General features: G+C 41.2%; 7 protein-coding genes and 2 long non-coding RNA genes across 30 annotated transcripts in view; 4 read left to right on the forward strand and 5 right to left on the reverse strand.

Annotated features, from left to right (window-relative positions):
• LOC120758752 (uncharacterized) overlaps positions 1-1751 on the forward strand; it is a 5220-nt gene extending 3469 nt beyond the window's left edge. The window contains exons 2-3 of the long non-coding RNA XR_005703001.1: positions 749-898; positions 1617-1751. This is a non-coding gene — a long non-coding RNA (uncharacterized LOC120758752). The remainder of the gene's footprint in view (positions 1-748; positions 899-1616) is intronic.
• A 47993-nt stretch (positions 1752-49744) lies between these two features.
• LOC120758749 (uncharacterized) lies at positions 49745-88294 on the reverse strand. The gene is made up of 3 exons (XR_005702995.2): positions 88122-88294; positions 50301-50519; positions 49745-49813 (listed from the first exon to the last, which is right to left on the reverse strand). It is a non-coding gene; the product is annotated as an uncharacterized LOC120758749 (long non-coding RNA).
• Positions 73652-379533, forward strand: PHACTR1 (phosphatase and actin regulator 1). 10 transcript variants are annotated; one of them, XM_058421581.1, is made up of 16 exons: positions 73652-73705; positions 75782-75899; positions 86359-86505; positions 88100-88246; positions 257041-257205; positions 302314-302394; positions 310692-310871; positions 311919-312125; positions 322212-322542; positions 330068-330276; positions 331756-331912; positions 357778-357833; positions 362655-362716; positions 369115-369255; positions 372501-372577; positions 374677-379533. In XM_058421581.1, exons 2-16 carry the CDS (start codon positions 75839-75841, stop codon positions 374690-374692), a joined length of 2037 nt encoding a protein of 678 aa, XP_058277564.1. In that variant the 5' UTR covers positions 73652-73705; positions 75782-75838; the 3' UTR covers positions 374693-379533. The 10 variants fall into 10 exon arrangements, with proteins under 10 accessions (XP_058277564.1, XP_039933287.1, XP_058277567.1 ...); XM_040077353.1 differs by lacking the exon at positions 73652-73705 and adding an exon at positions 74454-74563; XM_058421579.1 differs by lacking the exon at positions 73652-73705 and adding an exon at positions 74705-74822.
• A 4995-nt stretch (positions 379534-384528) lies between these two features.
• Positions 384529-403634, reverse strand: TBC1D7 (TBC1 domain family member 7). 3 transcript variants are annotated; one of them, XM_040084013.2, is made up of 9 exons: positions 403509-403634; positions 401958-402156; positions 401386-401506; positions 400648-400728; positions 397700-397887; positions 396075-396212; positions 394374-394519; positions 385594-385723; positions 384529-384791 (listed from the first exon to the last, which is right to left on the reverse strand). In XM_040084013.2, the coding sequence occupies exons 3-9, from the start codon at positions 401495-401497 to the stop codon at positions 384705-384707; spliced, it is 882 nt and encodes a 293-aa protein (XP_039939947.1). In that variant the 5' UTR covers positions 401498-401506; positions 401958-402156; positions 403509-403634; the 3' UTR covers positions 384529-384704. The 3 variants fall into 3 exon arrangements, with proteins under 3 accessions (XP_039939947.1, XP_039939939.1, XP_039939955.1); XM_040084005.2 differs by having other exon boundaries at positions 401386-401509; XM_040084021.2 differs by lacking the exon at positions 384529-384791 and adding an exon at positions 393716-393849 and having other exon boundaries at positions 401386-401509.
• An 11040-nt stretch (positions 403635-414674) lies between these two features.
• GFOD1 (Gfo/Idh/MocA-like oxidoreductase domain containing 1) lies at positions 414675-486540 on the reverse strand. The gene is made up of 2 exons (XM_040073736.2): positions 486214-486540; positions 414675-422110 (listed from the first exon to the last, which is right to left on the reverse strand). The coding sequence occupies exons 1-2, from the start codon at positions 486464-486466 to the stop codon at positions 421191-421193; spliced, it is 1173 nt and encodes a 390-aa protein (XP_039929670.1). The 5' UTR covers positions 486467-486540; the 3' UTR covers positions 414675-421190.
• A 31277-nt stretch (positions 486541-517817) lies between these two features.
• On the reverse strand, positions 517818-523421 carry LOC120763757 (transmembrane protein 14C-like). The gene is made up of 5 exons (XM_040087310.2): positions 523352-523421; positions 523060-523143; positions 520476-520577; positions 518570-518657; positions 517818-518386 (listed from the first exon to the last, which is right to left on the reverse strand). The coding sequence occupies exons 2-5, from the start codon at positions 523133-523135 to the stop codon at positions 518329-518331; spliced, it is 324 nt and encodes a 107-aa protein (XP_039943244.1). The 5' UTR covers positions 523136-523143; positions 523352-523421; the 3' UTR covers positions 517818-518328.
• A 3042-nt stretch (positions 523422-526463) lies between these two features.
• PAK1IP1 (PAK1 interacting protein 1) lies at positions 526464-535026 on the reverse strand. 2 transcript variants are annotated; one of them, XM_040058784.2, is made up of 10 exons: positions 534689-535026; positions 533197-533359; positions 531189-531309; positions 531024-531098; positions 530364-530416; positions 529785-529930; positions 529597-529694; positions 528823-528922; positions 527519-527645; positions 526464-526918 (listed from the first exon to the last, which is right to left on the reverse strand). In XM_040058784.2, exons 1-10 carry the CDS (start codon positions 534749-534751, stop codon positions 526758-526760), a joined length of 1107 nt encoding a protein of 368 aa, XP_039914718.1. In that variant the 5' UTR covers positions 534752-535026; the 3' UTR covers positions 526464-526757. The 2 variants fall into 2 exon arrangements, with proteins under 2 accessions (XP_039914718.1, XP_039914727.1); XM_040058793.2 differs by lacking the exon at positions 534689-535026 and adding an exon at positions 534050-534189.
• LOC120750300 (tRNA selenocysteine 1-associated protein 1-like) lies at positions 534361-547715 on the forward strand. Of its 8 annotated transcripts, XM_058419891.1 has the most exons (11): positions 535459-535614; positions 535894-536060; positions 537458-537538; positions 538631-538707; positions 538804-538937; positions 539518-539649; positions 540544-540663; positions 542755-542950; positions 543504-543549; positions 544119-544287; positions 547412-547715. In XM_058419891.1, the coding sequence occupies exons 4-10, from the start codon at positions 538678-538680 to the stop codon at positions 544253-544255; spliced, it is 795 nt and encodes a 264-aa protein (XP_058275874.1). In that variant the 5' UTR covers positions 535459-535614; positions 535894-536060; positions 537458-537538; positions 538631-538677; the 3' UTR covers positions 544256-544287; positions 547412-547715. The 8 variants fall into 8 exon arrangements, with proteins under 8 accessions (XP_039914758.1, XP_039914787.1, XP_039914740.1 ...); XM_040058824.2 differs by lacking the exons at positions 535459-535614; positions 547412-547715 and adding an exon at positions 534361-534463 and having other exon boundaries at positions 544119-544511; XM_040058806.2 differs by lacking the exons at positions 535459-535614; positions 547412-547715 and adding an exon at positions 534918-535026 and having other exon boundaries at positions 544119-544511.
• Positions 547716-550183: 2468 nt separating this feature from the next.
• NUP153 (nucleoporin 153) overlaps positions 550184-576716 on the forward strand; it is a 45402-nt gene continuing 18869 nt past the window's right edge. For 2 of the 3 annotated variants that reach the window (XM_040087950.2, XM_040087958.2), the window contains exons 1-9: positions 550184-550307; positions 566945-567161; positions 569370-569618; positions 570927-571066; positions 571149-571277; positions 572953-573069; positions 573197-573241; positions 573339-573392; positions 576099-576245. In XM_040087950.2, the coding sequence (XP_039943884.1) occupies positions 550203-550307; positions 566945-567161; positions 569370-569618; positions 570927-571066; positions 571149-571277; positions 572953-573069; positions 573197-573241; positions 573339-573392; positions 576099-576245 (1203 nt within the window). In that variant the 5' untranslated portion in view covers positions 550184-550202. Of the gene's footprint in view, positions 550308-556284; positions 556432-566944; positions 567162-569369; positions 569619-570926; positions 571067-571148; positions 571278-572952; positions 573070-573196; positions 573242-573338; positions 573393-576098; positions 576246-576716 lie in introns of those variants that run through there. The other variant, XM_040087966.2, reaches the window with a different exon arrangement.

A 576716-nucleotide genomic window follows, 5' to 3' on the forward strand; every position in this document is an offset into this window, starting at 1 on the left:
CTTGTCACAGCAGCTAGAAGAACTAAAATGTGCCTATGGAGGAATTATTTAGTTTTGCTGAAGTCATAGGGACCATAGAGGTGACAGTGTCCAATCCTTAGTCTCAAGGGTCAAGGCATTAATTGTCTATAAAAAAAATCACCAAAAGCAGTTTTACCATAGTAATTAATGTCCCCAAGCCTGCCATTTATCTAATAATTATAGCGTTTTGCAAACAGTCTTTAATTACATTCTCAGCAGCCTGATGCCTTTAATTTTGCTGTTCTGACTTAGTCCCACAATAGCCACTCTTTTTAATAAGGTAATTAGTAGCCACACTTTAGCATTGTATAAACTGATAGAGAGCTTGCATTCAGAGGCTGTCTGCTTAAACACTGCAAAAATGGTAGAGAGAGAAATTAGATCTGCATTTGACTCCTTCAATCCTGTTTTGACAACTACGGTAATCTCGCTTTTTGATTCTGTAAGTTCACCTAGGGTTGTCCCCGGTGCTTCCATATGGTACCTGCTTGCTGCGCTTGTGTTCGTGCTCAATCCTTTCCACCAGAACTAGTGGCCATGAAGTCAGTCCTTAATTACCGAAAGACGTGCTGTTTTCAGTCAGCTCCGAAGTGTTAAGTGAGCTGGAATGACCTAGCCAGGGGATGAAGCCCCCTTGGTTTGAGGGGGTGGCACACCCCCAGATTACAGTCAGAACAATCTGAAGTATCTCTCTCAATTCAGAAACTCAGAAAATTTGCATTTTCAGGTGCACAGTGATACCTTCACCTATGTCACTAGAAGATCCTGTTCCTTAATATAAAAGGATTTTTTTCCTCATTTGTCATACTGGATGTTGAAAGCTGTGGAGACATCTACAACCTGCCCTTCAGGTTCCAGTAGCTGATTACAAAGAGAGGTGAGAGGGTAGGCTGTCAAAAATAAAATCACAATTACATACATTGCCTCCCTGTGATATTCAATAAAATCATGGTCTAACTAGCATTTGTGATTTTTAAAACTTTTATTGTGAGGCCTCAGTGGGGGCAGCAAGCTCAGTGTTTCAATAACTACAACATGCAGTGCCTTAAAATCAAGGCTCAAATTCCAGTCACTGGCAGGCAATATTCAAATGACAGGGGGAAAGAAAGGAAATTATTATTTGCAAAGGTGTGAATTATATATTTGAAGATTAGAAAAAGGAAACACTATGGAAATAATTTTTTAAAGAGGCCTTTAGGCATGAATCACATACAATTTTCCCCTTTAAAAAAAATATAGTGCATTATCTCTAAAGACTAAGATACAAATGTGTGAAGCTGACTGGCAAGGAGCTAGTTTAAGTCAGCTAGTAAGTAAGCTAGTTTTAGTTTAAGTTGTAAACCAGCTAGTGAGAAGCAGAGCTAAGCTACAATAGAATGGAAAGCTGGAAAAGTGATGATCCCTCTTACAACTGGGAATTTTTAACTGTCCCCATGAAAACAGTACTTTTGGCTACATGTGAAATAATCTAAACCCTTCTGACTGTCTTTTACTACTTGAAAAATCTTCTGTATGATGATGGGTTTATTTAAAATTGGACCTTGTGCCTTATTCTGCTTCTGTGTCCAGAATCTGATATTTCTCTCATTACTCAGTCTGACAGGGTCTTCAACCCTGTGGTGATGACAGCCTGTAGATGAGACCTTACACAAAGCAAGGCCGGGGGCCCTTCAAGCTCATAGATTTGTGCAAGTATCAGGTGTAATCTTGACCTGTACATTTTGTGATCACATGATGGAGATGACAAACAAGATGCTGAGGGCAAAGAAACACTTTAAAGGCCTAAAATGCTAACATGTGTAAATATGATGCTAACAGTGTATAAATTTACTAGCCTTCAGTATTGACATGCTGGATAGGAGCAGAAAACTCTGCCTCCAAAATGCTGCACGACAGCCGAAAACTATCGTAATGGCAGAAAAGTAGATTAGAAAACCTTGGAAGAGCACATGAGTGTGCTGGAAGAGAGAGTGCATCAGCCAAAAACTCTTGGAAAAAGTTAGGCTAGGGAGTGATGACATGATGATAACAAAATAAACAAGTGAAAGGAAATTGCATGAAAGAAAGGAAGAGGGTTATCTGGATTATCTAGAAAGTGGCTGCACAGATTTTTAGCCTAAAATTAAAAATGGAAAAAGAATGAGGCTAGACAGAAAGAAAAAAAATCACAACCTTGAGCATGCCTAGAATAGATTATCAGACCAGCAGAGGCAATGACATGGGTGGGTGAGACCAGATAGGATAAGACAATAGGAATAATAAAGTGAGGAAACAACCCTTTTGGTGTGAGCAGCTGGAGTGGATGTCCCAATTTGTGCTTTTCCAGGTCTGTCTGGCTATATATATTTGAAGGGAGGCAGTAAACAAAGCTCTTGCACTGGTCAGTGGTGGTTGGCTACAATGGCACACAAGCTTCCCGTGCCACTGCCTGGTTTCATGGAGACATGGCTGTGAGGGAGCATTGCCAGCCCAACACTTGCCAGAGGTCAGGCTGCACAAAGCTCCATGAAATGGAAAAGATGTGAGCTATCAGCCAAAGCCATGGCTCTCAAATCTTCCAGGCTTTTGGAAGTTTTGAACTACAAAGAGTTGTCTTGGATGCCTAGGCTGCCTTGAGTTGCCCAAGTCTGTTATTCACAGGTTCATCATCCTTGGACCAAATTCATTGTTTGCCTCTCAAATCTTTTCACCTCTCTCTATCTCCGGGGTGATAACATGGATTGTGCACCTCAGCATGTGATACTAACACAGCAGCTTCAGGCTCACTGGTATAATTTTCACTCAAAAAAATCACATCTGCACCACCTTCTGTTTTGTTTTATACTCCCTACAGTGGAATGAGAAAGAATAATATGAGAAAATTAAGGTTATGAGAAGCATGATTTTGCCATGCTTCTTTTTCTGGTTTGCTCATGATGTCAGGGTTTGGGAATTGTTTTTCTATTTTTTTTACCCTGAAATATGCATCAATGCAATCTCAATCTGCTTCAGCAGACGGACATCAAAGGAAAATGTCCATTAGAAGACCTATTGGCCCTTTCTGTTTGTTTTGCATGGGAATATTTTGTTTAATTTTGTAGCGATAGGCTCATACTTGGCCGAAACAAACCTTTAAAGGAAGTGTCCCTAAATGTGCCTTCAGGTCTGTTCTCTCAGCCTAGACAGGAAGACAGATCCTGAAATTCTCCTTCTTGCAAAGAAAGGGGTCTGCATTTCTAAGCCAGCTAGTCACTTTTCCCTTACTTGGCATTCAGGGAGTACTTGGGAGAGCTGCAGTTACATGCCAGAGACATCCTAAAAGGGAGGAAGGAAGATTTTGAAGTCTTGCCAAACACTGCACATTGTTACGCACCGAGACGCTCCCTGCACACGCCTTGGGTGATGGGTATTGGCGTGCAAATGTTCAGGTGGTGACCACTTTATATTTGCATGCATGGGAAATATCAACCCTGTCCCCCTAATAAAGGCATTGAGAGTTTTTGGTTTATTCACATATAGACACTGTAGATTTGGAGAAATTTTTCAGGACAACAAACAAACAAAAAAAACCTCACAAACCAAAATAACTGAGGGCTCTCTGCAAACCCTGAGGAGAGAAGAAGTTCAAAAGGTGGCAAATGCTTCCTTAAAATCAGAAATTAAAAGGACTGAATGCCATGACGCCAGGCCGAAAGTTGCTGGGTTTGGGTAACAAGGGAGGAAATGCTGCAGTCTTTGGTTGAGAGACAAGAGCAGGGAAATAAACTTTGCAAATTCCTGGGAAACAAGAATTCTGCAAGAATTTCAGAACTGAAACAGGATATCCAGGAAAATTTTAAACCACCTTTGAACAGTTACACCTAAACTCCAAGATATCCAGTAGAGGCAGGGTTCCTAGGGCCTCTGGTCTTCTGGTAGTGGCCAGCCCAGTAATGACCTGCCCTGGGGCAGGGATCCCTGCAGCCTTCAGTTCCCCTGTGTTATGTTTTGCACCCAGCAGGAAACACCTCTGGGACCCAGTCCTGCCTGTGCTTTATCAGAAGTTTGTCAAACAGACCCATTTCCTGAAGACGTTTTCGCTTTGAATAGCCCTTTTCCAATTTGTTTCTCTGGAAAATTCCTAACGTGCCCTAGCTGCTATCCAAGGATACTGGAAGAAACTAAAAGGTGGCAAGTTCAAAGCTGAAAAAGGGACTATTTTTGCCTGCATGATATAATTCAACTATGGATCTCATTCCTGCAGGCTGTCACAGAGGTCGGGAGATTATCAAGATTCAGAAAGGGCTGGGAATGCATACCGCTGCTGAGCATGCTTGTAATTCTATCATGTAATCCTACAAAAGTAGGTGTGGGGAGGGCTGCTTTGGATGAGACCTTTATTGATATCTCATCTCACAATAGGAAGAAGTGTAATTGTGTAACATTCAGGTATAAACGGCAGAGGCAATTTCTCGAGGGTCCCCCACGTACACATCCAACAAGTTTTGGTGCTGATCATTACAAGTGCAACTGTACCATTTTATTGGAATCTCATCCTGATTTGATGGGAGAGGTTTAAATCAAGCCTCCCTATTAAATGTTAAGCCTCATCTTTTAATCACTGAAGGTGTTAAATATTAGAGTCTACTCTTTTGGTGTTCCAAGTTGTCTTGGCTCCTATTGGCAATGTATAGGAAGCAAGGATCCTTCTCTTTGTAGTGGTTTGGACCCATTTTGTTGGCACAAAGGAGATGGGGAATGGTCAGCAAAAGTTTTTGGGGTGTCAAATCTGCATGGGGCAATTGTGGGTACAATAGGTCCCAGGAAGGGAGGGGAGTCTGTAGGAGGAGCTGGATGTTTGAGAGATGACTCTTCAAATTCCTGAACTGCAAAGACATGGTCTGGGTTTATGCTGCCTTGCTAATTTTGCTGGGTGGGTAGTGTCTGTGCTTCTAGCATTAAAAAAGAAAAAAAAGAAAAAGAAGAAGAAAAAAAAAAAAAAAAAAAAAAGAAAATCACCTTTGGGCATGATTCAGCTCATCTAATTTTAGCTGTTTAAGTCTAGGTCTAGTCATTCAGAATCCCTATATTCTCAGCAGAGAGAGCGAAGTCTGTCTATAGGGTGATTCATCCCTCTTGTCTCTGATATCAGTCATAGAATGGGTTGAATCATCCCCAGAAGAGCTCATCCTTTTCCACTGACTGCAGTGGGAGCCCAGATACACCAGACCATGCCAGCTGCCTAATGCTGAGATAGCTCCTGTAAAGTGAGATAAATCTACCTCCCTGGGTAGCTGTACTCTTCCTAAAAACAACAAAAGCCCAAATAAACCTGGGTTTAATCAACAAAATAAAAGGCATGTGTACCAGAGGGATGAGGTTGCCTTCAAAGCTGAAATCAGCAAGGTCCTACAGCTGTATTCCTCTCCATTTCAACTCTCCTACTTCCATCTGTACCTGTGAAGACCTTGTCTGCTTCTCTCTTTAGAAAAGCAAGTAGCATCAGACAGTGTGCCCCAAAGTTTTCTTGCTTTTTTTTTTCCTGCTGTATCTGTTAGCCAAATAAAAGAGATTGTGTCTGCATATAAATTTCCCCTTCTTATCCTCCCACCACTGAGGCATCTACGAAGACACTGTTACCTTGCTCCCAGATGATCCTGGGTGAAGAATTCGTGCTAGGTCTGTAATGAGATAAACTTGTGTTTTTAACACAGACGCTTTTCTACTGGTCCCTTGAGCCAGTAGCACTGCTCATATCTTGTAAAATTAGAATATGCTTAAGCATCTCATAGCAGCCCTCCATTCATTCCCAAAAATGAAAACTTCTGTGGCTTTTTCATTTAAAAACAGAAGCGGTTACACGCATGAGGAAGAGGAATTTTGTATGCAAATCCTTTTGCAGAACTCTGGAAGCTTGTCTGATTAAAAAAATCATAGGAAGCACAAATGAATGACAACAAAAAAAGCATGGGACGATATTACTCATACAATGACTTTGTTACTTAAAGCAGAGGAAAAAAATCCCAGCAAAACCTCAGAGGAGAAGCACGAAGGGAATTTCTGTATTTCGCAAATCCCTTGTTTTGGGTGCGAATGTAACAGTGTTTGTCATCTGGGAGGCTTCTTATGCCTAGGTAGATGCTCATTGTCCTTCTATGGAAACGTACAGTACGTTGTGCAAGTATAGACTGTGAGGAGACATCCGTCTCCCACCAGCAGGGAATGTGGGTGTGGAACGTGTCAGACTCCAGCCCAGCCCCTCTGGGGCACTGCCCTTGCATGGCCCGAGAACAATAACCACTGGAACATGCCGAGAGACCTCCTTTGAAAAGGAAAGAAAGAAAGAAAAAAGAAGAGGGGGAAAAAATTTAAATAAATCTTAGCACAGACTGCAACCTGCCCATGCGTTGTTCGGTGCTGTTTCTGGAGAACAAAGGCACGTGGCGATAGGGACTTGCATGACGTTTGCTCACTTGCTCTGGACACTGGCTGCAACAGGCAGAGAGATCGTAAATCACAGAAATCATGGTGACTCAGGTGCCTCCCAAGTGTGAATAGTACTCCCTTTGACCGGCCTTGGTGGAGTCACCCCTCTGAGCTGTGAGAAAGTGGAGGGCTGGAAACACTGCTTTTTTAAGGGAGCATGTGGTGGAGAGACTGAGAAATCAGCAGTGGCTGAAGCTCAATAACATCTCAAAATATCCATGTGCTTGCCACTCTGTCTCTCTGTTTTGCTGGCCCTCTTGCTCAGACTTCAGGTGTACCAAAGAAATTTAGTGCTGTGGCGTGCTTCCTGGCTGTGTGTGGTGTGTGTGCACCCCACTCACAGAGGGTGCGCGTGGATTCCCCACGCTGTGTTCTGGAACAAACAGCTCCCGCGATAGCTTCTTGCGTAAAGCAAGACTGGATGTTTTCTTAACACATGGGCCTTCCTCCTCGTAAAAAAAATAATTCAGGGTCAGGCAGCACTTGAAGAGGGACCACTGCACTAACCCTCCCCTTGGCATCTGTGCTGATTGAACCAGTGCTGTGTTTCATGTGGCACAGCTGCTGGATACGGACGGTGCACTCTGACAGCCAGGACTGCCAGTTGCAGTGATGGGGAAACACCACGTGGTTTGATCCATGGGATCTTATCATAGGCAATACAAAGGAGGGAAACATAGGTCACCAGAAAGGATCTGTTGGTGTAGGAGTTGGGCAGTGATGCAAATAGTAATTTTAAGCATGGTTTGCTTGAATCTTGGGCCTCACGTCACTGCTTGGTAATGGACACGAGTAGTGGGTTTGATATTTTCAGGCATTGGACACTGCCTGACTGCAGGGACTGCCAATGCTGCAACCTTGGAAAAATCAGTGCAGTCATTGAGCTGTTGTTATCTGAGAGATAACACATGCCCGTGAGCACCCACATCTGAAAAATATTTGGCTTCTGACAGATGTCACTCAGCCACAACAAACAGACATTGTTTTATGTTTTTTCTCCAGTCTCCCCAGGAGAAAATTCAGTGGAAGCAACTAAACTAGTTTCCTGTAGCTCTGGGTCTGTGTGTCAGAGCTAAGCAAATGCAGCGTCAGTAAAGCCATTTTCCACTGTACATCTTAACTACCACTTCTTAGTGCGACTCCAAGGAAGTTGTATCACAGGTATGACTTTGGTGTACATCTGATTTCAACGAAAGCTAGTAATGCCGAGGCTTGTAAATGACAAGTCTGAGAAATTATGTTTAAAGGAATTAAAAATAGACTGGAATATAGAAAAGCAATGACTTGTTACTAGATTTACTTATAACTGTCGTACTACTGTAAATATATGGTAAGGAGTGATGTTTTTTGGAACCAGGGATCAGCACCTCCTCCTGCATGCTGAACCTCTGGCTGGTTGGCTGGATTTGGGCGGGGAGCAAAGAGTTATTACCTGTGCCCAAGATTGGTGTGTTTCACTCACCATATCTAGTAAGTGTTACTTAATGTAAAAATGAGCCAAAAACACTGCTCCTGCTGTATCAGGTCAGGTCACAAAGCCTAGGAGTAGCACGTAGGAGGGATTTCTGGGGCACACCTTAGGTGCCAGCAGCTGCTTTTCATATCAGGGACTACCTGAGTCTCCTTGGCAGAAGCAGAGTGCAACTGTGGCTGAGTTTGTTTCTGGTGGTTTTGGGGTTGTTCCTGTTGTTTCCCAACTGGAGGCTGAATTGCATACCAGGAAAAAGATGAGTTGGGCTAGACAGAAAGCATGAGGAAACAGCATTCAAAATTTCGTCCTTTTAGAAGCAAAGTGATAAGTATCTGCTAGCTCCAGGCAGAAATCTGCTTTTTCATTTCTGGCTCCAGCTCACCTGTGGCAGTGAAGGGAGCAGAGGCTTAGTGTCTCTTCTCAGTAACTGGTGAGGAGGGGATCTGCTTTGGCACCAGCACAGCTGCATTGACAAGGGTAGTCAGGCTCCGTGGTTCTCTCCAGGGATTGCATCCTGCCTGCCTTCATTCCCCAGGTTCTTTAGAGTTTCGTCTTACTCTGCTGGTTTTACTTGATGTCTCTTGTTGATCCTTCTTTTTCCAAACTCCCCAAACCAGCAACTTGACAAACCACAGTGAGAGTTTTGGGAGAAAGAGTCAGACAACAAAACACTGACCCCAGACCTGCACGTTTATTTAACACTTGCTTTTGAGGCATGCGACCTGCTGACACTCTTCAAAATGAGTGACTGCCTTTCTCCTGTGCTGGCAGGCAGCCTGGAATGAAGAAGCCACCTTGCCTGGGGGGACCCCCATGCCTCTGACTGACAGGCCTCCACACAGCAGTTTATCTGCCAGCCTGCTTTGGCCACTACGCTGGAATTTGGGACAAACACAAGGGGCACCTGCTCTTAGCAGGGATGGGGCAGTGTGGGCCTCGTGTGACTTACGGAAGCAGCACGAAGTCATGGGGAGCTGGCCATGGGAAGCCAGCAGCAGGCTGCCCATCTTGAAAAACTTTCAAAGCCCACCAGATCCTCACTGTTGGCTGGAGTTTAGCATATGCATGGAAAGGTAGCCTCCAGCCAAATGAAAGTGAAGCCCAGATGTGAAACAGCTATCATTGCCTGACTTCACCAATTAAATTGGGGCCGCTCTCCTATTCATTTGCTTGTTTGTTTATTTTGAGAGGGCAACTTCTTTGTTGTATTATGTAGCTGTAATTTGATTTGTCCTAGCTTTTCGTGTGCTGTTGAGACAAGCTGAGTGGAAATTCCAGATACATGCTTTCATTTGTTCCCCTTTGGCATGCCGGCTTCGGGAACAGGGCTACGGGAACATTGGCCTATGTGTCATTAATCTTCTGGGAACAATGAAAAGAGAGCATTTGAATGTGTCTTGGCTCTTCCGGCAGGCTCTCTCTGAAGGACTTCTCCTTTATGTGGTAAGAATAACAAAACAAGGGGAAAAAAGGGAGAAGAACAATAAAAGAAATCCTTCAGAGGAGAGTGCATGTGTCCCTGGGTGTCCATCAGCCTCCCTGGATGGGGCTGCATCCCAACACCAGGAATGAAAGCCTATCATCACAGCAAGAGGCAAAGATGAGGTCTCCCATCCAGGCATTCAGAATCCAAAAAGTTGACTAGATGCAGCTTTTGTTGAAGGGTTGAGTATGTAGATATCTGTGCCCTTCCCCTGAAAATGTCCTGGAGGCAAGGCAGAAAGGCTGTGTCTGCAAACAGGTGAGTTGCAGCTCATTACAGCTTTTGCTGGGGAACAACCATTAACCTTAACAGATGAGTGAAGAGCTGTGGAATTTGTCTACCTGTAATTTATTCTCTGACAGTTTCCCACAACAGTCTCCTGGAGACTCTGGATGTTCATGGCTTAGATGGATGTACTGTTTGCTGGGTAAAAAACTGTCTGGATGGCTGGGCCCAGAGGGTGGTGGTGAATGGAATTACATCCAGCTGGTGGCTGGTCACAAGTGATGTCCCCCAAGACTCAGTGTGGGGGCCAGCCCTGTTTAATACACTTAACAATGGTCTGGATGAGGGGATCAAGACACCAAGTCAGGCAGGAGTGTTGATCTGCTGGAGGGCAGGAAGGCTCTATGGAATGATCTGGGCAGGCTGGATTGATGGACTAAGGCCAAAATGGTATGAGGTTCAGTAAGGTGACAACAACCCCCTGCGCTTGAATCTTGGGCAGAGTGTCTGGAAAGCTGCCAGGAGGAAAAGGACTTGGAAGTGCAGGTTGACAGTGGCTGAACAGGAGCCAGCAGTGCCCAGGTGGCCAGGGAGGTCAGTGGCATCCTGGCCTGTGTCAGCAACAGTGTGGCCAGCAGGACCAGGACAATGATCATCCTCCTCACTAGTACTCAGCTCTGGCAAGGCCACACCTCAGATGCTGTGTTCAGTTTTGGGCCCCTCGCTACAAGAAATACACTGAGGTGCTGGAGCATGTCCAGAGAAGGGCAAAAACGCTGGGGAAGGGTCTGGAGCACAAGTCCTATGAGGACTGACTGATGGAGCTGGAGGTGTTTAGCCTGAAGAAAAGGAGGCTCAGGGTGGACCTTACCACTCTCTACAACTGCCTGAAAGGACGCTGTAGCCAGATGGGGTTGGTCTCTTCTCCCAGGTAACAAGTGAAAGGACCAAAAATGGCTTCAAGTTGCACCTGGGGAAGTTAAGGTTCAATATTAGGAAAAATTTCTTCATGGAAGGGATAGTCCAACATTGGAACAGATTGCCTGAGGAAGTGAGGGATGTATGTAAAAGGCACGTAGATCTGGCACTTGGGGACATGGTTTAGTGATTGACTTGGCAGTGCTGTGGTTGCACTCAATGATCTTGGAGGTCTTCCCCAACCGAAATGATTCTATGAGTGTATAACTGCAGGATTTCCCTGCCCTCGCTGCCCCTCACTTACCACACTCGCTCAGTTATGTCTCCCATATGGTCTGTGGTGCAGGGTTGCTGTTTGCCTAAGCAGTTACTAGACTGAATTCACAGGGAGTCAACCAGGACAGAAACCTCTATGACCATGGATTCACTCACAGCTTCACTGACTGAAGAGTTGCTTCCCCGCCAAACTGGGGTTTGAGGCACTATGTGCCAACTTTCCTATGCAAGCCCATATATCTTAGCTCATCACTTAGCCTAAGGATTTCCACACTTTCTGGTGAGATGGGTGTCTGAGGAAACCTTGGGGTGTTGATGATAGGGCTGGGTGGGCAGCAAGAATTCCATTTTGGGAAATATTTCAAGGTGTCGACACTTGTGTCAAAGTGCAATAGAAACCAAGACTCGCTCAACTGTTTATGCCAAAAATAAAATAAAAATAATAATATGGGGAATGAAAGGGGGGAAAAAAAAAAGTACACACTGCACAGTAGCCAACAGCTCAGATTCACTTGAGAAGTGGTCATTAATCTGGAAGAGGAAGAGCACTCCTTCCACCAGCCCACTCACCATCCTAGGGTGTGCCTCCCTAGGCTAGAGGTTCTTGACTGCACCCAAGGAAAAAAAATGCTTTCTGTGTTCTTCATCAAAAGCAAGCAAAAAACAATAGGTCCCTAAGGAAAGCCTTGGTTTTAATCTACTGCCTTTTCCAAGAAAACACCCCCTCCTTTTCTTAATCTCCCTTGCCATCTCCAGTTATAACATTCTTTTTGCCTGTTCTCCACCACGCAAAGAATTACAGCAGATCTGGTGCTCTTGAAATTGCTTAAATTTTTTTGCCAGTAGGGGAAAAATTAATCAGAATTTCAAAAGTATACTATTCTGGTGTTCAGCTTTTCCGTGAGTGGTGTTGTGACTGTGATTGTTAAATTTCTCCTAATCCTGCAGTGGGTTAGTAATGAGCTTCAAGCCAATGACCTTTTCTGGAAAACTCATGGACAAGCAGTGTTCATCAGAGAGGTAATTTTAAGGTTTTCCCGAGGTTTTGGTGGGCCTTTTGAGAGTCAGAGTTATCAAGCTGTCTACAAGACAACCTTCAATGGGCTCATGTACTGCAGTCTGGGTGCTCTGGGAGTGTATTTGCTCTAGAATAAATAGTAAATATTACTGATAAGGAAATAATAACTAATATGTGCCAGAGATTTAATCGCATATTATTGGAATTTTCATCCGTGAAACAATTAAAGGATTAGACCTTACGAACTGAAAGTGCCTGACTGAATGGTGCATGAGAAATTTTGTTCAGAGGGGAGCTGCTGGGAAAATATCAATTTATGTGTCAGCAGGAAAGCTGGAAAACTTAAGTATCGCAAAATAAAAAATGAATGACTTGACAGAAATGTGTATTTTTAGGAAAACGGTCATTCATGCTCTGCAGAGTTAAAATTAATGGTGGGATTTTCATTTTATCAGAATTAAAACACTACAGCTTCACAAAGAGAAATCTCATTAGTGAAGCTGCATATCTGAAAGTTCTCAGTGAAAGGGCAACTGCTAAAAAAACCCTTGTATTTCATCATATCAGCAAGAAGCCAGGAAAAAAAAAATCTTTTAAATTCAGTTTAAAGTTTCTTAGAAATTGAACTCAAACACAATATTTCAGTGGTGCTGTTAAAATGTTCTCAAGCAAATTGTTCGTTTTTGGTTCTATCAAGGGAATGAAGAGTCTCCCACTCGTGGCCATCAAGTTTTTCACAGGAGCCAGCTTGCTGTTGGAAAGGGCTCTTTACGATTAATCTTTCCCTTCTCTTCTCCCAAATTCCCAGTGAAAGGGGGAGAACCAAGGAGAGGGACCTAGCGAGGGGCTGTTGGCATTCATCATCATCTCTGGTGGCCAAAGTAACTCAGGGAAGGAGACTCTGACAGATCTGGGTCTGGAAGAGACCTAGCAGTAGTGAGCATGACTTAATTGAAAATCTCCCCCCAGTCTATCAATTCCACCATGATTGTTGGGGGTTTCTGGAGTGTCCAAGCCCTGCCAGATCCAGTAGAATCTCATGGTCTGTCGTAGCACCAGATTTAAATCCCTTCATTGCCAGGTTTGCAGTGAAAGGTTGAAACAAGGCTGCTTGCCTGCAATATAAACACCCAATTGTTTGACTTTCTGGGTATGGAAATTTCCCCTGACAATTCCCTTTCCCATCAAAATCTTTAGGCAAGGATGGCCATTTCTCCTGCCTTTCCACAAGCAGCCCCCCAAGAGCTAAAATTTGACTCCATAAGCAGCAGCAGTTCTCAGATAACAGTACAACCAGGCTTACAGTTTCCTTTTGTTCCTCCCTGCCTTCCTTTCATCCAGCTCTGGTATTTCATCTAGCACTCAGCTTGGAAAGCTTTAGGCAGAGCTCCTTCCTTTGTTGTGGAAGTCTCGCACAAACTGGGAAGACCGGAATCATGACTGATACTATGATACTCCTCAACAACAATTCATTGCACACACGCACACAAACACACACAACCACACAAACCCCCACCAACAGAAAAATGAGGATTTGTTGGCATTTGAATTGCACTTGGCATCCCCGACCTCCCAATGCAGTCGCCGGCTGTGTGCTGATTGGGTTTGGCCCGATAGGCCTGAGAAGAGGCTACCTAGATTTGGGAAAGTCAATTAAATCTCAGTATGTCTCAGCTCCCCAAAGATCTTTTAACTGTGCTTTATGAACTGTTTTCCTCTTTGTGGCAGTGGAGGCACCGTGTGCCAGCTGCCTCAGAGTCAAGGCACAGTAAGGTTAAACATAGATACATGCTAGGAACTAAATGTAATGGTCCTGGTGCTGTAAGATGAGATTTTCCAGCCATTCAAGGCTCAGGGGAATCTGTTAGTGTGTGTGATATCTGTATGTATTATATATGGTTTTGAGTGAATTTTAAATACATTGATGTACATATTTTGCATCCCTAATGCTTTATTTATATAATTCATCTCATTGTTTCAGTGACTTCATATTTCTCTTGTAACTACAGCACATGAGGAAATAATTTTGCCCAGTAAATAAGGTTGCAAACAGAGAATCTTTTATTTTCTTAGTATTATCAGAGGAGGGCAGGATGGTTTGAAAGGAATGCAGCAGCTTGGAAGCAGAAGAATACTGCTTTTATTTTTTTGCAGGTGTCAGTGTGCATAGGGGAATAGTTGTTAGCAAGAATTTTTGGAATAAATTAACACCTTCCAGAAATACCTTGGGCCTCAGACCAGCAAAGCAATTAAACACGTGCTCAGGTTGGAACACTGCCTATTTTGCAAGCCACTTATGTGCATAATGTTAAACAGAGGCTTAATTACTCTGCAAGATCATACAAAAGCAGAGCTGGAAAGGACCTCAAGAGATGATCTACACCAGCCCTGACAGCTGTTTCGATAACTGTCCTCCAATGACCGGGTTTGTACAGCCTCCTCTGGTACCTTGTTCCAACTATCCCTCAAATGAGAAAGTTTTCAGTTTTATTTTTGGGGTTTGGGTTTTTGTACTTTTTTTTTTTTTTCTTTTCCCCGCAGGCACCTAGCTCAAAATATCTTTGTGTAAAATAAACAAAACTCTCCTCAACACAGAGAACAACTAAGTCCTTTTCTTCCTGTAATACCCTTCTTGCATGCAACAGGACTGACAGCATCTCTCTTGTTCCCTGCCCCCCCCGCCCCATTCCTGTTTCTGTACTGAACACAGATCGTTTCTCCAACATTTGCTTGGATAATGTGTTTTTCAGATCACATATCATCACCATTGCTCCCTTCTGAACTCACTGGGGAATTGAACTCATTTCAAACAGGGACCCAAGTTGATGTCCTACCAGTGTCTTTAATTTTTCTCTTACTTTTCTTTTTTTTTTTTTTCTTTTTTTTTTTTTTTTTTTTAATACACACAGAGCAAGCCAATTTCTTTGTATTTCACATCCAGCCCCCTTACTGATACACCTTGAAAAAAAAGATTCATGTTCTTTTCTACGTGCACATTGAGCTTCTGGTTATCTGTATCCCCAAGATCACTTCTTGGTGTGCTGCCACTTCTTTACTTATTTGGTCTACTTTATTTGGCATTCAAAAATACCTTACCTTTGCTGAATGTCAAGCTGCAGATTTGAACTCCCTCCTCAGTTTGGATCATCCTCTAGCTTTACAGCTAGTGTTGTAAGAGCTGAGCTCACTGTCAGTCCCAGCCTCTGATGGATAACATGAGGAGAGAAGAAACAAGGATAAATGCAGGAAGGACTTCCTTAAATGTCATCCTGCCCTGACAGTGAATGATTGACACATGGTCTCCAAGTGCAGCTTTTGAAACAGTAGCATGTTCAAGTGAATGTGATTTCACCAAGGTCATACCTTCCTCTTTTACTTCTCAGAATACTGTGTTGGAAAATGGCATCCTGCCTCTTTTTAAATTACTGGGCTAATTACCAAGTAAATTGGTCTGACATGCCATGTTATTAAAAATAAAAAATACTCAAAAACTCTGCACTGACTGATATTTGTCAACATATTGTTCTCTTGGGGTTATAACTTGGTTATTTAATTATTCATTCCATTATCTTTCCACTTATCAAAGTTAGGCAGATTAGTTTTGAATTCCCTGGCTCCTCCTTTTTCCTTTCTATAAAGACCAGTCCTCTCTCTGTCATCTTCCATCCCTCTGGGACATCCCCTTTAAACCTGGAATTCTTGCAGATAATCACTAATAGCTCAGCCTGCTCTGATGAGTTCCTTAATTACACTAGTGTGAGTTTCATCAGACCTCTTAGACTGGAAAACCTTATCTTTCTAAAACTTGTTTAGGAATTTTTTTTTCCTTTTTTTTTTTTTTTTTTGGGGGGGGGGGGGTGTTTGGTTTGTTTTGTTGTTTCTTTTTTCTTTTTTCTTTTTTCTTTTTTTTTTCTCTTTTTTTCTTTATTATCTGCTAAAACAATTTCACAGTTAATTTTTTAACAAAGATTTAAACAGCCTTCTTTCTTTCAGCCATTATTTCTCCTCTTTATCCAATAAGTGATGGGTTTTGCTGTGTTTTCTGGTTGCTTCTGTGTATCTGGGAGGCTTTCATACCACTTGCTAGTTGCTGTTCATTTTGTATTTTCATGTTTGTGCTATTCTTCTATGTCCATTCATCAGCACAAGTGTGTGCTTCCACTTCTACATTAACTTCCTTGATAACCTTTGTTCCTTGTGGTAATCTTCCACAAGGAGCTGGTGCTGTCCTATTCTCTTCAACTGTAGCTGCTCTTTTCCTCTGCAACTCAGAATGTTTTGTGGCTGTCCAAATGTAGGCTTGAATACTGTCCCCCCAGATTTCTTCTGGTGAGACCTGACTTACTATTTCTACAGGTGTCCTTTTCATGGTTTTCACTCTTTTCAAGTATGTAAGAATTTTGTGACCAGCATCATCCCCCTTGCCTTACATTTTAATGCTTGCATTCAATTCCTGCCTGCTCAGTAGCACCAGGACTAAAGTATGCACTGCTGCCCCAGACAAGCACCCTCCTTACTTGGAAACAGGGTTTTTTCTATAGTATTTAAAGAACACAATGAACTATGTCCAGCTGTCTTTGATTAATTACTCATCTAAAATTTCCCCATCATCAAGCCTTTACTTGCCTTGAGATTTGCAGTAACCTCTGCCTGGTTCTGTCTCTGTGGGTGCTGCCTTTTACACCGAGGTCAGGCTCGACGCTATTGGTTTCATTATGGGATGCAGGAGTCTGTAAATCAAACCTTTCCTGGGGTAATTACACCTCCAACATCTTGTAGATCAAGTACCTTCAAGTATGGAGCAGGGTATTGCTGCTTTAGTTCCCAAATGTGGCAAATACTGCAAAGCACTGAGGAGTCTGATGATGGCCAGATGCCTGCTGAGCAGCCCATTAGCTTTTTGTTTGTCAAATGTGTAATTGTGTGCACTTACTTACATGGACTTCCCTGTAAAAATGTGATGTTTGAAATGTTTGGCAGTCCTAAATACGCCAGGCAGGTACTGTCTTGGTGTTGTCTGGGAACATGAAACCCCTCCACAGATATTAAATAAATCAGAGAGTCATTAGTAATCTCATCCAGAGCATAAACTGATTATACTGCCAAGGGTCTGCCTTCAGTTACATCTTCTGCAGTAGTACTTCTGTCCAATGGTGTGTTGTTGTTTTTTTTTTCCTATATGCAGGGAAATGGAGAGGTGACTAAGGTGGAGAGAGGTGTGATCCTCCCTGACCTCTGCCCCTCCCACATATCTGCTCTTTCCTTGTGCATATGTTGTATCTCTATGTTCTTGCAGGCATGTGGACCCCCAGGCAGGAGCAAAGGCTTTCTCCAGAGACAGCCAGTGCTCCCACTGAGGGGGAAGGGGACCACTGTGCTCCCACCATCCTGGCTGACCTGAACCTGGGTCTGACTGCAGTTTTATCCAGTAGCTATTCTCAAAGCACTTGTCTTTTGCATATTTTGCTTGTTTGATCTTCTGAAGTGAATGCGGGCAACTCTGCCTTGTCCAGCCAATGTTGCTGGCCCCATGCAAATTCTTGGAGTCCTGGATGGCTTTATCACAAGTCTCCCTGCTCCTGTTTAACGAGTGCCATGGTTACGAGCACCATTAGACTGATGATATTCACATGCAGGAAACAATGCAGGGAAAACAGGATTTGCACGGCTCCGGCTGCACTGCCCCAAGAATTGCAGGAAGTGATTGTACTTTATGAAACCGTCTGTGCTCCGCTAGATTGTCTATAGCTTTTAAGGTCAAGCCGTAGCACACCGCGTTTGAAATGCCCTTTGTAATAATGAGGACTGTTTATGAGCCGTGGTACAGGCTGTATTGTTTACCCTGGGCTGTGGTTAAAAGGTGCTATAATTCAGCCTGTTTTGCAGGATGGCACGGGGAATCTATCACGGGCCTTTCTGGCATGGGCTTGGGCTGGGTTCAAAGGAGGAATGTCCATCATGTCATCTGAAGTATCCCCCGGCATGTGGAAAGTCACGCAGCACGCGCAGCCGCCTGCCGCCATGCAAAACCAACAAAAGAGCCAGGGGGAAATCAGGAGGGCCTGCCTGGACCTGGGACATTGCTCTGGGCACTTCCCACAGCAGCCCAGCCACCCCCTTGAAGTGGGGAGTGCCACAAGCCACACAATGGATGTGCTCAACCCACAGAGAAGAACAGAGAAGTGACATAGGGCAATCACCGTCCCCGCCAGCTAAGTAGGAAAGTTCTGGGAAGCAGCCATTAATTCAGGGTCCGTTCTCTCCTAATTCCCTGATCCTTTAAATGGCATGGGTGCTGGCCTGTGCCGAGGCAGGTCCATGCAACAGGGCTGCGAACAGTGTGATTCTGCAAAGTGTGCCTTAAATTCAGGTTTGACTTTACCAGTATGGAGAGGTCTTGAAGGACTTTGCAGTCAACATGTGATATGTTCATGAGAGAGAGCGAGGGAGGAAGCATCCAGCAGGTGTTGGAACAGGAAGATGGGAGACACAGCTGAAATCCCTCAAGGGGATGGTGTTTTGCTGTCAAGAGTCTGGGCTGTGGGTTTATAGACCCCCAGAATAGTGTGTAGGGCATGAAACCAGCCCCCACAGGAGCTGATTAAAAGCCCTAGCATGTTCTTGGTCTGCTTCACCCCCTCCTTCCCCATGATCGTGGTCATGAGAAAGAATTTACCCCCTTCCCAAGATATGGCTGGAGTAGGTAAATTGCTTTAAATATTTAGTGTCCTAAATTAAGCAATCTGCTCTTGGTCCAGTTCCATTTGCTGTTTCTGCCTCACAGGAGAATATCTCCTGGCCTGAGAGCAAGGGAAATACTTTGTTTGAGTAGGCAAAATCTACTCTCCCTCCAAGTAGTGAGGAGCCAGACAGACATCCTGAAGTACAGTGTTGTTTTCAAACAAATAAACTCAAGAAGTCAAGGGAACCTACAGTCAACATTTGAAGAAGATGCTGAGGGATGAAATGCTTGCCTTTGATAGACATCTTTCACATCCCCTCCTACTGCTCTTATGAGCACTTTCATCCATTTTCTCTCCCTGTTGAATCTCGACATGAATTAAGACCATCCAGAGCAGAAACTTGGTTTGGACAGAGCGCTTGCCACAGGAGTGTGTTTGCAGAGATCTAGCTAGGTCTCGCTGTCATCATGGCAAGATCACTAATAGCTCCTGCCGCTGAGAAAGAGGTAGGCAGAGGAAGGCAGCAGCAGACAGCAGGCACTTCGAACACCAATCTGGCAAAATCCTTTGGTGCAGGCAGCATTCCCTCAGGAGTGAAAGATCTTGGCATCTACTGCACTCTTTGCATACGTCCTTGCATCCACCCTCTCCAAGACCTTCTGTATGGCTCTTCATGTTCAGAAAAATTTATCTGATTCTTTCACTTTTGTCTTTATCCCAGTTCTAGTATTTTGTGGCACTGACACTTTTAAGGAGCCTCACGAGCAGTTTGTATATATTGAGGAGAAGGTGTTACAGATCTGGACACCATTGGACTATGATGACCCCCAAGCGCTGGGAGATACGTACTTCCAAGAGATCTAAGGAATGAATACCCCAAAGTTTGGGAAGGGGATTAGAGAGGGGTGGCACACATTAAAAAAAAAACAAAAACAAAAAAAAAAAAAAAAAAAAAAAAAAAAAAAAAAAACCTGGAAACCAAAAGTTCTTCAAAGTATTACTCAGTTTAAAAAATCTTGGCCTGGATACATCTAGTGTGAGCAAACATAGGCATCTGAGCTTATTTTTATTTTTTAACAGCTTGTTGTGGTTAAAGAGTTAGATGCAGTTTGGACACAGCACACCATGCCCTCCAGGCTATGTAAAGCAGAAAATGAAGAGGTGGACAAAGCAAATCCTTAAAAAGAAAAAACAAATTGACTTTTCTGGGTTCACTCACATGCTTAAGTTTAGCCGTGAGCGAGCTGTGCTGTATGAAGGACAAATGCTCAGCTCCTTGCTGGTAGAGCCTCATTTCTACTTAGCCACTGGCCATCTTTGGGCAGGCACTGAAGAGTTTTGACACCCCAGCATTGTTCATTGCAGCAGCTTTCAGGTTTATCAGATATGATCGCTTGCTCCATTTCCTATTGGTTTTCTTCCTGGAAAACTGGAAGCATGTACCCAGGAAGATGATGACTGCATTCCTAGAGTGATTATACGAAACTTCTGAGGTTGAGAAATGTTTCTGAGCATGCTGTACATGTGAGTAATGAGGAGAGTGGCTTCCAGAAAGCAGCAGAACAACTGTCTTTATTCAAAACTTGGGTCTCAGATGTTCTCTCTATTTTTCACTTGATTGCTTTTGTGTGTATTTTAGGTCACACAGGCACATAGACACACACACCCTAAAACATGGCACACTCCCACCCTAAGAGCAGTCTGCAGCCAGTATTTAATGCCTTGATCCTGTGCAGGAGTTTGCAAACTCTGACCTACAGTAGGTGCACCCGTGTCCTTATGATAAATCTAAAGTCCCAAATTCAGGGGCATAGTAGTGGATGCAGTCTAGGAGCAAACAATCATGATGAGCATCATGATTGCCTGTGTGGTTGTCTGTTCATACAAAGTCCAGTCTTTTGCTCTCCTCATCCCCTTTGTCCAGTCCATAGGGTGGGAAAATTTCAGGACACCCTTTTCACCACACTTCCCTATCACCCTCCCAGGCATTCAGCACAAGGACATCTGAAGCTGTAGCTGATGAGTAGATCTCGCTGACTGATCTGTAGTTCCTACCAACCACCAGAGCATGGTTCTCTGGAGAGCATAAAGTTAAAAAAAAAACAAAAACAAAAACAAAAAAACACACACAAAAAAACCCACAAACAAACAAAAACAAAAACAAACAAAAAAAAAAACACACACACCAAAAAACAACCTCAGAACAACCTGACATAAATTGCACAGGAAACTTTTGACAAGTTTGGCTCCCTGCTTATAACAACAGCTTTCAAGAACTCTGCTTTACTGGCAATCAAGACTAATACCAAGGTCAGCAGATCATAACCCCTTATCAAATGATAAATATTTGCCTACATAACCTGAGCACAGCTTGTGTGACTGGGAAAGGAAGTTAATTTCCACCAAAAGTTGGTTTATTTGCTTGTTTGTTTGACTGTTTGTTTGTAACAAGTGGCTAACACTTGTACCAGAGCCTGTGCCGACGCCTCTAACTACAAGGCTCAGTTTTCCAGTGCAATGCACTTCATTAATGCCACAGACATACCTGGCTGCCCATGAAAATCGGCCTGTGCTAACGAGATACTTACCTAACTCAAGAGCTTCATTCTTTCTTTTCTTTTCTTACAGTATTTAGAGTAATTCAGGCAATTTTAATTTAAAAATGCAAAATTCAGAGTAGTATGTTTACAGTTTTGATCTCTTGCCAAATATTTCTTTACTACTGTTTTTAATTTTTATTATCGTTTCTTATTGTTAATTGTTTGATTTCAATCAACACTTAAACCTCTAGGGTGTTATGCAATCTCATTCCTGCCAACCCTGGCATTTCACAAATCTTCAATGGTGTTATTTTAAATATTACAAAGAAATTTAAGATACTTTTTAACTTATGTTCTAACTTCGCAGGCACTTGAGTGCATTCATGGGGCACTTCCAGACTTTTCCCTATATCTGTGCAGGCATCCTTTCTCTAAAGGGAAACTAAATAGCGCACAGTCCCAAGAGCCCAGAAACTGGGCTTTTAATTAGGCCATGAACTATTTCTCAACTCACGGTTAAAGCTGGCAACATTATAGACAATCCAGAAGAGATCAGACCAAGGTACAATTGAAAGAACATCATGTAGAGCTGAGATGTATTTGCACTTAAACTGCTCTGCAATGTGCTCAGGTCCTCAGCCCAGTGCTTAAAATAAATAAATAGCCAGAAGGATGGTATTTTTAAGATCCAGCAGGAGTGAAAGTGCTTTGTCTCTGTCTTTTATGTGAAAAGTTTGCACAGCAGACAAAAAAAGAAAAACCCACCAAAAAACCCAAAACCTAAACCAAATCAAACCAAACAAGCAAACTATATATATATATATACATATACACACACACACACACACACACACACACACACACACACACATATATATATATATATATATAATCAAGGAAACAAATGGCTGCTAAAACAGACATTTCCCTAAGATTCCTCCAACATGAAAGTTTGTGTGTGTTTTTAATCAAAGTATGTGGACAACTTTAAATAACCGTGAAAGGTTGAAATCCTCTACTGCCATTATATATCCCTCTGGCTTAACGAGAAAATCCCTAAAATATGTTTGTTGACAGACTAGTAACAATTGCAGAGTTTGTACTGTTATTTGCCACCACCACCCTTTTCCCTTTTCTTTTCTTCCTTATTTTTCTGTTGATGGTCTTAAAAGCCTTTACCATATTTCTTTTATTTGCCCATTGATTCACCTCAACTCTTGTTTAATCTCAAACAGGGGTAAATGCATGGTTTCTTTTTCATTATGATGATATGAGGTGGGTTTTGGGTTCTTTTGTTGTTTTGGTGGCTGGGGGGGGTGGCTTGTTTTGTTTCATTTTGTTGGGTTTTTTGGGTTTTTTTGCAGGTATTTTTTGTTTGGAGATTGGGGGCCTGGGGAAAAGGGGCATCTAAAGCACATCTCCTAGGACTCCTTATTAAAGGATAGCAGCTTCTTATCACTTCTCATCACACAGCTGTGGCCTCTTAATTCCTGTTGTTTCTCAATATGCATTCTTTAAGCATTTCCATTTTGACAGTGATATAATTTGTGGCATGCCCTCCCCCCTTTCCCTTTCTGTTTTAATCTTATCTGATTTGTTGTTGCAACCTTTTTTTTTTTTTTTTTTCTTGAGCTTTTTCTCTGAACTTGCGGTGAGCTATTTTTAAGTTTTTCAAAGTTTTAAAGCGGAAAAGAAATAAAAAATGAGGTCTGGGTGGAAGAATAAGGAGCAGATTTGGGGAATGCTGGCAGGCAAGAACAGTACGGACTCTGGCTGCTTTTCAAGAAGGACAGGCCTTGTCTTAAATGGCCACTTCTAAGACCAAAATGCAGTGCAAACAGTAGAGCAGTTTCAACAGTTCTGAAAACTGGAGGTGGTAAGGTTAACTGACACATGAAGGGTATAAAGAAGAGGCTCAGAGGACGGACAGCACTTAGCAACTCCAGCACGGCAGGGTTCGGGCTTCCTTGGAGGGCAAAGCCTCACAAAAAAGGGTTGGCAAACCACCACAGAGAACAGGAGGCACAGCAGGAGGGCTAATGAGCTCCCACCTGACACAAAACACGTCTCCTCCATATGTGACTAAACTAGAACTAGGTGCTGGAGCAGCATGCTCATTTAACTGGAAAGGAAGACTGAGGAGGTGGTAGTCATGGCTAACATGCATTGGTACTCCTGGATTAGGGTGTCCATAGGATCCTCCTTGGTCTCCTTCACCTGAGTGAAAAATTGCTGTTACGATTTGCGCACAAGGCTGAGAGATGGGCATTGAAGGTCACAGATTCATGCTCAAACACAGACTGAAATGTCCAGTGTCAAGTGTCTGGGATAGTCATGGCAGGTGTTCAGCTAGGGAAAGGAAGCCACAGGAAGGACAGTAATGCTACAGAACCTTTCAGAGCAAGGGAAGAGGGCAATTTTCCTCCCTCTAGGACTGGAAATTTTCCTTCCTCCAGTACTCTGGGAGCTGTTCACCCCTGGAGCTGGGTTCACATGCAGTTTCTAACCAGCACCACATGGACCTTTTGGAGAGTTCTGCGACATTCCTGGAAGGTTATTTTCCTTTTTTCAGTATCTGGCCACAGATTTAGGAACTACAAAACTCTCACCTCACCTATTTCTCTGCATGTGTTCTCCCTCCACAATTATATAGTGCTCACCATGGCTCAGTATGACCAGTGGGACTAAGAAAATAAGAGCATGGGGGATCACTAGGAGCATAATAACTGACAAATTAGATACTATTATTAAATTAGTGAGTCTAAAATAAAAAAATAACAAAAATAATCTTCCCCTCCCAAAACTACCTGATGTTCCTGCAAGCCAGCATAAAAACAATCTGCAGTAGAGCCAATAAAGCTGCTAAAGAAAGCACCCACAGAACATTTCAGACAAAATAAGGAAGAGTTTTCAATGGCCAAGACATTACAGCACCATCCGAAATTCCCTAATGTGCCTGTCCTTAGAAGGTCAGCGTGAAGAATTAACTACACAACAGAAACAAACAAGCGCACAGAGAAAGGGAGTGACTCTGTGCTTTTGCATTGTGTACCCACAGCGTGCCCGTTTTCCTTGGCTTTGCTGATGTTTTCCTCCCTTCTAGGCATTGCTACTCTTGCATGGGTCAGGAGTAGAGCTTTGTCCTCTTCCTGGTCTGGGTTTGCTTGTCTTGCTGGAGTATAGAGCCTTGATTTTAGGTGGGATGTCTTCCCTCTTTCCTGAAGTTTACTGAATGAATTCTTTCTTTTTAACATCCTAGCGTGACTCAGCCATCACTGTGATGAGACCAATACAAACAGAGAGGACCTTGACAACTTGTGGGCCAGCTTGTGCATGTTGACACCCAGGCTAGTTTTGCTGACACCTTTAAAGGGTTACAAGGCAAGCTGAAGACCAGGCTGATGATTATCCTTACCCTTGGCCTTTGGTCTTGCTTTGGCATATTTGCCCATGTCACTCATTGAAGTGTCCTGCTGCTAGAGCCTGGGTTTGTACTGTGCAAACAGAGCAGGGGCTGTAGCCGGGTGACACAGGGATGGTATGGGATGGTGCCCTAGGGTGACAAAGAGGAAATTGCATCCCATACATAGAGAATCCTAAGAGTGGCAACTTAAATGTATTTACTGGTACCCAGGCTAAAATGAGTAACATGCCTTTGTTTTGTTGCAGGGGGTTTTGTGAGATTTTTCCATCTGAAAACTGCAATACCTCAGAGTCAAGGGATTAGGCCCTTGCTTCCAATTTCCTTGACTGTAAAAACCAGATAAAACTATTAGACTGTTTTCTTTGCTGCCCTTGTTACTCTAGACTGATCTCTAAACCTGATATGTCATAGAATTGTATAATGTTACCATGGAAAAGGGCCTTGGGTGATCTTCTACAGCATCTCTCTGAAATGGGTATTTTTCTACGCAGAGTTTCTGGGTCTGTTTTCAGTACTCTTCTGTGGTTTTTAGTCAGTAAACAGTGCTGAGGTTGCTCCTCACAAACTATTTTTCCCAGTCTTTTGTTGTTCTTGCTCAGCTCTGCTCCAGACCACCTCACCTCTATCCTCCCTGGAGCAGAGCTTCCAGGACCAGACCTGAGGCTGAGGCCTCAGCAGCATTTGGTGGGGGTTAGGTTTGAGGAGATTAATATGAGTGCTGTGGGAAGCTGGGTCTGAGGAATCCCCTCGGATGTTGTAACTGTCCCTTCCCCCCTTGATACTGATGCTTTGGAGAAAAATCCTCCAGGCTCATTAAACATGCAGAGACGTAGGCATCAGGATGCTTGTTTAGAAAATTATGGCCAATCACTAGTACTCATAAAATGCCAGCTAACCTCATAAGAATCTAGCTGGTTTGGGGGTTTTATGCTTGAGTTTCCATTGGAGAAGTCTGGGGTTTGTTCACATACAACTGGGCCTGATAACACAGGTCTCCTCCAAGCAGATCTTGCACCTCAGCCGTGCCAAGACTTGCAAAACAAGCACTGCCTTGTCTCATTTTACAAGCTGAAAGGCTGTTTTCAGGTGTCCTCTGAGTTGTGTCTTTTTTTCCTACTTTTTTTTGTCTTTTTTTCTCCTATTTATCAACCCATTTATTGTCAAGACACATGAGCATAGAGAGATTCCCCTCTCCAAAATGTACCTCATCAACAAAAAAGGACACAACAGTGTAAAGTGTACAGAAATACATTGCCCCAGACACAGGCTTAACCTCTGTCTCTACAAGATGCTGGTTTCCTCATGTACCATCCAATGTTCAGTCAAGTGATACAAGGATAACTTTCCTATGATTGTTTTAGAAAGCTGAAATCCAGGAGAAAGACTGTTGCTGCCAAGTGCGCTTAAAAAGAGATGTTTATAACCTTGAGGGACAAAGCTGGGGCCACATAGTTTTGGATGATTAAATGGCCTTGTTATCTTGTTGGCTTCAGGAAAGCCTGTTCCCAGGCACTCAGTTTTAAGCGGTGTTTCAGGGTAGTGTGGACTTTTTAGGACTTAAAATCAAGGTCAGTGCCAGGAGGCTGGACCATCAGGGAGTCCTGGATTGACCAGACCAGGCTGGCTTGGGGCTTGGCAGAGATCACAGCAGCATGCCAGGAAGGAGGCATCCTGGTGGCAGCCACAACCCATGTCCCCACAGGGCCACATACCAAACCAGGAGGCACCAGGGTACCTGCGTCACCCGCCAGTCACACCGGGGTGTGCAACTCCACACCCAACGGGATGGGGCTGTGGAGTGAACTTGCCTGACATTGATGAAAATTGTGAAAGTGTTTTTCCTAGACATTAAGGGAAACAAGTCTCATAAATGTGAGAAACAAGCACCTGCAATATTCTTCTAGGTTCTGGCTGGAGGATCTGAGCTGCTTCACTTCTAAAGTGCTCTGAACAACAGCAGTGTTTTGTTTAACTGGTTTCTCAGTAGTGAGTTCACTTTTTCTGTTGCATCAAGATGTACATACCGAATTATAATTAGATAATTCATGTCTTTTACAGAATTTATTTGGTTTGTTTATTTTATGTGCTTCAATTTATTTTTCCAGCAGAGTGCATTTGCAGTTGAAACTAGGAAGGTGTTCAGTTTTTCTTGTTGTGCACAAACTTGGAAACCTAATTTTTGCCCTGAACTTTTTTCTTGTAACCAGAGGAACTTTGCTTACTGTTATTATTCACAGCTTTGTATTTTCTTATATGCTAGTTCACAGCTGAACAGGGGGATTTTTTCCCCCCAGGAATTCTTGCTTTGCTGGGCACAGTCTGGCACTAAGCTGAGGTGCTGGTGCCCTCTACTGAGCGATGCTGAATGTCAAGAAAAAATGCGTGTTCCAGCAGTTCACTGCTGCTGTGACCATCATCCTCTTGAGCTTGCACTCTCTTTTTACACTTTAAACAAGTTTGAAGAATTAAGAAGCAGGCGCCTGCACCTCTGACTCCCCCAGGACCACTATCAGTGAAGCAGAGCTAACAATTCACAATGCATTGTTTAGGACCATAGCTGGGTATATATTCTAACTCTCTAAGGGCAAGTTGCTTGCTTTGCTTTTTTTGGTAGTTAGTAGTGTCAGTGTAGTTTTGGTTGCATTAATAGTGTCACCACATGCCACAGGCTCACCTACTGCCTGGCAGATATTCTTTCCCTGCCTTGTCCTCTGTCCCTGCCTTGTGTGTGCCAATTTCAGCATGTCTGCTCTTCCTCTTTCAGCAGCATTGCCCCAGCCAGGCCCCTTTTCTTAAGAGATCTCACCAAAATTTTAAAGTACATTGAGGTCTGGACACGTACAGCCAGCCAGGCTTTGAGCCTTCAGGCTATCCATCACGGTGTAGAGAGTAGCAGGAAGGAGAACTGTGACACTTGGTACTTTACAACTGCATCAGCTGGTTAATGGTTAATGGTCAACCAAGTCATGGCGTCAACAAGTCAACACTTACTTGTTAGAAAAATGTCACCTTTGTGACCAGTACATCACAATTATAAGCTTCTATGGGAAATCTACCTGCCAAGAGATAGATATCTGCTGTATTTTCCTGAAGGACTGTGTTGTTTTCTGAGAGTCCTTCCTGGAGAGCTTAAGGCACTTATATTTGCAATCATTTGAATTAATGGCATGCACAGTGAGCATTTAGGTAGGAAAAAGTTGACCAGTTTGTTTCTAGTTGGGGTTGATGTGGCTGGAGTCTGTCAGGACTCAGGAATTTGGTCCTCATGCTGCATCGTGCAGGGTAAAGTATAAAACACGTCTGGGGGCTCCACTGCCCTGCCAAACAGTGGCAAGAAAACACCGACATTAGCAGGTTAGAGAGGCAGTTTGCTGCAGTTTTTGGATGAAGAGTGGTGCTGTGGATACTGTGCATGGCACAGTGAGGTTCTGCAGAGAACTGCTGGTCTATGTGAGTGGGACATGACACAAGGGACAGGAGATATTTAACCTCAAATTGGCCAAGATGCTACCAGATAAGGCTGAGATTAGATATCTTGTGTATCATCTGGACAAGTCATGTTTACAGGTCACTCTGAGACTGGTGAAGCTGGTCTCACAGCTTCCAAGCCCTAGGATGTGAGGTTTGTGAGAAAAATCAACAGAGAAATGAGAAGGATCATGTAATCCTTGGCACAGCCGCCTCCTAGCGAGAGTCTCCATTGCACATATAAAGTGGCATTAACAACGCAGTAAGATTTGCTCCTGTGTTTCTTGCTTGTTTTTAATTAGCACTTTCCAGTGCCTAAACAGTTTAGTCTCAATTTTGTGACAAAATATAACTTTAACTCTTAGACACGCTGAAAAAATTCCTGGGATGACAAAAGTAACAAACATAATACCAATCTGCCTTCTGAATAATTTCAGGACCTATTTGTCTGAGAAGATGAGAATAATACACAATTCCAGCTATTCCATATTATTGTATTCTCTCTGTACTGTAATTACTGCAATGTCATGATTTTTTTTCTACGCTGAGCCTGGCTGGTGGTCACATTTACTTACTCACAGACACTGTTTGGTTTTGACAGGGATTTCAACCTAGAGCAAACCTAAATCAACAGGAGACTTTTTATGCAATGACTGTTCAAGTGACATCATGAAAAACAGCTGACAAAGTAAATGTGCATAATGCATTTAAACTAGCATGTTTTCTACGATGCGCTCAGGTTAACTGCGTGGTTGGGTTAAAAACTGCCTCCTCTGAATATGGATCTCCTCAGCTAATCCAGTCATGATCCTCCCTGTCAAAACATAAGAAAGTGGAGTCTGCAAGTGGAGGAGGAGAATTTTGGCAGAGCTTGGGAAAATTTCAAACCCAACACTAAACTGGCAAAATCTTCTAGTTCAAGACTTACAAAAGCACCTTCATACAGGAGTTGCAATATTTTTCAAAAGACAAGGTAGGTATCTACCTACCTACCTACCTAGCTTCTTTCTTGAAAAGGTAGGATTTTCAAGTCTTGTTAATTTAAGGAAAACTGCAGTACTCAGATGACTCGGTTACATTCAGCTATAGGCATGCCTGTTTGTACAAAGCAATGAAAGCATTTTAGATATTTGAGAAAAGCAAGCCTATAAATAGCAACACAATTTTGCTACAGATGGGCAGAAACTCCAGCCCTTCATCTCCACATTTCATGCTTTGGAGCACTTGTCATCCAAGTCTGACGTTTGCATCATTAAAATGTTTAGAGTCCACCTACACAAAATTGTAAAACATGCAGTTTTCAGCAGACATTGCTTAAGTCACATCTTCTCTCTCCCTGTTCCCCTGCCTCTCTCCCCCCCCCCCCCTTCTCCCTGCTTCTGCTGTTAAATCCTATAGATTTTCACAGAAACTTCTTTTTATAGACTCTCTTTATTAGAGCACTATCCCTGCTAAGCGCTTCTATGAAATTCTCTATTAGACTGTAACCACCTACAGTCCCCGTGGTATCCTGTTAGATTTTTAAAGTTGATTTTATACAAGTTTCTCACTGGGTACATTTTAAATGTCAAATTATAACTTTAAGCCTGTGATAGTATAAATAGTAATTTCATCCCCTTCCTTCCAGCTTCTGGAGGAAACTTTTCCTTCCTTCTGCACACACAACCTCCACAAAGCTGTCTGATGTTTCCTGTCATAGTTCACAGAGAAATTTGCCTTTTGAGAGATGCAAACCATTTTTAAAAATCAGCAATAAAAGGAGATTTTAGAAAGTTACTATTACATAAGGGAAGCTGAACTATTACGTAAGAGAAAGAGTGTTGTGGAAAAGAAGAAGTGCAAAGTGTTCTGCAAACTTAACTCCTCAACCGCCTGACAGATGATTATGTCCTTGAGCTTGTTTGTTTTTTCTAAGAGTACCAAGTTGATTAAAAGCATCATCTCTGCCGGCATTTGTTTTCCCAGATCTTAGTGAGGCACAGTGATACTGCCACTGCAGCTATGACTTGTATTATGGCTGAAAGGTGTTACAGCTCTGTGGTGCTGTGGTGGTGAGGTAATTCCAGCAGCCAAGGTTAGGCACCCCTATATTTTTAAACAACAAGCCGGATCGATACTGACCTCTATTCCTCTCTGTTCATACAGTCCTTTCAAGCTTGTGTTAGTGTGGTAACTTAGAGAAACACTTTTTCAATCTGAAACTAGTACCAAGAGCTCCTTCACCATGAGTATTCCAGCTGCTCTACCCACCCCTGCAGCTGGATGTCCCTCTTGGTCAAAACCAGCTGCAACAGGACTCCTGGAGAGTAATTCTCTTCCTGACACAGCCTTCCTATCTCCATGGGAGTAAGTAAAAGCACTGTGCTGAAATTGCCTACCATATTCTGTGCTGAAGTCTGACCCTGATTTTACATGTTTGGCGTTTATTATGTGCATACTTCATATGCAGTGTTATATGCTGGATTTACAGATCACACATACAGAGAATGCAGAGTGAAAGAAGACTCCCAGTTCTGTCTTTCTGAAGACTCAGGCTAGAAAATCCTCCGTAGTGTGAACCACAGGAGAACAGAACTATCTTGTTCTGTTCTTGAATGAATTCTTCCCCAGTGTATTAAGAGAAACATTAATTTAAGGTTCAATGCTGTCGATGTGACCGCAGAAGTATTCCTGTCACTGCATGCAAACACTGGGTTTATACTGCCCTCTTCTGTAGTACACTGAAAGTGAAAACAGAATTAAGGCCAGGAATGGCTCTACGAAACTAAGTCTTATTTAGTAAGAAGGGTCCTTCTGCGGCATTTTTTCCCTCCAGGTCAGCTTTTCCTTTTGATTTCTATTTGTGAAAATATTGTCCTTAGACAGAACATAACATTCTATGTTCCTTTTTCCCTTTTAAGTTGGTCTTTGTTAATAGCTCTTCTGCAGAGTAGGTGTTACTTCTTAAAATACCACAGTTACGTAAAACCTGATTGATATGAGCTAAGGTGGGCAGAAAAAAAGTTATCAAAACCTGACTGTTTGAAAGAGAATAATGTATTTTTGTTTAAACCAGTGGGAGGGCATAATTACCTGAACTGAGGATAGGAAAGATTTGAGCTCACGTTGCTGACATGAAGGTCTATAAAGAGCAGACTTCCCTCTTTGTGTGCTCTCCTGCACCCAGAGGCATCCATCCCAAAGCAAGAGGGCTTTCTGAAATCCCACTGCAGCCATAATATGACACCACACTCTTTATCCAGAGACCGTGAGCAGTCAGGATCAATACACCACACATATGAAGGTCTCCGGGTGCATTGGCTTTGAATGAGGGTACCACACATAACCAAGAGGGGCACAGCAATCACTGTGGGGCTGCTCTGTGCCTGTTGTGCTTCCTCCACATAGCCCCAGACTGGCCTGGAAGAGGTTTTGCCTCTCTGACCCTTGTACAGAGAGGCAAATGGGTAAGGACCTCATGGATGTCCCACAGCCCTGAAGCTGCTGGAGGGTAGGGTAAAACAAACAAACAAAAAAATCTACAGTGAAGCCTCAACACCATGTTCAAGGCATGCTTCCTGTCAAGGGACAAGAGAGAAGCTGGAAAGCTGGTTTTAAATAAAGACAGGTGCAAATTTTCAGCTTTTCTCTTTTAGAGGATTTTGTTTGGATTTACCACTAAGTTTAAAGGGTAGCTCTGAAAGCCTTTCCTTTAAATCCCTAAGCCAGCTATTTGCAGCTTTTCATTTTTCTGAAACCCTGGGAATCCTCTTTTTGCGGTGTCTCTACCAAGCTGTCATGCCTTCAGCATCTGTACAGAGGTGGTTTTGGCCACAGAGAGCTCTGTTTTAGTCCTGTGATTAGGTCTTTCCATGCAAGTTCATTAGGTTCAATCCATCAAGAAGCTGTTTTGCTCACTCAGTAAATTCTAAGAGCCAGAAGGACTTGCACATTGCAGCATATTGCAGCTTTGAGAAATATTGGAGATGGTCTTCAGAGAAAGAAATCCAATAAAAGGGCCTCTTTGCTGAACAAGTTATTTTAAGACATGTTTTCACATCTTAATGACTCTCCAATTACCAGCTTCCTGACCAATAATGAAAACTTCAGAAGCAATCCAATTTGCAGCTGCACTGCTTTTTTTTGTAATTTTGTTTTATAACAAATATTCTCATAAAGAAAAAACAAAGCAGTAATACTACAGCACAGCTGTTATTGCTGTTGATCTATACATGTGTATACATGTGTCAGTGTTTTAAAATCTTTCGTAAACCATTTAGTTGGAGTAATGGTACCTTCAAGCATTACTTTAGTCTCTGATATTCCAGTGGCTTTACTGTTGCTAACATTTGTTCTGCTGTTTTATTCCTGAGTTGAAACTACATGTAGTAATTTGTCAATTTGTCAGCGAAGTTTTCTGCTGGAGTGTTCGCAGGTCTTTTGCTTCTCTCTTTTCTCCTGCACTGAAGACCTTTCCAAAGTATTATGGAAAATTGGAAAATTCTGTTAAGGATCTGAAATGCATATTCTTTGGACCCATTTAGCTCTGTTTTTATTTAATTCCATTTTTAAAAAGTCAGTTTTAGCAACAAGTTTTTCACAGGGATTTCTTTTCAAATTTCTCATACACTGTCATCATATTTTTCAAGTTAAATTCAGGTTTCTGTAATGCCATTCTCATCACATTTCCTATAGAATGTAAATTCTCTTTTGTTCTACTTGGAAGCCAACAAAAATTCATTTGAAAACTAAAAGTGAGTTCAAGAAGCAAAGTTTAGCTATCAGTACAAACTTTGTCAAAGTCCAGATGTGGTGCAGTTGGAGGCTCATTCCAGTAGCTTTGGTGGCAGAGATGACCAGATGTCACTTGGGAACTACAAGGCAGCTGCAACTAGCCAGTCAGGATCTCACCTGTGTTGAGGTGACAGGGAAGAGTGTCTGGTTCTCGTGGTCTATGGCCACCTTTACTCAAACAGCCTATCTGCTCTGAGAGCTCAAGCCCTGCAGGCAACAAGACTGAAGGAGTGGTAAGGATCTGCTGGTTAAGTTCAGAGGAAGAATGAGGTCTCTCTTACAGCAAGGAACCAAGCTGCAGGGTCAAGCCCCCGACCACCACAGTGCTCCAGCAAATTCAAGGTATAAACAAGTTTTCACTGTCATTGACCAACACACAGTATTTTTCTCTACTGGGAGCCAAGGCCCACTGAGAGCTCCCACTCTGTTTGCAGTGAAAGAGGGGCTTTCACAATAGAAAGACTCAATAGAAGCAGTTGCTACGTGGGAGGACATTGAAAACAGTGATTGGCATCCCACTTTCTTTTTTCTGTCTCATCTATTGTTTGAACCCCAAGAATTTTAGGGATATGGCTGCTCTTGTGAAGAAGTCTATTACCCTCTTCTCTTTCTCTGATTTCCCCCTCTTCAGTCATAAAGGTTTGAAGAATAACTTGAAGTAATGGCACTGATGGCAGAGGGGTTGTATTTCCCAGCCCTTCGCACTATCACAAGCATACACCCACATCTTGTGGGCATAAAACCTGCAGCTGCATCTAGCACATCCCACACCAAGGGTCGTGTGGTGGCTCTGCCTCAGCACAGGACAGGGAAAGGTGAGCTGTTCCTGTTCTGGGGCTGCATGACTCACTGCATGTGCCCTGTGTCACCCTGGGCATTAGACAGAGACCTTGCAACACCCACTGCAATTCCAGCACCAGTAACCCTGGGCTGATTCCAGCTGATCATACACATGTACTCCAACCCTGTCCATGAAAGAGTTAATGGGGTTGTGCTGGCACAGAGGGGAAGCAATCTGTGCCTGTTATTTGACTGGCACAGGCTGAGTGCCCAATTTATTTTCTAGAGGTGACAGGGTCATAACCCCCCTGTCATGCCACAGTCAAATATTGTCTGACCCAAAACCACAGAAAACCTTGCCTGGGGTTTAGGATAAAGCCATGGGTATTGCTCTTAGAGGCTTTCCAGGCTAAGTCATGTTCCTGTTTGATTTCATCATTGTGAGAACAGAATTAAGGCCAATAAATTTTGCTGGCGCTTGCTGAAAGATTTGTCTAAAACTTGGCAGTAGTTAAATCCAGATACAGTGATAGCAAGAGAAATTATGGCTGCAAAGCCCATTTGTCTTCTCTTTGACAAAGGTATACCTGGGAATTTGTGATCAACATCATGTAGAGAATCACATTTTCTCGTGCCCTTGCAAGAGAAACAATTGCTAATGGAACTTGTGCTTCAGCAGCATCTCTCTCCCTGCTATGTTTCCCAAGTGTGTAGGTAGAGCAGCAAGCATGTGGACAACTTTTGAAAATCGAAAGAGAACAACTCAGAGAGATGAGAGCCTGAAAGTTATGAGAAAAGCACTATTAACCTCTGACTTCTGAAACCTTGAAGAAAAAAATTGTACAATAAAAGCCATGGCAATCAAGGAGGCTGAAGGCATGAATTTCCTAAGCAAGGGAACTGCACTGGTTAGGAATAAACCTCTCCATGTATTTCTGCATGTGTTTGCTGAAGTGAGAAGGACTTTGAAATATGTTCTGGGATTATGTGTTGTTCTTTATTATAATTACTGGTGCTACAGCAGTGCCTAGCAACTCTAACAAAGTATCAAGGTCTTAATGCAGAAGTCATTGTGTGAAAGAAGGATTAAAAAAAAGAAAGTGACTGTCTTAGGCATTTCAGGCAGGAAACAGTATGAAATGAGCACGAAGGTTGGCAGTGTGTCAGCAAGTTCTAAAATATGAGTCCTGTGAGAAATAAGATATGTGAAAACCAAAGGTTGCCTTTCATATATTTAACTAATAAGAGGAGTCATGAGGAGATCCTAAGCAAGGAAAAAGAAATGAGGAAAGATTAGACCAGCAGCAAGGGAAATGTCTGAGGCTATTTTAAAAATCCTTGAAGACACCTTTCAGAAGAAATAAGGCAAATTTCAGTGGGGGGAGAAAAGCCTAGTATCAAGCACTGAAAATATTATTTCCACCTCCATTCCTCATGTTCATGTATTTCTAGCTATCTGGACATCGTGTATCCATGCCATTTTCCTTTTACTTAATAGGCATTATATTATTGATCTCCTGCCCAGCTGTGAGTGGCTTCTAAGCACAGCATACAAATCATCTAGGAGATTTAACAATCTCTGTTTAGTAGTTTGGCTTCAGGATATTTCCTAAATGTTTGTTTGTTGGTTTGTTTGTTGGTTTGTTTGTTTGTTTTCCCCCTAGTGCTCTCAGTGGTTCATCACCACTCTCCCCTCTGACTTATTTTTCCCATCTTATCAAAGAGAAACCTCTGTGGTGAGCTGAAGCTACATCATTTTTTCCATGGCTCTGCTGTTCCCCAGCTAGGACAAATATTTCTGGAGATAAATAATTTTTGTTTTCTGTAGTCATATTTTCAGTCTTGTTGCTTTTAGTTCCTTCCCTGCTCAGTGCTTTGTTGAAGCCTTTGTCACAAAACTAATGCCTTGATTAATCAATAAGGAATAAGACTGAGCTGATTCCAGAGATAAGGGGGAAATCCCAAGGGTAATATTCTGCATGCTTCTTTTGAAAAGTCTCTAAGGCCCCCAGCCTCATAAAAGTGCACAGGGCTAATTAAAGGACTTTCCAAAGAGCAAGTGTCAGAAGAATGCATTTTTGCTCTTCATCTTGATCATGAGTAACAGAGGTTACATAGTTCACAGCCTGACATGAAAATCCATCCCTTGTAGACAAGTCTATGAGGTAGAGGAGGTTGGGTCCTGTGGCCAAAAAACTGCACAAGTGAAGCACAATCTTTGCAGAAATCAAGAAAATCAATAATCAGAAAAAGATTATGAAGATTCAGTTGACTGATGTTATGTTCCTTTGGACAAGATATGGTACACAGGAAACCTAGTTGAGACCAGGAAAACAGAATTATTCATGGTTGTTATTTTTCATACAAGAGGAGACTCAAAAGATATTCAACCCCTGTATGACTACCTCCCAAGGTTCACGATTTTTTTAGCCCTACAGTTCTATCTACAAAAGTCACATTCCTCCCAGGCTGCAGAGGCCCTCTCCATCCCTAGGCTAGTACTAGCCCATTTCTCTCATGCCTTTGGCAGTCTTACTGTATGATAATGTAGAGGTGCCACTGTTTAATACAGACACTTCTGTCTTGCTTTCAGCCTGGTCAGTCTCTGCTGAGCTCCTGGAAGGAGAGACAGTCCAAGGCCATAGGTAGTGCTCTCAGTTCATGTGGTTCACTGGCTTGTCTGGCTTTTAGTCCTTGACAGGGAAGAACCCACAAGTATGAAAAGACTTGCAGTCATGAAGGAATCCAACACCTCATAGCTGTTAAAATGTTCAGTCCTTGCTGAAACTAAGAGATGGGCAAAAGTTTTGTTGAGTGTCTTGTGAAAGTGCCTCTCCTCACCCACCCCCAGATCTGAGATGGAACTCAGACTGAGCTAGGAACACTGGTGCTCTCCAGCACTACAGAGAGATACCTTGAGCTGTTTCACTGTGTCCCAAAATAGGAAAATACACATGCACAGCTGACATCTAAACGCTTACTGCCTCTGTATGCAGTGCATTCACCATAGCTCAATTCTGTACTAAACCACTTTAAAGTGTTCATTATGTGGGAGAGGATAAAGCAGGAGAGCACAACCTTATTCAAGAGCATAAATGGGTTTCTCTGGCAACCATCACAAGCTGCATTACATAGTAACTAAGTGTAGAAGCATCTATATTTAGGTTCTGGGTCGCTATTGACCTATCTTTTTTGCTGTAGAAAATTAACACATATCTCTGCATCTAGTTTGGAGAGAATTCACCCATCCACTGCCAGGAAGATAGAGATGATGGCTTTGAAATTTGAAACTGCCTGACTAAACTTATTTTCCTTCCCTTTTTATGTTGGGCTTTTAGTGCATTTCCAGTTCTTTGTATGTTCTTAGCCAGACTTAATTAAAACAATTTAATTTTTTTTTTTTCAGCTGTGTCTTCACTGGGTAACAGATGTCCTCTGCCTTAAGATGCAGGTGGGCAAGCAGATATCATAGAATGGTTTGGATTGGAAGGAACCTTAAAAATAATCTTGTTCCACCTGCTTGCCATGAGCAGGAACACTTTCCACCAGATCAGGTTGCTTAAAGTCTCATCCAGCCCAGCTTTGAAGATGCAGTGTGCCACACGGCTCTTTGCAAGCTGAGCAGGTTGGAGACTTCCACCATGCGGCCCTTCCAGGGCACAATAAGCCTTATAGGACCTGGAACTGCTTATTCTATTCATAGCCCATGAGACCAAGCACACAAAGGACAGCTTCTGATTCCCATTCAACGATCTCTGAAGTTCAGAGCCTGGGTCCTTTCAGTGACTGGAAACACTTCAGCCGAAGAGTGAAAGCCAGATGTGTGTTTACTGAACACACCCAGCACCACTGTAGGTGCTTAAGGTGTGGGGAAAGGGTAACAGCTCCATTTATGATCTCGGTAGCTTGGCCTCCACGAACCACAAGGGACCACTGTTTTCAAATTGTCCATGGAACCTGGGAGTGCAAAAAAGTTGCTAGAGAATGATAAGGATCACCCTTTCATATCCAGCTTCCAGCAAAATTATTCCATTTCAGCACCTGAAATAATGCTGTCTAAAACCACAGGTCCCTTTTCTGAAAGTGTTGATTCTATATATAACACAGAGGCATAAAAAAGAGTAACACCCAAGGAAGCTAAAAATAATTCTTAAATATTCTGTAAGAAGTTAGTTATCAGGAACTGTTCTTTATGGGTTTGTAATTTTTAATTTTTATTTCTTTCCTTAATATCACTTGATTTCTGTGGTCATCCTTTCCCCCACTTTCCCATGGAGAGATAATTACAGCAGGTATTCTTAGAAAAGGAACAATGAAACTAATTATTACAAATCACATCGAAAGAAGAAGATCTCATCTTTTCAAAAATTAAGAAGTAATGCACATACACTGCAGGGAATTATCCACAAACAGTAACTAAAGACAATAACAACCCTGTTTATACATATTTGGCAGCTGTGTCTCAAATAATAGTGATAGCTTGACATCCAGAGATTAGCTCATGGATTCATTATCCTTTGAATGAGTCTAATGTTTTTAAAATTACTAGGTCGAGCCTCAGTCTGACATAGGAGTTATGCAAGTCTTCTTTCAACAGCCAGCCTATATGAAATGCTTTCTATTTCCCCATCTATTTCGGGGCGGGGGGGGTTATTTGGCAGATCTCTGGGTGAAATGGCAGCAATTTTACAATCCACAAAACAAGTTTTTGTCATAAGTTTCTACCACAATTTATATGTTTACTTACTGTTTAAGCCAATAGAAATGTTTTGTTATGAACCCAAATGGTTATTTTAAGTCCTAACTCAGTCCACACCTTCTTCTAGATATCAAACCTATAAGGAAATTGGTGGGACGTCAACTGAACGAGGGGACAAGAAGCTGCGTGGAAAACCTGAAGTGCAAATGGCAGCCACTTCCTTGTAGGGAACCTCAGAGGTCCCTACCAGTGCCACTATTGTGCAGTATCTGTACAGGGGACTGGATAAGGGGAGTGAATGTTCTCTCTGCAGGTCTGCAGACAATGTCAAAACAGGAGAGCAGTCAATATGCTGGAGATCAGGCTGGAGAAATGGGCCAAGGTGAACCTCATGAAGTTTAACCAAGGGAAGCACCAAGCCCTGCCCTGGTGATAAATAACCCCATGCACAGGACAGGCTGGGCTCTGACAAGAAAGCAGTTTTGCAGGTAAGACCTGGAGGTCCCAGTGAACATCAAGTTGAACACGAACCAGCAATGCATCTTTGCAGCAAGGAAGGCCAACTGCACGCCAAGCTGCATTAGCTATCCTCTGCAATTGTGAGACCACAGCTGAGTTGTCTTATCCACCTTTGGCTTCTGCAGTACAAGAAAAACGTTGACAATCTGGAGCCAGTCTAGCAGAGAGCCACCATGAGGCTGAGGCACGTGGTGTAGGAGGAGAAGCTGAGACCTGAGCACATTCATCCAAAAGGGGAGAGGGCAAGGGGGAAACCTGCTGTCTGCAAATACAGAACAAGGCTCTTCTTGGGACTGCATGCTGTTAGGACAGGAGGCAACAGACACAAGCTGAAACATGGGAAACTTTAACTTATTTAAGTAAAACATTTTGTGACTGTGCAACTCTTCCTCTTTCCCCAGCCACCCTGCTGGGAAACCAGTCTCTTCTCCTAGGCACCAGCCATCTGTAATAACATGAATTATAAATTTACTTACCTGATATCTGGATTCAGGAAAAAAACAGCACTGACCAGACAGTCATGACAAGGGCAAAACTCCTTCCCTGAATCCCAAACAACCACCAGAAAGGCATCAGGATTAATCTCTCTCTAATTACAAAGAGGAAGGGCAAGAGCTCTTCATCTGACTGCAGAATGGTACCCAAAGACAAGTTAAAATGCCCAGATGCTTTCAGAGGAAGACAGGGGAACCTTCACTGTCTGTGTTCCTTTCCTCCTGATGGGCTGATCCGAAAGGCTTATGGCACAGCCATGTGTCTGACCCACTGCAGCCACCAAAGGCCAAGTTGTCAAAGGAGACAGGAGAACGGCTTGACAAGACACAAATTATTATTATTTTCTACCCTTTGCTGAGACAAAATACAGATCTTTCAGAGCCTGAAAGACAAAGTCAAGAGTAAAAAGTACATTTTTTGTTCCTTCAAGATGGCATTGGCTAAACTGGAACTTTCTCTCCCCTGCCAAAAAACCACATGCAGAAAACCAAGGTACTTGTTGGCCAGAAGTTCAAAATCAAAGAGAAAAAATCAGCCAGCTATTTGTTTTCCAGCCTAGGACTAGGCTGCACTACAAGTGTTTAGGCAACTGATGTTAAGTGGGTTAGGGACTGCTGTTACTACTGCTTATAGCAGTGGGGTTTTGTAGCTTGTGAGAGACCAACAACATAAAAAGCAGATGAAATGTGTGGACTGTTGCCTCTACAGCACCAACATCTTTATAAAAGAACCAACTTTTTTAGGCTTTACATCAATTCTGTCACAGACTCCCAAGAATAAATCGTCCCTCCCCTGCCTTGCTAACATGTCAGCCCAAGCATCAATCTGTAGGCTTAAGTCACTTAAAAATGCTGATTCCAAAAGTCTTATGAGTTTACAAAAAAAAAAAAAATTAACAAAGAGATTAAATTAAACTATAGGTCTGCATTCTTTTTGAGAACATATTAATCTAATTCTTGCCACCATTTGGAAAGGGAAAAAAAAAAGTAAATCAAGAACACGTCCCTTGAATTCCCTCCAAAAGCAATCAGATAAGGGCTAGCTAACATATATTCTTAGTTGAATTAAACCATCTATCACACCTTTAAAAATGATGTGCACAATAAATTAAACTGTAAAGAAGAGATTTATACATGCTATTCTTCATATTATCCCACAAATATCTTGTGAGAGGCTTATATAATAAGAGGTAATTCTGTACAACTTTAGAGCTTCTTTTTTGCTTTTTTCCTCTGCCTGAGAGAAATGGATGAACCTGACAGTGGTGCAAAGAAATTAACTGTGTGTTTTAAATTATCACTGTCTCTTAATCAAATTATGGCATTTTATTAGGTTTTTAATTAAGATCTAGTCAAGAAAAGTAAGGACACAGAAATGCTAATACAAGACCTAGATATCTATTTCAGAAGATAAATCACCAGAACCATTTTGCTGTTGTGTCTTGCAGGCCACTGGAGCAAGATCATTCAGCAATTAACACCACAGACATTGTCATAAGGGGCTTAAGATGTTAAGCCCTTTAATGCTGATTTTACAGCGTAAGGTTTTTGAGAAAAGAGGGATTAAAAAAAGAAAGGTTCTCCTTTTGGAGAACTCATGGTTTGATAGCTGGATAGATAGGTATACACTCAGAGCTTTGAAGAGAAAGCAGAACAAAGATGCAGGGCACTTCTCCAGACCAAGCTGAACACCCACAACTGGTACATAACACATTTCTCAGGGGGATTTCAGGAAGATTTGAAGCTGTCTTGTAAAGACAGGTGTATAGAAGTGCCTGGGGGTTTTTTTCAAAGCCTGAACAACTTCTCTTATATATTTAACTGCTGCTTTTGACAAGTTTCAAATCCTTGAAAATGAAGCAAGAGTGATAAAACACAGCCAGCATATGGTCATGACCCCAGTCACAGCCCCTGCTCCAGGGAGGCTGCACATAGAGCCTCCCCGCCTGCTGCTTCACCCACAGCACAGAGGAGACAGAGATGAGTCAGCTTCACAGCTTCGGAAGCCCTTAGAAAACCAGCCTGGTTAAAATCACTGCATTCCCATAGTATCCACTTTATTTTCCAGGATAGAAAATGCAGGATTCTGTGATTTTAATGAAACCATTGACAGTAAGGAATTAATCACGTTTGAATCTACCCTGTAGCCTGCTTGACACCCTGTAGCCTCACTACTGTTCCCAGTAATTTTCTGCTGTTATTCACTCCTTTCTCGCTCCTCAGGGGGAAGCACTAAGCGGGGACAATGACCCGGCCATTCCTGTAGGCATGGAGGGGTGGTTGTGCTTGCTGTGCTCAACAATTCTTATCAGAGACTGGCTGGGCTGTGATTATATTCACCCTGAACAGTTTGACTCTGAAGGGCTCACCAGGTACCTGAGAAGCTGTTTTTCTTCAATTCGTGTCACATCTTTAAAGAAATGTCATGTAGGATGAAGAGTGGTCCATGGTCTATGCATAACATACTTGCAGATAGATTTTTTTGCAAACTTTTTAAAGCGGCTTAAATGCTGCAGTCTTTGTGCCTAGCTGCAGCTCCTTTTCCCAGAGCTTCTCCAGGCTACTGGCTAAAGTGGGAGTAACTACCAGGGGACAGGGGTGGGCGCTGGGGGACTGGGATAGAGAGAGGGCTGTGGGCTTGGAGAAGGTGCAATGGCCTGGGACTCCAAGCTGGGCTCCTCCTCCATGGCACACCATCATGGTAGGGGTTGCTCTGGTTGCAGCTGCCTCTAGAGGGCTCATTGCCTTGTCGGAGAAACAGCATCCTTTGTTCTCGCCTCTGAAAAATACTCCATGCATCGCATTGTTTTTCAACAGTGTTTATGCAGTGTTTATTTCCACTCAGATCTTGAGTGGCTTGACCTCAAAAGCAGAGACGTGTTGTGTGAAGGGTCTGCATGCCCGCACTGCCATCACCAGCATACAGCATGCATTCTCCATCGGGGAGGGAATAGGGATGCCCTGTCCACCTCCTGCCTCTCCTTTTCATCCTTCAACTCACTGAAAGTTTAAGGCCTTAAATGCTGCACTCCACTGCGCTTGAAGCCTGCCGAACATCTGCTCATACCAACTCTTCTGCAGAGCTAAGGCTTGTGTGTGCTGTGAGTCTTTGCTCTGCTCCTCAAGATGGGCTGACACAAAAGCACAGGGTTCCAAGACCAATGCCACAACCAGGTATTACACCCGAACAAAATTTCTGATCAGAAAAAGGAGAAGCCCTGACAGAATTTATACTTAATGAATCCCGTGCTTTCCAATGGCTTCCTCAATTGAAGGACCTCTGTTTCCAAACATGTGGAAGATATTAAGGACTGGCTTTCTTCTCAAGGATCAGTTGCTAAGTATATACCACATATTTTTAAAGTTGGTTTTTAGTGGGATTTTTTTTTTTTTCCTGTGGGCAGGAGCTACACCTGCAAGGAAAATTGTGAATATGCTGCTTTAACACTGTTAGCACTGTTTAGTCATTCTTGTGACTTTTTTTGTGAACTACACGGCATTTGTCAGTTTTAGAATTCATCTGCAGTTGTGCTGTACATTTTTTTAGCTTTATCTTACTGCAGGATAACTTTGCAAAGCAAGCAACTTAAAATCTGAAGCTCTTTGTTTTGCCTAAATTTTATAAGCTTCAAATGCCTCTGGAGTTCATCTGCATTTGATTTAGGCTAGTCAAAGGAGATGAGATCTTCTCACTGTCCAGCAACACCTTACAAGGAGCTTTTGCCATCTGCCACCAAAGGCAACAGAAAGGGTCTTGTTGGCAAGGTCAAAATGGGAACAGGCCATCAGTCCCCCAAAAGGCCACGTGGTTTAGCAGTGGTGCAAAAATCCCCAGCAATTCAAGGCCATGAGTGTCAAAACTAAGTCTGGTAGCACAAGTTTGCCAGCACATCTTTACAGCAAACTGATCTTCCACTCCTGTGAGGAGGGATCTCTATCCTGACCATTCATCTCAGGGTGTATACCCTGTTTCCTCAGGGATATAATTGGTTGGGCTTATTTGTCTCCTCTTTCCAAGGAATGGGAAGAGCTTCTGAGAGGCAACAATCCCTGCAGTGAGGAATGAAGATGACACTGGCTACTGAAGTTCAATCCTCTGGCATAAATCTGTGAACACTGTACACAATGACAGTATAAAGTCTTTATCAAAGCAAGAGTATGAACCAAAGCAACAGACAAAAAACAAACACCAGTCATCAGAAAGGGAACAAACATTTGACTCGGCAGCACTGTGTGCCAAATGCCCCAGCATTCAATATGAGACTGTCATGTTGCTGATGGTATTTTGTCATAATTATGTGCAATTTGCTTACAATGTTGTTCAGCACAGATTAAATAATTATCAGTCTTTACTTGGCTTCTTGCTGCAGAGGGACTGTTTCAGTCCTGAAACAATTCTTTTAATCTGCACTCCTTAGTGCCTCCATGGTGAGAGGAATATTTGTATGGACATGAGCAACTGGACTGTGTATTTCAGAGGCTGCCAGATTGATTTCATGCATTCTTGAAGGAATAATTCTCCAGGGACTGCTCACAATTATTTTGGTGCCCTTGATTGATAAACTTTGTCTTGTGGCTCCATGCTTTGGAAAGCCAATTTGCATGTATACTGCCAATGATTATTCACTCATTATCTTCATTAGGGAACCACACACAGGCCTCTTCTGAAAAGCTGTCCTAGAGGTGCTATATGAATATAAAGTTTTATTATAGTTCTGCCACAAAGGTTTTTATTCAAAACAAAGGTATCAAAGAGGTGAACAAGAACACTTTCAGGATTTGCAGCTGCTGCAAAGCTAAAAGAAGGATCCTTTCTGTAAGTGGTGCTTTTTATTTGCACATGTCTCATAAGCAGACACATCTCTTGAGGGAGTAGAGAGCAACACAGTCAAGTCCTCATAAGAGAGAATACCCTTCTCCTTTGGGACTATTTGGGATCAATGTATTTATCAGGTAATCTATGCTACTCTTCATCATTTCATCTCATCATCTGGAGATGCCATCAAGCTGTCAGGAATGTGATACTCACTGTGATTTCAGAACCTTGTGTTGACTTTCAATACTTGAAAAGAAAGCTCTACTCCATCATGGTAAGTTTTCTTGTAGAGACTCTACTGATTTTAAAAAAAAAAAAAAAAAAAAAAATCTTTGGATAAAAAGGGTCAGTTTTGGCTTCCATAGACTCATCACTATGTTCTAGAACAACTGATTGTAACTGCCTGGAACAAAGAAGGTACAAGGACAGTTGAAGTCCTCCTGCTAGAAATCCTTTGCATGCTTTGCTCTCCATCACATTCTTCCTGCAGGTTACAAGCAGAGATCCAGGCAGAGCATGGCTTTGTGTCTGTGATTTGGGGTCAGCTGTGACCCTGACCCTGCAGAGTTTTTGCAGCTTTCCAATGGTGCATGGAGGATCAGAGGTGAACTGCACACTTCCAAATTCAACAGCAAAGAGAAGAGAGAGCCCTAACCTGAGAAAGTGTGCACATCCCAGGCTGCCAAGCCAGCAGCCCATCAGGATTCACTGAGCCCAAAGTTTCTGGAGCTAGGTGCTGCAGAATTCATTCCCGTATATGAAACCCCCTACCAATTTGGCTTAGGGTTACCCAAATACCCCAATGCTTATTCACAGTCACTTCCATTTTGAATTGCTCTAGGATTCGAATGCTGTGATCACATCCCACAGTTTTTAGTGGATTTGACTGGTCTCAGTCTTCCCACCTGGCTCAGGATGAAATTTTTAATGAAGTCTTAGAAGGATTGGCCCATCCTGGAGAACCAGTTTATTGCAAAACTGGCTATTTCATGTTCAAATTAATTATGCAGCCATGCGGATCATTCATATATGCATATTAAATAGTCAGATGTTTTCTCTGTATATTTTTAATTTTACAATTAGTTGAGAATGCATCATTCTTTCCCTTTTAAATGACATCAAGTAAATACAGTATAGCTGAAAAGAATTCCAGGTGGTAATGAGACCTATACTATGTTATATTCCCAGCTAGTGGTGGGCTTTGAGATTATAACCACTCGCTGAGCTTTCACTGCTCTGTTTCAAGATGAAAGACCTACAGGTAGCAATCTTTTTTGTTGTATACCCTTTAACATAAGAAGAATGCCTGAACCTTTATATGGACCAGTTTCCTATGTGTGAGTACTGTCTTAGCCCTTACATTTCAGTTTCCTGGTCCCAAAGCTTCCAGGTGTCTATGGAATGTCCCTTCTTTTTCATTAACCTATCAAAACAAGATGCAGAAGAGGGCCTTTCACAAAAAACAGGTTCGTTTACAAGCCTTCAGTGTAATGTGAGCTGCTTTAAAAAAATACTACAGCAGTGATTTTGTTCCTTCAGCCTTCATAATTCTTTGGATCAGCTTTTAAGACTGTATTAAAGTCACCACGAAAACAGTGTTCTAGCTACTAAAATAGCTAAAAAACCTTGCTCAAAACCCATCCTCGCTTGTGCCTGATTAATAAATTCTGTTTTATAGCCTAACTAGATAAACCTGATTACTGTGAATATAAACTCAGAAACCAATTTAGTCACCAAGTAGAATGTAAGCCACATTATTGGTACAGTTCATAAAATAAATAGCTTCCAGAAATACCCTAGAAAGCCTTCTCCCCCTTCCTGGAGACTGAAATGTTAAAACAGAAAAAATGAGCATTGAAAATGCTCCCTTCTGGCCCCACATTCATTCAGGGTGATGGAGTTAAGCTTTCTGTAGCAAGCCTAGTTCCTTTCCCTGATGGAAACCCTGTATTTGGTATTTCATCTCAGTATTTCAATGAGCCTAAGTTGGGACAAACTTAGTCCCAATGAAATAAATTTACTGATTTTTCCTAGAAATGTCTCAGTGTTAAATGATTCTATTGGTACCTAGGGTGACTGTGGGTAAAATTTGCTACGCACAGTTTTAGTGTGTTTATATGTATATATTATATATATAAAAGTAAAACATATATGCACAAATTTATTTCTTAGATGCTCTTCTATGAGATGCTCAGCTTCCATTTTTGTAGGATAAAAATGCTAGTTAGTACTATATAATAAGGAAACCATATTCACTTGGAGTTCCAAACATCATCCTAAAGCTTATGGATATGATACATGCAGAATGCTAGGTAGTGTTCTCCTTACATTTCAGAGAACAAAGCTTTAATTTTTAATGCTACAGAAATATCACTGCTCAGAATTTAATGCTGCTCTTTATCACTGTCTTCCATATCTTCAAGGATATCAGCATTTCCTAAGTGTTGCTAAAACAGTTGTCCAAGGTGCAGCTGAACATCTGGATAACTCTCTTTTTCCATTAGGCTAAGTATCTAGCATGGCAAGATTAAATGTGCTCATCCCCAAAAATAAATGTTCTGTTTGATGCTCAAATGTATGTTAAAGTTTCCTAAACACTTCAAACTTTTGCTTTGAATTTGTATAACAGGGCAGAATTTCCAGTTGCTTCAGCCAGGGAAGCTGATGCCCTCTCCCAAAAACTGCTTGGTGAACTGTCTCCAGAGGTCACCACTTTTCTCCCTGCCAAAACAAAGTGTGAGCTCCTAGGATACAATTATTTCTTATATTTATACAAATATTTACTTCAAGGAAGAAGTGTTTTATGCAAATTCTCTGCTTAGAATGAGATTTAGTCACTGGTAAACCCTACAATGAGTCAATGGTCCAATAATGGATGGGTCAGAGGGTCCAGATGAATTAAAAAAAAAAAAAAAAAAAGTAATAAATCACTTAGATAAGAAAAAAAACAGGAAAAAAAAAAAGGGCAGTGAATGGACTGAGCTCTGAGTATTAACACAAGTGTACTTAGAATAACACCATTTTATTCAAAATAGTATGATCAAAGGTGTTTCACAGCTTCATTCGAATTTTGGCCAAAGCTCTGGATTTGAGAAGGTGCTGGCACCTGGCATTTCTTCTGCAAAAATAGCTTGCCAAGAATATCTTCCCACTTTGCTGAGTTTCCCCATCCCTGCAAAAACAACTGTGTGTCCCTTGCATACATATGTTATAAAAGCGTATAAGCCAGTTACAAACCACTCTCTACAAAGTGTCAGACCTAAGACATCTCTATTTTTGTATACAAAAGCTATTACAAACCATCTGCAAAGTGATTTTTTTTTAGTTTCTGTAAGATTTTTAAGTATTATGCAGAACAGACTTGCTAGACTGTCTCTTTTCCACTAACCCTTGTTGCAAAGAGAATCCAGCCAAGTCAGAGGCAAAGCATTCTGCATACTGAGAAGCCACATGTACGTGTTCTGCATGGCTTGGCCTCCTGGTGCCAGGTGGAGTGCTCACCCATGGGAAGAGGACAAAAGTGTAGCAATGAAATCCATCAGGGCAAGGCAGCAGCCACATCTTGAAGATTTTTGTCTTCATATTTGGTCTCCAGGCTTTTCAGTACATTGCCTAACAGGAATAACTCTGTGTGTAGAATACACTTGGGACAGGAAAGAACAGGCTTTCTTGCCCAGGGAACGTTTTCATAGCACTTTAAAACTTCCATCAGAAATTATTTGACTCAACACATCAAAATTATTAACTCAGTAAATTATTTGACCCACAAATTCCAACCAATGAAAAATGCCTGTTTTTCTCTGAATACTCTCACCCTGACAGATATCAACCGGTAATAAACTACTTTACTCCTGTTTTCACTTCAACAAATGTTCCTTAGAGCATCATTTTAGCCCTTTCAAAAGAACCACTTAGATTAGATATCTGAAAGTAACTTTACGACTATGAAAGCTTCATTAACTCAGGCTTGTTTCACATCAACATTGCAAAAGGGAGTCCCATTTCACTTTCAAATGTTCTTACAGTATATCAACTTTTACATCACTCTCAAAGGCTAACTCTAGGTCAACAGCTTAATTTCCCTAGTGAAGTAGCAGGACATTCACTTATGCTACTGTATGGGGCAGTTTGCACTGGAAAGCCCTATATTTAAAAAAGCGTAGACAACAATTTGACAATAAAATATCCCTGAATACTAAGCACAAACACACACACACACACATATGGAGGCAGAGAAAGAAAGCATTTTGCAAATAATAGGACCAAAAGCAATAAACATTCACAGCATTCATGCCCATTTAAAAGGACAGATGGAGCTGTTTGTGCCTATCAGGTCAATAATCCACAAACTAAGAAGGATTTATGTGATAGACCATAATGGCTTAAATCCACTTTAAGAGGGAAGGTTACAATAACTTGGAACAATGCACAGTATATTCAGGGGCCTGATGTGGTAAATAAGAATTAACACAGTTATTTAAAAATCAAATGAACAGGTGAAATAATGGGTTTTTAAATACTCCTTTCCAGTCATCTTCAAACTACCTAAGCTTTAATATCAGCTGTCACAACAGTGAGTCAGAGGCAGGCTGGCAGAGCAGCCTTTCCCCGGAGAGCAGTGCAGGGCCCAACCTCCCTTCTCTTCCTGACTTGAGAAAACCAAATATTCAGCTTTGGGATATAATGGGAAGATGCTTATTGCACATGTTGTTTTTGCTTTCTCCCTTAGTTGATGGCAATCCCTGACCTTTCACAGCCTCTCACCTGCCATGAAGCAGCACAAGCCCAGCTTGAAGAAGGCTGCCCAGGTGCTGATTTCCAAAGGAAAGGGCCAATGGTTTCCACGTGGTCAGAGTGGATTGTCCTTCTCTAGGTTGTTACAGGTGGGCAAGGTTTTTGAAGATTTTGTTGCTTCTGTTTGCTCATGAGTTTGGCAGCTTGATCTTAAGTTAGGCAAATGTGTGACAGGGATTTCATGTGCTCCTTTCTAACCAAGCAGGAGTAGAATTTCTTGTGCGCACTATGAATCTGATTTAATATGGTAGGCATTTATTTTATTGCTATATCTGGATATGAGTCTACAAACTGTAGCAAATATGAGTTAAAGCTCTCTTCTACTTTGATGGGTAGTTTTCTGTTTCTGTATTCTCTTCTAAAGAGCCTTTCCTGTTTACACATTCTTGGCTGTGGCCTCCTTAGATTTTCCTACCCCATTTCTTAAATTTCACTTTTTCTTCAAACTGTTTTTTTTCCTTCTAACTACATAATATATTTGAAAACGTCTATACTGCAGTCAGGTCAGCAGTAGTTTCCTTTCTTTCTCTGGTCATGCTATAGTTGTTATGACTACATCTGTCAATGTTACAAGGCATTAGCTGTAGAAGGCATGCCCTTCAAGCTGGCAAAAGAGGTATATTTAATGGTGTTTAAAAGCTAGGGTAGGTATGAGGAATACAACCAGCACCTGCAATAAAGAGGCATTTCCCCTCATGCAGGGCAGTGGGCACATTCTCTAGCATTCTGGTTGAAGCAGCTCATTTAAACTTTCAACCCAGTAAGCAAAGTTAAAATACTCCTCTTTCTCTTGTTGCTGAGTAAAGTTAACTGAGTGATGTCTGAGGCACATGGATACTCAGGATCCCATTGTGTGTCCTATTGAAATTGATGAACAGTAGCAGAAAAAAACAGAAAAGCCCCAGGGAATGCTGTGAGGTGCTCACCACACATTCATATTGCTCCTTCTCACATTCCGCCTGCAGCCCTGGAAAGCACATGGTTAAACACATGAGCTACAGCTTTCTCTTTCTTTCAAGAAGTTCAAAAGACTTACACCCACCAGCAGCAGAAATTTGTGGGAGCAAATTCGTTTGTGAACAAATGAAGGATGCTAGGAGTTAATTGCTTGGGGTTGGTTGTGTGTGCTTGTTTCCCCAATGTGTGAAAAGTATGTGTATGTATAAGATATAAGCAGCTTGAAACATGGAGGGGTTTTTAAATGAAATGTGTTCTTTCTTTAATATACATGTGTACAAATGGAGTCTAGTCTGTTCTGAACTAGAAAAGAGAAAATGAATTTGTATATTTGTATACAGTAAGGCTGGAGGGGAAAGGGGAAATAATGGTAATTTAATTGATCAGATGCTTTCTGTAAGGACAATACCCCATTTTTAAATGTTTGTTCTATTTTTTTTTTTTTTTTTTTCCTTAATGCAGTCCTTGTCTCTGTGTCTTTAGATCACAAATAATACCTGTTAAGGAAGATGGGAGAGGAAGAACCTTTCGGGTGTCCAAGAGAACTTATGTTGCTTCCAAATGCAGAAGTTTTGTAGATGTTGCTTTATTTTCTCTCTCTGCTGAACAAAAGGCCAGGAGCAGCATCTTTGAATGTGTAAAGCTTCTTCTCAATTTCTAGCACGTTGTCATTCTCTTTCCCATTGGGCAGTGAAGAAAAGTCCTACATAGAAAAGCTGAAGGGAAGAGAGGGTTGGAGAGGTTTAGCAGTTCAGCATACCTGGCATTCATAGTTATTCAGTGGAGAATCTGAGCAGGTATTTAACTTGGCCTCAGAATTAAAGACACATTTAAATAATCTTTTAAATTAGGTCCAGAATTACAGCTGAATGTGAAGAAGACTTTCTGACAGACACAGCAAGAGGAAGAAGTAATTTTGATTTGAGATGATGAATCTTTAAACAGAAAATCATAGAATTAAGGACTAAAAAGAATCACTTGTGGTTAAGAGTTGTCTTGATTGGTCTGAAACAACAGGATATTTTCAATTTGCGTTTTCAGAATAATTTTTTAAACACATTTTGATAGTAATTTTAAATGGATAAGTTGTTTTGTGCTTGAAAAGCAAAATAGCCTCACTATCAAAAATATCAAAGTACAATGTTTTAACCTTTTTTGCATGTATATCATATACCCAGAGCCAGATGACATCTATTTTTAGGAATAAACATTTTGGTAAAATTGACCCAAATTCAAATTTAAATATATATATATATATATATATATCTGTAACTCCATATAGAATCTTTCTCATTTCAAAGAAAAGATTTTGTCCAGCTTGGATCTGGATGTTGCCGGAAACATTACTAGCACTTTACCTCTATAACCTACTGCCCTGTACAATCCTTCAAATGTCAGGGTATATGCTGGCTTAGAAAGGTTATCCCAGCAAATGGATGACTGTGAGTGAGCAGAGTAGCAAGAGAGGCGGCTTGTCAGTGTCAGCAGTAAGGCATCAGTGTGTGATGGTGGAGCAAGGGAATGTTTGAATGGAGCTATTTGTCAGGTACTAATGCGGTGATGAACACAGAAGTCTGGATAAGGCTGAAGGTCAAATTTCTGATATGTACAAGGGGTACATGTTCACTGACTGGGGGAGATTGAACATCACTATGCAGGCAAAATGGTTTTGTGATGAGGTAAGTTAGAAGAAACAATGGCAGAAATATCAAAAGTTCTCAGGGGAACTACTGACCCCATTGAACTGGCCAGGAACTTTGCCATACTATGTATTCAACTCCTTTCTCTGTGTTATGGGATCCAGGGTACCTCGGGGTTTGCATGTCAAAGTGTGCTTCAGAGTTGCAAACTGAATAGGAACTTACCTGGGCATGCATTCCGTTTTCTTGTTTGCCTGTGTTCACTATCCTGCCCAAGCACAGGCTCTTTCACTCAAAAGTTCAGTTATGATGGATGTCAAACCTCATCATATCGTAAGAGGTCCCTGTCTGGGTCACAAAGAGATAAAATGTTCTGACATACTACAGGTGAATGTCATCTCCCTAGTGGTTAGGAACCTAGAGGTGGAACCGTGAGTCTCTCCTTCCTGCCCCAGTGCAGGATTCCCCAGGTGGTCTTGCCCCATAGGCAAATCTTCTACAATACTAGATCAGTGAGAAACTGAACTCCTCTTGATTATCTCATGTTTATGAACGCATTCAAAGTTTCCATATGTGAGGGGCAGATTATTTTAATCATGAATTTTTAAGCTGCTATTTATAACAACTAGAGCTAGCTACATCTGGCGCCTCTGAGCTCAGTCCCTCCATGCAAGGGTTTGTGTCTTTACTCGCTGCAGAATGTTAGTATTTCCATACCCTCTGAGCCAAAGGCTGTGATACCTCGTGAGTCCTTCAGACTGCAGACACCTACAGATTTATCCGGAGCATGTAGCTGTCCTAAAACAATATCAGTGGCAGAGAGAAAAACAAGTAGGGAAAATTGACTTTAGGTGTTCCAGCTTGCCAGACTTCTTTTCTTTTCTCTTCTCTTTTCTTTTCTTTTCTTTTCTTTTCTTTTCTTTTCTTTTCTTTCTTTTTCTTTTCTTCTTTTTCTTTTTTTTTTTCTTTCCCCTGTTTTTTTCTTGTTATTTTTTTTTTTTTCTCTTTTTTTTCTTTTTTTTTTTTCTTTCTTTTCTTTCCTTTCCTTTCCTTTTTCCTTTTCTTTTCCTTTCTTTTTCCTTTCCTTTTTCCTTTCCTTTCCTATTTCCTTTCCTTCCTTTCCTTTGTCTTTTTTCCTTTCGCTTTTCGCTTTTCCCTTTTCCTATTCCTTTCCTTTCCTTTCCTTTCCTTTCCTTTCCTTTCCTTTCCTTTCCTTTCCTTTCCTTTCCTTTCCTTTCCTTTCCTTTCCTTTTTCTCCAAGGTGTCAAGGGGACAGGGGGATATAAATTCCCTTCAACAGCTGACCTTCTGTTGACAACCCACTTGACTTTACAGCATATTACTTGTGGATCCTTTGCATAGTCACTGGAGTTGTTTTGATCTCAGCATTCAAACTGACCAAGGATGCTCCAGCAGCTTGTCTGGAGCCCAGAAATAGGCTCTCCACAGCTGAGAATTCAGGTTATATTGCAAACTGACCTGAGAGTGTTTATCAGTGGGTAGCTTGTGTTTATTAAGTATTTCAGGCTTTGTCTGTGCCTTCTAATTAAATCAGGCCAACATAATCATGCAATCAACATCACAAAAATCGGGTCAACGTACACTATTCATAAATTATCGCAAAGCATCTGTCACATGCTTAATCTGCTTTTTAAAGTGGGGTGCTGCCTTTGCTTAAGTCTGTGTCTCAAGCTACTGCTTTAGCCCCGTGGTTTGACAGTGTGTGATGGGAAGGCAAAATTACTTATGTTTGTATGTACAATATGCAGTGTAGAAGCAGCTGACTCATTATCAAGCAGGATCTCTAAACAAGTTGTTTTAATGTTGGAACTGAAAAACTAGGATTCACAGTAGCAGCACTTCACATTTTTAAAGATTAAGCAGAGGTGGGGATTAAGGAATTGCTCACTCTTTGGTCTGCAGTTGTCTTGTAGCCTTTTAGGACATAGAATTTTCCATGTTGCTGTACTTAGTACATGTGCCCCCTTCTCTCAAAGTAAACAGTACAATTTCCCTCTTTACTTTGTCTTCTGCAGCCATGATAAAGATGAAGTGCTGGGGGAAACTGCTCTATGTTGCATGCACTGTTAAGATGGAGGAAGATGTAAAAACAACGTGTTTGACAACCTTTTGCCTATGTATCTGTATGAGCTACCAAAACCTTGGGGGCAGACAACTATAGAATATAGAACACCAGTTCTTTCTCCTCCCATGTCAAGTGATGATATAGGATAGCAAATAAAGCCTTCACTCCAGCCTCAAACTCATGTGCTAATGTGTGGCTCTTGGAACAACTGCAGGAAGGGGGTAATAACTGAGAAGATCATTGTTGCAACCAACACTTTTGGCAATGCCTCTTGTTCTAGGCAGTCTAGCTCAGGCTGATCAGATATTGGAGAGTACTGCATTTCATCAACTATCCTGGTCAGGCCTTCATCACAAACATCTGATCCAGCACCCTTAATAATTAGCCAAGAAAGCATCAGATCACACCAATTTATCTTTTGCATACCTCCATGAGTATAAATTGAGAGTTGATTTTATTTAAGGGTGTGGTTTTAGGATTCTTCTTGTGCCAGTGTTTGGCATCCCAAACCTGTCTAACAATAGTGGTCCTGTCCTTTCTGGTGAATGGCACTATCACTTTAACTTCGTATCACCTTCGTTGTCCAAGCCCGATTCCCCTGAGGACATACATCACTGCTCTATAATGAAACAGGATCAAGCAAAATGTTACCAGAACTGGGAATTGCTGTGCTCACAGCAATGTTTCTTGTACTCAAATAATATTCTGCCTTAACAGTGGAAAAAACAGGCAGCCAGCTTCTGTAAGGGCTGTGACAATGGACCTGTCAGTCACCTCAACATTTTTATCCTGATAAAATGGGTTTGTTCAAATCTTCTAGGGACTTCTTTCACTGCAGTTGCATATATTTCCATAGTGATTCTCAGATAAGTGCATGCCAATAGCCACTTCTGTGAACAGATGTTGACAGAAGTATCAACAGAAGTATCAGAGGTACGTGAACAACGATGTCTTTTTGCATACACAGAGAGAAATGCATAATCTAGTAGTATGCTGGAAATTTGTTAGTTCTGCCTTCCAACATGTCTATCAAGCCACTGCATGCTAATCAGCCTTTGCAGAAGTATTGATGCTTCTCAGTAATATCAAGTAAGAATCTAGAATAAGAAAGAGAGAACCAGGAGGGGTGTGCTACAGTAATATTGTTAATAGAGACAATGTATGCATATTTGATGGCATCTTATTAAAGAAAAGCAGCATTCAATTTAAAATGCTGTATTTGTCAAACAGTGCAGTGATTGAACGTGTTCTTAGCTGTTACTATAACAATAATGTAGCGAATATTGAAATAACTACCTAAAACTCCAGTTAGTATAGGCTGTTATAATAATAAATGTAAATGAATCCACTTGGCTCTCTCAATCTCCCTTGCATGTTATCAAGATGGTGTTATCAAGATGAAGCCTATGAAACAGAGACGTTTAGTAGAAAGGATAATAGAATGGAGAAGAGAACAGGATTTAAATAAGGTCTCAGCATACTTCCTGCAGTAAAAATACTTGTTATCTAAAAATTAGTGATAACCTACTTTGCAGATGATAGAAGCAAAGAAGGGATTTATATGTTTCCAGATGTTAATACATATTTTCAGGCCAAAATGAAATTATGCAGCATGTAGCCCAAACTCAGAATCAGGGAAGTGAAATGCATTTAATTCTCTCTGTTTCTGTTCCTCCTCTGTTATTCTGAAGCAAGTAAAGAGTGCTATTCAGTTTCTATAACTAAATCTGAGGTGCCCTTAGACTATGAGTTTTTTTGAGGTTTCTATTGTGACTAATATGAAATCTAGCCACTTTTATTTTTATTTCTCATTACTGTTTGTTGTTGTTGTTGTTTTAAGGTTGGCCATATCTAGCATTCTCTGAACTTCTTTGTTTCATCAGAGTATGCAATACTGGAAATTTTGTTTCTCCTCTTTTAATACTTGCTTTTGTTTTTGATTTGTCAACAAAAAATCAAATTTTTCATTCCTAGAAACAGTTTAGTAGCACTTTCTTCTTATTTTTAACATGGCAAATTATTTGAAGCAGACCCTTGCTCATCTGGAACTCTTTTATTTCTGACAGGAAGCAGAAGACTTGATAAGAGCATGCTAAAAAAGAAGCAGAAGGGCAAAAAGAAGAGGCAGGGAAAATTAGAAATTCAGTTGTCAGGTCCAGAAGTCCTGTCCTGAAGATTAATTTAGTTAATCCAACCATATATTGAGAGTTGGCCAGCAGAGGAAACCTTTTGCTAGTGGCTGTAAGGTATATTCTTTTAATGTTAAAATGGCTTTCCATATGACACTCTGCATACCTGTCCGAATTTTTGTTACAATTTGCCATTTTGGTATTTTGATCCCAAACTGGAATTTTGGGGGTGAGAAGGAAGGAGGCATACCCAGTCACACAGAATTCTCAGGCATAAAATCCCATTCTTCTTTTTTTCCCCCTTTTACTAAAAATGATAGGACCCATTTACAAATACGCTTGGTGTATATGAACAACAAATTTTCCTAGATGTCACAGCTAAAGAAGAAAAGTAGAGTAAATTGTTGCCTCACTAGAGTGTATCTGCCCCTACTTCACTGTGGGTCTGGCTAATAATTAGATATTTGTGAGAGCCTATACTTGAAATAGTCTGTGGTTTCCCTTGCAGTTCTCTACATGGAAATCTCTTGCATTTCCTACTTGCAGACAGAGAGTGTTAAAGTGGTTCTTTATTATGGGCATTTTTTATGATACAGATACATATTGTTGTCCACAAATCTTACTAGAAGCCACAATTCACATAAAGTTTATCAACCTAATTGTTTCACATCATGCCTTCCTATTTCAGAAAATTTCACCAAGAGTAATTTCTATCACTCTTTGTGCAAGAATTTCTCACTGGCTGAAATTTTTATCTTAGTGACTTTGACCTCTTTCAGAGATGCAAGATTCCCTTGACACTACTGTAGAAATGTCACTACTAACATTAAATTCCAGTTCATGTTCCTCTTTCTAACTACTTGGGGTTTCAAGCCTCTTCCTGTAAATGAAAACAGTAAGATTGAAATTGGCCATGGAGATTTTGAAAAATTTTCCTTTAACATGATTGTTCGTATTGGTTGTTACCATTTATTATAATACCTGAACAAACCTTGAATACCTTGATTTTCTTTAGTTCTTGCTGTGGATTGCCCCTTCAGTACAATGATGACAAGCTTTGACAGCATTTATGAGCTTTTAGTTGGCACAGTTACCAAAAAAAAAAAAAAAAAAAAAGAAATATTTGAGCTCTTGTAATTATATAGGTGCTAACTCAATAATTGTTGAGAATATTATACTGTGAACTGGCTTGTTTGTGAAATACCTAGCAATAACTATGGCATAGGCTTAAAGCAGAGTCCCAAAAATTAACTTAGTGACCATCTCTGTTGCTGCCATTAGGTTACTTAACCATAGTGATTCTGTTCTATAATACAATGCTTGTTTTACCAGGTTTTACAGGACTGACTATCATACTCAACACCCAGTACAGTGATGGATAGGTGTGCTAGGTTGTTTAGCAAAACCATAGCAAAACATTCAGACTAATGATGTAAGGTTTTAGATCTTGAAGTTTATAGAGTTGCAACACCTTCCTCTGCCAGGGCTCTTGTAAATATTCTGTATTTTAATATATTCAAAGTGCAGCAGTCTGCATCCTCACAGGCACTCAGTTAACTTTACTTTCTGAGTTTCATTTACATGTTTTGAGTATCAATTCAGATTATTTAGTAGCTTTTCTTTTTAGAAGAAATTTTCTATATTTTCTTTATAATCCAGTCTTTATAGAAGAGATTTGGTAAATAGAGTTGTATCTAGAGGGCTATTTATCTGATCCAACCACATATTAGATGAAGCAAGTTGCATTAAGAGATGGCAAAATAAGCACCCGAGTCTCCATAATAAAAGAAATAGCTAGAGGGAAAACATGATAAACTACAGAGGAAAAGCTGCATGAAGGAGACCTTGAGCCTTTGGCCATAAACATAGTCTGACTTTATCAAGGATTCAGGAGAATCACAAGGACAGTGACTTACCTGTAAATTTCTCATCCCTGTTGTTTCTGGTTAGCTTCTTCAGTAATTATGTTCTGCTAAGCAGAGGACTTAACAGTCAAGAATAGAGCTAAAGTCATCTTAAGGCTTGTTGAAGATGCTAAAACAGGAAATGGTTACTTTGTAGTACAGTGAATCTGAGCTGGCTGATGTCAGGGAGTGATATTTAGTAGATTCTACTAAAAGTATGTGTGTAGCTATTCATTAAAAAGCAGGGGTTCAGAAATCTGGTCTCTGGAACTATTTCTCCAGTGAACCTTTTTTTTTTTTTTTTTTTTTTTTTTTCTTTTAATAAAAATAAAGTCACTTTTTGGCAGGGTTCTCTATAACCAATTGACAAGTCTATTTAAGTCTGCTTCCCAAAGGTTTTTTTTTTTTTTGTATCCTCTTTGTCACCAGCTAATCAACAGTGAAAAGTATCAGTTGCTGAAGCACGTGGTTTGACCAGCACTGGACTCACTGGGCACTGATTACTAAAAGAGAATTTAGTTGGTAAAGCTTCAAGAATCAGCTGAAACATGGTTTTGAGTGTTGTTAGAACCACTTCCACATGCTAGCCTATGAATCAAAGGAGACACAATTACTATGTCTTTAACTGTGTTTTTAAAAAATATACCCTTAGGTTTTTACCACGTGTTGTGCTTAGTAACAGTGAGAAAATAACAACCTGATTAAAACGATAGTCTTTTATGCTCTATTTATTGGTGGGGTTTAACCAAGCATCTAAAAGCTCCATGTATGATTTTAGGTCTCCATGCACACAGGAAAGAAGTGATCCTGACACAGAGCTGACAATTGAATGTAAGAGGCAAAAGGTAAAAATGAGAAAGGAGGAAGCACTGACAGCATCGCATAGAGGGGTTTTTTTTGTTTGTTACGATTAGTGCTAAAGTAGACATCTGTTTGTTTGTTTAAGAAAGCAAAAGAAAGTTTTGTAATGATGGATGAAAAACAGAACAATGAGGTAACTGAAGGGGCAGATTGGTGAAAGTGGAAAACTTTATCTTGCAGTGCAATAGTGGAAGAAGTGGTATGTTTGAAGGAAATAAACTAGTCAAGCATCCATTTTTCTAAGTACCATCCTAGGCTCATCCTGGTTCTGCAGAAGAGTGGAAGTAGGTATGACTGAAGTGAGTGTTGCAATGAATAAGAGTTCTGCAGAAGTTTGTAAAGGTCTCATCAAATTGCCACTCCACCCTATGCATCTTCCTGCTCAAGCCTGGGACTATTAAAGAATTCCCTGTAACAAAAATAAATAGCCTATTACAATGCAAGTGGTGCTTTAGACTAGGTAAATACTTCCTGGTTCTTAACATGATATTTAAGACTGTAATTCCCATCTCACATTTTATAATTTAGGTATTAATCTTTGACTCATCCCTGACATTCTCCTTTACACCTACAAGTACTTTGGTGTACAGTATGTTTTGGAATTTAACAAAATTAGATATACTGCACTTTGCCAGAGAATGACTAGAGATAAAGTACTTTTTTCCAAAGCTAGCCAAGTTAAAAAAACCCCTTCTGCAGCCTTAGCAAGACCATGTGTGTCAGGGCAGCTATTGCACCCTAACACAGAGGGTTTACATCCATTGGAGAGGAATAAACAGTTCAGACAGGAGAAACATTTTTAACTTATCACTAAATTTTCTTTTAATAGCTTTCTTGTGTGTGCACCTCTGTGTATGTATGTATCTTCTCCCTGTAGAAGTTTTATGCTACAAGTATTTCAGATAGGAACAGTTCTGCTTTATCTATTTCGTGGGTGAGCTCTCTGTACTTCAGGATCTCTCCCAGTATTTCCTAGCCTTACTTAGTTACCTGTAAGACATAGATCAGACAAAGAAATGTCTCACTACTGTTTTTCTTTCCCAAATTAATTCTGTATTTGCTAGTGGAAATCCAAGAAATTTAGATGCTGTACAGGACATCAACAGCATCTCGTTTGGGAGCCAGATGCTGACATTGGCTTCCTCCAATGTGCTGCTGCTAACCCATGCTGTAAAAGCAGAGGTGGATGTGTGGCAGAGATCAAGACTTCGAACACATTGTCCTACCTGTAATTTGGGTTCCATTCTGTGTGCTGGAGCCAGACAGCTGTGTCCTGGAGGAAATAGTTCTGTGCAGTTTATGCTGCTGGCCTTTAGATTGATGGGGTTTTTTTTGCTTGTTTTTTTCCCTTATAATCATCACAAGTTAGTGTCCTGAATCTCAAGTTGTTGGGTCTTTGTGCATGAAGGAACAACAGAAACTGAAAAATTGCAGAAAGGCTGAAATGTAAAAATATTAATCTCAGAAGAGCACTGACAATGAAGTCTTGAGAAGGGGGTGAAAGATGGTGTGGATTTACCTTACCAAAGTGTACGGAGCACTTAGGTATTGTGCTAGTGAGTCGAAACAATGGCTAGACACAGAAAGACTGCCCTGTGGTCCCATTAATGGTAATGGTCTGACTTTTTGTCATGCTCTCTGTTATTATCCTGTTTGTTTCCATAAGTAAGCTCTTTCTCTATCAGCTTTTGCTACTGATTTCAATGAGAAAATATTTAGATGGTAAATTCTTTCAGGCAGGGATTATTTCTTCATCGCCTGCAACAGCGGGACTCTTGAGTCATGACTGCAGACATTAGGGACTCAGGCAAATTATGAGGAAGAATGGTAATGGAATAGCACAAATTGTAAATTATTTATTTCCTGAAGATTGTTTAAAGCAGATGTACACAACGCTTAGTTGAATCTCTCAGCAAAATCCAGATCTGCAATGAATAGAGGAATGAAATGCAGCTGGGATAGAGCTGTCCCTTCTAACCACAGCAGAAGGAATGCATTCAGTTCATTACATCCTGGGTATATGATCTTCTCAGTCCCAGGTCATGACTGGGCTCCTTCTCCCATCCAGCTCTAGGTTTAGACAGGGCAGAGTTTCACAGCATAGCAGACTGCTGGGCAGGGAGGGAGCCTGTAAAACAGCAGTGGCTACAGAACTCTTTGCCAGACCTGTTTCTGTTGTTTGCTTTGCCAAGCAGCTGCTGCCAGGGAGTTTCAATTCCTTCCAGAAGCAGCAGTTGCTGCCCCTCTAATTCCTCCAGAAGCAGTGGAGACACAAGTTCAGCTTCTGTGGTGGAAGAAAACCCAGTGCCCATAGGGCTTTTGGCTGCCACTTTTGGGAGCAGCAGCATTTGCTGTTGCCTCACAAGGGGGCAACACAAGCCACTCTCTTTCACTAGCCAAGTTTTAGCTTTTAACAGGCTCAGAGTATTTATTAGTCACTCCAATCTGAACAAACATTTCTCTGGTTACTCTTGAATAAATAATCTTTTTCTAAAGGGGAAGGGTGGACCTTTCCACTGTGATTGCCTGTCCTCTTTCAGTCCTATCTTGTCCCTTTGGAGTCCAATGCTGAATCTTGGACTCACCACTTCTTCTACCATTCATCTCCATTTGGTGAATGTGATTTAAAAGGACAAATCTATGTGGTAGTGACAGACATCCTCAGAGAGAGAAGATGACAAAAGGTCTATGACTAAATGGGAATTTATTTATTACAGAAACACATATGAACTGTAAGAGTAAAAAAGTCATGGATATGAAAATGGAAGGACACCTAATTGGAATAGTAATTGCAAAAGTCCTTTCATGCACCTAGGGAGGAATAACCCCATGCATCAGTACAGGTTAAGGATTGTTCTACTGGAAAGCAGCTCTGCAGAGAAGGATCTGGAGGTCCTGGTGGACAACAAGCTGTCCATGAGACAGCAGTGTGTCCTTGTGGCCAAGAAAACCATTGGTATCCTGGGATACATTAGGAAGAGCATTGCCAGCAGTCAGGTGATCCTCCCACCCTACTCAGCCCTCGTGAGGCCACATCTGGAGTGCTGTGTCCAGTTCTGGGCTCCTCAGGAGAAGAAAGTCATGAAACCCCTGGAGTGAATCCAGTGGAGAGCTATGAAGATGTTTAGGGGACTGGAGCACCTCTTCTATGAAGAAATGCTGAGAGAACTGGGTCCTGTTTATCTGGGAGAAGAGATTACTCTAGATAGAAACATGAGAAGTTTCACTTCAATATGAGAAAAAAAACCTCTTTACTTTGAAGGTGACAGAGCACTGGAACAGAATTCTCAGAGCAGATGTTGAATCTCCTTCTCTGGAGATATTCAATACCCACCTGGACATGATCCTGTGCAATCTGCTCTAGGCAAATCTGCTCCAGCCAGGAGTTTGGACCAGATTTTGTGACACAAGTAGGTTTTTCTTTTTGTACCAATAATGACAATATATGGCTTTGTCACAATTCTCTAGAGGACTGTGAAATCCAGTGGATTATTACTTAGTGAAAAATCTTTGCAGAAGACAGACAGGGCTTGGATAGCAGAGTGCTTGAGGGGCTAGACAAATAGTTATTTTAGGCATCTCAAATGTATTTCTTCATTATGAAGACAGCGATCAACCATGCTCTTCAAATGTTCTCACATTTCAGAGTCTCATGGTGGCTTCCTAGTCACCTACAGAGGACTGTAATTCTCCCTTTGGCGAAGAAACTGAATACATTATTTCTACGTGACACATTCTAGTTAGACCATCTTCCTCAATTATTCATGATATGCATCAAAGGAAAAAAGGGGAGAAATATTACAATTTGCAGCAGAACAATTGGGAGATTTTAAGAAAATAAATTCTAATCATAAGGGTCTTGTAACACTAGAAAGACCTGCCAGGGAGGTTGTGCTGTCTTTCAAGGGAAGATTTAAACTGTAGGTTAGAGAAATACCAGTGAAGAATGAGCTTGGTGAAGTTATTTCTGCTGTGGTGCACAAGAATTAGAGAATTTCTCCTTCTGCCTTGCATTTCTGTGAACCTGGGGTTTTGTTGTTGTTTGCTGTGTTTGCTGCGAGTTTATTGATCTATCCCACTATATTCTTTCCCATTTAAACTGCAATTCTGCATTAAGTATTGCCTTCAAAGACCTTTTCCTTTTTCAGTAATCTTTTTCCTGAAGAGCACACTACATCTCTCTTATTAAACACACACTATCTGTATGTTCCAGTCCTCACTTCCTCAGGCTTTTAAAGTTGTTTCCAGTAAATTGTGTTTTCTCATAGGCTCCAGGCATTGAGAGAAAAATTACAGCCTAGAAGCAAAAGTTTGCATAACTAAAAAAATGTTAATGTCTCCCAAAATGCGGTATTCACATGGGGCTTGCAGAAGATGGGCATAAAACCCAGACTGATTTCAGTAGTGCCAGCATTTGCCTAGAGGAGCCCATCATACAAATTAGAGATCCAGCATTTGCCTAGAGGAGCCCATCATACACATTAGAGACGTTATATGCTATAGATGCTGTTCAACTAGTCCCTTTTATTAGGGATGCTTTGATTCAGTTATATATCATATCCTATTTTCATGTGAAACCATGTAAAGAGCATTTTTACAAGGGTATGTAGTTCTAGGACAAGGGGGGATGGCTTTAAATCAAAAGAGGGTGGGTGTAGACATGATAGTAGGAAGAAATACCATGCTTTTAGAGTGGTGAAGGTCGCCCAGAGAAGCTGTGTATGCTCCATCCCTGGAAGTGTTCAAGGACACACTGGATGGGACTTTGAACACCCTGGTCTACAAGAAGGTGTCCCTCCCATGGCAGGGGTGTTGGAAATAGGTATCTTTAAGGTCCCTTCCAGCCCAAACCGTACGAGGATTGATTCTCCCTTATCTCTACAGCCAGAAAACTCATTTTCACTTGTTACAAGACTCGCTGAAGCCTCCCTGTGAGTTGCAGATGTTGAACCACCATGAAGAAGATTCTCGCTATGACTTCATTTCTGTGGACTCTTAATAAAAGAAGTGAGGAATGGAAGACAGGATTACTCTGAAGTAACCTCTGGAGTAATTATTGTTTGTTGGCCATTGACTATGTACAGAGGTCAGGGAGAGTAGCTTCCCAGCGAAGTATCTCCTCAGGTGTGAGAAACTGGAGCAGGAGAAGGAATGATTGATGGTGGCTCAATTCAAACTGCACTTGTCTCCCTGGTCAAGTCCTGATAAGAAATTTATTGTCGGAAAGTTGTTCATAGAACTCTGTGACAAAGTGTGTTTCTTACATAGTTCACAGGCAGAAGCCCTTTTTATCCTAATACTAGAACATCCTGAATACCAAATCCTTGCCACAGCTGGTGAATTTCAGTTTAGAATCTGTTTCAAAATAGAGATTAGTTTTATCTGTGCATTACACAGCTTGGACTGGACTTCTTATATTCCTGTACCTACACAGGTGAAAAATACAAGCCAAATAAGAAATACATGGGAAAACCCATATCACAGGGTTACAGGCAGGGTTTTATAGCACGCTGTAATATTCACTCCATATAGCAATTGTTTTCTCCTTTCTCTAGATTCCATCCCATTCCTTTTTGGCACATTGCTACTTCTACCTACCCACCACTTTTTGTTACAGATAGAAAACTAAAGTTAAAAGGAATTGACCATGCCTTTGCAAGGTCCAATCCCTGAAATATTGTCTAAGCGGCTCCTTTACTGGAAAAGTTTCTAGTCAGACCATCTAATTGAACCATGTTAGGAGGGTACAGGTATTTGTCAATGGTACACCTGCCAAAGGACTAGCACAAGGAATGTGAAAGAGGAAGTACTGTCTGGCTTTAGTCACCAATGTAATACTGCTGTGCCCACTTACCTCCTCTGCAGAAGTTGTTGCCTTTGCACATTCTTTTTGACGGAGCTGGAGTTGTTTATACTGGAGAAATGGAGGCTTGAGGACACCTTATTTCTCTCTACAACTGCCTGAAAAGAGGTTGTAGCAAGGTGTGTGTCAGCCTCTTCTCCCAGGAATATAGCAACAGGAGAAGAAATGGCCTTAAGCTCAACCAGGGGAGGTTCAGGTTGGACATCAGGAAAAATTTCTTCACTAAAATGGTGGTAAAGCATTGGAAGAGATTGTCCAGGGAGGTGGTAGAGTCACTATCCCTGGAGGCGTTCAAGAAACGTCTGGACAGTGCTATGGTTTAGTTGGAGTGGTGGTGTCCAGTCAAAGGTCGGACTTAATGATCTTGGAGGTCTTTTCCAACCTCAATGATTCTGTAATTCCAAAAGAAATACTGTAAAAAGCATTATCCTAAGTAAATTGGTACTTTTCACTTTCTTCTTCAGGCTGGGCATCTCTAAGAGGCATAGAATTCTGCATAACTTTTAATGTTTTCCCTAAATCTACTACTTTCTATAAAGCTATGCAGCCCAGACTGGAGGTGATACCTTCCTTGACAAATGCTGATTGTTGCAAGACCTCTTGCTTGCAGAACACTATGATAAAGGATATAAGAACTCAGGCAAGAGCGGAGCTACCCTACCTCTTGAGTTTAACAAAGTGAATCCCTTTCCACACTTGAAATCACTACTTGAGATACCTGGGAGACATTCTGATAACCTGGGAGTTTCTGTTATTGTTGTAACAATGGCAGACACAGTGTATTAGCACACAATAACTCTCTTCTTGCCTGACTCATTTATCCAAGTATTTATAAATTTATGTGGATCTATATGTTTACACATTTCAAAAAATAGCTTTATATATTTCTTTAAAGCTGGCCCACTTGAAACTGAGAGATGGGTGTTTGTGCATCTGACTCTTTCAAAGGAGGTAACAGAATGAAGTTATTACCTAAATCCTTGCATTTAATAATGGTTTTACTGTGTGGTGCTCAGCACTGAAACAGGTATAGATAAAAGCAGTTAGGAATAGGGAAGTCAGATGATCTGGACAACCAAATAACTGTAAGCATGTTCTCTGTTACAGAACGGAGAACTGTTCATAACGCAGAGCTGTAAGCAATGAATATATCCCTCCCTTCTGAAAAGGAGATTAAAGAAATCCATATTATTTCTATATTTTCACTTTTTATTTTAATATTTTAAGCCCTGAGTTCAAGCTGACTTTAAGTAACTTCTAAAGTTATAAAGGGCTAGGCAGAGGGAGGATTTCCAGAGACCGCCTCATAACTTTAAAAGCTATTTCTATGACAGGGATTGGAGCCTGCAAAAATATTAAACACTGTCACTTTTTCTGGTTTGATAATCAGTGCTTGATTTCTCCTCTCCCTCCTTCTTTTCCAAAGACATTTTAAGTTTCAATACTGGGCATTCTAAGACTACAAATATGACTGTTCAGACAAGATATTTTTGGCCTTTGCTAATTTCCACAATTGTTTTTTTCAAAATCAATATTTTTTTAATTGGTCACTTGAGGTTTTTTCAGTGACGTCGAACCTCTGATGCATGTCACTTCAAAAGCATTTTCCAAACATTGTAGGCGTCATGGAGCAATTTTAGCATAAAAAGAAGAGTATAACTAGAGATGGCGGGGGAGCAAATTACATTTTGTATATATAGTATTAAATGCTTCCATTAGTTGCCATAGGGATGGGCAGAAGTTGGTCTGAAATGACAGCTTTTCTGATGCTTGATGTGTTTAAAAGGAAAACACTGGGAGGAGGGGGTTTTATTGTTATTATTGCCCTGGGATACTTTTATAGGGGAGGGGGAAATATTAAAGTCATATTTCTCAAAAAAGATGCTTGGTGTCTACATTAACAGACCAGGCATCACCTTCACCTCTGCAGAGACACCGACCTCTACAAAACATGCATCTTTGTAGCTGCAGGGCTGTAATTCCACAGCTGCTCAGAGATTCTCATTTCCTTTTGTTGTGCAACACAGCAGCTATAACCCCTCCTCCTGAGCAGTATCTGTAAAACTGCTGCAATAGAACCCATCCCGAAATTACTGCTGTGCACAGTCCAGTTACAACAGGACAGATGTGATACCTGCTTGTCACACCAGGCCTTCTGATTTTCTCACTCTAACATCCACTTGGCTCAGCTACTGGAAATCAACTGAAAGCAAGCTCTGGATTTAAAGTTATGATTTGAACTTCCACGTGATTTTGTCAAAAAGCTCAGAGGTGTGAGTCACATATCACAGCGTGTGTTTTAAGACTGCAGCCATCCGATGTTAGAGCTGTCGTTCATGCCAAGCATGACCAGAAGTAGGATGCCAGTTGTGCAGTTAGCTGGCATTCAGGTCTCTGGAAATTTTGTGTGGATGGTATGTGTACCATTCAAGGGGCACTTGCTAGCTTTGCTAACTGAAAAATGTAAACACTTTAGAAATTACTACTATACAATATGCAGATAAGAGTCAAACAAGAACTTAAATAATACAACTTTGTGTTTCAGAAGGTAGTCCATAAGAGAATCTGCTTCATAAGGATTGAAACTGAGGCAGCATACTTACTGACTATAATCTAAGTTCACTTTCCATAGATTTTTAGTCAGTTTTTAAAGAAGCACCATGAAATTATTTTTTTTAATCTGACTTCTACATTGTGCCACAAGTACCTTTTTTCTTCATTCTCCCGAGGGCAATGTTTTATTAATATAACTCATCACCCCGTGGAGCACTGAGCAACCACTGAATGTTATTTGAGAAGACCACTCAGATGGTGAAATGTCATTAGTCAGGGCTGTTGTTTGTACTCTGCCTGACACACACTTGTGTTACTTCATGGGGATACACCTCAGTGATGTGGTTCTAGTGTCTGTAATAATTAGTAGAACTGTTTAGTTATTAGTAATTAGAAGAAATGTTTAGTTATTCTTTGCAACTGGGTTGACTGAAAACAAGTGCAACCAACATGAAAAGAGGAATTATTTTAACAGAACACCAGATTGGAGATCATTTCTAAAACACTACAGGCAAGGACAGTCTAGTGTTCTGTTAAAAGAGCCGCTCTTTTGTCAAGCTGAAGAAGCCAGAGAAGAAGATCTGCATTAGCCCTTCCATAATGCAATGCAAGTTTGGTATTAGTCCTTCAAATTCCTGCTGAAGGTGGAAAGAAGGATTGCTCAAAGGCAAGAAGAAATTCTTTAAAATCACGAACAACACGAAGTTTTAAGTACTCTCCTGAGCCTGCCGTGTATGGTGAAGGAGGAGGAGGATGTGGGCAGAAAGGCATGTCTGAAGAGACAGGAGAACTTGTGTAGCCCCCATCATGCTAATGGAACATGTAGCTGCAATACATATTCTTCTTTTGTGCCATACTTTTGATGTCAGACAGAAGTAACTTGACAGCACTACAGTTTCACTATAATTAGAAAGAAAGAATTAAGTTACTCTGGCTTGTTATCTCACTTGTCATTTTTGACCTTGCCTAGACCTGCATTATGCCATATCAAGTTCTTCAAAAAAGCATGAAGAACACAGCAATATGTAGTTGCATATACTTACATGTATAAAATACTCAACTTGTGCACATTAAAAAATTGCATCCAAACTAAGTTTGGTACTGGTAAGCTTTGGAATAAGTTTAATTGTGAGGTACAGAAATATTTGTCCAGGAGTTCTCAAGATACCTGGACATTTTTTTTTCAGTTACATTCACCTGCTTCATTACAATTCCTGTAAATATTCCCATTGTGAAAGATACAGCTCCTCAGTAGCTCCAGAGTAACATAAGGTAGGAAACACAAGACACGTGGCTATTTTTCCTGATGCTTTCATTGTTGATCTGTCTTACCAGGGAGTTTAATCTTAAAAACTATAGACCAAACCATAAGAGAAAATGATGCAATTTTTGGAGGATAACAGAGTATAAAAATGGGAAAGGAGGTTGGGAGCACCCCACATAAGAGGGACACAGACCTGCTGGAGCAAGTTCAGAGCAAGCTACAAAGATGCTGAGAGGGCTGGAGCACCTATCCTATGAAGACAGGCTGGGACAGTTGGGGTTGTTCAGCCTGGACAAAAGAAGGTTCCATGGAGACCTCTGAACATTCCAGTACCTAAAGGGGGCCTGCAGTAGAGACGGAGAGGGACTTTTTTACAGGGGCATGTAGTGAGAGGGGGAATTGGCTTTCAACTTAAAGAGGAGAGGTTTACATTAGATATTGGGAAGAAAATCTTTACTGTGAGAGTGATGAGGCACTGGATGTGGATGACCTGTCTCTGGAAATGTTCAAAGCCAGGTTGGATGCAGCTCTGAGCAATCTGATTTATTGGAAGGTGCCCTGCCCATGGCAGGGGGCTTGGAACTAAATGATCTTTAAGGCCCCTTCCAACAAAACCATTCTATGATTTTACAGTAAATTATTCAGAGACTGGCATTGATATGTATTATTTATCTATGTATGCACAGTGCCCTTTGAATATTAAATCAAATCGTGTTACTTGAGAACTACACCTTGTAGATTCATTAATACTTCATTGTTATGACTTTGCCTTACATAAAGGCAGTTGGAAAAAAATTATTGGATTTTGTTCTTTCCAAAATACAAGTCTCAAATTTTTATTGAATGTAATCATGTTACTGTATTTTTGTCCAGGTGATCAGTTACTTTGGAATTGTTTATGACTTTTAAACCACTAACAAACTAAAACCAGGCTTATGAACGATCTGCTTCAGTGCAATTCAGTGCAATTTCTCAAATGCTATTAGGAGACTGTAAGCATGCAGTTGTTTCTAGTTTCCCAGTGTTAGCTTTCCCTTTCTTCCAAGGAAGGTTAAGACTAAGACAGTACGTGTATTAGTGCAAAATAAAGGCATGTCCTCTTACATAATTGGCCAGTCACACTATCTTGTGCAGGGGGATAGCTCAAGCTTTGGTGACTGCTCAGTCCCAGAAGGACGGATGATTTTATCGTCTTTGTTTCCAGTAGCCAATTTAGATCCTTTTAAAGTTCCTTTGCCAGAACTCCTTGGAAGTGAGCAGGAAATCAAAAGCAATGCCTCCACCTTCTTAACTGTGGCATGCTGGTGGGGCAGTAAAGGCAGGCTTACACGCATCATCTATTTTACTAGTTTCCTCCACTTTCCTTGCCACAGATAGCTCTGTGTTTCATTACTTCCACAAAGTCACCCGTGGGAGAGAACTAGAGAAAGTTCTTTTTCTTCCATTCCAGTGTAGTTTGCTATAGGAAAAAAATAATCCGGTCATGTAATTGAGGAAAATTATGAAAGTCTATTAAAGCAGAAGAATTTCTGCCTGTATAAGGACTAGAGGATGAGGCTTTAACATACGCGCTCTCCTAAATTCTCTCTTCTCTGTTTATCATATAATTATGACTTCAGCTTCTCCTCCCTCAAATGAAGGCGTATCAACCTGCCATACATCATCTTAGAATAGACTTTTACTATGCAGGATAGCTAACCTTTGTTCTCAATGACAGCACTTTAAAGATTTTCTCAGCTTTCAACTTCTTGAACTTCGTGTTCATGAAGCATGATGGTGGAGCTGCCTCCTTTCAAGCTCATCTCTTCTGCATTGGAATCCATGCAGTTCTTGCTCTGGACGTAAATAACAAGAATGTGACCCTGGTGCTAAGAAAGCACTACCCAAACCTTCTACTGATCTCAAGGGCCAGAGCTACTTTTATATTCTCTTTAATGTTTCTGGATATTGATAACTTTTATGGCAGAAGCATTAAAAGTAAATACTGTGTTACTGGAAGTACCTTCTGGATATCTCTCTTCAAATTCCTATGTGATTTCAGCCTAAGGATCCTAAAATGGAGTTGTACAAAATTCGTAGAAACTTCTGAAAGCATCAATGTTAGTCTCTATCCCTATAAAGAATCTGTAAACCTCATTTGAATATTTTTGTCTTTTGCTGTTTGTTATGTGCGTAATAGCTGTCTTGCATTACAAATAAGAAATAGAGAACATATTTGTGTCCTAATTTTGGTAGCAATCCTCTCTTTTTAACATACCCAAGTAAAAGACTAATAATTATACTTTTTTAAAAAGCCCATTCTTTATAGCTTAGGGGCTTAAACTTTTATATTCTTCTTTTATTCTGAATGTATCCCTCAGGAAACAACTCTCTGTAATAATCACCTTGCCTACACTTCTTCAGTCACACATTACATTCTCTCTCCCACTTTCTTTCAGGTTAATATTAGTGTTTGTCAGCAGCAGACTCTTTTTTCAAGGCTCTGAGTCATTACAGTAACAGTTATGTTCTCAACAGAGTTCAGAGTAGGAAAAAAACCTCAGCCCAATGCCTACATGTAGCTGAATGTTAGAGAACCAGAAGGCTACTCACTCCTTTCTCACTCCTTTTAAATGCCAAGCGTTCAATTATGTTCCTCTGGAGATTTGGGAGAGTTTTTTGTTGGCTTTCTTTTTTTATTTTGGGAAAAAGTTAAATGTGATGTAGTAGGTTACTAAAGCTCATGATGGGGAATTTTGGCTTCAGATTTTTCCTAAGTGTGACAGTCTTTTTCCAAGTATTTCTTTAGCAGAGTTCGATTGGTTGGTACTATGGTCAGGCTCACAAAGTATTCCGTCTCTGTCTAGTCCTATATAGGACTAACCTGTGTATGTTACAAAATCACTTCACCCATTATCCTAAACAGGGATCTGTGCTGATAAGAGGTCCAGTCAATAGCAGAGGTTTTGCAAGTTTGGCTTCAGGCCTCAACAGAGCACAGGAAAAAGAAAGAGCTAGAGAGTACAGTTTCTGGTTCTGGCTACTGCTGTCCTTCCCTGTCCCATCCCCTGAGATGCTTTGCTGTTCTTTGGAAACCGAGTCAGAGCACACATCTCAATGGACTGTGCTTTAGCACAAGAGCTGTGCAGAACTTTCCTACTGAGCCTCAGGGATATGTGAAGCCTGATCTGGGGATCATGCTTAAAACAGATCTGTTTCACCCACACATTTCTCTAGACATGTAGGCTTTCCAACTGAACTGGATGTACTGAATTTCTTTTTCTGAGGGTTGAGCTCTTCCTGGACTGTGGGTCAAATCTGAGCCCACACTACCATCCTAGAGATTTTCTAATCAGGCAGACAAGGATTTCCCTCATGGTGATGAATGCTACAGAAGCATATAAATATATAGGCACTGTTACCTTTCTTGTTGCTAAGTGCTCCCTAGTCAGAAAGATCTCCTAGCAGTTGTCAGAAATGCTGCACTATAATTTAAAATAAACTGTAAATCCCTGAGATGGATGAAAGTATCAAGATGGATGACCTTGCAATGGTCAGTAGAGAGCTGTTGGTGATTTCAATGACTTCGTGTGCCAGTCATGGTTGAAGATGACAATGCATATTGAAAGGGACATAGCAAAGAGGATCAGGAGGATACAGCAAAGGCTAAAGGATGGGTGCTATTAAACATTCTCCAGCCTGCAAGCCTGTAGTTTTTTCAGTTGCCTTCTGACTGAGAGATTGTGTCCTGAGAAAAAAAGTAAAAGTATTCCATATTGCTTGCAAACAGGCAGATATAATCCTTGGAGTGAGTGATGTTTCTGTCTTCCATTTTCCTTCTGAATCTCTGTGCTGCCAGCCTTTCTTCTTTTTCCTGGTTTTATGTTAAAGAAAGCCAGCTGGGTTGAACAGGCCACTGGCCCCTGTTCCATAAGATAATGGATCCAATTATTATCAGAGGCCAGCTTGGAGGGGCAGCTCCATAGCTATAAAGCTATTGTTCAGTAACCACCATGGCAAATACAAACCCTCTAAAATTCAAATATGGAGGCACTAGCAACTCTCCAAAATGCAAAGAAATCAGCTTGCAGTGTTCTTGCTGACTGCTTTTGCTTTAATTTGTGCTTAGGAATGAAAATGCTTGTCACATCTCTGAAAACAGGAACACAGTTTAGTAAATCAGATCTACCACTAAGGTGGCACAGTGAGACACCTACTCAAACCAGCTATATTTAGTGGAGTGCCAGTGTAGGAACAGCCATACCAGACCTGGAGTCCATGTAGCTTCTCCTTATCTTTTATGCTGTCTGGGTACCCTGGAAAAGAATATAAGAAGTCTCAGGAATGGGAATTCATGTAGTAATATCTTCATGGGGATTTTTACTTTCTATCCTGCTCTATAAAAGTCCCTGTCTGAGGGTTTATTAATCTTCTTGGGTTTCTTCTTAAAAACAAACAAACAAAAAAATCCTATGCTACATGATATAGAGTTTTTTGATACTGAAAAGGAAATCCAAATCTGTGAGAACCCCCAGTTTCAAGCACCAGTAATGTTTGGTGGCAATGGATTTCAGAAGGTACTTATTTCTGACCTTTTGAGCAAAACATCTGCAAAAATGGGAAGATTAAGTCTGGCTGCTTATTGACACTTCTGTTGACCAGCACTTCTGATTTTAAATTTATCAAAGGATCATTTTATCACCGCCTTCTTCAATTTCTTACTCACTTCCAAAAAGGCTTTGGGGAACTTCTCAAAGACCTGCTGGAAAAACCAGAGCCCTGATCCTCTTAAGAGAGATGCCCATGCAACTTAATAGCATGGCCCTTCTTAGCCTCTAGTGCCTGGCTTGATCAGGATTTCAAACTATGTGCAGCTTCAGTAATGCTAAACTAGATCAACTGGAAGCCACAAAGAAATAACTGCTACATTTCAGTTTATTCAAGCTCACTTTTAAACTTTTAAAAGGCAAATTATAATTGAAAAGATCTCGGTAGAAACATATTCTGCTTTCACGGTCTGTGGATATGCATGTTTAAGCTATCATGCCAGGACACTGTGCTCTTTGATTTATATTTTTACTGATGCTTTGACTGAGTAGTTTGTTACCATGTGCTGCTAAATGAAGGAAAAATCAAAAACTGCATCAGACAACCACTCTGTATTTCATTCTAGAAAATAGCTGGCAATTATAATTACTCACCATGTTTCTGGCTCAGAATAAAAGTGGCATTGCACAAAAAAGCCACACTGAACATTCATCGTGATTAGAAAATGCTCCATACCTTGGAATACAGTGGAGACATAAGAATAATTTTAAATGCAAATTAAATTGTGGGGGTAGCAAAGAGAACAGATAAAAGACAGTAAAACAAAGCCTTTCACTTTCCTCAAATTAGCAGGCTAATGTAGTATAAAAAAAAAAGCAGTTCTACTCAGATCTGTGCTAAGAGCTTTCATTTCATCATAATATAAAACAGCAGATCCGTCACCTTTCTCTATTCAGTACTCTTGATTTCGAGGTTGAAGTGAAAATTAGAAGCTGTTCTTTCTGGCTCACAGACTGGGTTGCATTTGCTTAGTCTTACTCCATGACAGTAGGATGGAAAGAGGTCAGTAACACTGGTAAGTACTTCTGCATCTGATTTCATTTATTTATTTTTTAAATCTTTCAGTGCTTTGGCTTTTTGTCAATGTGCATTTCCTAAAAAAGCTACGTTGTATATTTTGTAAAAGACTGTATCTTAAGCAGAAATGCAACGATTCCTTGAGAATGCTTATATCAGATGCTAGAGCTCCTTCAAGAATTAATTAATTACTTGAAGTAGGAATTCTGTAATAGGAAAGGTTTCTCAATATTATATGTATTTCATATCATCACTAGAACATTTTGTGTGTTGCTTTTTCTGTCTGCCTTGTCCAACAAGCAATACCAGATAAGAAATTAATCTCTACTCAAGATGTTACTTGCATTATATTCATAGCAAAAAAATCTCATTACCCTTATAGTAAAGGAAGAAGTAAGCAGGTATTTTACTTAGCAAAAGCAAATTATTAGATAAAACACAGTTATGATTAAATTTAACCATTATGAAACATTAAAAATATCTCAGAATATGAGATGCAACAAGGAAGATCCCAGTGTAAAGTAAATTCTTAAGGAAACTTGATACAGATTTTTTTTTTTTTTCCTTGGGAAAGTTTTTATCAAATCAAAACCAGGGGCTTAATTTTTTAGTACGAAGGGCGAGGGGGAGTGGGGGAGATGAACGTAGTGTCACCTCCTGTTGCTAAGTAACAACATCTCCTGGCCATTTTTATCTGATAAAGGAAGTCCAGTTGACGTTATTCATTATTCATCAGAGTTCCAATCAAACAATCAAAATTGTTTGCTTACACTGGGGACATTTAGTAAGATCAAAGAAACCCTCCTTGCAACTACCGGAGCTTACACCACTGCCAGACAGCCCTTGATACTCGGCAGTAAGTATCATTTCTGGTTTGGGAGTGCTACAGTAAAGTGAATTGCTGTGGGACATAAAAGTTTTCTCATCAAGACAGACTTCTGAATTTTAAAAGGACTGCATGCTGATTGAGGAGAACTGAATCAAAGGAAAAAGACAAAGCTTTGGAAACCTGGTTTCCTGATTTTTCACAGCAAAATTAAAGGAATTACTTGAAGCAGAAGTTGGACTCCCTACTCCAAACCTTTTTGTTAGGTTTGCATGGAAAAGGACTAGAGGTATTTTATTCAGTCTGTCTTAAAATACTCATTGTTCAGAGTTGTTTGCATGCTTATGATTATATGCTGTGGTGAACTGTGCTGTGGGTGAGAGAAAGGGATTGTGTGTTTTCTGCAAATCTTGTTTCTTCTATGTGAGCTTTCAAGAGTATAATAAAATACAGAAGGTAGTAATGAAGCTAGAGAAGGGTCACAGTATCATTCCAGGAACCCTACATGAGCATGGGCAAACATAAATCAGTGTACATCTTGGAAAGTTGTAATCTAGGATCTCAGCAGATCTGAGACTCAAAAGAATGCCAAAAATATGAACCTTAGCTACAAAACAGTGCTAGGAGTATCCTAGCATTCATTTCTTAATGATTGCTCTTACCACATATTTTAAAACTGACGGTGGAATGTTCCGTTGCTACTTCTGGCCAGCAAGAGGAGAGAGGGAAGGCAGGGTTGGCTTCTGGTCCATTTAGGTGGAGTGAAATATCCAGAATATTATCTTCCTTTCTAGTGCAGTGTTTTGGCATAAGTGGCAAGAATACATTCTTTAATGTAGTGTGTTGTAGTAGTGCCTACTCGGAGACTCTGGCTGTGAATCTGGCTAAAGGATGTCCCTGTCCTAAGCCTTTCTGATTTTATTTTTAAGAGCAAATGTAACAGGCAGATGAATCCATGTATGTGTCTTAAGCAATGGAGACTGTGACTAGAATACAGATGATTGTACTAGGAAGATACTATGAATCTTGCTAATACTGCAGTAGCACTTTTCTTTTTTGTCTTTAGACAAAGGTTTGAATCAAACATTCTAAAATAGAAAAGGATGCTTATGAAGTTCTATGAATACTGACTTGAAAATTCTTTGACCCTAATATGCCAGATGAAGTACTTTAGTGACTTCCTACACAGTTCTTTCCACAAAGAAACCCACCAGCTTTTTTCTCTGACACCTCTGTAATCTTTCCTAGGAATCTGACTGATCGTTCATACAGGAGTGTTGTACACAAACACAAAGCACCTTCAAAATGGACTACTTTTTGGATGTTGAGTCTGCTCACAGACTGTTTTACAGTCAAGGAGCCCAAGGTAAGAAACTCTGGCACTGACTCATAAAATGACAAGTTTAACTGTACAGTTAAAATGTATAGGGCCAGATAGGGGCCAGTGACCAACATCAGTGTTGAAAGGGTACAGGGTAAGGCCTTCAAAATGCATGGGCTTTAAAAGGTACTACAGGAAGAGTAATGGTGGGGTTGGTCTACCCTCTCAGAGGATAAGGAAGAACTGTGAGAACTGTTGGGTGCTCTGCAGGAGCAAAAAGAGCTGTCATGATCCAGGTTCTGGTGTGGCAGAACCCAAATGGACAGGACAGAGGAGACAGCAATGGCCCCCAGCTTGCTGAGTAAGCCTGTGGTGTCCTTTCCCTTCCTCCTTTTGCTCCTCAGTGCTATCAGGATCATAAGGTGATGTTATTCGGGAAAATCTGGTTTGGGAAAGCCCTGAGGCAGTTGCCCACACAGTTTGCAAACAGCAGCTCCCACTGGCCTGCATCATCCCCTGTGAAATGCTGGCCCCCACAGAGCAGCAGCAAGGGTGACAGGGGAAGGGTAACCAAGATCCCCTGCTTTAATGCAGTTGAGACTTGTTCATGATATAGATGATACTTTTGGTAAAATCAGTTCACATTTCTCTCACCACCTCTGTATTTGGAGAAAACTTGCAATTTCAGAGAGAAGGGTGGTTATTTTGTTTCCTTAAACTTTAAGCACCATATTAAATTCAAGAAAATTTTAAGAGCCAAGTTGCTCTATCAGACATTTTGGTTTCTAATACTGCCTGTTTTTTGAAAATGCGGTCCATTTTTCTTCCACTATTAATTTCATTGGTTCCTAATCAAATGCAAAGTCTGGACAACAGAGTTTGGCTTTCCCTCTGGTGGCCATTCTCCCAGGGCAAGATGTAATCCACCCATGGAATGCCACCATCCCAGGATACATGGGGAGCAGTACCACCTCTGACCTTTGCCTCAGCTGAGGTGCTGCTGCCTAACACATGATGTGTTGCTTAGCTGCTGCCTCAGTTTCTCTGATACATTTTCATCTGTACCAGTTGCAGAAAGCCTTTCCTGTCACAACATAGCTTCCTGCATTGAACAAGAGAAGCAAATACTAAGCACCACAAAATCCGGGTAAAAAACAGCTGAGGGCAATGACTGATTTTGATGTTTTTTTTCCTCGGTCTCTAAAATGCAACAAACACCTGGGCATTGCTACAGAAGTAATACTGAAATATGTTCTTCAATCCTCTGAGCAGAGAGGTTGGACTAGATGACCTCCTGTGATTCCTTCTAACTATAACCATTCTGTGATATATCTATGGGAACAAACCATTTCTATTCCACAGAAACTAAAATTTAAGAATATACATCTCACTGCTTTAGAAACTATAGCAAATTATCAACAGTATCCCAATGCCCCGTGCATTGCAACACACAGAGGCAACTGCGGAAGAAAGGATATGTGTTCATGCAATGAAAGTCTATTACAGTCATGTGCACAAGGTGACTAGCAAGGGTTGTGCAGGTCACCTTCACTGTAACTATTTCCAAGTAGGCAAGATTGAAAAAACATTATCTTACCCATACTTGGAGAAATTATATTGTTAGCACATATAGAAATGCTTGTACTGATCAGTTATTGAATCCAAAACAAGGAGAAAATTCCATTATGCAGAACTGTATTCCTTGATACAAATGTCATCAGCAGGGGACTGACCTCTAGATCTGTCATGTGGACTTTTATCCCTTGGCCAAAACAAATAGGAACTAGCACTTAGATTTGGAGATTTTTTTTGTTCCCCTGCTTGTGAATGTTTTATGAAAGTCACCAATTACGTGCTTCCCCTGTGCACCAGAATGTCCCAGACCCTAACTATCTCCACAACTAGAATATTGATGGAAAAGCCATGCTGCGCTTAGGCTCTGTCCCCTTCCACTTTTCACCTTTCTCATTGCTCTTTTTACTGCATTTTCCACAGCTCCTGCCCTTTGCATCTCTTACCTCTACATGCTTGAGGTGAGGCCTCTTCCCCAAACTCTAGTAACCTCCCCCCTCTTCATATTTATGTGCTTGAGGTCAGCTGCGCTCCAGCAAGCTGAGTGCCAGCAGGGAAATTGCTCTGAGCACAGAAGAGACAATGCTTCTGCTTTACATTCTCAAATGCTGCAACACAGCAGCCCCCTGGCAACAGGAGAGGTGCTTGAAGGGAAGAAAGGATGAACAACTGCAGTGGCAATAGGATGTGAGATGAAATGTGGCCTGTGGAGATAGAAGTTTCAGGAGGCTTTCACTGAGCCTCTTTGAGGTGCCACAGATGGCTTCAGCAGGCTGAACAATTAGCCTCTGGAAGAATTATAATCATCAAGCTTTTCTGCAGCAAATGCCTTTATCACTATCTTTAGCTCCAGATTCCTAAATATCCCCTTCCTCTCAGCTGCTTTACCCCTAGCACAGAACAAGGAATTCAAACATATTGAGCGTGCATTCATGCTGCCCATACAGCTCTGCTAACTCCTATTGCCCTTGTACCTTATACCAAATTTTAAGGCTGCCTTCCAAAAAAACAAGCACTTCTGTATGAGATAGTGGCATGATATCTCCAAATCTTTCCAGTGTTTTCACATTAATGACATGATAATGTTACAAATGGCAGCTGTAAAGCACTCATTCTCATTTGTAGCCAGTCCTTGTGGCTGGAAGAGAAGGAAAGGAATAGGACTGCAAAATGTTGGGAAAGAGCTATGATGTCATTGACAACCGATTACATTAAATTCAACCTGGCTTGGGGTCTTGTGTAGTTGCATGTGTGATACCCTGACCTCAACAAATAGACTGAGACAGGGTTTGATCCTCCATCAACTAACCCAACAGTTCTCTACCCCTTGCTGCCTGCACCAACACCCACACCTTGTCCCTACTCCTGCAGAAAGATGCAAATTGCCTTTGCTGTTTTAGGGTAGGAGAAGAGAGGTGTTACTTTTTGAGCTGCCACCTCTCCCATCCTCTCCTCCGCAGGAGCAGCCATCACCTCACTTCCATGGGCTGAGCACAGATCAGAGAAATGCTTGCCCATTCTCTCTATCTGCTGTTCAAACAGCTGTTCCCTGTTTCCTTCAAGGAAAGTGAAGTAGGAGGAATGGAAAAGTCACAAAAGCTGGATCTGGCAGTAGGATTAGCTAGATTTAGAAAACTTGGTAAATGAAGCCAGCTGGCTGTAGTCTTCAAACACGAGCCAGAAATATCCTAAGCTCTGCAGCCCTCCTGACTGTCTCTTCTGTACTACATGTTGGAATCTAGGAGCTAGTGGGATGTCTTAGCCAAGTGTGTAATGCCTGGTGACGCATCTGCAAATCAGAAACAGGAAAGAAAGGACTGCGATCACTTGGATCCAACCTCTTGCCCTTGGAAAGCCTGAATCTGAAATTTAAGCATGAAGCTGGACTTTCATTTTCAAAAAAGCCTTCTCCCTCTGAAGTGTCTGGAAAATACTAGTTATTCTTGGCTGCAAATGTATTCTAAATACAAATCTATTATGGCTTTCAGCTGCAAGGGCTGAAAGTATATAATGTGGCTTGCAATAGGATTTAGCTCATTTAGCTCTTAGGCGACCTCAGTGAAGATGTTTCCTAAGAGTTCTAACTAGCTTGGCATATGTCAGAAAAAAAGTAATTTTAAAAGCAGGGTTCAACTAATCTTAGACATCTTCCTTGGGTTAATCTAAGTCTTGCCTCTATACTGATCATGAAAGCCTAGACAGTGAACTTGAAGTTCTATATGAAAGTTATGCTTTGGAGCATGCAAAGAAAGACCTCACATTTGACAGAGCTGAGCAGGCAGGCATTGAGGAGCAGCAGAAGTGAGCAGCTCCATAAGCGAAAGTAAACCCAGAGTCACTAAAACAGGCAGAGGCAGCAGCCTCACCTATGAGAGGTAAAGCACAGCAGCACATGAGCCAAGCAGATCTGGTAACAGTCACCAGGCTTAGTCAGGAGTCCAGACCATCAGACAAGTCCACAGATGACGAGGCAGGTATGAGACTAAGCAGGACATGAAGTCAGCAGTCTGGATGTGGATCAGTGAGGAATGTAGCCAGCCACAGGTACAGCTGCAGCCTTGCTCAGCAAATGGGCAGTGGTCACAGTAGAAGTGTAACTCCAAAATCAGGGAGAAAGCAGCTGTTGAGGCTTCTTGCTTTTTTCTCAAAGAGCTCCAAAGCTGGTCAGGGCCTCTTAAACCATTCTCTCCAACAACTGTACCATGTCAAAGAGCCTGCCTTGAGCACAGCCAACTAAACTCTGCACAGGGAGCGCACACAGAGCTCTTGCTATCTGGCTTTCGCCTAGGCTTCATCAGGATTAAGAGCTGAGGAACCCATCCCTCCCACAGTATACAAGGGAGTTGAGCACCTGGATGAAGTCTGAGAGGAAAATAATTCCTCCCCAGTACATTGCAAGTGAAGGCTTTAGGTACCACTGTAAAAGGGGATTTGCCCATCACAGACAGCACTTTTCTGCAGCCATGATCTGATGGAACGTGGCGCGAGACTCACCCTCTCTTGGTGCCTCTAGCAACACCACACCACAATCTGATAGCATGGGCTACACAGTGCATTGTCAGGATGACACTCTGGTCTGCATGCATACACCTTTGCACCACAGTGGGACTCTCAGGTCCCTTCTGGGAATTCGGGTCCAGCTCTCACACAACTTCTGACTCAGTCAAATAGTTTCTAATTTCCTGGAGAGCTGTGCATCCACTTCTCAAGTCTTATATCCTTTCACACCAGCAGGGCACACCAACTTAAAATTAACTGTGTTAATTATTTTGAAAATTCTGCTATATTCCCTGAAGTTGCTTGCTAGGCCATTCGGTAAGATACACTGAGCCTATTTAAATAACTGAACAAAACCCTCTTGAAGGTTTATCTTAAGCTATCTATTGTACCTATAAATACGTTACAGATACACTTAGATTAGGTATGCTTTTGTTGGTTCCAACATTCCTGTAATTTACTTGATCATTCTTCAGGAGCATAAGTGAATAAAAAATGGAAAGTTAAAAAAAATATGGAATTAAAATATAGTACATACGGCAATGTAAAGGGTAAGAATTTTGTATAGATATATAGGCCATGACTGCTCAAAAGATTTCAGGAAGTCATTCTTCTTGATAAGATTAATAAAGTACTCTCAGGTATAGTTTTAATTCCACTTTTTTCGGTTAGTCTATGTTTCCACAATATTTCTTTCACTGTACTTAATTTTTGTTCTTTTTTTTAAATTCAGTCAGTGCTGATTCATTCTAGAGTTTGATTTAATCACTGCTGACTCTTCATTGCTACTTCCCTTCTACTTTTGCATATTAAATTCAGTCCAGTATTATATAGAACCATATTTCTTCAGAATCCCCATATCCTAATCCAGAATTATTCCACTCTAGATGTCCCTCTATCCACTAAAATTTTATGATTAATGCATCTGATATGTTAACATATTTTCAAAGTTATGATAGCTTTCAGGTCTTTTTTATTCATGTGATATCACTAGTTCTGACATCAATAGCAGAAGAATTAGCAACATCAAATGTGCATTCTTAATAAAATGTCCCTACCTTTAAATACCATTAAGAAACTGAACAACATCAACCTTTTTCTCACCCTTTTGAAACTTTTTAGAATCATTTTCCCATCTCCTATTCTGGCATACCCCCATTATTGAGAATTTCAGAACAGCTTATGCCTTTGAACAGAGAGAATGCAAGTTTCACCTAAAACATACAAAAAATGCTAGTTAGGCATATTATGCGTACTTTTACCCAAATACCACAAACCAGAAGAACTAATGTGTGTGTAAATGTGGATATCCTTTCGCAAGGGCAATGCTGTTTGCAACCCTTGGGCCTGTGGTTGAAGATGATGTATCTACGTACTTTGTTTCAGGTTACTGGTGTCCATCAAGACATTTCTACAGTTTTGCTTTAGACTCACGGAGCAATCCATATGTATGTGCTTCTGTGTTTATGTTGGAGACACAAGCCTATAAATCTTCCTTCATAAATGACAAATTATGTCCTCTCTACATGTTCCACTCTGCATCTCCTGCCACTCACACTCCATTTCCCAAATCTAATCTTTCAAATGTTGTCCTTTCATCTTCTTTTTAATGCAACTGATAAAGTGAAGTGGCATTAAACCAGACCAAAAGATTTTTTTTTTTTTTCCTGGTAAACATTCAATTGAACCCACTGCCTGGTTTGTCTTTAAGGAAGAATATTCACAGCCTAATAATGTTTCTTTAGCACAAAAGGAGTATCATGTGCTAGATGAATCAAAATGTACCCAAAGTCATATTTTTAAAGCTTCCACTTAGCCAAAAATACATTTCTTCATGCATTAACTACATGCAGATATGTTAAGCCATGGTGAGCCCCCTCCACAGAAGCATGAAGGAAAAGTGAGTAAGATCTCATATGTTTCTCTAGGAAAAAAAAAAAAAAAAAAAAAAAAAAAAAAAAAAAAAAAAAGCAGCAAGGAAGAAGAATCCTACCCAATCAGCAAGAGTACAACTGCAATTAAAATATTTTCATAGGTATTTTACAAAGTTATTCAAAATTTGCCCTGAGAAACAAGGTTTTCCTCAGAAAAGCCTTTAAGATTTCTGATGTAGACCAGCATCCCCTTGTGGCTCTTACAGTGTTATTTGAAGCTGCCTGTGATTCTATGCATCAGAAACACACCCTTTCTACATCTAGATGTCCACAAGAAATGCTTTAGCACTTCACTTCTACTAAGATAAAAATCATCATACTTCAAAGATTTGCCATTTTGAGGCAAAAATCTCTGCAAATTAGGGTTTCTAGGTGAAGACCCTATTGAGTCAAAAATTACCAGGGCACTTGTGTCACCAATGAGCTATTTTAACAAAGGCTGATTGGTAAAAGCGGAGGGAAAAATCTAAATTAATATTTCATGTTTTCTCCAATTAATTTTTAGGAAGATGCCATTTGACTGCTGAAATTTTTCCAATTAATTTTTTCCCAAATAACACAACTCTTAAAGAATCAATACTATAACTCTTCAAAACATAAAGGTAGTTCTTGGAAAAAAAAAAATTACTATTAACATTTTTACTAAAATACGTGGAAAAGCATTTTAATGGAAAAAATGGAAGGAATCAAAATTCTTTGCAAACTACCCTTCATGTTTCCAGTAATTTTCAGCAGTATTCAAAAATTGGGACCAGCTGTAGATCTAACTATATTGAAATTATATGTTAAAAATGCCTCTGAACTTGTAATATAAAAATTTACATATTTTACTTCCCCTTCTCCCAAAGACATACTTACGTTGCACTTCAGTAACATACAATATTTTGAGACAAACAAATGGGAGATTATATATAATCAGTTCTAACATGTCACATGATGTACATTACAGCATTTATAGTTTTAAGGTATTTTTCCCTTCATGAGCAACTTTTTTCCCTTTCTAAAAAATACCAGACAAGACATTGCCACAATGTGCCAATTGGGGTGTAAGCCTATAAGGAACAATGAAAGTAGAATGAAAGAATTTAACAAAATGACTGATTTCCCTTCTGCATGCTGTTACAGTGGCTTCTTAAATTGAGCTTTTTGACACTGGTCTCAAATCCATTTGAAGAGTAAGCGGGTCCCTTAATGTGTTTTGTAATGTCATTCCATTACTCAAGACCTTCAAGAGGATACTTACGAATTTTCCTGAAAAACTATCTCTTAAAAGTGTGTCCCAGAGACTGAGCTGGTTCTAGCTGAAGCTAGAGATACTGGTGGGTTATCTGTGATGGACCCAAGAGTCACATTGGGCATATATTGACAGCTTTACTAAAAAATGTGTGGTGAGTCATTCTTGAAATAAAGACTGCTGTGGATTAGGAAAAAGAGTGCAAAGAGTTATATTCATCGCAGGCATAAACGTTCGGTGTCACTCTGTAGATACCAAAATGTGATCAGCTATAATTTCTAGTTCTGTGGCCACGTAAGAATTGATCTTAGGTTTTTATTGCAAAATGTTTTAATACTCATTAGCCTACTCTGAAATGTTTTCAATGTTTACTTAAAATTTCCAGTCATTCCTGAAAACTCCTTTTGGTAATATACACAAAGGCTAGATAATGACGGTTGTCAAAGTAATACATAATGATTACTCCAAGAAACATTTTCTAGCATCCACCTACCTGCAGTCAAAATGAATGCAAGCCAGATCCCAATATTTTGACCCAAAAGATAAAAATGATTTATAAACAACTATATGGAAAAGCTTACTCCTATTCTCTGTTTACTATAAATGCATATGTAGTTTGGTGTTGGGAATTTTTTGCAGCTATATTTCTGTGCTGTGATCCAGCTAGCCCTGAAATGCATGGGTGCCCTTTCACTGACTTTAACTACAGCTAGATCATGCCAGTTTTAAAAGACAACTCTTTTACATGGTTGTTTCATAAGATGATTTTTTACAACACTGATTTCCTACATAGATATATCTTCCTTAAGTGTAAATTTGAAGATGCAGTGCACAAAATTTTCCATAGCAGAAATTTTCCATTCTCTTTTATCTTCATTACTGTACTTCCCTATTACAAGAGAGCAATGGTTTACAGCCTAGTTGCAGTGTTTACTTTAGCTTAATCTAAATAGTTGACCCCATTAAATCAATTTCAACTCCTGCCCTTTGCTTTTACTTCAAATTCAAATGCTAGGTTAGAAATGAGCCAAAACATGAAAGAAATCTATTTAAAAACAGAAAATAAGTAAGTTAGACCTCCAGCAGCACAGATTTACTTGTTTAGTAAACTACATAATACTGCAAATTGAAAAATAGAGCATGACAGCTTTTGTTAACTCATACTAATTATATGCTATCATAACCTAACACCTTAGTCAGATTTTAGACATCTGAAAGCTACTGATTGACAGGTCTCATTCAAACTCTAAAAAACTTTTAAAATAAAGAATCACAGTTAGTAGGTTGCAGAATATGCTCTTAGTCACTATCAGTCATGCTCTGTGGTCCCAACGGGAAAATATAGTTCATTGTTAGTTATTTGAAGTGTGTTGCTTTACAAAAGTCCTGAGATAAAAACGCTTATGCTAGACAATGTCCCAACAGCAAGAAACATTTAGGGTTTAAGCTCATAGGCTCTCACAGGGTCCCACATGGTAATTAATGTTAATAGGCCCACATTACAGGTAAGGATGGGCTTTTGAGCAGATATTCTCTTTCCAATTATATATGAGGTGGAGGAGAAAGTACTTGTGTGTGGTCCTCATGCTTTCAGTGATCAGCCACATCCCAACTAGCACATGTGATAATCTTCATTGACTCAGAGAGAGAGTTTAGATGGATATATTTATAGAGGCTCTTCTCTTTGTGATTTGTAATTTATAGGCTCAGTGCCCAAAGCATTCAACAGCCACTCATAATTACATTTCACATATAAAACACCTACATTTTAGGGACATTAACAAGGCTATAAGGTCCAGAGCTAAATACCTAGGCAATGCCCAAATGAAGGTTGCCTCTTCAACATTAATTCAGTCTCTTTATACATATGGATTATAGTAGGGCTTCTAATTGCATGATGACAGCAATTTTTTACTATCCTACCATTTGCTTCATCAGTGCATGGAGTGGGCACTGCTCACTTAATGAGCCAGTATTAAATATTTTGCTTTTTCCTCCTTGAATGCATGGCCCCAAGTCATTTAAATCCTGTTCAGAAGATAGAAATCTTAATTTCCTCATGGATTTTTCATTGGTGCTTCACTAAAGTGTATGAATACTTTACAATATTAATGGATTTATTTGTTCACAAAATTCCTACTGAATGAAAATTATGTTTCTCCCTGGTTCACAACTAAGAAATTAAGAAATAAAGTGATCAAGAGCAAAAAGTAGCTGCTAATTTAAAATGCCCAGGATGAGACAACAAGAAACGAGAAACTGAGATTTGGAATAGTTGCATCTTCTCAAGAATAATAATCACATCATGTGTTCCAAGTACAGCTTCCACTGATACCTACAAATAATTGACCACTTAAATATTTCCACTACTCAGGTATCATAACCTCAAAAACAGCATTCAAGAAAAGAGAGACTGCAGCTATTGAGAAGCCGAAAAAAGAACTTTTTTAGTGGCAAAACTAGAAACTTAAAACACACAATCTGTGGCAGCAGCAGAGCTGTAACCTATGTCTTTGGGGCACACAAGACAGCAATCTTTTCTTCGTGCAGCCCTTAAATTTTGTAGCATGCAGAATAGAAGGCAAGGACCTTATAGCAAACAGCCTGTTCTACTACCTGCTACAGATCATCTCTTCCATTGAGTGATTTTCTTTCCCTTTTCTAATCTTTGGGGGTTTTTTTTATTATTATTTTTCCACCTCTTTCACCCCCTTTCTATTTCTCTGTTCTCCTCGTATTCTCATCTTTGTTTATTTCTTCTTATCAGCTCGTCGGGCAACTCTTCTCACTGTGCCCACTCTGGTGACAGCAACTTCTGAGGATGACATAGACCGGAGACCCATCAGAAGACTCCGGTCTAAGAGTGACACCCCTTACTTGGAAGAAGCTCGGATCTGCTTCAACCTTGATAATGGTAAGAGCACACCTTCCCTAAACAGCACACGATGTTAATTACAGACTTCTTTTTGAGATGCAGGTGGACCAGATGGTACCTCCTTGTTCACAAGCGATGTGGTGGTTCACCAGACATCCAAAGATGCCAAGGCTGTCTAACTACAAGCACCTGCATATGTATGAACAGGGACCGTTTTCAAAATTCTCTTGCAAGTGCTAACAAAAACTTTTCCCCCGTTTTAGCCAGGGTGAGCTAGTGAGATCACACCAAAATAGAACTGATTTGCAAACAAAATATATCTTATCAATTCCAGGCATCCAGAAACACGAAAGTTCTTGGGAATGTTTATGAAGGGATTACAGTTAACAGCAGACTTGAGCTATAACCAGTGTTACAGCCATCGAAGAACACGCAGCACAACCCAGAAGCTCTATAGGACTAATTGGCTAACATGTAACAGAAAACGCTTGACTCTGTAGGAACGAGTAAGAGAGCCGTCCTTCAAAATTCAGATGAACTAGTGTTAGTATCACTGCCTTCAGAGTTAGCGAGCCCCAGCATTCCTTCCCTGGCCATTTTTTCTCATTGAAGTTGACCAAAACAAGAGATTTTGGAAGTACTGAAAACTTAGTGACTTTAAGCAGAGTGGGGTCTTTTTTTTTTTTTTTTTTTTTTTTAAGGGCTTGAATTAAATGGCATGAGGTAGTACACTCTTAGGCACATATTTTAACTAACTCCTACTCTACGTAGTACTTTGCGCTACTCACTCTTTTCAATAGCATTTAAAATTATTTATATTACACTGACCAACCGAAATTGGAGCCCGAATGTGGCAGACAGCCTATGAACCACAGGCTAAGAACGTCTACATAGAGAGCTGATTACTAAACAGAGAAACAGAAACAAATCACCGAGCCCAATGTGCAGCCGGAGAACGGAGTCTCTGGTTTTTGCAGGTCTTTTCCCAAAGACCTGCCGAAGCGACTCAGGAAGGCTTGGAGCGGGTCAGTTTCAAACGTTGAGTGCAGGCTCCTCAGTCCCTTCGGCATTTTAAACTGCCAAGGCGCGGCACACCATCCCGCTTTACGTAATGGGTTTGCCCAGGGAAAGAGGGCAAGGAGGTGAAAGGATGCACCATTAGACACCCCACCAAGTCCCGAAGCAGCTGTGCTGTGAGTTCTGCACACCCTGGGCTAAAAGGGAGCACTTCGGGGCGCCGAGCTGGCTGCGGGCTGGCACCTCTGCCGGCCAGGCCCACCGGCGGCGTTTGGCACCTCAGCCGGGACCTCCCCCGGGGGCGGGAAAGGCGCTCGGCCGGACCCTGCCCGGGGCGGGGGCCGGCAGCGCCGGGGCCAGGGGCACCGCTCCGTCCCCCGCAGCGGAGGCGGGCGGGACCCGCCAGGGGCAGCGGGCAGGGCCGCCGAGGCCGCTCCCGTCCGCAGATCCTTGACGGGTTTTCCCTGTCTCTCCCCCTCCCTCCCTGCGCTCCTTTCTCCCTTTCCCTCTCTCCTTCCCCGTCCTCCCCTCCCCCTCCCGCGCCTCTTTCCCTCCTCCCTTCCCCTCTCTCCCCCTCCTCGCCCGGCCGCCCCGCGCCTCCGCTCGCCCTCGCCAGCTCGCCGGGCCACGCTGCTCACCGTGCCCACATTAATGGCGGCATCTTCCGAGGAGGACATCGACCGCAGACCCATCCGCCGCGTCCGCTCCAAGAGCGACACCCCCTACCTCGCCGAGGCCCGCATCTCCTTCAACCTCGACACAGGTGAGAGGCGGCCCGGCCCGGCGCGATCGGCGGCGGGGAAGGCAGGGAGGGAAGGGGCCGCCCCCGCCCTCCGCCCCCGCCAGCGCCTGAGGGCTCCCCGGGCGCCGCTGCCCGGCCCTGCCCAGGTGCCCGCGCCTTCGCACCTCGCCGGCCTCCGCCGGCCCTGGCCCGCGGACCGGCTCCCCCTGCCCCGCGCCTCTCACCTGGGTGCGCCGGCTGCCCTTCTCCGTTCAGCCCCTCGAAGCTTCCCCTCTCACAGAGCGCCGCCCTCTCGCCCTGCACAGCGTCGTGGCGCATCTCCACAAGGCTTCTGCACTGTCCCTCCTCGTCAGGTGCTGGCGACCCTCCTGGAGACGCTGCCCTTGGTGTTGTGCAAGTCTCCCTGGCTCGGTCTTTGCCTTCTTCCCCTGATGGGTTTGTGCCTCCGAAGTGCAAGGAAACTTGCGCCTGCATTGTCCACTTAGTTTCATGAGGTCCCCGGTTGTCTCAGCATTGCCTTTTGGTACTCTAGATGAGTGTACAGCCTGATGGTTTCTACCAACACACCTCCAGCTCCCTGTATTCACCTCCTCCTGCCTGGTATTGGGATGAACCTCCTGAATTCTCTTCCTGACCTTTTCTTCCCCTTTCTCCACTATTCTGTCTTCCTTTTTAGCACATCTTCCTCATGACTCCCTTGAGATTTAAGCTGTCCCCTTCAATTCATCCTGCACATGATGAAACTGTCCTGTTTCTTTCCTACTAGGCCTGTGGTTTACCATCCTTTCTTGACCTTTCCTTATGTGCTCTGTCAACAGTGAACTAACTACACCAGAGGTTACTTGCTCTCAAAAACAAAGAAATGTTCTTCCTCCTTGTTCTCTGCACCAAACCAGACTTCCTGTTTGGGAAGGGGGACCGTGAGAGGGAGGATCTGTAGCCAGCCATGCTGCAGCTTCCCTCATGTCCCAGCAGTAGCACACAAAATGACCCAACTGTGTAACATTCTTTGATGCTTGGCTCACTGCCAGCTGTAAAGGGAAAAGAGCTGCCTTGAAGTTGCTGCTTGCCCTGCTGCAGTCTCTCCCATCCCTCCTCCCCCTTTTCAACTGGCAGAAAGCTGGAGATGGCCGAGATCCTTTTTCTTCTCCATTTGGGGATGGAACAGATTCCCCTCCCCCTCCCGTTATCCCTGCTGCAATTACACCCTTGGTAATGGCTGATACGCAGTTTGGTTTTACCACTGACGCAATGGTTGGTTACATTGTATGGCGTGTCATTATTCCTCTCTGATGATGACTTCTAAAAAATTACCAAACCATGGGTAAGTTGGGTGGCATTCCAGGGCACAGGCTGGAAGACCTTGCCAAGTATCAGCTCTATAAGGAACTGGAAGTGAAAACAGAAAGAGCATCGCTGTGTGTAAGGTATAAATAAAAAAAGGCTGTGTATGGTTATTTGACTGCTGAAATAACACTGTGCTGACTTGTGTTCTCTCAGGTAGTGTTATGACATGTATAGTTATAAATAGATAAACCAGTTAAAAGCAAGGCACCTTCAGGTCACCTGGTGCCTCGCATCTCTATGCTGAGCTAGACATGTTGTCTTTGCTACAAGTCCCAGAGGTTGTGCAAGTCTCAAGGTACCCCGTTCCAGCAATCCACCAAAGAATTTGGTAATTACACTTAGCTTCTTTCTGTTCCTTCCCTCCCCCTGACTCTCTATAATTTGGGACTGTCCTTGCAAACCTGGGAATGGAATTCCTTAAGAAAGAAATAATTAAAAGAAGCAGTACTGGTGTATCAAGAAATATAAATTAAAAATGTTGTAAGTAGCACAAGTGTGTGTTTTCATTAATCCATCTGGCAGCGAGTAGTAAAAAAAACAAAATTGCTTAGCAACCAGTATTGAGTGAGTGAGCCAAAAAGCAAGTGAAACGTGCTGCTGATACCCATTTCATTTCTGAGCTGCTGGGTATACTCTTCTGTTTGCTCAGAAAGCACAAACCAAGCTGCCTGGGTATGACAACTCTCTAGTCTGAGGAAAAAGGCACTAGAAGATGTGTTTGGCCACTTTTGCTCGTACTTAATAATGCCACACAGCTCAGGCTTTCCTTTTGAAACTTATGTTTCAAAAACAGGTGCAGTGTTCTTTTCTTTAATTTTTTGCCTGTGTGTGGGGAGCTGGGTGGAAACACCCTGTTTCTAAGCCGACCAGGTTTCCATTTTCTGGTGCCTCTGCCGCTGTGCCACAGATGGTACCGGGTCGCCCTTGTTGTCCCGGTGCCCTGCAGGCAGACGGGCCCGACCTCCTGCCCGGGAGCCCGGGGCGCTGTCCGCCGTCCCGGGTGCTGAAGCCGCTCCGCCGGGCGTGGAGAACGCGTTTCCCGGCTTGCCTTGTTCTCCCTGTCTGTCCGTGGGCTGGCAGCGCACGTGTGTGAACAGGGGGGTGTGTATCTCTTTGCCTGTTCAGGGAAAAGGTGGTAGGAAGGAAGTAAAGCTGTTTCTTCAACCCATGGATGCAGTCGAAGCTAAAGTGATGCTTGGGGCGCAGGAAAGAGCCTCTTCCTTGTGTGCTTATTGCTTGCTTCCCATTTAGTGCATTCCATATCTGCACTTGCTGCTCAACCACTGCTTACAGAGCTATTTTTCCTACAGCTGTTATGAGTCAAGCTGCATTCCCCAGTCATTGTCTTCTGTCAGGACTTGGTCAAAGTTTGGCTGCAGCATGCAGCTGCTGCTTTGCTGTATTGGAACTTCAAATCCACTTTTATTAATGAACCATAGCCAGATACAGTGAATACTGCTCATCTCCACCCTTAATTGCAACCACTAGTTAAGAACTATCAGGTTTTTATCTACTTCAGCTCTAAGTTATAATTATACCATTACTGCTGTTATCTGTATTGTTGAACAACTGAGATTGCATACACAGAGTCAATTATACAGTTTGGTTATAGCATGTATTTGGTCCGGGTCTTTAAAAAACACAATTTGCAAGTGATTAACAGTGCAGCTTGTACCTCCCCTGTCTTTCGATTACATTAACAGCTCTGCTTTGTTTGATTTTCCAAAACATACCAGTTTATTATGTTTGTTTCTAAATATTGATCAATTAACTCACAATTATTGCCTAGCATGAGTTGACAAATGCTGTTCGATTAGTTGTGCCTGTTTTGGGTTTTTTTGGGTTTTTTTTTTTGTTTTTTTGTTTGTTTGTTTGTTTGTTTGTTTTTGGTTTTTTTGGTTTGGTTTGGTTTGGTTTGGTTTGGTTTGGTTTTTTTTTGGTCTGGTGTTCCCAAACTGATTAAAATACCATGTTGTTTTCCAAACCCAGGGTTATTCTCTTGATTATTATACATATGCAAATCCTATTAATCTGAGTTATGTGCTCATATCAAGAGGATAATACTTCCCAAAGGATTAAAATTACCTCTTCTGCCAAAATTAATGTAGCTACATAACACTGTAAAGCTATAGGCAGCTATGAATTCTTTTTGTATATTTGCTACTAAATCAGTTCCATAAAGAAATTAATTTTTTATTTTCTCAACTATTTCCTCCAATGCAATACTAGAAGAATGTGGAATGTGCTGTCACTTTTGGGTGGTGGTCTTTTGTTTTATTTATTATGATTAGTAATCTGGCATTCCTCCATCTCTTAGCATCCATCTTTGGCTTTTCGTACACATATTCTTAAAAGCAGTTTTCAAATTGTCTTTCTAACTTTCTGATTCAAGCATCTAAAAGCTAATCCCAAATTACTTCTGAAAACTTGTCTATCTGTCACAGTTGCCCAATAGCATAATCACTTTCCTGGTCCTGGCCAGCTGGTAAGTTCAAGTGTTTTGTATCAGTTTTGACCTATTACAGGTTTTGGCTGAATTCTATTCTTCCTGTTGCAAAATACTGTCGTTTTTAAATGGCAATGCATGGTATGTAGCTTTCAGGCTTGATAAATTGGCAGAGGTGATGACTGATAAATAAATAGACTGCTTAAAAGTCACTAAATGGTCCAAGATGTATGAGCTTTTCTCCTGCCTCCCCCTTCATGCAGCTGCTTGGCAAATCCCTGTCAGAATTTTATTGATGTTTGCTAGGGAAGCTGAGGGACTAGTGCACTGAGTTGATCTGGTCCGGTTTTTTTAGCCTTTCAAGTGTTAGTCATTATTGAAGCTATTTCTATGTACTGAGAGATACTCTTACTCCTCCCTAGCTGAAAAAGAGGAAACTTTGCACTGCAATCATCTGCAAAGCTGATTCTAGCAGACGGACTTCTTAAGTGGTGCAAGAAGCTGTCTATATCTCAACTCCTCAATCATTCAGGGCAGTCACCAAATGTCGGCCTTTGTTTGAGCAAGGCTGATTGTCTGCTTACTTAACCTGGGAATGGAGACTCAGGGAGAAAGCCAGCCAATACCTGGAGAAGGTGTAAGGCCAGAATGACTGCAGTAGCTGTAGTAGGGGTCAGCAAAGAGGGGATGTTCCTCCAGAAAGAATTAGCTTCCATGCTGTGCACTGGGGAGAGGGGAGATTTTGAATGTGAATATATTCCACCCACCCTGACTTCAAAGTGTACTAGTGGCGCAACCCAACAGAAGCCAGAGGAGTGGCAGGAGGAGTGCAGGAGCTGCAGAGAAGAGAAGAGAAGAGAAGAGAAGAGAAGAGAAGAGAAGAGAAGAGAAGAGAAGAGAAGAGAGAGAAAGAGAAGAGAGAAGAGGAAGGAAGAAGAGAAGAGAAGAGAAGAGAAGAGAACGAGAAGAGAGAGAGAGAAGAGAAGAGAAGAGAAGAGAAGAGAAGAGAAGAGAAGAGAAGAGAAGAGAAGAGAAGAGAAGAGAAGAGAAGAGAAGAGAAGAGAAGAGAAGAGAAGAGAAGAAGAGGTAGTGTCAGATAGAACTCGATGGAGATGGTGCAGCCTGTGCAAGCCATGGAGTCCAGCTGGCTATCTCGGCCCCTGGAGCATAGCAGAAATTTTTAGTGCACTGAAGTCACTCAGTAATCTCACTGATGTAGCTGGATCCTCAAGTGATTTAAGTCATTTGTTGACTTCAGCCAGGGATCTGAGCCAGACTGTAGAAATATATATCTCTGCTCCCCTTCAATGATGAAAGATCTGTTTTATCTCTTTGTGGTGTGGAACCACGTGTTGTCTTGGAATATGTTCTGGGAAAGCAAAGCTGAGAGGGGAATGACTGAGTGGTTGTGCATAATTTTGCCATGGGTACAGAAGAAAGGTCCTTGTGTCTACAAAGGCAAGTGAACTTGGTACCATTTAGAGTTCTTAAGCAGTGACGAATAAATCACACTGGGAAGAGGAAAAAAATCTACGTCAGCCTGTGTTAGTGCTGCTGCAAGCAGAATTAATTTACAGGGTGTAAAAAGGGAGGAGGATCCTGACAGGAGCTGCTGAATGGCTGAGACAAATGTTCACAAGCTGGGAATGTTCATGGTCGGCTGTTTCTGTCATGCAGAGCTGGTGGGGGAAAGCCAGGATACGAAGGGTGACTGTTAGTTTTAGATGTGGGAATTGACCCAGTCTGAACCAGCCACAAAGTTGAATTCAAAACTGTCTTACATTTTCAGTGTCCTGGCACTTTCCGTGCTCTGCTTGGGCCCTAGGGTTTCTTACAGCCTTCATGGTAGGCTGCCTCACTGTTACTGCCTGTAGTGCTGTATTCACTGCATTATATAGCTCTAGAGCTATGCAGAATACTTTTCAGGGATCGAAATGATGTGTGATTTTGCTTTCTAATGGCACAATAATATTATTTGTGTATTAGCCTCATATATGTTGATTTAGCTGGAAGGATTTGATACATTTTGCTGCAGTGAATAAGGAGGAGCTTGTGAACTTTATTTTAATAGTCACTTTGTAAAATAAGAAGGAATATTTATATAGCTCACTGAGGTGGGAAAATTGCAAATAGGTGAAAATAAAGTGAATTTACTTGACTGGATTTTCTGCAGGTAATCTCCATCCCGTTAATTTTTAATTTTCTCTAAATCCCATAATTTTATTTAAAAGTCTGTTTTGAAGTTGCTGAGTTTGCCCATGGTCATCCTTACAAATGATTTAACACAGTTAATCGCCTTTGCAGTCATTTGAAATGCTATCACATTTGGTGTTGCGTTATTTCTTCCCTGTTTATCCAGTGTATGTTTGAATATATCCATAATAAAATACTCTGCATGGTTTCATGATATGTGAGTAAATGCTCCCTAAAACTATATATAAATTGCAACTACTTCGGATATATGGACCTCACAGATTAGAAATAATGTGGAAAGCTTAATCTGAAGGACCTAATAGTGTTTTTAAAAATACTTTTAAATTATGGTTGCTTTAGGATCTCAGGTAGAAAAGAGAGGTCTTAGGATAACAGAGGAGAGAAAAATAGGCAGTAGTAGGCTTTCTAATATGTGTGGGAGGTTTTATTTCTTTTTGGAGAAAGATTAGTAAAAATGCATGCTTGGAAAATTTCCATTTCTTGCTCTGCTCTAATCACTCCCCCAGATTATTGTCATGGAGATGCTGTCATATTTAGGAGCCCAGTTCACAAGTTTTGGCAAAGCATTTCTTAATACGTTTATAAAGGGACCTGAAGAACTAACTGGCCTCCCTTGCCATCAGGTGTTGCCTTACAAAACCTTGTGCCCTCACTTTAACTGACTGATGACTGATAGTCGTAATGCTGCCTACTTTGGAGTGTAGCTAGAGATCAGATGTGTGCCTATCATTCATTTCCTGGCTGTTTTCCAGCCCTGGGAGCATGAGTACACATACCAGGAAAAATGAGCATCCAAGCTGCAAGTCACCCTTCATGTGGCAAGGACAGGCCATTTGAGATAACCTGCCCTTCCCAGGACTAAGTGCAGTGGCTGAAAACACCTCTGTATCAACAGGCAGTTTAGAGGGGAAGAGGACTTATCAGCAACTGAGGTTTTGACTCTTGTACTCGACTTTGGATACTTAAGACTGTGACCTTCACTGACTGCCAGATAGGAATAAGTTTACATGTTCTCCAAGTCCTGTTAAATGGGAGAGATGCCCTTGCTTCACCAGCTGTCATCTAATGAGTTTTTGATGTAGACTTGAGTGAAAAATATGACTGAGGACAGTTTGAAGGGAAGGGTGAAGTTAAAATGATGGAACTGGCAAGAGTAAAATGATATAAGATCAATTTCTCTGAATGCTGGAGATGTTGTCATGTTATGATGTTCTTGTGGCACTGCACATAAGCATCACATTTCTTTGTTGGGGGTAGCTGATACACATGCAGTCAATGGCATGACAGGAGATAGAAGGAGGGAAGGTATGTGCTTGCTTTGGGATCAGAACGATGCCTCGTAAAACTCTCTGCAGTATGTGTGACTTTAGGGCTGCTGTAGTTCATTGTTATTAACTTGGTCCTTCAAGAAAAATTGATGTTGCGGAATTTGCCTGGATAAGAAGTTATGTCAGTGTTTTCCTTGATGATCTTTTTTGCGTTAACACAACCAAGTACATTCCTGCAAGCCGGCATGACGCAAAATCCTTTTTTGTTTGTTTGTTTTTGTTTTTGTTTCATTAGGAACCATAATTTTCTTCTTGGAACTAGGTCTTTAAGGAAACTACATTTTTTCAAAACTTCAAAATTGGCAACCCTGTTCAGAATTATTAGCTGTAAAATCTAGTAAAAAGAAAAGGCCTAATCCTCAGTAACAGGTATAATTAGCTTTAATGCTTAATTACTCTGAGTCAACTAATTGGTTTCATTGGGACTACTCAGAGTAATTCTCAGAGCTAGGCATGTTAAGTGTCTTCAGAATCAGTTGTTTGTAAGTTTTTGCAAAATTCATTAGTCCAGAAAGAATGTCCTGGCCTGTCTGTTTTCAAATAAAAAATATCAATGTTAATGAAATATTGTGTTATTAGAAGTTATTTCTTGTGCTTCTGCTTTAGACCATAGAATCAGTGTGAAATGTTATACTTCTTAGTGAAAAAAACTTGGCTGCCTTCATGCCTTCTTGTAGATGAATCTTTGTGACAGTGTATCTCTTGTAGATAAGGTGCCAAAAATGTCACTTTTAACATTTTCATCATAATAATGTGATGCATTTTACATGGTAATACAACTACTTGATATAGTCCACTAAAATGTTTTCTTCATTCAGAGTACTATTAGGGTAAAATTATTTATAATCATGCAATAACCATTTGTGATCATGCAATTCTGTTGCCTTCATTTATAGTGCATTGGTGGTCTTATTTTATATTGATAAGCTGAAGCCATATCTAGACCTTCAGTATATAGTGACTGTCCCTAAGTTTCATTGTCGAGACAATGTTCCTGAATGTTTGAAAGGAGATAATTAGTGCCTTTACTGCAAACTCTTAAACAATTTTCGTATCTTGAAATTTCAGTTCCGTGTATAAGAATGTGAAGATGACGTCCAAACAAGAATTTAATGAGTAGCAAATTCAGCAAGAAAATAGGGAGGCAGAGTTGAAAACTTAAATTCTTATGTTTCTTCTGCATTCCAGATTCACTTGTGGTTTCATTCTGTTTATGAAGTACGTAAGACTGGGGAATCATCTGACGAGTTTGCATATACTTGTGTTTTTATATACTGTATGAACACATGCCATTTTAAATGTGATGGATAACAACTGCAGTGCATATTTTTTGGTTAATCAGAATATTCTTGCTATGCATAATTTATGTTGCAATAGAATTTTTACAGTTAGTGGATAAAATACTTGGACAGACAGACATCTGGTTAATGGTTTATAAGCAAATTAAATACTTGATGTATTATTAAAATGAAAGAGAAAATTAATCAAGACTAAATCTAATTCTATGCTAGAATGTTGGAAAGTTGTTTAAAGTCTGACTCAAGCTTGGTGCTCCAAATTTGGGAGGACCTGTTATGACTGTGGCACTTGTCTACCAGCATGTGCTTATTTCTGTTCTGTGGGTAAAAGGCTAAGGAGTCTACTGACAGATTTGAGAACTGGCTGAGGTGCGTGTCCTTGGGAAGTATGTTCCCATGTTCCCTCAGTCAGTCAAGTGTTACAATGGTGTTAAGCCATCAGAAACAGCATTAAAATACTCCCTTTAAGCTAGTCCCATTTTGCTATAGCTTTGCACTAAGCCTCAGAACCTCTCTCAGAACAGAAAATATCCCCCCAGTTAAGAAGAAATGGGAAATTAGTAGTTGTATTGCAATATTCCATGAGAAAGAGATTTACTCCCATCTGACATCTGTAATGGTCCTTTGTTTTCCTTGCTGAGATCGCTGATAGTGCAGTTTTCATACATAATATTTTTCTTCTGTTTTCTCTGATTTCTTGCACTAGAGAAGTGGTAGAAACAAATGTGGAGACCTTAACAAGGCTGTGCTTGATGTATGAGGCATCTGTAACGTTTGGAGGAGAATGGCTCTTCCACATGCCCAGCCTCAGTTGCAGGAGCGTGTGGGTGTGAAGGTCATGCTGTGCTCTGTGCTGCTGGAGAGGTCTGTAGCTGGCTATCTCATGTGAGGTCTCAGCTCCTGGCTTCTGTGGGGTTGTGTCGTTGTTGCCATCTCTCTTTTCCTGTTGCCTTTTCATTTCTCCAGTGTTTATCAGGGCTTTGTATGTGGGCAGCAGCAATATGTTGGCCTGAAGCTTCTTGAGGGCTGTTCCTGCTGTCTCAGCAGAGATGCCATTCCAGCATTTAAAACTCTAAGTTGGGAACTATAACTTGAAATGGTCACCGTGCATCCTTAGGAGCTCTGATAAAGAGCTGTTAATCTACATGGTGCTTCCATGAGCCCAGTTAAGGCAATTGTTCCCCAGAGCAATGGTCTCTCCTGCTCTCTGCATAGAGACAGCTCTTCTGGTTGTGGGTAGAGGTGGTTTGTTGGAAATACAGAGGTGGAGAGTTAGGAATAAACTGTATTAGGCTGCTAATGAGTAGTCATTTTGTATGTTTAAAGCAGTTAAGCCTGTTCATCCATTCATGAACAATTTAACTTTGTCTTAACACTTTTTTTGCTCATCATCCTTTATGACTTACACTACACATTAAGGCACTTTTTAGATGTGCTGAATGTTTTTCCAAAAATCGTTAAAAGTTTTTTTTTTCAAAAATTACTTTTTAAATTTTTTTTTTCACAATTATTTACTAGGTTGAAATAGCAAAGAAAAAAATGAAAAGTAAACGATCATTTTAATTTTCTCTGTGTAGAAGAACAACAAAATCTTTCAAAGCTAATAATAAAAAATTAACTGGGGCTAACTAATTACATGTAAAATGATAGCCTATAATTATAAGGCAAGAAGAAATCAATAAAGCTCGATTTGTAATTTAGTCTTATCTCAAGGCTCAGAAGAACAAACCATTCTGTGAGATAAATTTTATAAGATTGCTTCAAATAATATTTTTTGAGCTAAGTAGTTGATAAATTTTATTTATTTTTTAGAGAATACAAGATAGGCATCACTGAATAACCTTGGAGTTTAACCTTGCAAGTTTTCCCCTCTGGAAGCCGTTGGTCTAACAGCTTTGTCAATACTAAAGGAGACCCAAGGGCAGAGTGGTAAAAATATTTGGTTGAGAACTATCATTACACAGATGGAATACAGCTTTTTGTTAACATGCTTTATGACATAATAGTAAGAAACCAGGGGAAAGAATCACCAGAATAAAGGCCAACACAGGACATACGTTGTCATTAAAACATGTCAGGGCTTACTAAACTTAACTGCTCACAGTTAGTGCTGCCCTAGGCAGCAGAAACATGATGTTAGCAGGTACCCACCAAAGTGGCTGTATATCTACCTAGACGTGTGTGTCAGCAGCCCGAGGAGCGTGCAGGGACCATCTGTTAAGCAGCATGAGTCTAAAAGGCTTAAAGTGGGCAGCAGAGGGATCGCTTTAGAAGTTGTGCAACTTACTCTCTCAATTATGCAAGTCAGTGGCAGGTGGACAGGTTCGAAGCAGTGCTAGGTGTCCCTTCCTGCATTGTAGCTGTTTCAGGATATGTTGCTTCCATGGCTTTTGGCAAGGCTTACTAACATTTGTAGCCAATTCTGATTGGCTAAAAATGCACCTGGTGTTGAGAGGGAGAAAAATGCAGAGACTGCTTCCTTATCATTTTGGAGATACATTATGCTTTTAAATTTCATTCTTCCCTCTGTTGCTAAAATAAAATCTTGTATCAACTATATTATCTGTGTGTTTAATAAGGCAGCGCTTAGCTTCCATTACCACTCACAACAGGAGGAAAAAGATTGTTATCAGCAAGAGATAGAAGGCTATACTGAAGAAGTGAATGTGGTGACAGTATTAGCCATACATAAAATCCAGAGCTGTTTTAGCAGAACATGATTCAAAACATGCATGATTCCCATGCAACTTTCTGTTGCTGTGTTAGAAAACATTTGGTTTTGTTGGTTCACTTACGTGGGACTATGTGTATGTGTGCAAGCAAGCTCTAGTGTACTGCAGCCACTTACATTTAGCCAATTTTCCTTGTTGAATGTTGGATGGTTGGCCTGTAGGAATTGGCTGTTTTACCCCTTTTAGGATTTTAATTGAATTTAAGACAGAATTTGAAAGTGGATTAAGCAAGGAAATGTAGATTGGATCTTGAAGAAGGTATTCTCAGTAGTTTAGACCAATTTTTATGTTTTGGTTTAGCTGGTTTGCTATCTTAGAAAAAGATCCAGGACGTATATAAAGATGGCCCTCATCTATTTGTTTTATTAGGTGGGAGGGATAATATTCCTGCTATTCACAGCATGACCCCTTAACATGACTCCATCATTCAGGGACTACAAAAACGTATCTGTTGTCTTTCCCCTTCAAATGTGCCCTAAAGTGTAGCCTTGCCCACGAGACTAGACGCCACCGAAGATAATGGAAGAGTCTGACTCTCTTGGCTTGGTAGGATAGGTCTGCTTTTATTCTTATGTCCTGCTCAGCCTTGAGACCCTATCCGATGGAAAGCCTAAGCCCGAGAGTGCTGGCCCCTCCCCGCCGTGGCTTTTTCCCCCAGGGGGCGGGGCCCTAGACAATACCCAGAGGCATTGCCCAATCAGTGGTAAAACAGCATTAGGTTATATCTCAGTGAGGGGGGTGTAAAAGAACATTACAAATACAAACCAAATTAATGCACCACAACACTGAAGACTCCAGGATAAGTAATTTCTCACCTCCATGTACATCCTGTCCCTGAGGAGGAAGCTCAGCAGACCTTGAAAGGATACAGAAGGAAAGGATCAGGATGGTGAAGAGGACTTGTGTTGTGTCTTTCTTCAACCTCAGAGGCTTTAATATATAAGCTTAATAATTGTATTTGCTAATGATTTTTCCTTTCTAAATTTTGATTGAGACATTTTCTGGGGAGAGCAGGTATTTATAGTGTAAGAGGGAGAATGGCAAAAGTGGTTTCAACCATTCAGATACACTTTTTTCCCCTGCAGAGGATTTTTGGACTGAAGAAAGTTGTTCCTCTGTGCTAGAATCAAATGTGCTGTTTTTTTGGTTTATCTGCCTAGAGGACAGTATTTTTTAAATGTAATATATCACATTGCTTCCCAAAGGACATTCCCAAACCAGTTTCTGTAAATCTCTATGCACAGAGTGTTTTATGTGAGACAAAGATATTTTTTCTTGATATATTTTTTGCACTTTGCTGTCCAGCTGCGCTGGTATTTAAGTATGTACTTAGAAGTTTTTATTCTTATCCAGAAATTAAAACCTTGAGTGCTAATCTCTTTCCTCTGACAAAGAAGATCTTCTCATGCTTTCCCCTCAGGAATCCCCTTCCTTAATTCTGTGCCATTCTGTGTGGTAAGGGGGATGCTGTTTTGAAGGACTTATCCTCCCTTTGGAAGTCTGCGTCACAGTCATCTTTCTTTTGAGACTGGAGAACTAGCATGTTTGTAACAGAGTTTCTCTATATTGGTATTCATACTGGATGAAGAAGTGACTACAAAATCCAGTAAAGCTTCCTTTTCGACCCCTTGTGTACTGGCTCAACAGTACCCTGAAACTACATTGGCCTCAGAGCAAAGGATGAAGCATCATTTTGTGCACAGAAGTTTCTTATGTCATTGCCGTATCTTGTTGCTGCACTTACATGATCTATCCTGTGAGGATTTGTGTTGTGATTGCTATTACATGCACCTCACCTTAGAAACCTCTTCTGGTATCTTCAAAATTAAGTAATAACTATGTATTTGGAAATTTTTTCAGGCTTCTTTCTCCTCTCTCTCCCCTTAGGAAAATAATACAAAATGTGAGCAGGTAAGTTTCCTTTAAAAGGCATTTTCAAGTAGTGGCTTGAAAACAAATGAAAAGTGATCAGGAAAGTATGTCTGACTGTTTTTCTGCTCTTCTAAATAACATGTCTCTCCTATGGCTCTCTTATATAATGAGATTTTCAGTCCCAGAAGGGTAGGGAATAGTTATCTGCAGCTCTGCTTACTTTTTGCACTCTATCAAAATGAGTCTCCCAAAACAACCCTAAAATGGTTGCAGGGTAATTAAGGTTCAATGGTACAGCAGTAACTAGATTCTATATTTAATTAGTGTCTCTGTAAAGTAGAGTTGCTGCATCATATTTGAAATACTCTTTGATGATATTAATGAAATGTCTTACAGAAACTTTAGCTTGATGATCAATGCAGTTAGTATTTAAATTTTCTGCAAATTGAGCTTCTATTGCACAGATAATATAGCTTCTGATAGATAACATTACAGCATCCTTGTTCAAATAGATGCATACTCTATTACAGTTCTGTAGTCATGGGAAAGAACTGCTGCCTCACAAATGGCTCACTGTGACTCTGGAAGGACCTAGTTCAGGAAAACACTGATGCATCATGATTCATCATTAATAAACATTAGAAGTCTGCTCTGAATTCTTCTCTAATTTGCAGAGGAAAATCTGCTCTCTGGAGATCATCACAGAATCACAGAATTGTTTGGGTTGGAAGGGACCTTTAAATATCAATTAGTCTAACCTCCCTGCAATGAACGGGGAAATCTTAAACTAGATCAGGTTGCTCAGAGCCCCCTCTAGTCTTATCTTGAATGTTTTGAGCAACAGGGCATCCATCTATCACCTTTCTGGTCAACCTGTTCCGATGTTTCACCACCCTTACTGTAAAGAATTTCTTCCTTTTATCTAGTCCTAATTCAACCCCCTTTTATTATAAAGCCATTGCTCCTTGTTCTACCACAACAAGCCCTGCTAAAAAGTCCTGTCCCCACCTTGTAAGCCTTCTTTAGGTACTGAAGGGCTGCCATTAGGTCTCTCCATAGCCTTCTCCAGGCTGAACAATCCCATCTGTCTCTGCCTTTCCTCATAGGAAAGCCATTCCATCCCTCTGACCAATTTTGTGGGCCATCTCTGGACACACTCTGAAAGTTCCATGTCTTTCTTGCACTGAGGATCCCAGAGATGGATGCACTATTCCAGACGGGGTCGCATGAGAATGGAGTAGAGAGGGAGAATCACCTTCCTTGACCCGCTGGCCACACTGCTTTGATGCACCTCAGGATGCAGTTAGCTTTCTCAGCTGCAAGCGCGCATTGCTGGGTCATGCATAGTTTTTCACCCACCTGTACCCCCAAGTCCTTCTCCCTTCATCCCCCAGCCTGTATTGATATTTGGAGTTGCCTTAATCCAGGTGCAGCACTTTGCACTGGGCCTTGTTGGACCTCGAGAGGTTCCCATCAACCCACTTTACAATCTTGTCCAGGTCCCTAATAATTTCAGCACCTTCTTGCTTTGTCTGTATGTTTCAGAAAACAGTAAACCAGCACCAGTTCAGTAAAAGTGTTGGCAGGATGCAAAGTAGATGATGTTCTTCTTATACTCTGCTGTTAGCACTTCTTCCTTGCCTTGGGAGACAGAGACCTGAGGCACTGGCACACCTCTTCAGAACTGTTTGTGATTCTACAAAGTATTGTGTTTAGAGCCATGCTGTGTCCATGCACAGAAGCCTGTAGGGATCAGACATTGGACAGAAAGGGGAAGACTTTATCACATCAACTCAAATAGTGGTTCCTACTGCTCTTACTCATAAATATTCTTCAGAGCCTCATGCTTTACCTGCTTGCACAATTAGTTACACTTGAGTCAAATTGGATTTACTAAACCAGCTTCTGGGAGACTAGGGTCACAGATGTGTGTGTTGGATGTGCACCCTAATATTTGGCTGGTCTGTACCAGTTTTAGGAGTGCAGGAGTGTTCCCCAGTTCCCTCATTGTGGTATGCCAGTGATTTTGCCTAGTGTCATCCAGCTGCCTTGGGCTGCTGGCCCACACAGCCTCGTAACAGCTCTCAAGTTAGAGAGACTTGTGGTTGCCAGATGTGCTGGGCTGCTTGTGATTTTTACCTATACACAGTTTCTCTATGGGCAAGAAAGCCAAATCTGCCAAACATTTGCCAGATCTTTCCAGATCTGGAGGAACCCAGTCAGAGCAGTAGTATATGCCTGACTCTGGATATCTGTAAGTCTGCGTACTTTTATTTGCATTCAGAGAGCATCTCCACAGAGCATGCATGGCTCATCTGGCACATGCGAGAAATATGTGTATTTCTATCTAGGAAAAACTATATCCTGAGGAAAGCAACCTACCCCAGCCTTACTACTGCACTTGGGATGCCCTCTGGGAAGTAATTTGCAGCTGACCCCATGGTACATGTGCTAGAAGGGAATTTCCTGGCCTGATAAGGGTGCTGGTGTGCTATACACATCATTGTGTTATCACACTAGTGCACCAGCAAGGTGAAAAAATCACTTTCTAGTGTTTCTCATCTTAGAAGTGCTAGCTAATAAGTGACTATATTGAAATATTAGTAGACGCTGGAGCATTAGATGGATCCTCTGTTAATGCTGATAAATGGTGCACTGAATGAGTACTGACGTATTGCTCCGAAGCCTTGAGCTCTTGTTCTTCTGTAGTGTCAGTGTCTTAGGGACAGATAATTCAGGGTGTTGTTACTGTTGCAGTTCTTAATTGTTGCAGAAAAGATTGGTCATACTCATTGGAAGGTCAGCAAAATAATAGAACAGCATGACCTCTGTGGGTCATTGAAACAGTTCTTTGTGGTCTTTTGGAGTGCAGGATGATTACTTCGTTGCTGATCGACATCTTTAAAACATTGGGTCTTTTGAATTTGTGAAGGGGAGCAAAAGAAATTGATGTAACAGCTAGCGAGTGATTCTGTTTCACTGGGCAAATCAAGAGCCTGGAAGCTTAAACTTTTATAGCAGTAAAAATTGGGTCTGGATTCTCCTAGATAAGGCTTACCAGTGAGTAGTGGTAGTGATGGATTCAGTTTTCACTGCTTTTGGAGTAATGTGGCCCACATGATGTCCAAAAATCCAAAAGCTCCTAGCAAGAAGCTTATTTGAAATACATGCAAAGGTGAGTTGTTCTCCTGATAGATGGTTGGTTGCTTCAATTTGGGCTTGGTACCAATACTTAGAAACTCCATTGTAGCCTCAGTGTGGAAAAGAGCTTACTTTGGTACGTGGTGGCTTTTCAAAATCTTATGAAAGAGCCGATTCTGCTCCCTAATTCAACACTGCTCTTCACAGGGTGACCTGCATGTAGTTTTATTAGTTGCTTGCTTTCATGGAAGCATACTAATGTCTTGGGGGTTTTGGCATGGCCACTGTTGGTTTCTTTGGCAGAATTTGATAGAAAATCAGCAGAAAGTATGACAGTCTTGTGCTTATTCACGTTTGCTTCTTTCTGTTTGGTGCCATGGATCTGAACTGGGATGGCTACTGTGAAGTGGTCTTTGTGGGTACAAGGACTTGGAGGGATGAGAGAGGAATCTAGTGCAAATGATTTGTCACTGAAGTATTGAATGAAAAAGCCAGTCTATGAAATATAAAATATTTAAGCCCCTTCACTTTTTAAGACACATTCTCAAAGCTTTTAAGCTCCAAATATTAATGCACATTCAAAACTATATTTAATATTAAGAAAATAATAGTGGAGGTCGGAATTCCAGCAGGGTTCCTTTAAAATAGTAATGACTGTCAGATGATGCATTATCTGGCAATTAATAGAGTAACAGGGGGCCTAGTACTAGAATCTTAAATGCCAAGAAATGAAAAAGCCAAATGTTGTCATAAATACTGTGCAAGCTGGTAAAAGATGAAGGTGAAACTGGAGATCCAAGCTTTGCCTTTGTACTCAGGATGTCCTTTGTCATGGAGAGACTAGAGTTAGAGGTGGAATGTGAAGGGTAAGGTAATATTCTATCTAAAGAAGAAAGACAGATACTAAACTTAAGTAATTATGAGTAATAAAGAAATGACAAGATTTATTTTAATTCTTTGTTTATTTTTGTCTACCTTTTAAATTTTTAGTGTGCTCCTGCTCCGGTGTTCATAAAACAACTTAGGATCTAAAGACCCAAAACAGTAATGAGAAGAAGAAAAAAATAACCACTTCTAATCATCAGATTTGTATTTACAGTTATCTTCATTTAATCCAATGTAAACATTAAAAAACTCCAAAACCATTTGTGGAGAGAAAGAGAGGGAAGAAAGCTCTCACCTAAAGCTGAGAACGTATGCTGAGGACTTTTGTCTTTTTGCTTTAATACTCTTTAAAAAGAAAAAAAAAAAAAAAAAATCTAAAGCAGAATTTTTATCGCTACTGCACAGATTGATTATTAAATGATTCATCACAAAACTGGTAATCCTCGAAATCTAAGGCCTTTTGCTGAGTCCAAAGGTAACCCACTCCAAGTAGCAGGTAGTGGCTGGAGCTGCCCCGTTTATGGCATGGAGACTGCATAAATGAGGAGGGGCTGCAGAATCAAACTCTGCCTCGAAACTCAGCTCTGTTGTGCTGCTGGTCTGTCTTGGGGAAGGTGGGAGGGAAAGGCACTCAGCAGCATGCCACCTAGAGCAGAAGATCACTGTTTCACCTTTCTGCTTCACAGGATGAGAAGACCTGTTTTGCCCATGTGGTCAGTCTGGACCTTGCTGAGCAGTTGTTCTCCTGCTGGGATGTGTGTCTGGCTGGGATAGATGTTTAGTCCGAGGAGCATTGAGGTCACTTATATGTCTCAGCGCCAGCCATGCTCTACTCATGTCAGAGAAGGAATCTACCCTTCAGGGCTTCCCTGCTGTGATGCCATTCTGTGCTGATGCCAGTGTGGAGCTATCCCTTGAAGTCAGGGGAATATATGTCCCTCAATATTTGTCTGAAAAGCACCGATACTTCCTTCCCTGTTTAGATCTGTGTCAATGAAAAGGAATGCCTGTGAGCTGAGCTATTGTACACCCAGTGTGAAGGAGATGTAAATAATGCAAGCCCTCATGTTAAAATTATCTGGTTTTTTTCACTCTCTGCCTTGCTGGTCTATAGGTAAGGTTTGTTAGTGGGTGAGGTGATTGATAGATCTGGTTGGTCTTTTTCTGAGTAATCCAGAATGGGGGATAGCAATGCATCCATTCTACTCAAAGCTGAAAGAGAATGAAGTTCATGCATTTTTCAGCCTGGTGTAAATACTGTCTAGTAAATATCAGTGGTCCTGAACCCCACAGACTTTGGCATCAGCAGGAGCCTGCTCTAGCTTTCTTCTGAGTGCAGTTTCTAAGCTGTCTCCAAGCTGGCAAGTCAAGTGACTGAAAATCCAGTAAATGGTCTTTATGAACATCATTTAAATTCTCTGTACTGTATTTGAATACTGATCCCTGGCCAGGCCTGTGCTGTTCTTTTTGTTTCCTAGTTCTCAGCTAGGAAACAGAATTCATAGTTTCGTGTTGCTCTGCCACCTTTCAACTCCTTTGGCTGGAGGCTGAAAGCTGAAGCAATGAAGACCCCAATCACAGCTATTCAGCTGCTGCTTTGCAGGGAGAGGTCAGTGTAACAACAGAGTCAGAACAGCATGTTCATTCTCCTTACTGCAGAAATAAGTGACCTCTTAGGAGATCCCTAGTGCACACACATAGAATTAAGTTTTGATGATTTAGTCAAGAATAATCTGAAGTGAGGAGAGAAGCTGGAATTTCAGGCCAGTTGTAGTTCACCATCTCTCAGGCCAGTAGGGTTGCCATTTAAGAGAAGTACCTTTATTTATATGTCCACATTCTTGTGAATGAAATGTGAGTATTTACCCTAAGGATAAATTTAAAAAATCCTCGAAGGATTAGGCTTATGATTAATTAATTTGTAGGTAAAGCAGTGTTGGCTTTTAGGGTTACTTTTTGTCTTGGTGGTGTATGGTTCAGCTATAACAGAAACATTGTGCTGTTTCCTGTGGGTCTTTACTACTTGGTAAAATATCATCTTATTATCCTTGTACTTTATGAATTTCATGCTTTTCTTTTAATGCTGCTTCATAAGATAGTTAATGTTGGATTCCACTCCATTGCCATGGAAAAGTAATATTCAACCAGACAAGAGAAACACAGAAAGAATCTCTTAGACCTGGGATTTAATCTGCTGTTTTGCTGTACAAGTGTATCTTGAATATGTAAAAAAACATACTCTCATTCATACATTCACACACATCCTCAAATCCTTCTCAATCTATGACACTGTTCTTGAAATGCCATTTCTAGCCTTAATTGTAGTTTTTAAGAGAGATAGAAACTTTGCTCCAGCTGGGCAAGGTTTCTGTTGAAAGGCCCTTGCTAAGTAAGGGTTCATTTCAGCTTGCTGCAGTGTTTCAGCCTTGCACTGCATCTGAAGCTCAAGTACCTGTGTGCAGTGGGGAGGAGTTTCCTCCCTTTTTGTTATTCTGGGGTTTGGTTCATCAGAGTGCCATAAGAACATGAACTTCCAGGAAATTCTTCTTCTTTCTGAGGGAGAGATTTTGGAAATTAGTACTCAGCCAGATACCCTCTATTTCATTATTTCAATTGTGTAGATTTAACCAGATTTAGTCACTGGATGTGACACAGTGGAAAAGAGTGTAATTTTTGGAGAACCATTATAGAGATGGAAAGGGGAAACATACTTCTCTTCACAAAACCTCTTTTAGAAAAGGAATACTTCCCTGTTACGAAATGCAAACAGGTACCACCATCTGCTGTCAGTGTAGCAGATCCCATATTAAGGAGTGCCTGTGTGGCCATTCCATCAAATAAGAAATTAGTCATGTATTTAGTGTAACTGAACATTTGTGGTAATGTGTATTGCTTATAATTCACACTGACAGTAAGCTCTGAAAATATCAACCTGAATATTTTCTGACAAAACTTGCCATGTGGCAAAGCATACATTTGCCTGTAGTCATTTTAAAATTGATGCGGTGTCCTTGAGTGTTTTCCTGAAGCATAGTGCTGATTTATGAGCCAGTCATCTAAAGAAAAAATAGATGCATCTCTTGTGAAATGAGTGTTGAATACCTTCCATATACTTACATTTCTTTGTATATATATTTTTTAGTGCTTAACCTCCAAGGGTGTCTTTGAAGCCTTTCATTAACCTTTTTTCCTTAATCTAAAAGAATATAGAATATAGCAGGTTTCCATGCATCCCTCACTTTTCTCCTTTCAAGAGGCTTTTCAGGTTTAGTTTTCAAGGTAATTCTGTATATAGGTAATCTTGAGGTAGACTACAGAATCGCAGAGTGGTTGGGGTTGGAAGGGACCTCTGGAGATCATCCAGTTCAACCCATTTGTCAAGGCAGGATGACCTAGAGCAGGTGACACAGGCACACATCCAGGTGGTTTTGGAATGTCTCCAGAGAGGAAGACTCCACAACCTCCCTGGGCAGCCTGTTCCAGTGCTCTGCCACCCTCAGTGTAAAGTTCTTCCTCATATTGAGGTGGAACTTCTTGTGTTTCAGTTTATGGCTGTTGCTCCTCATCCTGTTGCCGGGCACCATTGAAAAAAGTCTGGCATCATCCTCCTGGCACCTTTGAGATATTTACATGCATTAATGAGATCCCCTCTCAGTATTCTCTTCTCCTGACTAAACAGGCCCAGCTCCCTCAGCCTCCCCTCATAAGAGAGATGCTCCAGACTTCTCATTATCTTTGTGACCTTCCATTGGATCTTCTCTAGGAACTTTATCTCTCTTGTACTGAGGAGCCCAGAAGTGAACGCAGCGCTCCAAGATGTAGCCTCACCAGGGATGAGTAGAGATTCATAGAGGTTGATAGAGGGGAAAGGAGGTTATAACAACCAGTTCATAAAACAAAAAAGCCCACCATCACCATCAAAAGAAAACTCCAAGAAATAGTGACCACCCTGTCCATTCATGTGGACTCTCAAATAAAAAGTATTCAAATACTGACTAGAGCTTGCATTTTGCCTGATATCTCAGTTGCTACAAATCGGTTGTACTTTATTTATACTTGTGTTTCATCCTATCAGATGGGTTCACTCTTGCCTGAGAGAACACACTTAAATCTAAACTTAAATCTGTTCCTTTCTTTCTGAAACAATAAATTTTGAAATTATATTATAGAGTGCGCTGAAACTTATTAACCAGTTTGCCTTTCTTTTTTTTAAACAAAATTTTATTTTCTGAACAAATCAGGGAGGTTTATTTGCATTTGCTAGCAGCTGTAATTTCTGTACATTTCCAAACAAGCCAGAGAAACGACCTTTAAACAAGAGTTAGTAGAATTGTCAGGCAGAACATTTGAACTGATTCACAAACAGCCTTTTTTTCCTTTTTTTTTTTTTCTTTTTTTTTTCTTTGCACAAATCTGGATTTATCACTGTATGCATTTATGTCTTATCTGTCAGACAGTACATTTCTAGATGCAAAAGTGAAATCAATTTTTTTGTAAATGGACAAATAGGAATAAAGTAGTGTTGCTGATATTCAGCAATGGATGCTAAAAAACAATACTGAGTCTGCTTCCATGGTCAGTGGAAGCACTGTGGTCACTTTTTCCCAAAGAGTCCATTGGACTTCTTCCTGCAGAACCCCAGCCTCTGTGCAGACAAACTCCTTAATCTTCTGATAAAGTGGCTGGAATTTTGTGCATTGGAAATGTACTTGATCAAAGAAGATTGCTTAGACAGTTAAAGCTGTTAAATATCTTCAGTCAACTAGTGTGTTGCAGGCCTTGGGCAGCTCTGGATTCATCAAAACAATATGCTTTGCAGTTATCAGTTTCTGGACATTATCTTTTCTCCCTCTACCCAGAGTCTGAATTCCAGATATTTTGAAAGCTTCTTGGTGATGAAAGTGCCTATTCTTGCGTTATCTTTTTTCATTATGGTGTTATACAAGTACTTTGCTGTGCTCCATCACTGGTCATAAGATAACTGTTATTTTAATTGACATGGAAAGCTCAAAGTTGGCTAGCTTTAAAAATTATTTTTCTTTACTTGCAGGAAATTATCTTCTTTGAAGTTGGTTTGCCATACTGCTTCTAAATCTGGGAAAATACTATTTTGCTCTTTTGCAGCTTGATTAAAATTTATGAAAATTTTAGAAATGCAAGACCTTCCAGAACATGGGGGGAAAAGCGGAATAGCCAAAATAGGAGCAGGCTGTAAGGAAAAGCTTTTGACTTAGCGTGCTGATGAACTGAAAATACATGCTGTTTGTACTTTGACCAAAAACTTGTATCTAATAAAGGCTGTTATTTGAGAGATGGTGATGGTGGTGGAAGAGAGCCTTCCAGATTGTGGAAAAAAGGTTTCAGGAATATGATTGCCTTCTATGGTCAGACATAATTTATTTCATGCATCAAGTCCACCTATTTCCTCACTCTAGCTGGAATTAGGGCTTGCACAGAAAACCAGTAAAATAATAGGTCCCAACTGTTTTTTCTGCATCAATTGTCTGGACTACCTAGGAAGGGTACACAAGTTTACAGCTAGGAGACAAAAATCCTGTGTCATCTTGTATTTAAATTGGATTACCTTACTGTGGAACCACACCTAAAGCCACAGCAAGGACAATCTGCTCTGACATCTAATTTCAAAGAGTTGTCAGCATCAACAAGGTTCATACTTGTGTTCATCAACAAAGGATCATTATTCAGGATTAGGAAGGGACTTTGAAAGATCATTGTGTCCAACTCTCTGCTCATGTAGCCTGTCTGATGTTTGACCTACTCATTCTCTGCTTTGTTTAAAAGCATTGAGCTCTTCTATACTTCAGAAGTGCTACGGGTAGCATTACATTGCATAAAGGTATATGAGTGTTTTTGTTTGTATGCATTTGTTTTCCCAAACATATGTGAAAGCATGAATCATACAGTGGGACACTGGTATTGATGTATAAACATTGTTTCCCAAAACTGAAACAAGCTGTACTTGCAGCTTTTACACTTTTTTTTTTTTCTTTTTTTGTACATCCATATCCTCACTCACGAGAATTTTGTTGCTTTTATCCATTGACTCTGTCCCAGTTAAAGCAACGAAAGTCATAAATGTAAGCTTAAAAGCTTGTCTATACTTAAGTATTTCATCGAACTGATACCCAAGGAATGCTCTTGGAGCAGTCCCCGCTTCAATTAATTGTGGCTGTTCTTGCCTGTAAAAGCAGCTTGGTTTAAGATTTCAGCAGCTGGATTTTGACCATAGCAATTTCTCTTGCACAAGTACAAGTTAGAACAGTAACCATGCAATGGAAATCCTGAAAATCAGCTCTTCAGGCATTCAGCATTTAATTTGCTTGCTAAACTGTCACTTCCCCCTTTTTTACAGTATCCATTCAACCATAGTTTTTTCTTCTGGGTATTCTTTATTGTAGCCATTTGCTATTGAATGTAAGCTGTTACTTTTTTTGTTATTACTTAAGGGATGGGTTTTCAAATTTGTGGTTTTCAATGGTAGGCATGAACCCAACAAATGAAACTTCTATTCACTTAAATAGCATCAGCTAGGTCTATGATTAGTGCTTTAGAAAATCCTCAAAAGAAGCTGTAATGGGAACTATTTTTCAGTATGTCAGAATCGTAAGGTTAGAGGATTTAAAAAGAATTTCCAATTAAGTTTTTTATAAAAGTAGTCTTTTTATTCATGTTTATTTGGACTTGTATAATTGGCAAAGTTGACTTGGTGTTGTTTAGAAAATATGCTGCAGACATGCTGTTCAGAATAGAAGTAATTGATCAGCCTGGCCCCTTTTCATGTGCTCCCAGTGCTTCTGAAAACTGTTTCTGTGAGCATTGTTCTTTTGCTCCACCCGGACAAGGTGCCTCCTGAAGACAGGTCACTTGCCTGAGCGAACTTTTAAGGTTGTTCTGGTCTCTATATATTCTCTGACTGGCAAAGTTATTTAACTTGAAAATCTGTAGAGAAAAATATCATGGTATAAACTTTTCTAACAATTTTTAATAAATCATTAACAAGACAGACTTTACTCAGGTTTTGACTTAGGGAATCTGAAGACAAAGAGGTTTTGATACTTTGACTTCCCATCTGGCTCAGCATGGAGAATTTAACTGGTAGTGAAGCTTCAGTACTTAAAAGATGATGTGATGCTTTTTGTGGCTATTGTGGTGTGGAGACTGAGCAGAAAACCAAAGATTGTACTTGTGTGTACAGAGGGGCCTCCTACAATGCTCTGTATAAGGAAGGGATACAGGTGACTCTCCCTCTCTTCTCCACCCTCATCACACCCCATCTAGACTACTATATTCAACTCTGGGATCCCCAACATAATAAGCACATGGACCTGTTGGATTGAATCCAACCAAAAGGGATCCTTCAGGAGAGCTAGAGAGGGACTTTTTTACGAGGGTATGTAGTGATAAGACATGGGGGAATAGCTTAAAACTGTCAGAGAGTGGGTTTTGATGAGATACAAGGAAGAAATTCTTCACTGTGAGGCTGATGAGACACTGGCACAGAGAAAATCTGGACGCCTCATCCCTGCAAATGTTCAAGGCAAGGTTGGATGAGACTTCTAGCAACTTGGTCCAGCGCAAATTGTCCCTGCAATGAAAGGGGGGTTGGAACAGAATGATCTTTAGGGTCTATTACAACACAAATCAGTCTTAAAAAGAAGAGACAAGAATAAGAGATATCTACTCCCTTCATTCTTGGCAGAGTTCACTAAAGTCAGTTTGCCCAGTTATTGCCAGTGATGAGAGTAAGGGCTTCTGACTATCCACGCAATATAGCAATATTCTGCAATTTTAGAGCCACTGAAGTAGTCCTGTGAAGTAATTAGTGCTCTGTTAATGATATGGGAACAGTTATTTTTATAATTGTGGCTATAAACTATCCTTCTCTCCTCCTTCCACACCTCTCTTTTTTGTGCTCTGGACCCATCTCTTCATTCTTACACATGCTCACAGGTATGTCCTGACCCTTGCCAGTATTTGAGAGGGATAATATCCTGCCAAGTTTCTTTTTGGTTATAAAGCCAAACACTGTTTGCATGTTTTTCATTGCTTGCCCATGCAAGTGCCTTGCATAATGACCCAGGCTGCACTTAAATTTTTGTTTTAACACCATACTGAGAGCAACCATGAGAGGAGTATTGAAAAATTTTGAGAAGTTCTCACTGTTTAATAAGGTTAATAACTTAAAAATAAGTATCATTAGCTCTCCAGTCCTTAAATATGACCATCACTATTTAGATTTGAGCAGCAAGACAAAGGAAAGACTTAGGATAACCGTGTTCTTATGACAGTCTTTAGCTAGATTAAATTTATCTAGTTTATCCCTGGAAAGGATAAACTGTCCATTGAAATCAGTGCTTGTTCAGTTTTGTCTAGGGGGAAGACCACAGGACAAAAGGCAGACGCATCCTCAATCTACTGAAAGTCTCATCTTTCTACCCTGTTTTGAAATATATCACAAAATATGCTAAATAGGATTGAAATACAGTTTGCAGTGCCAGCTGCCAAACCAAACCAAGTGGTTCCTCAGTGTTTTGTTTAAGTATTTGTGTGGTTTTTTTGAAATTCAAGAAATCCTGAGTCAAACCATGAGACTGTAGAAGCTGAAAATTTTGATTAAGCAGGTAATGTCTAACTGGGGAGTGACACTGGTGATTTTTTAGGAACTGGAAGACTCCTGCTGAATTGCTGACAGCAGTTACTGATACCTTTGATAATTAAGTACTGCACCTGAAGATTATGTAATGCGTTTACATGTTGTATTCTTGAGGCATTGTATGCAGGGGGTAATGGTCTACTTGTGTGCTCTATCTAAGTTATTCTCAGAGAAAAGTTGAGGTGGAAAGAGCCCTCCGGAGATCATCTCATCTTGTTCAAAGGATAGCCAACTACAGCAGGTTGTTCAGGGCTGTGTCGAGCTGGTGTTTGAATCTCTCTGTGGATGGAGACCCCACAGCCTCTTGTGGATCTATTATCAAGTGACCACAAAGATGCATGGCAGCAGGTTTCAGGGTGCTAAAAGCAAATGCGCCTCCTGAATATTTATAGCTGACCCTCCACCTATTTCAGGCACTGTTTTTTTCCAGGTGGCCATCTCAAGCCTGGCAGCTGACTCCCCAAACCAGCCCACGTGGGCTGACCTAAGCCCCTACTGCTGCCATTGCACCAGGCGCGTGTACTCATGCTTTCCTCAAAAAGAGGTAGATATGGAAGCAGGTGGATGTCTGGCTCCACCTCCCAGCTACTTTGATTCAACTTTCAGCTTCTACAAGTTAAAGAACCTCTCTACCATCAGAGAAGAATTAATATGCTTATCTTGGTCTGAGATTGTGTCACAAAAGACAAACCTTTGGTATGTGCTTAAATTCAGGAGGAGACTGCTATCTCCCTGATGTGAAAGCAAAGGAGCTTAGATGTCATTTCTGTATATTTACTTCTTTCCCTCTTTTGCCCTGAAGATAATGAAACAAGGAGGCAGTAGGCCTTGTCCTAAGTGAGGAGCTTACAGTGCTCCTCTACAATGTTTTGAAGTGCCCCTCTAGGGCTTAGGTTATTGTCAGTCTCTGAAAACTCTTTGCAAGCATCAGCTTTAGATCTCTTATGGTGGAGTGAGAACTTCTCATGACCATTTCTGTAGTGCTTTGAAACAATCAGGTGGTAAGGTGCTTTTTTTTTTTTTTTTTTTTTTTTTTTTTTTTTTTTTTTTTTTTTTTCCCTGTATGCATGTAAAAGATCTGTAATTTTTTGTTATGTTAATAGAAATTACTTTTTTAAATTACTTTTTTTGTATAGTGAAGACATGTGAGCACTAAGAAGTGCTAAGAAGAGAAATGTAATGATGCAGAAGCCAGAAAATCATAGGGCTGCTGCTGGCTGTCACTCAGATGGTTTTGTGTGATTTAAAATTAAAGTGATGTGTATCGAGTGGCAGGAGTGAGTCACTGGAATGGCGATGACTCAAGTTGTTGCTATGAATTCTGTGAGGAATGTTAAATGATGGGCTCCCACTGTGGCAGTGCTCTAAGTCTCTAGGTGACAAGCACAGAGTTTAAATATTAGCAGTAAGACAAAATTAAATTTAAAATTACATTGTGATGCACCGAAAACGATAAGACCTTTGCCATTTTTCTGGTTTCATTGCCATGGAACATCATCCAGGAATGTTACTACATCTTCTCATGTAATGCTGTCAGTAAAGATAAGAGTAAGGAGAGTGATGTTTAATACAATACTTTTGTTTGTAGTTAGTTGCTTATATAAATGATTTAACTCTCTTTAAACCTCAGCCTTTCTACAATGAAGACTTTTATGAATATACTGGAAAACTAGCCTGGAACACAGGTTACTGATGGCATGAAATGAGAGCTGCTCAGTGGAGCATTATAGTTCCTGCACCTAAAAATCCTTTTATGTTTTGGGAGGTGAAGATCTGAGCATTATCCATGGTACCATCATGGTTTCAAGTAACTACAGTTCAGAGCAGAAATACAGCTGGAAAGTATACAAGCCTGTTGAGTTCTTGCAGTATTTTATTTATCATGGACAGGGGAATCAGTTGTTTAAATAAAGGAAAGGTAAGGGCATGAAAAGGGTAAAACCAGCCCTTCTGACATACCATTTTCAATGGAATACCAGAAGGCAATTTGGACTAGTGTATGAAAGCAGAGCTGTAGAAAGCTGTAGACTAACGACCCAGAATGAAAAGAAAGTGAAATCCCCACCTACTCCAGCTTTTGTTATTGGCACTCTAAAATAATAATCCTCACAAAATCACCTTTCTTATGTTCTATTGACATTTCTGAACAGGTGAACAGGTTCTGTTCAGCAGTCAGCTGTATGGCATGCAGGCTCAGGGTCCCTTCATGTGGTGTTGAGGGTGTCTTCATTCCTAAATTTCGTGAAACAGGATTATGTAGAAAATATATTTGCTTGTCTTCAGGGTGATGGTGATGTGTGACAGTCCTAGGATGCTGCAGCTTCACAGAGATCTTCAAGATGTAGCCATAATGTTATAATATATTTAGCTCCAAGTGCAAATTTTTGCTACAGAAAAGGATATAAGACAAGGATATCTATTCCAGATGGAAAATCAGTGGTGTTGAGAACAAGGGTAACAGTCTAGAAATAAAACTATTTTACTGCCTTTTTAAAGCTAATGGCTATGAAGTGATTACTCTCAGTGATCTAAGAGCTGTTCAAGACCGCAGTGTTCATACAGCTACATTAACTGCCCTTGTGAGCTTATTATTGTGGTACTTGCATAAACAAATACCCTTTTCTTCCAAAGAACACAATTCCCTAGCATTCTTACCTATTCCATTGCTGGGGTCCTTATGTCAAGTCCACTTTGTTTGTTTGTTTTCCCTCCAAACCTTCTGTCAATGTCGAATCCCAGCTCCCTTTTATCTATCCAAAAACAAGTCTTATGCACAGGTCAGATAACAGTGTGCCTTCTCAAAAAGAGAGTTAGGCACTGGTCTTTAGGTAGTGTCAGAGTCCTGGTGCCCATGGTGTTAGTGTTGGCTTGTCTTTAAGAAGGCTAAGAGTTTGAAGCTCTGCTGTAGTTCTTTCTGACCTATTTAGTTCTTAGGGCCAGTTCTAGATTTGTGCACTCCAGGGTTTCATCAAAAATTTTATTAGTGACTTTCTTATGCAAGGATTTGACTATTAAATGCGGTTTCTGGAATAATATGTATATTCTTCTGGCGAACAGAGGTTCAGGTTGAGCTGTGTCAGAATAGGTTTTGACTCATCTAACCAAGCATTATTTTTTCACTCACCTAAATGTTGAGGTTTTTTTGTGGGATTAATCCTTCTGTTATGTGCCTCTCGAACTATGCATTGCTGTGCATGGGGAGAGAGATACTTCACAGGTGTCTTTTGGCCTTGACTCTAACATTTCACTGTGTTTCTTTGTTAAAATAATTCCTGTAGCCAGAGCAACTCCCTGTTTACCAATCCAAGACACTTGTTGTTCTTACTGATGTTTTGGCTCTCCACTGAATGGTGTGCAAGTCAGAACTAGATGTTTCCAGCTACTTTTCAATACACTGAAGCTCCACGGAAGATTTAACCTTCTCACATAAGAGGTAGCCTGATTGAGAGCTTCATGAAGAAATTGGCAATCAAAACACTTTAGAAACTTTTCAGCCTTGACTACTCCTACTCTTTTGCTATTCTTAGTGCGCTCTCTATTGCCGTCAAGAATCTAGCTCAAACCTCTGAGATTCTTCTCACTTCATCAGTATCGTAAGGCTCCTTTTTTGTGTCTTTATTTTTAGGCATACAGTTCCTGGCAATTAATGTGCAACCTCCTTTCCTGGGAAGGAATGTGTTTGTTAAGTACTGTGAAAACAGACCGTGTTTTGCGGATGTTCGAGGGTAGAAATTAACTTTTCCTACATTCTTATTCTGCATTGTGGGCAGATGTTGATAGTGCAGCTGATTCTGCTCCAGTTCTTTCATTAGGATTATCTACACTCCTGAAATTCTGTCCTGCACTTGCTTAAATGTTTTACTGGCCTGGAGCTTAGTCTGATACAATGACTAGGAAGCCTGTTCTGAAGTAATGAAATATTCATCAATGAACATGTGAATAAACACAGCAGATTGCAGAGTCAGAAGCATGCTGTTTAAGGAAATCAACTTTGCTTGTTTAATAAATGCCATTTGTTTTTTGTTATAACTCGTGATTAGATTATACTCATGTAAAGTACTAGCACAGAGTGATCCTGTGTAGGACAGAAAAAGAACTGCATGTATGAGCAGAAGATGAAAGAAGCAGAGAGTTGAACAAGGGAACCCCAGGGAACTTGATCCTGCCTGAATAAAAGAAGTGCTGCTGGCTGCCAAGTTCCCTTTCCTCAGCATCCAGAGCAGGTCTGAAGAGGGTACAATGACATTTATTATTGGTTAGTATGTGGCCGTTACTGAACAAGATATAAAGAGCTTGGGATGTGAATATTAGCTAGAGAATACCACAGACCCTGAGGAAGGAATCACTTAATATGCTTGCATTTTAGTTTTTGCAGCAGCAGAATATTTTTTGAACTCTTGAGAGGTAGTAATGGTTACTCAGAAACATGAATCAGAGAGGAGTTTTTGTATGGGGACAATAATGGTGGCAGTTGAATGCATCATGTTTGTCAAGGAGCTGACTATTTCCAGAAGACAGAGTCCCTTGCTCTCTTTTTTCTTTTTTTCCCTCCCACTAAGAAATAGTTGTAATACTATTATATATAAAGGATCCGTTTAGAGATATGTGGGGACCTCAGTGCCTTTAAAGGTTCTTTCTTGACCTTTAAAGGTCCTTTCCAATTCAAACCATTGTGATTCAGTGCTGTTGAGACAGTGCAGAGAGGCAGGCAATCTTTGCAAATGTTCAGTCAAAATGTTCGCCTAGAGAAGACACAATTTTGCTGTGCCAAGTCCTGGTTAGGGCACGTTTTCAAGGTGTTTATGCTGATGTTCTCCCTGCAGGAGCAAAACAAAGATTGCTAAAATGACTTCCAGATGGAGGGTGCATCCCTGATCATGCATAACTACCAGCAGATCAAGTCAGGGTAGTCCTGAGGCTGCTTTTGCTTGAACCAAGGGAGGAACAGGAAGAAAGCTAAGTGAGAATCACCTACTTTAATTGAAAAGTAATTAGCAAGAAACAGCAGACTGCCATGATAATGGGGAAGCCATAGAACAAATTGTTGCTGTGGACTTTATTGGGTCCCTTCCAACTCAGGTTATTTTATGATTCTATGCATTTTGACTTTTTGCAAAGTGTTGCACTGGAAACACCAGGTACAAGCATAACATCTGCTGTTCTTCTGACAGTCTAAGCGTTTCCTCCTAGATTACTGTTTTACCTTGAAATGTTAGTACATACGATTAAAAATAGAAATGAGGAAATGTTGGTGTCATCCATCTGATGTTGCAGAGTTAACACGTACTGTGAAAATGAGGTGACTGGTAGGACAAAGACCCCTGCTGATGATAAAAAGTTTCCATTTTGTAGGGAGAAGAAGCCTTTCAATTGGATAACCATCATCTGAGACTGTGAGTACAAAATGAAGGAAATGCAGTGGTAGAAAGAGAGTAGATTCATCCTTTGTATTTATTCAACATACTTCTGTAGTTTTGAGGGATAATTGGAAGTTTGGGATAAGTCTCTGTTCTTCTCAAAGCAGTATAAAACTTAACTGAGGTGCCCTATCTAGACCCATAGCCTGCATACTACATGTAGGTCAGCCTGTTTGAAAATCTTTGCATCTGTCTTTAACTGATCTGCTGGGAAGCCATGCGGAAAAACACAGACTGATTACAAAAATGCTAGAATTAAGCTGAGAGGAGAAAAGTCAGACTAACCTGCTGGAGTCCTTTGAAGATCTTACTACAAAGATACCGTGCTTGTCAATGTTCTTAGCGATTTGTCTCCAGCTGCTAAAATCAAAGGACTCAGTGCTTCAGTATTGAAACTGAGTGATCACATCTGTACTGCAAAAATATTTAGCACATCACCCACCAGATTCTTCAGAGCTTGAGCCTCTATGACTACATCCAGGCATAAAAAACTGTGGGCCAGGCCATCGGTTTTTTTGTCTTTGCTATCATCATTATTATTATTATTATCATACTTTTAATCCTTCTCACAGGGAATATGACAGTGATAGTATATTTACTTAAAAACACATCTGAGAGCCTTCTCCCTCCATGTGTGACTGAACAGAGACTTCAGAGAATTGGGAATGCTTTTGGTGTCTGTTCCCATAGTCACCTCCGCTAGAAAATGTGCATGTAGTTGTTACTTAAAATTAATATTCCAGTCATGTTCTTCGTGGAAGATTTTCATATGCTTAAAATTAGTGCATCCAATCCCACTGGGCAATTTTATGCCTGGAAGAAATCAGGAAGCAGCATACAACATGTGCTCTTTAATTTAAAACAAAAGAAAAACGCAACTCAAATCAGAGTGGTTGTTTAAAAACACAGACCTAGAAAAGGAGACTTTCTTTCTCAGCAGAAAAGTGATGGTTTAATTCCTTGGTTGGATGCCTCGGTTCCAACCAGAAGAAATTGCCTATAGTATAATTTCATGCCTTTGCCCGTTCAGTTTGTGGAATCTCTCTTGTGTCTTTCATGATGCAACCTGACTCAGGTAAGGTAATACCTGTTAGTCACCACCAGCAGAGTGCCCTGTGTGTGGTTTGGACATGCAGAGCTCAAAAGCTCCATGCAGTGTTCACTGAACAAGATGTTCATCTCTTCACCAAACCTTGCCATCAAGAACCCAACATAAAATCCAGCTAGATTATCAGTTTTAAAACTGAACAGTCTCCTGGCTCCTAACTCTGGTCTAATCGGGCTTTGATGAAACATTGAGTTTTCTCACTGCACTGAAAAAGCAGGAGGAGCTTCAGAATGCTGGCCACACACATCTTAAGTTGCATTTTGCCTGTGTACAAACGCACACAGATGTCCTATATTCATGTGTAAAATAGCACCTTTCTTAGAAATTACATCTTCTGAGATGTCAAGTGTGTGCAGGCACCTTGAGGTTCTAACAGTCTGAGATGCATTGGATAGAAATATTTGCCTGCTTTGCTTTATGACAAGTAAAATAAGAGTGTGGAATAATTCAGCTACCATCAGAAGGCATGGTGCTGTCCCAGCAGCACTATTTTTGGGTTGATGGTAGCTGTCATCGCTGATTTTCCAAGTGGCACAGCATTTACTGACCTACCTGTGCTCCAGCCCTGCCTAAGCCGCAGGAGCTATTTCATGCAAAATTGCTCTCTAATTAAGTTGCACAGTGGTAGAGCTAGCACAAACTGTACTGGAAAGGGGATGCCACTTTCCGGTAGGTACCAGAAGCTCAGCATGTCATTAAGCAAATAGAATAAATGGCTCTTCACAGCTCAGTGCTTACTGTATTTGACTTTGCACTGCCAGCTGTTGTATGTTGGCTAACACTACCCTGGCTGTACTATTAACAGGACCCTGATAGTGACTCCAGTTACAGTAGACTAATGACCCAGCCATATTAAAAAGTGAGTTTTGTTTTGAATGGTAGGCTGGGATGCACAGTGATGTTTCATAACCTGGTGCTGCTCTGTCAGGGTATTATTACCTGAAGAATCCTGAGGAACTGGGAAAAAAATAAGCAAAAATTTTGTAGATACATGCATCCCTTTGCCTTCACTGTTACTAGCAGGTGTTACGTAATTTCCATTAGAAAAATGTACTCTTTTCCTGCTGATCTTGACATTCTGAAATGTGGGCTATTACGTGCAAATTGAAAGAAGGTTTCATAAGAAATTGTAGATGGAAGATGTCTTAAATCTTCTGCTAAATGAAGTAAAAATTATATTAGGGAGAGAGATCATCCAACTGCAGAAACTATTCACCTGTAATTGAAAGAGTTTGAGAGCCATTAATCTGGTAGACTACATGAATTATCTCGGCTGGCTACAAATCAAAACATTATTACATATGGTTGGTTGCTTGGGGTTACTTTAGACATTAAAGACAAGGGAAATGGGAAGGACAGAGTGGTTACTGAAGAGCTTCCTCAGACCCAGTGACTACATGAACATTGCCTTGGCATTCTGTGCACTGTGCTGTCAGCTGCTCTGCCACGTACATACCCATTCCCAGCTGTTCCATGTGCGCCTAGGAGTTGTTATTTGTAATGAAAACGCTTGTGTGTTTTCTTTTTTCATTGTAAATACCTACTTGTAAGTATGTCCTTGTGAAGGCTTCATCTGCTGCAATCATTTTTTGCTCCTTATTTTAACAGTTTGGGAAATTCAGTCTCCCTTAAGTAATAAAGTATAAAATATGACTGGTAACACTAGTCTGTTCTCCTAAAATTAACTGGAATAACTTCTCACACTGTTCCAACCAAAGATAGCAGTCCCACCATGCTACATCAGGAAACTCTCCTTTTTTTCACACCATTGTTTCACATCAATGTTTCACATCTACTATTTGTTCAGGGGTGGGATTAAGTAATTTCTGTCATGTTTTATGGGGCTGGCACACAGGGTGTTACTTTAGTCAGCCAGCACGGACCTGGAGCCGAGGCATTGCAATCTCCTTTTACATGTTTCACCTTGCCTATTTGCCCATCCCTGGGGAGATACAAGAAGACCAATGTTCACAGATTTCCCGTTCTGCTCTCATCCTGTTGCTAGTCAGAATGTGAGAAGAGGTGGGTAAGACAGATCTTTCATAGGATTGCCCTGCTTTATACAGGTAATAAATAACTTCTGCTAACACAGTCACAACTTTAGTCACGACTTTTACTTTTTACTTTGAAGATTGACATCTTTCTTTAAAGGCCTCAGTTCACAGCCTACTATCCATCATAGCTTCTTGTAGGGAAGCAGAGGGATTTATGACCTTAGTGTTCATGCCTAGAAAAATCCTTAGGGCTTGCTCAGTCTCAAGGTTTCTTTTTTTTCCCCTTTAGACTTGAAAGGAAGAGAGAGGATGTGAGAGGGAACATACCTGCAGCAGGTGCGGAGATAGAATCAAGATACTGGCCATCATCATTGTGTTTAGACTGCTGAATAAAATAATGATTGAAAATTAAGATTAAAATTGGAAATCTTCTTTCATATCTAATGAAAATCAGTAATCTTGGCATAACATATGGTGCTGCATTCAGCTCCTAGTGCTGTAGGAGTTGTTTGCAGCTGACAGTACATATGTCCATACAGTATGCTTCAGAATCCCCAGATTTAGATATTTGATTGAATCAGTAATTTTTAAGCTTGAAACGTAAGCATATTCCTCATCCCCTTTCTTCTCCTGCTCCACCCCCTACACCCCCAGAAAACACCTTGAAAAGTTAAGCATTTCCTAATGCTTTGGATTTATCTGCTGTGGTCGTTGGGAGCAATCTTTGCTCATTTGGAGTGATCCTTGCTCTCATGCTTCCAGTATTCTTTCAGGGAAATAAATAAATAAATAAATAAATAAATAAATAAATAAATAAATAAATAAGGCTTGCATTTCCGTTAAGGCGAGCAAATGTCTCCAGAGAGTCTCAGTTGCCATCTCAGAGCTTATATATTACCTGCCAGGAAAGACTGCTGGTGCGACTGCCAGTATGGGTTTGAGCATAGAAGGTATGAATTACAAGTACAGTGTGATACTGTGTGTCTTCCCTGACTGACATGGTAAAGCTTTCGGGATCTCTGAGCTTTCCCTTTGCAGAAGATTTATTAATCCTGTTTCCAGGTTCATCTCCATACATTCACGAGGCATAAACTCTCACTGATTCATCAAAGTGTGCAGAGAGGTGTATTCTCCAAGAAAGAATACAGAGTCTTCTCATTAACTCATTCTCTCTTGCTTTGCTTGGATCCCTTCACGGTAAAATGTCAGATTTTTTTTTTTTCTTGTGCATTTTATTTTGTTTGTGTTTCATTACCAGTAACACTTGTAACAAAATTTTGGTAAATTTATATTCTGGCAGTTGGAATCCAAAGCAGAAGACCATGTGTACATAAATTAAAATTTATTTTAAAAATAACTGGTTTAATGAACACAGAAGTAACACCTCCTTAGTCTGAATCAGAGGCTGGGGATAGCATGCCTTTGCAAATTCATGTACCTTAGCCCACTCATCTTAAAGGCAAAAGTCTACTGAGTAGTGAAGAAAAGATCAAAGTTCAGCATGAAGTCAAGCTTAGGGATGAGGTCTCATGGTTGCTAGGGTGAATTAGATAGGGGGAAATATTTGAAGGATATTTGGCTGCAAATATTTGCATCTTAAAGGAGAGCCTGTATCAAGATAGGAGAGTGCAATATACTTTTGAATATACTGCAAAAGTACAACCTAGGTGCACTTTCTACTTTATGCGTTTTGATACTTAAAAATGGAGGTTTTCTCTTTGAATATGCAATCAGACTGCAGGAGGTTGGGATTCATTTGCTGTATTCATTTTCCTACACCCATCCTTTGTAGAGCTATGGCACACAGGCAGTGTGCAGTTGTGTACCAGCATGTGAGATGTCCCCTATTCAACCTGTTTTATCCCAACTGAGAGTTCTTTGGCTCCCATCACCCTGCCCTGTGTACTTAACTCCCCTTTACTTGCAGTCTCTCGCTGACCTGCATTCTCAGTGTCCCAACATATACCCAGCTTAAAATCCTCTGCACTGGATCTACAAGGCTGTCGGTGCTTTTACCCTACTTTGTCAAATGGATTCTATCTCTCAGCTCTTCTTCCTTAAAGAGGAATCCTGGTCTGTGAAGGCCAAAGCACAGCTTGCAACACTGGCTGCAGAACTCATTGTTAATTCTTGGTGTGCATCCACACCTATCCAGGATTTTCCCATCAATGAGGTTAACCCCTGGGCTCTCATGTTCTCTTCTTTTTTTTTTTTTTCAAAGCTCTGTAGTCATTCTTGTTCTAGTTATTCACACTAGTTGCACACACACAAAAAAAAAAAAAAAAAAGAGAGATAAAAAACTATTTCAGAAGCTGTTTCCTTGATATTTCATAACTTCACAATATTGGTTCTATGACTTTTCTCAAAAGATCAAACAGACTATACTAATAGTTCTAATTAATTCAAATAAATAACTTGAAGCATGATATTGCATCATTGATTATTGGCATGAATAACCTGGATGTTCTGGATATGTAAGCTTTGTTTTCCAGCAGAGCTATTTACATATATTCACTTTTTTTGAGGAAAAAAAAAAAAAAAAAAAAGTCTGTAGAACTGTATGGACTGGTATCAGTCAGAAAAGATTAGGGGGAACAAGGCTGAATCTGGAATAGAACATGTGAAAAATCATCATGAAAACAGGAGCCAGAGCACTTTGATGGTATTCATGAACTCTTTCATTGATTTTTCATGAGCAGTGACAGAAGCAATGTTTTCTTAGCAAGAATGTTTGCAGAACTCCACCTTCTCTGGCAATTCTTCAATAATCTTTTCAATATAATAGCAATTTATAATAAAAATAAATCTTTATATTTTCCATCTGGTTTTATAAAAAGTTTCAGCAGGGAAGCAGATAAATACCACAAAAGAAGTCACATAGGTAAGCAGCTTTTGGACAATGTATATGATGAAAGTTGTTTGCTCAGGATATTGGATAAACTTAAGTAAATTAGTGAATATTAGTGTAAAGTGAAAAGAATTTCTTGGCAGTATCTCAGTGGTTTAGTTCATGCTAGGTTTATTTTTGGACCTTAATATTTTGATCTTCCATTCCTCTACCCCTGAGAGTTAATGTTTTTGCTACCTGTGGCAAAAATTCCTTGCTCCTCATAATGTCATGTTCTGAGAGAGCTGGCTGCTATAATCCATCTTCCTTTCAGCATTCATCTGCTCATCTTGGATTCTCATCCTGATCCACCATATCAGGGTCTTAGTACAGTCCAGGAACATATTGTGTATCGTGAAGAAACCGTTTATATTTCTGGTGCAATCTCCAGTAGAAGTGATTAAAAACTAAATAAAGCTCAGATGATATTTAATAACCAAGGATTTTTACCTCTTCCATGTCATTTTCGTGGCAGCTTTTAGGACTGTGTATGTGCTGCCCTCTAGCAGGACATCCATCATCTCGCATGGCTGTCGTTTCTGTCACTCCATTTTCTTTCTACCTGTTGCCACTGTTGCTTGAGAAATTACTGATGGTCTCCAACTCCTCATTAGTGTGTTGTTCTTTAAAGGGTGTTGCACACAGATGAGTAGTTGAGAGGACATTTCCACGCACTCCTTTCCCCAGAGTTAGGCAGTTTTTTCTGGATGTCATGGCAATTATCTGTGCTGCCTTTTCTGAAGAGCTCGAGAGCTGCCCCAAGGGCTGTCCTTGATGGGGAATGTTGAGTTCTATTAAAAGAAACTAACGACGTTTGGTCACCAACATATTTTGGCTGGGACCAGTCCTTAACTACTTTGAAGTGTGCTACAAATTGTGTCAGGGGAGGTTTAAGTTGGATATTAGGAAAAGGTTTTTCACCCAGAGGGTGCCCCAGAGGGCACTGAAACAGGCTCCCTAGGGAAGTGATCCCAGCACCAAGCCTGACAGAGTTCCAGAAGCTTTTAGACAATGCTTTCACATTGTCCACATGTGAGAATCACATGTTGTGTGGGAATGACATGGGATGGTGCTGTGCAGGACTAAGGGTTGGACTCAATGATCCCTGTGGGTCCCTTCCAAATGAGCATATTCTGTGATTCTGTGAAGTGTGGAAGGAATCATCATCAATATGTGCTTTATCAAAAGGAAAATGATCACTTGAACCAAAATACCAGAGGAGAAATGCCAGCCTGGCTCTCCTCAGAGACTAAAGCATTCTCTGTATGTCTTAAATAATACGGGAGAACTGAAACATCATGTGAATGTCATTACAAATGCCATGGAAATACGTGATTGCCTCTATATAGATTTAAGGATGATGTAATACAGCTTTCATTAGGGAAAGGTTAGAGGCTCAAACGCTGTCATTTTTTTCACATGGAAAGTTGTAATTTCATGCCAAATTTTAATTTATTTCTCTCTGGAATATGAAAAAAATGCTGCTTAATTACATCTAATTTTGACAGGGTGCATCTTGGAAAATGAACCTTCACTGAGGAAAACTTGTAATTTATGCCATTTAAAATTGCACAGATAAACTTTGTTTAAAGTCTCATAGAGAGGGAGCAATCACTAACCTTTTTTCCTTTTCCTGAATTTGTATTAGATTTATAAGAATGCTTTCAAGTGAAAGTAAAAAGTCATCCTCAAGCTGTTAGCACAGCTAATAACCCTCCCCTCCATTAACATTCATTTCAGGTTTCCATAAGGATATGATCATTTATGAAAATAAATATTTCTCTCTTGGGGTTTTTTGGTTTTTTTTTTTTTTTTTTTCTTTTTCTTTCTTTTTCTTTGTACAGGGAGAGCACCTCTTATTTTCTTTAACACCACACAGGGGGCAAAAATGTTGGTAACAAAGAGATGAAGAGGCTAGGATCATTCAGCCAAAAGAGAGAGGCCAAGTGGCAGGTCTCTCAGGTTTGTAAGCAGGTATAGGAGGACAAGAAAAAACCTTTTTTCTCTTAAATGCATCTGCTCAGGAGACAATCATCGTCAGGTGCAGGGTATGTAGCTAATGCTGCAAGCCATCAAGTGAATAGGGGATCCTAATGCTCCCTCCTAATACTACTTCTCTTTAGGGTGCACCAAGTGGGCTTGTTGTTGTGGTTTTGGGCTTATTCCCCTACAGTATTTTGGGAGGGAGAAGAAAGAGAGAGCACATTTTAATCTCTGCAGTTGCTGTTCTGACACATCTCAGCCTCTACAGAGACATAATGGCACACTAAGCCTTCAGAGGTACTGTAAAGCATAACTGCAGTCTTTGGATAGACTGTTTCTGTGGCTGGCAGTTGTCTTCATTTATTCATTTATTCCTTTTACTTTGTCAGTTATCTGGGGGGGGGGCGGTTTCCTTGTCTTGATGTTGCATGGGGGTTTGTTTGTTTGGCTGATTTTTCTTCTATTTTTTTTTTCCTTCCCTCTAATCTGATGTTATGTATGGAAATGGTGGGTAAGGTGACTGGTTACCAGCAGTGCTTTTTGGATGTGGTTCTGGGGGGCCCTGCCTAGGAGGGACAGTGTATTTCTGATGTCAGTACCCTGCCTGCACTTAGCAAGACTGGGGGGAGACCAAATGAAATAAGTGCTAGTTTGAGCTCTCAATGCTGTGAAGACATTGTGTTTGAGTAAACCTTTTTTTGTTGAGAGAGGGGCTTAACAGTGTATTTAGAGTGAACTTTTAGGTAAATTGCCCTGTGGCAGGACTTGGTAGTGTTTTTTAGGTGTCTTTAAACAGACTCAGGAAAACCTTATTTTTAATAACTGTATTGTTAAAATAAGTGTATCCTGCATCTGCAAGACTTGACAGATTCATCTTTGAACTTTGTTTCTCTTCTTTATCCTAAGTATCTTGCCACTACCTTGGAGAACTGGGAAGGACAACTGTTTCAATTCTTGAAGTAGCTCACTGTTTTCAAGTTCCGTGATAATTTCCTTTAAAAATTTAATGCAGAGTGAAATGGAAAGCATCTAGTTCAGATCAACAAAGAATTACAGCATGTTCCCAGATAAACTTTGAGGCCTTTAGTATGGAAGGCAAAAAGTTTTAGACTTCAACAACATATAGGGGAAAGAAATAAGGGTAGAATTATGTATTGATAAAGCCATTTAATATTGCGTAGGTGTTGGAGCTCTTGCTGAAACCTTTCCCAATGCATGTTTTACGCAATCTGCTTTGAACAGGAGTCCTATTAATTGAATCTCTGTGCTTGGACTCATTGTATAGTGAAGTGGATAAGAATATTATTTACATAGAGCTACTAACTGTCCTGAAGGCAGCCTAAGCAAAGCTGCAGAAGGTGCTGAAGAAGGGGTTGGGGTCAGTTAAATGGTTGTTGCTGCTGTCATAGTTTGCAATATTTCTCCTCTCCTGCAACTGTAAAAAAACAGCAGTCCTGCTGGGAACGATAAGAATGTCGATAAAATCGTTATTAGAATAATAATGTGAATAATTTAGAACTTCAGTTTGATTACATAGCAGCTGAATTCAGTGTAGGTCTTTTTAGTTCCGGCAGTTTGCATCCAAGTCTGAATATTAATGGAGAAGTATACCTGCAACCTGGTTCAATAAAGGTTGCATAGTTGTTCCACTAGTGTTAGAAAACTTTTAAGTGTCCTTATCGTAAAACCCATTCTTGAACAGTCTGAGGTTTCTTGATAGCAGTGGTGTAATTGCTGTTGATTGAGGTATGTGATTGCCAGTCATATAATTGTGTTTTTGTGTGCCACCACTATTGTGCACAGACCTGACTGAGCCAAAGCTGAGATCAGCAGGCTCAGTTGAAATAACTGATTCTATGAATTTGGCATAAAATGTTTTCCAGAAACACAATACATAATGTAACGTACTGTAGGATTTTAGTGTGCCTACTTATCTTTTCCAAGATCATATTGCTATTTGACCACAATCCCTATGAGTAGGGCAATGGGAGGTAACATTTACACTGGAGTTCATTTCAGTGCTACTGCCTGAGGTGATACACAGCAAGAAGCAAATTATCTTGCACTCAAGGTCATATGGCAGAAGAATCCTTAGGTATGCTGTAGTTCCTGTGTCTCTAAAAATGCACCTTCTGGCAGGAAGTCCCATCATGATGGTGCTTTTGCTGGCAGGGGACCCCGTATGCCACAGAACAGCATAGTCAGAGTGGGAGAAAACAGTGAAGATGCAGCGTGTCTGTGTGGGATAGAGCCAAACAAGGGCCAAGCAGAGGAAGTGCCACGCTCTGAGCAGAGAGCGTGACTTTTTTTGGTGTTTTTGGTTTGGTTTTGTTTTTTTTTTTAATGTGACAGTATGTGCCCTCTATTCTGCCTGATATATGGAAGAGGGGAGAAAGAAAACACTCTTCTGAGCTTGTTCCCATGCTCCTGCCCATGGAGCAAGTAATTTTCCAGTCGAAGTAAGAACAAGGTGTTATTCAGCTCTGTAATTCCCCATTGTAGCAATCAAGTCACCACTAGATTAGCTAAAAAGGAATAATTTGTATATTAGTAATTTTCTCCTTTTTCTAGGAGCCTTCTACAAATGCCTTCTAGGTCAGCCTGGCAAGGTCACTTGCCTGTGGTGGCAGGTAGGCAGGTTCAGAAGGTACAATTTGGTATCTGATAGCTACTTCTCTTAATTTTTCTCCATGTCAATGAATGGAAGTTTTCTCTTTATGGGGAAAAGAAAAAGGAATTAATATATTTTAGTTTGAGGAAAATTCTATGGGTTTTTTCTGTTGTTTGGAGTCTTCCAGCATTTTTGTGAGCAGCTACTGCTTGGGGTTCATTGTCAGCCTGCTCAAGTGAGCTGTAATGTATGCTCCATTTTGATAAAAAAAGCTTGTCTCCCTGTATACTCCTTCTTTGGGAACATGTACTTTATGTTCACTTTTAGTTTGCTAATTTAGTTGGGGTTTTGCCAATATAGATAACCAAAAAAGTGCTAAGCTTGATTTGAGGTTGTGGAAAAACTGCCTTGTAAGTCATACACAGAGGGAGGACTGGTTTGGTATAGGATTGGGGTTGTGTTATGCATGCACAAAATTTGAGTTCTCTGCACTTTCACTTCTGAAAGCTGCTTGCTCAATGGATGTACCTTTTTTGTTTGTTTTTAATGAGTAATAAACATTCTCGTATCTTAATTCCACCTCCTGCAACTCTCCAACTCATGAGTAACCTTAAATGGGAGAAATCTGAGCAGATTTTTAAGCCTGTTTTCCAGTGTTCAGTTACAGATGTTTCTGGTTCAACACAAAACTTGCAAAAGCCTTCCTCGCACTGCTGCCACAGTGGGCAAGGCATGGGAATAGAGGCCTGGGAGCAAAGGACTTGGTCTATAGCTTAAAAAATTTGCCATTAGCTGTAAAACAACGGTTCCTATTTTGAGCAAATAAACTTAAAATACTATATCAGCTTCTCTTTTGCTTTTTATTTCTTTTCCTGCTACTTGATAGCCATAAATGAAACTGACATACCAGAGTTGTGTCCTGGGCAGCTTACCATTGATACCTCCACCCATGTTTCTTTGCCCTGAGACCTGAATATGTTGATCCACATCTCAGATAGTTGTTGATGCCCTGCCTGGTTGCTCCTGTGCAGAAATGAGATCTAGATACGGCTGAAATTTGGCTGCAGTCAAGGGGGCCTCCAGACCTGTGTGACTGTGTAATCTGGCTGGAAGCAAGTAGACCATGTTTAGATTTTTTGATAAGCTGCATATGCACTGGTAATATCAGAAATGAGATAAAATGCATTTCCCAGAGCATTACTAATTCAAACGTGCACATTTATTTTATTAAATAAGGAGAAAGCATGGCAAAATTAACTCAAAAAAGGGGGAAAAAGCTGCCTGATTCTTAGATACTGCTGTGAAAAATTGCCATAGGAATTAGATACAGAATTTAATGTAATATGGTTCTTTGTGATCTAATTATTCAAGAATTGCCAGGGTTTATTTTGCAAATGAAATTATTGGGGAACTTTTAAAAAAAAGTATTTAAGTCAGCATAAGATATGAAAGTAATTTCCTTTAAACTGGAAAAACAAGAAATCACAGTACTGTGCATTCAGTCCCCATAATAAATCACATCCTATTGAATGCTCAGGATCTGAGAGGTGACATTGAGCACTGGAGACTTTCCAGGAACCAGCAGTAGCTAAATGGTGCAAGTAGGCAAGTTATCAGTCTTTTGTTTCTTGTTCGGTTTAAGGGTAGTCCCTTGGAAATAAAAAAAAAAAAAAAACACAACCAAAAACAGGATTTCCCTGACCTGTATTCAATCCATCTAAACACAAAGAAAACAGATTTTTTTCCAGATGCATTCTCCAAAAAAGGAAAGAAAAATTGTGTCTGGAAACTGTATTGCTCAAATTTTGCCAGTTTTAATTGTGGAAGGCTTGTTTTGAAGCATTATGATGTGAAGCAAAATGATAAACTCAGTGGATATGAGGGCTTTGAGTCCATGGTCTTTGAAGCATATGACTCTTACTGTTGTATTTCACCTTCTAACTGCTGCTCCCTGTCCAGCTTGAATTTTGTACCTTTTGTAATTCAGTCAATGTTCCCTATTCCTTTCTCCAGTGCATGCCTATGGTTCATGTGAAACAGGTGACTGCTTGTTGTTGGAAACTCACTGGAGCAGGCCCTTACAAGCACAGAAGAGGATCTCAGGGGGGAGGTGTACAGAGCCAGCCACACTTGCTGGTTTTTCCCATATTTCCCTCAAAGCATAATCTCTTTTTTTCTGAAGTGCTCTTTCGGTCACACAAAAGTGATGATATTTAAAACTGTTTAAAGCTTCCTGCATGAATATATCATCTCATTTTAGAACAGAGTGTGTCCTGTAAACTATCAAGCTTAGGCTAATCTGAAAAATATATCTATCTGAACTCAACTGGGTATCCTAGCAGGATTTAGAACTAGTTTAATTCTATTGATACAAAATTATACCATTTAACTCCTCCAGTGTAATGTCTACACAGGTGGAAAATCACACCCATAATTAGGCTGTAATTAGCAGGTGTTCCAATGCTGGTGTAGATAACTCTGGCAGTTTTGAAACAGATCTCCTAGTCCATGTTTCCCATGCGTTGGCTGGTGTTATGTGGGAGCCTTGGAAAGTCCGGAAGGGAGGTTCTTGAGAAGGCAGAGCCAGGCTTTGTGTGAAGGAGCATAGAAACGGGACAAGTGACAATGGTCTTGAAATGAGCAGGGAAGGGCCTGATTTGCCAAAGGGAAGCTAAAAAGGAAAAAAAAAAAAATTGCTGTCACCGTGACAGCAATAAGGCCTGGACCAGCCTGCCTAGAAGAGCTGTGCAGCCTTCATTGTTGGAAGTTTTCAAATCCCCAGTCATACAAAACTCTGAGCACTCCAGTCTGTGATCCTGGGCTCATCTCAGATTAAATTATACCAAATGGTGTAGTCTAGGAGTAACTAACACACACCATGCACTGGGGGCTCTTCTTGCTGGTGTCTTTAGAGGAAGCTGAAAGAGATCAGAGGAGCATAGGTGGAGTACGGGGGCATTGAAAGTTGTCTGGGTATGGAGTGCAGAACAGAGAGTGCTAACTTGTGAAGGGCAGATCACTGAAGGGTAGTGCAATGAAGGACACTTTAAACTTCATGCCTGTGACACTATTTGATCACTGCTTTGCTAAACTGAGCATTTGTACTCAAACACATTAATAGAACTCCTACAATTTTTCCTTCATCTCCTTCCTTTGCATGCCCACTTAATTACATTGGGCACCTGTCTCCAAAATTAGAAGTCATCATCTTATATGATCTGCCTTACTTAAAGGGAAACACTTAGGTGCGCAGAATACTTTCTTGGCAAGCAGTTCTTCACAATGTAAGCGTGTTTACTCAGATTTATCTGACCTTTCCCTTCTGGGCCCTGATAGTTGTGTAATTTCTGTTTGCTTTCAGGAGCACATGCTATCTGTTATGGTCCTGTCCTGTATTTGATGTGAATGGTTAGAGAAAGAGCTAGTGTATGTATTCCTGTGGTACAAATGTCCTGTGGTGCTTGTTTGAGAGCTCTGCACTGGTAACTTTTGTAGTCATATTATGAAGATTTAGAGAGCAGAACATCTGTGCAAAACATGCTGACTGGCATCTGAATGACATTTAGCACAAGTCATTCATCTTACAGAAAAACTTCCAGTTATTATGTATATGTTATGAGGTAGCTCATCTGGTATTATCAAGCTTGTTCCCAAAATAACAGATACCTGAATTTCCAGCCATGTTCTTTTTCCATTTCCCTGACCAACAGTGTCTTTGGCAGGTTTTTCCTCAAAATATACTCCCACTTCAGCATTTTCTGGAGCAGATAAATATTAAAGGCTAAAAAAGTAATTACTGTTCTTCATGAAGGATCATAATTAGATTTTGCAACTACAGTACCAGTATTTTGAGAGGAACATGGTGGGAGCTCTCCTTTTCTCAAAATGGCTGCCCTATATACAAGATTCCTAGTCTAAGAGACAGTTAACAAAATCTAGCTTTTCAGGTTTCCAAATTACATTTTACGTGTACACGTCACTACTTCTATGAAATGCTTTCAAATTGCCCTGATTACAAAATACTTCTTGTAATCAGATCAAGTTGAACAGGAAATCCCAGCTAAGTGCAGTATCTCGTGAGTAATTGCTATACGAATACTTTAAATAAATTGTGAACAATTTCTTATGCAGTGGCTTTAACTAATGTTATTAGGATGCTTAATTGACTTTTCTCTGTGTCAGGTTTAGACATAATGCTGAAATGTAAAGAGAAGAAAACATCTGAAACTAAGGTACAGTGCCTCATTTACATTGAGGCATGAGTGACTTTTTTTTTTTTTTCACAGATCTGTAGGAAAATGCTTGGAGGGGAAAAAAAAAGCTTGAATCAAAATTGGGGGCCTGTTTGGAAATACCTGTTTGGATATGTGAAGAAGGAAAAAAAGATTCAGGGATGGGGGAGCATGTGTGAGAGAAGGGGATTATCTGTGGGCAGAGAATTGTTACTGATTTTTTTTTTTTTTTTTCATTGTGTGGATCAACTCTGCACAACTGGAAAGACCATTCCTGAAATACAGAGCATTCAAGTTAGTCCTGAGTGCACACTAAAAATTTTTTAAGCTATGCTCTCTATCCTGTAGTATATACCATATGGTGAGAAGAATCTATTGCTTTTAAGTTATTATTTTCCTCTAATAAAGCCTTTGCAAATTTTGACTTTGCCTTTGTGTGGCATAAGAAAATTTTACAGGTGTCTTCCATCCTACCTCCAAGCCTGCAACACAGGCTTGTTTCCTTACAGGTTTTACCAAAGTGGCCTGAAGATTTCTGTTGAGTTGGCTCTGGGCTGGAGGATTACATGGATTGGGGGGTTTTTGGGTTTTTAATACACCTCAAGATGAGTGAGAATATTTGGTAGATAGGAAAGTCAGCTTTTTTGGTTTGTGTTTAAGAGTTCTTGTGGTACATCATTGGTTACATTGTCAGCACCTGGAGTCAATGTTGCACACAAAGAAGTTAATTTAATGTCATTGTGCTTTCTTTTGTCATTTTGATTTAGTTGTTGAATTTACATCAAACTTAACACTTGAATATTTAATTATACAGAGTGATTTATATCAGTTGTATATTTTCTTGACAAACTAGATTGCTTTGTTCTGGTATAAAACAGGAGTATTTGTCCAAAGATAAGGGCGAAGACCCAAGCCAGTACACATTGCCGTAGCTGTGCAGAGATGTTTTATTTCTATGAAATAAAAGTGAAATCAGAAATGCCATTCTGTAGGTTTTTTGTAATGTTGGCATCAATGTATGTTCAAAGACTATTTCAATTTAAAACACTGCGATATTCACATAAAAGGGAGCCACTTTAACTATCAGTGTTTAGGGAGAAGAAAATGTGGAATTTTGCATGCTTTTAATTGAATCAAGTTAGTTTAAAATAAACTTCAAGTTATGTGTTTTATTTTTATATCATCACAATGTGAATCTTTCACATAATATTAATAGGCACTGCAACTTTTTCTACAAGATAGCACAGCAGTTATTTACATAAAACATTAAGATAAAAAGATAAAACCAAGGGATTTATCTTACATTTGCTGTTTTAAATTATTTCCACTTTATAAGCAAAAGCAAAATATATGTTGAGAATTGCTGTGAGGAGAAAAAACCCTCTTTTTAACACCCCCTGCTCCCATCTCCCCTGTCTCTTCACTGTTGAGATTATTGATGATAAACTATTTGGAATATGCATGGATATTGCTAAGGAGCTGCAGCAGAGATAGATTTAATAATTAATGCACAGGAATTTTTTATTCCCCCAACATATTGTAAAGTTTTGTCATTTCAGTAATGATAAACAGTCTTGATCGTGCTGGAGCATTGAAAACACAAAGGAAAATGAAAACAGTCTCTGAGGCTTGTTTATCATTTAAATATATGGTTTTAATATTTTTAAATTAAATGCTAAATCTTTTCTATATATTCAATACCCACATATTGTTTATTGTTAGATTTTAGTGGGACCTTACAGAAACAGTGATCAAAGTAGGATCTTTCTTTTATCAGGAGCTGGTTCCTTTCATTAAAATAATCTGTTGAAGAACACTGTCCCTGATTTGTCATGCATTATTGTGCAGCTCATGCTCACAAGATTATGATGTGTTCAAATATAAATATTATATCAATTGTCTATTAGATATTTATTTTGCACAATTCAGCCAGTTACTCCAGTGTTCATGTTCTGCTTTTGAGTTTCTCTTTCTGCAGTAGTGCTTTTGCTTTTCTTCAGTTTGTGTTATTGATATGGGGCTGCATCATAAATTTATCAGACTTATTTCTAACTCTGATCTCATTCTCTAAACTGCTTGCTGCTCTTCCAATCCTAAGCAATCCACAAATTTTACGTGCTTTCTCCAATTCTGATATCAGAGTAACTGCTGAAAATATTGAATGCACCCAAGCCCAGGAAATACTTCTCCACAGGGATCCTACTTAAAACATGTCATTGGTTTGTGCTGGATGATGATTAGATACTTATGTAGGTAGATGTTCTCAACAAATTGATCAATCCAACAGTGATTTAAGAGAACAAAGTCAACAGGCTTAATGAAGTACAACACTTGACGTCACCTCTTCTGCTTCCATTCTCCTTTCTTTCTGCCATTCCCTCCAACCCATGAGGTCAGGAAGGAAATTAAATGGATTAGATTTAACCTTGTTCTTGAAAAGTCTGTGACATTTGGGGGTTGGGGTGAAGGAAGGTGTCATACAGCTGTTTGTTTAGTAATTTAATATCATTCCTGCCTGTAATTCTTTTTCTTCCCCCTTTTTCTTTGAACACTAAACACTATTTGGTTTTTACCCAGAAATAACACTTGCATTTTTTCCACAATTTTTTCCACGTTGTTCCTAAATAATGCTGGGCTAAATATTATCATCTCAGTGACATGAATAAAACTAACTTAACTAAATACTTCTTGACTTGTTCTTTCTGTATTTTGACCTGTATTCCTCCTTAATTGTTAAAGCTAATTTAAGTGCTTAATTATAACTAACATTTTTATGATGAGGAGGCTTTGAATTCTTTAGTCTCCTTGTAGGCTCTCCTTCCCCCTTGATTAATGGACTTGTTAATTAACTGAAATAATAGACTTCCTCTTGTTCGTGGTGTACTTAGAGAATCTTCATGACTTGTAAGCTGTTTTGCCTCTTTGCCTGTCTGATTTTACCTGGTTTTTTTTTTTTTCCTTCATATGAATGGCATATGGGTTTTTTACTCTGTGTTTTCTGTTAGTTTCTCCTGCTTTCTAAGTCTTCAAAGTGTCTAATTGCTACTAACAAGTGTAGCTGTTACTTTGCCACAGCTTTTAAAAGAATAGAATATATTTGTCCCTATTTTGTATTTATTTTCTTGTTGATAAATCCTGGAGCACCTGCTCATGCTTACTTTTAGGATGATAGCTGGTTTCTAGCTTTACAGATGTTTTCCTAGTGGACAGTGCATTAGAGGACAAGTGCATTAAATGTGAATGACTAGGAAAGAGACAGGGACATACTGGAGGCTGGCCAGTGAAGGACCTTGGAAATGGTTAAAAACCTAGAGCATCCCTCCACTGAGGAAAGGCTGAGAGAGCTGGGAAAGTTCTCTTGAGCTAGAAAAAGAGGGCTTGGGGAATCTCATCAATGTGTATAGCTACCTGAAAGGAGGGCATAAAGAAGATGGAGCCTGGTTGTTTTCTGTGATGCCCTGTGGTGACAAGACCAAAGGCAATTACACAAACTGAAGCATAGGAGGTTTCCTCTGAACATCAGGAAACGCCTCTTCATTGGGAGGATGACCAGAAAGGTTGTGAAGTCTCCATCCCTGGAAATGCTCAAAACTCGGCTGGACATGGTCCTAGGCACCCAGCTCTAGGCGACCCTCTTTGTTATGGGGGGTTGGACCAGAAGGACTCCAGAGGTCCTTTATAACCTCATTCCTTCTGCAATTCTGTAATGGCTTGACACGTCAAGATTGTGGCATGTTCTTGTACTCTTAAGGCTGTGGCTGTCACTGCAAACACTTCTGAAGTGTTAGGGCTAAGTATACTTCAGAAGCTAATATGGGATTAAACGACAGTAATTTTGGAGATTAACAGGTATATTTGGGGTAGAGATAAGATGATGGGAAGTACTGATACTGCCACCTAAATGATTACGTTTGCACTTTCTTTCTTTAGAGAATTTTGCTGTTGAGTTTTCGATGTTTTGTGGGTTTGGTTTTTGGTGGTTTTTATGTGTTATTCTTTGTTCATCGGGGGGGTTTTTTTCAATTGTCTCAAAAAAATGCCTTCATGGTTTGAGTTAAGCTCAGCACACTTGGTCAGACTTGTTTCAGGAACACAGGCTTAAAAGGGTACTTTTCTTCATCAAGTCCAACCACTGTCCTGGGCATCACATCCAAGATCTCTCCTAATAAGCAGTCATCTTACCTCCATATTCTTTCAGCTGGAGAGAGAAGCAGCAGGCAGCTGCTTCACTGACAACTGTTAGTGACAAAAACAGTGTTCCTGGTTTACTCTAACTTCAGTTATTTATAGAAGATTAAAATTAGTCACTTGGAGTGACTGTCATTCGTGAGAATTTTTGTGTAGCACAGTTCCAAGATCTATTTTCTTTCTTCTTTTGCTTGCTATGTGCAGCATCCCAATATGTAGTGATGCTTTTTGCTGATATCCCTTCTAAGTGTAGTGTGTTGTCAGATAAGTGTCCATCTCTTATCTCAGGGGTCCTAGGATTCATGTGGTTTATCTTTTTTGGTCTATCCAGCTGACAGTCAATTACAGGAACTTCATTGTAAGTCCCAGAAATCACTTGCTTTTCAGGACTATAGGCTATAGTTGCTCAGGGAGCACATATATTCTGATGAACTGGCAAGAGGTTCACTTGGAAGACTGACATTAGGTCAGTAGTTTCTTCCTTTGTAATTCTGTTTCAATGGGATTTATTTAAATAGTAACATACATGCTCAAAACATGGGGGTTGGTAGGTAGCTTAGATGGCCTCTTGTGATTTTCAGAGCACCACTGTAGCAGACATGATTTTATCACTCTGTTCATGTGTTTGTAGAAAAGAAGCTCATATAGATTTCAAATAACTTTTATTTTCCCCTTAAACCTATGAACGTTCTCTTAGGCCATCCATAATATCCTTGAAAATGCAGGCCATCCTGATGGGTGAAGCTATGCCCGGTGACATTCCAAGAAGCCCAACGGTATACAGTAATTTACCTTAACTTTATCTTGTTTTGGATGAAGCAGTCAACTATTGAGTGAGACTTCCTTGGTCAAGGACCTGAAAGATACCTATGCTCGTGTGCCATCTGCCTTCTTGTGATTACACTGTAGTGCCTTTGGTCAGCCTGTGAGAAGGTTTTTTTGCTGTCACGGCCTCAGTACATCTGTGTTCTTCTCCACTCTTTCAACTATAGGATTCTCTTTGGTGTGAACACCAAAGCCTGCACTTGCTGCCGTTTTTATTTTGTCATCAGCTGTTGTCCTTCTACAGATTTTAAAGGGTTTATTTTTTTTATTTCATTTTTTTCCCAGGTGTCAAAGAGTTGCAAGGAAAAAGTTAGAAATATCTTCTTAGTATGACATTAAGGTAGCCTGTCATAAAACACAAGTTTAGGAAATGCAAAGCTTCCTATTATGAAGGTGTTTTGACAACACTGGATGTGAAATATGAGTACTTTGTCTACTGTAATATAAATGGGTTAAATTTTCTTAATGAAATTTTAGCTTTTCTAATTTTTGTAAATAAAGTCATTCAATACTTAGGGCAGAACATCCCCCAGACTTCAAAAAAGGTTGAAATATTTCTATTGTGTGAGTGTAAACTTTACTCGTTCCTTTATTAAATAAAGGAAATAATGCATCTGTTGAGGGGAGGGTGAACCTGCATACCTCAAACATTTCAAGGATCACTGAACTGACCTGGAAGACTACCTCTGTTAAAGGAAAAAACTGAGTAAACATTATTATTATTGTTCAGCTGTAGCACAGTTAAAATATTTTAAGATGGATAGAAAGAGAAATTTAGGCTTGCACAGATTTTACTCAAGTTAAGCAGTGCAAGTGGTTTTATGCTCAATATTGCTGTAAGGCATGCGTTGCTGTTGTTTGACTTGCCCAAGATGTCCAAACATCGATAGCTACAGTTGGAGACCCACACCAAAGGCCCCACATTGCCACCTTCCGAGGAGGGAAGGAGTCCCCACTTTTGCCCTAATGTAGCAATTCGTTTTTTCTCTTTCCATCACTGTAAGCTGCTGAAGGCTCTTGTTGTGGTCTCACACAGAGCAGGGTTGACCCTGCTGGCTCTGTGGAGAGGGGTAGACAACTCATCTGCTGCAGCTTGGGATGGGATCCAAGTTTCTGCAGAAGAGAGGTGAGGAATAAGCTCCTTGCTTACCATCAAGACAGGAGCATTTTCAGCTCAGCTGCAGATGCTCCAAGCCAGATCAGAAGTGAGGAGGTGTTCAGCCATTTGGGTTGTTTGCTTCTCAGGCATGGTTGCCTGTTTCTGGGACAAAGGCAATGGACTGGATGGAAGCAAGCTGCCTGCTGATCTAGCTCCAGGCCTCCCACTGGACTGCACTAATGTACAGACTTGCTGGCTTATTTTAGAATTAAATTTGAATTTTTTGAGTTCGTTTATTGTGCGTATGTATGAGTGGCTTTCTTTTCCGCTGAGAGATATTTGTTGAGCCGCATCTTCAGGTGGTTGCGAGCATGCAGAACAAATGAACCCAGCTAGGGACTTCAGGGACTACATTGCAGTAAAGTTTTAGGTCATCCTTTCTGCTCAGAAAGAGCTTATTTTAGTTTGTCATCTCTATTTTTTTTTTTTTTTTTTCTGCTTTCAAAGTTTAACTAACAAGGTCTACCACTCTAGTTCTTGTTACATGGGTGAACAGCCCACACTGCTTGCCACAGTAGGTGTTCTGGACCAACTGCGTGTCACACTAGCCTGAACTGCACGGAACTGCTTTTGAGGGTGTATTGAAGAGTAAGCAAGCCTAAAACTTCTCATTTCTTAGGCATTTATCCTGAAAAGTTTGAAAACAGAGAAAATGCCTATTGAGGAGCAGATACTTTCTAAAAGGGCTTTAATAATTGTGAGTTGATGATTCAAGAAGCAGTTGATTGATTGAATCATAATAGATGGCTTCTATAATTCTACCTTATCTCTCCTTGAAGAATTTCTATGCAATAAAATGTCATTAGTGTTTTCTCACACACAGTGTATTGGCCAAACGAGATGGTCTCCACTCTAGAGGGGCACTGAAACAAAATCTGCTCTGAAATGAGTTAAACCTCTGCCAAAGCTAATAGAAGAAATGTCTACTTTAAGAAAAGGATGGACTTTTCATCTAAATATTTAATGATAAAAAATATCACTCTCCTAGCTTTAGTGCTAAGATGACTAAGGTTTACAGAAGCAGCATAGGTTGCCAAAATGACGCAGTGGGTTAATGGCAGGGCAAGAATTAAAACCATGTCTCACAGCATGGCTATTTGATATTTCGAAACCTATTGTCTTGAGTGACTTCTTGGAGGCCGTTGAGGAAGTATTTTGCAGAGCAAGAAATAGCTCCCATTTACACATATTTCTAAGGTCATTTCCTTAGCAGTGTTTTCTTATCCTCTCTTATTCTATAGTCTCATTTGTTTTCTACTGGTTCTAATGAACTTAATCTTTTCCTTGAATCATGTGCTTAGCTGCTGTCTTTTGCCAGCAGATTTATTTTTTCTTCTTCTTCTTTATCTGAAAGAAAAGTAACTGGAGTAAAATTTGCCCTTTTTTTCTTGCTTATTTAGTCTGTAAACTGGTGAGACCCCAAGTTATTCTCCTAGATCTATTAGCACAATTTGTGCAATGGAAAAGGGTTTCTTCTTGTTCATTATGAAAGATTTATTATGCTTAAGGCTTGATGTAGAGGATAGATTATTTTCATCAATCCAATGGAAATACCTGTATCTTCTGTGGTAAAGATTTAATGTCAAAAAAAAAAAAAGGCACTTCATTCCCCAATCAACCCCAGGTGTAGGTTAGTTTTTACTTGGCTCCTTGACAGTGTTCAGATTCTGATCTGTGATCAATATCAGCAGAATTGACTCTGTACTCTGCTTTCTCAGATTTATGGTGTGAGTAAAAATAATGTTTCATGTGTCAAGTTTCCTGATGTATCTATTAATATCCCCAGTCATTCATGTTACACAAGTAAGGAGATGTTAAAAGAGTTTCTTCTATGTTAGGTACATCTATTTACACCCTCCTTGGCTCTGTAGCAGAGGTGTTATCCTGTCTCTCTGTGAGGTTGTTCAAATTTAGTCTGTTATGTAAACAAGTTTAAGACAGCCACTGGGGTTTTTATGGTGAGCAAATGCTTCATGTAAAGGAATGAAAAATGTGCTTCACTGCTGTTTGAGTTCTTAGTATTCCTGAAGCTTTATTATCAGTGTCCCTGTAATTTTTTTGTTTTAATTTAATGAAGTGGAAAACTTGAAATGCTCTAAGAGAAACTGGCCTTGTTAACAAGGCAAAATTTAAAACACACCCAGCCTTATCTGGGGAGCTCAAGAACTTCCTGTGTGAAGCTGTCCTACAGCTTGTGGCTGTTGGAGGGTTGGCACTGTTTTCATGGCATAGTAGGTAAAGCAAGTTCTGGTTTGTGTTTGTAGCAGCTGGATGCAAAAGACAGGTTGAGTAGTGCTCAAGTCCCTTCCAGAAGGTTTCAGACCTAAGCATGATCAGTGAACTTTGAGCTGTGAAATACAAGTGGTAACTTCAAGTTTCACATGTATTTCTATCTATATCTATATTTTGTTTTACGAAACTTCAGAAGGGGTAGGAGGGAATCTTTTCAATATGAAACAAATGCTTTCCTGACTTCTGTCTTATATGAAGGAAAACCCAGACTTCTAGTTTATCAGGCACTTAAGGGAACTCACAGTGCTCTGACGTTTGTCCAGTGGCAGAGAATTATTTAATCTGATAAATAATTAATACAGTCACAAACAGAAGTAGTTTTGTGAATAGCAAAAGCTCTAAGAAAAGAAAATTAAACAGCCACGGGGAATACACGCAATTAAAACTATCTGTCAGCTGTTTCTTTTTTCTGATTTAAAAATAGTTGTATTTAAAGTGTAACAAGAAGTTTTGAAGCACAACGTGATTATTGGCCATCAGATCTCAGTACCTTGTATAACAGCATGTGGGAATTGCTTAACAGCTCCTTAATGGGCCAATATCTTGTTCCCATTCGTGTCTACAATTGCCGTGCACTCTCCATATTTTGTCACAGGTCTCTGTGCACATGGCTTTCCCTGGTCTGAGGCAGATCTAAACCGCTGAGAGTAGGTATGTCTCAAACAAAAGAATGAGGAATCAAGGAGTTTCTCTCTTTTAATTTGCTATTTAGGCTAAAACTCTTTATTGAATAAAGTGATGAAGAAGAGATGATTTTGCAGTACAAGCTGTGAAACAGAGAATGTGAGTGCCCACCTTTATGGTTTTGAACGTCCATTTTCAGATCAGTAAAATGATGTAAGTACTATATAGTAAGGTCAAGCCCAGAAACTACCAATTTTGTGGAAAACCCAGCAGGGGCATAAAAAATTGGGACTTGCTTCCAGCAGGAACCTTGTAATCCAACTGAAACACTGATGCTTGAGAGAATTTCTCTGCCACAGAGGGAACTCTGTTGCTCATTCTTCCTCTTTTTTGCCAGTGCTGTCAGGCTGACTCTGTGCAGCCTCTCTGACAGATGGAAATCACTTAGGAAGGAACAAATTGAATGATCACATTTTTAGTGCACTTCTCTCTTCCAAACGAAAAATCAGTTACATTTTTAAAATACAATATTAATAACTCAAGATGATGAATAAAAATATTAACTAGGAACAGTTGTCTCTTCTGTTCTGCTAGCAAATTCTTAGAAAGCCCACAGAAGTGTCTCCTACTATTCTGGAGTCAGAAGTACTTCTCTTCCCAGTGATGTTACTGACTTGACCTGAATCTATAATGGATCCTGAAACTGCTGATGGTTAACAGATATTGCTACCTCATCATCTTTTATTTTTTGAATATTCCCTGTGCTTTTGTACCCGTTACAGGTATGATGTTGAATTTTGGTTTTGTTACCCATACAGACTGCAAACTTAAAATTCTTAAGGAAAATTTGAAAAAAATTAGCAATGTAATATTAATCCTACACTCTGACCTGATGGATACCAGCTGATATCCTGATCGTATTAGTCAGGCGTGTTGCTGCCTGTATTGCTCACCTCATGTCCTAAGGGAGTGTTTTAAGGTTGAAGGGACCTTAAAAACTCATTTGGGACACCTGACTACTCTCTACATCAGTATTAAACAGCTCTTTCCCTATTTCTAAGAGATGTAGCTTCAGCCTGCTCTATATGGCCACGTTCTTACTTAAGTGTCCCTTCTTGATGTGACAAGAGACTGGTTTACTTTGGTGCTTTTATTTAATTCCTTTTTATTTCTTTGTAGTCAACCCACACTGAGTCCCATAACATCAAAACAAAAAAATGTCTGGGTTTTGACTTAACCTGGAGGCTGATGTTTGTATTTGGTTTATAAACGGTTTTGTTCAATCAAGATATATATAATTGTTCCATTTGGAAAGAATTGCAAATAGTATAACAAATAGAAATTTTTGTCTTATGTAACATTAGTGTCAATGTCCTGGAATTGGCATTAATATAAATAATTATAAATGAACTTGTCTGGGGTTTCCAGTGTAGAAGATTATTTTCCTTAGATTAATGCTTCTGTTGAAAGACTAAATATTCAAGTTTCAGGTTTGGGGTGTTTTTTTTGTTGGTTTTTTTTTGTTGTTTTGGTTTTTTTGGTTTTTTTTTTTTGTTGTTTTTTTTTAATGTCACTGCTTGTGATAGGCATGTTTCTTAATAACATGTTTTTAGGTAACCACAGTGAAACTGCTACCTCTCCAAGTGCTATGTAATTTCAAGTTGTATAATAAAACCAATATATTTTGGAACTAAATCCAGGAATATAAACACTGCCAGAATACCTTTCATCTTTTAATCCATATCCATGTCTGTTACTAACATGTTTTTAAATCTCATGAGTATTTATATGTTATCTCCCCATTTTCCAACTACAACCAGTTTCTTTTTAAAAGCTATTTGGCATTGGCCTGCCTTTAAGGGCAATAAGATATCAATAATGTATAAATTGTTCTCACTATTTATCCAGGACTTTTAAGTTCTTGTTAAAGAACTTGGTTTCCCAGTCCAGTTAGTGAGTGCTATAGCCACTTGGGCATCATAAAATGACGTGTTGGAAAGCTAGAGTGGGTTGCCTGGATCAGGGTACATATCAGTGTGAGTAGAAGCCTTTCCCTCCTGGATGGGCTGTTCCAATGCACCTAATCCCTCATTTGGAAGCTGCAAATGCAAATTCAGCTCTAGACTTAAAGACGTTAAATTGAGAATTAATATTGGGGAAGAAAGGCTTAAAGGGGATTTTTTTCATTCATGCAAAATAAATCCTCCATGCAGTGGCTGATCCAGCTTGATACCCTTGGCAGAAGGGCTGTTGAACAAGCACACTCACTGTTGAGACATCTCTAAAGCTGTTTAATTTTATCACCAGGCCCATGGAATTAAAGGCCAGGAGACAACTGTTAGCTGCTGCTTGTCTGAGTCCAAGCATCATCAGGAATTGTGTCCTGCCACAGCCAGTCTAAGCTCTGTAAATATATGTCAATTTACAGGTGAAAATAATTTTATCTTAAAGCATGATGGTGTAGGATTTGGTGACTTATTTTTTTTTTTATAATTCTTCACAGCTGGAAAGGTAAGAAGGGCTGCTTTTTGATGGCATCAGGGCATTGACAAGCCATCACCAATGGGAACAATAGTTAGCACTTTTGCTATGCTTTTCAGCATTCAAGTACCTCACATGCATCAGTTAATGTTATTCACCTCTCTTGATTCAGCAGCTATTAATTTTCCTCTCCTTCTGAAATGGGAACAATTGCCGGATGTGATTGACAGTTTATTCAGAGCTAGAATTATCTGTACAAAGAGGGAGCTGTGGGTTGGGGTTACTTAACTAAACCTCTCCAATCGCAGGGGGCTGAGTGGGCCGTGGGTGCCGAGGCAGCTCTCTGGCACCTGCAACCAGACGTGACAGAACTGTGGCAAAGGCACAGGAGAACTTCATTTGTTGGTGGCTGGTGAAGAGTAATTTCAATGCTGTGCTTGACTTTCAAAGTTCAAATGGAAATTTGCCAATGCAATTAAATTTCAAGTAGGCAACACAAGCCAACCACATGTCCTTACATATGGAGTTCAACTCTGGGTATGAACTTACTTCGGATGTGGCACTCCTGAAGATAATTGTGGGCTTTAGTCAGATTTAGGGGCTGTCTGGAGGCCAAGTGTGCATCCACCAATCTGTATGAGCAGTGATAGGGGAGACTGCAGGAAAATTGAAATGTGTGGCATTCTTTGCTAATATAACTCTTGGGAAATTCAGGAGAGGGAAAACGTTTCTGTAAGGTTGTGCTGTTCTGGTTTTGGTTGTTTAAACCATCCAGTACAGCTGAGGGCAGAATGGTAATCCTTCTAACAAATATGGAAAGTTGAGAATTTAATGAGCCTTTTGTGTTATTTGAATAGGTAACTATTTGTTCTATTGGGTTTGGGGTTTTTTGGTCAGACGTTTTGGGTTTTTTTATGTGGGGTTTTTGAAAGCTGAATTTATGTTCAGCTATACTATTAGACCATCATTTATCAAACAACTGAATTTTTAGAGTAATTTTTCACTTCCCCTACACTAGTTTCCCTCTGTCCCTTTCTTTCATTTTTCCTTGTGGATCTTATCCATACAAGTACCTGCAGGAAAAATTATCAACAGCGTAGCTAAAATGTTTCTTGGCGGCATTCTCCTCCCTTCCCGGTTTTGCAAGAGGCATTATTTTTATACAGTGTCATGAAAATTCAGGTCACACCGTGATTTAGTCTCTTAAACAACTTGAATTCTGCTTGATCAGCATGAGGAAGAGAAGATGGTATGGCAGAGCATTTGCTTTTACATGTTCAAAGCTCTTAAGAGAAACAGAGGTTGAGTTGACACAATCCTTTGCCACGGCTCTTTCTTTGTAATGAAAGTTTTTGGTCCTGGAGGTCTGACTTTACAGAGGGATGGGATTTGACTCTTGACTTTTATGGGCTCAGCGAAGAGAGAAGGAAATTTTTGCAGTGTAAGGAAATGTGCGTAGCAGCTATGTAACCATGAAAAATCGATTTTTGCTCTCAATATTTAACACACAATTGGAAAACAGTCTGCCTCAGAGAGTCTGGTTCCCAAGTGGGTAGAATGAATCAATGAAGACTAATCAGATTATTCTAATCAGAAAATCAAGGTACCCTGCCAAACCAGATAGAACATGCTTCCTGATATAGTGATAATATTTCACATTTTTTTCCCCCCTTCACTTGAATTTATCACATAGTTCCATTCATTGAAAAGACTAGATGGCTATCTGAACCATATAACACCATTACTAACCTAATTTTAACCTTATTTTTAATTAGAAATTAAAATTTTAATTATAATTTTATTTTAATTAGAAAATTTAGGATTTCAGGAATAGTCAACAGCTAGCCAAAATCACAATAACAGCTATACCCACCTGGTAGTAATACTGCTGTTTTCCTAATTTACTTTGCTTTTGGCCTCCTTAAACCTGCTCAGTAATTTCCTGAGAAAAAAGCAGATGTGAGAATTAGTGGAGTTCATTCTTTTCAGAAATGTGCTGAACCTGAAAGTTTATTTGCTTTCTAAAAATTTTTCATTTAACCTACTCATTGGAAGGATTTTTATCAAAAGATATAGTGCCCTGCATTTCACCACTTCCATTGCTTTCTGTTTCGAAGTTAGTTTATAAAATCATGTACTGTTTTCGTCTCTCTACTCAATTCAGCTTAACTTTGTACTTTAACATGGAGCAGCTTGGAATAAAGTCAATAAATAGTGTGCCAATAAATTAGCCATGACATTTGTTACTTTCAAACCTTTATTGGCAGAAGTCCCTTGAAGTTCAGGGAGATAGAGAGCAACTTGCTCCTATCTGTTGGATGCTTTCTTTTTCATTGAGGTTTAACTATCCTAGGCCAAGGTTTCTCCACCCTGTGACCTCTAAAGTCTGAGGCAAGTCCTTCCCACTTCCCATTGATGTCAACTGTCCCTCCTGCATCAAATTATCTGCTGACTTATTCTTGCTTTCTCTGGCTTGTTTCCAGTCTCCTTCAGTGTCTCTTCTCCTGGGACCTGTCAGTCTGTGCCTGGCATCTGTCCCTTTTTCATTTGTGTAGTGGCAAAGCAAAATGCAGGGGTTTTTTTTGTTTTTTTGTTTTTTGGGTTTTTTTTGTTTGTTTGTTTTGTTTTGTTTGTTTTTGGTTTGTTTTTTGGTTTTTTTTTTTTTTTTTTGTGGTGGGGTATTAATTATTTTTTCATCAGTGCCTGCCTTTTGTCAACAAATAGTCCTTACTGGGTTTTAAAGACATTATTGTAGCCTTGAAATTGTACTGTTCCTTTCTCTTAAGGAAGGGAGTTATTTGCTTTAGAGGTCCTAATACTGTTCAGTAAAATTCACCTACTGTGTGACAATCGTACCTCTGGGCAGGAGTGACTGTTCTCCCTGCAGGAAGTGAATTGTTGTTTTCAAAAGTTGTTCTTTATTAATATATCCATCTGCAGTTCCTCTGGCAGCTTAGATGAGTATCTGAGCTTACAAATACAAACTGGAAGTTGTGCTAATCAGGTAGTACTTTTTAAGATAGACAGCGGTCTGGCTTTGCCAAAAAGTAACCTTGTGATCTGTCTAGGTTTAGGCTAGATAGGAAAAGCCTAGCAGGGTGGGCTTTTGTGTTTCTTTTCATTACTGCTTTGAACTCTTTGCTTAACTGGTTTTGACCTCACACACATCTTTGTTTTACTCATGTTTTCTTGACTCTTAATCCTTTGAAGATTGTTCATAACATAGTGACAAAGTTGCTTGCTGGCTGGAATCTCTTTAAGTTGCCTGTTTGCAAGATTGAAGACTGATTTTGCTCTTGCATGACTGTTTTCCTAAGCCAGATTCTGGCACTCTACCACTCCTCTCCTCCTCCTTGAGCCTTGTCCTGAAGTCTTTCTGCAACCAAATCTCCCGTCATTTTGAAGATGTTGAGGACATCGGAGTGCCTTGGATGGATGTTGTACTTGCCTTATAAATGCTCTTTGTGGTTCTGGTGGGCCTGTATTGGAAGAAATACAGTACAATGAAAATGTCACAGGTAGTAAGGGTGATCAAAACTAGGGAAATAATTTTTGAGAAAGAAGTACTTACACTAGGAGTTTTCAGCCTGAAAATTATACAGCTAAGAGGAGGTACAATTCAGGCATATAAAAGGGATTGGGTGCAAAGCAGAGTTAGTGATCAGTTGTCCAGCACCATTGTCAATATGAGAGCTGGGGACTTAAGTGAAGTTCACGTGGTGCAGAGTTAAAACAAACAAAAAGGGAGATGGTTCTTCACACATTGTGCTGCTAAGTTGTGAATTCCTTAAGAGAGGATGTTGATGCTAAAACTGTAAGTGTTTTTAAGGGAAGACTGGAGACATTCATGGTGGAAAAAAATCTACCAAAGGCTATAACCACAAAAACATTTCTTTTTTGGTTGGGTAATCCCTAAGCCTTCATGTATTCAAGCCTTGAAGAATAGACTGGAAAAGAGTAACTTCCTGTTTGCTCTATTCTTGAGCTGTCTGGTAGGCTTCTATTTTGTCAGTTATCAAAGCCAGGATATTGGCTGAGATTGCTCTTAGTTTTGTCTTGTTGTGCTTTTCTGTTTTAAAGCAACTCAGCAGTGATATTCAGGAATATAAAACAGAGAAAATAATTGTGGCACCTTTCTACAGGATTATGGCAAATGTATGGGTAGCGTAGTTAAGTTTATAGTATTACAGTGTTTCAGTGTCTCAAAGAAAAATCCACTGGGTTGAGTGTCGTCCTGACAGACAATGTGAAATCCTTCACAGTAGCAAGGGGGCAACCCCAAATCTCTCAACAGTCTTCCCACTTCTGTACTATGTGCAAGAGCAGCACCACCTTTTTTTTTTTTTTTTTTTTTTTTTTTTTTTTTTTTTTTTTTTTTTTTTGGTGGGGGGTGTTAAATTACAGTATTTGACTAGCTTGTTCAGGAAGACCCTGCCAGTTGGGAAGCTTTAGGGAGAAGATGCTTACAGTCAAGTGTCAGGTCAGCAAGAGTGGAGAGCTGTAGTGTGCAGCTCACACCAGAAAGTTAAGGCTCAAAAACAAGTTTAAGTTCTTGTTTCATTTTGGTGACAGCTGAATCTACTCTCACTTTTTACTTTCTTCATATAGTTCCATTAACATACTTGGTCCCTCTCCATACTTAACTTGCATTTAGTTAAATTTTGTCTAGCTGTTAATTTCTCCGAATCCCATTTTACCTGTACTCTTATACAAATTTCATACAATTATTTTAGCTCAGTTGCAGTTTTGGAGAGTTTGTAAAACTGCTTTGAAATCTGATGGAAGTTTTCTACTTGTATTCAGAACATAATTTTTCAGTTAGTTGTATAAGTTATTATGTTACTTTTGAATATCTGCCACTGTTCTCCTAGCCTAAGATGTCCACGTGAGCTAAATATGGAGGAAAAAAACCAGGTGTTCCGTGAGACAAATGTGAATCATTGACTGTTAAAATACTTTGCTGTAGATGATATCCACTTAAAATCAATTTCAGGTGATGGAACTAATGTTAATGTACTGCTTGTCATTTTACAATGTTCCTTTATGAGAAGTTAGAGAAACCATTAGAGTTGTCTCAAATTATTATTTTATTACTAGCTATTTAGCCATTCATTAATAATCTAGAACTTCCTGCTATAAAGAAATACTTCAAAGGATTGAAATTTGAAGCAAATTCTTTTACAGGAGATGGCTTTCTACATGGCAGTTGACAAATGATATTGTGAGGTAATTTTTTATCTATATCATGGAAATTATAATCATTCATTAATATCCTGGGAGATTATTCTCACTTAGAATATTTAAATTCTTCAGTCAGATTCAGAATGCTCTTTTAAAATACTATCTTGAACAGTAATACAGCTCAGGTTTTTAAAATGACATACCCACTTCATGTGAATATGCTCTTCTGTGCCTTAGCTTTTTAAAACTGCAGGCACAGAAAAGGACTGCAAAGGTCATTTATGTATAACTGGTCGGGATATACCTTGCAGCATGGTATTGATCTGGAATCCTGCCTCCACAAATTTCACCTGGCACAGTTATAAGGAGTAATTTGCCGGCCATGGCCATCACAGATGCTAAACAAATTTCAGGGTGGTTGTGTTTGCTTCCATATAAGCCTAGAAAATGGGAAACGAGCCATGCCTAAAAAAAAAAAAATTAAAAGAAAAAAGTCCAACTATTGTTATCATCTAAATGCCTTAAGCAGTTTGTCATTATACTGTGATTAAACCCAAGGCTTTCTGATTCCCCTTTTACTCCCTTCCTTGTGATGTCTGTAAAGCTATCTGGTTTTGCAGAATCTCCATTGCTCCACTGATACAGCACTTTGTGTCTCTTAAACAGGACTGATAGACTAGGCCACAGTTTCTGAAGTCAGGTATTTTCCAACAGCAATCAGTATGTTTTTAAATAAGATGGGATACTTGTTCACTTATGGTCTGAATTTATCAGTTGAAAGGGTGAAAATTGCTTCTTTTGGCACTAGTGACATAGATTATATTGATCTGAGTAGAATCTTCAAAAGAGATGGTTTGGGGAGCTTGATATTTTTTGGTGTGGTGGTTTTGGGGTTTTTTCTTCAGTTGGTTGGGGCTTGTTGGTTAGTTTGGGGGGTTTTTGTAAGACTTGTTTTTTTCTTTCTCTCTTCTAATTGGAGCTGATCAGAACACAGCAATTTTGTTCTGTGGCTATTATAAGACTTAGGAATTTTTTTTCTGCAATGAGAAATCCATTTGAAGCATTCCTGCCTGTTTTGAATATGTCACACACTTTCCCTTCTTCCAGAATATTAGCAGGAGAGTTCGAACTGTCCAGTTTTAATGGTGCTGTATATGGTCCAAAGACAGAATAATTTCATCTATAGATTCTGATGGTCTCTAGACTATAATTCTAAAACACTTGCATGTGAAGAAAAGAAAATACACATAAGAAGGGATGGAAAGATATGAAGTTTGGCTGTCTGATTTTAGTGTGACCCTGCTAAACTGGGCACATTTTCCTTCTTTTGATGTGTATTTCATTTAATACCTCATTGACTCTAGTCACTGTAATCCATTGCTAATGGCACTGGGAGGCTTTTTTTAAAAGAAATTCTCAAGATGAGTGCATAATTACTCTGGAAAATAAGGGTATGCATCTGTAGACAAGATGCAATGATACAGCTGTCATTTCATGCTAAAATCTTGTAGATGTGAAATTGCACTAAGAAGAAAAATGCAGAATCTTTTGCAGAGAATTCTAGTCACTTATATGATTTCTTAAGTTCTCTATTAATACCTCCTTTCCAGTCATACTAAAGCTGAGAGCACAAATGTTTGTCATACATGTGGGGAATTTTTATTCTTTTTACTTAGTGAAAGTGTGCAAAGTTGAGCTATTATGATGATGAACCTTGAGTTACTTTATTTCTGCAGTACTATCCAAAATAGACGTATCTTTAATTGCTGGAATCTAGCCTAAGAGTGTCATGGCAGATTGTAACTTAAGTATTTTGAAGCATTACCTGTAAGTTTCATTCTGGAAATAATTGGCCTCAAATGGAAATAATATACCGCTCACTTACACCAGAGATACCAAAGGAGGTATCAGATATTGCTGATACCCTCCTTTCTTTCTGCCTGGTACTGTTAAAATAAAAGCTTTAGAAGATCAGAAGGCAAAAGTTAATATGTGTATGCATGTTGCTCAGTAAAGTACTTTGTTGAAGAAAGACCTGTCCAAAGACAAATAATTTTCATTGGAAATAAATATCTGGAAATCTACACCTTTTTCCCTGGAGTTGAACTAATTCCAAGTCGTATGTTTGCTAAATGCCTGTAACTTATTTTCTAAGTTCAAAATCAGACCAAGATGTGGCAGAAGAAATCAGCTGGAATGTTGTTTAAGTGTAGGAAAACACACTTACTCAACTAGTCAGTGCCTGATTTGTCATTCTGCCATAAATTTCTCCAATATTAATGCTGATAGCCAAGTGACATAAGAACATTTGTGGCACGTATATTCAGAATTTATACCCAACTGCCTCCTTTTTATTCTAAATCTCTATTCCCTATTGAGGATCACAGTTAGAACCTAAGAGGAGTCCAGGTTTCACTGGAGGAAATAGTTATACAGTAGAAAAGAGTTAATGCATCATCTTTGCAGTGAATTTCATTCATAATCATACTGTAATTTCATTGCATCACTGCAATGAAAACAATAATTTTCCAGCTTAGGGGATAACCCATAAAAATTAAAAGGATCAAGCAAGATATTTCATGTGCTGCATTACTGCCTTTGCTCTTATGGAAAGTTTCTTCAGAGTTAAATTATGACATGAGAATGAGAGAAGATGCATATTCGGCATAGAGTTGAAGATTGTGTTTCAGCTGAACAATTCTACTGCCCAAGGAAGTATTCTACTCCCAAGAATATCATGTGAGGCGAATGGTTGCCTAGCATCATTGAAGTCAGCGTTGTCTGAAACTGTGGAAGAATTGTAATAACTGCAGTATTTTCTGAACTTCAGGGTAGAATTCTTTTTACTTATCACAAGCAGAAGTGAGTGTCCTGCTTTCTCTTGGTTGGTCAAGCTTATGGTTAATCAGGATACTGGTTTAGTTCCCTTTTTTTACTTTCACTGGAAAGAGCTATCAGAGGCATGTTGTCATGTCCTCTTGTGTTTTGTACAATGAAAGCAGGTATGTTTCTTTAAATACTTTAAGTATTGAAAAGAAAACCTAAATGCAAAGGAAAGACTTCCATGATAATTATTGAAAGTAATACTTTTAAGATGCTTTTTGTTTTAAATCATGCCGGCCTTGAATTATGACCACCTCAAACAGAATATTGCTGCTGTTTGTCTGGCCCAGTGTATCAGAGCATATTCTGTCCATTCTTTATGTCTTTCTAAGGAGCTTTCAATACACACACTTATTGTGTGGAAGTTGCTGGCAAATCTTAAGTTTTATTTTCAAGTCTGAAGAGGCTAGTACCTCCGTCTCCCATCTGGATATTATGTGGGACTGAGAAGTGAAATCTGTTAATCCTAAAAAATAGGTATTATAATGAATATGAGGATTTTTAATTTCCCTAAACTTGAAAATTTAGAAAGGCTACAATTTCCCACATACCCAAGTGTTTAAAAACAGCATCAGCAGTAGAGTTGAAGTCCTTGACAGCTGGGAAAGTAATGTCCTCCTCGACAGGCTGGAAGCTGTCAGGTGATGTGTTTCCATTGTGGAGATTTCTGTGTGGAGAACAGAACCCTCTCCATGGGTTGCTCCTGCCTTGGCAGAGAGCTGTGTCAGAGAGGGTATTCTCAGCATCTTGTATGACAAGAGGGAGGAAAAAATCTAGCAACCATGCCTCAGGAGGGTAAATGAGCAGAGCTGTCTGCAGCATTTAATCACAAAATGAAATAAAAAAGAAACACCCCAAAAAAACCCCACACTAGACCTAACAGTGGTTTCTATCTCTGCCTACTTGAAATTTTTATCTGTGTAATATAAAATAACAAGTGACAGGAAAACATCATAACATATGAATTACAGAATAATTCTGTAATAATAATTACAGAATGAGAAGAATTAAATATCTTTATATCTAGAATTACCTTCAAATATGAAGTCTGTCTTTATATATAAATCAGTGGTATTTTCATTATGCCTAAATTTTAAATCCCAGATGGTGGCCAATCATGCCAGTATTTCCAGTTTTGTGGTCTGAAGTTAGGTTTAACTTGTGGGCTGCTTTCTGGAACTTCTGAGCTCTGCAACTCTCATCAGATTGGTCAAATGTACAATTTCAGCATTCTATGCTACTCTAAACTTACTTTATTCAGAACTTGATTTGAAGAAACACTAGAATGTGTCTTGCAGATGCAAATTATTGAGGAAGAAAAATAGCAGAAGGACCTACTAGGTGTATTTAGAAATTACTGGCTCTGTTTCTCATACATCTGTTTTAATTATTCTGGGGGAACCTTCAGAACCAATGGTTGCGTATATGTTGTCTCTGAAACTCAATATTATTTAAACGTCTTTCTAAGTAGATTCACCATTAAACAAATAATGTGATGTCAAATAAAGCAAAAAACGCTGTATAGACTTTGCTCAGTCACAAATTTACCTTGAAAGATACACAATTTTTTAATTGTGCTTCACTTTTCAATCCTGCGTACAGATTTCTGGAAAATTTCCTGTAGTAATCAGTGGTCAGTCAAATAAAACACTTGATCAAAAGATATGGTAATTAATCAGTTCTGTTGTTTTCACTTGAACAATTCTAACCTCAATTAAGGCTTAAGAGATGCAAAGTATCTGAGAATAACATAATATTGAAGCAGGAAGGCTTGTGGTTTCAATTAGTTCTGGATAATGCTGCATTCACTAACTATTGCTGTCAGCTTTCAGTTCCTCAGGGAATGGATTTACACTGAGTACAGAGCAGAGCCCAAAAGTGTTGCATCAATCTGCAGCACTCCCACCAGAAGTGTATAACAGAGAAGAAATCTAAAAACTGAAATCACATTCTGTACTTGTCTGCATAATTAGAACAAATTCTACACTCAAAAATGCCTGATCTCCTTAGTCCCCTGTGTGGTCTTCCAAGCCTTGGTCCTGCCTCCTGTGTGGCTTTTGTGTCTTCTGTAAGCTTCTGTGTGATGGTGGGCAGGGAAGTTGGGTTTGTTTGCATGGTTCTGGTAAAACCTGGCCCAGAAAAGCATGAGAGTCTTCTGTTTGCTGTTTCAGAATATGTAGTAACTACTCTTTTATGATTTGTTTGCGCAGATCTATGGTGTCAAACCAGAGCCTGTTTGAGCTTGCTACTTTGTAGGTACAGAACAATTCAATGGGTGTATCTGTCTTAACAGAAAGACTGTTTAAGTGGAAATGGAGCTTTTGCAGAGTTTAGATGCAGGTTGTTCCTTACCACTTAAGCTCAATAGGTGGGGAACAATCCAAAACTGCAAGGAAACTGTTTACACAGAGGTGATGCACTAATTCAGCTAATTCACTTTTATGTAAGTCAATACAGTTTCGTTGAGACTTTGGTTTCCCATTAAAAAAAAAAAAAAAAACAACAACAAAAAAACACCTAAACAAAACAAAAAATCCCCAACCTCCTTTGACACACACTGTATCATTTGGTCATTTGGGGATTTTGATATGCAGGGCAGTAAGTCATTGAATGCTGCCTCAGGGTGGGAAAGAAACAAATTTATCTGGAATGTGTCCAAATGTCAAGAGAAATGTTTCTGATTTGCATTGGTGTTTTGTTTGATAAATGATCTTCCTTAACTTCCCATTCTTCTGTTGGTAGGAAATCATTGTTTAATGCAAATGTGTTCTTCCACTGCCATGGGTTAAGAAAGCTGGAATTTACTTCAGATGGCTTTGGCATTTATTGAGTTTTTTAACAGAAGTGAAAAAAGCTATTTTATAACCAGTTATTTTGTTGAAGTCTCAGCCTCTGGAAAGAGATTGGGATTTAAGCTGCCCCTGAAGCATTTAGTTTAGATTTTTCTTCTTACTATATTAGGAAACTTTTATATTTAAAATGGGGTAACTGTTAGACTTGCTTTGCACAATAGGTCCATTTCATCCAGTGTCCTGCCTGGCAGTGTCTCTATCACATGCTTTGTGAAGGTTTTCTGGAGTTCTCCTTCCCTAGCATAAATCTAAGGCATGTCCGGAAGAGGAACAAATCTCTGGAGAGGAATAACTTTATCCTAAACTGGACTTCTTACTAAGAAAATGTATTTGTTTTTCAGACAAAAGGGAATAATATAATCTTACTAGACATATTGGTGATATTTAGCAAGGGACTGTCTCTTAATAAAATGTACTGGACAGAGCTCATTTCCTGCAGTATTGCAATAATAGAATCCTTGGTGGTGTTTTCTTCATGTTGTACCGTAGTTTAGGGAATGTTTACCAGGTTTCTGCTAAACCAATTAAAAGCTAATAATGTCAAAGTATTTACAAGTCTGTATTGTAGTTTGAGCCTACTTTGCTGGGTTCATTTCTGAGTCTCAATATTAAATAATTTTGTAATATTACTGTTTATAAGAAAAGGATGAATTTTTTTTTTTTTTTCTGTATAAGTTTTTCTTTCTACCTTTACTCATTTAGATTCTTATTTGGTGAAGTGAGATGAGTTCTTTTCCTGTAACAGCAAGGAATGGATGTGTTCAAGAAATGAACATTGTTGCTTCTGGTCTGTAGATAAAATGAGAAGAAGTAGCGTGTTGTTCTAGTTGGATGTAAAATAGTTTTAGCATCATTAACCCCAAAGCAAAGATTTTCTCACCCTATGGAAGAAAGTACAAGTCTATATTCCACCCCTTCCTGCATTTAAGGAAAAATGTTATACGTTAGCAAAGCCTTAAATAATAACTATGCAAAAAAGAGCAATACAGATGCTTGAATATGTAAGACCTAATTTTAACATAGACCCATGGAGTCAAGCTTTCTACTCAGTCTTGCCAGCTGTACACATGCTTATGTTTTCTGAGCACGAGAGAACTCAGTCTGCAGTAAAACTAATAAAAATCAATTCTCCTTGATTGTGCTGTGTTGTTTCCAGAGCTGCCAAAACCTGGAAAGGTGGCCTTTATGAATGCATGAGTGTTCTTTCAGTTCCTAGAGGAAAAGCCAGGTGAGAATATAAAGGCTGTTATGCATTCTTCACCAGTTATAAGCGATTTTTCAAAGATTGACAAGAAGCTGAGTGATAATTTACCTTTTGAAGAAGGGGAGAAAAAAGTACTTGCCTGGGTGAAAAAGGAATAGGGGCAAGTAGGGGTTTGTTTTCTGATTGTAACTATGAATTCCAGGTCAGGTAAGACCATTAGAAAATGTACCCGTCATACTTGAAGGAACAGTTTAAAGTACTCTTGTTGCTTTCCTTTGGAGCATTTTTAGTCTTTCTGTTATTACGTAAGCCCCTAGAATGATTGTGGGTAGAGTTCAGACCTCGGTCTCTGCCACTTGGGAATGCTGATCCAGCAGTCCAGGCCAGAATCCTGGTGGTCCTTCTTATACTGTGGAGTGGTAAATAGCAGTCAGGTCCTGAGTGGGGCATTGCTCCTCGCAAACTATTCCACCAGCCATCCCCTTTCATCCCGCTCCTCTTTGTAAAAATAACTCAAGTCTGTAGCAGGGGGTCTGCTGTTTCACAGTTCTGATTGCTTTTAACAGAACTGTTTGGGTGTTTTTCATCTTCACCATTGCATTTGCTGACACATATTCCACCCCAATCTGCTCAAAACAGAGTCCAAACATGCAAAGGATATTTTCTTTAAAAACCTTATTTCTATTGACAGACACATAAGGTCTTTGGTAAACAGATTACTGGGGGTTTTTCCTCCATCCTCTGTCACGTGAATTCACTGCAGGTGATGAAGGAAAACAGAAGTGTACCTTTTGCTTTCTTAAAATATCCAGGTGCTGATCATGCTGACTCCATCTCTATAAAAGATGACTGTCACAAGTAATAGAAGGTGAGAATGTTTCATGTGCTCTTGGTTCAAAAAGAAAAGAGGAAATTTAAAACACGACTAAAAATTACTTAAAGGTTGGGGAGCACTAGCAGGGAATAGTTAATTGTGGAGCAGAAAAATAATCCCATTCTATTATAGAAATAAGGTTGACAGGTGGGCCCTAGAGTAGCACTACCCAAACAGTCAGGTACATGAATTCTGGGAGTGAAAGGGATGGACACTAAGCTCCTGTAAGTCTTCCCAGCATGTATGGTTAGCATGCTGTCTGCATTTCAGTGGTTCTGCAGAAATTAATCTTAAGTGGTAAAAAATAAAAGCAATAAAAGAGCAGGGACATATCAGTCAGACCTAAAGAAGAAAACAGCATGACAGATTTGCTTAAGTTTAATGAGTAATTGAGAATCCCCTGTGGTAGTTATCACTGAGCAGCAAAATTGGTGAAATATAAATCCAATTTCAGTCATTTCAGTCATTCTCACAGGGAACAGGTCTTAGTTTTTCAGTGGTTTTCTTGTGAAATAGCAAAATCTATTAAACCCTCACTTTTGTTAAATCCTGCCAGGTAAAACCTAAAACACTTTTTGGAGAAATTGGCCTCTTAAATTTATGGCAGAAACCAATCACAGGAAATTGGCCTCACTAGTACCATGTACATTAACTGTGTTATGAATCAAAGTCACTAGCAGTTTCTCTTCGAACTGTGAAGAATGCTCATGTAATACTGTGCCTAATTTTATTTTTCTAAGTTGTAAAGATTTCTCCCTATGGAAATGTGGCATTGGGGTGAATAGTTTGCTGGGACAGGTTTTACAAATTTTCACCAGGTCAGTAGTAATGGGTTGGAATGAACTCTGGAGGGCTCCTGTGAGACACTCATCAAATACCATCCATTTCTAAAATAAATATTTTGAGTGCTTCTTTCCTCGAGGTGTGGGTGGACTGTGCTTCCATCTTAGCTGTAGGGTGCTGGAGCATCCTCAGCAGAGGTTACACCCTTGAACTTCACTCTTTGCAGAGCAGCTGATTGCCTTCAATGACTTGTGCTCACCTACCATGAGTTGCAGTAGAAAATACACCAGACAATGAGTCCTCCAGGTTTGTGCGTGTTGAGAGTATCACAGAGAAATGATGACAGTCTGAGCCACTGCTTACATTAGGATGTTAATCCTAAAGGAACAACAGAATGGGAAAAAAAACAACAACAACAAAAAACCAGGCTTCTCTTCCTCCCCAAAAGTGTGCATTTGTGCAGTACTTCACATGCCTGGCACATGGCCAGAATCTTTGGGTGGATTTTGGGAGGTTTTTTTCTGTGTGGATATTTTGACTACATCAGCTAGGGAGGGTGAGAAGATGTTTGCAGCAACAGCCAGACAGATCAGGGGGAAGTTCAATAGCTTTCTTGCTATTATGGGTTTCTGAGGCAGCCCATCAACACTCAGGATGCCTGGTTGTCTTTCCGCTGCATGTTTCAGGCAAAGAAAGCTAATAGGAAATATTTGTTTCCTGCTCTGAAAATATTTGGCACTTGCTGAAGTCTCTCACTGATACAAATCCTACAGTTCTTAAAATTTCTTTCACTTTTTAGTGATGTGAACCTCTTTGCAGTGACTATTTCTCTACATCATTTTTTTTCCCCTACATAGTTTATCTCAAACAAGAAATCCACAAGTTAAGTAGATTTCCCATCTCAGGGGTGACTAGTGAGGGGTCTTCTGTATGTTTGGGAGCAATTGGTTAGCTCTCCCCTTGAGGTCACTGTGTACAGCAGGATATGTGCTGAAATAAAACAAACTTGAGAGGGTGAATTATAAGGACTGAGTGTTCCTGTCCCACAAAGCACCTGTGAAATATGCAAGGCTTTCTCATTGCTGAGAACAGCTTGAAAAGGCTCCTCTTCCCTTCAAACTAACAGCCAGAAAAATTAAGACCAGATGATCTAAAACACATTGTTTTAGCTTAAATTGTTTTTACTCTACAGCTTGAATATTTTTCCCCTTTCTTTCTTTAACACATTGTGTTTGCAGCCCCAGGATTTACTCCTGATTTAATATTTCTGTAACAGGGAATGGGATGAAATCCTCCAGATCAAATATTTCTGTTAAATAGCCTAGCAGAGGTGCAGGGCTCTTGGTTCTGCTTATTAGGGTTTACATTTGTTTTGCAGCAGCTCATTGGATAACAAGGAAAGGAAGGCCCCACAGATCTAGATGTATAACAAAAAGACAATTTGGGTATGATTCATATCCCTTAACAAGGAGTATGTTCAAGGGAGGTGTCTAAATCTGACCTAATCCTCTTAGGCCCCATATTCAGACAAAAGAACTAAACAGATGCTTCTAGGCTTTAAAGGAGAAATTAAAGGAGTAACCATATTATGATGGTTACTTTAAGGGTAGATGAGCTATCTTTTCCACTGGCTTTAAAGAGAATTTAGAGCTGTTACCTTAGATGTAGATGCTTATACTCTACAGTGGGTTCATGGGATGACATGGATACTTGCAAAAGAATTATTTTTTTTTCTTTTAATCTGGTTAACTCTACTGCTATTGTGTTATTTGGGATTCATAGCACTTAAAGTGAGGGTACAATGTGGCTTTCTATCTCAGTTCTTAGTTTAAGAATTCTCTTGTGCTTACTGCACTTACCAAATTCAGTCCTAACCTGTGGCTTGAGACCCTGATTCTTCAGTGGTCTTAACAACCGTGTGATAACAAAAAACTTTCCAAAAATCTGACTAGCATTATATGAAATATCTTCAATGTTTTGGGGTATGTGATTTTTTTGAAACAAAAAGAAAACTGTAAGTTTATCATTTCATAATATTGAGAATAAGAGACTATAGAATTAAATGCCATTTTTTCTTTTGAAGTTCCAACAAGAAACTTTTGAGAATGTCTGTCTTGGATTTTCTTAGCTCTTTGTTTTGAACTAAATGATACCATTTTACTTTAGAAGTAATAAAATGGAAAAAGTGCAGCTGTCAGAATTCAGGCTGCTAACAAAGTGCTTGGTTAAAGTCCCATTTTAACTTCTGTCTGACACCCAAGCAGCTGCATATGTCCCTGTGATGAAAAGAGAGACTATCAGCTCTCAGCTGGATTGCATAGGGTGCTTCTCCACCTTGTAACTGTCAAAATCTGAAGAGTGAAAACAAAAACTAAAGGTTTTATCATGGTTTTGGTTTTTTTGTGAACTTCGTGCTTTTCTTCAGTGCTTGTACAGATGAATGAATTTTTAAATACTGTCTTTATCTTCTGTTCCCTACTGAGCGCTGCAATGTTGCTGGTTTTAATGAAGGAAAATGTGTGTTTGTTTACTTGATACCATGTTTTAAAACAATTCTCTCTTTCAAAGTTGGAAATAAAAAACAGGTGCATTGTAATCTTTAAAACCTCATCCCAGAATGAAGTGTTGTTTTGCTCCAAGAGTTGTGAAGACCCACATTCCAAATACTCCAGGAGAGGAGCCTATGGAGTAACACTGCAAATTCTTCTAAGTCAAAGCTTTCCTGAGGAAATGGGTAAAAAGTTTTAAGGTCTTTAATGGTTGATGCAGGGGTAGAGGAAAATCCAGGTTCTGAGTGGCTAAACACACCATGTGACAGCATCTTTTGTTCTACCAATTGGAGAATGGTCTAGTTCACAAACTGGAGAAATGAGAAGGTAAAATTTTTAGTCTTTCTGAATATCAGAAGGCATTTTCATTCAATGAGTACTTCAGTAAAATTGGAGCAGATACATAGGAACGAGCAAATGCTAAAGCACAGCCCTGCAGCAGTTTATGTATGAAGAGATGGCTGTAAACGGAGTGTGAGAATTAAATGCATGCCCATCTCTGTGTGTTAAAGACAAAGATGTACATCAAGGGTCACGTCAGTTAGAAACTGTTGTACCTCTTGTTTGCAGTTTCACTTGCTTGTAGGCTATGCTGGGCAAGGATCTGTCGGATGTTATACGCATATTTAACCTGACGTCCTAGTGAGGTGAGCAGGTGATGATACTTGGAGGTGGGTGAATATTGTTCCAATGTATAATCATCCTTAAGCTGTGTGGATCAGCACAGAAGAGATGCTGCAATGATCTGGCAGTCAGTGGATGCAGTTACGTGTAGGTAGATTCTTGCAGATGTGTGTGTATTGGGTATGTGCACAGTGGTTTCAGGAGAGCCTCTTCACTGTAGCCACCTGAGTGCTAAGATGTGGATTTATTCACATTACTATTGTGTAGTGTTAAAGTCAGACACTGTAAATAGTAATTACGCCTCCCATGCATCTTTTCCTCACGCTCTATTTTCCACTTCATCAATACACTCAAGTAATGATATCTCAAGTAATCATTTCTTCAGCGTCTCCGCCTGTTCAGCATGTCTTGATTCCATGTCTTGCATACAAAAAAATCTGGTGGGAATCTATTGCATTTTCATCTAAACTGTTTCATCTACATTATTAAGTGACAAGGTGTCTGCAAACCGTAATTCACTGTAATGAAATTTCAGTTAAGTACCATTCTTATAAGCAAACTGCTGTCTTGCAGGACTGTTTTAAGCTGTCTCTGTTTATTCCTGTGAAAGTCTGTGTGACCTTTACTTGGAGAGGACCCTTACCATAAAACCTAATGTAGTCAGGGGGAGTCCTGTGAGTAGTCACACACCGCAGAGCATGCATCTGTGGTGAGCAATTAATTCACACCCTTTCTTCAGCAAACAAATCAGTTAGTCTTGAATGTGCCAGACCGATCCACGAATTTTGGGGTGAATTTCTAAACATACTGAAATCAAAAGCTAAGTTTCTTCCACTAACTTCTGTAGGGACAGATTTTTATCCTTGTGTGTTCTTAAGAGAATGCTTTTTTTAGGTACATGATAGCAGTGATATTTAAACACCTGATCTTAAGATTTCCTTCTGAGTTCTCTAGCCCAACCAACTTCTTTCCCCAGCCAAAGAAAGCATGTCATAGAAGTTAATAAAATATTTAAAGAATAAATGGCTGGAACAACTTGTTGTGAAGTGTCAGACAGATTATGAATCCTAGTTCCTAAGCTGAGATGCTGCTATTATTTCTGATTTTCAAATGGAAGCTGATTAGCTTCTGTTTTTCTTAAGAGCACTGAGAAATCCTGCAGTGTCTGAATGAGTGAATGATGGAGTAGTGCAGTATTGTACTGTATTCATTACTCAGCTGTAGCTCAAAACCAGCTTGATTATTTATTTTCCTACTTTCTTCAAGGAAGAGAGAATATGAAATTATTGCTTATACCTTGAAAGTTACCAGTGATCTTGCTTGCTCAGAAGACTGTAAGGGGTTCTGAGATTCAGCTGTGTCATTTATGTCAGACAAATTTCTTGCTTTTCTGTGACTTTAACAAAATGGCTGACTACAACATATTGCACTGTTTTTTCCACACTGAAGGGGAAAAAACTTTTTTTCTCCTGAAGTTCATATGAAAGGATATGCCATTGACTAAATGGTGCACCAAGCTGCAGTTTTAAAGCAGCATTAAAACTGTCACTTGTCTTTCTTTACTTAAGCTGATATCAAACCCAGGATAACAAGAGGGGTCAATCAAAAAACTTACAATTATAAAGCAACCTTTATAATTGAGAAAGCTCATTGAGAAATCTTATGTTAGTTTAAGACAGTTTTTCAGCAGAATGATTTCTTCTGTTGAAATCTCTCTGAGATTTTTATCAGTACTAATGAAGGAAGGTAATTTTGGATTTTCTTTTGTGACGCATTTATATTTAAATCTACATTATCTGATGATTTCTTTTGTCCAATGAGAAATGTTGCTGCTGTTTGATGTGAAATTGGATGTACTGTGATCTGCTGAAGATAGATCAGATGCATCGTTAGTTTAGATCAGCGCGGTTGTATTCAGCCCCGTCTGCATAAGCTGAAGGTACAACTGAAGCATTTGCTTGCCAAGTGACACTTTTTCATCAAAACACCCACAAATAAGTTCCTTTTCAATGTTTTTTGGTTATGAATGCACACACAGAAAAACAATACATGTTCTGTATTCTGTATTAGCCAACAGTGAAAGTGACTGGCTAGAATGGCCCCAAACTGTAAATCTGAACAACGACAGACCAAGGTCATCAAGACATGAGTAGGCATTATTTGCTAGCTAATTATCTCATAAGGCACTCTAGTCATGGGAAACTTTGGTCTGGAGTCCTTCTGATGCTGGGGTGAATAGCTCATCCTTCAGGAACTTCTGTTTCAGTAGCAGGCACAATTTATGCCAGTCTGACAGCTGGCTTCGTTAAATGTGTGGTTACTGATTTACCAACAAAGCGTGATTTCCTCCCCCTCATCCCAGCATCCTCCCTCCATATGAGCTTTGTAGATCTCATCAGAAATTATTATTTGGAGATAAAACAGAGGATCAGCAGGGACAGATACACAGTAAGGAAACTTGGATAATGCTAGCCTGGGAAACTTTATGTTCTTCTGATGACATTTCAATAGAAAATGTAGAGATGGAGGAGATGCTGAAGATATGTTTATTGCTACTAGTTTTGGTTCTCATCTTCTGACTTTTTGCTGTTATGGGAGACAGTTAATTTCAAATAGTTTTACTCAACTAGACATACACGGGGTTTTATATTAATTTTATTTGAAAGGATGATGGACACCCTATTGAAAATAAAAGCTAGCATAAATGATATTAGTCTGTGTTGTGTAGCCAGCTGAAATTGACTTTATGTCCAGTCCTTGAACAATCCTTCTCTTGCTCAAGCTAAGACATCACCAAAGGAGAACCCAGCTTTGTTCCTAGATGATACAGGAGTGCTGGGCAGCCAGTCCTGAGAGAAAAAGAAGAACACTTTGAGGAAACAAGGTCTGAGCTGACCTCAAAATAGTAAGCTTGCATTGGAGTGGATGGCTGTACTCATCAACGTAAGAGGGCAACTGCCCATCAGGGCACCACCAAAGCCCAATCAGGTGCTTTTTATTGCAGCAGTTTATTGTAAAATGCATTTCCTGATCTGGTCAAAGTGCACTAGCAAGTCTCCCTGACAGCTTGGAGGAGTGTTCTTCTAGATTAAAGTGTAGTCTTTACATTTTGCCAAGTGACTGAGAAAATAGATAATGCTTGTGGAGAGCTTTTGTCTCCTGGGCTCCTTATGACGAAATGTTTCATTTGCTTTTCCAAGGTACTGAAAAAACACAACCATTCATCTATATTTTAATGTTCTCTCTGGTGGCTTTGTCGCTTAGTGTTCAAGAAAATGGCTCATTGCACTTACATGTCCCTTTCTCCTTTAGGCATCCATATTACTTAGCACCTAGCTAACACCACTCTGAACCTGCTTCCTCACATCTCTCTCTGATTTGAAAAAACTCCCACAGTGGAAGAGTAACTTCTCTTTCTTTTTTTTTCTTTTGAGTTAGAAGTCTTTATGACTATATTTATGCTTGTTTCATTGCGTTCCCACTTTGTGCAAATGTTGCTGCTTGCAAGTGCATGGGCCATTGACTGCCTCTCTGTTTGTGCCCAGTGATTAGAGCTGTCCCAAAATAGATTTCTTCATGCTGGTGAAGCTGCATGCACACGGAATGCTTTTTTGAAAAATTGGTCTTAACAGCACACATGGGAAAAGACTGCAGCACACTTGACTCTATTTTTGTGATTGTGTGCAGATGCTGTTCTAAATAATGGTGCTAATGAGACTTGGAGAAAAATAATGCTAATGGCTGAAAATACAAGACCAGTCCCTTGTGTGCTCTCCAGAGTAACACTCTTCATAAACACTCCCGGTGTCAGTCTCCTTACGATACTGTCCCTTCTGAGCAGCAGCCTCGTACCCCTCTGCTGCAATAAAACACCAGTAGTTGATCAAGTTTTCATCTAACAAGCATGTCAGTGTTTGCCTATTTTCTTCAACAAATATTCTTCAGAGAGGAATTTACTGCTGTCTGCACTGGGGTGCCAGGGCTCGGTAACTAATAGGTGGGTCACAGTCTTAAGTGAGGTTTAGTTTCTCAACTCTCACTGAGCATCAGAGAGAGCTAAACACCCATTTGCCTTTTTTTTTTTTTTTTTTTTTTTTTTTTTTTTCCTGGTAAATATTCCATCTTGTTAAGTTATCTCATCTTTATTCTTTTCTGGTAGGTTATAATTTGTACTGGATTTCCTGCAGATTATAGCAATTGAGCAGGGCAGGGAATAGGGGCAGAATGGATTCTGTGTGAATCTTTCCATGTGGTACCACAGCAGGAAAAAGGTGAAGTCAAGTTTTATGTAGACTTGTTCTCTGTCACTAAAGTCTTCACTGTTGAAGGAGGAATATAGAGTGTAATCTTTCCTCACAGTTCTCTCAGTCCTTGTGCTCTCTGTGGCTGTATCTACAGACACAGCTTGAAGGACTTGTTTCTGGGCACTTGACTCCAATGGTCCTTGAAGGAATTCCCTTTTGTGTTCGTGACTATGACCGACAGAGGCTCTCCCAGACAACCTCTGGACTTCATTTAGAAGTCAATGCAGTGATTGTTCCCATGGGGCTGTTCACTTGTGGGTACCCTTTATAAGGATAAGGGAGCTAAATACAGCAAATGCAGGCTGTCTCATGACCACGGGGTTGGAGAAGAGACCCAGGCACTTCTTGCCAATGGTGGCTGTGGAGGGTAACCTGCTCTCTCTCTCTCTCTCTCTCTCTCTCTCTGGAGAGCCCGTTCAACGTATTTCTGTGCTAGAGCCAAAGCCTTTCTACCTTTACCAATGGTGCAGGAAGGGAAGGGGTCTGGTCAGGTTAGATGAACGTCAGCCAAAGGGTCTGTGTTGTCCAGTATGACAGGTATGACAGCGGCTTCTCATAGCAATGCCTCAAGGCCCATCAGAAGCTGAAGCCAAATTATCTTATTTTTTCCTTCCCTCTAGAAGCACCACTGCTACCAAGATTGTTAGCCAGTGGCAGCTTTGGCCACCAGATTTTTAAGTTACTGGGAAGGACAAGGAGAAGGGAAGACAGAGGGAGTATATTAAATAAGCTTCATTTTCTCAGGCCACTGGTAAAACCAGCTGATTCTGCTGATTTATCATTTAAAAGCTCCAATAACAGTTGCTGGTGAAAATGTGCTGACAACTCATGGTTTTTTGTGTATAATTGATTAGTATCTAAGAACATTGTATTATTTTTTGACAGCCTGATGAAGTTCTTGAATTGGTATTTCTCGCAAATAGCTTCTAAGCTGAAGGAATGTATTTACAGCCAGAGTTGATGGATTTGAAATCGTGATTAAAATAGATTTTTTTAATCAGCCAGCAGAAATCCTTTACATAGATCGTTCATTTTTCTTTTCTGTTTCATTTGTACTTGCTAGTTATTTTCCAGGAGCAGCATGCATTCTTACGGCATGCATGACAATTCAAAACATGCTGATTTACAACGATAAAGCTTTTGTATTAAAAGCCAGTGTTACTTTCCTAAACTGTCAAATGCACAAAATATAATTGTCTACATACTTTAATTCCAAATTAATGCATACTAAGTATTCTTACCTTTTAGTATTTTTATTAGTTGAGATTTACTAGAATTTTTTTTGTATTTTTTAACCTCCCTCTTATGTCAGGCAGTCTGTGAATGGGAACTGATTAGAGTGCGGTTGACATTCATGTCAGCATTTTGAACTGGTTTATTTTATAAACTTAATAAAAAGCATTTTGTTACAAAGTCCATTTAGCCTAGTTTTTAATACCACCTGGTAGCTGATGCCTAGGAAAGAATGCAATGAGATAAGTATAGAATAATACTTCCCTAGTGCGCTACAGTGCTCTCTGGAGATCTGTAGCTTATGGTCTATGTGAGCCAAATAAGCTTCTCCGTGTTTATTAACCCCTGATAGATAATTTTTTTTTTCCTCCGATAGATACTTTTTTTTTCCCCCCTTACATTTATTTGCCTGAATGCTTTATGAAGCTGGTAGGATTTTTAGCCATGTCTTCCGACAGCATGTAGTTCCACTGCTGAACTGTGTGTTGCATAAAAAAACCCCTCCTTTTGCTGTTTTTATCCTGCCACATGCTGATCTTATTGATTTCATTTTATTTCTATTAGAAGAAACAGTGAATAGTCATTTCCTACTCACTTTCTGCAAGCTAATGAGGATTTTAGTCATCACTCATTTCTCTAGATCCTGAGGAGTCTTGCTCTGTTTAAATGCTCTTTATGTGCAATCTTCTCTGTGCCTTTGATTGTCTCTGTCTTTTTCGGTATGGGGACATTCTGGTTGTCCTGCATCTGTTAACATGTTGAGGGAACCAGTTTGGCCTCTGTTCAAGATGTGAGTGTAGTATGCATTCATACAGAAATCATTCTCTCTGATTGTCTCTTCCTTGCTAAAGATAGCTTCATTTAATATTAGAGTGCTAGAATTAATGCAGTGCTTTGCAGACAGAGGGGAAAAATAAGTTTGCCGAAACAAATTTTGTGTTCAAAGCGAACTGATCCGTTCAAGAGCTTAGCAAGTTCTTGCAGTTAGTGAACAGGTTTTGGCCATACACTGCCCAATTTTTTAGAACTAAAAGGTCTAAAAATGAAATTTCTGCTATGTTGTTATCATATAGTTAAGTTTTTTGGGTTTTTTTATTTCCTCAAGTCCTGGTTAATTTTGTTCATAGCAGAATGACTTAGCTTGACACCAGTAGAGGTACATACAATTTTGTTTGTGTCAGGATTTGCGTTGGATTTGTCAGGATGAACTATTTATCTCCTTGATCTTTCTGGGAAACAAATGATGTCAAGTACCATTGGAGACAAGATGCCAGGGTAGTGAGAATCTTACTATAAAATAAAATGGCACTTTTCTTACTCCTGGTTTCTTTCAGGCCTATTTGGACACATTTTTCATAAAGGTTAATAGTGTGACAGTTTATTCTAGCTCAACCCTGGTGAGTCTCTATAGACTTTCTTAAGTCTAAGTTTCTTAGACGTAACATATCTTAAGGTATGTTAACATATCTTCTATTAATTTAGCTCCTTTTAATTTATTCTTCAAACCATTAAAGTTTGATACGCCGGTCAGTATTCCTAATATCCCACATCATTACTTTTTACTTTTTTCATTGCAGAAGTCATCATTGCCTGGACACTGTTTTAGTATAACAGTAGATACATGCAATAATTTTTTGCTTCGATATTCAATCTTACTAAAAAGGGAGGAAAAAAAATGGCATAACAATGTTCCCCTTGGCAGTGAAGTTTGATTCATCTGTATTGCCATAAAATATTTTTGCAGAGGCTCACAGTAGGTTCAGTCATCTTGTTTTCTTAACCTTTTTGGCTTAGCAATGACATCAGTTTTGGCAGGACTTTAGGCTGATGGAGCTGTGGCCAGTGTCACTAACAGCAACAGATCTCTTGCATGCTGAGTGGTGCAGTACTTATGGATCTGACACTTTCTGTTTTGGTTCCTTAAGGCAGCCGTGACTCAAACTGGTGTAATCAGGGATGGTGTGACGGTCTCTTCATCTGGGAAAATGACTGCCGGATATATTGTTTTTCGAGTAATTGCTTTGGCTTAGTACTAATAGCCATGATAATGCTATGATAAGGATACAAATTTTTTTGTACCATAAAATTTCAATGATGGATTTGCACCACTGATAGCAGCCTAAGGCTTAGCTGATACCTAAGTCATAGATGTAATAGTTTATTTCAGGGAAACTGTGTAATTTACATTGTTTCTGTAGTTTTTGCATTGTACAGTTAACAGCCCAGATACCTGGTCTCTTAGGAGTACATCTATTGCTTTAAACACAACAATTCAAATATGAATTTGCTACAGTCAGATGGTAGAAAGCATAAAATCAACCCTCAATCTTAACTGTAAGCAAGGTAATATTTTCACAGAGAGAAAATAGTTTTATTAGTTGAATAGAAATAGTTGGAAGAAACAGGAAAGTTTTCAGGCCCACAAGGTCTTCCCATCTCCTTTATCAGTATAGGAACCTATTGCTCCAAAAACCTGATTCAGAAAAACGTATTACATGCTATGTTACCAATAGGCATGTTTAAAGTGAAAAACAAGCAATCTTTTGTGTTTTCTGAAGGAAAATTTTGGTGATGCATTTCCTTTTCAAGGCAAAAACTTTGTAGAGTCTGATGATGAATTTTCATGCCTGTGGCAAACATGCGCTGTACTGTATTTAACTAATAGTTTCTCTTTGAATGCTGGCCTTTCTTCCTATTTAGGCTTTGTGGATCTTCGCCTCAGCTGGGGATCTGAGCTTTGATTGTAACTGCGGAGTGAACTGGGATCTAAATTTCATCAGCTCTAGGTCACTCTGTGTAATGAGGGCATTTAGCTGGAGGGTGAATAGACGAGGGGAATAATGGAAAGCAGCTTCACTAACCTATTGAATTAGACTGCAAATAAATATCAAATGTTTTACAGTTGTTTTCTTAAGAAATGTTATTATAAGAACATGAAGAGTTTTTATATCCTGATGAAAAGGTTTCAAATGTTTTACAGTTGTTTTCTTAAGAAATGTTATTATAAGAACATGAAGAGTTTTTATATCCTGATGAAAAGGTTTCAAGGACAAAGACTGCTGATGCAATAATGGATGAAATACCTGATTTTGTTTCAGTCCTTTCTCGTGCTGGTCTTTGTAATTAGAACCCTGGGGTTTGTGTAGAGAAGCTGCCCATTTTCAGAACAAGCTGATGCATCTTTTTAAGTGTAATGGTGAAACTTGGTATGGCGTGAGACATGGATATGATTAATAATATAGAGCTAGAAATTTTTAACAGTATGACTACTTAGAGTTGTCAAGAATGGCAGGTAAAGCTAAGTAAAGAAAGCTGTAGCCACTTGATTCTGAGGTCTGTAGACATCTGCTTTGAAGAATCTTGCAGAACCATCTCAGACTTGTCAAACTTGCTATAATGAACTGCATTTCAAGACTACTCTGTTGAAGTAAGGGTCTGATCATTAGAGAGAGTGACATGAATCTTAGTGGTCCAAGTAGGTCTTCTGCTATTGTCCAAAACTCCCTGAAATACAAATGTCCCTCTTGGCTGTCCTCCCTCCTTGGGTTTTTGCCATTCTTGTTCATAGCCTAGTGAGCATAGTCAGCAGGATGCTAGAGAGAATGGATGAGTATTTAAGATCAGTGAGTCTGTTTTCCTTCACCATTTCGTGTTTTGCACATTCCCACTCACACTTTGAACATTGTTTCCCTAGAAGATGGGGCACTTCTGGGCACTTTGGGATCCTGTCCCGTGACCGGGGTGTTGCTTTAGACAGGGTAGTTAATCCATGTGTTACACAATATGGAAAATGACTGAGCAGTGACGTGCTTCAAGCTACTCAGTGGGTCAGACTGATCCCAGCTGTTCCTCTGGGCTCAGAGGGAATGAATTTAGCCCTTTGCTTGCTTTTAAAGTCATCATCTGTTGCTTAGGGGCTGCCAGTGTAACTACTCGTAGCCATTTCAGTGGTATTTTCTTCCCCTTACATCAGTCAAAGAATCATTAGCAAGTACTAAGAGACAGCCTGGTCCTCTTGCCCACACAAAGGGTGTCAGTAATTAACAAGCTTGTGCCTTTAAAGTGAGAAGAACAATGAGAGGGAAGTACCACATTAATTAAGTACCTGAACGATCACTGTTGTCAGAAAGTCGAATACTAAGGATTTATAATTTTGGCTAGCACCTTCAAGGCATTCAAAACAAAGTGATAGTGCTGAGTGAGAGGGACTGTCACAGTGTACAATTAAAGGGATGTAAAAGAATTGTGTTGAGTTTGTATGTGCAAAATATAAAAGTTGTGATGCAGTAACAGGTCTCATTGTGAATAAGGGTCTCTGCAGATGGAGTTCAGTCCCAATCAAGATTTATAGGGAAAATATGTAATAGGAGTCTAGACTTGCTGCTGCATCGTGCATGTGTTATGCTGCCAGGCAGAAATCACAGCCCCAACTTAGGTGTCTCTTTTCCATCTGCTCTGTACCAGGGGCTTCTTGGCACCTGAAAATGAGATGCACCAAAGTTCTTGTTTTATTAAATCTTTCACGTAATATGCTTAAAGCTTAGCTAAGTGAGTGCTGTGGCTGCTCAATTCCTCAATTCCTCAATAGATATCTAATGATGCCACTGAAGTGTGATAGCATGAATTGCAGTTCAGTAGTGCTATTGCAGAATATAGCATGCTCCTTGTCCAAGACAGATCATGCGCTGTTATTTCCTGCTGTTTCTATCTGCCAGAAGTTCATTTGAAACATTGCTTTATCGTTCTTCCTATTTAAAAAAAAAAAAAAAAAAAAAAATCCATTTTGTACTTTTTACTATTTAATTGATAGGTGCTTTCACTCTGGTTTCCAGACCATAATGAATATGATTACATGTTCCAGGTGACTTCACACAGATGATATCAGTTGGATAGGAAAATTGTCAGTCTGCTCATCTCAATGCAGTTATATTAAATTTGGGACATGAAATCTGTGTTTCCTGTTGCACAAGGTGTTCTACATGAGTTTAAATTTTGCCTCTCTTTTTTTTTTTTTCACCAGCTGAGTAGTATTAACCTATGACAGGCAGTAACACCAGGTTGCAGGGACCCACTGCAAAAGGACTTTGATGAAAGTGTGGGGGTTTTCATATCCTCTTTACAAGAGCATCTGAAGAAAAGGAACCACTGGCGGCCTAAGGATTCAGGTTACCAGCTAGCAGCTTGTTGGCTGCAAGAGGGAGGTTTAGTGAAATAATTGTGAGGTTATATTTCAGGTTCAGTTAAGACTGCAGTCTTTCTAAATCTTGCACGTAGTCCTGAAAAAGCAACACCACAGAGAGGCAATAAACTTGCAGAGTGAAGTCAGAAGATACGTACCACTTCTCACATCCTAAAAAAAATATGTCTGTAGATTTGTGTATTTCCCACCCCCCGCCAAGATGGGCATTTCTCATACAGCCAAGGAGGGAAATTAGAGCACTTTAAAACTCAAGAAACTATGGATATAGCAGAACCAGAGAAGTCAAGCAAATTGGAGAGATAAAGAATTCACCTGAAAAGCTCCATCACCGGCAGCTGATGGTGCTGTAGCTTAATAGTCTCTCTCCCCTGGCTCAATAGGTCTAGTGGTTACTGAGAAGGGTAATTGTCATTTGTCAATGTGGGACAACTTTGTGACGCTCAGAAGTTAATTTATGGTCCCTTTCAACACACCTATGTTAGCTCCTTACAGTTTTGTATTTTAATTGTCACTCTTGCTGGTAGTTTTACCAGAGAAGCCAAAGTGAACACGGACAACAACTCTTCAGTCTCCTTTTCTCCTGAGAACATTTACTCATATTTTGCTCATAAGAGAGCTTTAAATTTTGGGTTAAGATGTGGTCATAAGCTGGACAGATGTATACTTGTGAAGGATTTGGTGCATATAGCACACTCTGTACTTGTGCATAAGTGTTGGATGTTTTATCATGACCCCTTAGGCCGTTATGAGCTGCCCCGGATGTTGCATTAGTTACGTTTCACTTTCCATACCTGCATTCTGCATGGTGTCTGTGCTGTGGCTGGTAGTGCAAAGTTCCTTTCCTGATTGCCATATGATGAGAAGTCCAGGCTCTCAACCAACCACTGTTTCCTGAAGTTCTCCAAGTACTTAATTTCTTCTCTTTTCTTTCAAGTTTTGAGCTAGAGTGCAAATGTGTGAACACGTCAAGAGAAAAAAACTATTTTTGTGTGACTTCACACCTAAGTAAAACTAGGAAGAACTAGCAAATCTCTCGCATGTACACTCCCACATTCATGCTTTCCCTCTCATGCCTTCTGCGCACACTCCTCCTTCGTTCTTGCATAATGCTCTTGCACCAAGAAGAGTGGGTGGGCTGAAATAAACTGCTTCATCCTCATCTGGCCTAAAGAGCTGAATCTTTCAAGAATTTGCTTCCCCACTGCTTAATCACTTCACCATTGTCTGTACAGCATGTGACCATGTACACATCTGTTTTTTTCAAACTGTCCTTTTCTGAATGAACTAATCAAGCCTGACCTGGTAAAGGAATGCAATAATCCTTCTGCAGCAAAACTGGCCTGTTTTCTTTGTGTTTTGAGGCCTTTCAAATTCCTCTCAAAACTGCCAAGGTATGGAGATTTTTCTCACTCTGGTTAGTATGTTTGCTCTCAGGCAATGCAGGTTTAGCAGTTATCTTGAAGTTTGAAATACAGCAAGGTGAGAGATTTCTCTTAACTTATCAGAACATTTCAGCACTTAATAATATGGACCTATTTAAGACCATCAGCATAGGGCTTAATATTGGCTAGCACTGCTGTCTCTTTTATGCCATCACGAGGAACTTGAGCAACTGTGGGACATCGAAAGTAGCATCCTGCATCACAGTTGCTTTTGCAGAATTCTGAGAATTTTCTTCTCAGTGATGGATTCCCAGGTACATGTCCTAAATACCTTATTTTGTCTCCAGAAATTCCTTGCCCTCCATCTAATCTGGTGCACGGCTGTGGCCAACATTGACGGGTGTAAGGAGATGCACAGAGTGCTTCAGGATGTGTAATCAGAGATTTTTTCTTCTTGTAGTCTTTGAAAGAAACACCACCTTGTTGTAGCCTCCTAACAGAGAAGCTGCTCATTCTTCCACTGTGTGCAAGTACCTGTCATACTGATTGTCAGAGCAGGAACTCAGCATGTTTGCCTGGCAGTCTCAGGCAACTTCTATAAATGAGAGTGAAATCAACTCAACATATATTGGCTGTCAAGTCTTGTGCCGACCAAAGGAAAACATGAATGAACAGTCTGTGCATACATAAACAGCTTAGAAGGTAATATTTTCACAGAAAGCATAATTGTTAAACTTCTGTGGCCTCCTAGCCCTGAAAAACACTGGTAGTGTTTCTGAGGTTTCCTCCTACTTGCTGCTGGTTTTCAGTCAGAAGTCTAATTCGTATGATACCTGTAACATCTGAGGTTTCACTTTATCCTCCTTATGACACCCACTGTTCTTCAGTCATGGGGGCCTCAACCATTCTGTTCTGTAACTTACTGCAAATACAGTGCAAATTTGAGGATATCTGGTTAAATAAAAATTGGGCTTGTACTGAGTCTTGACCAACAAAACAGATGTGTTTCTAAAAAGAAAATGAATGTAGCCTGTACAGAATCTTGAAAATGTGTTGAAAGCTGTGGAACTTTCCCCTGTGTTAACAGTGGAAAATGTTTTTATCAAAATCATTAATAATTTTTGAGTGAATGTAGCCTGTGGAAAAGTTAATAGTGTCCCAACTCTGGAAATCAAAAGCCTCTCTGGGAAACAGGAACACAGACTTTGGCTGTTTTCTGAGGTACTCAAATGAAGGATTTCCTGAAGTTAAAAGTCGATTCTTCCTGATTCTGAGTTTTAACTTCCTACTGAAACTGCTACTATATCATGATAAACAGCCCATTTTCATGGTGGTTTGGGGCTTTTCATCCATATGAAGAGGAAAAAGGGGTAGGGGAGAGGGCTGGCATTTCTACATCTATTGAATATATGAGTGATTTAGATAAGTGCATATTGTATTTGTAAATAAGGATGTTGTGAAAACCAGAATTGTAATAGAAACAGAGAGTAAATAGTAAGTTGAAAAGTACAGGCAATGAGTGAAATACAAGGACATAGTTTTAACTAATAAAAGACCCCATAACTACACATTGACCATACTTCTATGGCTCAAAGCACACCGTCACCTTACAAGTGATAGCATCTTATAAATTTTCCTGTAAAAATAATGCCTTTCCAACCATGTCATGTCTCAGTTTAATGTCTAACAACATTATCAAGTGTACTGTGTGTGCAAAAATTAAATTCCAAAGTTGAAAAATACAATGATTTGATCTTATTTGTTTTCTTAGGAAGCCTGTATGGCAGAATGGCTATTGATGGCAGGTGGAAGTGTGTAAAAATCACTTACTTAAAGTGTGAAATGCTGCTATTTTTACCTCCCATGCGTGGCATACAAAGCCTGTTTAGTTTTCTCCCCTATCATGCCCTGCATGGTGATCAGCCTTACAGCAGGAGGGTTGGGACATTCTGGATACAGGCATAATCGTTTTGGGCTTTTACACAATCATTAGGATTGGGTTTTTTCCTTTTTAAACATTAAAGGTTTTTAGAAATTCCAGTTTACAGAAGAAGCTGAAGCAGTGTCTGGTTTAAAGCAGGAAAAATTGCAGAACTCTGTCTGACCAATTCCTTTTCCTTAGTGACAACACTCACTGTCCACCCTGCTGTCCTTCAATAACACAATAGTCATCAAAGTGGCTCAACAGACAGAGTATCCACTGCTTTTTCTGGTTAATCGACTCAGAGTTTTCCTCTACTTGGTGTTTTGTTGTAGTTATTTTGTTTTTAAGTATGTTTAATTCATTAGATCTGACAGAACATGTTTAGTAGTAGAGTTCAGTTCAGACAGAATTGCAATAATCATACAGAACTTCTGTAATGTTGGCAAAAAAAAAAATCTTTAAAAAAGTATTTAAAGGATTAAATTGGCTTGTGACAGATGTATTGGCCTCCTGTGGTCCTGGGAAGCCTGCCAGGCACTCATCATAACAAATACCCTGACAGGTCACCATGGTTTTATGTCACAAGTTTAAAATTACTTAAACTTGTCTGTCTCTGCTCAAGTCTCTGATTAATTCTTTCTCCTCAGTTACTTTCTCCCCAGTGTGGAGATAGGGAACAAACCTACAAATTTTCATATGATTTAGTATACAGAAAAATTGTCTTCGCTTGAAAGCGAAGAGAAAATTAAAAAAAAAAAAAAAAAATCAGCTATTAAAAATAAATCCATTCCCGAAAATCTTTTCTTATAGACATGCACAGAAAGAATTTAATTATTAATTTCTTTGTCTGTGTCATAATAAAAATGACCCTAGAGTACTTTTTCTGTGGGGCTTTTAGTTTTTGTGCCAATAAAATTCTATTTTGTCTTCTCTCCTATCTTCGCTACTCCACCTTAATCTTTTAAAATACTTTCTTGACTATCCACACTTCTTTCTTGTAAAAAAGAAACAAAGCTTTTTTTCCAAATGCATTTTTGAATGCTGCCACTGCACTCGTTGAATTCTTTCTGCTCAGCAAGTTATATACTATTTTTGGGGCTACTTTTTATGTTCTATTAAGCCACTGACCTCTCTCTGAACATGCCATGCTTTGCTTATTGCATGAGTCCAAAAGCCATGGAGATGTAGTCTTAAGTATGGCCAGGACTTGCAACACAGAATACCCCAAGGAGCATCCAAGTTAAATGGTAATATGGATGCTGAGAGGAGCAATGGGTAAGTGTAGCGAACAATGTTGTGGCACTAATGCAGATGGGTTTGATGTGTTTTATTTGAAGCAGAGCTGCTTCGATTTAGTAGTCAGCTCTCCTGCTTTGGAGAAGCAAGGAAAGGTAGATAGCGGAAAGAAGTGAAATGGAGAGGAACAAGGAGACAGGAGGGAAGGAGCCAGCACCCGCCAGAGAAAAGTAGGCAAACCCAGGGAAGCACTTGGAATTTTCCCTTTCTGTTTGCTTTTGCAACTGTGCTTCCCTTAGCTGTCATCTGCAGGCGGACTTCCTCTGTCCCATCAAATGCATCCTTTCTCTCTTCTTTCTGCTAAGGAATGCTTTCCACAAAGCTTTGCAAAACTATTAGTGCTCTCCTTCAGATTTCTCTCTCAAACTTAGCTTTTGCTTGGGACCTGCAAAATTCTTGCTGATTATCAGGCCTTTGGGAGTGGGCATGTGTGCACCCACACGTGTGCATTGAAGGAACAGGGTCTCTTCTTGGCATGAAATTCATGGCGTTTATTTTGGGCACATTATCTGCAATTGTGTTGTACATCTGCGTGTCATCTGAGCTTTGCAGTTGTACTGTGAACCTGTGTGCATGGACAGTGTTATAAAGCACCTCTGCAGCTCTTGTCAGAAAGTCTCTCTAGGCACCAACATACTGCTGTACCTTTAAAGGCTGATAATAACAATGTTTTTTGTCTCCAGTAAAACAACTAAGATCTCCAATGCTTTTATAGTTCTAATGAGTTACACAAAGCAGCTAATCCCTGCATGGTGTGGCGTGAGCTCCTTTTTTATTCTATGCAGAAGCAAATAATCGCTCATTTTCCTGATTTTACTGCACAGCTTGTTCTGTCTTTCCTTCTCCTTATTGTCTCTAATATTTCTCCCACTTCATGCTTTTTACCCTCTTTTCCCTCACTGCAGCCTTCTGGGTTTGAAGAAGAGGTTTTTTTTTTTTAGAGTAGTTGGGAGGCTCTTCTGTGATAAATCTGTTGTGTTTGTCTTCATTTTAACTCTTCCATTTACAAGAGCCCCCTGCCTGCAGTGTCACAGGGCTCCATCATCACACTGAGGCCCATTTTGGTGGTCCCTCTCTATAACTGACTCTACAGTGTCAGATGTAGGGGTGTCTTCAGCCTGCACTCATTTAAACAGGGAGTACTTTCCATGCCATCTCTCACATCCAGAAAAGAGGGATAACTGAATAATCTGCTCATCCCACACTAGTGAAGCCTTTCAGATCTACGTGTTGGGTTTTAAGGGGTTTATATGAGAATTCCCCAGTGGATTTTTTTCTCTGTATGAAAATCTCTTTCAAATCCCTCAATTGCTAATGAATGCTATTTGCTTAGGCCATCATTCTGGGCTGTTTTCATTTTAACTAGGTGCATTCCTTAGCATTAGTCCATGTATCTCTCCGTGATAAAAGAACCTGCATTATATGAAATTCTGCCATTATATGAAATCAGATTTTTTGCATTTGAAAATTGATTCTATAACTCTTCCTTCCATGTGTGGCATGTCATTCACATCTTGGAAAAATTAAGTAAACAAGCCTTCCCTGCATATGGCAAGAAGCAAGGAAAATCAGTGAGTACTCAGAATTCCTCTGGTCCAGGCGCTCCTTTAATTTCATCCCCAGAGAACAGTGGGTTGACAGTGGAAGTTCACAAAACAGGTGGACAGTACATACTGCAAGCCTTTGTATGTGCCTTAGTTCTCTAGTCTTCATTCCTCCCACACAAAGCCGGATTTCCCCCCCTTGCAATTTCATACCACCGTAATTCCTCTGCTTTTACAGAATGTGACCCATTTTATGGGAGAATGGGATAAATAACCGCATCAATTAGGTTGTATTAACCAAGCAAAATGAACCAGAAATGTCAGGTGACCAACTGAGTCTATTCTTGCCGATTAGGTTGCTAATATTTAATATGGGATTTGAGGACAGCTTTATTGTATTTTGAATGCAGTGTACAGCAATTTCCAGTGTTGGATTTTTTTACTGGGAAATAAAACCAGTAAAACAGTCTGTCAAAATGGATAGATTCAGCATGGAATCTCCCCTGTACAAAATTTGTTTCTAGCTTCAGACACCGTCCAAAAAAAAAAAAAAAAAAAAAAAAAAAAAAAAAAAAAAAAAAAAAAAGGAAAAAAAAAAAAAAAAAAGCCTTTTCTGACACAAGGACTGAAATTGAAACTCCGGGGACAGGGAGCAGACCCAGGGCACTAAGCTATCTGTAATGAGCGATGACATCTGTATCTAGTAAGTGCTCTGTATTTGTTATACATTGAAAGAAATGTAAAGAAGGACAGTCAGGTCTAAATTATCAAGACTTGATTTATATGCATTTCTTAAGTACTCCTATGTAGTCAGTGAGAGGTCACCTCAAACCACATTGTTCATCCTGTTACTGAGTTACAGTAAATATTTCTATGGGATTATGATAAATAAAAGGAGTCTTAGCTTACACTACATGGCACTTCAATTTATATATTTAACAGTATACAGTACATTTTGATCAGATTAACTTTGTGTCCTGGTCCTGACCAGGACAGGCTTATATTTTGCAGTAGCCAGGAAGGGGCATGGCTAAGACACAGCGATTATTTTATAGCTCATTTTCCAGGGATGAGGGAAAAAGTCTCTTCAGGGTGTCGGGGTGTCATGGCAGTGGGAGTGGTTGTGTCTTGTCAGGCTCACAGTGAATGCTCTCTGCAGGTGAATCATTTCGCTCTCATACACTTTTGTTATTAAAATTTTTGCATGTACTGTTCATTTTCTTATCACTGTTTCCAGTAAATCGTTCTTATCTCAACCTGTGATCTTTACCTTTTGTATCTCTAGTTCTTTTCTTCAGCCTGCCACTGGGAAGTGGGAGGGAAAGGAGGGAGGGAGTGGGGCATGATTTGGAGTGGCTCCAGTGGGAACACTAAATTGGAGACTACCATTCCTAAACTATAACACTTTGTCTTAAGTATTTTTCTTTAAAGTGGTTTGTTGCTTTGCGGGGTTTGTTGGTTGGTTGGAGTTTTTTCAATGATCCGTCCTGTGAAATTAAAGATGTATTCCTAGATTCAGTGTAAGAAACTGCATTTGAAAATTCTTGAAAGTTGAAGACATTCAGAGCTGAACAGGAGCCTTCTAGCCTGGGCTCAATGCCACCAAATTAGATCTCATGTTAGCTTTGAAGATATACTACACCTTTTAGTTTTGAAAAGCTTCTATACTTTTATGTTGTTTGTAAAATCTGGACTACTTATTTAGGGAATTCAACTTTTTCTCATTAACTACTTATAAAAATTCACAAAAGCCTTCATGCTAACAATTTTATAAATTGCACATATGCCTGGCTTGCCTTAATGAAAACCTCATGTGCTTTTTTTCTATAGACTTTCAGTTCAGTAGTGGCTGCATTTAACATCTCTTTTTTGTCCATAAAAGTATCCCTGTTGCGTGAGGGTGAGCTGACCTCATCTGTCACAGAGAAATACAACTTTCATGCAAAACATGACCTGTGACCTGACAGGGAGATAAACTGAATGCAAAGAGAATTCTGATGATTTTGCTTCTCCTAAAGCTTCTAAATCAAATCCATAATGATTTTCATAGTCCTGATTTTCAGACTCATCTTTTGGTTAAAAAAGGTGAAATTTATCTTCTTCTTCCTATCCCTTCTTCACCCCCATCTCCCCCTGCCCCTCTGCCTCGCCTGTTGTCTGTTTCTGCACCTGGCTCTTAAATGCAGTACATCAAACATCTTTTGAGGGGCTCAGAGATTAAAGATTGTAAGTTACAATTAGAACAGCTGTAATGATGATCAGCTCTTAGTTCCTGCATAATGAATAGGAAAATGAGTTACAGAAGACTCAAAGCTTTATGCAAGATTTGAAGATTGTGATTTTGGTTAAAGGGAAAAAAAAAAACAAAAAAACCCCCAACAACCTGTGGTCTATTTTTTTTTGCATGCTTGAGGTTCATCACATGATTCAGACTTTCAAGTACTTGTTCACCATGGAACATTTCAGAGCTTTTACCTGTTTCAGGTATTTTATTACCTGAGATGCCTTCAGACTTAAAGCCTACTGTCAAGGCATAGTTATGTTTTCAAGTGACTGAAATGCATTAACTAGGCATTCAGTTAGGGTCTGGGGTGGGGGAAAAGATGGCACCTTTTATGTCCCCACTGTGAGTGATGGCTGATTCAGACACATCAAGTGAGATGGTTATTGTGAAATATGATTGATGCACGTCCGTCTCTGTGATTATCTCCACCTATATGCAAAAACATGTATTTTGCTTTAAATAGCAAAGGAGAGCCTGCATTGCCACAGGAAGCATGATTTTAATCGAATGATGCAGCCATGTTAGCTTTTAAAGTAATTTTTCTCTCAGAAAAGGGAGTGTGCATTAGTGTTTTAATGTCATATAGCACCCGAGAGGTTTCTTTAGCAAGAGCTTCATTGGTGGCAGTGTGATGGTGTCCTTCTCATAAGGAAGGACACAAGACAAATATGCTTGCAAACAATTTGAGTGTAGCTCTGCACATGGGCAGCAGTAGGTTGGTGTTTGCCAAAGGCTTGCAGAAGAATCAGCATCCCTGGCTGGAGGTGAGGCAGCAGAAACTGCTGAGGGAGGACCAGGACCAGCTCTGAGTTCAAAAGTGATCCTCAACATTGAGGCAAGACCTCTCTGTAATGAAAGTAACCAGAGAGCTGTTGTCATCGCTCACCAGTAAAAATGAGCAGCCTTTGCTCTCTGAGTGTACGTGTCTAAGCCACCTGAGGGTTTGATATCTGTTTTCCAGTGTTGGGAACTCTGTTTCTTACTTAGAACTACTTATGACTTGCATATTTGATCAGTGGTAACATAAAATGGTACTCCCTCTCTGCCCTCAGGAACTGAAATTATTCCAGAGCATTCTAGATATGCTCTGTTTACTGTGCTAGTAGCTATCTCAGCCCATATTTATTAAGGAAAAAAGGCAGACTGAGTGTTTAATATGAAGAAGAATTGTCCACCTTTATGACTTGCCAGCTATTTGCTCATTATGTTTATTTCCAGCTAGAGCAGGAATGAAATTATGTGAGGAAATGATTTATCAACTTTCTGTTAATGTCTTTACCACTTGCCAGTTTAGAGAAAAGCTTAGAGCAACAACTCAGCAGTTCTGTGAGGAAAAATTATGTGGGTCCAAAAGCAACTTTATCTGGTCATTGTTTCACCTACAATGAGGAAAACAACTGGTTTCCAATGCATATTGCATGGTTTCCAAAGCATATTGCAATTTTGGTTAGAGCTTTGATAAATGTAACCAGTTTTCTTGTGCAAAGTTTTAAAGTGTGAGCAGCAGACTTCTCATGGGTCCCAGCTCTGTGTATCTGTATATATGGTCCAGCCTTGTATATTTACACATCGTGAACCAAAAATAATCTTGGTCTTAGAAGGTGATTGTAAACACGTACCTGTGAAAGACAACCTTTATGTATCATGCAGGGAGACTTTCCACTTTGTTCTCTGCGTTCCTATACTAGAAGAGGATTTGCCATATCCCCAAGAAATTCTGTTTCAGACCTTTCTCCATTACTGAGACCACATTTCCATTCGTGCATACTACATCTCAATGATAGTTATCAGGAAGGTAAACATGAGAACACATCAATGGGATACCTCTTAACAAACATGAGAACATATCAATGGGATATCTCAAGGAGGATACCTCTGAAAAGAAGTTTGGGCTCAGGCACATAATGAATCAGTATGTGGGCCTTCATCTGCAAAAACTTACAGTTACATTGTTGTTCTGTTTGAACACCCTGTAAACAGCCTAAGGCAATTTAATACTTTTCACACCTCTGCCTATTTACATCCATGTTTTCTGGTCTGATAGCCTCAGTCTTCACTGCATATAATGGATATGATTCAGCCTCACTTCGGAGCTGAATATAAAAGATACTATAGTAAAAAAACCAGAGGAGTTTCTTTTTTTGCTTTGGGGTTACTTTCAGATTCAAAACACCATATCAGTACTTGTAATCACCAGATGCTTCAAGTGTAGGAAAGGCCTCGAAGTCATAACTTCTTAGTTTTTTATCATTTCTGCTGGCATTAAATAGTGTGGTAGGAGCCCATCATGGACCAGGCTCCCATTATGGAATTATGGTATATGCAAGTGCAAACCTGACACCAAGGAACCACTTTCAGGGTGTGTGATTTTAGACACAGCCCGTACATCTTGGAACCGTACATCACCTTAATGCATTAGAGGACCTGAGTCTTAACCCTTCTATGTCTCAGTTTTCCTGCCTGTTCAGTATGTGCCCTGCCACCTCTTTCCTGTGTGTGAGGGTACTGTTTATATTGTGGAGTCCTTAGTTCTCCATCTAAGAAGAAAATCTTGCAATGTTTCTGAAGGAACTACCCTCAGCACTCTGGGCCATTCCTGCTCTAACATTAAGCTTTTATCTTTCACAAAAAGGGTACCAAAGAGGAGAAACCTGTTTCCCCTGCAGATCCTTTCTGTTTGCTAAAGGTGCATCAGCACCCACTGCTCTGCAGAGTTTTTCACAGCAATAATCTTCATTGTGTTCAACTCCAGTTCTGTGCATAGCAACTTGTTGACTAATTACTCTTGAACTAGTTTGACATTTCTAGTGCACAATTTATAACATTCAGGAGTAAGGAGATCTTTGCTTTTCTTGTCTACCAGTTAATTATTTCAGGAATAATCATTCCGTGGAGCTGGGAGGGGGGTAAAACATAACCGATCACAGCTTGTGGTGCTGTATCGGTCGAGAATCCAAGGCAAGAATCAAAGGTCGTGTTTTATTCTACCCCAAATAAATCCCACTGTGAGATGTCAGCACAATATTTACTTTGTACTGATTGCATCCCAGGCTGCCGAGCAGAGAGCAAGGAGCTAAGAAATCCCCATGCTGATAATAACCCTCACTTGTCAATTACATGGCATTAGCGGTGACTGCACAGTAGCACAATTCCACTCTATTCAGATTTTAGTCTAATTTTTAAACTTCACTTCCATCTCGTGGTCAGGTCAGGCATTACATGCAGGAGGGATGGCTCGCTGTCTTGGCAGTTTTTAGACCCTAATTTTTCAGGCCTTCTCATAAGGCAGTTTGTGTAATGGAGTAACTGTATCTATTATAAATGCGTATCACTGGGTTTGGGTTTTTCCTTCTTTTCCTAGGGGTGGCTGTTTGGATCTGTCTTAGACTAAAGAATGTCCCATTGTGATACAGCAAATCTTTTGTTGTTGTTGTTTTGTTTGTTTATTTATGTCTTTGGGAGGGTTGGTTTGTTTGTTTTGGGGTTTGTTTTTTGGGGGTTTTTTCAGATAAAATGAGGCAAACCATCACGCAGAAGGAGGAGATCTTGTGGTGCTGTGCAGCTTATTGATTCTTTCCCACATAAGCAGCATTCCCAATCTTTCTTATTTCTAGCTCTAAGACAGAAAGCCCTGCCCTCTTCATTAGTGATACCTTGGCTATTTGTAAGTTGTTAATTGTTGTGATTGTAGCACAAATTTTTTTCCAGATTAATGAGCCGTGCAAGGGGAGCAGCACAAGTGAGCTGTCATCAGAGAGAGGGAGGAGGAGAGAGATGGATGCCTTCTTAAGCAGTAGAAAGACATGGTACTAGTTCAACTATTAAATGAGATCTCCATTTTCAAACCGTGTCTCCATGGGTCGCCACTGTCCAGTGTTTGTTTTCTTCCACCACAGCTCTCCACTCCTTAAGGCCTATCGGCCTTCTAAGAATTTCTGACAGCAGACAGAAACTCACTTTCACACACTTAAAAGCATCTATCCCTGTTCTACCCTGTTCATGCCCTAATTATGGGTTAAGAAATAATGCCTTAAAAAACAAAAACAAAAAAGAGTTAAAAATTAAATTAATTTTGTGATTAGGGAGCCTTCATATTAAAGAACTGCCTACATGGCAGTCATGAAAAACTGCAAAGAGACATATTTTTTCCATTAAGAGGTGAGTTAATGTCAATGAGAATCCAATTTCTGCTACCTTTGTGCTTAAAATAAAAGTGTGCCTTTCCATATTGTAAGAGGATGTAGTCAGTAATTTATGACTCAAGTTTAAAAAAGTTTTATTTCTCATTGGAAGGCTTGATAATGTAGGAAAAGAAAAGATCAAGTAGTTTCCTGATGCTTTAATGATCCAGAAAATAAAATTTTATCTGATCAATTTATCTTGTCCATGAGCCCTAATCCTGCAGCATTAAAGCAAATGAGTCTTGTTACTGACTTAAAGATGCGCAAGTTAAAATGTAAATATGAAAGGATGCCTTATAAACAGATACTGAATTTGTAGACAACTCACACCAAGTCAGGTCTTAACTGTTAAACTTTTCTATTTTGACTTTTTTCTTTATTGGAGGATTGCAAGTCATGGCCTGATAGCTCAGTTTATATCCTGGAAAATAAAGTCTTTTAAGAGAAACAGTCAGTGTAAAGATTCCTGTGGGTGGTTGTATTGAACTTGGATTTATCTCCTTATTGCAGTCTGTGACTTACCCTTCTTGTATCATCTGCAGTACCTGTTCTGTGCTTTCACTAGTCATGGTTTAAGTCCTTTTAGTCTTGCTTTTCACAGATTTGAGGTGATTGTCTCCCTTATAAGAGGCATTTCCATTTCTGAGGAAGGCCAGGCTTGTAGTAACAAAGTTCCAAAGAATGAAACACATACTCGGTTGCCTTTCTCTGTTAGTGTGGTAAAATGGACAAAGAGGAAAGAACCTGAGAGGAGGTTCTGAAACTTATGATGTGTAGCACAGAGGCCACAAGTAATCACTTTATCAGTACTGTTTTGTGCATCATTTTGTCATTATATTTTTAACAATACTTACAGAAGAAAACACTTCAACTTAATATACTCAGCTTTTGCATCTGGTAGGGCTCTTTCACCTTAAACTTAGAAGAAGATTGCTCTAAGACTGAGCTTCAGAGCTCACATTATCATTTAATTATCCCAAAATAACAATTTTGTTACTAATTACATAATAACACCCTCCACCCTTTACTGCAATTAAATTTGCAGTGCCTATTAGAAACTGTTTCATAATAAGGATAGTTTCCTTTATTTGCTAATGCTGAGTTGCAGAATCTATAATTATATGCACTGATCATCACTTTTAGATTTGTTTGTATAATTATAAGTAATTGAACATGAAAGCAATTTAGAAATTACTATAAAGTACTCTGTCTATTGTAGAATTGGAATAATTAGTAGATTAGAGGGATGATCATCAGTTAAGAAAGAGCTTCATAATTTCATAGTAATTTGAATATAAATAAAAAAACACTTCACAAGATCAGCAGCAGCTTTCCTTGCTTACGATCAGGGAGTCAGATTTTCAAAGCTACTTAGATATGCGCGCATCCTGAATGATTTTGGGTTGGTCTAATGTGTTAATAAATTAGCACAGTAAATTCACCCAGTAATATTTTATGGACTGTATTCATTGTTGTGAATACAGGCATTATTAATAGCATCATTAAACTTATTGACAATACATTTTATTGCTAAACAAATGAGAGGCCTATTAAATATAAAGTAAGCATATGCCATTTCTCAGTGTTCACTGTGCATAGGATAGAGCTTCTTAGTGATTGCAAACAAACTTTCTGAAAAGCTGGGTGTAGAGGGAAACAACTATTCTTCACAGGTGTATCCAAAAAATGCAGTTGTGTGAGAGTAGAGACACTTAAATGGTCTCAGGCGAGGTTGCTGGGGTTGATTTTCTGTCTTCCAAGAGAGTAAAGGCTCTGAACTTTGAGTAGAGCCAGAAGGGTCGGCATGGGATTAGTTGAATGTGTCAGACAGCTGTGCTGATGGATCTGGCTCTCTACAGGACTTCCACAATGTAACCTCCAGGGTCCCACAGCTGCCAGCACTGGTGCTAAGGCTGCAGAAAGGAATTTCACTCAGGGCTGACTTCACTTTCCCCACTGCTGAAGGCAGGGATGAAAGGAGAGGTGACGTCCTCTGCTGAGCTGTGGAAGGTGGCAGGTGCCAGTGCCACCACTGGTGAGTTGTGTGAGTGTTCAGATGTTTTTATGCACCTCTTCACAAGGATTTTTGTCCTTTATGGTAGAGTGGTGATCAGCTCATTTCTCCTGATGAGTATCAGGGGAAAGAGACCTGCCTAGATTCTCTGGGCCCAGAAGGGAAAATACACTCAACATTCTCAGGGACAGATCATCTTGGCTGTGGCTGACAGGTGTGGTAGTTCAGAGTGCTTCCCCACCAAAGGCTAGTGCTTAGAGCACTGTTGTCTCTCTCCCTCATAAGAACTCAAGTCAGCTGCTTATTTTGGGGATCTCACAAATGTCGCTGATGACAAGAGACAGGTATTTGGGACTGGGTTACAAAACTGTTTGAAAATATGGTGGTTTCTGTAATACCCACCTCCAGGAGGTAGTAGCTGAGAACAAAGTACTTCATAGAATTTCTTGTTCTTCTCTCCCCAAAAGAAACCATCTTCTATAGTCTTTCATCAGTTTTATTTTGCTTATGTTTTATTTCTCTTATCTCAACATAAAAGCAGTAAGTTTCTAAAAATAAGCAGATTTCGTACTGACCCTGAACTGAAAGTTGAAAGCAGCAAAGTAAGCCAAACTCAACAAAACCACTAGAATATGGGCAAGCCACCACTTCAGCACATGAAAGGAAATTTGCTTGCAGTGCAATCCATGGCTGTTTTTTGTCGATGCTCAGGTTTTAAGCCTAGATATGTTATTGCCCAGCTCTGCGTGGTTTGGCAGTGCCACTATATGCTGTTTCCACACATTCATAGATTTTATGGCACTGACATCTGGTGGCAGGAGGCAACTTGAAGTCAAGGTGGCAGTCTGGCAAACAGGGCTCCAATAGTCCACACATGCTTTCATCGCTATTGTTTTCATGTATTTTCCAGTAAATGCAGAATTTGGTGAAACCAAATGATTGTGGAAGAGTTGAGTCTTACTAATACTGCTACAGTATAATACTAAAAAATAATCAAAAGCTGATGATAACAAAAATCAACTAGCAGCTGTTAAGTGGTAATTAAAGTTGAAGAGATGGAAAAACAAAAATATGAAGATGCAAATTCAAGGTATTTCTTTCATTTTGAGAAAAAAAAGTGTTTTGTGTTGCCTAATAAAGTTATTAAACACTCACCAATACAAATTTTGGAAAGGCTGCAAAGGAGAATTCTCTTCTGCTGTCTTTCTTGTTAGGATTCAAAAGTGTTAAGCAGGTCTTAATTATTCTTTTCTATCTATGTTATTCCCTTCTTCTCTTCTGCCACATTGCCTCCAGGGAATGTCAGGCTTGCATCTAGCTGTGATCGGAGCGCTCTGATGATTCCAGTAGCAGTGCCAGAAGCAGAAGCTCGAAATCATGAGACGTGCCCCCTAAAACAATAAAACTTACTGCGATACTTTTTAATTAAATTTGCAGTGCTTTGTACTTGTGTTCTGGAGTTTGAGTTATAAGGGATCACATTTTCAGGACTATCCTTACAGTTCTTAGGACTGAGGCTTTGTTTTGTGTACTTTCTTTCTTTTTTTCCCCTCAGTAAAATCTGGTCCTGCTTCCATGAGCTCGGACCTCCAGAGAGCTCCCAGCTCCTGGGAGAGTCATAGGAGAGCTGTAGCTTGGCTGCAGTAAGCATCTGTGGAACTGTAAGTCTCCACACACCCAAAGCTGTCCGTGTCCGTATCTCTGTATTTAACCAGACCTTGGATTTCCCTAGGAGACAGTCACATCCCTCGTGGCCCTAGTAACAGTGACCATCTCTCTTTTCATGAGCAAATGCATTCAGATCTGTAGAGAAATTGTTCTCAGGATAATGTTTTTTATTATTAGTCTCAATAAGCAATAGCTGAAATTCTCAGTTAACTCATCGGATTTTTATAAGACAAAAGTTGTTTCCGGACTGGCAGCACTTGTAATTCTTTGTTATCTGCTAGGGGGCAACATTTGTTAAGTAATGTTTTCCAGTTCTCTCTGATTAATGCCAAGATCTGTAACAGCAATACAGTGAAGAGGATGCACATAATAATTACAGCAAGAATTTTGTGCTTGGAGGTGTTAAATAATAAATAACACTGAGATGCAAAGAAAGCAAAAGGACAGCAATGGCCAGAGATCCTGATTATATTTGGATGAGAAGACTCTAGCTTATAAGTTCATGTAGACAAGTATTGCTCAGGTAGGTTTAAGCACAGACAAGTATTTAACTTCCTTATGCGGGGTGTGAATGGCCCAAACAGGTAAGTCACATTATGCACAAATGTAGTTTCCACACCACAGGCGCTGCTGTGCTACTGCTGCTTGGTGAAATCTGGTGGCTAGCTCAGGCTTTTGCAGAAATTTACTCGCTTTGCACTCTGTCTTGTAATCATTTGAAGGCATAAAACAATTCATTGTAAATGGTTCTAAGGATTTCAGTCTGACACATCAAAACACTGCAAGTAAAAAAGCGTATCATATTAATTAGCCAAGACAGAGAGAGAAAGAGGATTTGTAATCAGGTCTAACACAAGTATAGGTCTGATCACAAATTCAAGTTCAAAGAAAATAAAAAAGACTACAAGTCTCTTCACAATTCATAAACTTTATGCACACTAGGATGCAACAAATGCAGGTTAGGTAGTGTACATATTTTCCATGTTTATTAGCATCTTCGACCATTTTCTTATGCCAAGCCTATCCTCATGTTTGGGTGATGGTAGCAGTTACTGTATAACATTCCTGCTTATGCTGAACTCCATGCATGTGACTCATGAGAAATTCATGGATGAGAAGGTTTTTTGAAGTGGTTAGATAGTCAGATAGCACTGCTTTTATATTATTTGATTGTTGGTGAAATTCAGGAGCACATATTCATGTATTTGTTCTAGGACAGGCCTACATGCTGGCAGATGGTTAGTATATCCACTGGGGACCTATGTTTTATGAGCACTAAACTGGATTTGCAAGAAAGGAAGAAATTCATCATGGAAATAGTTCAAGAGCGAAATGGTGGGAATAATTCAGTTGATTTTTATTAAAAATCCCTGAATCCTTTTAAAACTAATATACAAAGGTGGGTGCATTTAGCAGAGTGTGAATTTGGTAAAAGGTAAAACAGGCACAGGCATAACCAAGTGAGTTCTTTTTCTTACCCAGATAGTCCAGTTGAATTCTTTACAGGATATACAGGCCCTCGGGAGTGTGATGAGTGGTTTAATTAGTTTTAAACCATCATATTTAATCAAGCACTCTACATTTTCAAAAGGCTACATTCATTCTACTTCTAGGAAGACTTACAGATCTTTTTATCATTAGTACTTTGAGACTTTGGAGCTCTGTATTCAGTGTGAAGCAAATCTCTTTAATTGATATGACTACACTGTAAAACTAAATGATTATCCTCAAAGTCAAACTTTAAAATTACACTCAGGTTACAAGAAGGACAGGCCATTAGACATTTCTAAACTAAAATTTTAATTGGGATATCATTCATCTGCAAAGCAGACAGAGTTCAGTCTATTTATCCCTATGATAAGATGCTCCAAAAGGCGTACATGATGGGACAGTGGACCAAAAACAAAGGGAATATACCCATAACAATTAATTTCATTTTGCTGAACAAATTTTTCAATCAGAGCTGCTCTGGAAAAACTGGAATGTTTGGTTGGCATTTTTATAAGCTTCACTTATCAAGCAAATATCAAAGCAAGACAATGATATCTTAACCTCTCACTGTACTAAATAAGCTTTAATTAATTTAAGTGAAGAAAAAAAAAGGATAAGGGCTCATGTTATGTCTTGATTTCTGACTGGATACAAAAGAAAGTACAGAAATTACAGCTTTATTAACTTTGTGTGGAAACATGCTTGCAAGCAAAGAAGCTGGCTTACACTGTGGTTTTTGTTTTGTTTTTTCTTGCTGTGTTTAAGCAGGTTTGAGCTTTGCTGATGCTACAAAACAAGTGGGGCAAAGTCCAGCTCTTACTTGGACATGGACTCTGCTGGGAGCTCCCCACAAGATACTGAGAGGATCAGGAGCAGGTTGTGTGCCCACGATTAGGCTGCAGCTGTGGGAGGAAAGGTAACCTATTGCTCCTGCCTGCAGCTTTGCCCGGTTCCTTTGTTAGATGTGCACCTGTTCTCCAGCCCCTCTTTGAAGTATCTCTTGGAGGTTTCCAGTTGGTTCCTGGAAATAATCTCTTTTATTTATATGATCTGGACTTGGCACATGTCTTTGTGCCACTGTTGTGCTGTTCAAAGATCCACAAAAATGTGTTGGGCAGTTGAGGTCAGTTTTGATATTTTTCTATGAAACTGCATACTTTTTGAATGGTATAGAGCTAATATTAAAAACAAACAAACAAAACAAAAACAAAACAAAACCAAAAAAAAAAAAAAAAGGGGGGGGGGAACAACCAAAAACAACAACAAAAAACCCACTTCATTTTCATTTTTCACAAAAGATTTGTATAGTGGATTCCAAAAAAGGTTTTTCAGGGAAATTTCTCCCTGTTAAACAATGACTGCCATGAAATTTTTTGAAGCATGGACTCTTACGGTCCTAAAGGTTTTTTTTCCCTGATTTTTATTGCAATTGTAAATAGAGAATTAGGTTTTAAGAGTCTTCACACTCTGTTAGAGAAAACAAGGGACAACTGTTTTTCTTTGCCTGATAGATGGCACCACTGTGCCTAAGTGCTTTAGAATAGCATACAGTTATGACCCTCCAGTCTTCATTAATTGCACTGGTAATATTACAATAAAACATAGAAGTTTTGGCAAACTGGAGCCTCTTTAAGTATCCCTAGTGCAAGCACAGTCCTTCCCCTAAAAAGTTTGCAATCTAGATAGACAAAATTGCCAAGGAGATGAAGGGAAGTGCTTGGTGAGAGAAAGGTAAAGTGACTTGCACAAAGTCACCCAATTAATCTATAAGAGAATTAAAAATGTACTTCTCTGTGTCCTTAGAACTTAGGCGGCAGTTTTTCTTGTGGGTGGCAGATTTAAGGTTTGCTGTCTCACAGTCCTTCTGATCTAGTCCCAGGATTTACAACATCACAGTAAAATTTATAGCAAAATGTAAGGTATCAGATCTGAAAACTGCAAGAATCGTAGATATGGGAAAGTTGCACTGGGTCACTTTTAGGTCACTTCTGAAATTATATCACTCAATCTTTTACCTTGTACATAAAATAGGATGAGTAATTTCCCCCAAAAACTCTTACACCACTCTGGGTTTTCACTCTGTATAAGTGGAATATCCAATATACAATTTAGCCCGAGGGCAAAATGTTTTACTGACTTTTGTTAAAAGTAGTACCAGCTGGAAGCATCCCAAGTTCATGACCTCATGATGGAGTAGTGAGAAGCTGTCCAGCAAAATTGTTTCTTTTTTCCTACCTGCAAATGCTGATTCATCAGAATGACGATGATTACAATGTTCTTTGGAAAGAATTCAAAGCAGACAAGAAATTACAATGTTCTTTGGACAGAATTCAAAACAGAAAAGAAAGCAAGTGAACTTTTGCTGGAAGTCTCAGACTTCCTTTGCCTGGTTTGTCAGCATCCTGTGGTCTGCTTTTCAAAGGAGCTGAGAGCGTGGAGCACTGGCAGCTCTCTGGGAGGCACATCCTCAGTGAGTACCTCTTGTTTAGGCAACAATTTATCTTCTCAGCTGAGGGTGAGGATGAAGAGTACGCAGGAGAAGAGCGGACCCCCTGGCCCTCCTGACTTGGGGAAGAAGGGCATCGCTTGCCTTAAAGGTGTCTGTAAACAAGGACAATACAGATGTGCACAGCAAAATTTTGGCCCACAGTCCCTCTTTTTTTTTTTTATCCTGAATTGCCTGCATTCACTAATGCAAAACACCTTTGTTTAACAGAGAATTGGGGGTTGAGAAATGGAATACTGTTTTTTGTCTTCTGTGGCACATTCATGAAAAGCATTCATGAGGAACCTCCATGAGTTGAAATTAGCTCTTCCTCCATACCCCTGGGCTCTGCTCAGTGATACATTTACACATTAGAAATGGGAAGAAATGATGCTCCAATATTCTTCACTCAGATGCAGTTCAGCTAACTGCTGGCTAGGGGAATCTTTTTGCTGTGAAAGATTCTCCTCAGCAGGAAGGTCTGGAACTTGCTGTCAACTACAGAACAAGGCAGACTTCCAAAAAACCCGAAGTCTCCAGGACAGGGCCTAGATGCTTCATGCTAGCTGCAGAAAGAGGCTTTCCTGAAATGCAGGCATTGTGGAGCACAGATATAAAGAATTATGTCCTCATGAGGCTGTCTGAAGTGCTGACCAAAAGAACACATAGGATTGCTGAGATCAAGGCTACAGCTTGCAGTGCTATAGAGATTTCAAGATTTAAAAAATCATGGTTTTGTTGCTGTGAGCTCTCCATCCACTGCTATGGAGGTACTTTAACTTCTATCTTAACTGGACAATCCACCCTATGCCCCTTTAAAACACTGCAGAACCTGAAATCTTTTTGATGTGGTATTCTTTGTAGTCCCTTAATTTTATTTCTCTGAATGAAAAAGGAGAGGCTTTTCTTTTCTTGATATGTTTTTCTTCCTCCATGTACTGTGGTATGGTAATTTTCTATTACCCAGCTTTGCCGCCACCTTGGACTATGTGTCACTTCTGCTGTTAAAAAAAGCACTATTCTCTTTTATGAGAAACAAAGGGATCCTGTGGAAATAAGATCAGTACAGGAATTCATAAAGCTGAAATTTTGCTGTGAGGGAAAGAAGGTGATGCTTTAGGTTGACATGGCTGCAGAATCAATCTCATTGAGTACAGAGCTCTCAGTCATGAATGCTTACAAGAGGATGGAGGTTGGGAGCTGACGCTATAAACTGATTCAGGCTTTGCCAAAAGACCCACATTACTCACTACTCTTCCTTGACTTTTAAGTGTTCCTGAGGACTTCTCTAAAGGATTTGAGAGCCCATATTCCTCTTGTGTCTGGATGTGCAAGTGTATGGCAAGGTCTCCAGGCAAGAAACTTCTTCAAGACAAGACTTCAAAGGCCGAAGTCCTTACTGTTACTGTTTTTTAAAACAGAAATTTGGTACATCTCAAATTCTTGTTTTGTTTGATTTATCTGGTTGGCTAGTTGTTTTAATTTTCGTTCTCTCTTGTCCTTAATAATTGTGACTTCTTTCTTTGGTTCCAGACTGGGATGTAATTTGGGAGGGTTGATGCACAAGGAGCTTTGGTTTGTTCTATAGCAGTTACTGGTCCATCGCACAATTCTGTGTGATATGAAATCCCCCGTCACAGCAGAATAAAGTCCTGTGGAAATCCCTGCAGGGAGGTTTCTAGAACACCTTCTTGCACGTCCTGCAGAGATGTGACTTCTTTTCGTTGACACTTTGGGAATTGCTCATATGTATTTTCATTGAATTGTGACATATAAGCCATCAGCTCTGAAGCTGAATTTAGCTGACTGGCCCTTTATGTGTGAGTTCAATTTATTTTTGGATTTTTTATTTGATTTTTTTGAGTAAGCTTAAGAAACCAAAAGTAAAAAGGCTGCTAATTGCTAGGATACAGAAGAAAGATGGTCTCATTGCATTGCAAAGGTAGCTTTATGGACAAATTTATGATGTCTGGGTACAGGTCAAGTTAGTCAGCTTTGACATTTTCTGAAGTGCTGTACTATTCCTGAGAGGGATCCTTGTTGTGAGGAGTACAGTCCCACTAACACTGGAGCAATAAATGCTTTTTGGCACAGTATTTCAAAATAATTACGGCAGTAGTTTCTGGATTTCTCAGTTTGATTGTACATAGCAGATAAGGTAAATTGGATCATAGAATGCTTTGGGTTGGACCTTTAAACCTTTAAAGCTCATCTAGTCTGAGTACCCTGCAATACGCAGGGATATCTTCAACTGGACTAGGTCATTCAGATTGCCATCAAACCTGTCCATAGGTTCATGGAATCACAGAATGGTTGGGGTTGGAATGGACCTCTGGAGATCATCTAATCCAACCCCCTATCAACCCAGGGTCACCTAGAGCAAGTGACACAGGAGCACACCCAGATGGGCTTGGAATGTGTCCAGAGAGGGACACTCCACAACCTCCCTGGGCAGCCTGTTCCAGTGCTGTGCCACCCTCGGTGTAAAGATGTTCTTCCTCGTGTTGAAGTGAAATTTCTCATGTTTCAGTTTATGGCCCTTGTTCTTCATCCTGTCACTGGGCACTACTGAAAGGAGTCTGGCACCATCCTCTTGGCACCTGCCTTTGAGATATTTACATGCATTAATGAGATCCCCTCTCAGTCTTCTCTTCTCTGGACTAAAATCCCCGGCTCTCTCAGTCTCTCCTCATAAGAGAGATGACCCCAAACCATCTTTGTGTTCCTCCGCTGGAACTTCCCTAGTAGCTCTTTGTCTGTCTTGCACTGAGGAACCCAGTGGACACAGCACTCCAGATGTGACCTCACTAGCCGAGCAGAGGGGGAGGATTACCTCCCTTAGCCTGCTGGCCACACTTTTCTTGATGCACCCCAGGATACCATTCATGACCTTCATTCATGACCTGATGACCTTCAGAATTATCTGTTCCATCACCTTTTCAGGTGAGGCTGACAGAGTCCTTCTTGTCATTTTTGAAGATGGGAATAACATTGGATTTAAGGTTGCAAAAAGGCCTCTAAATCATCAAGTCCAGTCTTTTTAACCCAACACTGCAGGTCTACCACTAAACTCTGACTCTTTCCAGGGATGGGGTATCTACAACCTCTCTAGACAATTTGTTTGAGTGTTTCACCACCCTTATTATAAAAATTTCTTCCTTGTATATTGTCTGAATCTACCCTTGTTTAGTTTAAAACCGTTACTCCTTGTCTTATCACTACAGGCCCTACAATACATCTGTTGCTATCTTTCTTAGACCTTTAAGGTCTCCCCAAGGCTTTCTCTTTTGCAGGCTGAACAAGCCCTGTTCTCTCAGCCTGTCTTCACAGGAGATGTGCTTGAGCCCTCTGATCATCTTTGTGGCCTCTGGGTTTGCTCCAGCAGGTCCAGGTTTTTCTTGTGTTGGGGACCCCAGGTCTGGATGCAGCACTCCAAGTCTCACTGGAGCAGAGCAGAGGGACAGAATCCCCTCCCTCAACCTCGTGGTCATTGCTGCTTTTGATGCAGCTCAGGATGTTTTTTGATGCTTTCTGGGCCGTAAGCTTACATTGCCAGTTCATATCCAGTATTTTATTTACCAGCACCCTTAAGTCGTCTGCAGAGCTGCTCTCAATCCTTTCATGCCCCAGACTGCATTGACAGTGTGGCTTCATACAACTTAGAGTGTGACTGCACATGTCAAAGGTGTACGGACCAAAGGAGAACATGGTAGAGCAGGACAAAAGAGGAACCTCATCTCCCCCTATTCAGACCCGAAAACAGTATTCATGTCCTTGAGGTAGTCCGTAAACACATAAGAGGAAGATATTTATAAAGTTGGTGACTCCAACATGAATTGAATCCTCTGTATTGTATTTATCTTAGGTGAGCTGTTGGTATTGAGACAGGTTTTTGTTTTTACTGAGGAAAATAACTTGTATGGGTTCTTTTAAGCATTACTTTTGAACTGTACTGATGTTGAGGGGTTTTTCATTATCTCTTTGCAAGTACCAAGTCTGTGCTCTCTCACATGTTGAACAAGAGAATACAAGCATTTCTCTGAAAAGTTAGAAAGAAAAATGTGTTTAAAATGCTGCAATTAGAATTCAGTTTAGCTTTTGGTTCTAAAAGATCAAATTTTTTTTTTTCTATCTGGTAGCATCAATTGCTAGTTCAACTCCTTCCAGCTAGTGTCCCGAGGCTTACTCTTTTTAACATTTTTAGATCTTTTTCACTATCCACACATAGCTGGATCAGAGTTTTGTAATGATTATTAATCTTGATAGTTTCCCACCTTTTCTTTGCTGATATGGTAAATTATTTGAAGTGGCAGTGTGGTTATTCATTTCAGAGATGAGTCTTTCAGATGGCTCTTTGGTAGGATGATGAAAAGTGTCTGCTTGATGTTACCCTGACTAGCGTGGAGATTACTTATGACCATTTAAGATAATTTAACACAGTTTAAGATGCACATACAATGGAAATAGCAACTGTACTAGGAGATAGATTTTGCTCTAGGGAGTTGAATCTAACTGAGCAAAATGGTGGAGGAGCCTGCAGGTTTTTTTCAAAACCCCACCTGCGTGCTTATGCTTACCCCTCTGCATACAGATTTATAGGATCAGATGCAGGCTCTGGATACAATACTCTAATGTAATAGTGAAATCCACACCTGAAACTGGAGTTCAGATTTTGTTTGAGTTTGTTTGTGATGACAAACAGCCAGTGCAATGCCCAAATACATTTTCATTGGTTCTGTCTGTTCCAAAAGCTGGACATTTCCATGGACTGGCTTCCAAAATCTCCCATTATATGGTCAGATACCTATTTTTGTCCAATTAATGATTGTTTTTTGGCTTTTGGTAGCTTCTGTTCATGAATTTGCTAGAAGAAGTAAAAAAATTGTTTGCACAAACATTTTTCATTAACAACCTAGATGTCCCCAGGTACTTTCCATATTTGAGAAGCTCAGAGTGGTTGAAGTGAGGCGTCTTCTGACAATCTTCTTAAATGTGTGGTTAAAAAAAATTATTCCTTTGGTGTCTGTCAGTTCTTTAAAAAAAAACCAAACCTTAGAGAACAGTAATTCTGCTGTGCACCCACCTGATTCCAGCTCTGTGAAACACTGATCCTTTTTCATGCCAGCAGCTCTTTGTTGGGTTGCTTAAGCCACAGTTCACAAGCAGTTCTCTCCAGGGGCATGAGATGTATGCAGGTACTGAATATTAAGGTTGCCTGGGTGCCGCACTGAGCACAGAACCTAAAACCTGTATTGGAGTTTTGTCTCTGTGGCTTCCTAAGCCCTCAAGACAGAGCTTTCCCTAACATACAAGGCTGTGTGCTTTGCAGACATGCATTATGCAGCTCCTCTCCCTGATCTTGCCTAGAATAGAAGTTGCCCTATATGCAACGAGGGCATGAGGGAAGACCCAGGCAACTGTGGAAGGGTATGTGGGAGTGCTGTTCGGCAGCAGCTCCCTGTGAGCCATCGTGTGCCCTGGCTGTGGCAAGGGCAAACCTCATCCTGGGGTGCATCGAGCACAGTATAACCAGCCAGGCAGGGGAGGGGATTACCCACTGCATCAGCCTCACCCTGAGCACTGTGTGCAGGTCCGCACCCACCATTAAACAAGGCTGTGAAGATCCTTGAGTGTACCAGAGGAGGGCAACAAAGGTGATGACAGGGCTGGAAGCAAGTCCTGTGAGGAGCAGCTGAGGACTTTGGGCTTGTCTAACTTGGAGAGGAGGAGGCTGAGGGGTGACCTCATTGTTCTCTGCAGCTTCCTGAGCGGGGGAAGGGAGGTGCTGAGCTCTGCTCCCTGGGATGCAATGATAGGATGTGTGGGAATGGTTCCAAGCTGCACCAAGGGAGATTTAGACTGGGCATGAGGAAGCAATTCTTTACTGAGAGGGTTGTCAAACCCTGGAAAAGGCTTCCCAGAGAGGTGTCCAGCTCCCAGCCTGTCAGTGTTTAAGGGGCATTTGGTCAGTGCCCTTAACAGCATGCCTTAACTTTTGGTCAGCCCTGAACTGGTCAGGCAGTTGGACTTAGAGGATCATTTTAGGTTCCTTCCAACTAAAATAGTACGTTCCATTCTATTTCTAGGAATAGCATGAAATTATATTGTGTTTGACTTCAGGAGAGCAGTATTAAGCAAAATGTGGGCTCTTCATGGCATTGTCTCTAGGCTGTATTGACCATTTCATTTCCCATTCTCACCTCTTACCGTTGCCTTTTACAGTTGATTATTTTCACTGGGTTGGATGGTTTTATCTTTGATTTCATTTAAAACCTTTCTTCTTTAACATGCAGCAGTTTCTAAAAATACACATACCTTGAAAGGATGTGAGAGATAAGGATGTGAAAACCACCAGTGCTGTCATTTGAGATGCTTCAGATGACCACTACATTCACCTTCATGTTACTGTGTCGTGGTAATCCTACTTAGCCATTCTCTCACTCACTCATTCACTGCCTTGACAGCCCAAAATCCTGTGAAACTGCTTGGCAGCTAAGGTGAGAAAGTTTAATATGGGATTTTGCACAGGCAGTTCCAGACTTTCAACAAGATAAAAACAAATTAATCTAGTCTGTATTTAGATTCACTGTTAGGGTAATGTGGATTTTCTTGAAATTCCTCTCACTACAAAGAGCTTTAGGTAGCCATTCCAGGGCTTTTTAAGATATTTTTCAGTAAAGATTCCACACAAGTCAGTAGATCTACAAAGGGTTAAATTTGACCTCAGGTGCTGGCCAGAATTCCATGCAAAGTTATGGAGATACCTGTGGAGTAAGGAATTCTCTCGGGGGCTTGAACTGCTTTTCTACCACCCTGTTTAGATTTGACTTTAAAGCCAAATCTCCTCATGTTTGCTTCTTCCTCCTGTTTTTAATGAATGCCGCATGCTTGGCCTTTGTGAGTCTATAGCCTGTCCTTTTATAGTGGTTGACAGAGCTGTTGGTCACATTTGTTGCTCTTCTCTTAAAGGATACAGAGAACCAGCAATTTTCATTCTCCTGCTTTTGTTATGGCTCTGGCTACAACGTCCAGATTGACTTGGTGGGGGAGACTCATACATTGTGTCAAGCCAAGCTTTTCTGACTGTATTTTTCCCCTGGTACATCTGTCTATGTATTAAAAAGGATGTTATGCACGTTTATGGTTGAACTATGTACTTATTCTTCACTTAGGCACTGAGTTATTTTCCTTCTCCCAGAATTATGTGGGCCTTTCAATATTGAGAGAGATACTACCCTCCTTATTTTTTAAAATGATGAGTTATTCATTAAGAAGAATAAGATGTGAGTCTGGAAACATGTTAACTGTCAGTACTCCTTTAACTTTTAGCCTTAGCTTTCCCTATGTCTTTAGCCAAACAATTTTACTATCCTACCTCAGTTGGCCTTATCTGTAGAAGAAGAATTGGTTATCTCTGAATTTCAAATTAGTGTTGTAAGGATTAATTTGCTACGCTTTCTGTTGAATGTTTTGGAAAACGATAGATACTAAGAAAGTATTATTATTGTTTCTAAAGCATTTTTGTTTTGTGAATTTTCTCTGAAATACCGCATTTTTATGCTAGGAATATTTATATTGTGGACTTTTTTTTAAAACGACATGCATTTAATTTGCCTCTGTGAAACCCTGCATAATATGAACTTTATTAATAAGTTGCTTAAAGTATTACAGACAAAAGACTGAATTCAGAAACCCTCAGTATCTTACAGTCCCCTGAAATGCCTCATTATTTAGCGATACTTAATCAAATTAATCTGCAGTAATTCTTTCTGTGTCATTAAAATTCTGCTAGGAATTCACATTATTTCTAGGGACTTTGAAGTAGACATGGTTTTGGACTTGTTGGTGTTTTGGCATTTTTTATGTGTTATACTGAGGAAAGAAAAAATAGTGCTATAGACACGTTTCACAGAGATAACAGCATTTAAAAATAAGTCTGTCTAGCAAAACTAGAATTACGTATTGCTGTCTCTGTTTCACATTTAGGTTGTGCTTGACACAAGATAGCTTTGCCCATTTCCCACTTTGATAGGTCTTAAAGGTTTTTTACAATTTTGATGAAATGAGATTTTTTTCATATTTATCTCTACCATGCAGGAAAAAAAGGCAGTTGGACACACTGTACTGAGTTCAGTGAACCTGGTGGATCTGCACCAAGGAGTGATGGCTACCCAAAATGTTCAGACTTTCTGTGTGCAGCACAGCACCAAATCTTCATGATTTCTCATGGAATCCCAGCTCCCCACATCATGTGAACATGCTAGAATCACAACTCTTTGATGACATTTATTTTTAAAGCACAGAAAGTGCTTTAATAGCATAAATGTTGACCAACCACACATAGGAAATCAAAGAACAGTTGCACAGAATGCTCTTCCATATTTATTACTGGGTTTAAAATATTAGAATCTAAGATCTGGGTGTTTTTTTTACACTGCACATGATGAAACTAGCAAGAGAAAGCACCTGATTCTTCAGTAAATGTCAATCCCCATAGTGAGAGTCCACGATGCATTTCTAAGCTGTTGTTACAAGCTGTGAACCTGGGTCACAACCTAGATGAGGCTGGAGACTGAAAAATTCAGTTGAGGGGAGAACTCCTTACTGGAGCAGACAAGCACAGACAGTTCAAGATGAAACTGTGTGATGCTTTGTGTCAGGTTACTAAGGATGTTCATGAGATGACCACTGGGTGTTGCTTTCCCAAATTGTTCAGAGAGTACTCAGTATCACCAGTCCGCTTGACTTGCTGCTTCCCGTTCAGCTGGTGATTTATAGGGGGTAACTGTTGTCTTTTTCACAAGACAGGTTGAAAATATACTTCCCTCTAGCCACCCCCCGGCTCTCGCTAGCTCAGTTATTCAGGGGTTTTAGGGAAATATATTTCAGAGAGACAGAATAGAGATTTCAAAAGAGTGGCTCTCACCCCCAGCTTCCGTCCAAGCTTTATTCTCGATGTGATGTTCCAGGAGGCCGAGGAGAGAGAGAGAGAACCAGGAAGAAACAGGGGTATATCTAGTTTTTGGCCAAGGAAAGATATTGGCCCTGAGCCAATAGGGTCAGGAGTAGGTATGATAGGGAAAAAGGGTTGAACTACATAGCACAGGTTTCAGGGGGACTCTGAGGGGAAAAACCATTCCTCAGAGGAACACAACAACAGGTAACAGATTTTGATCCAGATCTCCATTGGATAGACTTTACTCTTTATTTTAAGCTCCCCATTTTCTCTTTATTGTAAAGGTTTCGGTTAAAAAATGAGATACAAAGTTAAACAAGTACTATATGTCCCTTTCAGAGGCTAATTGTTTTAGGACAGTAAAATCACAGAAATCAGTATATTCTGTCAGCTTTCTGCTTTATGCCCTTTAACACATGCCAGTTTTCATTCAGATTAGAGTCCAATACCAAATCTACCCCATCACTGAATATCCCCTGAGTTTGGGGATTCACACATTAAAATATTCAACAACGCAAATGGATTTCAACAGCATTTTCTTTTTTCTGTTTTTTTTTGTTTTAGTTTTGGTTTTGGTTTGGTTTTTTGGGGGGTTGTTTCTTTGGTGGTTTGGTTTGGTTTGGTTTGGTTTTTTGTGAATATTAATTTCCTGTAGGGTTCCCTGAATGTGCTTTGCAGGGGATAAGTGAAATGGGTAAGGAAAGGGCAGCTTGCTGAAGGGACAAGGGTGTCAGCATGGTGTTATACCCAAAGTGGAAGGATTTTCAGAGAGAAAAAGATGCAGCAACCCCAAGAGACAGCCAGGCCCCTGCTTAATTGCCATGTGCTGGGAGATCAACCCACTTTTCTATCCCTGTGTCCACAAACATCACCAGCTCAGAATGAGCAAAAAACTCACATCAATGGCAGGGCCGAGTACGTGCCTGTCCTTCCAGTAGTACCTCTTTTTGCTGAACTTATATTCTAATGCATGATATGAAACTATTAGAGAACATCCAAAGGAAGGCAACAAGGTGGGTGAAGGGCCTTGAGGGGATGCCATATGAGGAGCAGCTGAGGCTACTTGGTCTGTTCAACCTGGAAAAATGGAGATTGAGGGCAGACCTCGGGAGGGGAAGAGGAGGGGCTGACACTGATCTCTTCCTTGTGTTGCCTAGTGACAGGACCCAACAGAATGGCCTGAATTTGTGTCAGGAGAGGTTTAGGTTGAACATCTGATTGCCTCCACCCTGAGGGTGTTTGGGCTCTGGAACAGGCTCCCTAGGGAAAGTGGTCACAGCACCAACCTGACAGAATTCAAGAAGCATTTGGACAATGCTCTCAGGCTCATGGTGTGACTCTTGGGGTGTCCTGTCCAAGGAATTGGAGTTGATGATCCTTGTGGATCCTTTCCAACTCAGCATATTCTGTGATTTTATGGCCACAGCTGTCCGCCACCCCTCAGCTCCCTCCTCAGAGGGGGTGGCAGTACATAGTGATTGGGGAGGCACTTTGGAAAGCTGGAAGATTTGTATTTTAAAGTGCTTCAGGCTGGATTGGATCAGAAGGAAAGTTTCAGAAGGACATATACCACAAACCTGAGGAGCTGTCCATTCCCACTGTGGGCCTGCACACTTCTGTCAGTCCCTCTTCCATCAAGATTCTGGGTTTTTTGGCTGACTCTTTGCATGCATTTTGGAAGCATCTGTAATAGCCCTGACCATAAGGAGAATTACAAACAAGTAACAAAAATACAAATCTGTTACATTACACTGTAAAATCAGTGAAGTGGTAAAAATGAAACTGGCTACCTCATTACACAACGTAAATAGAAAGAAAACAAATAATAAGCAAAAGTGTGGTCAGGAAAGAAGTATGACAATATTTGTGAAAGAAGTTGAAAGTCATCTAGAAGCAGTTTATCAACTAAAGCAAGAAAACATATCTGTTCCTGAGGATTTAGGGGGCCCTGAGGAATATGTCTAACTACATGGACAGCATGCAACAGAAATGGGGATCATTTTGCTGGGCCTCACATCCTAGCACCACACCTGGCCATGCAGATGGGACATTCAAGCCATTAGCTGTACAGTCTCTCATTAGGCATCAATCATATGCACATCAGCAATTAATTAAATGTTCCTTAAGCACAGTCAGGGCCGACAAAGAACCATCTTGGGCTAAGTTTTAAATCAAGTACAAATCCCATTGTTGATCCCACCGTGACAAAGTCTGAGAGCTCACTGTGCTTCACTTGTATTTATAAACAACACCATTCTAATTTTCATGTATCCTGCACGATACTTTCCCAAACATTATGACAGAGCTGGTTTAACCCAAAATCTCATCTATAATTATTTGTATCAGATTCCTTTAAACTTTATGAAACTCTGAAATGTTCTCCTTTGACCCTTGGAGAAGACTTGTATTGGACCTGAATTCGATTTTAAAATTTTCCACTATTTTGTTACTATTGAAATTTTTGGCCCACCAAATCTGATACGCTTGCATTCATACATATCCTCCTCTTCCCTGTACCCATTTCCTTCTTGAGGGCATGCTGCAGCCTGTTTGCCTGCTCATTTTGAACTCCGTGTACTGGTGGGTTCCTCTCAGACTTAGGTGGGGTTTGCATTACTCCGTAACTCATAGAGATTTTCTGTGACAGCAAGCCCTGGGAGAGTGCACACTGGGGAAGTTACAAGCCACTACTTGCAGAGAGATAGTAGTTCTTTGTCACCATTTGAGTTTGTTTATCTCCCCACCTCATATGATTTCCAGATGAGCTTAGCACACTTTGAATCCTCTAATTATGCTGCTACAGCCATGTGACTGCCTGGGTGAGTAATTCCCTGCAGAAGGAGACAAACCTGCATGTAACAAAGCTCAACAAGCAGCATTCAAAATGTGAACGAGTCACAGTAGTATAAAATACCATACCGCTTTGCCTGAAATCCCCACTGCTCTGGGGGGGCTTGATTTATGGTAGCAAGCTTAGTGATCTGCAGCGAAGAGCATGGGTGGGGAGGGAAGGCTAGCTAGACCTTTGGCTTGTTTCTTTGTCACTTTTCTCAGAGGTCTCAGTGAGGAGGCACAATTCCCTACCTCGTGGAGGGAAGAAGCACTTGCCTTCTGCACCACCAGGGAGCCCAAATACATTCTGGCTGTTCTGCAGTGGTGTATAGAATGAGAAAGACAGCACAATTGGCACCAAATATGCAGCAATCTGCTGAAGAACTCCTTGATTTGTAGGTGATATATGAGAGGAGGGAAAAGGGCAGATAAAACCCAATTGTTCCCATTTTACAAAAAGCCTTGTGCTGTTTTCAGAACGCTTAATTGCATTGATTGTTCCGACCTCTGTATCTTCCTTTCATACAGGAGCTGGTCATTGAATTGCAACTTGTTTTTCGGCTGGCTGACAGTGGAGAAGGGGCTGTCTGGCACGGCAAGGCTGGATGGGTGTGTGTAGAGCGTGTGTTTTCAGAGCATGACACTTAGGAAGGCTGTTTCTCAGCTGCCAAAAGCACAGCTGTTGCAGAGCAAGGGAGGGAGTCTGGCAGCAGCCTTGTAATCAGGTAGGCAAACGTGCAAACCATATGCTTATTCCTGCCTAATTTTATTGTTCAAAGTGGCAGTATTATTAGCAGGTAGTGTCTGGGTTCAGTAAGTCCTCTTTTCTGCTGGTGGCAGTCAGGTGGGGTTGATGAGAGCAGCTGGGTGTGTTTGCCCAGAAGCTGATATCTATGAATGAAGAGATCAATAACTGTGCTAAAAATCACTGAGCCATCTGGGATCTACAGACAGAGGATTGACTTGCAAATCCTGCTGAAACTGAGACCTGCAGTAACTGCTGAATAACAGCACAAGCAGTGGAGGAGGTATAGAAAGTTATCTAGAAGACCTGAAATGGCCTAGTGGTACTTTTCTCAGCCCTCAGTCACAAAGAAGCTCAGGAAAGGGTGAAAAATGCTGAGGTAGGGGGAAAATATGTTCTGCTGCTATTTTATTATTTTTAACCCTGTTGTTGACATGTGATTTTGAAGGTACTGCAAGATGATAGAAAATGCAGCTGTATTTTACCAATTCCTAATGGCTACCAAAATCAGTGTCTGTACATATACATGAAAATAGGATAAGCCTGTAAGCAAGTGGGAGAGGGAGAGAAAACGGTACAGGCAAAAGGCTTGTTCAGAAAAGTGCCAGAGGATGCACTTGGAAATGGAGTTTAGACTTTGAGCCAGTTTTATGCTTATTCTGTGCTCTCTGGTTATGCAGAACTGCGGCAGCTGCCAGGCTGCAAAGAGGAGCTAGGGACAAACTGAGACCTGGGAGTGGAAAGAAAATGTACAGAAACAACTTCTACTGTTGGTGAAGAAAGCCATACATTCATAGCAAAGACCAGCCATTTCCCTAGTACCTTTCAGCATGGATTTTAAGTATGGAATTGGTCTTCCATTGATTAGCAGGGATATTTGCCTGACTTACTTAGCACAAAGAAGTTGAAATATGAGAGGTGTCCTATGGGCTTCTGGTTACACTGTTCTAAAACAAGGCCAGGGAGAAAGAAGGTATTTGCTGGCATGGAATGGTGTGATTATAGACCTGTGTCACAGTCAAGTAAATAAATATTTTTGTGGTGTGGAGCAAAATGGGTATGCAGCTCTGCATACTTCTCTGCTGTCTTTTAAAGAGGACACAAACAGATGTTGAAACTCAGCCATCCATGATGAAGCTAGACATTTAAAGACATCCAGGTAGGAAAAATAGTAACATGTGGAGACTACAAAGGCTAAACAACTCTGCTGATTTTTATAGAAGTTTGGGAAAGAACTGGGAATGTAAACCAAATCTCCAGCACTTTACCCACTTCAGTAAAGCAAAATAACACCTTTTCTCTTTATATTGTTTCTTTTTTTTCCTGGCAGGGCATGACCTTGACCTTAGGTTAGCCTAGATAGTTGCACTGTCCTGTGCTGTTCTAGTTTCTGTTTAAGAACTGGTTATGGTGTTTATTTTATGGTGTTGTTTGTCTAAACCATACATCTAAGAGGATGTATGTTTTAGACATCCCTTCTGAGAGGGGAAGATTTTAGTGGTGAGTAATGTCATCTTTGTTATAAGTTTGTGAAATGTGGTAGATTATTATTGCTTGTCCCTAATAATGGTATTGCTAACTGTGCTGCATGTTCAGAGGTTTGTCAGTGCTTACAGTATTTGCCAGATCTTTTTCCTGAGTTTATTTCTCAGTGAAGGTATTCACAATAAAAAGACAGGTAAAACACTGATAAGTATAAGGCATCTTTCAAATCTGTAGCTGCCACTAGAAACATAAAACAGATACAGTATTGTGACTTTAACTGGCAGTGATCTAACTCCACTGCCCTTGCTGATGTGTTAGCAGAGCTACACATCCTGCGCTGGCCTTCCTAAGAAGCAGAACTGGGTCTTTGTAACTCCTTTCTGTTATTGAGACTGCAGCCCTGCTTGTTCTGTTCCCAAAATACAGACCCATGGCAAGTTAAAATTAAGAAGCATTTTATCTTGTCTTGGGGTACAGCTACAGGAGAATGTCCTTCTCCTGTGACCTAGACCACTGAATGTTGTCTCTCTGCGGGGCAATCTCCCCAGGTAGGAACTAAAAGGTTATAGTAATCATTTCTGTAATGCCATTGCTCCATGATACTCTAGGGGACATCTGTGTAGTCAAATACGTTCACAGCTATCAAGAAAGCTCACTAGATAGTCCTGTATCACAGCATATCACTACAGTATCTTTCAAAGATATTGAAGAAAAAAATATATAATTCAGATGTCTTCTTACAAAATTTTTCTCTGTGCTCTGCAATCTCATGAGATCAGAAGTTGAATGAACTAAAACTTCTTTCAGCATCTTCATTTATTTCTATGCATTACCTCCATGAGACCAGTAAGAGTGAGGATTAGATAGGTAGGAAAGCACAGACCTATTAATTTTTATAAGAGGTGGTCAGTCTTACTGAAGATTAGACTTTTAATCTCTGAAGGAGTCATCATGCTTTATTGGATAAACAATCTGCAAATGAGAACTTTTCTGAGCAAACTATGTGATGGGTAACAAAGAAAGAAAATGGTCCAACACAATCTTTCATATGTTGATTAGAAGAAAAATTCTAGCTCAACAGTGAAGATAGGATTTGATTTATCAAACTGAGAAACAGTCTCCAACTTTGTTATTTTTACCTTGATTTTTCAAGCAATAGACTCCAATAGGTATGAGAGTAAAGTTCAGATGCCTCAAACTTTCTAAGCCTACCACTCACAGTAGAACAGAAGGTGTCTGGCATTTTTAACAGCCCATCAAGCTGATAAAGGAGAAAATGTGTCTGTTAGAAATTCTGTGGTTTATTAACCCAAGAGGGTAAAACAAGCAAAAAAACCCACAACAAACAAAACCAAATAAAACCCAAACAAACAAAAAAACCCAAAGAAAACAAAACCCAAAACCAACCAAACAAAAACCCACAAACAAAAACAAAACACAACCAAAAAACCCCACCACAAACAAACCCAAAACACAAACAAACAAACAAACAAAAAACCCACAAACAAACAAAACAAAACCTAACCCAGAAAAATCTGTGCAAGGTTGTATTTTTGAAATACAATGACATGGGGAAATGCAGAATCCACTTACAAGTGAATTGCAGAGCAAACTGAACCTGCAGCTGGCTTTGACCACCACAGCCATATTTCTGCCCCTAAGTAATTCTTGTTTCACAGTTTTGGTCTGATAGACCCATGTAAAATGTCTGTAAGAAATAGCAAAATGTACTTGATTTTCTTGTTCTCTTAACCAGTCAGAACTGCAGAGATTCACAGTGTAGGCAAACTAAGAAAATGCTGGAAACTTTTGAAAGTGCAGCTGTAGTGAAAAAACTGTTTTAGAAAGAGAGAGCATTTTTTTGAGAGTCAAGTGTTGTTTAAGGGTTGTTTCCTCTTCCTCATGACAGATGCAAAGAACAAGAAAGGAAGCCCACACTATGAAGTAAACAACAGTCTTGCTTGAAAATAGTTTTTGTCACACTTTGAGCTGTTTCAGAGCAGTGAAATAGAAAAAAAAGTCCCATGTGATTGCTCAAAATTTACTCCCTACCAAAATAAATTGTAGCATTAGTCTCAAATTTTCATGTCATTTTTTTCAAAGTTTAGTTTTTTAGGGGTCTTGAATTTGAGATAGATAACTTTTCCCAAAATTGTTTTCCTGTTTACCAAAATTCAATTTTGAATATACCAATGCTTCTTAAAATCAGAGGATAATTTAGATCAGAAGGGATTTCAGGGTGTCAGGGTGACCAGTTCAGTGGTAGTGTTAAAATGGTCCTTCATTCTGTAGCAGTTCAGTGTAAGAGTAGGCAAAACTTTGAAAGATTTATATTGTGAGTCTTTTAAGCCGTAGAAGAGATTTGGGAGAGTCCGTGTAATAACTTTATGTAAAAGCTTTGAGTTTCTGGATTGGGGTAGGTTTTTTAAAACTTATGCAATGGGAAACTCAGTTTTGCTGAGCACAGTGAGGCCAGGCATTCCTGAAAACACCCCCCCAAATACTGCACCTTTTCCAGATGTGATGGTGGTCTGGGCTTCAAGCCCACCACATACCTTCTGTGCTGTGTTTTGCCCTCAGGTGTGACTCTTCAGATGTGAACCTAACCCAAAATGTTTTGTCTTTTTCATTTTGTCAGTTTATATACCTTTAGAAATGTATTGGGAAAACACTTAAAAAGCAAAAATGCTTCAATATCCTGCTGAGAAATGATCATCAGGAGAATCCCTCTGAGTGTGCATGGATTTGATATCAAGTCAGAGCCTTTTCAAGAATGAAAGGAGTCTGCTTTTCGAGTCAGCTCAATTATACAAAAGATGGATCTGTCTCCCTTTGTACCTTTCCCACCTTTTGCTTAATGCAGTGCAGTGAACTTAAGCATGAAACTTGTAGAGCACCATTTTCACTGATAGGAATATCTGCTGATTAATCAGGCTGCAGTACTTAGCGTTAAATCTTGCTTATTATAATTGACTGTTATGTCATGCTAATGAGATTTCTTTCAGTTTTACTGCCTGCATGCTGCTGATCTAGACAGCTAAGAATTTTGTATTATTTTATGCTCACCTATGCCTTACTGGCTTCTTTTTTTTTTTTTTTTTTTTTTTTTTTTTTTTTTTTTTTTTTTTTTTTTTTTTCCCCCAGTGGGGGCAGGGGGAACACTAGATTACTTCTCTGCTAAGTATTTTGTCTCTATCTGAAACAAGTGAATAGGTTTGTGTTTAAGCATATGCGGCTCTTGAGCCATCTTTATTTTAATTTTTAAAAAACAAACAGAACCTGATAGTAGTATTGGATCTTTGGTAAATATCTGAAATAACAAATTATTGAGAATAAGTATGGGAAGTGGAGGGGGGAAGGATCACATTTTTAGGGAAGGAATAAAGTAAAGAAGCAATGGCTTTTCTCCTTTCATTTCTGCAACTCTAAGCAGTTACAAAGTAGAGTGAAAAGATCTAAATGATTTAACTAGCCAAATGTACTTCTTCTATTTCCCAAAGGTAAAGCAAATCTACTCATTGGAGACCTGACCCAGATGAGAGTTATATCTCCTGGGGAAAACTTCGGGTCTTGAAATGAGCATTAAAAGAAAGTTGGTGGGATTATTAGCATTGAGAGGCCAGTCCACTCTGCTGCTGTGCTCAAGCTGTGGCCATACATACTTTATATTTACCTGTTTTGTTCTAGTTTTTTCACAGACATGGTATAACTGCTTATACACTATAACCAATACTAGGTGGTTGGAGGGTCTGGAGAGTGAGTTGTATGCAGAGCAGCTGAGGGATCTGGAGGTGTTTAGCCTCAAGAAAAGAAGACTCAGAGTAGGCTTTATCACTCTCTACAACTGCCTGAAAGGAGGGTGTAGCCAGGTGGGAATCACTCTCTTCTCCCAGGCAGCCAGCAACACGACAAGAAGATATGGCCTCATGTTGTGCCAGGGGAGTTTAGGTTGGATGTCAAGAGGAGTTTCTTCACTAAAATGGTGGTAAAGCATTGGAATGGACTGCCCAGAGAGGTGTTAGAGTCACCATCCCTGGAAGTGTTTGAGAAATGCCTAGACATGACACTGAGAGCTATGGATTAGTTGGCATGGTGGTGTTCGGTCAAAGGTTGGACTTGATCCTGGAGGTCTTTTCAATCCTTAATGCTTCTATGATTCAGCGTTCACCTCACATGGAGGAGGTGGCCCCAAGATATTTTGTCTGCACAGGATGTGAAGCAAGTGTATTTCTTTGAGGGGAGAGACAGATTTAGCATTCAGGTGACTGTTATTTATTACTCCTATTTGTAAGTCACATCACAAGTGAGAGTAAAGGATTTAGCCATGCGATAGACTTATGCTATCTTACACTAGCAGTGTACTGAGCTAATTAGTGTGGTGTTCTGCATATTTATCACAGTGAGAAAGAAGCTTTGGCCCATTCACAAGCCATGGAGATGCAGTAGCTCCAAGGCTTGAGCATAGAATTATGAGCAGCAGGAGTGACTAACCTCCACTTAAGAATCCTCCTTTAGGCTGGAGGTGATGGGTTTTCCTGCTTCTGCCAAAGCATAAGCCATCTGCAGAGATAAGTAATCCTTATCAGTTATTTACAGATGCCTTAGACAGCAGAAGCAAGTAGAGGCGTTTAGTCTGGATGCCATGGTGTTGAACAGTGATTTGTTGGGATTTTTGCTCAAAGAAAAAGGCAATTAAAATAAATCCAGCACCACCAATCTAGAGTGGCCACTGAAATGTCTCGTCTTGGAAAGCTGTCAGGCTGAGGAGGGTGAGGGGAAACCATCTGATAAAAAATCAAATCAGCAGTGGCTAAACAAAGACATTTCTTGCAGGGACCAATCCAAAATGAAGAAACTATGACTGAGTCTCTGATGGCCTTCACTGTAGGCATCAGCACTAATTACCAAGTCCGCAGACCAACCCAAACTGTCCTAAGGGATGGACTGCAAATCAGAAACTGCAAATTCATGTTTAAATGGGACACAGTCTGTGCTGGATGCCACAGTCTCTCCTTATTAGATCAGAATTATGTCCATCCACTGGGGCTTCAGTGTAGGTTGCCCAGGAATTTTTTGTAGCAGTGATTAACTGGAAATCAGCCCTGCTTGTGTTCATCCTTTTGTTTCTGATGCATAACTTCTCAGAAGAGCAGAGATGGATTTTTTTTTTTCTTTTTTTTTTTTCCCCAGCCATTAAAATTGACCTGTTGTTTTCAGCCCTTGAGACCTCTGAGTCATTTTGGAATGGTTTTGACCTGTTTTGTGCCTGAGTTTTCTTGCTTACAAGTTGGTTTTCCCTGAAAAAGTGCTGTTACAATTGCTGCACTTGTAACCCTGCTTTTGTCGCATGTGTGACTGTGTCTGCAGGAGTCATTCTGTGCTGTTTCTCTGCTCTCTGCTTGTGAAGTCCGTGCTGTCATTTCAGAATTTGTATTTAAAGATGGGATTAAAATTGATGGTGTTTAGGTTTACATTTCCCAACAATTGTGCTTTTGTTTGTTTGCTAATGTGGCTGGCTGGGCACATTTTAAAGGGGACTGCCTTATAGAAAATTCTCACCCTGTGCTTTTGAAAGTCTTCAGGGCATATTAAACTAGGCCCATGTAGTCACTAGTCATATTTGAAAATATGAACCTTCAGATTGGCCTTTTTTATTTGGTTGAGATTATTTTTAAATCTTCTTTCTTTGAGACTTCAATGGAGAGACAAATTAATCATCATCTGGTGACAGTCCATTAGGGAAACAAAATTCTTGTTGAAGTCTCTATGCAATTATTACAAGGAAACTTTCATTGTGTCATAACCTCAGAGACTGAATGTGATAAGACAATGAAAAACAATACCCATTTCAAGAATGCAACAAAATATTAAATTTGTTCTGTGAACAAGTTTGTGATATACTTTATCATCCTTAAGAGAGAGGCAAATAATCTAGAGTGGACTATTGTGTCAGGTGTGTGTCTTTGTTTCTTGGGCTAACTTTGCGCCTTGTGTGAACGTCCATGTTTGCCTAGGGACATACTCTCGGTGCCTTCCTTGCCTCCCAGCATCTGGAGGTTGTAATTGGCAAAGCACTGGGGAAGAAAACTCATTCCAACTAGTCTTGGAAACAGAAGCAATAGCTCAGGGGAGTGGGATACTAGGTTTGGCACTGAAGGTTGGCAAAGATGTAGTGAGTGTGGCTGATGCTCAGCGAGTTTGAAGGGAGGGGACAGGTTGCTTCTGGCTTGCTTTCATCTCATTCCCTCCAAACAGGTAGTAGCATACCTCTAAGGCCATCTCCAAAGCAGAGTGATGACATGCCGTTACTCGGGGTTGTTTAGGGCTAGTAAGACAGAAACACTACATTTATAAATGCATGCCCTAGCTGTTTCCTGTGCTGACTTGCCTTTTCTTGAGAGACTGAGAGAATATATGTTCTCTGAGCAACAGGCTTGCCATTTGAGGTTCCAAAATAGAATGCATTCCCTGCCTCTGAATGAGGTGGCTCTTCCCTTGGTGAGGGCCCTTGCTCCATCCAGCCTGGAAACTAAGAATCCAGAATGCATGTAAGCAGTTGCTTTTTTATCAAAGCAGCAATGATTTTCTGAAAGCAGTATGTAGATCCTTCAACATGTGTCCCAGTAATGCAGATTTCTGCCACTTGTAATGAAATGCCCAATGGCCAGCTGGACAAGGAACCAGGCACCAGTTGAAACCCAAAAAGAATATTTTTCTTGGCTTTATTGGGCAGAACTTGGAAGTCTACAATCACTACATGAAACTGAAATTGCATTCTGCAAACATGTAATTGAATTCAGACCTGGGCACTCTTGAGATGATAATGAACTACAAAAGCTCGAGGTACTGGATTATGATGCCAGCTCTTATGGTAGGCATCAATTTATCAGTTGCTTTGATGTAAATGAGTATCTCATACCAAGCTAAAAATGTGTTTCTGCAGCAAATCAAAGCTAAGCAGTAAGATTTATATATAGATAGATAAATCGTAGCTGTGCTTAGTAGTGCTTCCCTCACCATTTTTCACAGGGACAGTAAAGTCATTAATCTTTACTAGTAAGAAGCTTTTAAAAAAAAAGAGACAAAAAAGCTTAGGAACATATTGTCAATTTAGTGTTCAAAGAGAAAAGTGGTTACTGACAGGGGTCCTGTCTTATTTAAGCCACGTCTGAATGTGTCACCGAGAGTAAGAGGATGGTAGATGGCAATTGCACTGCTAGATTGCATGTGCTGTACCACCAGCTGTGCTTTTTGGGTGGATAGGTGAGATTCTGCATGCAGGAAGAGATACATTTGGAGCCTGACTGGGGCTTCAGGTCTCATTTGCTGAGGAAAAAGTGTACCCCAAAAAGAAAAGAGCCCCTGGCACTGTGGAGAGGAATGCTGCTGGGAAGTAATGTAGGACTCAGGCGTACACTACTTACCATGGTATTCTTTCTGCTGGTCTTTTAAATGAAAGCACTGCTTTACAGTTTCTAATGCCCACCAAATAATACATTCCCTGTGAAATGTAAGGGGAAGTTACTGCTGTAATTAACTCATTGATTGTTTAAAACAATTGTTAATTGTATGTGGTTGGAAAGCTGGGAGGATCTCACTGTCACTAATGTGACTGGATAATTATAGATTTTTCTTTTCATATTTTTTTCTGTAAAACATGTTTTCTTTGCAGTAGCTTTTATTTTTGGCCACCTAACTTTCAGTTCCAATGACTGACAGATGCAGGCTAGCAATCAGCCCTAGGGCAGGAAAAAGGATAGAGATACCTCAGACCTCAATAATTCACCCCCCTTAGGGGCACTCTTGGTAAACAAAGTATTCATTCTTATATGTAATGCATGTATGCTACTGTAAACACGTAAAAAACAAAGGTCTGTGCAATAGCAAAAAAGTCTGTATACTGCTGGAAACATCATCTTTGGGAGTCTTCTAAGTGCCAGAATATGGTTCAGTAGTTCTTTTTTTAGAAGAGGAAACACAAAAGGAAAACAAATAGCTTGGAAAGCCACCCCTGAGATGCTGCTTCTGCATCTTGGCGTAAGAGCCTGTACCCTACCCACGCACATTCGATATTTATTTTCAACGGGCAGTGCGGTTGCTAGCTTTTACCACAAATCCTGAGGAAGCTGAAAAATGCCAGTTCTTTCCTGTTCTTCTTCTCACAGCCAGTTAACAGAGCATCTGCATGGCACAATGTGTTAGCGCAGTGCTTCTTCCAGATAATGTGTCATCCTCCATGCATCCTTTGGCAGCAATGCATTGCTCTCTGTGGACGTAGCTCTTCTGAAGCAAATGCCAGTCCCAGGCCCAGGTGTAATAATGACTTGCAGCCACTAGCCGTGATACTGGGAGATTTTTAAGTGAATGTGTCTGCAAGGACTGACTGGAGCCATCATTAAAAGTAAGCGCCTCTCTTCTGATGTGTATCTTGCAGCCCTACTTCAGACATGCAGTCAATTTGTGCAAGACTTTGCTGTCTCAGTTACTGATCCACAGGATAAGTACATTTGCACATAATTGGACAGGAGCTTCTTCTGAGTCTTTTCTTTAGTGACTAAGCCTCGTATCTTTACAGAAGCTTCCAGAAGTCAGTGTGATACAATTACAAACTAGGGTTTTCTTCTGGTGCTCTGTGTTTGTTTATGCAGGTTAGCTCTGCTTTAGGTATTGTTGTATCTGGGAAGATCTCCCTTTGTCAATGGCACCCTAATAATCACCACTGTAATGGGCTCTTGCTACATAAGTACTGAGTTCTGCTATACTTACTTGTACTGAGTAGTAGATTTTCTTCATTCTGCATCCATAAAACAATATCTGAAGTAAGAGATATAAGAAGTCTTTTTGCAATATAGACTGCAAGGAAATCATTCTCTTTGAAGAGGACTTTCCATAGTGTGGCCAGAGAGGTTGTAAGTGTGGTTTTTCCTTTGAAAATTACATCTGCAGTCATGGGTTCACTTGTCCTATACTGAGCAATGCAAAAGACATTTTAAAGCAATATTTCCATGTATTTGCATTCAGCTTAACATGATGGGGGAGTTTAATTCTGCATTAATCTGTGCATTGACTTTATAGGAGTTTTTATAGCTTTATGGGGGAAGGTAAAGCTGCTGAAGGGTTGACACAGATTCAGTGGGATGCTCTTCCCGTAAGATGAGGCCAAAATGATATTTCAGTATATACAGGAGAAGAATTATCGAACAGAAACTGCTCTGGGACTTCTGTTTTAGGAAAGGCCTTGAAGTATTGTGCTAAATTAAAAAAAAAAGGAAAAAGAACAACAACAAAACAAACAAAAAAACAAAAAAACCCCACAACATTTTTGAGGAATAAAGAATGCCTGGCTTGTTTGTCTGCTTTTCAGAGTGAATGGACTCACAGTGTAGCCTTAGAGACACGGATGTTCTCGAACATTGAGGCTGAGAATGCAGCTGCAGTTGGGGCCTATTTGGCACAGGAGAAATATTATTTGGTTGCATTTTTTCCATGAGGAAAAGGGGGCAAAGGGGAAGGCTGTAGAATCTTTGTACAATACCCTATGGCCAGAATCTGATAGCATTAGGTTTGTGCCAAGAAAGTGCATTCTCTAAAGATGCCTAGTTTCACTTGGTTGAATACATATATGTAAAAGACAAAATCTGTTGAATGCTTATTTAAATAACTCTTTATTAGTTTGGTGGGTTGGAAGTAGTCCTTGCATTTCAATTCTGATATCAGTGACTACCTTTAAAAAGTCTTAAGAAGCAATAAAGATTCATTTTCTTAGCTTGGATCTGTATCTATTCTTAAATACCCTAAGTGTTTGTTTCAATCCAGCTCTGAGAAGAAAAAGACAGGGGAAGGTATGACTAAATTCTAAAACCTTCAGACCATATACCAACATTAGAATTCTGTATTTGGATCAAAAATCAGTGCTAATGAACAAAAATTAAGGTTTTAATACTCTGCTCTGAGAAGCTATCTGGAGTAGAATGAGAGAAAGTAGTAATTTTAATCGTTAATGGGGAAAGTAGCACAGGAAATTATTTTTGCAAAATGACATTGATCAGGACTGTAATTAAAAGGAGTCTTAAAGAAATTAAGAGAAGCTCAGCATAGATTTAGATTTTAAAGCAAGCTGGATTTAGAATGCTCCAGATGTTTTGCTTAGAACAAGCTTCGTTGACCTGGAATATCAAAGTGTGCCAGCATACTCACTGGAGCATTGTTAATGCCTCTGGCTGGGTTTGTTTCAGGATCCTTGGTTTGAATTTCAGCGTATTTAATTTTGTGAGCCCAGTAAGCTACAGAAAATGATTAATCTACAGAGATTAAATCTATAAAGATATACCAACCATCCAAACTCAAAGCTTTGCATTGTCACATCTCCCTATTCTATTTTGGTTTTAACTAAGTCATCCCAAATGTGTACATTTTTTACTGGATACCTATTTTTGCAAGGCTTGCATTATCAAAAATCTTTATCAGCACAACTGTGTTTGAAGAATGTTTTCATGTTTTTGAAAGGCCTGTGTCTTATCTGACCTGTCATACCCGGCACTTTCTATAGCCAAAGATACCAGCAAGTGATGCCTGAAACAATTGAAAATTTAAAACAGAAAAAAAAAACACACAAAAAAACCCCCTCCATAATCTTCATTAGAATGATAGGTAGACAACTGCCCATCCTCCCAAGCAGTAGACCATTGGAAGGTATTACTTTACAGAATGTTGGCACAGTTTTAGACCTTAGAACTAAAAGACACTGATATTACAGTGTCTCTCATCTGAAACAGTGCCATGCTTCTTGTCAACAGAAGTGAATGAGTCAGGCTTGCAGCACTTCCTGTGTCTACTGAGACATGGAAGAACCACCCTAAACTTTGCAAGTATCTATTAGGCAGAGGCAAAGTGTATTTTCTAAATTGCTTCTGTGATGCAGTTGAGACCTGTGTTCTATCTCTGAATAACCACCATCAATTTCAAAACGTGAACAAAAAACAATAGTAATGGGCATTGTCCTGCACGCCGCAGGTCCTTCAGGACCATGAGTCTTCCCTAGTATTTTCCTAAAAGCTAGGGTTCTTTTGGTAAGTGTACCTGAATGATGTCGTTTTGTCAAACCTAGCATAACCAGCTCTGACAGTGGACAGCTGTAAGCCTTTGGATATCTGGGACTATGTAGATAGCATATGGGAAATCTCAATGGATTGAGAATTGGATATGGGAAATCTCAATGTCTGTAAAATCATCCCAATGTCATCATTACTCTGCAGCAAAATTGCCGTGTTACATGTTCAGAGTCAAATGTGCCCGGAGACAGAATGTAAGGACAATACACTTATTCAATCTATGGACTTTTAACAATGAAAGAAAACTTCAGAAGAATAATAGTACACACAAGTTTAAGTGAGAGTAAAGAATTTTCTTGACTGATCTAACACCTCAGCTAGCTCCTTATTTTTTTCTCTTGAATCAAGCTGCAATCCTTCCCCCTTCCTTTGTTGTCCAAAATGCCTGCTTCTGTCTGTTCTCAGGTGGGGAGAAGGCACAGAAATAATTGAAGAGAGTTTTCCTCCTGTAACATGCAAAGTTAGAATCCCTTTGTCTCTCCTTACAAAGTTGTGCTTTTTTCTTCCTAGCCATGAAGACACTGCCTTACACCTCTTCTCTCAGATGCCTCGATTTAATATTACTTGGTTGTACCTCAATAAGCACATTCCTGCCTTGGAGGCATTCACAGCTCCAGAAGTTCTAGTCCTAAACTCCATGCTCCAAACTTCATATATTTGTAATTACTTTAACTCTGGTGCAATTGTCTAAATACAAAATTTAATTATATAGACAGTGCAGCCTAGAATGGGAAGCTGATGACGGGTTAACCTCCCATTCACTCTCCTCCACACCATTAGTTTTGTACTAGTCCTTCTATGGACTTGAAGAAATTGATGTTTAAAAAGTTTGCACAATCCAGTTATTCAACATGATTATACTGCGGCAAATGCCGCATGTGGTCCCATTGCACAGACTCAAAGTAGAACATGCAGCAGAGTAGCATTGCTTTTAGTAGTGGGCTAGATGGGGCACTGTAGTGCATGGAATTTTAAATCCATGCTAAATCAGTGACAGTGACAATGGACTGTATTAGTACTATACCAGTATAACCCCACTGTTGGGTGAGGTCACTGCAGTTTCCCTGGGGCCTCTGTGTATTAGCTCTCTGTATTTTGTCCTTGTTTTTCTTTTTTTTTTTTTCTCCTTCCAGGATCAACTAAATTTCCTAGATTCCTTCTCTCCTCCAGCTTCCCTACCCCTTTTTTGTCCCTTAACTAAATCTCCGTTCACCAATACCTCTAATCTTGTCTCATGTGTTTATTTACTGTTCCCAAATGTAAAAAATAGAAGCTTCGTAATTCTGAATTGCCAGAATTTCAGGAGAGGATCTGAACTACAAGTTGTGACCTGCAAACCCCAGTGCTGCTCTAACAGTGACCTGGTAGAAGAGGAGTTGCCTGTTGTGTAAAGATAATGTTGTTTATAGCCCTTCCTAGCAAGCTAGAAGCTGACGCCATTCCTTGGTACTAACACGCCTTCTCTTTCTCACCGAGGAGATTTCTGAGAGCAGAAGCAGACTCTTGAAAGATGCTGATGAACATGGTGGCTAGTAAAGGGCACCTTATGTTCTTTGCTTCTTTATATAGACTGTGGTTTTGCCCAACCGGCTCTGTGCAATTTCTAAATGCCCAGGCAGGAGAACTGGCTCATAATTGAACATAGATTCAAATAAGGCTCCAGCACATCATTTCTGTAAAGCATTAGACAAACAATGCCATCTTTGTCATATTTAAGTAATACTTTTACAGTTTTATCTACTTGAATTGTAACCTTTTCAAAGCCAGGCTGTTTGAACAGTACCTTGTTTAAAGCCCTGCCTCATGCAAGTGGAGGTGCTTATTGCAGATAATTACTTATGAATAAGCCTTTGTCCCAAACAGCTTACAAGGGACCAAGCTCATGTCACAAAACCTGATTAAATAAATCAGACAGCATTTATGTTCAGTTGGTACTGACTTGACCTGAATTCAACCTGTCTGATATAAAGATGAAAATCTTTCCATATCATTATAAAGCCCCTTCAACCATTCATCATCTCTAATTGCTAACTTCATTATCCCCTAGCTAAGCATCAAGCCAACTCTTCATAATAGCTTTATAATAAGATGTTTCTTTCTCTAGAACCAATATTCTTTGTTTTCTCACCTTGTCTCTCTTTTAAGTCATGCTTTGGTCAGAAGAACAAGAAAAAGAGCAAAGCAAACCCTTGTTCCTCATTAACAGTCCCTACATCTCCACTTGAAGGCCAGATTGGCCTCACAGAATTCCTGTTCCTCCCCCATGTCCAGATGCAACTAGTACCCTGTATTGTCAGGGTTGGTAGCCTTTACATTTCCCCCTCAGCATGCTTCTATGCAGACATCAAAAGAGTGATGCCTCAGGCAGGCAGAGCAGTCCTTTGTCTTTTAACACATTGCATTTCCCAGGATAGCTGTTTTCTGGCAACCAGCTTGTGGAGGTGGCATTCCTTCAGATGGAGGTGGCTAGAAAGTCATGGGGGAACCTTTATCAGAAAGATTACAAAGCATAATTACAAAATACGCATAATTCTGGATTTCTTGAAACAGATAGAAAAATGGCAAAGCATGGTCAAGGAAAAAAAAATAGTGTCTTGGTATGAAAAGTTTATTTGTGGCTTATAGTGCATGAGATCCCTCAAGAAGGAAAGCTGCTGGTTCCCTTATGTCATGGGTTAGTACAGTTTGTTTTTTTAGTTATAGAAGAATGTAGAATAATTCTTCAGGTCAGGACCTGGGAATTGCTTTGGAAGAGACAGGGACCTATCAGAGAGTTAGTTAGAATATTGGAATCTGTTTTGACCACTGAAATTGTTAGCTACGACTTCGGGAAGTACCATATAAAACCTCGTGAATTTCCTGTAGGTGGGCCCTTTTTCTTCTTTCCTTTGGCCAGAGAGAGACAGGTAACATCGAGCTGGGCCTGCTGCTCCCCCCTTTTAGGGGGGAGCTGGCCTGAGGCCTGGCCGGATTCCATCGGCTCCCGGGTGAAGGGGAAGGGAAGGAGAGGTTGCTGTTTTGTAACAGCTACTTTATTCAGACTTCTCTGGAGCAGGGAGAGATCTCTGTTGGGCCCCTGATAAGAGCTATGGGCACTATTTGGGCCGAAGCCACCCCAATTTACACCAAGGGGTGGGCAGAGAAGGCATTTATGATCCTGCTTGTTGTTTTTTTTGTGATTCTGGACTGCCTGGGTACTCTGATCTCTGATGTTTCTCCGTGAGTTCTTCCTCCCTCACCAGCGCGGCCTTGAACATCTAACACCACGAGCTACAGAGAGAGAGACAAAGACTCTGAGCAAATTTAACTCTTTCTTAGCAACATGAAGCTTCCAGAGCTTAGCCCTTCTCTGAGAGAGTAAGAAAGGACAGAGTGAACATAAAGAACAACAGCATGAAGTCAGTAGAGCAAGAGTGAAAAGACTATTGGGACAGAGGGTTGAAGAGTTGGTTGTACTATTCGTACTTGAGCCATGGAAATGAACTCTATTTTTAGACCATTCCTTTAAATCATGGGAAACATGCATTTAGGGAGATGATTGTTTAGATTTGTGTGTGGATTTGGGCAAAGGTGTTTGTAATGAACTAAGTAATATCCTGTAAGATGCTTAAACAGAGATAAAGATGAGAAGCCCCCTGCACCAATGAAGAAGTGAGAAAATATCTCTGTACCTTGAAATGAAAAATCCTTTGCTTTAGAGTTATTCATCTTTAAAAAGTGACACCCCAGTATGCAAAAGTCTGAGATCCATGACCCACAAGCAGCTTGGGAACCTGCTCCTGGGAGGGTCACAAAGGCAGGTTTCTCCGAGCGGTTGTTTTTGTGACAGTTTAAAACCCACAAGAGAACTGTTCTGAGTTGTCAGTGGGATCCATGACTCTAAAAGATACTCTTCCCCTAATGAATTGATGAAAGACTATTGTCAGATAGTGAAACTGACTGAAAATTACAAGTTCTGTCTCTTTATGTTGTTTTGTAAGAAAGTGGACAGTTTGTAAGGAGAGGGAAGAGCGTTTTTGACGTTTCATTCTGTTTTAGGTCTTTTTCCAACTTTTTTTTCTATTCTTTTAGTGTATGTTAATAAACTATTTGTTAATTTTAAGGTTGAGCCTGCTTTGTTTTTCTCCTAGTCTCTCTCCCACAGAAAGAGTAAGTACCAAGACCAAAATTTAATTAACATGAAACCACTACACCTTAGGAAGAAGGCCAAATGGCTTCTCTGGAGAAAATCGAAAAACTACATATTCTCATGAGCACAACTCACCAGCTTCTTACCAAAGGGCATGGTCACATCCCACTCAAATATCTTTGTCTGAGTGGCTGAAAACTGTTACCCTGAAAAGAAAGCTTGAAGTTTGCAACTGCAGAGTGCAAAAGAACACTCACACATCCCTCAGACTGCCTTCAGTTGTTGCCTCAAAGATGTACAAGCCAGAGGAAGATACTATTGATTGAATGTTTTAGAATTATTGAATAACTTCATGGGACATCCAGAGCTCAAAGCAGATCTAGTTAGATCAGATTGCTTGGGGACTTACCTCTTCCAGCCTCGAAAACCAACAGAGATAGACAGCTTTACTGGGCAACTTGGTCTTATGCTTGGCTGTAAGCAATTAGTAGTCTCACCTTTAAACCTTAAACTGTTATGGGGAGGGGAAAATCTTTTTTTGCAGAAATTTGTGCTTCAGTACAAGCAACACAAGAATGCAAACTGTTCTCTTGTGAATCTTTTCTTAGCATGCTCTTCAAGTACTGCCTATGAACACTTAGTTCTTAGCTGTTCATTGTGATGTAAGGAGCATAGATGTGTTTGACCTCTTAGTATACATTTTGGTGATATATTTCCAGCAATAACCCATACAGTGATTGAAAACTTCCGTCTGCTATTGGCCCCATGATGCACTTAGAGCTTTCCCAAAACCTTGCACCAACAAAGTCTTGAAGCTGGGATGTTTTAAGCCCAGAGGATGACTACTCTAGAGGAAACCTGAAGATCACTAGGACAAAAAGTCTGTTAAAATGTCAGAGTACATTGTATACTGCAGTCCTAAGCTCTGCTGGGGCCCCTTGGAATTTTTGTAATACAAAGTAATAAAAAAGATCTGCAGTGGGTTTTAGCGCTATTATGCTGCATTCACTCCACTGTGAATGAAATGTGTATTGTACTGTAGTCCTTCTAGTTCAGCCTTCAGTCACATTCTTCTCTGGTTTAAACATCTAGGAAGACAAAATCCTACCCTTTGTGCTACCTGTGTTCCCTGGAGACTTAGGTTTTGATAGACAGACCTCATGGATCATACAGGTGAAGCAGTTGAATATACAAAACCTCTAAAAATTAGCAAATATTAGAAGTAAGTTTTTATTTCTTGTGAATAATTTACACACATGATAACTAGGATTGTGAAGAATACTACAAGTATGTTTTTGTATATTATGGCAATGCATCACTGAAAAAGCTGAATTAGATATAGCTGTTAATATTTCCGCTTTTATAAAAGCCCCTAAGAAATTACTAAACTCTAGCCTGGATATTGGGGCCTTAACCAATGGGCAGACATTAAAGAGCTTGGCATGATCATGTTCCAGGATTTCAGCAAAAACTTATTTTACAGCTTTTTCTTCAGATCCTTTAGTGCACTGCAGCTTCTTTGTTTTGACTGCTATTCAAGGTTTTAAAGAGGAAAACAATGCTTAATATGGCTTTTTGTCAGCAAGACCTGTTGATGGTGCATGTATTGGTGTTGCAAAGCCTGGTTGTGTTAAACTCTGAGGACGGTAGGAGAATGTCATGGGATTGATGCAAAGTCAGACTTCTCCCTCTGGGCTTGTGCTCCACACCAGTCCACAGTGAAAGTACAAGCAGTGACTAGGTGATAGGGGTCTGATGATGAAAAATGACTGGCCCATAGTAAAAAATAGGAGAGTAAGAACCCTTTTTCTTCTTCTTCTTTTTGGAGAAAATAAAAAGTTCCTCATGCAGGTTTCTGTACAATTCAGAGGACCCCATGTTTATGCTGAAGGAGGGAAAGACTGAAAAAGATGCTCTTGATAATGTCAGAAGCTCCTTGCTTCACTTCAGTGCTGCTAGCTCTACTGGGTGATATATATAGTAACTGTATGCTGTTCCTAGGGATTTGTGTTGTCTTAATTTCTAATTTGAGAAAAATGTGAGCACTTATTGAAGTAAGGTGATTGACAGTGTGTGCTGCTGTTGGGCCCAGTGGTGGCAGATGCTTATGGAAGGTTTCCCCTACAGCTTTGCCAGCATTTGTACCTTAATTAGCCTTTGCAGCTGCCTCAGTATTCAGTTCCTGCACTGTTCATGTGTTATTGCAAAGTGCTTTTCAATGGTAGGGAAGCCTCTGAAGGTTTGGGAGGCTCTGTTGTTTCAAAGTCACCCTGGAAGTTTAAGGAGGTGTTCACAGCATTCTTGATCTTCTCTCTTTTCCTTCTCCTTCCCTTTATCTTCTTTCTCTTCTGGCTGAATGTTACTTCCCCTCATCTCATGTTCCCACTTGATTCTGCCTGCTTGCCTGTTCATTTGTACCTCTGTTAGACCTCATGAACCTTTAGCTTTTTCTTCCAGCTCAGCCTCCCATCCTCTGTCAGAGCTTGGTCAGAGTTTGACTTTCCTTTACTTGCTGTGTGGCTTTCCCCGTTCTCCGTCCTCCAAAGGTTTTGCATTTTGTGACTTTCTTAGATTGCTTTAAACACACTGGTACTGGAAATCACAGGAACCATAGTGCACTGAAAAACTGAAATGAAAACCTGTTAGTTTTGCGTGGCTGCCCCAATGGCACACAGGAGACATGACAAGTCCCAGGCCACCGACCTGGAAAGTTTGGGTAAGAGTCTATAACTGTGTTGCTGCAAATGAGCACTTAGGGGCCAAGGCTGTCCAACGTATTCTTCTTCATTTGCTGTTTCCTTTTCTATGTGAAAGTGTTCCCTAAATGAATGTACTTCATGCACAGTCATATCCCTGACCTTCAAGTAAACTGTTCTGAACTGCAAGCAACAGACTTAATATGAGTCATTTATAAAAGCAAAAAATCCAGTCATCCCTATTATGTGCTGATTGTAACTTTGTCTGCTTTAGGCTGGTGCTTAGTAGCCAATAGAGAGTTTCTGAGATAATAACTATCCATTTAATTGCTTGGAAATAAATCTTTTGGTCCGTCTAGCAATTTTAAGCCACGCTCTTACTTATTTTGGATGTATTACTTCAACAAAGATTCCTGCAGTGTGATCCTTCTCCATAAGCAACTTTTATAGGTAAGGATTATCAGCGGGGAGTGTTAGTCTGTACATTCTTGGGGAAGCCATGCTATTTGATATGATCAGGAATTAATTTGATTAGTTATGTAGACAGAAATACAAGGGCAGTTTGTGCTGAGAGCAATGCTTGTGCAAGCTGATTGACTTCACTGCAATTGCCTGTGATGGGAAGTTTGGGTTGACCTACTTTCTTAAATTTTCCTTAAAGCCAGATGATTCAGACCTTTCTGGTGCCAGGGCAGACATAGCACTGTATATGGCTCGTTCCTTGAGGGGTTGTGACAGGAAGTCCTAGACTTCTGGGATTTTGTGATGTTCATGTCTATCCCGCACACTCTCAAAGGGATAGATTCAGGATATCTCAAGTGGCAGTTCCAGAAAGACTGATGTTTTCTCGGGTGCCTGAAGTTGATCACCCAAGATTTCCAGGCACCAGCAAGGTAGAAAAGTAGAAAAAAAGTAGATTTTTTTTCTCAGCATTGTTTCTTTTGTTCTTGTCTTGAGACACATGTAATTCTTGAGAAAACATGGAGAAAACCATAGTGGCATCCTGAAAGATGATGACTGTGACCTGCTTTACTGAGTTTTCTTTGCATTCAAATTGTCCAGAAAAGGCTGTTCCAAGTCCTGAGTTTATCACAGTAGAACCTTGCTAGGTTCCACCAAGTTTCAAATTTCTCTACTGCATATCGTAAATCCAGGACTTCTGCTGTATTTTCCTTGTTATTTTAGGTGAAACACTTGATTTTGTCCAAATTAAGGTTATTCTTATGAAACAACTGTAATGCACAGCTCTGGAACCCTCCTATCGCCTTCTTGGCTTTGCTTTTCAAACATGTACTTTTACTTGAAGCCAACAAAACCACAAGTGCCTGTTTTTCTATATTGTAGGAAGCAGTATAAAACTAGCCCATGATGTGGGAGCAGTTCTGCCTGCTTCTCAGCCAGACGTGACCAGTGCTTGACTTTATTTGCTCTAGAGGCTTGGACTCCTCCTCTGACCTTCTCCTTCTCTTTTTGCTGTCTAGGAGCATTTGTGACAAGAATAAGTCATATTCAGATTTTTCCCCCAGGGGCTTGCTAGACACACAGGTACACACAGGCACACTGACTTCTCCCCCCGCTGCACTGTTTTTAGCAGGCTGTGGGGGTAGAGAACCTTGTGAGGAATTATAGATGCAGCCTGATACCTGACTGTGGGTTTAGTTTTGTGAGGTTTTTAAAAATATTTTTCTGCATGTATATATAAGACAGGTCTGGGTTTGATGGAAGGAAAGCAGAAGGTGGAGAGCTGTTTCTTTATTTATGCACAGGAAGAAAAAGGTATTTTGGGGTGGTGTGGTGTGTGAAAATCCAGGATATATCGTACTTTATTCTCTCAGTCTCAAGCAGGGAGTAACTAGCAAGGAAGCTGCTACAATGATTTGAGTCTTCAAGTCACCAGTGCTGGTGAGTTTTGGTATATGTTAAGGTGTGCAGCAAATGTCATGGAAAAATTCCAATTAACTTGAATAAGCACAGTATCAGGCCCATATTTTGTAGTGAATCTTACTAGTAGAGTCTATTCCCACAGTTCCAAACACATGGGGCAAAGCAATTATCAGGGTCAGTCTGTCACATCAATGCTAAATATGATCCTTCCTAAATGGAATTATTTAATTGGCCACACAGGACTTCATTCAGATTCCTCCTTGGTTTCAATCTTGTAATTGCAGTGAGGTGTTTGGAACCACTTTTTGTTAACTTCAAGATGGCAACTATATCAAGCTCTCAGTTTAGATCATGCAGGGCTGCTACCAAGTCCTGCTTCAAGCCTCTGCTCTATCCTGTGTCTATTGTCAAGGCAAAAAAGGTTTCCATTCCATCCATTGCAGGATGTGCAATGTGCTCCAAGCCGATCATAAAACTGCAGGGCATGCCACATCAAAATTAGATACAGAAACTGGGAGTGGATTTTCTAAGGTGGGAGGTAATGACCTTGTTAGGACTGTTGTGACTAATGGCTCTGGTGCTAGGACTTGCAGTAAGCTCTGCTACAGCAAGAGCTTCAGCTATAATTTCAGCATAAAGATTGTCTTCCTTTCAGCATCATCTAATGCTAATGGTTGCTTGCTGAGCTGTTTTAGAACTCCAGAACATTGGTTCATTGCTGGTGTTTACCCCTAGCTTCATCAGGTCTTTGGGCATTAATTGCACATAGATGTTTGGGCATTCAAATGGCAGCTCAGCAACTTTCCATCTGTCCTGCTAGGTAGGATGACATCTTCCTTTTTATCCTTAAAAGTGCTTTGCCTTCAGTAGTTCACTTTTGCACCAAACAGGTGTTCCTAAGCTTATGTGTTTTTTATGTGTAACCTTTTCTGTTCACTTTCATCACACCATATGGCATCACGTTGAAGTAAAGCAGGGCTTCTCCTAAATAAGGAGAGGGCTCCATCATGGCAAAGCATGTGCACAGGATGTGGAGAGCCCTGCAGGTAAAGCAAGAATGAGATGTGTGATGCTTCAGGAGTATTGCTGAATGAAGGAAAGCCAGGAAGGGGCATTTTCATTCCTCTCTCCTTCCTTCAGTTTGCTTTTGTACGTGCAGCACTCATCACCTGGCTCTCTTGGGCTGAAGACTGCCAGGAGTAGCTGGGATTGCTGCTTAAGAATGTGTTTATAGCTGCAAAACTGAAAAGGTCATACTCTATTTTGGAGTCTCAAGTTGATTACCCCTCTCCCTTGCCCTCCCATTTTTGCTGATGTGCCACATAGTAAGCAAAAATACTGTCAGCCTAGCACCCTGGAGCCCCTGCCACGGACCAGAGTCTTCCAGCTGCAGTAACTGCCTGGCAAACTGAAATATTTGGGTACCCGGGTTTGAGTTGTGCATTGCAACTAGAAATACTCTCCACCTAGCAACAAACTCCTTTGACAAATGTCAGCTGTCCTGAGGTGGTTCTGAGGGCATTTTTTTGATAGTAAATTGAAGATATTACCAAAGGAATTACTCTGTTAGGGTCTGATTGCTGTGTTGTAGTCAGTGATCAAATTGTACATATTTCCCTCTTTACTCCAAGCTTATCAGTTTGTATCACTATGTGTAGCACAACACTGATGTATGCATTAATCACCAGAGCAGCTGGCAATTAATTTATTTATCTTTTATCTCTTTTTTATTCTCACTGGGATGTTTAGTACCATGAACAGAGGAAATAGGAAGGAAAGCAAAATATTTATAAAAAACTGCTAAGTAGTGGGACATCCCTGTAAAAACATCACTGCCTAAGTAGACTGTAAAACATGAATCATGGTGTTTTGGTTAGAAAGACTAAACTGCTGAGAAGAAGTGATGCTGCTTTGTTAGATTTGCATTTGTCTAGCATTTTCACGTGGACAGTGCCATAGCGTCTTCAGGGGAACACTACATCTCTCCAAGACAATATTTGTATTGAAGAAAAAAGGATCAGTGGCTTCCACACAATTTCTCTTGTCCGCCTATTTGTGCTGGAAGAGAGAGTGTCCAGCTCACACAGAAACCTCCAAGTTGTTCAGCTGAGGGCTGTAGGGCGCTCTTCAGGGCTATTCTGACTGGCGTTTTGCGCAGTGCCACAGCTTAGAGAAAGAAGTAAGAGGGAATCTTCTTTTCTGTGGAGTGGAGAATGCAGCTGAAAACTTGCCTGCTCTTTGAGGGCACAGTGTCCCAAAAAAGACTTAGCCAAGTGATCTCTGACATGGGAAGACATGGTGAAAGGTGGGAAATTATGGTATGACACTCTCAAGTCTCAGAGATTTTGATTCCGGTAAGAACCAGTATCTCGGTGGTTATCTGTTTAAAGGGGATGCTGCTTCCATTTCTTCTTTGTGGACAATGCAACTGGCACTCTCCTTAATGGCAAAGGGTGAAAGAACTGAAGGTACAAATGGTTTCCCGAGCTTATAGAAGAAGCAAATGTGGGCTGGGAACAGGATGCAAGTTTGTTGATTCACTGTCAAATAACAAATTATCTGACATCCTGTTCATTGATTTTTGTTGTCCACTGTGCAATCAAATTATGCCAAAGTTCATAGCTGTGTACTGAGGCAGTAAAAGAGTTATTAGACTTTTTTCTTTTTTTCACTTATCTTTAAAAAGGCAAAGCAAGTCCTTTTCTGCAGGACTACTGTAGTGCATACATTTTACATTATTTGTCCTGGAACTGATTAGCAGTGGCAGTTTTCACCATAATTAAACAGATCATAATTAAACATATTTTTGTTTTATGCGATATGGCAAATTCAGATTCTCTGTAAGGCAGCTCTTAGGATTGAAGGCAATTTGCATGTTATAGCAAAGAGCATGTTACAGGAGACGTACTAGCAGATGGCTTTAGGGCTTGTTTGCATTCAAAATACATAGCACCTGGAAGTGAAAATGCTCTGGGCTTTCTCCATGGTAATTCTTATTCACCGGTTATTTAATCCCCAGTCGTCCACAAACATGTCACAGCAGCTGGGTTTCTGCAGTGTCCTGGGATCTGCTTGTAAAACTCTGTCCGCTCTGGTAGTATTTGCTGGTTCTTTGACAGGAGTACATGTGAGGCTGGACTAGAATGTAGGTGATAATCTTCTAGTCTCTGCCTGAGAAAGAAGCTGCTTCTGTCCCTCTCTAGAAGTTGTTTGGGCTGGGGAGATAATACCAGAGTCAACAAAAATACAGTGTTTGGATATGAAGTCTATTTTCAGATCCAAGCTGAATTTTATGGCTTTAGAATCAAATGAGTTGCAAAAGGAGGGATAAATACTGTTGAGGTAAAATCAAGTGAAACAAAAAAAAATAAGTCTGGACTGAGTGAACTGTTTCGGCTAAGCCTTATGAAACATGTTTTTCCTATTCCCCCTCTCACTTCGCTATAAGCAGTAAGTCTCTGTATTTGAAAAGTTTGTAATCTCTCTGTGATATAAAAACACAGAGAACCTTAGATTATGATTTCATAAAATTTGTCTGAAAAAGAGAAACATCAACATCACTGTTCTTTAGACAAGTTCAAGACCTCCTGAGATATCAAGAGGTTGTAAATAATTTGTTTGAGGTCACAGAGGGAGGTTGCAAAAGACTGATGACTTGACCCAGATTTTCATGTTCAAAGTCTTACCCAATTCCTGAACTACAAGACCATTTGCCTTACAAGACCAGCTCTGCTGGTCTTCAGCTCTTCTGCATGTATGACTCTAGTTTTCTCTCTTAAGACAGGTGAGGCACAGAACTGCCCTGAGACAACAGATATGATATTCCAGTTTTGAGTTCACCCTGCATTTCATTAACACTCATATTTCCCAGATTTGGGGAAGCTGACATTTGAATGTGCTTTCCTCTCCTGACCCATTTCCGTAATGCAGCAGTACTGAGTACCAGTGACAGCTGTGAACTCTAAGCAAGTTCAGAAGGTGAATTATGATCATGTCTTCCACTCACCTAATTATTTTCTGAATCACAACCAAACTAAAGGTGTTCTCAAAGGCAATGAATAAGTTAGAGGGAATTTCACTGCGAGTGTCTGACCGCTGTCTGACTGCTGGAGGAATCAAACTCTTCTCAGCCTTTACTTTCAAAATGCCTGACACAGCAAACAGCATCTCAGCATCAGGCCTTCAAAGGGATGGCTTTTCATTGCATTAACTCAGAACTACACACTACACACATTTGGGGAATTCACCTGCTTATTCCTGAATAATTGTGCATTCCCTGTTCTCTTATCACTTGTATGAAACAGGTAGGAATTTTAGATGAGCAACACATGCAAAATCAAGTCCTTTGGGGCAATACATCACCTGAGGTGACTGACTATTCAGCATAAACCCACATACACAGCCCAGTGTGTAGGATGCTTGTGTGGCTTGGTGACCAGCATAATTCTGCTGAAAGCCTGCTTCAGTCTGTATTTCTGTGAGATCTGATAGCACCTAGGCTGATTTGTGAACTCTACTGAGAAAGTAAAGCCTTGCATTTGTTTTCAACTCCCAGAAGTGCCAGGTGAGAAGTCAGACCTGCATCAGAATGACACAGAACAAGTAGGTCAGCGGTTTCATGGCATGCATCTTCTGTGTGCCTGTGTGCGTGTGTGCATGCGTGAACTTGAGAAAATGGAAAACCATAGCACTGAATCCTTAAGTTTCTGCTCTGTCTTCTTTAGGCAAAAGTCTCACTGACTGTTTTGTGTATAGTTGAAAAGGATCAAAGCTGTTTTGTCCTCATGTTGCAGTAAAACACAGGGCAACAAATGGGAAAGAATTGGAGAATGAGTGAATTTCTTCTAACAGTGAGTGAGGGCTTTGGCTAAAAATAAGGAGAATAGCGTTATTCTCTGTCGTGTTTCATCTGCCCCAATTGCACTCTCTCTGCTTAGTGCCTGCCAAACTGATAGCTTGCTGAAGATTTAAAGAACCACCACTCACATTCCTGTAATAGCAGCCAGAATAACTGAGGTTATCATCTCTTCTTCAGGCTTTCCTTCCCAGAACCAGCAAGAAGCAAGCATCTTCACCCCCACTCCTCTCATTCTCATTCACAGGCACTGTCCTGAGCTGCTGCTTTGGCAGGTTGGGCAGCTTGGGTTGTTTACCATGCCATGGAAACACACAGCATTTTGGGGGCAGCTGGACAGTAAGGGATTGACAGCGTGTCTGGCTGGAGATTATAATCTTTTTCAGGCAGGCGGAGTTTTGGAAGAGCAGGCAGCCTGGAATGATGAGGCTGTTCTCCGGAGCAGCTGCAACTATGTGCAGGAGGCAAGGGAGACAAAGAAGTTCATCGCCCAGATACGCAGTCGCGAACTGTGGGTCAGCCTTTGCCGCGGTGGAGCAGTGCCCCTGCAGGGGCTCTTGGGCCGAAGTCACCAGGCGGTGCCAGCCATTGTCCACGGCTGCCCTCTTAAGCCCTGCACGAGCCGTACCAAGCACCTTATCTGGCTTTTATAAGGAGCAAAAGGGGGAAAATCAAGAACGGAAAGCGGGTGGGGTTTGGTTTTGCTGGGACAGCTGAAGCGGAGTGCCCCTGTGCCCTCTTGAGCCGCAGCCGACGATGGAGAGCCGGGGAGGAGGGTTTGCAGCCCGCTGCCGGACAGTTCTTTGTGTGTACATCATTAATTCCGTGGGACGGGCTGCGCTGCCGTCCCTATTGCCGTGTTCTGCGCTGGCAGAGCCGGGCCGTGCTCGCCATTCCGCAGGGCCGCGGCCCGGGGCGCTCGGGGGCCTGCGGGGACGGGGGAGGGCGTGGGAGAAGGGGGTGCAGCGGGAGCGGGAAGCCAAGGGGGGCTCTGCCCCCCGGGTGTTCGCAGGCGGCAAGGTAGCCAAAGGTGTGCCGAGCTCCGCCGTGCCTCCAAATGTATCCGGCTCCCGCGGCTAAGGGAGAGGCTCGGAGCGGGGACACGCTGAGCATCCTCTAGCCCAGCCCGAGGGATGGGTTAAGGAGCGGGGTCGCGGAGGGCAGGCAGCGAGGCTCAAGGCAGAGCTTCTGCCTGCTCTGCCTCCCGCCTCCCCCTCTCCCCCAGCCCTCCCCTTCATCCCTGTTGTGTGTGGCAGCTAAACACCGAGGCGAGCGGGAGCGGATGGCGGATTGCACGCACGCCAGGCAGCCTGGGATGCTGGCTTTTCCTTCTGCCGGCTGCTGGCAAGGCTCGGTTTCAGACATGAGTGGAGAGAAACCTAAAAAGAAAGCTTTCTATCTAGTGAGGATGAAGCCACTGAAGGAGCCCACCGGCACCACTAACAACAATGTCTCGTTTGTGATACAGTATCACATAGGCAAGGAGATCAAACACATTTGCAGCAACTGCAGTCGCGGGGAGGAAGCCCGTGACGGTGAGTGCCGAGATCCTGTGGGTGTAGGAGCGAGGCAGGGGAGCGCGTGTGCTTGCTTGGGGGGTGCGCGGACATGTGTGCGCTCCCGTCGGAGCCTGGGATGCTCGGCTTGCTCCTCCACAGATCCCAGGGAAAGAGGAAAGGAGGCGCGGGAGGAATGCGCTGGGCATTGATTCAGCCTGCCGATCAGGGAGATGCCAAAAGGGACAGGTCCCTTCATTTGCCACAGAACCTTTGTGCTAACAGTTAAGGCAGTGCTAACAGTTAACTCTTCTCGGGTTTTTTTCCCCCTTTTCTCCCCAGTTGCTATAGAAATTGCTGTTTCTATTGATTGTGTTTTGTTCCCAGTCTTAAGAATTTTAGATCAGGGGGTTTCTGCCTTGATACATCAACTTTTTCCTTGTCGCGCTGCAATAGAGTTTGCTTGACTCAACTGAGTATCTGGAAGGTCTGGTTTAACAGGAATACCACTAGTGTGATTTTCATCGTGCTATCAAATGCATGGGGGAAATTGTATTTTTATTGGAATTAATATAGTGCTCTTCAGACACCTGTTCTTATCCCTTCCCCTTCTCTTTTGGGACTGAACAAAACCTCTAGAGGTTATTCAGAGAGTGACGGTGTAATCAATCACAGGTGTTGCTACAGGTAAGTATATGCTTTTTATGTTTCTAGGAATGCAAATATTTGAAGGCAACAATGACAAATTCTTTGGATTTTGCCAAAGTCAGCAATTAGCAGAAGCTGAGACCTAGGAGCAGCATACAAGCATTCAGGCAAAAAATAGCCTCACAGATGTTACTTCACGTTCTTGTTCAATGTTGTATTACTTTGGTTTGCTGCATGGATTTGCATGTTATTTAGGACTGAAGGCTCTCGACTTAGGTCCCTGTTAACTGATGTGGTATACAGATCTCATTTTCCGAAGGTCAGGGAAAGACTTTTTTTTTTTTTTTATGATAAATTTGAATTTGAAATTGTCATTGTTTGCTGAGCTCAGGTTCTTAGTAGTTGTTGGCACTTCATTTTTCAGCTTTTGTCATTAAGGTTAGTATTATTACTATTATTAATAATAATGTTTTCATTAACCAACTCTGCTTTCATTTGCTCTGTGCAAAAGAACAAAATATTATTTGGGATCTCATGGTTCTTTGTCAACCACAGATGTGCAGTTTAACAAAGTAACTGTCATTTTGCTAATGTATCATCAGATTTAGTATCCTGCTAGTGCCATTATAGTTTCTTTGATGAAAAAGCAGCTAAAGCTGAACAGAATTGCTTTTGATGAAAAGGAAGAACATAGCCTGAGAAGCCTGGAAACCCAGAGTGGGTTAAGCACTCCTTCTGCTTATGCCGTGACAGCTGAGGGAAAAATCTGGTGAATGCTATGTAAATTGTTGAGTGTTTCCTTTCCTGTTATGTGCTGCTACTGACAGCAAGCCCTGCAGGTATTAAAGGAAGGGCTATGTCCAGCAGTAGTAGTTACTTCACAGTATCAGTGTAGTTTATTTATCCTTAAAAGCAAATGAAGCCATTTATAAAAACATGCTTTTCTAGATTAATTGAATTAATTAATTGAACTAAAACTTAAATGCATCAACATCTTTTGCTGAGGTTTTTTTGGAGCTTTGTACTCAAAATCTTAGCACAGTATGAAAAGAATGTGCTTTCCTTCCTTTTAAGGCACACGTGTACACATGGATGCATATGAATGTATAACTCCAGTTACTTGTACCTCTTAGCAGACTAATAGGTTTGTATTTTATGGATTTGTTTCCTTTTCTATGTTTGGTTATTTAGCTTCAAACCATTAGATACTCCAAGGGCAGGATATGCCTCTTGGTAGGAGATAATCTAGTAACCCTAGAGAGGCAAAGAATGGAGCAGAGAGGCTCCCAGCTAGCGGGATTCCTGAGCATGTCATTGGTTTGATTTTGCCCCCTCTTTCTGTGGGGTAGGATTTCATTCTGCCTCATGCAAATGACAAAAAAGATTATAATTTAAAAAGTAACTAATACCAGTACAGCCTTCATATTTTTTCCCCACTAGCATGCGCAGCTATGAGTTTCTTTCAGAAAGTAAAGAAACTGTAGTCCCAGCTATGCTGCCTGGGGACACTCACTGATTTGACTGTGGCACATTTTTCAGCATTGAAAAATACTAGGGTTTTGGGTTTTTTTCTGGTGAATACTGATTCCAGATCTTTTGGTGTTAGGAGGGAAAGGATGATATAATGAACTGAAATTATTTTATATATATTGTAACTTATTGTATCAGACAGACCAGGTAAAAATCTGTGACCAGCTCAGATACAGAGAAACCTGTCGGCTTCTCAAAATGTCTGTGCATCCTCACAGTTGCACAGCCTAAAGAGCACTTAGAAAGGGGACCACTTACTACTTTTTATAAGGGAAATGCACAGCACTTTGCAATGTGAGCACCGCCACCCTCCTATTCAAGTTGCATATAGTTTATATATGGTCTTGCAGGCCTGTAGCTGCTCTAGTGTACCCAAGTGTTCTGTGTGGGTCCGTGACCTGAGCAACTGTTGTATTTGTTGGAACCATGTACAAAGACTAGGTTTCAGTCCCTATGGCATAGGCAGATCAGTTGGATACATTGATTTAATGCTGAAATATCTTCCAAATCCTGTTATGAGTCCTGGATTCTAGTCATTGTCTTACTCTACATTTTCATTGTTCTACTACACTAGGAGAAGGAAAATTTATGCTGAAACTGAGGGAAATCCTGCAAAGATCACCAACTAATCTACTGAAAGTCATGTCTAGGAGAATACTAAAAGAGATAGCCATGAAACTGAAGGAAAAGATGGAAGCATACACTTCTTGGAAGGGAGGTCATGTCATTTGGAGAGAAGTTGGTGAAGGAATTTGACGGTGCAGATGGGCTCACTGAAGTCCTTTAGGGTAAAAGGAGTTGGTGTGGATGCAGCATTTTGATGAGGTTAAAAAATAGGAAGTGAGGAGGTCAAAGAGAAGCAGGGAGCTACAGTATTAAGATGGACGTGGGAGATGCTTTAAGCATTGGACAGAAAAGAATGGATATATTTAATGCTAATTTAGTTGCAAAATAGAAAACAATGAGAGAAGTCTATAAAAGCACCAATATTGAAAGGTTGGGTGACAGAATAACAGAAACAGTGTTGAAAATGAAGTGGTGAAACTGTACATGAGTGAAGAATGAGATATTCAAGACAGGATGCCAGAGGGGCAATCAGACATGGTGGACTGAACCGAGAGGGAGAGGTCAAGTGAAGAGATACGAGCCACCTCCAGGAATACAGGAGCAATCAGTGCTGAGCGTTGAAAGCTGAGGGCTGTGAGGGAAGTGTTGGGAGAAGCAGAATGGTGAAGAGTTGCACAAGTCCCAGAAAAAACATACAGGAATTGAGGAGACAACGTAAATTGTCCGTAAGTTGTTCCAGAATCATAAAGAGGAATGAAAAAGCTTTCTGAATGTAAATGTGGTGAAGTCACTGGTAATCCAGTGGAGCAGAAGGAGCTAGAACTAGAAAAGATCAAGGTGCACTGCTATACTAAACATCTCCTGGTATGTACAGAGCACTTCTCAGTGTGCTGATTTTGGTGATCTCTGTGAGGGCTGTGATAGTGCTAGGGCATAGCAGATGACATGGCTGATGAGCTGGTTTTTACTTATTTTATACTGAATACTGACTGCAAATCTGTGTCCTACTGAATTCTGAGCCTGGCTCTGGAACATGCTTTAGAGACATCTCTACTTCAGTGTAGCTGAAAAGAACTGTAGAGACTTCAAAGACACCCAGAGATGACCTAACAGAAAGAGTGAGTGGAACAATTGAAGAGTTTTGATTTTTATGCAGAAGATCTGACAAGAAAACTTAAGTGGAAAGCAGTTAACTTAAGAGTGTATTGGAAGAGAAGGAATTCACAGAGCAAAATGGTTTTTTGTCACTGTCAAATGGGGGTTCTCAGCTCAAGGGTTCTCTGCAGAGTTATCTCTGGGCAACTTCAGGCATGTCCATCATGTATCACTCTGTACCCAAGCTCCTTGTCTGTAAAATGGTGATAGTAGGATTTCCTTCCGCTTGTCTGCTGGTCTGTAAACAGAGCATGAGTCCTTTAGTGGAGAGGGAGAGGAAAGGACTGTCTCTTGCCTTTTGCATTCCAAGGACTCTGGGGCTCAAGGTTTTTAGGGTCTTTAGGATCAAATGTAGTGGAAGTACAAATAATATTAAGAATGAGCATACCCTAAAGGTTTCGTTCAGAGCTGATGTTCAGTCTACTTATTATGTGCTCCTATACTTCATGGTTTTGCTATTTAAGCAGAAATTATTCTAAGATCTTACGTATGCATGAAAATCAGCGTGCACTGAGATAGATTGCGGTAGGAATTCCAACACTTGTTTTTCTGCCGCTGCCCATCTTGTAGAGCTTCCAGATAAATAACTTTTCCAAATGGAAAAGAGAAGGGTTGTGTATGTGGGCTTATTCATATGTGTGTATGCATGTGTGATTCCCACCTGGAACTGAAGACTTACTTATTTTAGATGGGAACTTTGAGAACATTTACTTTAGCATCGCTTAAGAGATTATCTCTGAGGTGATTGTATTGCTTCCCACAAAAGTAATTACTAAATTAAATAGTTATCTTCTAGACAAACTTTACGCCCTGCAAGAGCTGTGTATAGGAATAAGTTCTACTTCACTAATTCTCACATTATATCAGACAGTAACTGCTCTTCCATTACCATTTGCAGAGTGAGCCCAGTATGTTGCTATGAGGCATTGCAGTCTTTTACAGTGGTACCTGTCAAAAATCATGAAATATTTTGGAATGAAAAAACTAGATTACATAGAACAGAAAAGTAGGTAAAACAACAGCGTACCTGGTCTTGTTGTGAAGCATGAGAAGCTGAAAAACCTTTGAGGTTTGAACAGCTGATACAATTATGCAGTGTGTGTCTTTAGTCCCTGAGGGATAGTTACCATAAAGAAAGAGGCAAATGGGGGAAAGGCATAGGCTTTCATTGCAGAGTGAAATATGTCTCCTTTGCAGAACAAATCATAGAACCAAATTGCTTTCTTTCTGTCAGTTGAACTCTGTAGTATTTGATTTGGGTGAATATAGTACTATGCTAGAGAAAATTGATGAGATCAAGCAAAGGTGCTCCACATCCCAACAGGTTGCTGGTGATCTGTGTGGCCCACTTTGCTTCCACCAGCATCACTTCCTGCTCTGGAAGATATAAGCCCTTGGTGTTTTGCAGGCTGAGAATAAATGTGCCTTCTAGGAGGAAAGTGTGATGCCTACTCACAATAACTTCTGGATGGCAAATTCCCAAGGCCGCCAGGACATGATCCTTTACCTTTCCTTTACCAGGGAGCAGATGGGGCAAAGTCCCAGTGCTCTGCTCCAGTCACTTTATCTTGCACATTGGGGATTAACAAAAACTCATCAGTTACCTGTAGGTCTGACCTGAGGTCAGAGACCAACCTGTTAATCTCTGTTAGGGATCTGTTAGTGTTGCTGTGAATGGGCACAGTCTGCAGACAGGGAGGAGAGTAGGGAGGAAGAGAAGAGGAACAAAAAGGTCAGTTTAGACTGTAAGAGGGCATCCCCTGGCTTACACTTTTGCCAAGACGAGCAAATGCAAGTGGCTGACACGTGATATGTGAGACTTTCCTTAAACACTGGAAGTTCTTTCAGTTGGCTACCCTGCAGCTGAAGAAAAGGGGTGGGACAAGATAGGAAGGGACAATTATATCCCAAAATAAGGCTGAAGAGATAATATGCAGCCTGGAGTAGGTCATTAACTGCTCACATACATCTCTGTAGTAACTAATTCATATCTTGTTAAACTGCCTGTAACAAAACCTGCTGGCCACAAAATAAGCCAGTTGTGTACCATTCCAGGTGACACTGTGCTGGCAGTAGGAAATACACAGCCAAGTTTGCATGGGCTGTCACCCAGAAGAGCTCCAGGTTTACTTTGAAGTGCCCTGGAAGATGTCTTGTCCAAAATTGCAATATAATTAACATTATTAACAGAAACTGTAGGAAAATATAGGTAGTAAGCAAGTCTTCACTTTGGTAAATTAGATAGTATGAGGAGAAAAAGTGTACAGAAGATTGGGTCAAGCTTATGCAAGCAGATGACTAAGTTCTTTGTTTTCCAGTGAAACTCCTGTGTCCTTATGGAGGAAATGTTTGCCACCTTTACTGGGAACTCTGTGTATCTGTGTCATTGATTTGAGGAGTTTTAGGAACAAAACCAATAAAGATGATCATGATGGCTCAGCACCCCCCCATTTTTATTAGACATTGCTGACGTAGTGACATGGATAAGAGGACACCTCAATTCTTTCAGTCTTTAGAGAGCAGACAGCTTGTCTGTTTCAGTTCTGTCTCCTTTTATTGTTTTCTCCCCTCTCTGATGCTGTAAGTTGTCATCTTTGGATAGCATTTTACCATCCTGCTTTCTGTTTGAGAACCAAGTTTAAAATCATGGTATATGTAAGCTTCTTAAATGCAAAGATTGGGGCAACACCAAACACACAATAAAAAAATAATTTCCTTCTGGGAACTTTAAAAAAGCAGTTAAAATGTCATCAAGTATGATGAAAACAATACAGTGGTTTTCATGTATTTAACAGTAATTATATGCTCTGAGTATTTGTTGCCATTTTGATTAATATGTCTGGTTTTGATTCTTCTGTATCAAGTTACATACATCAGAAATATAATACAGAACTATTTGATAAACCATAAAAGGCAACAGATTTTCCATGTGTAAAGTATGGATGCAATTCATAGAAAAGGGGCAAGATGTGGATGGTGGCATAGATCATGGAGAGGCATGTTCTTGTGGCATGCTGTTATTACTTTAAACCACCTGGGATCAACCTGGCTGAATAAGTTTGGCTTTCTGTGCCTTTTTTTACATCCACCAGACCTGTGTCCTATTCTATTCTTTGGTCCCAGCCCAGGTGGGCACCTGGATTCCATTTCTGTGTTTTGTCTTCTCTTACTTGCTTAGAGGTGTTTTTCTTAGAGGGTGATTTGCTCATTTGACTACTTAGTTTTTTGAAATTTGCAATTCTTTAGAAGAAAATGAGATAGATGGAAGTACTCCACGTTACATCAATTATTGGAATTTTATTCTTAAATGTCGTCACTGCCTGTCAAAGCTAAATGGCAGTGAAACACTGGGTATGTAGGGAAGAGAACAGAAGACTCACTATTCTGCCATATGATGTCCCTTCTCTTTTTCTCTCTTTTTTTTTTTTTTTTAAATTTTTTTATTTATATATCGTATCATTAAAAACAGTAGAGTTCATTTATGGGCTCCTTGACTCATGGGCAAAATCTATCCTTTGCGTATACTGTTGTATTTATGACATTTTCATTTATTTCTGCTCCCTCAGCAGAGGAGGTAGGCTTTCTACATCAAATTTTGTGTTGTAAGATTTTGTTTCTTGATCTATTTCAGTGACTGGCAGTAAATGCATAGTTATTCCTTTATATCCTCTAAGATCTTCTTGTTTGTAATCAGACAATACCAAATTTGACTTCCTGTTGTTGACACCCTACTCAGCCCACAATTAGCCAGACTCTAATTTTAAAGAGCACAGCATAAGTACCTGCAGTACCATCTTGCTAACAGTCTGCCAGGATGTCTAAGATTAATTGGATATATTTGTAGTCTCCTTAATGGACTGCGCGAGGTCTCACGCACCGTCCCAAATCCATTAGCCAAACCCCAGCATCAGGGGACTGGTATAACTGAAGGGCAGCACCAGAGTGTCCAGTGGTTAAGCCAGCTTTGTCTGTGTTTCAGTGGCTTTCTTAGAAACTGGACGGTACTGTGATGTTTGCCATTATCTAAATGAGTGCAGCAAAGCTGCAGAGGGATGAAGTTGGGACGCGCTTGGAGGCCCTGTTTTTCCTTTGTGACTTTGATCTGCACGCTTCTCAGAAAATAATGATGTTCTTGCCATCCCTATGAGGTGGAAAACTATCCTCTGGCTGGTTTTTTGCTCTTGTGAAGTGACATGAATCTTCACTAGTCTGTTGCTTTTAGTCTCCTTGTCTCAGAAAGGATTGGGTGGAGAGGAATAAGATAATGTTTGATCATGTCACTGTCATCTCTCTGACTTTTCTGGCTTTGGGTCGAGCTTACTGAAGTTGAGGCAAATCTAGCTGAGCCTTTGCCTTTGGATGAGACTCTCAGGTTCAAAAGATGAGTTATTTCTGTTGCTCTGAGAAGCAATGAGCACATGGTATAATTTAAATCAAAGATTAATTCAACCACTATGAAATCACCTGCTGCAGCTTCTTTGGAACCACTAGACATAGCATTCTGCCTTGGTAATGTGCAGGCTACCCTGCCTGAAACATGCCCAAAATCACAGTACCTGTCAGCCAACATTAAGCTGTGCTGTTGAAAGAGCTCTCATGGACAAGCAGTGTTCCTTCCTGAAAGGAAGCTCTGCATCCCAAGTGAGAGAAGCCACAAATGAGAGATGGCCAGACCTGACTGTCAGTCTCTGCATATTTCTTCTGCATAGACAATGGAAATTTTTAAGGTCTGAAGATATGACTCAGGAATAAAAGACAAACATTTCCCCAGCCTTCCCCAATGCCCACCCTCCCCCTCTCCCCACTTCCCCAAGAATAAAATTGTGTCCAAAATGTCCAAAGAGAAGAGGAGGTCAGGTTTCTGCATATTTATGATTTATGGTGTGTTAGTCAGGACATAAACTGGGGCAAGAGATCTGCAAGGTTGGTTCCAAAGCCTTGGTTTGTGTAACTTGATTTGTTATTACTGTTTTTTGTTATTTCTTTGCCCCTAACCAGGAGAAGTGTTCAGTCTCCATGACTTACCGAATCTCTGAATCCCAGGGGTTGCAATTTAGGATGTACAGCCTCTTGTGCAGGGAGAGCCCAGCGTATATATTGATTGAGTCATTTTGAAAAGCATGTGAGGTGTACTTCAAATCTTCCCTTTCCTTCCTGCTGCCCTGAACAGTGCAGCCCAAGGCTAGGATGACAGGTTTAGTGCTGCAGCTCAGTAGACGCCCTCCCCTATCACTACTTAAGAGAAGGATCTTGCCCTCTGTCATCTTTTGCATGACATCTTTCAGGCCATTAGTCTAATGGCTTTGTGCAATAGAACTGCAGGGAATAAAATTAAAATGGATTCAATTTTATAATTTATCTTGGGAGATTTAGGTAGCAGAGAATGATTTTTATTTCACCTTGCCTCCTAAGTTGATTGTTTGAAAAAAACCAGAGACTACTGGCATTTTAAATCTGGAAGCACAGAAGTGTAATGATGGAAATACTATCAAGTCATGGCAAGAAACAAGAGTCTAAGTTTTGTTAGAAATTTTGATAACTATTTATATTCAGTTGTAGGCTAAGGTATGTTCAGCTGCAACACAATTAGTGTTATCTTGGTGTTGGTTATCCTCTTAATACAGATTCAAGAATAAACAGATGGAAATGTTGATAAGCAGACTCAAATGCATTGGAGATCTTAGGATAAATAATTAGAATACTCATTAACTACATTTTGACAAATGAGCCAGGCCTGGAAATGTCACTGTGGTCTATTACATCCACAGTCTATGTATTAGCAAGTTTCTCCAAAGTATTGATGATCCATATGTTCACATCCATATGGAATATAGACATGGTCCCTAATGTCAGCAGTCCATGTCATAAGGATTATGGTACCAGCTTTATCTCTCTTTACCTCATGCATTGGGTGCAGTTATTTTGACATTTCCAATATTCTGATACTATCTGAAACTGTATGTGTGCAGCTCGATTGTTATTTTTAACATGGAGACTCTGTCAACCTTGCTTTTGGTGAAGTAAGTAAATAAATAAAATAAGTAGAAATGTTATTTCTTCTGTATCATCTGAAATTGAACTTGTGTAAAGAATATGTGTGTCATGCTGCTGTAGTGCTTTATAGAATCTTATCTTTATCATTTTACTTTCCAAGCTGCTTAAAATGTCAACACTGAAAAAATTCAGACACACAGACTGAGCAGTCAGCAGTGTAGGTACACAGACATATGGATGGATGGATGGATGGATGGATGGATGGATGGATGGATGGATGGATGGATGGATGGGCAGATGGACGGACGGATGGTGGAAGCTATTTGAACCAGAAGTTAAACCAGAATTTGAAAAACCTTATCCCCCTCCACCCATATACCAGCAAAACAGGATGCTTTCCTTATGCTAGCATGCTGGTTTTATTGGACGAATAGTTTTGAAATTTGGGTTCACCCTGAAGGGGAAGCCAGGTGCAGTGACTTGTGTGGAACTTAACCTGTTTGAATCTGAATTGCACCCTATTGAGAAGTAGAAGAGTGAGATGAGTAAAGCTTTCAGTAATATTCACAGCCCCAGAATAATTGTCTGGAAGTTTATAATCATGAGGGTGAGAAGTTGTCTTCCAGCAATCTGCTGTGGCACTTAAGACAGAATGTGCTGCCTGCTCCAGCATCTGAATAGAGAAGAGCAGTTCCTGACTGACTGCTCTCTGTAGCTGCCAAACTTGGGCTCTTCTAGCAGCCATTGAAGAGAACTAGACTCATACCTAAATGGTAAAGGAAGGAGGGACTCATGAGGTTCAGCTGTGTAGCTTCTTCTCCTTCAAAGTCCACCCCCTAAGTCACATGTATTAGCAAGCTAGAACTTGGAGGTGTTTCCTTCTTTCATTCTTGTGTGTCTCATTTAAATGAGGACGGCATTTTCACTGCATTATTTGACTCCAGGCACTAATGTCCATTTGGTTTTCTATGTGTTTTAGTCATCTGAGTCAAATGCCATTTTCCTTGTGAACTCAATGTGCCCGTGCTGAGAATGGAAATCCATGAGCCTAAAAGAAAATAGGGAGATTGTGTAGTTCCAGTGAACCGATGCTTCTTTCTCTTATTCATCTCAAGTTGGCAGAACAGCCAGTTCACTAAACAGCAAGACAGGCATCAGTTCATTAATACATTTGCTGGCATTGCATAGAGGCTCAAGAAGGACACTTTTTGGTGATATTTTTCTTTGGGGTTGTTTTTGTTTGTTTTTTCATTTTGTCAGCTTTCTTTGGCCATTGGGCCCAGTGAGATAAAAAAATTTATAAAAATACAGACTGATATAAAGATGGGCATTACTTGTAGAATTAATCAGCTCTGAGCTAGTGCACCTGTTCCCTGTGCTTACCAAGCAAATGGTGTTCTTCCCTTGCTATGATTAATTTAGTTCAGATTTTTGCATTATTATTGCACGTAGACCAGGTTCCATTTTTATATGTTTGTGTGTTAGTACCTGCAGTCACATACCTGTTTTGTTTCTTGTTCCTCCATTTTTAACTAAATGCTTGGGAAATTTTTCAATCTGAACACCACCATAAGCCTTCTAAAGCTTGGTGTACTCAGCCAGATGTCATGGTTTGAGACAGTCTCTGACTTGTGAATTCAAACAAAAATGCTGTTTAACTAAAGAGATTTTTGAACATTAGGTTTGTGGGGAAAATTCTCCAGCTCAGTTGGAAGAGCATATGACATTTGACTTGACAGAAAGGTATTTGTGATACTTGTAGAATGTCATGTAGATACTTCTCCTAAAAGAGAACTGTACTTAAAATTGAGAACCTGTTCCCCATACGTTGTATAGAAGGAGGCAGTTTATATTGCCAAGAAATGCTCAGAAAGGCTTATATTGTACTTGTGGTTCGTTGTTTTGGTTTGATGGTTTTTGTTTTGTTTTGTTTTTTATCATCTGCTTGGTAACAGAATCTCGATGATTTTGAAAGGAAACTTCCAGCATGTAGGCAAAGCAGATTTCATCAGCTTGTTGCTTTGTCCAGTACCAGCAGTGAAGGGGTGAAAAGATATCATTTTGTTCTAATTGTAAGAAATGACAGGATTTGGTTGAATTTCATCCTTCTTCTGGATTGAAATGAAACATTGTGCAGATGCCTATCACAGTTACCTTCATGATGTTGAAAATGAACTTTGCTGCCAATTTCACAGCCAAGTGACTCTGTATAGGCACATCCCAGCATGCTGCTGAATGCTCTGCTTGCATTTGCAGCTCACAAAATGCCACTGGTTCCTCTCTCAAACACCACAGTAAGGCATCATTCCCATCAATACAGTGGAAAGCACTCAGTCACACACCATGTCCTAATATCTTCTCTGCCAATTTCTTTAAGGTAAATTTTAGCATTCTGCAACTACCCTTTAGCAGCTTTGGCCAGTCACTAAATGATTCGGCTAAGGTAATTTGACTCCTTGTGACCTTTGTTGTTCACTTTGCTGCAATCAGGATGTCGTTCATTTCTTTCTGCTAGCATTATTTCAGAGCATAAAGCATCTGGAAGTATTTCAGAGCTTTTTCTGTGATTAAGTTTACTTGGTTCCCTGTAGTATCTTTTTCCTTAGCTCTGATCTAAACACATGGTCTTTTTTTTTTTTTTTTTTTTTTTTTTGAGCTGTTTCTGATTGCTGGACTTGGAATAATTCATGAACTTGAAGCTACATGCATAGGTCCTTCACTTGACGGTAACATTTCTGAAGTAGATTTACCCGTTTGATTACCTGATGGACACCATCTTGTTTTTTTCAGGGCAGCAGCGGCTTTTTAGAAACCAGAGATTTTCCTATAAATATATTGAGCAAGAGCAATATTCTGCAGTGCTCAACAACCATGAGACACCCTAGAACTTAATGCTAAAAAAGATGGTGGAAAAAAGTGAAATCATAGCTATGAAAAACACACAGAAATTCTCAGCGTGTTTTAGCCAGCAACTTGCCATGCTTTATTCATGTCCTTAAAGGAATCATAGATGTTTTTGTCCCCTGTGAGTATATCTTTGAAACTCAAGCCTTTACTGTAAGGGCCTAAACAGATATTTCACCGCAGCTGAGGGCCTAAACTAATTATCATTTGAATAAGCAAAAAAAATTCTCATCATAATGACAATCAGCAAAGACCATAGGTACTGCTGCTCTTAAGTACTCAAAGCAGAAGTAATTAGTAGTTATTGTAACTTCCTGAACATGGATACAGACTGTCTCCTTTCAGAGTCCAATGGAACATATTTTTTTCTGCTAGGCTGTTATTGAGGGAGAATTTTAAACTCATATTTAGGCTCATTATCAATGTGCCATTTGGTATAATTACTCCTTTCCTCTTGGCCAACTTCCTATTAATGTCTTGAAAGAACAGAAACAGAGTTTCCTTTTCCAAATGGGAGGAATACAGAGTTTGCAAGGGAATGGTTTGAACATTCTAGCTCTTAAATGAGGTGCTTTTTTTCTCTTCTCCCAGCCATTACAGTAATTTAAAACTCAATTTTTTATCTTTATGATGATAGTGGTGAGGTGGTACCATTGTATTTAGGAAGTTTAATGTTTGCAATGCCATTTTCTGAATAGGATTACATTTAATAAGAGGACACACCTCTCACAGGTTTCTGAAAAATATAAAGATGTGCCTTCTAAATCGCACATTTTTAGTAAAATAAGTTTAAAATGTTGTATATTCCTAGACTGGAGAATGTCAAAAGAAAAAGATCAGAAATTGTTTAGTGCATCAGATATCCCCTAAGAAATTTAGAAGCATTCAAATATTTTTTCTGGGATTTCTCAAAATAAATAGCTAGCCTTTTGCACTAGTGGTTTATTTTTAGAAGGGTGGAGAACTTCCCCGATTCCCAGTGAGGTCTGTAGAGCCAAGGTGCTCTGCTATGTGAGAAACTGTGTCTTCCTCTGTCCACATGGTAATTAGGAAAATTGTCACTCACTAAGAGAAGCCTGGCAAAATGTGAGCAACAAACCTGTGAGCTTTCATGGACTTGATCCTTTTCTTGGATTGTTTTGTGTTTTGCAGCTGAGTAGAATTTGTAATTCAGGCTAGTTTAAAAGAGAAATCCAACCATGAAAATGTGATCATTACCAGCTCCTTCAAGAAGACGGTTTCAATAACTAGCAAGCGGAAGAAAAAATGTTATGTGCTGTTTCTTCATCAAGATATATTTAGGATTTGAAGGTACTTGGGCTTCAATTCTGTTTTTTCTTGTTGAATGGGTTAAAGATTTGCTGGAAGGGAGACAGCTTCTCTGTTGTCCTCAGCTTTGGCTTTCAGGAAGAACTTGAGCTGTGATGGATAAGATTTAACTCTAGTTGATAAGTTTGGGTATGACTGAAAGAGAAATCAGATTACATAACAACCCATGTGTCTGCAGGGATCCATCTAGGACTCCTCAGCCATGTTGCCTAGTCCTGTCCACATGTGTCACGGTTTCACCCCAGTCAGCAACTAAGCCCCAGACAGTTGCTCACTCTCCCCCAGCAGAATGAGGGAGAGAGAAGAGGAAGAGCGAGGAAACTTGGGATTTGAGATCAAGACAGTTAAATAGGTAAAGCGGAAGCTGCATGCACAAGCAAAGCAGAATAAAAAATTCCTTTGCTACTTCCCATGGACAAGAAGGTGTTCATCCATCCCCAAAAAAGGGAGCCCTATCACAATGACCTGGGAAGACAAACGCCATTACTCCAAACATCTCCCCCTTCCTTCTTCTTCCCCCAGCTTTATATGCTGAGCATGACACTGTATGGTCTGGAACACCCCTCGGGTCAGTCAGGGTTGGCTGTTCCTGCTGTGTCCCCTCCCAGCACACTGTGCATCCCCAGCCTCCTTGCTGCTGCAACTGTGTCAGGACAGAAACGGCCTTGACGCTGTAAAAGCCTTGCTCAGCAGCAGTAGAAGCATCCCTGTGTTATCAACACTGTTCTCAGTGTTGATAACACATCTAAAACCTAGCTCCATATGAGCTTCTATGAAGAAAATTATCCCAGCCCAAACCAGCTTAACACGTATTGGAGGAGTTACTGATATTCCAGTGGTTGATGGTAAGGTGAGAGTCACAACCCCCACTGCAACTGTTTTGCCTCATAGCATTTCATTTGTTTTACATAATGTTAGAGCCTTGAATTGCAGTAGTTCTGTGGGTATGACTTGTACTCAGCTTTCTCCTCTGAATTTTTTGGTGTTATGAGATTTAATCTCCTTCTTGGTACAATACCTTTAAAGGAGGTTTGAAGAGTGGTATTTTTCTGATGCTCTCTGCCAGGTGAGCTTTTAGTATTGCAATGTGATTACCTGGGGTCCATGCCCTTGATGGGAAATTCTGCTTGTAACTGGCATTTACACCAGAACCTGAGATTTTTATGGCAGTCCCTCACAGGCTGAAACATGGATCCCTCTCCCTGGATGTCCAGCACGTTTTGCTAACAGGGCTCCATCTACCCATATGTACTCTCCTGCTTTTGCTTTCTGGGGAAGGGATGTAGGAGACAGCACCACACCTCTCTCATCTTTCCCCTCATGCCTCAAACAGAAGATCCGCTACCAAAAGTGAAAAAAGGGACAGTGAGAAGCAGTGTCTTCTCTCCTCTTTATTCTCCTTTGTACACTACTGGACCAGATTGGGCTCTCAACAAATCACTGTTGTTAACAGTAGTTTCTTTCAATACATAAGTAAAGAACCCACAGTAAAGCCCAGGAACAGTGTTGGGAGAAGGATGTTTGTGCTGACAGATCAGTGCCCTATCACTAATGCTTTCTTTCAAACCCAGTAGGTCTTGAATTCTTTAAAATAACAGTTTTAGCCAGATAGAGGTGCTCCTTCCTCCATCATGGTGTGAAGTGTAGTAGTGTTCCCCAGGAAAATCATGGGGAAGCCTTTTCAAGGGGAAGATGAAAGTGACCCCATGATTCTCCTTTCTCCCAAATAAGTTCTCTGCCTGCTCTAACAGAAAAGTCCTTGCATCTCACTTCCTCTGCTTTCTTAAAAGAACAAGCTGTGCATCTCCTCACTGCTTGTCAGTTAGGAGGGGTAAAATATCCCATGCTTTAAAGCTGAAGTTTTTTGCTGGAGCAGTTCCTGGTACCTATGAAACTGTAGCCCCAAGAACAGTGTGAGATCTCTTCTGCTTTTGTGGGCCCTGTTTTTCTCTTTGTTTTCTTGGTTTTTGAATGTGTTCCACTTGTAGTGACTGCTCTGAGTCCTATTTTGAAGCTGCTGAGTTTCCAGATACTGTGTGTGATGCCTAGGATAGACCTGTGGTGTCTGCTCTAGTGCCTGGGCACATGACAGTGATGAGCTACAGTACCACTTATTTGAGGTAGCCTTGAATCTACATGAAATAAATGCATAAGAGATGGAAACCCTTGTGAATAATAAGAGCAATAAAGGATACACAAACCAAAGAAATCTAAAAATCCTTATTTTCTATAGTTGCAGAGTTTATAGGGAGAGATTATATGGCTATTGGTGACATAACCTGATAAAGTGCTTTTGTTGCAAGTGAAAATCTTATGTACTATCTTACGATACAGGAAATATTTGGTGTTTTGAGAGATTTCATATCAATAAAGACATGTTTAGAGTGATGCATTCAGTGCAGTGTAGTTTGCAGTGGTTGAAAAAGCGGCTTTCAGATTGCAATCAGCATGAATAATTTATGTTTTACGTCAAAATGGGGATGAGTCAAAAGCAGGGTCCTAGAGGGATTAGACTTCCGAAACTATTCTCTGCACTTCTGTGCCAACAGGAGAAATAGACTTCGATAGAGAGATTGTAGCTGAGAGTAGAGCTGTACCATGGTGTGGTACCTGTGCTAAAGCAGGCAAGGTTAGGAGATGAGGGACTCCATTCATGGACACAGGGTGAAGTGCTGCACACCTGGGGAGCAGGAATAATTGGCAGGGGTTTGGAACATGTGAATGCTGCTTAGCATGCAGAGGAAAGCTGCTGACAGGCTCTTCACGGCTCATAAAGTCACTATGCCAACTCACTGCCACTGCAAATGCATACATCCAGTGGGAGCTGTTCTCCACCAGATAGGTAATCATCCTCATTTGGCAAGACTGCCTTTAGATGCAGTGTGCCATGCCTTGTCTTTTATTGGAAAACAGACCTTTGTGAAGTTAGGAAAAGTTTAAATGGGTAATTCACATAGTAAAGGTAAGGCTGATGGAAACTAATTCCAGGTGCAAAAGGAAATTAAAGGGAAATAACTGAACATAAGATAATAGAAGAGCAGAAAATAAACCATTTTCCTGAAAGAAAAACAAGGTGTTTTTTTAATTGAAAGTGTTCCGGTTCGGGTAAAGAGTAGACATAAGTACTCAGCAATTAGAGGAGTTGTTCGAGTTTCCTGTCATTTCAAAAAGACATATGGTGTGTCTGCATCTTGTGGTGAACAAAGCTGCTAGAATAATGTCCATGCAGTCTGAAGTGAAGGATATTTGGGGTGCGAGTTCAAAAGAAACTTTGCAACAGGAGCTTGTTGGAAACTCATTTGCAGAATAAAGACTGGTTGGGTGTGGATTGGCAATGAGTAGTATTACGTTGGGGGTTTTATTTATACAGAGTTCTTTTCATTGAATATTATGACACATTTAGTTAATTGCATCTTTAGGGCCAAGATATTTTCAGCCTGTTACTACTGATTTGTGCAAATATAACAGAAAACACAAAGTAGCCACTGGAGCTTCCTAGGAATACTTTAAATCTAACTTTGTGAAGTAAAAGGTCTGAGAAAGAACTTGGTGTGATTTCCAGTGAGGAAGGTAATATTAAAGACCACCGGTGGGATGGGTGGGCTTCAGCTATCAGCAATGAAATTTCCCTGTGTACCCAAATGCAGTAATAGTGGGGTTTTTTCTAAAATGGAAGCTGGATGTTAAGGTATTGCATATCAGCAACATTGATAGAAGTGATTCCCAGACAGTGGTGGGAATGACAAAACTGGCTGTCATTCTCCAGGAAAACTTCCCAAGTTTATGTTGTCTTTGGGAGGACCTTTGTTTTACGTGCTATGCTTCTCAAATCCAAAAAGTAGGTGACCATTATGTTGTCTCTTACTGGACTTTCTGGAAATTACCACCCTCCTGAAAGGGAACATCGTAAGAACATACAGAATCAGTCCAATATGGCAACCTGACCTGGCCTCTTCTTTTCTTTGCAATATATTTCAAACATGTAATGGGTTTTTTGGATTTCTTATATTACTTGGTTGCAAAGTACTTCAGTTTGTTTTTTTCATTAAAACCCCTAGTCTTGCTTAAGCCCTATATAAAGTCTATATGAACTTCAGGAGTATTAAGAATTACAGTAAAATCTTGAGAGCTGTCTCACAGCCGAACAGCCTATGAAAAACACTCAGGTTTTGTTTCCCCATTGCTAGCTCTGGAATGACAGCTTGGACAAAAGAAAGTGGGAGGGAAGCGCATCATCCTCTTTCTCTAAGTGCAGGTCCCAGTATTTCTTTGTGTCTCAGAAAGATCTGTCATTTCCTTGAAAAAAATCAGAACAAGTACCCAAAAACACTGAGTATCAGCAGCACCTGTAACCCATAAACATCACATTTGTGGCACCAGCATCAAGGTGAGATCTCAGCAGTGTGACTACAGGTACTAATGCACACAGCATTTCCCTCTCCCAGTTCAGCAGACTGATCAGGCTGGGACTGCTGGGACTGCTTTCCTCTTTGAAGGCAAAAAAACCAGAAAAAGAGTGCAAGGTCTGGGTTACTTTCCATTCCTGCCAGTACCAGCTTTTTTGGGAACAGCAAAGGTGTGAAATCAGCCTACGGAGCCTGCTGTCAGCAGTGGGTGTCGCAGCCCACAGCCAGTCAATAGTTATTGTGAGCCAAAAAGGCAGAGAAATCTGGCCAACTTGAGCAAAAGATGCAGCAGCAGAGAAGAGCACAGAATTCTGGCATTTGCTTCTTACATCGTGGTCTGCTTTTATTCTTGCTGTATTAAAATTGTCATGGCTTTATGCTAATGTGGTTTATTCCTAGCCAGTGATTATTATGCTTTGAATTAGCAGGGCTCTTGAGAGCATTTCTCATGAAAAAAAATCACATCCTTCTGAGAAATGCGAATGAGAAGGAAAAAGAGCTGTTACTTGCATTAGCTTGGAACTGTGTGTGTGTTTGGACAGGATGAAGGAGAAGGAACACTTTCATGACCGATGCCAGGTACTGCAGGACTCTGAGGCCACAGATCTGTGGCACAGAGACAATACTGAAGTTTAGGGAAGAGCAGTCAAAATATGGAAATGGTTTTGACACTGTGTTTGGCTTTCAGTGAACCAAACCTTTGGGTAAATTCTTTTTTACTCCAATGTTAGTTTTGCCTGACTGTAAATCCATACTCATTTACCATGAGTGGGGAAAAGCTTCCACAGGGGCAGTGAGAGTGCAGCTGGTGTGGGATGGAGTTGTGTGTATGTTGTGAAAGGTGTGTGTCTTTAAGGGGTATCAATTCTCCAGGAAATGGCCTCAGCACAGCTAGCAAAGAGAAGTTATTGCAGCTCAGAGATTTCATAACAAAGGTACCTGGGTAGCAGAGATCTTGTCTCAGTGATGGTGAAAAGGAGAGAGGGTGAGCAGCAAGAGGAATTTCAATACATTTCAGCTGTAGGTTTATTAGCGGGAAGCCTAATTCAGCAGCAGCAGTAGCATGTCATTCCCAGTTTGCTCAATGGGCCACTTCCTGTATCCCCCAAATAAGACACCAAAGACAATACCAGCCCATTACTTTTAGCAGCATCTCTAAAAAACCACAGCAGTGGAACACAGTGGGATATTGTGTGCTTGAACTAGAGGCATCTCAAAAATAGAGGAAGGGGAAAAGGAGTGGTTTCTTTGGATCTGCATATAGAGGGCAGTGGTCTGTACCCTATGCTGGTCTTTGAGGTCTAGCAGGTTCCAGTAAAATCAGAAAGTATAAGGAAATGTCTGATTTCATCTTCTTTTTACTCATATGGTTTATTCAGCATAGCCAGGCAATTCCCAGCCTTGATACAGCATGTCCCAGCCCCTGTACAGGACAGAGGCTTGTAATGGGTTCTTTGGATAAGAAGGTATTTCTCCAGGCAGTCAGGCACAAAGAGCTGGAACAGAATTAAATGCTTTGGACGGATTATCTTTTGTTCCCTCCGCTTTAAATTGAAAAGAGATGTTCTCGGGGATATCTGTCTTTCTCTCCATTACCCCAAAGAGTCACCATTTCTACAGAAATATCTGGGCTCAGTCTATCTTGCTGGCTAGCTTTTTCTTCTTTGGAAAGTTACAGGCAGCTGTATCTGGCATTAATACTTTACAGGAAGAAGGATTATGTTGCATGTTAAGATTCAAAACCAACAAAAGAGCAATAACAAAATAACCAACCTTCTTGCAAAAACCTGAGGGACTCAAATAGTAGTTCAGTTGGAGTTCTGATCATGAAACCTCCTTTGTGTTAGAAATGCCTCTCTGGCTGTTCCCATGAAAACCAACCTAAATTCGGCTCACTTAAAGCCTCAAAAAAATTTCCATTGAGATATGTAAGAATTCGCCAGCCAAAATCTCTGCTGATTCTGTCAGTGTGGAGTGGGCGTGCTCATCCCTTCAAAGCAGTGTTCTTGCTGAGATTCCTGAGCCCATATTCATGCCTGAGGTTAATATTTAAAATACTAGAGGTGAATAGAAACACTGGGCTGTTTACTTCAGAGCAGGAGAGGTGACAATCTGCTTCCTGTCTTTAAACCACTCAAATCAGTGTTAGTGGCAGTGTCACATTACAACACAAGTCTGGAAATAGTATCCCTTTAAAACAAACAAACAAACAAACAAACAAAAAACCCAACAACAACAGCAACAAACCACACACAAAACCCCCACTTGTGTGCTGACTGAACTATGCAGATGGTTTTTTTAGGGAGAGAGCTGCATGCTTTAGCCCAAGGCAGGGAGACCCTCTTTCATCCCTGGCAGCTGTGACACAGAGACAACCTCTCTTGCTGCTGGTACCTTCCCTCTGTTGGTGTTTTCTTTGTGGTCCTGGCTTTCCTCTCTCTGTGCCTCTAATGACAGAGATGTTATTTCCCAAAACTATCAGCATAAATTTTGCCTTGCATATGTGAGACAGGGTCCATGCAATATAACTACATCAAGTGACCATCCCCAGACTTCTCTTGTTCTCCTCAGGCAGGAAGGGTAATTCAATTTCTTCAGGGTTTTTTTGTTTTGTTTTGTTTTGTTCTTTCCAGTATTGAGACTATCATGATGTATTATAGGGTAAAGGTTAGAGATAAGTGAAATCATAAGAACAGAAGCTCAGTGAAAACATCTATCCCCTTCAAGGGAATTCAGCTGTAAGTGGGGACTGTATTAAAACCCAAAATTAAAAGTTTAAATGTTAAAAGCTAAGCATAAGAATTAGAGGGCCTTGAGTGGGCAGAAAATTGGGACTAGACTTGGGTTAGTCACTACAAGAAAGACACTGGGGTGCTGAAGAAGGGCTGGTAAAGGTTCTGGAGTACAGGTCTTATAATGAATATCTGAGGCAGCCTGGAGAAAAGGAGGCTCAGGGGGAACCTTATTGCTCTCTCACCTAAAGGAGGGTGTAGCCACATGGGGGTTGGCCTCTTCTCCCAGGTAACCAGTGGTAGGACTAGAGGAAATGGCATCAAGTGGCACCAGGGAGCTTTTAGCTTGCATATTAGGACAAATTTCTTCAGGGAAAGGGTTGTAAAACATTGGAACAGGCTGCCAGGGAAGTGGTGCAGTCACCATCTTTGGAAGGATTTAAAAGATGTGTAGATCTAGCACTTGGGGATGTGGTCTAGGGATGGACTTGGTAGTGCTGGGTTAATGGTTGGACCCAATTTTAGAGGTCTTTTTCATGCTGAACAATTCTGTGATGCTATGATTTTTTTAGCACCCTCTCACTAGGAAATTGGCCTCTTGTAGTGCATTATCTGGGTTTATATTGTATTTCATTTTTATATTGGGTTTTGTAATGGTTTCTTCTTTGCCACCATGTATCATGAGGTTTGTCCCTGCTCCTTCTCCCCTCCCATTCTCCCACATTGGAATGTAATCCAACTCTGTTCCACTCCCACCTTATCCCTGACTGTGTAGTGGCTTGTCCCTGCCTCTAGCCCCTTCCCCCTGGATAAAAGCCAGGAAAGCACATGGAAATCCCTCTCTTGGGACGAGGACAGGGACGGGGACAGTACTGGGCTCCTGACCCTGCGGGGGCAGGACCAGAGACTGAATAAAGCCATGGTTTCCCCCCAGACCAAGGGCAGACTCTTTCCTTTTGTCATCGAGGGGGACCTGCTCTCTCTGCAGGAATAAGTTTGCAGCCTCTGGGATCTTTAAGACCCTGAGGGAAAAATTCCTTCCAGTCGTGGTTTCTCTCTCAAGCTAGCCAAGGCAAGCACGGAGCCAAGGCTCCGGGAGAGAGAGAGATGCGTCAGTAGCCCATTTTTGTAACCCAAGCAATTTTAATGGACACAGTAATGGTACCAAAGGGTCATTATTTATTAGGGTCCTTGCTCTTAATAAATATTAATTAAAGGAAATGTCTCTTTCCATTGCAATTAAAAAAAAAACAAAAAAAAAAAAAAAACAACCCTTATTTCTTTTAAATTATATTGCATCCTTTTTTTTTGAGCTTTCTCTTCCCCAGTCTCTGTCACACTCTGTCATAGCCCAGGAATGGCTGATGGCTGAACTGTCAGCTGTCTAGAGAGATGTAGAACAATTTGTTAAAAGTAATGACTTTTATAACATAATAACCCATATTCCTTTTAAATCTTACTGTTACTACTGTTCTTTACAGTAGATTAACAATTTCACTAAAAAAAAATGTTAAAATAAGAAGGACTACAACTTCTTCCTTTTGTTGCTCTTGTCTGTGTTCATGAAAAAATTTGGCCATCTGTGTGGTTTTCTGATAACTTATTAAAGCATTTATTTCACTTCCTACTTTCCTTGTCTTTTTCTCTTTTTCTTGCTGAAATTGCAGCTGAAGAGGTGGAAAGACTGGCTGCAATGCGTTCAGATTCTCTGGTACCTGGGACTCACACACCTCCAATCAGAAGAAGGAGCAAATTTGCCACTCTCGGGAGACTTTTTAAGCCGTGGAAATGGAGGAAGAAGAAGAGTGAAAAATTTAAGCATACTTCAGCAGGTAACAGTAGCATGGGGTCGGTTTACTAATCTGGAACTTTTTGATCATCAAGGCTGAAACTTTGTAATACAGCCTCAGTTTTTATGTATTTCAATTCTTGAGGCTTGGATTGGAGAAATTAATCAGATTCTAAGAGGAGATCTTTAACTTTGTTGTCAACTTTTTCTTTAGAAAACCTAAAGCAACACCTTGGGTGCACTACAATTAAAGCAGCAGCTCACCAAAGCTGTATTTTCAGGTTCTGCCACCAGAGCTAGAGCCTGACCCAGAAGAAACCTTTGAATATTGATTCAGCAGGTTATGAATAATGGAAAAAACAGTATGAAAAGATAATGCTAGTGGTCAATCTAACCACATTTAAGCTCCTGTGAGTGCTAATAAAGGAGGAAAATATAGGATAAAGAAGTTGCTGTTGTATTGAGTAACTTGCATAACCAGAAATTATTCATTCCATTGGGCAGGAATGATGTGTCCCTTGATTTTTTGAGAAAACTGAATCTCAGTTCCTGCCACACCCCTCCTTTTGCCATTGCTTTCTCACACTTCTAGTCCAATACCCTTTGTCATTTAAAAAAATATATGGAAAACTGAAAAAACATGGGTTTGTAATTGTAAATTGGTCTGAGCAAGAATCCCAGATCCAGGCACTGATGCATGTGGTGAAAGCTTTGCAATCTATTTAGAAGGTTTCTTTTCTTCATTCTTTCATGATGGTCAATAATTACTACATTTGGTTCTGCAAGTCTTTAGCATGGATTATCTGTGAGAAGTGATTATCTGGAGTTTCTCCAGATTTCTTATTGTTCTCACTAGAATTAGAAAGAAGACAGTGAGAATCTTGTTCCTTCGAGTGCCAGAAGAGGCCTGAGTTACAATCCAGTTACTTTTCTGCTCTGTATTACGCAGTAGAAGCTTTTAGGCACCATGTGGGTGTACCTGTGGCACCCCAAATCCTGTACTCCTGAAAATGGCCCACAATGGGGTGAGACATCTCATTTAACTAAGTGTGATTCTTGAATGAGTTTAAATGCAGAATAAGTTTGTACCTGATTGAGTTCTTTGCTGTGTGCTGTGTAGACTGCTTTCTGATTCGTCAGCCAAAAACTAATGAACTGGAATAGATGGCTATACCACTCTGAGTGATGATTGTATTTTTTGAGTTGACAGCTGACAAGCTATTGTCACCAAAAATGACATCTTTCTGCAAAACAAAAGACTTGTCTTTCATGTTTTACATCAGTCATAACCATAGTGTAGTGTAGCAGGATTTCCATGAAAACCATGTAGCTCTTAGGAATTTGTGGACACTATGGTGATAACTACTTTGAATCTAGTTTCAGCATGCTGGCTTGGTTGGTTAAAACTAGAAGAATAATCGTGGCTGTTCATGAGGTACCATGGGTTGCCAAAGCTTGCCTATGGTTGATTTTTATGGTTTCTAAAGCTCCAGCTGATGAGGCTGAGCTGCATACTGCTGTGGTTAGACAGACTGGTTTGAAGCTGGATGGACTATGGCTCCATAGTCCACTCTGGGCATTACAAGAAGTATTGCTTTGATTTGCCCCATTATTTTCCAAAATATTTGTAAAGTACACAGTGATTAAAACCAGACTGAAAACAGGTATTTTCACTTCTCAGCGGAATTGGAAGTTTTACCAGACATGCCAGCATATCTTCTCCCCTAGTAAGAGTGAGTTCAGTGTCTGAAAAACCAAGGTGAAAGCTGGGTCTCCAGAAACATTTGTCAGTCACAGTACTGGGTTTGATCTCAGTTGAGTTCAATACCTTTCTCTTTTTTTTAGGAAAATTTTCATTTCTAGTAAGTTAACAGTATCCTGCAGCTGCTCTGCAAAATTTGTATTCCTGTCAGCTCCCCTGCTACTAACTGCAGTAAAATTGACAAGGATGTCAAATTTGCTAAGCACTCTGTAGAAGGCAGGGATAGAGATTTACTCCTGGACTGTGCGAGAGCTGGGACCTCACAGTTTCCATCATCCCTGACCCTGGGAATCCACCAGTACCTTACAAGACCTCCCAGTAATTAAGAAGCATTGGTTGAACCTTGGATGTATAGTAAAAAAGATTTGACACATGGAAAACTAGAGTTTTTCTACCAGCATTTCCATGACCTCTGGTCTAGTACCTTTGATCTCACTGAGAAAATATATTTAATCTTTATAACAAATCAAAGGACAAGCTTGTGAGATGGCATAATGAGAGCCAGCATGAAACTTCATAATACAAGTATTTTCTTCTAGTGCACTGATAAATGTGGCACTTGGGAAAAAAGCATTCCCATTAGTGGCCTACAGGCATGCACCCAAATTTTCCCACCTGCATAGAGCATCACTAATTTTGAAAAAATAGATACTAATACAAGTATTTTATTAGGCCATTATTTGCTGCAACAATGGACTCAGTCATTTTTAATGTCAAAAGTAGTAAGGGTCAAAACACATGGCCTAATCTGATGAAATTTCCTCTGAAATTGGGGATTCTTCTCTGGGAGAGGACAGAAAGAAAGAGAGAATCAGGCTGATTCTATATAAGGTTGAAAGATTGCCTTTTTCTTGTTATTTCCAGGTGCTAATATTTTGTATCCATATAATTATTGGACTAAAAGCTCTGCTTATTTATTCAGAGATGAATGTTTTAAAATACAGTTCAGCAATCAATGAGCAAAAAAACCTTTCAGGTAATAGGAAAAGTTATTTTTGGACGCCTGGTAATTGCCTAAGGTAAGACAGTATGTAATTTGATTGATGGAGGACCTCAGTGTTATGCTCATTATATATGACTCTTCTCAGCACATCAATACTCAAATTGTGATATTTGAGCATAATAAGTCCCCCATACTCCATTTTTCTTATTGTATTGTCACTTAGAAGCAGAAGGTCAAAAGGATGTTCATGTTTCATAGAGTTTATATGTTTATAGGCTATGTTGGGCTTAATATCCCTGCAGTGACATTCCAGTAAGGTCCAAAGTCTGATATTGCCTTGATGCTGACTTGGTAACAATGGTAAGAGTCATGGGTTTGATGCAGACATCTCATGCCTTTGCCTCACAGCTGGTCTCTCTGTGAGATGATCATTAGGTATTTCATAAAGCAGCCGGAGCAGGTGGAAAAGATTGCAGATGGGAAGCACCAGATGAGCCATTGGATTTGATCTGAGCAACCCCTTCTGCTGGAAGGTGGTGTGTTAAGGAGATGTAAACAATGTGCACTGTGAATGAAAGATGGGCTTTGGCTAGGCATAATCTCAGAAAAACAGGGAGTTAACACGCTGTGAGGGCCACCAGTGTACCACAGCAGGAGCAGAAACAAGTTAATTCTCACAGTAACTCTCCTCCTGGAGAGAAGTGAAATTCCCACCAAAAGCACAAAGTGGTTTTCAGTGTCAGGTCTGCAAATCATTTTATCTCAGAACATCATATTGAAAGTTCCTTTATGGGTGATGAGATCCCCACAGTACAACATAAACTCTCCGGACACTGAAGTTCCATATGCAGGGAGTTAGACAAAGAAACCAAACTCTGCCACACTGTTATTCATGCCACAGTCAAAGATATGCTGTATGTTTTTTAAACTTAGGCAAAATTTTTACATGAAGCATGGAGACCTTTATTTCTGTGCAGGGCCAAGGCTCCCTCAACAACATGAGAAGTATTATAGAGTTGGGAGAACAGGCAAACTTCTAAATGGCAAGATTCTATCTGTTGAGAGCATGGTTTCTTGCAGCTGACAAGGAGCAGTCTCACAGCAGAAGAAGCCAGGAGGAAAGAGAATTTTTCTATTCCCAAGCACATTTCCTTGGCTGGATGCAGCTTGGATGGCTCTAGAAAACTGGTCAAAGTTTTAAAAGCCACACTGGGCTCTCTGGGAATCAGCAAAGCAGATAGCAAGAGAGCAAGCTGACTGTCTCTTTTGCTAGACCTTTGTCATTTTTTTAATAACTTGATCTTCTGCTCGCCTTGCTGTGAACTTGAAAAATGTTCCTGGGTATGTTGCTGTTTTATTGCAGTACTGTACGCATGCTGAAATGTCATTTCCTGGAGATATTTTGGAGAAGGAACTGTTTCTGAAATACAGAAGCTGTAGGGGAAATAGATTCTGCACTTACTTGAAATATTATTGAAGGTTTTTTATCACTACTTTCATCAAAAGCCAACTGTTTGCAACCTTTCAGAAAAAAGTGTTTCAGCTGCTTGGAGGAGTTTGAGTAGAGAAAAATGTCTTGTTTTGTCATTTTCCATTTCTGGTGACCTTCATTTTAAAGAATTGGTGCGTCTGTCTTCCGCCATCCTTGCTTCCTGAATTGTAGTGCTTAGGCAAAAGGGAGAAGCATGTAACTTGTAATTGAGGACACTAGTTGGAATGACAAAAGAAAAGTGGAAATGGTGAAGAATTAAGGGGTGTAAAGAAAGCTCATCTGTAGGAGAGCAAAGGATTCATCAGTGTTTGGACTAGGTCCACCGGTAGCCTGTACAACGAGCAGAGAAAACCCGTGTCAGAAGAAAGCTCCTCAGCAGCTCTGTTGCCAAGTATAGAGACAACTTGTAATACTAGAGAGAAAAGGAAATCTTTTGAACTCAGCCTTTCTTCCTAGGTAAGCTGAAACCTCCTTTTATTTGTGTCCCCATTTCCCTTCGTAGGAATACTTAGAATCCTTCTCCACAGGGCAGTGACCACATATCAGTCCTCTGGTGCCACTGTTCCCATCCCCAAACCCGTGGGTGAGCTAAGTGAGCCACATCCTGTTCTGTGACCGCAGGAAGACATGGCTGGACTTTCTAGCCTCATGCTTGGGGTACCCTCCTGAGAATAGGGAAGATCTGCTCCTGTTTCATTTAAGGCTCTATTGGCTTAGGTAAAATTATAGAGATTGGTGTTCAAGAATCTATCTCAAGGTGTAGAACTGGAGAGTTGGAAAATGTAAGGACTGGGGCTGAAGTAGACCAGAATATCAGAAGAGCCAAAAGGCAAACCATTGTGAGCCAAGCATCGTCAGTTGGCTTGGGGAAAAAGGACATTCAGAGCAGGTTTGTGGATTGATCTGCTGCCTATGGGCTTTAAGAGTCTTTTAATTGTTTTCTGTACAGAGGATGACAATCTTCTCTTGCTGGCAGTCAGTCTGTCAAATAGGAATAGATGAGGTCTGCACTCTGGATCTAAAGATTTAAGCCAAGTAGTGTAGACAATGCCACAAAAGAGAGCATGTGGATTTTTTCCGTTTACTTTTCGGGGAGGGCATAGCATGGGCTTCCATTTGCTTTCACTCTCACTCATGCCATTTAAAGATAATAAGTGAGCCACAACAAAGTTGAATCATCCAACCTTTAGCTGCCTCGCTCCCAAAAACTGCTTTAAAACATATTAATTTTGTGCCTGAATATTTTTTTTCCACTTGTTAAGTCTTGGTGCTTTGGTTTTTCCAACTAGATTTTTTTTTTAAAAAAAGATACTGTATTAAAAAATCATATGTCAGTGTGTTTATGTAAGTCTCCCAGTCAGTAGAGGGGATTGCTTAAATTGGCAACACTTACGGGCAAGGATTTTTCAGTGTTTCTGATGAATAACAAGAAGAAAACAAAATGTGGTAAAGCTGTTCAATTAAAGAAACTGTTATTCATAAACCATACTCAGATCATTTGATTCCTGCTGCTGATTATTTCTAACTACAACAGGTAAATATTTTGAACCTTTCTTTCCAGAATATTCCAGTTGGGTGAAATTCAATTATATGTTGCCAGTGCTTCTCTTAAACCCTCTGCTTTGCCAGTAATTGCCTCTTGTGTTCTTTTCGTGTAAAACCCTTAGGGTATTAAACTGGTCATGCTATTTCAGTGAGACCTTTGCCTGGGGAAATGAAGGAGAAGCACAGGCTGCAGACAGGCCTGCCCTCACTGCTGTCCATACTTCTGGGGTGAGAGACGTGGTGTGGTTTTCCCAAGTGGCAGGTTATTGATGTCTGTCTGCAGAGGTTCTATTTGCATTGAAAGGAATGGGTTTGTTTGGATGCTTGTCTAACAAGGATAACTGGTTTAAAGCACTTTATGGTCCCATTTTGTTCTTCTGAGTTTTATTTAATATCTGCTGTGATCCCATGTGAAAGGTATCAATATTTCAGTTACAATCCCTCTTATATTTTCAAGCCAGACTGTCTCTAGGTTTAGATATGGAGAACAGAAGTAACTATGTTTTTTTTCTTGCCTGACACTCATATTCTGACGACTTGGAAATGTAATTCAGAATTCTGAATCAGTGCTCAGAGAGGGAGCTGGGTGTCCCCTCCAGGGTGCTGGATCTGAAGCCACCCTGAAGCCTGAAATACCTCAGAGTCCTTCCTGTTCTCCTCCATGACGAAACCTGTTAACGCTTCTATGTAAAACCCTCAGGGGCCCTTTTGAAGTGAAACAGCGAGCAGGTGAAATGGATGCTGGTCCAAACCAGGTATTTTTGCTGTGCTGGAGCACTTCATACAGTATTAAAGCATTGCTAAAAGTCACTGGTAATTTCCAAGATTTTGGGAGAAGAGAGAAAAATAGCACTGTTGTAAAACTAAGTCCAAATTTGTGAAAAAAGAGCTCTGGTTTTATTAAAAACCAGCAGTACAGAGTACTTTGCAGAGTTAGAAAGGGCTGCTATGTTCACTCTGTTGTGATTTTTTGGGGGAAGCACAAGATTCTTCATTGTCTGAAGAAAAGTAGCATTTTGCAGGAACTTGGGCTGTTCCTGAATGCACATTGAATGAAGTGAATATTTTTACATGAAGAAAAGTAAAAAAAAAAAAAGGTCATTATATTTCAGTGTTTTCTACATGAATCTTGGAAGAGTTTTTATGCAAATTTACATTTCTGTTTGAAATTTGAACTAGGTATTACTTAGTATCGTTAAAAACCTGAATTTCAAATATAAAATGTCCTGGTAGACAGGAAAACTTTTGTATCTTAGGTCTGTTGAAGTATTACACTGCTTGCATTCAAGGACTGAATAAAAATTAAAATCCATACACAGTTCTATTTTTTTCATTGATCCAAAACTGCACGCTTATTGTATTCTGAATTTTGAAAGTCAAAAAAAATTCTAGGGCTGCATATAACTTGACTTATAACACTGATATTATTCTTAATGCCTTTTGAGAAATTGGCTAGAAAAATGTACCAGAATTCATGCAAAACTGGAGACAACTTTTTTAAAAATTCATTTTTTGCTATTCAATAAAAGGAACAAAACTATCTTGCGTATCTGCTTACTGCTGTGGAACCAAGGATTCACAGAGATTTTTAAAGACAGTGGTCATTTTCAGCCTCACAATTAGATAAACAGCCTAAAGATTAGGGTGGCAGAAGAAACTTAATAGCAAGGGAAAGTGATGGCTGATGTTTGCTTCTCTGTTGCTGTTATTTTAAATTGTCAGTGTTTTCAGATTTGTCATTTTAAGGAGATTAAAAAGAATGGACATGCATTCAGAATTTGCAGATCTGATTTCTACAAGGCAGCGAAAGCAGTTGTGTATTTTTTTACTTGAATTGACAACTGGAAGGTCCTAGTTCAAAAATGGAGGAAACAATCACTCCCCTGGGAGCATGTATTCCACTACAGAGCAGTATTACTGTGTCTTCCTGAGATCTGCTGCAGAACGTTTCCAGGGTTTAAAAAGTGGGCTTTGCTTAGCTGGGCTGAAAAATGTGTTTGGGGATTGTTGTAGCCCCATCCCAGCTGTAATGGAACGTGTGAAACGAAGCCTCTAAATGTGTCTCTTCTTACAGGAAAGAGATGTTTAATGAGGCTGTTTGGTTTTTATGCTAATTACAATTCCAGCTGCTGCATGAAGATTATATGAGGCCACCCAAATTGTAATGCTGCAACATAATTCTACAACAGTGCAGTCATGTTAAAATAATATAATACAATTAATCCATTAGAAAAAGTACAAATTGTGGCAATTGAAAATAGATGCTGTTCATAACATAAGCTTCTTCATGGTATATGTTTTAGAGAAGAAGCTCCACTGGAAATATTTTAAGTGTTTCAGCAACAAAACAGCAATAACGGACTATCTGGCTGTGGGGAGAGAAGATGTATATTTGGAATTAGTTCATTCTTGTGTAAAAAGCTGTTATATATCCTCAGCTTCTATTGCCATGACTCATGAATGGAGGGTCTTCACTGGACTGTGCCCTTACAGGTTATTTTAGAATTATTTCATTTAACAAAAAAAAAAACTGTTGAAGCTGCATTTTATTTTTAGATTGCATGTGAAGCATGGATATTAATTAGTATTTCTCAGACCACTGGCTTTTGTTCTTTGGGTTTGCACTGCCTTTATAAAGACACAGGAGAAAATCACAACATTTCACAGTGACAGGAAGCCATGAGGAAATTGGTCTTCACAATGATGCTTTCACTGAGAAGTGCTGTTGAGGAAGTTTTATTCCTGGAATACTCTTTTGCTCTCGCTTGGTGTTTCCCACAGCGGGGAAATGAAGCAGGAATCTCTGAGGCCAGCATGGCAGTACCTCGAGCGAGTCCTGCTGTGACATGTGACCCGTGTTGTGATTGAGAAATGGGTTGGTATGGTCATGTGAGCATGCAGCCCAGTGGGTCTAATCTGCTGGAACTTTTTAATCATGGTATTTGCCCTTTATTTCCATGTCCATGAGCTGCATTAAAAAGGCACATACAGTTAGATGTATAGGTTATTGGCAGTAGAAATGAGAATTCCAGGTCTGAGGGGATCTGAAACATGGATGGCAATCACCCAGACAACACCATTCGCTTCATGAGCTCTTTCTAGGGATGCTTAGGCTAGTATGTTGAGGAATAATAAATAGTCGCTAGAAAGAGAAACTGAATTGCTCGATATACAGAGGTTTAATAGGAAAACACAGATTATGAATTGGAAATAAAATACAGCTTGATGAAGAACAGTTTCATAGAAACCTTGGTCTAAGTCTTGTTTATTCTAGGGCTTGTTTATACATTGTAACTTGAATTATTTAAACCAAAAATATGAAACAGATTAGTTGCATCATAAACCCTTGTCTGGATATTTATGCAGTTCATAAACTCTTTCATTTTATTTTAATTCATTAGGGCAAATTTAGTTCTGAATTAAAATGTCCACGTAAGTGTTTGATGTGGCATTGGTGATCCTCCTTGAATTACTGATGCAGATTGCTCTTCCTGAGCACCCATGTAAGCCGACACAGAGCTAATGTGCAGGAAAGAGTAGATCAGACAACCTGAGGTGTCACAGGAGATGGGTTCTAGAGGCTCTGTTTGGTGAAAGCTGCACCTGGCTGCTTGGACTGCCTGAGGGACTGGGCAAAGGAAGTCCAAGGTGGTGATTAGAACATTTGAAGAGAGAAAGCTGTTGTGTTCTCTTCCAAATTCTGCTGCTAACCCACCCCAATCTCGTTGCAAACACCACCTGTAGATATTGGACTCTTAAGTATTACAAGACTTAACTGCAATTTGACTAGGTCTCCTCTCTCTCTTTTTTTTTTTTTTTTTTTTTTTTTTTTTGGTCAATCCACAAATCCGTATGTAGGGTTTCTTCAGACCTGTAGCTCACAAAGTGAAATAATTCAGAGAGACTTTTGAATTATGGTAATAAAAAGGATTTCTAAAATGTAGAAGAAAATCTTGGAAACCAAAAGAATGGGGGAAAACTACTCACTCCTTTTAGAGGCTAAACTCACTATTTGAAGAGACGTACAGATATTATGTGTATTCACTATTTGCTTTATTGATACACTTTCAGGGGAATATTTCCGTTCTGCAGTGCGGTATCTGTATAAAGAGGTAGTTAAAATAAGACTTGTTTTGGTTATTACTATTTGTTTTTGTAGGCTGAAGGCAATACTATCTGTTGTTAACTGCATCTGAATTGCTTATTATCTGCAGAATATCCCACACTTAGATAAAAGTAGTGGTAGAATAGATCCACGATGTTGAACATGACTCACTATTCCTTTTGTTCTTGCTGGAACAGCAGGTATATGTTTCTAGGCTGAAAAATGGAGTTTCTTAGTCTCTTACTATGCAGTTGAGTAAGTGCATGTTCATTTTTGAAGGACAGACTTTAGTTCCTCTTTAAAAGGTTTTAATTTGATAATTAACACTATGGGTCCTTTATATTGTTTATTTGCACCTCTCCAAATTCTTTGGCAATCCCCAACAATTCTATTTACCAAAACAGGCAGTAAAAATTATCCTTTTGCTGCAGTGAATCATACTTTTTAAACTTAACCAACAGCATTGTTTACCTATTCTAAAACAAAAGTTATAGGGAATTTGATTTCCACCAGCTACCACTTGAATCTGAAAATGCCAATTGCTCACCTCCCGATGTTTTGCAGGAAGCTCTTGGTCTCCATGTGCTCTTCATTAATTCCTTAGTTAAAAGTAGCATGGGGCTGACAGCTGAATGTGCACAGATAAGCAGTACTCTGAGGAAGGACCAAAGAAGGCCCAGATAGGCTTCTGCCCGAAGGCAGTGACACATATTTGTGCTGAAAATGGCTGGCAATGAGTTTGATTTTTCTTCCTGTTGAAGCTGATGAATTCTGTCCCTGTCCTCACTGAGCGCAGGGTGCCTGGCAGGCAGTTGCTGAATACCAAAAGCCTTTGCTCATACGGACTGGCCAGGAAGGCTTCTGCCAGCTGCACAATCACCTTTCTGAGGTGCTCTGTTCCTAAAAGAAGACTGTGAGACTCAGTGGGTGCTCAGATCTTTGCAGTAATAAAAACATCTGCAGGCGGAACGTGTCCAGGGTGTGCACATATATTTAGAAAGTACCCTTGCAAACTTTTATAGTTAAAGTCTGCCTCAAGACACTTTGAAGCCCATGAATTTCTATCACTATCATCAAGAATCAATACTGCATTTACACCTTTGTACTGGCACTTATATTTTCAATACTGTACATGTACATCTAGTACATCTAAAGCCTATGTGCTTTACGGACCTGATCAAAAGCCCCATCAAAATGATCATGTGGTTCTCTGTGGTTTTTGCGGGTATAGGATCAAGTCTGTATTAAATAGTCATAGTAGCATTCTTCCCAGTTTCCTATCTAATAAGAAAATAGGCTACAGGTAGATAAAACATCAGTTAAAAAAACGACGTAGTTGACTGTTAGTGAAATATTAGATGACATTTGAGTTACAGTTTGCCTGCCTGAGTGGTAGTGTTTTTTCTCACCAGCTAGTGGCTTCTCATACATCATCTCAATCCTGAATCTGAAGGATTCTATTTTATAGTTGTAGGAAAAAACCAACTCAATAAGTCCATGAGGAACAGAGCTTTTGAAACACAATTTTGTATGGGTTGCTCCTTCCTGAATCTTTTGCTGTCTGATCACAAGCCTAGGAATGGCAATTTGGATCAAGTTTCCCTAACCAGTCTTCCAGAACTTTAGAAACATTATAGATTTATGATGTTTTGTCCAGACCAAAGTTAGCCAAAATTGGAAAGAGATAGTAGAATTACCAATGAAGGCATATAAAGATGAGGAAGCCACTGCTGCTGCTGCTAAAAATATGCAGGAAGGGCTGGGAGAAAACAAGACATTGGCTGGCTGCTATGGAAAAGTATACTTTGGCTCTTGTTTTACGCTGGCCAATAAGTTTTGAAGAGTGGCAGCACGTATGGCATCCTTCTACAACCTCAGGCAACATCTCTCATCAAATGTACTTCTGTAATGAAGATAAGCGTCTTCCTTACAGAAGAATAACTTCTGAGAAATAAAATAATTTATATTATATTATAAAATAATTTGGGACTTTATGATCTGTGGAGAATCCTTGTGTGTCGTCATGCTTCCATTTGCTTTGAAAAGAGCCAGGGTGCAAAGGGCACTCTGCAGGCATTTGCAGGGTTTCAATCAGACCCCTGAGAGAGATCAGGAGGTTTCTCTGCAGGCAGACAAATGCAGAACTGTCATAGGAAGTTTATTATGGAAAATCCATGTGTACTGGTTTATAAATTAAAATAATGAAATCAACAACAGCTGCTCTTAATTAGTGGTGGATCTGAACTGACCATACAGTCAGTCAGGCATTCATTGTTGATCTCCATAACACAGAACTCTCATGCTGGCAGCAGCGATGCAGGAGCTCTGGCACACGTACTCATCCCTACTAGTAACCGAGCCCATGCACTATCTTTTATTTAGATGTGATGTTTACGCCCCAGAAAGCTTCCAGTTTGGAATGGCTACTTCTAAATATTGATGTTGGTTTTTTGCATCTGAATCTGCAAAGGCATTGTGCTGAAATGAGAGGTCAGTGACGCTGTGGTATTTCTGGCATTAATGTGCAGACAACATCCCTGCAGGCTAAAATGCACCGCAAGAAGCTGACAAAACCAATCAAATCCCCCTGTTTGTTAGTCTAGCAGATTAGTCCGTTTTCTGATTTCACTGCAAGGATTGTGAGACTGGCTTAACTCAGCTGCCCTCCTTTGAGTGACTGCACTTAGATCAAGCCAAGCTTCAGCTGTGTCATTCATACTGTTACACCCTCTGAATGCAGGTAGCTGAGGATTGAATTGGTGCCACTGAATTAACAAAATTAGTGCTAATTTCAGTTAGGGCACTATTTTTAGTATTCTTTCATCTGTTGAGAAGTTACCTGAGCTGCTCTTGTAGAAGATCATGAGCCAGCCCCTGGTCATTGCCTTCCATCAGTCAGGAACCATTAACAGCATCCCTTTGGCAATCTAATGTGCTGACACCTGAACATTGGCCTGGAGGCCAGTTCCAGAGGCCTGGAGCTCCTGTTGCCAGTGAAGAGATAACTGATCTAAAATTTGTCTTCTGGTGCTGGTTCATTTACTGATTTGAGTTGGCTGGGAGCCCTTCAGCACAGTCATGACATCTTTTTCCTAGTGTCCTTATCAGCAAGGTGACCACTGAGAGGAAGAACTTGTATTTGACCAGGGTCTTCAGAATTTATCTGTGGAATTACGTGCCCTGAGGGGAAAAGTGGCTTTTACCCGTGGTCTCCGTTGTCTTGGCAACATAATTTCATCCAGGAAATACTGTGTATAGTGGAGCAACCTTGTTGCCCATGCTGCAATATGAGTTATATTGGTCTGTTCGCTTTCCTGCATCCTTAGAAGGAAAGGCTATAAAAGCAAACCTTACAAATACACAGGATAGAAAAGCCGCAGGGGAAGGGAGCTGAGACGCTCCCCTTCTGTGCTAATTGAAAGTAGGCCAAATCATAGTTCACTGCACAGATAAATGAGAGAAACAGAAGAAGGGCTTTGAGGATTGCACTATCTAACAAACCCAGCAGTATCTCCAGAAGAGCAGAGCTCTCTCTCATCCGGTGTCAGAGCAAACATGGTACCAGTATGCATATTATGAATAAATTGGTGTGTGTCCTTGGTCTGAAACTCCCTGTAGGTTAAGATGAGCAAAGCAATAGCTTTTTCAAGCATAGTGGAAAGGTATGGGCTAAGCAAAGTACTTCTGCTGCTGGTCTAATGATACCTCTTGTGCTGCAGAGAAGCTGGATAAAAAGAGGACTAATATTCAGGAGCCCTAGATCCATATTATAGTTGGTTTGCAGCTAGTAGGGTAGAGTCTCCCTATTCATCTAACACCTGCTGTTTCTGTAAAACCTTTATGTATATATGCTTATGTCCTACTTTTTTCCCCTGGAATCTATGCACATGTTCAAGTTCACTACATTGCCTGCCTGCAGCAGATGATATAGGGCATCCTTTTGTCTGTTAAACTTGGTTGTAAAATCTCATCACTTTCAGTGACAACAGGCCTGACCCTCTGTAAAAATGTAGTGAAGTTTTTTTTCAGGAGGCTTTCTGCCGTGTATCTGAGATACTCCAAACAGTGAGAACTCTATTTTAAGGAATGCTCTCAAGGAAAGAATAACACAAAAAATGCACACACATTTAGTAGAGGAAATAACTGTGGAACAAAATTATGTTGATGAATAACAAATGGGAGATTGTTTACAAAATGCTGATTTCTGGCTCATTGTTTACTTAATTTTTCCTGCTTCATTTTGCTTGAATAATGTAAATGCATTGGTCCCATTAGTCTCCAGGAGAACTTTAGGCAATTTCAGTTGCTCATGAGAACGTTTCCCAAAGCCTTTTGAAGTGAGACTACCTCCGTGTTGGAAGAGACTCTTACAAGTCACTCTCTCATCCTGTTCCTGACTCCTTGGCATCCCCATGGTAGTCGAACCAAATGCTTATGTGAAAAAGTAATAATGAGGAAACCACTGAGGCAGTTTTAGTGGTCTCCTAATGAAATGTAACAGCTGGAAACCAGGAGGAGCATGATCATCAAGGGACCAGTCAGCCCTCTGTGGAGAACAGCAAGTGCTGTGTAACCTACAGTCAGTATGTGTGTGATGAGAGCAGTGTTGTAGTGTTGATATTATGGCGGAATACTTAAATTCAAACACCACTTTAATTAAATCAGTATTAGGCTAGGAAATTGATAAGATTTTAAAAAATTGGCATCAGCCCTGAGCTAACATGAGCACACTGACCTGACTCTTGCCAACTGCCTGTGATAATTTTTGTGCCACGAGATATCCTCTGCAGCCAGTGGGCCACTGCATTTTACTAAAACCTGAGCTGTTTTCCATCCTTTTAATACTGTCTGCTTTGAGATTACCCAGAATGCACCTCTGGAGAATTTTGTTTCATTTTTCCACGCTGCATATCGTGGGAGAATCCTTAAATGAGATGGCATCTTCCTCAATACAGTGTAAGTTGTGGCTCCAGTTCTTCCTGCCAGACGTGTCTCAAACAGATGTTGACAGTATCATGTTCACTGCAGGAATTGGCTGCAGAAGACCTTCCATGGTAGGAACAGAGCATGCACAAGAGGAGTGAGTGTGACTCATCACTCCCATTTCAGCCCTTTTACATCAGGTAAGGTGCCTGCGGAAGTCCTGAATCTGCCCAGACAGTAACTCCTGCAGAGAAACTGCAAGAGACAACCAGCAGGGCCTCTTCCAAAGCTAAGCTTGCCTTCAGGTATCTCAGGCAGGCATCTAGGCCAGCTCCTTGGCTCAAAGTATTTTCTCAGCTTGTCTTCTGTCCTGCAGCCCAGTGTGCAGGCAAGGAGAGGATAAACAAAGCACAGATTGCCTTTAAGTCATGTTAGCCACAGATCACTGCTAGACTAAGATTTCACTTCATTTTATTTTGGACTGTAATCTTTTGCAAAGTTTTTTTAATAGGACCAATGACACTTGGATAACACAAAGCAGTAAATAACAGTTGACCTTTGCTTACGTAAGATCAAGTTGTACTTTGCTTTACAGTCCTTTTTCAGATATTTCAGATCAAATTTTGCTTGCAGTTATGTCTAGATATTTTCTATTAAATCCATCAGGTTGGGTAGCACTGGCATTGTAAAGAAAAACATAAATTTTGCCCCAAAATGCGCTGTTCTACCAGTCCATTTTATTCTGTGTAGGTACAGGTCTTTTAATTATCAAGCTGATTCCTGATTTGAAGTGAACTTCTGCTCAGTGCTTGAAGAAAGTATGCAGCAGACAATATACTACCTGAGGAGCAAAGGAGAGGTTGAATCTAAATGGCAGGAAGACAAACAAGCATGAGTAGCTGTGATCATTGCACATTTACACATGCTCTCATGCATTTGTTCTTAGTTTCCTCTTGCTAGTCATAAAAACCTAGTCAAAATCCATAAGTGGAAGAGATGTAGCTCATGGATTATGTTTCCGCAGCATGTGCTAGGTGTGGATTGATGTGAGCAGCTATTCTGTGAGATTAAGTGTGTTAAGAAACATGCAATAACTCAATTTAGGGAGTGAACCTTCTAGAGCAGCTTATTCAAGGGCAATATATATATAGATATATACAGATATATAAATAAAAGATATTGCATAACTCAGTAAGCTGGAACGAGTTGGAGAGGCATAAAGTGGTGTATGTTCTTACAATTCATGTTTTATTTTAATTTGTTACTTTGGCTATATAATTTAAAAGCCATTCCCATTCTTGCTATTTGTAGAACATCTTTTCCTTTGTGCAAAAATGTTTTATGTTACTTTTGAATTGAATTTATGGATTGCATGACCCTGAGCAGAAGTAAAAGCAGTGGAACACATAAAAATAGTAGGTTTCTGTTTTCAGCTTCTTCTCACTTTGAAATGAGACATGAGTATTTTAGAGTCTTTTTTCTTATGTGATTAATACTTCCCAAAAATATAGACACTGAGAGGTCTCTAAAAGTAAAATATTTTACTAGATTTACAGGCCTCTCAGTGTTATAGTTGTAATAATACCAGTAAGATGTAAACTGAATGTGTAGTGTCTGGACCACTATAAGAAAGTGCCTAGATCTTCCATCTCCACTTATTTCAGTGTGATTCAGAAGGGACACCATATTTCCTTCAGCAGTACATTAATGTGCACCGGCATATGCTCTTTCCTCTTCTCTACATTTGTCAAAGCCCATCAGGAGTTTCAGATTACCAATTCCTACTGGATTTAGTAGCAACTGGAAAGCTTAGTGGCCAGGAAGCTTAGGAGAAGTGGATATTTTCACCCCAGTTCCTAGTGTTTTGTGTTCCTGGATGTTGCTTCACACCACAGTGTTCAGAAGGGCTCAGGACGTTCTTGAGCATTACTGACTGACATGCCAGGGCAATGCAGATGAATTGGGTTGTGAATGACTTCAGACCTTGGTGGGCACATTCAGCCAGGTGAAACTGCACAAACTGGATCTGACAGAATAGCTTGTCAGACTTGCACACCATGCATAAAGCTCAAGGAGGCTACAAAACATAGAGCAGCATGGTGGAAATGGAGTAAATTCTTTGGGAAGAGTCAATATAAAAAACTAATCAGGCACCAATCTTTTTTATAGACACAGTAAAGAAACTCTTAAATAGTGTATTCCTGGGAAATGTAAATCCTGATAAAACTTTTTTAATGCACATTAGATGTCTTGTTTAAGTGTATGTATTTACCTATCACACTTCTGCTGGCTACTGTGTACTGCTTACGGCCCTGGGCCAGTTTGAAAGAATTCCATTTGTAGTGAAGGTGTGGCTCTCTGGACCTGTTCCTGGTGATTCTAAGGTGGGGGAATAAAATAAGTCTTTTTTTGCCTCAGTGAGAACAACGGTAGGATTCAAGGAGCTAACAACCCTTTGGCAGTATTAGTACTTGGTCTACCTTCCTGTTTGAGAATACCAGGTCTTTAAAAATATACCTGTAGGTGTGGTTTTGTGGCATCAGTTTTTAGAGGTATATAATGTAGATATAGTTAATATAGATAATTAGATCGCTTTGGTGTTAATGAAGTGCTTGTGAGATTCTTGGAGAGCTTTACGTATGACAGTTCTCATCAAAGCCATGTTCCAGGTGTACCCAAACCTCAGGCAAATGTATGTGAGATGAAAATTACACCAAATTTTGGTGGCTCCATCAAAAAATCCATAATGCTTTTTCTGAGTTGATTTTATCACAATGCTGGCAAAACAGTTTCAGGGTTTCAAACATTTTAGTGATGGTCTTATGGTTGTCATGTAGTTTCCCCACTCTATCCTTCTTAATTAAAGGAGAGTAAAGAGGAAATACTGTCATTGATTACATCTCCGTGACCCGCTTGAGAATAAAGGGATTGCTCTGGTGTACTGAGAGCAGTTTCTGACCGACTATGGCTGTAATGCCATCTGCTAATTAAAGGATTTGGCAAACTAATTGCAATTTTCTACTTAAATTAGAAAAATACTCAGTAGAATCCGTGCTTCTTCTTCAGCTTGGGAGATGTATAGAGACATCAGGACAGACAATGGCTTAGTAACAAAATAGACTGGCGCTGGAAAGACTAAAACCACCATTCTTTACAAAATTCTTTACAAGCAAAAAAATGCAACACTTCTCACCTGTAAAACATGGTTCTCTTCACCTCTTTCTCTCTACCCATCTGTGTATGCACACACTTCATAACTCTTTCCTGTTAACAATATTATTTTAATACTAGGCAATAGTTGTCCACAGCACCAGCAGTAAGGTTGTTTGAGAAAATAACAAAACATACTGCAGCATTTTATGAAGAACAACAGGAGATCAGAAACCACTTAAGTTGCCCTGACACTGAAATATGATTATGTATTTATAAAGATTAATTTTTAATAACACTGTTAGCTACAAATGTGCCTAGATCACATGTTTGGATACAAATATTCCTTGAACTCTGGTGAGGTTCACATCTAAATCCATAATAATGAAATACATACATTACAGCTAGGTCTGGAATGTACAAAAATGCTGGGTATTCAGTTACTGTTAAGTTTTCATACCTGATTGAATATTATTGGAAATTCTTGTGTTTGTGTTACAACTATGCCCATCATTAATTTCTTTTTGATGTATAGTCAGAATAATGCAGATACTGCAAAGAAAACTGTAGTCCTATTGTTTTTCTTCAGTGTGTAACTCATGACAGTGCAGAATTGTTATTGAACAGACCAGAAAAACAAATACTCATGAATTCATATCCTGAGCATTATCCATTTAATCACATTCTCAGATAAAAGTGTTATAATCTGGGGACTGAAAACCTAGCAGCAATACCATGATTGGACTTTGTAATATCTTCATCTAAGTGTCTTGAAGTTAATGTGCATTTACATATTAAAACTGCTCTGAATCTTGTGTGGTGAAATCCACATGAAATTCAGAGCCAGGAGAGCCAGCCCTGCAGAACTTGCCTTTCTCAAAAAATAACCTGAGAAAAAAGGTTACAGTCAGTGGACACAGCTCCCTCTTGCTTTTCACTTTCAAGTGTAAATCCTCTGCAAGGACTTTTCATTACTGAAGTCTCATGCTTTAGATGTCTCCCGTCTCCCCTCTGCAGAAGTTGTTGGTGTGGGATAGGCAGCTTGACTCACTGCTTTTTTCGGACTCCTGGGGGAGCTTGGACAAACCATGCGCTGTCCCGCACACAGCCACTATGGCTGAAGCCATATAAAGAAGGGTGTTAAAATGTGCTCTGTTTGGGTATGAGTTATCTTTTTCATGTAATATTTTCAAAGGTACAAAGTACATACTGTGTAGTATTAGACATTTCTCAAACAAGATACTTCAGAGCAAAGCTTTTGGGAGACCTGAGAGACATATATGGAGCAAAGCTGGAGAGCGAGGGAAGTATTTCTGCACTGTGAAAAAATTTTGATGCAAACTTATCAAGAGGCTTTGACATTGTTTTGAGTGTTAGAAATGGCAATACTCCCCTGTATCTTTAAGTAATTTATGATGAACAGAAAATTAAAGAGCCCCCCATGTCATAGACTTGAGATGCCCATGCTTTAACATATTTTCCTACTATCATATTTTCCCAAAGCAGAAGCATAGATATGTTACTCTGAAGTTTTGCATACCTGGATTTCATAAATATAGTCTGGAAAAACATCTATTTGAATTTTCTTTTATTTCAGTCATGCATATCCGACTATTGGTATTTTCTTTACATAAATATTTGGACAGTCAAGTTTCACTCACATGATTACCTATAAAAAAGTACTTAGCTGGCTGGATAATGTGTCCATAATTTTACATGAGAATAGATATTTGAAGTAACATAAATAGGATTTACCAAATCCTGTCTCCAGAGCCTTAGCCTCATTGCACATGGGTCTGATTCACACCTAATATAATGCAGACCATTTGAAACAAAATTAAGTCTAAACTGTTACTGACCTAATTCATATCTCAGCCTCATTTTTGTAACAGCCCCTTTGCTAATGATTGTGTGACTCATCAGCTGTTGGGTGATGGGTTCAGTCACAGCTGACTACTACCCAGCACACTCTTCAACACACACGTGCACTGATTGCTCTGGGTGAGCTTCTCCATAATTTACCTGAATGGAGAATGAAGACAGTGGGGGAAGGGGAAGATTTGTTGAGCTTCAGTAACAGCAGTTCAAGGATGTTAGACTGCTTAAATAAATGTATTGAAAAATCAGTGTGCTTATTTTATTTGCTCTGTTGGAATATATGTATACGAAATATATGTAAACTGTAGAAATAACAGTGAGAGGCAAGACTTTCTAAATCACTGGAGATATTTTTATTTCCGTTTTCAAGATTCATTTTCTTTTGCAGGTTTTAGCTAGGCAGTGCATGGTAAGTGTACAGCTTTCTGTATTTAAGAAGTGCTCAGTACAGAATATAGCTCTTGAGAAACCATTCATTTTAACCAGATAAATTTTGTGTAGATTAAATTCAGCAAGGAAATCTCCCTCAGGTGGCTACACTAGTCACTAATATTTCTAGTTCTAAAGGGAGCCCAGGAGAGCAGTAGACAAGAAGAGCAGTCAAAGCCAGTGTTGGAACCCTGCTAGTAGCAAATGGAGGGTAGTCAAGACACCTCCTGTGTTGTCTGAGATTTCCTTCCTCTTCAGCTGAGCTCAGTTATTCTCATGCATAAGGTGATGATGTAAAGTGTATTTGCTCCCAGTCTGGACTCTGGTCAGGAGGTGCTACCTACACCCACACAGAGCACTAAGAGATCTCTCTCACCAGTCATTCCCTCCTCTTTCTGCAGAGTTTGCACTGTCTACTGCAAAGGCTTTTTGCCACACTTACACAACTGCTTAAATTTGTAGCAGAAGGTCCATTTTGGCAGAAATTGCAGCAAGGGGTAGGACTTATTTCTGAATTTTGTTCCCCATTGTACTTTGAAGTTGATTAAAGTCAGAGTGATGACTAAGCAGCTGGGCTGGGAATCAGAAAACCGTGTTATGCTCTGAGCTCTGCTGCCAATCTGCCATGCAGTGCAGAGTGGCTCTTCATTTCTGCAGTTCTGGAGCTTTGCCATAGTGGTGTTCAGTGGGGTATTATTCTGGGGATGCTCTCTTGCTGCTGCCAGTGATGTGTTCTGTGTGTGCTTGGAGATCACCATGCCTCTCTGCAAAGCAAGACCTTCACCCCAGCATTCACCTTAGTCTTTCCAGCCTTTCAGGGACTTGTTCAGTAAACCTTGCTCCTCAGTCTCTCTGCCCTGAACATTAATGTAAGCCTTCACCCAGTTATTTCAGCATGCCCTAGAACTGAAAATAGCCATGTGACCTCCTCTGTAAAAAAGGCAAAACCTGGTCAGCCTCTGTTGAAGCTGGTTAAGTGTTGGTTTCAGTCACTGAAAAAGTCTTTGAAGGCCCAAGGTCCCCTCTGTGATGGAAATATTATTGGCAAAGAAACTAGCTATAGGCAGCTGGCTGTAAGAAATATGAAGAACATGCCTGTTTAATCAAAAGCTATTTCTACCTGGTCCAATTAGTAACTAATTTAAATGGAGATTTTTTTAAAACTGAAAATTTATGTCAGAATAGGAGTATAAAATGATTTAAGGCTAAAATATTTGACATGACGATATTCAGTGCTTCAGCCCTAGACAGAAAGAGAGAGAAGCACACAGGCTCTGGGGACCCTGTCAGCAAAAACCCTTGGTTAACTTCCCCCAGCCTAGTTTTATTACTAATGCATATGAAAGGTCAAGCAGATTTCTCATAACAGCCTAGTTATACTGTTTGTCTTAGGAGTCTATTCTCTATCATTAAAGTAGCTGTAATGCAATTAAATGCAGACAATTACCTGTAACCCACCTCTATCTTGTCATATGCCTGCTAAGTCTAAAAAAGAACTTTTATTTGCTGTGTTCCCGTAAGAGTATAATAAACTGGTAGTCACAAAAGGTGACACAAAACATAAATTAAAACCTGCGATGAGATAAAGCCCACTGTTCAATATGCTTGCCATATAAAACAGACTTGACTTCCAAATTCAGATTTTTAGACTCAATTCTTGTCCAGCATTTGACGAGAATTAGCCTACAATTTTATTTTGACTTCACATTCAAGCCAGACAGTTGCCTCCCCCATCCTGAGCTTGGCAACAAGACATAGTTATAAAGAAGACGACCAGGTCAAAGATGAAAAGCAGAAAAATAAATTGGAACCTCTTTTTTATACTATTAATCTTAAATAAATAAGTTGTGTTTACTGTAACTCGAGTTTCTTTCTTTAAAAAGAACATTAATGTTATTGGCACTGGTTGTCAGAGAACACCTACAAGGATGTTACTTGTAGAAATACATGGCAAAAAAGGTAATATTTTGAATTGCCTTACTTCTTCCACTGTAACAGCTCAGATTTCTTATCTGCCTGCCTGGAAAACCAGGAAGGCACACAAATGATTTCCTGTAGGCATATCACCAATTTCTGTTGCTCTATTCATCAGCTCTTCAGGGAATCCCTAGCATGGCAGTGATGTGTGCTCTTCCTTAATGTAAAATGCAGGCATATTAGGATTAGAAATTTTTTACACAAAAATACCTGTTCATGTGTCTAAAATAAGTCTGACCTGAGAAAACTTTTCCTTCATTTCATATTAAACCTAACTGGACTTAAAAAATTACATTAAAATCTGTTCAGGGTTAGAGGCTTCCTGTGGAACCTTTGTGTGAGCTTAGAGCAGAATAATGTGTTGGATAGGGTCTTGTGCCAGCGAGGGAGTTAATTGCGTATTGCCTCACCATTTCAAACTGGACCATGAATTTCCCTTTGGCTCTTGCTCTTTCTTGCTTTTTCCTCTTCGTTTACGCGTGCTTCCTCCAGCAGTTTTTCCCTCCCCTCCCTCCTTCATCCACAAAAATGCCTGTGACCCTCACCACTTCTGTGCTGCCAAAGGCGTTAAACCAGCAGCAGCAGGAGAGTGCCAGCCTGGATAGGGCATGCAGCTGCGTCATCCCGCTGTGCCTGTGCCCCAGAGGCACATTGTGAATTGGTGTCTCTCACAGCTGAGCCCCCAGTACTCAGAGGTGAAGGCTAACAGGAATATGATATTCTCTGCAAAAGCTAAGTTTAGAGAGCAGCAAACTTGACTGCTTTAGGCATGCTCTTAGCAGACAGTTTTTTCCATGCATCTATAGAAGGACAAAGTGAATTCAAGAGGACAGTTTTGTCCTCTTAGAGCACTTTCACCGCCTTAAGGCCAGTAACACGTGTATTTTGAATTCAAAGGGCTGGACACAGCCCCTGCAGCTACTTTTCTGGGCAATAATGCACTCACCACAATGGACTATAAAACTAGGCAAATATTCCCCCCTTACTCCCCGCTGCAGCCATCTAGAATCTCTTTTGGTAGATCCATATTTCCAACTGAGATTGTCATTCACGGAATAATAACATTAAGCTCAGTTTTTGTCAATACTTCTTTTTTTTTTTTTTTTTTTTTAACTCCTGTTTAGTTTCTAAATAAAAAGCTGGTATACTGGAAGAGAAATTATCCATCTCCTGGTTCAATTTATCTGGTTCTCTTCTGGTTGTGGTCTTAGATCGTTGCAGGCAAAGAGCTAGATCTTCTTGAGTGCCCTAAGGCATCTGTAGGGGACTAAAGTGTTTCCCTGACACTTACAATAATTCTGTCACTCTTACCAAAATTACTGTTTCTGCAGCACCCCACAGGGATAGCATGGTGTTGAGAGGTAGCTTTGGATGAAATTCCATGACATTTTTCTTCACATCCTAAAAATAAACTGAAATGTATTTTCTCTGGAGTGTTGTGGTGTGTGTTTTCTGAAACACTGTTTTTCAGCACTTTTATTTTGCGAGATGGCTTATCAGAGAATGTTATAAGACTCTGTAGATATTTAATAGTTTTTGAAAATTAAGACCTTTTAAGCTGAACTCTAGAATCGAGAAGCACAGGTTGTGTGTTGTATCATTGTATTTTAATGTACTGAAAAGCACTGAAGTAAGTCTTGATTTTAGGTAATAGAATTCAAACTGCAAACACACAGTTGACAGCACTACAATAGCAAATATTAAAATGAGATTTCTCTGAGGGTATGTAGTTGTATCTTATATATGGAAAGCAATTGGCCAAAAATAGACCTTAAAAAATAATTCTTAAACAGGCCCACAAGGACACTGTGTATATTTTTCTCTCATTAAAATTTCCTGTTGTCTAAAATTATCTTTAATTAGGATTGCATAACCTAACAATAAAACTGCTGAGGATTAGAACCAGCAGATACATTCAGCTCAAGGCTTTAATTAGATTAAGCTCTTCATTGCCAGAAGTAAGAGATGGAGCATTAGACCTCTTTAACATTTAATTTGGAGAATGCTTTATAATTGTATTTAATATTATGTGGTAAAATGATTTTTTTACAGGGAAAAAAAAATGAAACAGTCTGCCAACATCTTTTTATGTAATGCTTGCTTAGCTGTTTCTCGCATTTAAAGACAGATTGTTTCAGGAAGGCATACCAAGATGGGAGGGGGAGGTCCCATGTGTAAGTACAGCCTCATAAAAGTACAGCTTGCCTCTGAAGTAGCTTTGTCAGTAGCTACCTCCCTTTCATCCCTATTTAATCCTGTTTTCCTCAAGACCCATGGAAAACATTTGAAAAAGTGTAACTCTAGTGGTATTTCTTGTAAATCATCAAATCCATGATCTGTCATCCCAATGGCGGGATCACCAGTGCATTGTGCTTTATGCTGGAATACATTTCTACTCAGAATATGATGTTAGGTTACTAATAAGCAAATTTACTAGCCTTTTCAGGGCTACAGAGTGCAAATTCTCAGTGCAAGGATTGGAGATTCAAACTTACAGCTCCAGGTACCAGGCCATCACCATCCAGTTGTGGAAACAACAGTATTTTACCAAGATCTGTTGTAATCGGCACTGTTCACCTTCCAGCTACTTCTCTGAGACTGTCAAGAGTATGGAATGGAGCTTATCTCCACTTTGTTAGCAGGAGATTCCCAATATGGGGCATGGAGCAGATTATTAGGGTTTATTTGTTTCACCAACACAGCCATGTAAGATTTAGTCAATTCGTTCCTCTCTGTGCCTGTACCACAACAATATCCTGGAGTAAAAAAGTACTAAAAAGAAAAAGAGTAACGTCTTTGTATAAAAGTAGTCTAAAACTTCAGACAGGCTCAACCTGGCTAGTGAAGTTTCAGGTTCTTTTTCTTCTCTTCAGTGCCCTTTTCCTATTGTCCAAACTTTAGTACAGATATACACACCTCAGTAGAGGAGATAAACGCTATGGTGTTTAACTAGAAGATTCCATTTATAATTAAAATATGAAAACAAGTTCCTGAGCCATTAAATGCCTTTGTCCCAGAGATGTTTTGGTAACGATTTTGGGAAACATTCTCTCTAGATTTCAAAACATTCTGTTTTCCTGCATTCTTATATTTCAACAGAAAAAGGGATTGCAATAGTAGTGTTGATGTGAACTGTGTGGCTTCATTCCGTCAGGAAGAATAATAATAAATGTATTAAAAGTAGCATGGATTAAAGTTTATAACCAGTTTAAGATATTTTTATTAATAGGTACTAAAGTAAGGTAAGGGACTGTAGCTAATAATCAGCAAGGTTTACTATTTCTCAGTGAAAAAAATCATAGGTGATGTCAGGTGAAAGCTGGGCTTAGTTATTTTTGTCTTGGTGGACGTGGATCCTGGTCTATTTGAACACGGTTGTAATGCTTCAGAGTATTTCTGTTAACCAGCCCAATAATAGTGCGACAGACACTGCTTTCTTCCCAGTGAAAGGAGGCTGCCTTTAAGGAGTTTGACCTTCTACCACTTTAAAAAATGTCCTTGATGAACAGAGTTCAGGTAACTAAACCTGTCTAAAGGTTGTTCTGCTGGACTAATAAAATCTGTCATTATTCAGTTCCTTAAATTCAGCGGTAAATTACACTGTGGGAGCATTTGCCCTGAGCATTCATACTCGGACAGAGATACGTGACAGGGTCTTTTTAAATAAAAATGTTAGATGAAGGCAATGTAATCTTAAGGGAAAGCAATTCATATTATGACAATACCTTATCTCTTGTCTCATTTAAACTGGGTTCCTCTGAAGTGAACCTCTCATCACAAACCTATCTGAGGGTATCACGGTAATATGCTTGCTTATTTCCAAGCAGAAAGGTTAATATTTTTAATTAAAAAGAGGCTTGCTAAGGTATTTCTTAAATCAACTGTCTTTGATGATAAGAGCTTCTTAGACATTTTAAACTTTTTATTTATTTATGTTGAAGCCATTTCTTCCTCATTTAAATTCTACTGGAGAAAGCAAAGTCATCACAAATGTTAAAGTCTGCAGGGAAGATGATAGTTTTCAGCTCGCTGCAACAGAACTTATTAAGGCTAAAGGCTTATTTTCCTCCCTTAAATGAGTACTCATGTGAAAAATATCATGTTTCAGTTTTTCCAGCAAGATTTGTGTTTTACTTGTACATTTAGAGATAGCATTTGTAATATTTTCAGAGTGAGCCTGATATTTATACTTAGCAAAGTTCAATTAATTTCAAATGAAACAGTGCTTTCATTTCAAAATAGTAACTCCTGCAAACCCATAGTTTCCAGGGTGTATATCGGACTAGTTTAGTTGGAGATGTAGGTTCTTTGATTTTTTTAGTTACTGGCCAGGTTTATGGATCCAACCAGCAAAGTGATCAGATAATGATGGTAACCACTCCACCAGTACAAGCAGTTCCTTCATCCACAAGAAGTTACGGGAGTCAGAACTCAGATTATCAGCTGGGAGTAGCAGTAAAAAAACGAGTTGTATTCCCACTTTCTAAAGAACAGAGGGTTTTGTGCGGGGCAGATGTGTTGTCATCCTGGTGTTTATTGCTATGAGATCTATGGGGCAGAGAGCAATGGTGCTCCATCCTACAAGGTCTATGGGGCCAGGAGGGCAGGCTCCTCCGTCCACTGGCATTAGTTGCTGAAGGGTGGTGAGGGAGCTTCCTCTGTGGATAAAGCACAGATGTGGAGTTTGCCTTAGATTTCCCATAAGAATAGTATGCAAGAGAAAGGATGTTAACACACTTCTCTAATATTTGGGCTCTTTGATCTTCCTTGACAGAAGCTGCTGTTGAAATTCAAATGATTTATTAATTACAGTGCAGCACCTCACAGAATAAGAGAATTGGGTTGTGCTATAATTTATGAGTCCAGCAAAACAACCCCATGGAGCTTTACAAAAACTGGGGAGTATGGGGGGAAAAGAAAAAAAGAAAGAAAAGAAAAGAAAAGAAAAAAAAAAAAAAAAAAAAAAAAAAGAAAAAAAAAAAAAAAAAAAAAAAAAGAAGAAGAAGAAGAAGACAAAAACTCAAGCCCTGATTTAAGAAAGCTAATAAGTAACTACTTTTTACCAGCCTGGCAAGACAATTTCCCCCCCTGTTCTCCAGTCAGCCTGTATGTAGTTACTACATACATATTTTCAGGAACTGAAGGAGAGGAAAATAATCAAAGAATAAGAAAGGAACACCTTCCTGAAAAACAAATCAGCAAACAGAGAATAAACAATGATTCTTCTTGGGTGTGGTCTTCCTGGTAAGAAGATTCTAACTCATGTGGGATTTGATAATTTTGTTTGGATACAATCAAGCTTTAAGACAGATTCATCCTCTTGTCAAGCTCCAAAGCTGTAGGATTTTACAGTTTAAAGGAAGTATTTTATTTTATTTTATTTTATTTTATTTTATTTTATTTTATTTTATTTTATTTTGTTTTATTCATAAAAACTGACTTGAGGAAGTATTCTTCAGCAAAATGTTGAAATAATTCTAATTTTTTTAAGAGCCACAAAACTATTGTGAAACTGTGAAAAACATCACCTCTCCACTCTAGGAAGTGTGGTTAGAAGTCTGCCAGTGTTGGTGGTATAAGCAAGCCTGGCTCTATGCCGTACCTTTATGATTAAGTTAATGAGCAGCTCTTTCATATATATCTTCTGCACCCTGCAAAATAAGCAGACTCGTGTTTCTCTTATAAAAAATTAGCCCACAGTCAATGAACTCCCCCTGATGCTTGTGCTCTTCATGAGTAAAGCTAAGTACATGGTTCCCTGTGAATGTGAGGATATGTTTAAAGGACTATAGCAGAATGCAAAGCAAAACAGTCTATTAGCAAAATGGGCCAGAAGAAAAATTCCCATATGTCTATATTTATTTATTTATTCATAGTTTCTAGAAAGCTGAACTCTTATCGTATTTTCCTACACACACACTTTGGGAAAAGCTCAGAAAACTTTCTTGCGTTATCAAGACATTTGCTTTCCCATGGTAAGCTGATGAATTCTATCAAGGACAAATTCATAAATAATCAAGTTTTCACCAGACAGGCTTTCCTCATCTCTTTTCTCCATCAAAATTCATATACAGCTTTTATTTTAGAAAGTTCTTAAAAATATCTAAGCCAGACCTGCTCCTTCTTTTCTCTCAGCTTGTGGTACCTGTCCTGTGCACTTACCTTTGCACATCATGAAAGTAAAAACTTCCTTTGCAGCTGCTATCAGTGTATATGTGCAGTCCTAGATTGGCTTTGTTCAGGTCCAAGCCATAGGGAAGAGGTATATGGTCCCCTGCTTCAGCACCGGGATATTACAATGCAGGGTCTGTGCTTCTCTGAAGGGTTTTTGCTCTTACTGCATAGTGAAGGCTAGGTTCTTAGTGTTTCTTTCTCCCTTGGGATTTACATTCTTTCTAGGGAAACCAGCAGAACTCTGGAAAGTGGAAAGTGTTAGTGACTGGCTACAGGATCCACTGTACTCTCTAAGTTAAACTATGAACTAAGGGAAATCATTCTCCTAAGGATTATGGTTCAGAGAAAGGCAGGTTTTAAGAACTACTTGAGTCAATGAAGATAACAGAAATTTCCTCAAAAACAAGAACACTAACTTAGCCTTTGGATCGATTTCCACTTGGGGCAATTATTTCAGCCTTCCCCAATCGTACTTTGCCCCTGAAATTTCAACTGATGTTGGCTTTCTCCCTTCCCTAGAGAGTCGCAGTGCTGTGTTTGCTAGCACATCACAGTTATTGTTTCCCACCCCAGTACTGGCTGCACTTCAGGGGTGGCTGAGTAACCTGTTTATATAGGCTCAGGATGTATTACTGTCCTTCTGATGAAAGATAATACCAAAAGCAATTTTAATGTGACAATTGATTTCTTTCTTTAAAGTTTGATTTGGTTGTCAGAGCCTGTACCTAATGCTTATGTTAGTGCGACTGCTCTTCTTGCAATGTCAGGTGCAAAGAAAAGGAGAGAGCAGAACGCAATCAAAAAGTCACTTGAAAAAAAAATGCCTCTCCTTTATAAATAATGTGGGAAATCAAATGTATCATAGATTTTCCTTTGAGCTCTGGTGTCTGATCTATGGTAAAAGTGACCTTCAATGGGAAGAGCACTTCTGTTTCCATTTTCTTCTATTTACAAGGAAGATGGAGGTTATTATGTATTTATATTTGCATTTTTTCATGCATATAAAAATGGCAGATTTGTATCTGCCCTGGAAGACAGTTATTCTGAGCTGTTCAACTTATGTCCCCCCAGAAAATAATGGCAAAAAATGTTACCAAATCTGTGCAAAAGTTTGGTTTTCATAGCATCAGTCAAACACATATGATTAACTCTTTGGGGAAAGAACAAATTTATGGAGTCTGTTTACATTGCACAGCAAATATAATTTCAATCCCTTAAAAGGTCATTAATAAAACCAGAGGTAAACAACCACCTTTTTAGCTGATATTTCTAAGATGGAATGAAAATAACAATATGAATCTATCTCTTTTCAGGCCTTTTTATGTACTAAGAAAAATTCAAATAGAACAAGCAACTGAAATTTATTTTTTTAAAAAAGAAGAGATTCTTGTTTTTTGAATTACTTTTTAAACTGTGAACTTACACTGTTGTTTAGAGTAAATTAAGTAATGCAAAAATATGGGCACCCTGCTGCATCAATTTATGCCTGCAGTAAGCACATGAACTCTAGTGAATAATTTCATCTAAGATTTAAAAAGGTAATGAGAGCAGGATTTGGTTCTGTGATTGTAGTAATTAATTACCTAAGTCAGGCCTTTATTTTTTTATTGAAAGAAAGTCAGAACTCACTATAATATGTTGAGATGGAGGGAAGCCACCTGGCATATCCATATCTATCAATTGACTAAATAAATGCAGAGTCATTAAATATAAAATCATAATTATTTGTTCCTCTTCTGTCCCTTGCCAAGGCAGTAAACCTGTTCTGAATATGTTCAATTCCACTCCATATGTAATGGTGCCAGAATATTTTCCTTCAGTGGTACCTGGGGCTTTGAGCAACTTGGTCTGGTGGAAGGTGCCCCTGCCCATGGCAAGGGAGTTAGAACTAGATGATCTTTAAGGTCCCTTCCAACCCAAACCATTCTACAGTTCTGTGATTAGCTGACACACTTTCCTGATTCTTCCTTGAAGTCTAACAAACAGCATAAAAAAGGTTATTTGAATTCCAAAATATTTATTTTGCAGATAATCCCTCAGAGCTGTATCAATGCATAATACTGCAGTATGCAGCTGTGTGTTATAGTTTTATTTGTCATGTAGAAGTAAAAAGTAGACCCTGCATGTCCTACTCGGCCTTTATGAGAGGATGGGAGATGTGCAGTCTTTACTTTGACCAACACAGAGAAGAAAATTTCCAAACCGGATGCATTTTCAGTTTTATATTTATTTGTTTAATTAACTGCTGAGTTTGAAAGCAAGAGGTTTCACATCAAATTAGCCTAATTATCAGACTCTTGCATCGGCAGCAGTCCCCTGAGAAGGTGCAATAGATGGATAAGATAACAGAGGAGCATGTTTCAGATTTTTCCTTTTTAAGAGGCTGATGAGAGCTCCTATCTGAACATAGGGTGGGTCACAATGGAATGTGCTAGTTCACCTTCACAGAATCCATTCATTCCAGTGTCTTTGCACTGAGGAGTTTTGTTGATACCAAAAAGTCTTGGTGTTTGGTTGCTCAATCAGTAAAAATACATTAATATTATGGAGCTCAACCATCCATAGCTCAGCTCATACAAATTGTCTTTATCATCTTCATAAGATGCCAGAAGATGGGGACTGGTGTTTAAAAAGCTATCCAAATAATGGCATGGAAATCTTGGGAGTATAATTCTGACATCAGTCACTCAGCTCTGCTCAGAAAGGTAAAAAATCTTGTTTTACAGAGAGCTGCTTCTCACTTTCCCTTAATGCTTCTCACTTTCCCTTCGTATTTCAGAATGCAACAACTTAGCTCTGAACAGCAACGCATGCGAGAGTATTTAACTAGTATTTAGCCCAGTCAAGCTTTTAAAAGTTTGTTTCTTCATAAAAGCATAATTTGGGAATATTTTTTTTTCCCCAGTTCGGAACAATTGCTTCATGCTACTGAGGCAGAAAAGGCAAAGATTTAATAATGCTGTCATTTTGAGAGTGCACACAGTGTCTGTATGAAGGCAGCATCATTACACTCAGTCACTTAATGCAGCTCTGGGGTCAGATTGGACTGCCAGGCAGCCCGGCAACAAAAGACAACACAATGTAAAGGACTTCTGCTATAAAAAAGTACATCAGAAATTTTATTTTTGTCTATTTAGTCCTTTCTCCCTCCAAGAGGTTCATTAGTCTCCAGTGGTAGATACAGTATGATTCCTGCCTTTTAAAGAATGATGTCAAAGGAATAATTCTAGCTGCTTTTCATGCAGATACTTGAACACCTGTTTCTTCTTCATTTATCTGCCAAAGAAGATTAGTTCAGGATAACACCTACTGATTTTATGGATTACTGCTGTGGAGGTTTTTGCCTCACAGTAATAAAGGTGAATATCACAAATGGCTTTTCTATCGGCCTTAAGCAAAATTATATGTAACAAAATCATAAGATGTGTGGGTTGTATGATAATTTTGCTTTAATGTTAAGCTAAATTTAAGATGCCATCATATGTAACTGTCGTGTTTCTTCACAGTGTATTCATCTGAAATGTATACCACCCCCTTATTCTGTAAGCCTCCTAATTATTATGGCAAATTCAAATATCTTGTAGTCAACTGGTTTCAAGGAACCTTGCAATATTTGCACATTATCAATGTCATCTCTTCCTGCTGCTTATTCCTCATTTGCAATTATAATAATTCATGATATTTCAGCCATCTCCACAGCAACTAATTATGATGGTAGAAATAGACTGGCATCTATTGATATTATGCAACGGAAATAAGTGAAATTTCACAAAAATAAATCATCCAAATCTTACTGATGTTAAAAAAGGCTAAGGTAAAGTTGGAACAGAAGAATATTTAGGTAGAATTATGCACTAAATTGGTGGGTTTTTTCCTGACATATCTGAAATTCGAAGCTACAGAAGTAATATTTTAATTAATGTATTTATAACAACATAATGGTATTTTGATATCTTCAGAAAAATATTTCAAGGTAGTGTCATCTTTGAATAAACTTGCAATTGCCATAGAGCAGTAATTTGCATTATCTCAGTGGTTCTTTTGTGAAGTGTTTGTCAAAATCTGCAGAACAAGTTGACTTTATTCTCTGTTAAAAATCCATCTGCAGTCAGGTCAAAACCCAACACCGGGCAGAATTTAAGATTTAGTGTTCACATTCCACTGTCACTTCATATACTGTATTGCCAGAAAGCAATTAATAATAATTAAGATTTGTCTAACATGAAGTACAGCACACAGTCTTGTATTTCCTAGAACTGAAAGAAGCAAAATAAAAGAGGTCTTAGTATTCTCTGAAATTAATGAGTGAAAATTCCTGAAGCCTGTGTTGAAAAAGGGCTCTAAGCCTGGATGCCACACTAGCTAGTAAGCCACTTTTTCTACCAGCGCTACACAGACCATGAAACCCAAAACCATTTTTGTAATTTTAGATGTCAGTATGATGAACTCTGTATTACTTAACAGGACTGATTTAATCATGCAAGAAAAATCCCCTGACATGCATGGTAAAGAGATAAAATTCAAGTTTCTTTCAAAGGCAAATCCGCTGCCTTTGCACATTGCCTGACAATTAGGTCATGACATGGTTTTGTGTGCTGGGATCAAGAGTGTTTTCTCCTGATTCCTTAAGCACATGTTTTAAAAATAAATATACTCCAGGACAGACATAGTAGATCAAACTGAAGTCTGTGGTAGTCCAGTATCTTTTCTTGTACTCAATGGTTGTGTTACATGCAATAAGCAGGGTAAGCATCTATTTACCTGACTCCTGACTTAAGAGATCAGATTGCAGCAGTCAGAAATTCATAAGCTAAAAGCTGCATCCAAATCAAGCCATGTGGATTTATCCTTGGTGTTGTTGGAACCAAATTTGGCTTTAATGGGTACCTCGTGCGATCAATTCTGCCATGAAAAAGACATTGTGCACAAAAGCACCTCTTTTTCAGTTGCACCCTGACCATTCTGTTGGGTGCTCTTTATCTCTGGCATTTTTTGAATGAGTGAATGACTGTTCATGGTGCTGCACACCTCTGATGTGCTCCCTGTTGACTTCCGTCCTTGCTGTAGCGTGGCCCATGGTGCCAGAGGCCGGTGCTGCATCTCTCTGTGCTCCCACCTGGAGCAACAAGTCGTGACCACGCTGCAGGAGAGCAGGAGCTCACACCGCTGCCAAAGGCCACCCCATGCATTCAGAGAGCAAAAGCCCTTGTGCCAAGGATTTCCTCTCGTCTCTGGGTCTGGAGGCATGCGAGGGCTGTGGGCATTCTTTAAAGAGCTATGCCAGGCCAAGGAAGCTCTGCCTGGTGTAGCTCCCAGCAGAGATGTATAGAATATGTGCATTGATGTTGTCTGTCCTGTTTTGTGCCTTGATTTTCCTCCAAGGGAATGGTCTGGTTTACGCAGTGCACAGCCTAGATGACAGCTACCATGTATTTTTGTGAATATCAGGGGAACCAGGACCTTGCTTTAAAAGAATGGATGACAAAAAAACCCATGGTTCTGCTATTATTCTTTATTTCTCTGCAAACCCCATCCCTTTAGTCATTCTTTTTTTTTTTTTTTTTTTTTTTTTCCTCATAACTTTTTTAGTTCTGATATATCTTTTTGGAGATGGATACCCAAACTTGTGTTAGCTGTAGACTATTACAGCAGCACAACGAGGCCTTATATATTTCCTAGTAATTTCAGATTTCTGTTGCCTTTTTTTACTGCCCCAAGCATTAGGATGATGTTTTCAGATAATTCTCCGCAGAGTTTCCAAGCACTGTCTTCTGAGTGAGAATGACTAATACAGCTGTTAAGTGTGTAGAGTTAGGGCTGCCTTTTCCCAAATGTCTTTTTTGCTGTTATCAATGTTGAACTTCGTCGCACATCATTAAGTATCATAAGAATTTTTGTAGCTCTTTGCAGTCAGCTTTAGTTTTGACTGCAATCAGAATATTTTGTCATCTCCCTATGGTCAACCTTCCCTAACTGTGTTTTTGTGAAGAAGACAGCAGGTAGTGCTACATCCCTCTGCTTATGTATGGGGCATTCCTTCTTGATTTTACGTGTTGTTATTCCACTAGATGATAATCACCCTTATCTAGTGCAATTTAATTCTTCCAATGACCTTAACACAGGAGTTTTGGAACTCTGAAGATGCCAGCTTGGAACAAGCATCTTCATTCATGGACTTCAAAGGATGATTCTTCTCTCATTTCTCTCCTGTTCTAGGTCCCCAATTTCTGACTTTATTCTGTATAGCTGTTCCTAGACTGGTGGATGGGAACCAGGCTTACTGGTCTGTAATTCCCAGATTACTTTCAAACTCTAAAGAATAGCAACCTTCTCTTTACCATCTCCTACTCTTCTATCTTATCTAGGTTACATGTCACACTTACTGTGCTCATATTTGATTTCCTAAGGAACTCCAGGAAGAAAACTGTCTGGTCTTGGCAGCTTGCTGCTCTCCATTTTGTTGAATTCTTTAAAAGTTCTCCGAGTGACGCTTCACTTAGAAAGGCTTCCACAGCTCCTCGTAAACAAGAGTTTCACGCTGCAATTCTGCTGAAGCTCTTCAGGATTAGCACTGCTGTGAAAAATATTTGGCTTTTTTACCATGGCCTTAATCCTTCAGTACCATTGCTTTTAACCTTACTTCATCTATGATTCTACCAATTTTCTACCAATTGGTAGAAACCAATTTATTATGTTCTGAAAAGCAGGGACAATTACACTGGAATACTCAGATATGAGACTGACAATATTATCTACATTTATAATGTGATTACACTGTAAAAACTATCCAGAGTATTATCATATCTCCTTTGCTTCACTGCCCTTCCTGCCTATTATTTTTCAACTTTGCTTCTTATATCAGTACTTCAGTTCAAAATTGTTACCATTTAAACATGTTTCATATCTTCATCCCTGTCTCCCCAACCCAGACAAGCATCAGGACTATGCTTTTGCCCATACACATAAAAAGCACGAAGATAACGTAAGAGGAATATTTGCTTTATTTTCTCAGATAACGTCAACATTGCTGGAGAGGAGTGTAAAACAATGTCATCATTGGTGGCTTTTAAAAAAATATCTCCTATTGAAATAACGGAATAATTCATACTACAAGCAGGATGGTGCGTGCCAAATTCTCATGAAGCTGCTCTGCATTCATGTTACTGAAATCACAATCTGGTCTTTTTTCAGTCTGTTGATTCCAGAGGACTGCCATGTATAATGGAAAATTTCCCTCCATCTGGGAATGTTATCTTTTCACCCCAAAGAAGAAGAAAGGAAAGGAAAGGAAAAAAAAAAAAAAGAAAAAAAAAAAAAGAAAAAAAAAAAAAAGTAAGACCAAGACTCTGAATGTGTAAAACATGCTGAAATTGCATGGTGAGCCTTTACTGCATCTCGAACTGTTATCAGCTACCAAGCCAGAAAGCAGACTGCACTATTTTGGGAGATAAGTTGCTGGCATTAAAGACACTATTGGGTTTTTTCAGCATTATGTACCAGCCAGCTAGTGCCATTGCACAAGCTGGAAATATCATCCAAATATAATTGCTGGATGGTGTGACAGCTGCAATTCAAGAATCTTCTTATTTTGGAGGAAGTGTTTTTTGCCTTGTGATTCAGTCATTCCTATAATCAAGCATTAAATGAATGATTTCCTCTTTGGCTCCTAACAGAGGTCTGTGTTGAAGGGTTGATGCCAGTTCATTCCAATAACAAAAGCATTTTTAATTTGTGTGTGCTTAGTCAAGATTTTCTGGGTGTACAACAGCAGTGATGGTTTCTGAGAAGTATATGAAATATTCATAACATCTATCTCAAAACGGTGCTACGCCAACTTCAGATTTAAGTAGGTGTTTCTTAGTGACAAGCTGTGCTTTGTATTTATTTTTAGTAGGGGTACATGTGGACACCGATAAACAAGTCCCCATCTATTTTGGGTGTCTGTTTGAGAGGCTATGGTGTACTAATTATTCCAGTGGAAGTGGAAAATTGTAATTTACTTCAACAGTGTTTGAGTAATGTGTGAATATATTTTAAATTATCTCAAGTCCCTTTCTGGTAAAATACGAGCATCCAGCAGAGCAGGCTTTTTCAGTGTAGCCAAAATAAGATGCTGTTAGGGAGTACAACACTGGATTTACACATCTGTCTGGCAGTGGGTACCAGGCAATATATATTTGTAAAGTTACAGCTGTAAGGTGAACTCAAGCTGTAAAAATACACAGCAGTTGGCTGTTGCTGTAGAAAGAGTTGTGCTGCTTGTCTTACCAAGTACAAGTCTCTTTTCTGCCAAGAAGGCAATCCTCCCAGATGGCAAATGAGGGGACCAAATACAGGCCAGTAGCTTGGTTGTCATCTCCAGGTGGTCTGTCCGAGCATTCTTTCTGTCTTCTTATCATCAGCCCGCCACTGTTTTATCTTGTAATTTCTCCCCATTTTTCCGTCCCAGGAAAGCTGACTCCTTCACCTTTAGAAGTTACTTTGGAAAATCCAGTTTCCTGACACCTGCTAGACTTTTTTATGTAAACTCTGCTCTGTATTTTGCCATCTGGAAGTGTTGTCTGATGAGGAGCAAATTCAAAATCAGCAGCTTGCCCGGGTGGTTATATGCCATGTGTAAACTCTGTCATGGAGACAACTCTCCAGAGAGTCACAGGAGTCATTTTCTTATGGAAGCAATGCCCACCGTGGTTTTTGCTTTGAGGAAGGTCCCTTGAACTATTATGCTGCAGAAGATTGCAATATTGCAAATAGACATTTCTGCTGTTACAGGTGGCACTGCAGATCCCTGTATCATCATTCTGAGAACCATCTTCTCAGGATAAAGGAAGCACCTTGCAGATATCTCACCCAGCTCTTCGCCCACTTGCTTTTAGCATAGTTTTTGTCTGTTGTACATACAGAAATCTGAGACTGCAAGGTACCTAAAGAAAGTCAAGTCACTTGTAAAAAGCAGCCATTTCTTGGTATGTACAACTGTTCCTGACGTTGCCATGTGTTTTTTTCAGGTGGCATCACCCATCTTGTGCAGTTTTAAAGGTGTAGAACCCATATTCTTAGTTTTTCTTTGATACAACAATTTCTGCATGTTGCTACAAGGGAGCCTGTAGGGGAAACCATCATTTGTCAAAATGCAAATAGATCTCCCACCATAAGGATTGTATCAGCTGCCTTTTGCTGGTGCTTAGGACATAAGATCATTGCAGTAAGAACTGTGGCAATCACTATGGTCAATTTAGCTTTAACATAGCTATAGCTACATAGGGTGCTGGTAGCAGTACGGGCATAAGCAGGGGCTATGCTAGCCTGCCAGGTTTCTTGCTTGGATGAAAACCTTCTAATAAGTCAGTACCACCTCCTCACTCTTGTTTTTGTTGCCTAAATTGAGAAGTCTCTGAGTGCCAAGTTACAGCTTTCCGCTCTATGCACACACTGTATTTGCAGAGCAGGTGTAGGTTAAGATACACTCTGTTACCTTGTTGCAAATTTATTTAATTAAAATACAGAGTCCCCTTTTTCATTAAAATGCTGAAAGCAATACCTGTTGGTGGCTCAGCTCTCCATTTCTTGACCTAGTACTGCCTAGGAACTCATGAAAACACTGTGCAGCAATTCAGAGGGAAGAACAGACTAAATGCATTTTCTTCATTTTTTCAATATTCTGCTATTCTTTCTGTATTTCCCCCTAACTTTCCAAGTGTGACCAGAAAAGCAATTATGTATAAAAGGTATAAAAATTAGAGTCTTTCCAAAATCTTTGTGATAGATTATCACAGTTTGTCAGCACAGTGGAGTTCTGTTTTGCTGTTTATTAGCTGGGCAGCTGCGGGTAGGAGCATTTTTCTTAAGGTGTCTACAATTTTGTTTTGTTTTCAAATCCACTTTCTTAGGGTTTGGTTTTTTGTTTTTTTTGGTTTGTTTGTTGGGTTTTTTTCCAAACACACAGGTTTCGTTATGTTTGTCAAGATTTCTTGTTTTATCTCCTGTTTTCATGCATTCATCTTCTGCCAGACTCGCTCAGCTTGGCCTGTGAAATCCATTATGCTGGGTTTCTTTGAATATAACTTGAAGTGTAGTTCTTTTCCTAGGAAGACACCCTCTTTGATTGATTTTTTTTAATCCTTCTGTATGAAAAAAATACAGTCCATCTATTCTTGGATTAGGCTTCTATTTTCTTTGGTTCAGAAAGAATTAAGAACTATAGTGGTAGGCTTGTTCAGATATAATTTCTCTGCCTTTCCTTATGTTTGCGGAATTTCTGGTTGTATGCTGTATTTCTGAGTTGTGTTACTGTATTGTGATCTCACTTAGTGCGGTTTAAAGTATTTTGATTAGCTTCTGCAATTCTGTATTTCCAGATTTGACTTTGCATCCACTTTCCTCCCAAGTCTGTCCTCTGGCAGTTTACATGTAGTAATGGTCAGTACAAGCCTAGAGTTTTCTTAAGTCTGCTTTCACTACTTCCCAACTTTTACTTTCTGTCTCAATGAGTAAGGAAGAGAAGACTGAATTTTTATCTAGTTACTAGGCATGTCAACTGTTACATGTCCTAAGCTCTTCTGGTGAGTAACTAGGAATTTTAGATTTGATCCTGCTCTCGCAAAGGAATGTGTATATTTTTACTGTGTTATTTCAAAGGCTTGCCTGTCACAAATGACGATATATCATGCTCCCAATCCAGTGATTCTAACTGGAAATGGACCATTGTCTTGAGCTGGTCTGAATTTGAATGGAAACAAGATGCCCTGACATAATCTACTCTACGCTTTTACATAGTCATAATCTAAAATAAATCCAGTTGTACTTGCAAGACTGGAAATGAAATGAAATGAAATGAAATGAAATGAAATGAAATGATAAAATAAAATAAAATAAAATAAAATAAAATAAAATAAATTGGGGGGAGGGGGAGAGATGTTAATTTTATTTTTTGCCTTTTTTTCCTGTAATTTTATTTTCCTTGATTACAGTAACAATTTTCAAGTCTAGAAGGGTCATGTCCTAGCCTAGAGTATTGGCTCCTGGTCACAGAACAGGTGTTGTTAATGCTTTGCTACTGGTGTAGCAGGTGACATGCCAAGTTGTTTCAGCTTGTCTGTACCTCACTTTTCCCCTTCTATAATGATGATTGGGGTTTGCTTCAGGTGTGTTTTCAGTTACTCTTTGGTGTGGCGTCAATGCTGTGCGATTTTTCTGTGTTATTAGTTTGTCTTGTAGCACATGCCACAGAAGTTTTCCAAGTGATTCACATACTGAAGGGGATTTATTTGGTCGGCTGATTTGGAGAGGTACTTCTATACACTTTTCAAAATCAAGCTTAACCTTTTATACCAGCCTATTTTTCTCCTTCTAATGCTCACTTATTTTATCTCATAGAATGACAGTGCTAGGCTACAGTCATAACAAGGAATTGTGATGGGCAATGTCACACAGACAATATCATGGGCAGACACACAGCAAAAAGAGGCTCCCAATCTTTTCTAGGTAGTAATCTGTCTGAATTAAATTTTGTAGCTGGTACTGTTGCAGGAAAACCTAGGCTGATATTGGAGAAGCTCAAAACTTCTATAAGGAACTTTAAATCTCAAAGATTCAGAAACCTGTTGGAATATTTTTACTTTCCTCAGGCTTCAAGAGACCTATGCATGTTTGAAGACAAACAAAATTCATATTTAGCAATGAGCAGAGCAGTATAGTTTTTTCAACCAAAGTATGTTTTGGCATTGGTCTGAGCTCATGGCAGTAGTCCTGAGTGTCATGCCACAGCTATTAAAACAATTCCAAAATTAATGGAGCTCTCTGTGAGCTGACACATCTACATTTTCCTCAGTAATGTCTAAAACTTTAATCTATAGCTGTGATCAGGATACGCAAAGCAATCACACGGAGACAAGAGATTTCGCAGGGCAGAGAGTTCCTCCAAGAGAGCCGAAGGCTGAGCCAAGGCCGAGAGCCCCTCTGCCTGTTTATTTCTTACTTTTCATACATTTGTGGGTCTGGCTGTGGATTGGCTTATGGAGTTTTCACCTCCCAGCCGAATGGCCAGACCAACTGTCAGTTACAATTGTTTTCAGGTTAGAAATATGCAAACAAAGGACAGAGAATGAAAAACAAAGGATTTGTTTATGTTATATATGTGAGAAAAGCAGAAACTGCTCCTAATATTGTACAGTAGCTAAAAAGTCTGACTCCGTTTTATGAACAATCAAAAGGCTTTAAAAAACTCAGAAAAACCATGGTGACATATAGCAGCATTTCTTTTTTTAAAACTACTCTCTTCAGTCAGTTTTGATTTCAGGAGTATATTCAGCCCTATTTTTATGCATCTTTATCTTGGCTACTCACCCTTAGAGCTTCCTTTACAGTCAGTGAAGCCTAACAGGCACTTCCAAAGTGCAGCTCAATCTTGTTTAGATTCTTACATTAGTCTGAGGGCAATCATGCCCAAGACTTGCTCTTAATAGATAAGGAGACCAACTCAGAGGCAGAAGCCTACACTGTAAAAGTTTGTATCAGCTGAATCCTGCTCCATTTTATTGCCAAGAAAGTCTACATAGTTGGGAAAAATTCAAGATGATGTAAAATTTTTTAATATATAATCCATCACATTTGAAAATCTCTTCTTCCATATAAATCTAAAGAAAACTTTGATGGTTGTTTATCTAAACACTGTGCAAAACAGTTGGTTTGCTTGTTTCTAATTATTCAGATCTGATTTACTAGCAAAGCAGATTCCTATTGAAAGCAATTATAATTGATGCATCAGAAAGCTTCTGCTCTCAGCTTCATCCTCTAACAACCTTTGCTTTCTAAAATTGTCATGAAAATTATAGTGGCCTTTGAAAGGAAGAATTCATGCAAAACATCCCCCAGTGCTTTTTAAAACAAAAAACAAGGACAACATCAGAAAAAAGCAAGGTTAAGATCCAACTGGCCAGCACAGACCGGGATTTCGTTTCAGTTGTCAGATGAAAAGGGCAGGACTTGTTTATTTAGGCCACCCCTTGGTTAAGCAGCAACATAACAATTGCTGCAAAGGAGAACACTTTATTATTATCTTGTATAATAATATTTATTATGAATTTATTATTGTCTCATATAGATGCAGGTTGGAATAGTTCATCTGAAATGTTTTAGTCTTGGAGGGAAGGATGGGAGAATGGAAAGCTTGTGTGTCATGACTGCATAAATGCCTCTTTAGCTGGTTAATGGAGCAGCAGAAGCACTTGGCACAGAGGCAGTGGCGAGCTTCACCTTCTCAGCTGGAGGAGCAGCCCACAACCACTGCCATCGCGGAGCACAGCGACCTGTTAAAGGAATGAAGACAAAGCTGTGTTTGATTTCCAGAATGAAGGGGCAGGAACTCCTCCTGACCCTGTCAAGGTTTTACTGATCTTAATGGGTCTGCTGCAGAGAAAAACTCTGCTTGAACAGCACAGGGGTGCTGCTCCTGAGGGACAAGTTCAAAAATACCAGCTCAGAAACATTAATAAAAACATTTCCCACTGTTTCTTCATCAAAGCGTAAAAGAAACAGCATACTGCAGGGCACACTGGCAAAATCTGTACACTTCTACCATAGAATGCACATAGGTTCATTTCTTTAAACGAGTAGCTGAGAATTTCTTGTAGAGTGGATGAATTTGTTACAGTAACTAGTTTCTGGCATAAGGAGATCCCATAAAGAGGGCTTAATGCTTATTTTTAATCTCCTGGAAGGTTGTACAAATGGAAAAAAATGAGGTTAATCAACAAGGAAAATCACTAATGAAGTAATACATCTTTTCTTAAATATTAATTATAATTCATTTTTTTCCCATCACAGAATTTACATGGTTCTCATGAATCAAGGATTAATTCAAAGGTTTATATTTATCCTCTGCTGTGAATGGATTCCTTCTCAGTGGAGAGTGAATGAATTTATTTTGTACCAGCTTTCTTCTTGAAAAAAAAAATCCTTTATAAAAGAACCGGCAATCTTTGCCAAAGAAATCCAGACCAAGTAAAGCATTTCATTGTTCAGGGTGTTAGATCCTAATGAGTTCTGCATCTAAATGCTTATATTTTTTCCCATCTAATCAACAGTAGCATAACAGGTTATGCACTTAAATGGACAACACTTGTTTTGGAGGAAGATATTTGTAGAAGAAAGGCAGCATGTTCCACAGTTTTAGTATAACATCTGTTATCATTCAGTGCTGCTCTTAGCCCAGCATGACCTTCCTCTAAATATCTTATTAATTAAACTGGCTTAGTAGGAAAATAATTAATACTATAAGTCCTGTACCTACTTAGAAAGGATTTAGAAACTGAAAAAATTGGTTTTGTCTGAGCTTCAGCTCAAGGGTTGTGGGTTTTCCATTCTTGAACACAAGCAGATTGCAATAGGGTGTATCTGAGAAATATATATATATATATATATATACACACACACACACACACACACACACACACACATACAGTCTTCTGAATTTATATATTCTATCTTTGAAATTCTGTGACTGCAAAAATAGTCCATTACTTTGAGAATTCTTGGTCACTACTGGAGGATCTTAGTCAGCAACTGGTTTGGAAGACGCTCCTGCACTTCTTCCAAATGTCCTGATAGCCCTTTTTAGCACCTGATTCCCCAAAAGCCTTAACTCCAGTCTTCAAAATTACTGTGTTTCTTACCAGTACTGTGATAATGTGGTGGGACCTCCTAGCCATGAAGCCAGTCATAATGCTGCTACCTTGCATAGTCAGGAGGGTGAGACAAGCCACCCAGATGGATGCCAGTGAATTTGCGTGCAAAATGTGGATCTGCTACTTAGCTATCTGTGGTCAAGTACAGAAATAGAATTTGCCTGTGTCTTTGTTCTGTGGGCAGTGCTGCTGTCTACATGCAGAAACTGCTGCTTTGCTGGTGATTCACCCAGCTTGGTTTCCCACTGAAGAGCAAATTCAGTTTGCTGCTTATTCTAACAGAAAATCATGCTTTTTGAGACCTGTTGGAAAAGGTGCTGGGTGCCACCAAATGGCTCTTTAAATTCAGTCAGAGTTTTAATAATTTATTTGGTGGGAGAAGGCTCAGAAATTAGCTGCAGCTTGTTCTGGCTTTTCTTGGAAGGTGTGAGAGCAGAGATTCTTAAGGAAGAAGAGGAAAAAGCTTTAAATGCTGTACCAAAACAAGACCCTTTCAGCACAAGGAAAGGGAAGCTTGGGGAGCAGTCTGAAGTGTGACTCCAGAGTTTTATCATTGGGCCCTTCTTCTCAAAAGCATATTAGAAACTTAGAAATCAGTGTTTCATTGCAAGTCAGTTGAGGTGCCTAAAGCGCTTCTTTAAACGGGCTGAAGGCACTCTGGAAAATTCTGCGGCTGTTACATTAACAAACTCCAAACTGCACCATGTGGCTGGTTAATGAGTATGGGGTCTTCTGCTTCAGCAAAGGGACCTGCCTTTAATTCTGATTCACACTGAAGTTCAGAGGGTGTGTCTCTCCCTGGGGAGACCAGGGTTTTTAACTAACCTCTGACTGTACATATTGGTCATCTTTGTCCTGAGGAATACGTGTTTAAAAATGATTTTAAAAACAGGAAAGCCTGTATTTTTCCTATGGAGAAGAGTGAAGCAGAGCTGGCCTTGTTCATACTGAGCCCTAAGTATCTGGCAGCAAATAAGTTGCAATGAGCACAGTGTGCCAGTATAAGCAGAGCTAATTCACCAGGTATGTGTGTCCCTGTGGGAAGAGTGAACACACAGCAGTATCAAGAAAGGCTGCACCTTCCTGTTTTCAGGGGATGAGAGGGGAGAGAGGGCTTCCAAGCCTCTTCTGCTTTAAATCTGCCTTGGGCAGGCTGAGGATGCTAAGCCCCAGTTCATTTGTGTGTGTGTGCATCAGTGCTGGGTCTGATAGGGGAGCATATGGCAGAAGCCATTTGCCCTTGACTCTGTCTCTTTTTTGGCAGGCACAGGCTTGTTTCTCACAGAGCGGGTTCAGTCGCAGCCACTCCACATCACTTTTAGAGCCTCTAGCATGCTGGCTTTCAGCTCTTTGCCTGTGTGCATGTCCTTTGTGGGGTTTTGGTTAATTGGACATTGTTTTAATTACTACTGCACTAAGGAAACATCTATTTTCTATCTGTCATTTTGCTGCCTCAATGACCACACAGCCAATACAGAACTGAGCTGTTCAGGTCTGGTGTAAATTGCAGTGACTCTCTTGGAGTTTCCCTTCTTTACATCTCTTTAGGGGGAAAAAAAAACCTCCAGGGAAGAGAAGACTCTATAAAACAGCTCATTTTTTGCACTGTCCCAAACACCTTGATCTGCCCACACTGGAACAAGTGGCAAAAAAGCCTTGGCTTTCATTGTCTACCACAGCCTGGACACAGTCTGCGGCCATGTTCTGTGGCCACTTCTTTCCTTGGTTTGAGCCTTTGTGTTGCCTTCTTCCTTTCCTTTCCCTCTCCAGCTTCTGCACTAATTTCCTTTTTCTCCCTTTGCTGTCTCTAATTCTCCACAGAAATCAGAAATGTTTGGCTTATGTGTCAAAGTCAAGCAATGGGTGTGCAGACTTGCCCTCAAATCAGCCATTCTATCACCATTTCTGTCAGTAACAGCCACACTACAGTAGCAGATAGATTCTCTGGACTACCAGCTGCCTTTATTTCGAGATGCTAAACTGCTGCTGACTTGAAGAGGAGAAAAAGCATTTCTTAAATGCCTTTAAAAGGCATAGAGCCTTATAAAACAATAATTTCCCTTCTTTTCTGTTTATCCTTTGCTTACAGCTTTGGAAAGAAAAATGTCAATGAGGCAAAGCAGAGAGGAGCTTATCAAACGAGGAGTGCTGAAAGAAATATTTGATAAAGGTAAGTGTTCTTCTTTTCACAACAGTAAATTGACATCCCATATAGTTTTATGGCCAGACCTTACATAATATTAACACTGGAAACAGGGAACAGAGAGTTCTGAATTGCAAGACTATGCAAAATAAGATTTCCAAACACTCCTCTTGACTTTGCCATGATCTGGCCCTCTCTGTTGGATACATGTGATAGTTACTTAGTAAATAAAAATGAAAACTAATCAGAAATGTAGAGCAATAGAAATAAAAATTACAGCAATAGGCAGTAGTCACTGACTGCAAAAGAGCAAAGCATCCAGACTATGGAGAAATGTAGTGGGTTTGTGCCTCTGTGTGTTGCCATTGTCATTGATTGAGTCACTTTGGGATTAAATGTTGTAGAAAAGGGAAACATTTAAGAGTTTTGGATCCTCATGAGCACAGAACAATGTACTTTCCCTTGAAACAGCTCAGAAGAGATAATAATTCCTTGTTCAGGATAATTAATTTGTTGAGTTTGTAATGTCTTGTTTATGCAAAATGCCATTGTTTTACCATCATCATTGTTTTACACTGGTAACGCAATACACAGTTGACATCAGTTACATATATGTCAGTCTTTGAGTGCATCTTTTGTTTGTTTTGCTGCTTCCCTTGTCAATAACTAAGGCAATTAATTCAACAAATTATATAAAGACATAATAAAGCTACTTCTTAATCACAATAGAACTTATGCATATGCTTTAAAGCCTCATTAATTTGAAGTCTAAAAGTTTTTGACAATAGCAGTACAAAATCTAGTAGAAATCAACAGAAATTAGAAACTTTCACAGATATTAGAAGTATAACCTACTTCATAAATTCAGTAGCATTTAAATCTGCTACCTACTTTTTACTCTAGCTTATTAGGAATTTAAACATTTACTAACCTAGGCTGCTGATGTTTTTAAGTTAAACAACAGCAAAAATGTGCTTATCATTGAGTTTTACAATTTCTGCCAGTTATGTGTTGTAATGTGCTCTATCACCTGCTTGCTTGGAAATCCTAGATGCAACTTCAGAGTAAAACCAGCTCCTGTCAATAGATTTGCCCTTCTCACTGCTTTGTGTTGTCTGTGTTTTGTAGTGTGACTCAGGTTAGACCCACAGCCAGTGAGGCATGGTCCAGGCTGTCACACCAAGTGATCGGTGCCTCAGCCAGCTCAGAAGGCAGCCTTCAGTCGCACCTCTGTCCCAGGTGTGACCTCCTTCGTTCCTGCCTCACCTCCCACATATAGCCACCCTCTGAACCATCCTTACATAAACCTTAAGGCCTTCCCAGGAAAAATGTTTTCTGTGAAGTCTGACTCTGCTTTCCTGTTGAAACTTGGGGAGATTCCCCTTGCATTGCTACCAAGGCACTACAGGTTTTTTCTATTAATTAAATAATGATGTAGTTTGTAAACTTCTGTGTCATCTTGTGAAGCAGATTCTAAGTTGTCTGGAGGTATTTGAAAGAAAGAAATTCGTTCCTCCTCATAGTAGTTTTTCATCTTTACAAAGCTGATAAGAAAAGAAAGAGGTAGGGCAGAGAAGAAAGTGGTAATACACAAGAATAGCAGCGGTAGTCAAACAGCTATGATGATATGAGGATATGAACTAGTCAAGATGTGTAGAGCAAAAGCATTATTTCCTTCAGTGGTGTAATAATCTGAGAGTAATTCTAATAAAGGATATATTTCATTGAGAACCTTAAGTGGAAGTAATATTTTGTTTGTAATTCCTGTTAGGTAACATCTAATCCTTCAAGAAAACAACAGACCTTTCGCATTTCCTAGCAGAATGCTTTATTTGATTGTGGTAGCACCTTCCATGCCAAGAGGCATCTTGCACACACAGTAGATGTAAATCTCTTTGTCTCCCTTTCCTAAGAGGTGGGCAAAGCAGGCCTGTGAGTCATTTTGGCTTTTTCTTTCTTTAAAAACCCATACTAATCAAAGAAAACAGTGCAGACAGATTGATCCAAGAACAAGAATTTTCGCCTTGTGCTCGGTGTTGGTTTTGTCATATCATCTATGTTGCAGAAAAGCATAATTAGCTCGTTTGTTCACCTCCTGTTAAAAGTGATGCTCTGACCTGTTTGCTTCAGGATTTTCTGGCTTTTCAGAGGAGTTTGTGTCACCCAGCAGATGAAAATTATCAGAGTGCAGTGAGTTACAGTAGTCATACATGGGAGAGTCACTACAGTCCAGCTGCTATATTTAGAAAACAAAAAATGCTGTCATCATTCAATGACCCTCCACACTTAAGTTAGTCTCATGAAGCTGCTCCTGACAGAACTGCAGAGAGCTCTTTCCTTGCTAAGGGCCAAACTCATGACAGAATCAGTTTCTGTTATCTTCCATTTCCAGGGCTCTGTGACATGAGTATTCTGAAAGTGTAGACAAAGTTTATAATTTTTTCAAATACTCTGTACTTTTGGAAAATAGTAAGTTGAAGAAGATTCTGATGAAGCTTCTGCTGTTCTAATAGTTTGTAGGCAGATAGTGCTGAGAGGTTAAAAATACCTCTTCCACCCGCATCACAGAACATACCTCAACATTTAGGAGAACTCATATTTTTGCTATGCCATTGCTCCTATGTATAGGTACAGACCTTGATTTTCACATGAAGGTGCAACTGTCCCAAAAACATCTGTCATTAGAATTGCCCACTTTCATGCTGGTGGTCAAAGAACTAAATCTACTTGTAGAGTTTTGATACCTCTTCTTCTTTCTGAATGTAAATGAGATGGCCTGTAGTGAGAGATTTCTGAATGTGAGTGTGTACCAATTACTTACTCCAAAGGTAATGGTGCAATGGTTTTTCAAGGAAACATGGGCAGTCTTCATCTTTTATATTCTTGTATTTTAATATGCTCTATCTAATTAAAATGATGGATTTAGACTTAAATTCAAACAGGATTGAATTTGACAGGATTCAAACATGTTGCACTTACGCACTAAAGCAGATTTTGTGACCGTATGTGAGGACAAATTTGAAGAAGTGGCTTTGGTAATGCAGCAAGGAGGAAGGCATAGCAGCTACTGGAGAGCCAGTTGTGCTGCAGTGAAACTGAAAAGTTTTGAACTCCTCCAGAAGCAGCCTGTCTCAAACTCCATGGGATCCACAAAATCAGGGGTCTCCTTCAGGACTGAAGTTGTGGAGGATCCCAGCTACTGTGCTAAGGTAGCCATCAAGGCTAGGAAACAGTTCCTGGGGCAGGTCTTGACCACATGCAAGAACACTGAATTTTTCATTCCCTACCTTTGGGGTCATGGCAGAGAATGACAATTAATTTTACTCTGCCCTTCCTAGTCTTTGCCATCAAGAATTTCTTGCTTGGACAATCTACTTGAGAGCAGACAAGTACTGAAGGAGACAGCCCAATACAAAAAATTAACCCAGGATTTCAAATTGTCCATTTTGACTTCCATAGCTATTCTACTTTAGAAGAAATGCATGAACATGGCAGTTTTCAGATATGCAAAAAGTTGCATAGTCCAAGGTATTCAGAGTAAAAGACACAGTGAGAGCATAGGCAGAGCTACAACAGGCGTAACACAACAGGACTGGTTTGTGTCAGTGTGATAACACTGTGGGCTGCTTCACACCAGGCAATATTTTAGAAGTACCTGAGAGTAGAAATTACAGGTGTGTTCAGAATACAAACCATGCTTAGGAGCCACAGCTTTTGAATGCATCATCTATGCATTCCTGGCCTTCATCCCATGCTGTTGTTTTCACATGCTGAGGTGAATCAAAGTGTCTGGGTAGAGTCCTCTGCACCAGTGTTTCCTCTGAGGTCCTATTTTCTTTGGTGACTTCTGGTGTGCAGAGTCTCCTGAGTAAGAGAAGAGCAGCCTTCACGTGCTTTCTTGCTGCAGAGGTCAAGTGACTCCCTGTAGTGGCTTCACACTCCCCAATTTTGACCATTCCCAGCCGACACACCAATTTGTAGTGGTTTGTGTGTCCACCAGAATCATTTATTCTTTTTCCTACTGCGAGATATGATTAGGAGAAAAAGCAAAGCAGGCTCAAACTTAAAGGGTATAAAGATAGATTTATTAACACACACTAAAAGAAAAGAATGAGAATCAAAATGAAACTTTCAAAACACTTTTCCCTCCCCACAAACTGTTCACTTTCCCACTGACAACATAAAGAGACAAAACCTGTGATTTTCAGTCAGTTTCACCACTTAAAAATAATCTTTCATCAGTTCTTAGAGAGAAGAGTCTCTCTTAGAACTCCCATGGAGACATTGCCACAAGAAAACAGCTCCCATGCTGGTAGCTCCCATGTCACAAATCTGCAGCTGCCCGGGGGAAATTCTGCAAACTGCAAAGTCCCTCCCATCAACAGTTTTTCCCACAACTGCATATGGGTCATGGGTGCTTTGGGGTGTCATTATAAAGATACAACAACTCCAAAGGCAAAGGATTTTCTTCATCTCATGGAACAGAGTCCTCTTTTCTCTCTCTTTAGGGGCAGAATCTTCATCCAATCTCTCTCTGTTCAAGCTTCTTATAGAATCACAGCACTTAGTCTATTACAAAATACCTTTGCTCAAATATACAATCTGAATAATTATCTCCCCAATCTATACTGTCCACAGTTTAAAGGGATATTCTGATATATTACAGTTTATTACCATGGCTCATAAAAGACTTTCACCCTCAGACTAGGCAACTCCTCAATCCTTTCTCCCAATTAGTCTTCTACTCTCTCTTCACTGACTTCCCTCTCATGCCATCTTCTCTACATTTCACTCTGTCCTTTTCCTCATACTGAAAAGGAAAATTAGAGTTTTAAAAGTTTCATATGCCAAGGAAAGAGTTAACACTTGCCCAGGCTTGCAAATAGTCATGTGCTCGCTGCTGGGTGGCAGCTGCTGGGATTTCAGAGCCATGCCAATGGAGGAGCCTCAGGAACGGCAGCCAGGATCTCAGTAGCTAGGCTGGTGATGCCTCCTGCCCACCCCTCGGTGACAATTGGGGCTGGCCCCCCCAGCTGGGCCCATAGCTGCTATCAGGGGCTCTTGGACATCTCCCTTGGTCTGGCCAGCGAGGGAGTAGGCTTTAAAGTCGGCTTTAATGAAGATATTAGTACCTACAGCCTCCCCTTCCGCTCCCAGCAGCTGATGGGGCCCGGGGGCACAGCCAGGCCAAGGCCAGCTCCCCCCAGCAGGGAGGATCGGCGGGGCCTGGCCGGCATGGGCCGCTCCACAGAGCAGCCCCAGGGGCCGGTTGTTACCTACTCCTTGGGCCAGAAGGGAAGGGGATGGCTCAGATACAGTCTCAGCTTTATATATGTGTTCACAAAGTCGCATCCAGCTTCCTCAGTGGTTCAGCAATATGTCAGTATCTAAGAGTTGGCTTCTGATAGGTCCCTGTCTTTTCCAAAACAATTCCAAGGTCCTTACAGGGAACTTTTAACTAAAACCCAAGCTGTGTTAACCCATGACACTCCCTCAAGGACCCATCCAGTTTCACGCTCAGCTGATGTTATTAAAGCTCATGGACTTAGGGGAAGTCATTCTCCACTAAGTAGCACCAGACTCAGTGAAAACAGCAAAGGATTTAGCAAGTCTGAGAACAGAAGTTTACATACGTTATCACTGTGCAAAATGAACTTTAAACTCATAGTCAGTTCCTGAAAACAGATCAGTTCATCCTTGTATATGTAATAATTGTATTATGAGGATTCTTTTCATTTGTATGTCAGCCAGCTGGAATAGCTTTAATACTTTGAAAATAATAAGTAATTTGCCTTTTATATCTGGTTGTCAAGCATATCTCCGATGCAGGATTAATTCACACTAAGATACTCTTTCCTCTACAAATAGTTTTTTACGCATCTATGATCTATTTGCTGTACTTGAGCAACTCCCCGTGTATCTCTTCTTTAAGCAATACCTTAAAGATTTAGAGTGTATATTGCAGTCATGATTCAGTGCCATGTCTGATGATTTCATTCAAATACAAGGACAAGCTTTAGACTCTAAATCAAGATTAAAGATATTCAAATGTAAGATTAAAAAATGTTACGCTGTCAGTACAGAAAGCTGCCATGCTTTAGCATTATAACGAAAGGTAAAAGCCAAAATTTTATCTTCCACTTTACTTTTTTTGCAATCGTAAGTCATCATGAATCATTCAAATGCTGTTTTATTAAATCATGCTAGTATATCCTGGGAAGCACACAGCGCACTTAAGACAGTAGGATTTCAAGATGTTCAGCATATTGCAATAAGCATCTCACTTCATGAAGAATGCGTAGTCATCCCTCCAAAAAGCAAATGTTACTGGGTTTGTCACGCATACTTTTCTCATAGTTACAGTCAAATTTAGTCTGAATTAATGCACTGAATTAATGAATATATTGCTGGACACAGCCACTGCCTTTCATTCAAGAAGCAGATGCTCTACATTGGAAATAGTTACGCTCTTTCATGAAACCAGGTAACTGAAAGAACATCAGTCCTTATCCCAAACACGTGTAAACATGTGTGTCCTTATAAAAGGGAGACAGAGCCAGCACAGAATACACAGTATTTCTACCCAAACAGCTAAGTCAAAAAATGTTCTCCTTAATTCCTGGCTGAATTGGTTTTTTTTTTATTTTTGCTGCCTAGGGAAGTAAACAGCTTTATATAGAATGGCCACAACAGTTGGAAAGAAGGCTGTGCTGCAAACACTTGGCCAAGACCTTTAGCTTTAATTCATGTTGCCACCTTTTAGCCAGCTCAGTTGATCTCTCAAAGCCATGGGTCAGGTTTCCATCTAGTATGATGTGCCTGCATTACCATAATAGCTCTCTGAGTCTCCAAAAACCTCCAACAAAACCAAGAAAGTCAAGACCTTGGTATTTATAATAATTCCAAAATAAACAGGAGACCATCTTCACTCACTGTGGATAAGCTTTAAACTGCAGAAACATAATTCTGAACAGTTATCAGCTAATGTATTTTCAGACTTGTTAATTGCTGTATACTAGCACCAAAACGAGACCCAAGTTTTTTTCTCTTTTCAGTATTGTTTTCCAGAGTGGTTTGTACATCTTAGCTGTATGAGGGGAAAATGTGCACTCATTTGACTGATGTACATCTCCACTCAGTACATTGAGCAGTAATATGGCTAGTCAGTGGTGCCCAAAAATCTAAAGCCAAATTCTGAAATCCTGAGTTTCATTTTCAAAAGTAATTTAAATGCTTAGTAAAATCACGTTCCACATATTTGCCTGCTGGTTTTTAGTTTTACAGGTCACATTTCAGTTATATTTTCAGGCTTCCATTTGTAACCATAGGGGCTGAACACTTTGCTTTATAAAACTCTAATTGTGATGTCCATGTAGTCATTGCCTCCAGGTACCAAGGTGCTCTGCTTAACAAGTTCAGAGATAAAAATCATGCAGGTTGACACTATAGAGAATAATCTGAATCCTTCCTTCTGCTCTTTATTATTTCTAATGTGGTGTTTGATAAGAAAGAAAATGCCAGCTGCTGTCACAGAAATTTTGCTCAGATAGAGGAGATATTATTAGTAACTATAAAAACAAGCTTTCTAAATGGAATCTGATATATCCCAGTATCAAGGTCTTACATCAAGCAACTATAAAAATTATTTTCTTCCTTACATAAAATGTGTTTATTTGTATGTAAAAGAGGGATAAATTCCCTATGTATGTAAAATCCCCTGTGATTTTGCTTGTGTCCCTTATAGCATAAAAGTTGGTGTAGGAAAAGCTAATCATTCTTGTTATTTGTATTAAAATACTACATACAGTATGTATTAATATACTTTAGTTCCAGCCTACTATCATTCCTGACTTTCTAGATTCAACAGAGAGAGGGAAAACAGATTTTTTTTTGGCATTGGATGGGACTGCATGTCCACATGGGTCAAGGATGTTCAGGAATCAACCAACTTAGACCACATTTAATAATGACCATTCCAGGGTAGAGCAAAAGATCAATACAGATATTTGACATAAATTATTTGTTACACCAGAGGTGCTACCACCATCACTGATTGGCTCAGCCTTGGCCAGCAGAGAGTCCAGCTTGGAACTAGTTCCATCAGATGTGGGGGAAACTTCTGGCAGCTTCTCACAAAAGTCATCCCTGTAGCCCCACTACTATCAAAACCTTTCCACGTAAACCCAGTGCATGTATACACAGAAGATCTCAGTCCAGGTTCCTCATTTGAAAACAATCTAATGGGGATGGATTTTATTTAAAATTCTGTCTGCATTATTTATGTCTCCTTTTTTGTCATTCTTCTTTCCTCCAACTATGAACAGATGGGGAACTTTCCATACCAAATGAAGAAGGAGCTTTGGAGAATGGGCAGCCTCTGGGCTCTGGGCTGAGCTCCAGCCAGGTGTCCCTGCCAGCCCTAGCAGAACTGGAGTCAGTCCCTGCATCTGTGGAACCTTGCTCATATGAGGTGCTCCCATCCACAGAGATCATGGATGGGACAGGTAATGTCTCGTTTATGTTATAATAGATACATGTTAGATACTCTAAGCTGCTTGAAACAAGTTTTTGATTTCTAACATTTGGTGTTTAGCCCTGAGAAATCCTTGTCAAAATGGTCTTCTGGTGCAGAGGGAGTTTACAGTGTAGAGATTGTCACTGAATGCTCCACTGAGAAGAAATTTTGACTGACACAACGTAGAGGTAACCTCTACTTCTAAGCGAGTAACCTCTCCTGGAGTAAGGCAAAACCCCTGCACTTTGTGAACATGTAAAAGGAGGTTTCCAGCTCTCTGTCTATATCTCAGATGTGCCAATGAGTTCTAGAGCAGAAAGCTTGCAACACGTTTGGACCCTGGGGTACAACACCATGCCCTCTACCTGCCACATGGTGCTGTGTGATGATCAACCTGCCATGTGATGCTGTGTCAGTAACTAACACAGTCAGCTGCCCTACCCTGGGGGAGGCTGGCTGCTCTTCTTCCCCAGCCTGTGCAGAGAGACAGCAGTGCTCTACATCTAGGTTGGCTCCTCTTTTTGCATCATGTTGTGTTGCTGAGAGTTGTGGACAAAGGTCAGGTGAGGAAAAGAGAGCAGTAGTTGTCATCCATGACCTTGCACGGCTATGCAGCCTTTTCAAAAGGGAGTAGGCCCTGTGAGATGCTCTTTACTTCTAACAGGGTAAGTTTAAAGACCACCTGCTAACATATCTGGTCCTAGGCAAGCTGTGGTGACAGACCATCAGAGATGTGACATTATAAAACTTGATTTGTATTCCACATGTGGGAGTACATCCCAGCCTGACATGGGGGAGCTGGCTTCTGTCAGAAGTAATGGGAAATTTGGCTGTTGTGTAGATGTGTGTTACTCTTTCTCTTTTACTTTCTTTCTTTCCTTCTTTCCTCCTTTCTACGTTATACGACGTTTGAGTGAAATCTATGAGTCATTCCTAATCTGCATTTCTGTGCTGCTTTTCTTGTCCGACTTCGGCTGTATCTGCTGCTGCTTTGCTCGTAACGTTGTTGCGTCTATGATGTGGTTGTGTCCTCCAGTGTCTGAAGAGAGCCCCACATCCAATGAATCCGGCGTCCTCCTGTCCCAAGATCCTACAGCTAAGCCAGTCCTGCTACTTCCCCCAAAAAAATCTGCTGCTTTCCCTGGAGAACATGAGGACACCCCAGTGAAACAGTTGTCCCTCCTCAAACAGCCCCCTGCCCTGCCTCCTAAACCTATTGCCAGGATTGCCAGCCACTTAACTGGTAAGTAGGTATTCCTGGACCCTCAGCCCCACCCTTTCCCTTATAGGGAAAGCTGCCTTTGTAACAAGGTTCTCAATGTTCTTCCTCTTTCTGTAATGCTGTTTGCACTTGTTGTGTGTGCTGGTGATGTATGTGCTGTACCTAGGGCAGGGATCGTGAAATCTTCAGACTGCACCTTCATCAAGGTTGCTCCAGGGGCACTTCCCCTCCCAGCTGGAATTACCTAAGACCGCTGTGGCATTTCCTAACCCTCCTCAGTCTTATTCATCAAGACTTACCATCACCACTGAAATTGCAGGATGTGCTTTGATGGGAAAGGAAGTATCAGAAAAATACTAGGATACCTTTAAATGCCCTTAATGAGGAAAGGCATGAGAGTTGAGGGGAAGGGGAGAGTTTTGATTTCTCCTTTTGCCTTTTGTTGCTTGTCCCCTCGATTGCTATACGGGCAGGCCCCCTGTATCTTTCCATATGTTTGTCTTTTACTTGCCCCCCGATCCTTACACAGGTAATTCTGTCCTATGACTTCTTGCCATTTTGCCTCAGTGGTTACATTGTGTGCCAAACTGTTCCCCCTTTCCACTCCTGCTCTGACTACTCCCCTCCCACTGCTGAGTCCAGCTCCAATTCCCATTGACCAGGATTTTGATGTCCTGTGCTTTATGCTGCAGTTTAGCTCTCACTGCATAGAAGGTAGCAACAGTAAACAACACAGGCTCTGTTTTGTGTTCCACATTTTTTCACAAGAGTCCAAGCTCTTTGGGATTCAAAGTTCTAGGTGGACGTGGAAGGAGGGTGGATGTGTCTCCTCCTTCCAGTCTCTCATTTTGACTGCTGAAGCAAAGGATGGCTATATTTATGCAGACCAAAATAGATTCCCTAAACACTTGCCTGCACCTTTTGAACAGTCTGCTCATAATTGCTGCTGCTGCACAGGAGGCAGCACCGCAAAATCCTGAGTTGAATTTGAGGTGTGGCTCATCTTTGTAGCGGGGCAGCTACCAGTCTTCCCCCTGGGTTGATCTGGTGTTAATCCTGCCCTGATATTTTCAGAACTGATGTGAGAAATGCTCTGCCCACATTTATATATTGTAGATTTCTTTTTTTTTCAGACAGTTAATACTCATTTTATTCAGGTTTAAGATCTATATCAGGAAAGAGCTCATTAGGAAAGAAAATGTTCTGGTTTTCTCTCATCTCTACGTAGTCTCTTCATGTTGCTGTTTGGATGACCACACTTTTTTGTCCTCTACAGTTTTGTACATTTTATGTGAAACCTCTTTACTTTCTTACCTGCCAAAAAAATCCGCGCATAATGGTTAATATTTTGCCTTTTGCTACAAACTGAATGGGCAGTCCTACAGCCTGCAAGGCCAGGTAGCACTATTCATGGCTTCACCTAAGGACAAAAAAAGCTTCCTATGATCTCCCCTAAAACTCTGTCCCAATTATAAGAAGTTGCTCAGAAATGAGGCCAACATGGAAGAAATAAAAATATAAGAACAGCATAGGAAAAAACTCAGGTACTAAATGTCCTTGATTCATAAGCAATTATTTTGTAAGAGATAACTGAAGAATCAAAGGATGAGGACTTCTGGAGTAGTTTTGTTTTTTCTGCAACTGCAAATTTTGTGTGAAATAGAATCAGGCTCAAGTTATCAGCATAATTGAGTTGCTTGATGGTGATAACTTTCCAATGAAAGTGAAACAAAACTATGACTACTTTTACTTTGTGGTGGCCTTCAGTGATGTCTCATCTAATCCTATATAAGGTCTTGTATGTGCGTATAGATAGACTCTTGTTACATGCGTATACAGAACTTTCAGGGTAAAAAACCAGAGATTCAAATTTAGTCATAGAGCCATAATTTAATTGACAGTTATTCCTGCTGGAACTGAAACCCTCATTCACACATTCCTTAGAAATGAAAGTATTCAGCTTGTTCTTAAGGGTCTATTTACTTTGGTGGTCCAAAGGATATATGTGTTGCTCAATGCCTTGTGTTCTCCAGAGGTAATCATATTAACTATGTACAATCTTCGGAAATAAGCAATCGCTCCTAATGAAGCATCCTCCTCAGTGAGAAGAAGAATTAATACTATTCTTTTTAAAATTACTCCAGAGACATTCACAGCTTGTGAGTGAGAATATAAGCAAAATCTGAATTCTGGCATTTAAAATGGAAACTTTTCAGTTCTTGCTGCATACGTATTTTTCTACTGAAGAATTTTTTGAAAGGTTATTAAAACATACCAGGCATGGCTAGTGGAGAGTGACAGGGGTTTAATGGTCTGGTAGCTCTGTTCAAGAGACTGTGAGAGGAGATGTGATCCTGTGAAGGGTTTAGGTACATGTGAAAATGCAGAAGCAACTTAACTTCTGTCTACATATATATATATATATATTTATATTTATATATACACACACACACACACACACACATATGTGTGTATGTGTACATAAGTGTATCTATTTAATAGAAATATGTTTTATACAAACATATATTTAAAAATCACTACAGACATGGTCAGAGGCAAAAAAAAAAAGGAAAGTTCTTCAAAAGTTGTGCAGACTGACTTGCAGGGCTTGACAAAGAACTTATTACAGGTTTTAGAAATGGAAAAGAAACATTCCTTTCCTCTGAAAGCATTTTGAAACATCTCAAATATCTATCCACCTGTGCCAAAGATTGGCCTTTCAATTGATAAAAAATGCACATAAAAGAGCAGGCCTAAATAAACACGTAAGAGCACATTTAATTTTGTGGGGAATGAAAAGAAAAAAAATCCATTTTAAAGGTGGAAGGAAGAGAGAATTGCCTCTAGCAAATAGAAATCACGCAGCCTTGGCAGGTTTCTTCTCAAAGCTGAGGCTCTGTATGGATGTGGCAGTATAGACACAGGGCCAGAGCCAAGAGTAGACTGCAGGGCAGCCACTGGGAGTGGTGCCAACACTGCTGCAGAAGATGCTCCATGCTTTTCCTCACGCCATGTCCTGTGGTCTTGATGGTGCTGCTTCCACAGAGAACATCTCTGTCACAGCACTGGCTGTGGAAGTGCCTGTGCTGCTCTAGAAGACAACTCTAGGAGAAAAACATGAGCCTTAACTGTTTTGATACCGTTGTTTCACTGCTCTACATATCCAGTTGGTCTGTTGGCCAATCACCTCCTGGTGAGCCTTCTACCAGTTTTCAAACATGATTAGAATTAAACTGACCAGTATTAGACAATGTTCACAAGATAAAATTTCTTGCATTGTATTATTTCTCTGATATTCACATGCAGAATCCAGGCATTTAGGACACTTTTAGCTTCCTTCACTGAAAATTTAAGAAGAGTTGAAATAATCACCTTGGACCAAATTTAATTGGGGTGCCAGTGTTCAAGTCCCCAGCTTTTCGTAAAATCTTTAATGGCTAAGTAACAGGAAGACTAGGCATGTCTGATTTGATAGATCCCAGTGTTGTAAAGTTCCCTTTGATGTTGATTCATTAAGCTGTCAATTTTCACCAACACAGATAATGTTTTCTGAAATTAATTAGATTTTTTTCAACTGAATCACCAGTAACCCATAAAGCTCCTAAAACACCAGTAGCTTTGTATGTATCTGGCCACTTATCTATTCCATTTAAGCTTTTTGCATGCTTTTGCTTTCTTCATTCAAGATTTTTGAGAGATACATTGCACAGTTTTTCGTTCTGATATTGTGCTTTCTAGTTATGTCTGTGTGGAGTAAGAACTAATTTATAATTAGAGACAAACATTTAGCAGGGTAGGAAATGTTAAAAGTCCTCAAAAGTTGCTTCTGGCAATGTGGACAATACAAGTATGAGGTTTGAGAATTTGAATGCCTGGGGTCCTGCTGCCTTGCCATATGACACAGCTGGTTATTAGTGACAGCTTTATAAAAGTTTTTGCCACTACAATTTGTCCAATAAATACTCTGCAATATTTTTTAATGCAGTAGTCACATATGTATCAGAAGACTCCTCTGTAGGTGAGCCCAAGACATAATCCAGAAACTTCCTCCACTGTGATGTTACCTCCGGCTGCCTGCTCTGGCAGGCTACACTCATGAAGAGAGGTTACATTCATGTGGAGACAATGGACAGTTCTCTCACTCTGTGTCAAGGGAGAAGAGCAGAGCAAAAGCAATTCTCCTTCACTGGGTTCTCATGGAAATTGGGCCCTGGTACAGTTTCTCCCTCTATAATCCCTCTCTGTGCTGTTTCCTGGAGCGGAGTACCTATCACATACAGACATCAAGAAATCTTCTCTACTTTGAAGCCCTCTTCATGACCCTGTACAGGAATTCATGCAGAGCTATACTTTTCGAACTTATGGGCTAATCATGCCTTGCTTTTGTTCTCCAAATTCAACCTGAATTTTGGATGCATATGTGGTACAGAAGAATAGCAAAGAATTTCTGTCTCAAATCTTGCCCTGAAGCCATGGCTACAGATCTTGCTGTGGTCAGCAGATGTGTGGCAAATCTTTCAGAACAGTTTTTGACTTGGCTTTATGAATCTGCTCAAAAACTCTTTGAAACAAGAAAAGAGACTCACCATTTATGCACAAGTGATTACAGGAGAGAAGACCTGAAAAAGCAAAACTACTTGTCCAAATGGTGCCAGCAAATATCAGGCACATCACCCCATGGAGCTCCCTCAACAGACCACACTGGTTTTTGCACTGTTTGTTGAGTTTGGGGAGTTTTTTGCACATCATTTTACAGAAGTAATTACTTGGAAGGTATTTAAAGATTATCTCATTAACTTTATGACAAGCTGTACTACTTGTAGTTTATACAGTACAGCAAAGGTCACAGTATAAGGTCATTCAGATGAGGAAGTACCTCAGCAGGTCTTTAATCCAACCTCCTGCTCAAAGCAGAGCCAAGTATGGGATCAGGCCATGTTGCTCAGACCTCTGACCAGCTGAGTCTTGAAAACTTCAAAGGATGCCAGCTGTACAACCTCTCTGGATAAACCTCCTCTACTAACTGCCTCTTCTCATGGCAGGGAAGACATTTTCCTTATAATCCAGTCCTGAACCTCTTTTGTTTCGCTTTTGTCCACTGTCTTTCCTCCTCCCACCACACACCACTGAAGAGTATCGCCTTATTGGTAACCTGGCTTGTAGGTACTGGGAGGCTGCTCTTGAATGTTCCCCCCACAAGCTGTCTTTGCTCCCAGCTGAACACACCTCAATACCTCAGGCGCTCTAACCCTCAGCCACTGCAGTGACCCTGTGCTCGACTCATTCTGGTTTTTTGGTATCTTTGGTGGATAATAAGCTTACACAGTAGTCTAGATACAGTCTAAGGACTGGTGAATAGAAGGGGAACCTTCTATCAATAGAAGAATCCTCTGATCTCCTAGCTATGTTTCTTTTTGTGCCACCCTGGTGTCCGTTGTCCTTCCTTGCTGTCAGGGTGCAACGCTGGCTTACATTTGCCAAGAAAGAGCATTTCTGCCACTGGCAGTACAGCAAACCCAGCCAGCCCTGCCACAAGCCCAGGATCCCAGGCATGTCCTCTTTTTCCGTTCAGTAGTTGAGCTGGGGCAGAATTTGAAGATTTTAATGAGCCCTTCTACAACCCCTGCTGCAGCAACCTTTGCTGCCATACATCCAGAAGTTCCTAGCACCCCATCTGCAGCAGCTGTTTCCTCAATATGTGCTGACCAATTCTCCAGGCATGTTCAGTGACTAAGAAGCATGGTGTACATGGTGCATGGCTCCAGTGTACCACTAACACTTCTGAAGAACCATATAGTAGCAAACCTGTGCAACAAATAATCATATATTTATCTCATGAAAACCCCAGAAGAAATACAGTAACTTTAGATGTTAGCAAAATTATCTGTATGGGAAGGGTAAGGGATGGCCTGCTTATCAAAGGTCTGATGTGGAGCAAATATTGTGACATCCACAACTGTCTTTTAAGTAATTGGTTGTCACCAAGAGTGGAGGTTGTAGTCTTAACATCTTTTTCATCAATTCTAGCATACAAGTTATTACACAGTGCTGAGTGGTCACAACCCTACTGGGAACCAACATCTTGCAAAATTGCTCATTATTCTCTTGAGCATGAAAAACCTCAGCCAGAAGAGATTAATCAGACTTGCACACACCTGGCTTCACACAGTTTGCTTCTTTTCGATTACGAGTGCTTTGTGCAATGATTTAAGACTCTGGTAATGTTTCACTGAGAAGACACTTATCATAGATTCCTTGTTCTTATTTCCCCTGTCCAGCTTCTTACCCGTCTACAGGTGCCCATGTCTGATGTATATTCCATGCTGGAGACACTAATTGTTACTACCCCTGATTCCTAAATCATATACATTGTGAAATTAAAACAGAGGAAAGAACGGTAAAACTCGGTCACCTCACTCTTACATGCAGGGAGAAGTTGCTCTGTCCTTTACTGTAGATGATAGTAGCACAGTTTCCAACAGCGTGCCCGGAGCCCATGGATTCGGGCAAGGCCCCACTTGTTCAGCGTAGTCACACTGATCAGGTGACACATTAAAACTTGCAGTACCAAGCTCTCCATTACTGGTGTCAGTGAAGATACACAGTTACATTTCCCAGCAAATGGATTGAACTCTCTTCCCGTTGTAGTCATTCTCCTTTTACCTATTTTATTTAAAGAAAGTAGAATTCTCCTGAAGGTGAAGGGTAGACAAGTAGGCTTAATGCCTCTGGTCCATTTCCAAGAGTCTGTTTTGGTATTAGGACCATATTCATACAAGCTCAAGAACCTGGGTGTAGCACAGTCAGTCTGAATGAGGACATTAAAAATAAAGGGCAAGATTTTTGGCAGTTGTTCAGTGGAGTCACCCAGCACTGGTAGCATTGAAAACATGTTGATGTGAAGCATTTATTTAAATTTAAGTGGAAACTAAAGGTCTATACCTTTGTTGTGCAGAGTCAAAACCAGAGTGTGCGCATCTGACTCACGACCAAATGAATATGTGGCTACTCAGGATAATTAAGCTAGACTTGTTCTCCTGTGCAATTCCAGAGGTGCAGTGCCTGTGCCACAACTCTGCTGCATGAATACTTGCATGAGAAAAGAAATTTTCACTGTATTTAGAAGAAAGAAGGAAGGATTCCTGTTTGCTTTATACCTGAACTGTTTGATATGTCATGCTCACTTCCAATATACAATATTGCTCTGATCTTCAGAATCACAAAAAGGCAGAAAAGCCAGATGATACTTCCAGTTATTCTTATGTCAAAAGCAAGAGATGCCTGCAGTTGGGATCTCTTTAAATTCACCATTAAGCATGTCTGCCACAGAGTGATGGGGCATCCAGGCACAGGCACTGTCAAATGAGGATTTTAATTGACATACTGCAGAAAAGGATCTTAAACCTGTATTTATAGAAATGGAGGTGCAGATCTTAGTGTAGTCTTCGTAATTCAGGACAAACTCTAGAAGTAAAATTGCCTGAAGCATAAATGTGTGAAAAAAACCCACTTTTTTTACTACAAATCCCATAGGAACTTTATTCTCAGGGCTCTATACAATTTACTTTTTACTCTTTTTGTTATTTACCTTTTATTGCAGTGTGTGTTCTTTTCTGCAGGATACACAGCAGAAATGTATGCAAATAACATATTTGTAAGAAAAACAAGGTGACCTTTGTGTGCTTGAATAGAAAATTCTGAATGTGTTTTTGTTTTTTTCTTTTACTGCTTTGGCACACCCATGAGTTAACTTGCAGCCTTGGTCGAGCCATCAGAAGAATTTTTGCCTACAAGAGATAATATGTTAAGTGGATTTAGTATTACAGTGAAAGGCAAAAGACTTGGATTATGCTCTCTATAGATCTTCCACTCTGCAATGTGAAAAGGCCACTTTTTCTCCATGGCCCTACATCATGGTGTAACCCCAGCCAACAGCCAAACCCCACTCAGCTGCTCACTCACTCCCCCACTAGTGATATTGGGGAGAGAATCAGAAGGGTAAAACTGAGAAAATAAATTAGTTGAGTTCAAGACAGTTCAATAAGGAAAGCACAAGCCATGCACACAAGCAAAGGGAAACAAGGAATTTGTTCACTGTTTCCCATAGACAGGCAGGTGTTCAGCCATCTCCAGGAGGGTGGGGCACCATCACATGCAATGGCTACTTGGGAATACAAACACCATCACTCCAAACATCCCACCCTTCCTCCTTCCTACCTTCACTTTAGATACTGAGCATGATGCCATATGGTCTGGAATATCCCTTTGGTCACTTGGGGTCACCTGTCCTGGCTGTGTCTCCTCCCAGCTTCCCGTGCATCCCAGGTTTCCTCAACAGTGTTGCAGTTACAAAAGCAGAAAATGCCTTGACTCTGTGCAAGCCCTGCTCAGCAATAAGAGAAACACCTCTATATTATCAACTCAAACTTTGTTCAGCACAAATCCAAAAGAGCCCCTTACCAAACACCTTGAAGAGAATTAACTCTAACCCAGCCAAAACCAGCACACGGTACTTTGCACTCCCTTGGACCCCTCTATGTTAGCCTCTAAACACTCTGGAAAGTGGAAATACTTACACTGTCAATGTGTTGTTTCTAGCATAGCGAAACGACTAATATTAAGTGGATGCTGTGAAAGATGTGACTAGCACTAAAATAAGTCAAGAGACATATCTGAACTTGGCTCATGGTCTTTTTTTCACCTTACAATCTAATAATTTTCAAGAAGTGTTACTGCTTGCTAGTCCTGATATCAACCATGTGTAACCTGGCTATTAGATATGGATAGGAGAATAGGAAATACCCAGAACAGGCCAGGAAGATGGAAAGAATGAAGGGAATGGGGGAAGGATAGTTTAAACTAAAAAGAACTATCTGGAAAAGGACTATAGAAACCTAGTAGTGCTCAGAATAGTAATGACCTTTGGAGAGTAGCATCTAACTCCCAAGCTTCTTCAGGTTCAAAGAAGATTCTGGCCCTGCAATTCCCTTCCCGTGTTGTATCAAGAGGAGTGGACAGAAGCAGCAAGAGACCAAGCCTCACCCACAGAGCTACATTGCAGAGACAAATATGTACAGTATTCCAAGCGGGAAAGGGCCTGGTCTTCCTCCTAGAGAGCAACTCAGAGTTGTTGCTCACATTGTATATATTTTCTCTCTCTTTTGCTCTTAGCATGTGTTGTGACCATTTCCCCCATCCATCTTGGCAACTACTGTCTTCATGTTACTTCTTTGCCCTTCTGAAAATATTTCACAGTGCAACTCCAAAAATCTCCATTCTGCATTTGAATTCTGGAAGAGAGGTTTGCTTGTGGACCTCTCACTGATTTCTCATTGAAGTAAGGGAAATCTTTGCCTGGCTGATCAACTATGGGTCTCAGTGAACATTTTAACTAGAGTATAAAAAGGTAAAATCCAGTACTTGAGTCCAGATAAAAATGCCTGCCTCTTCTGTAAAATAATACATTAGTCCTAACAATTTAGTGCCCTTTAACTTTTCTCCTCATGTATCCTCCATTTTTTCCAAGCCTGTCCTGTTTAGTATTCAAACCTTATTTCTTTTCTTTTTTGCCATATAATGTAATTTTTTACACCAGATGTTTTGCACATTACAAAGCTTTAAGAAGTGTGACTTGTAGTAATTGCACTGCAGTGGCTGAGACGGATCAGGAATCCCTGAGCTTTTGCTCTGGCAGTGATGGCCGTGAGTCATCCTGTAACTTCAGACACTGAATTGCTCTTATCCTAATTGCTCTTCCTTATTTGTGCCTGTTGAGAGGAAGAAGTTGCGTCTACCTCACAGGGCTATTTTGGAGGATTAGGGCTTTAAAGTGTGCCACAAGCCTTGTTAAGTATTGCTTAATGTGTTTATTAAGGGGCATGCACAGCCCTGGGATGTTTTTTGTGGGACTCAGGAGTGCTGCAAAACAACAGCGTTTTTTCTGGAGACCATGCTGAGCATACAATAGGAGTTGTCTGTCACAACAGGGAAGGTGTGCACACTCTCTTGTTGAGTAGCAACCTCAGTACCTGCTCACACAGGCAGATACTCTCAACTCCATCTCATTGACATGAAAATTAACACCAGTGTTCTCTTTCTTTCTTTTAGATCCTGGCGCTCCTGTGAAACTGCCTTGTATGCCAGTTAAACTGTCACCTCCACTACCTCCAAAGAAAGTCATGATTTGCATGCCTTTAGGGGGGCCAGACCTCTCTCTCTCATCCTATTCCACGCAGAAGAGCTCCCAGCAGCCTTTGACCCAGCAGCATCACACTGTCCTGCCATCCCAGTTAGCAGCTCACCAGCACCAGCTCCAGTACGGCAGCCACAGCCAGCACCTTCCTTCTGGGTCCAGCACGTTGCCCATTCACCCTTCAGGGTGCCGGATGATCGAGGAACTTAACAAAACGCTAGCCATGACCATGCACAGGCTAGAAAGGTAATGGATCAACTTTTAGCATTCCCTACTGGTGTGCACTCTTTCCTGCTAACCTCAGCATCAATATCACCGCTTGAGTTGCCTTCACAGGACTTGAATGAAGGTGTCTCCTCTGGGGTCTAACAACTTCAGGACAGAGTCATTTCTGGAGAAACAGAGGAAAAGGAAGAGCCTTTCCTGGCTTGTTTGACAAGTTTTTGGCAGGAAGGAAATAAAGACCAAATTTCCTGAACTCCATTGGCGTGTTCAAGGAAGTAGATAACACAGCCAATGGAGGAGATTTTAATAGGACATGCCGGGCTGGAAGTACGTACTGTTGAGGCATAACTGCAGAGCTCCAGTTGTGTGGAGGATTGCTAAATGCAAGGAGAGGAAGATTCATAAAAGTGCAATTAGAATCCAATGTGCCACTCCAGCAGGGCATCTGATTAGTATTACCAATTAGCTCAAAACAATCTCTGTGGACTTCCTACAAGTCACTTAGAAGGGTTTTAATACAGTATTTAAATTATTTAAATTAATTTAAATTAAATGTTTGATCTTAAAATACAGATTTAACTCATTCCACAGCAGCTACCTTCTTAGCCATTTGCATCTGGCAAGAGGTAGTACATTTGATCAGAAATGCCTTACCCACCTCGGGGCTTTTTTTTGTTATTGTCATGTAGGAGTATCTCTGAGTGTTTCTCCAAGTAGTCTGAGTAAGTGAAGCATGTTGTATAAATACAAGCAGTTCTCATAGACTGCAACATCAGCAAGGTTTGGAAAATTTATTTCACCTTACAGAGGAAAACTGAGAAAGTCCCAGAACAGGGAAGATAGTCTGAAAAATAATGTTTTATTTAGTACCAAGGACAGCTTTGTAGCCAACTTGTTCTAGGAGCATCAGATCATCATACAGGAAGGCAAAATATTTGGTCTAGCAGACAAAATGCCTAATGATTTATCCCAGTATTTCTGTCTGATAATGCTACCTTCATTATATTCCATAGTTGGAAACAACTGGATTATTGATGGCAGTTTCTCCTTACTGCCTGAAAAAGAGTCAGGAGACCAGAGGCTGTTTCACACTGCCAGTTTATTTTAGTACCAGAATAGTGACACATCTGTGATTACATCGTGGGTCCAATGTTTCTACAGCATGGGGGAATCCTCAGCTGGGGAAAAACTACCAGGGCTCTAAAGGAGATTCTTATTTCCACAAATGAAAGAGCTGTAAAGGTAGTATAGAAAGAGCATCCACATTGTCCCCCACTGCCATACCCAGTAGTTACCCATTTACCTCTCACATTGCCAGCATGGCTGGTCTGGTGCCTCTGCACCACCCCAAAATGCAATGCACCGGGCGCAGAGCGTAGCTGCTGTCTCCCAAAGGCTCCTTTGGGGCTGCACTGCCCATGCTGTCCCCAGCTTAGGTCAGACATCTTAATGTCTGGCTCACACTGTGTGCAGAATAACTGTTTGTTATCCTGAGCCCAGTGACATCTCTCAGAGTATGACTTCACTGTGGTATCTGTTGCCCCTCAGCAATGAATGCTCCATTTTCTAGTCATCCATCATGTTTATGTCTACAAATACATTTAACCGATTTAAAGAAGGTGATGCTGTTTGGGTTTAACTAATAATTTGAAGCTGAAGCTCTGCTGCTTGTTAAAAACTGAATAAGCAAGCATTCATGTCCCAATGTGAAGCAATTGCTTCCCTTTGCAATTAATAAGAAGAAAACAAGAAAAGGTTGTGGCACTGATATTTCACATTTAAAATGAATATGGATCCTTGTTCATGATATTGCAGACAGAATTTTTCATAGCCTTTTTTATGTTGATTAACTGTTAGTTAAATCATAGATTAATGTATTGAGTACTTTGCCAGTGCTCCTTGTCAAAACAAATCAATAACTTTTGCATTCACAAGGGAGAAATTAGGTGATGTTCGTTTTCTCTGCAACAGCAATTGTTATTTTTGTAGTATATAGAGGTAAAAGTACTTCAAACCATTTACAGTTCTGTGGAGATGATCTTGCTGTTAAATTCTTCATTTTCTTTTTTCAAGCCTCATTGTGATGTAGATAAATTTGCCAAGTTTGCTTGAAGATTTGTGCAGATTTTTAAAATATATTTATTTAACTTGGGAGACAATTGTTTGCACCAAATGCCACTGTTTTCCACCATTTTTGACTTAGTTTCCCTTATTGTAAAAATCTGCATTAAATCCCAGAGAAATTATATTGCAGTATTTGCACACTTCAGCCCAAAACTCTTGAGGGCTTGTTAAAACCGCAAAGAACCTAGATCTCCTTTCTCTGTCTGGAATTTGGTAGTGCACTCATATCTGTAGCATGCATAGGATATGGAGTGACATCCTACACTTTGCTGTCCCTTCCAAGTTAACAAAGTACTGGGCCACTACTGTTGGGTCAATAATCCTGAGGAAATGAGAGAGCCTGATAAACCTCTGAGGCACCTTCTGGTGAATACTAAGGGGTTTTTTTTTCTGATCTCGGACATTATCTCAAAAATATCCTACAACTACAGTATAATTGCCATGGTGCTGCAGCAATAATGCTGCCAAGTCTGGTAATTCAGGGGATTATTTAGAATAGTGTTTTGATTTTAATAAGAGAGGATCATATAGACAAGTACACATCAGGTTCCAGCTCTAATTTTTTTCTTTTGCTTCTGGAATTTTTCCTTTTCTTCCTTGCATCTAGTTTCTCTGGCCCTGCTGCAGTGGAAGCTCCTCAAGGTCATTTAAGCTCCAATGATATTTGTTGAATTAGTTTGTATCAAATCCACATTTTGTCCAGCAAATTTTTCTTAGACCTCACAACTCTCCTGTTCACCAGGTCTCTGAGTGTAGACATGAACAACAAATGAAAGGCTAAAACCTTCCCTTGTTCTACTAGTCTGGATTTTTTGCTTACACAGATAAGATCTCTGGAATTCAGATAGTCTAACATCTGAAGACTGGTAGTTGAAATCAGTGCTTTGCCAATGAGCCACAGGCTTGCCAGAGAAAAATGAGCTTTCCCTCTGTATGGACCTGGAAGCCAGATTTTTCTGTCTCTGACCTTGAGAAAGTTACTGAGTCTCTCTATCTCTATTTTCTCCTCTGCAGGAGTGATTGCATATAACTGCCTCACCTAGGTCTAGTGCATATTAATCAGTCAGTGTCTTAAGGTACATTAAAACACATGTAAGAGCTATTCAAGTCCCTGTTGTTCTTATGACTTAAAATGGCAGTTAATTCCTGGAATTTTTTTTATTCAACTTTATTACAGACATTATAGAACATTAAGTTCATTTGTGCACTTAACGCTTTTGATTGCAAACATTTTCTGGCACTCATAACATCTATTCATAACCTATTCTCAGAAGGACACTCTGCCCCTTGTCATAGTATGACTATTATGACATGTCATTTGTACTGCCAGTTTGCCTCTATTTTCCCCGAAAAATTACCAGTTTTATGGTAGAGTAAGTTGAAACAGAGAAATGTGTAATTTCCATGTAACCTTTTTTCTGCAACCTCTGTTGCTGATTTGTGTCCTACTGCAAATGACTTTCCCCTTCAGCCCAATTTTCCCTTATGTCAAGCATAAGTAAAACTCTAGATTTGGACACCATTTTTTACCATTTCAGAATGCATTTTAGGAGCTGATGAAAATCTGGCAAGCCCTGCCACCAAAATACACAGATTTCATCCTCCTGACTGAAATGAATTTGAGCAGAAAGACCATGTCCCAAAGATGTGCATCACAAACAGTGGCTAAGGAAGCTTTAGAAATTCTCTTGTGACACCAAAACACATCTTTAGTTTCGACTTCGTGAGGCAGTTTCTTGATTGGAGATAGCCTGATTTTCTGCCTTGCCTGTATAATTCTCAGCCTGTCTGGAAAGGTGACAGTAAATTTCATTTACTCAGTGGGCTCATGTACAGGAGTGGGCACAGATGAATCCAGGCCTCAGTTAGTTCAAGGAACGTACTAAAGAGCTGTTAAGTGGCAATATCTCACTCCAGGCTAGAATTGCCTCTGTTGCAGAGTAGTGACAAAATCACTGTGTCCAAAAAGACTGTGTGTGAGACCAGTTCCTCTGGGACACGCAGCTCAGCTTTAGACTGTAGATTTATGAAATGAAATGCATTAGACATTACCGCCAGTGTCTTGTAAATCCTATGAAACATATTTGAGTCAGAAAACATTTATCTTCCATAAAACTTGTCAAGAGAATTGCATCTTATCTAAACTTTAGCATTGCCTAAGGATAGAAACACTTAATATTTATAGTTCTGCCTTCTCTCTGTTCCTCACACACATTCCCGTAGTAGAAACATAGATACAGTGGTTTGAAGTCTTTCCAGATTTTTTGTTTTAACTGGTAAATACAGAAAAGTGTACTGTGGATCTGAAAACATTCTGATAAAAATATAACCCTTTATTCCAAAATCAAAGGGGCTGGCATGACAGACAAGAAATGTGCAGGTTTTTCCCACTAGAGTTTACAGGAAGTCAGGAAGTATTTCACTTTTTTCTCTTTTTTTTTTTTTTTTTTTTTTTAATTTTGTCTGCACCATGAGTCACTCGTATGCTTAAATTGTGGAATTTCATTATTTTCTCACTAGAAACATTGTAAGTTATAGTGGTGTAACTTTTTTGATGTTTTGATCATGTAAAGATGATGCAGCAGTAATTTCAAGTTCTTGTATTAGGGAGCCATGAATTGTTCAGATCCATGCATTAAGATCTTCTTGAAACAAGTACTTGCTTAACTGTAGCTTTTTTCTCTAGTTTTGTTGCAAAACACAAAACTGGTTTAAAATGGGCATTTTGAAACAGTAGTGTGCTTTTTGGTAATAATGCTAAAAAATTTTGTGGTGTAGACCACCGGACCATGTGAGAGTTTTGCTAATTACCCAGAGTCATTTGTACACAATGGACATATCCAGTGACCTTGATTTGTCTTTTTAAAGTATACTGCAGTAATGCATGTATTTCTTAAGTACTTTGCTTGGACAGCTGACTTAGTCAAATCGCTGTGGAAAGGGCTGATTTTAATCAAGAACAATGCAAAATGCTGGGAAAAATGAGGGGCTTAAAATAGAAAGTAGTATTATCAAGAAAGTGGATGATTCAGAAAACTTACAGTGAGATGCAAAGCTGCCTTTTTCTTTATCGCTGGTTCAAATAAAAATCCTCTGTGGTAACTTGTAAGTCTTGTTGTCATCCTATATCTACTTGATAACCTAAAATGATGGATCACTTTGATATCTGCTACCTTATGGACATACCCGTAAGGATGCATCCATAAGCTACATCCATCTTTCACAGGACAGGGAAGCACCAAATAGTCCTGAATGCTGAACTACTTCTTGCTCCTTTCATTTGTACTTCAGAAGGGGCTCAGTGAATTTGTACTTTCTCTCTGTGTATGCATTGTTTTAGAATTAACTGAATGATTCACTGGTTGCGTATGTGCAATTAGAAGATTTGGGGTATTTTTTTAGCAATGTTAACAGAATTTCACAGTGTTATAGTTTTTCTCAGAAATTTGATTCCAGACTTTTGAATTTCCTCCCTTTCCTCTTTAAAAGACTTACTCAAAAGTTAGCTTACAGAGAAAACAGATTTAGTGAAGTTCATAATATAAAAATTCTGAAAGTATTTCAGTAAATTAAAAGTTAGTTCAAAGTTTTTAAGTATTGTAGTGTGTTGATGTGTCATTATGAGAATTCAGCTGAGGAATTCTGAAACTGCATCCAGGATAAAGTTTTTTTGTGTCAAACTCATTGAAGTCCAATAGAAAAATTTACAAGCCCATTCTTCATGAATCTCTCTTACTTTGTGATGTAGAACGTGGGCTATCACTAAGAAAATTGTGTTTCTCTCTTCAAGGCATCTAATGTAACATCTCATTATTGGTTACTCTGCAATAATACATGTTGGAATTTAAAAAATTATTTCTTTGAAGCTGAAGATGATGATAAGAGCATGGTATGGTTTGTTCACAGGGTCTGAAGCCTTTTCTTCTCTTTAACCCCTAAGCATATTTGTAGTAGCATTATATTCCTAGAACTACATTTTTTAAAGACTCTCTGGAATGTTACCTGGCAGCCATTTAAGAGTCCATTCTAGCTTTTGGGTCAGAAGAAAGCAAAATGTTTCAAGTTGAAGAAAATAGATTCAGAAGATTTCTGCAGAAGTTCTTTTTAAGAGAAAAATACATTTTATTCAAGATGCGGAACACCTCTGGTATTCAGACTAAAATATTCAAGGGAATTGAGGGTGCTCAGTACTTGTCAGATCCAAGTTTGTGTACCTCAAGGTCAACTTGGCCAGCACATCTGCTTTCTTTCACACTTATGTTCTTCTGGAAAATAAAATGGGAGTTTGACATAAAGAGGGTGTCCAACAGGCAGATATAGCCCATTTTTCATAGAGCTGTTGCATCAGCCAGGACTTCAGAGAGAGGGAGGTTTCTGCTGTCTCACAAATAATCCTGAGCTACCACCAATTTTGCCTGCCAGTCTCTCATGCTGATTTCATACTGGAAAAGCAACATGAGCTATTTAGATAAAAATTGGTTGGAAAACATGGTTCTGTTCCTGACTTTTCCTTTCACTTTTTGTTTGACTTCAAGCTTCCCCTCCTCGTGTTCCCATTTCCCTTCTTGATAAGTTATTTGGTAAAAGGCTTTCAATTCAACACACAGGGCTAGATAGTAGCAGTCCTTACCACAGGTCTTAATCTCATAAGATGCAGAAAATAATCAATCACACCTGTGAAAAAAGAAATATGAGGTTAGCACCAATTCTGGTTATCTTCAGCACCTGGCTGGATAAAGAGCTAGGGCAGGACAAGGGATATCTATCACCATGGCCACCCCCCAATATATAACTGTGCCATTAGCAAACAAATTTCCCAGGTTTTAGCTGCTTCTCTGGCTCTTCTCACCTGCTCCCAAACTCTCTTCTCCAAGCCCAGTTTCACATGCTCGCTCCCCTGCACATCAAAGAGTTGTGTGCTTGCCATCCCCTCAAGTCACTCACCCCTAGTGCAAGCCACTACTTTTCTCTCTGCCTTTCTACAATTATCCCCTACAGTCTGTCCTTCCTTCCTCCCATCTTACTCCACTTTTTGCATCAGGTGAGACATTTCCTCCTTGCTGCCTGCACACCAGCAGAAAGGTCGCACAGACACTGGGCAGGAGGCGTGCTTACCACTGAGCAGCTGGTGCTTACCACTCTGACTAGCTGATCACTAAATATTTGGCACAGATCTTTAGTGCTTTGTCCTGGCTGACTGTATTTCTGTCTGCATGCTGTCCTACCTCTCCCTAGTAAGTGTTGTACCCTAAATCTAATAAGTACTCAGTTACTCTTGCTGGTCTTGAAAATCTTTCTGTTCTCAATTCTTCTCAAAAAGGGATGAAAGACCACTACTTTCCTATATACAGTGAGAGAAGCAACTCTGCCTTTCATTGAGCTGTTTCCTTTCATTTATTTATTTGCTTTTCTTTCCCAACAGTTCTGGTTTACACACAAGTGACAGTGTTACAAAAACAGGACCTGGGGGCCTTCCAGACATGAGACAAGTGCCAACTGTTGTGATCGAATGCGATGACAATAAAGAAAATGTGCCTCATGAAACTGACTATGAAGATTCTTCCTGCCTCTATCCAAGGCAGGAAGACGAAGAAGAGGAAGATGAAGAGGAGGATAACTCATTATTTACAAGTAATACTCATTCTATTTTTCCTTTCTCACTTCTTTAATTTTTACTCTGAACTCCCAATACACAAAGGAAACACAGGGCCTGTGTATTTTCTTTCTTGGCTGTGGCTTTTGCATCTCTCAGTGCTTGACTACATGGGGATGCTAACTCAAAATAACAAACAGTATGGATTTATAGTGATTTTGCTAGTATACATGGATCCGTGTCTCAGTAGCACTCAGACCAAATTCAAATTACAGGTTTGTATTGGTTCAATTAAAAATTCGCTTTTGGATTCATTTTCCCAGATGCCTGTGGTGAAGAAAAGCCCTGGCTTTGTCTTAAGTCAAGATCATCTCAGTAGTTATTTCAGGAGGATGAAATAAGTGCCACACAAAGAGAATCTGGGATTTTATATATATTCAATGTTAAAACATTTTGGAATCAGAAATGCACATGCTTTGAAAGGGGTCAAAATCAGAGGATTGGGCTCAGATAAGAAGAGGTTAATCAATGCCATGTCACAGTTACAGACTGGGAAAGGACCTGTGGTCTTCCTGACCTCTGCAAGGAAACCCAATTCCTCCCTCAGTGTGGCATCCTAGGACCGTCCCATGAAGACAAAATACGGTACTTTATGTATGACAACTGCTTGTCATCCTAGACATTGACGTTCCAGCCCCTTGCCCTTCTTTTCTTCTGAAACTGGAAGCAGCACAATCAAACGACATCTCTTTTGAAACTCACAGAAAGAAGATTCTAAAACAGGCATATTTATCTCCTCAGAACCCCACCTTACCCTGCAAGTGAAATTAAGCAGTGTTTGCTCTTAAACTAAAAACAGAACTGCACTATCTCACGCTCTCCTAACAAAGGCTAAAACCTCTCACATTTGTGTCTCTCTGTGTCTCTTGCTCAAACTGCTTTGGACATGAGCCTAAGAAAGCAAAGTTGAGCCATAAAAGGCCACTGGTTCTTGGTGTCTTTGCCACTGTCACTGCCCAGGAAACAGTCAGTTAATGTGCACAGAGGTTTGCACTGCTTCTGATTGACTTTTGAGTCTTTCTCATAAGGATGGCTTGGATGTCTTAATATTGCATTTCAAGAGACATTCAGACACCCCTCCCTTTTCACATGCTGTAGCTCTGCTGCTTGCCCAGATTCTGGGGTTGAATTTTTCTTCCCATTATGTGGAAATACTGTGATAGAGAAAGCTACAGAAGCTACTAGCAATTCTGAAACAAGCCCTTCTTCTCCATTCCCCTCTATGGAGCAATATATTAATTTCTATTTCCTTTATACCTACCAATTTCAACTTTTCCTTATTACACTATGAATTGAGGTTAGTTGAGCACATGAAGTTAATGACACCCCTTTCCCCATAGTCCATACCAGTGTAAAGGAGAGCCTCGTATCCTCCCTGGCTACTGCTTTTTTGCCAGATGCATGCTGCAATGAAATGATGACACCTCCTTTGGCAGAGCCTCTCCTCTCTCCCACAGGCCCCCTGGCAAGGAAACTCTGCAGGAAGGACTCTTTAGCAATCAAACTAAGCAACAGGCCTTCCAAGAGAGAGCTGGAGGAAAAGAACATCCTCCCCATGCAGACTGATGAGGAGAGGCTCGAACTTAGGCAGCAGATTGGGACAAAGCTAACGAGGTAAGAGACAAACATTTTTTTTAACTCTTGGTTTTGGAAATATATGGTGGGATGTAGATTTTTCATTAGTCTTTAAACATTTGAGATCTGTTTGGTTACGATGTTCAAGAGCAAAAGCCATGGAGAGGGAAAAATGGTTCTATAGGTTATTTCTGGTCCAATAAATCTTCCCATATAACTCCCTATTTCATTTTCCAGGCGTATACTATGGGAGCTTTGGTTAAGTATCAGCATGAGCTACATGAATTTGGTTCTTTTTGGTGCATCACTGGGAAATGTTCAGCTTTGATAACATTTTGGACTGTAGCTGCAGGTGCCATTTTATAAGCAATTAGTTTGGCCAAAGGTCAGGGGTACAGCTTTCTCTTCTGACTGCATCTCCTGTGAGTAGCTGAGACTTTTTCCTGGTGCAAAATAGGCTAAGTCCTTCAGTATCTGCCTTCATTGGGTCTGGTTGGACAGATTTACCCTGTCTATACACTTTGTTCTTCATAACGGTGTTACTCACCAACTGTTCTGGTTTTCTGTATTGCATGGAGTATAAAGGGGTAGCCATTAAATGTAGAGGATTTCTGATAAGAATTAGTAAACTGATGTCAGAGAGAACTGTCTAAGAACCTTCTATGTGCATGCCATGATTTCTGTAATCAATTTAATTCTCTTCTGTTATCAGCTGGGTGCTATGCAGAGCTGGTCAATGCTGTTAGTTGCTCTCCAGTGAGAAAACCACAAGCAGATGACCGGCCAGTTGTAGGGAATTTTCTTGCACATTTTCATTTTCCTATTTTGGGGGTGGGTGGATAGGGGGGAAACACCGCTACCATGTTGTGGGGGCAGGAAGAATAGGAGCTCCTGGTAAATACCACTTTCAGCATTTTATTTACTTTTCTTTCATGGCCTTGTTTATCTCTTCAGAATAAACTAACCACACCTTTCCAACCTGTCTTTGAAAGTTTTTGTGCTGCATCATGCTCAGCCTACTCCAAAACCTGCCTAATTCTTCAGTATTCTTGTTGAGGGGCTTCAGCAAACATGCCCAAAATATGTAAGATGGTGCTGCACTGTTGCTGGCACCGTGATTTTTCATTTCAGTCTTTATTCAGCTTTATTCCAACCTTGTTAGATTGCAGCTGCAATGGAGCTCTGGGTCCCAAAGAACAGCACAGGACAGCAAGGTCCCAGTGCTTATATGATTAAATTTGAACCCTTTTGAAGCATGTGAAGAATTTAAATTTTTGTCTCTTAGCATGTGTCGCTGCTTGACCTTGCAATGACATTGAGCTGTATTTTTGCTGTGTTGCCCATTTGCCTAAATTGCTTAGGTCTTTCTGCAGTTTTCCAGCTATGGCTGATGAAAGAAAGTAGAGTCATTTACAAACATTGATTCTGCACAGCTCACTGTGCACCAGGTCTTTTTCATTATAAGTATTTTCTTTTTCACCTCTGCTGCTCCAAACCTGCTTTTTTCCTCAGTAAAACCTGTTTTTTTCCTCACTAAACAATATTTTTCAGCATATGCCTTTTTAACAAGGGAAGCTATTTTTGGCAATACACAAAACCCTTCCTATCTCAGTCCCATAGTCTCATAATGTTGTTTTTTGTTTCCCCAATTGTATCTGCTAATCTGAGTTTAATAGTTTGAGCTATGATGCCTGATCTTGTCTTCTAATATAGCTAGGACTTAGGGGCAATCACAAATAGTTCAAATACATAAAACTGTGTTTATATGACTTCAAAAAATAGCTGAGATGGATGAAACTGCTGTTTCCTTCCTTATTTATATCAGTGTAACATCACTGAAAATGGTAGAATTTCACAAGCCTTAAGTGGAGTGGTACAGTTGCCAGTTTGACCTTTTAATTACTAGTATTTACAACTTAGCATCTCATCCTTTTGAGCAGTTGAAACAATCATGAAATAATGAGGAGAAAATAATTTTGTTCGCATCTAATATGTAAGAAGCCGCAGCCATTTCAGCAGCAAAAAGGAAAGGTGCTTGTCTTACCAGTGCTTTATATCTAAATGTGATATATCCGTGTGCGCCAACTGATGAATATTAGATTAAAATAGAGAGAATATTTCAATTTGGACACTATTTCCTTACTGTCCAGACTTTATTACTGAATCCATCCTTTGCTGTTGCTTGGTAATTGTCACACAGTGATGCAAATGCCAAGCAAAATTAAAGTAGTGAAGCATTTATAGTCCTTAGAGAAGATGCTAGATGCAGACTATAATTGCAGCTGGCAATTTTGGATTTCAGAGGGATTTGTACAGCTCCACCAATGGTCCCCTAGGGTTTAAAATATCCAGCCAATCAAATCACATATGCTACTTACAGAAGTAAAAAATGCAGGATAAAAACTTCAGCATATATTTATTGTCTGTAATGGATCAATTAATTTTCACCAAGAGGCTGATTAGGATACTTCAGTATTTATGCATAATCCTCACAGTATTTAGTTTGGAAGAGCTCATTGGCTGCCACATTTGGCAGATCAGAATTTAGTACTATAAAGAGAATGTCTTTTTCAAAGATGCCTCTATCCAGGCATATTGAGATTGGCCACTGACATATTGTGTGGGACCAAAATCATCCCAGGTGCAGTTCCTCCAGCCTTATTAGAGTTGCACCGGGAATCAGTTTGGCTCAGAAAGGTCTGTTCAGATCCTGTTTAAATGCAGCTTGGAACCTCTGAACCTCCTGTAATTCCCAGAAAATTGTTATGATTTTAGTGTTATTTCAGCCAACTGGAAGAGAGACTCCAGAGCAGAATTCACAGTTTCCCATGCTGGGAGAATAGTGCCTTGACTTACATCAGGCCAGTTGTAAGGGTGAGGCTGCAGGGTCCATATCTTATAGCAGGACCTGGACCACTACACACCTCGGTGTTCTCTCAGCCATGAGACAAATTCTTTGTGCCTCTCATAGAAACACTTCACATGAATGTCGTGCTTCCCTGGTCTGTGTCCTGTATCATGGCTCAGCACATGCAGAACCAAGCAAAAATGGAGCTTCTTGCCCAAGGTGGCAAAATATGTCCCGGCAAAGGCAGGAGATTCCATATCATATGAATTCCAGCCACATGAATGGGCCACTGCACCATAAACCAGTTCTGAGGAGTCCTTACGTAGCAACTATGGCAATTGATTTTAGCAATCAATTAGAAGACCTCATCCTCTAAGCAAACCAGAATGAATTACTCCAAAATGTGACATCTCCTATGAGGCAAGGAGCAAAAAGAGTGAATTAAGATGCAAAACTTCTAGCTCAAAACCAGATGTGGCATGAGGATAAGAAATGGATGCTGGAGGCCATGTTCTGGGCTGCTAAAAACCTTTACAACTCCATTATCTTCTACTCTGAAATGCAAACCTTCTGTGCTAAGTAAATCTTTAAGTGGGTATGGGTTTTTGTTTTGTTTTGTTTTGTTTTGCCTGTTCAGCTTCTCCCAAACTCCTCCTCCGTTTTATCCCTCTGTGTGCCTGCACAGCTTCACAGCTGCTCGGGAAGTGTGCATGTGTGACTGTCAGACAGAAAGGAGAACACAGGAGGAAAAAACGGCGCTCTGAAAGTTAATGGGGAGAGGGAGGGGAGAAAACAGACATCTCTCTTCTGCCTGTCTCACTGGCCATGTTGGACCTGCTGGGAAGCACAGGTTCCCTGTTATTCCAGTTAGAGAAGCAGCCAGGAAGACTTGGACTTAGTTTTCAGCAGCTGTCAGGGTAAGAGGAATGGGGCATATCCAGGCTGTGACAGTGAGCTTGGAAGTTTTCCTGGGGCAGTGATAAAGGCTCACCAAGAAGTCCTGGTGAAAAGGAGGAGCAGCGCTGATGGGTGATGGACAGCAGAGCTGCACGTCTCCCAGAGACTGCAGGAATGTCCCCTGGTGCTGAGACAGGTGCTTCAGTGCCAGTCTTTGCACTTCTCTTTCACCATGGAATCATAATGGTGGTCATAAGAGACCACACAGGCTTTCTCTCTCAAGCAACATATTTAGTAAACACGAGAGGCCTTTGCAGAAGCACCAGACTTTGCACTCTCTTAGAATGGGAAGACCGGGTTTCTTTGTGTGTCTTTCACAAATTCTCCCCCATACTCTGAGACAATGTGTGTCTTTAGACCAACTAGTCTGCCACACATTCTACAAGTGAGGCTTTCCAAAGCATTCAAGTATTTCTCAGTCTCGTAACTCACCAGCTCTGGTGAAGGTGCTTATTAGCAATCAGATATAGGAGTATTAAAGCTGAGATTTCTAGCCCACTACTTTTCAAAACACAGTGTATTTATTTGTTTTCCCTGATTGTTTCCATCCTGGCTTCTCCCACCTGCTGGAATTGGATGATCTAATAACACAAAAAGTCTGGTAATCCAGTGTGCTATCATCATGTTGTTATTAATCAATGTCAAGGGAACTTCTTGATATTCACAGTATTATTACTGGTCAGCAAAATGTCTGTCTCATCAGCACACTCCAACCCACTGTCTGCAGGCCTGGAGGCAGAGGAGACACATAAAGGCTGTGCACTGGCAGTAGTTCTTGTCAAGGGACTGCTGCCCTTCACTGGAAGGTGCCACAGACAACCCAGAAAGATTTTGCAATCCAATAAGAGTTTGTGCTGTGCTGCTGCCAAAAGCAGGTAGTTGTTGGGATAGTATTTATCAAGCCCAGTGTGAAAGCAAAGAAAGATGAGGTGGGGGAGCAGCCTTCTGCACATTAGCTAACTAGTAAAATGAGAAACAAATAAAGAAAGTAACAAACTACCTATTGCCTCTTTCCTGACTTTGAGAGATGCTCTTCCGATTGCTTGACTGAATCCTGTGTTTATCACTGTGTATGTTCTGCTGGCGTTAAAGCAGTGAATTAGAAGCAAGTTCCCCTGCCAGATATACAGTAGTGCTCTGTATTGTTTTTTGTATAGCTCTGGATTTATCCACTACAGTACCTTATGGGGTACTGTCCTTACACCAGCAAGCGGAAAATCCTGATCTGAAGCAAGAGAAATAGTATATTGCAAGGATCATGAGGCAGTAGATCACAGAGATGCTGTGTGCATATGGCTGTAAATAAGTACACCTGAGATTTGGACATGCACACCTGCTGGATGTTTTTTTATAGTCCCATTGATGTTTTGGAAATAGTACTGAGATGTCTGTGACTGAGAAACACGGCATGAGAAGTCATAAAACTTTATGGAATGGCAGGTTTGACAGATGGTGGTCACCTACTACCTTGTTGAGAACGGTAATCTACACATTCCCTCTCAATATCACATCTTCCTCCGCTGCGCTGAAAAATGCTGCTTAAAAACAGAAATCCTGTGATGGAATGAAGTTGGTGCATTCCCAGAAGTATAAAAAATTGTGATTGATTTTTTTAAATGTCATGAGGCTGCTGCGAGGTTTTTGGATTCATTCATATCAGATACTAGAAAGAAGAAGAAAGAAGAGTAGAAAAATTGGACAGTTTGGGAAGAGGACTGGACCGTCAGCATCACCATGAAGATGACAATTATTACCAGCTATTACTGAGGAAGGGTCAGTCTGCAAGGCTTGCACAGTCATTGAAATGCACAGCAGTTCCTTCAGAGGTCTGAGGAGACTGAATAGTTCAAAGCAATCATTTTTATTTACTAAAATTTAGGCTGTGAAGAGATTCAGCTTTTTGAAATTGTTGTTTCTTTAAGCAGCATTGCAGTCCCACAAGGGAAGGGTTTATTCAGCCAGAGGACGGCAGTGTGATGGTCTCTGTTGGGCACGGCTGAGTCTCCTTGTGGCCGCTCCCCATCCAGTGCTGTGGAGGGCGTTTTGTGCCCTCCCTATCTCCAAGTCATTTAGGGATAAAAAGAATGGGCACACAGCAGGATTAGGCTTTATTCAAAGGCCTCATTTTGTTGGGTAACGTGGAATCATTACTTCCTAATTACGTTTGACGTCTGCAATTCTCACACTTATTGTTAGCTTCCGCTAATGAGAGAAAAGCGAGTGCCTAAAGCGAGAGCTCATCCCTGACGGCAGCACGCAGGCGCGGATGTATGTGGAGCTCGCCTCTTCGCATGCAGGGTGCTGGGGATAAATCACACGGAAAATGGGATTGTGGTAAACAAGCTCATCTAAATCCTGGATTAGAGGGGACGATGCGACAGCACTAGATACATGAATGGAGGTGACGGAGAAATACCGCAAAGGGCTGAGCCCCGGTTTTAGCTGCAATGGTACCTCGGGAGAACAGCATTTTTTCCCTTTTAGTTTAGCTTCACAAGGAAGCTGTTCATTTGTGGAACCCCTAGGAAGTTATCACAATTGCCCTTAGCATCAAGAGGAAGGCAGGAAAAGCAGCTGATTATTTATGGGTGATGAGCTGAAACTGAGCTACCATTACACATCTGGGCTCAAGCGCTGGGAATAAATACTCTGAGCAGAACTGCTCTGGGTTCTGTGCATGGGTGCAGATGGGAGATGCGTGTTCAAGGCCCTTGTCAGCCCTCTTTTCTGTGATCAAATGTCCTGATGAACTCTGCTGTGCTGAAAGGAAAGGTGGCTTTTTAATTAATTAAAATACTCCAAGAACGCTGCATCTTCCACCAGCTTTCCAACCTCAGGCAAGCCACTGAAAGAGATGCACAAACACATTTATTTATTAGTTTGCTTGTTTGTTTGTTTATTTAAGGTGTGTTGGGGTCTCAAAAAGTACATACATTCCTATGAACTTTGGAACATTCCATTAGTTGACAAACTCTCATTGACAGCAACATTTGTGTGCTTTCAAAAAACCACCCAAACACCAAGATCTCTTTAGACAATTTGCTGTCTTTTCAGTAGGACAGAGATCCTCATTTCTGAGCACAGTTTGCACTTACCTCTTTGTATGAAGAATTTCCATGGCTACTAACATCATCATTCATCACAGAAAACAGCATGTCTAACATCATGACGCTATTACTATTGTTTTGATAGTTGATGGTTGTTTTGCATTTCGTAGCTAAGAGCATGAATTTGCTTTTTCTGAGTAATTTGCTATGGCAAAAGATCAGTGAAGCAGTCGAGGGAAAGGGGAAAACACTACAAAACACATTACCTCTACATGCTCCCTGGTTTGGGGCATGAACAGTGTCCTTAACCTTTGCAGCTCCACCTTGGGATGGGATGAAAGCCTGCCCCCATCAGTTTTGCTCAGCTAGGGCCAGCAGATGTTTTGTTATTTATGGAAGCAAAGCGTCACAGAGCAGATATAGTCTGTCCTTGGGCAGATGTGTCTCTCCATGTTAGGTGATGGAGCTCCAAATGTAGAGACTATTTAGGATACTATAAAGGAGGAGAAACATTGTTCTGAGGAGAGGAATGATTTTAATGGTACATAGCAGGGAGTGGCATTTGAGGGCAAGGTCTTCCCAGAGGCACCTGTGTGACCATTGATGAAATGAAAAGTGTTTTCATCATGTCCAAAGTTCATTTCAATCAGAAATGTCACCAGCCCAGAAAGGAATTTGTTATTCCTGGGGTCTGTTACTGTTTCTGTTTCTGCTTTCGTGGAAGCAGTGCAAGTCACACTGCCCTGTCATTGCAACATCTGTTTCTCCCATCCTTTATCTGTGGAAGTTGAGGCAAAATGCATTAGTGGGGTTACAATTTCCCCTTCGTGCTTCACATATGCTTTAGCCTCCTGACACAGCCTGTATTTGAGGTCTAATTCAGGCTGTCAACACAGCTGAGACAAATGTATTAAATGTACCTTAATTTCCTTTACAGTTTCCGTGGGGTGTGGTATCATTCAGTTTCTGTCCCAAACTGATTGCAGTTTTGCTTTCAGTTGTCAAACTACTGTCAGCTTTTATATAAGAGGAATCCACATTTCTCAGCTGGGCAAAATAATTCATAGTGATATAAATAAAGTTTGTGGCAGTAGCAATAACATATTTCGGTAATAGAAATAGTTTTATTTTTCCAGTAAACGAGGCCACATGGAGTCTGTGCAGTACTCTCTTTTGAGTAAAAGAACAGCATTAATAAAACCAGGTGGAACAAGGAAGTAGCTGCTTCAAAATGTTATATTCTGGCTTTAAAAACAAAGGTGGTTTATTTGTTGGGTTTGTCTTTCTTTTGCTGGTTAATACTGACAGATTTAGGGCTGCATTAAGAACTAGCTCATAGACTTCCAGCTCTAAAAAATCTAACCATAAATCTTTATATTTTTTACCTCCTGATTGTAAGTAGTTAATCACAAGCACAACAGTTGCTTAGCTTGGATGACCTTGTAATTTCTGTAAAGGAATCAAATCAGGTGGGAGTGCAAGATGAAAGAAGCAGACTGGCAGGAATAAATTTCTTTTTATAGTCTGCTGATTGTAAAATGGAGAAATTGCTCTTTGAGCAAAATATTTAACCTCTCTCAGAAGTTACAGTTTGCATTTCCCCTCCACTTCAGTGCATTATGGCTCATTTAGCAACACATGTGCAGGAGATTTAACAGAGGCAATCCTTGTGAAACAGTCAAAGGCATTTAAAAGCTGATCCGAGTCAGGATTTAAAAATTGTGTTTATACATGTGCTCATATATGTTCCCTGTGGCTATTACTGTGAGTACAAGGAGAACTGCTAGAGGAGTAAGTGTGATTTGTGTGCAGGTCATTCATCGATATCCAGAAACTCTGGAGTTTCACATGCAGATTATTGTATGTGAGCAAACAGAGGTGACTTTCTGAAGAGGAGTAAATAAGATTTAATGTTTGTGTTTGTTTTGTAGCAAATATCCTTACACCTGGTACAATTATGTAATGTAAGAATTTAGCATGTTTTCTCTTAGACATAGTGTTAACAAAAGGATCACTTAGGCAAGAATGGGGTCTTTTTTTGCACGTGTGCAGAAAAGTTACCACCAGTCTTTTAGAGGGAGGTTTGAATAAGAATTATGCTCTTGTTTCAGTGCACTGGGATTCACAAGCACAGACCCTATGTGGGAATTAAACTAAGTCCTTAGCCTCAGATACCTGACCGTGTGAAATTACCATTTGTGTTATTAACTTTAGTGGAGAGGAAGTGTTCTCATGTGTGGTAGACCACATCAATGTGTCTCTAAGTGTGCAGCCTGTAATATTCATTACTTGCCTTTCTGATAATAAATAACAAACCAGCAAACTACAGGCAAAGCACGTTAGCACCTAGATTAATTCAGTAACCTGGTTCTTCACTGACATCCCTGAATTCAGGAGGCAGCAACACTACTGGTTAATGAATAATTAATAAAATAAGCGTTCAATATATTGTATTTGCTTAGTGAGCAAGCATCTGTAATGTCAGGCTAGACTATTTATCCTGCAGAATATTGGAGTTTTTCAGCAGGCTGGAAAAGCCTTCATGATTTCCTTTATTGCAGTAATCAAGACAGAAATGGTCGCCCTGCCTCCCTGCAATCTGCTGGCTTTGATTTAAAAGCCCTGTAAGCAGGGACCCTGATCTCAAACATCAGGGGCTGCAGAGGCACAGCCTGCTTCAACTGTGGGGAACAGGCATGCCTTCTGGACCAGGGCCTGTCTCTTCTACATGCTCAGGGACATCAGTTACCTGGTGGGGTGGCAGATGGCAGCTTGAGTGCACCCAGACCCATTGGGAGCATTCGTGGAGGTCCCTGATTCACGTCATCATAGAATGGTTTGGGTTGGAAGGGATCTTCAAGACCATCTGATTTTAACTTCCTTGCCATAGGCAGACACCTCCCACTAGACCAGGGTGCTCAAAACGCCATCCAACCTGACCTTGTACACTTCCAGGGATGGGGCATCCACTACTTTTCTGGAGAATTTTTTTCGGTGCCTTACTATCCCCACAGCAAAGAATTTCTTCCTAATACCTTATCGAAACCCTCCCTCTGTCAGTTTAAAGCCATTCCCCATTGTCTTGTGACAATGCCCTTGTGAAAAGTCCCTCTCCAGCTCTCTTGTGGGCCCCCTTAAGGTACTGGAAGGCTGCTATACATAAAGTGTGAGAAAACTCCCTCCTTGGGTGCCCCTCCCAGAAGATACAGAGAAAGGTCTGTGGTCATCTGCCATGAAGGTATTTTCATAGCCCCATCAGCTGGTCTACCTCCAGTTAAACCTGCAAGCAGCATGGGAATCCAGCTCCTTCATCCTCTGGCTGCGCTGGGAAGTTGGATTACCCAAACTGTGCTCCAATTCTGGCTTTCCCAGAGCACCCTGTGCCCCTATACAAGGACTGCCCTGCCCTGGGGAAGCTTTAATAGCCAAGGTTCAGCTATAAAAGAAAGGGGGCAGGCAGCCACTTCTGACAGGAAGCTTGTTTGGAGCTGCACGTCAGTCAAAGTGGGGAGCAACTTCTCTGACAAGAGTTAGGTGCCTTTATATCTCCCCATCATGGGATTCACCAGCTGATCCCAAAACCTCCCTCTGCTACTTTCAGGAGAAGAAGTAGCTGATGTTTCAAAATAAGAACATCTCCTGAGACTCTATCTTTTCCTGGTTAACAAATGAGTGTAAAAGCCTGGTGTTCTTCACCCTCAGGTTGTGCCAGAACCATTCACCCTTCCCTTGTTTGAGCAGATGTAAAAGATAAGATAGAGAGACCTGGGCAATTGCAAGCATCATAGAGCCATGTGATATTCCACCATCCATTTCATCTTCCCCTTCAGACTAGTCTAGCAAAGAAAATCTAATACTCTGCTGCAGTTAAAAGAGCTGCCAGTATTTTGCACTGAACTGCTTAATGCCAGCAAAGGGCTCCATCATGTTTTCTAATGTGACATGACAGATTAAAAAAGGCTCGGAGGTGGAAAGACATGATTTTTGTCTCTGAAAACCATCATATATGACACGTTTTTTGGGAGGCAATTTATTTCCCTTTGTCTTGACTAATTCTTCTCTTCAGTCTTCATTCTGTCTTATTTCTCATTGTATTTCAGTAATGCTAGTAGCCCCTGCCACCCCACCTTGGTGTGAGATACTGTGCAGCACTTGGCCTCAGTCTGAAAGATTTTGGAGCAGAGATCAAAACAGTGATGGGGAAATGCAAAGCGTCAGTGGAGGAATACCAGGCATGACAGCTCACTTGTCTCAGCTTCCTTCCTGATGGTTGCACACTTGACTGCCTCAAATTTGATTCTCCTACCTGTCTATCATTGTACCTTGCCTTTCTCTCAGTTCTGTGCATTTGTCACTAGACATGTCATGTTTTAACAATTAGGGCATGTGTTAAAATCTTCCAGAGAGCAGTGCTGCCTCACTGTTCAGCATAAAAGTATAAATGAAAGGATGAATTTGACCCAGCATCACTAAAGATTCAGTGCCATCCTTATTTGCTTTAATATTTCTTCGATTGATCATGTCAACTGGGAGAAGTGCTTAAAGACAAGAAGGAAAGAAAATGTCACTCATCTATTCAAAGAGGAGTCTGGGAATTATAGGCCAGTTGACCTCACATTCATCACTGGGAAGGTGATGAGGCAGCTAATCCTGGAAACTATATTCAGGCATGTAAAGGAGAAAAAAAAGTCATCACTAGTCAACAGATTCACAAGGGCAAGTTGTGCTTGCTTAATGTGATGAACTTCTGAAATTACTGACCTGGTGGACAACCAGGGAGTAATGGATAGTGTCTGTGTAGATTTCAGTAAGGCTTTCAACAATGACTCCTGTGAAATTCCTCAGGTGTCCAAGAATGGGCACAGCCATTCAGACTTTTCAGTCCATTTACCCATCTGGTGCAGAGGCTGGTGCTCAGTAACTAGCAGTATACCTCAAGGGGACAATACTGGGTCCAGTCCTCTTTAACAACCTTCATTAATGATCTGGGCGATGGGCAGAGCGTGTCCTCAGCGAACTTGCTGGTGACACCAAACTGAGAGGTGTGGGTGATGTACTGCAGGACAGTGCTGCCATCCAGAGGGACCTTGGCAAGCTGGAGAAATGAGCTGACAAAAACCTCATGAAGTTCATCGAGGGCGAGCGCTAATTGCTGCACCTAGGAAGGAGCAACCCCATGCACCAGTATATGTTGGGAGCTACCCAGCTGGAGAGCAGCTTGGCAGAAAGGGATCTGGGGGTCCTGAAGGGCATGAAGCTGGACATCAGCCAGCAACTTGGTGGGGGGAAAATGGCTAATGGTATTCTGGGCTGCATTAGAAAAAGTATTGCCAGCAGGCCAAGGGATGTGTTCTTTCCCCTCTACTGAGCACTGGTGAGGCCACATCTGGAGTGCTGTGCCCACTTCTGGCTCAGAATCACAGAATATTCTGAGTTGGAAAGGATCTTCAAGGATTATCAAGGTTCCTCCTCTGTAGAAAAGAGATATGGGCGTACGAGAGATAGTCTGACGCAGGGCCACAAAGATGATGGAGATGATGAACTGGAGCATCCTACCTGTGGAGAACAGCTGAGAGAGCTGGGACTGTTGAGCCTAGATAAGGAAAACCTCAGGAGATCTTATGAATGTGTATAAATACCTGAAAGAAAGGTACAGTGGGGACAGAGCCAGGCTCTCCTCAGTGGGGCCCAGGGCCAGGGGCAACAGGCACAAACAAAACAAGGAGGTACCCTCCCTCTGAATATCAGTAACATTATTTCTATTCTGAGAGTGACCAAACACTGCCACAGGTTGGCCAGGGAGATTGTGAAATTTCTCTCTGTGGAAATATTCAAAAGTTATTTGGTCACAGCCCCAGCTCTTGAGCTGAGGGGTTGGATCAGATTGGCTTCAGGGATCCCTGCCAAAACTCACCATTCTACAATAGTGCAAGGTGTCAAAGAACCCACAATGTCAATGTGTATTAACAACATCTTTGGTTTTGCAGTGTATTATATTGTTGGCTGATTTCTTTTGTGTGCCTTTGGCAGACAAATTCTGTCTCAGACTTCCCCAAATCCTGATTCCCTTCACTCTCTGCAGCCTAAGGTTTCTATGAATATGTTTCATAAAGCTATTCTACTGCAATGCTTCACTAATTTCTTCTGATTTGGTTTATTGCACAATGGCTGTTCCAGCACAGACAATTTAACCGGGTCACAAGCTTTGACAAATGCCTGTCTGTGACATGTAGACTGTAAGAGTCTCTAGCTTACTTTAGTCCCAAGAGACTGTGGGATTAACTCTTGCAACCAAACTCCTTGCGTTTTGCTCCATGGAAAAAGTTACCAGGACTCCATTTCTAAACAAGAACGTCTTACAGACATGCTGCATTCACAAGGAAATCAACTCCAGACACCCAACTTCCTTCAAAAAGCATTTCTCTCAGCCCTGCACTTCCCTATCTCTTCAGTCCACCTCTGCCATAGCAAAAAAAAAAAAAAAAACACAACCAACCAACCAAAAAGAAAAAAAAAAAAAAAAAAAAAAAAAAAAAAAAAAAAAAAAGAGTCCCGGTTTCCCTTCCAAGAGTTTTCAGTGTCCCTGCACCCTTGTATACCTATTTTCTCCTTTTCTAACTATCTGAAGCAAAACCTTAAGATCTGCCTTCAACGCCTTCTATCTGTGGGTGAATCCAGAGACAGCAATCAGCAAATGATTGTTCTTCCTCACTTTCGGGAATTGGGAGCTTGGTTCTCTCACAAACATCCCAGATAGCCTGCAGTGGTGCTGGCTGATATCTATACAGCAGCAGGGATCTCCAGTAATGCGTTGTACAGCAGTGTTCTGATGTCTGTAGAGAAGAAAACAGAGTGAAAGTGTGTATTTAATGCACATTTTGCTAAAAACACTGCTCAGAGGAGTTTGAAAAGCTGACGGAGTGTAGTGACTGTGAGACATTCCCCCCCACTCCCATTCCTTAGCAGCTGGTGTTCATTAGCTGGTCTCAGCAGAGCAAAGTTGTTATTAGCATTAGATAATCTCCAGTCATGAGAGTAGGCTTACCACCCAATAAACTATAGGGTACAGATGTAAATTGAGTCCAACTGTAAAGCAAAACACAAGTCCACGTGGCTGTGGCCATTGAGGCTGAAAGGAGCATCTGAGAAAGTGTATCCTTTTACTTCAGCTCAGTGTGGATGAATGAGAAATTGCCTGTTTTAAACTGATACAGAAGTTGAGCAGAACTGGGAAGCAGGCATTGTGTCTGTTTGCCCAGGCCATCCTAGTTAGCATGTTTTAGTCCAATCTGCAGCCTCTCATAGCAGTAGGTGAAAATTCCAGCTCTATGAATGCTTTGTGCATCATCAGTAAGTACTCAGAAGGGATTTTTGTCAGGGTGAGGTTTTTGTCAGGGTGACTGCGAGGATTTCCTCTGCTGCCTCTTTCCAAGCCCTCATCCTTGCCATCACTGCATATGCATAAAACAAGTGTATGCCACTAAACCAGGGCACTGAATGCCCAGGACAGAGGTGTTTCAGTCTTGGCATTTGAGTGTGCCCTGCAGGGAAATCCAGGCTTCTCCTGTGGCATGTCAGCAGCCATGAACATCTTGATGAGCCTGTGCTCATCTTGAGTATAAAGAATTTTAAATATTAATTCTCCTGCCTGCCTGAATGCCAGCTGCAAAGCTATTCAGTAAGGAGCTCAAAAAACAGTCACCAGTGTAAGGCAGTCTTTCTTTAGAGGGCAAACAACTGCAAAAAATGTGGACTTTGATAACACCCTCATTTGAAATATCACAGGGAAGATATCTACAACACTTTCCCAATGAGATTTAAGAAGTGAAGTGTCTGAAGTGTAAAGAAGAAATGATTCTTTAGGTCAACAGGGCCAGGAATAGTTTTCTCTCTCATTTTATATAAGGAAGATGGAAGATGTCATTGGGCATTCCCTCCCCCTCCGTAGTTCAACATCACCTCTAGTTAGGGAAAAAAATTATGTAAAGAATATTGGTATCATCCCAGCAGCTAGATTTTGGTAATGAAGCAGGTTTTCACGTTGATAAAGTGTCAGGTGGAACAGGGGAATGTGCAGGCAAGAGTACAGGCACCTGATAGTAATCAGAAAGCTGAGTGTGGAGAAACTTCAGTAGTGGCTGAGCTGAGCTCTCAAAACTTCAGGGAGAAAATGTAAAAAGCTGGTGTCACACTATGCGGGGGACAGAGAGAAAGGCTGCAGCCTGCTCAGCATAGCACAGAGGGTTTGAATGTCCCTCTGGAAGTCTTTTGTTTCACAAGGGGGAGGTTGTTTATTTTGAAGTTAAGCGTATTTGCCTGGAAATAGGATCTTTGTTACTTTGGAGATTATTGATTCCCGCTGCTAATTCCCTATTTGATGTGATAAGCCTCTTTATAGCATTCCATTTGTTCTGCTGTAGGAATATGTACAAAGCAACAACAGAAAAAAAAAAGGTTATCTCTTTGTAGTCCAAATTTAGCCTCCAGGCAATTATGTGTATCTCAGTAACTTCAGGAGAAGAAGAGGCAGATGGGACAAGAATTCTCCTGAGTAAAAAATATTTTGCCATGCTTTTAGGCCACTAGATTTGAACCTAAAGGTGATGATATAACTGTGAAAAAATCATATCTAATATATTTTCAAAATAACAAATATGCAGTTTCCTAAGGCATGGATTTTTTAAATTTTAACCAGGTAAATAATTTCATCTGGCTTTGTTTTTAAAGCTAGACTTTTTAGCTGTTTTCTGTCTCTGGTGCTGCATGTTTTCATTAATGTTCCATGAAATGCTAGGATTTTTTTAAAAAATTATTTCTGACCTTTGCTAATGCATAGAGGTAGAAGTATGTTCTGGCAGTGAGGAGGTTAAATGCACACCAGCTGGGAATTTGTACAATGGGCAAGTCTCTGGATAAGAGTGGTGAAACATGACATTCTCTAGAAAGATAAATTATTGTGCAGTTGGTGATGCAGATACAAGAGGATCAGTGTTGTAAGACATGCAAAGACCTGGTCTGACCAGCAGGTATCCCATTAAATGGTGAGGAATGACCAAGGCACCTGCACAGCAGTTTGCCACGCGGGTGCTGGGGAGAATTCTCCTTGTAATCCACCTCACTAGATTTGTGCTTGGAATCACTGTAGCAGTTATTGGAAGGAGAGTTGTGTCTGCTGGACTTGGCCAAATAAGAGATTTTTTTTTGCATTTGGTACTCAAACGGAACAAAATAATTAACAAGTGGAGTGGGGAAAACTGACTAAAAATAGCAAGTACAGGCATCATTATTTTTTTTATTGCACACTGAAAACTATCATTTCAGGTCAGAATTAAATATTGTCTGGTGCATTTTTGATGCTTTTAAAATTTTATTGTTTTTAAGAAAACTGTGCCTAGTGAGTTGGTTTTCTTCAGCTGAAACTACTCACTACATTTGACTTCACGTTGCAGATAGTTCCTGACCTTCTAAAACTCAATTTTCCAGCAATTTTAGTTTGTCACAAATATTTCAGCCAGTCCTAGTTCTTAATCTTCAAGTGAAAAATTTTGGCACAGCCCTTTGCAAAATGTTGCTGCTATTCATCATCTGCCTTTCATGAAGTCTGGGGATCTGAAATTCCACAATCTGGGGAACTGAAATCCCTCTGTGCCAAAATAGCTAATTGCTCTTAAAGCTCTCAAATTTCTTTGCTTCCAGGAATTTTCCACTTCAGTAACAAGACAAAGTATGGGCACCATGCTATTTCCTACACATCTTTTCTACTAGAAATTGAATTATGGTGGTTTTGAATTGCTAATGCTGTCAGCTTCTGTTATAAAAGCTTATATTTGGAGTTCCTATATTGTGGCTGTTCCAAGTCGCTGAGTATTTTAGAGTTTTATTCATTTAGCAGAAGCGGTGTGAGTTGCTTTTTTTTTGACATTACCAGTGTAAAGTACCTTCTTGGAGATGAATTTTATTCCTGCACTATTGTTCATTTGCCTTTCTTCATCCTGACACTGGTAAAATGCCAAACAAGCCTTACAGTGCCTAAACGGATTACTCAAGAGAGATGGAGAGAGACTTTTTACAAGGGCATATAAAAAGGGGGAACAAGGAGGAATGGCTTTACACTGAAAGACAGTGGGCTTGGATTAAATATTAGTAAGAAATTCTTTTCTGTGAGACACTGGAACAGGTTGCCCAGAGAAGCTGGGATATTCTCATCCCTGGCAGTGTTCAAGGCCAGGTTGGATGGGGCTTTGAGCAACCTGGTCTAGTGGGAGGTGTTCCTACCCATGGCAGGGGCGGGTGGAACTAGATAATCATTGAGGTCCTTTCCAACCCAAACTATTCTATGGTAATTCCTTTCTCTGTACTTTGAGTGGTCTGTAGCTGCTATAGTAACAGAGGAGACTTTATAGAGTTGGCCATGTTTATGTTGAGATTGACATCAGCAAGCTGGTGAAGCTCCCCACCCAGATTTCCTTCCTTAAAATGAACAGCTTTTTACATTTTGGATTGAGATTTTCCCATGATGGTCACAGGTTACTTGGATGCCAAGCAAAGTTGGTTTATTTGTCTACAGGTTTAAAATGTACCTGGCTTGCTATTTTAGGGTTACAGTTATGTTAGTGCATATGTGAATAAGAAGTTGAGGTGCTGCTGCTTTTTTCATTTAACAAATTGCATATTGGCAGTGCTACAAGGGTAACGTACCTGCTAATGCACAGGTCATGTCAGGCACTGTGGTCCAGAGATAAACACCGTGCAGTCACTGTGGTCCACAGAGGCCCATCAGGAGGTCTGGTCTTCAAGCTAACTAAATATAGGGAAGATGGTTCCTCCATGATATGCCTCAGCCCTCAACCCTTCCTCAGACCCAGCAGCTGGTTCTCAGGTAGGTTGTGTTTAAGTTTGTGGCAGCAGATTTCTTAGAAGAGAATCCTTAGAAAAGAGTGTTGCTGGGAAAGATCACTGGGGCTTTAGAAGGTGAACAGCTTTGGGGAGTGGGGCAGTACTTTCATTTTCACCTCTCAACCTCCCTCCATGTTTTCTTCCCTGGTCCCACAGAACTTCTTCCCACCTAAAGCATTGCTTTTTGTCTCCGTGCCAAGGCCATGCCACATACACAGAGGAATAACTGCTTTATTCCTGTATCAAATATGTTCCAACATCCAAGCTTCCCTGAGCATCAGAAGCCAGGGTGGGGAAAATTCCAACAGAGAAGGGGATTCTGCTCTTCTGGCTCATACTTGGAGATGGCTCTGCTTTTAGGAATGTAACTTTTATTCATTGCTATGTTTGTTCACTGAGACAAAACAATGTTAGTATAGAGAGATTTTAAAGCAAACCATTTAATAATGTCTGTAGACAGCAAGCATATCTGTTCAGCTCAGATTGATTATTTTTGGTGCCATTTTACTCAAGTCATTCACAGATTGACCTTGAACTGTGAATTATGGTCTCTGTAGCTTTGTAAAATCAGCATTTAATTCAATATTTTCACATTTGGGAAGCAAGTGTCTTCTCACAATGCTGTACAGACAACAGAAGGACAATCGCTAACATTTTAGAACTTTTTTTTTTCCCTGTTACAATGGGTCCTAAGATCCATCTGTTTTTTCTGGCGTGCTTTAGATTTTCAACCAGCATTTACTACATTTTTCACTCTGGATTTTTGGTACTCAAAAGTATCCCATTTTTATTGTTCCAAAAATACATTCTTGAATTTGATACATAGTAAATTTCCCCCTTCTAAAAAAGATTGTTTCCTACTGCAGTTGTTGCATATTTTGTTCTTGGGACTAGGGATAAGAGATTTTAGAAATAATGTTGCAAAGCTTATGTGGTATAACTACCTTAATTCACCCATGCCTTTTTTAAAAAATAATCATTTAAACTTACATGGCCGTATTTTATGCGAACAGCCAGCATTTGGCTGAGAGCTTTGACGTTAATGGAACAGCACAGTAATGAAACGGAGGAGACTCCGTTTTACAGCTTGAGGCGTGAGGCATGATCTTGCTATGTTCCACAAACCAGTAGGCATTTTCCAGTCAGTATTATTGAACATGGGGCAAAAAATATGGATCTGTGTGTCTATCACTGATTGGCATTATCTTTAGAAAAGAAATTAAGTCATTCCTTGGGAAAATGCAGGTGTCTGCATTGTTATAGTGGCCTAATGGAAGACTGATGACCTGGGCATGTCTTTATTCACACTGTTGCTGGTCAGAGTTATAGGGCTATCTAGTCATTGCTTTATTTCTTTTAACAAAATACAGAGTTCATGGCCTAAAATAATTCTGTGTTATTTGGATATTTTAAAGAAATTTGTTCTATGTATGATGAACAAAGTTTTAATGTTATGCAAACATAATGAATTGTCAAAATCTACCTTTTGAATATGATTTTCTTTTCTCAGAAGACCTACTCTAGGCAGACAGTTCTTTCTCAGGAAGCTTGTAACTTTCCAAAGAATAAATCAAAATCATAATAATTCAATCTCTCAATGTGCTGAACCAGAAAAAATGGCATCATTTGAGCCATGACTCAAGAATAGATTCACATGATCTGAAGAATGGGAAAACAAATTGGTCAGTTGTAAGAGTTTTAAACAAAGAGCCAGCTTGATTATATTTTTCACTATACGCAGATGCTTGGGCAAGCAGAAAATTTGCTGATTAGTTTTCCCAAAAATCCTCACTGCAATCTAGACTAATCGGAGCTTTAAAGTCTGTATTGAATCTGTTTCTCAACACAAAATCAAGTCTGGGATAAGGATAATTTTGGGGGGCAGTAAATGACTGCTTAGAGACTGAATTAAAGTCTGAATAATTTCAGTTTTAAATCTGATTTTCCTGTAGAGCCCAGCTGGAAACACAACTGCACATGTGTTACGGGAAGTATAATTTGTTTGGCTCACATTCCAGACTGTTCTGTATTTCTTGCAGTACACTAATGCTGAGCAAACGCACTGCCTCTCTCCTCCGGGTTAGGGGAGTGTTGTAGCTATCCTGGATCAAATGTCAAGGGAACACAATCAAAAGTCCAGGGAACACACTGTGATACTAAGGCAGTACCTTGCCAGTAAGGCACTGTCAGAAGGTACTTTTATCTTCAGGTGATACTTAGCAATTTTTTAGACTTTCACCAAAAGCAAACACTTCCTATCAAAATTGTCTAACTAGTTCTCTGCTAAACTGTCACAGTGGTGCTTCACCCATTTTTCTAGGGATGAACAGGCTTCTCTGCCCACGTTGGTCTGCTTTAGTCATTGCCACAGGCTTCTTTATAGCCGCATATTTTAAATCAATGGGGAAGTGGAGAGCAGTCATTACATGATAACTGAATCGTGGCAAACGCTCCTTATGGTTTTATTGCCCTAATTTCTCAGGAAAAGGAGTTATAAAGTGTATTATCATAACTGATACCAGGAGACCTGTCACACTTACCTGTGCGTGAGCTTAAAGAAAGTGATAATCCTACAGAGTAGTAAACATCTTAATGGAGTCTAGTACAAGAATTTTATTGGTATAAAACTGTTGCACTTGCTTCTTTGGGTAGGGATTTTCTATTTAATGTGCCTTCAGTTTATTCACTCATTGATAAAACTGTATTTAATCCCATTTTATAAATCCCATTGAGGAGAATGATCGTTCTCTGTAGACTCTATAGTCTGGCTGGCAGAATCTGGGCTGACACTTCAGAGAAGGTGAACCTCCAGGCTAACAATGATTTTTTTGTTCATTGTGCAGTGATGTAAGGAAAGGAGGTAGTTCATACCTGCTCTCTGCTAATAGTTAACTGGTAGAAACAAGTGCAAGATTTTCTTCTCGTCTGTTTTTGTCTGAATTTTCTGTACATGGCACGAGAGTGCAAGGAGCCCCTGACAGCTTTTACTTCATCAATTCTGCTTTGTTATCAGCATTATTATTATTGGGAAAGGTGAGGTAAATTAAGACTCTTTTCTCCCATTGAATTTTCCTCGTGTGGAATTATTTCGCTGATGAAATCAGCGCAGTTCTACTGGCTGCAGTCATGCTCATTTATGTCAACTAAAGAGCAATGTGACAAGTAGTTCTTTGTAGCAGCTGGCTTCTCATGTGCCCAGCTCAGATTTACTGCTCTGTTAGAGCAATGTCTGGGGTAGTATGAGCCCGGTTGCATCTGATTAAAGATATTTGCACATACAGAATAAATTCAGGAGTTGCTCCAGAGGTTATGCCCCACTGTGCTCAGAAGTTATTTTACATCAGGATGACTTAAGTCATGAGGAACAGCTGTGTTGAACATGACTTGGCTCAGAGATACCTTGGGGATATTCTGGACATCTCACCATACTGCTGTGTGCCCTGTCATGTCCACCAGTCCTGTTCATGGCTCCCACACACCAGATGTCACCATTTAAGCACTGGAGAGCTGCTACGTTCTGCCTCTTGTGTCTGCAAACACTCACAGTTAATAAGCCTGGCAAGTGTTTGGGGAATCATTTTCTGGCAAGCCCTGTTTTATACCCAGCCATTATACTTGCATATGACCTCACACTAGAGTCTTAAATTTTCTTGTCCTCTGGACAGAGGCAAAGATGAATTCCTGGTACACATATCCCACATCATCCTGTTCACATAACAACAAGCTGGATGGCATGAACCAGCTTTTTCTTGGAGCTCATCCACAGCAAAACAAGAGATCAAGGAGAGAAAACCCATGACTCCTGGTAGGGGACAGCCTAGGCAGCCAGGAGCATCTTGCTTCAAAAGTGCTGCCAGACAAAAGGGCTGCAAAAATCCCAGCTGAGGCCCCACAGCTCAGGTTGCTGCCATCCTGAGAGCCTTTGGGGAGTGACCATGCTGCAGAGCAGAGTAAGCATCACCATGTACTTTATTTAAGTGTTTTGTCATGCCCAATGTGGTGTTTTTCCTTTTATTGTTCCTGCAGAACACTGACACGTGGAGCAGAAGCTTTTCATTCTGAGTTCTCAGTTTGCTGGGGAGGCTCCAAACAGTAACATCCATCAGTGAAATTGCTGCCTTTCTTTCCTGTTGCTCCCTGAGGAGGTTACAACTACACCAGCCAATATTTTAGATCTACAGCAATTGATTTTGCATGACTGTCCTTCTGGCCCCAAACTCCGACTTATCCGCTGTAATGTGACCAGCCTAGCCCAGAGCAAATTCAAAAGAACAAGCAAACAAACAAAAAAATAAAAACACCCTACAAAATAAGCTTCACTATGCACAGTCCTTATGAAGAACTGCTCAGCTCTTGCTGTCGAGCACAAGGAGTGCAATGCATTTGGTCATGCAGAGAATTAATTCAGAAAATTGGTTTGCTGTCAAGTTTATCTTTGTAAATATAAGCAAGTTTTTTATTTTTTTACTGAAAATCTCATTTGGATATGATTTTTTCAGTGAAATCCTAGCAAGGTTTTCCTTATGTCACCATAAATCTTAGGGAAGTTTCCTTTGTAGTGAGGCCTTTGTCACAGTGTATTTGCAAAACTGTTGTAATCAATATTGCAAAGACCTGTGAAGTATAAGCCAAGCAATACATTGTAAAGCACAAATTACAAAAAACTTTCCTGTCCTCTTGAATGTCTGAAGCGTATTGCAAAACTTTATGATGGCACAGTGAAGGTCAGGCATGCTCACACGTGAACATTTTAAACACAGATAGTGCTGTTAGAGGTGGTTACTTGTTAAGGTCTGTCTCCCTTGTTCCGTGCTTAGACACCTGCACTCAGTTTGATGGAACAGCTGGAGTTACCTTTCTGGTCAACAGCAGCACAACACACCTCACTCCATCCTTACAGTTTGCACAAGCAGATCCATTCTTTGCTGTGGCGCCAGGTTCCTTCCTCACCTCTATTTTCTCCCATTTATTCTGATTGTGCTGCTAATGAGACACCTTTTTGCTGACCTGTGGCCTCCTGACTGCCTCACGCAGCCCCTGTGATGTTAAATGAAATAAGGCACAGCAGCAAGCCAGCAATCAAACTACTGAAATCAACCTCTGCAAGCTAGGTGGGCTTCATTAACAACTTTTTATTCTGGGCAGGACAGGAAGGAAGGAAGAAGAGGGGAGCTATCACCACTGATGTTTGCCAAGGTCGGAGCTGTATGCTGGAGATGGCGTACTGAAATTCAGTGTGAAAGAAAAAAACGTGTCTTTGCAGCCATAGTAATAAAGCAAGAGCTGCTTGCGTTTCTTGTTTTACATTATCTGTAACTAGTATCAAGATTTTCAAAGATGAATAGAGATGTTAACAGCTGTTCAACATCTGGCAAGGCTAGAAATTAGGTAGCAAGAAACAAGTGCTAAAATGGTGCTGTTCTGAGGGGCTGGTGGAGATGTTTGTAAAGCCCCAGTAGTTTGGGGGCAGAAGTCACTGTAACAGCATGAGGAGGAATTAAATTAAATGAGCAAGAGACCATGAAAAGAGATAATTGGGAGAGCTTGGAAGGGAAGGGCTGTAACAGGGGCTGGGATTATTTGAAGAGCTCATCAAGGAGGGACTTACTATGAAGGCTCAGGCTCAGTCAGTCACAAAGGATGATGGAAATGGGAATGTAACAGCAGTTCATGGAGATGAAAGCAGACGCTGGTACTGGGGGCCAGGAACCTCCATGGCTTCTATTCATGACCTTCTTCATCCTCCAATGCTGCTTTACTACTTGCACTGTAAGGAGTAATTAAGATTTTTTTTTTTTCCACTAAAAGAATGCCTTAGCTTTTCCTACTGCCTAAATCACATTATTAAAATTCTTGGGATTATAAAACTCTAGAAGTGATTGATAATCCATGAATGAATCTGTCCAAAGTGGCATGGCTTTTTCCGCTGCGCATCACTTAAAAGTGGCAATCACCATTTAGGCAGGAGCACTCTGCAGACTGAAAAGGGTGGATAATGGGATCTACGAGGTAATTTGACTCTTGATGGGGAACATGGCTATCCTCGGCTGGCTTTCACTAGGGGCCCTACCAGACAGTGTGGAGAAGAATCACATGGTCTATAGGTCCTGAGCAGCACAGGAGCAGACGGTGTGTATAATAACAAGGACATACTTGGAGGAAATCTCTGTCCTCTTGTGTGGAAGCAATGACCTGGTAACATGCAGTGAAAGCTTAGTTTAAATGCATCTACTTCATGGCAGGTACCTCACTAAAGACATGGAAGATGTAATCCTTGTTACAAATTACTTCTGTAGGTAGATAAAACTTCTGCCTTCTGTTTGTGAACTGTTCATGACCAAACAGTTATCCGAGTCCTTCAATCCCTTGGATACAGGAGGACTTTTGGGGAGGGTTTTTTCCATCTCCTTTTATTATGATGCTTGTTTCTGTAGAAGCCATCCACATGCTGGATGGCTGGAGTTCATCCTGAACATCCCTCTGATGCATCTTCTTGAAAAGCATCATGGCATGGGGGATTAAAAACATTTATAATAGTGTTCCTGCAGACACATGTGGTGGGACTAAAACTGGCAACTTTTTCTTTTTGGTTCTCATATGATGCCAGAAATGAAGTAGTTTTAATTGCTTCACAGTCCTAAGGCAAAGTCTCCCATTAGCAACAAACACTGTATCTTAAAGATGGTAATAGCAAGCACTGGAATAGCACTTTCTGTCTTCAAAGTACTTTGCAGATATTCTTTACTTCTGAGCTAAGGATCAGTTTCTGCCCCTTTTAACACTTTTCTAATGAGATGAATGTTCCATCTGCCATGAGGAAGGGACAAAGCTCCTGACTCCGAACTACACTGAAATAGAGCTGTGTTCTGCTGGTTTGTTTTCAGGGTGTAAAGTGCCCCAAAGGACACATGGCTGTTAACACCTCTGCTGGTGGAAATCTTCAGACTGTAAAATCAGGTGCCTGTAAATCTTCTGCCTCCAAACAGCTGGTGTAGGAGGTGAGCTCCTACCCAGTTCGCCCTGTGCTCTGCACACAGTCTGAGGGGCAGGGATCTTGAACTGGCACACAAATGAGCTCCTGGCTCTGGAGAAGGCTGGGGATGCCTGTGCACCAGCAGCTTAACCCCTGTGTGGTGAGGAGCCGTTGTCAGCCGTCTCTTGTCCAGCCTTGCAAGCCAGCTCCATTTCAGGGAGCTGCTGTGCCCAGGGTCAGGGGAACATTCATTGCGGAAGATGAAGCCATGCAGCATTCTTATAACTTCCTATCAGTGCCCAGTAACTCACAGGGAAACTGGTCCAGCTGACAGAGACTGGGGCTCTCAAGTTGGAAACATCTCTGTGACCAAGTGTGAAGGAAGAGAAGGCTCTGTCGTGTCATTGGTATCATTGACAAAACTCCCATTGACTCGGATAAGAGAATGAGGATGCCCAACAGTGCTGACTTCTGATGTCATCCCTCTGGTTTACTTTGTTTTGCAAAGACCCTTTTGTGCTCCTTCTGTATTCTGAATATTCAGGTCATTCCTATGTACAGAGCCCCCATTTGTAATTAGATTGTGGGGTCTGTTGACCCTATTACGTACAGGTTGACTAGCAAGTCACACTGATCCTTCAATACAGGATTTAATAAAAGCCACAAGAGGAGGAGGAGGGAAGTGAGTGTGATGAGGAGGGTGAGGGTTGCTATTGTTCTGCCCTCAGTGCTGCCAAACAGTCCCTTGTTTTCTCTGTGTCTGTGTGCTCAAACACTGTGTGAATAAACGGGGCACAGCCAGGAGGCTGGCGAGAGGGCAGCGACAGGGTTAGCTGGATCCTAGCTAGAAATACTTGTGCAAGTCAGGAAGCCGGCATGGAGGGAAGGAAATTAAGTGGAGACATCTGTGAGGCTTAGCTTTCAGCAGCTCTGCCTGGGGTAGGGGTGGGAGAGCCATGCCTCAGATGACATAATGTATTTTGTCTTTCCTGGGTTGGAAACAGAGGGAGCTGCGAAAGCGAAGCATGGTGTGTGTCACGCATGGCCCAGGCATACCAAGTACATAATGGAGCAGTGTCAGTGTTTTCTGTTCTGCCTTCCACACCCCAAAGTAACTCTTCAAGGCAGGGAACTGAGGAGAATATGATATGGTCCAAAAACTGATCTTGGACTTTTTTCGCAGACGACTGAGCCAGAGGCCGACTGCTGAAGAATTGGAGCAGAGGAACATACTGAAACGTAAGTCCTGATTCTGCTGACATTTAACCTGAAGCCAGATAATTTGGGGTAGATTTCATCTACATTTGGTGTTTTTTATACGTATCAACTATTCTCTTTAAGCATCACTGAAAATAATTTAAAATAATAAAGGGCATCATAAGTGCAAATAAGCATGGCAGTCTATAACAACATCTAGATCTGCAGAAACAGTTCTCTAAAATTGGAGTCAGTAAATTTACAAGAATAAACAAACTATGGAGAAAAAACCCCAGATGTTGCATGGCATTCCAAACAGGGGGTCAGCCATCCTGAAAAGCCTCCTTTATGCAGCACTTAGTAGATGAGCATCCAGTTGTAAGTTAGTAAAGACATTAGAGCAGAGTTTGATTAGCTTTCCTAAAAATCTTCACAGCAATCTATGCTAGCTGGAGCCTTTATTCAATTTTAAAAAGAATCCAGTATGACTCAGGGTTTTTCCCCTGAAATGTTCCCCTGAAACTCTCCCTTTAAATCAGCCAAAAATTTACTGGTAGATCCTCAGCATGTAATATTTTAAAGGGACTAAATACCATTCAGAAGTCCTGAACCAAGTTAAGTTTGTAGATACATTACAACTGACTTCAAGGGAACTTGTACTGAATCCAACTTTCATAATCTCATGAGTGAACAGGAAGAAAATTAGTTTCTTTACTCACATGGAAATGTTAAGAATATTACAAACAAACAACAACAACAAAAAAGTTGTTTATATAATTGTTATTATTACTTCAGAAAAAGAAAAAAAAAGAAAAAAGTTCTTCCCCTTTTAAGTTAGTAAGTGGGTATTTCCAGGAAAATTTTCAAAAATTGCTATTAAAAAAAGTTTTACAAAATGATACCTTATACATAATGTCTCCTTAGGTAGGTCCATAATTCACCTTCTCTTGTTCAAATAACTGCATTGCATAGAATCATAAAAACGTGGCAGCAGAAGATTAATTCTCTGAAAATCAGCAGAATTCATTTTTCAAATACTTCACAATCAAATTCTTAGCAGATTAATGATAGCATTAATGCCCAGAAGGGTCTTTTCATCTGCTGATGCTATTACATGTGGCAGACAGAGAGAGAGAGAGAGCACTGTCGATGCAAAGGGGAGAAAAGACTGGACAGCAGAGCGGCGTGGGCAAGCCTGAGGCTGATGGAAAAGCCATTTGTTTGGGACCAGCACTCTCTTAATAACTGTGCTCTTACTGTCTACTCCTAACTCTGGTGACTGGCTGCTGGAGGAAGTTAGGGGCAGAACCTGGGGAAATTTTTGGCACACCCAGATGTAATTGTCTCACAGGGGCGTAGCAGAACAGCAGGAGAAGGGGGGGACCTGTGACGTGACTGATGCCAGGCTCAGGCACAGGGGGATGGAGGCCGATTCTCTGGCGGCTCGTGTTGTCATCCTGGGACCTATGAACAAACACACATCAGGCACCACCTGGCACTGGTACATGACCAGCAAGCACTGCCCTGGCACTGGGGCAGGTGGGGTCTTGGGCACCTGCTTTGAACCAGCATCCGCAGAGAACAGCATCTCCAACACTGGGTGCCTTGCAGACATTCCTAAAGGTTGCATTGCCAAGCCCAGCAGTCATAGAGCACCCTAAAGATGTCTTACATTTCAGAGGAATTACACCTTGAATAACATCAGTTTCTTTTTTAATTGAATAAAAGCTCTTAAATTAAATGGATGTTGGAAAATATTGCCCTGAATCCAGAACCATATTGTATTTCCTACATGGAATTTTTGTAGCTTGCTTTATCACAGATCTGCCCCAAAACATGTGTGTCTGGGTAAACTAACAGCTTCCTAATTACAGGAAAGAGTAATGTGGTATTTCCAAGGCACTCCAACTTTTGGTGAACCACAGCAGGGAAGAAAAATATTTAACTCATTACATAATTAAAAAAGCATGCACTACCCTTAAACAAGTAAATATAAATATTTTCTGATTTGTACATAATTTTGTGTGATTCCTATAGACTTCTGAGAAGGAGCATTATAATAAATTTAATGGAGTGTAGGGAAAGGGAGACTTAGGAAGTGCTAATAAAAAGAGTGTAAATTCTCTGCATAAGCAGGTCAATTTGCAAAAGCCCAGCTCAGAGTACCACAAACGAAAAAGGAAACCTACCAAGCTCTCGAGTAGACTAAACAGGATTTTCTCTGCAGTTAGAGCTGAAATCTCCCTGATGAAAATGTCGTGTCTGGTACCACTATGTTCCTATTACATGTGTAGCTGCATTACTGCCCATGCTGATGGGGAGAAACGAGGCAAAATGTGGTTGTACAGCTGGTCTATATGCATGAATTGAATGCTTCCTAGGTCTGTGCTACTGCAATAATTATGAGTTATCTTTACAAGGGCAAAGCATCCATTGCCAAGTTCTGCTACTTGCTGATAGCAATAGGGAAATCACAGCAGCCACAGCAAGGAAACAGAGCAGACAACTGGTTCTTGTAGGGTCCTTCACTGAAATATACCCCATTCACTGACTCATATTTAGGTTAAAGGCATGTCGTGGGAGGAGTCCAGGCCTGAGGGTTAGTTTGAAGACTGAAGAACCCTTTGCAGCTTGCAAAATGTTATATATACTTGCTGTCCTAGTGTATAAGGAAAGATGCCTCAACCCCCCCTCGTGCACCACCCCTGTTGCCACTTCACAGGTGGATAAAAGTAAACCAGCTGTCAGCCTGATACATTCAGGGTTGCATAAATTCCTCACAAAGATGATGGTTAGGTGGGTTCTGAATTCCTTAAACTGTATTGGCGGACATTTCACACTGGCACAGAAATCAAGCATGAAAATTACACCTACATCCAACCACTCACCCTGACACACAGGTTTAGAGAAACAGAGAATCTCCTGAACACATAAGATAAAATAAAGCATCAGTTCTGTAGTTTCACAAGATTGGCATGACTTAAATTCAAAGAAATAGCTTAAACAAAGTCACTTTCTAGTTTTGAAGGAGAATATATTCCTATTTTCCAGCTTTTAGCTGCCTGAAGCCTGCCTGGCTATCTCTGAAAGTGGGTGGCTGGGCTGAGAGTAAGGAGAAGAGAAAAACATCAGATGCCAAGGACAAAAAATGAATAGCCAATACTAAGTTTTATACATGACTCCTTGGCTGGTTGCACTTCTACCCTGACTCTGTATGGATTCTCTTTAGTGTTGTGTCTGAAAGCACACATTTGCAGAACCAACTCCTCCAAATTTGAGACACAAAGGGAAGAATAAAATTGCAAGAGGATCAATTGCTAGAAGAGTATCCAGCCCAGAAGGGGCAGAAACCATTGAAAGAGGAAAATTACATTTATCAGTGTAGGTACTCCAGTGATTGCTTAGAAAGACAGTTCTGACTCCCTGCTGTCTTGTGTTCTTTTGACTCCCCTACTGGTTTCTTTCCTTCTGAAAATATAAGCAGTATTTTTGGTAAAATTGCACTTAAAGATCAGAAGTGTAGTGTGAAACATCTTAACATGGATAGGTTCTTTTCCCGCTTGGGTGGAGATTTCCCAGTCCTGCTGAAGTCAGTGAGCAGTTGTGATATCACTGTCAGCTCTACTGTCCTGAGCAGCAATAAACCTGGTTTCCAGCCTAACCCTTCTCACAGGCTTCTGTGGCCTCTAAGGTCTCATTTCTGTGTGGGGAAAGCCCCAGTTTTCTAGTGGGAGTGCTGGCTTGTGCTCTCACAACTGAAGAAGCTATGGCTGGTGGATTGTTACTGCTGCTCTGCAGGAGGTGCCTGTTCCATCTGCAGGACCAGCAGAGGGGAGCGTGGGATTCCCCCTAGAGTTTAGTGATGTCCAAAGTTTAATGATTTAAGTCAAGGCACCTGTCCTTGGCTGGCCTTTGAGGTCCATCATGTCCCCTGTAGAGAGTTATTCCTGCCTGAGCTAGTCCTGGATCCCAGACAGAGTACTTACTGGAAAAAGCTGATGAGCTGTGTTTGCTTTTTCCTGTTATGTGCTGGCATGATTGGAGTGAAGAGCATTTCAGCCATCAGCAAGGTAGTGGAGACAGATCCTAACTGATCAAGAAGATGAGTACCTGGAAACCTGGTATTTTGGTGATTTTTGGTAAAGGTCAATGCAAAGATAATGCATGACAGGCTGCTCCTAAGTTGAAGAGGAGTTAGTGTACTCAAGTGTTATTGAGCTCTTGAGGGAGAAGAGTTGAGGCATGTCCTGGTAAGAACTTGTAGCACATAATCTTTTGGCTTAATGCTGAAAGTTATTTGACCTAGGATGAGCTTTTATGCTCCAGTGTGATACTTTGAAGACTCATAATGGAAAGACACACTTTCCTTAACCCTGCTCATGCCAAGGGAAGTTCCATGATTTGCCTGGCACCTCTATTCCAAAGGGGTTTTTTCTATTATCTCCAAAAAGTAGCTGCAAGAAATTATTCTGTAGATAGAAAAAAAGTCCATGTGTTCCTTTTCCAACTACTGACCTTGCAGAATCTGACCCTATCGTAGCTGAGCCCCCAGAGGCTGCCAGGCCTGTGGGCAGGGAGATAACATTTTTTGAAGAGCTGGCTTGCTGCCCAGCCCTTCTAGAAAGTGACACACATGAAGAGGTGCCAACACAAGGAAAGGAAGGAAGCTGTAGATGTTTTGTGAAGCGTGTGAAGACGCACAGTAGCTACAGATCGAGGATATTCACCAGCCCCAGAGGGACATACCGTGCATCAGAGAGGTCCTGAAACATTAATATACTTACTGATGGAAAGGCTTATTTTGTTGCAAACTGTGCATGCCTGATGAGTTCACAGACTGAGATCCTTGTAAATCTTTTACAGCCCGGAATGAGCAAGAGGAGCAGGAGGAAAAACGAGAGATTAAGAGAAGATTAACACGTAAGGTGAGAAGCAACTTTGATCTTATTATGACACCACTGTAACTTTCTCCCTACTGCACAGTTGTTTGCCTTTTTCCTTTTTTTCTGCACTATTTTCAAAAGTAGAGTGTGAAACAAACCTTACCAAAAAAATCTTTAAAAGAAATCAGCAATGTTGCAGGGTCTAAGTCCACAGGGAGTGAAGGAAACCACTTTGCAGGCTACTGCTGGTAACATTTCAGACAGGAAAAAAGATCTAGTCTTCATAACTGGAGTTTTGAACAGTGAAGGATAAAGGTCAGCATTTACAAGGACCAATGCTTCTTGTAAATGTAATGGCTTCTGTAGCCATTACAGAGAGCAAAGTTAAAGCAATGCTGATTTGAAAATTTTCTGGAAAGGGAGGTTGTCAACTGAGGCATTTAAACTAAATGGAGATGAGCATTTGCAAAAAAGCAGATAGTGCAGAAAGAAATCTTGTATTGGCAGGGAAGGACAAACAAAACAGCATTGCTTGATTCAAAAGTCATTTACTCTTAAAACTGAAGCACAGTCATTTCAGTTGTACACATTCAGTTTTGCAGCTGGTGTAAATGTCTACGGATGCGCTAACATACGCAGCGAACAATCCATCCTGCTATTGCAGATTAACTTTCTTTCAGCACTGACATATTTCCTATCTCCAGAGGTAAAGAAAGCTCTCTAAAAACTCACATACTTGTGAAACATCACCATTTCCTCTGTACAATTTTAGCTGGCTTAGTTTTTTTGACCTACGTGATCACAGCTTTCGCGGTATAAATAATAACAAGGAATGTGTGGAAAGGTTACATTCTGCGAACTGAATTGCTTTGTACCATGGTTAAAAATCTCATGCCTTATTCTCAGTTCATGTAAATAGGTAGAATTCTTGGTCACCAGTGGGGGGATACTGCTGTTGTTTGCAGGAGCTGGGGAGCCATAATATTGTTTGTAAAACACTTCTATTCCTCACCACAATGACAGGGATGATTTTGCATTCCCTCTTAGCACTGCCTGAAAGAAAAGATCCTAACTGCATTGCAGATGTTTCATGGGATTGAGGCTCTGCGCAAAGGCTGGAAATACCATTTTAGCAGTCTTTCAATTCCCCTGTACGCTGAAGGGTAAACACGTGCAGGAATCCAATGCAGAGCCTGATGCCATTTGAGGAGCGGCTGTAAGAGATACAGAGCAAAGCTCTCCACACCCAATGTGCCACCTAAGAAGTGAGGGCTTGCTGACTGAGCCGGTGCCATTGGCACGCAGTTCCCATCCTCCACTACCCTGTAGGAAAGGTGCAGAGCACGGGAACCATCTGTCACAGGCGGAGGCCACAGCTCACTAAAGCTGTGCTCACAGCTAAAGCACCCAGGCTGCCATTGCTTCACATCAGTGTCTGCTCCCTAAAACCTTGGCAGTTTTCTGGGAGATTTCTTACTTTGTCTTATTTGCACTTTTAAGTAGGAACAATAGCAAAAGCAGCATCAGTCCGAGGCCCTGGCCTTTGACTAATGTTCATACTCCTTCTCCTGGTCACATACCTTTTAGTCTTATTTTTGGCTTCCTCTCTAGCAAAGATTTTTCTCCCCCACATTTCTAGGGTTGATATCAACACAACATCATCTTTTTAAACTGTTGTAAATTCTAGTACACATGTAATTTTAATGAAAGAACTGCAAGGCTGATCTAACAACAGATTTTGTTCTCACCTACAAACATACTATCATAAAAGCTCAGAAGTCACTAGAGAAAAGAAGTGAATAAAGTGTGCAAGTGTTTTAGATAACAACTAGAAATGCCAACAACCAAGTAAATCCTGCAAAAATAGTTGTTATTCCCCAGCTGTGTTTTTCATGAGCCTGTCCCAGATGTGTTGTTGTGTTTACAGCAGAGTGGCAAGCTCCTTCTGTCGATTTGTACTGAAGTCTTGGTACCAAAGGATTTTAAACCTCACATCAAGCAGAAGTGTAATTGAGCACAGCAAGTGTGTTGCCCAGCAGCCCTTTCTGTTTGCACTGAGTTTTCAAGCACACACATGCCTGCAGGGTAAATTCAACTTGAGGAAACTCTGTCCTGTTGCCTCTTTTGTAAACGTGTGTGGTTGGGAATAAGAAGGGAAGTGGGTTCTGTAGAAGCCACTGATGAGACTTTTGACCTTGCACTACAGAAACTGATACTGTCCCCAGTTTTTTTTGGTGGCAACATTCCAATTCCAAGGGAAGAACCCACTCCATCCATAAAAAAGCTGTTCTTAAAATTCCATCAGCGCTGACATTTTGTTACAGTGTTATGATGATAAGTTGTAACATGACAAGCTGTAATAAGTAAGATTACCTTACTAGGTCTAGATGCCTTATTAAAGTCAGCAATAAATATCCAGTTGAATTCATCATCTGGACAGGCAATTTCTAAAAAAAAAAAAAAAAAAAAAAAAAAAAAAAAAAAAAAAAAAAAAATTATATAAAGAAATCAGGTGACCTATAGCGAGCTGCCCCTTTCAGCACTTTCCATCCTCTCCGACTCATCTAGTTCTACATTTACAGGGGTGAGGAATAGCTACCATTCAAATTACACAATGAAGGCACATGCTGTTGGCTAAGTTTCTCAGCAGCTTTTGTCCCTCCTGCCCAAGGAAGGAGAGTGGAAGCATGTTTGTCTGTCACCTTAGATGCCCAGCCACAGCTGTCCTCTCTCTCCCTGCCCCTCAGGCCCACCCAGCACCTTTGGGCACACGGACTTGAGCCATTCGAGTAGAAGGACACATGGATTTGGAAGGGTTTTTTTCTCTGAGCACCAGTCTCTAACTCCAGCCCATTAATATTCTTTGAACGTGCAGAAGCTCTCTGGAGGTGTTGCAGATGGGTCACATTCACATGGAGATCTGGGCCCCCACGAATTACTACCAAGAATGTATCTTCTCTGAACAATGACAACCTTGGCCAAGGACCAAGGCAATTAGCACAACCCTGAGTGTCCCCTGAGGACTTCCATTACAGAGAGAGAATCGTAGCCTGGATTAATAGAGCACATTACAAATCTCTTGCAAAGTGGAATAGAACTCTTCTTTTCCTACCTTCTCTTAAATGGCACCATGCTTCCTTATCCTCAGAGATGTTTACAGCTTCCTATCCCCCCACTGCCAATAACTTTTTTTTCTCAGAGGTCTAGCTCCAAAAGGAAATCTCTCAGAGCTGTAATACTGACTACCAAACTGAAGAGGTGTGGCTGTTTCTTAAAATCTGTGCAATAATCTGAAATCTTTGCTCCTGTTAAATTCTTGCCCCAGTCCAATTTAAATGTTCTGTTCACTGGTGCCTCTCTGGGAAATGTCTACCCTGCTTGAAGATGTTCAAGCTTTTCTTTAACTGACCTCCACTGGCTTGCATCAGCAAAGACTGTTGAAAATAATGAACTCTTGAGAGAGGTGGGACTCATCAGAGAGAGCTGAGAGAGAGGGAGCAGGGAGGAGAAAGGTCAGAGAAGAAAAAAAGGTTAGTGGCTAATTTGGATAAACTGCATTTTATAGGCAGAGGGAAAGGTCTTTGGGGCATTCATTACATCCTGCTCCTATGTCTTTACTGCAGAAAGTGGGTGGCAAAAGGGTGGAGGGGTGCTGCTGGTTTGGGTTTGTAATTTTTCAGCTTGTTTTCTTCTTTAAATAACAACAGGAACATTTTAATGAGGTAACAGAGCAGGCAATGATAACAGGCTAAGATACGCTTCCTTGTGACTGAAGTGGGACAAGCTCAGCATTTTGCATTTGACTAAATCCCAAGACCAGACTGGAAAGAGTAAGTCCCCCCCACTTTACCTGGTGGGGGTGCCACAGACAAAGAGGGGTGTTTTAAACCTTCCCTTTCAAATGGCCTTAGTATCAAAGCCTGGAAAATGCCCATTTGTATCTACAGCACTCCAGAATATACAGAAGAAAATCTGACCTCCTGTGACAAGGCATGAAAGGTCCTGTCCTCATTTGCTGCTCTTGCATTAGTACAAATCCATTTATTTTGAAAGGAAATTTCACCCTGGTGCACAGTCAAATAATGAGTCACTCACCATAGAATTACCCTGCTCCCTCAGCTTCCAAATCTTCACAAACAGGTAAATAGGAATGTAAATGCCCAGGTAGTGCGCACAGAAAAAGTGCAGACACACTCATGCACATAAATCCCTTTGACATTACAGAAGTAAATTAAAAGTAAAGAAAGAACCCCTTCTCCCTGCTTGGAGCACCACACCTGGTTCAGACAATTGCATCGTGCCCTTGGCCGTGTCCTTGTGCTGTAATTTTTGAAAGTGCCCTCTTCTTTCTGCCTGTTAGAAGAGCTCATTCTCAGGTGTTGCTCGATAAGGACCCTGTAGCATTAAGCAATTTAGACCCAAGAGACCACAGCTCACAGGTCATCAAAATAAACTGCAAGGTGAGATCTCGGATGAGCTGTGCCCTCAGTGTGGACACACACTGAACTGACACCTGCAGTGGGGCTGATTACAGGCTGTCCTGCAAAGCTGGTTCCCCAGCTATTTAAGAGTTAAGGGAGCCCCGGGCAGCCCAAACATACTGCAAGACTCTCCCATGTAGAAGGTCACAAGAAATCTCTGCAATGGTATGAGAAGAAGGCAAGGAAATTTGTTAACCTTTCAAGTAATGTAGCTTTAATTAATGGCTTTTAGAAAATGTCTTAGCATGGCTGTCTCTCTCATTACACTTAGCATGATCAGATTGGCACTTTGGTTTAATGCACTGAATATATTTTGTGTGCATGTATTTATATATGGAAATATATGTAGATTTATGGCTACACATGAACTAGGTGATACCACCATGGATTTCAGGACTCTTTCACAGCCAGAGCACTTGCACAGGAGTCAGTGTTTCTCTTTTTCATCTTCATTCCCATTCTCCTGAGCATCTCATAGGCAGGGCATTAGTGCAGCTCTGCAGACTCTGACAAATTGAACCCAGTTTGTGTGTGCATGCTCAGGGATGCTGGTGTAAGGAGGGCAGCCCCACTGCTGCCTCCCATCACAATCATCTTTTCTAAACAGAGAAGAGAAAGACAAGCAACTGTTGCTGTTGAACAAGCACACAGGCTTACAGCCAGGTGCAGGATAGGACGGTGGAGCTCCACCCAAGTGCTGAAGGAGGGATTTTTCACCCTTCACTTAGTATCCTGGCTGTCTTAATTCTCCCTGGAAGATGAAATGCAGGGAGCTGAGATACTTAATTTGAAAGAAAGGTGGATTCAGGGGCATAAATAATGTTGCAGAATAGAATCTCAAGCATTTTATTAAATATTTAGTCCTTCCACCCTTCTCAAGGGTAAAGTATTTCAAACACAACTATTTCTAGTGAGTGGGAAGAGCATGATACTCAATGTAGGAAATTGTTACCAGGATATTATTTTTCCTCATGTATCCTGGTTATAAATGTTCTACTCTAACAGTGAAAGTTTTCAGCTAATTTACAGCCACATGCACACGTTTATGTAGCACCTTCAGAAACTATTGTGTAATTGCTTTTGACATTCACAAGCATGCTGCACATCCAAGGAGAATTGATCCCTGAAAGCCAGCTCCTGTCCCTGCCCATGTAACTGGCTGTGGACTATCAGCACACTAATTTAAGAGGAGTTTTTCACTGTGGCTGCCTATTCTGCTGTGGAATTTGAAAGAAATGCCTGAAACAATGAAGATGCTTTCCTGACATGATACAGTCCACCACTGCAATTTCTTTTGGCTTGTAGCATGCAACATAAACTTTTAAAAGTCAAATATACTGTGATACAAACCACAGCTGTCAATAGATACTATTAAAAATTCAATGAGCACTAATCATCCTGCCTGCCTTTTCTGGAGATAAGGATAGGTCTGCAGAGTATCAGAATGGTAAAGAAGGTTGGTTTTCACCTTTTGCATGTAATTCAGAGCAGGAGTCACTCCGTGCCTTGGCCTGACTCTTCCAAAAGCAGTGCAAAAGCACAGACAACAGTACCAGAAGGCTGGAAAGTGCAGAGCCGGTTCAGGTCATTTTAGAGTTGTGTTTTGGTCTTTGTCTCTTCCTGGGACATCAGTGCACTCAGAAACTTTCTTGCTATACATCTCATTTCCGCCAAGGGTGATCAACCTCAGCTGGGAATTGGGGTCTCCAGCCACAGCAGCCTCCCAAAGAACAGCTGGCTACTCTAGCAGCAAGGTGAGGTGATATTCAAGGTGCTATAACAAGAGGGCGTTTCCCAGGTAGCAATTCTGTGAAAGGCAGATAAAAACAAAGCACTGGGAATATCTGAACCCTCTTATTACCATAAGGGCAGGTGCAATAAAATAAATCCCCAAGCAGCACTCTGTAGGGAAAAGGCAAAGTCCTGATGTCTTTTTCCTCTCCTTCCTCAAACCTGCAGCTGAGTCAAAGGCCCACAGTAGAAGAGCTACGTGAGAGGAAGATCCTCATCCGCTTCAGTGACTACGTGGAAGTGGCAGACGCGCAGGACTATGACAGGAGGGCGGACAAACCCTGGACACGACTCACAGCCGCCGACAAAGTAAGTGGAGCAACTCTGGGAGAGCTGTGGTTAAACAGCAAGAGCATGTCATGGCAAACAGCACCCCTTGGGTCCCACAGATCCCATGGCTGTCAAGGAATAAACATCCACCTGACATCCCTTCCCAACACACCTGTGGTTTTTTCCCATTCACAAGGTTTGTTTGTTTGTTTGAAGCATAAACCTTTGGCAAGAATGCATGGAAACCAGGAGAGGGAAGGAACCCCAACCTCCTTGAGGAAAGGTCTTGATTACAGCCCAGTTATTTGTTTGTTGGGTTTGGTATTACCACATTGTGCTGCCAGCTGAGAGCTCTGGCAAGACTTAGCAGAGCAGTGAGACAGGAGCCTGTGCCAGAATGGCTGTGCCAGGACAGGACAGGCTTGGGTGTGAAAATGCCAGCAGGTCAATTTGGCAAAGGCACCTCCATCCCTCCAAAGCCAGGTCACTTCTCTCTAGTGTGTTACAACAGGGGTCTTTGCTTAGGATTTCTGCCACAGAGTATTTTAAGCCTTGAGCTGAAATCACACAAGACCTGCCAATGAAAAAAAAGACACAGATTTGGTATTGATGGCACTGCCCTCTGAGCACTGGTGGAGCTTCCACTAAGTAGTGTCTCTGGTGTTGACTTTGATGGCAGAGAGATTAAATTGCTGGCGAATTATATGTCACATGCTGAGGGTCTTAATGGGACCTCAGGATAAATACTTAAAAGATTTTAAGGATGTTGTAAGAAGTGAGGACGATGAGGCATAGTGATTCAGTCATGAATCTCATAGTCACTCTGTGATGCCCTTTTAATTTTAAAGACTTTCAGATACCTGAATTCAAGCCTTGACTGTTTCTTTGCCATGGAACTCACTCACTTAGCAGTGGAGAGCATGATGTCCAATGTTTAGAGCTATAGCAGAATTTCCAGCCACCCCACTCATCTATGGTGCTCTTGGTTTTATTCACAAAGGACAGCCTGTTATACTTGTATAATTCAACCAAAGGACTTGTATAGTTTTGTGACATTGTTCTCCTCCTTCATGGAGGGATTTTTTTTGGTTTAGCTTTGGTTAAGTTAATGTAGCATAGACTGGTCTGAACTGAAAAAAATAACTTCCTCAGGACTGTCCATAGACCATAATATACTGGGTTAAATTAGCTTTTCTCATTTTACCTCACCATGTTTGAAAAGATATTAGTCCATTGACTTAGCTTTATTCTCTTAATTGTTAGATGAGGGAGGGAATAAATCTCCCAGCTGGTTCTACAGTCTTTGAGAGATCCCTGTCTGGGATGAAAGGCATGGAGAAACTTCAGCTGGGAGATTTGATTTCTCATCCTATGTCTCTGAAAAGAACAAGCATTAAATACCACTATCAAGTGTAACCTACTAAAGAGTTTAGTATTAAGGCAGAGTACTTTGGTGTCACTTTTTCTTTTTTTATAATGCATGGGCAAGTTCAGTAGTCAGAGAAAAGGGTTAAGTCCTTCAAATTAACCAAAAGCACCATCAGAAGAAGAGATCTTTGTCATTCTAATATTAATGTCCTTTATGGCATAAGGAAGCAGATAGATTGTTTTTTGTTTGGGTCCTGTGGGCATTATTCTGATTTCTTGCATTCGAGTGACCTACCTTTCTTCAACACTATGTCCACTGTTGGAAAAAATAGCCAGAAAAATTGAAACAAAGCTGCATCATCCCAGATAGGATTATTTTCTTCCAGAGCTGTGATTCAAGAGCTGTCTTCACTGGTCAGCACAGACTAGATTTATTGCAAAAACAGATTTTAGCAATGGGCTTTTCCATTTGCCAGTAAATCTTGCTTTGTGTTCTGGGTGGAAGGAACTGCCTTCAGTCAGAGTTTGTCTTTAGCAGGTCAGACTCTTAAGGGAAGGCAAAGGGCATTTTTGCATCTCTCCAGCAGATGCGGGGTGAAGGGGGAAATAGGTCTCAGTCCCTGTGGGAGTCAGCCACCCCTGCAGCCTCCTTCACAGTCACTTCAGTAGCAGCTTGGTCTGCTGAAGGCAGCCATCACTCTGTCCTGATGGATGAGGCAGCGCCTGACAGGCACATCTAAGGGAAATGAGAAACCAAAGCTGTGGAAAAGGAACAGAAAGGGCCGTTTCTGTACAGAAACCCTTGCAAAATCCATCACTTAGGGTTTGTCAAAGCAAAGGTAGTTGCTGACTGGAGCAGTGGCTGTTGCAAAAGTCCTGTTTTGGACTTGTGCTACTCATACTAGTTTAGATTTCCTTCACTGGGAAAAATTCCTGACAGATGCAAGTACCACTTACTGGAGCACCCCCTTTCCACCTCTGATGCTGGTGTTTTCAGCATCACACACAAAGGCACCTTGGACCCATGGGAACATTTGGCCACAGCAGACACCTTGCATATACCCTCCAAATGCCCACTCATGAGCAGCAAATATCACAGAACTGTCAGAGGTCTTGACTCTGAGCTTGGGACTTGAGCCACTTCTGCTGAGCACCATCTCTACCATGCAGCTGAGTCCCTCCAAGTCAGCCCCTGTTTTTTTATTCTTCAATATTTCTCTCCCTGCCAGTGCCCCCTGGTTTTCTTTTCCCTCCCAGACAAGCTGCAGAGGCTGAACACCACCACACCGTGGCAGGTTTTTTGCTGGGTTATTTTGTCGAATCACTTCAATAAAAAGCACAGCTGAGTCAGGAGGGAGGAGCAGGGCAGAGAGGCACAGCCAGAGGCAGAGTAGAGAGCAGGAGCCAGGTATCCCTCTTTCCTTCCCGAGTAAGATCAGTCACTTTAGGTAACTTCACCTGAGGAAAGTCAGGACCAATAAAGGCAGAAGACACCTCAAATACAAGTCTGTCAGGATCTGGGCCCAGTCTAGTCACAGTCACAGTCCACACTGATCTCTGGAATAGATCACAGTGTTTCACAAACTGCAGTGCACATTTTTTTCCTCATGCTTGCGCTAATTTGGATTTTGTACTTGTAAATGTTTACATAATATGCCAGAATTGGATTCTGTACCTGCATTGTCTGTGATATGTTTTCAAATTCAGCCATTCCACCAAAGTGTTTCTCTCTTCCCATTACGTGATTTAGAACATGCTTATCTGTCTTCCTTTCCGCATTTTAAAGTCTTTATGTTTGTCTTTGTCTCTCTGATGTTATCTCTCTGCTTTACTTTTAATATGCTGTTTTGAGAACAAAGTGAACTTATTTTGATCTCTCTCGTTTAGACATTTATGAGTTTCTTTGTCCTTTGCAGGCAGCCATTCGAAAAGAGCTTAATGAATTTAAAAGCTCTGAAATGGAAGTTCATGAATTAAGTAGGCATCTAACAAGGTAAGCTGAGAGATTAATTTTTTAAGACTATAAATGAATACTGTTGTTTTCAAAAACAAAAAAGAAAAGCCAGCAGCTGTTTCTCCAACATGCACTGAACACACCATGAGGTCTAGACAACATTTAGAATTACAGGCTGTAAAAGCAACCCACACAGATGAACACATGCTGCCCCATTGTGTGGAGTTATGCAGGCACCGTGCAGTTTAATGAAGTATAACCTCTTCATTTTTTTAAATCATCATGCTGCATATCCGTTCTTCTGAGATCAAAAGTTAGAAGAAAGAGTTTGTGTCAGAAGGAGGACAGGGAACCCTGGCAGAGCACGTAGCAAAGTCTGAATGAGCGCACGCTAAGCCCTGCTGTGTGTGCAGCTGTTCCACACCACGCGGATCCCACCCACGGATCTCTCGGTCTTGTCCTCCCCATCCAGCCATGCGTGACGCAGCGGGCCATGGCAAGATCCACACTGTAAGAGAGGCATTACTATTTACACCTTGGGCTTCTTTTTAGTTTTAAAGGTAGAGACCAAATGAATTATCCATGAGCCCAAACCAACCACCTTCCTCTCTGACAGGCTACGGCAGAAGTCAGCCCTTTGCAAATCAATCCTTCGGACTTTAAAGACAAGTGTTGGGTACTTGTGACAGTGAGATCTGCTGCAAAACTGGAGCTGCCCTTGTATTAATGTGTTCATCAGTTCAGTGCTCATGAAAAATGCAGGCGGTACTTTTAGGAAAAGTACAGAAAAGCTTAAGGCAAAATTAATTTTGTATTAGGGGATTTTTATGTGTATAAATTAATAATTATATTAAAATTCGCCACATGTATTATGCATGTATTACCTTGCAGAAACCATCTCCCTTCTCCTTCCTAGCATGTGCTAGGCTGGTTGCACTGGGGTTTGTAGTGACAGAGTGCTGCTAGAGACAAGCCAGCTGCTCCTGAACCACGAGGTCTGGGAGAAGCCTTAGGATGTACAATTGGCCTAGATCTGTTGACCCCAGTGACTGAACCTTTGAGGGACATTTGGCTTCTCCAGGGCGAGGTGACAAATGTAGAAAGGATGAGGCTGTTTTAAAGGGGGTTGTTGCTACAAGTAGTCAAGCTCCATGGAGCCTTTAGCATCCCAGAACATACAGACTGGTTTAGTTTTCCAGAAGTCTCTCCAGCTGCTTGGCTCTCACAGGTTTCTGCGCAGTTTTTTTCCTTCTCTTCCTGTGTTGGAGTGAGCAGTGATCCTTTAAAGTTTGTATCTGAAAGCCACTGGGCAGCTTGGGCTCAGTAAGTCTGGGCCAAGTATATAACAGACACTGGAATAAGGGTTTGCCTGAAGAACAGCAGGACTTACTGGTTTGACAAGGGGCTTTGGGAAATACGCACTTGAAGGAAGCGTGCTTAAACAAAAGAGAGTAATTCCCTTAAATAAACTTAGATAAATCACCATTATAAAGTCATTAGCAAGGTAATGAGCTCTTCATGTCATTAAGCAGTGGCAAGAGCAAAGAATGTGAGTGTCACTTTCCTAGTGGGACATATTAATTAATTCATAATAGAGTGAAAAATCAAAGCTTTAAAAAACGTGTATTTGCAAATCCGACAAACCCAGGCCTTTTGGCACAGGGTGCCTCGCAGGAAGGGTGGCCATTTCAGCTCCATTTGTCTCTTTGGGCTCCAACACTAAGGAATAATCATGGTTAAATTGTATGTAAATCTTTCTGGCAGAATAGCATAAGGTTTGTCTAAAACAGACAATTTTTGTGGAGTCAGGCCTTGTATGGCCTCGAAGAGGGGAGCTGATCTGCTCTCACCCACTCAGGGATGCCATAGGATGGACCCAAAGTGTGTGAATGTCCCTGGTAGATTTTGGTGCGAACAGCTTGTGCCTGTGAGCTGGGAGTCTGGCAAGGGCCAAGGAAGCGAGAATGTCTCTGTGTTTTGGATCCTCTTGCCAGCGTGGCTGATGTCAGTACTACAGGGACTGACCTGCCTAATCGTGTCACTGTAGCAATTAGTTCTCCTATTTTTTTATGTGCAATATATATGTGAGGATATTATCTTACTGATTCTCTTCTGTTTTTTTTCCCCTTGGGTTTTAGGTTTCATAGACCGTAGCAGATCATTTTTACCTGACTACTATGCCATCTTCAAAACATGACTAAAAGGAACCATAAGTGCTGGTATTATTCACTTCCCTGTTACGTACAATGTAAATCTTCAGAACTGCCTTTTTAAAAAAAAAAAAAAAAAAAAAAAAAAAAGAGTAGAAAAATAAATATTAAAAAAAGGAGAATTGTATTTACATGTGATGAGTACTGCAGCATCATCAGACCTGCTGGTTCAAGCTTCAGTAAACGAAAATACCCCTGGTGGGAAATTGTGCCAAGACTTGGCATCTATGTATAGGACTTTCCCGGCATGTGGATTTGCCATACGTGTTCAAGCCCAGCTGGTGGTGCAACCTTGTTGTCTTCAGGCACCCCTCATCCTGACAAGCCTCTGTCATCAACCCTAGAGAGCCCTGAGATGGTGTTCACTTGGCCTGGGTGAAGTCTCCAAAAGATGAGCCCCTATGGCACTAAAGCACTTACACCAAACACTCCTTTCGAGCTGAGAGCACCTTATGAGGACAGTGAAGGAGCGAAACTCTCCATGGTCCAGCCCATCTGTGAATATCATCTGACTAGAAAGGCATTTCTTTCCCTGGAGAAGTTTACAGCCGGTCAGTAGACACTGTTCAGCTTCCAAGCAGAAAAAGGTGTGACCTCTGAAGAACAGGACTCCCTGCTGAAGGCTGCTTCAGTTCTAGCAACTGTTTGTTTTCCATCTCTTTCAAGTACAATTTTCTAAACCCAGTTGTGAGCCCATTAGCAGTAAGTGACAAGAACACTGAGGACCAGCAAGCAAAAGCCCATCTCTTCATGGTCACTGCATGGCATCTGCTTGTAGTTTGTCCTGCCCCCAAACCTTGTGACTGTGTGAGAGCCAACGTGCCCCCAGCAGCAGGAAAGGCTGGGATTCCCCTCCGGCTCTGCAGAGGGACACACAACAGAAGGGGACAGAGGTTCCATGAAGGATGTCTCTTGTCTCTGTACCAGGTGTCTCAAGAACTGATCCTAAACTCACAATGAGCAAAGCATGACAAGGTGTGTTACCTGGCCTAACAAAAGGAGTCTGGGGCATTCTTGTGGATGGTGGGACTTGTCACTGGTACCCACGGCTGAGGCATGAGGACAGCAATTCAGAGGTGTTCTGAATTTATTGGTTCCAATTTTGGTTTTAATTTATTTTTATTACAGTGGTTTAACACACAAACTGACCAAGAAGGGCTCGGAGAGCTGGTCACTCTGGGCCTGGTTTACTTGCCAACTTAACGTGTGCTCTACAGTAAGGAAGCACACACAGCCTCACTGCTTTCAAGAATATGTCTGACAGGCTTAATTAAGCCTGAACACAATTAAGTGCTTTTCTGAACTTAGGCCATCACCTTCCAGAATTAAGTCCTTAACTAGTATAATGCCAGCAAGCTGGGGCAGACACTGTCAAGATTCCTTTCAAGATCTTACAAGACACTATTATGCCATGTTTTGAGACAGTGGCTGAAAGCACTGTAGCAGCATTACTGTAAGAAGTTCCAGATTATTATTTTAGGACATCTTTTCTTCCACAATAGCTACGTTCTTTTGACAGTTTGAACAGAAAGGCCAAAGTTTTTTACTACAGAATAGTTATTTCTGTTATTCTTTTACTAATTTTTCCTTTCTCACTGTCTTCCATGTACCTATTCTCTCTTCTGTGCTCCCCGTCCAGCTCCCCCTGTTCCATGCTAACGTTGCCCTTCACTGATTGCAGGCCGAGAAGCCTCTCACACTTGAGCATTTAATGGCCAGTGCAGTGTAGTGCCAACACTCCTGCCTCTTCTCAGGCCTCACCTCACCGCTCTGGATGCAGGAGTACAGCCAAAGGACCTGCATGCAGCCCATGGAGTGGCTCTAGCACCCAGCCTGCCCCAGCAACGCTGGCAGCGAGGGTAACGCCCTCCAGCTACGCTTGGTGGTGGCACTCAGTGCCTCGCAGATTGGCTCTCCACCCGAGAAAAGCAACAGCTTTTCATTCTCATCCACGGCCATCCTTGCAATGCTGTGGATTATTAGCTATTAAATGAGGATTGGCTGTTGTAGGATGGAACATCAAAGGAAAGTAAGAACCAGGTGGTTTCTGGTGCTTCCCAGAGTGGGTGATGATTTCTGTGGAAACACCATGATCCCTGTATCACCAGCTCAATCTTACTTTAGATGGAAGTTCATCAGTAGTCAAAGCCTTCAATGTGCGATGGTATCAGCTCAGCGCAGGCAGAGCACTTAACATACCAGGCAGGAATACACTGCTTTGGGGTTATCTCCATGAAAACCTCAGTTCATGTTTATAAATTCCTTCACATACATATGCACACAAGTTACAAGACTGCATCACAGCTTTAAAACAAGGAAAAAAAGCCTTTACGCTTTTGACCGCACAGACGCTGCATTAGCAAAGGGCTCTGCAATAGAGCTGTTCTGAAGAACAACAGATCCTTGTGTTCCCAGCATGGATCTCACACCTGCCCTGGCACTGGTAGCTTAGAGAATCGCTGTGAAATGGAAGGGGCACTGCTTAAGGAGCAGTGGTGAAAAGAATCACAGGACTTGGTAGGCTAGTGGGAGGGAAAGGTGAGGATTCATTTCATTTTTATTAATAAAATTAAGAGGAGGGAGGTGGAAGTTGCAGGCTGTTGCTGTCTGTCCATTGTTAGTGCTGGAGTTCCCAGGGGAATGATCAGTCTGGGCACTGCCACCGTCCCTCTCGGGCACAGCCCCAGGCAGTGCCCAGACTGCCAGTCTGGCACGCAAAAGAAACCCCTGAGCACTGGCTGAGACACATAACAGCCAAGTCCTGGATGATGGCCAAACATCCCCCAGCACCTTCATCCGGATGAGCCCATGGCAGGTCCCTGCTGAGCACTCAGCAAGTTGCACACTCAGCCTTGCCCCATGATTTGTGCTGTCCCCAGGGCACTTCCACGCAGCCATGCTTTTTCTTTTCTAAGGGATTTTTTTTCACTTAACTCCTAGCTGAGCAGGCACCAGGACAGAAGTGGAAGAATTGCCATATTTCTCCCCGGTTGGAAATAGAGCTTATCCTGAAGAGGGGGAAGGGGAGGGAAAAAGAAACCCTGCAAGGTGTTTGGCACTGCAGTAAGCTGACACTTCATCTGCTTTTAGCTTCAGTGGGTCTGGGTAGTTTGCAAAGTTAACTTTTATCAGGCGTTCCACAACAGCCTTTCAGGGCCTGAACACAGCACCGCATCCTTGGTGTGCACACCCACCTCTGGCATCCCTGGGAAGTTGCACACAGATTGGGGAACTGCTGGTCTCTTTTTTTCATAAATCTGGTTTCTTGAGCATTGTTTTCTCATCTGTGAAAGCCATCTCTATCATGGCAAAGGATCAGTGATTCTGTTGGCAGTAAAGAAAAGAAACCAAACAACAAACAGTCATGATTTCTCTCCATTGACCTGGATTATGCGTAGGACATAATGATGGCATTGCTGCTAAGACTGCTTTAGCAGAATCATCCTCATTCTGATTAGAAAGAGATTAATAGTGGTAATAAAGAAATTACACCACGTTTAGAGAATGGAAAAATCAACACAGAACAAAAATGACTATTCCAGTCATCCATCTCCAGAGATAATAACCTAGAGTCAAGGAATAGAAGTATTTTTGTTATAATCTACTGAATCCTGAATACTTAAAGTGTGCAAGTATTTTGACATCTGTTCAGCAGCCTGTGGAATAATGAAGTAGAAATGGAGCCTAAGGGGTGGCTGGGGAGGTGGTGGGGATTGAAAAAGCAGTTCCAAAACGTCTAGACAAAAAAGTTTTGATTGTTTGGGAGAAGCGATGGTGAGGAAGCCCAATAGTGGCATCACCCTCCTACCCACACCTTCACCAGCAGAGGGCTGCAGGGACCTGGTGACACCATTCTGACTCAGAGGGAATGTGGGCATTGTGGCTTCTGCCCCCCCCTACACCCCATAGGGTGGGTACTTGCAGGCTGAAGAAGTTTCAGGCTGCAGGTTTGCTGGGAAGCAGCTCAGGCCAACTTCTGTGTCTAGGCAATTCCTAGTGAACACACTGGGCATTATCAGAAGAGAAGGAAGAGGCGGGAGAAAGAACATAATAGACTTTTAGCTATTTTATGTTAACTGAAACCATTTAGTGAGCCCATTACACAAACAGATCTCATCCTAATACATGTATAACCACTGTATTCTGTCATCACTGCAACTAGTCACCAAACTCACCCTTCCCTATTTCTACAGCACCACCTGTGCTGTGCAAAAACTATAAACCAAGAGAGGGGGGGAGCACTTCCAACATGCCTAGTGAAACTTGCACTCATAAAAACAGAAGGGCAAGGTGGAAACCCATAGTTATACGTGAATGGGGGCTCCCTAATGTGCCTGCAAATAAAATAACTTTGTATAAATAGCCATGGGAGATGACTAGGCTAATTCAAAAATCAGGAAAGAAAAAGGGGACAAATAATTTTTCCCAGGTGTTCAGTCTGCTCAAGCTTGGAACAACTTCTGTAAACAAAGAGGAGGTGACGGGCACATTTCCTGCATTCCTGTGTGTCCCAGTTACTCCTGCACCAGTTGCATTTTCCAGTTGATATCCAAGTGTATGTATATAGTTTGTCTTTGTATAGGAGTGAGTGTGGTGGCTGTCAATCGTGCTCTTCCAGTATTGTAATTTAACAGATTATGGCTGTATGAAAATGATGTAAATAACTAGAAAAAAATTAAACTGGATCTCTATGTCCTAGTTTTTGTACATACTGAAACTGCATGGTATTTAAATTATTGTTTGTCTCTGATGTATGCAGTTTCCTAAAAAAAAATCCATTTAAAAAAAAAAAAAGGTTTCTGGTGCCTGTGTATTTTATCACACTTTGTCCCAGCAGCTGACAATGGAACACACAGAAGCACACAAGGATAGCAGCCAGGCTCACAAGCAAAGCAGGAAAGAGAGACTTCCCAGAGCAGATGGGTGGGACAGATCAGATGAGCCTCTAGCACTGTGGCTGGGCTGGTGCAGCTCAGCAAGAAAGGATGAGTGGTACCTCAGCTGCTGAAGGGGTACCTGGCACCACCCTAGTGAAGAGCAAATCCAACAGTCTGCACTAGACACACACAGGGATCCAAAAAACCCCACAACCAAACCCCATCTGTCATCGCAATGCTGCTGGTGCAGGCTGTGCTCTGCCAGGGCCAGCTGCCAGAGTCAATGTGCAGCCACCAGGCAGCACCAGTATGTGCTGCTGTTCGGCAGAGGGACCATTCCTGCACATCCATATCTCATGTTCCTATTTTTTGTTACTCTTCTTCCCCAAGTAGCTTCAGTGGGTGACAAGTTGAAGCCTCTGTGTGGTGAAAAGAGGAGGAAAAGCTTTCACAAGAAGTACATACCCTCAGACAGGCTCACGCCTCCTGCAAGGGTGACAGCTCTGCTGAGGCTCTTCAGTGTTTAGAACTGATGGTGCAAACATTCTGACCCTGAGGAGATGAGTGACACTCAGCATCCTCACTGTAAGTGGCAGCTGCGAGCAGCTCCCCTCCCCTTACACACAGAGACTTCCAATTACACAAAAATTAAAGATCCATCTGCTTTAACTGACCAAATTCTGTTCCTTTCCCTTGCTGATAGGGAAACATTGCATGATCAAAACTCTGGTACTGGGCTTTTTTTTTTGTTTGCTTCCATCTGGGCAACTTTTCACCTCACTCACAATCCTTGTTTGTGTGTATTTCCATTCCGACAGCCAACAAGTTTGTGGCTATCCGGTGAGATTTGGATAAATAAAGTTAACAAATCTGTAGGTGGTGACTAAAGAACCCCTCCCCCACATCGAGCTATGGCTTCCATAGCAGCAGCATATAGTGGTTTGGTTACATATGGTGATTTCTGTGCTTAAACAGGAAAATTACTGGTGAGAATACATTGTACAGGGAATGTGAGAACCAGTATCAGGTGCACTGAGACCTCTGCAAAAAGGATGGGTTATGTTTGAATGGAATAGTTTCATAAAACCAGTCTAAGTGAAGGGATGTGTGTGTCTTCAGTGAAGTCCATGTAATTACTGGCAATCAAATTGCAATCCAATGCCATCTGTAGGCAGGAAACTGAGGAGGCTGGAAAAAAATCAATTCTCCATTTAACAAACACATCTGCACAAACACACTCTGCTGTCTGGCAGTGCCTGACTAAGAGCTCAGTGCCCTTAGCACAAGTGTAGGGCTGGATTGCTTTGCCATCGTCTTCCTCACCTCCATTTCTCCCCTTCGCTCCTTGGATCAAGGTTGCCAGACAACCAAGTCTGAAAATAACAGTGTGGCCATGCCCTGGTCACACAGCTGAGCTGGTGTGTGTGGGACAAAGCAGCTGCCCTGCTCCTGAGCAGGGAGAGCTCCTGGTGCAGCTGTCAGGGCAAGGCACAGGCGGTGCCACAGCTCCCTCAGGCTACACGGACCAGCAGAGCCTTCAAACGGTGCAAAGCTGCTTACAGAATTCTTCCCGGAGCGGCAGAATGAACCAAAGCTTGGCTGTAGGTAAATTTGTGCCACAGGAGCTGTGGTGTTCAGGATATCTTTGGCTGAAGCTGTATCATGTGGAGATGACAGCTGACCTCCTGTCCACAAAACTCTGCTCTGTAATCACAGTTATTTTATGAGCCTTTGAATTACTGTATTTCAGCTGCTTTTGTGTCCATGCTCTCCTGCTTTTCTTTCCATGCCGTCAGGCCCCTTAATAAAATCCAAACCACTCACCACTTTTCAAGCATCATCCTCTGACATCTGCCATTACTTTGCTTATCTGGAGTTTCCATCACATTTGGACATCAGCTAGAAAAGAACTGGTGTGTCCAGCACGGGAGAGGCACAGACATGTGGCAGTGCTCTAAACCTCTCTGGAGAGAAAGTATGGCTTGAGGGCACAACTGGATCAAATTAAGCTTATTCTCCTTGTTTGCAAAGCCCATGAAGGTATTTGGCAGGGTGAAGTTTGGAGGGGAGAGCTTTCACTGTCCAAAGTCAATGCTTCAGTGCTATCTCTGGGGGGGAAAAAAGCATAGAGGAAAAAAAAAAAAAACAACAGCTCAACACTTGTTGGATTCTAAATGAACAAAGAAGTATGCAGCAAGCAGTTACATACTCAGCCAGTCAAGGAGAAATTATGCAAATAAAGAAGAAATACCTCATTTTCAAACTTCTCAGGAAAAAATGAACGTCAGGTAACTTCTTATGTTCCTGGTGGATGACACAGAAGTTAACAGAAAACAAATAGCAAAGATAACCCCTTCCTCACCCTACTTTGCCAAAAATCTCAGTGGGAGGCCCAACTATGCGCAACATCAAAAGATTCTGTGTTAAGAACTTCTAGTCTGTGGTAGGTAATTGACCAAACTTGGACTTCCCATTAGAAGTGCCAAGTTGGACACCACAGCTACTGCACTGGTTTAGTTCAAGAGGTCCAAGAATGCTCACCACCAACCCCAGGCTGGTGACAATGTCTGGAGGGACAGGCCCAGGCTTCCCTAACACCGGACTCTGCTCCAGGCTGGGACTTGGGAGGTACCTTGCATCAACTTTCCCCTGATCATCGCATGCTGCGGACAGTGGAAGCTCCCATTTTGCCATTCTGCTCCCTTGGGAAGCAGGGCTCTGAGCTAAAGCTTTATGTTCCACTGGATGTATGAGCAACTGAGCAATCACCAAAAATTAACTGAGCCTAAGTGAGCCAGATTCACAGTTCCAGTCTATTCAGGGAATTGGGGCATCTTCTGCATCAACTGATTCCTTCATAAATCCACAGTTTAAGTTTGTGAATGGATCCATTATGAGACACACAAATGCCTCTCACCAGCAGTGAAGGAAGAGTGGCATTAAACCACCATGCACTCTCTTGAGAACTCACCTTCTTCAAGCATAGCCCACAACAAAAAATGACCCCTGCATTAAAGAGACACTCCTGATCCTTCTTGGTACACAGAACTGAAAAAGCTACACAGAAACTTCAGATGGACAGTGGAACAGCATTTGGGGATCCATCCCTCATAAAATGGGATGTCGGAGTAAAATTGCTGTTGTTTATGTGGAATCACAGTTTTTTTACTGTGAGGATAACCAAGTACAGGTTGCCCAAAGAAGTGCTAGACTCCCTCTCCTTGGAGACAGTCAGAAGCCACATGGACATGCTTGGTCCTGGGCAACCAGAGGTCCCTGCCAACTTCAGCCTTTCTGTGCTTATGTAAAAGTTGATCTCTCTCTTCTGTACAGCTCCAGGCCTGCCTATTGATAGAGAAAAGCTTCTTTAAATGACAAAAAACTTCTGAAGCCTTCAGTCGAACAGTAATTGGAGGAACACTCACTGGCAAGCCTGGAAGCAGTAACACTGACTGGCATTTCTAATCCTGATACAGTGCACCTCTCTTCACAGAATATGAGTTATTGATTCCCTCAGGACTGAAACAGCTGAACACCTTCGGTGCCATTGCCGCTCGTTTTCAAATGACCAAGTAATCTGCCGTGCACAGGCCCCAGTATCGCCCCCACACCTCTGGGGTTGTGTGACCCGGCCGTGCAGCCGGGGGAATCCCTCACACAGGCAATTGCTCAGGCTGCACCCGCGGCCATCGTTTGAAACACTTGTGCACTGCACCTTACAGAATGCAGGGCTGCTGTTAACACAGCTCGTGTCCTTCCTGTGCACCTTACCCAGCTCCTGTGCCTGCACTAGGAAAACCAGCGCCCATCCAAAGTGAACTCCATGGATTACACCACAGCACAGGCTCAACAATGGAGTCCAAAGCAGACACAAACATGCTTTTCCTGAACTGGCTGAACTTGGGGATTCCAGCAACGCCATCAGCAAGGTCTCAGCATTCAGCAGAGATCGTCTCCCCAGGATTTTAGGGATAACCCCAGCCAAGTCCCAGGCTTCCTCACTTAGTGTGCTGCAAGGTAAACCTGACCCAGTTTAAAACAAAAGTTTCTAAAGCATTCCAAGCTTGCACAACTCCAAGTGCAAGCTAAACACACTCTCTCAAGTGCAATGAGCATTCTTGGCACTTGTCACACTGAACACCAATTTGAGTCAAATAACAGCTAAGCAACACATTGTTATGTAGAATTCCTTGGTCTATGCAAGAGGTAGAAATAGAATTTTACACTTTCACAACAAAAAATCAGTTCTCCAGAAAATCTCTATCTGTGGCTAATCACTCTACTTTTACTTACATCATGAATAACATTTCTGCATTGAATTAATTTTGAAATCTAAACCTAACAAGAATCAAATTACAACAGCTTCAAGAAGCCAAGCTCTCAGCAGAGGCATTGGTTATTACTGGGCTATAATTCTGAACTACACTGGCTCGTGCCACTGATTTTCTCCATACCTGCACAGTTCTCTAGAATATCTTCCACAAAGAACAAAGGAGATACAGCCATAGAGAGATGTCTCAGAGACAAAAAAGACACTGTTTTAAAACACTTCAGAAAAGGATGTCACCCGTGGTCATTGTGATGTCCTGTACCTCACATTTGGGAAGCTTAATTTATCTGAAAGTTTACAATGTTTAAAGAGTACAATCACATTTCTAGCAAAAGCATGCTTGTTCATCCAGCAGGCTGACATTCAGTAAATTCACTGTGCAAACATCTCCAGGCAGTAACTAGTTATATCACATATAAGATGGCACACTGAAACATTTTTTAATTACAAGTAAATCTATTTACCTTGCTTCGAGAGTTAGGTTTACTTCTGTAAAATCAAGAGAGCACACTGAGCAATCAAAATACTGCAACTGGATAAACAAGTAACACTTCAGGCATCATCACCACTAAGTATCTTCATTCGATCTGTATTTATTGAAAAATATTTACATATTGGTCACCATGCTTTAACAGCATCTTTACACAAAAGGGTTAATGAAGAACGTCACACTAGGATGGGGAAAGGTTGGTAGAACATCTTTTCAAAAGTCTTTTTTTCCTCCAAGCTGTCCCAAGCCAAGAGGGTTCTCAGACTGAGTGTGCCGGAGTCCCGCAGTGCGTGCGCCACAGATCCACAGCTTTGCTGACAATGGCGTCGGTGTTGTCCTGAGGAATCTGCAAAAGATCGGGGCAAGGTGCCTGCTCAGAGCACTCCATTAAAATAAAGATTCTCAATTTCCAGTTCAGACTTTACCTCTTTATAAAAAAGAAAACTATACTAGAATCCCACCTCCTTGTCCTCCCATCCCGCCATCCCTCACTCCTGCACACACCATATGACATCCAGGTTTTGGACAAAAAGATTTCTAAAATGCTGATAAGCAGCCAGGGATCTCACACCTCACACCTCCCAGACACCAGGAATGACTCACACTGCCTATCCATGACCACAAACTGTATCTCATTAAACTCACTTGGGTTACACGGGGACCCCACATCCCTGCTGACACGGCTCGTTATAATTCAGGGTCAGGAAGGTTCAGGGTCATGTTCGTGATCCCATCCTCACATCAACTGAAAACACCTCTGGAGTCCACAGATTTGCACTGAGGCAAGACGCCAAAAAAAAGGTGCCAGAATCCAACCCTTCTAAGAAGCCTCCAGAAAAATTAACCTAACCTCATCTGCACCATCACAGAAAAACCTTTTAGTATCACAAAGAATGTTAACTCTGCACGAACATAGACAATATATTCCCCAAGCCCAAAAATCACTTCATTCTATGGAAGCCTTAACTCCTGATAGAAGAAGTTATTATTCTCATTGCTGAGCATTCTCCCTTCACCTTGGTACTGCTACACTGCTCTCAGTAATGTAGTAATATCTTTTGGGACATCTGCAGCAGGCAAGCGATTCAGGCTGAAACAGTTATATAAGGTATAAAAAAGGTAATGCAAAGCATAATTAGAGTACTTACATTTTCCAAAAACTGTGTGATCTTTTCTGCAGAATTCAGTGCTATTATCTTCATTTTAAAGGTTAATAATATCTCCACAGCAACAAACACAAGAATCTTGCAGGATCCACTTATAACTTTGTCCCAAACTCTACAAGAAAGTGAAAAGGAATCACTAAATATTATTGCAGTGTTTATCTGCTTATTTCTCTGCTGGAACAGCCTTTGTACAACCATCTCTATCCAGATTATTTTTCTGAAGAACAGCAAAGTGTTGAATTATTTGGGTCAGGATAAATAGAAGACATTTTATCAGCTCCTCAATCTGTTCAGAGCAGAGGCATGGCAAGCAGTAATTGGTATGTACTGATGTGGTGTGCTGCTGTTTAGAAAGTGAACTGTTTACAAGCCCAAGTACAAAAAGCAGATCTTGGCTTAATAGCCTGGACTGTACCAACTGTACTGGACTACACAGCAACCACAGTGGGTGGTAAAAATGAGAATTTTTCCTAGTGCAAAAAAAAGAAGTTCATTCATTAACATGCCTTATACTCTTCAATTTGCTAAATTGCTAAAAATTCAAAGGGATGTAATACTGAACTACTACATCTCAAGCAGGTAAATATTCCAGGTCACTGCTGTGTGAGATATAAATGTGACCTATCAGCAGGATATAGCCCATGATGTTTAAATTAGGCACAAGGAGTCTTCCAACCCATCCCACTGCATACAGACACTCTCCCTAAGCACTCCTACCTCTCATGTGAAATCATACCTGGACCTCAAAGTTTTAAGAAAACCTGAAGGGCACACATCCAAAGGCTTCAGCAACAGAACGCTTGGATGAATATTAAAATGGATCATCACTACCAAAACAGCCTGCAACAATTTGAAATCATCCTTCAGCCAGCAGCTCTCTCTCAGGCCCAGCTCAAGAGACTCAGGATAAAAGATTACACAAAACAGTGTGAAACCATCTGTCAGATGGCAGCTTTTATGGGCTCACATTATTTTTAGTTCTTGAATTTTAAGAGCTATTTCAGAAAGAGTTTCTGAGAATTACAGTTCTTACTCCTTCTGGGCACTTGTTCAAAGTATTTCTCCTTCCAAATAAAAACATGGGGGAACAAAGATCACACACTATCCTCTGTAATTTCTGAATATAGTAACACCAACGGAAAAACATCTTCTGCAGCCCATCTACAAATTTGGATCTATGGGTGTGCTCCTCCCAGGGACAACCCAATTTTTGTATGACCTCCCTCAGAAGAATTTGCCCTTCAACCCACAGTGCCAGGAGAGCACCACACAGGCACGACACAAACTTTGATAGCCGAACTGAAGTGCAGGATCACACTTATACTCAAGGAATTAAAAGAGGAGAGCCCATCCATCAGCCATCAAGATGATGAAGGGACTCCTATGAGGAAAGGTGAGAAAGCCTGGACTGCTCAGCCTGGAGAAGAGAGGGATCTGGGGAATCTCATCAATGTAAACAAGTACTGGAAGGGAGAGTGCAAAAAGGGTGGAGCCAGGCACTTTCCAGTCATGCCCAGTGAAGGGATGAGGCAACAGGCACAAACTCAAACACAGGACTAGATTTTAACTTACAACAAAGAAAGAAGAAAAACAAATATATAAGATCCTCAGGACTATTCAGAAAGCAGAAGGAAACAAAACCCCCACATGGACAGATAGCAAAAAAAGAAAAAGGCACAGCCAATTTCTTTCCCTATTGCAATTTAGTTTTAATTCCCTGTCTCGCTACGATTAAACAATTAGTATAATCCCCACAGGGACAGGAACAACACACAAGATCAGAATCTTACTGCTTCATTTGTGGTCCAAGCATCCCAGGACAAATGATCACTGCAAATATTACCTTGCTGTTGAAATGAGGTCTAGAAAGCTTTAAGCAAGGATACGAGAAAACCAAGACAACAGTTCTGTTCCACACTGTACATGTCACCCCTGTTCACTTCTCCATCCCCCTTTCCAAACACATCTGTTTAGAACACAAGAAAAACTTCCCTAACTCCAGGTTTCACGTGCATCAGAACTGTAATTATGAGTGACAATTACAGAAAGTAGCAGATCTCAAAAAAAGGGAATTATTTTTAAAGTTCATATTAAAGCTCATGTTAATTTGAAAACAAACTTACTAATCCTATTATAAAATACCCAATCTTCTTGCATTATTTTGCTTCCAATTCTTCTGACTTCAGTCTCCATAATTACATTAGGTTACATGCTATGCTCAGAACACTCTATTGTTTTCCTGCCTTATTTAGTCTGATTCCAGAACAAATGTTTTAACAAAGGCAAAACAGATGAAGTATCTAAATCACCAGTGTCTTAACAAGTTTTGGAAGATGGTGCACAGAAAAGTGAGATGTCAGCACCAACCAGCTGTGTCTGCTGCAATATTTTTCCCTTAACATCTCCAGCTACTGTTACTCTCAGTACTACTCCACCAGTGACAGTAATCAGGAATGATTTTGCAATACTGTGATCAACAGCCAGCACCTTGTCTGTACCAGCAGAGCCAGGAACAACAACATAAACTGCCAGAAGAGGAAAAAAACCACAGCAGTTTCAAGGAAATGCATTTTCTGATGATGCTATTCCAATTCAGCAGTCTTTATACACCGTCTATCTACTGATGGTAACAGGTGTCCAGCTTGCATTTTTCTAACAGCAATAATTTAAGGTCAAATTAACTGCTAGAGACTGCAACTTTTTACCTATTTTTTGATACTCCTGGAGAGGGGAAAAGTACAAGAGAACCATCATGAAACTCTGCCAAAAGCCCTACTCAGGAATGCAGAAAAAGAAATACATATTCTGAATTAAATTCTGAAATTTGTTTTGTGTGACTATCATCCTCTGTGAAATACAACTGTCCAATTAACCACAGGAACACTCTTGCAGTTCTTTCTCGAACAGCAAAGCAGTATTGACAACCACAAGGAAAAATAAAAAGAAACAGGAAGCAATAAAGGCAAAGAGCATGCCAAGGATTATGCAAATGAAACCGTTCACTTTTCACTGAGCTTCTTCTATAGACAAGGTGGGACTCACTCTGTGTGCACCTGTGTGTGAAGGGATGCCACTCTCCAGGCACTCTCTGAGGCTCCTGCACCACTGCAGTGCAATAATACACAGGAGGCGTCACGGCACTGCTGCGCTCTCCTTTTCTGGTATATCACCATTAACCTCACAGTTTTTCCCTACGCTGCAGAGTAAACACACCCAACCTTATTTCCTGGTTCTGGTCCTGCAGTCATCCAGGCAAGAGGTATCTAAAAAGAACAAATGCTTTCTCCTCTGCCTGCACTTCTGGGTGTCCTTCCAGAGGTAACTGGGCATGGAGGGACACGACAAGGCTCACACTGATCTCACCCTGATCTATCGTGATCTTGTGCCCATCCATTTGCAGACCTGGGAAGCAGCTCAGTGAGACAAAGGCAAATGGAATGAAGTTTCTCTGTAGTAGCAACTCACATGTACATTCTTATGCCCTTCTGCTCCACATTAAAATTAGGGCACTTTCCATATTTCTGTTGTTTCTATTAACATATTACTTACATTTTTACAACTAAATGAAATTCATACAGGGCATGGAGATCACAGATATAAAACTACAGAATTATATTAATGCATGAGGCAGTGCCAGTTTGAAAGTCATGATTTCAGGAGAACGACCAAATACTTTGCCAGCAGCAAGTCGGCAGAGACTAATAACCCAACACCACCCAGCCCATGCCAAGCCTTCAGTGCCGAGTACAAACATTAGGCAGGGGCTGAGGCGTGAGTGGCATCATTAGGCCATAAAAAACGCCTGGCTCATTCACAATTAAAACTGCAAATCTGCACTGCTTCTGCTGGATCATCTGGGCTGACAGTGCCAGATTACACTGGCACCCAAAGTGCCACTTTTCCTGTAGAGCTGAAGCCACAAACAGAAGGCCAAGGTTTAAGAGCAGGCAGCTCCAGCTGAGGGCCCTCACAGCACCACTGGAAAGCTTTCCACACATGGGCTTACCAAACAGATGAGCAGATACGCTGCTGCACACATCAAACAAACAAGGCCATGATGAGTATGGAAAAAAGGTGTGATCCGGTTCTCTCCCTGTCTCAGAGAGAAGCACACCCTTCTGTGCCTCACAAGCCTCTGCTACAGGCTGGTTCATACTCCAGGAAGCACCCTGGCTATATCCCAGGTGGATACAGAGTCTTTGAAATGGCCAGTCTGCTCCTCCCTTTTACCTTCAAGAAGTTTGTTAAGAAGCTCATCACGTAAGATGCCAAGACACTGCATAAGCTCAAAGCAAAAGTTTGCACATGAAACCTTTGCTACATGAAAAGTTTGCTATAAAACAGTATTTATTACTGAGTGGCAATACCTGTCAGATACTGGTATTGTGCAACTTCATCTCACCATTACCAGGTAAAATTTCTGCACAGCATGTACAAGTCTTGTACACCTTAGAGAAAAACAAACAAAACCATGAAATTTAGATTTATCTGCTTGGCAGAGATTACAGTTCATAGAAAGCAAGCAGCCTCTCTAAGAAATGCAGTGCTAAATCATAAATGAAAATAAACCAGGAAAGACTGCGTTCAGATAATCTCTCACTTGACAAGAAAGTAAGTAAAATTCACAGGAGAACTGGTGACCTTCAAACCTCGCAGTTTCAACACTGACATTTGGATGCATTTCAGATAAGCATTGGGACTTCTAGATCCTAATCCAAACTGAATCTCCGAACATTAATTAAGTTCATCTGTCACATACTACCCATGTCACATGCTACCCATGAAGTATGTTATTTCCTCAGTTAATAAGGCCATTATGATTACAACTGAATAATTCACAAACCTAAACTGCCAAGAAAAAGTGCACTTTCATCATGTTCCCACAAGAACTGCTGGGAAAAGGGATTATTCTGCCGTCAGAAGTACCAACACTGAAATTTGTTTTTACTCCAGAGTGATATAAAAAGCCAGTATTTTGACCTTTTCCAGAGGGGAAAAAAATATTTAAAACTTCCAGGTAATCAAAATATTCTGTTTTAGTAAGGTAAAACAGTATATGAGAATGTTAACGACATACACTGATTATACAAAATATTTCATATAAATAATGATTAGACAAATATTTCATACAAATAAAACTAATTCAAAGTGGTAGACACTTGAAACCAAATATTCTGGCAAGATGAAATACGAAATCAAAATTATTCATCTAGATTTTTCCTTTTACACCATCAGGATGACACAGCTCCACTAAATTTTCAATTTTCAACAGAAATTTTAAAAAAACCCATTCATCTTCCACGGACAAATCTGCTCTGACACAATTTCCTCTCTCAGCTCTTGTCCACAGTCACAAGACCCAGCACCAAAATTGAATCACATGAGCTCTCAACTGTAACAAACATCCTATACTATGCAAGCTTACGTAATTTCTGCAGTCACAGAAGTAGTAAAAGCTTTCAACCACCACATCGGGCACAATCACTAAGCAGACAAGACTGTTTTGGAGCCTTACAGGTGATTGATGAGAAGAGCTTGCCATGTAACAATTACCACGTTGCACCTAAAGGTCTCAATCCTTCACAAATATTTTTTTTCTCTCAAACATAATCCTTGGCAACAACAAAACCTACAGAATCTCAAAGACCATGGTCCAACAAGAGCAGAGAGCGTGATGTCTTATTTTACAGCTTGTTCCCTATAATCTTCTTATTCTCATAAAGGTAAATAAAGCAATTTAAAAACAGCCATTTTCCACTTTCCTCCATGGAACATGAGGTCCCAAATAAACAAAAACTGCATCCACTATTCAGATGACCAACTCTACAACCATAAAAGCATTTTCTACTAAGCAATTTACGAAGCACTGTTTCCACGCTAGGTTCCTATTCTAGCCACTGGAGTCCTGTGATTCCCTCAAAGTAAAACTTCCCTTGAACATTGTTACTTCTCAAAGTTTTCAGACAGTTGAAAATGACACCATTGTTTTCTCTGTGCCACATCCTGTTCAGCTATCAGCAACTCCTACTAATGCAGAAAGACATTTCCCTACATTGAGCTTGAATTTCCTGCTTTCCAAGAGTTCTCAGGCAGCAGAATTAGAGAAATCATACAAGCTTAATCTCAGAAGCCCTTCAGTAAAGTGTCATGCACAAAAATTTTTCCCTTTTAAAAGCTCAACAACCTATTTCTAACTGTAGAACCCTGATATAATCCACCATTTCAGTAACTTTGTAATACTCAACTTGCCCTGTGTCACAGGTTGGCACAGTTTGGTTTTTGGTTAGGGAGGAATGTGGAGTGTTGCCCTGTCAGGACCTTGGAATTGTTTTAGAAAGGACAGGGACCTGTCAGAAGCTAAGTTGGGATATAGGCATCTGCTTTGACCACTGAGAATGCCGAATGAGACTTTGGGAAGTACCCATACAAATCCTGATTTGGTTCAAGTCAGCTCTTTTCCTCCTGGCCAGCTGAACAGGTCACATCGAGTGGGGCCTGCTGCTCCCCCTCACTGCTCCCTTCGTGGGGGAGCCCCGAGGCCTGGCCGAGCTCCATCGGCTCCGGGAGCGGGAGGAGAGGCCGCAGCTTAACATCAGCTACTTTGAAACCTTCCCCGGAGCCCCAGAGCATGGAGGGGCTGCAGCTTAACATCAGCTACTTTGAAACCTTCCCCGGAGCCCCGGAGCAGGGAGGGATCTCTGCTAACAGCCGTGGGCCCGGCGGGGCCGAGGCCGCTCCGATCGTCACCGAGGGGTGGGCAGAGCTCCCCCCGTCCCCCCTCTGCCTCCAGTGATTTCCAGGCGGAGAGGAAAAGAATCGAGGGAGAAACCCGGCTGATCTGAGGCGAAGCAGCGGAGAGACTGCTATGGCCACTGCAGGCCTGGGCAGATTTAACACTTTCCCGGCAACATGAAGCTTCCAAGGCCTAACCCTTCCCTGAGAGAGAGGAGAAAGAGACAGAGTGGACCTAGAAAAGACATCGCATGAAGTCAGGGGAGCAAGAGTGAAAGAACTGATAAAGATTATTGGAAGGAGGGATCGAGGATGTGGACATTTTTAACCGGACTTCTCTGGGGTGAACTGTGGAGAAATGTACTGTTTCTTGTAACATCTTAATGTTGTTTGGGGGGATGCTGGTTCTAGTCAAAGGTGAGGATTGATATGATTGAGATTTAAGCGGGAATCTTAAAGCTCCTCACTCCTGGGGTAAAAGGAGGTCTCGATTTCTTTTGAGATATAGACAATTTTAGAGATAGAAGAAGAGAATCCTTGTTTTGTACTAGAAGAAGCATTCTTAAACAGTACCCAGATACACTGAGAAGCCCAGGAGTAGCCAGGGGAAGGCTGCTAATGGGTGGGACTGTACAATCTGCAAAAACTCCAGGCAGCTGCAGATTTGTGACATTGGGAGCTGCTAGACTGTTTTTATCTTGTGGAGAATGTCCCCATAGAACTCTAGAGAGACTCCTCTCCTGAAGTGATGAAAGATTATGTTTAAGTGGTGAAACTGACTGAAAATCACAGGTTGTGTCTCTCTATGTTGTTTTTAAGAAAGTTAACAGCTTGTAAGGGCAGGGAAGAGTGTTTTGAAGTTTCATTTTGGTTTTTTTTTGTTGTTCTTTTTCATCTTTTCCATTCTTTTAGTGTCTGTTAATAAAATTATTTGTTTATTTTTTAAGCTTGAGCCTGCTTTGCTTTTTACTGATCCTCTCCCACAAAAAGAGAGTAAACACTAAGACCACTACACTAAATTTGGCAAACAGAATTTGGTGAACGTGAAACCACTACACCCTGGTACTTTAAAATAAACATTCTGTCATAGTTTAACCCCAGCCAGCAACCGAGCAGCAGACAGCCACTCATTTATTACCTCCACCAATGGGATGGGGGAAAAATTGGAAGGGTAGAAGTAAGAAACAAATTTGTGGGTGGAGAAAAAAAGTTTCATAATTAAAAACAAGTAATAGTTTCCAAACAGTTGTAAGGAAGAGAAGAAAAACATAACAAAGGCAGGAAAATAAAACGTGAGACAAATGATGCAACCGAGAACAGTTGCCCACCACCCTGACCGATGGCCAGCAAGTCTCCAAGCAAGTGCACCCACCTGTCAACCTCTTCATCAGCTTAATTGCTGAGCATCACTCCACATGGAATGGGATATCCCTTGGGTCAGCTGGAGTCAGCTGTCCTGGCTGTGTCCCCTCCCAGCCATGTTCTTGTGCAGCCCCTGCCTCCTTGCTGAGGAGCAGAATGATGCTGTGTAAGCACTGTTCTGCAGGAACTAGAACATCCTCGTGTTCCAAAACACAGCCCTAAACCAGCTACTCTGAAGAAATCTAATGTATCCCAGCTAAAACCCATACACACCTCCAAAATCCTTTTCATCTAAAACTAATACAATCTTACAGCCACTCCCTAAGCACAGATTTTTGTCAAGAAGCCCAAAAACTGACAACCATTCAGCTATGTAATACTGACAGAGGGTTCGGAGTTCTACACCCTGGGAGGTGCTAAGAGTCCAACAGGATCAGCTGGGATACTTAGCTCCATTCTCTTTATTTTCAGTGGGTGAAACAATCACAGAGATTGATTATCTTGCATCAGTAACAAGGGGAATTAAATCCAGTTTTATAATTTCCAAGTTAGCAATAAAGTTAACACCATAATCTTACAGATAAAGTATGGAAAGCTCTTTGCCTGCTAGCAATGACAGAATGCTGAAATTACTATGCAGTTACAAACAGAAAAGAAAAAGGACTTGCCTCTGTAAACTGGACTCAGGTAAACATCCTGCAAAACACTTCTTAAACCAAAGATCGTAGGGGAGTTTGCTCATTGCAGCACACGCTTTCAGATGCATCAGCAGTTTGTTATCTTCAATGTTCAAATACTGCTCCAGAATTTTTGGCTGAAAAGAATCAGAAAATTTTAGGTAACTCACATCAGAATACCTTCATAGCTAATGCACACTCTAAGACAATTCAACTGGTGCAAAATAGCATTAAAATAACATACCTTCATTGTTTTCGTTGTTCCAAAATACAGGTGTTACCAACTTCTGCAATTAACTAATTATGTATTTATCCAACCTCAGCTTCCTTAAATTGCTAACCCCTAGCAGAACTTCCAAGACATGCAGTATTCCCTAGCGCAAGAAGTGTTTCGGAGCTTAAGGCAATGCCGAGATTAAACGCGCACTAATTACTGCTACCTTCACAAGTAAAATTGAGTTTCGTTCACTTCAAACCTAATCGTCTTAGCACACATCAAAAAAATTACACACAATCCAGCAAAACCCAAGAAATCAATTCTGAGAGCAAATCCCTGTGCAACCCATTAAAAGCTGGACATTGATTTATTGTTTAAAAACCCTAAGTATTTAAAGCATAAACATGTAGATAGTTTTTTCATCTTGTTTAAATTTTAATGTAACACAATACAAATTTTCATAAATTCTTGACTGCCTTTATGCTTTGTCATAGTTAGACAAACTGCTAAGGATTTCAGCTGTCAAAGGCAGAAAACACTTCCTTTGCCCATATTCTCACCTACTGAGCCTAGGTACATTGACTGTATTACCAAAAAAAAAAAAAAAATTAGGGAGGGAGACACTTGGCACTCTTTACATCGTACAAACACACACACACTTTAAAAATATTCCTTTCTCCTTTGACCTGGTGTAGTTGAATGTACCACCCAGAGAAACAGGAGGTAGGTTAAAAAAATATTTTTTAGTTCCAAAAGAACTAACAAGGGCAGGCATCATTTTCCACGGCAGAATTCTATTCAGCAATTGCTGGTGCACATGTACTTAATGCTTTTACCTCAGCGGATATTGTTAACTAAAAGCTCCTTATCTGTTAAGGCCATTGGATGAGTTACAAGAGCTTTCATAATTTTGGTAAGTACACATTACAACCTAATTTTATAAATCAGTAAGACAAATTCAAAATGAATATTCTATGACAGCGTTTAATTGATCAGTGCTAAAAGAAAACTACTCTACCTTTTGTTATAAACTGATTTGCAACATACTGTTTTTCTGAAGATAGAGTACTCTGCTCCATTTATAAAGCAAAGCTGTGCTTTGTTTATCATCCAATGAGCAGCATATGAATGCCAGAGATGCAGCCTAAAAAGTAGCAGACTTACATCAAGATGTTCTTCACTTTTGACATTTTTAATTGTTTAAAGAAAATTCTTAAGTGACTAATTTGTGAGACATATAATTCAACTAGATACAATATAACCTTTAGATAAAAAAGGTAATTTAATATTACCACGTAGCAAACAAAACAATTTCTAATGTTACATTAGAAAGGGCAAGACAATCACGACACAAAAAGCACTCCTCTCCTATTCTCAAAACAGCTGATGGAACTGAATCCAAGGGTGTCTCCCTGTATTAATAATCTCCATGACTGCTTCTCCTTGCAAAAAAGGATATTTTTTTTTCTCCTTACCAGTTGTTGTAAAGAGTCTTTGTGCTTACTGTTCAGCTGATTCACAAAGCAACTGACAAGCCAATAGCATTCTATAGGATCCTCTACCATTTCCTCCATTGCTTTAGCAATAGCAAGAAACACTTCATCTTCAGGTTCCTGAAAAATAAAGAGAAAAAAAATGAACTATACAGAAGTATTATACTGTTCTGATTTAAATTATTCTTACATTCCCTGTCTCTGCTATTTGGGAAAAAAAAAAAAAAACCAGGAATCAATGTACACAAAGAGCTGTTATGACATTCCTAAAGAAGACATTGGGCAGCAGGTGCACAATGGTGACAGGTATCTATTAAAACACAGCAAGTAAGACTTGTCTTGCTTTTAAGACCAAAACATGCTTCAGCGTACAGAGTCTTAAATACTACTGGGATATGTCTCTGCCACACAGACTGCTGCAATACACACATATCCCTGCTTGAACTCTCTGCATTTGGATGCACAAAACACTCAGCAGACTTCTGTTTGTTACTCAAACATTTCAAAATATTTTTATCAATCTAACATCTCCTTGTCTCCCTCTGCCTCTACAATAAAACACCTGCATTACTATCGAGAGCGACCTCTCATATGTTTAAAGGGACAGTGACTGCTCTAGAAGGGAGGAATTTTCAGCTCACTGCATCACATGCCAAGATCAAGGAAATTTCTCCACTGGAAACTTGCAGGGTAGGATGGCCACATTCCTAGGAAATAGTAAGGGTATGAAAACATTCCCTCCTCTGACAAGAGAATGCTGCAGGTAATCCTCCAGTTCTAAATATTACTGAATTTTCCATATTAACTTGAACCATTTTTTTTTTATTTTGAACTGCTCTTTAAGTATTTATGTCAAAAATTGTGATTACAGATGAAAAATTACAAATTAAGCTGGGCTACAGTGAACATGGATAAATTAATTACAGGACAAAATCCACTTAGAAAGTTCCACGGCTCCTTTCATCTTCTCCTATTTCATGGAGAAAAGAAAGAACCACACATTGTTTTTACCACCACACGACTAATTTACCATCACAACACAGCCTTGTTTAACCATAGGGGTGCACACTGTGAACAGCAGATTATGTGCATCGCCTGACAGAAGCCCAGGTCAGTTCAGACTAAGAAAAAAAGGAGGACAGTATACTAGATTTTAGTCTAGTACACTAGACTAAGGTCTAGATTTAAAAACAAATAGTTTAAGTATTTGACCTGCATTAAATCACTGCTTGTACAGGCTCTGAATTACCCTTGTTCCAGGACACGTAAGAACCTATGAGATCCAATGAGGTGATGTCATTTTCATTGCAGTGCTATAAAGAAACTGAAGTGCCCTGGAGCACAAAAGGCTTGAAACCTAGCAGGCAAAATGCACAGAAGAGATTTTAAGGCATAAAATCTTATGTAAGTACTTAGAGGAAGGAAAAGAGAAAAGCACTTTGACTAAAATTCCTTCTTTTATACTAGCACTTCTCTGTTTTCCATTCACCTTACTTGCTCTATCTGCAAGCATTTGTGGGGTGACTTGCAGGTCAGTTTCTCACTGGTTTATAGTTTCAAGCTCAATAAAGTATTGTATTTAAAAGACTGTTAGAACTGCCACTGACCAATGGAAAAGCTACATTTCGAGGCAATTTTCCTGATTCCAGTTGATGTATGCGGAGAAAAACATCAACCTGTGGGGTAGAATCATTGATAAACCGAATCACACGAAGAGCATGGTGAACATCCCAGTACTGCTCCTTCCGGTACTTCATCACCAAAGCATGAGATTCGTGGTGAGGGGGAATAATTCCTAAAAAAAAGGAAAAAAAGAAAAGAAAAAACATAAACAATTGTAAGGAGAAGTCCTACTTGTTACTTTTTATACCTATTTAGTTTTCAGTACAGTACTAGCTGTATATTTGTGCCCAGCTTCCATTTATTTTGAAAACAAAGTCAGTGTAGAGTGATTTTTATATACATTAGCTGTTCATTTTCTCAAATTCTACACTTTGTCTGAGATGACAGAGAATAAACACATGCAATTAACTAATTCAAAGATCCTGTTCACTGTAGTCTTAATTATTCTAATGCCAGATCACTGTATCAGACATTAAATCTCCCTGAAATGACATTCAAAAACCAAAATCAATCAGTTGAATCAATTAAAGATTAAAACTTAAGAATGCCACTTGTAAAGTAACATCTCTTATTTGCTTAGCACAACACAAATATCTTTTCTAGTTTCCCGGGGAAAAAAAAAATAAATTAAAAGTATCTAAGTAGAAAGGCAAAGAAAATTACACAGCATCTCTAGATGAGATACTGACCATTTCACTCAGTCCTTCCACTTACTCAAGACTCGATCTTGCCATGCACTGATGTTCACAACAAAACTGCCACAGACTTCAACAGAAATAAAAACTTACACACACTTAGGCAAAAAAAATGCCACTTCCCTATCACTAGTGGAGCAGAATTTTTCCCAGTGTAGAAACCCATGAGAACAAAGTACTCTTCAAAAGTCAGTTCTGAAACAAGCTACCCGCTCCTTTTACCTCTCATGTAAAGAAAAAAAATATTCCTGCCAAGTGTAAAACCATGAAATGGCTGAGTTGAGGAATAAGCACATCAGACAGAAAATTATCTTTTCTTTCCCAGCTGCAAGCCTGTCTGCATTTCAAAAGCTGGAAGAAAGCAAGACATTTTTCAGGACATGCCAAAAGAGAGTCAACATCATAACTGTATGCACATACTGCCAACAGCTCTCCTCAAACACAGAGGACAACCTCAGGCAGGCCAAAGGAAGCTGAAACAACAGAGGGGTGCCTGGAAACCATCATGAGTCGTCCTTGAACAGGAAGGTAACTGAGGCATTGCTGACACACCACATCATCTGGGACATCAGCAAGCCTTGCTAAATGTCTGAGAGAGTTTTGTTGACAGGACAGACTTCCTTCTCCTAAATTATTAATATTATTTAGAGGTCATGTAACACCTCCCACCAGAAATGGACAGGGCTGTGGTTCCAACCATTTAGGGAGAGTCTGTACTGCAGACTGCACTGTTTTTCTCAATACCAGTTTTTCTAACAACTGTTAACAATGAAATGCAGCATAAGAAAAGTCCCTGAGCTTCTGTTCACCCACTGGATGTCATAGAAGGACAGTAGAAATACTTGAAATCGTAGAATATCACGAGTTTGAAGGGACTCACAAGGACCACTGAGTCCCCCTCCTGGCCCTGCACAAGACCACTCCAAAAAATCACACATGAGAGCAGAGTTCACTTCTTGAACTCTGTGAGGCTTGGTGCTGTGACCATTTCCCTGGGGAGCCTGTTCCAGTGCCCAGCTATGCTCTGGGTGAAGAAACTTCTTCTGATATCCAACCTAAACCTTCCCTGAAATAACTTCATGCTGTGAAATCAATCACTCAGTTTAAAATACAAAATACTTTTAAGAACCAGCATAATATTCCATGCAGTTGACTCAGAAGCTGTTTTGTGTTATCACATGATTCATAGGTCCTTTATCTAAAACAGCCCAAGACCTGGCTCTGCAGTGAGCCACAATTTTGCAAGGAGATGTATTTTGCTATTATAATGTTGGGTGCAGGACTCTGTACCGAATTGCTTGTCCAAAACTCCTATTTTAAAGGATACTGACTACTTCACTAGTGGCCAGGGTACAATAATCTTTTTAATGGCAGAGACTTTTATCAAGCAGGACTACTCTGTAAGTTCAATGCCAAGAACTTCAAGTTTTGTAATTAGATCTTGCTCCTTTTGTGCACTATTCATTTACTACCTTTGCAAAAAAAAGGCTTACAAGTCCACGTAATCAGGAATATGAAGCCATAACTTTCAAAATGTAAAAAATTGGAGGGGGGGAAAATTAATTAAAAAATTAAGATGTTTTAAACCCCTTATGTCTGCAAATGGACATTATCTTGCATCTAGTCAACCAATACACTTCACCAGTTAGTGCAAAATCATTAGTACTTTTTAATTAGTCATCTGACTAGTGCACTTCTAGGAAAATATAATCTATTAATGGTTTTTAAAGTTTATAGGGATACCATTAACTTGTCTTCAGCCTTATAACTTCTTCAATGGCAAATACAATTCAAAGCCAGAAGCAAAACCATAAGAAAACAATATTCTGCAGAACACAATGCATTCCATGCTTCACCCAGTTTAAAACTAATCACAACTTTACTTCAACTTAATTGTCTGTTATCTGAGGAGCACAACTGAATATCTTATCAGATATCGATGACTTCTAATAATCCACATTTCAAACCCATTTCATAAGTGCACTTGGATAGCATTACAAAGTTAAATACAGAAACACACTCTCATAGGCACACTTCAGCAAAGTTCTCAGAAACTTGTTTTATAACTGCCATTGTGTATCCGAGGTGGATACAAAAGTAGGCTAAATACATATCAGCAAGCAAGGTTGTACAGTATAATTCATGTAATTACTTATTTAAAGATAAAAAAACCAACAAAACAAAAAACAAAAAATTTGCACCTCCCTACATTATACATTCCACGTTATACTTCATACCTAGCAGCACTTTCCACACCAGTATACGATACATGGATGGAAGAGGAAACCTCTGACTAAATGTGCAAAGCTTCTCAATATCTGTAAAGAAATAAAAAAAAAAAAAATCAGGACAAATTTAAATACGGTTATAAAAAGGTTTGCATCTGTGACCCATCTAAGCATCACAAACTTTAGCTGCAGACTGAAATTCCCTATTTCATCATGTATTATCAGCAAATGCTTTCACTGTTTTCACACTGGCCTGACTTACAGCAAAACTCCTCCAGGTTTCATCAGGAGGAAACTGGATCATTTTTATAGGTATTTTGTAAAGCATGTCACTGTCAAAATAATTAAGGCCTTCTTTAAAGGGACAACATTTATCTTTCTGTTCTGTCAGAGATGTGGTATTCCTCAGGAACCAACAGCAATAACATCTTCATTGCTTTGAAGTTAGATGCAATTGACAGCAGGAGACGATGCATTCTCAGATTAAAATTGCTTTCCCTAAAAATATTTCCGTTTCTTAGGCACAAAGAATGAGAGAAGGAAAAAAGAAGCAGCAAGCAAAATGAAAAATCTTTTAACAGTTTTAAAAATCAAATTTCCAGATCTGTCTGTTAACACAAACTGAGGGATTATTGGTAAAAGATGCAAAACTTAGTAAGTATTAAACACAGCAGGTGAACATTTTCTATTACTCCCACCCCAGCCCCTGATCACCAGGAAATAGAGCAAACAGTGAAATCAACTTGCCCAAACGGTCATCCTTTAACAGAATTTCCAGTGACTTCTTTTCTTCAACTCCACGAAACCCCACTTTTTCATAATACACTGAGCGGAAGTTTCTCTGAGAGTCATCAGCCATGACTGATTCCTTCTGGAAAAACAATGAATCCCAGTGAAGACTTACAAGAATGCATTCCTATTGCTTTAAGGCCAAGTAATTTTGCACACTAAGTTTACCGCCTATGTCACTACAGTATTAATATACCCTACAGAATATTAAAATCTTCTATGATTTTTTTTTTTTGTCACATACTAACATAAACAATTATAAACATAATTTATTCTAAACAAGGTCTAAAGATACAACTTTACAAACAAAATTCAGGGATTTAAAAAAATTATTCACATAGTAAATTCTGCTAATTTTCAAGTTTTTTTAAAAACCGCTGGAGAAACATTTAAGTATTTCATGCCATACCCTGTACTTCAAAACAAATATAAAAGATACAGTTACAAGTCTGACAAAATTTTGACTACAAAAACCCTACTCAGGTAGAACGATTGCCCAGGTAAGTCAAATCATTCGTTTTCTTACTCACCAGCCAAGGTAATTAGAAGCAAGACAAGCCAGTGCTGGCGTCAGTGGCAAAAGGGTGACAGGGAAGGATAAGGCTGGGTGTACAGGTTTCTTCTTAAGCTGCAGATACGAATTAAATGTTCATGTTGTTACCAGCCGCTGTAACAGCCATAGCCTCGAGCTTGTTATTCCAGCACTAAAACCAAACAAATGTCTCATCCCTGTAGTGGAAACAAAGGTGAATTCCAGTGAGTGCTCCGTGCATCAAAAGAACTGTAAATGACATTTCAATTCAGCTCAACCCTCTAACTATCAATTCTCTCTCCTCTACGGGCTTGAAAACACGAGAAAGTTCTGTTTCCCAACTCAAAGGACTAAGAACAGTCTTAACTTTTACATCCAGTGACAGCAGCAAAACTTGGGAGAAAAATAATTTATTTTGACTAAAGAACAGTGAATGATGCACTGAGAAGCTTTTATAGTTAAATTCTTCTTTTCCTTGCAGAACTAAAGTACAAATCAGGAGCAAAGCACTTACAGATATAAAAAAAGGCCACAATTTTACAGAGAGTGCACACATATAAATTTCTATATCCAGCAGGCCTATTTGTGCTTCAAATTATGTCTGTTTTTAGTGCTTTGTAGGATCAGGGCCAAGACCAGACAGCAAAATACAAACCAGCAAACGACTGAATTAGTGCTTTCTGAGATAGGCCAAATATTATTTCAAAACCAGAGAAAAAAGAAATAAATATTACTTGCAACACATTCCAGTCCTGCACCATCCTTACGAAAATGACTGCGATACTCATGTACGGTGCATTTAAGGGTCCAGTGATCAGAGTGCTCACTGTTAACACTGCAGCCACGTCTAAAAGCAGACTTAAGATGCAGCAGACAGTCAACTGCTTTTGAAAATTATCAGATTTTCCTTTACATTTTCAAAATTTTAAAAGCTGAATTTACTAAATGTTATTTAGAAAAATGATAATAATAATTAGGGAAAAAAAAAAAAAAAAAAAAAAGGCACACACACCAAAAAACTCCCAAGTCTAGCCCATACCACTTGTGGAAAGATGACAGGAGAGACAAAGAACAAGAACATTAAACATAACTTGAAAAATAACAGCATGACCTATTAGTCAGGAATACTATTTTAATAATTTGAAACTAGCACTATAACAGCAGTACATTTTATTTATTCAGTGGTAAAAGGAGAAAGATAGTTTATTTCCTGCCTCACAATCTAGGATTTGCATTTTTGTTAGACAAACGACCAATATTCCAATCTTTACACCCGTCTTCAATAAACTGGAAAAAGAAAGGGGGAAAACAAATCCTTAGCCAGCTCGTTGGAAGTCTGCCGTACAGAAGTGTGCAATTAACTCGTCCTATCATCTTCAGTTACAGCATTTCCGGCCTCAGTAGCGGCTTCCACGGTACCATGAAGTGTCACTCCAGGTGAAGCGGCAGCGCCGCACAGGCCCGGGGCGCCGAGCCACCGCGCTCTGCCCCGGACCGAGCACCCTTCCCTCGCAGGCCCAGCCGGATGCTCCCCCCCACCCGGCCGTACCTCGGGGCTCAGTTCCCGGCCTCCGTCACAGTCCTAGAGGAAAACAAGGGCACGTTTGGGCACGGGATCAATGCACCCCGGGAATCCGGGCCGCGCCGGGCTCCCGCCGCCGCCCCCCCGCCCCCGGGCATGCGCATGCGCATGCGCGGGCCCGTCCCGCCCCGGCGGCGGGCGGGGCGCTGTGGCGGCCGTGCCGGGCACGGTCGGGGATGGAGGGCTGGCCTGTGGGCGGCCCGCGGCCTGTGGGGTTCAGCCGGTTCATCGCGCACCCCGCCCGTGCTCCCCGCCACCCCTCAGCTCAGTCCCTCTGCCCTCAGAGGCATCGTGCCTCAGGGCCGGCTGCCCGCATGGCGCGGTGTGAAAAACGCCAGTCACTTGTTTTAAAATTTTAAAAGTTTAATAGTAAATAAGACGGTTATAAAAAAATAGAATTAGAGTAAAAAAAAAAAACCTGAACAATTTTAGAGTTAGGACAATACGAGACAATAAAAAACAAAGTTACAGACGTCTGGGTGCCTCTTTGAGCAAAAAAGCTCCGAAGAAGGACCTCTGCTAACGAAGGACCATCTCTTAAAAGCAATAGTCTGTTGAATATTCATATATTTCATACATGATGCATAAACTCTATTTAAACAAAGAACCGTTTCTGGTTAGTGTCACTTTTTTCCTTTAAACTCAAGGCTGAGAGAGGCAGGAGGAGCTGGTTTATTCTGATAAGGAAGTAGGAAATTCTTTTTTTTTTTTTCTCTGAAAGATTTACGTTTTCCTGTGGTTGGTACATAAAAACTACATTTTAACTACAAAACTTCATTTACTATACTATCAAAATATTAATACAACACCAACAACTAACACAACACATATAGTAAATACCTTGCGTAGAGCCATATAATATGCACTTTTCACAGCGGGGCGCGCTGAGGGCTGCCCCCCGTTGTGCGCTGTAATGGCTGCGCTCAGCGCTTTTGCCCCCATCCGCGGTGACTCCTAGGGACGAGTTACTTAGAGAGACCTCTGGGGAGAGAAGTGCATTTCGCAAAACCAAGATCTACTCAGGCGCGTGTGATCAAATTGTGGATGCTAAATATCCTGCCCTCGAAACAAATAAAGGGCCTACATCTCGCTGCTGAAAGCGTCAAAATTCGACCTGTGTTGCCGAAACTGCAGAACATCAAACTAGTGTGATTTTGATTCGGGCTTAGGGTTCTTTTGTAGTTGGTGATGTTCATCTGTGGGACCTTGGCAGCCCCTCTGTGCGATTGCAAGGGCCGGGCAGCTGCTCGCAGCAGGAATGGAGCTTTCAGCTCGTGGTCCTCCTCCAGGAGCAGAAACTTGAACGAGGCCATCGAGTGCCTGAGTTAGCTGCAGCAAGATATTGAAGTGCTAGAATCACAGAATGAGGTTGGAAAAGACCTTTGAGATCATCGAGTCCAACCTTTGACCAAACACCGCCTTGTCAGCTAGACCAGAGTGCCAAGTTCAGCCTTTCCTTAAACACCTCCAGGGACAGTAACTCCACCACCTCCCCAAGCAGCCCATTCCAATGTCTAATCACCCTTTCTTTGAAGAAATTCTTCCTTATGTGTAACCTGAAACTCGGGAGAGGAGGCTGATCTCCACCTGGCTACAGCCTCCTTTCAGGCAGTTGTAGGGGATGATAAGGGTTTCCCTGAGCCTCCCTTTCTCCAGGCTAAACACCTCCAGCTCCCTCAGCTGCTCCTCGCAGTACTTGTCCTCCAGACCCTTCCCCAGCTTCACTGCCCTTCTCCAGACCTGCTCCAGCACCTCAGCATCATTCTTGAATTGAGCGTCCCAAACTGGGCTCAGCACTCAAGCTGTGGCCTCCCTGATGCTGGAGAGAGAAGAAGACAAGGCAGCTGCTGAGGTCATGGGGCCTATTTTCAAATGCACAGAACATCCCATTATTTTCATCTTGCCCCACATTTTTGAAGTAGCCATGAAGAAAGCACGCACGCTCTTGCAGAATGGGCAAGGCTTTTGTCAAACGCAGCTCACACAGGAGCTCACACAGGAGTGTGGGTTTTGTTGGCTCAGTACAAGTCCTAGCAAATCTTGAAATAATTCCGCTCAGCAGCAGATGGCAGGCTGGTTCCATTTTTGGTCATCTGGGGCTTCTACTTTTGTCGCTAAATGGCACTTGTCTCGGGAATGAGAGCTGTTCGGTGGTGTTGGGAGCTAAGCAGTATCACGCGGTTCAGGAAACAGCTACTGAAATAAAATCTCGTGTAATTTTCAATCATTCGTTTCTGGCCGTGTCAAGATGTATTACATATCTACGGTGGTGCTCTGGACAAGCCTGGAGCTAAGCACAATTTATTTTAGCACTAATTCATAGTACAAGAGATACAGAATGTTAACAGAATGGTATGCCACTGCTAAAAATACCCAAACAAAATTATGTTCTGAAAGATTTAGCTGCATAAAAATACAGCATAAAGTCAATACCTGTTCTGAAAAACAATAAAATTAAAGTTCTTCCCCTAGTAAAGTTTCCAAACCCCATATATAGAAAGCTTTTTATACACAGAGATTTTCTTAATGGTGCCTGTTTCTAACATAATAGGTTATAGTGAGATCAGTTGTAAATATTACATAAATATTTAGTTCTGTGGGAAATTAATTCAAGAATTTTAATTTGAGATTTTTCAAAACACAAATGAAATTCAAAGTGTGGGTTGAGTGTGAACTGCTAATGACTACAACTGCTAATTACTACAATCCACTACTGTGGATCTTGAAATATCCACAGTAAACCAAAGATGACTAACCTATTTTTTGAGTTGGACTTTCTTACTCTAACAGCCTTTTTATCTTTTAACTGCCCTTCTACATCCACCTGCACTTGTCAAGTGACTCTATATGCTGTAACTCGGTGTTGAAAATCACACAAGTGACTCATGACTCAAATATTTAATTTAAAACACCTTATATTTTCATAAACCAAATAATAACCTTATTTTCTCTTGTCTAGGGATAAAAAGTATCTTCATTCCTGTGGGCAGAATCTCTTTCTTGCCACTGAAAATGAAAGCAAAATTTAATTATTTATAGCTGCTAGTGTCAGTTTGCCAAGTGGAAGACTGTGCTTATAATAAAATTGATTAATACATCATTAATCAATAATACATAACTAGGCATTTATCCAAACCATGATGACCTGAATATTTAATTCTTTAAACTGCAATAACATCAGAAAAGGCAGCACACATAAAAGATAAAAGGGAAACAGGTTTGGAATTGGCTTGGGATTTTCTGAGGTAGCAGATAGTTATTACCCTGCTAGCATACTGCATCTCTTGTTTTTATCTGTGACTGTGAGTATTACTGTGCTTGCATTTTGTACTGGTATCTTTATAATGCTGAAGTGAATTACTCACTGACATAAAAGGTCACATAAAAGGAAGCCAAACAGGCGTTGTTAACATATTTCATTGCAAAATATGAACTGTATTGTGCCTGTGTTTCTTCATGTAAAGCAGTGCTTTTGATGTTAAAGCTGCACTAATTTTCCGTGAATGATGTGCTGCTCTTGGAAAGCCAGTTCAGTCTGTCCTGTGTGACTGACCTATCAGAGGGATTACAGATCAGAATTACAGATCAGAAGCACACCTTTTTATGTGAATTTCTCAGAAAAAGGGGAAAATGCAAAGTAATGATATGTCAATTTTACACAGCACGGAGGCCCATATTTGCATGGCATTGCTGCACAAGGACGTAACATACAAAGAGTAAGTGAAGTTTTCATGTGGGTTTCATTTGCTCTGGAGATGTACTTTAAAAAAAAAAAAATACACTTATCTGATAATATCTTCACAGTGTATCAGATTCAGTGTGTACTTCCAGCTTGCTAATGCACCATCCCTTGTTCCTGTCGTAATAGGAAATGATTGATGTTCAGGAAAGAAGTTACAAGTTGGGTCATTCCAACTTTTCTAAGCTATCATCTTGTGTTTTTTCAGAAGCATGAGTATTTCCAGATGAAGGGTAAGGCTGTGTTAATGGAAAGGACAATTTACTTATACATTCACATAACCTTTTCATTATGAAGATCAGCAGATGTGGAAAAGCTTGGCCCCATTTCCTGGCCAAAACAGCATCACTCTGCTGTTTACATTCTACCTGAGAGAAGAATGCAAATGTTGGCACTATTAATGTTCACAACTTAATTCCGTGTTGAAGTCAGATGGAAAAAATATAACACTCCGAGGTAAAAAAATTATAAAGCTGTTTGGCATCAAAGGGGAATTCAGCCTTTCATTTTAGCATGGAGGCTCAACAGGCAGGTCTGTCTCCAAGCAGACCAAACACTGTAATCATGAACAGGCATCCCCAAAATGACAGCAAGGAAAAGACGGGGCTGAAAATAGCAAGAGAAGCAGTTGAACTTGGAAATCTGAGTTCAAATGTGTCCTACTTCTGTGTTTTCTCATCCTGCTAAAGAAAGAGTGTTCTTCAGAGGTGACATGGTTTTGTCTGCAAAGATATACGGAAACTGCAAGACAATTATGAAGGAAATAACCAACTGCTGTTGCTTGCTCCAAATATAAAGGGGCTTTTTTAAGATTATGTTAGTGATTTTTTTAGGATGATGTCTTCTGGATTCTAGTCATAACTTTGATTTGTTGTATAACCTCAGCTGTGCCTGCCCTAATTATTCTTCTACAACCTGACTAGTAGCTGTGTTAAGATTGACATTTTTGCCTGAAAAAGGCTTGCAAGTTTTTAAATAGCACCAAACACATGCTTTGTGCTGTCACCGAGCATGGCACATTTGGGTTACTATACAGTAACTAATAAACAGTCCCAAATAATATTGTCTTGGGTTTGTTGCTCTTTAACTGAGAAAGGACAATGAGGTGACAATGGGGCAAAAGTTGGTCAGTTTAAGGACACTGGGAAAAATAAATAAGACATCTTGAGCAGCCTAATCAAAAGTTATGGTATTTGGAGGTATAGTTATTATGATCCCTATGTATGGTTAGAGGCGAGGCAAAGATATGCAGGTATCTGCACCAAAATGCAAAACCAAGTAGAAATTAGGAATGGGTTTCAGTCTTTGCAATATTTCTCTTTCTACCAAAGCCACAAGTGTGCCCAGAAGCCAGTTCAAGGTCACAAGCTGCATATGGTCATTGGATTCTGTTTTCCTCACTCAACCGAGTATCCTGATTACAGGGGTGCTGCATGCCCCCTCCCTGAAAACAGTGATTGTCAGGTTGGATCAGGGGCTGAGACACCTGACCTAGTTGAAGGTGTCCCTGCTCTTTGCGGGAGAACTGGCGTCGATGAGCTTTACAGGTCCCTTCCAACCCAAACTATTTTACGATTATGCTTTGCACTCCATTTCTACCCTCCTCGGCCACAACCTGTGCTGATAACAGCACCCAAGTAGCTGCCGGCACGTTTGGCCACGGAAACAAATCCACGGCTCCACCCTGCAGCCTGGGTTTAAAGGCAGGAGCCCAACCCAGCGGCTTCACTGGAACCACTGATGTAAAGGTGAGAGGATCGCATCCAGCCAAACCCGCCCAGCAGACACAGCACTTGTACCTCCAAAGAATAATTTGTCACTTAATCGTTTTCTCTCAGGAAGCCTGCCTGCCCAGGGGGAGGGGAGCCCTGTGCGCAAGCAGGCTTTTGATCTCAGCGAAGCGCAGAGGGCTTTTCTAGCGCATTCATAAAGGATTGAGCAGCAACTAATTAATGACTCGAAATTATATCAGTCGTGGTTTGCAGGCTTGTTTTAATATATGAAGACAAGCTGTAAAGCTGGAATGGTGAGTGGGTGTTTATTTTGTGACAGGACAAAGTAGTGTTCCCCTCTCAACTGATGGTGATTTTCTGTCAGCCTTCTTAGATCTGCATTCCTGTGGTTTTTAGAGGTACTGTCAATGTCCTGTTTTAACGCAAAGTTGTAAAAATCACAGGACAATCTACCCCACCAATTTCTGAATTACAGCAGCATGAGTGTCATCTGCCTCTACAAGCAACGATTTGCAGCCATTACCTTTGAGAACTTGCTGCTGGGAACTGAAAGCAATATTCCCTGAAGGATTTGAGGCCAGAAATCCTTGCCAAGCTGAGCATTGTGAGGTAAGTTGCAGGCAGATACACCCCTCTAACATCCTTTCTCAAAACACACCACAGGAAGTGCAGTTTGTGCTACCAGATTGGTTATTCTAGTGGTTTTCTGGTCAGCACATGGATCTGGTGCTAATTATATCAGCTTGGTTTTAAAATCAATTCATGGAGAGTGCAGTCTCACCTTCCCCTCCATAGATGGAACTGCACAACATGTATTCACACAGCTGTGAAGCTGCTGGTGTAGGCTTTGGTGCTGCTAGCACTGTTCTAAACAGATGAATTTGAACACAGGCTGTGCAGCCAGCCCCAGCTTATTTGGTATTCACAAACTGCAACGGCATATTAGGCATTAATTATATATGACTAATTATATTAATTATAATGAATGAGAATTATATTGGGTTTGAGAACTATTTAAAAGGAACTAGAAATTAAAGCAGCAGGATGTGGATCTGGCTGTCAGACTTGTTCTGCATGGCCTTGAGCAGCATGGGTTGCCATTCATCTCTTATTTTTTAAAAGACAGGGTGAAGGGTAATGGTATGTACCTTTTTTGTGAAGCTAATGAGATCCTGTTATAAACAGAAATATTTACTGTCATTTCAAATCTTCCAGTACTAGTTTTAAAATCATAGATTCATAGAATGGTTTGGGTCGGAAGGGACCTTAAAGATCGTCTAATTCCAACCTCCTTGCCATGGGCAGGGACACCTTACACTAGACCAGGTTGCTCCATATCCCATCCAGCCTACCCCTGAATAGTGACAGGGATGGGGCATCCACAACTTCTCTGGGCAACCTGTGCCAGTGCCTCGCCATCATCACAGTAATAAATATAAAAATAATTTTATAAAGCTAAATAGTTCTGACCACCTCATCCATAAAAGGAAGAAAACCCTGCCAAAATCTGCCTTAAAAACAGGTTAGAAGCTACAAGAAAAAAATAAAAAAGGAAGGAAGAAAAAAAAATAAATATAGAGAATTCATTAGAGAGTGATCTCACCAACTTCACTTCTGCTTCCACCTTGCCAGCTGCAAAATGGGAATAATCACAACAGCTCATTTTGAGGGGATATGTTAGTGTTTATAAGCCACTTCCTATGTGTGAAGCAGTACAGAAAAAGTTTGCCCAACATGGGTGGATAGCTGGGAGCTTTGTCAATTCAGCAAGTGACTTAGTCCTTTCTTCTTCACAGAGGCCCTGATCCTACAGTAGGCCTAGACAGGAATTAATTCCAGGTATCAAGGTCTGTAAGCCAAAAGGATAGAACGTCTCCCAGAAAGTTGTTTATGCTGTCATGGAACTGCATGCAAAAGGCATAGAAAAGTGAACGGGAAAAGAATAGTCCATTTTAACAAAAAATGTTGTGCTGAAAGAACTTGGCACAGTTTATACCTGCATTTCCTCACGCTGTGACACACTCATTTCTTAACACACAAGTTTTGTAATCCCAACATCCTTGCATTCTGCCAATCAGTCCTCAACACTCGGCTGCATCCACAGCAGCAGAGGAAGCACCAAGCCCCATGCTGTCCTGCTAAGGCCTATTGTCACAGAATGCCAATTATTAATTTCATAATCACCAAAAAAGAGGGTGGTTTCAAGCAGTTTGCTTAGTGGGAATCCTCTCTGCTGTGTGCTAACTTCCTAACAATGCCACAGAAAGGATCTAGACAAATATAAATTGATCTAAGCCAGAAATCATGCTTGGGATGTTTCTAACAATTAACAGGATAGAGTCAGTCATCAGAGCCCAGGAAAGTTCTGGTTTCTTCTGAATCTGCTTTTTGTCCCGATTCCGATTACCTTAGCTGACATTCTTATTACCTTCCTTCTCGAGCTGGAGAGCTTGTCAGAACTAGTAATGGAAGGCATCTTTTCATCACAGGTACTTCCATAAGATGCATAGCCAGCGCCACTGATAAGGAGTGTTAAAATATAAAATCTAGCAATTTAGGGATAGCATTGGGAAAATAAAGAAGCCTGCCAAGCACCATTTCAATTTCCAACTATCTCTGCCTTCTCAAAGTCTGACAAGCGGTTCTCAGCTTTTCCAGGTTTGGCTGATACACCATGTAAAACTTACTTGTGTAAGTGACAACACTGGTTGCATTCAGAGACTGTTGTCATTGCCTGGATGGGATCTGATAAACTGCAAAAGCCTTTCATCTGCAAGATGTGATTAACTGTGAAAGGCAGAGTTATTAAAACAGACTGGAGAAGGCTGTGAAACATTTCTCTAGAATCTGCATATATACCACTTCCATGTCTGGAGGAGGGGCCACTTCAGAAACTCTTGCTTACACATAAATCTTTTGTAGGGACATGCAGAACTTAAAATTGTTTTCTTCTATTAGCTTTTCTTTTGGACCTGTTTATTATTCTGTAGTTACTCTACCAACTCTTTGATCTGATGAAAAAAGCACCTTTCTGGCGGTTAGCCGACCTGGTTTCTATTTACGTTCTGCTATTAAGAGTGATTTGGCATACATTTCTGTCGACAATGACACAGACCAGGGAATTGTTCTGCCTGAAAACTAACCTAGTAAAAACCTCACAATGTTAGTCTTCAGCTAAATCCATGACTGCCTTAACCAGGTGGCTGCACACATTCTCCCCAGTGCCTGTACTTAGGGAAGGCAGGAACAAGCAGTCGGGGCCAAGAGGAAGGAGTGGTGCCCTGGGCTTGGCAGCAGCCTTGCCTCATCCCTCAGGAACCATTTGTGGAGCTGCAATTATTAATTTTAAAGCAAAGATGTGGTGCACACAAGGGTTTGTGGTGCAAAATGCACTAGTTGGAGCACTCCCTAGGGGAAAATACATTAGAAAAAGTAGCATGTGCAGGACACGAGTTTTAGCTTGGACTAGACCAGTGCTGTGGGACAGGTCTGGTGACGCCAAGGGCTGCCTGCTGGGGACACCTGGTGGAAATTTCCTCCTTCCACGTGGAACATGGTGATTGCAGCGGTGACCAGCACAGTCCCATGGGCCTGAGCAGACAGAGCAGAGAGGCAGCTTGTCCCAGCCTCCAACCCAGGAAGGGCTGCTCTAGGAAGCGCCGTGCTGCATCACCCCGTTGGAGGTGTGCTGAGGTAAAGCCCTGTTGTCCTGGGCATCACCAGTGTCAGCTCTAAAACAGAGATTTTCCACTGGCCTCATGAAAGACCTCCATGGGTTTCCACTTTCCAAGAGGAACAAACAGCAAAGGCATTGATTGCGTCTTCTCTTTGGCACAGCAGCATGTTTTAATAACCCCTGCTCCAGCAAACTCTTCATTGCCAAAGAGAACAATGCAATGCATTTAACATTCTTCTGATTAATATTTATGGCTACAAGCCACCCATTGTTTTTACTGCTGAGCTGCTAATCAATAGGGGCTCCAGAAAGCAGCAGGACAAGCCAGGGTAAACTGTGGAAGCCTTGCTTCTTCAAAAACAAGGGAAAATAGCAAGAGGTCTTCTCCCTCACCTACGTTTTTGCAGTTTATTTTAAAAGCAGAACTTTTACTTGGGTTCATAAATCTAGACTTAAGTGTCTCAGTGTGCTGACACAGGCTTGGAAATGTTTATCTTAGCACTTGTGCAGCCTCATTAGTGTGGAATGTTTATACTTGCTCTTGCATTCTCACTTACCTGTACAGTTATATATAATGCTGTACTAATAACCCCACTGTATCTCCAACACTGTTTCACAGTAATTGCTCCCCCGGGCACTGTTTTCCAAGGATTTCTAAGTTTTAGCCTTTGAAAGACAAGTAGGCCTTGTTTTACTCTGAAGTTGATGGCAAAGGATATACTGTGAAGTTTGGCTCTACTCTAATTCAATGCCTAATGGATTGGTTGGGGACGGGGATCTGGAAACCTGAGCAAGGTTATACTACATTTACTCATGAGGAAAAGGGAAACATTAAACTATAATTCCTGAGGACCTGGGCACTGATCCTTCCTTATCTTGTGCTTTGCTTTTCTTCAGGCTAAGGAAATAATGTGTATTAAAACTGATAAAGAATATTTTATGTATACATAAACATCAGTACATCCTTACAGTATGATAATTGCAGTGTTAGTAATAGAAGTTGCTAACATGTTACATTTCTGTGATGAAACCACACTCTGTAAGTTTTATATTAAATGTACCCACTCTGTAAATTTATATATATATGAAAAATATACAATTTACAAGATTATGTGATCTGAGGGTAGTGTGCATAGTAAGTGATGATGACTTCCCATCCCTTCACAGATTTGTGCCTCAGATTTACATACTTTCATAGTACTTGGGAATAGGGGTGTGCAGACACAAGTAGAATCCAACATCTTTCCGTGTGCTCTGCTCTAAAAGGTAATGTAGGAAATGCTCTACCCTTTTTACACATTAATCAGAGAGGCAAAAAATCTTCCCTCAGATCCCAGAACTACTACTCCTTCATACCCAAGTGAGGTTTTATTCAGCAACAGAGGGGCCGTAATAACAAGATCCTTATGAGACTTTAGATACTCCCACGCAGAGGGGAGAAGAGGAGCAGCAGTTAAGCAGACAACTCCTGGCAGATGGGAGCGAGGATGGAAGTAGGCATGGAGAAATCACTGGAGGGAGCTGGGGACTGGGAAGGCAAAAACATTCCACAATACCAGTGGTCATGCAGGAAGATCTCAGGCTGTGCTGGAGAAAGAAGCAATGAAAGAATCCAGAAGAAAGAGAAAATTCAAGAAAATGGATCTCCAGGCAACAGGGGGGGAATGTCCCAATTTTGCTGTGACAATGGACTTACTTGCATCCCTCGACAGAAAAAGCAGCTGTCCCCTTGAGACACTAGTGCCCAACAGGCACTAGTTCAGTCTTTGCCATACATAAAAGCTTCAATATGAGTGTTAAATGAGTGTTAAACTTCATTCTTCCTCTCCCTCCATCAAAATCCCAGCTCCAAGCACAAAGCCCATGTATTTTACTCTGATATGCTGAATTTAACAGGCAGGCCAGCAACCAGGCAGAGGTGATGGTTATTACACACACACGCCCCCCAAAATACAAGTGTGGGGAAAGACCACAGACAGCTGGGATCACATCCTTTTACGTCTTTATTTGCCAGTTAAGATCCTTTTATTCCATCAATGCAAATATGCAGAACAGCAGGAAACCATGTTTTAAGCAGCACATACCAGTTGGCTGAGAATAAACTAACTACATTCCCCAAGCAATGTAAAAGTAACAATGCACATCATCTTCCAAAAGAAGAAACAAACAGATATTGCAGCCGAGAGGCACAGCAGGCAGCTTCCGTACAAAGTAGTTTGGCTATTTAAAATGCTAGAACCAGTCCTTGCCCATTTCTCCAACCCCACCCCCAAAAGTCCTAGTATAATTTAACCACTTTTTTTTTTTTTTGCTATCTACATAATATATAAAATATAAACTCTGTTTACTTATAACACTTACTTTTCTTGATAAATAACTCTTTAAAATATCTACTGTACATATGTCCATGCGTTGACATTATATATATATATATATATATAGCATTTATATATGTATGTATGTCTGAAAAACAATAAATATATACTTAATATTGTCACAGCAACAAACTGAACGTTTTCTTGTTTTCAAAATCAAATAAAAACAAGCCAGTGGGACAGAAAACAGTGAGTGTTGCTTGTGAAGCACAGCACAGCAGGGAGCTTTGATTCCTGCCCTGGCTGGGCACTTGGAATGTCCCATACTCAAGCAGTTGTGGTGTTCACCTATCCTGTAATGGACCCGTGTTAAAAGTCACTTCAAGCTGTAGCTGGCCACCCTGTATGCCACGTGTAACACAGACTGAGCAGGAGCTCGGTGGGTAACGAGGGAGGCTTGCCTCCAGGTTTGCAATGGAATGAGAAACAGGGCAGGGAAGTGAGTCCAATGGCCGATTAAAAAAAGGAAAACAAATACTGGACAGCACACAGCTGGAAGGTCATAAATAACCAAGGTAAACAAGTCAATAGAGTTAAGTGCTTTTAAAGATGATGGCTGGCATTGCTGCAAAAAGTGTCTTGATTATCTGTTGCTAACTCTGTGGAATGACTCAGTTTTGCCACTGCTACAAGAAGACACAAATGAAACCCAGAAGGCCAAATTCAGATGCTAAAAATGGGGTCACTGTAAGACACTGTGAAGGGTGCAGGTTCAGAGCTGAACCTGCCCAAGGGCAGCTAACTCAGTGAATGTCCTTAAACCAAAAGGATGAGATTTTTAAAGTATGGATTTAAAAATAAAAAACAACAGCAACCACAAAAAAAAAAAAAAAAAAAAAAAAAAAAAAAAAAAAAAAAAAAAAAAAACCACCCACCACACAAAACAAACCACACCCACCCCAAACAGTTAATTTCACACATGCCAAAACATAATAAATTATAGATTTTTAAAACCTTTCATTTCAAAACAGCATTCTTTAAAAATGAAACTTAATCCCAAATAAATAAATACCCTTATACAAACACGTGTCCAGTTTTGGATTGATCATAGCCATTCTGTTCATTCATTTTATGCAAAATGCTAAATAAAAGCTATTTCAGTCTGACCTGCATCAACACCCTTCTTTCCTCAACCCCAAGGCCTCAATCTGGCAGCTTCAAAAAAGACATTACTTGTTTGGAACTGTGGCTTCATACACTCATTAAGTCATGAGGTTTTGACATCAGTTCATGAATGCAGCATTATGTGTAGTCCCATTTACTTAAAAATTTCTTCTTTTCATGAGCAAATGGAAGTGGGCAGTTAAGGGGAAATTATTTTTATTGGACAGACTTCACTCAGCAGCTCAAGAAAAAGGAAATTTCAAAGCAGATAAGACTGCCAAATATTATTCGCTCACACTTCTCTAAAATTTACAAACTTTGCTCCCCACAAGTAACAACTTCCACAACAAAAAGAAACTACTGTCCTGAATAATCCTGCCATTTCACAACTAGCCCCAAATATCCAGAGATCAAAAGTCCAGTGCTGAGTTTCATGCATACGAAGGGTACATCACTGGGCCACTGGAACATCAAACCAGCATGGAGTATCTGCACAAAGCCAGAACTCTGGCTTGTAGATACAGAACTTAGCAGTGAATAGACTTCATAATGAGTGATATTTTATGCTGAAGGACATCAATAAAAGTCAAATACAAAAATTCCCAGCAAGAAGCTCCGTCATCACTCATTTCTGAATCTCTGCAAAAACAACATCAAGATACTATGTTTACCTTTCCCCATTAAATAAGATATGCCTTTTCTTGGTAGATCAGTGAGTCATTTAAAATTGTCTGGGTCTACTCCCCATTTGTATGGACACAAAAATAACCAAGAAATTGAATTGTCCTTGTGCTGTGACCACATACAGCAGAAAAGCCTCCTTTTTTTTGAATGACTGAACTTCCAGGACAGCTGTTCACTTCTACAGTCACTTTTTTGCAAGTTGTGGAAAAGAAGGGAACACTTAGTACAAAGTGGATAGTGCCTCTGATTGCTCAGTGCTGACTGGGCAGGGATTTCTCGTGCTTCCAGTCAAAGCAAGGGATGAGCTCCAGAGCAGCCCATCCTGAGCCGAAACTCATCGAGGCACGGCCCGATTCTCTCTTGTGCTGGCTGCACGGGTAAGGTCCCATCATCTCTTCTTGGCATTTTCTAACTACACAGCTGAAGTACTACGGATTTAACACGTGCATGGTACTAGATATAGGAAACCCCAAGCTCCTGTAGAGTTCTTATGCTTCCATGTAGGACTTCACGGAGATCAGCACTGAGGATGTGCACATCCAGCAGGAGTATGGGACAGATCCTGCCTCCCCAAGGACAGGGTCCCTTCTTGGGCCCCCACACAGAGCACAAAGCTGCTGCTGTTACCCTGAGGAAGTGCAGCCCTCACCCTGCACCAGCACATCCTCTCTGGACGGCAGGCACAGAGGCACCAGCCTGCAGACACCTTCCTGCTGCTCCCTGCTGCAGTCACCACCTCCCTTCGGGCACACTGAAGGAGTTCAGTTGTGCCCTGCTGTCACACAGCACAGGGCTGCCCTACCCCTGGTGTGAACCCCCAACGCAAATCCCATGGGAAATAAGACACCCTCTCCCAGCTGACTGTCGCAGCACTGGAATAGAGCCCTGCAGAGCAGCAAAGCTCACTCTTTGGCTCTTCCTGTCTTTGGCAACAGACAGCAACGATGGGTATCCCATGTGCACAGGTTGATGGCAAAGGAAACAGCCTCTCCAACAGCAGCCCCGGGAAAGAGGAATGAAATTTCTTAGCTAGTGTATGAACAAGTTCATTTGGGGGCTACTGTAAATTCCAGCAGTAGCTACAGTTTTGCTCTTAGGCCTGCACCAGTTTAGCAGCATTCATCTCAAACCTTGTGGCACAGCATTAAAAGTGCAATTCCAAACACATTTCCTGGGACGGTACCACTTCTGAGTTCTATCAAATATATCTCTGCTCTCTGCTGCCCAAATTCCTAAACCAAACTTGAACTCCAGAGGCTACTTAGGGCAAGTTCAATGTACTTTCAACTGTACCAAAGGAGCCGAGGGTTGGATGCTGCCAAGAAAAAACCCAGACTACAAAGAAACTATTTGTCAGAATGACAATACACATTCAATAAATAAACAATTCTTTCCTCCTCCAAGCCAGGTGGAAATTTAGTATGTTTACACTTGACACTGCAGCACCTTCACCTCCCAGAGAATTGAAAAACTGCTGTACAATCCTGAACGTATGCAGCTCCTGCTGCCATCCCAGTTAATGTAAGATAAATGTAGCATCTCTGTTGCCATCAGAAGAGGAGGCCCCACCCTGCCCCTGCCCTCTCTGGGCCATCCCAAGGAGCTGTACAAGATCTGACGCATCTGCAAGCCAGTACGGACAGCAGCATCAGATGTCTGTGTAACCAAAGCATTGGATTTTCTTTCTGCTGCATCAGTAGGTCTGCACAGAGGATGGATGATGCCTGTCACCTAAACCTTTGGACCTGGGACCAAGTTTGAGCTCAGCAGTACTATCCTTACTCACTGTGTCTCGCCTGTTCACTGCAGGGGCAGGGAAAAGGATTCCAACTGGCATCACAAACCCCAGGAAGACAGGGAAAAGAAGAAAACAGAGAGGAAACACAGCCAGCATATGTGAACCAAAATGAAGTGCAAAGACAGGAACAGCACCTCCAGCACAACTGCCAAACCACTGAGAAGCAAGATTTACAAACATGTTGGTCCATGTTCAGTTCCACTTTTGGATGATGTTTAACTAGACATGGTTAATTATCCACCAGGCTTGCATTCATGACTTGAACTCTTTTCAGTAAATGGGTTTTGCTTCACCGTATGAAAACCCTCTTGCTCCCTTTGGGGGTAATTCTATTTTTAGGAGAGAGGTAGGTGATTTCTTGATCAAATCCTCTCTTCTGTGTTCCTTACTTTTCAGGGCAGGAACTGGATAGCATGGTATACACCATGACAGTTACAATAGGAAATTCCTATTGGCACAGATACTACCTCTGGAATTCTCAGAGAAACCCACTTTAAAGAAAAGCAACCAAACTTGTCAAGGGCTGCTTCCAAGAAGGAATGATGAAGCCTTGCCTGAGGTTTTAGCAGAAACAGCCCCAGAGAGAGTTGCTAGAACTGGCAGAACAACATGGACAGAAACAATTCTCCCCTAGGGCGCGGTTTTGCAGCATTACATTATTCCTTCATCAGTCACACCATTACACTTTGGGGACTATTTAATGTAAGGTCACACATATGCTATTGAAATATTAAGCACGCATGAATAATTTTGGGCTCGGGGTCAAGTTTTCTAACTTCAGCCACATCAAAATTTAGAAGCCAAAATTCTCAGCAAAGAGGGAAGACAGGCATTTCCAGTGGGCACCTCTTTCTATATTAATCCTCGAGTGAACTGAGTCAGCCTTTGGAGAGCTCCCTCTGCATTGACTGCTGTGCTCTTGCTGATCAGAGCAAGACATCTGACTCTGAGCTGACTAAAGCCAGATAATATGAACAACACTATTGATGCCCTCCTGTTCAAAAACATATTTTCTCTTTAGACTTACTGCTCATCCCAATTTTCTCTTATTTCCCCTAGTCAAAATTAACAAAAAACCTTGAAAAAGTTTTTCTCAAGTTTAATATGATTTAGTGCTATATGCTTGTGTTCTACTTTTTTACTATCTGAACTGCTGTAAACACATCAGCACTGGAGCAGCTTTACACAGAAAAACAGTATCCCTGTTTACTGGGATAAATCATGTGCCTTTCACTATATTCTTTCAAGAAGATATTCTCAAAAGAACAATTATTTCAAGACTGCTATCTAAAATATTAAAAAGAAGAACAGGACAAACACAGCAAAAGAGTTTGTCCACCCCTGCACTGGTGACAGGGAAGGATTAATACAGTACCAGTAGCTGGCCACTTTAAGGAGGTGAGGAGGCTGGGGGGTCCTATGTAATTTTTTTTTCTTGTAAATAGATAGAAAATTTTCTCATCCCTTTTGCTTTTCACTCACACTCACCACTTGGTGGAGGTGAGGACTGAGGGATGTGAAATGACTTGTTGGTGTGCATCTCTCAAGTGCGAGTTCACAGTGGTTTAAAAGAACACTGCTTATCTAAACACAGCATGTTTTTGGGTTATATTCTTACTTTCCCACCTAAAACCAAAATGCACAACGAGTTCACTCAAAAGTCAGTCCCAAACACAGGAAATTTTGTGCAAATCTTTGTAAGACTAGCCTGAGTTCGGCTGTATAGCAAACCCCATTGTCATTACTGTGTCATGCCTCATGAAGGTTTTCCACCACCCATTTTAATCCGCAAACCTGTAACACTGACGCTTACCGGAGCTCACAGAAGACCCTCCCTCCCCAAATACCTGGGCATATGCACTGTGGTTGAGGACTGCTTTGTTTTAAAAGCTACGCATTTTCCTATTTAATTGTGCTTAAAAAAAAAAAAAGCAAAAAACCAAAACCAAACCAAAAATAACTACTAAACCAACACAGAGAAGCGCCTAACAGGCTGTATGAAAAGTGAGCTGCCAAGATTTTCTGAATCCTGCAACACTTCACATCAAGTCCTGTTATTCTGTGTGTTGGTTGGAGGTGTAGTAATACAGCATGGTGGTGTCAGCTGTCATGGTAGGAACCATTCATGTCAGACACTACAGAAAATTCAACGACATGACAGTACCTTCACAGCCCTCTGGTAGGTAAGGAAAATTTAAAAGGATCTTCCCAACCTTTCACAGTAAACACAATTGGATAATCTAAAGCACCTGCAAGCAGGGGATGAGTCCGTGATATATCTTTGCAATCAGCCAGCCAATACTGTTACTAAAACAGTTGAGTTTATCAGCTCTTAAGTCTCCTGTCCGGTTTGAGCATTTCAAAGGACCGTATCAGTTTGGCATTTAGCTGCCAACAGATTTAATCGATCCAGACACTGTGTTTCCTTCTCCTGTATCCTCAGCTGTTTCTAAGACCTTTCCAAGCCCTTCACAGGGGCTGAATTACCATCTCCTTCAAGAGCTTTCTGGTTCCTATTCTTTCCTAGGAGCTCAGAGGAGCTAGCAGTACAGAGACATCCTGCTCTTCCGCATGGCTTCGCTGATCAAGTATGCCGGGCTCAGTTCTGGCTCCTCAGTCATGATTGAAATGTTCTGCCACTCCCCCAGCTGGTTTGACTTTTTAATGGTGTCCACCACACACAGGGCGTACAGACAGTCGTCAAAAGTGGCGGCCATCGTAAGGGGCCTCCCGTCCCAGGTCCTCCTGTCGTCCTGGTCCTCAAAGGCCTGCCGGACAGCCTGGACCATCTTAATGGTGCCCCGCAGGTAGGGGGATGGGATGTCACTGAAGGCTTTCTCCGGAAGCAAGGAGTTGCTGACCGGCGTGGAGTCCTTCAGCAGAAGCTCCCGCTGAGGAGAGCTGTTGCTCTGTCCGTAGAGATCAGTGCCTATCACGGTGAGTCGTCCCGCCGAGCCCACCACGATGATGTCCTGTTTGAACTCCCCCGGGATGTTGAAGTTGAGCGTCACCGTGCAGCACACGCCCCCTTCCAGGACCATCTGAAACGTACAGAAGTCATCGCTGGTGATCTGCCGGATGCCCTTGATGTGGTCCGTCTGCTTCACAAAGGTCTTGAGCAACCCGTGCACCTTCACGGCCTTCTGGCTGGTGAGGAAGGTCAGCAGGTCGATGATGTAGGTGCCGACCGAGTGCAAGCCCCCGCCTCCCATCAGGTCATCGCAGCTCCAGTTGTACTTCTTGCCCAGCAGGCTCCCACTGTGGACCTGCACCTCGCACACCAGCAGCTCCCCCACGTAACCTTCCTGGATCAGCTGCTTCATCTTCACGAAAGCAGGCAGGAAGCGCAAAACGTTCCCCATGATGCTCATGAGCTTTGGGTAATAGTGAGCCGCAGTCATCATCCTAAAGGCATCCAGGGGAGTCGCCGTTCGGTCACAGATGACGTTCTTCCCGATGCCTGAAAAACAGTGGGGGGGAAAAAAAAGAAAAGTCAACAAAAAATTATTGATGGAGTAAGCTGAAAGCCTCGAGGCTATTCATACAGACCAAGCCAAGGAGAAAGACCCGTAAAAGAAAAACACCATATTGAAATGTTTTCAAGGCACAAAGACCCACTCTGGCATGCTTCCAAAATACATGTAAGAATTTCTTAAGCACCGCAGTGAAAATTTATTCCTTTTGATTTTCAAAATGTACTCCTGTCTAAAATGAGCTCAAAGGTGAGGGCTTGAACAGAAAAAAAGTCATCTCCCTTCTGGGAGCAGGTATGAAACCAATCACCCACCTCAGCCATCTCACAGACATCTCTTCTGTGACAACCTGCCCGTCTGCAGGGGCTTCTGTGAGCTGAATCTGAGGTTCAGATTCAAATCCCTGAAGGGTATGAATGACACAAGTGCATGTATTTAGTAACTTAACACAGGTACACTGAAAAGCCTGGCTTTGTCTTCTCAGTACTCTTGTCTCTCCCTCTTTCCTGCTCAGACTGTTTTAAGGGGCTCTGAGGAGAGGAGGAGAAGTACTGGGCTTGCTGCTTAATTTAAAATGAAGAAATTGCTTCTCACTCATAAATGCCACGCTATTCTGACAATGGCACTCAAGTGCTTTTGAAGCAGTTCTGCTGAAATGTCAGCAGCGCATCCATGGTGCCAAGGGAGAATCTTGATTGCTCTAAAACAGGTCAAATGTAGCTGTGACAATCTGTTCCCTCGTGGAATTGTCCATATGGCACACTGTTTACTGAAGCTGGCATGACAGTCCCCTTTTATCTGGTCATCAAGGTGTGCAACTGAATGCAGTGCACGCTAAATAACAGGCTTATTACTGATTTCTCCTCCTCAAATACTTTCAGTCTGTATCCACACACATATAGTGAGAGTCTCCGGGTTCCTTCTTAGTTGCATACAGACTTTTTTTTATGCTTCATGATCAATATTAGGTGAGCTGTGGAACACTATGGATATAAACTAAGACACTATATAAGGTCACTGGCTAGAGAGCCTTGGGCTACAGATGGGCGTGGCACGTAAAACAGCTGAATTTGGGTCCTTGCTGATGGATAAATGTCCAGATGAATAAATGTGGCTACTTGATAAATCACATTGTATTTTCATTCCTGTTCCCTTCACGTAAAAAAAAAAAAAAATCCCTTTTTCTTTGAAGAGCTGTTCAAGTATAAAATTTTACATGTTTTGGAGCTGTTTGGATGAAGTCATATAAATACAGACAGATGGCAGGGATCTATCTGAGCCTACTTACATGAATATTTAACAGCCTGACTGGAAGAAGAAGGGGGTCACAGTCCAAACATTCAATAACTAGCTTATCCACACTGCTTATTCCTAGTCTTTGTCTGCTGCTATTTGAGTAGCTGAAACTGGAGGGAGGGTGGGCTGTCATTGCTGAAGTGGCAGTCACATCCAGTTAAAGGGACAAGAAGGGAAAGATCTTTCTTCAACTAGCTCCCATTTACCTTCTCCTAAATCAGATAGGTAGGTCTCATCTTTACAGACAGCTATTGGTGACTGAGTTGACATTTTCAACCTAATAGCACTTCTTCTCCTGCCCCTGAATAATTTTTTGCTCCATCTGTTTGACATTGGAGAAAGCATTCATTGACCTGCCCTGTATTCCTCTAACTGGTAACTCCAACTATGCCACTAGATACAGATCTCTAGTGTAACAGTCCTTGAGTTACAAGGACTCTTTGCAGAAAGATTTTAGCCTGGCAAATAGTTATCAAAATAAGGGAAATCTTGGACAAAACATCCCTAAAGTCAAACCTTTCTGAAATAGCAATTCTCCCCACAAAGAACCAATATATACTACCTCATTATCTGACCTGCTCACCACTGATCCACAAAAGCATCACGTTCTGCTCCAGTTCAGCATGCACCGTTCTGCCTCACAGATGCCTGCCACATTTTATCTGAGGTCTGAACAGGCACTGTGTCTCAAGATATGCAGCTCTACACATATACTTGCTGGGAAAAGGATCTGTGTTCATGAGGAACTGCAGCCTGGAGACAATCTTTTTGCTGCGTGTTCCGTGCCATGCATGGCGGGGGTCAGTCCTTCACTGTGTGGGGCAAGGAGTACTTGGGATTGCAACATCTGAGTAGGAAATTATGATTATTAATATGAAAGAGAAGTCTATGGGTTTTTACATTCCATACACTCAAGAAAAATTACCACTGGGATCAGTGTAACTCAGGCACATGTGCAGAGGAAAGGGAAGAGCCCTAAATATTTATACGGGGACAGGGAGAAGTTGAAGTTTTAAAATTACTCCTTCCACCATTTCAACCTTTTTGGAAAGGTTGAAGCCTTCTAATTTCAGCAAATCCAAAATGCAAATGTTCTGAGAGACTTTCTGTCTCTGTGCATATGCTGATAATACATGCTGTGCTCTCATCCCTGCCAGGGATTTAAACCGATATTTGCTTGATGCCCAGAAAGCTTTTATATGCTATTAACGCTTGTGCAGTTCTTTCAGCATGACACTTATCAGTGCTTGAGTCTGTGTGCACTACAGATCTTTGTCTCCTCCGTAGCTGCAAATCTGCAAGCAGCCACATTAGCTTTCTGGAAGCAGGGAGAGAACATGAAAGGTTCGCTTAATTTAATTTAGAGAAATACTCTGGTGTGTTTATGCAACCAGAATGAGAAAAAGGTGGATCAAAACACCATTTTTCTCCTCTCTTCCCTCCGCTCCTCAAAAGGAGAAGGAAGAAAAGGCACCTTCCCTTGGAGCCATTCTCTATAGCAGCATCAGGCAGAGCAGAGAGCAGTTTGCAAGCCAAGTCTCCCTTCCCAACACTGTCTCACAGAATGGCATGCTCTGACTGCAGGTGCTGCAGGGGGCTTCTCTGGGAACTGACCCCCTTCTATAGTCTGGGGCTGTGGTCTAATCCTCTCCGCTTTTGGACAAGACTCTAAGGATAAACTGTTACTGTCTGTCATTCTACCAGCGCGTTTTGCTGTTTCACATGCCTTTGAAAATCACACCACGACGGATAGCAAAAAATTTCATTAATTACATAAAAGCAGGGAAGTGAGCCAGCTTGTTTCAGCAAGGAAGTGAAATACATTTGTCCATGCTGAGAAGCAACACACTTGGATAAATCCCATCCTGTGGAAGAATACACACCCCTTCCACCCGTATCAAGAAAGCTGGTACACAGTGCTACAGTTCTTAACCAGGCAACTTCAGAGCGTTGATTTCTTGACTTCTCAGGTAAAACGAAGAAGACAAATATTTTAAACACATGTCAGTCTTTTTGAGGGCTCCACACAGGCTTCACCCCGGCCTCCCTGCTTGGCGGTGCTCTAGAAAGAGGGTGGTGCCAGGCAGGGGCTGACACTCCGTGGGATTTCTCTCACACGGCACAGCATTGGGGAAGGCTCACTGCCAGCCAGCCCAAGTCCAAAGCCGAAGGTGGGAAACACATCTCCTACCAAGGCTCATAAAATGCATCCCCAAGCCAAACCTTAACAACTTTGGTACCAGTCTGCATTTTTTTAAGAAGGTTATTGAAGAACACTGTTTTTCTCTGAAGAACCAGATGTCTAACCAACTCTCTAAAGTAGCTGAGCAAATAGAAAAAAAAAAAGTCTGTGCTGTCATTGGTGATACCATTCAAGTTAAGATCTCTCTAGCACTTCATGTTGCAAAGTTAAATCATAACTATGCTCTAATGGCCTGTCACCCACCTAACAGTATTTAATTCTGTCAGGAAGCCACGTGATTTATTTGCATTCCTCAGTCTTCATTTTAAAAAGGGAAAGTCCTTGTGAACTGGAGATAAGCCCAGAAGTGAGTGGTGAGTAGATACTGTCCAGGGTAGTAGTATTTACATTTTTTTCCATGTTAGTGCAGGGAAAGAGCTACAGTAAGAATTTAATTACCAACTTTGCAATTCCTGGAATTTGCATCTCTTCACTTTACAGACAATTCAAGCTCCTTGGCTACCAGCAGCCCAAGTTTCTTTGTCCCTGTATCATCCCTGTGCTGCACAGCCTGAAAATGAGCAGAATTCCTGGGCTCACAGCACAGGGAAGGTAGAACGGCTGTAACCAGCACAGGCATCATCGATTCTGAAACCTGCAACCTCAGCCTTTTTTCCCATCTGCTCTGATTGTTTCAGACAAGGAGAGAAACACTTTCACATAAAAAAACCTCCAACTAATTAAAAAAAAACAAGTGTCCACTACTGAACTGAAGTAAGACTAGCCCTCTATCTATCCATCTAACATGAGGCCCCAATACAATATTTTCTCCTCCTCCTATTCAAAAGAAAATCAAAAAGGGCTCCATTTGGAGTCTGGGCATATAATCAAATCCTTCACTGGCACCAGAAAGATTCATTAGTTAGCAATTGCTACCTATTGCTCTTTGTCAGGATGGGGGAGTGAGAGAGACAGAAATGAAAAATAAGGCTTTGGTGAACTGAGCTAAATTTGTCAGCAGAAAAATAAATCTCTGCAAGCGAGATGTACTGTCAACATTCAAAGGACAGTCTGATGGTTTCAGAAAATACTGGAGTGGTGAAAAAGCACATTTATCAGGTTGCTTCAAAGAGATGACTTAAAATTATAAAATTATACTATGTTTTTCAAACACTTTTTGTTTTTTAAAAGCAACTAATACAAGACTGTATTCCAAATGGTAACAATCCCCATTATCATTAATAAATATACAATAAATAAATACAGGTAAGTTTTTCTTCTCAGAGTTTCACCACTGCAGCTGCTCTTGCTGCCTTTGGATCCTATGCAAAATCAGAGGAAGACCTTTCCCTGGGAGTTAATCAAAAACCACGGTCGAAATAAATGGCCTAAATCAAAAGACACTACTTCTCATTTAAATGACAAATACCCAGCAGCTTGTTCTTCTGCACATGTGTACACACACTGTCAGCTCTGGGGCTGTGCACAGAAACCATCTTAGAAACTATGTAAGGCACTGGAGCCAGCCTGTGGTTCCCTACAGCTAAACTGGTCTTTGATACAAACTGTGTATCTATCAGTATATAACAATGACCTTGGAAATCCTCATTTATTTGAACCATTCCCTTCTATCCCTTTCTTTGGAATTTAGAAAAAATACAATATTTGGAGGCTTAATTTTGCCAGGACCTGTAAAAAAACCTCTCAGTTATCTTATCAACTCATTCCAATATTTAAACAGTCTGAAGAAAACCAGAAGCTGGTAATGAAGTTCTCTTTTCTTTCTGAGTTCACCACTCCCTGGAAAACCCAGGAGAGTTAAGAGATCTGAGCTATAACCATGCTAAACCACTGGCTACAGAGAAGACACACAGACTAAAAGAAGCTGACATTATTTTTTCTGTTTCAAAAGTGTCCTCATGATAACCACACAGTCAAAGTCCCTTTTGTATAAAGCTAGAGCCAATAATTTGGTACTATTTGATATTTCTAGCAGATCTGAGAGACACAAAACACAGAGAACACCTCTTTGGAAACTGAATGCAGATACAGAATTCAAAACCAGAAGCTCATACAGCTATTCATTTTCCAGTTTTGATAGCTGGGGTGGCTCAGAGATACAGCAATGATATAGCCAGTTCAGCCTGCCATAAACCTCTGGCACTATAAACAACAGTTCTCTAATCTACTCTTCAATCATTGCAATATTATTTGCTGAGCAGTACCCTCTCCTTATTACAGCTCTGCAAAGGCGTCCTGCCTCCCTCACCTGCAGACGACTGCTACAAGAGTACCTTGGTCCCTTCTGTCAGCAGCAGGCAATGCCCTGACCTCAGGCACAGCTTCCAAATGGCATCTCCATTTGTGGAGATGTGCTGCCTTCACTTGGCTCTGTTGACACAAAACTGCTGTAAGGACAGGAGGGATATTGTGCTCATTAATACAAAGCTCATCTGCATGTTGGAGCAGTGGAAAGGGACTGGCAACATGGGCATCAGGTTGAAGTCCACAGTCCTTCTTCCCTCCCGGGGCTCCCTAGGGAATCCAAGGTGGCCACTGGAGTCACTCCAGATGAGCAAGCATCAGCAGAAATCCAGCAGAGAAAAGCAGGAAGGTGGCTGAGTAAACAAGGAAAGGCAAAGGAGAGGGAGCTGGAAGTAAAAAGACTCCCAAGGTGGAAAGAAAGGCACTTCAAAGGGCTGGTGCAAAAACCCAGAGGTGCTTCTGCCAATCCAGGAGCTGCAAAGCCAGCCCTAATGATATCAGAAAAATCCCCACTGATTGGAGGCTCATCCTGAAAGGATCACCTTCAGTCCAATTTTTTGTAAGCCCTGCCAGCACCTTTTCTGCAAAAGAAAGAAACAATGGAGGAGAAAGATTTCAGAGAAAATTAGCATCCCTCTCTATCCAGAGACTGGACAGGAGGGAGGGACAATTAAGAAAAAATATCTGTGTTAAAATATGTGTATGAATTAAGCTGTTGCCCAACAGTACATCAGCCTAGAGAAATGCAATCCTGGGACAGGCTATTCTATGGAGCTGATACTATTTCCTGATGCATTACATGTGGAGATGTGTGAAACACATACTGCACAGTGGCTAAAAGCTTTTGAATCCCTCAGAAAGAGTAGGGAGAGCCGTGTATAATAGATATGCAGGAAGAGTGGAAAACCTGATAGAAGGCTGCTCTGTTCTGGGAAATGAGGAATGATGTCTGGGCCATCTGAAAAAAAATCACTCAGGTGATTTGAAAACCTTTTCACATGGGAGGAGGATTTTTAATAATAGGTAGATGTGTCTTCGCTCTTATGAGATGCTGCTGCCATCGATCTTGTGATACAGTAATGATCACAGTTAGAATAAAAACAATAGTTACTTTTATTGTATTCAGTGCATGATCTGTCATTCAGTTCTTGAGTGGCATGAAAAATACATTTATTTCAATCAGTACATCTGCCTGGGAAAATTGATGGCATGACAATGTTTCTCCAAAAAAACCTTATTTAAGAAAACTTTTGACAAGGAAATAAATCTGGATGATGAATGCCTAACAAGATTGGCTTTAGTCACAGCTCTAACGTGGGCCAAGACAATCTTTGTTAATCACAGATATGCATAGTTGTTGCAAAAAACCAAGTTACTACAGCACAGTGAGTCACAGCTCACGATCTGATTCATACTAACAGGCCATGTGTGTATTCCTAGTCCGCTGTAATCGTGAAGGAAAATAACAGTGACTGAAGGGACTTGTTTTCCTTCGCGACTGAAACAGACAGCGACTGCGCACAGGCAGTAATACGCTGCCCTGCTGATGAGCAACAGCTCATCTGGCCACAGCAAACCAACAGCTTACAGAGATTTTACAAACCCTACACCTCTTCCTCTGCATCAAAAGAACACATATACTGTTAAATTTTACAGTCAACTGGGATGAAGTGCATTTCACAAATATTAGATGAGAAATATTTGTACAGTAAGAACACACATACATGAACTGTGCAACCCTAAAGCCAGAGCCTCAGTTCACTTATGGCTCTGGTCCATCACAATATAATTCCAGTTTTTAGGCTGGTTTATCCTCACTGATGTAACTTATTTTTCACACAACTCCTTTGAAAACAAAACTTAAACATTCAGATACACTGGGGGAAAAAAAGCTGTTTGTGAGCATCTCTGCCTTGGCTGCCCTCTAATCATAGGCTAAACCAAACTTCACTCAAGCGACTGCATGCACGATGAGACAAAAACCTGCAAAGGTACCTTGGTGCTGGTGCCATGTGAGCATCACCCCCAGCGACAACTCAGGTGTCACCCAGCTAACGAGACACACGCAGCTCACGTGTGCAGGGCCAGACCTGCGGTCAGGCTGAACAGGTAAGAGAGTTACCAAGAACTGGGAGCTCACAGCAGTGATTGCAACGCAGCTAGCAGTCTGTGATCCCCTTCAAACAAACTGAAAGACAAGGAATTGCCTTGTCTTGGGAAAAAACAAACAAACAAACAAACAAACAAAACTATGCTGGGTTCTTTGTAGATAGCTTCTGAGGTGTGGTGCCTAGGCTGGGAAAATACCCCTGCAGACTCCAAAAGATTATAATGATGCCTGCAGGTAAGGAAGTGACACCTAAGCAGAACCAGGACGGTTCATGAGAATGAGAGAAGACTGTAATGATGATATCAATTTTCATTATGTCCTAATACTACATTAATTTTATTTGCACAGAGGTAGTCATTAGGGTTATGGACTGGGGCCGTGTCTGTGCATATATTACAGTAGATATTAATGTTGCTGTGTCAGTGTTCATGGCATTTGAAATAGATGCATTCCCTCCTTGCTTGACAAAGGACTCATATTTGCTTCATAGGAAAGTTTCAGGTAGTCCTGCAAGGAGCAGGGATTTGGACCCAATGTTCCTTATGGGTCCCTTTCAACTTGAGATATTCTAAGATTCTGTGATATAGAACTTCTGCTTCAAAGACTGTATGTGCTGACTTGAAGGTAACTTTCCTAGTAAGTCCTTATAAATTTCTGAGTGTTTATTCTGTTTGGCGAGTTGGGGCCTTTGATTTGGCACTATAAAGTTTCTGCATCACTCAATCCATGAGCAGTGTGCTAAAGAGCAAGCAAAGCAAGCAAGACTTGCGTTCCTGCGTATGCCAGCACACTTTGCAAGGCAAAGCAAAATTCTCTAACCCTTTCCTAACACGGGCTAGAGCTTGATTCCTGGTTTACAGCCCACCTGGCATGCCATTCTCATCTCTTCTATATAGGCACTTATACAAATAGCAGTACTGGAGACTGAAATAAATGAAGTACTTAGTAATTTTTAACTGCTTAAAAACTTTTAACTGCTGGGAAATCTAGAGAAGGTGCAAATACACCCTGACAAACCAGCTACTTGTGCACACCACAGGGAAATGCTTCAGGGGTCTCAGCTTGAGATTATCTGCTCAGGCATCTGAAACATGTTCAGACTTACATTCCCTGAGCCCTACTTGGATGCTTTCCATGCTCTCATATGTGCTTGGGAAAAAGTATATGGGACAAACCATGTTGACTTTCCCAAATTTCTCTTTGAGTTTATCTTCAAATCCTCATCAAAACAGCATGATCACATCCCTGCTGAGTACTTCCCCATACTAGAAAAAAAAAAGACCTGCACTAAGTATTCAGGAATAGGCTGAGAAAAAAAACCCCAGACATTCTACTTAGACCTTATTCAAGCAAACACTCATTGATTTCAAGGGGATTTGAATTGTTTTAGCTCTAAATTAAAAACTCAGTGAAAATCTATGTGTTTGGTCATTTATTTCTTCCAACTACTCTCATTTCCTTTATTCACCTTCTAGAGAAAATGCATGCTACCAGCCCAGTATATTATAATACCTTTCTTTTCCTCAGAAAAGAAGTCACAGAGCAATCACAGTCTATGATCAATCTCTATTCTCCTGAGGCATTGTTATCTGTATTTAAATATGTTTCTTTTTGTGTTGGCTGACAACAACTAAATTCCCAGCTGTTGTAAAGGCTTTGGGAGGATTAGGAAATCAGGCAGTTCAATTTTCTTTCAGCTTGCTTTTCCATCACAGAATTGTTTACGCTTACTGAGTCAGAGAAATTTATGACTGTTAATTAGAGTTAATTTTCTTTATATTTCTCTTGCCTACCCTTTCTTACCCCATCAAAACCAGCAAGTAGTAATCTGGTACTAAATAAAAAACTGACAAAAGATAAACATCAGACTAATGCTGGTGAGTAATTAATATACTCATTTGTACAGGATTCATGAAGCTTTATAAACACTGAAAAATTACATCTCACCAGCCAAGTGACAGAGACAGTGACAAAAGAAACCCCACTGGCCCTATAAGTAACAGTGTCAGATCCCTATCTGCATCTCCCACGGCATCACTGTGCAGAGTAGCACCAGTGCTCCCCCTGCACTTTATACTTCAGGATTTTCTTCAGTTAACAGCCATGTAATCCCTTTGCAGGAGAAGCACTGTAGTTTCCAGTATGATCTCTTCTATGTGATGACTGCATGAAGCATCAGCTTCACTACCCACTTAGCCCAGACCCCACTGCAAATATTTTTCCTAATCTTATTTCTCTGCAGTATTTTCAGCTGGGGTATTTCTGGTTCTTTTCCTGCCCAGTGAAGTCTAAAAGACTGCTGTACTGAAGAAAATGTGTGTCACCCCTGCAGTGCTGAATGAATGGAACATGCACTTGGCCTAATTTTCTGATATGAGTAGTTAAAATAAATTCTAAGATCATTACTTATGTTCCCAAATACTGTACTGACTACAGATACGAAAGCACCCAGCTATGGATGGGGACACACTAACGTAACTAGATTCATTTTAAGACTGCAACCACAAGCAAAATTTTGATTTTAGTACAGAAGCACACAGACACAGACATGTGCCAAGGAGCAGGAGAGTCCCTCTCTCACACACACGCACAAGTACCTGGCAGGTGGAGGTGAGCAGTGCCATTCCTTTCATTCCACAGTGAGTGTTTGAACACCCTGTGTGTCCCTGTGTGCACCTGTACGTACACTCTCACACCATAGGTCACATTTCCTCTTTCACATATGCAGCTGCAAAAGTTGGAAACACGAATTTATAATCACTAGGCAAACCCTACCAGAGCCCGTAAGGCTGTGCCTGGCAGTGGAGCTGATTTCCCAGCATGTAAGGCAGGGATGGACGAACACCGGATTGCACAATGCATCTTGGAGAGAATGTTCTGTCAGTGGTCTCCTACTCACTGTGTCAGCAGGTCCCCCCTCTCCTCACTGAGGAGCATCAGCAGCAGAGCTGGAGAGGCTGGCATGACTGCTCTGCCCTCAGGAAAGGCTGCAGCAGAGAGGAAAAGCTGTGCCCCAAAATGTGTCATGATGAAACCAAGCAGTTGGTCCTACCTCCCAACCTCACCCACAAGGCTCAAGACTGCCTTTCTCATCTGGTCACTTCTGGTGTGCCCCTTCACCAGGACCTTTGAAACTACAAAACCATACACACAACAGTGAATCTGCAGGACAATATCCTTCCACCTGCCTAGCTCATCAGAGTTTGCCTAAGCCTATTTATGGTGAGCCCATGGCAAGGATCCTTCACAGCTTCTCATTTCCTCTTCACAGTCTAAGTTAGTTCTCTGCTCCGACCACAGATGGTTTTTATGTCTTTTCAACAACATCAAAGATCGAGGCCACAGAATACACAGGCTTAGAAAATAAGTTAGCTTGGCCCACGTAAGAAAAATCAAGCCAGCTAAATCAAAATCCTGATCAAAATCAGATCCCTCTGTTGGGATCCTTTCAAGCCAAAATACATTTTTATAGAGGACCCCCACTTCTCTGAGTCAGCGTTGAGCAGTGCAGTTCTACCTACCCATAACCAAGCTGGGCTTCTTCAGTCCAGCCCCACTCCCATCTTGAAGTTAGTGAGAATTTTGGTAACAGAGTTTTCCAGGGAGCTGGCATCAGGCCTTAGCAAACCTGAAGCCAAATTTACTTCAGCTGTAATCCCATGAATTAAAGCAGTCACACTGGCTCTTGGTCTGGCTCTTTGAGAAACGTGGTCAACAGAACAGTGAAAAGATGACAGGCAAATGCGGGTTTAGACTAACTGTACTTTTGTTAACTTCTCATCCAATAGTACTTTATGATTCTCAGGTTCTTAGACAAACTTCTAAATAAATTATTAAGTGCTCCCATCAAGGCAGTCATCTTAGACTTGGTGTACTTTCTTGGGCAGTATTTTATATTCCTGTCAGTGAGCGCTAAGTGCCGCTAAAGAGGAGCCATAAACCCATTCTGAAAAGCAGCAGCAAGAATGAATCAAATGAATCAGCAATTCTGACTATGTGAGACGCTGACATCACGCTTCCCTGGCTCCAACCCTGGGTCCATAAGAACGATGGAGATCTGATTAATTACTCCCCAGGCTGCAGAGCTTACACAAGAGCCAAGGACTCAGCAGCAGCCCCACCAGCTGACTCAGAGAGCAGTAACTCATCGAGTGCAATCTGCCTGGATGCCAGATTGTCCTGTCTGCAGTCAATCTGCAAACTACTCCTTCCAAAGGAGGAAAATGCCACTCACACTAAGTGTGCACTGCACAAGACACAGCTACAGCACAGCAGCAGCTGAAGTCATATTTTATTATGCTTTTCCACTTGCACTGAAGGACACTGGGAACCTTTCCCCACCACCGAAAAACTGCTGGAAAACAGATGAGCACTGAAACATCTCCCCATTATGTTCATTAGGCTGGATATAGTTAATTATGGCAGCCCAATCTGCTGTGTTCTTCATCAGCCTCGATGCTGATTTTGTTGCAATTTGCATTGTAATCCCAGGACCCTCTTGTGCTAGGTGTTCCACAAACCTACAATGGAAAATGAGCCCCTATTCACAGCAGGCTTTGTTTTACTATCTGCATCCTGGATACCTGGGCTGGAAAGACAGGTCAACATGGGTAGGTCCTCTCACTGTGCCCACCTACTGCTGTGGCAGAAGTGCAGCCCAGGCTGCCTCACCTTATGCTGTTCTGAGCTCACTGCAAATTATGTTCAGCCCTCATCCCTCTGAAGCCCCAGGAGAACCTGAAGTAAAATTCCAGGGGTAGAAACTTCAAGGGTAGAGCTCTCCTGCACTTGACCTGAGCCGCAATGGGTGAAAGAAACGTCATTTTTATCTACCTACACTGTTGCAGGATACATATCTGATTCAATGACAAATAAAACACCTGTAAAGAAGGTCAGCAATTCTTGGACAGCACTTGCATTTATGTTTCCTTTCAGAAGCTGCATAACAAACTGATCTCTAAGGAAAAGGAGGGCACAAAGGACGAGGCATTTTCAAGGGAATAAGAATTGCTTTATTTCTGAACAATAGTATGCAGCTAGACAGAATCCCAAAACTCTTCAACTGCTCTACTTTTCAGCCAGATTTGGCTCAGACTCCTATGCAAAACAACCCTAGAAAGCTTATTTTTCAATCCAGTAACACTGGTTTCCCCCAATATATGCTATTTTCTACCTGCAGCCCCTACAAGAGAAGAACAAGCAAGAACTCATGAGGAGAAATCTCACAGTGGGCACAGACAGTTTTCAATTTAAGTTCTATTGAGATGCTAAATCTGATCTCACAGAGCACCTCTTCACTCAAACATGGCAACCCAGGAGGCGCTGGGTTGGGATGCTAGAAAGAAGCTTAGGCTAATTAATTGCATTTCTTTTTCTGACTGCAGTGTTTTCCTGCCCTGCTGGATACTCAGAGGCCAGCACTGGTTCCTCTGATTAACAGTACCTCATCATGAATTCAAAGGAAAAGCTGCAGGCTAAAGAAAACTGGCTTTTTGTTAGCAAGGATTTGCTCTTAGCAAATAATTATAGTTGCCGGTGTTAAAAGGAGATAGTGAATTAACTATAGCAGACATGAAAAATAAATTTGGAAAAAAGCTTTCAATAATTACAGTGCATATGTCAAATGAAAATTATGCCAATTTGCATATATCTGCAGTCACGCTGTACAATATCTCAAGTGGCTTCACAGTAACAAGTTTGTATATTTAAAATCATTTAATATAGCCTGGGGTTTTAATCGCCCAAAAGACACTTCAGTAAATACAGACTGGAAGTTACCCTGGAATTCTCTGGGTTTTTATGCCCCATCTACACAGAGTTCATTATTATTTCATAACCATTCATAAAGAAATGTACCATCCCCACCCCCCAGTACACACGTGGCTTTCCTCATTAAAAGTATGTTATAGGGTTTTTTTGTTTATTTCAATAGGTCATCTGTATTCCTGTATAACCAGCCACTTGGGAAGCCACACTACTACAACTCTGTAAATAAAACATCACGTCCCACATCTTACACCAGGGCTAATTTCCAGGCAGGACAAACAGTTCCTTGGGAGCTCTGCATTATTTGTCATGTGCTTTAGTCTGCATGAAGTTTCCAGTCAGAACCCTGAACATGAGTGTGTGTGGATGGATTTGGACAAGAGCTTTGCTCTGGGCTCCAGCCAACGATCACATACTCATGGGCCACCAAAGAGAATCCTCCTGGACAGCCAGAGAAGGGTGCCCATGTGTCTGGTGTGGTGAGAGATTGATTCCAAATCCATCTCCTTGTTGCTGCTTAGGAATGGGGAAAATTTATTAAAATCACCCTCTTATTTTCCCTTTCATTTATGACTCCAGCCTATTTAAACTTGAACTTTTAAACTTGTACTGAGAATCCCTATATGCCAAAAAACCCCACTCCCTAGGACGTTTGGGAGATGAACTTTTAGACCCTTCAGTGTCACTACCTACTTCCAACTAAACTATGTGTTTGTACCTGCACCCACCACAGAAAACACTGGGAGTCAGATTATCCCTTTGGAGGAACAAGGGCAACTAACAGGCAATCACAGTACTATTGAAAGTTGTCATTTATGGTTCACTCACAGATCTCAAAGCACTTGACAAAGGCAAGCACCCTCCCACTGCAAAGACAGAGGAAAGAGGAGTCAAGAAGTTTAATGATTTCTCCTGGTACAGATATTGCCAAAGCGGCAAAAGCAGTAATCTTATCTAACCTCTCCCTCACGAGTAACCTTTCTGCATCTGCAGAAATTACACCATCCTTTTAGCTTTTCCATCCAATTTTGCCATGATTTACTATTTTCTTTTTTAAAAAAGCACCATATCTGCACTTTGCAGATTGTTGGATTATCTCAACTTTAGGTGAAAGCAAAAGGACCAAACCTCAGCTGTAGCAGTGTTGGTTGGACTGCCTGAGGGCTGAGATTTTTTTGTGCAGCAAAACTGGCAGGCTCTTATTTTCCTGCTTTCACACACTTGACAATAGGTACCTCACAGGCAGGGGTAAATACCAGCTTTAGGCTAGATTCATCCCTGGGCATTTTCCAGATGGTAGAGAAGAATGAGGAGGGTGCTGAGACAAAAGCACTCCCTAACATCACGGCAGGAACACCACCTGGATGTGGTTATACCCATCAGCAGCAATAGGCCCACATGGAAAAGATGCCACTCAGTCATACAAGCCCTGCAGAGAGCTAAGGGTTAATATTTACCTCACTTAACTTGAAATGAACAGAGTGCCAAATCGAGGAAAGGATAACTTCTCCACAGGCAACTCACTGCCTGCGGAGTCTCACCCCATGTCTCAGTGCAGCAAGAGGGGGATGCCAAAACAGCTATTTGTGATTTCTCGGGAGGTAAGCCTGGTCCGACTGCAGCACCCAGGGCACCCGGTGGCTCCGGGGAACTGCTGCAGAAATGTGTTCCTCCTCCAAGCCCAAATTCATCTCAGTAATGGCCAACTGCATGTTGTTAGTCCTGACAAAAACGTGGTGGCCTGGGTGAAATGAGAGGCTCACCCTGCCTCCAGATGCCAGTCATGAAGCATCACTGTCATCAAAGGCATCGTTGACAAGAACACTGACTCCACTCAGGGCCCCTCCAGCACGATGGCCGGGGCAAAAGCAGAGCCCAGCCGCCAGCCTCAAACTCCAGGCACAAGCTAGATGCTCACATCACCATACCCTACACCAGAGGCTGTCCTCATCATGAGTTTCTTGTTTCCCAGGTTTATTCAGCCTATAAGCAAACTTTTTACAAGTAGCAGCATGTGCTGAAGAGGTGTTTCTATTGCAGCAGTAAGCACATCTTACCAAACGCTGCACTGTCCCACACTCTTGCCCATTTCTGTCAAGGACATTTCAACAGCTGGATTTGCCTCTGAGGCAGAAGGCAAGGGAAGTGCCCAAACAAGTCAGTTTCCCACGGCATGGACACCTCAGCTGCTTTACTGAACGCATCCTTACCTTCCAAGGGCACGTCGGCACAAGACGTACACAGAACGTACATACCCCTTCTTTCCCCTTCTTTGAGGAAGTACCTGCACACAGGCCTCCTGTTTCCTTAAGGATGATTGAGGAATGCATGGCAAGGTCACACAGACCTTGTGGTCTATCTGCAGCTGGATGAGTCTTTGCCACAGGGAAGTTAAGTACAGCTGATGTACCTTGGCACAGCACTGCTGCCTTGGAAGAGACGTGACTTTCTGGATCTGAGTGTCCTGCTGCCAGGCTTGCGGGGGGCGGCTGCAACACAGGCTGTAGCAAGCTGCTCGCATCTCCAGAAACTCCAGAGCACCTGGAGACAACAGACTGCTCAGTCTTTAAAGACTTCTTGTATGTGCTTCAAAAATCCTGCACGGATTCTGTAAGCTGCCTGCGTATTTAGATTCCTTAAGTGAGGTTTTTGTTCCCTGCAAATGTGTTTAGCTTCAAAAATGCTTTCTCTAAACTGTGCAGCTTGTATTTGTCCTTGAGGCCTGACAGGACATAAAATGTGGCAACACGCTGGAACAGCCTCTCTGCTTGCCAGCTCTGTTTTGCACCACAGCAGCACATTTGACAGAGGAGTTTCCAATTCTGTAGGATGTCATCACAGCAATACAAATTGCTTTACCTTGAACAAGCCTTAACAATACTGTTATAGGTGTGGCTTTCCTTTAAAAAAAACCTATTTTTAATGGTACAATATTCAAGGGTGAACAAAGAACAGGCCTGTGCTGATGCCAGGGTTTTCACAATACAGCAGGTTTTAGCTGGCTCAGTGACATCAGAAAGGAACTGGGCTTCACAGAAATTTGGATGGTTCCCTGCTGAGTCACATCCAGTTGGGTTATATTTTGGAAAAAAATTGTGTTGTTTGTTTGCAGCAAAACTGGCCTGGCCTTCCTAAGTCTACAGCAACTATTTTGTTCTCCAACTGTACGGTTCGTAGCTTCTGTTGCTGTCATCTTTGGTTTGGCTCATCTAAAATTGTCCTTTCCACACAGAGAATTTACAAAACACAGGAATCTGGTCACCTGTTCACAATATTGTGCTTAGGGGAAGCGATGCCATATCACAGCTCATCTCTTGCTCTTCTGCTTCTATGTCAGAAAATACTCTAGTGCATCCCTTTATTTCCAGAAAGCCAACATCCCGCAGTTCACTGTGTTACTGAAGAGTTTTCACTGCCATGAAAATAACTCCTCAAGGCACTGCAAGCAGTGAACACATCCAAACAAAGTATTGGGCTGCAACACACCTTTATTCATCCACATTTCGTCCTGAGTTGAGTCAGTTTCCCAGAAAATCCAAGGGTAGGCAATGAAACATTAGTTTCAGAGAAGGGAAGAAGGCAAGAGAGAAGCTGGCTTTCTGATATCTGACATTATAAGCTAGGAAAAGTGTGACACTATTACACAAGATATAGAAAGTGAAGAAAGGATGACTAAAGAAAAGTAGAAGTCTAATAAAACCTGTAACCTAAAGGGGATTTTTTTTTTCTCCCAAAAAGCCTCAGACATATTCACTAATCACCGAAAAAGCTAAAAGGATGCAAGCAAGACCTGTAATTCACAGCAAGTATCTACCACAGGCTCAGCTTTCCAGTCTTTGCACAGCTTTGCAGTGACAAGAACAGAGCAACACACCTCCAGCTCTCATATGGAAGCAATTATTTGTGTGAAAACAGCCCTTCCTAGGAGGAAACAAATGAACCTCATGCACAGTGTGATTAATGACTACTCCCATGCAGATATGTAAACAGCCAAATTGCTGCTACCTTAGCTTGGCAAAATTTTAAAGTTATGTGATTTTTTTAAATTCACTTGTTTGTGCTGTCCTGCCAAGCACGAGGTTTTTGGAGGAGATCCCATACAGAGGACAGAGAGTGGCTGCAGAAACAAAGAGCTCAGAGCTCTGCTGTCCAATTCTCCCCTCTCACTGTATGAAAACACAGTATCTTTCCGCTTTCTTTTCTAATTGCTAGACAGACTGGTTTACTCCCTCCAGCTAAAATAGTCTATGAGAATGTTACTGCTTTCTCTACAGTGAATATTCAAGAAAATGTTGGTAGTTTCTGACTAAGAAAAAAAAAAAATAAAAAAAAAATTACTGACTGTGGTTACAGAAGAGGTCTCTGCAAGGACTGTCCTGCCCATCTCCAGCCAGCTTTATACAAGAGATGCTCTTGTGCACAGGTGGAGGCACTGCTACCCTTGCTCTCCAAAAATACAACAGAACAAGCTTTTCTGATCAGGTACCTAATAGATGTGAATCCAGCATGCCCCACTAGTCCTAGGAGGATGTCAAAACTCCAGAGTGCAGAGCATGCCTTTGATTCTCCATGGAGGCAGCTACAGGCACCTTCATTGCATACTGCAAGCAGTTTTCACCTCAGACCTTTACCCCTCTGCCAAGAAAACCCTGTTCACTCAGGTGTGGAAGCATGCAGTGGGACATAACAGATGGTGACACTGGTTAGAGTCTGAGCTCCACTGTCTCCCGAGCCAAAACAGCAAAGGCAGCAAACCAACCCCCAACTCTTTTGTAAAGGGCCTATGCAGGACACAAATCCACCTCCAGTTGCTGTAACTGTCTGGAAAAGACTTCACCATACAGCAGCAGGAGGAGCATAGGGAACACCTGGATTACAGAAGGGTCATCACATTAGTAAGGCAGGCACAGGCAGCCTGGCATGGCTTTGCTACAGGAATGCTTCCACACATGCTGATGGTGCTGGGGTCTGAGTCCCAGATACCTGTGTCACAAAACACCAACACAGCCAGGCTGCAAGCGCAGGAGAGCCTGATGCCGTCTAGGAAAGGAAGAGGAATTACCATATCCAATTAAAACTGAAATGACTTTGACTGCCTCCCTGAACAACCAGAGAAGATTCCCCACTGGCTGAGTTCAGCTAGGGCTTCTCAGCCATTAATCTGCGGTCCCTTTAGGGGAGTGGACCTGCACCGGAAGCACATCCTGTTTCCCCCAAAGGAATTATGCAATTAAGTCCTGTCTGTCGTGCTGGGCTTTGTCTCCCTATAAAACATTTCAACAGGATAAGGCAGTTTTAGCAAAGGGAGCTGGGCAGCCCCTCTCTCTCTGGCTATTTATTTCCCACTGCAACTCATATGACTGGAGCTCACAAGGAAGATCACCCCTGCATAAAATACTCAAAATGTCCTTGGGAAAGAACATGATTCCCAAGTGTCACAGAGGCAGGGGAGCAGGAGGGATTGCCCTCCTCCATCTTGGACAAGACTCTGCTCCACTTGCTTGACTAGGGCTTAATTTAATTTTCCACACAAAATCACTCACAGCTTCTTCTCTTCACTTCCCTCGCAAGAACTGCTTGTCCCCATTTGCCCTTCTCTACTGTCACTTCACAGTGGGATCAAAAGAAGTGACAGTAACGAGAAATCCGATGCATACAAATGTGAATTTTGGCTGTGCACAGCTTCTGTGCAGCCAGTTGGGACAGGCTAAAGCCTTCACTCACCACCTCAGCGCATACAAATGTCACTGGCTGTAGACAGGGGACAAAGCTTTTGCCCTGCACTCGTGAGCAGAGCACTGAGAAAGGGCAGCTTGACCCTCTACCACCTGAATGTCTGAGAGGCCCAGAGGAGACAGGTGAGGTGTGGCTTGTCTCTCTCCCGGAGCCCTCCGGCTCCATTCTCATCCCTGCTTAGCTTGAGAGACAAACTGCAGTTGGAAGGATTTCCTCAGGATCCTAAAAGCCAGGAGTGGCTGAGAACCTTTCCCTTAGCAGAGAGAGAGCAAGTCCCCATCAATGGCAAAGGAAGGTCTGCACTTGATCCGAGGGTGAAACGAGGGCTTTATTCAGTCTTTCTCCTGTGGTCCTGCCCCAGCCTGGGTCAGGAGCCCCATCCCACTCCCCGAGCAAAGAGGCAGCACAACCACATGGTCTGGGACTTATATCCAGGGAAGGGGCTGAAGGCAGGGACAAGCCAATACTCAAGCAGGGATAAGGTGGGAGTGGAACCGGGCTGGATTACATTCCAGGAAGGGAACAATGTGGGAGATGGGCTGGGGGAAGAGCAGGGACAAACTTCAGGATATTACATTTTCTATGGGGAACAGGAGGGTATGGAACAAACCATTATAAAACCCGATATAGAAATGAAATCCAGTATGAAACCAAATAATACACAGCAACAGTGAGGGAGACTCCTGAGGAACACCCAGGTGAGCCTGGCCCACCTTGAGAAGGTGCTTCAAATACTGGTTTGTCTTGAAAACCAGATTCTGTCAATGCATACAAGCTCTTGGCATGCAACTGAATTATCACTGATATCATGCTGGGTTTCTAGGCAGGTTTTAACTACATGAGCCCCAAATCTCATAATAAATCATTACACTGGGCCATTTTTCATGTTGGACCCTTAAAACCAGTGAGGTTGGTGTCGACACTGCAAAAGCTGTATTCCACTTCTGTGACTGACACCGGAGACTGGATGTAAGATCTTGAAAGCACAGACCCTCTAAATTATTTCAACTTACGATTAAATAAATTTACAGTATCTCATGTAAGATTCTGGAGTGTTTTTTTCCTCTTTTTTTCACAGGGGAAGGGTTTGTTTGTTTATTTTGGGGTGCTTTGTTGATTTTTATTGTTCTGGGTTTTTTGCCAATCCTGTTGAAAACATGTGGGATAAAATATTTCTGTGTCTATTATTGAGTTACATGGCAGATTTCTTAGTAAAGTTTCATTCATTCAAATCCCTAAGGTTTAGCCATTGAAAACATGAATCAGAGACTAAAGAAATTAACAGATTTAACTGAATAGCAAGGGGAGAGGGGGATAAACCTCCCATCATAACAGCTTATGAACAAGCTGCAAACTAGTTTCAGCAGAAAAAAGCTCCATATTATTTTCCCTAACACACACTTTTCTAGAAAATGCAGCTGTTCTGACCAGGAAGGGATTTAGATTCAGATTGCAGAGAAGCTGAGCAATACACAAGGTAGCGAACAGAGACAATATATAAGCAGGAAACTAAAAACTGTGCCAACATGTGGCCTTTCCCTGACCCATCCTGAGTAATGCAAGAAGGGTTTAAGAGTATCCCAGCCAGCAAAGCTTGTTAGAGGAAGTCAGTGAGCAGTGTCTAGCTGCAGGGAGCCCGACCATCATCTGGATACGACAGTCAAGCCCTGCTTACAGACACAGTGGAAAGCCAACCCTGGCAAGATGAAAAGAAACAATTGGCAACCTCTGTATGCTGGCAAGGGAGCCCACACCATGGGCCAACATGAGACACTGACCCTTGAGCTAAAGAAGAAAAAGTGTCACTAAATATTTAACGAAGGACTTCAAAAAGAGTCCCAGTTATATAAAACAAAATCAATGTTATTTAACAGCAATTTTTTTCAGCTTGACCTAAATCCTCTTTCAGGAACTCTTGTCTCCTTACACACCACTGTATTAGGAATACAATACACAATAACACAAAAAAATGATGATCAGAAGCCAAATGCTAGGGCTGATTTATGCCATTAGAGGGTCACAGCAGGCCAGACAGGGTTTCAATCTGTGGACAGATGCCAAAATGCGAGATCCATGAGAATTCAGTCAGAGAAATGGGAGCATATCTCAAGGCTCAGCGTCCACATTCACCAGCTCCACGCCCCAGAAAAGACCACTATACTGCTATAATGAAATGGAGTGAAACAGATAAACATAGCCAGGGTACAGGTACACGGGCTGATATCAGACCAGGTCATAATCTACAACTTTAATGACAAAAAGGAGCTCAAAGTATCCCTTAATGTACATTTGTGTGTGGGTTTGAGTGAGATGCAAAGGGGAGCGAGTTAAAAAACATTGGGCTTTCTTTAACTTGCACCAGACTGCCAACTCACCAGGTGTGTCACAGGGTTTTGTTTTTCAAGGGGCAGTTCCCTGGAGGAAGATGAAGTGCAAAAGACCTAACAGTCAGACACCGACAAAGGTCTCACATGCACTGCACACAGCTTCAAAACAAGCCCAGCTGTGCAAGGGCCACACCTGCCAACCTCCCTAAAGGCAGCTCTTGCAGCAGCAGCACAATGTGCACCTACAAGGGGAAAAGGCTCTGGAAGAAGGGGTTGTGCCACCAGGAGCGTGGAGTCCACAAGGAGTGCCACACCTCCTGTTCACGGTCAGTACTGCTGAGGGGATCAAGGACAGCGCTGTGTGCAAACTGCCTGGTGGGAAGTGATGTATGGGCATCACTAGCAAAAGCCAGCGTAGCAGGTTTCTAGGGAAAAGCATTTAAGTCTTTACTCCATTCCCCAGTTTCCTCGCTAAGTGCAGGCACAAAGGAGTGGGAAAATGTTTTCAGCAGTTTTTATTATCCATGAATCATGCCTGGCTGGGGTTAGAGCTCTGCAAATACACAAGCCTGCATCTTTCGTGGCTTCTAAAATCAACCAGAAAATTTTTAACAACCAAATTTTCATGGTGAAAGTGGATAATGCAAACAAAAACCCATTCATCATTTACATACTGTATCTCACACTAAAAGAAACAGACTGTTTTTCTCCAGGCTGGTGAATTTGTTTCCAAACAGTGCTTCAGAGGCGTTAATGAATACAGCATCTGACTCTAGTGGGTCAGTTTCTGCTAAACCAACATGAGTCTGATCTAGAAGGAAAACCAGCTCATTATGACTAAGCAGGTGTTACCTGGCACGCGAGGCACCATGCGCCACAACTTCCTTGAAGCCTTTCCAGGCGGCATGAAACACGCAGCCAAAACCCAGGAGGCAATGCTGTGACGCCTTGGTGCTCCTTTCAGTGGTGGGCACTGAGCTAAACCACCTGCTGGGCTACCTTCACTGCTCCCCTGCTGGGCCGAGTGAGACCAAACACAAAGCCCGAGAGCCTCACGACTCCCACCGCTGTGCAGAATGCGCCAAGTGCTTGGGACATCAGCTGCCCATGGGACAGCTCATCCTCTGCTCATGTGGCCATCTCCCTGACAGCTGGGCTCAATGAACTTGACCATGATCCCACAAGAATGACAGAAAATAGTGTATTTTTCACAAACCCCAAAAGACCAGGGTGTGAGATTCTCTCGCAGAAGCATTACTACAATCCCAGAAGGATTGGAAGAACGCGGCACTTCTGCCTAGCAGTCCATTCTGTTGATGTACAATGATTCGTCCAACCATAAAAACAATTGCTGCCTTTTTTCTGCCTGGAAGATAAGCAAAAGGCCCAAACAGCACATGGAAGTCTCAAGCAAAGCAACCCAAGAACATGCAAAGAGCTCATCAGAGCCTTCCACGTGCCTGCACGCAAGAACAGAAAGAAAAAGAGAAATCAAAGAAAGTGGTATCTGGAGTCTGTCTGCCACTAAATCAACCATCAGAGAATCAAGGGACGCTGCTGTTGCAATTTATCCTCTTAGCACCCCAAACCAGCAATCACATCACAGAAGGGAAAACAGGAGGAAAAAAAAAAAAAGAAAAAGAAAAAAGAAGGAATTCATTCACTCCCAACACCTGAGTGAAGGCAGAGGATGTGTGAACAGTGGATGTACAGAAATACATACATTTATGAAAGACTTCAAGTGTAGAGGAGCAGAAAATGGAGCCAGGACTGCTACAAAAGCTGCTTATGCTTGTGGCTTTATAAATTTCATAAAGCTAGCTATTTAGGAAGAGGATAAAAGTGCTCCTTTTTTATTTCCCATTCAAAAGAAGCCACTGTCACTTCATTTAGGTCACCTCTGCCTACACAGGGGCACGTTTTCCTTTTGCGTAACTTAGTTACTTATAAAATCTCTGGGCACTTTCATCTTTACTAACCACAACATCCTGTGAAACACCAGATAATCATTAATGATTTCTACAGCCTGTGAAAAGAGGCACAGAGAGACTACAAGCCCTGGATTCATTTCTGCTCCCATCATCACAAAGTTAAGCATTTAGTCTAAAATAATAATCTGGGACTTCCCAACACACATAAACACACATCACCAGGAGGCTATTTACCTTAAATAACTTAGGCACATATTTTAGGATAGTGCCTGTCCTTCTATCACTCACAAAGCATCTTGCTAACCAGCCAAAACTACGTAAGTAACTTTTAGACCAGATGCCTGAAGAGAGACTGTCTAAAGTTAATCGATTAAGACAGGCCTCCACTAAAAAAGGAGGCAGAAAATCAGTAGCAAAACAGAAAAGTTAATTTGCATCTCCCAGATCTCAGAGTAATGCGCAAACTATTGGAATGACCCTTCCTACACCGCATTATTTTGTAACACCTCATTTGGCACATTTGTCCCTGCTAACAGAGGACACTTGTCAGAGAAACACTGTTCGAAGTCACTCACACTGGCCTGTTTTTAAAAGCACAGGTTTGTCACTCGGGCTGAACCAGATGCCTGTGTCCCAAAGCACACAGCATTAGTGCCAGTCCCTCGTGCCCTGTGGGAGTCACTGCAGGGCTCAGTAATGTTGGGGTGCTACCAACTGGACAGCTCAGATTTGCAGGGGTTCTGCAGGATGCTCATTTGGACAGCTGGAAAGCAGATGTCTGGCAAGTATAAGAATAAACAGAGATTATCAGTTCAAGCTCAAGCCTAAAAAAAGAACTTAAAAATGCTAATCCATGTGAAACAGCAAATTCCCGTATCTTTGCCAATGTTTTAATTTGAGTTAGCTGAGCCAAGCTAAAAACACAACTCAGCAGGCACAGAAAGATGCTCACTGTAAGTGGAGGCCATGAAAAAGGCATCTGGTCTGAGCTACCACATGACTTGCCTCTCTGCCTGGAGACGGATCAAGAAGAAATCTGAAGGATGGATCAGGCACAACATGCAACGGGGATTTCATTAATTGGGGAAATGATGTTCTGACAGAGTGAGCTGAAGGCAACAACAGCACTGCAGTCAGGCTCTGCTGTTCTCCTCTGCGACATCCCCACATCTGACTTATTATCAACGGGCAGCTGCTGCAGAAATTGAAGCGATGCTGGAATGACAACTCTATTAAAGGGGCAGATGGTCCTAGGAGCAAATGTTTCACCAAGGACTGGGTAGGTATCAACAAACACATTTCTCAATGACTCGAAAATGACAGCTGATGTCCCAAGAGATGAAATTTCAAAGTGTTACTGTACTGTGTAGCCAGAGGCCAGGAATATTCTTAAATGTGACCTGACTTAAAAATATAATGAAGTTGACTGAAACAAGTCAGTATGGTTAGAATCCCTGCTAGCAGCTTTTATGGCAGTCAGTCATGGTTGAAATGTGCCATTTTGGGAAGGCAGCCAAACTGCTTATACGTGGAGTACAGCTGTACCAAAAAGCCATTCTAGCTTTTTGGATGGATTAGCATTCATAATGAAGTCTGAAAAGGCAGAAGAATGAAGGAAAGAGATGCCAAAGGGTCTAAGAAATAAACCATGTTTATACTAGAAAATGTTCTGGAGGTTTTTTTTTTTAAACACTGGAAATCAGATTCATAAGACAAAGCTTAGTGGACAAAATGTTGACTGTAAATTAGTTTTCCCATTACCACCATGGAAAATGAAATTCACATTTATGTATATTGTCACTTCATCTTATGCACAAAGGACTGTGAAAGCCAAGAAGTAATGCTTCTTTCAATTTTCTCCCTGACCATTAGTAAATCAAACCTAATATACCAGCGGACATCCTTGAAGCGTGGATCAGTAAGGTAAAACTTCTCAGCTGATCTCTGACAAGAGCAGTGGTCTCTAAGGCTTTCAAAAAACCATCTACCAAAACCAAGACACAAGTAACTAGGTTGAAGGCATAAAAACAACATTTAGACTATTAAGTGGTTAAAAAATCAAATGAAGTTGATAATGCAGCAAGAACATGGGCTTTTCCTTCACTGTTGCAGTGGGCAGTGCCAAAAAATGCACTAGTTCTTACTACACCATCACCCCCTGAGGGCTAACCCTCCATCTGCAGGCAACAATCACACAACAAAGCCTGGCAAAAATTCTCCCTACAAAACAAATCACCAGATTTAAGCTTCACTACATGGGTAGGGGTTTTTAGGGACCTTCAGATCCCTAAACTGTGTAAATTATTACCTCAGTCAGCTATATTACCTCAGTTTATGCAGACAAAGGGGAAATTCCTATAGTCATTCTATACCATTCAGCCAACCTTCACTCTGCGTTTTTAAGGCACTGATGTTTACACTGGAAAAATAAAACAAGACTTTAAAAAGGCCCTTGCCTATATATGCACGTACACTCCTAGGCAGCACGGGTTCAGAGGCCACAGTGCTGCTTGCTGCCATGAACAGTTCCTGCAAATTCATGTGATTGTTCTTGGCAACACTACAGCTGGAAATGCGTGCAGGGTTGGGACCACGTGGCAAACCATTCTGCTCACAAAGCATGACATGGTGCTGGGTTATTCCGACCCACCCTACCTCTGTTTTTCTGAGATGTGCCATGAATAATTACAGTATTTAATATCAAATACAAAATAGTGTAACAGCAATTTGAAACGGTGTTTTACAACCTTATTTCCCATCTCGATGCACAGTGAATTTTCAAACTGGCATCTGTAATACTGCACGTATCATTTGTGTGCAGTGAATGCTGCAGTTCTTTGGTTCCATCTTCCACGTTCAATCCACACAAAGGCATCCCAAGCACTGGGGGAATTTCTGGTTTCTGCATTTAAAGGAAAAAGTGGATATAGAAAAGGTACATGTTGGGGAGGAAGAATCCAAGAAACCCTATAAATATGATTGCCTATATTCTGAGAATGAGAAACCTGTAGGTGAGATAGAATTGAAAGTAAGTTTTGATGTTTGAGATGTATTAGATACTGGATGTCTGGGAAAACAGTTATGTGACCATCTGAAAGTTACCTGCAGCCAGACCCAGAGGTCAAATGGAATGTTCTGTCTCACCCCCCAATGTATGGTTCATCCCACACCTGTAACCCTCCCCTGAAGTATCAGGTATCTGTAACCCCATTGGCCCAAGGCTTGTTCCAGCCCACCTTGAAGACCCCTGATAAGGGGTCCCAAGGGGGCTGGACGCTCTCTTTGCTTGCACCCTTTCCCGAGGACTTTCTTCTCTTGGAATCTCCTCTCCCTACTTCTCCCTTCCCCCACTTTCCTAGGCCTTGCCACGAGCTGCAGCCTGGCAGCTCAGAGCAAGGCCCCCACATCCCTTACAATAAACCTCATCTTCTAAAACCTAACTTCAGAGATCTCTCGTCTACATTTATCTACACCGTCCTGGAGTCCTCAGCAGCAGGAGGAAGCAATTTCTACAGGTACATACACAGGCAACTGCAATGTTTAAGGGGACAGATGAGCTGCTTTACCACGAGAGACCAGAAAGTTCATCAATCCTCAGCTTAAAAAGGGTAAGTTTGATGGGAAATATGATCAAGGTTTACAAAATTATGAAGTCTGTGGACAAGGTGCTTACAGAACTGTTTTAAACTAAATTCAGTATTATTAGCTGTGGGAGGCATTAAATGAAAGTAGCAGGAAATAATTTAAAGTTAATAAAAGAAGATACATTTCTAGTGAGACAGTAGTTAATTCCTGGAATTTGTTGCCACAGTGATGACCTGGAACATCTGCCACAGGCAGACAGTATCAGCACATTCAAAACGGGAGTAGAAAAATCCAGGTCCATAAACAAACAGTGCAGGGAACAGGCAAAGATGCTCCTCCTAACATCCCCAATACAAGAACAGTGGATGCAGGAATGTGCAAGGGAACAGATGCAGACCAATGGGCCAAGCTCCTGTGCTCTCCCTGATCAGCACATCTCCTGGGCACTGATGAAGAAGAATCTAAGGCCAGATATCAACACTGCTGTGACCCAGTGGGTTTCTCATCCTTTTATGCCGGATTGCTAGGTGACTGACAGTTTCAGCAGTCACCTAGCAATCTTGGGATTAATTTCCACAGTGTCGATTGCCTCACTTGCAGCTCTGAGTGCTCTAACAGCCTCCGGTAATGAAAGAGCATCCAAAAGAGGCAGCAGCCAAAATTCAAGAAGCTTACTGAAGAGGAAGGCTGTAAACATTTTCTTCCTTTACCCTGTCCCAGGAGAATAGCTTCCCTGGCACATAAGCACTATTTTATAGAATCATGTATTTGTAGTTATTTAACTTTTCACAGCATTAAGAACTCCCTTCATGGATCAGCCTGGCCCTAAGAATCCCAGCTCACCCATTTCTTTAGCAAGGCTTGGTTTTATTACTCTGCACAGAGAACAGCTTATAACACAGCCTGGTGAAAGTTCAGCGCTACCCTTGAGCAGCCCACATGACACCCCAGCTTCATGGGAACACACGTTCCCCACACACAGCAAGCAGCATCAGGATGACGCTGGAAACATTAATTACAAACACGCCTGCCAGGCCTGGAGCTCACATGCTCTGAACAAAAAGAGCAGAAGGGCACTGAGACGGGACTTCAACAGATGTCAGAAGATGGGGAGGGGTGGCCCCCTTTGCTGACTCCATCACTGTTGCTTTTCTATTGTAATAATTATCTGTCATGCAAAGCCTTTGTACACACATTCTAAGAACTCAGCATTTTCCACCCTTTAAAGGAACTACTTTATGTTCAGTGATTACTTATTATCTATCTAATAATTACTTATTAGTTATCTAGTGATGACTTACACCAGTGGCAGGAAGAATTTAGTTCGCTCTTCTCTTATTCTAACTAACTTTCACCGGCATCTAATCTTTTAGCACACTGTTAGAGGCACAGAAATAGGTCAGCAAGACTCCAGTTGACTGCAAAAGACCAAGTCAAGTTAAATACTAGGGGGGAGGAGGAAATCACTTTGAGTCTTACTTCTTGGCTTTTGATCTTGAAACTTCAGCTCCACATGTCTGTCATTTGGTCACATGAACATTCACGTGAAACACAATGTTCAAACTTTACTGCCAAACCCAGCAAGACCCTGAGCCTCAGGAAAGGATGAGATGGACTTCTGAGTCAGTGAAAAGAGTAAGAGCATGATCTATGAAACTTGAAAACTCTGAATCATCCTAGTATGAGGCATCTTAAACCTCCGTGATTTATTGGCTTGCAGCTTTTTTTCAAGGGTTATGATAAAAATTAATAAAGAAATATCTCATTTTAGGGAATAGAGAAAGTTATTTAAAGTGGAGCTGGCAGCTGTTGTGTGGGAACATTCCTAAAACCAGGACAGAGTCCTGCCTTGAAGTTAGGAAAGTTTATAACTTGCTACATAGCTAAAACATCCCCTCAGGCAGTTCAATTCCACTCGTAAAGACAGTAAGATTTTTTGTAAAGCACTGATGTTTCAAGAAGTCTGGCACTCACAGAACCAATCCAAGGCCAAGTCCTTTTCCTCTACCATCTCCTTGGTCACACAACTGCACCTTCCCTGCTATCACACTGGCAAAAGGTGACACGAATTAGACCATTCCCTTCAAGAGTAATATAAGATACAAACACCTTTTGTAATTAATCCCTTAGAATCCTTGGACACCAGGAAACTGCCAATGACTTCCTTGGGATTACTCCTGATTTACACTAAGGAGTCAGGGCCTACTCTAGCTTCATATTGTAAAAAATCAGCCAACTATTACAAGAGAATAAAGTGAAAAGAGGGGACAGGACGTATGTTTACATTTCAAAGCCTTTTTTACTCTGCTCTAGGCAGAAAAACATCAGGGTTTCCAAAATACATCCATGGGAGGTCTCTGAACCAAACACAGCTGTTCTAAAGTTAGTTTCACGCTACCTAGTGAGGCAGAGGGGCTTTCCAGTGCCTCTCCCATCGCTGCTGCTGTAGCCTCTCTACCACCACCACCACCCCTGCACCCTCCAGGGCAGGTCTCACCCTCCTGGCATGTCTACACAGCAAAAGTGTAATTGGACTACACAGGGCCACCTCCATGCAGGCTTTGGAATCGTCAGCTGAGGAAGTTGACTCCATCACAGGGACTAGCAAGGGTACAAACCTCCTTAAGGACATGCATCATCTACCTGCTACCTGAGGGGAATAAGCCCATGCTACTCTGACTTTACTGATGTTATTACCTGCACTGATGACATTAAGGATGATGGAAGCACCCACCAGCCACGCAGCACCAGCCCAGCCCATCCAGGAAACCAGCACCACACGTGCTCATGGTTGCCAAAAATATCCTGCCCAAACTGGCAGCTTCCTCCACCTATGGACCCTTGGCAGGACAGCTGCTTTTAGAAATTCTGTCATATGGAAAGTTTCCACATCTGCCTGAAGTGGTGACTCACTACTGTCATCATCATCAATAGCTGATCTGCTGGGGATAGGGGGAAACGAACGCAAGGAAAAACTAGAAAATCCCCTCCCCCCCTTTGCTCCTCCCATTTGCTGTTTCTGCATCTCAGCCCACTGCATACATGTCTTCCAAACTTTTGGACAGGGTTTTCATACAACACCACTGGCAAGAAAGTCACCTTAAAAATAACACAAACATGACAAATAAGGCTGTGTGCCATCTGACAAGGGAGCTACTTTCTTGTTCCATATTTATGTGAGTTCACACTGGACTCCTGTCTGCTCACGCAATGCACGTATAATAGCTGGTAACCCAAAAATGCCAGCCAAGGACAAGGCTTTTAACTTGTTTTTTCCAATTTGAGTTTAACTGCAAGGAGATCACACCCCTTCAGAAACAGGACAAGAACCTTCTTCCCTTCAGAGCTGAGATTCTCCTACACCAAGTAAAGGTTGTCACCAATTACTCTTCCCATACCACAGCTCCTTCAGTCATTTATTTCTGTTCCCAGAATGTATCTTCCAGACAGAATCAAAAGTGATTTGCATTTCAGCAGGAAACCTTAATCCTTCCAGATACTACTGGCTGTTCCCTTTGTCTATACAAAAGATTCTCCCCAAAAACTGCAAGGAGAAAGGGGCTCTCTAGCTGTTTTCTTCTGTGGTTTGCTCACAGCAGTCTCTTGCTGGAAGCATGCAGGGCTCATGCTGATGCTGCTCCAGTTGGAAATACAGACAGAAGATATTTCCTCATGATTTAGCACGTATTGTCTGCATGGATATGAGGTGGTAAGTAATTTAGTAGTGCTCCACTCCATAGATTCAAACGTGCTGCCCCAAAAATGCTCCAATGATACAACTCTGCCACAGAAACAGCTGGGAAGTTCCCTGATATTTCCTTCTTCCAGTATCAGGACATGTGTTTAAATTTATGCAATTTTGTTTAACTCACCATTTCCTCCTGGCCTGTCTCTGTGCCCAGTATGGTCATAAACTCTCAGAGGAAGGTACATGTGTGCATGTATGTAGGTGTGTATAAAGATATATGTATGTCTGTGTATGTATATACACACACACACACCCCCTTCAAATACCCTTGTTTTGGCCTTGAAAGGTCCCTGTGGATGCTACAGGAAAATAAATAATGAACTTACTTAGATCATTGACCTGAATCTGCTCTGGTCTATGGCAAATCCCCCTGCTCCTTACAGCCAGGGGAGGCAAGAGAACCAATGTCACTCAAGGCTAAAACCCTTTACAAAAGACAGCGTAATCCAGGGCTGACACATCATATGCTTCAACATCCTGCCAGTCCTGCATCCTACAAAAGCTTCCAAAGAACAAACACCAAAAGAAACAGGGCTAACTGTAAGGACCTTAAATATTTGTGTTCCCTGAGCTCATGCCAGATGCTGTCTCCTTTTACAAGGGGTGTCTTGGAAACAGAGAAGGTACATACCGGAGGAATGCCACGTGCTGAAATACAAAAGCTGTAAGCACAGCCAGATTTAGCTTAGTGAGATAGAAAAAATTAATGCCATCCTCCTCGAATCCCTTCTGGACACAGATCAGACATCAGCTCAGAGCAGCCCCCAGTTAAGGTGTTCTCTGGGTCAGAGGACAAGGGCACCAGCAAGGAAACAAACATTTCTTCCTTGTGAGACTGAGCTGAACACATCAATGCTGAATTTACACTAACATTAATTTCCCTCTGTTGTTCCCATAGCAGAGTATTACTTGGCAATTCACAAGAAGCTTTTCCAGCCTCTCCTGTGCCTGAAGTGTTAAGCTGATGCCACACAGACAGTAGATCTCCTCATGCAGCACAAAGACTGGTTACTGATAAAGGGAGAGTAACCTGAAGGCTGGGGAGAAGAACAGTCTCCCTGCAATACCGGGATAACACATCAATACTGGTGAGGCTTCTGTAAGCAAGAGCAAACTATAGGCAGACATTGCTGTTTGCTTTTTCCCAACTTGTTACCTGCTGAAACAGAGAGATCCCTCTTCAGAGAGATCAAATCACTATGCCCAGAAACAGCTACAAGTCTTTTTTTGTTCCAGGGAAAAAATATGTTAGTTTTACAGTGCCAAATTCTGGTTTGGAAAATTACCACCTACAAACCTCCTTATAATGACAGCAAGAGTACAACTCCCTCCCTAGGCTCAGCCAGCATGGGCAGCGGTTCTTTGTGCTGCTTGACAAAGAGGCACCTTTCAGCTCTGAAAAGTCAACATTTAAGAAATTGGTGATTGAGCCCCCACTGTGTGTGAAAAAAAAAATCAGAGATCAGAAATGCTGTGATAAATCAGAAAATATGCTTTACCCAATATGTATTTGCCAGATCCAAATGAATTATAACAGGGATTCAAACCGGATGGAAATCACCAAAGCACAAATTGTAACTGCAGGATGCATTTCTTGCTAGAAAGGACACAAGGAAAGGGCCGCAAGTTGCCCCAGGGCAGGTCTAGCCTGGAAATTAGGGTAAAATTTCTTCACCAAAAGGGTTTCAAGCACTGGGACAGGCTGTCCACAGATGTGGTTGAGTCACCATCCCCGGTGATTTTTAAGATTTGTAGACATGGCCCTTAGGGATGTAGTTTAGGGGTGGAATTGGCTGGGCTCAACAATCTTAAAACATCCTTTCCAAACTAAAGGAGTCCATGATTCTGAAGACCTAAGCAGCACCTGCAAGTTGTCTGTCCCACAAATATTTGTCCTTACAAGCTAAGGCGCAAAACTTCACAAGCAGCCTTCCATTTCTGTTCATTCAGATCATCTGACCATATGATTAGAAGAATACAACCCACTGATATTAAAAAAAAAAAAAAAAAAGGTGCCTTAGGGCAGTGGGTTTCTCCAATTCTTCTGATTAGAATTTGCATTTGGTGTTATATCACACTCTGCCCAGCTCGCTATCCCAAATGTCAGCTAGACTCCCAGATAACCACTCCTCTGCCTTCATTTGGAATCCACTGTCTCAAAGGACTGCAAGGCATGCTAGAGGTTTACAGGTGGATTTAGAACTGTACTTTTCTCCCAAGTTTTCTTCTTGAAGCTTCATACAACTTCTTCCTTTTTCAAAGGAGGAATTAATTTTCTCAGAATACCGGCCAAAAATATTGCAGTGAAGTACCATTTAGAAATCTGTGGAAAGACAGACAAAGAGAGATCTTGGCATTCCTATCTGGAAAACATATGACAAGGAAACATGCTCCTTGCTCACCTGGCATGCCTCTTCCTTTCCTAGTCCCTCCAATGCCAGTATTTTTGTGAAAAGGCAGCAGAGCAGAAAAGCATTCCGGAGATCAACACAAAAACAAGCATGCTGATGATTTTGTGCCAGAATTGCAAGCCCGTTTGAACCTTCTCCTCCATTTAAAAGGGAAAAAACTGTCCTCACAGTCTTTTTCAATTGGAAGTCCAGTGTGGAGCAAGGCCTTCCCCCCCAGGCTTTGGCAGAAGTGCTGTCAGTCTTGCAGAGCTTTGATCTCTCCAGATGATCAGCTCTCTTGGCCAGCTGGCAAGTGGCAGGCCTGAACAATCCCGTTCTTTCTGTATTTCTACACCCAAAACCAGGAAGGCACCCATCCCTTCAGTTTGAAGTGATGTCTATGTAGAGTGATTACACTTTGCCTTCTGATGTTGAACTGCACTACAAGAACTGCTGGCATGAGTCCACCACAGCCAGTAAGGGAAGACGTAAGGGAGGGGAATAGCAGTTATAACCCTGGAAGAGTTGGGTGTTAGGAGATTTGCTAACTGTTATGACCCTTCATTAGTTCTTTTGACCTAATTAAAGCTACCAACTTTTGCATAGGGCCGAAATTCTTGATCAGATTTTATTTTATTCTGTCTGTAATACCATTTACCCTCTATGTCTTTTTTTAAGTGAAAGAGAACATCTGAAGTCAACGCTTTCAGGACTGGCCACCAATTTTGATGATTCTGATTTTGAGAGTTGACCATGGATGCCTGCAGCACAGTTGTTTCAGGAGTTTTGAGTGATGAAATGACTGCACAGGCTCAACAATCCTCAAAATCAGGCCCAAAGGATGCCTCTTCTTCCTCACTAGTCCCTTCAAAGGGAATGCTACTGCCAGTGGAGCTTAGCTTACAACCTTAGCTTTTCTTGATTACCAGAAACGCCAAGAAGCTGCCTGGGGATCTGCAACTTCCTCCAGGTGTCAGGTAGCAACTTCCTCCAGGTGTCAGGTACCCAGATGTCCCATTGATGGGCAGCATTTAGTAAGCCTAAGGATCAACCAAACAGAATCACTGTGCAAAGCCAGTGTGTTCATAATGAACCACTGACCTCCAGACTTCAGATTTTGGCTTCGAGACCACACCTCCCTTTTTTACTAATGACACTGAAGCCACCCTGTATTACTGTCAGTGATGTATGACACAGCACATCCTCTGATTCTCCAGGGTCCTAAATGACTCAACCACTCAAGTTGGTAAGTGCAGAGACACTTTCTATGACTATATTTAGTTTTAGAGAGGGTCTGGAAAAGTGATATCACCACTGGAATGAGGAAGTATTTATCCTCTGACTGGAAACACATGATGATGATGTAAAGGTACTATTTGGAGAACTCTATTTATATGGTTGTTTCCTGAATCTTAACATGACTCAGAAAATCTCGGGATATAATATGGTGCCACTGCCATAGTCTGTTGGAACCACTGCCAAAGTTTTGCAAAAACTTTGGCAAAACAAACTAACAGCAAGTTACCGTAGCTCTGCAACCAAGACTGAGGAATGGATACTGTAATTTAATGACTTGACCAGTTTGTTACCAATGGATTTAAAACTACTATATTAATGGGAGACCAGTGACAGAATTATGTGGGAAACAGTCAACAACTGCAGTGTAATAAATATGCAAGGACAGTTAACGTAGAGTGAAAATTGATATCACTAATTACTGCTTGTTGCAATTATTCTGCTTTTCCAGATCAGTAACTGCTTTCCCAAAGCCAATTGCTTCTGCTTCTTGACAGCTCAGGAATTTCTGTGATAAATGGTTGATTAGAAATATTTTTTGTAAGATTTACAAAGGCACAGGAGATCCAGCTGCTGAAAAAGCTCCCAGAAGCAAGTCTTGTGAACTCAGTCTGAATGTTTCCTGAAAGGACCACAAACCTTTCTGCTCAGAAAAGAGAACACTTCTCCATTAAAGAAAAAGGGAAGAGGTTGAACGTTTTTCTTTTTACCTGTAAAAACCGAACTAGAACACAACTCTCTGGGAGAACATAGCCAGAAGCCCTATGACTACAACCAATCTGACGTAGCAGGCTGAGGAAGAATAGAGCAAAGGTTATTAAAAATAGGAAGGAAAATAAGAATGAAATTGTCATACCTTCCAAGTGCCAGTGATGGCACTGAATTACACCAAGCCCATCAGAAACAGCAGTAAGGCAACCTGGCACTAGGATTCCTCGCTAGGTATTCAACAGATCTTGATCACACTTGCAAAGCCAAGGCAAAACCCAGTAAAAAACACAGGTTCATCTAAGATGAGAACCTCTTTGTGTAAAACATCCTTGTGCATGATCCTCTGCTTCTGCTCCAGCCTCATTTCTGGAACTCACCCGTAACTGCAACAACTTTGACTACACCATACACTGCTCTGCTGTGTGTACCAGCACAGGGATCACAGGGATCAAGCAGAGTACAAACTGCTATCCCACCAAAATGGCAGCTTTACACCTGCTTTGACTGAAACAGACAGTGTAGTGAATTCATGCCATGTTTATAATCCATATTTGACTAACAGATTAATCATTTTGTGGAAAGTTTAATATTTAATGTAATAAAAGAGTGCTACATTGCTTGGTTATTGAGGGCAGAAATTCTCATTGATTACAGCTGAAATCTTTCACAGAATCAGGAAAAACCCCTGCAGTTTTCTCTAAATGACCAGTAGCGCAGGCACTGAGCAATCACTGCATAAGGTTCTTGTCTCGTAACTCTCACACATGATGTTAATTCAATTGTTTGCCAAGATTAGAGTGCTAATATAACCACTGATGGCTGATATTCCTTATCATACAAACATTATAGCGGTATTAACCATATAGCATTCAGTATCACTAATGTGACCTTACAATACTACAACAGTACTAATACAATTGCTCACGCTGTCTCTCGGGGCATGTGAAAGCCATAATTTTGTGACTCTGTCCAAACCTTATTTCTCCTGCTTTACTTATGCCCTCCTCAACACTCTCTCCCATGCTCTGTGGTCCTGTTACATACCATATTCTGGATTTTCTTTTCTACCTCTGCATTTTATCCCTGGAAAATTTTATCTGCAGTTCCAACTGTATCCAAACTGATGACACACTAACTCCCAGGCTACTCCCTTTCAACACTCAGTAAATGCTTAGCCTGTCTTTTGGACAGCACATCCATATCTAGCCTTCAGCTTAAGTACAACACAGTAAAAGGGAACGCTTATTTTGCCTCCTCTTGCCTGAGGACAACACAGCTCATCCCTGTACCATTAGCTGTCAGCTTGGATATGCACTGCATTTATGTCTACAGATCTGGATTACACTGAAGCTCTTGCTGATACCAAGCTTATCCTAATAGCCTCTCCTGATTTCCTCAGTTCTGCAGAAGGATACTTTTCTTTCAAACCACAAACATGCCTCTCTGCAGTTTCACTTGAAAAGGGTTAAGCTAAATAGAAAAATGGGTCTGTTGTTCCCAAACAGAGCTACCTGCAAGCAGTGTAGTTAGTAACAGAAAACTCAATTTAAATTCACATCTTATTTTTGCCTATGTTAACACAGAGGGGTAGACAGCACATCCTGAATGTATTTTTTACACAGTGCTTGTACAGTTCTTCCTTTCTCAGGCATCCAGTACCAAATATCTCAGCAACTCCAACATCATTTCCTCCAGTCCTGATAAGGAGAAGCTTGTTCTCTTCCAAACACATGGCTTTGGCAAATATCACAGCCCAAACCTGTCACTATCACCAACTCTCTCTCAGAGATGCATTCTTGCATCAAACTTATGTTTGATTTCAAGCCTTTCCATCTCTTACCCTTTCTATCATTCCCCACTACTGAGCCATTGATTCCTGCTTCTGATCACTCTGTGAAGCCTTCCACTATCACCCAAATATCTGATTTTCCAACAAATCTTTCCATGTTTTCCTTCATCCTGCCTTTCCTATTGCTAGTGCTTCTCTCCTGCATTTTATTTTCTGTGTTTCCTGTGTCAAAACTGACAGTAATGGCTTCAGAAAAATATTATGCCCTTGTCTTCTCTGCACTCCCCTATGTACCATCTATATTGATTTCTGTAAAGATGGAAAGCTCATCAGACAGAATCAGCTTCCTGATCATATAGTGCCTAGCACAGTACAGTCTTGCTCATGTGCCAAATATAGCCTATGGGATTATAATATGTAAAATGACCACACGTTATATGTATGTTCCATGTGCAGAACAAATATATGGTCACAAGCATCTTCACTTGTACTGGATACAGGTATTCTGTGTACCCAAACAGTCAAGTGATGGAAGTGAGTGAACAAAACACACCACTACTTTCGCTATTTGAATGTGAATCTGGAATTTTAAAGTGAAATAAATATTTTAGAGGGGAAGTACTATTTTATTTTAGCAGCCACCCACAGAATTGGGAAACAATTGGTCTAAATCCTTGACTAATTCTTAAAATGTTCCCCAAGTATTTACAGGTTTTCTAGGTTGTCTGCTGTAGAAACAGTTTTATCCGTATCATGCTTTATTTTAGGATAGCTTATTCCACTCTTCTTAAAGGAACAAACTACACTGGTGTAAACCACCTTTATAACTAAACAGCTGCAGCAGTACTGCTTCTGTTCTTACAACTATTTCTGGTTTCAGCATAGCTTAACAAGTGAAAGCGAAGCCTAAGTTTAGGCCATTCAGCCATAAACTCATATACAGTATCATCATATGGGATCACCACCCTGAATGAGAACAATCAAGAAAGCCTACATGGATATTCCTATCTTTAATCTACCTTAAGTTTTGTTCCCATTTTGAAGGTGAGATGTAACACATTCTGGAGTCATAGAACCATGGAACAATTTGGGTTGCTAAGGACCTTAAAGGGCATCTAGTTCCAACCTCTCTGCCATGGGCAGGGACACATTCCACTAGCCCAGGTTGCTCAGAGCCCCACCCAAGCTGGCCTTGAACACTGCCAGGGATGGGGCATCCACAGCTTCTGTGGGTAAACTGTTCCAGTGCCTCCTCATCCTCACAGTAAGGAATTTCTTCTTAATATCTAATAACCCATCCTGGTTCAGTTTAAAGCACTACCCCCTGTTCTATTACTACATGCCCTTGTAAAAAGTCCCCATCCAAGTCATGGGGGTCATGCTTGATGTTTCTCTTACCCCAGTGGAGACAGCATCTTTCAACTGCTCTCTGAGCATCTCCACAGCATCTCTCACTGCTTGCAGTCTACACTGCAAGCACAGTATGACTGCTGCACGTGCTGACACGCTTGAGTGAGTTTGTTTCTAGCAGCAATAACAATGAAACCACAGCAGCATGGAGTTCCACAGACCACAGGATGCCTGGCGACTTTGCACAGGGTGCACTGATGTTTGTACCACTGCAGCCTCACTGCTGCTGATCATCAGCCCAGTTAAGTCAGGGCATGCAGGGCACCAACTAGACATCCTTTTATCTGGGGATAGTTTTGAGTTACCAGGGCAGGAAAATATAACTCTCATCCTGGTTTTGTCCTTGTTGTGCTTCCACCTTCCTTACTTGAAAGCCTGAGCCCTCAGCTGCTGTGGTATGGAATGCCTGAGATGTGAAAACCACATCTCCTGCCTGAAAAAAAATCTTGTCTTCTGTGTGTGTTGAAGGGATGGAACCACATTCATATGTGGTCAAATCTATGGTACAAGAAGGCCCCAAAATGACACTACAGCAACGTCAAAAGCATAACCAATCACCAGTGAGAACTTTTTGCTTGTCCAGACATACAAACCAAGCACAGATTAACCGGTTCTCACTGTGCAAAATATTTTCAATCCAGCCTTTTAGGTGACTTGGCAGGATTGGCAAAAGCCTGAAAGGCGAAAAGGGTCAGAAGGGAATTTTACTGCAGTGTCTGCTCAAAACTACATAAGCTCTCAGTTACACTTTTCCGGCATGCACCAGTGAAGTGGAAAGAGCTTTAGCTTGGTTCACTGCCAGAATGCAAAATTAAACTAAAGAACAGAAAGTCTACTGAAGTTTAGCATGTCTGTCACTCACTAAGGCTCCTGTAACACTCAAAACCCCCACAAAATACAAAAACAACAACAAAATTCCCAACCCACAATGCAAACGTTTGGGTGCTTGAAAGCCTGGAGTTTTTCCCAAAATTCAGTTCATCAGATAAAGTGTCTTTCTATATACCTTTAAGCACCATGACTGCACACTGCCAATCAAACAAAGCATTTGTAGTAAAACAGCTTAAAATTTACTCAAAAGTTGCATGCAATTCTTAAAGGGTGATGCTCCTCCTTTTTATATACACATATTTATTTGTGCTTTCTAAAGAAAGATCACAAAGTTACTACTTTATTATAAAAACACTCTTTTTGTAAGACAAATTTGCCATATTGTACTTTAGAATCACTCCTTTGCATTTTCATTTAGCATGAAGCCCTTAGGAACCTATGTGTGGAATGAAACTGCCAATAAACATGTTATTAAGCATCTAGTTCTTTTTCTTAAAGGTCATTAGAATGTGAGAGACACCACGTGTGACAAAAGTTCTTCCACTGTACAAAGACAGTCTGGATCACATAATGCCACTTGATCTAAGGAACAGCAGAAAGGGCAATAAACGCTGAAATGATCTAAAGTGGAACAAAAACAAACAAAAAAGTTCCACCAAAGTCTTTCATGTGTCTTCTGGAGGGCAAAGACAGCAGCAGAAGTGGGGGAGCTTTACTTGTTCAGGCTACAAGCACTGAATGATGACTTTGTGCCTATACCAAAAGTTCAGCCAGCTGATAGAGTTAAGCTTGCAATGCTCACTGAAAAACAGATTCCCTATAAATTGGAACATATTATCAGATGCCAATAGAACAATCCCCTTCAGACATAACAGAGCCTGACTCTTAAGAGCACAGAGGTCACTTCACTACATTCCTTTAAGTTTAAAACAATTTAAAAATATTTGTATACCTATTACAGGAGCATTTTAAAGCATTCTTACCAGAGGAGGAAATGCAGTAGCATAAATAAGATTCTTATCCTCATATTCTACCAGTGAAATCATCAGGTATTTTATGCAAAAACTTTGAATGAGCAAGGAGTCTAATAAAAAAGCCGATTACACGCCGCCTTACAGAGTTCAATACTGGGACTAGCTGAGATTTCGTCTTTGAACACTGATCACAAATTTCACGTGTTATCATTTGCTAGTGTTTGTGTACCCCAGTAGAGGCTCAGCAGAAGGCAATGATAGCACGTCTGTCTGTCCCTGACAAGGAATGCTCCTGGAGCTCTCCACAGGAAGAAAGCATGCATGGGCATCAAAAGGCTGCTTAGAGTTTCATAAAATGCAAAGGGCTTAAACCTGCAAACCTAAATTGCCAAAGCCAAAGGTACAGCCACACCATTTTATCAAACGCGTGTAAGACCTGGGTTACTCTGACTACCTCCACTTTTAGGCACTTTCACCTAAGACTTTTCACAAGTCACTTGACTATGAAGAACCATCTACATAAGCTCAAAACTCCGTTGGGCTTTTTCTCCCAGTTTTGATCTCCCTGCGTTATTGATATCCTTGCCATTGTGCAGTCTGTTATTAGTATTTCTTCATTAGGTTAACATGCAGCTGTTAGTGATTACTTCACAGCAATCATCATGAAAAGCAGCAGAATCCTGCTATCCAAATTCTCTGCCATGCACATCTGTACCACTGTCAAGCACCCTGTCAGGACTTCTTCTGAAAGGCCAAACACTTTCTTCAGCTGCATTTGCAGTGGCATTTACTCCCACCCTTCAAGCCAGGACTGAATCTAAGACTACACACCCTAAGAAATAAATCCATATAAATGCCAAAATTATTTGCAACCGAGCAGGAGTCAATGTTTCAGCCCAGGCTGTAGGTAACACACGCACATCTTTCAAGCTCCAGAGTCACGTGAAGTAGAAGGACTATGAGAAAAATTGGAAGAAATAATTCTGCTATCCCACCACCACTACCTCCAGTTTGTAATTCAACCCAGCAAACGAAGCAAATCCAGCAGTATCCCTTATTTTGCAATAATATACTGATTAGCACAGTAATGCCCTCTCTCTTATCCCTGCCTCAGCACATTTTAATTACACTGTAACCTAAGCAGATGTGACTAAACACCTAAATGTGTGTATGCATCAATGGAAGTGCTTGAGGCCAGGTAGGTGTTTTGAGCAAACTGATAGAGTGGAATGTGTCCCTGCCATGGCAGGATGGTTGGACTAGCTAAGATTTAAAGGTCCATTCCAACCCAAACCATCTGTGATTCTATAAAATAGGAGCAGTTTTCCACATGTTGATGATTACATGGCAAAACCCTACTGCAGACAGCATATTTGTATGTTATCATACAGAGGTAAAAACGCACAAGGTAAAAACATGTAATCCTAGCAAAGTGTCAGGTAAGTCTGACAGCTTGTAATCACTATCAAGTTTTAAATTCTGTGCTCTTTACTTTTAATGTTAGTATTGTTTTGTAGACTGATATTTCCATGCTTGGGTCCACGTTAGTCCTCAAGATAAAAAAAAAGTAAAATAAAAAACCCCTGTGATTTACCTCAGAACAAAGGGTCACTTTTTACCACCTCATTAGAATGTACATATTTCCACCCCAAAACCCAGCTAGTTTGCTCCAAGACAAATGCACGCCTAAAAAAATCAGGCTATTTTTTTGTGGTTCATCAAGTCCATTGTTTCCAAAGGTAAATAGCCATTATCCTTAATGATTCAGTAATCACACCCTTCCCTTAAATGAAAGGCTTTGAAGGTGATAGGGGAAAGGCTGCTTGGGTGAGATAGCCTCAGTGGGAAAGAGCAGCCAGCTTTTGTGCTGTTTTATTTGCAGGAAGACTCGCTCTTGTTTTTATTATAGATAGGTTTGGTTTTGTTTTGTTTCCCAAAGAGAGGAATTATGGGAATTCAAGAAAGAATAAAGAATTACCATTACACCCTTCACTAGAGTAGGACGGTAGCGACACAACTTCCACTAGCTGTTAGAATGTGATAAATGACAGCATGAAATTGGATAAGAAACTAGGGCTCAGGAAAACGAGTAAAGTTTAAGATGTGCCCTGGGAGGGCTTCCAGATGTTAAAGTCTCTTGCTCTAGGTCCCTTCACATAGATAAATATTAAATTTCCCGAAGAGGGAAATTTCCCAGCTCCCACCAAAAAGCTGTTTAGCGATGCAGACTTACACCTTTCACTGCCCCTGGTTTGACTCATCTGTGTGCAGGAAAATAACTTATATTGTCCATGCGGTAAAGAGAGCTTTGTAACTTGTACAAGTCGCTTGTAAAACCAGCTCTTGAGAGAATTCATACTGTATCTGACTTCAAAATGCAGATTATTTTTCCTCCCTTCAGTGCCTTTCAGTCACTCAAAGATTATGTCAAATCCAGTAGGATTTAACATCAGGAAAACTCAGCATTGGGTTCTCCACTCCCACTGAAGTTGGGGTCATAGAGTTGAACACTGCTGACTGCTTCTGAAAATCTCATCCAAAGGAGCCAGTCCAAAGCAGGCTAATTCCCTGGACAACTAACTCATTTAGATTTGTACAGACTTTGGCTTCAGCCCAGGCTACATTAGCATCCCACAGAGCAATGTGTTTTAACAATTTACCATCCAACAGCTCTCAAAATTCTCAGCATCTCTGACTGAGCCACAAAAAAACATGTTGTTACTTAACATTATTTTCATAGTGCATACAGTGCATTTCGGATTTTTTTCTGAGGAGCAGTGACTAAACCAAGCTGTTGCTTACAGTAGACTACTTAAGGGACCAGTGTTGTCACTTACAAGGAGGGCTTGCAAGCACCAAACACACAAAATCATGCATTCTCACAGGCTTTACGAAAGCACAACTCAATTTATCCATGGAACACAAACAATTCAGTTGATAAGAAGTAGGCACATATACCAGTCACCAAGAGCTTTGTGGCATGGAACATTTCTGTCACAGATTAGCAAGTGACTCTTATTCAGGAGCTACAGTCTACAAGAAAAAATTATATGACTTAACCTACAAATAAGTATCTGGAAGAACTCTAAGATGACCAACAACTGCATTATGTTACATTTCTTGATGCTGGTGGAACGTGTCCAGAGAAGAATAACCAAAGCTTAGTTACTGCTGGTACAATCTTGCTCTACTAAGAGACTAAAGGGTTCCTTCATCATAACAAGGATGAAGTTTTAAAATTGCTCTAAGGAGACAATGAAGAACTTCAACAAATGGATTTGACTGCAGGATTTTTTTTTTTTTCCCCCGAATTTGAAATTAGTTGTTATTCAGCAATATTGAGAGTTCAGCACCATTTGTCACACAATTCAGGGTCCAGTTTCAGAAGCTGTCAGGTCTGACTAACCCAAGGGAGACAGAGCTTTGCCGACATGTGCAGAGAAGCATTAAACTGACATATTTACAAAGACTGAATTATACATGAGTTTCTGTATGAACTAGACAGGTTTAATGTGCCACACATTCTTCATGTATTACAGTTGGATCTCTTAATACACCAATTGCATTTTATCATTCTGTGAATTTAAAGCTGGACGAAGCATGAGACTGACACCTCCAGAGACTTGTGCTATTCTTCTGAACAGAATAGCAGCTAAGATTTCTTCCACAGCATTCAGACCAGTGCATCCAACCCAGAACAGGCCAAATGCCCATGAGAATGGGGGTTTCAGCTTCCATCCTCATGCAGCTCTCAGCCATTCTTCTGAAAAGACAACTGAGGGCACTGAGACAGGGTGGGTAATCTAATTTCATTAGGTTATGAGACTGGTCTCCCATAGCACCTTAACGAGACAGAAAAATTTTCCTACAAAACTCAGCATGCAAGGGGGAACTCATTTGAGGGAACCTCTCCCATCATGAGGTATGACCTCAGCTGCAACTTTACATATACTTTATAATGTGTTGATATAACATAGGGAGTAAAGCTACAAATCCCCAGGGTCTACTACTACCACACAAATGTTTAACATAATCCCATCCACTCTAGCTGTGCTTCTGTAACACCCACAGCATGTTCACTAACAAGACCTCTATGCTCAGCAGGCTGTATCCACCTCTGGGTTTCCTGATGCAGCAAAATCCTTGACCTTCTTAATGCAGAGCAGACATGTCATCTCAGTGCATCTAGTATTTAAGTAATATTCCCAAAAGGCCATTATTTCCCCTGTGAGACTGTTTTGCCTTGACGCTGTGAAATTCCATCTTCAGCTCAGGCATACAGAACAAATGTTCCTCTAAAGCATATGCTTAGTTTTTTTAACTGGCTGCATCTGATCATCACCCTTTTCTGCCAGCTCTGAAATGCTGCTAGAACATCACCCACTTGAATGGCAAGAGCTGCTGGCAGGCTTGCAATGAATAGACTGAGCTGCTCACTGAAGAGCTGAAAAAGAAAAATCACAGCCACTGTCTACCTACGTATCCGACACGGCCGTGATCGACAGGTCCGTCAGATCCAGCGCCCTGTGCAGCCTGCCCTCACAGAGAGCACACCAACCACATCCTGCAGACCACCTGTAGGGTTACAGAGGGAAAACACAGCCCCTTGGTAACAGCCATGGCAAAAGGTCCAGGAAAACACAATTTTCTTGTGCATGCTTCTCTGATCCAGACAGCTCTATGATAGTGACTGCTTACACATTCAGCATTGATTTTGCAGGCCTTAAATGGTTTAGATGCTCTCATGGGTCATCTGACCACACACCAGAAGAGGGACTGTGACCACAGCATTATTTTTGCTTTTTACTGCACCACTGGGATATGGTTTCAGTTTGAAACCAATCTGGGGGATTATTTAGCTCCAACCTTTTCTGTCACAGTGGTCTAAGCCCCAACCCATTTTAATGGCATCTGAATGCAGTTCAGCAGATTATGTGAGGCATTAGTAAACTGAGGTAATTTCATCAATCACACCAACAGACAGTATGACATCAATGTAGAAGGACAGGTATATGTGAATTCAAAGAATGGAACAAAAAGGATTGAAGAGAACTCAAGGTATTAAAAACTGGAGTAACACGGAAATAACGTGATTAAATTAAAAAAGGACAGTATAGCCTGACTACAAAGTATCTCTTTCAGCAGAGAGATCATTGTGATGGAATCCTCATCAAGGAAAATATTTAAGATCAGATATACCACAAAACTATGAGAAGAGAAAACTCTTCTCTGTCCAGGAGATTGGTTAGGTGACCTCAACAGTTTTGTCTGTCTCAAATGGCTATGAACCTATGACACAGTAAGAGAGCTGGTCCGTCAGAGACAAGCCCAAACCTAAGTGGCTGTTTTCATGACACATCCACAGCAGCTTATTCCAAAGATGTAATATGACCTGCTCTTCCAGTATGATTATGGAATGGCATGATTATGCCAGCCCGCTCACTGAACATCTTTACAAGAGAGTGCATTCCTGGGACTAAGAACGCTACTGCACATCTGTACCAGCTAAAATATCCACCGCTGCACACATAACATTAAGTAAAACTTCGTACAATACATTCAAGTGACAACATTTGTCTGCTCCCTGTCAGATCACAGTATTTTAGGTTTTGCTCATGGCACATTAACATTACAACTGTTGTAGCTCAGAGCTTAGATGGCAAAGTAAGCGGTGGAGGATGGGAGAGGAGCAAAGTGTCATTTTAGCGTTGTTCCTAGAATAAAATCAGAAGGGAGAGAAGCTACTGAGGTAGTAGTCAGATGTGGAACTTGCAAGACTGACAAACATAGCATGAAGGAAAAGGTGAATAGCCATCAACCAGATTCCTTTTTCTGTGGCCACTTCAACTGCTCCAAGTCCATGTTTCTATGTCTACTTAGCTTCCCTGTGATAAGATGCTTCAAGGAGAAACCACACACAATGCCCAGTTCTCCCACAAACACATCCCACATGAACATCAGAGCTATCGGTACAAACAAGGGCAGCTCCTTCTGTTCTCCAGTCAGTTTTTGGTCAGCTGAACCGAAACCTCTTATGCCAGATTCAGCATCATAAGCCTGTTATTGGATTTGATGAATTCCTGCTGAGTGAGGTATGCTTTATACAAGATTATGATTCTGAAATACACTGAAGGAGGTCACATTCAACAGTTTCTAATGAAAATTACTTATTTTTGTTTTCTGCAAATGAGTGCAAGAGGAACAAGGATGAGATGTGCTTGAGCCCACGGGGCTAGCACACAGGTACACTGATACCTAGGCAGTCTCTCCCTCCTGCATAATTTTTGAGCACCCCAGATTTCTGATCCCCACTGACTGCTGTCTGACAAACACAGCACTAAAAAGTCCTAAGTGAATTCATACGGGCTTCCCAAAACTGCTACTAAGTCATCGTGCCAACCAGCCTAATTGTATCAGCAGCTTCTCTGCTCTCCACTCTGCAAGAAGCCTTCCCAGAGGGCTAGTCAACCAGGTGAAGGAAGCAGGCACATTTCTGCTTGTCCCAGTCTGCTGGAGAAGGGCAAAGGCCCAGTTAGCTCATGAATAATGCATTGTCTGTTTATGCAGCTCCAGGGACCCACTTCAAATCAGCCTGTGGTCTCTGGAATTACTTTCAGCATACTTGGCCAGACTCTTTGATAGGGAAATCAAAAAGCTGCTTTCAAAATTTTCTCTGCTCACTTGAAGCTTTCACCCCTCTCTGCTATACATAATCCAAAAGAAAGGAGACATGATTTTCTGGTCACTCCAGTTTCACGCTGGTACCATTTGGCTGACTTCAGTAGATTTACCCCTCATGTATGCTGCTGTGACACAGTGAGCTTCAAAAATGCCTTAACAGCATACAGGGATGTACCAGCAATTCAGAAACGAGTCAGGAGGAGACCAAGCTGCATGCAGTATCATCAATGCCTCCTAAGCAGATGGTTAAGCACAGATTATGACAATAAGGGCTAACAAAGTCTTTTTTTGCTTGTTGTGAAGGTGGAATCTGAAATAATGAAAAAACAGTGTAAGAGGGAGAGGTCGAACTCAGAGGGGGTGAAATTACAAGATATTCCTCCACCCCGCAAAAAAATCTTTTAAAATACTGGCTCTCATCCCAGAGGTTTGACCCCAGGGGATATGATGTCAGAATGCCAATGGAATAGCAGAAGCAAACCTTGAAATGTAATGTCAACTCCTCCTTGTAAACCTCATCTAATCCAAAATATTTCACATGAGAAAAACTCGCACAAAAAGGAGCCAGGAGGAGAAAAAACATAGCTCAACTATACACAGTCATGCACAGTGGAGACATACCCATGTTAGGAAAAGGCTGAGTTGTTCATGGGGCCAAGGCAAGCAACTCACAGTAACAGCTCCCTTATCACCCCTTTCCAAGCCCAGTTGTTTAAAAATGTGCCACTACAGGCTGTGAACCTATTGAGAAATGGACAACACTTAAGTTTGCTGTCCCTCTACACTGTGAGCCACAGATCAGTCTGAAGACACCCACAAGCAGTTTCCTGCCTACAAGCCACTGGTTGGAGCTCCCTGGAGTATACTCAAGTACTGCATGCCCTAGGAAAGTGTCTCAATGAAGAAGGCTACAGGGGTGCTGTTAACAGCATCATTGGGGCATTTAACTCTATGCAAACAACAGCAAGTAAGTCTGAGTATCTGAGCCCACCTAACTGTAATGCTTGCATGGGAACCACTGCCGAATCAGGCAGCACCACAGCACAGGCCAGGCTACTACATGTATCTCTACAGACCCTTGCTACGAGCAGCTGGGTAGCTTCAACAAAACAAGGCATACGGCAGGCTTGTGACACAGAGCTAAAAGCAGCAACCAAGAGCAAGCTCTGATGGAGCTTGAACCAGTGCTGTTCCCTTCCCAGGACATGAAGAAAAGCATTATCCTGGAGGCCCTCCTCACAAAAAAAAAAAAAAAAAATCAAAGTTCAAATTTTTAGACTTTTTTACCTATTTTCTACACACAGGCTAGGTGACACTGGCTATCTGCCTACAGCACATTTCAGCAAACATCTTGGGAAGACAGCTCATATACCTTGAAGTATGGGAGGCTGTGGCACACACAAACACATGCCTGGTCACTTCAAACAGACCTTAACCGTGTTTGGCAAAAGCTTCTGGAGTTACTCAACAAGCTCTTATCAAATGTCTCATGGCTTACTGATGCTGATACACCTATTCATCACCTCTGTTTAATAAACAGAAATTTCCAACAGTGCCTGACTTCTCTGTGCCTTCCTAATCCTCTAAAGGAAAGCTAACTTTCCATCCTTCACTGATGTTATCAGTAACCTGCTGCACTTGGTGCCCGAAGCATCTTCTGCCTGACCAGAATAGTTCTTGCTACCTCAGTGGGGAATTTGCAGAGACAGACAGGTTGCTTTTTTCCTCCACTCAGGAGTCCTGATCTTTGAAGTTCATCTCCACAGGGAGAGAGCCTTTACAGAGTCTTTCTCTGGAAAGTTCAAGACAGCTTGAAGAAAAGACAGTAAAGTAACACACCTTGTTTAACCTTTCTCACCACCAAAGCATACGGCTAGCATTTTCACTTCCAAGGAAGGTTCATTAATTCACTGCATCTTCGTGTTGGAGATGTGTGACAGTTCTCATTGAAGTCAATGATGTCTTCCTCCCTCTTAGTTTACCCTTTCCCAGAGTGATGCAAACCTCACCTGAGGTCCTGCCCCAGCCCTCTCCTCCCAGCTGCATCTCACTGTCAGGGGACCACCACCACCACATGAGCTGCTGCAGCACATCCTGGGGGCAACTTAGGGGTGCACAGCCTTTTCCAGGCAAGCAGTCCACAGCCTGGTAGTGGGAGGGAGACAGGGAACACAGCTCCCAGGCAAGAGGGAGGGCAGACAAGGGAATCAAACTAACAAGAGCTACACCTTCTTTCCCCTTCCATTTCTCTCAAGCCTTGTCTCAGAAGCACAGCCTGCTGCACTGACACTTGTTCCCTCCTCCTCCAACATTCTCCCATCCCCTCCCCTACCGGCCTTTATTAAGCTGGCTTCCTCACATCAAATTTGTCAGCATGACAGGGTGCCTTTCCATTTTCTGTTTTCATCTATTTTTCCCGTTTCTAACAAGGGAGGTGTCTCACACCCAGCCCCGAGAGCAACCCCTCCCCTCTTATCATTTGACTGAAACACATCCTCCTGTTCTAGGCAAATGTTATCTAAAGTTTTCAAGCAGTGCCTTTTCAAAGACAAGAAATGCCAAAGAGCACTGCTAAGCCTTTTCACTGCTTCCCACAAGGCTGGGCATGGCTTGCCACGCTGCTGTGACATACAGAGAACCTGCTGCAAGCGTCTCCTGCAAAGGGGGCAGAAAGATGACTTAGGCGCTTTCTACTACTAAGACAGGACTTTAACCTCACCAGCCCATGCTACTCCCCACCCCTCATCTCTTCTTTTTTTGGCACTGCTTCCAAACAAAGGTAACGAGCCAAGCACAGGCCACCAAATGTAAAATCTGATCTAAAATTTGCTGCTGTGCAGATAGCAGTGGCAGCATGGCCCAATTATGGCCCACGGCACATTTCCATCACAAATTCTATTCTCTTTATCCCACTCCTAGTATTTACAGCTTTTTACTCCTCTGAGATAAAACCCAGCAAAAAGGCATCAGGCAAAAAACAAGCACTGCACTAGAAAAAAAAAAGTATTTGTTCATAAAGAAAAACAACTTGGTCTGGCGACTTCTTCCAATCTCACGGAAATGCTGAGACAATGGAAGCAACTGGGTTTGGCTTTCCATCTCTTGTAATGCTGCTTTCAGTAGAAGACCAATTTCGTTGGAATTTTGGACAAAACAACAAGTGCTAAACAGAAAGCGACTTCAAACAGATGACTTTTTGCCAGTAGCAGATCAGAAGGCTTTCAAGTCTTCAGGCATGTGGAAGTTTCATTAGGGTCACTCCTAGTACTGATCAAGCTCTCAGGGGCGAAATCTGGAAGATTTTCAATGGCAAGAAATTTCAGAGACAGCAAGATCTTCATGGCTGTGAATCTTTCAGCACTTGACCTTGAATGCAAATCTCCTTGAGTTTTCAGTTAGCCTCCCACCAAGTGAAAGACACCTCTGCACTGATGCCTAACAAACCCACTGCCTAGAGGACAACTGCATCTATTCCACTGCTTTACACAAATGGAGAGAGGGACGAGCTGCCTAGGGGGTCTGACCCTGCCCAGGTGGGTCCCTGGGATCCCCTTCCCACACTTTAACCCAAATCATCCACTGCTGTACTGAGGCAGTCCGGAATAAGAGCTCTGCAAGCTTATTCTGACTGTGATCACTCAACTGCTGTTGATGCCCTTCAAATGAATTGGCTCCAACACCTGCAGTTACCAACAGAGGTGAGAGTTATCCCATCATTGTAAAACTTCTCATGGGAGATGTAATAAAGAAATACAGGAATAATAGGAAAAAAGGAATGCCACTGGTGTGTTAAAGGCTATAGGATCCGCAGAACTGAGAACCAGAGAAACACAGGAGTCCCATCTCCAACTGCTCAGTGTTCTTCACCTGCTCCATCTCTAACCCCAAGGAGGAATAAAAAATGACTGCATCCATATTTTTGTGGGAAAGAATTTAAGTTATGTGAGCACAGGAGGATACCAACACAGACACCAACATGAAAAAAAAGATGTTTCTCCTAGGAAATGTAGAGGTAAGTCTCAGATTGCTCCACACAGGCCTTTTTGTCTGGTTTCCACGTCTGAAAAGCAACAGGCCAGTTGAAATCACTTTAATCCTACCGAAATGAACATTTGACCATAAATACCTGAATTTTCATTATCTTGTGCCCTGTGAAGCAACTTACAGTTACTGGAGCATCCAAAAGAAGAAGAAATAAGAGCCAAGACTAAAAATCAAGGCATTTTGAATGATATATTCGCCAGTTTCTCTACTTAAAGCACATAAGGCTTGATGTTCCCCACATCACCCACGGCATTTTAATTAATATCCTAACTATTGTCCACATCAATTCATCTCTTATAGTCTTGTAATTACAGGATTAGAGACTGGGACAGTTCAGCTGCATTAAATCAGAACAGAGGCTCATACTACACAATTCTCCTACCAGAGTTACAGAGTTTGTTTCAGTCTGAGGCTATTTTCTAACTTCTCTTCCTCTCTGTTTTTTTTTGTTTTTTGTTTTTTTTTTCCTATCAAGAAAGTACCCGCAGTGTTTGCTGCAAGAAAAAAAAAAAGCAGCACAGTTACCCACACTAATTTCCCTAAAACTAGTTTCAGGCCATAACTGACTTTACAGTGCCAGACCAGCCTGGGAATGAAAGAACAGATAATGAGAAAAAGACAGACTGGCAAGGTGATCTTATTACTACAGATATATATTCTGTGAACAATACTAAATTACATACTAATATATTTTATTTGCTGGCCAGACTGGAAGAATGTGACACTCTCATTTTTTCCTGCATCAACAGTTGCAGCAATTTCACCAGCCTACTGCCACAGCACAATCCCATCAGAAGTTTGTTCTAGAGATTTTTGATATACAGACAAAGAATGTATCTCATTACAATCATGAGAGTATAATCCATATGATCTGCTTGTTTCCTACAGACTTCCTAGCTGCAAGCACTACATAATCCACATGGAATGCAGGCTAATGTAGTAAGACCAGAAAGACAGCTATAAAAACCTAGACATATCCATCATCCTGGTCCAGAGCTGCGGTGCAAGTAAAACTAATATTCTCTAGGAGTAAAAAAACAGTTTCCTGTACTTCTCTGCTGTTAATTCTTTGATGCATCCTTTTCAATAAAGAAATGTAAAAGTAATTCCGCCCCAAAGTAAGCAACAGACTCAAAATTGAGTCCTTTGTCATTAAACCAAAGAGCTCACAAGGCCAATTAATAACTCACTTGTTGCGTTACATTTAAGACTCTCTTGAAAAAGTCTTAAATGATTTGCCAAAACCTGATTTAGCAGTTAGTGCATCATCCCACAATTTTCTGTCAGGCAACAAGGAAAAGAAATGTTTTCTAATGCCTATTTATTTATCTACCACCTTGGTGAAAAGCACTAACGCTCCTATCTACCTAGAAAGACATCATCCATGATTCTGTACAGTGGAATTACATCTAGTGCAAATTCCCTGTAAGCAGAGGGAATAGTACATGCAGCTCCAGCAACTACCAGCACCCTACTCACTTTCACCCAGCACTATCAGATGATTCTGCACAACGCAAGAGGCCATACACAAGCACTCCACAGGCTGAAAAACTGCCCAGACATGAAATTACAGATCTTTTTTGATACTTCATTCAAGAACTTCTTACAGCAGCTGCAAATCTGAATTTGCTCATATCAGCTTGAGCTGATGCTCGAGGTTGTATCGGCAACCAACATTACATATGTGTATGCTACTGCCTATCTTCCAAAACACCAGTTGCTCCAGTCAGCCCAAAAAGGCCCTGCCCCTGTGCTAAAGAAAAGGGTTTCCCAGTGTGCATAGGGCCATAACAAACACTAAAGAGAAAATCCATACCTCATTAAAAATAAATACACAAGTCTCCCAGCTGCTGAGACATCGCTGCTCATAGTAAACCACCTAGTTAAGATTTTTTTTTTTTTGGTAGCATCTGTTAAATAAAGCTCCAACACTGGAAGCTGATTCCTGACATTAATAACCCACAAAATATACAGTGCCTCAAACAGTCCCTGCAATTCTTTCACAAGCCACCCTATACACATTAAAAAGAGACACTAACAAAAGCAGTGGTAGAGGCTATTCTCTGCTGTGAACCAAGTTACTCTGCACTCTGCCCAATCCTCTCTTCCCACCTTGGTTTTAGAGTCCCTGCACAACCATCCAGGGAAAAGCCCTGACCCAGAGTGACAGCAGCTGGTCCTCCTCCAGCAGCTCAGATTATCATCCACTCAACAGTACTCAGCTGGAGCAGGTCCCACGGCAAGAGAGCAGAGCAGACCTCAGAGGCGTCACCTTCTGCCCCTGCCACCAGCTTCCCACACAAATGCCAGCAGGTCTCTTCATTTCCCTGTGCTCCCTCATCCCTGGTCTGTAGTTTTGGGCATTCTGACAGATGAAACCACCTTCAGGAAGGCAGGTAAGTGCAATCTAATTAAAACACACAACCTGTGTTACAAAGAATGGAAGCTCAGGACAGAAATTCTGAAGCTTAATTCGCATCATACCACTCTTGCTTAGAGCAATTCAAACACACAGCAAGGGTAGAGTGGAACAATTTTATCGCCACCTGAGATGTAAAGGGTCAGGTCCCTCTGCATACACATGGAAGCAGGTGCGGTCTCAGCAGCTGCCAAAACACCTGTGCACATCATCAGACCTTGTGAAAGATCACCTTCGCCTATGTGAATAAGTACGTAATTCCAAACAACGACAGTACCATCGCAATTAAATTTATATGACAAGCTGAGAGACAGCACTATAATCAGAGGCATAACTAAGTCTGCTAGACAGCATCAAATCTCACAAGCAAACAGAACAGCATTCATGAGACAGAAGCAAGATGGCTTGTGAACACAGTTTCCTCATTTCAGGCAGACAAGTGCGTCAAAGTATTTTTTCCTAATGGATATGTGGTGGAGTAAAAATTATATTCAGAATTACATTTCAGGTCCATAGTTCTCTCAAGCTACGCCAATAGTCACAGGCCATGTCCACGCATACTTTGGCTAGTTTAGCAAAGATGTCAGCCCTGCAAAACAAGCGTGTCATGACACAGATTTTTAAATGGAATTCTTCGCAACACGAATTTAAAATTCAGGACACCTTCTCATGCATTCGGATAACGCTGTATCCACAAACTAGTCTCGGGGAGTGTTGCCGAGCACTCTGCCTGAGAAGAAAGTCTTTATCAAAGCATCTCATACTGTTTAACCACAAAGCATCTCGCCCAGCACTAAACTGTCAAGTTCCTTCAAGGCAAGCAGCAAGTCACAAAAGAGTTCTGCAAGCTCTGTCACACTCATTTATTGACAGATTTTTGTAGGCTATGGCTAAGGTATCTATTCACCTCTGCTCCAAATATTTTCCATCTTGTTTTTCATCCCTGCAGACATGCTGCCATAATATGCTATAGAAACACAACTATATGAAGCTATGGAATTGCACAGACATAGCTCTATCTTCAGACTTCTTGATGAACTGGAACAAAAGCAGTTTGCAAGTAAATTCCTACTTACATGAATTACTGTGCCTTACAAATATTCTCTATAAGGAATCAGTGATTTTTGTCTTCAAGAAGACTACTTGTAATCAAAAGTCTGCAGAACTGTGTCTCAAGACCCCCATCAATCATTTCCTAAATTGACAGAGATGCCTTTGCTGAGAGGATACAGATCTGCAAGGCCAGGCCCCTCTCCCTGAGGCACAGTTGGTTTTCCTTTTGGGCCATAATGTGTTCTCAATAACGTCATCATAAATTTCAACTATTTCCTTTGATCTGGAAGAGCTTCAATTGCACTTACAGTGGAACAAGCATGATCAGAATCAAAGCTTTTACATACAACTTTCAGGCACATTTCTGGAATTTATTTTGATGCACACAAGCTTAGGTGCAATTGTTTCAGATGTTCTCCCAGCTATTTTCTCTCCCCTTTCCTATCTCCACATGAAACACTAACAGTTGCATTGTTTTTTATGGGCTGAGGAAATGAAGGAAGGGGAGGGACTTCCAGGAATTTTTAATTTATATATTTTTCACTTTATTTTTTTTTTAATATACATATATGAAACTATATGTACAGACACCAAGAGAAAGAATTTGGAATGCTCAGTGCAGCCCTTGGTTTCATATTTTTAAGCAACATCACTCCAGCACAGCAAGGATAATTACTGTTTTATAGTTCTCTCTCCTTGCTTGACTCCATTTGGATTTTGAAAAGCTCTCTATATTAAGGCTTCTCATTAGCCATGTGAAGCCCAGTACCCTAGAAACAGTAATTAATTCAACCATGACCTCCATTCTGGGCACTTCCTGGCAAAAAAATTGCCAGTTGGACTAGCTGAAGACAGCCAAACATTCACTGCAAGGAAGTGCCAAAACAAGGGTCTTTATTTCTGATAAAAGCCATGGAAACATCAGAATGCAAAACAAAGGTGCTGCCTTTTTTTTTACTTCCATCTGCTTCACTAAAGCTGTGGCTGCTGCTGTGATAGAATTGAAGGCACCAGTTTTCACCCTGAGATAAACTCTAGCACAGCAGCAATTGACAGATGCAATTTTACTCCCCGTGTTAAATCACTATGTTTATTCTTACATTACTACCAAGCAAGCTCCTCACACCATGTTCTCATTTTCTGTGCTCTTCATGAACCATGCTCACACTCAGGAGCTAGGCCTGGTAAAAAACAAACTTTTATCATTAGCCCTGGCTGTGCTAAAACAAAGGATGCTATGGTCTATTTCCAAATGAGAAAAGGGGATAAACTCTCAGCCTCCACAATTCCCTACAACTCCAGTTACTCTGTGAGTCAAGCCTGTGTATTAATAAGATCTGGTGCCTATGATATCCTGGATGCCAGTTCCACCATCTGGAAGTGCAGCTATCCCAGGCATCCACAGCGCTCAGGAACAACTACACTTTCACCTGCCAGGTGGATGAGTCTTGTCTGACACAGATGATCGTGGCCAGCTGTGTGGGGCAGCAAGGTCCATCCTCCTCTGCTCTTCACTACATTTTTATCACAGCCAGCTCCTGAGCAAACACAGAAATTTGGAGACCTTTTGGAGACTTTTGTTCAAAGTTTGACACTCGAAAGATGTGTGCAGCTGACCGCTTCTGCCTGCACAGGAGCAGGAATAACCTGTGCCACACACAGGTACCACTGTGCTGGCAGAAAGGTGCTCATGCCAAGTCACACCAGCTGGACTTCTCATGACCACACAGCAATTAATGCATTAAAGGCATCATACCCCTTGCAGTCATAATTACGCTGGTACAAAAATCTATGTGCAGACCAGGCCCTAAATGAATTTAGGAAAGCTACACAAGGGATTGGCCATCTTCAATTAAATATCCATTTAAATAAATTTGTTTAAATCAAGACTTAAGACCTGAAATAAATTTTTTAAGGGATGTGGTTTTGTTACCTGCACACATGTTGACCTTGCAAATGAAGTCACTGACTTTGACAGCTCACTCTTAGGAGCTCAGAGTTTGTTACATAGAAAATAAACAAAAAGCAGTAGGGTAAGCGCTTCTACTTCAGTGGTTTGAAGCAACAAGAACAATTCATAGCCACACGAAATAGTGCTGTGGCAAACCATTAACAGTGAAGGGGGTTGTTGCGCTGCAGTGGCCTCTGAAAAACACCCATCTTGGACATCCTGGAAATTTAAATCCATTTTCATCCTTGGTGCTCTGCCATCACTGTTGCACAATGGGCAAAATCTACTGCACATGCAAAAGGACTGTAAGATGCAATATCCTCTAACATAATTTACCTAGTTTTCAAACAAATGCAGAGAGAACAACGTATTTAGTATCTTGCAGAGCTTTTACTCTGCCTCCAGCAGGGGTTGTGCACAACTCTCCATGTCAGGAGCATCCAGCCAACCTCTGTCACGTTCTGTCAACTTCAGGCATGAGAGGGCTTTAAGAAAAAAAAAAAAAAAAGGCAAACAAAAGAGAGAAAAGAGACAACTATGGGAAGCTTGATAATCTAGCAATTTTATTTGTTCAACCTATTTTCCCTTCGCTGCATTTATCTACGTATTCTTCTTTTATTTATTATTTAATATTCTTTCAAAATCTGGAACAACCGAAGCAGTTTGCAAGTCCTTCCTTTTAACTACACCACTGAACACTCAGCAACTCAAGTCCCTAAAACTAAGCAACAAGACAAAGTCACAGACAGCTCAGTACCACAGCAGGCATCACAGTGGCCACTGCCTGTCAAGAATGAAGGCACAAAGCAACACAAGCAAGAACAGCAACAACAATAACAATAATAAAATCTGTCTTCTGATGTTTTCCATGTTAGAGGGGTGCAATAATTTACTCTACAAGTTAAATAATTACAATACTTAGCCTGGGCACAGTTCCAGCAGTATAAACACACCTTTTATCAATACCTTCTCTCATCTTCTCATAGAACCAAGCTATGCGGCACATTTTCTGTTTGTGCAACAGCACGGCTGTGCCAATAAAAAACCAAAAAACAAACTGCTGCACAAGATATTGTCCATGTGATATTCACTGTACAAACTGTGCCATCAAGTGAAAAACAAGAGATCCTCACCAACACAGCCACAAGGCTAGACATGCATGTCTACACCTTCAGCACCAACATCCACTTCATTCATGGGGATATTTTACCACTGCCAGCCCTTTTTTACTTAACTCACGCTAGTCAAATCTTCCTCAGCCATGCCAGAAGCCACGCCACAGAGAGCTACTTCCCTCTTATCTGTTTGAAACACCAAATCAAGATATTATTGCTCTGCTAATGCTGGTTTGTCACTGTTAGCACTGACAAGGGTGCCCTGGGAGGACCTGTGCTGGAAACAACCCTGGTGTGCACCAGTCTTTGAACAGATGAGTTTTTTCAGCACCAGAGATGGTTTAAAAAAAAAAAAAACCAAGCTGCATTTGCCACCATTGCTAACACAATGCAAGAGGAGAATAGCACAGCAATAGTGTTCAAAGCGCACTGAAATGATAAAGGTCATAAGGACTTGCATACGTAAAGATTTACCAAAAAAGACAACAGCAGCGCTGACACATATATTAAAATAAGGATTTCTCTTCAAAGTATCACCCCTGACTATGGGCTCTGCCTAACAAAGCATGACAAATCAAATCAAACACTGGCAGAGGTCAGCACTGCTCTCATTTTCTTCAGCTCACCATGCCAAAGTTCCAAGACCCCAGCAGTCAAGTTGATGGAAGAAGGGTGTCTGTGCCCCGGCACATTTTGCCATTTAAATTACAGGAAGGAGCAAGGCTGCTGAGGGCTTGGGCTGCCATTTGTTTCAAACAACTCACCTACAGAGCACAGTGAAATTTGGTAAACCTACCAAACTTGAGAGATGCTGCTTTCCACATCTGCCCTCCTCCAGCTGAGTGGGCCAAGGCTACACCCGCAGCCATCATCAGGAGATTCAGCCCAACCCACTGCAGTTGCCCACACTGGTCTGGAGACAGGATCTCGGAATCCCCAAGGCCAAGCACTTAGTTTAAATAGGGAAGAAATGGAGCAAGACACACTGACGTGACTGGACACAGGACTGCAGTAGGATCTTCATATCTAACACTGTTTAAAACAACCGCTTCCATCACAACTGGCTGGTTTTTAGGCTAGGCAAACTTGGGGGTGTCATCACAGCATGAGCTCAGTGCCCCAGTATTCCAAGGCTGTTCCATTCTGGGCTCCCAACCCACCTACCAGCGTAACAACAGAATGGGTGGTTACTTTCACACAGAAGAGAGCAATCGGGAAAAAATGAAAATATGCCTTTGATCTGATAGTCATAAAGGAAACAAGAGGTGGGGGTTTTCTGGGTTTTTTATTATTATTTTTATTAGTCTTATTTTTAAACCTGAACACTGGTCTTCACCTTAACCTCAGAGGCCCAATATCTCTGTAGGAATTTTACAGGAATAATGCTGGCATTAAAGGTCTGCTGTACTGAGAGAAAAAGGTCAGTGGAAGAGTTAGATGCCATTTTCTGTGGTATACCTTCATCACCCGAGTAGAAAGATGACATGCAGCCAATTGCCAGCAGGCTCTTTGTACTGCCTTTCCAATAAATGTAAAAAAAAAGGCATCACAGCCTTTGCTAGCTCTGCTGATTAAAGACAGACAGCACTTCATCCGACTTCTTTCGCAGTAAGATGACCATAATTCACATTTAATATGCCGCAAAGTCATCCGCCTTCCAAGTACAGGAGTGTGTTCTGCTGAAAGTCACCGCTGTTAGATCAAATTTAAAGTCAATATTACAGGACAGAAATTACACTGCTATTAATAATAAATAGTCATGATAATGTTTTCCCTTAATAGGACATCTCTTCCCCAAGAATCCTAATAGTTTATAAACTCTGGACTGAGTTTTAGCCACAACCCTAACTTCTGCCTGATTTGCATGGGTGCAGAGGAACATAGAAATTAATCAGAGATTGTATCAGATCTGTAAATTATTTCACTGCAGCTTGATGTTCCTCCCACCTCAGAGGTAGATCCAGCAATAATACTGTCAGCACTTTAACAAGGATTTCTCACAAGCGCATTTTGGACAGCAGGCCTATACTGCATGCCTGTGTGATGCCAGCGCTTCCTGTGAAGGGGTGGGAAGGTAAGGATCTGAGCAGTACTATTTATGATCCTCTCTAAATAAAGATGCTCCCTCGTGACCACAATCAAGTATAGAAGAAGCACCAATCAGCAAAAAAACTTTAAGTGCTCCTTAAGAGGAGCAGCTTCTGGAGGGCTGGGAAAGTCGTACTCTGCACAGCCTCCAGGCAGAATGGACTCCTACAATGCACTACTACAGAATAAACATTTTAGAAACTAATACTAGGTAGACATGGCTGCAAACACGTGCAATAAATATTCAACACAAAGCTCAGTGTTCCTGTCCTTAACTTGGGATGAAAGAGTAAGCAAAACAACTGTAAATAGAATCAATGATAACATCTCCAGAGATATGCTAAACATCTGGTACTTGAGTCTTCTCAAAAGCAAAACGTTTGCTCCCCAGAAACACTTATGTGGAACTCAGGAATAAATTCTCTTTATCCAAGCTGACTTGAAGCAAACACCAGCAGGACCAGGCATGTAGAAACATCTGTGCCTTCAAGATGAAATACCACCAGGGTCTTCTCAGAACCTCACACAGTAAATCACCTGATGTGGCAGCTACTCAGTCTCACAAAGCAAGTGTTTCAGTCAGGATCTGAAGAATGTCATATCTAATTGACTGGGGAGGGATTTCACTGGGAAAAGTCATGTGCGGACAGTTTTGAACTAGGTGGATATACCATACTGTCTGTATAGCAGCTCTTCTGATGCTGGGCACAAACGGGCACTCAATAGGTGACGTATTTTACCCCTGTATGCAAACACATCTCCTCTGCCTGATCAGGCTTGGGATACGACTGTACTGCTGAGACATGCAGGGAAGAGAGAAGAGGACATCTTCTAGCAACACACCAAATGTTTCAGTTCAGTGAGAAGAGAAACCACCCCATCCAACAGCAGTACTGTTCTCAATGCTTACCTTAATATTCATCCATTCATCTTTCTTGACCACCAAGCAGCAAGTCAGTCAGGACATCAGTTTTGTACTACACTCCACAGAGCAAATACAAAGCAATAACAAAAAGAGCTCCTAAGTGAGGAGGACAGATCAGGAGCAAGAAAGGGAAAGGGCCAGTCAGGCCCATTTTGTAGAAGCAAACAAGGAATTTGATCCCTTTTATCCAAGGGTGACAGAGGCTGTCGGCATATTTCACATAAAACACCTCAGGTTTTATTTGTGCTTTTGGTCACTGTTCAAACCAGCCTGGTTTCCAATTGATTTCTCAGCTGGTTCCAAAGACTTGCTCAACATTGATCCTACTCCTAAAAAAACTACCATCGAGTCAGATGCAGCTCAGAAGCCCGTTTCTAATAGAGACAGGCAGCAGAGGTTTAGAGGAAAAGCTAACAGGGCAAGTTTGAAGCATTATTTTTCCCATTTTCTCCCTTCAACAGCCACCAGGAAGCCACAGTTTGGGAACTTCCTCAGCTGGGGCACACATTCATACGTTTCTGTTTCAACAGCAGTTGACGGACCACTGTGCCAAAAACACATTTCAAGCAGCAACACATCTACATGTCAGGTGCATCAGGGAAAACAAAACAACTGAGTCCTTCCTGCCGAGTGGCCAGAGTTAAACACAGCTGTGGGGACACCTGTTTCACCCCAACTTCATCTCTGGAGTCTGCATCAGAAATAGGCCAGAGGGGACTTAATGTGCTGCAAATTCACAGTGTAAACTCAGCTCTAGGCGGGTGATGGAAACACCACCAACTGCTTCCTTGGGCATTTACTTTTTAATAATGAAACTTCAGCAAATGAGAACACAGCTTTGGGAAACAAGACCTTTTAAAATAAAACATGGGTACCAAAGAAAAGTTGGTCCCTGTCTTTTCCCAGGCCAGATATGCATTCTGTAAAAGAGAAGCCAGACATGCATGGTATTAACGAGCAACTCAGGATTTCTCAACCTCTTCTACTGCAGTGCAAGGACATCATGTTTAGACCTCCTAAAATCTCTATGTAAAACCTTTAGTATCCCCATCTATGTCCTGTCACTAGCCACTATATAGTTGTTTTGTGTGAAATTGCAAGAGCAAGGAATGTTTTTTTATCGTTTGCTTTCCTCAGTCTATACAACATTGCCCCTATTTACCAGAGACTTCTGAACCTCCCACTTGAACTGCAGTCTCTCCCACAAACCACAAAATTCACTGATTAAAGCAAAATAATCACTCCAGGGCACAGCATTCCCAAGCCAAGAATGGTAAGCAGGACCAGGAGACAGAGCTGCCAGCAGAGAGATATTCCTCTCAGCAGTTTGGGAACTGCTGCTCTAGCCCCCCGTTTGCACCTATAAGAACATGCAAGGACTTTCATTGTTATAGACCCAGTCTGTATTAAAAAAAAAAAAAAAAAAATTCACCTCTGAGATAACTGTGAGAGGAGTTATTTGTAGTCCAAGATGTATTGCTGTAATAATTGTTTAAGTAAAACACTATAAAAAAATATCAGATGTTGCACATTATCATCTTGTAGCCTGTTTAGTTCCTGTTTTACGACCATCCAATGCATTTTTACACAAACTTTGTTACCCCTACAACATACAAATAATGACTGCTGGGGAAAGGGCGGAAACCCTTCAACTAGAGGTGAAAGGGAATCAAGAATGGTGCTGTTCTAATAAACAGGAAGAAAACACCTTTTTTCTTGCTCTGGTCTGTTGCTAGCAGATTGCATCAGCAAGTTACCATTAACATCTCAGCCACATCAACTCATACAACCATTCATAAATTCAGCTCATGTTTGAGGACAGATTTTTTTTTTTTTCCTTCTTCAATCTGCAAATATTCAGAGAAGGGCAAAACATTATTACTTCATTATGCTAGACATGTGTCTGTCCCTCTGAGAAAAAGCACACCAGTTGTGCTTCTTTATTATTTCAGAAATTTTGTTCTTTTAACAGATGCTTTGTGTCTGCCTGAAACCTCATGGGATTCTACCTCCAGGAACACAAAGCAAGCCAGGACACTTCCATAAGCAACACCTGCAGGAAGAGAATGTCACAGGAAAACTGACACAATTGTCACCAAATTATTGTGTGTCAAACGTGGAACCTTGTTACCTTATACTGTCCTTTATATGTGTTTTGTGGGATTCTGCATTACAAATTGATTCACACATCATTCTGGCAAGCAAGTCAGGCTTCTGGTGCAAGCGTAACATGTTTAGGAAAAAGTCAAGTGTATTATAAAAGAAAAGCAAATGTTCTGACTCAAAGAACAAGCATTTCCAAGTACAGAAATTAACACTGAGCAAAAGTTCCAGACAAATGCCTACACTGTACATGAGGCAGGATTTTTTCTTTAGGTACTGACTTAATTTCCTTAATTGCATAACTTTAAATGTTGAAAACACTAGCTGGCTGCGATATTAGCAGCATTTGAATGGTGACTAATTCTAATGAGTATGCTAGTAGCAATTTAACACTAGGACACACCACACACATTTATGAGGCCGAGAGCGATAGCAATCAGCCTCCTTAGCCACAGCCCGAGAGCCAAACCCGCCACCCTGGCTCGTAAACCCACCTCACAGCTTTTTTATCTCATTTTCACCTTTTATCATCTATATTTGAGAGGACAAATTAAGACTTCACTACTGCAGAGGGTGCTTTCACTAAAATCCATTGAAAAGCTAGTGTCCGAGGACCAGGGATCCCGAAACTGGAAGAGTAAAGCCCAGACCGGCGCTCACACGGGAGAAAGCAAGATGCGGCCCACTTTTGCACGCCTGAAACCAGAGCAGCTCACCACAGTGCATGCCTACTTTTTCAGTCCCTCCTTCCCTTTGTACGTGAGCTCGGCTAAGCCTTGGCTGTAACAGCGTTTCCTCTGCTGTCACCGCTTCCTGCCTCCCTCTCTGGTTCGCAGCTGGGGTCCCGGGGGCAGCGCGGACACCCGCACGCCCGAGCATCGCGGGTGCCCCAGGGCGGGCGCGACGCTCGGATCCCCGCTCCCCTGCCAGGCGCGGATGGGAACCGGCGGGCGTGACGATTATTTCCTCCCTTTTACCGCGACTTTCTCCTTTTTACCACGACACGGATGACACCTGCTCCCTCCTCCCGCACTCGCGGGTGTCAGGCCCGGCCCTGCCCAGGCTTGCCGAGCATCCCGGAGGGGCGGGTCCCCGGTGCCGAGGGACCACGCCGGCGGGGACCGGGGATATGGGATGTCACACCGAGCCGCCGCAGCGCCATCCCCCGCGCCCCGCCGGTCCTCGGCCTGCGGCCGCGGCTCGGCCAGCCCCTCTCCGGAGACACGGGGAACGGGGAAGAGGGCTGAGAGTAAAGCGCAGGGAAAACTCCGCGCTGAGGGGGGAGGGTCAATTCCATTCAGCCCGAGGCGAGCGCGAATCCCGAGCCCGAGGCGGGGTCGCCCCCCTCGGCCGCCCGCACTCACCCAGGGTCTTGACGGCGACCTGCCGGGTGAGCGGCGGCGGCAGGTTGACGCAGACCAGGTCGACGTCCTGGTGCAGCAGCACCTCGTCGATGCGGCTGGTATAGAAGGGGACGCTCATCTCCTTGGCCAGCTCCTCCGCCTCCTCGGGCGTGCGGCCCCACAGCGCCTTCACGGCGAAGCCCTCCGCCTTCAGCAGCGGCACGATCACCCGCGCCGTCAGCCCGGTGCCGAACACCCCCACCCCGGGCAGCATGGCGGCGGCGAGGCGGGTGGCACGGCGAGGAGAGGCCAGGCGCTCCCTCCTTCTCTCAGCGGGGAGAGGGAGGCAGCCCCCGCTCGATTCTGCTGCCGCTTCTGCCGCCGCCGCCGGGACCGGGACCGGCCGCCCCCCGCCTCAGCAGCGCCGCGGCCGCCGGCTGCCCCGCCATGCCCCCACCATCACACAGAGCCCCGCGGAGGCGCCGGCGCTGCGCTCCCTTCGGCGGACGCGGAGCGAGCAGGGGCGACCGCCCTTCCCCGGGCGGCGGCGCGGGCTCAGCGCCGCTCCTCTGCCATGTTCGCCGGCGCCCGCTCGCCGCCGGGAGGGCGGCGCGTCGCTGTCACCTCCCGGGTGTTCCTGCAGGGCCCGCACCGCCCCCGCCGCGCCATTGGCGGCCGCCCGCCCCGGCACCGCCCCGCCGCCGGCACCGGCGCCGCGGGGCGCGCCCTGGGAGCGGCGGGAGCGTCCGCCCGGCCCGCGCGGCGCTGCCCGGGATGCGGGGGCGCGGTGCGGGCGGCGGCCGCAGGTGCGCTCCGCGGCACCGCCGCGGTTTGCCGTCCGCCCGGAGGGTCGGTACCGGGGCATCTCCGGAGATTTCCCTCCTTCCCGCACTTCTTCCTCACGGGAGAACCCTTGAGGGGTCGCGGTGATGGGGGGTCGTCGGAGTCACGCCCCAGTGAAGGCACAGGAGAGCTGGGAGAGCCACAGCGACAGACTAGCGGGAGCAAGTCGTGTCCATAGCCCTGCGGTCCGTCTCCTCCTGGGACGGTCCTCCCGAACGGAGATGTCCCAGGGCTCGAGGGGAGCTGCCCTGAACCCCAAAAAGTGCCGCGCACGGGTTCGGATTCCAGCTCCACCACCTGTGCTTCCTACCACATCCACTCACCCGGGATGCCCAGCCAATATCTCCACCACCCATCCCACACTGGACTGCTGTTCATTCACTGTCCTTAGAAATAGCAAGACTCTTCAGCTTTAGTGGGACATCAGCTCTCTCTTTTTTTCCAGCACAGCATCAGTATGACAATCCCCTTCTCCATGGGTCTACTTACACGGCTCAGAAACCATGAATTTGCTAAGGCGGCTTAGGAAGCTTTAACTACTGTTGCTCAGTCCACAGCATTTGTCCAGGGTCTCTGGAAGCCTGGAAGAAGTCCAGGCAGGGCAGTAAATAGACCAGGCACATAAAGTTAAATTTCTTGTGGGCAAGTACCATGCCTCCTTTGTAGACCCAATACGTGGTGCTGTGCTCTAGGTCTGTCTCAGGAATGCCAGATTTACTGAAGGCATGTCAGGGATTTCATGAGCAGGTATGAAGCTTGCAACACATCGAATCATAGAATCATGAAATCACAGAATGGCTTTGGCTGGAAAGGACTTTAAAGACCATCTAGTTCCAGCCCCCTCTGCCATGGGCAGGGACAGCTTCCATTACACCAGGTTGCTCAAAGCCCCTTCCAATCCAGCCTTGAACACCTCCAGAGAGCAGACAGTCACAGTTTCTCTGGGCAACCTGTTCCAGTGCCTCACCACTCTTAGTGCAGAATTTCTTCCTAATGTCACATCTAAACCCACCTTCTCTCAATTTAAAACCATTATCCCTTGTCCCTACATGGGACATCCCTATACATGTCCCATGTAGTCCCCTATGACTACATGCCCTTGTAAAAACTCGCTTTCCAGAAGGGGAAACCTTCCAGCACCACTGGCAGTGCCCTGTGCCTGCTCCTGCTCATCCCACCTTTCCTCCATCTGGGCTGAATTCTGGGCCTCCAGAGCCAGTCTCCTGCCAACCTGGAGACTGCCAGGTGGGCATGGAAGCAGGTGAGGACTGTGGTGCCCATCGGCCTCGCACAGGTCTGTGCAGACCTCGTTCCCATGGAGGTGAATCTCTGCACTGCTCGGCACACAGATCAGCCGGTGTGAGAGCAGAGCAGCTCCTGCCAGTGCCACAGTAACCTCGCTGCCCATCTGACTCTTTAAAATAAAAACTACAAAACATCCTGCTTCCAGTTAGGGGATAAGAATAAAGACCTTTTTCCTTTTTCACATATTGTCTTCTTTACCGGGAAGGGAGGGGGAGGGGTGGGGAGGGGAGGGGAGGGGAGGGGAGGGGAGGGGAGGGGAGGGGAGGGGAGGGGAGGGGAGGGGAGGGGAGGGGAGGGGAGGGGAGGGGAGGGGCGAGGGGAGGGGAGGGGAGGGGAGGGAGGAGAGGAGAGGATGAGGAGAGGAGAGGAGAGGAGAGGACGAGGAGAGGAGAGGAGAGGAGAGGATGAGGAGAGGAGAGGAGAGGAGAGGAGAGGAGAGGAGAGGAGAGGAGAGGAGAGGAGAGGAGAGGAGAGGAGAGGAGAGGAGGAGAGGAGAGGAGAGGAGAGGAGAGGAGAGGAGAGGAGAGGAGAGGAGAGGAGAGGAGAGGAGAGGAGAGGAGAGGAGAGGAGAGGAGAGGAGAGGAGAGGAGAGGAGAGAGAAATTAAAAATCTTTCCTATATGAGACTCCTGGAAATGTACCAGGGACAATGTTGAAAATATAATCCACCAGTGTTCAAAAAAACAAGGCTTGGAAGCCAGAACTCTTCTCTCATACTCCATAGAGAGGTGGGGTGTGGGTTTTTTCCTGCTGTCATCTCACAGCAAACACTTCTTTATTACAAAAAAGCAGAGACACTGAAAGGCTTGATGCAAGTTAAACATGTTTCACTTTCCATGCACTATTAGTACTGAAGTGAAGGAGATGGATACTCTTTGGCTTCTGACGATTGAAATACAATCCAGATCTATTTGTCAGAGAACCACAGGGATATTATATTACCTCTCTTTACAATATGAAGATTGCTTTGGGGCTCCCCGTCAGACATACAAATCTGCTGACAGGGGTTGTTCCCAGGATGAGAATTTGGAATATGTGTCTTGTCTTAACTGCTTGTCTGTGCATAATAAAAAAAAAAAACAAACAACAGAAAAGTAGCCAGGCTACAGGAACAGGTTAAATATGTGAAGGCGGAAGAGAAGTGGACACTGTGTGCCTATTTAGTCAATATATAGCTTTTTTTTTTTTTTTTTTTAGTAGACACAAGCCACTTTATGAAGTTCTGTGTAAGGTCCCTGTTTTGGGAAATATGCAGTAATGCATTCAAACTGAGAATTGAGGCCTAGGCAATGAAATTGTTACATTCTGCTATGTTCAGTTTCCCTAAAAATATTTTTTCCTCACTTTACTTTTCAATTTCTCCATTTAGGGTAACATAACTTTGCAGAGTTAAACTGGGCAGATGCAGATGGCACCCAGCCCTCATCACTCCAGCAGCCAAGTCACCTTCTGAGCAACCTGAACTACCACACCTGCAGCAGCACTGTGTTCCCCCACATTTTTTGCAGGGACATTTGGGGACACACTACAGACCATTTGTATTGGAGCAGGGTCAAATCATCCTCAATTAATTATGTGAAATCGGGGCACCTATTGCCAAGCCTGCCTGTCCTCATGAGCACCCAGAAGGACTGAGGGAAGCCAGTGAAGGACGATTGGCCTTTCAGGAATGCAGACCATGTCCTCACTACGCTGTAGGCAACTGCAAACGTGAGAGAAGGCACAGTCTTTGCTCAAATCCACATCCCTGATGCTGCCAGTGACTTCTGACTTGAAATCAGAAATCTGGGCAAGATGTTTTTTGTGCAAAACAAAAGAGATTAAGACAACAGCAAAGTGCCTAGTGTTAAGGTCCTGTCTAAGGACCAAGGTTCCCTGGGTTAAATGTATTGAACTGCTGTCATGGGTTAGTACAGTTTGGTTTTTTAGTTATAGAAAAATGTAAAATAATTCTCCAGGTCAGGACCTGGAAATTGCTTTAAAAGAGACAGGGACCTATCAGGGAGTTAGTTGGAATATTGACATCTGTTCTGACTACTGAAATTGTTGGCTGTGACTTTGGGAAATACCATATAAAACCTCGTGAATTTCCTGTAGGTGGGGTTTCTCTTCTTTCCTTTGGCCAGAGAGAGACAGGTAACATCGAGCTGGGCCTGCTGCTCCCCCCTTTTTTGGGGGGAGCTGTCCTGAGGCCTGGCCAGATTCCATCGGCTCCCAGGTGAAGGGGAAGGGAAGGAGAGGTTGCTGTTTTGTAACAGCTACTTTATTCAGACTTCTCTGGAGCAGGGAGAGATCTCTGCTGGGCCCTTGATGAGAGCTATGGGCACTATTTGGGCCGAGGCCACCCCAATTTACACCGAGGGGTGGGCTGAGAAGGCATTTATGATCCTGCCTGTTGTTTTTTTTGTGATTCTGGACTGCCCGAGTGCTCCAATCTCTGATGTTTCTGTGAGTTCTTCCTCCCTCACCAGCGCGGCCTTGAACATCTAACACCACAAGCTACAGAGAGACAAAGACTCCGAGCAGATTTAACTCTTTCTTAGCAACATGAAGCTTTCAGAGCTCAGCCCTTCTCTGAGAGAGTAAGAAAGGACAGAGTGAACATAAAGAACAACAGCATGAAGTCAGTAGAGCAAGAGTGAAAAGACTATTGGGACAGAGGGCTGAAGAGTTGGTTGTTCTATTCTTACTTGAGCCATGGAAATGAAGTCTATATTTAAGTCATTCCTTTAAATCATGGGAAAGATATGCATTTGGGGAGATGATTGTTTAGATTTGTGTGTGGATTTGAGCAAAGGTGTTTGTAATGAACTAAGTAATATCTTATAAGATGCTTAAACAGAGATAAAGATGAGAAGCCCCCTGCGCCAATGAAGAAGTGAGAAGATATCTCTGTACCTTGAAGTGAAGAATCCTTTGCTTTAGAGTTATTCATCTTTTAAAAGTGACACCCCAGTGTGCAAAAGTCTAAGATCCATGACCCACAAGCAGCTTGGGAACCTGCTCCTGGGAGGGTCACAAAGGCAGGTTTCTCCAAGCAGTTGTTTTTGTGACAGTTTAAAACCCACAAGAGAACTGTTCTAAGTTGTCAGTGGGATCCATGACTCTAAAAGATACTCTTCCCCTAATGAATTGATGAAAGACTATTGTCAGATAGTGAAACTGACTGAAAATTACAAGTTCTGTCTCTTTATGTTTTTTTGGGAGAAAGTGAACAGTTTGTAAGGAGAGGGAAGAGCGTTTTTGAAGTTTCATTCTGTTTTAAGGGGTTTTTTCCCAACTTTCTGTTTTTCTATTCTTTTGGTGTACGTTAATAAGCAAATTGTTAATTTTAAGGTTGAGCCTGCTTTGTTTTTCTCCTAGTCTCTCTCCCACAAAAAGAGTAAGTACCAAGACCAAAATTTAGTGAACGTGAAACCACTACATTAATTAGTGTTTCCGCCCAGTTTGAAATTAAAACTATGACAACTGCAAAGCCTCTCATAGTCTATATGTCATACCTTTACACTTTAAAAGCCAGTCTTGTCAAGAGAGCCAGAATTTTGTTCTTTAAGTTGTTAAGGCTTCCTTCAATGAAGATGCACACCCAGAGATTTCTCACACAGAGGCAGTGATTTTGTTCGTTCTTGATTTTTCTTCTGAAAACAGAATTAAGTTATTAGAATAAAGTTTCACATAGAAAAACAAACAAAACCATAAAAGTCTCATACATCCTTTTTCTGTTTCTGTAATGAATCCTGCAGGAAACAAATAAAATCTCAGTCACAATTCTGTTCCTTTTACTTATTTCAACTGAGTTTTGTGGGCCATTATACTCTACAATGGATGTAACAGCTATATTACCAACTTTTTGTGAGAAATCCCAACTCAATAGCAATTCTACAGAGTTCTCATACAGTTTGCAAAAATTTGAAACTGTCTTACTTAACTACCTAAAAACTGTTTTATTTGGCTTTTGTATTTAGTTTTATTGTTAGTAAGGTAGTTATTAGGTTGAAAGTACTAGATATAGGAGGATAAATAAAAGGTGAAAAAATCAGTCATGCATACATGACATGGAAATAAGCATTATCTGTAAAATGCAGAAAGTTGGTGGTCTCCCACATACAGATAGCACTTAGCCAATAAACAGCCTCAATTTATTTTCCTAATATGTGAAGGCATCTTCCCATGTATTGCGGAGCTTTCAATTCTAGAGCCTGCTCAACTCAACACAAAGATAAGATCCACCTGATGGAGTACCAGGAACCCGCACTGCTTTCGTGTTACTTCTCTGTATTTAAAGATCTGTTCTTTTTCAGATTTTTAAACATTCATCCAGTGAGATTCCTCAGTTGTGTTTCTCAAGCCTCCCATACATCCATCTGAAGAAGAAGGGAAAGAGCTGATTAAGACAGAGCTTCAGAGAAACCCTGAAACGGAGTTTGCTGTCTCTCCAGATACTTCTCAATTTCTAGGATTTTAAGATTAATTAGCTCATTTCCTTTTACATAGATCAGTGTCTTTAAACATGAAACAGCTGTGAATTTTCATTAACCAGTCAATTCCTTCTGGGGTATGAGGTTAGTGATCACCACTACTGGGCTTCTTTTATAACTCTGAGGTTGAAATTATTTGCATGGAAATAATATTGCTTCAGAGATGGGGGGAAAAGTGGTGATTCAAACCTGTCTGGTTCTCCTACTCAGCTGTACTGACTCATCCACAGCTTTAATGTGCAGCACAAGGAAGAATGTCTGAGATGAGTTGCTCAAGTGCTTTTTTACATCTAATGCCACACAACTGGCAGATTCCCAAGCTGACAGGAATTTGTTCTTGTGAAGAGCAAGTTTGTCTTTGTGTCTCTTTGAATGCATTTCCACTGAGACAATCCACAGAAGTTCTTGCCCTGAGTTCTGAAGGCAGAAATTGCTTTAACATTTGTAGTATTAAATGGTCCAACGTGTAACAGAGAAAACTAGAGTAGACCACAATGGGCCTGAAGGGTTCATAATACATTCAGCCCTCTTCTGTTCTGATCAGTGGGAATTGTGACCATATTTGGGGTCTCTGAGTCTGTTCAGTACAATTTCTATGTTTAGTCCTTCCCACTTTCCAGAGCCTTTCTTTAGAAGATGAATACGCCAAGTGAGGCTGGTCTGTGAGAAAACTACCAAAGCTTCAAGAAACCACATCACTAAAAAGACAGTTGTGAATGCATTGATGCTCTGTTCACTAAGGCACAGAGGAGGACTTAAGCAAGAACAATTTCCACTCTTTGATTATCTGTGACACCCTGTGAAGACAAGTGCGTGTATTCTCACCATGCATGTGGAGAAACTAAGGCTCAGAGAAAATTAACACAATGTTCTCAGTTGCTCTCTGTTGTTCTCTGTTGGGCCTTTTCGGATGCTTGAGGACAACTAGGCACCCAAAATGGGACTCTCAGCTGGCATTCACTTACAGCTGTGGTCTGGCTGGCTTTCCTAAGCTCTTATTGATCACAGTTCAGTAACATGGGAAAGCAGGTGGAGAACCTGTTACCAGAGATGTAGATGGGATCACCTGATGAAAGCAGGGAGTAGACACACAGCTACATGGATGCAGCCAGGGCCCATGATGGTGTAATATGTGCTTAAAGCTGACATCAGTCATTCCCTACTGGGAGAAACATGGGAGTACACAGGAGCCAGCAAACATGCAAGCACTGCATCATCAGAGGTGTTGCATGCGGCTGCTCATGAAATCCCTGCCGTGCCCCCAGCAAACCCGGCATTCCCGAGACAGACCTAGAGCACGGCACCAGGTACTGGGTCTGCAGAGGAGGCATGACTCCTGCCCACAGGAAATTTAACTTTATGTGCCTTGGCTATTTGCTGCAGGGCCTGGGCTTCTTCCAGGCCTCCAGAGACCCTGGGCAAATTCCATGCACTGGGCAGCAGTAGCTAAAGCTTCCTAAGCCACCTTAACAAATTTGTGGGTTTTGAACTGTGTAAGTAGACCCGCGGAGAAGAGGATTGTCATATTTGTACTTCACTGGGGGAAAAAAAGAAACAGTGAGAATGAGTCATATAGAAATTCTTAATTCTGAAGAATGGTTTTGAACCTAAACAGTAGTTTACGTCATATCACATTTGTTAAGTGCTACGCAAATAGCTGTAATGTGCAGCTGAAATGGTTATTATTTTAGCAATATTACATTGCACATTGCTTTCAGGGCATCTGAGATGTTACTTTGGGATGAAAATAGCAGAGAATCATCACTTTATAAGTCATGCAGACATGGATGAATGCAAACATGTGGTGCGATTTCTAGACTTCTAAGCCTGGCCATGCAGGGTGGGATTTGAAAGGGTTCAGTTTCTTAGAAAGCCCCCTTTTATCATAAAGTTACGGAATCATAAAATGGTTTGGGTTGGAAGGCAGCTTAAAGGCCATCTAATTCCAAGCCCCATACCATGGGCAGAAATATCTTCCACTAGATCAGGTTCCTCAAAGCCCCATCCAACCCAGCCTCAAACGCTTCCAGGGACGGGGCAGCCACAGCTTCCCTGGGCAACTTTTTCCAGTGCCTCACCATACTCACAGTAAAGAATTTCTTCCTGATATCTAATCTAAACCTGCCCTCTTTAAATTTAAAACTATTACCCCTTTTGCTGTCAATATTTGCCCATGCAAAAAGTCCCTCTCCCTCCTTTTTTAAACCCCCTCACTGCAACAGAAGGCTGCAAAGATGTCTTGCTGAAGCCTCCTCTTCTCCAGGCTGAACAACCTCAGCTCTCTCAGTCTGTCTTCACAGGAGAGGTGCTCCAGCCCTCTCGTCATCTTTATGGCCTCCTCTGGGCCCACACCATATGCCTTAGCATATTTTCTAGGAGAATTCACACCTTGATCTTCCACTGCATAGAGGTGAGGGTCACCACTCTGTTGTTTCTTAGATCCTCCTTCATCGCCTTTTTAAAAATGGGAGCAATGTTTCCCTTTATCCAGTTACCAGGAACTTCATCTGACTGCTGTGACCTCTCAGACATGACACAGAGTGACAGCAGTCAGTTTCCTCAGGACCTTGGGGTGCATTTCATCCAATCCCATAGACTTGTGATTATTCAGTTTCATCAAGTGATCCTGAATCTGCTCTTTGCTTATAGCGGAACGGACTCCACTTCCCCCTCACCCATGCAGAGGATCTTGAGAGAAGCAGGAAGCCTGACTGCCAGTGAAGGCTGAGGTAAAGAATTCATTGAGTACCTCAGCCTTCTCCATATCTGTTGCCACCAGTTCACCCCTCTTGCTTCTAAGGGAGGTACACTCTTCTTGGCCTTTATTTTCTGACCTAAGTACTTTTTGAATCCCTTCTTGTTCTTCTTCATATCCCTTGCCAAGTCCTGTTCCAGCTTTGCCTTGTCTTTCCTGACCCCATCCCTACACATTCAAACCATATCCCTGTACTCTTCCACCAGATCACCTGTCACTGCTTCCACTGCCTGTGCATTTCTTTCTTAGTCCTCAGTTTGAGGAGCACATCTGTGCTCAGCCATGACATTTTCCAGCCTGCCTTGCTCTATTTCCTGCACACCAGGATAAAGAGCTCTTGCACTCTAAGAAAAGTGGCCAAGGCATGTAACTCATGACTGCTCCATGCTGGAATCTGTTGCCTCCCTCTTCAACTGTCCTGCCTCAGAAAGTAGTTGGGATTTCAATGTGACTTGCAAGAAACCTTAATGGAGAGAGCTATGGAACAGGTTTTAAAGGAAAACATATCTGTTGCATGAATAATTTTTAATTGTGAGATATGCTAAATACTGCAGACTTGTACAGCCTTCCAGGATGCTGCAAATCAGTTCCATTTCACAGTGGAAAATCTGCTGCTGTTTAATAAAAGCTGGATTATTCAGGCAGAGTGGGAAGGAATGTCTGTCCACCTGTTGAAACAAGCCCTTATCCTGTGCACACTAGAGAGATACTGAATCCCAGGTGCATCTCTTTCTTGGAAAGAGATGAAGGCAGCTAATTGCCTCTGCAGAGTGCTCTCATCTAATGAAGGCTTGTGTCCTGCTGCTGGTCTTTACATATATATATTAATGATATTCAGTACTCAAACTTGCACTTTTCCTCTAATCTGTCCAGAGGTCTGGATTTGTTAGCTGCCTGGACATACTGAAATGCCAGCTTTCACTTTCCCTGCCAGGAAAGGAAATGTACCGAGGCAGTGGTATTTACTGCATTATCTACTGAGCTCCCTGCCAGCCTGAAGCATGATCCTATGATCCTAGGCAGCCTTCCTCATTTGTTTCCATTCCAATTTTGAATTTATGGTACAAGGAATCAGAGCTGTGGATTGGTACTGTGATAATTTTAAATCTGGGGAAAAAAAAAAAAAAAAAAAAAAAAAAAAAAAAAAAAAAAAAAAAAGCAAGTATATTGGTCTTTCTTTTTTATGCATTGAGAAAATGAAATAGGGAGAACCCACTAGCCAGGTTCACGTTAGCACTGTAGCACAAGCAAGATTAGTGCAGTTTGCTTTCAGACATTTTCAGATACTGGTGCGCCTCTGCACAGCAATTGTTCCCTTGAAATCGTGTTCTTTAAGACTGTAAAACTGTTAAATTTCAGGCCAGCTGTACTGATGTTATTGTGTTGAAGTCTGGCCTGCATTACCTGCTCTGTGACCTTGCTTCATTAAATCAATAATGGTCAATCATGTCATGTTTAATTACACAAAGGGTAAGTTCAGTCCAGTCCGGTTTCTAGATGCCGGGCTCTTTGCTATTTCTCCTTTATCTGCAATAGTAAATCCTTTTTTTTTTTTTTTTTTTTTTTTGGTAATTTCTGAAGGTTCTTTCTTCAATCCAGGCAAATATTGAACCACTACCATGTCTGCAGTGAAGAAGTTGAGTGTTGTCATTCTCAGGGGAGCGGCAATGACTGCTGGTCAGAGGAGGACAGCCTGTCCATTCCTGGGCTCCCTCAAGTCGCCATCCACAACAGGGTGAGGAGAATTTGCTGTCAGGTGTTTCAGGGCATCAGAAACTTGGAACACCGGTTTCCTGATAACAAGGAAACCATCAGATGGGTTTTTTTATTCTCTCTCCCCTAAGAGCCAAAGGCACTTCATGGCTTTTTCAAAACTGGAGACTTCCTTCTTGAAATCAGGCTTAATTGCTTCCTCTTCCTCTTTCTGCCTTGCCCTGTGTCTGCCATCGCTCAGAACAGGTCCTGCCCTTTTGTGCCCAAAGACAGTAAAATGATTTCTGGTATCCAGGCCTGAATCACCACTGTCAAAATGAACAGGAGAGAGTGACTCTCATGAAATCTGGAAACTGAGGCATCATCCAGGCACTGATTTTAATGAGGTTATACTTTTCAGATGGTCTTAGAAATCACAACGGCTGGAGACTGACTCCCAACTCAAGATAAGCAAATAAAATTTCCACACCAGAATTCCCTGTTAATATTCAAGCAAGGCTTAATCTTGATCTTGAAATTAAAATGAATCCTTCAAAGGAACTTTATTTAAGGGAAGAATGTTTCTTCAAAAGTATTTTAATACCTCAGGTAACTATATATATCATCATCAGGCTTCAGGCCTTAATCATTAGGAATAAAATGAATGCTTAGCATTTTAGAAACTGGTGCAGCAACTGTGGTTTATTAAATAAACCCTCATGAAAGGATTTCATAATTTCTCATCTGAATGAAGGCTATGGCAGGGAACTTCCAGTTGTGCCATGTCTCACCTATAGTGCATAGGATAATGCTCCAGCTGTGCACATCTTCTAATGCTTAAGGACACACCACCTTTCAGTGTAGGACAAAAGACCAAAAGTGGATGAATGAGGATCTCCCAGTAATAGGGGAATATTTTTTTTAATATTAATAAGGCTGCGTGATAGCACTCAGCACTTCTAATATTAGAAAGTCATTGCAACAGGGAAAGTAGGGCAGCTTTAGTGAGGACAGTATGGAATCGTGAATCTAATGCAGTACACGTCGGGCTGTGTCCCACATATACCCTATGTGGGACACTGTCAAATGTGTGACTGTGCTCCTATTGCTCTAACAAAAGACAAAGGAGGGTGCTGAATACAGCAGTGCAATCACTGACAGTGCTCAGGTTAATGTGCCCGTCCGATGCATCGTATTTATAATTTACCGTGAAAATTTAGGCTGGTTTTAATCGCATTTGCAAATCATTTTACAAATCCAGGTTAGAGCCTTTACCCTCAGACTTCAGACTTAACCAGGTTTGATTGCTCAGAGACATGGTTTCCAGTGTAGTGAACTTTGTGATTGGGCAAGACTCAAAGGCAAGTCAAAAATATGCATGAAGCAACTGAAATGAAATCATGCTCATCTCAAAAGGAGAGATGCTCACATTTTCTTTCATTAATTTCACACTTGAAAAAAGGCAGACATTTCAGATACCAACTGAGGGAAGGAGAATCTCTGTGATTTAAGCACTGAAATTTGATGTTCTCATCCTTGCATTGTTTTTATCATTTCAGATATCTGAACAAAGAATCACTGTGCTGTTCATCTGGCATAGAAAATGGTACAGAATTAAGCTGTGACTCATTTTCATGACAATTAAGGAGGAGACAACATCAACTCTCTTCTCACTGAAAATGCCCTAAACCTAGATTCAGAGCAGTTTCACGTGGGTGCAAATCTTGCTCTTCTCTGCATTAAACTCCCAAAATATGCACGGCCATAAGGCTTTAGAATTCTGCAGTTAAAGCCTTTCAGTCAAGGCAGACAAACCTGCCTTGAGTGAGTTCTCTGCCATCAGACTTGCAGTGGAGCTAAGCAATGGATAACAAGTTTTAGCAGCACCCAATGTCATCTCCTGTTTCTCTTTATCCCCCAGGCAGCACATCACACGGTGGTACTTGATCTGAATATTGATGGCTGCCAGCACGCTACACTCAGCATGTTTATTTAAAAAAACAAACAAACAAAAACAACACAAAACCAAAACAACACAACCCAAAAGCGATGACAAACACTCCTGGAATAATTCAGAGGCAGCAGCTGGCTTCAGGGAATTTGGTAATCTGCAAGTACAGAAACATAACAGCAGAAGGATGTGGCTGCCCTTGGAAATGCCCCAGAGCTCACTTCCTATCCCTGGAAGGAAATATAATTGCAGTGAGTGGTTTGGTGGGATTTTGAAACTCTCCCACAGGCATCCAGGGGAGTTGTGCTGCATTTGGGCTGGGCTGGTTTAGTACAAAATGTGGGCAGGATGTGCAATGATGGAGTGACTCAGAGAGTCAGGCAGAAAGGAGGGAAGAAGTGGATAAATCCCAGGTAAGGAGCAGCATAATAAACAGCCTCTTCCCCTGGGGTGAACCAATGTAATGAGGCTGCTTTACTTTTCGTCTCCTAACTTCCCAGGATGCCAAACCCCATCTCTCTGCTTTTCTCCTTTCAGATGCCGTAGGTCCCAGTTTCCAGCACGTCCTAGAAGTCGGACCTGTTGCGACCTGCCACTCCACGGAAATCTCAGGTTCCTTCAAGCCTTTGTGGTCACACCTACCCGATGGTTTCAGAGGTACCTCTCCATCACCAGAGGTGTGGGGAGCATAAATGGGACGAGGGCAGAGAGATGTGTGTTTGGAGAGGTGAAAGGCCAGGCAGCAAACACAAGTGCCTTGCTCCTGGGAAGGGCAATAGGGAGCAAGGTGAGACAAGTGCATTTCCTGGAAGCTGTTTGTGAGAGAGGGCTGAGGGTGAGAGGGGGTGAAGTGAAACAGCAGCCAGCAGTGACAGGGTTAGCAGCCGCCCTCCTTCCTCCTCCTTTGCGACCGCAGAGGCACAAAAACTCGCTACCTCCTGTTGTGACAAATGAGCTGGGGTGGAGTGATTCATATGTGTGGGATTTAAACAATCTATTTTAACTGTCACTTAAAGGAGGAAGCAAGTGACCTTGATTCATGTTATCAGGTTTTATTCCTGTTTTAAATTTGTATACAATCATTTTTTTTTCCAAAGAGCGGTTGATGCTTAGTAGTTGGTAAACACTGAGATTTCTTCCACAGCGCCTGAAGACTTTTGTTGTGTTTAATACTTTCTTGTTTTGCTAACTCAAAATGTGATATGTATATGTTCAAATACTGAAACAAATGACATTTTTATTCAAATGCTCATGATTTCACCTTTTAAATGTATAAATTTTACCTTTTATTGTATTAGAAAAGGGCAAATTATGTTTTGTACTTACTAGGTAATCCAATTTTTTTTCTTAGTAGTTATGCTGAATTGCCTTTGGATAGATACCAAAAGGCAGCATTGCTTTCCATTATCAAATAAAGTCATATCAAATGATGTCAATATGAAAGAAGAAGATGTCAAAACATGTTTTGTATTTAAAATTGACTGTATTATTATACAAAGAAATCTGATGCTTATGAAATAACTGCTAACTAGTGCTTAAACAGCCTGGAATGAGTAGATCTTAGTCCTGGTGTCTCAGTTGATTCAAAGACTGGTAGGTAGGAAAAACAAATTTACAGATATTTAAAGCTGTAATTAATTTCTCAGTTCTAATAAATAAATTGTTGACCAAGCTAAAATGAAGAAACTGAAATACAGGATACACACTTTCTTCACTTGCAATAAAGGCTCCAAGTGAAAAATGCTTGTTTGTCACTTCCATAAGTGCTTGTCCCAGTTCACCTCATGCCTTGGCTCCCCATTTCAGTGCTCTGCCTTTCTTTAGAGCCTTGTTGGCAAACATCACTGAAATGCTGAGCAAACACTGGACCTCGGGCGTGCCCACCTCCTCACAAACAAGGACCATCTCTCGTGAGCTGCAAGGTCAGAGCTGCATTAGGAAGGGTGGAAATGCTCCATAGGAAGTGGGGGAGAGAGACGAAGAGCTGCTGGGAGCCTGAAGGCAAGAACAACTTTCCAAAAGGTCAGAGATGGGATTTCACATTCCCTCAGGGCACATGGGAGGTTTGAATTTGATTCTTCTACAATTTAAACTTATGCCTTAACTACAGAGTTCATGCATAAAAAGAAATGTACTGTCACCTCCAGATTTGCTGTCAGGGGAGGTGAGATGAGCTTCGACTCCAAATGCAGAACAGGCTGAGAAACACAAGTTTGGGCACGATGGTGACAAAGGCACGTGTTGAGCGTGATGCTCCTCAAATCCAGAGCAACTTACATCTTTTAGGAAACAAATCAAAAGGCTGTTCAGTGCAGACACTATCACAGCAGCTTTTCTTTGCAGCCAAATACAACTAGGGATGTTCAGTATTGTATTTTCCCCATTCTGACTGTTCATGATGCCTTTGGCAATATTTTAATTCTGTATTTAAACTATGGCACTTCCCACAAATCACCTTCTGATATCTTGCAGACTGTTAGTATCTTCCAGACTGGAGGTTAAAAAGCTTTGACCCTGGAGACTCAACAATTGGAAAACTAACTGTGCAGAAAGGCTGGGAGCACAGAAGGATAAAACTGAATTTGTGACTGAAAAAAATATTAAACTTCCCTAAATCTAGCATAAAGTATTTTTCCATGTCACAATCAGCACATCCCAAAACAGAAACTAGATCTTCTGAGTTTCAGCCCAAAGCCTCTCCACTGAGCCATGGTTACTGCATCTGCATTAATTTTGCATTCTCACACCTGGTAGAAAAGCAGGGTTTTAAAGCCTTAATTCCCAGTGAAAACTTCATTAACACCAAGAAGCTCCCAAGGCATCCTTAACACTGCTGACTGACTCCCAATTTTCTGCTCTTGGGTTAGACTTGTCACACAGATGGCCTATGTTGATAATTTTCAGGAAAGAGGTTTCTCTCTTTTTTTTTTTAACATGTTGACTAGGACCATCCTGTTTCCACCAGGGGAAGCAGATTATCCACACCATGTGACCTTCTCTTCCACATCGTTCCTAAGCATTGGCTACCTTCCTACCACTGGAGGGAACTAAAACTCATTCTGGCCGGGCAGTCCAACCTCCAGGGAGATCCCTCTCAAGGGAGGTCAAGGAGATTTCCAGAGGTGGCAGTTAGGCCATGATCAGTGCTTGACACCGTGGAGTGCTTCTAAATTAGACCTCAGCACTGGATAAAGCAAGATACATGATTGTGGGTTTGGACTACGCAAACCAAGATGCTGAGGACTATATTTCCAGAAACCACATTTTCTGGTCTGTTATCACATGAAACTTGAGCCCCACCACCCCTGGAAAAGATTTTCAGTCTTTCTGCTGTGCTTGCTTTCTTTATTAGATACAGAAGTTGCTGCACGCTCATAAACCTCCAGGGGAGGAGAAGTACCACTGAGTTTTAAAGGGCTTTAAAAGCAAAAAAATTCCCTGATTTCCTCTCATGACTCTCAAAACTCTTCTGATTTCCAGTAAAAAAGCTGCCAAATTAATCAAATTTCAGCTTGCATGGAAGAACAGTGATCTTGCCAGTTTCTTGCCTGTAACTGTTTAGTGCTCCTTCAACTGATTTTCAAAGTCAGTTCAGGAGTCAAACGGAAAGTCTGGTTCAAATGGATAATTTTTTTACCTTCATTTCGTATTCACGGCTGGAAGAACTTTGCCTTGCCCAATATATTGGTATAGAAAAATCTTCTCAGTAGAAAGAGATACAAGCCACATACAGACATTACCTTTTAATCACACAAGATTGATGGATTGCCTGAGACAAAACAGAAAGTACTGGTGCAGGAATATCTGCTTAATAAGTGGAAGACATTTCTGTGCACTTCACAGAAGACACAAGGGAAGGGGAGAGACAAAATAGAACAGAGAAGCAGAATTTGTTGCCTTACAAAGTGAATATGAGGATGTTCTAAAGAAGTGTCAAGCCAGACAGGGAAAGAAGAGGATTTGGAAAAAAAAAAACAACAAAAAAACCCACAACCCTTTCTGTTTAGAGGAGGTGCCCAAAAAAGATGGCATAAAACAAGCACTGAACTGTACAGTTACTTGGATGACTGGTTTGGCATTTCCTCACTTTTTGTTGCAGGGAGCAAAACTTAGAACAGTTTTTGTCAGGAACAAAATGCTTGGAGCATCTTGTCTCTCTCCAGGAATTTACGGTTGCTTCAGAGTTTCACAAGTATCTCTTCCAGTTACCCAAACAGCCATGGAAAAATGCAAAAAGACTCTGCCCGCCCTTACCCCTTTTTAATTGCTCCCTGGAAACTTTCCACACTATCCATCACCCAAGTCCTGTCAAACCTTCCTTCCAAACAAAGCTGGACTCCCTGCAACTCCTCCAGGAAAGAGGTGAGTGTAATGTTTGCTGCCGGTGAGCTGGACTGCAGAGTATTTTGGTAAGCTCCCCTCCCTGATGTATCCCTCTTCCTTTAATCTGCGAGGAGCTGCCCGCAGCACTCCCGTGCAAAGAGCTGGAGATAGCCTCACACTCGGTAATTGCTCTCCTCTCTTCCCCCGGAAATCAAAACCCAACTCTTGCCATGGCAGAGGCTCCTGAGAGGCAGAGAGGGGACCAGGGTTCATGCCCTTCGTGAGCAGGCTGAGTGCCAGCGGTGATGCCCTGGCAGTGGTGGAGCCAAAAGCCTGTGTGAGAGCTGGGTCACCAGCCCAGGGGCACTGTGAGCCCACACAGCCATGGCCCTGCCTATAATGCTTTCTGCCCACCCATCTGAGGAACAGTTCATGAAACCCAGAAGTCTCCAAATCCTCCAGTAGAAGTTTAGCCACGCAGCTCTTCCCTTGACTGTGAAGCCCAAAATAGTGTGGTTTTTTCAGGTGGGCAGCTCATATACACTTTACAAAACTTTCCTTGGGAAGAAGTGAGCCCAGTAGGTATCAACAGCTAAGTGCAGGAGAAGAGGAGCCACAGATAAGGTTCCTGGGTGTGGGAATACACAAGACAGAGAGTAAAACGGGCTTAATTAGCATGCCTGGTTTGATAACCAAGATGCCATGGCAGGAACAAACAGAGCCTTGAAGATTACAGGAGATGGGGTTAAACATGCTTATGGGAAGAGAAGAGATTCAATCAACCCTCTGCAAGCAAAACACGTTGTGAATGTATGAGTTGTCTGTATGATCTTTTAACCTGATAACTGTAGTGGAAAATTATTAACCTTCCTGAAATGGTATATAAGCTTTTGGAAAACCTGAGTAAAATTGAATTCTGATCACCGAACCAGTCTTCCCATCTCTCCACCAATTGCCAATACCTGGGTGTCTCCTGTTGCCTTTGCATGGACACTATGCCAAGTCAGCCTTTGATTTTTAGGTTTTTACTTTTATCCAGGATCATCTTCTTGGTTGTCTGGCAGACCAGGCACACTGGATGCTCAGCAAACACAGTCTTTCACATGTGTGGGCACAGCATCGCCACAGGTTCAAAATTTGCTGGTGCCCTGCACATGCCCAGCACACAAAACCATCTGTACAACACACACCCATGGCCTTCCAGAAACTGGGGGGCTACCAAGGAGGCATTTTGTTACTCATGTGGGCATCTTCGTAACCAGAATCTCCTAGGGAGAGATGTGACAGCACTCAACATGGATCTTCCTTTATCTGCAGATATCAACAGGCTTCTCTGTCCCTGTTGAAAGACCCCTCTGCACATTCCTGTGTCCATAACTCATCTGCTGTGCAGGCTGGGCTCCAACAGGCGGCACATGATGCCTCTTTTCAGCCAAGACAGTGGGAGCTCTGTTGATCTTTACTCATCTCTGACTGCAACTTCACCTATTTGTTACATATATATTAGTGCCTTTTCACCCCACAGATATCGTTTTTGTGTGCCCATAGGGCACATCACCACAAATGATGTTTTTCATCAGCAGGTTTCAAAGCACTTTATATAGGAGTCCGGCATTTTTATCTCTGATTCGTCTGTGGGGACATTGAGGCACAGGAAGGTGGAAGTCTGGAGTCAGCCTCAGCTCAGCAGTGAATCCAGGGATAGAAACGATTTCTACTCCATTCAAGTCCAATATTGTGTAAAAAGAGGCTCCTGGGTTTGGTTAGTGGGGTTGAAACTCCTACATATCCCTTACTTTTATATAATCCATGTATCTCACACCTTTTCTCTCCTCACTTGCAGAAGTCCAGTGTTGAACACCTCACCCTTCCCTCCATGGCAAAACAGACGGGAGCCAGCTGACAGCAATCCACTGCTTCTTTCTGGAACACGTGTGAGAAAAAACCAGCAGCTTGGCTGGCAGGAAAAGACTGAAAAATACCATTGCAATTAATGTGAAGAAACTTGAAGCTACAACACCACCAGCAATTCTGCAGAATGAAGCATAACAGTGCAAAAAGACTAAGTAATGCTTTGCAAGCCATCTGGGTGGGTTTTTGCAAGGAATGCTGGCTAATTTTTAATGGATCAGCTGGGTGGGCAAATTCCTGAGTTTTTATGGCAGGGAATGGAATGAAAGCAAGTCTGTTGGATGGCCATCTCTGATGTTTCAGAAGGTGCATATGAGAACCTCTGAGGGTTTAATATTGCTGGTTTAATGCAGAAAAAACTCTTTAATGGCAACCTGCCTGAGCTGGGGTTACAGAATCTCAGTCAAATTCAGAAGCAGAGGAGTGAGATCAATACAGAGCAGAGTACCAATTAACAGCCCTGGTTTCCAAGAGCATCCTTCATTTGTCCTCTAAAATTTCCTTTGTCTCTGTCACAGCTCAGTAGAGAGCACTGAAATTTCCCTTATAAGTTATGAAGCAGATTGCAGCAAGCTGGAGAAGTGACACCGTATACATTAGAAATCAGTGTTAATCATACATCGAAAAACAACTTCCAAGTTTAAATATGTATGGTTCCTTGCCTTGGATCAGAGACTTACTTGAGAAACAAACATGATTTCTTAAGTAATTGCTTTTCTAATTCTCCTCGGAGATACGTTTTCTTAAAATATAGTGTATATGCTTGTATATATGATACAGTCGCATTAGGGAAAATACAAACTACATTGAACATGCTTAGATCAGTATTTTCCTCTGAGAGCCAGACAATGCAGCTCCAGGATCCCTCTTTGTTCCGCTTCCCCCCAGCACAGAGCAAACGCTGAAAAAGCGACTCAGCCTGGACTTAGAATTTCACCATTTCGATTGGTTGTGTTTAGCTGGTCCCTTTTTCAGGGCAGGTCTCTACCGAGAACCAACCAGCCGGTGTGGGTTTTATCCCTCGCTCCCTCATCTCCCCGCCTCCCATTTTTACGGAATTGGGGTTTTGCGGCCTGGGGGGACGGCGGCAAAACCCTTAAACGCACAAGTGGGGCTGGCAGTGAGGGGCCCGCAAGCGGGGCAGGAGGCCCCTGCGCGCCACAAACAGGTGCCACGCTCTTGTGGGCACTGAGGTCCACTCGCTGCTCCCTCACGGGTCAGGTGTCCCGTGGCAGCCACACTCAGCAGCATGGAGGCGTGACAGAGCCAGCCCCAGCCTGGAGTGAGCCTTCAGCCCCTTCCCACCTGGGCACGGCTCTCCCCTGCCTCGGCGGCGTGACCGCCTGGAACCGCGCAAGCGACGGGCAAAGCTGCACAAGCCACGCACATTCACACTGATGGCAGAAGTAATGAGGGGTAACACCCGGGAGCATTTAACAAGCTGTTTGCTGCCAGAAGCACTGCAGGAAATTCACCTGGCTTCAGGACTGGATGTTTTAGAGCTCCTTATGTAGCCTACCAGAGCCGCTGCACCTAAGCACTGGCCTCCTTTAAGTAAGCCCCTTCCTCTCACCTAGTAAACAGATCAGTTCAGGTCACTCTGGAGGAGAAGTGCACTCCCAAGAGAAGTGGGAGAACTTTATATTCCCAAGGGAAAGGGAGAACATCCCAGCCATGGACAGGTCACGCAACAGCTGGCTTCCGGAGGATGGTAATGCTAATTGATCTGTATTCATTTATTTTAGTCAATTACTCTGGAGACAACAGGCTGCTGTCAGCTCTACCTCCTCCCTGTGAGGGGCTAAATCCACGGTGTTTGCGCTGAGCAGGGACCAAGAATATCCACTGTCTTGAGCAGGGGTGGCTGAAGTGGCCAGGGTGACACTAGGGTTGTTGGCACCCCCAGGCAGCAGCATGATGAAGGTGTCCAGAGGTACCCATCCAGCAAGCCCCTTTTTTTTTGCTGCCCCGGGATGGTTTTAGGGCTGATGTTTTCTCTGGAGTAGCAGCTGCCCATGACTGTGGTTTTCAGTCACAGTCTGCAGGACTCAATGGGTGGCCCACGAGACTCGCATTTGGGGACTGAGCTTTGCCTCTGCAGCTCCTCCTCTCCATCACTCGTGTCCCGCTCCACACTGAGACGTTTCACTGCAAGCTCACACAGCCCCTCACACCTTTCCATGGGAGGGGCCCTTTACCTGACTTTTGACTCGGCAGGGCCCCAGCTGGGCACAATCTTACACACGTGTGCAGTCCTAGTTGTGTATCTGGGCAGCCAAAGACACCAAACTAGAGATATAAGAGACTACATAAGGGAAACACAACAGTTTGCAGAGCATGAGAGTTTTCTGCAAGCTATCACGATGCTGCTTCTTTGGGAAAGAGGCCTGTCTACCTAAACAAGAGCAACAATAACTAAAGGGAGGGGTAGCAGGAATGGGGAAAAATTAGTTGCCATCTTCGCTTCTAAATCCAGCCCGTTCTGCCTCCTAGCCAGATTCCACTTTAGCTACACTGGGTTAACATTTGGAGTCAGATGCCGTCTTGGTAATGTACATAGAGCAATTCAGCTGGAAATCTAAAATGTGATCAAATCTGGTGTTGGGGATTGGTGCTGGCCAGATGCCAGGCACCCACCAAAGGTGCTCATTCACTCCCCTCGGCAGCTGGACAGCAGAGAGCAAATTTATCAAAGGGTTCATGGGTTGAGATGGGGACTGGGAGGTCTCTCATCAATTGATCTCTCATCAGTTATCATCACGGGCAAAACAAGCTCAGCTTAGAGATATGAAGTGAATTTATTACTAACAAAATCAGATCAGGATAATGAGAAGTTAAACAAACCCTTAAAAACACCTTCCCCCCACCCCTCTCTCCTTCCAGCTCTACCTCCTACCCCAGTGGCGCGGGGAGACAGGGAATGGGGGTTACGGTCAGCTCATCACCCAAGGCTTCTCCTGATGCTCATGGAGTTGTTCCCCTAATGCTCTGTGGGGTCTCTCTGCTCTCTGTGAACGCCCTTGTGAGTCCATCTCACGAGCAACAGCTCCCTGTGAATTGCTGCAACATGAGTGCATCCCACATGGACAACAGTCCTCCTCAAACTGCTGCAGCATGGGTCCCTCCTCCACGCACTGCCGTCCTCCAAGGATGGGCTGCTCCAGCCTGGGAGCAGGGCCCCTCTCTCCACAGGTCTCCCATGGGGTCACAAGCTCCTCTCAGGCATCCACCTGCTCTGGTGTGGGCCTCTCCCACGGGCTGTGGGTGGATCTCTGCATCCCCAGGGGCTGTGGGTGGATCTCTCTATTCCCCATGGATCCCCAAGGGCTGCAGGGGCACAGCTGCAGCTTCACCGTGGTCTTCTCCACAGCCTGCAGAGGAATTTCAGCTCCAGCACCTGGAACACCTCCTGCCTCTCCTCCACTGCCAGTGGTGTCTGCAGAGCTGTTCATCTCACGCGTTCTCACTCTGCTCTTCTCTGGTTGAAATTACAACTGCATCACATTTGTTTTGATTTCTTCTTAAACATGTTATCACGGAAGCATTATCACCCTTTCTAACTGGCCCAGCCTTGGCCAGCAGCACATCCATCTTCAGAGCCACCAGGGACTGGCTCTGCTGGACATGGTGGAAGCTTCTAGCAGAAGCTTCTGTAGACCGCCCCCTGCTACCAAAACCAGGCCACACAAAACCAGTACAGCTGGCAAAACCAAGCTTGTTGGTATTAGGGTTTCAAATTAAGTCATCTTTACTGTTTTTAAACCAACAACCATCTGTTGTTTTAAGTTTATAGTGCATTACAGGGGCTCTACCTTGCTGCACCCACCATATCATTTTATGATTCTGGAGAAATAAATTATATTTGATTTTGTCACCTGAATTTCATTTATTACCAGAGACAGATTGCTGGCATTTGTGCACTTTGTTGTAGGCTTATATGAGAAAGACTTTTGGGGTGAGGAATAATGAAAGGTCAGGATTTCTATCTGAAGTCATATTTCTAGAGCATTTAATCATTTATAAAGATTTGCTCCAGACAGAAAGCAATTATTTTACTTATTGATACAATCAGTAGATATTGTATTTCAGAAGTATAAAGGAAAATCTCATCTTACATATATCTTCTGCTCACTTGTATTGCAAGGACACGGATCAGTGAGTAGGCAAACAGCTGAGGAAACAAACAAAAGATTTGGGCCTGTAGAACACATAGAGGATGCTCTGCCTGGAATGGGGTAAAAGAACTCGAACAATGCCTTATTTGTTATGCTGTCAGGTCGAGCCCATCAGCGACAGCAGTAGCACCACTGGATAATGTATATAAGAAGGGGAAAGAAGTTACTGCACAAGAGCAACTGCAACTGGAGAGAGGGGTGAGAACATGTGAGAGAAACAGCCCTGCAGACACCAAGGTCAGTGAAGGAGGAGAGGAGGAAGGTGCTCCAGGCACTGGAGCCCAGATTTCCCTGCAGACCATGGTGCAGACCATGGTGAAGCGGCTGTCCCCCCAGCAGCCCATTCGGTCCACAGTGGAGCAGAGATCCACTTCCAGCCCATGAAAGACCAAGTGGATGCGCCTGAAGGCTGTGACCCTTTGGGAAGCCTGTGCTGGACCAGGCTCCTGTCAGGACCCTAGGACCAATGGAGAGAGAAGCCCACCCTGGAGCAGGTTTGCTGGCAGGACTTGGGACCCCATGGGGGACCCAAGCTGGAGCAGTCTGTTCCTAAAGGAATGCACCTTGTGGAAGGGACCCATGCTGGAGGAGTTCATGAAGAGCTACAACTCATGGGAAGGACTCCCTTTGCAGAAATGAGTCCTTCCTGTCTCTCATGGGTTCTCTCCCATCTCCCATGGGAGAGAACCCACACTGGAGCAGGGAATGAGTGTGAGGAGTCCTCTTCCTAAGGAGGAGGGAGCAGTGGAGAGAATGTGTAATGGACTGACCTCAAACCCCATTGCACATCAACCTGAGAAGGTTGATATGCAATGCACTGTGGGGAGGAGGTGGAAAAAATCAGGAGTGAAGTTGGAAGGTGTTTTTAAGATTTAGTTTAGCTTCTCACTGTTCTACTCTGATTTGATTGGTAATAAATCAAATTAATTTTCCCTGTGTCCAGTCTGTTCTGCTCATGACATTAATTGGTGAGTGATCTCTCCTAGTCCTTAAATCCTTTCATTATATTTTCTCTCTCCTGTGCAGCTGAGAAGGGAGTGATAAGAGTGGCTTCAGTGGGCATCTGACATCCAGCCAGGGTCAACCCAACAGAGATTTGAATGAGGTCAACTGCAGTGGCCCAGCTAAACAAGATGCAATTAACAGTAGGCTGACCCCTCTTACTCTTCCTTCCCCCAAACTTTCACTGCTCCTGGAACAAAAAAAAAAAAAAAAAAAAAAAAAAAAAGAGGGGGAGAGAGAGAGAGAAAAAATATTGAGATTAGCACTAATTAGGTGTCACTTAACATGGTTTTTTGAACAGTTAACTCTTCTCTTTCCTGCTGCTGCATTTTTAGCATAAGCACCACACCCTGTTTGTGGTTGATAAGGGAGGATTTGAATGCATTTACCATCATCTTTTAGCTTCTCTTTCGGTGCATTTGTTATAGAGAGCCCTGATTAAAGCAAACAGAGTGTCAATAGGTGACACCATAAAGTTAACACTCATGTGAAACGAACACTCTTTGAGTCAAGTCCTGATCCTGGAGGGCACCCTGTGTGATATATTCTGTAAATCAAATATATCATAAGAAAATCTGTGGATCTTTTCTGCCTCCATGCAACACACCATTCCCTAAAGAAACTGGTAATCTAATGGTTGACAGCTAAAAGGAACAGGAATAATTGCAGACTGCTGCCACCTCTGTCTCAGAAAGTCACATTGCCTTCTAATACTGAGCATTATTTGCTTGCTGGACAGTATGGGTATAGGATATACAGGAGAAAATGTTATTTGTTTTTTATCACTGTTATTCGGTATTTATCACTAGTAAAAAGCAAACCATAGATAAGCAAACAAAATGCTTTAAAAAGTGTAAATAAAACTCCCGTGCAATCATGGTACTGTGTTGCTATGCAGAAGCATGAATGTGTGTGTTAATTGCCCACCTGGCCATAAGGAGGATGTAGCTGACATTGGGTCTGTGTTGATCAGTGGCTCTTTGTGATGCCCAAGAAACTGGGTGCCAAACAACCTACTGTCTTTCACATAAATAAATGGATTTATATAAAAATAAATTCACCTAGATGGTATTTATAGGTGTAAGTTGAACACAGTGTCCTTATTTTTTGGCAGGGATGAGACACTAGTGGCACATGAGGGAGAAAATCTGGCAACAGGCCTTAAGCTGATGTAAATGCTGCAGGGTTGCCAGGTGAGGTAGTGTCTGGGAACTGAAGATACTGTTGCATATAGGACAAACAAGGCAGAGTGGAGCATCTAGCACATTGCTAAACACCAAGGCTATGTAACCACACAGGGAGACAGAATGATCATTTTCACAACAGCTTTATGGATTAGAACACTTTCAGAAGGTTTTAGGATTGTGACTTGGTGCCTATTGTTATTATTTTAGGGCTCTTTGCCCTATCATAAAAAATTTTCCCTGCCTCCCAGTCTAGGCTTCATTTTTTAACAGAAACAGAACCTGAGTAAATAGACCAACCTTCCTCTCACCTCAGAATATTTTACATCTTGTCATGACACCAGAGACCTGCAGGAATCCTAGTGAAGCTTCTGTCCAGAATTTAAAAGCGTTTGCCTCGCTCCTGCTGCTTTTCATCTCTCTTCTCTCCTCCTAGTGTGTATTCTCCCACCCTGCAGACTCTGGTGCTGCATACTAATGGAGCAATACTTGGCCCATCCCCAGAGGAAGTTGTGTGCAGGTTTATTGAGGAACAGAGGGGTCAGAAGGAATTTCAGCGCGTCCAATAACTCTCCTACTGGTGGGATGCCTTCAGGTAACAGCACATAATTTGATCCCAGCCATTATCTATTGTTATATCACTGCTGAAAGAGCACATATCCAAAGAAACTTAGCCAACACCCTCTCCTTCATTACATATATATTTATTCCAACAGCTTACAAAATTATAACGCTTATGTGTTTTCTAGAAGTGCTTAGAGAAGGAGGCCTGTCCTGCTAAATCCCCTCTGCTTGTGAATCAGGCTGACAACTCGAAGATTTTGTTTCTTGCTGTAAACAGGTGAGAAAGACTGGGCTGATATTCCGATACAGATAAGAGATTTCTTTCAGGGGGTGTAAGAAGAGTGGCAAAAGGGTTTTATTTTCATTCCTCACGTGGTTATCAGCTCCTTAGGAGCACGACCATGGATTGCACACATGCTTGGTGAGAAAACCCTTTTGCCCCAGGATCATTTCCTTTCATTCCTCAGGCCAGGGCAAAGGTAATGAAGAACGTAAAGACCTGTTCAGCTGAGAGAGCCAAGCATTTGCGTTCCAGCTCAGACAGCGACAAGTAGGCAAACCCTACCGGAATTGGAAATTAAAAACTGGAATGAGGTCGGTTGTTATTTCTCCTTGTCTCCATGTCTCGGGGTGGGCGGGGTGTCTTTCTCCCCCGGCTGACAGCGGCCGCCTCGGAGCCGCGCTGCCGCCCTCTCCCGGCTCTGCGCGCTGCCAAGCATCCCAAAACCTCGGCGTTCCCAGCACAGCCAGCCACCGACTAACGCACACACAGGGGGAAACGGAAAAATAAAAGCAGGAAAACCAACCAACCAACCAAGCAACCTAACTAGCACCAAGGAGAAAATGGAAAAGATTACAAAAAAGGCGGGGGGGGGAAGGGGGAAGGGGAGAAAAAGAAAAAATAAAGGGAAAGAGAAAGAAAGGGAGGGAGGGAAGGAGGGAAGAAAAAAGGAAAAAGAGAAAAAAATGAAAAGAGATAAAATAAAGATTTTTTAAAAAGGGGAGGGGAGAGGAGAGGAGAGGAGAGGAGAGGAGAGGAGAGGAGAGGAGAGGAGAGGAGAGGAGAGGAGAGGAGAGGAGAGGAGAGGAGAGGAGAGGAGAGGAGAGGAGAGGAGAGGATGAGGAGAGGAGAGGAGAGGAGAGGAGAGGAGAGGAGAGGAGAGGAGAGGAGAGGAGAGGAGAGGAGAGGAGAGGAGAGGAGAGGAGAGGAGAGGAGAGGAGAGGAGAGGAGAGGAGAGGAGGGGAGGGGAGGGGAGGGGAGGGGGGGGGAGGGGAGGGGAGGGGGGGGGAGGGGAGGGGGGGGAGGGGAGGGGAGGGGAGGGGAGGGGAGGGGAGGGGAGGGGAGGGGAGGGGAGGGGAGGGGAGGGGAGGGGAGGGGAGGGGAGGGGAGGGGAGGGGAGGGGAGGGGAGGGGAGGGGAGGGGAGGGGAGGGGAGTCCCAAGTCTATTTCTCGTCAAGAAGCATTTGTACTAGGATTTTAGATACATAGTTTCACTTTTAGGTCGTTCTGTGTGGAATCAGGAGTTGTCCTCAATGAAGCTCATGGGTCGCCTCCAACTGAGAATATTCTGTGATTTTAAGTATAAACCTTAATCTCAATCCCGCTTGGTTACCGTGCTTGCAGGACAGGATCTCAAAATACAATAGCAATATATTAGCAAATGCTAACATTTAATGAAATAAGGCAAAGGGACTTTTGTTGTACTGTATTTTTTCTCATTGGGGTTTTTCTAAAGGAGTATCAAAACACTGTATGAACTACCAACGTTAAAACAATATCAATTCTTGTTCCTGGGGCAGGGAATATTTTATGCCACACACTGTGTAAAACAGCAATGTAAAAGACGGGGAAGGGATACAGAAAACATTATCTCCATTTCACATTTCGGAAGAGAAGCACAACAAGACTAAAGGGAACACCCAAAGTCACTTGTGCACTGGACTGAGCTGGGGATATTGCATAAAAGCATAAGCACTTTGATCTGTTCCATAATGGCATTTCGAGGAAGCAGGAGAGGAGATAAAGGCAGATGTCTCTGTGCTATTACTGATGCAACATTTTTCCATTTTTACTTGTAGGGATTCTGGAGAAACAAAGACTTTCCTCCTCGTGTCATAACTGCTTGGAGGTTCTCCTGACCTTTTTTTCCTCTCCCATTTTTCCAGGTGATTAAGCTGTTCAGTCAGAAAGCATGACTATAATGCCAAGAAGCCAGCAATTTTAACACCACAAAAGGATAATTGTGTAATACTTCAGGCCATATTAGTTTCAGCACAGGCTGACCCTCAGCTGGTGATGACAGAGTGCCAACAGCTCCCCAGCACAATGACTGACAGAACTGGGACATGGCAAATTGCACTTTGAAAGCCTGCAGCAGAACAAGAGTTGGGGGACTCGCTTTGCATTAAAACGGGCTTGTACCATATTCTTAGAACGAAGGATAAAGTAGGACAGCACATGACTGCTTCCCTTCGAAACCATTCCACTTGAAACATCTTTCATCCTCCTGTCATTCTCCTTTGCTGGTTTGTGAAAGACAGTTGCCCATACTATTAGTGTAACATTGCCTGAATTCTTACACTATACAACATATTTGTACTAAATTAAAGAGATTTTTTGCTACCTGCAAATGTCACATTACCTGGAAGAACAGCTTAGGTTGTGACATCTATCAATGTGTGAGTAACCTCAACTCAGTGGTGCAATTGAGCCTGAGTATATTATTGCTGTACTAGAGGTCTCAGTGTTGTACCTGTAAAGACTAAGCCATAAGTGAGTTACTCAATTGTCCAGTATTTTGGATGCCCCACCCCTGCCCCCCCCGAATATTTGCTCACATTTTCACTAACTGGATGCTCTGTAATATTCAAAACCTCAAACCTGTATGAAGATGCTGCCTCAGAGTCAGCAATTGGGGCACCACAGGTAAGATCCTGAACCGGAGACCCTGGAGCTAACCAGAAGTAAACACACAGGTGAAATCTAGGTTGTCCCATGGATTTTCCACTCTGGGCAGAGATGAATCTGAGTTGCATTGCTCAGCTTCAGAATGTTTCTGCATTTTTGCCAGTTGCTATTTAGCTTTAAAAAAAGACTTAAAAAATAGTTGATCCTTTTCCTCCAGACCCCAGGAACGTTGCAATCTCTTCTAGGCTGAGGTGTGGCTTTCCCTGTCAACATTCTCCCTGAAGCATATCCCACTGTCTGGGAAGGAACCCTTTCCTGGGAAGGGAACTTGAACCCATCCAGAGCAGGAACTGAAGGGAGCCCAACAGCTCTTGCTTTCCAGAACTTAAGGTAAGCAACTGCTATTACAAGACAGGCTTAAACATCCCCTTTACAAAAATTAGGGCCAACTCCTACTTTCAAGAGATCACTTACCTACCAAAGTGATTAGGAAATTCCCTCTTCTACTCAAGAGTGGCGTAAAATACCTGACATCTCCTCTCGCCACCTAGCTTCTATCAGGCAAGGAGATGTGGAATGGAGCACCTGGGCCCTTACTCTAGGAAATGAGGATTTGACAACTCAAATTCTTTTCTTCTCTCAATTCTATAATGTTCCGGGTGCGTGATTAAACTCTGAGTTGGTAAATCCTGGTGACTCAGTAGGTGTATAGTAAAACTAATTTCCTGTTCCTGAACCTTTTAAAAAAAATTGGTATTCATTTCAGCCTGTGATGACAGCTGAAACTGTAAGAAATATTAAACTAATATTTTTATTTTCAGAGTGTGCTTTCAACAGAGCAGCCTTAATTTAAGAGTTATTTTAGCAGTTCATTTCCCAAAAATAACTAAATGACTCTTTCCAAAATCCACGTAGAAGCTGACTCATAACATGAAGTTCCACTCAAGCCATGGCAGAGCCACAGCGGATTTAATGCAAAAGTAATTATCTCCATTTACATGAAGAACACTCTTAGTGGAAAAAAAAAAACCAAAAAACTCAGAAAGAAATCTTTTAGAATTAGCTAAAAATCAGACTAAAAGCAGGGGCAGTATGAAAAAAGGATATTTATGTCTTAAATTCTTGAATGGCTCTAGAAAATTCTCTATCAGTGATGGAGTTTTCTATTCAATTACATGGGGTGATATATAAAATTACTAAATTATTAAATAAATAATTACAAAACTTCTGTTAGAGTTTACTCTAAGTATAGTCAAAAGAGACTATGATTTAACTGAGACTAGAATTTCAGACATGCTTTAACATGTTTTCAGTGTTGCTCCCTGGAGATTCATCCTGTACCGATCAGGTTATTTACAGATTAAGCACGTGGAAACAAGAGAGGTTACAATATGAAAAATATTCAAAAACCTGGAACTAATTTTATAACTTTTGCTAAGAGAATTGGTAACACACAGCACAACTGGCCCAACATCTATAGATCTGCTTGTAATTACTACTTTCTACTATAACAGCTTCCGGTCTACTACCATATGGGTAACCATTGACTCACAATAGAAGCGTCACTCTGACTCAATACTGCTAAATGCCACTTTCAGAAAAGGAAATACAAGCATTGAAGTGACCAACAAAATGGAGAAATTATGTAGTTTGGTATCTGCTTTATGCAGTTTGAGGCATTTTTTTGTTAAAATTCCTTTAAACACTATGAAGTGGAAAGTGTGTAAGATGTAAGTTGATTTAAAACTGCTTTGCCATTATCAAGTTAAGCAGCTGACAGGGTTCTGATATAATCAGTGGTATAAAGGTCCCAAATCCTACATAGTCACTACATAAAATATCACTTTAAAATAGAGTTACAGTCTGTAGGAATCCTGATTTATCAATAATCATGCATCACCACAGAATAAGCTGATAAAGGATTTTCTCTCACACATCTCTCGCCTCTCCCTTCCATCACAGTGCTAAGCCCATGTGAGCTGTGCTTGCACAACAGAGCTGCAAGACTCAGTGCAGGAGAAACAATCAAGGTTGGAATGACAACAAAAGCACCAGATGCCACTCATGCCGCTTCCACGCTCCAGTCCTCAAGCATCACAGCAGAACAAGGAACCACCCTGACTCCAAGGTTTCCTAGTAAAGACATATTTGAAGAGGCACAGCCACTCTCCTAAGAGATAAAAATAAAATGCTGATACATTCTATTGTCAAATAAGCCTGTAAGATCAGAATTACATAGTGTTAGGTATTTTATTCCAGTTATACAGTCTAGATCACATTTAACTGTTCATTTAGCCTAGCACAAATCTCAATCCACAGCATAAGTTCCTTTCAGCCGACTTTTTAAATGAAGTCTTAATGAAGGCCCATCATTCAATCTTCTGTCCCTCCATTCATGAAGTGATTTTTAAGCATCATTGAACGACAGCACTTGGATACTAACAGTCCACTGCAAAGACTTCCACTGAGAAAACAAGGTGAAAAAAATACCCCTGTCCCCAAACACAGAAATTGTACCAAAAAAAAAAAGACAAATAAAGGTTTGTAACAAATTTTACTTATAGAAAAGCACAATTTTAGCATAATTTCACAATAAAAAGGCAAGATCAGTTTGACATTATAAAAACATGGCATGTCAATTCAGAATGCAACAGGTAAAGCACACTGTAATACCCAGTATAAAAGGTTTGAGATACACTGTTGTATTTAACCAGTTACTCCTGGTGCCTCTGCAGATATTTTTTTAATTACAGGACACTTCTCTCTACTTCATACATGTCAGAAGTATATTTTGGAATATAAAACCATGAAAGTGTTAAAATACATTGAAACATGTCCAGAAAACTCAAACTCAGGACCAATTTCTCTCTATACACAAACAGATCTACCTTGTGTACAAACTATCTGTCCCATCATTCTACTCCTCCTTACAAAAAAAATTTTATAATGTCTTGATGCAGAAAATTTTTCCATCTTCTCACTTCTGCATTCATGCAACTTCATTATCAGGTTTCCTTTTCCAAGTATTAAGATGTAAAATTAACAGTTACTTTTCCTGGGGCTTTTCCAACATCTTCAGTGCTAATCTTCCAACCATTAGCAAACTGTGTAAGGGGAAAAACCATATAATTTAACAATAATAACAATAATTTGTCAATTAATTTTCAAATACTTCATGTAAGTGATGCACGGGAACAAAAATAATACACAAAATATGATTCACTCCATCTCAGTTTAATTAAGCGAGTAAGAAATCACACACAGGAGGTTAAAAGAAAGTATTGTACCTGACACCAGCAATTAGCCCTGCAGGCATGAATTTTCTGGAATGGTAAAATCTTGTTCCCATGACGGCAGTCAGTGCTCCAGATGTAACTTAAATGAGAGATTGTACAGTCCAGTCAGCAGAGATGCATATTTGGGAGAAATGTAATTAAAAACTAACAGAACAGAGAGAAGTAGCAGCATCAAGTAAAAAGAGAAACAGGGTTACCTCACTTGACGGACTAAGAGAGTCAATAAATTGTGTAAATCTTAAAATGCTTCAGTTTGTAAAGAGTAAGTATTCTACATCAAGTTCTAGCAGACAGTGCACTCCATATGCTTCTGCACACACTTCTCAAATTTGTTTTTCAAAACATGCTCTTTTTGAGACTGGAAATAATTTATGATACACTGCTCTAGAACTCACTCCTTCCCCACACAGGCAAATGACTAAAGTTGTGCACATAATTCCCCCACTTCTCAAAAAATAGAAAGAGCATTTGTCTGACTTGTAGTAACCATGTCTAACATGTAGCATCACATCTAACTTGTAGTAATGTTCTGAGAATTAACTAATTTATGTTTTCAAAAGGGAAGTGTGCTAAGCATTACCACGGTGAGAGTTAATTGTCCCTGACCATTTGACCCAGAGACACTTGACTGAGTAAGACAGAAAGGACAGTCCCTGAAACATGGGATCTCAAATAAAGACTGAATGCTAAAAACTGTAAGGAAAATTTACACTGATGAAATCCTTATCCTTACTATGTATCTGCTACCCAGTGGGAACAGCTACACACATGTTGTTTCAACAACTCTTTTATCCCCTACCATTGCTTCTATGTGATGACTGGTCCTGCAGGATCCAGTTCATCTTCAGTCCTAGGCATGACACCCTTCCTCCCTTACACCGGCCAAAATATCGTCACTGACACGTATTAATCTCAGGTAATGGGGTATGTAAGAGGCTGGGACCATAGTCTAACACACAATAAAACGAAAATATTTCAGTATTAAAATGCTTAACGTTCTAATTAGTAGGCAGTCTTCAAAATGTGCACACCTCACAATGGAATTTTGTTTCAAACAGCAGTAGAACACAACTCCTGCAAAAACTTTAAAGCATGAACAGGAAAAGACTCCATATGCTACTGAGTTACAGAAATGTATCTGTCTCTTGCACTTGGGAAAACACTTGACCTCACACATCCTAAGCTTGCTGTATCAGCAGGTTATGAAGGCACAGCTTTTGGCCTGGCCAGTAGATGTGGAAGCTGATTGCCTGTAAACAAAGCTGAAGTGAAGAGAAATGCCGGGCCTTCCCCCTTCACTCCCGACTTTCACAAGTCAGAGAGCCAGATGCTATGTCACTGCTTCAGCCAGAAAATGCTGTAGTCAGTGGTGGCTCTTTAAACACTGACTGAGCAGCAACTCTCCACAGTTACCTTCTCTCATCGGGGGGAAGGGAAGCTCCAATTCCGAGAAGGAAGAAACAGCATTATTGAAGCTTGCTTCTCTCTTAATTCTCCCCAGGCATCAACACCTTTGTAATTTCACATATTTGTCATATATAAAAATAAGCCAATCACAATCTCTGCCATTCTCTGTCATAATAAAACAGTCTGCTAGGGGCATGGTCAGTCTGAAGGGGAATCTCACTTCCCAAAATGTTACAGCCTCCTGCAGGATGCTCAAAGTAGGAGGATCCAGCCAAAAAGAGGTCAGAAATCCATTTATTAGCACTTCTGTTGCACTGTGAGCCTTGAAACACATCAGTACCAGACAGATCCATGTTGGCAGCAATCAGTTCAGTAAAGTTAGATTTGTAAAACTATCTGTGTTTAACTCTTCTGTGAAGACTTTCTGGTACTCATTTTAAATATACAGAGTAAATAGAATATTTTCTAAATAAAATTTTAAATTACTTACTCAGAGAAACCCAAATGTTATTTGGATTCTGTGAGACCTGATAAGCACCCAGTCCGGCCAAACTCCCAAAGAAAAGGCCAGCAGCTAGTGATGGAACACTGCCTGAATAAGTAGAAGATAATCCATTGATTAGAAACTTAAAAAATTACCTTGGTCAGCAGCTTTCCTGTTTTGCAAAACAGCAAAAATTATAAAAGTAAAAGATGGGCATTCATCATTCATTGTCATAATGAAGATTAGAGAAGGGATTTTTTAAGATATTGAGACCATGCTGATCAGCACCAAGAAACACTTCAATTACTCTTGCATAAGATACATATAGAATTAGTATTTAGTTCTCTAACAGCAAAGCCATTAATACATTCATGATTGAAAGAATAGTGAGAAAAACAAAGGAATTGGTGTTTTCCTTGCACAAACTGAAGCACGTTGTTTCAAAACAATATTATGAAAATTCCTTGAAAGGCAGTAAAGTCGGACTAAATTGTAAGGATTTAAGGTCAGAAGAAAGGACACGTGGGTGGAATTGGGCAGGAGAGCATTCAAAGAATTTCCAAGTAGTAGGGTGCAGTTGAACAAGAGAGGTCATATCTCCTAAATACACCTGAGATTGGATCCAAAAGTAACTGCAGACTTTGGAAGAAGGTTCCCTGAAATCACTTAAACTTTGAATCAAGTCCACAGTATAAACGATAAACCCAAGCTACCAGAAAAAAAAGGACACCACATCTAAATTGGTGATTTACAGAATATATCAAGTAATGAAGTAGCACGATCACTGTGAGTGGTGAATGCCCTCCATAAGGCTAATGGAGAATTAAGGACTTAATGCTACTGAAAGTGGTTCTTTATACATTCTGTTTCTGAAGATCATCTTTCAAAGATTTGAGACTGAAAAACTAAGCTGATAAATAGCTCCTCTCAATGTTAAAGGAGGACTGCATATTGCTTCCAGAAAGTAATAATTTTTTAATCATCAACAAGGTTGCTGTAATATTGCTTTATATCCTGCTTTTGATATAAAAAGCAAGAGACAAAGATGATAGAAAGCACCTGATATACTTGTACATGTGCAAGGAAAAGGTGCACACTCTAGTAGGTGGCTGCTTTGCACAGAATATGAACTAAAAAAAAATCTGTGATAGCCACAATGCTTGCCACATGTCTGGGAGCCAAGAAACATCCATCACATCCTTGAATTTTACCTCAAGGCATTGTTAAGTAGCTCTGACACCTACACGTACTAGGACAACCACATCACCGCTGGCTCAAGAAGTTCCTACATCTCAAAACACAGGGACCCAGAGAACTCGCTAAATGAAGACAGAAAAATCAATCAATGAATCACTCACTCACTCACTCTTTGATTGCCATGTTCTCATGTTCATCCACAGGCACCTACTACTGCCCCCTGTCTGTGTGGGTAGAAAGAGCTGGCTGTAAAAGAACAGATCAACTTAGATCTGATCAGATAAACTTACAACAGATCAGATCAACTTCTATGCGTGCAAGTTCCATGTTCTTTTGGCTTCTCCAAGTTATTAATAAGGATACAATGGCTCCTTTGTATGGTTGTGGGGTGGGGTTTTTTGTTTTGTTTTTGTTTTTTTTTTCCCTTTCTCCAGCAGTCACCATACGAGTTTCTGTTCCCCTTCAATAATCCTGTGACGTGGATTCCCTTGCCTGAGCATAACCATGTCCTCCCAATCGGGTTCCACAGGACAAGACAGATACCCATCATTTCATACTAGCCTTGGAGAAATACAGATGCAATTAGTTACTTAAGTTCTCAGTACTGTCCCTTCTGTCCTAAACTCCACTCACAACCCAAAGGATAAATCCAAGCCAATGGAAAACAGAATGGAATAGGCACTAGCAGCTATGTAGTCAAATGCACTGGTAAGAGTCTTACTGACTTCAGCAATGCCCCTTCCTAGCGTAAAAACTAAGATGGCTCAGGGATTGTCAAAGCCAAAAGAGACAGTGTTGCAGCAGACATGAATCCACAGTTCTGTCTGGAGGAGGGGAAACTCAGAAAAAGGCCCGGAAATTAAAGCAGTAGGTCAGAGGGTAAGCTTATGATGCAGAGCCCAGAAGAGAAACAAGTTTAAGAACTGATTTGCACTATTCAGCTCTGTTTGGAGAAAAGATAGTTCTGAAAGCTCCCTGCAGCTTGCAGTATACCGTTATCATCAAAGATTAAAATGGGAATAAATTTTTGTCATTTGAAGACACAGAACACTTATATAATGCTTGTATTTTAAACAGCAGGGGTATAAAGCCTTTCTGAAGCAAAATTACACGACAGCTCACCCAAAGAGCGTAGTGCAGATATCAGCATCCACCAGACGGCAGATTAGGGCCTTATCAGCCCAAAGCACCAGCTCAACTCAAAATGCACCACACCCCAACAGCAGCAAGTAATCAGCACATGGCACAAACCGATAAAATTTACATATGGGTCAACTTCGAGATAGAGAGGCTTTCGTAAAAAGCTGCCCAGCTCTCACCAAGTTATTGGGGAGAGGGAGGAGGGGCTGGGGGGGGAGAGGGAGGCAGACAGAAGCCCCTTTCGGCACCCTACCTGCTTTCGCATAGCCAATGATCCCTCCTGATGCCACCAGGGCGGCGTAGCCAAAGCCGAGCCAGTCCACTGCCATGCCGAAAACTGGAAGAGAAAACTGGGGTGAAGATCAGCACCTCTTAACCTTTTTCAGGGGAGGAAAAAGAAAAAAAAAAAAGCAAAGCATTTTGCCGTGGCGGGCTTTTCCACGAGCAAGGAAAAGCCTAAGCCCAAGCCCTGAGGCGAGCCCAGGGGACGGAGCGGGCTTTGATGGCAAGGCAGCCCGGGGGCACGGGGCACCGTGCGGCCTCACCTGCGCAGCGGCCCCGCTCCGCAGCAACCGGGGCGGAGCAGGCGGCGGAAGGGGAGGCGAGGGAGCCGCGCACCGCCCAGAGCTTCCCTTTTCCGCCCGTTCGGAGAGAAAGGGAGAAAAGCTCCGGGTACAAAACCCAAGTGAAAACCCACGAAGAGGCAGGGCAGGGTGCCCCCCGCAGCCGGGCTTTGGTGTCTTTCCACCCACCTGCAGCGCTCCCGGGAATCCCTCGGCACGGCGGGAGGCCGGGATGCCCGAGCAAGCCCTGGTGCCTACAAATGGCTCAGTACAGACCAGGCTTTGTGCTCATGTTCAGTGAGGGGCAAAGCTCCCGCAGAACTGCAGTCGTGCGCACCAAATCCATCCCGGTCCTCATCCAGAAGTGGGGTTACGTGGTACAGCTGAGAATTTGGGGTTGGGTTTTGGTGTAGCATGAGCTACAACTCTGGGCAGCTTACAGGCTGCTTCTGGCTGTATTCAGTAATTTCAGGATAGCTCTTGTGTGGAACACGTACAGGATTTCTAGGAGCTCCAAATTACAAACTAGCGCACCAGAAAAAGCAGTCTTCTGCTTTAGAACAGTGGGAGATGGAAAACATCTTGTAAAGAAAATGTTTTGGATTTTTTTTTTTAATCTGGAAAAAACCGTAGATATGTTTATAATTGCCTGCAAAGCTAAACTGTTTCTCTTTTTCGAGCACTGAAACTGGTTTTCTTCACATACATGGTCCTCCATTATTTTACTCCAATTTTCTGTGTATTTTCCTCCCTTGGACATTTCACTATATAGAAAGAAAAAGTACTCCTGTAGCCAGATCCCTAATCTGAGGGGGTTCGATTCCAGTTCATAATAGAAAGCATGAGAGGCCTTACTTTCTGCAAAATACACCTTTCCGTAGCTGCATTTCAAATTTTGCCATCTTTATTCATTAGCCTAATGGTCAGAAAGTGGGGAGCAGTTTAATTCCTTTGTTGGCCTCAGTGGTTTAAGTAGGTATCTCCTCCCCCTGTGCAAAGTGCCACAACCAATACGTATCTAAGCTACGCTGGATGGGATTTCCTTTTCAACGAGGTTCAAGCTTCACTGGGCTCTGGTTTGTGATCCAGCACAGGGATTCCCCAAGAGAGGAAGCAGGAAAACTGGAAGAAATCCTCAGCTGCTGGAGTGCTGAACTCACTTGGGGCTCAGTTGATGCCGCTCCCTGAGCTGTTGTTTCCTGCAGCTATGGCTCCATCCCACTCTCCAGTGTCACGCACGCCCACCCCTTCTGACAGGGACAGCTTTGTCACCGCTGACATCTCTTCTGCACTGCTGCCTCCCCTCTACCATTCTAAGCAGTTCCCTGAAAACTAGAATGGAAAATGTGCTGAAAAGGGTGATGTGCACAAAGATACAACAACAACAAATTGCCAAGCACTCATTAGTAGCAGAGTATTCACTCAAGGTGTAAAAAATACGTGTTTTCCCCTAAGGACTGTTCATCTCCAGTTCACAAATTGTTCTGAATCTCATGAGATGCATAATTCTTTGTTACTACATAGGGGGTTTGGACTTTTACAAACGTGTAATATTTACTTCTAAGCCCTAACTTAAGAACCCAAATTCTGCAGAATTTTTGCTTTTTAATCTTAAAATTATGCGCAGACTGGATTTTTTTCCTAGTGCTTCTGCAAACCGGCATTTGCAATTGTGATGACTGTATCCATGAGCTCATGTATTCAAAAATTCAAACAATAAAAACTGGCTTAGTAGTGGAAGACTTTTGCCAAGGACCTAAGATAAGCACTGCCAAATAGATGTAACACTACAAGTGAAATCACTGTGCACAATTCCCTTATTTAAGCTTTTACATTTTAAGTCTTATATTTACTTTAGAAGCCTTATGAAATAAAAATCTGTTTTGGCACCTTTCTGTCAAGTCAACAAACCATTTGAAGTCCTATAGTATTTGCATGTTTGTGAACACAAACATTTAGGGTATCATTGAAATAAAAAGCTGTGTAAGCTCAAACTTAATCCTTTTAATGTTGAATTAAACTGAGCTTGCATAAATCAGCTCTATTTAATATCCAAACAAGGGGCTCTGATCATTTATCTAAGTAAGGAAAACAGTTACAGAAGGTAGATATGGACACTCACTTCCAAGAGAATACTGCTACTGCCACATGAACAATTCCCTAGCAGCACTGATGATGCTCATTTTGTTTCAGTGTCAGAGCATAGAGCTGGAGCTATATCCTGGTTTATATCCCTAAACCAGTCTGCATTCTTGTCTCCAGATTTGGCTCAATCTTTTTTCTGATTGTCTCTACTTTTTCTCTTGCTACCCAAATGAGGAGGAATGGATGAAGTGAATCAGAATAATGCATAAGTCCAATTAGTCTTTGAAAACAGAAATAATAATGCCTACTTCAGTAGTGCAGAAAACAACATTAACATGCCTAACACCTCAAAAAGCTAGAAAGGAAACATTTAGTTCAGCTTTTTGACCTGGTTCTCTCCAGCTCAACTTGGTTTTTTCCACTCTGTATTTGTAATAAGGCTTAAGATAAATCCCTGTTCCCACTGACTGAGAAGGTCGGGAATTTACTTTTTGTTTAAATGCAAACAAAAGAGATAGGTGACATTTCATCAGCATGGCAAAAATTTCAAGTGTTATATAAGTCTTTTTTAACAGCATAGCTCAGTTCAAGGACTTGAAAAAACACAGTGGGAGGCGGGGGAAGAAAAGGTAAAACCTTATTGATACTCTTCCACCTAAAATCATGTATCATATACTGAACAAAATGTTTCAGTCATGTGAACCATGTGTGCAAAGATTTAAGAAAAAATAAATGTATTAAGTATGAACACAGTAAAAAAGCCATTGTGCTTAAAAAGTCTATATATATAAGTCCACATCAAGAATTAGAAATTACAGTTTTCCATGAGTGTAAGAATGGGATGTGATCGTCATATTTTAAGTAATTTTAACATGTTCTTTCTTACAGTAGGAAAAGAAATGCAGGACAAAGGCAGACCATAACTTGAGTCAAATGAACAGTAACATATTCAATACTAAAATGAAAAAGTGTACACATTTTTAATATGCATTTAAGTGAAACAAAAATATAACTGAGACAGATGCAGCTATTTTTATTATTTTAGCTGTTTTTTTCATAGCCAGTTAAAAAGTGTATGGTATTGTTAATAGAAAAATACAAACATTACAAATTATTAATTTAGTTTTGCTTTGTTCACTTAGGGAAAGTTTCCAGAATGATCAGTCAGTTTATTAGGGTAAGAACATTAATTACTTTTAAACAACACATCGGATCAGAGGTATATGTCTTGTTAGGGTTTACATTCTTATAAAAACTAGGGAACCAGCATTTACTTTTTATACAGGAGAGAAAGTAGCTGCCTTCATGCTGAGCTATTCTGTTTCTTTTTCTTCTTTCGCACTGGAGCGTCCAGCTTTTGTTTCTCTGGAATAATTTTTCTCTTTCTTTTTGCTATTTTAACCCTTTTAGTAGTCCAAAAATCTTTGTTTATCCCGGCTATTGATGATTTTTCATCTTCTGTTTCTGAAAAAAAGAAGGGAATTATTCACACTGACCTTTATGTCCAGTCTTTGTAGTCTAAATGGCACAGAGACTGATTTGTATCTCATTTTAAAAAAAGGGTTATAAATAGCTTTTTATTTTACAGTGGAAAGCACCATTTATTCTAGTTTTGCTTGCAAAATTAAAAAATATAAAGATCAAGCATGTACATAGATGACAATGCAGAAAAAGAACAGCAGAAAACCCAAACAAATCTGAGCTAGACTTCCTAAGTTTGCCCAGCTACAGTGGCCTAATTTTGCTTATAGGAAAACAAGACATGCAGTTCTATTAACTGTTTATTTTCTTATCTGTCTCAAAAGTTTCACGGTGGCTTCCTCACTATGTTATTCTAATAAACAGAAAACTTTAATAAAAGTGACAGGAGGCTTATGTTCTCCAACAAACATATGGGCTTGAGACACTCTCAGATTGGTAAGTGTATCTGTATCACTTGTCAGCATCACATCCCCACTTCTTCAAAACACCAGAACATTTTCCAGTGGATATAGTAGAAACCTTGCACTTGGTGTATTCCATTTCACAGTCACATTAACAATTCAAAATACAAAGCTCTGTTACCTTGAGATGATGTTGCAGTTTTCTCAGAGTTTTCTTTTAATTCTGAAGCTTGGTCAAGCCATACTGCAAGACACGTCAGCCTAGCTTTGGTATTGACTTCACACAGTAAAGATGGCCCATCTTTAATCTGAAGAAAACATAAAAGAAGATTATTTAAACCTTATTTTATTTCTGGTTAAATTTAATTAAATATTTGAAGTGAGAAAGCATCTTACTGCCCACTTTGATTGTTAGGCAATTGTATCACTCAGCTCTTAGAATACAAATATTCTATTACAGATATCAGGGGATATAGTGTCACAGACACATGTGCAGTGCTAACAGCAGTGTTAACCCACCGGAAACTACTGTTTTAGGATATCCTACCCCTCAGAGCTGGACAGAGCTCTGTAATGCAAAACTTTGCCTACAGGGAAAGGAATTTGGTCAAAATAAATAGGTTACACAGAAAGGAAAGAGATCCCTCATCATTCTGTCAATTCTGTACAAGGGGAATAGAAATGTAAGGCGAAGAGGAATGAGGGAGATCCTGCACTTACAAGTATAAAATCATCAGAGTGGGTGATATTAAAAACAGGCAAATTCAGATTTGAAGTGTATATATGTTGAGAAATAATTATTTGAACTATCAAAGATACTTATCATAAAATACAGTAGATCCTTTGTAAATAGGCAATAATTTTTAAAAAACTATTTCTGATTTTAAGAGCAAACAATAAAGACAATAAACTTCAAAGATAAGACATGATTCCTTGTTGAACTGTGCTACTCCGAACTGTTTGAAAAAACAGGAAATACAATTATCCAGTACATTTATGTATTTGAATTTTTTCCAAAGGATAAGTTCCTCCCCTGACATGAATAACCACTTCCCCTGCCCAAACCATAGACTTCATGTTTTTAGAAGAGTAGCAACAGTTACCACCATTACAAAATTTCACAGCAGTCCTTAACTAACTATATAATCATAATATGCATAACTGATTAGCTAGGCATAAGCCTGGCCAGGTCTGATGGGAAACATGACTTCACATAAAGTAGAGATTAGATCTCATAATATCATCAGATTTTACAGTTTGTTAAAAAAAAAAAAGTACAAAGATGAAAAAAATATGAGTGCATAAATATGTGCGCATTGACATACATCTCTACTGAACATAACATGGAAGAAGATCAAGACATCCACATTTCATATAAAATTTCCTCAGTGACTTCAAATGAACTCTTACAACACAACTGTCTTCAGTTCTGGTTCTCTGTTAATTTTCTTAACTGCAAGTTAAGAAGTAGTCTAATACACCAACCTTATCAAGATCCAGATTCCACATTTTAATGAAACCGTCACTGGATGCAGTAACAATAATACGCTGTCCTTCTCTTTCAAAACTATAAATATCTTTTATTCTGTGGAAAGGAATACATTTTTATCTCATAGCATCACAGTTCACTTCAGACCAGTAAGATGAGAGAAATTAAAGATAAATAGGCGACAGTCTAAAAAACCAGTTTGAACAAAAAACACCAAAGTGACAGGCCGGAACTTGGATCTGCTTTGAGTGCTGTCATTTATATTAGGAACATTTGCCTTTGCTAGGCTTATTAGGATTCAATTCAGAGCTCTTTAATACTTTAAAGCATACACTATTAGACACATCAGTGACATTACTGCTAATGCTTTTATGTTTTGATGAATTCAAAGCACCATTTGGACAAATATTTGGTGTTCAAAACACTCCTATTGTTTGAACTGACTAAAACTGGTTTGTTTTTTTGAAGCACTCTAAAGAGTCAGAATCAGTAAAGACTGGTTAAAAACAAACACAAACACACACACTCTCACTCACAGATTTAGAACAGTAATATTCTTAATTCTGTACCCTATTGTTTTTGTAACATGCATGGACAGCACAGTACTTGTGCTCATCCAAAAAGCAAACAATTCTGTTTGGACTTTAGCACATAAATTCACTTTCTATACTAAAACAAAAGCAAAATATGCTGAACATTATAAGCTATTGAACTTTAGAGAGGACTCAGCACTGCCATAAATATTTAAATAGTAAACAAATATAGAATACCTGTTTTCATGAGCTTTAAATTCACACAGGCATTTTTGAGAGTCACAGCTGTAGAACCTAATCATTTCATCATCTCCAGCTATGGCAAGGATAGAATCCTTGGAGTGGGAAAAGAGAAATGCAAGTGTGATCAATTTCATGTATTTTAAACCAATTAATTTCCATGCACCTCTCGATTTTGTACTTACTGTAATAAATCTAAGTGAAGAAATCCTCCTCTCTGTTGTAATAGTGCCAGTGATTGAAGCTGTGTCAAGTCTGTAGATATCCGCTTTGTTTGCTATCACGGTCACATACTTCTCTCCATCAGGGGACCATTTAATTATGTGTGCATCTGTACACATTGATACAGAGAATCTAAAAGTAAGAATCTTTAAAAGCTGCTGGACACTGTTTTCTACCTAGACCTAAGGAAATACTCGGTGAAAAAGTCAAAGAAACTAGAATAAACAGCTAAATGCTCTTAAATGTTTATTTCTGATTAGCAGAATCATGTAAAGAAAAACAAACTAAAACACATTTATTTAAATACTCTGACCTCAAATTTCAAGGAAAAAAGGGATTTACTTAAGTGGTACTATGTTTTCCTTTTGCTAAATGATTATTATTAAAGACATGAGCTTACATAAACTTGCCTGCATGTGTAAAAAAGACATTTTGAAAGTTTGCAATTAACCAACTTGATTAATTCAGTCAACTTTTCTTTACATGAAAAATAAAAACTATCAAACTGCACTTAATTAGTGGATTTAGATTGATAAACTCACTTTGCTTCAGGTTTTTGATGAAGGCTGATCGTCCTTCAACAAGATTCCAAGTTCTGAAACAGAACAACAGGTAATGTACATTCTGGTTAAAATCAGCACAGCAAAACTGAAATCCAATCTGCTAACATGAGGCACCCACAGGAAGCTTTTAAGGCTCTCTATGCATTTTTCTGCCTTAATGCAAGAGAAAATGATGAGTTCTTATATTGCTTGCACGCTCTAATGCTGAACTTGTGTTATTTATTTTCTAAACCGCCATTTGCAATACTGAGTCCAAAAGGAGGCCAATAGCAATTTGCGCCATAAAAATAGCATTTAATATCTCTAAAACAGGTATCTACAGCAACATGGAAACACTCCAAGTGAAAAATCACACTAAACAAAACCTGTCACTTTTCAAAAGTTTAAGCAAATTGTGCTCCAAAATGCAAACAAATTTATACATCTACAAGTAACTTGTGGAGAGTCAGAGCTCACAAGAAGGTATGCTGGCACTGAGAACTTCAAAACACAAACCAATGGAGTTTTGAACCATTTGATAAAAAATAAGTTTTATCAGTGTTGTATGGCCTAGTCCCAACATGGAATTGTTGCTTATAACACCTTATTAAGAGTAACTGAATTATGATTTTCCACATTCCTTCAACAGTTTTGACTCACCTCAATGTTTTATCTGTTCCAACTGACAAAGCTAATTTCCCAGAAGGATGAATAGAAAGAGATGTCACATGTCCCCTGATAAAAACAAAACATTAGTCACATGTATTATTTACAAGGAAAATAGACATGAAAATGTACACAAATATGAAGATCTAAGAAACCCACTTATGTGCCTTAATGGATTTCAAGCATTCCCATCTCTTCGTGTTCCAGATACAAATGAGTCCATCTTCAGCCCCACTCAGTAGATGTGCAGTCCCATAAAACTCCAAACAAGTTATCGTGCCTAGAAATAGAATAACAACATTGTACACACCAAGCAGTTATTGCACAAATTAACAGAGAACATACAACTTAACAGAAAAGCTTCTTCCATCAAGGCATGTTCCCTACTACCCTAAAGTTGGGAAAATCCAAATTATTTCCTAAGTATTTCTTAAAAATACTTGCTATATTCAATACTTTCTTGCTATATTCGATAGTCTGTTATGCTCTATCAGGCACCCTTTACCCACACACATCTGAACTCTATCTGCTCTGTTCTCTGTCCCAGCAGTACAGAGCACAGAGTCTTTCCTGAGTACTCAAACACCGTGGCAGACATGGCAGAGAGCTTCTATCAGTGACAGGAATGCTCCCATGTCAAAGCCCTGCTCCTGACACAAAGCTGAATTTGCTGCACATGCTGTTTCCCCATAATCACCAGATGTATCATACATGAGTTAAATACAGCTACCGTGCTCAATCTAGCTCCTGGATCTTTTGGGTTAATCAATACTGAGCTACAAATGACCCAAACAGATTTATTTGTACAGCCATTAACAGATGACCGTACCAATGATATAGACAAAGGGTGCACCCTCAGCAAGTCTGCAGATGACACCAAGCTGTGTGAGTGGTGAGGGATGGGACGCTATCCACTTCAAGCAGTGGGCCACGGGAACCTCAAAGTTCCACGTAGCACAGTGCAAGCCAGTATCAGCACAGGCTGAAGGACAGACAGACTGACGGCACTGGACATGAGAGGCTGGACATGACCCAGCAATGTGCGCTTCCAGCCCAGAAAGCCAAACGTGTCCTGGGCTGCATCAAAGGCAGCATGGGGAGCAGGTTAAAGAAGGGGATTCTGCCCCTCTGCTCTGCTCTTCTGAGACCCCACCTGGAACACTGCATCCAGCTCCAACAGGTCCCCAGCATTAGAATGATGTGGATCTGTTGCAGCAAGTCCAAAGGGCCATGAGGATGACCAGAGAGATGAAACACCTCTCCTGCGAGGAAGGGCTGAATGAATTGGAATTATTCAGATTGGAAGAGGCTGGAGGGAGACCTTATTGTGGCCTTCCAGTACTTGAGGGGCCTTAGAAGAAAGATAGGGACAAACTTTTTAGTAGGGCCTGTTGTGATAGGACAAGAGATCATGGTTGACTAAACAGGGTCAATTTAGATTTGATGTAAGGAAGAAAAGTTTTTACAAGGACAGTAGTTATACACTGAAACAGCTGCCCAGACGTGTGGTTGATACTGCATTCTTGGAAACAGTCAAGGCCAAAATTGGTGCTCTGCATAACCTGATCTGGTTGAAGATGTCTCTGCTCATTGTGGTGGGGTTGGACTAGACGACCTTTAAAAGATCCTCTCCAACCCAAACTATTCTGTGACTCTATCATGTACTTTGCAGTTGCAATTCAGGCAGCACATACAGTGGGCAGTGTATCAGGTTAACTCCTCTGGCACCAGCAGCCTGCTCTCACACTCAAACTCTCTCTTTTGTGTGGCTCATGTACACTTGTGACAGGACAAGAATGATGTGAAAGACAGTAGCTGGAGTAGGCATGGTCTAGATAAACTGTCCTGATAGAAGAAAAATGGTGCATAAGCCATTTGTGGGTCCTAGCTCCTTAACCAGTTAAAACTACAAATAATTTAAAGCAGCAGCCATATTTGTGTGCTAATACAAAATTTTTTTTTTTTTACCTTTTATGCTCAAAAGCTTAACTTGTTTGTATCATCACACCATCATGGTTGAAACACCACCACTACTACAGTACTTATACTACTTACAGTACTACACTACTTATTAGAAAAAAAAATCAGTTTTCTTCTTCTGGCAAGAGCCAGTTTTTCAGCTAAATCTTTTTCATTAGTATTTTTTTACAAAGAGGTGCTCACTTACCATTGTGCTGTAGCAGTGCCCCATGTTCTATCTTCTTTTTCATGTCATAGATTTGGATTGTCTCATCTCTGCTCCCAGTGACCACATATCTGTTATTCACTGCTACTGCTGACAACGAGGCAGAGTGGGCATGATGTGTAAAATCAGGGACGACTGTCCAGGACTGTAAATGAAATGCAAAACAAACAGGTCTTTCTCAAGCTTACCATATAAAGCTTCTACTTCATGCTCCTGTAACTTCATTCTTTGAAAGAAAAAGCTGAAAAAGTATATGCGTAAAAATCAGAATTGAATAGGTTGGAAAAGACCTCTGAAATCATCATGTCCAACCCGACTGAACATCACCTTGTCAACCAGACCATGGCACCGAGTGTCACGTCCAGTCTTTCCTTCAACACCTCCAGGGACAGTGACTCCACCACCTCCCTGGGCAGCCCATTCCAATGTCTAATCACCCTTTCTGTGAGAAATTCTTCCTAATGCCCAACCTAAACAGCTGCTGGCATAGTGTGAGGCCACATCCTTTTGCCCTATCACTGGTTGCCTGAGAGAAGAGGCCGACCCTTACCTGGCTACAGCCTCCTTCCAGGTGTTTGTAGAGAATGATGAGGTCCTACCTGAGCCCCCTTTTCTCCAGACTAAACACCCCCAGCTCCCTCTGACACTCAGCAGACTTGTGCTCCTGACCTTTCCCCAGCTCCACTGCCTGTCTCTGGACCTGCTCCAGCACCTCAATGTCTCTTCTGAATTGAGGGGTCCAGAACTGAACGCAGCACTCAAGCTGTGACCTCATCAGTGCCGAGTACAGGAGGAAGAATTATATACTTAGTTGTAAGCATAAATAGGATCTTACTGAGTTAATGAGCTGTTAGGAGATTAGTCCAAAGGATTTACGCGTTCAAACCGCCCCGCGTAATCAGTGCTGTGCTTAGACAAAACTGTCTCTTCAAAGAGATAAATCCCAAGGGCAAGAGAGGCGGATTCTCTCGTTTTCCATCACGGCAGGCTGGAGACACGCCTTCCACCTGGCCCCAGCCCACGTCCCATCCATCCTCCGCGCCGCGTCAGGAGGAGCGACCTCGCACCGCGGCCCTCCGCACCCACGTGGCCGCCCGCAGCCCGGAGGCTCCGTCGCTCCCGGGAGCCCTTCGGGACAGCGAGGGGGCCGAGCCTGGCGGCAGAGGCCGCGGGAGAGGCCGCCCCGCCCTCGCATCGCGCTTTAAGAGCCCGGCGGCGCCCGGAACCGCGGCTGCGGACGGGCGAGACGGTGAGTGCCGGGGCGCGCTTCCAGACGGGCGGGCGGGGCATTTCCCCCACAAACTTCCCTTGAGGCGTTCGGGACCGGGCTGGACGGGGCTGTGAACGCGCGGGTCTCGTGGACGGTGTCCCTGCCTGTGGCGCGAGGTTGGAACTAGATGGCCTCTAAGGTCCCCTCCAGCCCACATCGTTCCGCGATTCTGTGCTTCTTCTCTCCCCCTATTCCCCCCGTTACCTGGCCGGGCCGCGTGGCGAACCCCAGCAGCACCTGTTCGTAGCACCCCGCCACCAGCTCCATCCGCCACCGCACGGCGCCGCCCCGGGGCCCCCGCCGGCTCTTCCGCCGCCCGCCCGCCCTCCGCGCCGCCTGCGCCGCTCCGCGCTGGCCCCGCGCTTGGCGCCCGGCCGCGCTCGCTCCGCGCGACTGCGGAGGATCCTGTGGGAGGGCCGCGGAGCGCCGGGCGCCGGAGGGAGCGGCGCGGGGTCAGGCTGCGCGCGGGGCAGCCCGCGCAGGGGGGGCCTCGCGGGGCGGAAGCGGCGCTGGCGGTGATGGCGGCGGGGAGGACGAGAGGCGTTAGTGCCGGGATCGCGAGGAGGAGGGGCGGGGGGAGCGGTGGCCGGGATCGGGGTCTGCTAGCGGGGAAAAGGGGCGCGAACCGATTTATTGGGAGCGGGGCGGGGTGGGATAGGCTGGGGTGTTCCGCCCTTTCCCTTCCCCGAGGCCGCGGGGCCTCCGCCTCTCTCGGGGCGCGCGGGGCGGGGAGGCCCCGGCGGCGCTTGGGCCGAGGAGCCAGAGAACCAGCCCCTCCCCACCCTCGGGCCCCGCCGGCTTTTACTGTTATTTCGTCGGGTCGTTTTATGTTTTTTCATTACTTAATTTCTTATCGCGTAGTACAATAAGCGGGAAGCGCGACCCCGGCGCCAGTGTGGCCGCTTGCGGAGGGCCGCGGCCGGGCGGGGCGCACTTGTGGTCGGGCTCTTCCCGTCGTGCCGAGTGGCTCGGTTAGAGAAATGCGTCACGGCTCGGGCCTGGGCTCGGCCCGTATCACCGCGCCGGCCCGGAGAGCTCTGGGAAGCTCCCTCATCCCCGGGCCCTGACCCAGCGCCTCGTGTGAGCGAAATTAGTGCCGAAGGAAGCGGGGAGGATTGCCCGCTGTCTGGGTGAGCGGTGTTTGCACGGGCGATTCAGGCCGTGAGCAGCTTCGCCCGCCTTTTTGCCCGTATGAACGCAATACTGCGAAAAAGTGGCATAAAATAAAAAGCTGCAATAATGCGTGTGTAATCCAATTAAGGATGTGTTTGAATTCTGAAGGTTGATGTTGCCCCACTGCTTAAATGAAAGCTGGCTGTGACTGTAGATATAGTTAAAATAAATGTAAAAAAATTTATTATATTAATACATGCTGTTATAATTGCTTTTAAAATGTTTTTGTTTTCTAGTGAAAAGGCCAACATCGGACAGGGAAGCGTACAAAACTGGTTTTGCATAAAAGTTGGTGATAACCAACGGAGAAGCCGTTGCATCACTTGCCTCCTGATAGCCTCTTGCAACAAGATTGCTCTGTCGTGTGAGCCATCTTCCATTAGGTCTGCACGAGTGGAAAGTGGTAAGTTTAAAAAAAAGTTACTGCGCAGCTGTGAATTCAGAAATCAGTATTTCAGTGTTGAGAGCGTGGAGGCGTTTATAGTTCCTTTTATTAAAAACTCATGTTAGAAAAACATTTTTATGTGGGTATTTGCATTAGTAACAACCACCCTTAACAGGAAGAAATTGCTGCTGATAATTTTTTATAATGAACACTATTGCTTTCAGTTAGCACGAGCTTAGTTTAGCATATGCTAACCTTACTAGTCTTTCAAGGGCTTGATTGTACTTCACTCTTTTCTTGGCTTCACAATGGCTGTGGGGATGAAGTCCACAGTTATTCTGGCTAGCACCCTGCATGGATGCTGCTATTACGGTTTACGACTATTGTGTATCAAGTTAGCCTAATCCGTTTGCAGAGGTAGTGCTCTGAACTGCTCTGCTCTGCTCTGCAGGCAAGCCTTTAAGGCATTGTAGATGCTCTGTGTTTATTGCAGTATGTGGCTGTGGATTTAATCAGCCAAGATGTAAAACTTAGCATAAATTCTTGCCTGGAAATGGGAACTAGAACTGCAGCAGTCAAATATCTGCACTGGAATTACACCAGATGTAAAAAATCAGTAGGGGCAAAGAACGCCTCTGTGAAACTAAATGCAGGCTATTTTGCAAATGAAGTTGGTTTCTGCACTCATTTTTATTTATTGTAGGAAAAAGCCTAAAGAAAGGAGGTTGGCATCAACAAAAATGAGTAGCTCTTTGGGAAAGTGTGTCCACTGGTTTAGTGATGGCAGTAAAAATTTATTTGCTGGTTATGGTTTTGATGGTAATGAGTGAAATGTGTATGTGGAAAAGGTGAGAGAGGGAGAAGAGAAGGTGCAGAGAGAGATTGTGTTTGCTTGTACTGTGCCCTCATCCTGCTTTTATTTCTTGTATTCTTTAGCACATAGGAAGTACCACTGCTTGTTTTCAGCTGCATAGTTTGTGGTACAAGTAAATTTAAATTTGGCTAAAAGGGGAAGAAACCGGGGAGGTTGTATAAAATGTACTGAAGCCTGTATATTTTGCCTTGCTTTTAACTATTTTAGAATCTTTTGGGTTACTGAGTTATTGTATGTAGGTATTTCAGAATTAAGGGTAAGGTATAGGTGCCTTAAAAGATCTCTTAGAATTTTCTAGTGTTTCGGACAATGGGAAAACCTTGTGGTCTGTTACAGTTTAGGACAGTGAAGATTATATCTAATCATAATCCTATTGGCCATATATCTTTTTTATCTCCATTGTTTTAACTGTGACAAGTCAGAACTTAATTTTTTATGTTCTGAATTAATCACATTAAAGTATATGGTGGGTTAAACATATTTGGAAGTAATTAATATTGAGGATAAACTCCTTCATCATCTTCCCCCCCATTTCTTTCAGCTGGTGGAGTGTAATAAATTGAACCTGTGCAGTCATACTGTTGGGGAAAGACAGAAGACAGTTTGAACCATGGCAAGCCAGGTAAGATCATTTAGTCAGAAATACAGGCTTGCAGTGCCTCAATAGATTCCAGAACCATACTCAGAATTCCTAATAAATGTAAAGCTGACATAGCTAGCTTGCTCTGAGTTGGGTGTTCTTTTAGTCCTGTGACTTCTTCTGGCAATGTGGTAACTGGTGGCTGTCCTCAGGACACTTAATTGTGTCAACTCCAGCAGGTTGGGGGGCATTACATTAAGCTTTGCAGTTTGCATTATTTGAGCGCGAGCTCTTCTGAAAGACCTTGCGCATAACACTCTCTGTATAAGATACATGTGGAGATGTTATAGAGGAAGAACATTAAAGCCTGCGTAAGTAAATGCTGTGGAACATCACTCTTATTTTTGAAAGTCCTTGTTTTTTCAGAATCTTAATTGAGGGAGGCAACGGTGTTATTAATAAGGCTGTTTCCCCTCCTCTTTTGTGTAGTTACCCCACTCACTTCCTTTTTGAACTGTGGTTTTTGGGGTTTTAGGGTTTTTTTGGTTTTGTGTGGGGTTTTTTGTTTGGTGTTTTTTTTTTTTTTTTTTTTAAAAGGTTTTTTTTTTTTTTATTTTTTTTTTATTTTTTTTTTTTTTTTTTTTTTTTTTTTTTTTTCCTTCCCTGAGAGGCACTTTTTATGCCTTTCTTCCTGGCCTTGCATCTGGGTTCAAGTTTTCCCTCAGCCAAGCTAGTGCCCATTCCTGGTCTGCTTTCTCCTTAAATTCCATTAATTGGCCTCTTCTTGTTCCTGGCCTGGGAGAGTGACTCACTGCTGGATAGTGAGGAGAGGCATCTCACAGAAGAAGAATTCCTAGGTGAGGGGAGATAGGGATAGCGGAGATCCTCTCTAGGCAAGAGTGACAACTTCCCTGCCCCTTCATCGTGCAGCGGCAGGGGTTTTTGCATCCTGGAGCTCAAGCGGAACACAGTCCAGTCCTGAAGCTAATTATTAACATTTAGGATTGGCCAGCATCAAAGGGCTATCTGGTTTGTCCCTAATTCCCAGAGGAAGCTGTCAATCCTTTAGCCAGCTTGACAAGTCAGGGGAATATGGCTGTTCATACAATCCTTTGGCTCTGTTATTTTTGCCAGGCGTTTTCCCCAGAGGCTGCTTTCCCTCATGGGAGGCGGAGGGAGAAATGGGACCCCAGGCTTCTTTCAAGGGCAAGGTGAATATGGGGAAATCACCTGTGGTGATGGGGAGTGGGAGGGAGGAATGTAGATGAGGTGAAATACTATAAAGGCAATTTTTTATCTCCCTACAGGACTTGATGGCAAAAAAAAGAGAATGTCTCCAGGCCTACAGCTGGTGGAGAACACCACAGAAGAAACGGAAGAAAAAGAACAAAATAAAACCAGGAAGAATAGAGTTTGTCCCTAGTAGTACTAACACAACCAGGTAAAGACCTTCAGAAAAGGAGCAGCTCTGATCCTTTATCTGTTTTAAATTGCTAATGACGAGTGAATGCCATCAATTATTTTAAAAATCCTGAAAATGGCACACCTGGTGCCTATACACTAAGTATTGCTTATGAAATTGTATTGCCATTTGAAAAATTAAGATTTTTTTCCCTGGTTTCTCGCTCATAATTACTTGAGATGTGGTGTTAAAGTAGTCGTAGCTCTTACTGAATCGTGGCTGTAGTTTGATATTTTTTCTTCGTATTTTCGGGTGTCCTGCCCTTCAGACAACAAAATAGTACTTTCTAAAACCAGCTTTAAAAAAGCTTCTTTAATAAATTTGAATCTTTGAAATGCTTGCAAAAGTCGTAGAATGGACTCAGAGGAATTGAGAACTTGCTGGAGTGATGGCATTGCAATTCTGTACACTGCTCAGCAGAGATTTGCAGTTAATACTCGCTTCACATTTTGTCTCCTTATTTGTCCAGTAATAACTAGTTGCTTATACGTTAGAGACTTTAATACTGAAATGAACTGTTATTCTCAAACTTAATGGTGGTTCTCTTATCTTTTTAAAGACCGGATTATTCAATATTTGTTGGGGAGCTGACTCCAGAAGTAGATGATTTTCAGCTCTATGACTATTTCCTAAAGAGGTACCCCTCATGTATTGACTGCAAGATAGCAACAGACCTGCTGGGATATTCCAGGTAATGCCTGTGAAAATGCGTTAATGCTGTCAGTAAGTTTGTTGCTATAAGTATTGTATTAGGAACATGTGTTTGAATTGATTTTGAATTTTCTTCAGAAGCAGAAAGAGATTAGTCTCTGGCATTATTTTTTTAACAACGTAGATCCTCGTAGTTCTAAAACTTTATGGGTAGTTTTAGCTGTTAGTGTGTTAAGCTTCAATTCAGCCAAATGCGTATCTGCATGAAAGCAGTTGGATGGTGGGAGAAGGGAGAGCTCTGCATGGACATCTGTGCTTACCTGCAGCAGAGTGTCCACTTAGTCATGTGTAGCACTGAGGACAAAATAATTCCCTTTTTACACGTGGAAGAGAAGTCTAAGGCCTAGCATATCTTAGGGGGTTGGGAGATGGAACTTATAATACAGTAAATAAAGCTTAGTAGAAATTACACTGGCCAGGCAGAGTGAAGCAGGGTTGAGCAAGTTTGCTGTTTAGAAAACGCTGGCTGTAGTGGACTGATCAAGAAAAATAAGGGCAATCTGAGAGAGCAAATTTAGAAAGAAAGTTAGAGCTGTAGAGCAGTAGGAACGGATTAATACTGATATATTAACTGCTGTAAGTGCAGAAATAGAGACTCTAGTTACTTACGCAGACAGCAGTTAACATGTATTGTTTCGCTGGCTTTTCAGCAAGTTGCATCTAATGCTATCAACAAAGCTTTTTGCTTCTGGCCCAGTTTTTTTAATTTTGTGAGAGCATCTTCTGTGCATGTGCACATGCCAGAGAGGTTGCTTAGGTAGTAGAAGCTATAGTAGCTACTATTTTCTGTTTTCGCAAAGACAGAAATTGAATTAATTGGCTTTGTAACTGTTATGAATACTAGAATTTGTTTTCTCCCTTTTGAAAATTGTAGAGGGTATGCCTTTGTCAGATTTGGTGAGCAAGGTGATCAGATGAGGGCACTGCAAGACTGCCAGAATGCACCAGGTCTGGGGGGAAAACGAATCCGGCTGAGCATAGGAATTTCTAAAAGGTAACAAATGAGTTGTGCATTGATACAGTAATTCTAAATAATCGGATTCTTTTAGCTCTGCCTTTGTAAGGACTGTGGCCCTTGCTATAATAGCTGTACACGATGCAAAATCACAGAAGCATTATGTTTTGACTGCCTGGATCCATCAGCCTCTTTGAGGATTGCTGGGGAAATCCAACTCTTAAGTCTAGCCAGATTGTATAACTTGGGCTTAGCTGCTGTTGTAACCAGACTTAATGTTTACAGTAGTGAAGCTGAATACATTTATAAGTATTTCATGTTTGGGCCTGAAGAAGGTAGAAGGGACAACAATATTTGTTTTTAGGCCTTTCCCCTTGGCTTAGACAAGGTAGCACATTGTTAGTTTTAAAGTAGGCTGGCAGAGGAAGGAACTCTTCAGTGGAAAAATACAGAATATAGAGGAGAAGAAGCCAAAGGAGGTGTTGCTTAAACAGTAGAATACTGCTCTTTGCTTCTCAAGTTGTTAGGGCAGCAGGAAATACTAAGTTGATTGGGTTTGAGAGGGTTTTCTGCCAGCTCAGTTTTCTTAGTCAGTTATTTAAGGCAGTCCAGTTAGAGAGTTGATACCAAATTTGATAAACTTTAATCCAGAATACAGACCAAAGTAGAACTTTCTATGAAACAATTTCAGTATATATTCATGAGGTTAGCTTGTTTGTTCTGTTAGAAGGCTAAAAATAACAGCTCCTGCTTCTCTTCCCAATTTTGCCAATGTTGCCTCGTTGCTTTGGAACAGAAATGCCCTTAACCAAGAGAGCACCGTCCAGATTTGCTTTGACTAACTTGCTTTGAAATTGAGGTCCCAAAGAAAGTTTTCCTCACTTCTGCTATCCAGAAGAATGTCAGCACTATTTTTAGGTTTTCCTTTCCTACAGAGATGGGTGTAGGAGAGAAGTTGGAAGCAGAAGACTGAGACATTATGAAGTAATTTGTTTTCTACAGTAGTAAGACAGTAAAATACCTATTTCTTAGAATGCATGTTTAGCATTCACAGTAATGACATAAAGCAAAAATGACATGTGGGTATTGAAATACACACCACTAATCTACACAGGTTTCTGAATGGCTGAGTACTATGCTCTTACAGCATCCAAAAATCCAGCCATCAGTAATTTGTCGTTAAGTCACTTACATCGGAAATTATTTCTGAGCTCCTTCAGTTTGTATTCTTGGCAAAAAGCCAAGCCAGTCTGTGTTTTCCATAGCAAATTGGAGATAAGAGACATTGAACGCTGCAAACACTGCTTGGATGTAATCAGTGAGGAAATGTCTTAACTGTACGGGATTTCTTGGAATGTTCAGCTGATTTATCCCAATGTTTTTCATATAGTGTGTCTCAGTTTTAGAACAGATTATTCTTGTTCAGTGATACTTGTCATTAGTCAGCCTGAAGTTGTCCCTGGAAAAAATCTGCTCAGGAGAGGGGAAAGCAGTGAAAACTAATCACCTGGCCCTTTGGTCTTCATAACTAATGAGTTTTGTAATTTTCCTGCTGCTTTGGCTTCTTTCTGGATAATGGCAGAGCTGACTTCACCTGACCTGTAAGTTTTGGCAACTGTTGATGGACCAAAACTTGAGAAGGGGAAGGTAGACATGGTTAATTGGCAGGCAGTGTCAGATGCTCCTCTGTAACAGATAATCTGACTTTACCCCTTGTTTCTGGAAATAACAAGATTTTGTATTAACAAAACAAAGGATGGAAGGACTGATTAAATGTTTGAAGTGTCTTTAAAACAGTGGCGCTTGGTAAAGGTCCCTGATCTTAATGAATCATTTCTTATCAGTAGCTTGCTTAACAGAGCTTAATCAATAACTTGCTTAAAAAGTATTTAAACTGAATACAGATAAATGTAACTTGAGTTAATCCGTAGAAATAATTACTTTTGGCATTGATGGTGAGCATTTGCTCTCCTCATGAACATGAGGTATTGTGCTGTGACATAAAACTTAGGCAACTATTTAGAAAAGTTTCCTCATAAATTTGGAAGTGTGTGAAACTTAAGCTTCAACACTGGCTTTACAGTTGCTTCTTCTCAAACTCTTAAGTGTATATACCTTCTCATGTTTCAGACTGAAAGCAGAATTCCAGCGGTACCAGTCATACAACTATAATGACTATTATCAAGATTATCAGAACTACTATTCACAGTGGAATTACGATCCTTATGCTGACTACAACTACAGCTCCTATACTCCCTATGACAGCATGCATGCTGTTGGAGACTGCTCTTTAGGAGATGCTGTTATGGCTCCAGCTGTTTTTGAGGTAAAGATACACAGTTGATTTAAAAAAAAAAAAAATCACTAACAAGTCATGTGGATTGTGTACATCAGAGCAAAAAAGTCCTAAAACTGAAATAATGCAGTCAGATAAGTGTGAAAGTTATGTTCAGCATTTTGGGTTTAGATGCTTGAGTGCATCTGTAGAAGTAGATATTTATGCAGTAATATTTGCTCATCTATGTCAAATAACAGTTCTGACAGTAATTTTTTGTAGTGTTTCTCTCAGCCTGTTTTTCTGATGTACTTTGATTAAAGCAAAATAAAGAATTGTTGTAAGATCATATCTAGGTCAGCCAGTAGATCAATTACAACTTCCAAAAATGCCTTTCAAGTAGAACTATACTATGGGTTTTTAAAAAAAAAAAACCCAAAGCATTAAAAAGCAACAAGCATTCCACAAGAAGCCCTTCCCCAACAAACACCACCTGCTTCTGTTTATTTTATAGTGGTGGGAGGAGGGGAATGTTTGGGAGCATAAAATTATTTTGGATTTGTGATGTTTTCTGAAACTATGGTGTTTTTTTTTTTTTTTTTAGGAAGCTTCAGCTATGACTGAAATCAATGAGGACCTAATAACTGAAGGTAATCATAATTCTATAACCGCAGCTTGAATTTAGCAATAGTTCTGTCCTTTAGCAATTCAAGCCAGTGACTATTGGATAAAGAATGGGCTATAGGTAAGATGAGGTAGGATTTTAAAGCTAATAGTGTACACCATGTCAAATAGAATGGGACATTGTCAACAATGTTTTGCAGTAGGCTTCTTGTAACTTTGCCTTCATTCTCCTTCCAGAATGGTCTGTTGGAGAAGTTGTTCTATATCTTTGTATTGATTCTGCTAAGATTATTGTATGTTAAGCTCATTAGTAGAGATATTTTATAATAGTGTCCAAAAATTTTAAATATCCCTAAATCTCTGCTTCACATAGAAACACCAGTATAGATCTAGCATTTGAATACACTTACTCCAAAAGAAGCTGGACTTGTTAGCTTCATTAAAATTTTAGGTGAATAAACATCTCACTAGATGTATCAAGTTTGTTAAATCATTAAATTTACCTAAAGTACACTTTATTATGAATTTACTTCATATTTTTGTATGCAAGTCTCCCAAGTTCTGACCCTAGTACTTACCAGGCTTTTATTTGCAGATCCTCAGCTGTACTTGGATGTTGATGAAATGAACAGACAATTTATGGAGACAAGTGAAGAACTCTATGATGCCCTCATGAATTGTCACTGGCAACCTCTGGATACGGTCACTTCTGACATCCCCTCTGCTATTTAAGTGTCTTATATAGCATGACCGTTATGACCAAGGTGCTAAAATTACATTTCTTCTACATTACTCTAGATCATAAGTTTTAAAGCACAATGATAGGTTGGGGTATTTTTGCTATGCTTTTGGCATATTCTGTAATCTTTTTTTGTTTTGTTCATCACTTGGAGCATCTTGAAATCATGTAAATATTCTAGAAATGTAAAGAGTTCAATGGGGTCTAAAGATAGACTTGCCTGTGTAAATAAAATTTTGTTTCTGCAAACTGGCCAGCAAGAGATTTTACTTACATATGCGGAACACCTTCTCTTCTGGCTTGTGGAGTTCAGCTGGAGGCAGTAGGGGTATTTCACCTGTCTTTGGTATGGGCATCAGCACTAGCAAGAATTAGCTCCTAGCTCTTACATACTTCCAAGATGGCTAAACAATCTTACAAACTCTCAATCTTAACATGCTGTGTAGTTTTAACATACAGAAAGGTAAACTCTGAGCTGCTGTAGCTGCAAACATTCCAAAGACTAATGATGATACCTGCTGATAATTTTATTTTTGCCCTTCTTGTTAGTCTTCTCATCTGACCCTTTAAGAAACTGGTGTGATATAATACCTGTTCTTACACATAAAAATCATTGGAGGAAACCCTGTGTTTTAAAGGAGAAAGGAAAAACCATCAGCAATTAAAGTATCCCATTATCCTCTTCAACTAAGTTGTACCCTATCCTAAATAGGTTATTTGTTCAGTCTTCATACTCAGCTGTTTTATAGTCATGAGGTTTATAATATTTTAGTAGGATGACAGTTCTCAGTATTCAAGTCAAAAGAGGTTAGGGCAGATGGCAATGAAGAATGTCCTTGAAGATAGCAACTTCTGAGTGGCTTCCTCTAAGCTGTTCTTCTCTGAAAGGGTATAAAGTATTTTCCAGTCATAGGGACAGCTTAAGCTCCCGTTACTACCTAATGTACACAATAAAATAAATTCAGGCTGGAAAGTGATACTTTTTGAAGAGAAAAAGGTAGAAATTACCATATATCTAATACAGGTGAAAGCTACTCAAGGCATTTTGGTACTGCCATGTGTGTTTGGGGGCAGTCTATACTACAATTGCTAGGATGGCAGGGGTTTTTTTTTTGTCTTTAATGACTTAATTACATTAAAGTGTTGATCATAACCTATATGCTGTTCTTAAATGTGAAACTGGTACTGCATTGCAGAGTGATGACTTGGCACAGCAGGTCCCTTCTACCTGCTCACCAGAATCTCCCTCTTTTCATTGTTTAATTTCAGCTGGGATTTTTTTTTTCTTTTGAAGTCCCATCCATGAAATACAGATGCTCTAAACTAGAGACTTCTTTTGGTGTGATACAGGAACTTCATTCCTCCTGGATTTTGTGCATTTTGTATGTAGAAGAAGAGAAAACAAAACCCCCTCATTTAGGCAGGGGGATTACTATTATAGTCTTAAAAACTGTTTCCCTGCTTTGGAAAGAACCAGTTGCAACGATGGCTGAAAACTGGGATTTTGTAGCTGAATGTTTCCCTGATGTGAACTGGTCAGTCTTTGGAGGGTCATAGTAGGGAGATTATTGATGGGAATGTGACAGGAAGGGGAATAAATGAAGCAAAGAGAATCTAGATGAAGAAAGGGTTGTGCGCCTGTATAGAATTGTTTTGCAGGATTGCAGAAGGGAGGGAACTCAAGATAGTAGATGCAGGCCCCTTCAATTTGGATGTGGGGGTGTTAAACTTTACAAACCATGCTGGATTTGATGTCACTTCAGTTGTAGCACACAGCTGTGGTGCCTGAGCTTGATAGTACAAACCAGTTGCTAGGCAAAGGACTTTGTATCTAGCAAGCACTGTCATCACAAGCTGGAAGATTATAAGCCAGTCACAGACCTGGAAGCTTCCTGCTTTGAAGTGCATATCCTGCTTTGCATAGTGTTACCTAACACCATACTTAGGCTGCAGTAAGTAATTTGTGGAAACCTATTGTGCTATCAGATGCTCAGGGTGCATGTTGGCTTGGTAGAAATCTTACAGAGTGTGCACTGACTTTTAGCTTTTGGGAGGTTGATCCATGTGTGAATTATATAATGAGGAGCCCGTGTAGTTGTGTGATTTCACTTAGATCAGCATTGTATCACCACAGCACATAAACCTCAGTCTGTAGTCACCCTATTTATCCAGATCTTACATGTTAGCAAGGTCTCCACGCTCTGCATTAGAGACTGTTTTCAGACATGTACCTTCTGTTCTGGCCTGTAAAGTACCTGTATAGTGAAAATACTGTTTATGCAATGTAGTGAAAGAGGCTGTTTGGGCCATTAGTTCTGCAAACCTGAGGAATGTTGGGGAATATATTTTCTTTAGTCAGCATAGAAGAAAAGTGAGGTGAAGAAGGGAATCTGCTGGTTGCAGCCCATGTGATACTGTTTTAAACAGCTCTCTGACTTTGTTTTCTGTTTCTTGAGCCTTTCTAGTCTATACTGCTTACCAGTTAGGAGTGCATATATGGGATCAAGAAACTGTGTGCAGCACACACTCTTTACTGTAAGGGCACAGTGAAAAATTTTTCTGTATTGGTGTAAGCACAAATTGGGGAAAAAGCGAGTGCATCAGATCTGCTGGCATTCATTGCTGAGACTCTTAGCTGAGGAAACTTCCACTACTGGTCCAACTACCGCCTGCATTATTGAGCTTACACAAAGACCTCAACGTGTCCATCATACAGATGCCTGTCCTCAGTTCTACAAAGAGCTGATTGCAGTAGAAACATTAAGAAAAAAAGTATCTGGAGCAATGTTTTCAACACCACGCTATTTCACTTTTGTGTTTTGTCTGTTTTACCCAGCTGAAATGTGGGGTTTTTAAAGTCTGATGAAGGGGGCTTTTTTAAGAATATCTAGTATTGGTTTTATAAACTCTTCATTGTACCTAGCTGTGATAGATAGTGCCTTTACCTAACAGCCAATTATTTCTTGAAAAAGAGTAATGTTTTTGTTTTCCACTTCTCTGAACAGAAAAGCTTTAGTACCATGGTTTGAAGGGCTAATGATCCTGCAGTCAGTGAACAGGGAGAAAGAAACAGGCTAAAAACCAGTGAAGACTGAAAAGCGTTCAAAAAGGTTAAATGGTACTTAAGCCGTGAATGTTTCTTTTTGCAGGGTTGCTCTTGGACCAACAGCTTTGTAGCGCTACCTCAAAGTAACTTGCAGATATAACTCACAGGGAAGATTGATCAAATGGTGATGATCACTATCATTCTGCTGGAATATATATATATATTTGCCTTTTGTTTTGTCTCATTTTTAATGACATTTATTTAACTTCAGTGACTCATGTCAATAGATGTTTGACTAGATCAACAAGTATTTCTGAGTCATGAGTTTCTTTAAAGGTATGTCACCGTATGGAAATTGTTCTAAATAAGTTAAGTAAATAAAGCAGCACTTGAATTTACAGAGCAAATGTAGTGTAGCTGCATTTGACACGTATGTGGAAGAGAAAATCACGTTTACAGCTTACCTTATTATTCTTAGCACGCATAAAGAGGGAATCTTGTTTTAAATTTGTCCAGCTCCTACATGACCAGCACAGGAATGATTTTAGTCAGTTCCCCACACAGGTACCATTTTAGAAGCCAGCATTGTTGCTAATGAATGTCTGTTACCAATGGGCACAGATCCCATCCCTCTGTAAATCTAGCTCTTCCCATAATTGAAACACATTATGCTAGCCTTCCTTCCCCTCCCTTTAAGCTGAAAGCTAGCATGGTAATTGCTTCCTGGACAAAATGAGTTACAAATCCAGGCTAAAATAGTATTTTTTATGTTTTGATAATTATATTGATGTAGATCTTGACATGTGCATTGTAGAAGCAGACTACCATCCTAAAATTAGTCGGCAGCTGTAGCACAGCAGCCATTTACACAGAATGAAGCGGTTCTTGCAGGTGACTTAAGACATGCATGTTCCAGGGTAGGAATCGCCTATCACTGCAAGTCATCCCCCTGCATGTAAAATTGTATTCACAATTGTGGGGCAGGAGAGTAAATGTGTAGTTTAGGAGGAGAAACATCTGGAAAGTAATTCCACTCTGCTGCATATTGGATAATGGTTATCTCGTGTAGATAATGATAATGGGACGAAGGAATTGAGGAGTTTAGTCATGTAGGAGAGCCGGGAAGACCCTGATGAAGTTCAAAAAAAACCAGTATGAAGCAGAGATGAGGAACGAAATTCCCCAGTACCATTTCTTCTGACAGCTGTTCTGCTGTAGCTGCTACCTGTTGACATTTCTGCATGCTTTCATAATCACCCTTGTTTGAGGCCCCCAGAATTCCCCCCACACCTCTCCCAGTTCCACACACCCTTTCTTCAAGGTGCATGCTGGGATAAATGTGGGGTGTTTTTTTTTTTTTTTTTTTTTTTTTTTTTTTTTTTGGTGGAAGGAGTGTGTGGTGCGGCAGAGCTCTATCTTAAGTATTTTATTGACTTACATTGGGAAGGTGCTTGTGATTTTCTGTGCTGCTCAGCTCTGTCCTTCCCACGGCAAGATGATGCTAAAAATAAAAATGTGAAACCATCGATTTTTCTCAACTTTACTTTCAGAAGAATAAAATCCCAGATTTTTACATACTTCAACTTTGTAACAGGAATGCAGTCTTCCTCATGGTTCGAGGAAGTAAAAGCCGTGTGGAAGCTTTTTCCCCCTGCCTCATTTCCATATGCCAACGCTGAGCGATGAAAAACCTGCACCTGCAGTGTCTCTTGCTTGCACAAACCCAATTGCTCATGGCTGCCTGAGGGAGCACCGCGGACCTCCCGGTGCAGTTTTTCCTGCCGCGTTCTCCACGCTGTTCCTCGTCAGGGACAGGGGAACATCCCCACGCTGTCCCTTGGGGGAGGTTTAGCTTGGGTAACTTGTGTCCCCGGGGGCAGCGGGAGGACGGAGCCAGGCTCTGCTCGGTGGTGCCAAGCAGCAAGTCAAGAGGCAACGGGCAGAAACTGCTGCACAGGGGTTAAATACGAGGGGGAAAAAAATCTTTATTGTGCAAATGGCCGCGGACTGGAACAGACATTCACAGAGGTTGTGGAGTTTCCCTCACTGCAGAAATTCAGGAACTGCCTGGATGCATTCCCGTGCCATGTGCTCTGGGACGACAATGATTGAACGGGAGGGTTAAGCCCAGATGACTCACTTTGGTGCCTTTCAAACTGAGCCATTCTGTGAAACGCCGCGGGAAGAGGGGAGAAGGCGGTGGAATCACCCGCGGCGGGACCCCGGCACAAACCTGCGCTCTTAAACCTTAAGGCGGCCTTAAGCTGCGCCCGGGCCCGGACGTATCCTGCGCCACGTTCCTTTGCGGTCGTGCGGATCCCAGCGAGCGCTTTTCCCGCGCAGCCGGCTCGGCCCGGCCCCTCCCGCTTCTCTCGGGGCGGGGGCGGTGCGCGCGCGGGGGCTGCCGGGCCGTCCGCCCGGCGCCGCTTGTGTGACGCGCCCGCGCGGGCTGCTGACGCGAGCGCGGCCCGGGGCGGCCGCCGTGTGGTTGGTCGGCGGGGCAGGGGGTGCGGCGGCGGCGGCTCGGGCCGCGGGCGGGCGGGCGGGCAGCGCGCAGGGCGCCGCCGCCGGGCGAGAGAGCGCGAGCCAGGAGCGGCGGGCGGAGGGATCGCGGAGGGAACGCGGGGAAGGGAGAGACGCGCGCGAGAGAGAGAGAGACGCGAGCGCGCGCGGTAGAGGCGGGGAGGAGGCCGCGGAGGAGCCGCGCGCGCGCGCGCGCCAGAGGCCGCGCGCGGCGCGTGGCGGGCGGGAGCGGCGCGGGGGGAGAGAGGCCGGGCCGGGCCGGGCGCGTCCCCGCGGGGACGGTGACAGCGACAGCGCCGTCGGGCCGCGGCGGGGCACAGCGGCCGCACCGGGAGGACGAGGCCGCCGCCGGCGGCGGGCCGGATCGCATCATGGCCTCGGGTGGCGGCGGCGGCGGCGGTGGCGGCGGCAAGATCCGGACCCGACGGCACCACCTGGGAGCCGCGAAGCCGCCCTACGCGAGGGGCAAGCAGCAGGTGAGGTCGCGGGTCAGCCCCCTGAACGCCTTCCTACCCCGCTCGTCCCTCGGCGCTCCCCTCAGCGGCGGGAGGAGGCGCACCGGAGGCCCGACCCGGCAGAGCCGCCGCTTCCCTCCGCAGCCCTCCCCCACCCCGCTCTCCACGCAGTCCCACGTGCGCGGCTTCGGGCCGGGGTTTCCCGGTGGAGCGGCCCGACGGGGAGGGAGGAGGGAAGGGTTTCCCGCCGGGGCCGCGGGGATTGTGGGATTTCCGTGCGCTCACCCCGCTCCGGCACCGCCGGGCTGCGGGGTGATTCTCGCCTCCCCTTTGTCTCCCGCCTGTCCCCCGCTCGTCAGGAGCAAAGGCGGGAGGAGGAGGCGGCTGGGAAGGGGTAGGTGCGCCTTTCCTCTTCTCGTGGCTGGAGCGGGCTGGCTCCCACTCCGAGGGATGCTCATTTTGTCTCCGAGCTGCCCGGTTAAATCGTGGTGTATTCCTCTTAACTGGGTTATCAAGTTGGAGTTACTCGTCAGATTTAAGTGCATCACTTCCGATATTTGCTTTTCTTGATAAATTCCATGTTGCAGATCAGTCTGTGAGGTTGCTTGTTAGTTAGGGATGTTCCGTTGTCGCTGGGGGTTTGTTTGTTTGTGGGTTTTTTTTTGGGGGGGGGGGGGGGGGGTTGGTGGTTTTGGGTTTTTTTTTTTAGGATTTTGTCTGCAGAGCCCTTAGGTTTCTTCAGTGTCTTGCCTGTACCTAAACATGCTGTTGCAGTGCAAGTGTAATGTAATTCATAAGGCATTTGTTCTCCTTTGTATTGTAGGACAGAATAGTTGGATAACAGAAAAAAGCAGTTTGTAAATTGCAGTACAGAGATCCTATGCCATTTAGAGTGGCTGCAGGGAGTAGAAGCAAACATCCTTCCCAACTCTTGTTTGTCAGGGAATTTCAAGATGCCTGGAGACAGTGCTGTGAAAACGCCTTTCACGTGTATTTATGAACCTGAAATTGATTGTAAAATCAAAGCGTTTACATTATTAAATTTGTAATATAAGCGAAGAGATTAAATATTGTATGCAAAATTGAGGTGTGTTATGTATAAATTGTTGCTCATAATTATTATTATTTGGGAAGTACTAAATCCTTTGTATAGCACACTGATCAGCAGTGTTGTCCTTGTAAAGCAGACCCGGTGATGCTTCATCCAAAGAATCACTGCACTTGCAGAGCAAATGTTTGAAAGCTCTTAGTGAAGAACAGAGTAACATTGAAATTGCAATATCCTGCACGTGGTGATACTCCTTAGATAGCTGATAAAACAGATGAATTTAAAATAATTAGGTTAGATAGTTTTCTGATTATTCTATTGTCTATTATCTCTGTGTGTTTTCTAGTAGGTCTGTTTAAACAATGGGGCAAAGCAAACACGTGCTTGGGGGATATCTGTGGGATTCAGCCCAGAGCACGGATGCTGCAAATCAAATACATCAATCAAATTAACAAGTTAACATATTGGGGAAGAAATGGTAAATAGGCAAACGGATACGTGTCAGATATGTGCATTTGTTGTAAGGGATAGCTGTTTAACCCTATGTGGCTTGCTAACCTGTGTTACATAAAGAGATGAGCTCTGGGTAGATAGCTGACTTAAACTGGAATTAATTGATAAGTGATATATTTTCAGTATAACATCTACTCTGCGGAAAGTGTTCTGTGGTTTGGTGTCTCAGTAGTGAGTTTGTGAAGATGTGGAAGTGCTCAATGCAGTCTGGACGTGATCTCCTGCTCCCCTAACTTATCAATAAGTAAGCTCGTAGAAATACTGTATTAAAACTGTTCTAAGTGCTTGGGGTCAAGACTGAAAACTCAGTCTCTTATCCTCAAGCTCCAAAGGTGCATAAGCACTGAATGCCATATTGCCAGTACTTTAAAAGTTCTTAGGATATCTGATTCTTTTCCAACTGCATGAAAGATGGGTAGTATGATGCCAGTGTTACAGCAAGCCTGTTGTGTGTTTTTCTGATGTTGTTATGCTTTCTTGATGTTATTATGCCACAGTCTCCCAGGGAGCTTGGTCAGGTGGGAATTCTCCAGTCATGCCCAGTGTGCTGCAGAGTCAGTCTTCCATTAACTGCAGCAGTGGCATTAGAAGACATTTGGAAGAGGAGATGCTGCTTCTTTTCGAAGATGATTAGCTAAAGCATTTCTTCAAAATGTGGTAGACCCTGCTTCAGATTTCTTTTTTGCCTAGAGGGATCAACCTACATCTTCCACTTACTGGGCAGATATCCCAGTTGCCAAGCTGTGTGTTGTCTTTTGAGTTCTTCTCACTGAAACTGTGTTATTACCCAGAAAAAGAATGCATGATTCATTGAGCCCTGAAGAAGATGTATAAGAACATGTTACCGTCCACGAGTGGATACATACAGCCTCTGATCCATGATTTGAGAAGTCATTTGTTTTATATATTCTTGGAATAAACATGCAAAGTGCAGAATTTCCTGCCCTTTTCTCCCCAGGTGCCTGATAGAGCCATATTTCATTATGTCTGCATGCGTGGTTTTTAAAGTGTAGAGTCTTTTTTTAAACCAGTCTCAAGTAGGAGAGATGAACAGATGCTGCTTGGAGGATGTGACTTGCAGCTTGTATTTTCACTTGGAAGATGGATATATGAGTAGATTTCCCCCACTAGTGAAGGAACTGAACCACAGTGTTTTCCTTTCTGGGCTACCATCCTGCCTTATTAAAGGTGCACTGTCAGCAGCTGTGTTAGTAAACCAAGAAACAAAAAGTAGCGGCACCAGGAGGTAAGGGTGGTATCCACTCACCCGCCATGAAGATTTGAGGTGTGGGAATCACATCCGCGAACGAAAAGAACCTTTTTGTATGGGTGGGAGTTCTTGGAATAGAGTTGCGGAGTTCTTCCCATTGACTGTTTTTTTTCTAGGGGCAGAATGTTGTCAGCTCCACACTGAATGCATTGATTTTAGGTTATGCTGTGCTCAACACGCTCTTTACTTGGCTATCCCATGCTGAAATATCCTGTCTCCTCCTGCCCTTTTTAAGAAGCCTCGTCACCTGGATTAAAATTACAGCTTCTTTGAGAGCTAAGAACATGCCAAGTGAGGGAGCTGTTGTGTCCAACATCTGGGTTTCATTTTCCGGATGTGGCCCCTGTGTTTCTAAGTGCTGGTTTCTCCTGGTCATTTGGATAGACTGATGATAGGCATTACTGATGCGGATGTGGAAATGGAAGGGATGTTTGCACTGCTGGCATATTAAACTGCTTCTAGAAGAGTATCTGTATGTTCCTACTGTTAATTTTAGATATAATTTTTTGCTTTCATGTGTGTGCAGGTGCTGGTTTAATTTGGAACAGTGCCATTCTCATCCAGGTAGCAGATTTCAGAGATTTAAAGTGTGATTTAAAGGAGAAGAGAATAAAATAACTTTTCTTGGTAATTTTTTGTTTGATAATTAAGCATTCAAATGAAGGAGTCAGAGAACTTTGATTCTCCTGCACTTCTATTTAAACTCATACAAGCAGGGAAGAAAACATTTTAAGCATGAGAATAAAACAGTTACCTGAAAAGTATTTATAACCTTCCCCTAAATTTCTATATTCATGTTAAGGTTTAGCTTAGAGCTGTTTGATATTAGAGATAATGTCTGTAGATCAAAACTTCTGCTGAGGAGTGATGTTTTCCTTTTTTCCTACATGTATTTGTGCCAGCATATATTTATGATGTAGATGTCCAAATCCACAGATGTTTTCCTTGATGAAACCGGTGTAAGCCTCTGCATGTATTGTAGTTGGTCTTGTGCTGATATAGTTAGAGCGTAACCTGACAAAGAGGACCAGAGGGCCACTGGAAGCCACTTTCATTGGCCCAGGTCGTGAAAGCCCCCCTTTATTTTTTGTGATTTGTGACTTGTTTCACCAAGTCACTTGAGACATCCTGTAAGGTTCTTCCCAGAGTGACTAGCTACAGGATTGGGAAATGAAAACTGTATGCAGCAGTGTCTAAAGCAGTGATTGCATTGTCGCCTGCTGCTGTCTTGAAGGTGGGTCTTGCTTGGCAATGACTGCAGGCAGTGGGCAGAAGGGATCGTAGAAATCACCAGGTTTATTTTGTGAGGAAATTTTGAAACTTTGATGCTGAAGAGTCCTGAGAGTATAATTTTGAGTAATGTAAACTAGGTAGTGTTTCATAGACCTTAAACAGGAAAATATTAATTAAACAAATCTTTTAAGAGTGTCCATATGGACCTACACAAATACAATTGTATTAACTCCTATCAACAGGATTGCAACTTGAAGTACGCTTAATGTGGTTGTATTTATGTACAATTTTGCTTGATTTGGTTGAGTAATAAGCTAGCACACTGAGCTAAAACAAATAGATTTGAAGAAATGTTTAATGCATATTCAAAGATTTGTTTTAAAAGATGGGCTAATCATCAACATCAGAAGTTTTGTCTCTGTCCCAGCAATATGATACTGTATTAGCAAAACAGGTGTTTAAATTTGGCACTTGTCTTTCTACTGCTACTGTAAACAAAAATGTATCCTAATTGGGAAGAACTTATAAAACTGAGATATTGACAGTTTTCTCTCATTTAGGCTAGCAGTACTGTATACTTGTACAAATTGTAGATGATGATTGCTATAGCATTTCATTAATATTCTGGGGGTTTGTTTCAAAGTGTTGTCATGACAATCTTTGAGGCTGTGAACTGTTGAGGACACACAATATTAGTGAGTGGTATCTTAGGAGAAGAAAAAAGCAAATGAAGTAATTGACTGTGTTAGCTGGGACACTGCAAATTGTCTTTGGTTGCTGGCAGCACATCACTTCCTCTGAGTTTATTCCTCCAGTCAGTAATTAGAATCAGTTCTTGCTCCCCTGCCGTGGACAAACTGAGCTGCTGATGATTCTACCAACTCGGCAGGACAGAGTTCAGAATCTCTTTTGTGTGCCCAAAAATGTTGGAGCAAAATATTCCAGGTTGGTGCAGGTGGTGGGCAGCCATAGCATCATGTAATGAATTCATAACACACTGGGATGACTGTCTTAGTGGACATGGGGCAAACGGTGGATGTTTTTTACGTGGATTTTAGCAGTGCCCGCATTATGGTCTCCCATGTGATTCCTGTTGTCCACTTGGTGAAATACAGACTTGTCAAGTGAACCTTAAAGTGATTGGAAAATTAGCAGAACCATTGACCTCAAAGGATTGTGACCAGCAGTACAAAGATCCAGTGGCAGCCAATTGCTAATAGAGTTCTCAGAGGCTGATAGTGAGGATGATGCTGTTCCATGTTGTCCTAGGTTACAATGTGAGATGTGCCCAAAGTATGTATTCTAGTACATCATGTAGATGTACACCATCTACATGTTGAAGCTAGGTTGGGCAGTGTTTCCCTTGCCCCCTCCCTCCAGACTATCTTCTGTTAATGGCCCATCAATGCCCTGCTGCATGACTCATGGATAACCCCCTCCAGGAGCTATCTCTGTTTAATGGGCAATCAAGGACCCATTACAAGACTGATAGAATGATATCAGCCCATTGTGAGATGCTCCGCCCAGGGGGAGGAGCCAAGCATTCCCACCTGGATATAATCTAGGATTTGGGACAGCACAGGGGGTTCTTAACCACTGTATTCCAAGAAGACAAGAGCTACCAGAACTTTCTATGGGATCACTGCTTCAACAAGACCACTTCAAATGGACTCCTACCACCATCCTAACTAATAGGGTGTTAGGGTGTATTCTCGGTGATCAGTGGTCTTTTGTACTATTGCATTTATTTTATTTTATCTTTTTTTTTTCCTCCTATTAAATTGTGTTTCTGACTTATAGTCTCTCACTGGTTTTACTTTCTAATCAGCACATATGTCCTGAATGATGGATGAAGGAATGCCATGGATCCTCAGCAGTTTCCCAGATAATACTAAACCCTTGGGAGCTTCAGTTGTATAATGAAGAATAGGGCTGGCATTGAGGGAACTTGATGGAAGTGGGCTGCCAAGAACCTTGTGAGTTTTAATGAAGGCAAATGTGAAGTCCTTCATCTGGGACAAAACAACCCCACCTACCTACTGGACAGCAAGTTGAACATGAGTCAGCAGCACGCTCTTGAGGTAAAGAAGGCCAGCTACATACTGGGAGGTATTAGTAAGTGTGTGGGAAGGACGTTAAGGGACTTGTTTTTTCCCCTACGTACAGAACTTCTAGGACTACATCTGGAATGTTGTGTCGAGCTTTGGCCTCTCCAGTTTAAAAAAAAAAGACAAGGAAAACATATAGGAGTGAGTTCTGGTTGAGAGGCATTGAAGTGATGGTGATTTAGAGAACTGGGTGTCTTCAGATTGTGAGCAGCAAATACCTAATCAGACTATAGAGAAGGTATAGCAAGGGTCTTCTAGGAGATTCATAGCAATCAATACAAAGAGACAATGGACTAAAGATGCAAAAATGGAAATTCTGATTTCGTAATAGGAAAAATAGTTTAACCGTGAGGCTAGCCAGTATGTTGGAAGAGCTGCTCAGAGAGGTCTCAAAACCCAGGTGGACTCAGCTGTGGCTGGTTTTGGCCATTCTCTGAGGAGGAGGCTGTAGTAGTAGGTGATCTCTGGTTGCCATGCAGCCTCTGTGTGTGTGTGGTTCTGTCAGAGCTGCAGCAGCTGGACCACAGAGCATACATGGGCATGGTTTCAGTGTAAATGTCACTTACTCTAGGTTGGTAATCCTTTTGCTGGTCCATCCTCTAATTCTGTCTTTGGGGTTGGGCTGTCTCTTGAGGAAGGAAATGATGGCTCTGTCAGTGATATGTGCTGCCAGAAAGCCAAACATATCCTGGGCTGCGTCCAAAGCAGTATGGCCAGCAGGTTGAGGGAGGGGATTCTGTTCTTCCACTCCTCTCTGGTGAGGCCCCACCTGGTGTATTGCATCCAGCTCTGTGGTCTCCGGCAGAGGAAGGACATGGACCTGTTGGAGTGAGGCCGAAGATGGGCCTCAAGAATTGTCAGGGAGCAGGAGCACCTCTTCAGTGAAGACAGGCTGAGGGAGTTAGGGCTCTTTACTCTGCAGAGGAGAAGGTTCTGGGAAGACCTTATGGACACCTTTGAGTACCTAGAGGAGACTTGGACTCCTTTAACTGAAGGAGGTTGAGTCACACTGGGTGTAAGGAAGAATGTTTTAAAGATGGTTATACTTTGGAACAGGTTGCCCGGAGAGGTGGTTGAAGCTCTCTTCCTGGAAACATTCAAGGTCAGGTTGGATGGGGCTCTGAGCAATCTGATCTAGGTGAAAATAACCCTGCTCATTGCGTGGAAGTTTGGGCTAGATTACCTCTGAAGGTCCCTTCCAACCCAAATCATTCTATGAATCTATGCCTGTTGTGCTTAAGTACAGGATCTTTGGGTGGGCTTGACTTAGTTGAGACTACTGTGGTTTTTTCAACCTAACATGGGTTCTTCTTTACATTTACATTTCCTGGGATGAAATGTGTGTGCTAACAGGTACACCAGCATACTCGAGTCCTATGGCTGTGAATAGCACACACAGAGTTTGCGATTACCTGAGTCAGTAGAAAATTTTCTTTCTTCTTGCTGAGGCTATTTAATATTTTCTTGATGGTTCTGCTCTCGGAACAAGTTGTCTGAGTGTCTTGGGGAGCTGGCTGACTTTGCTTTTAGTTATGACTGTATTTTGAACCAAATGTTTTTGAAGTAGGTATGTGTCAAGACTCCTTCCCTTATTAGAGCTCAAGGCCTTGACTTCCAAGACTGAAGTAAACCAAAGAGCTAAACTGTTCAATAGTCATTTTCTTTGAGACTGGATTACAGTGAGGCACTGAAATTCTTACAGTAATGAGATATTAAATAGGTGAGACTGTAATACAGTTGCATTTGTAATTAAAATCATCCTAAGATAAACAGATGAAAACAAGGTTAAAACTGATTTAAATCCAGCTGTGTTCAGGAATTGCTGTGGTGCAACCAGATACATACTAAATTTATCTATGACAATGCATGTGTGTTCTAATGGCAGCCCTCAGAATTTATTGCTAAACTTACTTTACAAAGTTGTAGAATATATACACACTTCTAGATGATTTTTAGTGACCTTCAGTCACTGAAAAAATAATCTCTATGTGCAATGGAAATTTTTCATGTTGCTGGTAAGAACAGTGTGAAGATACTGGTTGTATGTTTAAAGTGAGATGCTCTTGGTTGTCTCAGTGGCAGTGTGATGAAAAAATACAGCCAGAAAGACACTGCTGCCTCTCAAAATTGAAGATTGCTGCCCTGCAGCAGAGCTGGGACTACCCGGGCTTTACAGTTTCAGAGTATTACCTTAAAATGTCAAAGAATGTTACAATAGCCCTCGCTGCTCCAGCTAAAGCAGCTGTGTCCAAGGGTCATTGCTTTGGTTTCTCTTAGGTACCTATTCTTACTAGATTTTAAAATCTAGTCAGGAAGCTTATGCACCAGGGTTAGATGTGTCCAATTTAAAGTAATTGCAGGTTATGCTGGTTAAATGAATTGTGAGAGTAACTTTTGTATGCTGCACAACGTCTGTGTGTGATACTTAAAAAGTAGGAAGGCTTTGAGTTTTGATGAAGTACCAAATTATCACAGTGAATAATTAAATGAGATTATTTAGTTACTTGATTTTAATTTACCTGTTCAGATTTGTGAATTTGGTAACATACTGAAGGTGCTGCAGGATTGACTGTAGATGTTGTATAATGACTAGTATGTGGTATTGTCAGCTCAGTTTGTAGATCAACATGGACAGAAAAGGTACTTCAGAGGGAGGATGTGAATATTTTGCTGTCTTTTCCTAATACTGCATTATATTAAAAAAAATCGTTCCAGTCTTCTTTTCTGAAGACTGTGTTTTCCAAAATGTCAGGAGTGTGATTTTGTAGCTTAATTTTGTGAAATATGCTTCAGACCTTCAAGCCATGTCCTTACTAGGAAGCACTGGACACGGGGTTGGACATCGGCAAGCTGTGAGTTGACCTCAGATGGCATTTAACTGTTGCTTCAGGAGTTGTTGCAGAGTTTGGGCTACCCATTTTTGTGTTTTATATACATAGCATGTCCTCACCACTATGTGCCATAGATTAGCCTGTGATACCATGTCCTGTTTGTGAGTGCTTTCAGGCAAAATGGCTTTGAAAATGTTTCATTCTTTGCCAGGAGCCTTGTACATTGTAGCAGGTAGAAAATTTGTAGTGTAGGGTATGATGTGTTGAAAGCCCTTATATGCATGAACTTCTTGGCTTTAAATGCAGGAAAGAGGAAGACTTTACCATTATCAATTATGTCTGGAGATGTTGAAATACTGTAATGAATTGGGTTCTACTGTATATAGAATACCTATAAATAAGAAACAATTTTATGCCTAAATAGTGCATTTAAATCCTAAATATAAAATGTGTGTTATACTTTGTTATATCTGATAACTTGTGCTAGTGGACTTGTAAAGACCATCTGGTGCCATGGGAAATGTACTTCTTGCTTGTTCTAGTTTTAAACTTCTTGTCCATGTGGTTATGTCAGAAATAAAAGTAAAAACAGTAAGTTTAGACTATAGGGTTTCCTTAAAGGAAAGATATTTTGAGCAGCATATCACTTGATATAGTTCTAAATACTGTGTATGAAACTTAGCTAGAGACACACTGTGGCAGCTGAGTTGCAGCAGTCTTCAATTAAAAAATATTAACTACTTGGAGTTCCTTCTTAAATTGGGAAAGAAAGAATTTTAAAACTGCCTGTAAAGTTGTAAGGGAAAATAGTTTCATGAATGTTAAACGTTTTGGTTTTGCTGCTGATAGATTTCTATCTCAAAGGGTAATACTGAATGTAATTTACAGCTCCCATTGCTGATCGCTGCTAAGGGTTAACTAGTGCCTATCGAGTGCTTCCTAAAAGAAAGAAAGGTACCTTGTACTTCGTGATGTGTTTTGTAGTGTTGTCACTGTGTCAACTGAAGGTGTGGACAAAACTTGAGATAAAACCATTCAGTATCACAAGGATTTAACCTAGTGGGTTAGGCACTGATTTATCTCTCAGAGTGCCTACTGGTGTTTTGCTCTCAAAATAGTGATAATGTAAGTGATAATGATGTGTACAGATGTGCACACAATGCCAGAAAATACCTGAATTTCCCTGGAATGTTTATTCTAAAGCTAACTAGACTAAGGAAAATAAGGTTCACTTAAGCAATAAGAAAGAAATACCCCGGCATCTGGTAGTATAATCCCTTCTTCATGACTTTCAGGAATAAATCTGAACTACTCCACTTGCCTTAAATAAAATTGTTGTTTTTCAAATGTTACATAATTAATAACATTCCTGAAACATATTGTTCATATTAAGTCATAAGTTTTATTGTCTTTTTTCTAAATGAAATCTCAAACTCTGCTGTCCTACATCCAAATTGAAGCCACTCCCTGAACAGCAAAAGCAGAGTTAGTCTAAGCCAGTCTAAGTCTGCTGCTGCAAGATCATGACCATCATGTCATCTTTCCATTTCTGTTCCTGCTTTTGCATGGGCATCAATGCAGGCACATGATAAGCTGCACCAGCAACCTGATGCCCCTGAGGGGTAGTCCTCCCTTTCGCAGTCTGTAGACAGAATTTTGGTTGGATCTATTTAATAGAACCTTGCTACATGTTGTAATTTGGTTGCTTATATGTGTGCTAGTGGCAGCACAAGGGAAGGGTGAGGTGAAGAGGAGACTGGGACAGTGTCTTTAATGACAATACGGACACCGGATGATTGAAAGAAGGGATACGTTTTATTTCATGTTCCTCTGGCTCTGGCTGTCTGATCGTGCTTTCTCTGAGGCTGGTTCTGGTGCACCAAGCCAGTTTAACTCATTAGCCCAGCAGAGAAACATGTACTTTTTGCCAGATTAATGAATTCAGCTAGTATGGAGAGTAGTCTGCTGTGTGCCAGAGCTGGCATAAGCTAACTGTGGGGGGTGGAGGGCAAGAAAATTCCTTTTTGGTATTTGGAAGTAGTTAGATTGATTTGCTCTCAGTGAACTTCACTGTTAGGGGCAAGTTTTCTTTTTGAGGACTTACTGATTCATATCTTCTAACAACTTTAAAATTTGAAGCAAGGAAGTCTCTGCAAGGCATGAATTTGATGCTTTTCGGAGGTGTGTGTACAGTGAAGTGGAAATTAGCTTTTATCCAGTTGTGTATTTTGCATCTCTGACAGATTTCTGTAAGTGTATGGCTGTTATAATTTTCTACATTATATTTTTCACACTTAAACCTCCTGGACTGAAATCAACTCAGTTACAAAGTGTGTGTTTCTCAGCAATGTGTCACTGCTGAGTGTTTCTGCCAGCACTTTCCTCACCCTATGCTGTGTGAAAGACCCTTACAAGCTGGAGCAACTGTCTTATTCTGTAAATATTTTTGGCCAAGAAATAACCTGCTTTTAAGTTTGGAATTCAAACTGTGACCTGTGACTGTGACAAACTACTGATTTTTCTTTCTTTATATAAATCCTTTGAAGAAATGGTATTTTAAAGTAGTTAATTATGACACCTGTTTGTTAACTGATACTTCCTGTCTGTATATCTTTGGCTTAGTGTTGCAGCCGGCATGGGTTTATGAAAGGCAGGTCCTGCTTGACCAATCTCATCTCCTTGTATGATACAGCTATCCACTTGGTAGACGAGGGCAGGGCTGTGAATGCTGGATGTTATCTACTCAGAATTTAGTAAAGCCGTTGACACCATTTCCCTTAGCATTCTCCTGGAGAAGCTGGCTTCCCATGGTGTGAATGGATGTAATCATGGCGGAGTAAAAAACTGTCTGAGTGGCCAGGTCCAGAGCATGGTGCTGAATGGGGTTGCATCCAGCTGATGACCAGTCACAAATGGTGTTCACCAGGGCTCAATATTGGGGCCAGTCCTCTTTAACATCTTCATCAATGACCTGGACAAGGGGATCATTTGCACCCTAAGCCAGTTTACAGGTGACACCAAGTTGGGCAGGAGTGTTGATCTGCTGGAGGACAGGGAAGTTCTAGAGAGGGATCTAGAAAGGCCGGGTAGATGGGCTGAGGCTAATTGTATGAGGTTCAGTAAGATGAATTGCCAAGCCCTGAATTTGGGTCGCAACTACCTGCTGCAGTGCTGCTGGCTAGGGTAAGGGTGGCTGGAAAGCTGTCTGTGGTGGGAAAGGACCTGGTGGTGCTGGTCAGCAGTGGCTGAACAGGAGCCAGCTGTGCCCAGGTGGCCAAGCACGCCAGTGGCATCCTGGCCTGTGTCAGCAATAGTGTGGCCAGCAGGACCAGGACAGTGATTGTCCCCCTGTACTCAGCACTGGTGAGGTCACACCTCCAATCCTGTGTTTAGATTTGCACCCCTCTCTACAAGAAAGACGTTGAGGGGCTGGAGCATGTCCAGAGAAGAGCGGTTTGAGCTGGCACTTAAGGACGATGTGGTTTAATGGTGAACATGATGGTAGTGCTGAATTAACAGTTGCAGTTGATGATCTTAAAGGTGTTTTCCAGCCTTAATGATTCCATGACCTCAGGAGAAGAGGGCTTCCAGTCCTTCCAAGGAAAGATTTGAGTCTTCAATACAGGGCTTTGTGCGCTGGAAATGGACTTTTGGAGGAGAGAAAGAGGGATTGAACCCTGAGGTTGTGTTTTCTTGGGTTTTGTGCCCTCAAATGATGCTTCAATACCTTGAACTAAGGCTCTGCTCCCTAGAAATGGGTTTTTGGAGACATAAGAGGAAGACTTTGAGCCCGTTAGATTAGAGGCTGAATCCTAAATAGGCTTTGATTCCTGAGATGAGGCTTTGAAAACTAGGGTTTGGGCCTGAAGATGTGCCTTTGTACTCTATAAAGACAACTTTGAATTCTACAAATGAGGTTTTGGGCCTTCCAAATCAGACTTGGAGCCTTCAAATTAATGCTCTGGGTCCTTCAGATGAGTCTTGGGACCTAAGGAGCAGGGTTTGAAACTCAGAAATGAGTGTTTTTGCCCAAACAGGGAGGGTTTGGACTCTTGGGTAGTAGTTGGACACAATGATCTAAGAGGTCTTTTCCAGCCTTAATAGTTAAATGATTCCATGATGTTAAGTCAATATGCCTTGGAGTAGCTGTTACTGTAGTTACTGTTGCTATGATGTTTGTACATAGTTTTAGACCTAGCAGAGCTGCAGATACTTGAGATGATGCACAGATTTTGAAAAACTGTTGTAAATACCTATTCATAAGGTACTGAGTCTTTCCAGTGGATTTTCGTTTTGTTCAGCTTTCTTGCTGATATTTTTGGGGATAAGTGTATTTGAGGTGCAAAGACAGCAGTTTATACTGACAGCAGCTCAAATCTCTGAAATCAGTCAGTTAAGGAGTAAAACATGTCACTGAATGAAACACAGCAGTCACACAGTTGGGATTGCCCCATTGTGGTCTTCTGCCCTTCCATGATACTAAGTTTGGTACCTGTGTGGCCTGTAGAAATGAGAAGTTATAAACATTAGACTACATGCCAGTACCACATCCTCTGCTCCCAACCTGAGACTGGGAACTAGAACAGTTTTTGTGCAGTGGCATGTTCAGAGCAGCTGTACTGAATGAAGGTGTTCTGGAAGAGACTGGTTCATAATTGTGGCATGAGAACATTGGGATCTGAGCAGTTTGCTGGAGAGTAAACCTGCTAGAGTTGTCTGTTGCTGTGTCTTGTTTTTCATATCTGAAGATCTGCTGGCTTCAATGAGATGTGTACTATCCTTGTCAGCATTCTAGAAGGATTAATGATTCCTCTCTGAGTTGATGAGATGGACAAAGTGCAGAGCTGGTGACACAGAAGTAGTAGAGGGGGAGTGCTCTGCTGCTGCTGGGGTTGGCTTGTTTGCATGTGCAGAGAGAGGGAAAGGGTGTTCAAATGCATGTGCTGAGGTTGAAGAATTAGAAAAGTGCAAGTTAGGGTAAGATTAAAATGCCAGCCTTAAAGACCGTGTAAGGCATGACATTTTGCTGAATTGTCCTGGCAAGAATAAGGAGTATACTGTTCAAATGTGTAGTTGGTCAGTGGTACCTTAACTGCCAGACTTGATCAGAAATGCAACCACAGAGCTTTATTGACTCACTTTTAGCTCTGATGGGCAGAAAAGAGATGATGGATGGATTTTTTTTTTTCCCTTTGTGTGTGTGTGTGTGATCTATGTCTATTTGAATAGGCATACCTGGGGCATGTGGAATACTTTTAAGGGGGAGGTGTCTGGTTTTTTACTGGGATCTATGTTTGATGATGGCTCATTCATAATGCCTGCATAGTTCTTTCACAGTGCCTTTAATATATTTCACAGACAGAAAATGTTGGTGCCTTTATCGTGTATTTTGCTTTCTGTTGCTTTGTCACTAAGCCAGTGTTATTCTGGAGTATAAAACTATGCTCCTTACCTACCACTGTGCCTAAGTCAGATGGAGCAGGCTATTAGTACTTGGTGCAGTATGGCTGGGCTGAGTTCCAGCTCATGTGGGTAGGTTTGGGAAGTTAACCTATGTTACCCAGCTTGGAATGCTGATTATGTGGAGAATGGCAAGGCTGCCATTTGAATGAAAGGGTCAAACCAGTCTGGTGTCAAATACGGATTGTAAAATGTCATCTTAGTTAATTACTGGTCTAGCTGCATTGTCCAGTTACTCATTAGGATTACTAATGATTGGGTATTTACTCTTCTGGATCCCTATGACTGCTTCCATCTTGAGTCTCAGGTAGCTTTCAGTCCTGGGACAATTTCCTCAGCAAGAGAATTGTACTGGCACCTGTTTTATGGCCAATAATGTCTTATTCTCTAATGGAGAGACTCTCTAGCAATGTGGAATATAGTAATGCCTAGCTTTTTGGAAAGAGCACTGCCTTGGATGCAGTTTGTGTCGTGACCATTTGCTTATTTTGGCAAATTTTGACTCTCTGAGTTCCTGGTACACTTTTACTCATAGCAGCAAAAGATTCGCTCCCCAAAAGGGGGACAGTGTGTCACAAGTAAAGGTGAAAATGAGGGGCTGGGAACAGAGTACAGACTGCCTCTTTGCTGGTACCAGGCACAGAACTGCTTGTGAGCTCTGGTGTTGGCAGTTTTTGTTGTTGGAAAGCTGAGGCTTAGTATTTATATAGAATAGCAGCAACACCCTGAGCAAGGCATATTAGTGTGCATCTTAGTGTGGTAATTGTGATAGATGTGTTTATTATGCTGTATTCTATCCGGTTGAAGCTGTCCCAAGCTAGTTATTCTGTCTTTGTGCAAGTAAAAGATGAAATTAAAGATCATTATGAAAAATGTCAAATTGTAAATTAAGGTAACTTTCTTTCTGTGAGAAGACTTGTTTTTAACCTTCCCTTTGTCCTCTTTGCCAGCACCCCTTCTGACTCCAGATTCAAGGGGGGTCCTGTAAGTTGGTGTTTTTGTTACTGTGTATGAAAGATGTGAATGACATGTATGGACTTTTTTTTTTCATGTGCTGTTTTTTAAAACAAAGTTGAATACAGCAGGGTTCTTGTTTCAGAGTTGTTTACTAGACTTACTACTACATGTTCAAAGAACATTCTCAATTTTCTACGCATGAATAATAATTTTTAGAAAATTTCGTTGCCTAAATCCAGAAAAATAACAAAGTACCTTGATGCATGTGTTAGCAACTAACTGGTAGTGAAGTTCAAGAAAAAAATCTTTTTACACTCTTGTTGCTTTTCACTTTCCAAAGTGTTGAAACCGCGGAGGTTGCTTTGGTGCTTTCTTCCAGGTTAGCAGCTGGTTCTGTGGCTGCAGTCAGTGTAAGAGGGGCAGCTCCATGTTGCAGGCACTGCTGTACAGGGTTGAGATTTGGAAAGAAGGCATGTTGAGATTTTGAGGACATGATGGGAAGCAAGTGACTGCCTGAATCAAAATGTTAAATAAATACTTTTTACTAGAATAAGCATTACAAATTGGCAAATGTCAAAATGGAAATGGCTTTTATGTACTTAGTAACTGACAAATATTAAGGTTTGGAGATACAAAACTTTAACGTACCATGAAATGAAATTTGATCAGATTGAATCTGTTTAACAGTCCTGTAGTGAGGAGTCTTCCGAGATCCTTTCAATGTTCCTGTTCAAGGCATAATAGGTGGGGGTTTTGGTGCACATTGTTCCTGCAGTTCAGCATTAGAAAAAGGAAATATTTAAGTTCACTGATTTTAGTAGCTATTACTGTAGATAATTGCTGAGCTTCTGGGTTTGATGGTTTTTCAAGTGGAGGTATTGGAAGGAAAAGTCCTCAAGAAAAAGTGCGCACATCAGGAGTTACTTAGAAATTGAATTTCTTGATGACCTTGTGACTTGACAAGCCTTTGTTGAACTTTGGCTGTAGTTTCAGAATGATGAAGTTTTGCCAGGGTCACTGGGAAGTGCAGAAATGATGGGCTAGTAGTAAATCAATGTTAGGTGCATTTTTGTCATGCTTTTTCCAGAAGTATAGGAATTCTTTATCAAGGATCCACCACCTTCTTATCTTACTCATCTGAATATTGCTGTTGAATATCTAATGTCTGTCTTGGAGGTCTGTGGGAGGTTGCATCCTAGAGTGTGCTGCTGACTGTGTTCCTATATTTTTCTTTCAAGCTGGGGCTCCTTAGCAGAGTGACTGAATCAGTGAAAAACATTGTACCAGGATGGTTGCAGAAGTATTTCAATAAAAGGGAAGATAAATGTGTAGATATGAATGAATCTGCAAGCGAGGAAGAGAATCCAGTAAACTATCACCATGATTATGCAAATGAAGATGCCATGGTAATTGATGGGAGAGTCACGCCTGAATCAGCAAGAATTAATTTAGAAGGTATGTGAAATATCATTTAGTATTCTGACCATCTGTATTTATTCACAGATTGCTAGTTTTGAATCTACGTTTCTAGGGGAGGCTGGAAGGAGCTTTTGGACCGGAAAAAAGCCCCACAACACCCAAACTGAAATGATTGACGAACCAAAAACCCCAATGCAAAATAACCCCACACATAGCAAAAACAAAGGAGAAAACCTCAGCAACTCAGTTTTTAGAATTGCCTTAGCTTCAAAGTTTAAACGTACTGGAAGTTGACTTAGAGCCCTTGGAAGTCATGAGTTAACTTCCCGTAGTCAACTAGCCAAGTGTAAAATATTGCTAGTGTTCATTTGCAAGCGTGTTGGGTTACATTTTCTTTTTGAAGGCTCTGGAATGAAAGTTCATCTAATTGCCTAAGGTAGCAGAAACATTAATTTGTTTTGTTGTCCTCAAAACAAAAGACCAGATGCTAGAATGCCAGAGGAAAATTCCTTTATGTCTCCTGATTTTATTTTTTTTTCCTTTTCCTTTGGGCTTCTTCAATCAATTTATTAAATTACCTTGTTAGTTTAGTAGAACTTTGTTTATGACATTATTCTTTTTGAAATGTTTTGTAACATTAATGTGTGGCATTGCTAGCTTGGGGTCTTTGAAAACTATCTGGATCCTTGGCAAAGAGGTTGCCAACCCTTTTACCGTATCAAAATTATCTGTGCTTTATATCTATGCCTCTCACTCTTTCTGTAATACTCTGAATTTGCATATGCTCACATTTGAGTTTCTCCTAAATTAGCAGGTCTGGGAACTCAGTTTTCAATTAGGTGAGAAATTTTGTCTGAGCACATATACATAACCATCTGTGTGGACAGTCAGCTGTTTCTGTTGTTGGCAGAATGAAAAGTAATGAGGAAATACCTTTCACCAATGTTATCTAATTGTAAATAAGGAGCTTTACTGCTCTCTGTGTAGCTGTAGCTTGAGCAGAAGTTTGTATAAAGGAATAGAGAAGGTTTTCATGAATGAGTAGCATGTGTTGGCTTTCCTGAGGAATCGTGTGAAAGGACCTTTCAGTGAGAACAGCTGCACAGCAAACTTTCTAGCTCCAAGAAATCAGGAGCAGATGGGACCCCCTAGAACCTTCAGTAGCTTGCAGTTTGTGAACATGGTAGTTAATCTTTCTAGTGATAGTTAATAATATTTTTAAAATTTTTTTTAGTTATTTTTATTATACTGGTATTTTTTATTTTAGAAAGCCTGTTTCTTTGCCTTTGAGTTACCAATGTGCAAGAGCCTGTGTTCCTTTGCTTGGCCAGCCTTTGGTCTGGTAATGCTTTCTTTCATTTCAAACAAGACAGTCCTAAAAACCTATCAGTGCTTTGGAGAATTACTTACTAGCAGTGCAGTGCTTACAAAGATTGAAGTAGCTGGTTGAAACTTCAGCACAAATGTCAGGACAGCAGTGTCTCAAAATTATGTTCATACCCAGAAATTGTGAGAGGAACTGTAGATCTATGGATATCAGGCAAGATGGCCATTAATTGCTGTTCTGTTCATGTGGCGAGTAGGAGCTGTGAGACCACCTCTTGCAGGACACTGGCAATGTTTACAGACCCTTTTCATGAGGAAAAAATGCCCATCTTGCAACTGAAGCCAACGTTGCTTACTTGTCCTTTGTGTCAAAATCTCAAAAACTAATGGTTAGGTGATAATTCACCTGATGTGGTAGAATTTGGAAGGGAGGATGATGACACCAGAACAAATAAACCCCTGAAAATCTTTGCAAAACATATTTTCACGTTACATATTCAGACTTACACCATCTTTTTTTCGAGATGATAAAAACTGCAGAGTTGTCCTTAATTTGTCATGTAATCTCAAATTTTGGAAAGCTTATCGCAAGCATTATCTGGTGGAGAAGGAATTTATAGATGTTTGATTTAGCAAAAGACGCAGTTTAAGCACTTGAGTGCAGGGTCTGATTTTGATGAAATTCAGAAAAATCCCATCCTTAAGCGCTTCTTAATGCGACATTAATGCTTAGTATTGCAAGCGGTGTTGCTGTTGTAATCAGACAGATGAAACCCTATCTGAGTGAGGAAGTTAAATACGGCTTCTCTATTTTTGTGCTTAAAACTTGGCAATAAGCGTGGCTGTTGATAGAAAGCAGGTTTTGGCTTCTGCGAGCTTGTCTGCAGGGAAGCTGATTGTCTCAGTGCTCTCGTTTAGAACCATCCACGAGCAGGTCTGCACTGAATTTCTCAGACGTGCTAACAAGGCCCTCCCTTCACCGGAGCCATTTGAACTGCACCGTGTTGGATTCCACAGTCCCACACTGTCAGCCCTCCACATCTTCCGCACTTGGCATCGGCAGTCCTGGGCTGTCCCTCGTAAAGGAAATAAAAGATTCTACCTCTCAACACGATGATGATAACATCTCAACAACCAGCGGCTTCTCTTCTAGAGCATCTGATAAGGGTAACTTTTGTCTTCTCTGTTTGATTGGTTTGATGACCTGAAGTACTTTGTACTCTTTAATATTTCACATTGCCTTAGTAAGTAAAGTATGAGAATGTCAGCTCTAGATGTTAGTATTAAATTTAATTTTTAGTGTTTAAGAAGTATATAATCCTGTCACCTTTTAAATACAGCCATGCTGGGAATACACTTGAGTCCCAGATATTCTAAAGAATCAGTGCTGATAAATGCAATTTTATCTCAGTTATCTGTAAATCTTGCATGGGGATAATAGGAGATGAAGGCGACTTGTTGTAGCTTGATAGCTAGGTTGATTGCCCAGAAGGAGGAGTGACTCAGAATATGAGCTGGCTAAGTATGAGTAAATGTGGTTGACAAATAAAAACACAAGATATTTTTATATATTTTTTTTAATCAGGAGTCAGTAAAGCAACTATTCTGAGTGAACAAGTTTGGACTGCCTTTTTTTTGCTGTTTTTGGTAGAGGGCATCTTTTGTCAATACTTTGTTGGTTTTTTTCCAAATTCAGTAAAGGATGTACACCATTTTAAAGTAAAAAAAGAAACAAAAAACCCAAGACATTTTATTTATGTGGAATGTGACCTAGGTGTCTCAGTGAGAAAGAGCAAACAGCAAGTGTGCAAATTTTTCTAGTCCCCCTTATGAATGGGGATGGAGGCGTGCTCAGCTGCTTCTGTGGAGACCGTAGTTTCACAATTCAGAGTATAGTTTGACAATTCAGGTTGTATTGCTATGCCCTGGTGTTGCCAGGGCATAGCAATATAACCTGAGTTTGCTGGAACTTTGTGGTACATCTCCATAAAACAAACAGAAAATAGGTGGCTAACTCTTTTTATTCAGCCTTTGGGTAATTTTTCAGGTTTAAGACCTGGTTGGTTCTGTCCTATGTTGATTTCCAACCCTCTATCAACATAGGAAAAACTTTGTATCATTAGAGATGCACCAGTGTTTATGCAGTTCCTTTATTTTATCATGAAAGATGAAAAAATAAAATTGTTGTATTTGGAAATGTGCTATTAGCTTGTGAATGCTTTTGAAAGATTACTGAAAGGTCATGTATTCACAGTTCTGTGAACAGATTTTTAGGTCAGAGTTGGTACTTGGGTTTTGTACCATATGTCAAATTTATCAGTTTGAAGATTTCTGAAGGTTAGAGAAATGAGTGTTAAGGGACCATTTCATTTTGTGAGATGTTTTTATAGAGAACGCTGGAGTTTGTGTGATGTTTAATACTAAATTTCTCTGTGTACATAAGGCATTTACATAGAGCATTTGTCATTTTGGCAGATGTCACAGTTTCAAAAAATACTTCAGCACCACTGCTCTGGTCCCCAGAAGCTGAAAGATCTCATTCCCTCTCACATCATCCTCCATCTAGCTCTAAAAAACCTGCATTCAATTTATCTGCTTTTGGATCTCCATCTCCTGTAAGTACTGCACAGTATTAATTTTAATCAAGTTGAATGCGTAGCTGTTTTACTAACCGCTTACTGTAATACCTTTCTGTAGTCACTTGGAAACACTTCTGTCTTTAAGACAAGACAGCTTGGGGATTCTCCATTTTACCCTGGAAAGACCTCTTATGGTGGTGCAGCTGCTGCAGCAAGGCAGACAAAAGTGCAGATTTCTGCTTATCAGGTAGGAGAACAGTAGTGCAATGTGGGGGAAAATGTAATTGAAATACAGAAGGAGGAGCTTGGCCAAAAAAGCTGTGAGCTGGGAACAAAGCTTGAAAAATGTGGCCACAGTTCCTATCTTGCCTACTCAGCCTACAATTTTTGTTAAAATTCTTGTGTAACACTTTATGTAGAAATGTTTATCATAGAGCACAAGAATGACAGTAGCATCTTAGTTGCTGGGCAGTTTTTTGTCGTAGGGGTTTCCTCTGTTATGTCTTCAAAAATTTCCATTTTCTGCCATGGTCTGCCTCTGCCTATATTATGGTAAAGTAACGTGTAAGTAATTACAATGATGGCATAACTTTGAAAACTTTGTTAATAGCAGCAAAAGTTACCTCCCTGATAACTTGCCTGTAGATCTTATATAAGCACTCAAACTACGAACATATTGTGCATTTTTTAATGTAGTATGCAAAAGGCAAATTTGCTCATCCTTCGCACTTCGGTTACTGAGAGGGAGACATGCAGTTGTACATGCTATGCCAAGATAAACAATAAGGTGCTATCTATTTTACTGTCATTCAAATGGCTTTTGAGAAGAGCTGCTTGTCTCCAAGTGTTCTTTGTGGTCTAAAATGAGCAAATTAAAAATCCTGACTGCTCTCAGTAGCTAGAGATGAATCTAAAAACAAGTCAGTAAAATCTGATTTAGTTCTAATTTGTTTAAGTGAAAATTACCTTGGTTAAAAAACTAAAAAGTCAAAAGGAACTTGAATGAACTGAAAATAAGTTTGCTGGACCTATTTTGGTAGTCTGTTTCTACCGTGGAACAAGGGGACCTGCAATTTCCTGATTCAGGGAAATACTGAACCTCGTGGGTTTTTCTGACTTGGTGTTGAGTCAAACTTCAGAACATTTAAAATTTCTGTAAGCCAGAAGTCCTCTTTGGTCATCTGTGTATTATATTGAAAAGAGGAAGCAAATATTAGGCTTTTAAAGGAGAGACAAGCTTGTTTGTTGCTGTGTACAGCGAGCGTGTTCTGTGTGTTGTGTGATCTGCTTCCTGTCTTCATGTAGTTGTGTGGGAAGCATGGTGTGGTTACATGAGAGGTGTAACATAATTTTAAAAAAAATGGTTACACTGATGTTTTTTAAAATCATGTTCAGTCATGTGGTACAACGTGTTCAAATCAGATCTTTATCTTTCTAAACAGTGAAAAGATCTGCAGTCAGCTGCAGTCTTGGGGGAAGGGAGGAAATGAGAGAAGTAGAACTAAAAATTTGTGATAATGATTTTATACTCTGGTTTTTAGGTGCCATACTTATGCCGTCATGCAACTCTCAGATCTGTTTTGCTACTGAAAGTTCCTTCTGCAGCACAAGCCTTTGCTTCAGTTCTTTAGTTCACTGCTTTAGAGAGCCTATGAGCCTAACATCTTAATTTGATGACCTTTTACATTTAAGGATTTCTTTTGTTGCTTTATCTCATGTGCAAGATATGCAGGGCCCCGCTTAAACTATTTTAAAGACAGTGGAGTATATTTTTGCTGTTCATGCCTTGAATGCTCAGTGAGTGCATTTTTCTGTCATTACAAGAGTATTGGTTGTATCACCAGTGTAGCCGCAGGGCATAAAATATACACGTGTGTAACTCAGAATCCAGCATCCTAACATTGGCAATGCTAATTTTTCAGCCACCAATAAAAAGACAAATGAAAGCTAAACAAGCAAATGTGCAATCCTATGGTGTGACAAGTTCCACAGCGCGGCGCATCTTGCAGACGTTGGAGAAGATGTCGAGTCCTTTGGCGGTAAATGGCACTCCTTTTAATGTTTTATTCCATGTGTTTGAAAAGCATAGTAAATGTGCCAGTATAGGATGAAGATGTTACCTAATGTCATGTCTGCTTTAATTTATTGCACCTGTTTTTTCAACAGGATGCTAAAAGGATTCCATCTTCTGTTTCTAGTCCGCTGTCTTCTGTAAGTTAATCACAAACCCCCCATGTTTTTGTTGGATGGAACCCTCTTGTAGGGAAAAAAACATCCTCTAATACTTTGGCCCTTTTTCCCCTGTTAGCCTGTGGACAGGAGCGTGCTGAACGTGACTAGCTTCCAATCCAGACAAAACCAGGTAAGAACCAGTAACATGTTAAGCTGAGATAGGTAACTTTCTCTGCTTTACACCTCTTAAAAGTAATGTAACAAACCTCAATGACAGCACATACATGAATTCGAGTTAATATTGCCTTATGTAAGTTACAGCTGCCTTGGCTGTGTGGAAACTGCTAGAATGTCTTTTCTGTCCACGCTAAATGAAGGACTGTGAAGATTACTCAGGTGGAGAATTATTATCTTTTGTGTGCTGATACGTCAAGAACAGCTTCTCTAGAACACACAAAGTGGTTTTACCTTGGCCTCCAACTTGGGGTTAAGTTGCGTGGTAACAGGCTTGTTTCAGAAGCTTTCCTGTTTTCAGAAAGCTTTCTCGCAGAAATAACCAGAAAGAAAAATATTGATTGACTGTTCTGATCTTGTGCGGATTTCCATGTTTATTTTAAGCAAAAAATAAATATTTACAGTTTTTATTACTAGTCAAGGCAAGGAGAAAATTAGACAGTTGTTAAATTTTGTTGCTTTTGTAAATTTATGCTCCTAAATTCCTATTTGGAAGCAGCACTGAATTGTTGCTGCGGTAAATTATTATTTCCTTGGTTTTGTTCAAAAAAGCGTTGGAGAATTACATTTATTAAATTGTGAAACCACGAAAGGTCACTTTTAGCTCAGGCAGCTGAAGGAACAAAAATGGTGTTTCTTCAATTCAAACTTTTAATCTGCTGTTGTCACGAGGATGTGGACAGAATGTTTTAAAAAGTTTCTATGCTAATGGCTTGGTTAGGAGTATAATTAATTCTGCAGTCACTTAGGAGTTTATAGACATCTCAGATTTCCTGTACTGTCTTTGGCCATATGATAAATTGCAAGAATGTTGAAAAGTAGAGCATGTAAATTTTTAACCACCTTGTACATATTATCCCAGTAATTGAAAACAAAGCTGATATGGATTCTGCACTAAAATGCAGAACCACACCTGTGATGAGGCATTTAAAAAGATCAACCAGATTTGCAGCATAGACCCTGACATTAGTCAGAAAGTGAATGTTGCACACAGCTGTCACTGGGTAAAAATAGAGAAATTGTCTACTCATAATGCTAGAATTCATAAAATTTGGCAGGGAGAAAGGGTAGCCCTTGATGCAAAGAGAGTACAGGATTTTATGCGCCCAGAAGAGGGTTGTGTGTTTTCCTGCTAAAGCGAACAAATGGTTGACAGGATGCTTGGATACTCAGGCGAAAGTTTTACAGGACTTTATTCTTTTTGTGGTATTTTTCCTATTTTGATGATCTATACCAGACAGAATAACTCTTAGTGTACCGAACGTGTAACTGGGTTACTTTTTTTCCTTGTTGTACATACCTGTTTCACTGCTTTGATATCCTTTTACAATAATGTCATCTGCCTGGCATGGGAAGATAAGGTGGCAGATGTAGTTTCTTAGATTTTTTTTTGAGGCTTTTGGTGCTGTCCCTCTTGCATCCATCTGGGCAATTTGTCCAGCTCTGGGATGAGCTGTTTGAACTGCAGGATGCAAAATGTTGCAGTGAATTTGGCTACGTCTGGCTGGTGACAGGTCACCAGTGGTGTTCCTCAGGATCAGTTCTAGGGCCAGAGCTGTTCAAAATATCTCTCAGTGATCTGGAGGCACAAATTGAATGCCCCATTAGCGGGTTTGCTAATGCTGTGAAACAGGGAGGTGCTGTTGACTCTCTTGAGGGACAAGGGTCCTTGCAGAGGGATCTAAATAGATTGAAGCATTGGGCAGTCATTAGTGGGGTGAAATTTAACAGATCCAAATGCCAGATCTTCATCATTGAGATCGTGGGACTAAGTGCTCAGCAAGATTGCAAGTGACACCACACTGAGCGGTGCAGTTGAAACATCTGAGAGATGCCATCCGGAAGGACCAGAACAAGCTCTAGAAGAAGTGGGCCCATGTAAAGGTCATGCAGTTCTGCACCTGGGTTGGGGCACAACCATCTGTTGATACTGATTTAAACAGTAGATACATCCTAAGTCTCATTCTTATCACCAAGGCTACGGATGATTTGGTATATCATGGGGCCTTTTGGAGTCTTCCTTTCTCTATTCAGTTTAGCCAGTTTTGCAGAATGTATAGTGCTTTCTGTTTAATAATTAGCCCTTGTCTGTAAAAAAGCTTTGACAAGAAAAGTCAGACCAGTACTTTTAAGAGCATCGAATGCAAATCTAAAAATTGGAACATACATTAATGAGACTTTTTAAAAATATATCACAATTTATTTTTTTAAAGTGTTACTTCAAAGGAAGAAAATCTAGAAGAAAAAGACACCCAGAACCTGGTTTAGCGCTGGTTAACTGTTTCAGTATAAAGTTATTGGATTAAATCAGAAAAAAAAGAAATCACAGTGAGGGCAGAGGAGAGGAAAGGATGGGAGCACGCTATTGAAACATGAGTTATTTTGCTTATATGAATATAGTTTATTTTGTCTGTGAAGTAACTGCCAACTTTTGACACAGGATACAGTCAGACTTTGACTATTCCTGTAGCTTTTTGCATTTTATAACTGATTTTCTGGTGATTACCTTCTGCAAACGAAATGTTTTCAACACTCCCTCATAGTTTTCAGTGGGTGCTGAGACTGGTGGGAGGTTTGTAGTTCTGTAACTTTTATCATCAGTAAACGCTGTGGTAAGTTGGGTGGGTGCAAGGATAAATTGATTGCTGCTTCCCTTTCAAAGATGGATTCGCAACATCCACCTGTCCAGAAACTTGTGACACCAAAGCCAATCTCCCTGACAGGGAGTCGGATCACGTATTTTAAACCATCTCTGAAATCAGCTACTAATTCCAGAAAAATTCACCAAAGGGTAGATACAGACCATCAAGTAAGTAAATTTTCATGTCCTAATTTGCCTGCTTTTTGCAAGATTGGAATGTGTCTAACCAGTCTAAGTCTCTTTCTTGCAAGAGCGCCAATAGTATACATGAGGTAAGCATTTAGAAAAGACAGTGGGGGAACCATTGTGAAAGAGATACTGAGAGGTTTTTTGAATATAACTGTATCTTTGGCACACTAAGTGGCTGGTGCTTATTTTCACAATGTGGTAGTGTTCTGTTGAGCCAGGCTTTTCACAGTGGAAGAATATTAAAATACAGAAACACAAATTTCCTTTACGTGTGCTGCTGTTCCCAAAGTTGATGGAACGTGCTGATGTTGTGTATAAAATGGTTCAGGTGAACTTCGGGCTCCAAGTGAGATTTCTATCAATTACGAGTTCATATCACATTCCTGATTACCCATTCTGATCACTTCCATGTAGATGGAGTCCTTGATAAACTCCTTAAAACAATACTGG

Source organism: Hirundo rustica, chromosome 1 (assembly GCF_015227805.2).
Source record: "Hirundo rustica isolate bHirRus1 chromosome 1, bHirRus1.pri.v3, whole genome shotgun sequence".
In the NCBI taxonomy this organism is placed as follows: domain Eukaryota; kingdom Metazoa; phylum Chordata; class Aves; order Passeriformes; family Hirundinidae; genus Hirundo; species Hirundo rustica.

What these genes read in the sequence shown, in the direction of transcription:
- GFOD1 (XM_040073736.2), bottom strand. Translation starts at nt 486,466, where the DNA reads ATGCTGCCCGGGGTGGGGGTGTTCGGCACCGGGCTGACGGCGCGGGTG. An exon ending in GGTCGCCGTCAAGACCCTGG is followed by an intron (nt 422,111 to 486,213) that starts GTGAGTGCGGGC and finishes ACTGTTTTTCAG; the next exon opens with GCATCGGGAAGAACGTCATC.
- LOC120750300 (XM_040058824.2), top strand. Translation starts at nt 538,678, where the DNA reads ATGGGACCCCAGGCTTCTTTCAAGGGCAAG. An exon ending in AGTAGTACTAACACAACCAG is followed by an intron (nt 538,938 to 539,517) that starts GTAAAGACCTTC and finishes ATCTTTTTAAAG; the next exon opens with ACCGGATTATTCAATATTTG. An exon ending in TGAGGACCTAATAACTGAAG is followed by an intron (nt 543,550 to 544,118) that starts GTAATCATAATT and finishes TTTTATTTGCAG; the next exon opens with ATCCTCAGCTGTACTTGGAT.
- LOC120763757 (XM_040087310.2), bottom strand. Translation starts at nt 523,135, where the DNA reads ATGGCAGTGGACTGGCTCGGCTTTGGCTACGCCGCCCTGGTGGCATCA. An exon ending in CATTGGCTATGCGAAAGCAG is followed by an intron (nt 520,578 to 523,059) that starts GTAGGGTGCCGA and finishes CTACTTATTCAG; the next exon opens with GCAGTGTTCCATCACTAGCT. An exon ending in TAACATTTGGGTTTCTCTGA is followed by an intron (nt 518,658 to 520,475) that starts GTAAGTAATTTA and finishes CTCTCATTTAAG; the next exon opens with TTACATCTGGAGCACTGACT.
- PAK1IP1 (XM_040058784.2), bottom strand. Translation starts at nt 534,751, where the DNA reads ATGGAGCTGGTGGCGGGGTGCTACGAACAGGTGCTGCTGGGGTTCGCC. An exon ending in GGAACAGATAAAACATTGAG is followed by an intron (nt 530,417 to 531,023) that starts GTGAGTCAAAAC and finishes GTTCTGTTTCAG; the next exon opens with AACTTGGAATCTTGTTGAAG. An exon ending in CATCAAAAACCTGAAGCAAA is followed by an intron (nt 529,931 to 530,363) that starts GTGAGTTTATCA and finishes CAATGTGTACAG; the next exon opens with ATGCACACATAATTAAATGG.
- PHACTR1 (XM_058421581.1), top strand. Translation starts at nt 75,839, where the DNA reads ATGGACTACTTTTTGGATGTTGAGTCTGCTCACAGACTGTTTTACAGT. An exon ending in GAAAGAAATATTTGATAAAG is followed by an intron (nt 302,395 to 310,691) that starts GTAAGTGTTCTT and finishes AACTATGAACAG; the next exon opens with ATGGGGAACTTTCCATACCA. An exon ending in ACCATGCACAGGCTAGAAAG is followed by an intron (nt 322,543 to 330,067) that starts GTAATGGATCAA and finishes CTTTCCCAACAG; the next exon opens with TTCTGGTTTACACACAAGTG.
- TBC1D7 (XM_040084013.2), bottom strand. Translation starts at nt 401,497, where the DNA reads ATGGCTGATGACTCTCAGAGAAACTTCCGCTCAGTGTATTATGAAAAA. An exon ending in AAGACTCTTTACAACAACTG is followed by an intron (nt 394,520 to 396,074) that starts GTAAGGAGAAAA and finishes GATTCTTTTCAG; the next exon opens with CCAAAAATTCTGGAGCAGTA. An exon ending in TCACACAGTTTTTGGAAAAT is followed by an intron (nt 384,792 to 385,593) that starts GTAAGTACTCTA and finishes GATCTTTTGCAG; the next exon opens with ATTCCTCAGGACAACACCGA.